The following is a 492712-nucleotide window of genomic DNA, read 5'->3' as shown; positions in this document are numbered from 1 at the left end:
TGCAAAAGCTGTCAATCCCTCAGCTCTTTGGAAAATTAAACTATTTGTTTACATCAGTGAAGTTGGACACCCAACTGTCCTATATATGGGTAAAATCTGACTTTTAACTTACCTGGTAAGCCAAGCTACAAACTCTTTAGTTCACTGGTGGTATGGAAGAGGGAACTGATGTGGGTAATGTATCAGTGAAATAACTAAAGAAATTAAAAGTGCCACTGGAAAAATCTCATGTGTTGCTTCTCTTTGGACCGCCACTTGCTGCTTTCGGGGGTCACTCGCCGCTGTCCCCCGTCCCTCCCCGGCCCCCCGGGACCCTCCGGCTAGCTGTCCCCTCCGGGGCCGGGGTTTGCCGCGGTCCCGCTGCCCTGGGCTTACCAGGCAGCGTCTGGGTTAGCACGGTCCGAGCTGCGGCGCTGCCTCAGTCGCCGCTAGGATTCGAGATAAAGAGACCCAGAGAGACCAATGGTATGCTTGTCCAGAGAGATTGTATTGCCTGAAGCGTTGCAGGGACCAAAGGCCCCAGGCTATTGCCCAGATACAGTTTTATACAGCAAAATTAAGAGATAAGGTCTAAACAATAGAGACAGTGTCCAGCTAAGGCACATCAGAACCACCCCAGGGGCCAGGTCCAATGGGAACTGCTCAGGGGTGGGGAAAAGGGAGTTTACAGAGGAATGCTGAAGCAGGACTTTCCCGAAACAGTGGAGGATACATAAATGTATCTTTTCCCTCAGTTTCTCATTCCCAAAGCCTTTCTAAAACAATGGGGCATACATGAATGTATCCTTTTCCTCAGTTTACCATTCCCAAGGCCTTTCTAAAACCTTCCTCCACGCTATCATGCCAGCATGATAGCTACACTCATGGTCTAATACCTACGGTTTATCTTGAACTTAGAGCTCCACTGGGAACATTTTGATGTTTTCCTGGCTTTTCTGTTTATTTAGTGGAGGTCACTAGTAAAACAGAATTTGGTCAGAGTGCAGAGTTTGTAATTATCTTTCCAGTTAGAATTTCCTGAACTATATCCATTGTAGAACCTAAATTCAGTAGGGGTTCCAAAAGATCACCTAGACCAGTCTGTACTGCAGCAAGACTAAACATATCAAGGCTAGGACCAGCATGCTTATCAAATTGTGTTCTCATAAAAATCCAGTGGAAGAGATTCCACAGTCCCCCTAGACAGTCTGCTCCATTGTTGAAAAATCCTCAGTTGGAATGCTGATCACAAGAATCTTTTAAGCATTTCTTGTTGCAAATGAAGTTGACTCTTTCATGTCTTTCTACTGGAGCCATAGAGGATGGCTGATCAACATCTCTGTAATTAGCTCTTATAAATATCAGAAAGCTGCATCTGGCTTGAAGCTTTTATTTCTTATCTAGGTATACCTAATTCTTTCAGCTTTTTCTCAAAGGGTTTGATTTATACATTTCTTGTTCTTATTATTTTCTTGTTTATTTTCAGTTGTTTTTATGTTTCTATGGTGTTGAAGCAGGACCAGACAGAGTACCCAACTGGGGCTTCAGTATTATGTGAATTTAAGAAATCAAATTGTGTCATATATGACACACTTGTTAAGGTGTTCCAGAATTCAACACATTCCTGGTAGTGCTGCTTCACTGTTGGTTTATATTATTTGTTACCCTAAGATGCTGTATTTCTGTCTAGTCCAAAATTTTGTGCAGTTTATTAATTTTTCATTCATAAGAATAATATGTTTCTAACTACTGTATTTTTCCTTGTTGGTTTTTGGGCAATCTGACCAATTTGTCAATAGGATTTGGGGTGTCTGATCTCATTCTTCCTAGTTTTTCCAGTCCTTTGCCTTTGTTTTGAGATTATCAGTTGTTGTAGCACACATTTTACAAGCATAAATATTGCACCGCTTAAGTTGTCAGTGAACATATTAGACAAAACAGAACTCAGGACATATCTTGAAACATATCTGAAGTGCCTTTGCCTTTTGATGAATAATGACTAATGGCCACTGTGGTTTCCTTCTATCAGATGCTTGCACATCTTCCCATATCTGTATTTAAAATGTTGTTCTATGAAAGTGTTTTGTGAGATGATGCCAAAAGCCATACAAGGCGTATCATGTCTGTTGCTTTTTTCACACAGCAAGCTTTACATTACTTTAAAAAGGGAACTTGGTTTAGCACAAATGCATTTTGCTCATTTTTCCTGTGTTTTTCATTCTAGTAAATGAATTCACTCTATCTCAAATATTTAAAACACAATTGCTCCAAACCTTTCTGAACCCAACAGTTAAGCTACCCAATGTGTCATTCTCTTCTATGAAACTTGAGATGTGGAGGAGCATTCTTACAAGGAAAAGCTCATTTGAATGCTTTAAAAATAGTTTCATAGGGAAGACTTAGACATTTTTTTCATTGTTTCTCCTTCCTTTCTTTAAACTTATTACTAAAATCTTTGCAGTTTTAAAATAGAAAAAGTGTATTTTCCCTAATAATCCTACCTTGTTCTGGTCCCTTTCTTCTTTTTCCAATGACACCATGTTCTTGGTTGTCTTTTTCCTGATACAGGTTTGCTATTTAAAATCACCCTGAAAATGATGCAAACTATTACTGTTATTTCATAGTACGTATTTTCTATCATTGGATTGGTTTATTTCTCTAATGTTTCTTTTGGAGGGGATGTATCTGAATTATGTCCCAAAATGGTTATTAGGATAATAATCTTCTTCCTGTTCCATTTATAATGACTGGTTGAGTTTTTTTGCTTGGGCATGTTGTCATATAAATTAATTGTTAATTATATTTTAATTACTTCTTTCTCATCTGTCTCACAACACTTGCGTTATATATCACTTATCAGTGATCTATAAATTATTGCAGGTTACTTCATGATGTTCCTCCCTCATAGGTGTGGGTAGAAGCAAGTACATGCATTGTGCATGGGTTGAAGTGTATTCTGATATTTCCACAATCTTAAAGGTATTTGGTCTGAAAGAGGCAAGACCAAAGCATATGGTTAAATTTTACCAGCATTATTTAGCAACTATTCTGCTTTTATCATAAATATCCATTTTACTCTGCATAAATCTACTTTATAATTATTCCTCAAAGATCCCACATGTAATCAGGATTATATTCAAAGTATTTATCAACAAGTAGGTAATTGAGAAATTTATAATATAAATTTTCATCTGTTCAACTGCAACCTATTTAGGAGATTTTTGTGAAAGGTTCTCTAGCATTTCATGTGATTCTCTAACATTTCACAAGGGGATTTCAAAATTACTAGTAAGACAGAGATATAGTTTAAGGAAGTTGAGCTTAGAGAGGAACATGATTTACCAAAATACAGTGCAGGATGCAGAGGACTGGTAAACACACTTTACAGAGTGGGTAAAAACATTTGTTCTCTGGGAAAAGCTAACAAGTGAATTTATTTGTATTTAGGACAATATTTTTCAAGAGGTTTTTGTTTCAAACACAGAGAAATACTCAACATCTGACTGTTCTATGACCTAAGTATATAATTATCAAGAAGTTCTGGGCCCTGTGTCTGTGCTTTATCACAGTCAGTACTTCAGCACCTAAACTTCTAAAAGCTTCTGTGAGTCTGAACTCAGAAGGACTCCTCTGAGTTATACTACCTGATGATCTATCCTTAGTAGAGAATATGAACTTAAATGAATTTTGGTTATGTTGCTCTGTATTTTAGGGAGATACAGTGAGGGTTTTGCATTCTAGTCAGTCAGCTAGTCAGTGTGAAGTTACTGTTTTTTTCTCTTAACTTTAACCCACTATTCAGAATTCTTCCCCTTCAACCATCTTAAACTCTGATATCTTGGAGTTTATTACTTTACAATAATTGCGTATACTTTCCGTGCCTCAGTCTGTCACTGATTCCAAGTCAATATTAGAATACAGAAGATTTTTAATCTCTTCACCTCAGCCAGTCCCTCTTGACTGCCTGTATTTGTTGTTACTCTTCTGCAACTTTGCACACTTTGCCTATCTTTCACTAACATGGATCTATTCCTGGTTTGACACAGTGGTTCTGTATATAAAGAAAAAAGTCTGCTTTTTAAAAATTTTGGTGGCCATGTACAGAAGATTTAAACATGGTTTGCTGCTTACTATTTCTTGTGGTGTTACTGCTCTTGGGAGTTCTCAGTGAAGCTGTGTTGGATTATTTTCTCTTTTCACTGAGCACAGTTTGTCAAGACTCAGTCCCTGTTTTAATTTTACGTTGACATTTTTAATAATACCCCTTGTCTTCACCATTTTACACTTAACTAATAGGAGTGGCATAATTCAATCACATGCTGTGCCATTTTCTTACTCTTGTTATTGTTTAGAGGATGGGATTAATTGCAGCTTCCTCTGGATTCATCTATGGGAAGGCTTTAAATAAGACCATTTCTATTACTGGCTCTTTGGTGTCAATTTGACAAAATTCTCATCTTCCCCTGTGGTCCAGGGTTTGGACTGAGTCAGCTTTCTGTGCAAGTTAATACTTCTAAATCAACTGAGATTAATTATTTAATAACAGTTCCTTGTATTGTCAACCCTATGCATTAAAATGTCAAATCATGCCAAAAGGATCATAAAACTGGCTCTAAGGGTGATCTCCAGTGAAAGCCCGTCTGCTTTTTAATGCAGCACAGAACAGAAGTCACATAAGCCAATTGTTCAAGTGCTAATTTCTACTCCTGCAGGAAACAAACGACCCTAAATTTTTTGTAGGTTACCTGAGATTCATCCGTAGTCCACTATCTTGGGACATCGCGGCTATTAGGAAAACACCAAATAGCATAATATTTTCACGAACGGAGTGAAAAGTCAGACGTTTCTCATAGGTAGCAACATGCATGCTGGGCAAAGGGCTCGTGAATGTTTCCCTTTCAAAGTGAACTAGTTTGGCAGACGGTGACGGGACGGGAAGAAGGGCTCTGCGATTTGGCCCGAGTACAGCAAGCTGGCACAAGTCGGGAAGCGAGGCAATGCGCTGGGACCGGAGGATACCGGGCAGCCGAGAGCCAGGAGCAATGTTCCTTGGCGATGCTGCGGGAGTTGGGACAGGGAGAGCCGACACCGACGGTCCCGAGCAGCTTTAGGAAGGACTTCCCCGCCCGCGGTGAGGGAGCTGTACTGGGGGCAAGGGCTAAGGGGTTCTTGGGGTTCTGGGCGAGCCCAAGGGTCTCGCTGAGGTGACGGACGACGGCCCCTTAGGGTGGGGAAGGGAGGTGCGTGTCTCGCCGCGGAGCCTCCGCCGCGCCGAAACTTTGCGAAGCGTCTCGGCGCTGGGGGGAGCGGGGCGGGGGCTGCCCCGGCGGAGCTCCTCCTTTGGGGCCGGGCCTGGGCGGGTGGAGCGAGGAGGGAGCCCCCGGCCCCGGAGTGCCGCGGCTGCGGACGGAGCGAGCGGCGGTCGTGCCGGGGTGCTTCGCGCGGGAGGCGCCCGCGACGTCGCTGCGGGCGGCCCGGGCACGGGGCCGGGGCGCTGCCACCATGAGGCGGCGCGGCGGGGGTTGTCTCCTGCCCGCGCCTCCGCAGCTCCTGCTGGTGCTGCTGGGAGCGCTGCTCCGCTCCAGAGGTAAGCGGCTGCCGCGGCACGCTCTGCCCCGCGCCAGCGCGGGGGGCCCAGCCGCCGTCCCGAGCTCGGCGGCGGTGATCTGTGCCCGGGCGGAGAGCCCTGCCCGGCCGCGCCGCTCACCTGCCCGCGCCCGCCGGGCGGAGAGCCCTGCCCTGCGCCGCCCGCCGCGCTTTGTCCGCGCCCCGTCCCGCGCCCGGACGCGGGGCTCTCGCCTTCGCCGTGTCTCGGCGTGCTGGAGCCGGCGGAATGCCCCGGCAGGCCGGAGCGCGGGTCGCGGAGCTGCGCTGCCCTGGGAGCGCCCACGCGGCCGCTGCCCCCCGCGGAAGTTTGGCGGCGGCGGGCGCGGGCTTTGTTCCCGCGGTGCGAGCGGCGGGCCGGGCCGGGGCGGGCGCGCAGGTTGCCTCGCAGGCTGCCGTGCCCGGCGTGTCGGGACAGCCGCCGCTCCGGAGCAGGAATGCAGCCGCGCACCCGCCGCGACGGGCCCCTTAAAGGTACAGCCCGGCTCCGCGGTGGCGCCCCGGGCTACCTGCCTCGCTTCGGCGTGGACTGGGAGTCCTCCCGCAGCGCCCTGGCACAGCGCGGCCAGAGCAGGAGTACCAAAAATAGTGATGAGGGGAAGGTTTCGCGGCGCTCTTAGCGAGCCGGGAGGTAGTCTCATGAAGTCTCGCCATGAAAACTTCAGCTTCGTGGTTGCTCTGTCAACTGACATCTGCTGTTTCTTCGGCTTGTGCTGAGGTTCTTGATTTTACAAGTGCGCCCGATGGAGAAGAAAGCATCTAAACGCTTCGCAAAATTGTTTATAAAGCGTTAGAAGGCTTTTGGGGGAGGGGTGTGGAGAGGAGATACGTACCTCATTTCTTTTCCTTCACTGCTTTGGCAGCTGCTGTATAATTTCACCCATCCGTTTTCTCCTGTGCTATTCTGAAATTGCAGGAAGCATTTGCAGTAGTGCTGCTGACCTCCATCATTCTACAAGTATTGCCCCTGGGGCACAATCATGGGGAGTTTGGGTTTCACATAATATTATTTCTCTTCTAACAAGAAACCTAATTGCAGGCAGCTTTGAAGAATGTGCTAAGCCAGCTTGGATAGACTGACTAGAAAGGGCTGTAGTTCTGTGTATCAGAAAGCCTGCTTTTTAGGAGCCAGAAGTACTCTTGAGTTTCCAAATGCCACACAGATACTTAGCTGCCCTCTAGGAGTGAGAAGGATCTAAAAGATAGACCTTAGTGTAGGTGCAGATCTGGATGTGTTTTATTTTGGCTGTTACCCAGGTGCTCCTAGTTAATGTGTCTGGGCTGTTAACAGCCATGTGGGGGATGTCTGATTGTAAAATGCAAGTTTGCTAGTAGGTGGTTGTTCCTTGATGTCTCTAGGATGCTTTTTTTATGGCAGCTTGTTTCTCTTTCAAGTAGTTTTCCCATCAGTGCACTTTTGTATCCTCTTGTCAGATCACTGTAAGTTTATGATTGGATGTGCCAGCTGCTTCCAGAAGTGAATATCCTATTTCCCTCATCAAAATATGAGGGAATAAGGACATAATTTTACAATAAGGACACAATTCCTGAGCAGTCTTGTTAGGAATGTGACATTTGACTCAGCTAATATATCAAGCAGCAATCCAATTTATTAATTAATATAGTAACCTATGAGCAAAGACAACGCTGGGTACAGCGGTGGGGGTTTTCCCCTCTGACTGCACACCAGTTGTTGGGCTTGCTGGTATTTATTGATCATATTCATGCATATTCATAATCTCTTCCCAGTTTCTACGTGAGCTTTCGACAGTTTCCATTTCTACCTTTAACATCACAATTCTATACTCCAGGCTCATAAATCTATGATGGTGATGTTTGGTTCCTTTCCAATTTCTATACCCTATTGTGTATATCCCAGGATGTGTGTCCATATGGTGGGGTCCAACTTCTATTTTCTGGGGTCATTAATCTATGGTAGTGATGTCCAGCTTCCCCCTTCAAAGTCACTAATCAGCAATTTTGAGGTCCATCTTCCTTCTCCAGGAGCTTGAAATAGGGTCACTTCCCTTTCTGTTTAAATCCTTTGTACATTCTAAAGCTACAGTTTAAAATCCTTAGTACTAAGCAACATTCTAAGGTTATAATCCAAAAGTTCTTATAGCTTAAGACTTATAATTGTTATTTGCAAACAAAAGATTGGTTCAAAAGCCTTCTTCCATGCTTTCCTTGGTTGTTTATTAGAAATCATCTTTATAGCTGTCCCATGGCTGTGTTCCACACATTTCATAACCACAACTACACTGGTTGCCTTTATTTACCTGACATGAAACACAACTTTGTATTTCACAGTCTTTTTCGTATTAGAAATAAGAAAAAACATGAGGAGATATCAGGATGGAGGTGGCAGAGAAAATGTCAAAATTTGTGATGAGTCAGTGTTCATTCACTTAGCTAGAAAATGTTAAAAGTTGTCCCTTAGAAGTACCTGCAGGGCTGGTGTGCAGCTTAACTGTCAAAAAGCACTCACGGAAGTTGTGATGCCAAAGAGGTAAGTTGTTAGAAACACTTGGTCATTTGCTTTTCTGCCTCAGTACAGGAGAGCATAAGGCAAACAAGTCTGCAAGACTGACCTTTGACTCTTTTGTAGTGGATAGGGGCAGATCAAACTGGAGAAGTCTATGCCAAAAAATCCCCATACCAAACCAACAAAAAAGAGGTCTACAAGTATCTTGAGCTCTTGGAAAAATGCATTGCAGGTAAAAACAGGTATACAGAGGGAATTTAATGCTCATTTCACACACTGCTGGTGGCTGGAGCGAAGAAGGACCTGATGTTAAGATGGTCTGTGTTAGTATAAATACAGAATGTCACAGAACCCATCTGGCTGATATGTTTGCTGTTCTGGCTTCTGGAACTGTGCCAGAAAAATGCATAGCTAATATCAGAGCTTCACTTCTGAAACACCTTGACTAGGTTTTATAGCTGGAAACCTGAATATGTTACTTCTGTGGACGTATATTTTGCAGTGGGAGTCACAGTTTCAACTACCTGTGCTTGGCATTGCTGTTGGTTCTACAGCTATTAGCCAAGTGCAAAGCACCCATTTTTTATTGTCAACTCCGAGCTGATAATGTTGTCCTTCCTGGGTGTGCTGAGAGTCCTAGGGTTTGCTGAATCATCAATTTGGATGATATTCACAGATCTCTTGATCACCCTGAATTATCTTGACTTTTTTTTTTTTTTCAAAGTGATGATGGAACTGAGTAGCATTCCCTGTATTTCTAAAATGAAGCCCAACATGCTGCATGTGGTGACAAGTGATGGGTTTGGTTTTTTTTTGTTTTGCTTTTGACAATTCTGTCTACTAAAACATAGTGGAAAAGCATATGGCACAAATCTTCGAGTATGAAGTTAGCATTATTGTTTTATTTAGTGTATATAAGCAATTTTCTTTTATATTCTCATTCTAGAAGCCTTTAATTAGCACGTTCAGTCAGCTTATATAGCACTGTTTGCAGTAGAGAAACTTCTTGTATCTTGGGAGTGTGGGTGTATGCAGCAAGAAAATTAATAGGTGCATAGTTGCATAAAGTGTTTGCATTTCCAGAATGTCTTGTGAACCTTGATGAGGGATATTCTCTTCCTGTGGGCCACAAAATGTGATTTCAGAAAGCTGGTAGTTGTTTTTCTACATTGTATTCCTTGAAATTACAGAAGGAAAAAGTGGTTAGATACAAACATTATCCAGTTGTTTGTAGTTCAAACCAGAAAACAGTAGTTGCTGTATGTTAACTAGAAAAAAAAATCAAAGTGATTTGTATTTTGTTTTTACTTGTAAATGCTCTCCAGACTAGTGAAATTAACATTAAAAAATAGTTAAAACATTAATTCTATGAGAATGATCTGTAGCCTGATAGTGCTCTTGAATCTTCATGCACTCTTGTGAAATAGGCAAATATTATCCTTGTTTTGTAAATGTGGGAAGTGAAGTAGAAATTGTCTTGCCCAAGGCCAACTCCATTTGCCCTAGAATGCAACTTACCGTTGAATACAATAGAATGTATGCTTCATAACACTTATAAAAGCTGATAAAGAGATATTATCTTAAAAACCAGTCAAGGTTTTAAAAATAGGTTTGTATAGTAAGTGCATGTTCTGTAGCTTCATTGAATTCCTTTGCTGCTTGTGACTATTTCTCTTTTTAATAATAGTTACAATTTCTCTTGCTGATGGTCACAAGATCATAAAATCACAGAAATTTTACTGACACTGGAAAGGGTGAATTGGTAAATAAAGTGTTATTAAAATAAATGTAAAAGAAAGGTGGATACTTAATTTCTCTAGTCCTCTGTTAATTCTGGCTTAGCTGTTTGTGATGTTTTCTCATATGGGTTTACATAGTCAGATGGTATATATGTGGACTTAAACTGACCATCTTTTAAGATGTCTGGCTTTACCTGATAAAACATCCAGAGCTGGAGCTCTGGCATATAACAAACCCACTCCTTTAAATGGCATACTGTATTTAGTGTCTGTTTGTGTTTCACACAAATAATGGCAGAAAACACTACATGTAATTGTCATCCATTAATCTCATGTCCTTGATGGTTAGGCTCTTACTTTTGTGTCTGTGGTGCCAATGGTTCTTCGCCATTGCTGTTAGGTTAGGTATTACTATTTTTACTCTTTTATGGGATTTTGTTTTCTCTCCTGAGTGAAAACTGTAATACTCCTTGAATCCCTTCTTTCTTCTGTCTTTAGATTTTCATTTCCCCATACTAAAGATAGTAAGCGTATGGATGCAGGGGCTTGTTATTCTGTAGACTTGTGGTTTATTCATGCTGTATATCTGGTTGCTCTGGGACTGTTACCTGGGAGTATTTGACTGCCCTCCTGTTGTGAGTGAATTCATGTTCAGGTTTTTCAGCTTTCCAGACATGTTTTTTTTTGCCTCTCTTATGCAGAACTGTCTGGTAGGTGCTGAAGCATTACAGCCTTTGCATTTATTCTGGGGGTCTTTTGAGCTGCAATCAGTCTTTCTGTGAGCAGCAGATCTTCTCAGCTGTTGTGACCCTAGATGAAAAGAGACTCGCTGTGTAAAGGCAAGAAAGTAAGTTTTCATAAAGACTTTATTAACATCAAATGTTTGTTGAATTTTGTAGTGCTGAATTGTGAATGACTGAAATTCTTCATATCAGGGAATTAGGTAATTTAATATAGAAGACAAAGAAGAAAATGGAAATTAAGTATCATGAGCCCGATTCTGATGGTATGGGATACATTAAGCATTCTGGTATAAGCATGTTAGCACACCTGTGGATTGAAAAGTAGTAACAGAAGCTTTGTCTGTCATGAGGTTCTTAGGTGATTAGGTTCTGGCATTAGCCGCCAGTCAGCAAGTCACAAACCGTTAAGATTAACAGACAGTAATGTAGATGAATATTCAATGTTTGCACTGCCAGTTGCAGTTTGGTCAAAAAGTGTATGCCCAAGGACAGCGCAGATCTTTTTTCTCAAACTGCTGTATGTTGATAGCAACTTTCTGGTGTTGCAATACTAAGAAGTAAAAAGCACCGAATTTTTTCTCTGAATGAGTTTAGAGTTAGAATAGAATTCACCTTCCTGTACTGTATTGATGAGGTTGTATAAAGAACTGTTGTCCAGCAAAGCTTCCAGTAGATAAGATACTTGCCTGAAAACAGCCCTTGTGTTCTGTAGTGTCAAGGTGGAATTTTACTCTTGGAGTTAAATCTACCAGCAGTGAGATGCTATCATGACTCCAGGCAGGGGAGACCACTCTCCTGGCTACCAGCATGGTGACTTCCTCCGTGTGCCCTAGCAGGGCATAGTCTTCTGTGTCTCTTTGTTACTGCCTGGTAGCCCCTCCCAGCTGCTGGAGCTTTCTGTTTCTATTGCATAGCAGCAGTTCTTTAATCAGAAATCTTGTTAGTATTCAAGGATAATTGATCCGACTCTCTGGTAGGGGGTGGGGACCCAGCCTTGCATCCTTCTCCTCCTTGCCACCCCCAGTTTGACCCCTGTTGTCTCTTTGTTTCCTCCTGTTAAGTTTGTGCCAGTGATATGTGTGTGTGCTGTTTTTCCAAGCAGCCTGAAGTTGGCTGTAACCAAGAGCAGCAGCTAAATAGAGCCCGATTTCCCCGCTTCCTGGCGTTCAGTTGTTCGGCTCCATTTTCTGGTCTTCTGTGTTTTTGATTTGAAGAGAAGGAACTTACTTGGTGCCCCCGGGCATCTCTTAAACCCATTAGAGCAAACTCCATTATTTCACTGTACTTAGAAATCCTCCTCCTTTAGCCCCAGCATCCATCAAAATAATGTATCCTCTGTAATGCCCTCTGGAAAATGTTTAATAGGATCTTTTCAAACTCAAGGAGAGTTCCAATTGGAAAGGGGGAGGGGAGAAGGCTAAAGGAAGATCTGACTGTGACTTGCAGTAAGCCTGAACTTGGCCTGTGTCAGCTCTCCCTTCACCTCCATGCTGAACAGAGCGGATCCAACACTGGGATCAAAGCTGGAAACAAAAGGCTTTTGGAGAAAAATTTCCCGTCTGGCCAAGAGGCAGCCACACAAAAGTGGTGCATAATTTATCACTCGAGGTTTATTTCTGCTGTGCTCCTTCTGGAGAGAGGAGGAAAAAAGAAGTGACTCTCCTGCTGTTTTGAAGTGGATAAGTAATGGCTTTGGAGATTTGAGGCAGGAAGGAGCTAGAGATACCATGGAAAAATCTTTTCAGTGCATTCCGTACCCAGCTTCTCTCTTCTCAGACGTGGTCAGACATTATTTCTCTTGAGGGAAACCCTATTCTTGCATTTTGAAGTTTCAGAGAGTGAGGACTTTTAACTTCTCTGGTAATTTCCAAATCACAATGGAGTGGTGTTGCCTTTGGCAAAATCAAGTTCTTTGACTTTCTGAGGTGTTTTTCTTAACTTAAGGATTGTCTGGGTGCTGTGGCTTTGTATAATATGAAGGAAGAGGCTACGTTTGCCCCAAAGCCTTTATAGTCTTAATTGGACATTTGACATCTGATAAGGATCAGGGGTGTGATAATTCTACTGGGCTAGATAAGGTCAATATTAAAATTGTATTGCTTTCTAATTAAATTTCCTTTAAGTTTTTCATTCCAATCACTTCTTAGAAGGAGGATAGAGAGAGGTTTTGGGTAGGAGTTGGCATCAAAGACTACTGAAAGCTGGTAACTGTGTAAATAAGGATGAGGAAGCAAATGCAAGAGTAGTAAACCATGAGAAGAAGCTAAAGGGCTATAGGAGTATAGATATTAACAGAAGCAAAGATAGGCATTTTGGAAATGAGAGCCAAGGACTTGAGCTGGCAAAGGAACAGAAGAGTTGTGTAAGGAAATCCAAGTGGAGTAATTATGTGGGATCTGATGGCAGAAAGAGTTGTTAATTAGGTAGTATAAAAGATGGAAATTTTGAAAGTGAAGATGAGCATTGAGCATTATTTAACTGCTGAGACAGGGAAAGACTTATTTTACTAATGCTTTAAAGGAGGATGTGACAAGTTGCTAGGAATCTGTGACAGTAGAGTCCCTGACCTAATAGAGTGATTTTATGAAATATTAGGAACCTAGCAATGGAGTGGGAAGGGAGACTGTTAGCAGAACATTGAGATGGGGAGCCCATGAGGTAGCTCCATCACCACCTCTGTCTGCAGTGGTGGAATATGGAATCTGTCAGCCTTGGGAGCACTTAATTTAGAAGGATTTTTGAGTGGGATGTCCAAGAAGGTATTTTGATGGACAGTATTGTCTGGAAAAGTGTATGAAATGGGAGGGCAGAACTGAAGTGAGTAGCTAGAACTTTGGAGATAATTGCTTGGACAAAAACATAATGTGAGAATAGGAGATTACTATGGGTTTGGTAAGAAGTCTGGATATAGAAACAAATGTAAGTCTGGTGACAGAAAATTGCTCCTTTCCTGGAAAAACAGCATACTTCTCTTCCCCTTCCCCATTAAGAATTGCTGTGTGAAAGAGTGAGTCACTATAGTGAACAGTTAAAACACAGACACTTGATGTTCTCAGCCTTCTTTTCTGAAAGGCTTGTAAGAAGCATTCTGGGATTATGCAAGGTTAGAGGGAAATACACACTCTGCTCCTTTAGCCTGAATCTCCGGCTCTGTCAGTTCATTTGTCTTGGTGACAACTGGTAGTGCTGGGAGAGGTTCTTGCTTAAGGTGCAGCGATTCAGTGTATCAGAACTGTCTTGTGGGATCTAGGATTAGAATAAAATAAAGACACACCTTTTTTTTTCCTCTTTTTTCCCCTTTTTTTTTCCTTGTGCTCCCACCCAATTTTAGTTCTGAATTTCCATGACTGCTGAATAGTCAAATCCCTTCTTTGCAACTTGAGGGCAGGGGGAAAAAAAAAGGGAGAGAAGTCTTGGGGTTGTAATTTCCTGCTTCTGTTCTGAGCTTCTGAGGATGAACCAGGAGGTGGGCTAATTCTCTAAATTAAAAATGCATTTGTTAAGAGGAAGCCAGCTTTACTGATGTCCTTTCTTTGTTATTCAGACTTTGCCACTTCTTCAAGCTTGACAAATTTAAGAAATTCGGTTTTTGAGGCCTCAAAGACTGCATTCTCTTCACTGTGATTTTTGAAGCCTGCTACTCCTGAAAAGCCTGAATTGAGCTTCTTGTGGCTGAAGGACATGCCACTAATTTGTGCTGCCTTTATAAAAAGGGCCTTGATCAGCATAGTACCTATTAGCATGAGGAAAAACATAACAAGTCTGTCTGTGAGAGAAAACTAGAGAGTTTGTGGTATGGGAAAGGGGAGATAGATTGGAGGCTGCCATTCTGGAGGCTTTAATAGCCAAGAAACAGGAGAGAATAGTCATTGGTAAATAGGAATGCTAGAGAACTACCTTCATTTTTGTCTTGAATCTCAAATAGAAATATTCAGTGTTTAAGTCTTAGAAAGCGTGATGCAGGACTGAGAGGCTGGGTCAGGAGTCCTTCTAGAGCAATAGTCATTGCCCTGCAAACAGACCTAAGTTAAATACAAGGAAAGAGCAAGTTGAGCTCAGAGCTGTATTAATGCAGAGATGAAGTGGTGAAGGGAATTTTCTTGGGCATTGTCTTGGAAACTGGGAGGGTCTGATTTGTCCAGTTGGTGTGGTTATGGCCCTTTGCTATCTTAGGGAAGGCTGCTTCTGCATCTGTCTTCTTCCCTGATCAGTGAACAGCAGCTGCAGGAGAGTGTTGACTCAAGCTGATTGCCAAGCAGTTATCTCCACCACAAGGGTGGTAACCTCATGTGATGGTTTGAACTGTCACCGCTCATGACTCAATACTATCTGTAGGCCTTTGTTCACTGCATTTTTGAGTGCAAGGAAGAATTCAGACCTGCAGTCAGCATTACCTTAAGCAACAGAAGACCTTTAGGCCTTTTGGGTGTTAGTTGTTGGTTTTAGGGGGTTTGTTTTTGTTCTTGGTTTGTTCTGTCGATTTTTTTTTCCCCAGGCACAAGGTTCTTTTATCTGGAAAGCAGATGGATCCTCTGCCTGTGCTTCAACTTCTCCAGAAGGGCAGATTTGTCATCTTTGCATCTTTACAGTTACGTTGAATAATTTCTATGCTGCCAGTAATCAAGCAAGAACAACCTTGGTGTTCCCTGACTCCTGCAACCTTCGACTACAAACTTTGGCTTGAAGCAGCTTGCTCACTAACAGGAGAAGCCTGTTATTTCTCTGAGATTTCTCTTGTTTGTGACCTGCCTTCTGTGAACTGGAAGAGGAGGAACTGGAAGAAGAGGAGCTGTAATCTTCTGTTGCTCTTAGTGCAAATTCCAGACTAGAACAAAATAAGTAGATTGCTTATGTTTATGTTTTCCAGTCAATTGTCCCTATAAAATGTTGAATGTTTTTTTGGTGCTTCTTTTATTGCCTTGTTACGGTTAGTTCTTCACCCACAAGTCTTTAGAAGTCTGGGAGCAAGCTTTTAAGCTTGAAAGGTGTCAAAAGGAATGTTTAAAAAAAAAAAGGGACAGTTCCTCTGATACTCTGTAATAACTTTTTCTTGGTTATGCTGGGGAAGCAAACTTGATGATGGTAATATAGAAGAATAAGAGAAACTTGAATTATTTTTTGAGAAAGGACCCATGAGCAATTTTTGTGATGAGACACTTTAGAACAGACTGGCAAGAGAGAGGGGGTGGCAGACACTTGTCTCCTTTAAATGCTTGGCAAAACCCCACTTAGCTTAATTGGGTACACAAGGTGAAGCCTAACACAGTTACAATATAAAAATAATAGGAGATACAGAGGGCAAATTAGACCTATGTAGAGTTCATCAATAGGATAAAAATGAACAGTACTCAGACAGAAGCCTTTGAGCAAGGAAGGGAGTGAGGCAGAGGTGACATCTTTGGTATGTACATCTTGACTTACCCGCTCAGGCTTCGATTAAGTGACTGGGACAGCTGCCAAAACACCTACGTTAGCTGGCTAATGTACTGCGGTGCATTGGTCCTGCAGGTTTATCTGGGAAAGGCGTGCAGTTTTATCTGGCTCTGTCTTGGGTTTTTTCTTGAACAGCATTGTAACAACATGCTTTGCATCCTGTGTCAAGATCTTAAATGAAATGTGGTGGCAATGGTAAAACTGCTTCTTGAAGTGTTGTGAGGACAAGAGGCCATTGGATGCACCCTAGAAGACCAGGTAGCCCAAGGAGCCTGCTTTTCTGCCTGTGCAGGCTGCATACCAAAGTCTCTAACGTATGTGCTTTATGGCTCCATGCCCTTTATAGACAAGCAGAAGGGGAGTGGCTCACAGGAGCAGAGTGGCACTAACTCCATAAGGAGAATATTATCTGCTGTGGGATGGGACTGAGCTAAGGTGGGTAGACAGCACAGACCCTCTACAGTCCCACCTTAATGAGCCTCAGGAACGTTTGCATTCTTAAGACTCTGTGTGGCTGTTCTGGCTGTATAAGTGGCCCTAGCAAGTAGGACATGTTTGAATTGTTCAAACCATTAGACCTGAATACACTGCTGAGATCTTCCTCCTATACTAATCAAGAGTAAATTAAATATTTGACTCCCACAAGAATGAACTCCAGAGCTCTGTATGTTCTTCCATTGTAACTAAAGGGAAATCAATTTTTTATTTTCAGTTGTGCAAAGACATGAAATTACTAGATCTAGAGATCAGTGTAATGATTGCTACAGCGTAGGACTGGGAGGATTTCCATTGCTGATCCTAGCAGCAGCAAAACCAATTCTTTTTATGCAGTCTTATCCAAAGCAGCAAAAATTGTCTCCACCTAAAAGCACGAGAGAACCATGGACTGAAACAAAATGAAAATGCTATCCATGCCTATGAAAACATTGTTTCTGGGGTTTGACACTCATTTTGAGGCTTGGAAAGCAAATTAATTTAATCTAAAATTCACATGAGAAACTAGTCAGAATCTAAACCAGAACACAAGTTTCTATAGAAAAAAGAAGTCCAAACCTGTTAGCCAACTAAACTGCCATGAGTTATTGTGCAAAGTTATTTAGCTGGCACCTAGTGCCAAATGAAATGTGCAAAATCAAGGCAGAATTTTACCAAATACTGAGCTGGCATGTGCAATTTGGGAGGATTGGGAGAATACCCTAAACAATAAATGTTGGAATGAGAAGTAAAAGGAGAGGCTGAGAAGAAAGCTTTATAATCTTATGAGTAAAAGATAAAATATATTAGAGCAAGGAACAGTTGTCTTACTAGAAATAAAATGTTATTCTTTGGAACATTTTCATTTCTGTCCGTGGACTTAACGCCATGTATTCCTTTCTCTTAAAACCTCTGTGGAGACAGGCCCTTCATATGTTGAATCCACTTCTGGAAGAAACTCAAGCAAGCTGCTTTTTACATGTGGGTAACACTTGCAGAGCTTGTTTTGCCAATAAAAGTGTCTTTGAATTGATTGTGGTGGGATGTGGTGCAAGTTCTGATGTAACATGAGGCTCTTTGCAAGTGAAGATTTTGATGAGAACTCATCTCTAAAATCTCTAGTAATTTTGTTTTCTTGTTGCTATTGTGAATTGGCTCCTTTCTTTCTGTGGTCCATTGTTGTATGGATGATGTTTGGAAATGAAATGTCTTCCATATGGTTAAGACATTTGATTTATCCTTGGAGGCCTGAACTGCTGTCTTTGCTAGCAGGAAATAAACAGTGTTCCAACTGTCCCAATTATCACCCACTTGCCTTTCTCCAGATCTGTCTTTTGCAAGGATCCTAGAAGAGCTGACTTACGGATCATGAATTGCATTTTGCCAGTCCTCTGTTCCTTCATATCAATTTAGTCCTCTCCTCCTGTTTAAACTTGGTAAATTAAACACACGGCTTAAAACAATTAAACAGGGGGCTGGATCATGGAGGTCTGGTTTGCCTGGACACGGTAGCTTGTTTCAGATGGCACTAAGAATGCAGCTCCAAAGGGCATTGCTACAGGGGCATGTTACTGATTCAGAGAAGGGTTTAGTATAACCTTGCTTTATGGGAAATATTGTCATCAAAGTACAGTTTTATGGTAATACATAGCCCATGTTTTGGAACAGCAGAATTCAAGGAGTTTTTGCTCTTGATTCCTTTTCTTTTAGTAAAACTTGATTTCTCTGAGAGATTTTTTTGGCAGGGACACTAGGATGTTGTCACTGCTGAGGGTTGTTCTTCTCTGCCTACAGTGTATGTGGCTTGGCTTCCAGCTGCTGGGCTTCTTGGCCCAGGGGTGTGGTTTCTTGTTTCGCCTAGTCTGGTGTAACTGTGGGTTGTCCCAGAGAGCAGTCTCACTCCCTTGTCCCTTTGAAAGGTCTGTGTAGATATCTGCTGGATGAATCAGTCCAGCTTGTTGGTCTGTTACAGAACTGGCCTGCAGAATGGTGAAACCACAGGTTGTGTGGTATTGGCAAACTGAAGTGAGTTCAGTGAGCTCATCAGTATAGACCTGATGGAAGGACAGAGGGAGACAAGAGCAACCATTTTTTTGGCACTGACTTGTTTCTTCTTTGCTTTGCCTTGATTTGGAAAGGCTCTCCCTAGAAATAAGGAGAGGTGAGAATTCAAGCCCCAGATTTCATTTCTGTGGCTCACATAAGCATAGGCCTCTTTATTCTATTGTTACTTGTATTACAGTCTTAGTGCTGTATTAGCATCCAAGCATGGTGAAAGTTCAAACCATAGATGTTGCAACTGGTGCAGTACATTAATTGGTGATGCCCTTTGTGGAGGAAACTGCTATTCATTAGGGTTGCAAGAGAAGACCTACTATCTTATTTTAGTTGGGCTACCACAGACTTAAGTTGTGAGTTGTTGCCGGATCTGAATATGAAAAGTTTTATCACCTTGCTAGGGCCTTGATTCTTCTTCCTTAATCTTGCCTTTTAAATGACTGATGTCTAGCAGAGAGTTGGTTTTTGACCCTTACTTGCAGACTAGGATTAGAGTTTTGCTTGCTCTCCCCACCACTCTCTGCTGATGTAGTGTGATGATGTGGTTTAACAGGCCTGGCCTGGGCATGCACACAAAAGGAGGCACAATCCACTCTCCTCCCAAGCTGATGTGGAAGTGGCAGTGGTGATGCGACTTGTCTGGTTAGTCATAGGAAGACAGAGCTAGTTGTGGGAAAGCATAAGCTGTCTAAATGGCCATTCCTGTCCTCCCTGAATAAATATGTGGCAGGCTGAAGGAAAAGATGTACATAGGATGAATCTTACACATGAATTGTCAATTGGATCACATAAAGAGTCACTCTGATGGAAATCAGAGCTTCACAGTGTTACATACAGCATGTGCATACAATAAAGACAATCCCTACTCTGAAGAATTCATAATATCTACATGTAGTAAATTGACAGATGTATGAAATAATGAGGAAAAAATCCCACAATGAAGTACTGATTAATGTAGTAAATAGAGGCTCCACTTAAGCTTTGCCTTTTAGTCTGTATGGTGATGCTTCTTCCTGCCTTTCTGTTGAAGCTGCCTTTCTCCAATTGTTCTTTTTCTCCCTCTGATACAATACACACAAGATTATCACAATTAGACACGCTTGTTGTGTCTGAAGTCTGATATTGGGAGAGTGAAAATTATTCTCAGATGTAATGTCCATCTAAGAGGATTTAGTTGCTCTTTTTGCCCTGGATAGTGCATGTTCCTATTATCTGCCAGCATATTCAACATACATTTGGCACTAGTCTAATGAGGAACATCCTATCTAAATCCAGCTCGCAAAGATTTGTTCTGTGTCTGTGATTCTTCCACCCTGTCCCTTATCCTGACTGTAGCATCTCCTAGGATGGATCACAAAATGGTATTTAACCATGCAATCACAAAGGTCAAGAAATTTGAGAATAGAAGCTTAACTTGGACTTGGTTAGAAATCCAAATTTTAACCCTGGATTCCTGGCTTGGGATAGTTTAGCTGTTGCCAGCTTTACCGAATAATTATTAAGTGTTCCTTTTTGCTGCTTTGTAGCAGCAAGCTAGATTGCTGGGTAGAATTCTGTAAATACGTAATTGGCTCCAGTGGCTGTATTTACCCAATAGCTCAAATGTTCTTCCCTGTACCCCCTGGAGATCAGCTGTACAGAACTTGGGTTGGGAGTGCTGTCTTTGCAAGCTGTTACATAAAGATTCTCTATGGTTGTTGGGCCAGGTGTGCTAATGGCTAAGTCTGGGATTTTTTTACTTTTCTCTCAGGATAGTTGACAACTTTATTTTGGAGTCTACAGACTTTTTTCTTTTGAAGATAAAGAAGTTAACAATGGTGACTGGTTGCTTAATAGCTGGGTTTTTTTCTGCACACTAAAGTCAGTGTTTTTTTCCCAGATTAGAATGTTACATTTTTAAGCATTTACTTAAGTGTAGAATTATCTGATTCCCATGTTTATGCCTTTTCATAAGAATTTTCAGCACAGCAGCATGCCTATCTTAATTCCAAATGTACAAACAAGTGGTAAGCAGACTGTAAGAAGAAAATCACGTGTGACCCACTGTAGTAAATACATTTTTAAAGCCTTAAACAGGAAATGACCCCAACTACTTCTGTCAGCTTGCTTCTGAGGCCATGGTTCTGCAAGCAGTGAAGCAACAGAAGGAATCAAACTGGCCTGGGTGAGGAGGAGTTGGAAGATCCTTCAAGTTTGCATCTTTTTGAAGCTCATTGCCCACTGCATAGCTTTTTCTCATCCATTTTTTTATTAGACTGCACAAAGCTATGCCAGTTTATGGGGGCTGTAGGACTGGCAGTAAGAGAAGAGCTCTTTAGGGTGGGACAACTGATAGATATAAAATCACCATCTTGAGGCTTCTTTCTCATTTTGAGTAAACATTATTGTGTTTCTGGAAAACCTGAGACTTGTGTTATCACTTAAATATAGTTAAATCAAGACTGCTTTCTGTCCCTTGCTTATTGTGCACAGGAGAAGGTTTATTTCAGAGGGATACCTGGAAAGAAATCAAGAAAATAGATTATAGCATGAAGGACAGAAAATTTTATCTTCCCAATGGAAAACAGACATCTTCCTCTGAGGATCTGATACCTAAATCATCATGTATGAATTCAGTTTGTAAAGTGTTTGTGCAGTTTTAAGGTAGGGTATGGGAATGATTTCCAAAATGCAGTTGCTATTTGTAATTCTACATTATCAAACTGAATGTTTGATAACATACAATAAATAAATTAAGGGAGGGTAATGAAACTCTAAGCAAGCTTCTCAGAATCTGGACTTAGTGGACCACATTCAGCCTCAGAATAAAGGGCCAGGAGATGGGAAAGCTAACTGAGCTCAGCCTCTGGAGCTGAGATGGATGCTGTCATGACTATAATGCTGTGTAGCTTAATTGGGTACTGCGACTTAAGCTGATCTGATCTTGACTCAGCAAGGCTTGTTGGCTGAAGGTCCAAATGTACCAGATGCTCTTATTTAGAGAGTGATCCATTGGAATAAATACTATGTTCTTACCATGTCTGAGAATGGTAGCCTAAGGTACAGAAAAATTCAGGAAAATTAGTCAAGATACAAACTGCCCACTAACCCCCCCCCCCAAGAAATACTTTTTTTTTTTCCTTTTTTCCTTCCTGGCTGAAAAAAAAGTAACTTTACTGCACAGCTATTGAAAAGAATAACTCCTCCACTTAGGAGTGGAAAGAGGAAAAAAAGTCTGTATTCAACTGAAAAAACTCCCAGGAACTTCTCAAGGTAGACTGTAATTACTGGAGATAAAATTCTGCTACAAGTAGACAACTAGCCCTGTGTTCTGTCACTTCTCTACTGTTATCCAGTCATTTTAGGTAGCATTTATAGCACTGATGGGCTTGGGTTGCTCTTTAATCAGAGGAAGTACTCTATATTTGGCTGAATAATATTATATTGCAATGCCCACAAATTGGCTCAAAAGCCTGATTCAACTTGATTTGTCTGTTGTACCCTACTCCCCAAAGTATGGTGGAATAACAGAAAGAAAATTGCTCTTGAGTCATTGTGGTAAGTGCATCCGTAAGACAGGAGACATCACACTGTCTATTCATGCATTTTAGCCCTGAGTTCATGGTTCTAGCAAAAGCAAGTATGCTTGCATGGGGGACACAGAAGAGTTTAAAAGCTTTTCAAGTAGGAAAAATTCTTCTTCCAGGGCTGAATGATGTGTCTGCTTAAATGGTCTCTGAGCTTTATGAGGAATCTTTTATTTGGATAGGCACTTCAAATCTTGGAACTTGGTCCAGGAAGTAGTATCAGAAGAACTTAATAATATTGTTAATACAGACTATTCTCATGAGAAAAATCTGCAGGCATCTTTAGCCTGCTTTTGTATGGAAGCAGTGGTTATTTCAATATGTGTGCATATCTTCTCACCCAAAAAAACTGGTCCCAGAGAGTAGAAGTTTCATGAAAACAGGCAGCACAAAAAAAGGAAGGGACCACAGGAGCAACTTGGCTGTGGGTGAAGATTCCTCATGAGTTTGCATTTTGTTAAACATGAAAGAATACCCTCCCTCCATTTGGCAACAGATGCATCAAAATTGTCTGTTAAGAGATAACACCATCTGAAACATGCTTTGTGAATCCTGTTTCTCATGTAGCTGTTGAGATTATTCATGTGTGCAAGTTGGGGTCTTACTGGACATAAACCTATTTCCAGGTCCCCAAGCAGTGGCAGTGGTCTGAGTGGTTAGTTCATCAAGCCAGGAGATGTTTAGTCCTCTCTCATTAGGAGGCAAAGGTCTTTAATGGGCTTTAACTGGGTTGCAATTCAGGACTCAAAAGCTTTATTTGGTTGAGGATGCGGCTGTTTGGTTAGAGTATAATATTTCTGGAAAGAAGCATGTAAAACCTGTGTTTTGAGCTAACTGGTTGCTGGCTATTTCCCAAATATGAATGAGGTTTTGGATTTTTTTTTTTTTTTAATGTTTAAACTCGTGAAGTTTTTGGACTGGTTGTTGTCAGTTAAGGTTCTGATATTGTGCTCATCCCCAGCTTAAGGGTCCATGGAGGCTGTGCTTTCTTGTATACCAAGAAATTCTAAGTAGAATATCTGAAATAATTACTATGCCCAGTAATCTGCCCTGTGCCTCTGAGTGGCTGAATATGAGGTAAAATATTGCTGAATGTCATAGTTTACAGCCTGGCAACTTTCATTTATATTAGCGTGCTGGGTTATAAACTGGAGCTTTAGGAACTGTGCACAAGTGTCCTGAGGTGATGTATTGCCAGATAAGATCCTCTGGATTGCTGGGTCTAGTCTGATTGAAGTGGAAAGAAGCTGCAGGCGTGACTCTTTTCCCTCTGGAGATGTGCCTCTTGCTCTTCAGGCCGTGTTACAAGGCCTGTGTGCCTCAGCCTGGCCAGAGCAGAAGATAGCTGAGGGCTTTTGCTGAGGACAGGCAAAGGAAGGAAAGGTGTCCTATTTACTCGTAAACACCCTCGATGTCTTGGAGCACAAAAGAGACATTTTGTAATGCAAGTTGAACCAGTTCTGATGGTTTTCCTAACTAGTTACATCAGAAAGGCCAAGGATCATTACTTCTTTTGCTGTTTTTTTTCTTGTTTTTCTTTTAGCCTTCCTTCCCCCTCCACCTTTTGTCTTTCTTTTAGTTCACCCATCTGCATCTGGTCTTGCCCAGGCAGCTGCTACTCTATTTGTATGTTCCCTGGGGGAGCTCTGGTGCTCCTTTAAGATCTCCTGTTGCTTTGGGAATTCACCTTTTAGACATGGTGCTTCATTAGCCTCTCTCATTTATTTAGTACTGTGAGAAAAGATTTCCCCTCCCAAAAAGCAGAAGAACGAGTTTGCAGCAGCATGTGCTTGAGAGAAGAGTGTCTCTATGTAAATAGAACCAGTTTAAAAGCAATTGGCAAGGGAGCAGCTGGAGAGGTTTTGAAGGAATATTGTTTGACCGAGTTGGCACTGTGAGGCCCTTAGGAGGCTGAGGCTGAAGAAATCCCCCCTGCTCTTTCTGCGTGGGGAAGGTTTGTCCACTGATGAGTGACTGCACTGCCCCTGTGCACTGTTGTCTCTTGTCCCCCGCCTCGGTCTCAGCACGGTTGCTCCTTTCTGTTGCAGCTCATTAGAGGAAAAAGAGCCATTTGGGATTTTTTCAACCATTGGGTTCTGCATTTCCTCATTTGCCGCCCCTCTCCCCTGCCGGGTGTTGTGGGAGTCATCCCCTCTGCAGGCGATGGTGGGAACGACTCTGGCCTCACTTATCATCAGTGACAAATCAATGGCAGCCTTCAGAAAGCTGGCCCCAGGATCCCGCTCGGCCCAGCTCTGGAGCAGTGGGAGGCTTCCCTGGTGGATAAAGGACTCCTTGCAGCCCTGACTTGTTGCCTTAAATCTAACTGAGGAAATCTTTTCAGTCTCTTCATCAGTGGCCCCCTCCCCTCTTGATTAGTCTTGGGGAAGGTGGCGGCTGGTGCATGGGGGGGCACATGGGGAGGTTGGGGGAGACGAGAGTGGGAGAGCACTGGGATTTGTAACACTTTTTTCTGTTTCCCTTTCACAATAGCCAGGCTAGTGCATGCAGAGCTGGGCTCACAAAGCCTCCCCGAAGTGCCTGGAGTCCCGCAGGGCTCCTCACAGTGAAAGTTTGCTGTGTGTATTCCTACCAACAATACAGCTGGGCCCAGCAACAGGCTCCAGCTTTGGGCAAATATTTCTACAGCTTTTCCTTAATCGCTTTTGAGGGAAGGAGGGTGAGATGGGTTTGAGAGGTAGGAGGGTAAAAGAAATTTTGTATATGCAAAGGAGACAAAAATACATACGGGTGGACGGATTTATCTCTGGCTTCTGTGGTCCAGGCTTCTAAAAGGAATCTTTGTCAGCATCCATGCTAAAGCTAGAGAGGGTTTGGGGGACATCAGTGTTGGATCTGAAGGAGAAGGGAGATTAAGGCAGACAGCATGTAGTGGTTTCAGCTCTGCCAGGATATTTTTTTGTTTTCCTTTAAGAAGGAAGCATAGCTGACAAGCCCTTTCTGTGTAGTTTAATCCAAAGTGTTGGTGTAGACTGAAAGTACAGCTTTTTTTGTGTTAAGTCTAGCTTATTTCTGCTTAGCTGTTCTGTAGGGTTTATGCTTGATTTCCATTTCCTATTCTCTCTTTACCTGTGATTTATCTCTCAGTTTCTAGTTTATTTGATCTGGGTTGCAGCTCAAGACTGGAAGAAATCAGAGAAGTGATGTCCCTTTAAAGCAAATTATTTCACCTTCACTGCCTGGTAAGTTTTGGCCTTGGATATTTCTTGAACCCACTGCTATAGCCCTGGGATAGACAGGTAGGCTCATATTGATGTGTTGGTTTTGTCTCCTGTTTCTAAAGCTGCAGTGGAGATACCTAAGCAGCATGAAGCTGCTTGATTGGGTCAAGAAGAGATCATGTGAGCCCACTTCTCTGTTGCATTATGAGGAAAAATTAGCCAGGACACCTCCTTTAAACCTTGCTTTCCACCTCTGCAGGGCTGGCAGCAAGCTTGGCATTTCTACAGTTGGGAGTTAAATTCTTACATTAGTTAAGCTGTGTTGCCTGTGTATTAAAGGTTCAAATGTCATCTTAGACCTGATGTTTGTGTTAATACCAGAAGCATAATTCTTGTTGCAGGTGTGTTATGTCAGAAATTAAATTTTGGCAGGAGATGCTTACCTGTGTCAGTGTTCTCCCAGAACAGGTAATACTTTTGCTCTAAGGTCATGGTTTCATAGATGCTTCACACTGAGCATAACTAGGGGCTGCATATATGGAGACTGAGCTTCTTGGACTCTCTGTCCAAGGCAGTATGCAGGATGAGCGAGACTACTGTGCAGTAATAAAGCTGAGAATAAAGTTCTTAGCATGGATATAACCAGTGCTTTTAAATAAAGCCTTTCATTTGGGGATGAGCACAGAATATAAGTCCTTATTTGTAGGAGGAAATTCCTAATAGGCTGAATATAGATCTGAGTAAAAAGAATGTGGAATAACATCTGTCCTTATGTAGGTGTTCAAGCACCTTTACCCTCAGTAGCATCTGGTGATTGCTCCTTTTTTTTCTATTACTGATGATGTAGTATTTGTAGAAGCCTTCTATCCATAGAACATCACAACTGGTAGGGAGGCAAGGTTTGTAGGAGAAGGGAACCACTTTAGTTAGACCAACCAATGTGGCTAGGAAAACAAACAAGATTTTGGGAGCAGTTTGTCCTGAGAACTAAAATAGAAGCCTAAGTGTTTAAATTAAGCAGAAGTTGAGAAGAGTTCCTTTGATTTCAGCTTGACTGTGTTAATGAATTGGTTGTTACAAAGAAAGTTCCTGATACTTCTGGAGCAGAAGGGGGATGATATGTAGGAAAGCAGCTAGTGCATTAGAGGCCAAGCCTACTCCAATCCTTGACTCTCTTGAAGTTGATTTAAATGTCACCAATTTCTAACTTTCCAGGCTGAAACTTGAAGGAGAGAGAGGAGTTTCTGCTTAAAACTGTCTGTGTAACTTAAGTTAGAAATTATTTGGTGAGTTTGGAGAATAAGGATGGAGAGTGCTTCCTCCCTCCATGTTTACAACCTTGCCAAAGTACAGAAAAGTTAGAGGAGTTAAAGGAGAATGTTAGAGAGCCTCTCATACTGTAGAAATAAAAGGAAAGGAAAAAACCCAATCCAAAATCAGAAGAAGCTTAAGGATTCTTTGATTTCTGAAATTCACCCATGAACAGTGGAGTTGTAAATTCTTTGCAAATATTCAAACATTTCTAATATTTTAAAAAGTTTCAATCAGTATTTGTATGTGCTGAGTAGGAGTTAAAAACCCTGCCAACAAAAGCCTCTTTGATGCTCACTGTGGTGGACATTGACTATCCAGTCACACAGGCTGGAGTTGCCCAGGAGCTCTGCTCCAGTTATTGCCCTCTGTGAAGGGCTCCAGAGGAGCTCCGGGCGAGAATGTCTTCTGAGAGGCTGCCCTGTGGGCTGAGGGTTTCTTTGCTGACCTACAGGCCATGAGGAGGAGGAGAAGGCAGCTGCAGGAGGCTATTTCTGTGTGCCACAAAGCAGTGTTGAAGATTGTATTGCAGTGCAAGAAATAGCATTGAGAGCTGAGTCTGTCATCCCACAAGGGATACGTGCAAAACCAGTGCAGCTGTGTGTTGTGAAATACCAAATAATACAACTTGTCTGCCTGGTCAGATTATTTCAGGTAATTTTAAAGGGTTAACTTCTTTGACAACTAAGTGATCCAGATGGAAAAAAGCTATTCTTTTGCCATCAGCATGCACCTGGGTACTCAGTGAGAACAGAGAGAAAAGTGACTGTGCTGGCATCTGATTTGGACCAAGTTCGAATTTATGGGCATTTTTCAAGGGGGGAGAAAAAGAGTAAAGTTTAGGAGGAAGGAGTAGCCAAAGAGAGTTGAAGGTTATAGAAGTAGGGAAGTGTGTTAAGAGACCGAAAGAAATGAGGGAATGTGGGCAGGTGGAAGGAGGGTTCTGGGTAGTGAGTGTGAGATGGGACACTCTGCCTTGTGCTCTCTTTTCCTCCATCTAGCTCATACCTGTACCTTATCTCCCAAGCTCATCTAGTCTATACTCCCAAGTCCCACTATTGTGGCTCACCCACAAAGCAACTTTTGTCTTTCACGTTCTTTTTGTAGCCCATCCTTTTTCTTAGGAAAAGAAGACTTGCTAGTTTGAGATGCTTGAGGCTGACCTGTTTGGCACTGTGTTTTACCTTCATATCACCTGCATTACTCCCCTTTCCTTTTGTAGTCTTTTACACGCATCCAACCCTTGTGCAAACTATTCTTTGGCTTTTCAAGTTGGACAGTTGGAAACAAGTTGGACACTTGGGTGTCTGTCATGGGTTTCTGTCAGAGATCTAGAAAACAGCTGATGATACCATTTAAAGAAGTAAGATGTGAAGGTGAATTAGTGTTTATGGATTGCTTGACTGTTCTGATGATGAATACCATATAATAATTGTGCATTGAGTTCAGGAGTTTGTGTTGCAAATAATACGGAAATTGTGTTGTGCCATAAAAGTGCAGAAGCTCTACAGGCAAATTTAATTCTGAGATTTCATTGAAGCTTTTTCTAACTTGTTTATAATGGATTTTAAATGTTCCGTGTAATCAATAACAGATGGATTTTTCCTCTGAAGCATGCTGCATAAGATACTGTCTTTGCCAGACTGTTGCTCAGTTCTGTGTGCCAGGAAGCAGCCTTTTTAAATTCACACCTGTGAAACTAAATTCACTAAAATCTTCCAGGCCTTGGCCCCTCATTTCATTTCAGTGGAGGAAAACTGATGTTGGGGGTGTGTATCCTACTATGGTGTTTACTGCTTCCTCTGGTTAACCTGTTCCTCATGGACCATTCCATTACACTACTTATTTCCTCCTCTGTTGAGGAGTATATTTGTATATAATACAACATTTTTACTTGGAGTTGTCCCAGAGCAGTTCCTTTCTCTTTCTGCTCCTGCAGAAAGAGAAGGTCCAGGTCTCTCGTAATGCTGTGCTTGCAGCCTCTTTCAGTCTCTTTTGACCCATTCCCTGTTGAATGAGAAAGTTGAGTAAAGGCCACAGGTCTGCAGTTGAAAAACACAGGGAACATGAGTTGAGATCCATGTTAATTTCCCTCCGGAAACTGCCTCTCTGTAATTACAGTTCCAACATCCTCCAGAAGAAAAGGGCCCTGTCCCCCCCTGCAGCCCCCCTGGCAAATTTGATGTTCCTTGCAGCAGGGAAACCAGGCGTAGAGAGGAGCAGGTCAGCTGGGGCTTGAGAACGCTCCCTTTTGGTGTCTTCTTTGCTAAAGGGGGGTGGGGACTCTTGCTGTTCTCAATCCCCTTCTTGCCCCTTCCCTCAAATCTCCCAAGTAAATACAATTTTATTTTATTATATTGCTGCTGATCTGCTGTTGTTTTTGATACAAAAAAGGTGGAAGGGGCAAGAAGGAACGAAAGAGTCTGGCGACAGGAAGAGATGAATTGCTGAAGAATGACACTGGCAGGGACTATTGTTCATTTTAACGCTGGAGCAGGAGCAGAGAGAAACGTTCACACGCCATTCTTGGGCATCCTGCTGGGCAGGCTAGGAAAGGGGCATTCCAGCTGGTCGTGAGATTTGGCTGGACAGATTGAATTGGGCTGAATAGAATGCTCACTGTTTTTTATTATTATTATTATTTTTCTTATAAAGAAACCCACTGATTAATTGCAATGGAACCCGATTAAAGGGAGAATCCGAAACCCACACAGACATTAGACATAAAGCTGTCAGCCTACCAGCATGTGATGACTGGGCCTTAACCCTTTACAAGGCTAGTGGGGGAGGGGGATCCTCACCAGAGTCAACATTGCTCAGTCCGTGTGTATGTGTTTGTGAGAGACAGGACTTCTGTCATTTGGGGAAGAAGTTGTGTGCACAGTAGGAGACCTGTAAGCAGACTGTATCTTATGAAAGACAAGGGACCGAAGAATGAAAATAGTTTAGGGGCATTTTGGTCATGGAGAGGTTGTATGAGGGTTTGCTCAAATGTTGCTGGCTGTATTTTAATAGTTTTGCAGAATTCAGTAGCCCTTGTTCACCTATACCTGTCTCCTTCTGGGCAATCCTGAATGTGGCAGTAGGAAAAATTCTGCAAAGAGGCCTGTAAAGTTCCGCAGATTGGTTGGGGAATGTTGCAAAAGTACTTGGTAGAAACAGGAAGAACCAGGAGAGTATATAAAGGAATTCTATAATGTGTATGAGAACAAAGCTGTAGTTGAGCTCAGTTTGGGGACTGGTGTGGAAAGTGGATGGCAACTTGGACACATGTTGTCTCAGCAGGGATGGGATGGAATTTCAGAATGCTTAAGAACCCCTTTCTAGGACTAAAAACTAATTTCTGTTATATACTGATTTAATTTTACAATTTTTGAAAAAATCCCATGTTGTGATACTTGTGGTTTTCTTTAACCTATTTTTTGCTCATCTTATTTAGTGTCTGGACATGGTTCAATGCTCTCTGCTCATTCTCTTCTTCCTTAATACCCTGTTTGTAGCTTGCTTCTGTTGAGAAGCACAGATGATTTATTCAAATAGACTCTTCAAGCTTTGAAAGGGGTCTCTGTGCTGCAGTGTGAGGAGATTGGTGGGGGGGCAGATGCTCTTGCCCCCCAGCAATGCTCAGCTTCAAGTGTGGCACAGTAAAGGATGGCACATAAGTCCTCTAATGAGTGTGCTCTCCAGTAGTTTTATCTTTTTCTACAGCACCCTGTGCACATGTGTGCCCACTGGCTTGGAAATGTTTCTGTAGAGAATTGGAAAGAGTGGAGATACAGTTGGAGCAAACAAAGCTCCTTTGTGGGCGCTGGGAAAATGACAGAGGGGTTGCTTTTTGGTCTCTAAAGCTCCTCATTCCTTCCAATTCATTGAATAGTTAAGGTTGGAAAAGGCCTTTAAGATCAATGAGTTAAACTGTTAACCAAGTACTGCCAAGTACACCCCTAAACTATGTATTTAAGTACAGTGTCTACGTGCCTTTTGAATACCCCCAGGAATGGTGACTCTACCACTTCCCTGGGCTGCCTGTTCCAATGATTGACAACCCTTTTGGTGAAGAAATTTTTCCTAATAAATCTAAACTAGACCTTCCCATGGTAACTTGAGACCACTTCCTCTTGTCCTGTTGCTTGTTACTTGGAAGAAGAGACTGACCTGCATTTCACTACAACCTCCCTTCAGGGAGTTGAAATGGTCTCCCCAAGCATCCTTTTCTCCAGACTAAACACCCCCAGCTCCCTCAGCTGTTCCTCATTAAACTTGTACTCCAGGGCCTTGGCCTTCTCCAGTATCATTGCACTTCTCTGGATTCCTCCAGCACTTCTGTGTCCTTGTAGTGAAGGGCCCAAAACCGGATGCAACACTTGAGATGTGCTCTCAGTGCTGAGTACAAGGAGGCAGTCACTGTCCTGGTCCTGCTGGCCACACTATTGCTGGTACAGGCCAGGATGCCATTGGCCTTCTTGGCCACCTGGACACACACTGGATCATGTTCATCTGCTGTTGACCAGCACCTCCTGGTCCTTTTGTGCTGAGCAGCTTTCCAGCCACTCTTCCTCCAGCCTATAGTGCTGCATGGGGTTGTTGCAATCCAAGTGCAGGACCTGACACTTCACCTTGTTGAACCTCCTGGAATTAGCCTTGGCCCATGATGAGCCTGTCCAGATCCCTCTGCAGAGCCTTCCTGCCTTCCACCAGACCAACACTCCCACTCAACTTATCTGCAAGTGACTGAGGTGTGCTTGATCTCATCAGCCTGATAAGGACAATAAACAGGACCAGGCCAATACTGAGCCCTGGGGATGACCAATGGTGACTGGCTGTCAGCTGTATGTAACTCCAGGCACGCCATTCTCTGAGCCCGGCCATCCAACTGGTTTTCTGTCCAGTGAACAGTGAACTCAGGCGAGCCATGAGCAGCCAGTTTCCCCAGGAGAATGCTGCGGGAAACCATGTCAAATACTTTACTGAAGAGATATAGTATCTTGTAGATAACATCCAGAGCCTTTCACTCATCCACTAAACAAGTCGTATTTTCACAGGAGCTTTCTGAGGTGGAAGTTGCTTATCTTTCTTTTTTTGTCCTGCATCTCTGGTCACTTCATTCAGAATGCAGGTTGTGCCTTCACTGGCTTGGCTTCACAGGAAGCAGGTGTCAAATGGGGGACTCTTCATAGTCACTTCCTGTTGGGAAAAGAAAAAAAAAAAGTCAAAATGTCATCTTTAAACTCTCTCTATGTAGACATTTGTGTTAGATCAAGGGTTTGAGTATTCAAGGAAGGAGGACATTATGCTGAGTCCTACAATTCATCAGTAAAATGAAGAACAACATGAACAGACAGGATCTTGCATTATTTTCACTGCATCCGATTCATGAAGAAGAGACTGCTGCAAAAGTTCTTTCTGCAGGCAGCTGTGTACCACTCCCTTTGAGAACATGGGATCTCTTGAGATCCTGTCAAGGGATATTGGAAATATTTACTCACTCACAACTGACCAAGGATGACAATCAAATTTTGTGGTAACTCAGCATCAGTGTAGCCCAAGGAATCAGGAATTACAGTTTCCTGAGGTTCTTATTCTGTATTTTTAACATGGAGATAGGAAGGTGCAAAAACCCTGTAGTGCAAAAAACCCCGTGAACAAGTGGGACTTAAAAAGTCTGCCATTCTTGAAGCTAAGTGTGGAGGGGAAGGGATGGGAGGAGTCACTTCTGTACAAAAATCTCCTTATTCATTGGTCACTTCCCATGTCTTCTTGTTTCTCTTTTTGCTGTTCTTGTGTGGTTTCCCTTCCTCTTCCCCATCACCTACTAGTCCTGCTGTAGTTCTTTCCTGCAGCTCTGTGAACGTTTAACAAATTTCCCTCCAGTTCCTATGTTTCTTTTGGCTGTAGCTCAAGGCAAACTCCCCAGATCCAAAACTAATTTAGGGCTCTGAGCAACAGTAGCATTTAAATGTTGGCTTTGTGCCATCAGGCGGGCAGCCTCTTCACTGAGAAGAAATCTAATTCCAGTGTTTATTAGATTAATAGTGGCCTCAGGACTGGACTTCCTTTTAATGTTGTCCTTTTAAGAATTGTAAGGCTAATACAGGAACTTGGGAACCCCCCAGGAGCCTGGCTCTGACCTTTTCTTTTTGGAAGCAGGTCTTGGCTCTGACTTAATTTGGGTCAGATGGCATAGGGGAGCAGACTGGTAAGGTAGAGCAGGAGGTGTTGACTTCCCAAGTAGTGTGTGTAAATCCTTCCATGTTTGTGCAATAGTGGCTTTGATTTCCTGCAAGTTTGTTTCAATAAGCTCTCTGGGGTTAGAACCTAGGTATGGAAGGGCAAATTCTGCCCTAGTTAAGAGGTGGACTGGGACTGGGTAGGATCTGTTTTAATTTCTTAGTTTGGCCACAAGCTCTTTGGGAAGTCACTTAAGGCTCAGGTTTCCAAGCATGAAGACTGCCTGTGGTGGGAGGTATGAGTATTTTGTAATATTCAGAGTCAGCTCTAAGTCTCTTAGGCCAGCCGTGAAATGATAGTTAAATGTTTAATTTTCTACTGCTTTTAATCGCCTTAGGCACCCAAATACTCACAGTTCTGTGTTGTTTAGCTTCCATTTTTTTGCTTCTGTATTGAAGATAATACTTCTCAGCTTTTTAAGAGATGTTAAAATTGTTCATTAGTAGAAAAAGGCAACTTGACAGTGTAATAGTAGAGACCACACACATACTTAGAAAGATGTGGTTCCATGAGTGGACCATTTTGCTTTTTGTGTGTCTTCCTCTCCCTGCCTCAATACTGTTGCTGTTATTTAATTGAAAGTTAAACCCAATGTGAACAGTGTGAAACTGGCTGTAAGGGATTCTCTGGTGCTTTTTGCTATTGTGGTTAATTTTTCTGGGTAAATGAACTGTGGAACCTCGTAGCTTGTAGAAGCAGCACCTGAGACTTCCAATTTAAACAAAGGAAGAGTTTGATCACCGTGTTCTAAGTGTTGCAAAGCAGCCTGAAGTCCAGGTGCTGTGGGAGGTGTAGGTCGGTGCTTCATGGGCTGCCCTGAAAGCAAACAAATGTGGGTGGGCTAAATAGGGGATGATGTACAGTATAGTTGCCCTGCAGTAACCCCAACCCTGACATTCATGTTCTTCCTGTTGGCAATTCTGTTAGAAATAACTTATCCCACAAAAAATATTTGCATTAAACTTGTGTTTTTGAGTGCATGTGTGTGTGTGTATGTGTGCATATATATATTTCAAAAATATTGCTGGTAAGGGTTTCTTTTTTACTTTTAAGTGAATCCAGTTCTCTGGTAGGCAGCCCAGTTGCTGTGATGTCTCTGTGGTTGTGTGGTACCTCTCTCTTTGCCAGACCCAGCTGTCTTCTTCCAGCTCAATCTGGCCAGTTAATAATTGCCCCTTTGCCCCTCATCCTCTGAGGACAACATAATGTCATGTATGGAGTTATTTTTTAAAAAACAACATACAGAACAACTCTCTTTGTCCCAGGATAGCTCCATTTATTTTGTGGTTTGTGCTTTTGAAGTCCTCCTGCCCATGGGATTGCAAAAATGAGCTCCTGCCTCCTTATTGCCACAAACCCACATTGTGTATCCTATCCCTTCCCTGGAGAACTCCTCTGCTAGGCTGAGCTCTTGTGGTTGTCTTCCCAGTCTCTCGTGTGGCAGAGCTGGAAAGCTACAAAGCTCAGATGCTCCACTGCTAACATGAGGGCCTCTTTATAGAAAACCAAAATAAACTCCTTAAAAGGATCTCTGTATAAAAAAAACAGTCTCTATCTTGTCCAGGAGCCTGGTCTTTTTTGTGTCATGCCATAATGATGGGAAGAATCTGCAGCCTGCAAAAGCCAAAATGGTTTTTTTTGAGCCAGTTGATCTCTTTGCACTATGTGCCTGGACAACTGCAGTCCCGCTAGAACCTAAAGTTCCTTGAAAAGGAAGACTTGTCAATGCTTTCACTTTTACTTTTTGAAAAGAAGTGTATGGCTATCAATACTGGCGTGTTCTGGGACTGGTCAAGACAGAAAAGGTCTTGAAAAGGTTAAACAAATGAGTTTTCTGCATTTTGGAGAGAAGTTCTGGAGGGTAGAATGTCTTTACAGCTTGTCCAGTGCCTGGAGCATCTGAAAGATGAAAGAAGCTGGCTGATAATTTCCTGTAGGACTAACTTAGAGTAGTTCAGAGAGCCGGTGCCAGGTGAAACCTTGAAGAAAGAATAGAAATGGCTTTGAAATTGTGTTGAGCATGGTTATGGGTAATCTGTAAATAGAGAGAGCACTGGAGAAGCACTGATGCAGTAATTAACAAAGATCATGAGTGGTGTGGCAGAAGAAGCTAAAAGCTCAAGGAGCTTCTGAATCAAATGGAAAAGGATTTTCCTGTAGACTTTGTGGTAAGTAAGTGGCTGGATTCTGAATTCGCCAAAGCACATTTATCCTTGCAACCCAGATCGAAAAATGCCACTTCTAGTTTTTCTTGGGTCCCTGAAGTGCTGAGCACAACTTGTCAAGCAAAGATGGCAGTGGTGCTTTCTCCTCTTAGCTACTATCTTTTGACCACTTCATTTTCCTTTTGCCCCACCTTGTGACACTTTAGCTGCTCATGTCTCTGCAGGTAAATCAGTGCAGTTTACAGCCAGTAGATTAAAACTAATTGGCATTATTTTCAGTTTTTGTTAATGCTGTGACCTGTAACTGGTTCCAAAATAGTCTTTATCATGGTTGGAAGCCATTATTGTTCAACACTATATGCAGTCAGGAAGATATATAGCTCTCCTATATGAAACTGAAAACTGAGTGAGGATTTTATTTTTGCTTGTTTTTAGCTCAATTCATATTTAGTTAGTGGTGAGATGACACCTATGTCTTTCTCAGCTGTGGAGCAAGGAATGCATGTATTCAAATTAAATATTTATTTTCTCATATTGTAATTACGAGTGACAGATACCAAGCTGGTTTTCATTAGATCATGTAGGTTGCTTGCATTCTGCTCCATTTAGTGAAGGGGAAGGATTGCAAAGCTCCAGAATTTCTGCAATAGCTCTGAGATTCTGATTCTTTCAGGTTGTTTCCCAGAAGTGACAGAGCATATCCTTACTGTGACTATAATAAACCTTGGATGCTCCTTTAGCTGAGATAATGTAAGAATACTTCAGGATGATTACTTCAAAGATGAGAGAAGTCTGTCTATGAAGTAGTGGAAAAGTTAAAGGAAAGCTCACAGACTTTAAAATGCCAATGTTTTCTGCCCCATAATTGGGAAAACAAAGTCCAGTGTTTCACTTCCATGAACTTCAATACAGCAGAACATCTTCTGGCTCTTCAGTGGCCTTCATTCATAAGTGCTGTCATGCTAGTGAAACTCACAGGTAACTGTACTAGGTGAAATACATCAAAAGTACCTTTCTCCTGTGGATTATCTGCTTAAAACAGCAGGTTGCTTCTCTAGCTGGCTCTTAGCAATTGCTTCTCTAGCTGGCACTTAGTAATTTTGAAAGTCACCTGGTAATGCTTCTAGTGTTGTGCTATTATGTTCTAAATTTTAGTGTACTGCATGATTCATGACAAATGAGCAGTAAATTGTTTGTGACTTTTATGGAACAGGAAAGGTTAGAGATTGTTAGTGTGTGGGTTAAAAAAAAAAGCACGCTGAAAGAAATGGAAAGTTATGTGTCTCATATTGCTGAAGTGACTAATTCTTGCAAAGCATGATGTAGGCTTAAGGTAGTATTTTAAAGTGTTTGTCCAGTATGTGTGTGTATCCTGAAAGGGCCTGAGTCCTGTAGCTCTGCCTGTCAGGCCCTTGTGGTGCAGCTAAACATTCCTGCAATGTCTTGAAGTGATGGTTGAATGATGATGTCCTTGAGTGATGTTATGCAGTAACAACCTTTTGTCATTCTGTCTATTTCTCAGGGAACAGTATTTCATTTATGCTTTAATATGCTTGAGTGGAATGATCCTGCATGACAAGTAATTTAGTGCTGGGATAAGTCCCTTGAATTCTTTGTTGCAGTTCTCTGTTGACATGCAGTTGCACAGAAGCCTGCAGCTATGTAAGAAAATGCTGTTTCATGTTAAAATCAGCATGTTTCTTGATGGAATCCTTCAGGTATCACTCTGCACTTCATAATATAAAATCGATGACATGTTCTCTGCCAAAGAGAGAAAAGCTACAGGTAATGAAATGCCAAGACTGAAGGGATGCTTTTAACAGTAACATGAAAAAAATTCACATGGTGGGAAACAATGTTCCTGCTCCTTGGAATCCAGATAGGAAAAATGATTAGGCCACAGAGAAAGTATACGTATGTGAGTTAAAGGTATGTAGGAGGCTCAATCTCTTCCAGTTAGGGTCTTGGAGGTAAGAAGCAGAATGTCAGAGGTAGCAAGCATACTGCAGCTCATGGCTTCCTCAGGTCTTTGCACATTCACAGATTATTGGTAGAACAAACACGCTCCCACTTTCTAATGTTTTTGTACACACTTTCAGGGAGAGTGGGAGAATCATCATACTGAATTCTAATCTTTTTAAAGACTCAAAGACTTTTACAAGGGCTATTTCTGTTAACAGAGGACATGATGTTTGAAGCAGGCTGATAGGGTTCTTGGCTTCTTGGATGTCAGCAGTGTTTGACAGATGTGTGGAGCTACAGAACAAGACTAGCTTTTCTACTCCTGCAAGTTCCAAATGTTTGAGGGAATCTTGTAGTTACAGAAAGGACATTTGCCATTTAATGGCTAGTAAATATGTAAAATGTGTCACTGTATGGTCACATTACAGCAAAATATCTGGAAATTAGAGTTGAGGTGTTTTACCAGGTCCTTACAAAGTTCTGGTGTTCCGAGGAAGGAGCTCTATAGGATTCTAAAGAAAAGGCTGGGGGAAAAAGTCACAGAATGGGTCAGGTTGAAAGGGACCACATTAGGTATTGTGGTCCAACCCCCTGCTCAAGTACAGTTATCCTAGACCACATAGCACTGGATTGCACCTAGATAGTTTTTTAATATCTCCTATGAGGGAGACTCCACAACCTGTTTCAGTGCTTGGTCACCTGCACAACAAAGAAGCTCCTATGCTTGAGTGGAACTTCTTTTTCATCAGTTTCTGCCCATTGCCTCTTGTCCTATTGCTTGGCACCACCAGGCAGAGCCTGGCTCCATCCTCTGACACCCTCCCTTCAGATACCGACATAGATGAGGTCCCCTGTCAGTCATCTCTTCTCAAAGCTGAACAGGCTCAACTCCCTCAGCCTTTGCTCATAAGAGAGATTCTTCATAACCCTCCACTGGACCTGCTCCAGGAGCTCCATGTCTCTTGTGCTGAGGAGCTGAGAGCTGAAAGTAACGCTGCAGATGTGGTCACTCAGATACAGGTTTCTCCTGTCTAACCTCACCTGTTAAAATTCCTCGGTCCATTTGAAATAGTTGTAATTTACCTGATACTTCATGTGTTCTTTTGGACAAGAACTTAAGGCTGGGACTTTGATGTGTTTAAAATGCTTTAGTGGTTGAAAGGTTCCTGTTTTTATGCTGAGACTTCATGTGTTGTCTATTGTGAGGTACTTCCATAGGCAGCTAAGAAGTTGCTCAGGAAACAAGGTTTCCAATTCAGGAAAAAACCCTCATAGAATTGGTAGTTGTTGCTTTTTGTCTGATTTCAAGAACTAAATAGTAAGCAGGGAATAAAAATATACCATGTTGGTTCAGGCTTCAAATAGAATCTTTTTGGAGTCTTGAGAGAACTGTGTGCCTCTAACACACTTTTGATAAACGTGGTTAGAATATGATGCCTAATTTCCCTGTACAAGCCTCATTATGGACCTTAATCTTACACTCCAGTTCTGCAGATGGGGGAAAAGTTTCTTTCTCTATGATGTGACATTTATGCACCATTAGCTTAAAGTAATTTTTTAGTGTCATAGCAGAAACCAGTGGCTAGTCTTTTATTATTGCTCTTTGATTTTTCCAGGCATTGCTGCATCCCAGCCTTTTCTATTAATTTGTTCAATCTGTTTCAAATTAATTTCCACCAGATGCACTAGTTTAAAAAAATATTTTTAAAGGTTGAATCTTAATTTCCTGCCCATAATTCTAATCTTTTAAGGTCCCTTCTGTATTATTTCTTTTTCCTCTGTTGTGTTTGGAGCAGAATATTTCCTATTTTGGTATCATTTGCAGGCCCCTTTAACTTGCTACTTACTCTTTCTTCCAGATCATTAATGGAGTTATTTAATGGGACTGGATCTAATGCTGATCCCTACAATACCTACTAGCTATCTCTACTTCCTGAAGCTTGACTTGCTGCTATTTCTCGTTATCTTTTGTTTATGGTCCTTCAGCTGATTTTTTTTGATCTGTGTTTGCTGGTAACCCAGCAAATTTGAATAAGATTTTGAGTAGGGTTTCATGGCAATAATAATGCACCTTCTGTTTGAAGACTGTATATGTAGAAACAGATTAAACATTAAACCTCAGTACATTGTGGTGGCAAAATAGTAGTATACCTACTTATAGAATGGAAGAAGTAATTTTATCAAGTTCTGTAGAAGATATTGGAGATATATGTAGAGTTAGGACAAGTATCTAGAGACCTCAATTATAGTCACATTGGTTATTGCAAGGTGTTAATTTATGACTTTAAAGTTTTGGAACAAGGAACTGTAACAATTTCTTTTTAATCATTGAGTCTTTTTATGTTCAAATCAAATCTTCTTCAGTATATTTTTTCAATAGTTATTTCTGTAAATACTTTCCTACTCCTTGGCTGCAGTGGACTCAGTGGGAGTGCTGTTCTTTAATTTTGTGGGGTCACAACTGGGATCCAGAGACTCAAACATGTTTTTAAAGGCCTCCTATTTCTCTCCCCATGCAGTGTTTCCGAAAATACAGCTTCTGTTCCAGTCTCACTCTAGCTCAGTCACACACCCATTGCACCAACACTCAGTCAGTTTGCACTTTGTTGTACCCCTTATCTTCCTCAAGTCCCAGTTAGCAGATGCCCTGTGGAATTTCTCTTCCTTATGCTTTCTTTTCTTTGTGCTCACATTAAGTGTAACATTTTTGAGGTCTAAGGTGTTTAGTTGGGCAGTTTAATATGGTAACTGAAGGTGATTGATAATGGGTCTCTCCCTAGCACTTTGTGCAGTCACGTGTTTAATTGAGAACAAGCTGGTTGAGGATTGAGGTATCCTCGCTTTTTCAAACTGAAAGGGGAATTTCTAGGACTAGGGAACTTTCATTCTCCTGGGAGACTGCCACAGTAGGCACCATATTCCATTACCAAAAGCTGTAATATCTTCAGTCTCTTCTCTGGTTCATGTGGTTTTTTTGAGGGTTGTCTTTTTTTTTTTTCTCCCTTAACCTTTCCACTATGACATACTTCCTCAAAAAAAACCCCAAAACTGTAACAATTCTGTTTAAACCTCTGACAACTTTTGGATTGTTCTTCCTAGTGATGTTAACTTTAATCTAGGCAGGCTTCAACAGCTTGAAGGCCATGTGGGTTCCCAATCAGAACTGCTTCAGATGCTTCTGTAATGGGAGTAGAAAAGAAGAGAAAACTGTTGGCTTTTATCAGTGCATGGTGCCCCTTCTGACATCAGGCTGTTGTGCTGTAATGTTGCCTTTTCTATGTCAGCCAGCAGAGCTCTGAGTTTAAACAATGGTCAGCAAATCCCTTTTCTAAAGCTGGATTAACTGTACTTTTTCCTTCAGTAGAAACTGCTATTTGGGTAAGAGAGGAATCCAAAATTTTCATTTTCCCTCAAGACAGGCAAGCAAATAAAGCCGAGCTTCCTTGCTGTAGGAATTCAGGGAACTGCTGGATAAAGGAGTGTATCATCTGAACTATGCTCAAGACATCTGACATATCTCCTCATAAAGATGTCTGTGTGATGGGAATGCAAAAGAGAGCCTGGCCTGGAAGTGGAGAAAGAAGGATAATTGTTATCTGACACAGACCTTCTAGCAATAGGTGGGCAAGGTATTAAGAAGGCTGTGCTACAGAATTCACTAATTTTAACCCCAAGTAAACAATCAGATGCTCGTGATTTCTTAAAATGCAGAAGAAAGAAATTCAGTGCATCTGTTGAAGCCAGGGCAAAATATTCTGATGCTTATTCCAGATTTGTTCAAAATCTGGGGATACCCTTCAGTACTTTCTCTATGGAAAAAACCCTACAAACTTATACCCATTACTATTCGGACTTTAGTTATCTCCTTTCACCTTTAATGCCATTAATCATATTCCATTTCATTTTTGGATTTCTGGATTTCTTTTTTCCTCTTTGTCACTCTAAGTTTCAAATGTGTCCTGTATTTTCACCCTTGTTCAATATCCACTTATTCCTTCTGTCCTCACAACATTTTTATGTGGTAGAGCTAAAATTATAAAATATGGTAATGTCATATTTTTGGTTCTGAGGTTTGCAGAAAGATCTCTGCCTTCCATTGAAGGTCTTCTTTAGGCCAGAATTAGATGCCTGTCCATGGACAGGGAGGAACCCAAATCCATGTTACTTAGTGCTGGACCAAGACAATGATTGGTCTTTCCAGAGGCTTCTTATTCTGAGCTGAACTGAACAGTCTGCAACTGTAAATAATGCCAAATTTGTTTATAGTTTTGGCTTTTCTAAAGCTATTGGTGCTATTTTCATTGCAGCATAGAAGCTCTTGAGGGATACTCAGCCATGGTTTTAGCTGTTCTCTAGTGCCCTTCTAGCACTGCCAGAATTTTATCATATTCACATATGGATGAAGTTTGCTCAATGAACAACTGCAAAAGAATCTGGCTTTAATGATCAATGCCATGCTGCCTCTCCAAATTTTCTTTTATCCAGAAAATCTTTTATTCTTTATGATGTCTGGTGTTACAGGTACATGAGGAATTGGAGTGTGATGCAAACAAACTGATGGCTGTGAACTTCCTACTGCTGATTTTAAAAATAACAGTAAGAGGTTCAGGTGTTAGGATCAAAGGGAAAATATACAATCAACAGGGTGATGTGGAGTGGAAGTCTCTTGTACATAGCTGGTTCTTGATACCTGGATAAAAGAAAATTTGGAGAGCCAGCATGGCATTGATCATTAAAGCCAGATTCTTTTGCAGTTGTTCATTGAGCAAACTTCATCCATATGTGAATATGATAAAATTCTGGCAGTGCTAGAAGGGTACTAGAGACTGACAGGAATGTGTTCATCTCAACAAAAGATTCTTTCTACAGTGAGAGCAATCATGCTACCTCCCAGGAGACATGACAGAGTCCCCATCACTCGAGGTTCTCAAGATGTAATTGTACAGGGTGCTGGATAGTCTCATCCAGGCTCCATTCTTCACAAAAGGTTGGACCAGGTGATCTTTTGAGGTCCATTCCAAATTGGGCTGTTGCATGATTCCATGTTGTATCAACAGCCTGTCAAAGGTTGAATTGCTACACAGTAGTGTTAAGAGCTGTAGAGGGAATGGGTTGGAATCTTTGATTTTGAAATAAAGCATACCATCAGGACTTAAACAGTGTTTTCACTCTCCACTAGAAATCTATTGTTTCTGTCAAAGCAACAGCTACAGACCCCAGTTTGGTAATTATACTGTCTACTTAGGTTCTCTTTGTAATGCCGATATTTTTATGATCCATGACAAATAAAGGGTTGCTCTGTAATAGCTCTGAGGGTTGCAAGTGACTTTATCAGCAAAATGAATCTGTGTATATTATTAGGTTTTGCTTTATGGGGCTGTATTGTTTGGCCTGATGAAGAGTTGCTGGGAGGTGAGGGAAGCAGAGTAACAATGTACTTGTTTAAGCAGCCCTGCCCTCTCTCCCCCGCCCCCTGTAAAAATAAAAAAATAAAAAAAAAAAGGCAGAAGTAACAGGATGATAATTGACTTCTGCTTTTCAGCCAGAAATGACATAACTGCTTTGCCAACTTTAGACATAAAACTACGTAGATCCTAACTGTTGTTTTAAGAGAGGTGGAGGCAACTAACCCTTCCTTAGGTGACATTTCATTTATCAGATAAATATGAAGATGTGGAGGATATTTGGAAGGAATCTGAAGAAACTGAGCATACCATACTAAATTTATAGTGATGGCAGATGTTAAGTATGAGGCCTGTGTTTAGACTGACTTCCTGTTTTTAAAATCGGGAGGTTGTTTGTATACTTTGCTAGAAAACTGTTTGGTTACTGGATCCTGCTGCTATGCATCTGGAGGGAACCAAACTACAAACAGCGAAGATAATTTTTTGGTTCTTTGTACCCATGGGCAAGTGAGAGTAGGAGATTTTTTTGTGCTCACATGAGGGATCAGGAGAGGCCATGAAAATTGAGTGATATCAGCTCAGCATGTGGCAATATCTCTGTTTAGCTATTTTGTATAATTTTATGTATATTGCATTGCTAAAATATGTCAGGGTTTTGCCTTCTGCATAAGTGAAGATACTTTTGAATACAGAGTTAACAGAATGTCCAAGCCTGCAATGTGATGTAAAGTTTCAGGAAAAATATTTGTCATTACTAAGCCCAGAGGTGCCTCTTGTTGTTCCTACTCCAGAATAATGTGTAGAAGTGCAATTAGATATGTCCCCTTTGATTGTTGGTCCAGTTGCCTGAACAGCAAGTGCTGATTTCCATCCTGGTGCTGGCCCACTGACTAACTGGTATTGAAACGTGACACTGGAGCATTATGTGTTTGGTCAGCCTTCTGTCTCACACTCCCAGTGTTTAATGAGAGTTTGAGGTAAGAGAGTAGATCTCCTGCTAAGGCTTCTCACACTGAGTGCACCACTTCCGCTTGGAGTTGGAAAAAACATGCTTCTCATCTTTATCCTTCCTGACCCTCTACTGTTACAGATACAGTTACAGGGTAGTGAGACTGGAGCTCTGAGCGCTGGGAAATAATCATGAGACACCAAAGGTGAAATACTATCCACACTGAAATCATTGAGAAAATTCCTGCTGCCTTAAGGTGTGCCAGCTTTCATTCACCTTGTTCTTTTTGCTGGGAAAGACTAGCCATCCAGGATTTGCTTCTGAAGCTGTTCATAGGTTGAAATCTTTCCCAACAATCATGTGCAAAACCAGGGTAGATCATGATTTATAAATTACTAGAAGGTTAGTTCTCCTAAGTGTCACAAATCACAAACCATTAGATCTGCACTGGTTGTAATTTGAAATAGTTGAGCAAAGTATGCTTACATAATAGCACTACAGACACAAGCTAGTCCATATGAGAGAGTGTTGGTATCTAGGTCATAGCATGTCCTTCAGCTTCCAACAGTTTCAGTAACTTGGTAAAATCACAAAGCAGAGATGATGGAACATAGCAACTTTAATGAGGTGAGAAGAACAGATTTAGTATGTGTGTGCTTATATGTAATCTAATATTAGTAGCAACTTTGAAGAGCACTGTATATTTGACAATACAGCAGATTAAGTTACAGTTTGCAGACTGGGACAGCTGCACTAATTCTTTCTTTGCTGTTGCAGAGCTGTACTGCCATGCTGCTCATGGGGAAGGCCAGAAAAGCTGGTGAAAGGATTAAAGAACAGGTCTTCAGAGGAGGGGCTGAAGGAGCTAGGGTTGTTTAGCCTGGAGAAATGGAGGCTCAGGGAGACCCTACCACTCTCCACAACTACCTGAAAGGAGGTTGTAGGGAGGTAGGTGTCTTTTCTCCCAGGTACAAAATGACAGGATGAGCAGAAATGATCTCAAGTTGTGTTAGAAGAGATTTAGGGAAAATTTCTTCATCAAAAGGGTTGTCAGCACTGGAGGACAGGCTACCCAGGGAATTGTAGAGTCTGGCCTCTTGCATTCCTTATTTACCTCCTGTTCTTTTAGCCTTTATACCTCTTACACCAGATGATGACTGCTTTTTTGTTGCATGCAGTAATACCTTGAGATGTATGTTTTGTACTAAACCTTTCAAAGGTAACTTATAGTGGATGTGAGTGAAAGAATAAAAGGTTTTTGTGCCCATGACAGACTGAATAAGAAATCCCACAACCAATTTGTTTGGTACAGTTCAGCTTGTAAAATAGTTTGTAGTTAAGGCCTTGCAACCTGCAGTGTAGCATTTGCAAGCAGGCAGCTGGGGCTGGCAGAAAACTCTTCAGCCAGTTTTGTGCAGAAGAAACAATGTAATCCTTTTTCGAGGAAGTGCATCCTTTCTGAAGTTAAAATTTTGTTTTACTTGCCAAAGTGGAGTTTTCACTGGAGGGAATTCTGCTGTTGAAAGAGTTGCAGAAGTATTACATCAATTTTACATGTATTGCTTTTCTCAATTAGAATGGAAAATAAGGAAATTATGAGGCTTGTTTTATCTTTTTACTTAATTGATACAGGTTATGATTAATCACAGATAAACTAGATGTATAAGTGAGATCAATGAAATCAAAAAGCTTGAAAATAGTTTGCTATGTATGTGATTACCACTTGGGGCAGATATTTTTCTATAATTCTTTCCTTATGATCTGTTGTTTAATCTAAGAGCGTTAGGTTTGTTTGAATTCCAGAAAGAAAGAACCATGCAAAAAAATCCAACCAGACTAGCTTGAGTGAGTTGATGATTGATTGATAATCATTTGTTTAACAGTGATATTGATTATGTAGATTGTCTAGATAAAGAAGTTCAGGCATGACCTTTTCCTTTTGGGGGTGGGTGGTGTTACAGCCTGTTCTTTCTCAAGGCAGAGATTTTTTAAGAGGAAGTGTGGGATAATATCATAAATAGTTGCATTTTCACAGGGATGAGAGTTAAGAGTTGTTTTAGGCTATTGTTCTGGAGGCAGGAAAGGAGGGTGGGAAGGTCCTTAGGCTAACTTTAAGGCTGGAAAAAATATTCTTATCAGGTTATATATTATTGTTTGGACTGCACTTTCTTTTGGTCAGTTTGTAAACCTGAAAATCCTCTTGGTCTTATAAATGTCAGTTATGCACAGCCTAATGTAACAGTTTGATGTTTAAAGATAAATAATAAAGGCTATTTTTTCCACTTTTACTGGAGTCTGGAAAGTCTGAAATAGTGACATACAAAAAAGGTTTGCATCTAAAATGTTTAGGGTTTGGAGAAGACCCTTCAAATAGCAAGGATTCTACTTCAGAGAGTTTTCCCTTGTATTGTGGTGTCAGAACTAAGTGAAGAGCAGCAGCAGCATTGTGGTCTAGGAGAGGACTGACTTTGTAAAATAAAAGGGGTGTTCTGATACCTGGCTTTCCTTGAATGTTTGTGATTAGTGCTGAGATATTTTTCAGCTGATTCCCATGTCTCTTTTTGGCAGATGGCACTTTAGTGTTGCCTTCAAAGAGCCCCTTTCCAAGAAACTGTATAGTAATTGATCTCCAATTTCAGCATGAGAGGAGGGTGAATATTTTCCTTTGCAGTCAAGGATGTGTTCATACACAGTAGTGTGTACACAGAGAAAAATAGATGTCACTTTTTATTTAATGTTTACTCTAAAATAGATGGGATCTCTTCAAAACATCTTTCTTACTGTTTTTCTTCCTTTACAGGTGTTACAAGTAGCACTGAGTGCTCCTGTGGGCGTAATCATTTTACCTGTGCTGTCAGTGCTTTTGGTGAATGCACGTGCATCCCTGCTCAGTGGCAATGCGATGGAGACAATGACTGTGGGGACCACAGTGATGAAGATGGCTGCAGTAAGAATACCATCCTTGACTTGTGTTTGGGAAAATTTATTATCTTTTTCTCTGTAGGTGCTGCCCTGTTTTACAGGCACATCCTGCCATTTGTGTGACAAATGTTTTTGATTGTAGATGACATACTTTTGACTGACTTGGAGTCGAACAAAGCCATTCTCCACTGATATAAAACACAGTGAAAGCCCAGCTTCGACCTTTTTTTCAGCTGGTTTTAGATGGTGGTTGGACATGAATATTTTAGAGGGAGAGGAGAGACAGAGAAAAGTACCTCTCATTTTTCCACCCTTGTAAAAGCACTATCTCTGAGTTAGAATTATATGATTTTGCTGTAAATATTAATGGAAAATGAACAGGGTGTAGGGGCCTGGTGCCCCTTGAGGGTGTTGCCCTCTTAAGTAACATTCTAGTTTCTGTCCTTGCCACCCTGTGAAAGGAGGAAAAGGCAAACACTGAAATAACATTCATCGGTCTTGGGATCTGCTGAGAGAAATTACCTCACAGGTACTGTGTATCTGCATCTGTGTGGCTGAACCCAGCTAGGTGAGAATTGATGTGAAATGTCATTCTGAGTGGGTGTAGCATGATAGAGATGAATAAAGAAAACATCTTTCTGTGGAAACACAAATAAGTTCCTTTTTTTCCTCATCTCTTTGGATTCCACAGAGCATGGTAGAATTTAAGAGTAGAAAAAAAGGCCTGGTCTCATGAAACTCCTTTCCTAAAAGTTGTCCTAAAGCTGAAAATTTAAGGCTCCTGTCAATGGACATGAGAGAGAAATTTATTTTCCTCTGCTGGATCTTTCTCTAACCATTCCTGGTTTCTGCTGTTGATTACTGTATGGAAAAGAGCTTTCCTAATATTTTAAATATTGTCTTAAAGAATCTCTTCTTCCTTAGATGTGGGAGATATCTACCCAGCTTCACAAAAATTTCCTTCCTTCTTAATTCTTGTTTCTTAAAATTTTGCAAACATTGAGCAACATGGAAGACCTTGAGTCTTGGGGAGGTGAGACATTTCCAATAGCTAAGCTGGTTTTTCTGGTTTTTCACTAGGCACAGGAAAAAATTCCTTTTCTTGTGGGGTTTTTTGTAGGTAGGTGAGGAGATTGGGGGATGCTGGAGGTATTGTTTTAACTTTTTTTTTGGTGGGCTCAGTAACAATTTAGACAAGTTATACTTCTTGATATTATTTTCTTGGTGATTCAACAACTTCCAGCACAAAAAAATGCAAGCTAAGCAGGCATGGTAGGACTTGGGAGCAGGAAAGATAAGATCTTCCATAGGAATTAGCAGGAGGTGCTAACAAGAGTTGCTTCATACAGCATATGCTTAAACTGTGAATCTCCTTGCCACAAAATATTGATTCTGAAACTTCAAGCATTCTCAAACAGCAGTCTGACAAGTTTATGGATGTATAATCCACTAAGGGCTGCTAAAGATGAATATGCCATCTCTTGTTTGAGAAGTCTTAGTATTACAAGTAGAGGCAGATTTTGTGTTTTGAGGAAGAACATTTTTTTAATGCTACTTTCTTCTACGTTTTCTTGTTGTCTACTGATGTATCATGTCTCTCTCTCTGTGGCCTCAGAGAGAGGAACCTTTTGGTCTTGCACAATCAGGAAATACAATATATTAAGGAGATCTGGCCTGTATCTATTTGAATGGAAGCTGTGCAAAGTAGGAAACAGTACTGAAGTGTGAGCAATTGCTGATATTTTCAGACACTAGAGGTTGGGAAGAATATAAAATAGAGGTAGACATACAAGAGACAGAATATAAAGTGATGAGAGAATGTGGGAACTGGGTTTGACTTCTGCCTTTTTTAATTTACAGTTTCTAAAAGATTGGCCACTGCAGTTAAGACAACAGAAAAAATTTCTATAAGACATTGGCAGCAAAAGGAGGGCTGAGCAGAGTCTTTACCGTTAGCTGAATGTAGATGGTAGCATAGTGTCAGGGAATATAAGACATAGTGTCTGGGAAATAAGAAAAAGGCTGAGTTACTTAATGCCTTCTTTGCCTTAGTCTTTAATGCCAAAACCAGTTGTCCTTGGGATACCCAGTTACTTAAGCTGGAACTTAGTGACAGAGAGCTGAGTGAAGCCCCCATAATGCAGAAGGGAAATAGTGACCTGCTATGCTAATTAGACACCCACAAGTCTATGAGCCCAGAAGGGATGCACCTAAAAGTAATGAGGGCGAAAGAACTTGCCAAACCACTTTCAGTCATTTAATAGCAGTTGTGGTTAACTGGAGAAGTTCCAGTTGAATGGAGATTGGCAAATAAAACGCCCACCTACAAGAAGAGTTGGAAGGATTGTCCAGGAAGCTAAAGGCCTGTCAACCTGACCTCAGTACCAGGGATGGTCAGGGGGCAGATCATCATAGTGCCATCATACAACTTGTGCAGAACAACTGGGGATCAGGCCCAGACAAATAGGGTTTAAAAAAGGCAGGTCCTGCTTAACCAACCTGATCTCCTTCTGTGACAGCATGACCCATTTAGTGGATGAGGAAAAGGCTGGGTCGATGTGCTGAGACTAGTTGTGCGATGTTCAACAAGGTGAAGTGTCAGATCCTGCTCATGGATCACAACAAACCCAGGCAATATTACAGGCTGGAAAGCTGTGCAGCAGAAAAGGAGGGTGCTGGTCAACAGCAGCATGATCTAGTGTGTGTGTGTATTGAGGTGGCCAAGAAAGCCGGTGGCATCTTGGCTTGTATCAGCAATAGTGTGGCCAGAAGGACCAGGGCAGTGATTGTCTCCCTGTATTTGGCACTGGTGAGGCCACACCTGAAGTACTGTGTCTGGTTTTGGGCCCCTCACTACAAGAAGACACTGAGGGTCTTGAGTGTGTCCAGAGAAGCACAAATGAGCTGGTGAAAGGTCTAGAAAACGTGTCTTGAGAGAAGCAGCTGAGGGAACTGGAATTTAGCTGGAGAGAAGGAGGCTAGAGAGATCTCATTGTCCTCTACAGCTACCTGAAAGGCGGTTGTAGTGAGGTGGGGATCAGTCTCTTCTACCATGTCTCAAGTGAAAGGATGAGAGTGAATGGCCCTAAGTTGCACCAGGCAAGGTACATATTGGACAATAGAAAAGAACTTTTCACTGAAAGAGTGGTCAGGCATTGGAATTAAGTTGCCCAGGAAGGTGGTGTAGTCCTGGTTTTGGAAGTGCCTAAGAGGTGTCTGGATGTGGCATTTGAGAATATGGCTTGGGGGTGGTATATAGGTTGACTGTTGAACTACATGGTCTTAAGGGTATTTTCCAACCTTGATGACTCTGTGGTCTTACTCAGGATATAACTTGTACTGTAGGTGTCTGTAATTTAGTGATAGAAGAAAGCTAACATATACAGAGAAGGACAGTAGGTTTGACAGGATGGAAGGGGAGATAAGGAGCTCCATTTATAAAGAGTAAAGTGATTCAAGGGGAAGGACTAGAGTAGGAGCTGCCTTTTTAAATATTGCATCCTGTTAGATTAGATACAAAGAGAACTTTTTCAGCTGACAGCCAGCAGTACTTGAAGTACAATTTAGTGGAAAAAAGAAAGCAGAAATAAAAGTTAACCTTTCTGGAGCATCCTTTGCCCCATTTCTTAAGTGCATGACTTCAGCACACACATTCAAGGTTGCAGTGGAGAAGCCTGAGGAGCACTTACTCCTTTAAGCCTGTTATGTCTTGCTCTGAGTGGTTGCTCATTATGAATCCAAGTATGATACTATTCTTAGCTTGTAAGAACTAGATCAGCTCTACACTGTAGGTTTGTGGTAGTTGTCTGTGCTGTTTTGTGTCTTGCTTAGTTATTATAGTAATGAACCTTTTTGCCAGAACAGGTTATTTGCTAAATCTCTCCCTTCTGCTTGGCATACAGGAGCCTTTTGAAGGTGTACTCATTTGTGGGGTTAACCTTCCATTTCCTCTGCTTGCTGACTGTGCCAAGCATAAACAGGAGTGCAAGAGCAGGGTTGGGGCTTGAGCCCCTTGGAACAACAACTTTAACTTCAAATCATTTTAAGCTTCTCATGAATCAGCAGTGTTCCCTGGGTGTTTGTCTGTGACATGCATAAAGTTTCCTGGTTGGAGTGAAATTCTGAGCTTCTCTGTTTTAAACTTGATTTATCGTTTTATTTATTAATTGAAATTATTAATTTTCTTTTAATACAAACACTGAGCTAAAGATTTTTTCTGAAGTCATCCAACAAGCTCCAGGTATACTAAAGGCTTACTTTAAAAATTCCTCAAAAATCATGGGGCTAGTCTTCATGCTGGTGTGGGCCCAGTTGTTTTTTCTGACTTATGAACTGCAATCTGCACCCACTTTATATGGAGTCTTCTGAGATGCTAAAGCTATTTAGATTCTTTTCTGGCAATCGTATAGATGGGCAACTCTGAGTTTTACAGGCAGGGAGATGTCTGTAGATGTCTCTAATTGGAAGAGTGAACCAAATGTGTTTGCAAGGAATCCCACCTTTCCAGTCCTCTGCTGCAAGCTAGTTTTAGAGTTACATGATTTTCTTTTTTCTCCTGTGAATGTCCAAACTTTCCAGAGAAATAAATCAGCAACCATACCTTTTTAAAGTGTACTTTTCTTTAGTGTGTCATATGCTCTTTATGCATACTCTAAGCCAATACGAGAAGAATGAGTTCTGTCTACTTCCTTGGGAAGAGGAGAGGAAAATGGGAAGACATTGAACTACTGGACTCTTAATAAAGCAAGAGACTGAAACACCTTAACTGGGGGTTAAGGTGAAAATTATTTTAGCAAGTCAAGATTCAGTCTTGCACCTATGTCTATATAGTACTGCATATGTGCGTATACTCATATAGGACTCATATATGCTTGAGTAGTTGATTGGAGTTTGCTGACTTCTGTATTAATGCAATTTTTCTAGCCCTGAATTGATAATCTGTCATTGTGGTTAAAGAATAACAGCTTGAAATGCAGTGTGTGCTGTAAAAAAAAAAAAAAAAAAAAAAGAAAGCAAGATACTTGATAGTGAGTGAAGTTACAACTATGAAAAACAGGAGCAGACCTGGGAAACCCTCTTTTTGAGAGATATTTTCAGTTTTAAGATAAATTCTTAAAATATGGTGTGTTTTACTTTGTTTGGATTTTTAATATTGTATTGCACACTATAAAACAAATTGCCACTTGAGTTGGTTGCACTAAATTTTTCCTCAACTGTCGCTGTTTCTGCACACCCCAAACACTTTACATTTGTATCGGTGTCCTTGGCCTCTCCATAGGTATTTTCTGTAGTTTTGGGAGAGCTCTGCCTCTGCTTACCTGTGACAGAAATTGTTCTCCTTGCAGATTTTAAGCCCTGCTGTGATGGAAGCCAATTATTCCGTGACATGTTTGCTTCCTGCTCTGGATCATGTTTACAAGCCAGAGTGCTGTAGTAATAATAGCAATAAGCAACCTGCCAGCTGTCATGCCAGCTCCATAGACTTTGCTGTCAGCTCTCTGGCTTGCTGACAGTGTCTGGCTTGGAAGTCCTCGCTGCACATGCACAGAGTAGTTCAGCTGCCTTCCTGCCTTGTGCCAGCAGAGACTGTCCCTAACGAAAGCCGCATGCAAGAAGAGGAATGGTTTTCATTCTGCCCTCCTGCACGCCCTTTGAAGTCTTCATAGTGTGAATGAGTCTTACTTCCTGTGGCAAGGGTGAAAGGACAACTGAGTAAACTTGGCCTGAGGACTGATACATAGTTCTGTTTCTCATAAGATACACCAAATCTCCCCAAAAGCATCCTCCCAGAAGAGCTTTCTTGGTCTGAATTTTGGGTCTGTATCATACATAATTAACTTGTAAATATGTTACTTTTTGGGGTGTAGACCTGCTTGCTTACCTCAGTGCACCGTTTTACAATACTTCTTCATTTGAAGGATCTGAAGAAAAATTTATTTATTTCACCTTAAAGATTACTGAAAGTGAGCTGTTGCTCCCATCTCATGGAGAAATCTACACAGTTCCTGTTGAGCTACAGCTCGTTCAAGCCCAGTAGAGGGCCTCCTCCTTGCCAGGCAGGATTATCACTATAACCTGCTCATCAGCCCCACAAAAAATTTTTAGGGTGAGGTTAGGATAAAAATCTCACAGGTCTTTTATTAAAAGTAATGGAAACTTTGAAATAATAGTTTTCCTTCTGCCATTCACTTAATCCGGAACTCAGATGCAAAGGTGCAGGTGAAGCTTCACATCTAAACTTCCAAGTTTTAAAATCTAGGAACTCTTGTCAAGAGTTCAGTATTCTGTTAAAAACAAACCAGTTCCATATCTGCAACTTTGTCATGTTACTGGGCTTTGGAATATGTATGTTTCCTTTAAAGGGCACCAGAATTAATGCAATGCCCCCTCAGGCAGAGTGCTTGTGATCAAAGAGTTGTGAAAGATTGGATGCTGATAGTCTTTTTTTGTTTTATTTTTTTTTTATTTTTTTTTTTTAAACCAGCAACAAATACAGTTCCTTAAATACAGTTCAGCAGTGCAGTAACATTTTATGTTATTCTGGAACTAGATTTTCCAAAAATTTTGTTAGTAAAATGCAATGTCTCCTTTTTTTTCCTGAGAGTGGACTAACCTCCTTTAGTTTTGTCCCTGGACTTTTTGCCTGCTGTGCTGCAGATCTCAGCAGACAGATCTGTTTGTGGGTATGTGTGTGTTTATACATATGCACGAGTATGAACATAGCTGGGGGGTTAAGCTGCACTTTTCTAATGTAGGTAGCATGATTTTTTTTTGTTGTATTTGTTTTTAAAATTGACTTCTCATTCTTCACATGAATGAGAGTTTGTCTAATTAAGCAGCCAGTATTGTTCAAGCCTCTCTGCGTTCCAGACCTCTGAACACCAGTTGCTTGCTGTCCTTGGGTACAAAGCAACCTGCTCACCACAGGCAACAGGGATAAAGTGTTCAAAGGACAGTGGGACGTGATTCAGTCTGTGTTTCACCTTATAAACTTCCCATTTCCCCCACCCTCCCCCTTCTCCTTCTGCTTGGCAATAAAAGAGTGTCCTGTGTAATAGGAGTTGGGAGAGGGGGAGGAATAGCAGGCTCACGATAGACCCAGCTTTGCTGAAACTTTGGATGATGTCCAGTGTGACCATGCTAAGGGATGAGCTCAGGAAAATGGTTGGAAGTTCAAAGGCCTTTTTGTATTGCTCACTGTCAGTTGACAGATGTGCTCTCTTTAGCTGTTGCTGCCCAGCCTAGTTTTTTCCACTGGCTCCCCTTTCTTGGGTTTGCTCCCCATCCTGCCTCTGGTTCTGCCTGGGGAGGCAAGTTAGTACCTGTCTGTCTGGGCATTTGCCTGCTTTCAACTCCAACTGGGACTTGCCTTTGCTCATCTCTCTTAGGAAAATATTGTTTCTTTGCATTGATATGGAGAGATCAAGCTCTAATTGAGCAGAGGAGGGGGGTTGAGGCTTAACTGTGTTTACTGTTGACATAGCCTAATCCTGCTGTGAGTGCTGGTGAAAGCATCTTACTACAATCTATGATTGCTTTCTTATCAGGGGAAGCAATGCCTATGGAGGACTTGCAGCTGTTTCAGAAAGTAATAAATATCCTTCATTTTACAGGTTGGAGAATGGGGCAAAAGAGTCAGAACTGTCCTAGGGTCATGCATCAATATCAAGATGGGATGAGAATATGGGAATTCAGTTTCTAGTCTTCTTGATGCTAATCCAGCTTGTCCTCCAGCAAGATGAAGATGTCTTGTTCTACCTCTGTGAAAAGAGTTCTTACTGCTTTATCTGTATTGCATGTACCTACCTTGTGACTGTGGCTTTTAAAGTTAGCTATATGCGTAAAAGCAATACACTTACCATAGCTGCTCCATTGTGTCAGAACAAGACATAGTGGTGGTTGGTTGAGTGTCGTGTGACATCCTGACTTCTGAATTTCCTCTTAACTTCAAATTTCCAAACACTTTGGATGTATTTACAGCAGTATTAAACATTCACTGTGGGCCAGCAATATGGCCTTGGCTTTAACTCTGTAGAAATAAAACTCATCAAAATATGAAGTGATAAATGGCCAACACAAAGAGCTGATTAGTAACAACCCTAGAGCAAAGGGCTCTGCAGTGGAACTGGAGCTTGATGTGCTTAGAACAAATAGAAGGAAATTGGAATGTTTCTATGTAAGCAGTGTGCTTTTTAGTGGGAAGAAGGGATTGGGACGGCAGAGCTAGGAAGAAGGAGATTAGGAAGATTGCCCCCACGTGAAAGCTGCTCCCAGAAGTTCTTACATTTTCTTTTGAAGCATCTGTTTTTGACCATTATTAGATTCAGGTTATATGTTTATGTGGATCTCTGCCCTGATCCCATTGACAATTCTTCTGCTCTATGAGACATCAGCCTCATTCATTAGTTTGGGTTTTTTGGTCTCAAGTGGGTTTGTGGTTTTTCTTCCTCCTTTAAAGGAAAGCTCCTGTAGAAGGAGATTTAATCCCACCCTGCCCCCACCCCAGTGTTGTCTGGGCTAGCACACACTTGCTCTCTGCTGGCTTAGGGAATTTGGTCTTCCTTTGTATATGGCAGTTTGTGTTTTGCTCCCTTCCCCTGTGCTTGGAGCTTGATGTTTATATCTAGGGGGAGTATGAAATTGGCTGAACTGCTCCCTGTAGGGGTGGAATTTCATTTTGTTAGCTCATGAAGGGATGCAGCAGTTCAGTGGGATAATGGTATCTGCTCTGAACCAACGCTAATGGCTTAACCCTCTGGGAGCCTGAAAAATTCTCCCCTGGAGAGTGAGCATGCAAATTCCCTTCCAGGTGGCTCCTATGCAGTCCTTTGGTGATTAGTCATGCTAAAGCATATCCTGGGAGGATGGTCTTAGTGCTGAAATTGCAGCTGAGGGCAGGGAAGTTTTTTCTCAGCATGCAGTGTTTGGAAGTTGTTCTTGACGAAGAGGAGTCTGATCTGTAAGACTGATCGTCTGAGTCCAAAAATGTCTTGGATTTTTTGGAAGCAGAGTTTGGAAAATAGAGAGTTTTCTACTTCTGCCTGCCCTGAGGAAGAAGGTGAAACTCCTTCTTTGTTTTGCTGCAGCAACCCAGAGAAAGTGAAATATAAGGAAGAGGGTCAGCTGAAGATCAGGATGTTGTCAAACCTGTAGAGGGAATGTACAGATTTTTGTGCCTCCCTCTTCTTCATATCCCTCTGGGGCCTAGAAGTAGTTTGATATGAGATGGACAGATATCTGCATGGGGTAGCCTGGGCATGATGGGAAGTACCTTCTTCCGAGGGCCAACACCTAATTCTTTGAATGTTGAGAGCAATTACATGTGCAGTGATGTCCTCAGATACAGAAATGCCTGCCACACTGCAGGAAGAGCTGAGAAGATGATCTGAATTTGTGGTTAGAAAAATGATGTTAGAGACAGTCTGAATTTATCTGCCCTGATATATTCTTACCGAGGGGGCTTTTAGGGCAGGCCCTCGATGAGAAATGCTGGAGGACTTGCTATGGAGAGCAGTGAATGATTTAGTATGTATAATCCATGCTTCTTTATCAGGACACTGGTGGCTGTCCTGGGCCATGGGGAAACAGAAGATTGAGAAAGCTGGAAAAACTGAAAGTGTGACTATTTGTTCTCCTTATTAAATCATCCTCCTTTTGTGTGTGGCTGCTGTCTTCACCTTCCTTTTTTACCCACCTCCCTCCACTCTCACTCCCACCTCCAGGATAGTGTTGGCAGGAAAGGGAGTAGCAGCATAGCAGAGAAGGGCTGGCCTGCCTGGTGACAGATGGGAGATGCTGTCGGCAAGCTGGGCTGGGATGAAAGGGTTTCAGGCAGTAGCCTTTGTAGCCCTCGGCCCGTCACATCGCCGAGCGAATGCTGTTCTTTGGAGAACACACCTGTCAGGAACAGTCTCGTGCAGCCCCTTGCCTACCCACAGCTGGCAGCACTTAAAAGCATGAACCTCTCAGAGTTGAGTGTTCCTCTCATCTATGGGGGAAAGAACAGGAATGATGTTCCCCCTTGAATTCCAGCTTTGTGGCTCCAGGCTTTTTCAGAAAATGTGGATTTATGGTTCTGCTCCATTGCAGACTCCTGTGTAGGCAGGCATCATCTCATGTCTGTCCCCTTCTTCCATCCTTTCTGGATGGAAACTTCGAGCAAGCTTTGGACTCTGTTGTCCATGCCTGAGGTACAGAAAATTATCCCCAGCATTGGATTCCTGCTTCTCAGCTTCTCCTTGCAGATTTTTTAGGCAAAAACCCTGACAGAGTCCCCATGCTGAAACACACTGTAGCATGTTACTTCATAAAGTCAAAATGTTGCTTCTGATAGTTCTCACTCTAAGGAGCTTGCTGTGTAACAGAAACAGGATGGACTGCCCTGGGAAGCATGCAGGAAAGATGTTGATAGTTTAACTTTGTTTGTTATAAAACAAGTGCAGTTATGGGAGGACAGCAGGCTCAGGGATGAAAGAGAAAAAAGGAACTCAATGGGGGAATTGCGACAACTACTTTTTTATGGAAAGGTCAGTGTTTCTCTGGGGAAGAGAGACTGCCAAGCTATAGACCTACCCTGACCCTCCCTCTAAGGAACAGCTCTTCCTGATGACTTGAAATTTTGTCTTTTGTTTCTAAGAGATTTAGCTCTGCTCCCTCAGGAGGGAAGGAACTTTATTTTCCAGGAAGGAAGCTGGCTGCAGCTCCATGAGGTGTTTCTTTGCTCTTTCAGTGCTACCCACATGCTCCCCCTTGGACTTCCACTGTGACAATGGAAAATGTATCCGGCGGTCGTGGGTCTGCGATGGAGACAATGACTGTGAGGACGACTCTGATGAGCAGGACTGCCGTAAGTCACCTGTCTGAGGGAACAGGGTGGGTGCAGTGCCTGCCTGCTGTGACTGGGGAAAGTTGACCCTTTTTATTACAGGAATGTAAGAGTCTATCCACTGAATGGGACTGTTGGCTTGTAATAAGCTACATTCTGCCTGTGATAGGGGTGTGTTGTGTACCTGTAAACCCTGCTGCCTTGGCACCTGGCTTGCTGTTCGGCTGCCTGTCTTGGGGGAGGGAATGCTTCTCCATCCAGCTGTAGAACCGTTTATGCCCTGCAGCCTTGCTAGTTAATGTCCCATGAAGCACTTCCCTGAGCTGGGCTCTTCATGCCCTCCCCTGTTAGTGGAAACACCTAACCCCTGCCAAATCCTACTGAACTGCCTGTCTGGCTGACTTCCTGTGGCCTCAGGTTCCACTGTCTGACTTTTCTGCCATGCTGGCCTGTCACCAGCATCCTGTCCCTTCAAACAGGGCTCTTTGAGAGGGAGGTGCTCTAGGGATACTGCCTACAGAGTTGTGTGCATGGTGCTCCAGAGTGACTCTCTTGGAGGAACCCTATCTAAGAAATATAGAAAAAAAGCTCTTGACTGTAAAGTATTCTATGTCCACTGCACGCATGGAAGTTAGTTCACCTTATGATCAGTATAACCCTGATCTTTGCCTGCCTTTTTGGGCAAAGAACTAGGAAGCAAAGTTCAGGGGTTAACATCCTGTGTGATGGTCTGGAATGCAGGACTAAGCTCAGTTTTCCAGTCCATTCCATTCAAATATATTCATGAATTAAAAGATATGTACGTCTGGATCTCTTTGGTTTTCTGTTTTACATAAAAGGTTGAATGCCCTCTTATCTATGATAACCGTGGAGAAGGGTGTGATCAAAAGATTTGGAGTGAAAGGAGAAAGACATGGTTCTGTGCATGAGAGATTCCTGGGGGTTTATTCAGGCTAGCAGTAACCATAAGAGGGTTTCTGTTGGACTGAAATCCTCAGGTGCTAAATTTGTAGTCCCTTTCCTTTCCTTGTCTGCAGACAAGCTTCCTTAGGAGACTGGTGAGAAGAGTGGAATGAGGCTGCAAATGCTGAGGTATTCACAAGAGGAAGTTCAAGTTTTCTCTCTCCCTCTTCAGTGAACATGTTCTTTGCTTTGATGACAGCTTTGACATGGTTGTGAAAAGAAGGTGGAAATACCACACTGCTAGCAATTATCTGTTAGATAATGATAGAGACTATTAACTAATTTTAAAAAAGGCCTGGATTACTTTTTTCTGAGCAGGGTTATCTTGAGTCTGGCTTGGGACAGTGCTAGAATACATACCAGCATAGGATGAGTGGCTTCATCTTTCTGTTCCAGCTACTTCCTTCAACCTAAACCTCAAGTTTTAGAGCCTCCTGTACTGTTGGTGTGTGAATAGAGTGGAAAAGAGACACTCAAGAAATCTCCCAGTGGCTCTCCTGGTATTTGTTAGGAGAATCAGCTCTCCAGCATCATTGTGTCCTTGGAGGATATGTTGCTTGACTTGTAACATGTCACACATTTAGCGTTCTGCAAGCTAAATCTTCTTGCATTGCCTTTACCTTATCCCATTTGTGTCCTTGCAGCTCCAAGGGAGTGTGAGGAAGATGAGTTCTCATGTCAGAATGGATACTGCATTCGCAGCCTGTGGCACTGTGATGGTGACAATGACTGTGGGGACAACAGTGACGAGCAGTGTGGTGAGTAATGTAAATTCTGCCCTCACAGTACTTTAAAATTAGTTGTCCAGCCTGTGCATTTCTAGGATTCCCTGGACACAACTAAGGCTCCCAGCTGGCTTTTCTGAGATGAACTTGTGGGATATTCCATTCCAAGGGCTGGCTGCTTAGGATCTTGGGCTATGTGGCTTACTTGCCAGACAAAAAAAATCATTTGAGACCTTTAGTTCCTTGACATGGCATTGTGAAGTCCCCTTGGATTCCTGTTGAACCCAGCACTCTGTGTCAGTTCAGTAAACAATTATGGTTTTGCTCAGGCCCTGCCTGACATGGGTATGTGTAGTTTAATGAGCCCTCTTGTTTGAGGGTGTCCTACGAGCTTCAGGAGGATGGTGTGATGTTTTCCTGGGTCCTCTGAGAAAAGCCAAGGCTTTGTTTGCATTGCTGTCTCTGCAGATATGAGAAAGTGCTCAGAGAAGGAGTTCCGTTGCAGTGATGGCAGCTGCATAGCTGAGCACTGGTTCTGTGATGGGGACACAGACTGCAAGGATGGCTCAGATGAAGAGAATTGCCGTAAGTGCTTTCCTTTGTAACCATAGGAAATAGCCCTTTGGACCTGCTCTTGCCTTTGGTTTTGGCATGTTTTCTGCAGCAGAGATTAAAAGCAAGTTAGTTCTGCCTGTACTGGCAGCTATGCTACCTTCTGCTGCCTGCCCCAGAGGGCACAAAAGAATGGTGTCTCTCTTGTGTTACCTCACAGGCATACTTCATCTCTGCCTTGCTGCTTCTCTTTCTTCCCATAGCTGTGACCTTGAGTCAGAGCAGTAGGTTTATGTTTTACTGAATATAGCTCTCTATAAAACTGGAGGAGATGAAAGACAGCTGAAAGATGAGAATATTGGTCCCTTCTTTTTCCTCTTGTCTGATTCCAGACTGAAATTTTGAAAGAGCAATTTTCTGCTTATTGAAACCACCTTCAGGTACTGCACACTGAAGACACCTTTACCTGCCCAGTCTCTTTTCACTTAAATGCTTTTTGCAGGATGTTGCCCAACAAGTGACCGATGCTGAAGGAAGGGGGTGGTGTTGTAGTGTTGGGGCATGAGAACCCACAACAGTTGTTTCCTTCTTCACTTTCACAGGCTTGTAGCAAGTGGGACTGGAGTTTGTGTCCCTTTCTAGCCCACACTGCCTATTTCCTGAGTCTGTGAGCACTGTCCATGTCTCTGGAACTTGCAGTGGTCCCTTCCCCCTCCCCGCTCTCAAAGGCATTTTGTAGAATTTGTTCTAGATAGCAGGAAACTTCAAAAGGCTCTGGGAGGGTGATGAGGGCTGCCAGCTCCTGAAGGGCAGGGGGAGTAGATGCATGGGGGAGTTGTCTTTTATCTTTCTAGATAATGAGACTTGGCAGAAAGCCAGGGGCTGCAAATATTTCTAAGCCAGGAAAGGACTCTAAGAGGAAGCCAGCCTCTCTCCCTCTCCTTTCGCTCTCTGCCTTTCTCATTCCCTTGCCTGTCACTTCACTGGAGGCCATGAATTGACCCTCAGGAAAAGAAGAGAGATGTTCCAACGTTTCCTCTTGTGAGAGTGGAGGGGCACCCAGAAGTGGTGTCCCTGTTTCTCTGAGCTGAAATGCTATTTCAGTCCTAGCTGGCAATTGTCTCTATAAGACATTTTAAGTAACTTACTAAGAGGTTCAGTTTGGCTACCTCCTGTTCTTTTATCTTCATCCATGTGGTTGTCATCTTTCTTATCTACAATCATGTTTGTTATTTGTCTGGGACAAGGTGGGATTACACTCTTCTTTTTTGTCTGGGTTTTTTTATTTTATTTTTGTTTCTTTTGAGGATGTGTGTGTTATAATTGAATCACATAGCATGATAATTTAAGTCACTGATTTAATTTTCTCAGGGAAGCTGAAACACTCAGGCTCCTTTGGTGAGGGACACATTAACACACATTTTCATATCCAGCCACTGACACTCACTGAATTAAAGCTCTTAGGTCATGCCTTCAGGCTGTGCCCATTTCTTCAAGTTGGAGAGGCAGATCTAGTTCACTTCCTAGACTACTCTTTCTTTTTAGTCTTTCTTTTCCTTTTTGTTTAATAAATTTATATTCAGAACTCTGCAGTTAGGAGACTTGTATATCTGAAATGTACAGTGCATTCTCCAGATAGTATGAGAAGAGGTGTCAGGTTCTGTTGTGTGGGACTCAAAATATTTTTTAAACCTTCTCACTTAGTGTACTGTTGAACAGAGAGCAGTAGTCAAATCCTTGACCATTGGTTTGTTTGGCTTTGCCCAGGGTCATCTCTCTGGCAGTGCTCTTTATGAATAGGCATGGTTGTTTTGGCCAGAGCTTGAGAGGAAAGGGAGGGGGAAATCTCAAAGGTCAGGTGCTGGCCTGGACAGCCTACTGCTTGCTTGCTTCCTTTGGTCTTCAAGTGCTTGTTTTTTTTAAATTTTAAAGGAATCATTCCCTAGTTTAACCTTGCATTCTGACATGCTGCAGTCCTTAATGTGGAGCTATCCCTAAGGTTTCTTTATTTTTCTGTTTTTCTTTTTTTTTTTCAGATTTATTAAACAATTTAAACACTTATTTGGTACTAAGACATAGTGTTTTGAGCATAAGATGGAGGGTGACACTCTTGGATCCTTTCTTAGGTTTTCCCATCAATTCTTCATTTATATCTTTTCGCTTCTCTACAATTTAACAACTCTTGAAAAGTTACATCTTTATGGCCTAATATCCTATATAATGGGTTTTTTTAATTGTATTTACTGGATCATCTGCGAGAGTGTCTTTATATACGAGTTTAACCTGCTTTTCAGTGAAGCAAAACCAGCATTCCTCTCTGTAATACAAATCATGCAAAGTAGCAATGAATACTTGCTAATCCATTATGGGACTAAGAAGGTTGCCTCTCAACTAGACTGTGCCTTGTCATCTCATGTTTTTTCTTTAATTCCCTTGTTAGCATCAGATGTTCCAGCTGCCACCTGCAGCTTGGAGGAGTTCCAGTGTGCATATGGACGCTGCATCTTGGACATCTACCACTGTGATGGTGATGATGACTGTGGGGACTGGTCTGATGAATCTGACTGCTGTAAGTTAGTGCAGCGTGACGTCCTTGTCCAAGAATCAGGGTTGCAAACCTAAATGCATTTTGCGTTGACCGGAGAAGGGGTTACAGCATAGATGGCAATCTAATTGTTCACACATAAGCTGGGTCCTTCATTATTAGGGGTTTTGTTTAACTCTGGAAAGTGAGAATACTGATGAAAACTGTGTACTCTGCACTTCTGCTTACAAGAATTACTACAGTTTCCAGAAGAAATGTACTCAGGACCAAGTTCTGTAATAATGGGGGTAAAAGTGGTACTGAGGAGCTTTGGGGATTGTTACATTGATCTGAGTTTCCTCTTTCTGTGTATTATCATCTCTGCAGCATCTCACCAGCCTTGTCGCTCTGGAGAGTTCATGTGCAACAGTGGCTTGTGCATTAATGCTGGCTGGAGGTGTGATGGTGACTTCGACTGTGATGACCAGTCAGATGAGAGGAACTGCAGTGAGTGCAGGGAACTGGTGGAAACATTCCATTTCTGTGGATGCAAAAGAGTGTTTGGGACAATTAGCTTTGGAATTTGGTTTCTTCTGATCCTTCTTGCTCATCTGATGTTCATTTTTTGGGCCCTCAGCTACGTCTATGTGCACAGCTGACCAGTTCCGCTGCAAGTCGGGACGCTGTGTCCGTCTGTCCTGGCGTTGTGATGGGGAAGATGACTGCTCTGACAACAGTGATGAGGAGAACTGTGAGAACACAGGTTTGACCTGCTACCTTGCTGCTTAATAGCTATTTAAATTTCCATCCTATTAGTAGGATGTAAAGTAGTAAGTAATAAAGTCTCTTTGGTATTGCTTCAGGGACTTTAGCCCAGAGTTTCTGTCCTTCCCAGAGAATGGAATCTGTAGGCTGTCTTATATACTTGCCAACTTGTGTGCTTAAGCTATCTTAGGTGAAGGTGTTTTCTGGTCAAGCATCGACCTGTCTTGTCCTTACACTGTGCATTACCACAGAGCTCTGGGACAATTCCATTCAGACTTGGAAACATCAATAATGTACGAAGTTACTACCTTTGTCACATGGGCTATACTAACTTGTGCCTTCTAGGAGTTTTGGATAGCTTTCCTGTTGCATTGTGAAGTTGCTGAACAATTCCAGCAGACAGTGGAATCAAGAAGGACATTTAGTGGAAGAGAATAACAAAACCTTTGTTTTAGAGGATCAAGAGTGTCAGCTTCCCCCTTAGATATTTGCTTAGGAGCTACTAGTATTAATTTCACATATTGCTATTCTTTTGTATGATAGTGGTTATGGGGAGCAGGAGGGTTTCAACACACCCTAGTGTTATGGTAGGATTCAAGGAATGTCTATAATCTTCTCTTTTCCTTAAATTCTTCAGGATGCCTATAGGTTTTGTTGAGGACTAGAGTGTGCTGGTCCATGAATTAATCCTAGTGAGTGGAGCCCACCTATGTGTACTGATACTTTTGCATCAGTGTATTCTGAACAGTGGTTTTGGGGGTGACAGAATGGATTTGTGAAACTGTACCTCTTGTTTTGGGGATGTTGAGGAGTGGAGAGTGGCTGTTCTATGAGGACAGCTGAACTCAGAGGACTTAGAGAGGCACACTTTGTAGTCATTTGAGAGCAGCTGCTCTCAGCTGGTCAGCTGTTGTGAGCATCAGTGTGGTGATCCTGGAAAAAACAATTGTACTTAAAGACAAGCTGGTAACCCTGTTTCCTCATCCTGATAACAAAGGTATTTAGAGGTACTGAAAGAAGCAAAGTCACACTTCCAGAGCCATTGAAATACACTATCTCCATATTAAACCAAACACAAGGTACAGTTACTGTAAGGTTAGTTGTGCAGTTCTACATTAGGCCTATGGTGACAGTGGAAGGTCTATGGTGAAAATTAAACTGTTTTTTCCAGGAAGTATGCTTGCTCATATTGTGTTGTCCTAGTGTCTGTAGCAAGAGTTAAAATCCTCTTGGCTTTAAAACAGTTATATTTTTATTGGCCATAGAGAAGATTCCTAAAATACTAGGCAATCAGCTGATGTAAGGATCCTTATGTTTGATATGACAAATGATGTCCAAGTTTCAGAATCCTTCATAATACAGTATTCCTGTGCTCTGAAAAGTGAATCTGCATCTGTTGTCTGGTTTTATGTTCTCACTTGGTGTGTCTGTAGTTCTTAACTGTGCTTGTTAATCTCACAACTACCCTTTTCCACACTGTTTACAGGTAGTCTGCCAATCTGATTGTTTCTCTGATGGTAACTGTATTGTCCTATTATCTTTGTAAGATTATCAGAGGGTGATGATTTAGGGACCGCTAGTCAAGTTAGCTCAAGAAGTAAAAGAAGTAAGAGGCAACAGGACAGTGCAATTATTGCTGCAGAAACAATCAGATTTTCAAAGTCCCTACAAACAGTATTACTTTGTTTACAAGATTTTTGTGCAGTCTCCTTGCCAACAGCAGAAGTTGAAGTGTATAGGTCATGTGAAATCCTGTTGCCTGAGCTCAGATTTCAGGGATGCAAGTAAATCTCATTCCAAGTCCATCAAAGGGCTAGACAAGATGTTCCTTCCTAGGCAGGCTTAAGATCCATAGCTGTGCTGGTGTGACAGATCAGATTATTAAAGTGAGGAACCATCTCCTCCTTTGCACATGCTGAGTAGGGTTGTGGATTCTGGAACCAAAGGGAGCTAAGCCAGGACCTTCCAGTCATTCTAAGAAAAACTAGTCAGATGAACTTCACAGTAAAGCAACAGTGGACTCAGACTGGTGGAGAGTTTGCAGACCTCCAAATCAGCATAAAAGTATGCAGAGCAATAAGTACTGCTAGATGAGCTGAATTCAAAGGAAGAGGAAGTAATGTATTTGTGCTCATATGAAAAGTTTGTAACAAATCTTGGAAAATGTTCTGTATTCTTTTCTTCACCATGACTGTTGTTCCATCAGTAAGCTGTGATGTGCTACTTTTCCCTTCTTCTGTTTCAGGCACCCCTCAGTGTGCCTCAGACCAGTTCCTGTGTGGGAATGGGCGTTGTATTGGCCAGAGGAAGCTGTGCAATGGAGCAAATGATTGTGGAGATGGCAGTGATGAGAGCCCACATCAAAACTGTCGTAAGTCCTCCCAAGTTCAGTCTTAGACAGAAATGGAGGCCCATTAATGTGTAGGAGTCTATCTGGTGTTGCTGAAGGATTTGTCTAGGAAAGAAAGTCTGAGCTATGATAATGGGAGTGAGTTAAAGATTGAAGAAAAAAACCTTGTTGGTTTTGCTAATTAAAGACTGCACATGAGAAATGATGGGGAAAATATGATCTCAGATATCACCATTTGTCTACAGAGACACTGAATCCTAAAAACATACTATTCTGAGCTCTGTTGTCCTGTTCAGTTGTGGCCTGCAGAGGAGAGCTCTGGCTGCAAAGAGGAAGCTTCCAGCACAGCTTGTGTCCTCCCCGTCTTGTTAAGTCTGCTTTGAAGGGTGACTGCTGCCTAACAGCTGAAGGCAAGAGCAGCTGCCTTGTGTTTTCAGCTCAGTTATCTTCACATGTTTCTTCTGCAGGTCCACGAACAGGGGAGGAGAATTGCAATGTCAACAATGGTGGCTGTGCTCAGAAATGCCAGATGGTACGAGGGATGGTACAGTGCACTTGCCACACAGGTTACAGGCTCCTGGAAGATGGCCGATCATGCCAAGGTGGGTTTTTGGAGCAGTAACCTCCTCCCTGCTGCTTTGGTATGTTTGAAATTGATGGCTATGATAGAATGAAAATCAGAGTATGAAAGCAGATGCAATCTACAGTGAAGTTTTCAGGTTTGTTGATGATCTATCTAATGGTAACTTTCTCTGTAACATGCAGATGTGAATGAATGTGCTGAGGAAGGCTACTGCAGCCAAGGCTGTACCAACAGTGAAGGAGGCTTCCAGTGCTGGTGTGAGCAAGGCTACGAGCTGCGACCTGACAAACGTAGCTGCAAAGCTCTAGGTAAGGGGAGTTCAACCTAACAACAAAACTGGTGTGTGTCTGTTGGTCCAGTTCCCATAATTATGTCTTTAGTGCTTCACTGGCAGCATTGTGCTGTTCACCCAACAAACACGTGAAGGAAAGGAGGTACCTGGATTTGTGTTAGGTATGCCCATGCTGTTGATAAAAATGTTTGTGAAAATTTTGTGTGATTTTGACCATGGAGAGAGGTACTACACTGTTTCCTTTCCCTGCCAGGGAGACAGTGCTTGCCTTTTCTTCCTAGTCCTTTGTCATTCCTTGTGACTCAGAGCCTGGGACAAAATGAGCTTTCTGACTCTGTTCAGGAAGTGTCTTAGCATTTCCAATGAATGAGGCTGTATCACAACTCCATATGGTTTGACCCTTGATGCTGGTCACCAATCCTGAATGCTGTGAATGGCTGCTGTATGGAGATCTGCTGGTTTTTTTTAAAGATACCGATACACTTCTTTAACTTTATTCGTCCTCTAATGTAGGAGCTGAAGAATTAGAAATTTCACTTAAAGACTTTAGATTTCATTAGGAATTCCCCTAGTCATATACATAAAGGATGTTGATATTTTGGCAATAGTTTTTTGCAGTGGAAGTACCTGCTGAGTTTATATCTGACTGAGGCAGATTTCAACTGTGTCCTGTCTGTAGTAGAAGGTGTAGTAGAGCATGTGTGTTTGCATGGCTAAGAAACGTGTATAGAAAAAAGAAGCTCTAGTCCAGCTGCCAAGTGGCTATCTAGTGATATGGTTTCAGAGGCTGAAGTGAGGCAGGCTTAGGTAGGACCTGGAATGATTGCTTCTTGCTGAGTTAATGTTTGCCAGAAGGTTTAAAACTGCTCATCTTTGAGTTAGGATTGTGTATAGAGGATGTAAAAACAGCTCTCTGAAGTGTTTTGAGGGTTGATTTCTGTTTCCAGTACTGCAAAACTCTGTTCTGGGACTTGGTGCAGAGGGAATGGTAAGCAGAACCCAGTCAAATGCTGTCAAATACTCCAATGCTGTCTTCCTGTATATTCTTAGGGCCAGAGCCCGTGCTACTCTTTGCCAATCGAATTGATATCCGACAAGTGTTGCCTCATCGCTCTGAGTATACACTGCTCCTGAACAACCTGGAAAATGCCATTGCCCTTGATTTCCACCACAGCAAGGAGCTGGTGTTCTGGTCTGATGTCACGCTTGATCGCATCATGAGGGCCAATCTGAATGGTAGCAATGTGGAAGAGGTGGTTTCCACAGGGCTGGAGAGCCCAGGTGTGTCATCACAAGAAAGGCAATGGTATAGGGTGGGTGAGTGGAGGAAAGTGGGGACCCAGCATTCAGAACAAAGTGCATCTCCCTGAGGAAGGGTATGGGTTGGATGAAATGGGTGTTAGGTGAGTGTCACCCTGGAGTTAATCTTGGCTGGCAGGAGAAGAAACTGGGCCTCTTCAGAGGTGGATGGAGAAAGGGAACCATTTTTCTGTGCAGATCTGTGCTTAATTTTGTCTTGTACATAGGTGGACTTGCTATTGATTGGATCCATGACAAATTATACTGGACGGACTCTGGGACATCTCGAATTGAGGTAGCAAACTTGGATGGCACTCACAGAAAAGTGCTTTTGTGGCAGAACCTGGAGAAGCCCCGAGCAATTGCCCTACATCCTATGGAGGGGTGAGTGAAAATATGGGAAACCAGGGGGAAACCCCAGTGAGCCCTCCATGTACATGCTTTTTGTTGAACATGAAAACCCCATTCTTGGTCACAAAGGTTACCTTGGAGCTCAGGACTTGAATTGGTATTGACAGTTTGGGGAACCTGGCAATGCTGGGACCCTTCAGAGCCTTAATCCTGCTCTGGGCCCTTCAACTTTCAGCAGGTATTACTTTTCACTTCTCCCATGGCTGTGACCCAGGGTCACGCTCAAGGTCACAGGACTGATGTTGCTTTGCCCTGATAGGGAGTGATATTGGGTGCAGTATGTGGGCCACAAGTTTTCTAGCTGTCTCTCTCTCCCTCCTCCAGTACTATCTACTGGACTGACTGGGGCAACACTCCCCGCATTGAGTATTCCAACATGGATGGCTCTAATCGGCGCATCATTGCGGATACACACCTCTTCTGGCCCAACGGACTGACCATTGACTATGCAGGACATAGAATGTACTGGGTGGATGCCAAACATCATGTCATTGAGAGGGCTGACCTTGATGGACGCAATAGGAAGGCTGTTATTAGCCAAGGTAAGTAACTGCCTTTCTCCAGGGAGTGCTTTCTGCAATAAAGACCACAGAGTAGTACAGTGCTGATCTGAGTTTGAGACATTGGCTTCTGCATCTGTGCTTGTCTTCTGTTCTTTGACTGTGGAATTAATTCTGTCACTACCGAGGGATGGAGTTTGCTATCCAGTCATCATTGGCTGCATCAAAAGCAGGTTGAGGAGGTGAGTCTGCTCTTGTGAGACTCCACCTGGAATACTGCTTCCATCTCAGGGGCTCCAAACGTAAGAAGAACATGGAACTGTTGGAGGAAATCTAGAGGAGGGTCACAAAGTTGATAAGAGGGCTAGTGTTCAGCCTGGAGATGATAAGATGGTGTGAAGACCTCATTGCAACCTTCCAGTATCTGAAGGGAACCTACCAGGAGGCAGGAAAGGGACTCTTCATCAGGAACTGTAGTGTTAGAACAAAGAGTACTGGATACAGATTAAAAGAGGGGAAATTCAGGTTAGGTGTTAGGAAAACATTTTTTTACTGTGAGGATGGTGAAGTGGTGGAACAGGTTGCCCAGGGAGGTTGCGAATGCCCCAACCCTGTCACTGTTCAAAGCCAGGTTGGATAAAGCCTTGAGCAACCTGGTGGGACGTGTCCCTGCCTATGGTGGGGAGACTGGGACTAGAGGATCTTTAAAGTCCATTCCAGCCCCGTAACATTCTATCTATGATTATAGGACAGCAGAGAGGAATTGTCTGTTAAATTAGTGTGAAGTGTTGAGTGTGGTGAGGCCTAAGGGGCAGTTAAAAAAGCATTCCCTTGTCTCCCTGCTAGACTGAGTCATGTTAGACGTGATTGTATTCCTGTACTGGATGTCTGTTGCAGGGCTCCCACACCCATTTGCTATCACCGTGTTTGAGGACAGTCTGTACTGGACAGACTGGCACACCAAGAGCATCAACAGTGCCAACAAATTCACAGGCAAGAACCAGGAGATCATCCGCAACAAACTCCACTTCCCAATGGACATCCACACGCTGCATCCTCAGCGTCAGCCAGCAGGTAACTGCAGAGCAGGTAGAGACTGATTTAAGCCAGTAGAAACCTGGAGTCACCCACTCGCTGTGAAGCCGGGAGATGACATCCTGAGCCCAGCGTGTGGACACAGCCCCGCCTGTGCCCGGCGCTGTGGCAGAACTTTCTCCAGCGCCCTCGTGTTGAGGTTGCTCGGCCGGTACATGGGAGTTGGGTGTTACCGCAGCTCCCCCTGCTGACACCGGGGGAGGAGGCCTTTCAGTAGGAAATACTTGGGGCTCGTTTACACAAGAGATGTTTTGAGACGGGGAAAAATCATAAGTGGGCACTGTAATGACTGACACCTCCCTAGCTCCTCTTCAATTGCCATTATCTGCTCTCAAAATGCATTGAGTTAAATGTTGATTTTAAAATTGAGCCCTAGAAATGGAGTTAGTGCTTTAGTTTATATGTTTCCTTATTTTCAATTAACTTTTGGGTTAGGAAGTTATTTCCATGTGGTCTTGACACCTCAACTAGTGATTTTCCTCCTTTCTTTACTCTTTGCTTTATGTGTGGTTGCTCTTGTCTTTGGCTAATTGAGCAGGGAGAAACCGTTGTGGGGACAACAACGGAGGCTGCACTCACCTCTGCCTGCCGAGCAGCAAGGATTACACCTGTGCCTGCCCCACGGGCTTCCGCAAGACCAGCAGCCATGCCTGTGCCCAGAGTAAGTGAGGTGGGAACACGTGCTCAGATGTTCAGTGGGTGGCAGAGGGCTGGTAGTGGGACTAAGCATCAGCAGTAATTGCTTCCAAGGAAATGCAGCTGGATAAGACTGAGTTAGAAGTATTAAGGGTCCTGCCAGAGAATGCTTCACCTTTTTAATGCATTCCCTTGTGCATTCCCTCACTAGGCTTCATGGGTGGGGATGCAGACAAATTCCACTTTTGGTCCTTATTTCAGGGCTGCTATTAGGACCATGCTACCTGGCACAGCTGATTGTTTCCCTGAAATTCCCATAATATCTGTGTCAGTTATAAAGAAAAAATTCAGTCCTCGTTGCCACATTTCTCTTAGTTTGCAACTATGTGAAAGAATTTGACCATCTCCCAGATTCTCAAGAGCTATTTTAAAATAGCTATTTGATTTGGAGGGATGTCTATGCTATCCTTTGAGGAATGTGGTTGCCCTTGTTCCCTCAGCATAAGTTACACCCCAGGAGAGAGCTCACAACCACTCTGACCCCCCCTTGCCCATCCTCTCCCAGTGATATTTTGCTTCCAGTAAATAAAAAAGATCAAAGACTTGCCAGTGAGAGATTATGTAGGTGGTTAAGGTTGTGGATATAGCAGGGAATTGTCTGTCTATCACTGTATTGTTGAACTTAGAGAAATTAAAAGAAGACCTTTCGACCTTTGATCAGGTCTTGACAAGTTCCTGCTTTTTGCCCGAAGGATGGACATCCGTCGGATCAGCTTTGACACAGATGACCTGTCAGATGATGTCATCCCCCTTGCTGATGTTCGCAGTGCTGTGGCTCTAGATTGGGACTCAAAGGATGACTATGTCTACTGGACAGACGTTAGCACTGACTCAATCAGCCGAGCAAAATGGGATGGATCGAACCAGGAGGTACAGTGTTCACTGTGTGTGGAGGTCATCTGGCCAGGAGACTCTTTGAGCATCAGATCTGAAGCCACTGAGATACACTGGCTTTTTAAGGTGTTGCAGTTCATGGTGATCTTTTGTTCAATAGTTTGCCTACTTCTTGCAAACTAATGAGATCACTGGACACTTCATGGACAATTGGGGGTATGGAGAGCCTTGAATGGTGACATGAAGCATGGTGATTTTAGGGCTGTGATCAATTCCTTTGTTGTAGGCCTAGAATCTGAAAGGAAGAAGTATTAAATCCTCTGTTCTACATTTGGAATGAGAGTCATGCGCTTTGGGAATGTTTTTTGCACAAACTTGCTAGGCTGATGGTACTATATATGAGACAAACAGAGTTCAAAGTTTGGATTTGCAGTTTGAACAGACACAAAATAATATATGTTTCTCCAAATAAAAGCCTTATTTGAACTTCTAAGTCCTTAATGTTCTCTTTTGTATGGCATTGCTCTGCTCAGGGTTTTGCCTTTTGAAAGTTAGCCTTGTTTGTGAATGGGGTAGTGCATTGGACAACTCTTTCTGCCTAAGGTCTAATTTCACTAAGGATTTTTTTCTTTTTGTTTTCATTTAGGTTGTGGTGGACACCAGCCTGGAAAGTCCAGCTGGACTTGCAATTGACTGGGTCACCAACAAACTCTACTGGACTGATGCAGGTACTGGGATCCTCTGCTTTACATAGACTTTTGTCTTCCTTGTTAGTCATGAAAACAGAATATCCACTGGATAGTTCTGTCTGTTTCATTCCAAATTTGTATAATTTCTGTGTAGCAGAAAGATGGAGTTTCATGTCACGTGCTTCTAATTGAGTGTGATTTGAGGCACGACCCTTAGTTTAATTCTCTTTACAATATCCCCAGTACTAATTCTATAAAAATATTCATCACTGTTGTCTGGCTGCAGAGTTTGTGATTCATTTGTGTATCTTCCAATAGTGTATCTTAGGGTGCAGAAGGAGCAGGTTCCCTGCTGGAGAGTCATAGTTAAGAGAGATACAAGGAAGATTATTCTTTTCTAGCTGTTCTCTCATGGCATGGGGGTTTAGGTAAGGGGTGGATTGTATACACGACTCCACATCAGTGACAGCCACAGAGGTGACTTTAGAGGAAAGTGACACTTTAAACCAGATTTCTTACCTATGCTCCAGCTAAGAACACACATGGATAAAGGGGAAGAATGCATTGTTGTATGGAGGTTTTTTGCCTTACCTCTTGCAATTTCAGTTTAATCTCTTTTTATTTTCTCTCTTGACTTTTGTAGGAACAGATCGGATAGAGGTGTCCAATACAGATGGGACCATGAGAACTGTTCTAATATGGGAGAACCTAGACAGACCTAGAGATATTGTAGTGGACCCCATTGGAGGGTAAGAGAGTCTTTCTTCTTGGATGACATAACAATTCTTGTATGTCTAAAGACTTCCTGGTTCTTTGGTTTTGTAGAATTTTCTTTCTCACTGGTGCCATTGTTCTACAACCCGCTAGTGACTGAAACTAGAGATGTGATTTTTAGATGCTAATAGAACAAGATAAGCAGAGGTAATTGCCTGTTGTGCTGTGGAACTTGCAGGAGCTGGCTGGCTTTTTCATTTGTTTATCCTGGGCATGTAATAACTAAAGATGTGGTACAAAAATATTGAGAATGGGGCCATCTAGATGTTTTCTATTTCTCTGTTTCACATATATGTTGAATTTGTAATCAAACTCCCTGCTTATCAACTAGAGTTTGAGTCAGAAGGATGTTCTCAGACCTTTTGGAGGTGGGGATAGGGTGGATAGGAAAAAGTTCACCAGCAATTGCTTTAGAAGCATTGAATGTCTTGAATGAAATGCTATTCTTTCCTTGAGTAGATTATTGGAAGATGAATGCAGAAGAGTGTAAAGGGCTAGTGGTGTACACTGGTAAATAAACAATTAATTTTTAGGTATTGACCTATTTTCTTGAACTTTATCAAGTTCAAGAAATTGTAATTGGGACAGCCCATGAGCAGTAGAAGGTATATAAATTTGAGTATGATCTTAGGTACATTACAAGAGCCCAAGGCTGGACATGAGTACACTACTAGTTTAATGCTTCTTCCTGCTATGGCCTGAAGACACCAGACTCCCTTGTTTCTCTGGCAGTGAAAAAGTGTTGTCATTCACTTCTGTCTGGGCTTCTTCTTAGGTTCATGTACTGGACTGACTGGGGAGCTAACCCAAAAATTGAACGTGCTGGGATGGATGCCTCAAACCGCTTGGTGATCATTTCCTCCAACTTGACATGGCCCAATGGCTTGGCCATTGACTACGAGTCACAGCGCTTGTACTGGGCAGATGCAGGCATGAAGACCATCGAGTATGCCAGTCTGGATGGAAGCCACAGGAAGGTAAGGGAGCTGTCTTTGAGGAGCAGGTCTGGGAGTCTGAACACAAAGTGATGATGGTTCCTGCCTCTTTTTCCAATGGAAAGGAAAATTTACAAATCAAAGTACACAGTGGCTTTCACTGAGAGAAAAGAGCTCCCTTTCAATTTGAAATTGTGTGACAGAAGTTTGAGGGCTAAGATTGCCTCATCATTCTCCTTGTGCTGTGATTATATGTTACAATGTTGAGAGGGAGCAAGCAAAGCCTCTTCTCCTTTGTGACTTCATAGTCACTAATATATATATTTTTAAATAATATTTTAATTTGTATAATATAATATTTTTCTTTGGGTGATGGGGGTAATCTGAGCAGGTGCTGATTGGGAGCAATCTGCCACACCCCTTTGGACTTACTCTTTATGGTGAGAGAATCTACTGGACAGACTGGCAGGCCAAAAGCATCCAGAGCGCAGACAGGAGGAGCGGGCAGTCTCGGGAAACACTGCAGGACAATCTGGAGAATCTTATGGATATTCATGTTTTCCACCGGCACAGGCCACCAGGTACAGAGCTCACGCCAAGCCCCACTGCGCTGAGAGCTTGCTCAGGCTCTGCCGTGTGGCACCTTTTTTCTGACCTGTCAGCCCTCATTTTCTTAAGTGTCTGTGTGGAGTATGAGAGCATGAGAATTAACTCTTGATTTGGTATTTGAGGGCATTCTAGAATGCATTTCTATAGCTGCTACATCCCTTTTTTGTGCTACTCGATCATGGATTTCTCATCCTCTTTTTCATAGTACATACAGCATGTGAAGTTAACAATGGAGGCTGCAGTCACCTGTGCCTTTTGGCACCTCTTCCAAAAGGTTACAGCTGTACTTGCCCTACAGGGATCAATCTGCAATCTGACGGCAAGACCTGCTCCCCTGGTGAGTGTTCTCTGTAGAATCCTCGTTGTAGTTTTGTATCAGAGCTACATTTTGCCTCTGCTGTGTTAGAGAACAAATTTCACTTTTATGTGCTTATGTGCTTTACACCTTGAAAAACCCATTTGGTGCCTGTACCTTCAATTTGAGTGGGAATTACTTAAAGAAACTTACTGATCAATGGATTGATGAAGGATGCATTTTTCTTGAAATTATGTTGGCCAGCTAAACCAAATGTCACATTTTTTCCCTATACTTTTGCCCTAATATTGAGGTGAATTCTTAAACTACAAGGTGATACATTGTTTAATAGGTCTGTATACACTCCTTCTCTGAGGACGGTGGAAGGTACTTGGCTTCAGGCCATGGTACATCCACTTTTCCTCCCTAGCAGGAAAAAAGTGACTCCTAATTTCAATTTCCCACACATTTTAGCAGAATTAACTCTTCTGTGAGTGTTATGCCTTTCAACTTGGATGTACTGGAGCATTAAATGATGCTCAGAAAAGTGATACTTTTGTGCACAGACTGTCCATAAGCCAAGATCTGTCTGGGACACTTTTCCTTTTCCACTGAAGTGGATGTAAACTCTAGAATACTTGATAAATGATGCCTACAGTTGACTGAACTTGTTCCTCACTATTATCTGTCCATTGTCCACTCTGCAGGAATGACCAGCTTTCTGATCTTTGCCAGAAGGACTGACATCCGGATGGTCTCCCTGGATATCCCCTACTTTGCAGATGTTGTTGTCTCAGTCAATGTCACCATGAAGAACACCATTGCAATTGGAGTGGATCCTCATGAAGGTTTGAACTTCTTACTGTACCTGACTGTGCTTGAAAGGCAACAAGTAACTTCGTATCTAAATGTCTGAGTAAAGACCCAGGCACAGATCTTACTGTAGACTGTGGATTTGGGTAGGTTTTTATTTTTCTTGTATGTGCTGCAAATAATTTGTTTGCAGTGAGGAAAGGAATATCCTTACAGGAAAGTAGAGAACCCAAACTATATGGAAAAAAACTGCCCACAATATCGAGTGGGGTCCCTGTGCATTTTGGATTTAACAAAGTTCCTCTTGCTTGAGACCTTTTACAACAGTAGAGCTGAGACGCTGGTTGTTCATGTATAGTAAACATCTGATGCTGTGCTGGATGTAAATACTGTTGCACTGTAAGGTAGGTGATCTCATTTTGAGAAGTCAGATGTGGAACTCTGCTACTAGCTGATGGCATTAGATGTTCTCCATACCTTTGTGAAGGTCAGACCTTGTGTAAATGTCCTACATATTTTGGGGAAAATTGGAACAAGAAAAATTGCACTGTTTTATCACTCTAGCTTGATAATCTTTTGCTGTTATTATTCCTGTACAACCAGATCCATTTTGAATGGTGTAGCAGGTAGTCAGACACCTGGATCTGTTTTTTAAGGATTTTGCTCTTTGGTTGTTGGGGTTTAGTTTGGTTTTGTTCTGGGGTTTTTCAAGTTTCTCTTCCTTCTTCCATCCAGGAAAGGTTTACTGGTCAGACAGCACTTTGCGGAAAATCAGTCGCGCTGCCCTTGATGGCTCACAATTTGAGGACATCATCACTACAGGTGAGGGAGGTTTTGATCTGAGAGCTTCTTGCTTCTATGCAGTATGAAAAGAGAGATTCTCTATACCCTCGTAGAATACATTTTTGGTAGAAAGGCAAGCAAAGCTTAAAGCAGTTGCCTAGAGATGGACAAGATTAATACTAGAAATTCCTGACTAAACTGGGAGAAAAAGTAGTGACCAAAATGTTTTGCTATTTTCTCAGGTCTATTGACTACAGATGGGCTGGCTGTGGATGCTATCGGCAGGAAGATATACTGGACAGATACAGGAACAAACCGGATTGAAGTGGGCAACCTCGATGGCTCCATGAGGAAAGTCTTGGTCTGGCAGAACCTGGACAGCCCTCGGGCAATAGCTTTATACCATGAAATGGGGTTAGTGTTGTCAAGAGATTGTCTAGGAATTACACAGGACTTCTGATTTCCTTTTCTGTAATACTTGCTGATTTTTCCTCAGGTATATGTACTGGACAGACTGGGGTGAGAATGCAAAGCTGGAACGCTCTGGGATGGATGGCTCTGGACGTGTGGTGTTGATCAGTAACAACTTGGGCTGGCCTAATGGACTGGCAGTGGATAAGGCTGGGTCTCAGCTGCTCTGGGCTGATGCACACACTGAGGTCTGATTGTTCTTCAATATTGTTTGTCATTGGGTTTTTGGTAGCCTGGAGGCTGCTTTCAAGCTCTTAAGCAAGTTGTGGAAAGAGGAAGGGGAATGTAAGCTTTTCTGAGAGTATGGGCTATGGAGGGAGGGTGAACCTGAATAACATCACTCACCGAGGCTATTTCCCCCTTGCTACAGTAAGTGCTAGCAAGAGGAGAAGTGTTTTGAGTATGGGCTGATGTTCTGCTTCTTCCTGTAGCGGATCGAGGCTGCGGATCTCAATGGTGCGCACCGCCGCACCCTGCTGTCTCCAGTGCAACACCCCTATGGCCTCACTTTGCTGGACTCTTACATCTACTGGACTGACTGGCAAACTCGCAGCATTCACAGGGCTGACAAGGACACTGGTGCTAATGTTATCTTGGTGAGGGCAAACCTGCCTGGCCTTATGGATATTCAAGCTGTTGACAGGGCACGGCCCCTGGGTAAGTTGCTCCCTAGTTGGTGGGTGTCGGTGGTGGCGAGGGGAGTCCTTCAGAGCTGTCATTGGGAAACAGTCCTTTGGTGTAAAGCAGGAGTGATAGAGTGACTTCTCAAAAATCAGCTTTTTTTTCTGATGCCTTCTTTTTCTTCCCTCTTCAACTGTTTTTGCACCCTTCCTTGTTTACCCAGCTCTATAGATCTAGTGTTGATTACTGCATTCTTTTTGACCCCTTTGTTCCATTTCCTTCATTAGACTGCACCGACAACCTCATTTTTACACAGAGGAGAGCCCACTTTCTTAGGAGAAATGAACAAGTCATGCTTTATTAGGCTTCACCAGACTGTACTGACATTGGACTATTTCCCTTTTTTAACTCCAGAAGACTCTAATTCTTCTTAAACCAGTTGCTGACATATTATTTCAAGTTCTAGTATTATTTCCCAGTCATTGCAGGCTTCATCTTCTTGTCTGCCTCTTTGCTCTGCAAAATCTCTGCTGCTTTAGTTGCTCTTAATATATCATTTTGTCCAACTATTCTGTGCCAGAGTCAATTCTTTGTTACTCTTTGCATATCCTAACACCCCATCTTACCTCCTTGCTTTTCAGTGGAAATTATTGCTTTGTGCTGTGGTTTTATTTTGGTGGAATTTTCCCCAACATGTACTTGTACAGAAAATTGTGCTGCTTTTCCTGTGGTTACTAACAGCAGAACATCTCTCTTGACTGCGTAACTTGGCAATATCACTTAAAGCTAACCAAAAGTCTAGCCATCATCTCCACATTGTCTTCTTCCTACTCCCTGCACCTGTCTCCTGGGCTTATTCCCTCTTAGTAGATGTATGCTGGGTTCTTTACAATTAAAAAAAAAATTATATGACCCTAATATGTCAGGCACTTCCAGCAGGCTTCTCTGATGCCTTTGTTTACTTGCCACTTTGTGCAGCTAAGTTGAAACAGAAGCTTCTTTGTCAGCCTGGTCTCTGGTGCAGTCACACTATTTCCATACAGGGTTGTATCTTCCTGTCAGCATTACCACTTGCAGCAAGAATAAAATTAAACAGCAGTTGCATAAATCTGTGAGCATTTGGCTGTTTCTTTTTCCATGGGAAAGCTATGATTAACAAGGAATACAGCTTAAGATTTTTCTTCTAATGATCCCACTTCTTCTAGACCCTCCTGGTCTCCTTTGCCAATCGTGACCATACCGACAGTGAATCTTGCAGGGGTGGGGAGAGCATCTCTACAAAGGGCTTGTAGATTCCAAGCAAGGCTGGGATGGTACAGATGAACTCAGGTGCTAGCAAGTTGAGCATGTATGTAGCTTGTAAAGCTTTGGTCTGTCAGATCCTAAAAGTATGCTTTCCCTGTTTCTTAAGGCTTCAATAAATGTGGAGTTCGTAATGGTGGTTGCTCCCACCTTTGCTTACCTCACCCCACTGGTTTCTCCTGTGCCTGCCCCACTGGTATCCAACTGAAGAGAGATGAACAGACATGTGACTCTTCTCCAGAGACCTACCTACTTTTCTCTAGCCGTGCTTCCATCCGTCGTATCTCGCTGGACACCAGTGACCACACAGATGTGCACATACCTGTTCCTGAGCTGAACAATGTCATTTCTCTGGACTATGATAGTGTGGATGGCAAGATTTACTACACAGATGTATTTCTTGATGTTATCAGGTAGGTGCCAGTCAACTGCTTGGCCAGTGCCCAGGTCACCCAGTGACTTGTGCTGAGTGTACCAGTAAACCGGGTAGACTGAGCACCGCACCAATACTTACACCTTGTCTTTGGTACACAGCATCATGTGATCAATGAACTCATGTTGAAGGTGTGTTTAACCTGTTGGAGACAGGGGTAAAAAGTATTAGGGAGGTATTAGTATGCAGTGGGCCTGTGATTGATGGAGATCCAGCTTTCCAGGAACTACCTGTTCCTCACTGCTGTTTGTCATTGATTTTGATCCAGGCGGGCTGATCTGAATGGCAGCAACATGGAAACTGTTATTGGTCAGGGTTTGAAGACTACGGATGGCCTGGCAGTGGACTGGGTTGCCAGGAACCTCTACTGGACAGACACAGGACGCAATACCATTGAGGTGGCGAGACTGGATGGAAGCTCCAGGAAAGTGCTGATCAATAACAGCCTGGATGAACCTCGAGCCATTGCTGTCTTTCCCAAGAAGGGGTAGGTATGGGGTTATTGGTGGGGCAGGGGGAAGGGCTGCACAGAGACAGGCTGGAAGAGGAAGTTGTGGGAGGAAGAAGAGATGTACCATGTGAATCTGCAGTTACCAGTAAGGGGTTGACTGTGAGTGACTTGTAGTAGTCTGGCAGACAGTGAATTTGAAGGTTGGGCAGAAAGCTGTGAGAAGCAGGTTACAGACTATATTGTATTTTTTGAACCTGAAGAATCTGGCAGTTTCATTCATAACTAAAACTTCCTTGGGCTAAATAAAATGGTCTTTTCTTCTTACACTTGCCTTTTATCTCTTCAGGTATCTCTTCTGGACAGATTGGGGTCACATTGCTAAAATTGAACGGGCAAACTTGGATGGCTCTGAACGTAAAATCCTGATTAACACTGACCTAGGATGGCCCAATGGATTGACTTTGGATTATGACACCAGGAGGTCAGTGAAAGATTTTTCTATACTTGCATAAGTTTAAGGGGTGTAATAAAATTTTTAGCCCTCTTAGTTTCATTTATTGGAGTAGCACTGTGGGTTTGGGTTTGGTTTTGGGGTGTTTTGAGGCTTTCTTCTTCAGTTTTTTATTTCCTGATCCATCTTACAATTCAATGATCTTGGTCAGTAAATGACTAGAAAGTAAAGAGAGGTCGTATAGATGGAAGCTCACCTCTTCCCCTGTGCCTTCAGGATATACTGGGTGGATGCTCACCTTGATCGCATAGAGAGCTGTGACCTCCATGGGAAGCTACGACAAGTGTTGGTCAGCCAGGTGTCACATCCCTTTGCTCTGACACAGGTGAGAAGATTTTCCTGCTGCTGCTTACTGGGGTGTTGATGAGTTTGTACAGTGGAGTTTGGGAACAGGAAAGTGTTACAATCTGAGGAAACAAAGATGGCTGAGGGGATAGTATTTAAAATCTTCTCTGGAGCTAACAAAGGAAGTTTATCTGAACTGTGGGGTGTAGACAGTCATCTTCTTTACAATAAGAGGGTAAGGGTTTGAAAAGGCCTTTGTTTTGAACCTTCTGCCAGTGGCATATGTTTTTATGAGTACCCTGTGTCTACATGACTAAACATGCTAATAATGGCTGTGATTTTTCTTTACTGTCTCCCTGAGCAGCAGGACAGATGGATATACTGGACTGACTGGCAAACAAAATCTATCCAGAGAGTGGACAAATACTCTGGGCGGAACAAAGAGACAGTCCTAGCCAATGTTGAGGGATTGATGGATATCATTGTGGTTTCTCCTCAGAGACAGACAGGTAAATAGAAGGACCTTGATTCAGGCAAATTCTAATTGGAGATCAAAAGAACTCTTTAACCACTGCACTATTGTGGATGTCAAGTAAGGATGACATACTTTTTTTACGCCCAAACTATTCACACATCTTCCTTTAGCTCATTCCTTGCCTGCCTGTGACTTTTCAGTCAGGTACATATTAATGGTGTTCTATTAAAACTTTGATTAGCAAATGTCACTTTCTTGCTATTCGCCCAACATTGTGTTAAAACAGAAGAATGTGAGGTTTTTTTTTTAAATCTTTGCAACTGTGTTGTCTGGGTTTCTGTCTAAAGATTTCCACTACCTTCCTTTCAAGACTGTTCTGATCCAATTCAGTGTTTGGCTATTGTCATCACTTTCTTAGCAATCAGATGATGGGCACATGCATGTGAACAAATATAATAACTTACCAGATTTCTAAGTAGTATTTCTCACTGAGCAGCAAAGAAGGTTGTTGCTCTGAGCCCCTTTTTGTTCAGATGTAACATATTTAGGAAATTGTTTGTTCGTTCCAGGTAGTAATGCTTGTGGAGTCAACAATGGAGGCTGCACTCACCTCTGCTTTGCCAGGGCTTCTGACTTTGTCTGCGCATGTCCAGATGAACCAGATGGGCGGCCCTGTTCTACGAGTGAGTTTAATGAGTGTCACCTGGGCAGTAGCTTCCGTAAGTGAGCCACTGCTACTGCTTATGCAGTGGCAGCCAGAGCAGCTGAAGCTCTCCGGTGTATAGATCTTATGCAGTCATATATTGGAACTGAGGCCAGTGGTTGTAAGTGGTAGAGCCTTCTTGTCCTTTCTGCTGACAGACTGGGTTCGAGATGGGAAGGCTGCTCATATAAACTATAGAGTTTTGGAAATGGCCTATCAGACTTGTTTATCTGTCCCACAAAGTTGGAGTCCTGCTTATTTTTCCTCTGTTGTTCTAGTTCCTGGTGTGGTGCCCCCTGGTCCGGAACCAACCAGTAAAAGTGAGAGAAGTCAAACACTGCCTGGCAGACTAGGTACTTCAACAACCAAACCTCTCACATCTCTGGAAACAGTGGAGAGAAAGTAAGTGTTCTTGTTCTCTTGGAATTGGTGTGTGAAAGGCCCAGCTTTTGCAAGGTTCCACATGCAAGCCCCCTCTGGTTACCACTATCCGAATATACCTATCCCTAGCCAAAAGCGGATAGTCCATCACCAGATTTCACATTCTTAATGAATTAAGCTATTATGACAAACATGCAGTTGAGATGGCAAGAAACAGCTGGAGATACTTTCTGTCCATTTTGATGAAATGTGTGTGTAGGCTGACTGTACTGAAGTGTTAAAATCAGCCTTTAGCTCATATGTCATTCATTTGATAGATTTTTGAATCTCCTAATTTTGAGAACCTATTTATGAGAGTAGGACAGAGTCTGTTGCTTCAATTCACTGAAACATCTCGCACTAGACCTGCATAGCTGAGGTAATGGCTCTGCCCTGGGAAGGGGATAGCTTCCTTGGGGCAGAACAGAATCTTTGCAGCTCTAAGATTTAAGTTACAATGCAGGTAGTTAAGAGACTCTGTTCTGCTAATTCCCTACAGCCTGCTATTTATACAGCTCAGCAAAAGAGTGGCTCTATAGTATATGTTTGAGTAATTTACAGAGCAAAACTTGCACTTTGTTGAGTATGATATATTGGACAAAAATGTCTTTGTGCTGACTCTGAGACATTTTGGGTTTTCTTCAGCACTGATGCTAAAATTTGTTTCCTGAAAGATATGAGTACACCTGTGTACCCAAGAGGCAAATCTAGAATGAATTGGATATAAAGATACTGCAGACCAATAGTAGATATATCCATGCACACCCCCTATATATATGTATGTATATGGTTGCCTCTTCTCTGGATGCAGAATACTGAAGAAGAAAAAGACCTGTGTTTTTTTAACTGGAAAGGGAAGGGATATCAGTGCTAGCCCATTCCATCCTGTTTTTTTGATACCTTTGTTACTGTTGATTCTGCTTTCAGTAAGCAAATAACTGTCCTTCTGTCATTCAGCTGCTCTGACAAAGATGCTAGGCAAGGCTTGTGCACTCGGGCCAATGAGGCAGTGTTGGCCACCATGGGTGAGTTGCTTTTCTTTAACTCTTCTCCACCGGGGTTGTTCCTCCAGATGTGCTCAGAGCATTCCAGTCCATAGTGCCAGAAACTGAAATTTCTGAAACTCAGACTTCAATTACTCAAATGCCTTCTGAGTAGAGCAAAATGCCTCTATAAACATTCATTAACCTAGATGGGAACTTTTCCAAGTGACTCTTTGGTCTGAAGCATAGTTCTGTTTTCTTTCATCCTATACCTCATCCACTGGGTTCTTCCCATTAATAGTACTCTATTTCACTGTCTCCTTTGTGTTTAGTTAAAGATGGTTTACTGTAGTAATTGCTTCCCAGTGCAGGAGTAACCTGTCAGCAAGGGGGTCTAACTCCTCCATTACAACTCCATTACAAAGATCTTGGCACTTCTTGGTTTGCTGGGGCCTGGGTGAAAGTTGACTGTATGTTTGCTTCATATGAAGCCAAACAAAACCCTCTGCTAAACCTTAATGTGCTGACACTTTACATACTTCTGTATGGGTAAAGCCCCAGCATCAGGCATTACACCAAGGTCAGTATTATCCAGTGAAATATAAAATGAGTGCATAATTACCCTTGGTATTCACTTTCAGGAGAAGGACTGCACGTCAGCTACATTATTGGAGGTCTTCTCAGCATCTTGTTTATTTTGCTGCTTATTGCTGCTTTAATTATATATAGGTAAGTGATCTTTTTTTCACTCTGCTGGCCAATTGTAAGCTCTTGGGTTGTAGGAGAAGAAAATCCCTGAAAGCACAAAATCTTTCCTTATTGTCATTTACAGTCCTTTTTTCCTCTATTGGAAGGAGTGTTTGATGATTTTATTTGCAAGGTTTGAGTCCTATGCCTCTAAAGTGTTAGTCATGCAGTTCTACTATTTGAAACTTCATTGGCTAAATTTTCTGCAGAGAGCTTATGAGTTATGGACAGGGATGTGAGATAATTCGTATCTCAGTAAATGTGTGAAGCCAGGATTCTCTCCTTGAGGGACAGTGGAGATGGCTGAAGCCATCCACTCCTGAGCACTCAGGAACTTTGGATCCTGGTAGTGGGTTCCTGTGACTTTTCTGACAGCTCTTTCCCTCTAGGCATAATAAGTCCAAGTTTACGGACCCTGGCTTGGGGAACCTAACCTACAGTAATCCTTCATATCGGACATCTACCCAGGAGGTGAAGATTGAATCGATTCCCAAACCAACCATGTACAACCAGCTGTGTTACAAGAAAGAGGTAAGAGCTGCTACTATGGAGCCCAGCTCAAGCTGCTGTTGAGTATTACAGGCCTCACTATGTGGAAGGATTGCAACTTGTGAGCATTTATTATAGGACACAGAAGGACAGCTTCAGTGAATTGTTCAGACTGCTATGGACATCAGCCAGCAGCACTTCTTCCCCAGTGAGCTGTAGTGAATTTGACCTGTCTTTAGTTCTCTGCTTCTTACCCACTCCCACTGTATCTTGTATTTCATTTGCATTGTGTGCTGGGCCTTGAAAGTGCATGAGCCAATTAAAATTGTCTTCCTTGGATGCAGGTCCTGGTTAGTGACTGTTGCACCAAGGTTGCTTTGGACAGTCACCAGTGAAACCAGGCAGCCAGAAGGGGTTTGGTAACAAGAAAGTGGCTCCTGGCTGTGCATGGTCTGAAAGGGGTGGGATAGGGGAAAAAAATAGAGCCCTTATTAAATAGAGCATTTTTAAGGTCAGAGGTCTGTACTTCATGCCACATGATGGAGAGAGTTCAACATATCTTGCAGCACTTAGTTTATCCTCTCTTTTCTCCTCAGAAGCTTTCTTATCACTCTGATAGCTTCTCATCTTCCCTCTTCTGATTTCCGTCCACATCCTCACGTCAGGTATCACTACTCTGTGTGTTTGATCCTGCCTCCCTCACACAAGCTCTGCTGTGTGGCCCAAGCGCTGTCCGTACTAATTGCTCTTTCTTGGTTTCCCCCCGCTTTTATGTCCTTAAACTAGCTGTACTGTCTGTCAGGAACATATAAGTAATTTTCTAAGGCAGATTCTTTGGTCTGGGCTTTGGCTATTCATACTCACTGATATTTTAAAAGGCAGTTTCTGTTAGAACTATTTATGATTATCTGTTAGATCGTTTAGTTCCTCTGGCAGGGATCACAGACTTACACAGGGGAGAGGTTTCCCTTACTATTTTTCAAAGGTACTATCCAATAGATTCCCCAAATCTTCAAGCCATTTTAGCCTTATTTATTAAGGATAAGCCAGGGTTATTTATCTGGGAATCTAAATCCTTTCTGCTTTTTTCTTAATGCCGATGTTCCTTGATATACACATATGTGTATTTCCCCACCGCCTCCACTTTCTCCTCAGGGATAGATCAGATGCTCCTTATTTCTCAGTGAGCCAAGTTAGATTTCACTGTTTTAATCTCAGTGTGGTCCCTTTTGCCTCTGATCATTTTCGTTGTTTCCCTATAATCTCCTTCCCCTATGCTGCTGTGAGACTTGGACTCAACAGTGGTGTTCCAGCTGTGCTTTGCTGAGAGGTGAATCTAGAATGACTCAGATGTAAAGATTTGCAAACCTAGAATTGATCTCCTGCCTACTTTTACCAGAGGTTTTCTGTCTGCTCCTACTTCCCATTTTGTTTGGTGGGGTTTTTTTCCTTTGTTTTTAGGTTCAGTGTTCTTACTCTCTTCTGTCAGGGAATATGTATAGTTGAATGAGAACAGCAACCTCATCCTCATTCTGCTTCCATGACTGAAGAATCATGGAGTTTGGAATGAGAGCCCTTTCAGGGAGGACTCGTCTGGGGGTGGTAAGGAACTAAAGGAAGCTTAAAGTGGGTTTTGTCATTGTGGCAGTTAAAGACAGTGGCTGTTTACATGGAGGTCCAGCTTTTTGTCTGCTTCACTGTCTTCATTCCAGCTCTGCACTGCTCTTTGCCATATTTTTCCATAGATGTATTTTTTTCATTCATCTGTCTTCTCCCTAGACTGGTCCTGACCACAGCTACACTAAGGAGAAGATCAAGATTGTGGAGGGAATATGCCTTTTATCCAGTGATGATTCCGAATGGGATGACCTTAAGCAGATTCGGAGCTCCCGTGGAGGGATCCTCCGGGACCACGTCTGCATGAAGACGGATACGGTCTCTATCCAGGCCAGTTCTGGTTCACTGGATGACACTGAAACTGAGCAGCTGCTACAGGAAGAACAGTCTGAATGCAGCAGTGTTAACACAGCAGCAGCCACTCCTGAGCGGAGGGGCTCACTCCCAGACACAGGCTGGAAACACCAACGCAAGCCCTCCACAGAGAGCGAGGTCTAAAGTACAAGTGGCTTTGGAAACAGTTGCACCCTCCCTACCCTCTGCTCTGCACAAAAAAGACAGGACTCTGCCTGCCTGGCAAGGAAGGGCACAGAGATCAGCCTCTCTTACGAGGGGCCTGAGACTGGGACTGCCTTTCAGCATGGAGCTTCGGCAGCTGTGTTGTTGTGTTTGGAGAAGGAGGATGGGTGGGTTGGTGGAAACCCAGAGACCCTTTTGACTCATTTTCACTGTCTGTGGTTTATTTATATGTTCCCTTTTCCTGGAAGTTGCCACATTAACTTCTGCAGCGACTCGTCTGGCCTGAGTCTGGTTGGGAGTTTCTGTTCCCTGGCAATCTGCAAGTCCTATGCCATCCAGCCCCTGGTCAATGCCCATGAAGAGAGCAGAGCTGCCTCATTGCTGGCTCCTGGTCACAGAAGTACTCCATGTCATTCCAGCACTAGCAGCACTCTTTGAGGCTTTGTGTTGAGGCGTCTCTGACATGAGAGAGGTCTTGGTATAGATGGGATATGCTTTGGGGCTCAAGAGGACACTGACACAGCATCAGGTCACCTTGTAAAGGCGTAAAGAGAATAACCAGGACTCACTTAATGAGAGCCTCACTGCTTACTTTCATATCTGCTACTAAAAACTTTAAGGAATGCTCAGATTGGAGCACTGTGTCTGTTGCTGGCAGTGGACACTGCTCTTATTCTCCCCTTTCCTGTTAAAACATGTTTCTACTCTGGAAAAACAAGAGTCAGCAAATGCCCCTTTCAGAATTGTTCCCTGAGTACTGGAGTCCTAGTGCTGAACTTGAGACAAGAAGAAACTAGTGTTTTACTTAGCTCTATAGAGCTAATGGGGGGAAATGGATCTCAGCAAGACCTATATTTTACTCATCTTTGCATAACTGATATATAAAAAAAGAAAAAGAAAATTTGCTAGGTCCCCACTAGTCCCAATTCTGCAAGGTCCCAATTATTTTAGCCTTTAGGACCTTTGATTACCATAATAAGGGAAAAGAGAAAATTCCTAGGTCGAGTCTTTCCCAGGGGAATGCTCAGTGCTGACAGTTAGGAACTGCTTTATTACTAGGCTGAGCCCATTTGACCTAGAATGGGAGACAATAATCAGGGAGCTGCAAGGACCATTTTAAGTAGTTGTTTATCAGATAGAATTGCACTTTAAGTTCTTCTGTTACCACTAAATAGCTCTCCTTGCCAAATAATTTTTCCCATCAGCTGCATGAGCTTCAGTTGTTCTCTGACCTCCAAGACTCTTACCCTTTAGAGAATGTCATTCTACCTTTGCAGCCAAAACCCGGCAACATCTGGAGCTGGGTCTTGCATGCTCCCAATGACTATTGCCACCTCTTCATACTCTCTTGTCATCTGTTTGTTCAAAAAGAAGAAAGATAAAATATTGCTTGACATTTCTTCAAAAACAAAATTTATATTAACCCCTCAAATCATATGGTATAATATTTACTATTAAGTCAGATCCTTGGAAGCAGAATTTCCCAGTGAAGAATTTCTCACTGCAAACTTTGTAACCTCTTTTATCTCATGGAAAGAGGTCAAGTACATTCCCATCCATGGTGTAAAGAGAGCGAAACATACACTGGGGTATGGTTCAGAGGTGGGGGGAGGGTACATCTCCCATGCAATATCTTTTTCAGCTGATTAAAAAGGAGAATCATCCTACTCTGCTCAAACCTTGTTTATATGCTAACAGGCCTGCTACCCCTGAAAAACATAGCAGTTTGCCTGTACTTTTCACAGCAGAGGTAGCTTTGTAGACAGGGGAAGGTTGCAGCTTCGACCTGGCTAGGTGGCTTGAGACTCTGTCCCTAACTGCACCATTGGGCTGACTGGTGTATATTCCTGTGGAAAATGAACTGGAGCTAAGGTTTGGGTTTCCCTGTGTTATTGTGGGACTCTTCCCTACTCCCAGAGGGATTTACTTTTATTTTTTTTTAATTAGATTTTTATTTAATTATTTATTTGTTTGACTCCAGCCTTGGAAGCATTGATTTTGTTGGGCAGAGGCACTTTTGGGTTGAGGTGTGGACTTGACTGGGAACTGAGAAAGGAGTGCATATCACTGACAATGGGCCCTGCCCACCTAAGCCACTTCACGCAGGGACAACACCAGAGGGCTCAAGCATAAGCAGAAGAATCAATTTGAGCAGAAACCATGTGTTGGGGCAGGGGCATCAGGGCTGGGAGTGGGGAGATTGGGGAGGAAAGCTCTGACCTGTAGGAGAGCTGGGTTTCTTTGGGTTTTGGAATGGGTTGCTTATGTGACCATGCACCAAAATCCTGAGGTGGGACAGGGGTGAAGGGAAACATCTGCCCAGACCTGTCACTTAAGATTAAGTCAGCCTGTCAGAGTAATTGCTGTTCAAGTCACAAGTGTGGAAGGGAAAGGAAAAATAGTCAGTCTTTTCAACAACTCATGGTGTTTGTGATCTCCACCCTGATCAATATTCTCTGCTGTTTCTTAGGAGACACCCTGTGCACTCCAGCCTAACAACTATTCATAACTGCTCTCTAATCCCTTCCTAAAATGATTATGGTGAAAAGGAGCAATAAAATGTCACACAGCCTCTTCTACCAGTGAGGTGGGCAGAAATTTGTGTCTTTTTTCTAGAGACAGCCCCAGTGAGATGCTGCCTTGGGGATGCATCGTGGTTCCCCAGTCTGGGGAAGAGAAGACCCTCGTTGCACTTAGGATGTTAAGAATGTAGAAAGGCTACTGGAGGAAGATCTCTTGAGCACTGATTTACTGTGTAAAAAGCAAACCTCTTTCCTGTCTGTCCTGAGCTAACGTCAGTGATTTCCATGTGTTCCTGTGTAATGGTTTTAACGTTACTCACTGGAGACATTGGATTTTCTGGAGTTATTTAACCACTGTGTTCAATATTTTAGGGGTTGATGATAATTTAATATAAATTTAGCTTTTCTTAACCACTCTGCCTGGCTTCTGGTTGTGAATCATGCATGTTATTTGGACTCTCCTTTGAATGAGGAACTCCTAAACCTGTTCAGACAGAACCTCAGCTTTGCTTCATTTCAGAGGAGCAAGAAGGTAGGAACAGATTTAGGTTCTTAGAAGCGTGATTGTAGCACACACTGTACCCCTATGATTTTGAATCAAGGGCCCAAGATCCTTTCACACACATAATACCTCTCACTCTGCCCCACCTTGCTTTTTCCTCCCCCTCTTTAACATGGCGACAGAAGGGGCTGTTCGTTTTGGCATGTACTAGAACTGTAGACATCTCAAGCCTCTGCTTCAGAACAAAATTCTGAAGAGCTGTTTTTCTTACTGTAGGGAGTGTTTATTTAAGTTCCTGTTGCCTTTATTTATAACCAAGAGTTTAAATAGTGTAAAAAGCTGAGTAATGAATGAAACATCACTAATAACTGACACTGCAGTACTAGTGACAATCTTGTAACACATTCTGTCCCTTTCTGATGAAAGAACTACCTAAAACAATTAAAACAACTGTATTTCTGCTCATTTCATAATTGAAGCACTGTGCAGAAGCCATTTCAGTCAGTTCATGAAAAAATTGCCTGACTTCCAAAAAATTGATGGTGCTCACGTGGCCATGGTGGTGAGAAGGCAGTGTAAGATTAACTGCAGTTGTGTGCATGGCATTCCGATGTCCCTTTGTCTTCTATTCTTATCACCCATAAAAATTGTTCCTTCAATTTTTTAAGCTGAAGTGAAGAAACAGGAGAGAAAACACACTGTGCTCCAAAAAAGTTCACAGAATAGGTCACGGTGGAGAGGACACTGTGGGTCACCTGAGCCAACCTCCCTGATAAAGCAGGGTCACCCCACAGTACACGGCACAGGATAGTGCCCAGATAAATCCTGTGATTTCCAGTGAGGGAGACTCCACAACTTCTCTGGGCCGTCTTGCGGTGCACAGTTACCCACACAGGAAAGAAGTTCCTCCTATTCAAGTGGGATTTCCTGTGCATCACTTTCTGCCCTTTTCCTCTTGCTCTGTTGCTGGGCTCCACCGAGCAGAGCCTGGCTCCATCCTGTCAGCCTCTCTTCAGATACTGACAGACATTGATGAGGTCCCCTCTCAGCCGTTTCTTGAGTTGCTGCTTTGCAAACTCACTGACCATAGGAAAGAAGAGAAGGTCCATTCCTCTGTAACAGGATCTTCCTCAAAGCCGAATCCATCAGCTCCGAGATGCTTTAGTCCATTGCCAGCGGGTCCCGCAGCGTCACCCGGCTGCCTTAGGACCTGCGCCTCTCGCCAGGTGCTGCTCCGGCCGTAGAGGGCCCGGCAGCCCCATAGTGCTGCCTCCCTGGGGACACGGCGGCGGCCGAGAGAGCGGGCGGGCACGCCTCCGTAGTTCCCGAGCGGGGTGCGCCCGGGCCGCTGCCGCTGGAGGCCGCCCCCGGTCCCGGCGCTGCGCTCCCCCCGCCCCGGCGCTGCGCTCCCCCGGTCCCGGCGCTGCGCTCCCCCCGCCCCGGCGCTGCGCGCTCCCCCCGCCCCGGCGCTGCGCGCTCCCCCCGCCCCGGCGCTGCGCGCTCCCCCCGCCCCGGCGCTGCGCTCCCCCCGCCCCGGCGCCGTCTCGGGAGCGCGCGGAGAGCACGCGCTGCGGCTGCCGGATTCAAACGGGCCAATAAGAGGCGCGGGCGGCAGCGCAGGCGGGGCTGGCTGCGGCCAATGGGTGCGGCGGACACTGGGAGGTGCGGGCGGTGCTGGCGATTTCAAACCCCGCCGAGCAGCCGCCGGACCGTCACCGGCCCGACCCCCCGGGCCCAGGGGAGACCCCGCTGTCCTCGTTCCTTCCCCGGTGAGCTCGGGCCCTATTCCGTTCGCTGTCCGCGCCCGTGGGAGGGCGGCTAGGCCTTCCTCCGCCGCCAGGCCCGAGCCTCGCGGTCTCTCCCGGGGAGCGAGGGCAGGCGCAGTCCCTGTGGTGCGACATCTCCCCACGGGGATGGCCCGCGGGCTGCGGCGGCATCCTCCCGCAGAGCCCGGCGGCGTGAGGGTCGCGGCTGGTAGCGGCGGGAGGCCGCGGCCTGCGCCGCGCCGCGGAGGTGCGGCTCGCTCAGGCCGCCCGCCAGCCGCGGGGCGATGGGGCCGGTGGCGGCCGCGGGCTCGGCGCCTCCGTCCGTTGGGGCCTGGGGCTGCCGAGGGCGGCCTTCCGTGGGAGCCGGCCGGGGCAGTGGGCCCGGGAGCCGTCGGGGGAACCGGGCACCCCTTAAGGGAAATGCGGACCGGGCGCCGTCTGTCCCCTGAGGCTGCGTGCAGGATCGGTTCCCCCTCTAGAATGTCCGAAGGAAAACGTTCTCTGGGTGATTGTAGTCCTAACAGCAAAGGCGCGAGCTCGTGTCCTATTTCTGCAGCTCTGTTGGTGCGTGCGAGTGTTAAGATTGCCAGAGCCCCTCACTAGGAGATGCTCCTGTTGAATCCTCTCTAGTATATGCTGGCTAGAAGTGTGTGTACCATGTTTCTGCACACACACCTTTCCCGCATTTCATTTGATTTTGTTTCTGAAACAGACAGTGTTATGATTCTTCCGAAGACAGTATTTTTCAGGCTGGTGTGCAGAGGGTTTTGCTCCTGAATCTGGTGCTCTGTCAGTGGCAGACTGGCACTTTTTGGGTCGGAAGACAGGAAGTTGAGGAATGGTACTTCTATGTGCCTTAAACAAACCGGGATTCTGTTCTAAGAATAAAAATTTTTAAAAACAATATGTGCTACAGTCTTCTAACTGATTTGGGTTTGTTGTGTGTAATATATCTGATCATTCTGCGGTTTTTAACTTTTTGCTGATTTTAGTGTTTGATTTTTTGCTATTTCTGCTGAACTGCAGTGCAGTTCAAGTTGCCTTGTGCATGTGAGAAGGGCATGAGTAGTTGCTGGGATGTTGAGCTAGCAGCAATGGGAGCCCTTCCTAATGTATTACTTGTGTATCAAAGAAAGAGTTGCTATAGGCTTTCAGTGAATCTATTAGTTTGAACCTGTAAAGCTGCTTAGTTCAGAATGCATGGAGTCTCGAGTATGGGAGTATTCTAATGGTCTACTCACAAAAGTCTGTTGCTAAAACTTTGAGAAAGGTTCACCTCAGGAGATGGAAGGATTTGAGTGCAGATTGCCTATATACTGTTGACCCTTTAGTGTCCAACATGAGATCAGTTGATTGTACAAAATTTAGAATTTGGTTTGGTCTTCTTGCCTCAGGCTTGGCCTTTCTTTGAACTTTGCTGTTTTGATAGCTTCCCCCCATATTGAACTTACTAATTCACTGTTTGGTTTTTTTTCTACTCCAAGAATTCTGATAGGGCTAAGCCTTATAAGCAACATTGAGAGAGTGATATATGAAAGTAGAATTGCTGGCAAATGGCCTTCAGGTAAAACAGACTATTTCTGAACAAATGGTTGCAGATGTAGTGAAAGTAATTCTCAAAACCACAAAGTTGGATAGATTAACTAGGTGACCTGTTCTAGGAAAAATTATGTGATGACTTGACAAAAATAAATTTGAATTTTAGAAGTATGGGAGTTATTCAGACTGCTTTAGATCTGTATTGATGGACAGTTTCTCCCTTGGTATTGTAATATGAAAAAAGGGAATGCATGGTGATGGAACATGATTCCTGGTTCTTGTACACATAGGACTTGTATTTTGTCAGACTTAACTTTCATGCTGGCTCTTGCCCTTCCCCTTGTATGGGCCAGTTATGTAAGCTGTGCCTCTGCCTCTGAAAACTTGGTCTGCCACAGTGGGTCTGTGCTCTCATATCAGAGTCTACTAAAATGGGAATGTATTTCATAGTCAATTTCAGTGTAATGTTATAAATTGCTTCACTCTGTGTGTTTGGTGATAAATTACAAAGCAACTTAGCATGTTGTATGCTCCTTCAGTCAACCTTTTCTCTTTTTTTGCTACCCAGTTGTCATCTGCAGCACTTCTGTTTGCCCCTTCTTATCACTTACACACATCTTGAACAGTGCATCCAATTAGAAACTGCTATGAATGTTTTGTGGAGTGGGGATAGCTATCTTAATTACCTAATTTGGAGGATTTTGTTGTGTAGGATGCATGACTGGAAAGACACTTGAGAGATGTAAATTCTTGCAAACCTTTAATTAAGGTTTTCAAAATCATGGTCAGTGTTCATCTGCTTCCCTTTTTTCCGTTCCTACCTCTCCTCGTCCCACACTACCAGCAGCTCTCCTTATATGGTTTATAAAAGAAATATATAAACTTGTATTGCTAATCTGTTTGTAAACTATTTAATGTAAATGGTTTGTCAAGTCTGCCAGAGTAGGATGGCATTAAAGTCATTTGCATCTGTAGCAGAGTGGTTGGTTCAAGACAACATAGTCCAAGACTAAGATGGTGTTGCTTTGCTGATGCTTTGTTGTAGACTGTTCCCAGTGGTTCCTGTTATATGGGTGGAGTTCTGAAGTGACATTAAAAAGCCTTGTACCCTTTTGTTTAAACTAAATATTGCCTTGCACTGGGCAGTGTTGCTCTGGCTTGTTTGAATAAAGAGTCTCTTGACCTGAGCACTTGTACATTGTCTGGGGTTGTCTATGACAGCTCGATTGCTGCAAATGTCAGATGTTGAAAAGCAGAAGTAGAGTGAGGTGGTAGGAAATGTAACTTGGACAATTATTCAGTGGGAAGCGTGGCTGGTGCTGGTGGTGCCTGGAAGAGGCTTCTTTCTTCAGCTAGCTAAAAGGATGGCTGGAGAAATACAGCCTTTCGTCACATGGCTTGATGCTTTTCTGAGGAGGAAGCAAGTGACACCCAGTTCACACCATATCGGCTTCTTCAGTTGTTGCAGAAGATAGTCGCTATTATCACTATAGAAAAGGCATCTCAAAATGTCAGACGATGGGCTGGAGAGATTGCTGATGCATCAGCTCCACCAGAGTGCTGTCATTACACATCTCGCAGCAGCATGAAATGCGGGGATGGTCTGGTGCCAGGCTCTTCATTCGTACCTCCTTTGGAAGGCACTGTTTCTCCTTCCCCACGGGTGGCCTTGTTCCTACTGTCAGCTTTCGGAACCGCTCCCTGCTTCAATTAGGGATTGCCGGATGATTGGTGGCCTGTGATAATGTCTGCTGCATGCTCGGGTATGACCGCAGCTCCCTCTGTTAGAGCAGTAATTGTTCTGACGGGTAAGGGCGTTCTGGGTATGACTCATGAGGACAGCAGGCCTGGCGGGCCAAGCTGCTCGCTGGTCGCCGGCCCGGCGGCCCTTCTTTGCCGAGAGCGGCACCGCGGCCCCGGCGGGGCCGGGCAGCGCCTGCTGCCGCTCGCCCGGCCCCGCGGCGGGAAGGGAGCGCGATGTGCCCGGGGCTGCTGCGGGGTCAGTGCGGCGGGGCCGGCGCTGCCCTGCCCTGCCCTGCCCGCCTTTGTCTGGCCCCGGCGCGGGCCGGCTCCCGCCCAGGTGCGGCCGCGGCGCCCCGAGCCCCGCCCGCGGCGGGGAGGGGCTCGTCCCGGCCCGCCCGCGGTTCCCGCCCGCTGCTGCCGGGAGCCGGCCCGGAGCTGTCGGGGTGAGTGTCCGGCCGGGCCGCGGGCGGTGCGCGGCGGGGCTGGCCCGGCCCGGCCCGGCCGTGGGGCGGGGGCGGCGGGCACAGACAATGCCGGGCGGGCGGGCGGCCTGCTCGCTGTGCCCGGCCGCGGCCTGCGGCCAAACCCCGCGGAGTGGGAAACGTCGCCGGGCTGCGGGGACGCCTGTGGGGCTGCGGGCAGAAGTGGGAGGGGGTGTTCTTCTGGAAGGTGCTGGGGATGGCGGGGGCGCCGCTAGTTGCAGCGGGAAGCCGTGCTGGAGGGAGCTTCCCTTAGAGAAGGAGGGAGCTCTCCATCAGCAGTTCAGGCCGTCCTTTTAAAGAAAATCACATGAGCCTTTTCATGCCTGAGCTTTGTAAAACCTCTTGAGGGGTGTGGGGCTTTGCAGCTTACAAGCACAGTCCCGCTGACATCTTTCACTCCCAACTGTCCACCCTTAGAATTATGTCAGTGCATGCCTGTGCACTAGCCCGTGTGTTGCCCTTTTCCCTTTTGCCCTTCTCGGCTCCCTAAGACTGGCTTCACTCCGGGCTTACACATGCAGTTACAAATTGCTTTTGGTCTTAGCTGTAACAGAAGGTCAGTTTATTTTGCATTGTCTCTTACTTTCAGATGAATGGAAAAGGACACCCCTGGTTGCTTTCAGAAGCCATGTATTAGAATGTATTTTTCCAGAGAAATTAAGTATTTATATATTTTACCAGTAGCTTGTCATTTGTGCTGTTAAAATTTCGCTGAGGTGACATAGGACATACAAGTTAAAGCATGCAAGAGAGAATTTAATGCTGTTTGTTATTGAATGCCATTTCATTGCTGCTGAAACAGTAGCTTCCCTTTAGCATGCATTTTTTATTTTTGTTATTCTGAGGTCTATTTTTTCATCAAGAGTTTGTGTATCTTGCAACTTCATCTACCAATTGAAAATGCCAGCTTTGAAAATTCTATACAATTTTTATTGCCTACTGTGTTATGATTGAGTCTTAACATTTTTTCAGAGATACTTTATTTGTGGCTAATGGGAAGGTTTGGCTGGCAAAAAAAAAAAAAACCCAAAAAAACGTGTTGGGCTAACCTTCTAAGAAAGTGAAACTTTGTCATTTCAGAGCCAAAGAGCAAATGTGACCCAAAACTGCCATTAAACAAATAAATAATTCTTTCTGCTAGGAAAACTGTGGCTGCACTAACAGAGATCTATCTGCCAAGAAGTATAGTTTTATCTGAAATGTGACATCCGACTATATACACTGCAAATTTGTGCCCTACTGTATAGGACCATTTCAAATGGATTTTTCCTTTTATAAAGTCCTGTCTTGATTTCTCTGAACTTATTAGTGAGTAATGCTTTTGAGAACCTTTCAAAATATTAAAATATTTTATTATGTTCTTGTGCAACAGTAATATTCAATAGGTGAAAGTGAGTACGGAGAAGTAGGCAATCAGTATCAATAAAAAGCTGGTTTTGTTTAGCATAAAATGGCTTCCTAGTTTTCCACTGTACATCTTCTGTAGAAAATGGTCTAGAAGCTGATGCTTCACAATAAAATATAGTGATAGGTGATGAATGTATGCTTCAAAAGAAATCACATTTTAGAATGTTAATGATGTAAAGTCTTTTCCTTAGCGGTGCCCCATACTATAAGCTGTGATGTTAATGCAATCAGCTCTCCAAATTGTAGCAGGAAAAGCATTTATTTAGAAGTTGAGTAAGAGCTGTTCAGAGTACTGCATGGTGAATCCAAACTTTGATTTCATACTTTCTCACAATCTTTTAATGTGTTGATACATTTGTTTCCCAAACTTACATATATTCATTTGGGAATTCTCGCTTTTATGTTTGAAATTCTTGTATTTGTGCTGCCTTGTAAATGCGTTCTACTCTTGCTCTACTTTACATGATCTCCCTTCAAAAGATCCTGTTCTTTCCTTGGTGGTCTTCATTTTCTCACTGTTCCATAATATAAAGCTGCCCTGCCAAGAACTGTCAGGAAAGATTTGTTATTCATCTCCACTTCTGATTTCTTGGGTGACTTGCTTTTGAAAATGTTGCATTGACCACTTTTATGACAAATGTATCTCACAAAACTTACTCTGGCAGTTCAGTTGCTCCAGATGTCTTGTTTTCTGGATTTTACTAAAATTAATGTTGTTCCTGAAAGGCTTAATTCTGTTTGTTCCAAGTTGTGGCAGCAGAAAAAAAAAATATGTAGGTCAAACACTTCATTGCTGCAAATTCACTAGTAATAACGGAATTTAGCTGTCTCCGTGTAATGAGGCCACTTGCTATTTGGTTTTGAGAAGTAATGACTTGAGGTTTACATGTCTTTGCAAAGAAGCTTTTAAGAAAAACCTTTTTGTCAGATGTGGGATATTCTATGATCACACAGAACCCAGTGACTTAATTGAAAAGAGAAACAATCGTCTTTTATTCTGGTGAATGCAAGATGTAGACAGTACAAAATCTTGGCATTAGGACAGACATGAGCAGTGATGAAGCTAGAAAGACTGGGTGTTGAAGAAGGAGCTTTCCCTCTCTGACCGTGGAATACTTTCTGAGAAATTCTGTTCTAAGGGGATTTTGTAAATTACTGGAGGGAGTATAATTTTGTCACTATTTTTAGATGGCAGATTCAGTGCAGAAGGTAACTTAACCCATTTTGTAATTGAAGTATTGATTGTAGATGTTAATGACTAAAAATAGTGGGGGAGCTCAGTTGAGCAGACTGAAAAAAAAGGTGAAATACTGTTTAATGGTCATTGAATTCCTTTCCCTATGTCTCTTATTATATTTGATTCCCCCCAAGTTAAGTACATTGTGTTGTGGGAAGGGAAATTCCAGATGCTGTAGTGTATCACTACTGTACAAGCAAGAGGTTGTACTTTGTGGCAGTGAACTGTTGTATATGTGTAAGGATAAAAATAATTGTAAATCAGTATGATAATGGGCAAGGCTTTTTAATAGAGTTGCTATTGACTTCAGGGTTTGAACTGAATTGAGGTTTGTAGTACTTGATTGAGGGCTACAGTAAGACTTCTTTCCTTGGCAGAACAGATCTCTGGAGAGAAATAAATGTTTCTTTTTATTGTTAAAGTAGGAAGTTCATGCTTTTGTCAGTTTTCAAAACAAAAACTTTGTAGATGTCTAGTACAGGTGCCAAAATTTTATCCTGGTGTTTCTGTTGCTGGTATGTGTATTCATGCTTTCTTCCCCCTTTTTTCCTTTTTTTTTTTTCTTTTTTTTTTTTTTTTTGTTCAGAATAAGTATTATACTTGTATTGGTTCTTTATATGTACTTCAGCAAAAAAAGTATAAAGAGACAATAGCTTGAATTGGTTCCAAGTTTCTGATTAAGAATCAGGGTTACCTAATTTTCTATAAAGTTCATTCTGCTTGTTCTTTGCATAGGAGTATGTGACTTCAGGAAGAGACCACTGCATCTATTTATGTTGCCTGCATCCACACTGAGGAAGTACGCCATTATTTCTATATTGGTGCATTCAAATGAAGATATTCCTAATGCCAGCTCAGTTTATACTGTCAGAGCTGTCTTTGCTGATGGCACTTGGCTGCAGAACTAATGTGAGGGATAGGGAATTTTACTGCTGGAAACGGTTCGCTGTAGGGCATGCCTGCATCCATTGCTAGGTGGGCTGTTTGGAAAGCTTTTCATGTTAATTCAGTCTCGTTTTTTGCTTTTGGAGAGAGGTCCTTGCCTTCATAGATAAGCCTTACCCCCCACTTCGGTATTTGCTATGAGCATTGTGCTTTTGGGTGCAGGATGGTGCTTTTTGTGTTGTTTCGGTATGTGTGCGTTTGATTTCTGGGTTTTTTTGTGGGTTTGGTGTGGTTTTTTTGGTTGGCTTTTTTAATAGGTAAAATACACTGAGTTTGAATCAGGAGTTTGTTGATTGCTGTTTTATTATCAACTCTCTCAGTAGGCTGAAGGAGGGATAAGAGAACAAATGAGAGGCTGGGGTAGAGAAAATTTTAGCAGGAGTTTAAGCAGATGAGAGCTGATCCATTGCAAAAGACTGATGGGGTTTGGATGCAGTAACTCACTTGCCCTTTTGACCTTGTATGATTGGGATTGGTATGGCCTTTGAGTTCTCATTGTAAATTTTAATTTGGAGTACCTTTTTTTGTCAGTTCCTGACATGGAGGAATACTGTGACTAGAGGATTTGTTTTGTTTTTTAGTAAGTTGAACATTAAACAGATAGTGAAACAGAATTAACAATTCAGTAGAATGGGTTTTAGGTAGCCTCACTTCTGCATACTTTGCTTCTTACAAAATAAGTAGATCCTTTTATTCTCAGCAGTTCACAGTTCTTTGGTCCTCCCCCAAAAAATTGTGCTTATTTAGAAGCACACTTAGTACTGCTGTGCTGATGTCAAGAAAAAATATCCATATTGTTGTTTTTTGATGAAAAGGGGAAGCTATAATAACGCTTGCATACATTTGTTCATGTATGTAGTCAGCTTGTGTTCTAACATTGATTCTTGTTTTACTGCCATTGGACAAATTAATAGTTTACGCAATTATAGTGAGAACAGTATTAACATCCATTTAAAATGTTGTAATTTAAATTTAAAATCCATTTAAATATTGTAAATATTTAAGGCTAACTTACTGTAGTTTGCTGTGGGGCTGTGTGTATCGGTGACAGGGGTTTTGGAGTTCTTCGTGTTTCTTATGGTTTTTCTTTTTTAATTATGAGGAGGTTGGGAAGGAATTAAAAAGATTGTTTTTACTGCATGCTGTAGCTAGCCTAATTTTGCTATCAGGTTAGCTTTATATGTTAGTGTTGTGTGGCTGACGGAAGGTTTTGAAGTACTTGCTTATATTAATTTATGTGACTGAAAATGTACCACTAATTCAAGGGATTAATTTTCCACAGACAACCTTTGAGTGAATTAGGTGAAATACTCAGTAGGCCAGAAGCTCAATTTCTCTTCGGAGCATTCTGCTAGTGTGTACTTACATGTCTGTAGTGATCAATTGTTGTGTATGTCTGGGTTATAGAGTTTTTGGCTTGGTCTGTGAATTCAGACTGGTGTGTTGAAATGTGTTACTCCCTCTCTGGTTTGATTTTGTGCTTATAAATAACACTGGGAGCCTTTTCTACTGCTACTGCTATTTTAATTTTGCTGACCTCTCTGCATCAGACTGGATCTCTCATTATTTTCTGAGCAGTCAAATTAGTTGTACAATAAGTCTGAGATGGGCATTGAGCCTAAGATCTCGTCTGTCATACCCTTATAGTCAGTGTTCTTATTTTAATCTAAAGGAAAGGGAGAAGGGGGAAACCACTAAAACTTGAATGACTAAGGATTTAAACCCTGTAGGTAGCAAGAAATTGATCTCTTGTTGACAGTTGCTGACTCTGGCTACATTAAAATTAGGGCAAAAATGGGTTTTGTTCTTCTTGGTAACTCTTCATTTCAGTTGTGCTGTTTGTAAAGTTGTTAAAATTACTGTCCTTACACTTGCATCTGATTATTTTTTGACTCTGATTCATGGCACCTGTTGCTAAAAGCATGTGTCAGTAAGTGCCAGTTTTTAGTGTTGATGGCAGCTCATTTTGGTTTAGTGCCTTAGCTGTAGTACATTCTTCCTCAAGCTTAGGTGAGGTTATATTCCACATACCTTTTCAGCTTACTAAAAGTTTCACCTATTGAGACTTGTGTGAGAAATACTAAAAATTGCACTGCTCTCTAATCTTTAATGGCTTCTGGTAATTTTCTAGAGCTAAAAAAATAGTGGTCTGGTCTTCAAAGTGTGCATTTAAATATAATTACAACCTCAGATTGCATATTAGCAATGAGATTTACTATAGAACTGTGGAGTTGTTTTGGGGTTTTTTTGTGGTTTTTTGGTGTTGGTTTTTTGTTTGTTTTTTTGGGGGGGGGTTTTGTGTGTTTTGTTGTGGTTTTGTTTTGTGGTGGTTTTTTTGTTCGGTTTTATGGTGGTTTTTTTTTTTTAGGTATAAGTATGTATATACCCTATATGTATTTTTCTGTTTTCTAACTTGTCCTTATCTGCACAGAAATTACTGTAGTTATTGAGAGAGCCTGATTTACAATGGGGGACGACAGTGAGTGGATGAAATTGCCCATTGATCAGAAATGTGAACATAAGGTAGGCAATCATCTATTTGGCTTGCTGTGTATCTCTGCTCATTAAGTTTTTGTAGTGTTTCTGTATCTAAATACTCTGTAATTGGGTGATCTTGACAGCTGCACGGTGTGAGTATTAACATATCTGAAACTGCATCAGCTCTATCCAACCTAGAGGCTGAATAACCTCTATTAAGCATATTTTAGTAGCATTATATGGCGTAAGCTTGTGTGCTGACACATAAGTACACTCATTCACATGGAGAAATTACTCATCTGTAGCTGAAACTATTGCTGGGCTCCCACCTCCTCATTGGTGGTTGCTAGAATTTAAGAAGGGCAGGGGGGAAGACTGGCATCTCTCTATCCTTGGTGGGGGAGAAACAATTATTTTGTCCTGTTGCATGTTAATCATATAGCTATTGAAGAGAAATCTGCAGGTGCCAGCTTTCTGAACATACTTTCAAATATGATTGAAGAGCTTTCTGAGATTGGTGAGTTAAGGTTGTAAAAGCACAACATTAAAATGTCCAATTTCTGGTTCCAGCTATGGAAAGCCCGATTAAACGGTTATGAAGAAGCCCTTAAGCTCTTCCAGAAGATAGATGATGAAAAGAATCCTGAATGGTCCAAGTATCTTGGACTGATAAAGAAATTTGTGACCGACTCCAATGCAGTGGCTCAGCTGAAAGGACTGGAAGCAGCACTTGCTTATGTTGAAAATGCTCATGTAGCTGGGAAGTAAGTAGCCTTTTCTTGGTGCTCTTAGGCTGTAAGGACAGTTTAATGTGCCTCCCTGAGAAAAGCTGCATCTGCATGTAAATAGTGCAGTGGCCACTAGCAATTCTGATCTCTACTGTTAAAAACAGAACTTGCTTTCTAATCTAAAGAACTTGCCAAATGGCAGGCTTTCCTTCTGGATGGCCTCCATGTGCATATTAGCTTATCACAATGTACTTGCAGTGTTCTAAAAAACTATTGAAGGCACTAGTAAAAATTTCTGAAATGGAGAAAAAAGTGAATCACTAATGTGGTGTAAGTGCTGTGAACTGAAATTTCTGTTCTTGTTTGATGGAAACAGTCTTATCTGTACAGGAGGGAGCCTTTTTTTCAGCAGGATATTTCTGTAATTCATCCATGAAATAAAATATACTTATGTTGATGTGACATTGCATTCAGCATAACCAATATTAATCTTCATGCCTGCCAATTTCTTCACTGGACATGCTTTAGTACGTCTGTGTTGTCTAGGCCATGAAGTAGACCATACTTCTGAGGGTGAAATAAAAGCACATAACAGGCCAGGTTAGTGCTTTGGTCCACTGACTTTGTGACCCGATTAAATTAATAAAGGTCTTACTTAAAAACAAATAAAACAAACCCAAAGCTTTGTTTGAAAAATCTAACAACTTTGCACACTCCTTGATATAAAAATGGTGTCAATTATTTAGTTTATGTGAAGCTTGGAAGTATATGTGAAATACTGTGCTGGGGTTATGTACAGATACACTTAATATTTCAACATAATACCAGGACACAGCATTTATTTGTGAAACTCAACTAGAGAGTGTTAATACAGTCTTGAGAATGTCTACTATTCACTAGTATAGTCTAGTATTAAAATCATAATATAACGGTGATCTGTGTTCTTTTATAAAACTAGATGACGAAGCCATCCCTTAACCTTGAAAAAAATAACCTTTTTTATCTTAGGATGTAGTCCCTTCTATATGAAGACTTGTTGGGCCTTTATTTGGATTTGCTGCTGTGTGTGGTTTTTTTCTGTGGATGATGTAGAACACTTAATTCACATAAATGTTCTAAAAGTAATACTCTCTCATCTTTCAGGACAACAGGAGAAGTAGCATCAGGAGTTGTAAATAAAGTGTTCAATCAGCCAAAGGCCAGAGCAAAAGAGCTGGGTGAAGATATATGTCTAATGTATATAGAAATTGAGAAAGGAGAGGCAATACAAGAAGAATTATTAAAGGGTCTGGACAACAAAAACCCCAAAATCATAGTAGCATGTATAGAGACACTGAGGAAAGCACTAAGGTAAGCTTTTAGTTCATGGTATTTTTTGTGGCTTTCTTTTTTGCTTTTTCCTCACCCCAGCAATATGTGGAGTCTAATTTTGTTGCTGTCTTTAGCAGGCCCTTGTTATTGTTGAGTAGAATGCATCTTTCCTGAATTGGTGTTTTTTACAGCAACAGTTGTCAGCATCATGGGATTTGTTAGATGTGAGGGCTGTCTATGTTGTACTAGCTTCATCTGATTCTCTTTCATTCATGGTAGCTGTTTACCAAACTTCCATTTTCCCAGCCTCTGAGAGAAGGGCAAGATTAGTGTGTCTTGTTCCAGACTGTGAAGCTTCTCTTCTGAATATCTCTAATAAAGTCATTGATGTGAAAGCTAAAACACAGTTTAGTTTTTTGTTTTGGTTTTTTTTAACCACTGTTTTCTTCACTGATGTGAGCATGTTTAATTGAGTACACAGTGTGTGTTTTTAGAAGAAAGGAAAAAAAAAGCCAAGCTCATTGCACAATAAGCTTCTCTTGTCCATATAAGAATTCCTTTATTGAAAAGGAGAGCTGCTAGTAGTACTCCCTAAAAATGAAATCTTCAGTATTAGATTATTTTTTGGTTCCACATCAAGTTTGTTTGCTGCCATTGAGTGAAAAATACTGGGGCTTTATGAAATTGTTATACTTGGTGCATATATAATATACTGATCATTAGGGTTTTTTTAAAGGAAACAAAATTTTGAAATTAATGGACAGAACACTTCTTTCTGAGTAAAGTAGCTCATATGAAAACTGTATAATGTATGTGGAGAGTGCCTTATGTTACATATCTTTTAGAGAACTTGCCAAGGTGTACGGAGGGATGATCCTTGTTAAACTGATTGTTTCAGGCTTCAGTAATATCAAAATAAAGCTTTGGGCTTAACACATTACCTATGCTTCTGCTAAGCAAAACTACTGTCCTATATTTAAGAATATATTTTAGTTATTTTAAATTGCTTATCTAGTTACATGTCCTTTTAACAGTGCAGTGTAAATAGAAACCTGCATAACCTTCCTCAGTATCTTTCAACTAACTACTTCTGTAAAACGTGCCACATGTTTTTTTTCTTACATGCAGTATTTTGTTATCTTTGTGATGTTAGGATCAATTGCTCGCATGCAGCCCTGTTGGCTTAAACTCCATCTTCTGCTTCTGAGCTGTGTTGCTACTTAAATTTTTCTTATGCTTTGGTAGGCTTTCTGCATTGATAATAAAATTTGTCTTTGTTGTACCTAGGTGGGTAGCTTGAATGCATAACTAGTTTAATTTCTGGTATTTTTTATCTTCTGCTAAGGTTCTATTCTTTCTTGTTATATATGTTAGATTATATGAATTAGAAACAAATAAGTTTGCATAGGTATTTCTCCAAATACGCTCTCTTTTTAAGTCATGATAGGAGAATTGAATTACTGGGCAACTCATTTGTTCACATTTAAATAGTGTTACTTCCAAGACCTGTTTTGAAGGTTTTTATACTTAGTATTTTTTTTAATTGATGTGGAAGTAAAATGATGTGCACTAGAATTTCTAGAAAGCAAGACATGTAGATTTCAGTTCTTGAGTAGCCTTTTTTGCTAGCTTTTTTATATGGGACTTGTATTAGAAGGAAACATAAGAAAAAGTGTGATTGGTAGAAAGGTTAATTCAGAATTAAGAAATGTTTATTAATCAAAAAAAAATTACTGCTTTTGAGGTGATTTATATATGATGCCTTAGTAACTACAGCAGTTAACTTTACTATGAGTTTGAAAAGAAAGTTCTGTTCTCATTCATCAGTGATTGAAATAGGCAGTTTTGTGTATTAAGTGCAATAGCATGTAGAATCTTCTGTCAAGGAAGGGTGGTTGGCTGGGGAAACTTGTTTTATGTGTTCCTTCAGTGGCACATATTTTAGCACATATGTTTTCTGTGAAGATGACCTAAGCTTATTATAATTATCTGGTCCAACAAGTGGAAAAGTGACTAATGCTTTTACTGCAGTTTGTTTCCAAGGATAGACAAAGGAGATTCTATTGTGATTTAAAAAAAACAAAAAAAACTAGGTCATATAAATTATATAAATTTTGGTCTAAGGACAACTTCTTTCTTTCTTCTCTTTTGTCTTTTTTCCCTGCTGGCAAGGGAGATGATTTAAACACTGGATTGGATGAAGTGCTTTGAAGTAATTTGAAAGGCCTGATTTTGTAATTCCAGGCTGGGTGTGGAGATTAAGTTGATAGGGCTTATATTCTTTAAATTTTACGATAGCATTTCAAAATAATATCTAGTGTAATGGTTTGAGTAAATGACAAAATTGCTAAATGTGCACTGGAAGACTTTCATAGACTGTTGTTTATAAAATGAGTTATTTGTGGATCGCTCCCTGTTCATGGGCACTGATGCTGTGTGTTTCACTGTCAGTGAATTTGGTTCAAAGATAATCTCACTGAAGCCAATCATCAAAGTATTGCCAAAACTTTTTGAATCTCGAGAAAAGGCTGTTCGAGACGAAGCCAAGCTCCTTGCTGTGGAAATCTACCGTTGGATAAGGGATGCCTTGAGACCTCCATTGCAGAACATAAATTCTGTTCAGGTAGGCAGGAAGTGTTTCTATATCTAGACATTTGATGCTCTGATTCTGTGATGTCGGGCATTCTTAAAGCCAAAATTGGAATGTATTTTTTTAGCTCCATTTAACTTACCCAAAACATTGGTCACTCCTAGTTGTTTGGAAGGAAATCATGACAATGTTTGGTTGCTCTGAACATACGTGAAGTGGGAGGAAGCTTCATATTGGAACTGAGGATGGCAGTTGAGCAACAGAATGTAACAGAATGGTTGCCCTTATAAAAGACCCTTGCACTGAAAGTCTTCAGATCAATAATTTTCATTCTTAGTTTTGTTTTTTCCTGAAGTTTTTTCCTCTGTGAATCCCTTCATACTTAATCTGATGATGCTTGGGATATGACTGTTTCCCTTCAGGAGGTGGCATTGCATTATGATAGATTGAATATATCATAATTTTAAAACTTTATAAATTGTGCATCCTTTCCTCTTACCCACTTGAGTTAATTATGTTCAGGTGGAAAGCAGTAGCTTGCTTTAAAAGGGCATGGTTAAAAAAACCAAACTGTTTCATCAAATGTAGCTCAGCATGTTTGTCTCATCTTAGTTTTAGTGTGTAATAATAGCATGGCTGTAAAGGAGAGCTTCCTTCATGCTCAGCCATTTTTATTTCAAAGTGTCTACAGAGAGGTCACACCATTCTGACTGTTCTACTGCTTGTTCTTATGTAAATGCTTTGCAATAATATTCTCTTCTGTGGATATACTTAGTCAAAGACTTCTGAACAGTGAATGTGAAGTCACTCCTTTACTGGCAAAAAAAAATATAGTAGTGAAAGGTAGTGCTGTCTTGACTTTGAAATGGGAAAACTGTAATGGCTTGCTTGTCTTGGAGTATGTCCATAATGTCTCTGATACGATGATTCTTTTCCCTTTTGGCAGCTAAAAGAGCTGGAAGAAGAATGGATAAAAGTATCATCAGCTGCTCCTAAGCAGACCAGGTTCCTGCGTTCCCAACAGGAGCTGAAAGCAAAATTTGAGCAGCAGCAGGCACTTGGAGGAGATGCAGATGGAGGTAAACTATTTCATCTCTGAACTCTGTTGGCGAGTGTATTGTACATAGTTGGTGAAGGAATGCATTAAATTGTAAGTGAGCTTTTATTAAGCTGGTGCCAAATGTGGAGTGCACTATGCAAGAAGAAAATGTGTCTGTGGCAGAAACTTTATATGAAAGAGTATCTGTCTTTTGAAATAGCAAATTCACAGCTGCTGATAGCACTTTCTAAGCAATGAGCCATAGGTGAAGCTCTAGTCAAAATTTTCTGTCACTCTGCTGATACATTTCTTTCTTCTGGTTGCAGGAGACGATGATGAGGAAGAGGTGGTACCACAAGTAGATGCATATGAGTTGCTTGAAGCTGTAGAAATTCTCTCCAAGCTTCCCAAAGACTTCTATGAGAAAATAGTAAGCGTAAACTTAAATACTACTGTTGATTCTTTGTATAGCTGATGGGTCTTAAGACTTACGGGCAGTTCTGCAATGTGTGCTTTAGTGCTGCATGAATAATAACAAACTAGTGTTAATAACATACAGACGATCATAAATAAGTTTTAAAGTTGGATTTAGCAGCAAGAAAGCTGTAATTTTAAGGGGCTAGGTTATGTCATGGGAAAGGATTGTGTTTCATATTTCATTGCAGTTACTGGTACTGAACTGTAGGGAGACCTTGGTTTTCTCAGGATGGAATAAAGGGTTTTAATCTAAGGTTTGTGGAAAGTATGCTTCTCTAGAACTGTTCCTATTTATAGGTTAATGTAAATTATTTGTTCTGCAGGAAGCAAAAAAGTGGCAAGAAAGGAAAGAGGCTCTAGAGGCTGTTGAACTACTAGTGAAAAATCCCAAGCTGGAATCAGGAGACTATGCAGACTTGGTGAAAGCTCTCAAAAAGGTAGTAAATAAAACTCAGAATGCACATATAATTTTTTTTATTAAATTTATTTGTATGATAGTTTAAAAGTTACAGTTTATGTAATACACATGAGTAGACAATTACTAGCTGGAACAGTTGTGGAAATAACCCAGTCTGTGGTCCATTGATTATTGTAAAAAATAATTCAATTTCTCTGAAACTGATTTTCTCTTCAGGTTGTTGGAAAGGATACAAATGTTATGTTAGTTGCTTTGGCTGCCAAATGCCTTGCTGGACTAGCTACAGGCCTCCGAAAGAAATTTGGACAGTATGCAGGGCATGTAAGTAAGAGTATGTACTTTTTTCCTGATTTTATTCATGCTGGACACCTTTTCTTCGCTTTCCCTTTTCCCTGTCTAGCCTTAGTATTTATCAAAGGTATTCCTTGTACCGTTATGAATGCTTACCAATCCCTTAAAAGAGTAAGCATTGAAATACTTGCCTAGATCTTTGTAGCTTAAGTTTGAAAGGACCTTAATTCATATTCAGCAACATGAAACTTCCTGTTGCAATATAAGTCTTCCATACTAAGAAAATTGAATTGTTCTGCTATTAAATGGACTTTATTTACATTACCTTGTTCTAGAGATACCCCTACAGGAATGCATTTGTAAGCCACAGTGGAAAAAACAGCTTCTAAATCAGAGTTCTACTTAGCACTTCCATGGCGTATGTTTTATGTTGGTTGGGTTTTTTGAATGTTGGGGGATGGTAGGTGGTGGGTGTTCTGTTTCCTTGTTGCCTGGGTTATGTGAGGGTTTTTGTCTGCTCTAAATAGCAAAAACTTCTGAGATTTTTGGTACCAAAATGTTCTGGTGCTCCAGTTAAGTGCTGTTTGTACTCTCCTATGGTGCTCTTCTCTTACCAGTAGCTAATATTAGGGAATATGAGGAAGCTTAACCAGTATGTGGAAGCAAAGAGAGCTTTTAATAAGTTGTAGTTGTCACTTGTTTCTCAAGCCTGTGTCACTGTGTTCTTTAAGCTGCTCAGTTGAATTTTTAGTGTGATGTGCAAGAGTAATGGGGTTAGAGAACTGATGTGCCTGGCTGCTGGTAGTATTGTCTCTGAATTGGGAAGTTGCTGAATCTCACTGCTTCAGACAGTCAGGTCTCTTGAACTCTGAACGGTTTGGACAGTCACTTTCATTCTGAAAGCTGTAGTTATAAAAATCATTCTGGCATCTGTTTTATAGTTGATTTCTGAAGTTTAACCATTATAGCTACAGAGTTAGTGTTGGAAAAGCAAAGCTTCTAAAACAAGGGTGTAGCTCTGTGGTTATCAAGCAAATGGCATTGAGAATATGACTTTTTCAATAGTGTAATGGCAGCTCTGAATTGCATAATCTCAGTATTCATTTTAGCAGTTCATTTGATTTGTTTATTGGATTTATTTACTTGTGAGGAAGATGTAGACTTCTCCTGACAGTGAGCATTGAAGTGTTATAAAACAGAATTGTTGCTAGAATTGTATGATTATAAGCTCTGTTACTTAAACATGACTGCAGTGCTAGTCTGCAGTCTGTGTTCCTGCAAGAGTAGTGAAATCATGCATATAATCATACTCCTCACTATAATTGGGTACATGTGTGCCAGCTTCACCTCTGACTGCATTTGTACCCCTGGTACATTCTTCTTCTTTGCATTTTGCATGGGCTGTGAGTTCTAACTGCCATGGTAAAAATGCTCATTTTGCCTGTCAGTATTTTCTAAAACAGAGGGTTAATGATTTTAAATATCTTCTCTTTATGACTTTATTCTCTGATATGTAGGGGTATCTAGCACCTGCAGTTGCATGTATGATGGTCTTTGTGGTGCCATCTGTATTATCTGGAGGTTTTCTGAGTGTTGAAGTCTGTGAACTGGTAATTTGGAGGTTGCAGCCCAAGATACCACCTGAGCCTAGGTCACAGTACGTCACAAGGGGCTGGGATCCCATAGTCAGCTTCTGAGTAGAAAGTAAATCTATATTTTGTTATGCAAGAGCATATAACTTTCTGTAAAGCATCTGGCTGCTTCCAAACAATGAACTGTTGTTTATGAAAATCTTGAGAATAGACTGCTTTCCACAGTTAAGATCTGCATGTTTCTGGCTCAGTGGCAGAAGTCCTTACTCTTACAGAGTTCATAGTAAAATGGACCTATTCATGTTACTGGCACATCTGCACTCTAGTTATTTTTACTTTTTTTCCCCCTTGAATATTTTACTTATTTGTTTTTTTAGCAGTGACTGTCTGAGCACCTAGGTAGAAATTGCTGTCAAATTCCAGTATAGCGTAGTTTACTGTCAGATACGATTTTTCAAGGTGGTAGATCTGAAAAATATTGCTGCAGAGAGGATTCCAGTTACTTCAGAATCACGATCTTGTCAGCTGTGGATTAGATGAGAGCTTTTTAATGAGCTATGCTTAGTGCTGTCAGAAAGCTGGGAAAGAGGGGACAGGTTAAATGCCGCCTTGGATTCTTCAAATACAACAACATAGCACTCTTTATGTTGTGTAATTGTTAATTTCCATTCTATTACTCTGTATTCCTCCAGCATAATTACATAATCTGTAATTATGTGAACTTGTAGGTCTACCTTTTGTTATGAAATTGTTTAAAAATCTATATTTGCTAATAGAATTATGGGAATGAGTTTAGTATTGGAGAACAGCAAGAATAAACTAGTTCAGACTGCTGTGTACTTCTGGAGGAGTATAGCAGAGATGTTTGATTTACTGGCTTCTCTGCAAAGTACCATGGGGTAGACTATCAGGATTCCCAGTTATATTAGTGAAGAGGGATTTGACATTTTTTCTCCCTTTTCTATAGGTTGTTCCAACAATCCTGGAGAAATTCAAAGAGAAGAAGCCCCAGGTAGTGCAGGCACTGCAGGAGGCCATTGATGCAATCTTTCTTACAGTAAGTAAGAGTGAAAATTTTCCCATTGTCTGAGAATTGGTCTTGAACTTTGATTTGCTTTTCTCTTTACTGAAATAATGACTTTTTTATTCAACACTGTAGACCACATTGCAGAACATAAGTGAAGATATTTTGGCAGTCATGGACAACAAAAACCCAACAATTAAGCAACAAACATCCCTTTTCATTGCAAGAAGCTTCCGACACTGCACACCTTCTACTCTGCCAAAAAGCCTGTTAAAACCTTTCTGTGCTGCACTTCTTAAGGTAAAGAAGTTGATACTTCTCTAGCATTGGCTTGAGTACTGTTGGTGTGAAACCTTGGATTGTTTGGGGAGAAAGACCTGAATGAAGGTAGTGTAGAGACCAAAGAGTTCTTGTGTGCTGTGTAGCCCTCAGAGTTGGTTTTGGCTGATATCAAACTTGAAGGTGACTGTCAGTCAGGGGAAAAATTTGGTTTCTTTTATCTTAGCTTTTTTGAAGCTGTAGGCTCACTAAGTTTGCAATAGATTAAGACAGTGACTTACAGCTATTATCCCAGACACTGCCACTTGCATCTTGCACACATCTCTAAGTTTTTGTTGGAATGCTATTGTTAGCTATGAATAAAATAACAATCATTAGTGTTTCATACATGGCAGTGACACTAGAGCATTTTTCAGTGTAAATGATGATATATTCTTCTTTTGTTATTGCAAACAGCCCTTTCCCTGGTATAGGCAATATCCCTGGCTTAAAAAACTGAGATTACAACAAGATTACAGAACTTTAAACTCTTTATGAACTTTCATGGTGTTTAAAGCATGAATGTTTAACCTCTTCTTGTCAAAAAAAAAACAACACAAAAAAAAAAATAAAGGTGATAAAATGGCTGTATCTGAGAAAAAGTAGACTTGGTCAGTACATAAGAAAACCGAAGTGTAAACCAGCCTTTTTCTTTCTGTAGTAGAATATCAAGGATTACTCTGTAGTAGATTTAGATTCTAAATAAGGGGAGGGGATTTGTATAGAAGATGTTCAGATATGAGCCACAAGTCACATAACATAAATTGTCTTTCTCTGCAGCATATCAATGATTCTGCTCCTGAAGTAAGAGATGCTGGATTTGAAGCATTAGGCACTGCCTTGAAAGTCGCTGGAGAGAAAGCTGTGAATCCATTTCTAGCAGATGTGGACAAACTAAAGCTTGATCGGGTGAGTATTGTTATAAATGTTGTTAAAAAGGCTCCATTTATCCATTTAAAATGCATCTTAGGCTGGAGAAGGTGAAAGATGATGCTTTAGTCTAGTTAATTTCAGAACAGATTTTTGAAGATGTATTTATTACTTGAATGTTACTGATGTTGCAGGGAATCTGAAAATCTCTTCATTCTTACATGAAGTATCTTGACTATATTATCTGTGAGGTGGGTTGTGAGATTTAGTTGTGGATTTGGTTGGTGGTATATGGAGTTTTGTTTGTTTTTTAACATTTTGTTGTCTGAAACAAGCTTTTAGGTCACAGCCATATGGTTTAATTTTTTATTACTAGATAGAATTTGGTATTAAAGACTTGCTTCCCAACAACGAATTTGTTATACTTTTGCATAAGCTGGCAGGTATGTTGACTGAATGAAGATTTTATAATTTGAGGTGCTTGGACTTAGTCTTAGAGCATCTATGAGTATCAGTAGGGTGTCAGTGTTTTCTTAGTATATAAATGTACTTCATTTTGAGCTAGGAGAATTATTTTGGCAATATGGTGATGGTTGATGCCACTGACTGGTTAACCTTACCAGGAGCACCAGATAACAAAATCTTGGAAAGTAAACTACTTAAAATCTTCACACTTTTCCCACAGCAGTCAAGTTTGAGCCACTGCTGGTAAAAAGAGACACTGTGCATCAATTTTGGTAGCTAAATGGCTTCTTTCTACCCCCACCTCTTTTTTTTCCCCACTGCTTGACAGATTAAAGAGTGTGCTGAAAAGGTAGAATTGGTTTATGGTAAAAAAGCAGGAGGAGCAGCTGAGAAAAAAGAAGGCAAGCCTATTACTGGAAAGACCACTGCTCTTCCAGGGCCTGCAGGAGATAAAGAAACAAAAGATGCAGCAACCAAACCAGGACCGGTGAAAAAAGCATCAGCAGTGAAGGTGAGAGGGTTTTCTGACAATCAATTGTCTGTGATTGCATCAAATAGATACTTACTGCAGATCAAAGCTGGTCTGTTGAACATTTGCCTCCATTGAATTATCACTGTCCTTTTGCAGGAGTAGGTGAGCCTAACAGCAAAAGGAATCTGTTACTTTCTGGGAATGTAATGAAATCCCAGTTTTTAATGACACAAACTGACTTGCCACTTATGTCTTAATACCAGATTTTGATTTTGAAATAGTGATAAAAGACTGGAGGCATTCAGAGGAGCTTCAAGTGTTGCAACATTGATGTGCTCTGTGATATAGTAATACCTGGCTGAAGTCAACATTTCTTGTAACCAGCAAGGCTACTAATTAAGTATTGGGTATTTTTTCAGCATAGTTTTCAGTTTGTTCCTTTGTACCTTCTGAAGTAATTTGAACTATTAGCCTGTATTTCTTTAATATTATTCTTTGGATTTTAAAAATTGACTGCAGTACATGGTCTTTGTAATATGCTACTTAGTTCTTCAGGTGGGATACCTGAAAGTGAATAGAAGAATAGATAATATTTTTGAAATATATTGGTACTCAGATAACCTGAGAAAGAGAAATCAGCCACAAGTTTAGTATCTAACCAGTGTCCATAGGAAAACATACAGATTAAGTCATTATTCCCTGAATTTTTACAAATGTATTAGTCTTTCCTTTTTCATCTTCCACTGTCCTGTTATGTTTTGTAGAACCTGTAGTCTAAAAGCAGTATATTAATTAAATAAACTCTAGCTTATCTCTGCCTGCAGTTGTTATGCTATCAGAGATACATATTTTTCTGACATTAGAATATAGAAGTGCACTATAGGAAAAACAGCAGTTCTTTTGATGTCTGAGCTAGAGAGCTATTTGATCTCGGCTACCTTGTCTATTTACTTTCTAGGCTGGGGTCCCACTCAAGAGAGGCAAACCAGCTACAGCTGCAGGTACAGGAGGTGCTGGGCCTAAAGGCAAGAAGGGTCCTGAGACCAAAGAAATCTTTGAATCTGAGCTCTCTGTGAGTATTCTGCTATTCTGAAATACAAAGCCCTCTGTAACCAAAGATTGCAGCTTTGGTTAGTCAAGTTCTTCAGGCACTACACAGTTCTTTATGGAGGTTTTTTGGTTTTGTTAGGAGAAGGGAAAGTAGTATGTATACATTTGTAACTGGTGAAATGGGACTTTGGTAAATACACCTGTTTTTCAGGCTGTTGTTGGCACCAGGCCATTTAAGACAGTAAGAAATCATGCTTATACCCTTATAACAGGGTATGTTATTGTCCCTGAAGTAGGAAGAGATAAAAAAACAGTTACACTTCATATGTAATTTAGGACACATGATTTGCTGAAGGAATCTGGTATTAAAAGCCTGAGAATACATTATTGTGGATTTTACATTGAAATCTAAAGTGAAATAAAGTAATAATTAAATGAACTAATATGTTTTCTGCTGTTCATATTAAGTTACATTCCAAAAAGTTAACTGAATTCTGCATGTTAGCTGACCATCTACCTACTTTACTCTGGTATCTGTGGGTCAAACAGTAACAAAAAACCTGTTAGAGCTTTGCTAGATGTATCTGCAAGTTTTTTGGACTGTCAATCCAAACCATAGTTTCATTTGGAATGTTCCTTAGAGTGAATAACTTCTATTGTGTTTCCAGCTTATATTGTTAGTTATGCAGTAGAAAATGAGAATACAGTTCCTGTGGGTGATGCAGACACCAGTGAAACAAGGGAAGTTTTTAACTTTCATTTTATGTTTTGCTAAAATGGAGACAGAAGATACGTCTTCTCCTGTCTGCCCTTATCAACTTCTGATTTGTTGTTGTCAGTGCTTATTCAGACTTGATCCAAAATTACCTTGCAAATTTTAGGTTACCTCTCCTTGATTCTTTAAGCAGAATGTTGGTATTCAAGATTATTTTTGACTGTCTGCACAGTTTCTCCTGCTTTCCAGAGATTACTTTTCTGTTGTGGTGCAATTTTAGCAGCTTTCTAAACCCATAAGACCCCTAAACCACAATCTATACTGAAATCTTTTAACCTACAACAGAACCCGTTTCCTATTTTGTAAATGCACCACAGTACAAGGGTCAGTGCAGTATATTACCTGTCCTTAAGATAATAAAACTTTTGAAATAAACTCTTAAATAAACTCTTCTGAAGTGATGTAGTGGAGTGTTAACCTTGTTTTGATCTGGCTGCAGATAGAAGTATGTGAAGAGAAAGCTGCTGCTGTCCTTCCAGCGTCTTGTATCCAGCAGTTGGACAGTGGTAACTGGAAAGAGAGGCTTGCCTGCATGGAGGAGTTTCAGAAGGTATGTTTGGAACAGTTGATAAGAGAGTCAGTAGGGAAGGAGAAAACAAATAATAAATTCTTTAGCTCTTTAGGCCTCTTAAGTCTCTTGAAGTACTTACTAGTAGTAGTTGTATGTCAGCACTTCAGATGGATTAAACAATACTTGAAAAAGCCAAATGGCTTGTATGGTTTAAATTCCATAGCAATGGTGGAGTAAGTATTTTGCCTTAATGTAGATGTGCTTTTGTCAAAAATACTTGTATTTTGATCGAGGTATTTTTAAAACTCCAAGTAATTGTAAAGCTTGGTTTCAAAGATAGCTAGATTTAAACAAAAGATTTTGCAACATCTAGGCCAGATCTATTGCAAAGAAGTTCCTGTTATTTGTGTGTTGGGCAGTAATTGCTTGTAATCAACTCTCAATTTGCCAGTTGAATTTTTTGTTTTGAGGCTTATACAGTACTAGCAGTCTTCACAGCTAGTGGAAAGTGCTTCATGTAGTCACAAACAAATAAAAGCTTCAACTGTAGATGTATAAGTAGTTCACACCATGACGCCAGTACAGTAATGACTGAGTTTACTATTTTAGTGGGAAAAGTGACTAACTTCAGTTGGGAAATGGTGACTGGCTGCATTGAAATGCTGCTGCAGAAGCCTGCTTTATTAAAATGTTGTCATTTCAATTGAATTATTAAGCCTAACAACAGCTAAACCCCAGTAATTTAGATCATATTCAGGCTTAATCTCTGCTGTGTGGTCAACATTCCAACATGAAAGCTTCATAAAATACTTAATAACAAAAGCAGCTTTTTGAGGGGCAGGTGGGCTGTTCTGGATTTTGTTGTGTTTTTAAGTGTTAAATTCCTAGGGTCGGAATGGCCAATATTGATTGTTAAGGACATTTGCTATAGAACATTAAAGGAATAGTGATGCGGATCTGTAGGTTAAATGTTGGTTCAATACCTCAGACTCCTTGTAAAAATGGCTCTTCAGGTAAATTATTATGCTGAGAATTTCTCTGCTTTAATTCAGTATTAAGAAAATACTTCGAGAACAGTTGAGAATTTCTGTTTGTTTTGTATAATTTGTGACCCACTGGTTAACTTGATGTTTATCTTTTAGGCTGTTGAGCTTATGGAAAGAAGTGAAATGCCTTGCCAAGCCCTAGTGAGAATGCTAGCCAAGAAACCTGGTTGGAAGGAAACAAATTTTCAGGTAATACATTACATTAACAGAAATGGACTATTTAGTTACTAAAGGATAAAGTTTCCAGCTGAAAGGCTGCAAGTGCATATGTTACGCTGTGGCCACAGTTCTATCTGTAATCAATGAGAAAATAAACTATCAAATTGGATTTTATTCCTGTTGAGAGTTGAGACTCTAGATGTCATCTAAAGTATCTAAAGATTGTCTTTAGATGTATATCATGTATACATGTGCATATACGTAAGCGTGTGTGTGTGTATAAGTTATAAAAGTAGATAATGGCAGCCCAGTATTATTGATTGTGTGTGTTTATATATAATAGTTTGTATTTGTATGTATACACAGTTTTTGTGTATAGTCACACAAAACACCTGTGTGTGTGTACAAAATATCTGTGCATAAATACTTCTACATATTCAAATGTGTGTGTATATATATATACAAATACAAATTTTGTGTGTATGTTATTATTTACCCACAAATCCATATAATTTTTATATGTACCTATAGATATATAGAGTGAGAAAACTTAGTTTAAAATACACAAAGACATCAGTAAATTTCTTGCTGTTTTGGACACTGCAGGTGATGCAGATGAAACTGCATATAGTTGCATTAATTGCACAGAAAGGAAACTTCTCCAAAACTTCAGCACAGGTTGTGCTGGATGGTCTTGTAGACAAGGTTGGTGATGTGAAATGTGGAACTAATGCAAAAGAGGCCATGACAGCAATAGCAGAAGCGTGTCAGTTGCCATGGACTGCTGAGCAGGTGAGTGAGCAGCAAAGGTACTCTTTCAGCAAATAAAATCAGAAATAATGTGTAGTGTGTCCTTTCAGTCTGAGGAGTAAATCCCAAATCTTTGACTTTTCTGTGTTGCATGAAAGTGATTTGTTTGCTCTCAAGATGCTTCCCAAGACAGAAGTTAAATATATATTCCTCTAAAGTTGAAAATAGAATCATAGGATGGTTTGAGTTGGAAGGGACCTTAAAGATCATCTAGGTCCTCCCCCACACGATAGGCAGGGATACCTTTTACCTAGACTAGGTTGCTTAGAGCCCCATCCACCTTGAGCATTTCCAGGGACGGGGCAGCTACAACTCCTCTTTCAGTTCAGACCCATTCCTCTTTGTCCAACTGCTGTATGCCCTTTTCAGAAGTTTTCTTGGAGGCCTCCTTCAAGTACTAAAGGGCTATAAGAAGATCACCCTGGAGCCTTATCCAGGCTGAAAAATTCTATTTCTGTCAGCCTTCCCTCATAGTAGAGGTCCTTTGAATCATGGTGGCCTTGCTCTGTACTCATTCTAACTGAACCATGTCCTTCCAGTGCTGAATGCCCCAGAACTGGCTGCAGCACTGTTGGTGGGGTCTCACAAGAGCAGAGCAGAGGGAATCCCCTGAGAATTCCCTCTTTCACCCTGCTGGCCACACTGCTTTTGGTGCAGCCCAGAACACAGTTAGCTTTCTGGTTTGAGTGCTCATTGCTGGGTTTTGTGCAGCCTCCTTGGAGGAGCTGGACGCTCTCTCTTGCACACGCTCTCTCTCCATTCATCCCCCAGCCTCTGTTGATACCAGGCGTTGCCCTGACCCAGGTGCAACACCTTGGTTTGTTGAAGCTCCTCAGGTACCCATGGGCTCACTTCTCAAGCTTGTCTTGGTCTCTCTGGATGGCCTCCTGTCCTTCAGGTGTATTAACTCCACCACTCAGCTTGTTTCATCTCAAACTTGCCCTCGGGAAGCCCTCAATCCTTTTGTCTGTCACTTATGACATTAAATGGCACTGGTCCTAATATGGATCCCTGACGGGAGTGCTGCCTGCCATTAATGTCCATCAAGACTCTGAGCCATTAACCACCACCCTCTGGATGTGATCATTCCACCAGTTTCTTACCCACAAGTCCACCCATTAAATCCTTCTCTCCAAATTGGAGAGAATTGGATGTTGTAGGGGCCCTTGTCAAGGGCCTGACAGAAGTCCAGATATATGGTATCTATAATTGCTCTATTATAAAAGGCCCTGAGGTTGGTCAGGGAGGACTTCCCCTTGGTGAAGCCATGCTGGTTGTCTCAGTCACCTCCCTGTCCTCCATGTGATTCAGCACAGCTTCTAGAAGGATCTCTTTTATGATCTTCCAAGGCACAGTAATAATGAATAATTAACTAATGTTTCTGCTTTTTTAGAAAAGCATATACGAATCCATAATAAAGCTGCCTCTGGCTGCCTCTAAGTACAGGGGTTTCTGGTTCACTTCAGTTCCAGTTGTATCCTGCTACAGTGACACAGTTGCTTTTTCATTTTCTGTTACCCTAGCCTTTTTTGTACCCTTGTCCTGTGTTTTTTGCAGGTATCTTCACTTACTTATTGCTTTGTCACCTGGTTTGCCAGTGAAAGTTTACAATTAGCTCTCATCTATTCCAGGTTGTGGCTATGGCTTTCTCTCAGAAGAATCCTAAAAACCAGTCAGAAACTTTGAACTGGCTTTCAAATGCAATTAAAGAGTTTGGCTTTTCTGGGTAAGTCTTTTAAATAAATTCCTAAGAGAAACTTGAATGAAAATGTTTCTAATTTGGAGCTAAGGCTGTGTTCATCTGAGCTCTAGTTCCTTAAATTGTGATGCTAGTCATGTTCTTCTAGCTCTTAGTATATAACTGAAAGTATCTGGCATTACTAGTATGATAGGATGTGATGACATTACTAGCTACTTTACTCACCACTCAATCTTCTCTGAAGATCATCTGTCTTACGGTTCTTACAGGTGTGGGTTGCACACAGAGCTGTGGTACTGCATGTCTATTGTAGCCCTACTTGGATACACCTGCACCCAGGTGGACCACTACACATTTTGTAGTTGAAAAGAAAAAAACACAACTGAATCTCATAACCTACTGGAGAGTACATAACCAGCATGCCTGTTAATCTCCTTGGGAGACATTTTGAGGTTGATGGCAGGTGGATGAAGTTTTAGCCAACAAAGTAGCTGTTATTATGCCTGGCAGTGTTAGAGTGAGAAATTATTTCTCCATCAGAACCAGGGATAGCATGCCTTAATTTTTAATCACTAGTCTTTTAACTGGATGTGGTTAAGCATATATAATAGAGTTTAGTCCTGAGGAAAAGAATCTCTAAGCAGGGAAAACTTCAACTATCACTTAATTTGACTACTTGGGCAGTTACTCTACCTGTCTTAAGATATTTTGTGGCTTTTAGGTGGATAGTGACATGATTGAGTCTGAGAAATAAATTCTTCCTTAGTAAATTCCACCAAAAATACATGTTTGCAGCATGGAGCATATATAGATGTGTTACTGCAGAAGTGTGCAGAAGAGGCTGCATAGGTAATACATAAGATTCCCACCTTCCTTTATTTCTCTTGTAAATATCCATTTGAAAATTGTGCCTTTTTCTTGAAAATCGTGAGAGTACCTAACAAAAAAAACCCACCAGAAAAAAAAAAAAGACCCACCAGAACAGTAATATACCCTCACCTTTATTGTGTAGTCATGTTTCAGGTACTAGATTCTTTCCTCAATATTTCAGTCCTAATTGTCCACATGGATTATGTAGTTTAAGAAACTGCCAGCTGTGATAAGAGTAAGCTTTTGTATAAATTGTTTACTGATTGATTTTCACAGTAGGCTATTCTCCAGACTGATTTTTCAGTAGTTATTTAAGCAGCTACTATCTACACTGTACCTGTGATTACATAATTTTATGAGTATGAGTATACATGTCTTCATCTAAGTTAGCTGTGTAAATCTCTCTAGGGGTATCTTTTTTAGTTAACATACTGTGATGATTTTGTTTGTTGGTGCTGTTTCCTGTGTTTTGTTTTATTTATGGGAGACATGTTTTTTCCACAGATTGAATGTCAAAGCTTTCATCAGTAATGTGAAAACTGCTCTTGCTGCAACTAACCCAGTGAGTAAATTTAGAATCTTCATCCTGAATTATTATCAGTCCTGGATTTGAAGACTGAGTGCTTTTTCCTCTTTCTGGCAGGCTGTGAGGACTTCTGCCATTACATTGCTGGGAGTAATGTATCTTTATGTGGGACCTTCTCTGCGAATGTTTTTTGAAGATGAGAAGCCAGCACTTCTCTCCCAGATAGATGCAGAATTTGAAAAGGTATGAAGTGGAGCTCTCTTGCTACCAAGTGTCATTAAAGCTACTTTGAAACTTCAGTAGCTGGAGTTCGTAGTAATATTGTTGTCTAACTCTTGGGCTTGTAATTGAGCCAGACTTAAGACAGTGCACAAAGGCTGCCAATTCATTATGTGTAGCTATCTCAATAGTCCTTTTTTTTCATTATGAACTTGAAAGGTTCCTGGGTTTGTTTGAATAGTGTAATTGTTTAGAAATCTGCTGTCCTGATCCAGTGCATTTGTATCATACAAGTGGTTTTATTTTTAGTGTCAAATGAAAAATTGTAAAATTGTTTCTGATTATGTGTTGCTTGCAGATGCAAGGACAGACAGCACCAGCTCCAACTCGTGGCATTTCCAGGCACAGCGTGGGAGGTGGGGATGATGGTGAAGAAGAAGAACAGGAGGAGGCTGGGAATGATGTTGTGGATCTCTTGCCAAGAACAGATATTGGGTAGGTTTTTATTCTATCACCTGAACACTCACTACCACTTCAATTCAAAATTTTGCATTTATAACTGCTTTCTAAGCAGAAATCTATGGTGTTAAAGCTCTCAAATAGAGATATTACTAAGTAAATGGACACTTCACCTGTTTTTTCTCTTGCAGTGATAAGATCACAGCAGAACTAGTGTCTAAGATTGGGGATAAAAATTGGAAGATCAGAAAGGAAGGTCTAGATGAAGTGACAAGCATAATAAATGAAGCAAAGTTCATACAGCCAAACATAGGAGAACTTCCAGTTGCTCTGAAGGGTCGTCTCAATGACTCCAATAAAATCTTGGTATGTTTTTCAAAATCCTGTTTCAGTTGTTTCCAGCTTAAAAGTTAAGGTAGTGATAATTGCTGAAGCTTGCTTATTACTGTGTGGTCTCTTTCAATCATTAAATCAACAGTTTGGAAATAGTTCACTATGTGTTTCAAAATCATACATTTCCCTATTTTAATAAATATTTTCCTTTTTTTTCATTTAAAATTGCTTTGAATGCTTTGAAAGAAATAAAAACTACCTTTGCTCTGAATGTAATATAAGGAAATCTTAAAAGAATTTGACTAATAGTTTCATTTGTCACAAAAGTGAATTGTTCCTTGTTTGAAAATATTTGTACTTGAAACTTAATTTGCTCAGTATATGGAAGTATATTTTGGTTTTCAGTGTGATGAATTTGAAGGCTGGAATATGTTTTATTGAGCAGGCATTCTAAAGTAAATGCTTAATATATAGCAGTATCTCTTTTCCCTGTATAACTGAGTTTTTGCACAAATGCTTGTTACACTGTTTTATTTCAAACCTTTTTTTTTCCTGTTGTGCAGGTGCAACAAACTCTGAGCATTCTTCAGCAGCTAGCAACAGCAATGGGCCCCAATATCAAACAGTATGTGAAAAATTTGGGAATTCCTGTCATTACAGTTCTAGGAGATAGTAAGGTAGGACAAGCATCAAGATCTCTTTCATTTTTGTGTATCTAAGCCATACATACCTGAAAGGTGGTTGGTAGTTAAAACTTCTTGGAAGCTTACCAATTTTTAAAAAAGTTCTTGCCTGAATGACAGCTTAATATTCAAGTATAAATATTCAGATGTATTTTCTCCTTGTAACTAAACCCAGTAAAACAATCTGGCTTTTAAATGAATGTGGTGACAATGTGCGTATTTCTGCTGCTGGAAGTACAGTATTTTAGGCACTGAACAGGTTTGCTTGGTAAAGTTTCTTGTAGACTTTTTAATGAATCGCTGTGGATTCCAGTATACATTGTTGTTGTCTTTGTCACTGTGTAAAGGACTTTTAAACTGTAGGTCTACATAGGACTTTCAGAACTGATTCTGAAGATTGTGTAAATAGCATTAGTGTTGAGTTTGCCAGGATGCTGTGTCAAAATCAAACTTAGGACCATGGGAAAGAGCTATCTGAAGCAATGGGTAAAGAGGCTTGGGCAGATGCCAATATCTTGTGTCAGAAGTCATGGGCTATTATCAAAGATGGCATACTTCAGCTGTCTCTGCTTGGAATGTGAGTAGGAAGAAGAGCAGAAGCTGGATCTACCTGTCCAGAACAGTGGAAAGACTTGGACTAGTTCTAGGGCTAGATAAAAATCTCGTGGTTCAAATTATTTTCCCTTTAAGAGATTTTATGTGACTGTTAAATTCTTCTTTTAACTCGCCAATTATCCTGAGGCAACAGCAAACTCCTTTTATAGGGTCATAGAACTTTTTAGGTTTGAAGGGAGCCCTACAGACCATCTAGTTCCAGCCCACTGCCGTAGGCATGGACACTTTCCACTAGACCTAGTTGCTCAGAGCCCCAGACTGGCAGGAGAGTTGCAAGTATGTGGTTTAAAGATAAGACCAATTGTGATTAACTTACACTCTTAATTAAAATGTGTAATACTGACATAACTTGTAAGCACAATAATGCTGACAGAAGATTGTATGCTCGTTTGAACACTCTTTCAGTGGTGATTTTTTAAGTACTTTAAGTGCAAGATTTAACTAGTTTATGAAATTTGTCAAGTTTTTGAAGATGAGAATAGTCCATTTTGGGTCCTGCTTCACTACGTTTATAGTGGACCCACTAAAAAATTGAGGAAAATAATCAGCTTGTAGCATGAGTGAAAACAAATTAAATTTGGCTGATGGGAACCAAGGCCTTGTCAGAAAGGCTGATGAGGATGTGTTTATCTGCAGCACATGATTTGTTTCTTTTCTTCAATGAGGTAGAAGATGGGAGAAGTTGGTAAAGCAAGGATGCTGTCTTCTTGTTGACATACATATATGCCTGGATGTTACTTCTGCATTTATATGGTTCATACTTAACTAAATTAGTCTGCTACGTTACTAGCTTTCCTCAGAAATTCTGCCTACAGGAGAGGGTCACATGTATTGAGTCATGTCTAGACTGATAACATTTTAAAGAACCACGGTTGTTAAATATTCCATCTGGCTTCTCATAACTTCATATAGCTGCTTCAAATAAGGGTGCTGTTCTAAATCTTACTTGGAAAAAACAGGATGGAAATCGTTAGGAATTAGAGGGCTCCCTCATTCCTGATTTTGCTCATATGTATCCTAAATGGGAGTGCCCTAATAGGAGGCTCCATAATCCACTTGCCTTGATTTATGAATGTGCAGTCTATTTTAAACACTATATAAGTCATTAACATTAATTTTTAACTTCTTTGAGAGTTAGATACCCAGAATTATCGTCAATGAATGGTAGCATGTAAAAGTAATTTTAGAGATACCTTTTCACCCTCTTTATGAAACTTTTTTAAAAAAAAATTATGGTAGATAAGTATAATGTCTGATTTGGAGATTGCTGTAGCTGATATCATCACTGAAACTAAATTCTTCTGAATCTTAGGCTTCTTAAGCTGCAAATAAAAAAAGAGATTTCAAAGCCCATGATGTGGAAGCTTTTTGCTTTCATAGGAAGGATGACTATTGCTTCTTGTGTCGTAATCTTCTGACCTCTCTTTAGATTCATTCTTTTTAAATCTTGTTCTTGCTGCAGAATAATGTTCGTGCTGCTGCACTGGCAACTGTGAATGCCTGGGCTGAGCAAACTGGCATGAAAGAGTGGTTGGAAGGGGAAGACCTGTCAGAAGAGCTCAAAAAAGAAAATCCTTTCTTAAGACAAGAGGTAGGCTTCTGTCAAGTAAACTTCCTATCTATGTCAAATCGAAATAACCTTATGTCTATAGACTCTTTATCTCTGCAGACTGAAATTACACAACACTACCATTATATGGGAAAACAAGTCGCTGTGTATTTGTTCTGACATAAAATTGTTAAACCTTAAAAGGCTAATAACAAACTTTCTTCTTGCATGGTAGCTGTCATTTAGACTTCAGTGCCTCTAAAATGGAACTTTTGTCTGTTTCAATTAGCGTTTAAAGAGCTAGTTTATGTTCCCTTACATTCACTTTGGAACAGAACTGGAGACATTAAAAAGAGTGGCTGAAATTCTATTCCTTTCAAAAGGAAGGAACAGCCTGCAAAGAGACCAGGCTTAAAGTTTTAAGATAGTTGTGTGTTAACATGCTGTACTTAACTTTTAATTTTTGTAATTGCTGACATGAAAATTGATGTTGTTGAAGAATATTTGAAAAATGGGTGGGTTTTTCCTACTTACATTGTAGAATGTAATGGTGTGTGAAGGACTGCTGTTCAGACTCTCATGCCTTGGCACGTACAAACTTTGCACAGCTCTGTGAACACTTTAAAACTTTCTTTCAGCTTCTTGGCTGGTTGGCTGAGAAGCTGCCTGCCCTCCGTTCTGTTCCTTCTGACCTACTGTTGTGTGTGCCCCACCTGTACTCCTGCCTTGAGGATCGAAATGGGGATGTGCGCAAAAAGGCACAGGATGCCCTGCCGTTCTTCATGATGCATCTGGGCTTTGAGAAGATGGCAAAAGCCACTGGCAAGCTGAAGGTACTTCTGTTACAATGATTAGATCATGTGATCTTGAATGAGTGAATATTAAGCCTATTCACAGTCTCATGATAAGCTGTCTTGAGTCATGTAAGCTTGTCTGTATTGAGTATTTTCAGGAGCACTGAAAATAGAATCAGGAGCTGTGAGCTAGAGGTTTATCTGCTTCAGAAATTATTACTGCCATTACAGGCTTATTACTTCAAGAGCTTGATATTTATTCACTCTGCTTTTCTTCTGAAAGAATCTACTTGCAGATAGCTTCCATACCAGTTGTTGTCCCACTCTATGCCTGTCTGCTCATGCTTTAACATGGTTTCTAGCAGTTTGATTTAGCTTATGGACCCTTGAGTGGTGGGTAGGCACTCCACTGACATCCAAAGACCACTCACCCAGAGTGAATTTGCATAGTTCCCATAGATCTTGCAGAAGAAACTTTAAGGAAAGATATTTTAACTCAAAACAAAAGTATCTTGAGAACAATGGTGTTTTAAGATGATCATCCTCTGAGATGCTTAACAGAGCATGGATTGTTTCAAACTAATTTTGTTTTTGTTCTGTAGCACATATTGGAAAGATTAGTGATAGACATTACTAATATTATCACTTCTTTTTTTTTTTTTTGCACTTTTTGTTTTCTAGCCAACTTCCAAAGACCAGGTACTGGCCATGCTGGAGAAAGCCAAAGCTAACATGCCAGCCAAACCAGCTCCACCTGCTAAAGCATCTTCCAGAGTGGTAGGAGGAGCAGCTCCAGCCAAATTCCAACCTGCATCAGGTAACCTCTGAAATTTGAGGAAATTACTGAGAAAATGGTGGATTTTGAAGCTTTTTGACATGCCAGAGGAATAAACATACTTAGCTAAAGAATAGGTATTCAGTATAGTTAGGGTTCTGGTTGATCTTGCATTTGAATCAGTTTCTAGTGTAGGAGGATGTTTCCTTTCCACACAACCATCTGTCAGCTGCTACTTGAAAACTTGAAAATATGTACTTGGTATTGAAGCTCAAACCAAGCTGGGCTAAAGGGGAAGGTTTTTTCTTATACTAATCTAATTTTAAGATAATATTTTTAAAATGCTTTCACATTATTTTTTGTCTGGACTACTTACTCAGTATAGTTCACTGAGGGACTACCAGAATGCTTCTGTGATGGGATTAGTGGACTACTGATTTGAAGAATCAAACTGCTGGGGCTAGCTTATTCAAGCCAGGTGCAACTACAGCTCTAGACATTAGCCTGCACACTATATATGTCTGCATTTTTAATTTTTTTTTGAAAAATGACAAATTGGCTGACATACCATAATCTTAATTAGGAAAACTTTGCAGGCTAACATGGAATTTAAGGAACTTCTTCAATGGGTCTAAAAGCCTCAGACATATGTGAGATTAAGCATATTGTATCCACAAATGGTTTTTCTGATGTCCTAAGAAGAGAAAACTGATAACCTAAAATAGGCTTCTAGATAACTTTAAATGGTCTATTGTTTCTTCAGCATTTGCTGATGATCTGGGGTCTAATACCATGGAATCCAAGCCTGATCTCAAAAAAGCCAAAGCAGGAGGACTCTCCTCTAAAACTAAGGTATGTTGATTGCCTTTTGTGTAAAATGAGTTTCATTAAGTTAGTAGCTGTGGTTTATTAATGTGTTGTAAGATAGAAGAATGTAGTCCTTGCTACAGACAACTTTTATTAAAAATCTTCGTGTTTGTCTGAACTCTGAAATGACAGGCATTCCCATATCACTTACCTGATCACAGCTTTCGTCATGACCTATTTAATTCCTAATGTCCATATTGTCAAAAATCAGTCTTATGTGAAACTCAGTCTGTTCTAAATTTTCCTGGCCACTTTGATTTTCTGGTGTTGAGAATTCATTCTTACTATTCCAGGTCTAATGTTACACTTGAATGTTAGTTTTGAACCTATGTATCAAAATAAATGAATCTGTCTTACAGTGTGAAGGGTAAGAAGTTCTCAGTCAAAGTGCAGCAAGGGAAGGAGTATGCTTAAAAAACATAACTCAACTGATTACAGTCAATTTTTGGTTAGGTTTTTCTGTTGTTTTGTGTTACAGTATTTTTTTTCTGTTAAAAATAAAGTCCTATGTATATAACTAAAAATAACCCAAATTGTTCTACAGTCCCATTTTCTCCATTGTCTGAAGTAGTGCTGTAACAAGCACATTTGATGTAGGTCTATATTTATGGTAAGAACGAGCAGAATAAACATTGAAGGATGTTGTAGGTTTGCTGAAGTCAATGCAGTATTCTGCCAGAACTCTGCTGGTAGAATTAAGACTTTTGTTGTCAGAAAGCTGTTTATTCTTAAGAGTTTCTATTCCAAACCTTTTAATGCATTCTCAGCAAAGACTTTTCTGTGTTATTTCCAGCAGTCAGATGTTAATAGCAATATGTCCAAGGGTAATGCCCGCCTGTCCAAAGCTAATACAAGCCTCAAGGGCGGTTCAAGTCTGACAAAGAACCAGTCTATCAAACAGGTACCACGTTGGATTTTAGGGATGTGTGTGGGTGACTAGCACACTGGTTGAGAGTGTTGTATCATACTTCACAGGGTACTACTGTGCACACTGTCATGGGTATTGCTTCCACAGCAGCTGAGCACACACTTTTAAACTTCTAATCAACATTTTTCTTTCAGCTTTGCTCTGGCTCTTGTACACGTAGGCAACATGAGGGTGGCAAGTATCTATCTAATGCTTGCAGTTACTGGGACTGAGGCATATATATGGCTTGTGTTGCCTGCTAATTCCTTGCTTCTTTCAGGTACAGGGAAAGAAAGTGCTAAGCAAGCCTAATCTGAAGGAAGATGATGATAAATCAGGCCCTATTTTTATCATTGTCCCAAATGGGAAGGAACAGAGGATGAGAGAAGAGAAAGCTCTGAAGGTGAGAAAAATCAGGATGTGTTCACAAATTTTGAAGTGGAGGCTTTAAATGCATTCTTTAGTTTTTAACTTAGAATTAAACATACTGTGGCATGTGTTAGCCACTGTCCATCTCTTGGAATCTGTTTCTCCAATTGAATTTCATATCTCCGTAGCAGGCTTACTGTGGTGTTTCTTTTCTGATTTTCAGATTTTGTCTATTTATACACTGTCATAAAAACCTAAGACCTTTTTACATTTTTCAAGTTGTGAAGTATCATTAAGCTTAGTCAATTCTTTTCAGGTACAATGTCAGAGTTCTAGGATACATTGCAAATACTTTAATATAGTTATTTTAAGCAGCCCCACTTAGCTGTAGGGAAAATTCTATTATGGAAAATATACATGTTATTTGTAACTTGCTAGTAAGTAGGCCTGTCTGGAGGTTAAAAACAATGACTTTAAGTGATAATTATTAAGATAATAGCATAAGGCTAATCAGTCCATATGAAGAAAACTTGTCATTAAAAAAAAAGGTGAGCAAACAACACTGATTTTTCATTACTTATTGGCAATAAGAAGGCTTTGAAAATAGGCTCTAAAGCAGAATTAAAAGATGTTCAACCTGCAGCATCCGTGAGGAAGAAAAGGTATTGCTTGATGTGCATTCTAAATGCTGCCTTTTACAGGTGTTAAAATGGAATTTCACTACTCCCCGTGATGAGTATATTGAACAGCTGAAAACACAGATGTCTACTTGTGTGGCCAAATGGCTACAGGATGAGATGTTTCACACAGACTTCCAGCACCACAACAAAGCACTGACTGTTATGATCGAGGTGAGTTTGGATCTGTGGTAGAAGATGAGGCTGATAGAATTACTCTCTGCTGTGAAAGATACTGCTTGAATTAAAATCGAATAGAAATTCTCTGAGGAGCCATGGGTCATTATTCTGTGTAGTTGAAACCTAAACATACATAGCAGTAATTTTCAGTGGTATGATGAAGTTGGTATTAAGACTGTTTCTCAGGAGAAGGGAAAATTTCCTCACCAGAGACTTCTCTTAGAATTTCAGAAAGCCATATAAGTTAAAAGTGGGTATGTATTGTTCTAAGAATCTACCAATAAATGTAGATTATTTTATTATTTTGCCAGACATAGCTTAGCTTATTTCTTGTTGAACAGTGTCTTTCAATTTACATAACTTTTTTTTTTTTTTAACTGCCTTCAAGCACTTGGAGAGTGAAAAAGATGGAGTCATCAGCTGCCTGGATTTGATCCTAAAATGGCTTACCCTGAGGTTCTTTGATACCAACACAAGTGTTTTGATGAAAGCACTTGAATACCTTAAATTGCTTTTCAATTTGCTGAGTCAAGAAGAATATCACCTCACTGAAAATGAAGCATCCTCTTTCATCCCATATCTTATCCTAAAGGTACAGGTTTTTTTTACAGAAACTAAAATTATTTTTCATTAGGTTTATGGAAGAATGCCATCAAACACTGCAATATGTTCATTCTAAATATATTGTGAGTGGAGTTAAATCCAGTTGATGGCTTGTGTGAAATTCAACAGGCCGTGTTTATTTAACCTGGAGAAAAGGAAGCTCAGGGGAGATCGTAGTGCTCTTCATAGCTACCTGAAAGGAAGCTAAGTGCTCTTCATAATTACCTGTAGTGAGGGGGTGTTGATGTTGTCTTGTCAAGTAACAAATGAATAGAATGAGAGCAAAAGGCTCAAATTGTTCTAGGAAAGGCTTACATTGGATATTTGGAAAAATTTCTTTCCTGAATGGGTTGTCAATCACTGAAACAGGCTGCCCAGGGAAGAGGTTTAGTATCCATCACTGAAAGTATTTAGAAGACATGTAGATGTGGCACTTGGGGACATGGTTTAGTGGTAGACTTGTCACCGTTGCTTTAGCGGTTTGACTTGATGTTAAGGTTGTCTTTTGTCACCTTTATGATTCTATATTGCATATTTCCCTTAAAAGCCATGGACAAAAAATGGATTTTGCCTTGAGAATGATTCTGGCTTTTCTCAGACTATTTAGAATAGTCAAAAGTATAATGAGACTGTATAAAATATTCTGTATTTCTTCCCCTCTTTTTCATTTTTTTTTACCTTAATTTTCCATTAGGTAGGAGAACCAAAAGATGTCATCCGTAAGGATGTACGTGCCATTCTGAACAGAATGTGTCTCATCTATCCAGCCAGCAAGATGTTCCCTTTTATCATGGAGGGTACAAAATCAAAAAACTCCAAACAACGTGCAGGTAGGAAATGGCCTGTTGAACTGCATGTGTTCAAAGTACTTGAAATTGCTTTGGTTTGCATCTTGAAAAACCCAGCATAAGAATGTTAGGTGGGATGTGAGATTTACATGCACATGGCATTTTATGCAGATGTTTGTAAATGTTTAAAGGATGAGATATTCAAGTAGTATCATATTGCTTTTTTTTTTTTTTTTTTTTTTTTTTTTTTTTTTGTCTTTGTACCTTCCAAAGACATGTAATCTTTTAAATTGCTGTATTATGAGTCCCTTGAGTAGGCTTGTTTTCTTAGTGAAACAGTGCTGGGGAGAACAGTAACAGTACTATTTTCTTACTCAGCAAGAGAATCAGTTAATCTGATCAAGAAATGTCTCTGCACTGTACATTTGTCTCGCCACAGGTAATCTCTGTAATAAGGTTGTGACATTTGTAGTTCCAACAACTTCCTGATCACTTTGATCAGGTATAAGCAGATCCTGGTATAAGCAGAAAGTTAAATTCTCTATATAATATAGTATTGCAAGCTCACAACTGTTAACCTGAATGTGATGTTAATTGTAACATTGCTTATACGTGGTTATGGGAAACACTTGAAGTGTAGAAGAGTGACTGACAGCTTTTATCTGTGAAGTAGTCTGCTGTAGCTTACTATTGATCCCATAAATCACCTGGAGTATATCTATCATCAACTTTGTGGTCGGCAGTTCACTACAGTGAATGTTCAAGCTGTGCAAGCAACACAGGAATTGGAGGGCTTTCTTCCCAACAGCTTTAAAGTTGAATGTGCACATGTTATCTTCTTCTTTTAGAATGCTTGGAAGAGCTTGGATGTCTGGTTGAATCGTACGGCATGAATGTTTGCCAGCCAACTCCAGGGAAAGCCTTAAAAGAAATGGCAACCCACATTGGTGACCGGGACAATACTGTGCGCAACGCTGCACTGAACACCATCGTGACTGTCTACAATGTCCATGGCGACCAAGTGTTCAAGCTGATTGGAAATGTCAGTATCACTGCAAATAAGTTTATGGGGATTTTTGGTTAGAGTGCTGTGCTTGGTTTGGTTTGTGGGATTGTTTGTTTGGGTGGTTTGGTTTTTCTTTAAGTCCTTACACTTTTGTAGAAAATTAGCAGTGTTTTGCTTGCGATTGGTCATGGTACATCTTGCTGTTGGCATCAAGAGTATTTTGTAGTTTTGAAAATAACTTACTACATCATAGATCCTCTGATGGCTATTTGCTTAATCCCAGATTGTAGCATATATGAAATCATAAAATGGTTTGGGAAGGGGCCTTAAAAACCATTTAGGTTCAAACCCCCTGCCATGGGCAGAAACACTTGAACACTTCAAGGGACTGGTTATTCTGTTTCATTGCCTCAGCCGCTCTCATAGTCAAGAGTTTCTAATCCAATCTGAATTTAGCTTCTTTAATTTTAAAGTAATTATTACTTTTCTATCACTGTGTTCTGTTGTTAGAAGTCCCTCTCCAGCTTCCTGTAGGCCCCTTTTAGGTACTGGAAGACTGCAATGAGGTCTCCCTAGAGCCTTCTCTTCAACATGCTCCCAGCCATAACTCTCAGGCAGTTTCCAGTAAGAGAGGTGTATATAACCTGGATGTGCATGAATGAAAAAGGAAACTGGAAAAAAAAAAGAGAGAAAAATACTGACCTTCCTGGGAATTAAATTGTTTATAAAGAGAAACTTGCGTTATAGTCAACTATACAAGTAACACATCGGATTCAGAATGTTTGGATAACTTATTTGGCCAGAAAAGGCTAGTTATTTGGGCTCCAATAAGTTCTCAGCTTTTTTTTTTTATCCCAAACTTAACAATTGCTTTGCAGTTGAATTCTGGTAAGTTTTGCTTACTTGCTTCATCTTACTGCATTTCATTTTTAATGTGTCAGTACTATGCTGCTTTGTATTGCTGCTCTCTTGGTTTCTGAAAATCATACTTAGCCATTATCATCTAAAGTGCAGTAAAAGTTAAAGGTGGCAAAACTCAGTCTCCAGTGTCCAGCAGTGGCAAGCTAGTTCACTGTGTTTATAATTACTGTGCATATCACATTAAGTGCACTGAATTCTAATCTGAATCAAGAGCACTTACATCTTTTTTTACAGTTCTGTTCTCTGGATTTGGTCTTGGTAATGTTTCTAGCAGCATAAAACTGATGGGAATGTCATAGATATTTTAATGAATTTGCAGCTTTGTTGTGTTGTGTCGTATGCCATAGGGCATACAAGATATTGGATGGATATTTTATGGAATATGACAAGCAGGGGAAGCAAGGCTGCCCCACTTTTTTTTTTTTTAATAAATTTCCAACTTCTTGAAAAGTTGAAATTTAATGTAACTCTTCTCTGGTAACTTTTCCCATGAGAGTTAATATTGCATTTTCATTAACATCTTAGATTTCCATTCCATTTAACTATTGTTCAGAGTGCAATCTGCTTAGTCCATTTGCTTTTGAATTTTCAAGGTAAAGGAAAAACTGTAGCACCTGAACAATTCAGCTCTTTCTAACCATGACTTTCTTAGTTTTAGTATGGTCCATCTATGGGTTCTCTTATTTCTATTTAGAAAGGAAGGTTTCTAAATCATAGGAATGCTGGAAAGTACTTGTCATGAAATTGTGATGCCTACTTTTGTTCAAATGGACTTATTGGTAGTCTTTGGTCTGGTAGATAAGCAGGTAAATACGAATCTTTTCACTGCCTGAGTTTGGATCATTAATTTGTCTTAGAATGGTGTTCATATTGAATTATGAGTACATTGAACAGGACAATTATCAGAAGAACTCTGGCTTCTGTGGAAGGGTCCCAAGTGTTCAAGTACTGCCTGGTCTGCTAATAGAGAATATAGGAGGGTGGGTGGGGCTTTCTTTGTTTGAGGTTTTTTCAGCAACACATGCAACAATTACGAACATGGGGTAGTACCATAGTTTGAATTCAAGATTAACTGTTTCTTGAAAGTTATATGGGCTAGAAATAGGTGTATTCTGTATTACAGTTTGTCAACATGAGTTAATTAGCTCTTGAAGTAGCACCTGACAGTCCAGAGTGTTCTGGTGAGTTTGTTGCTAGGACATAGCATTGACAGTTCCCACCTTTATATTAGAGAACTTCAGTCTGCACTGATAAGTATGCTGTGAATGCTGTAGGTGATTGAAATTTCCAAAACCCATACAACTCAGGATGAATGATAGCATTGTGTGTTGGCAGCTTTCGGAGAAAGACATGAGCATGCTGGAGGAAAGAATAAAACGGTCAGCCAAGAGACCCTCCTCTGTTCCAGTGAGACAGGCAGAGGAGAAACCTCAGCGCGCTCAGAACGTCAGTGCCAATGCCAGCATGATGCGCAAGGGACAAGCTGAGGACATGTCCTCCAAACTCAAGTATGTAATGTTATATTATGGCCTCTAGCCTGCATAGTGTATGTGCTAATATGTCACACAATGTCATTTTAGGTCTTGTATCATCATCTTCGCATGTTGTGAAAAATGGCCAAATAATATAAATCTGAATGTCTGAAATTTTTTTTTGTCTTGTCTGTCTTGAAATCTTTCTAAATGGTCTTGTGCCTTTTTTCACTGCTTCTCCGTGGACAGAATTATGTATCGCACTTATAGGATGTAAGTACTGCCCACTAACTCCTTGGTAGCAAGGCTCTTGTATCTTTGAATCTATCTTAGCCATCCCTTCCTGAGGGTGATGGGTTTGCCATGGCTAGTTCTAGGTTATTTATAGGTCTCTGAATTAAAAAAAGGAAGAAAACAGAAATAAAGGTTTCTGTCAAGGTGACTGTAGATCAGGTTGCAGACAGACATGGCACTTCCACATTAAGCACCTGTTCAAAATGTTGGGAGAACTTTCAGTGTGTTGCTCTAAACTTGATATTTGTTGGACCATGTTCTAGTTGTGTTAGACATGAAGCACAGAAATGGATAAGCATGTGTGAATTGTAGAGCCTGGGGCAACAGTAGCCAAAACAAAAAGCTCAGAAACTATTCATTGCCACCTGCTCATTATTTTGGAATAAATGTCTGTGCTGAGAACTACATATTCAAATATTTCCTTGAAAAATCTGATATGCAGCATAAGTCATGTGAGGATGCTGTGAGTCTTAGATTCAGAGGCTTGTGAGGTTGCTCTCTAAATGTGCATCCTGTCCATTATTAAAAAAAACAAAGGTGGAAAAAGCCACTCGAACTTTAAAGTTGTATTCTTTTAATAGTACTGTAAACTGTGCTAGTTATCCCAAACCATGCATACCTGGCACAGGTACAGGGCACCTTGTGACTTACAAGAGAAACTAAGAGGGCAAAGAAGTAGTAGCTGCTCTTATGACCTACAGAAGTTTGTTTTATGAAGGACTAGGGGAAAGGCAGAGGGAATTAAGGAGCTTGAATATAATACAAACTGCAAAACCTGTATTAGTATGAGAGCTTCAGGGCTACCAGTGGATGCTAGTGTTAATATTCTTGCCTCTCTCCTGATTTCTGTAGCCAAAATCGCAACATGGGCAACCACTCGGAGACCGCACATACAGTTCCACGAGAATTTCAGCTGGATCTTGATGAAATTGAAAATGACAATGGAACAGTCAGATGTGAGATGCCAGCACTTGTACAGCACAAACTAGATGACATCTTTGAGCCAGTATTGATTCCTGAGCCCAAGTGAGTTTAGTTTTACCTCCTAAGTGAAATCAGCAGGGCTGCCTAAAAAGTATTTTGAGAAGGTGAATTGATAGTGCTTCTACATTCAGACTTGTTTTCAAAAGAGGGTAATGTCAGCTAACTTGAAGAGATGGCAAAACAGTTTTGTTGTACTCTTCTGAAATCTGGAGAGCAGTTATTTTTCATTAAAAACATTAGTTCTACTTAGTCATTTTTATAGCTAGAGCATACTGCATTTGTAAACGCATCATCAGTATCTTTACAAATAGTGTAACAGACATGGTTTAAAGGAATGATTCTTTCCTTGAGAATCCTCAGTGAAGAATTAAATAATTTTTTCTCTGAATCTTCATTGAAATACAGCAGTTAAGTGTACATTAAAATAGCTCTCCAAAAAGTAACGAATCCTGTTTTAACCCTTCAGAATCCGTGCTGTGTCCCCACATTTCGATGACATGCACAGTAACACAGCTTCTACTATCAACTTTGTCATTTCCCAAGTGGCCAGTAGTGATATAAATACAAGCATCCAGGCTCTGACACAGGTAAGTGAATTACGGTAGCAACTAATCACACTGTACCAGACTTTGTCTGCGAGGGTGATGAGTTGCACTGTGGCGGAGCAGTCATGTCAGGTGACATGGGCTCTGCTCAGAATTTCCCTGATGACAAAACTAAGTGCACAGGGGCCATCTGACTCGCTTTAGCAATAGAAATTCCACTTGAAAGATATAGAATAAACTTCATGCTTTTTTCATTAGTTCTTCTGTGTTATATTTTTGATTTTGTCAAATTATTTGTGCTATGAGTTTGTAAAAGCCAGTTAGTCAGTAAGAATTAAATTTGAACTCCATTAGAGATCCTTAGCAAAAGGATTGTCTTGCCCTGTAGTTTATGCATGGGTTTAGGGTGGCTTTAACTACTTAAAAGTTTGGGTTTTTTTGTCCAGAAGATTTCACAAAGCTGTAAATTCCAGAATCTATAATGCAGCTGTTGATGTTTTCATTTGTGTATGGGATAGGATTGCAGTTCTCTAAAATATGAGTAATTGATTGTGTTTGGATTAGCAATACAAATCTCTAGCTGCTGATTTTGGGTGAAAGCTTAGAATACAACTGCTTTGGCAAATGGATTGGTCAGGGCAAAACCTTTCCTACAGAAAAGTATTTAAATTGTTATTTTGCACTGTTTGCATTATGTTGACTTTACTAGAGAATTTTGTTTTTAAATCTTAGATTGATGAGGTACTCAAACAGGAGGACAAAGCAGAAGCTATGTCTGGCCACATTGACCAATTCCTAATAGCAACGTTTATACAGCTCCGGTTAATCTACAATACACACATGGCAGATGAGAAGCTGGACAAAGATGAGATTGTCAGACTTTACAGCTGTATTATTGGGAGCATGATCACGGTAAGGCTTGCTGTAAAAGATAAGGTGAAGAGCAAATAACTTCTGTGCAGAAGCTGTGGGAGAATGGAATGTCTGTTCTGTACTTACTCCTGAGTCTTTCTTACAAAGGTTTGTTGCCAACTGCTCATCAATGCACCTTTTGAGAGTAGGTGGGGAACAAGAATTTGGGGAAGCAAAAAAGGTCTCTGCTTCTGCAAAATACAGCCACAAGACTTCTCTTAAGCTCGTTTTTAATATTCTTTACCTTTTGAGTGCTGAGTTGGTGGCCTGAGTATCTTCAGAAGTCACTCAGACTTTCTTCATAGTTCTCTTATTATTTTTGTGGGAAACAGGGAGATGTCATGGTTTGACATTGTAGTCTAGAGAAGTTCCTATACTAAAGGATAATGTGCAGGGGAAACTAACACTTTGTTCAATCTGTAGCTATTTCAGATAGAGAGTCTGGCTCGAGAGGCATCCACTGGTGTGCTTAAAGACCTAATGCATGGTCTTATTACATTAATGCTGGATTCTCGGGTTGAAGATCTTGAGGAGGGTGAGCAGGTCATCCGATCAGTCAACCTCTTGGTAGTGAAAGTTCTAGAGAAGTCTGACCAGACCAACATCTTGAGGTAAGTATTGAAAAGTGCACAATTATTGCTCTTCTTTACCTGTTCCCTTATGTTCCTTGAACAGCTGAGTTGTTTAGTCATTTTATGAGTGAAGACTGGTGTCTCTAGAATCATTCAGCTAGCTAATAAAGAATTACCACTGATTGTGATCAGAATTTGACTGCACAGCTGGAGGCAGGCTGAACAAGCCAACTTAGTATGGTTCTTTGTGCTTTGAAGTTCAGCAGACTGTCTCTTAAATTTTTGTAACATACTAAAAAGAAAGAACGAAAAAGCTTTTGCACATCTGCTGGACTAACCCCAGTCTCTGGTGTGGTATTCTGTGGTGAGTTTATAACTTTTTCTTTTCTTGTGTATAGCACTTTTTCTGTGTAACCTTTATAAATTTATTCCTTCTAGTGCTCTGCTTGTCTTGCTCCAAGATAGTCTTCTAGCAACAGCCAGTTCTCCTAAGTTTTCAGAACTTGTCATGAAGGTGAGCCTGTAGTAGGCATTTTGAACTTATGTGGTTTCTCTGAATCATCTTGCCTGAAAGAACAGATAGAGTTAAAAGAATTAGTGTCCATAACTTGAAATATTTCTTATAACTTCCATAATTCTGATCTTACTAGATGTCACATACAAGGACTTTAGGCGGGAACTTAACACCTGTTAATAGTTTGCAGAAACTTGTGTACACTAATACAAGCTCCATACAGAGGTGTACAGTCACCTGCTGGGCTTGTTTGCTTGAGCACTGCACTGTACTATGGATTCAAACAGTGCCAGGCTGGAGCTGACTTGTATCCTGTCATCTCTATTGACAGGCAGAGTAAACAGGCAAACGTCTGCATTTAAAGTATGAGCAAGATGTTTTCTTACCATACAACACCCTTTTGTAATTGGTATGATTTGAAGACAGCTCAGGCATTCTTAATGAGGTTAAACCTAAAGAACTTGAGCTGTATGTAGGTGTACATAGCACATATGTATATATTATCTGCTGAAATTTCTTCACACAAAGCATTAAGTCTCCAGTTACCTGCAGGGAAATCAGTACCTTACTTATGCATCAGCTCTAAAGAAAGATCTGGATACTGTATAGCCAGTTACAAAGAGCAAGTATGTACCAGTGCAAATATAGCTTGAGCAGTAGACACAGTGCATGCCTGCATGATGTGCTAGCAGAGTGAAGTGGCTCAGTGATAGTGTTGTGTAACTTCTTATATAATCAAGTGCTTCTTTCTTGAGTTGTCTTGCTTTAAGTCAGCCTCTCATTCCAGTGTCTGTGGAGAATGGTGCGTCTTCTTCCGGAAACCATTAATAGCATCAATCTGGATCGGATTCTGCTGGATATCCACATTTTCATGAAGGTCTTTCCCAAAGAAAAGCTGAAGCAATGTAAGAGTGAGTTCCCTATTAGGACATTGAAGACGCTGCTTCACACCCTGTGCAAGCTGAAAGGGCCCAAGGTCAGAGCAATCACTAGTCATGTATTTTTAAATTGGATGTTCATGCAGTCTTTAGTCGTTTTTTTTTTTTTTCTTTTTCTTTTAATTCCACTTTTTTTCTCATTTTAGATCTTAGATCATTTAACAATGATAGACAACAAAAATGAGTCTGAGCTAGAAGCTCACCTTTGTAGACTAATGAAACACACTATGGACCAGAGTGGAAAATCTGATAAGGATACAGAAAAAGGAGCTTCTCGCATAGTAAGTAAAGATGTGTTGGCAAGGGGAGTGTAAAGCAATATATTTAAGAAACAAACTACATTTTGTGTAAGTAGTAATTCCCTTTTCAACAGGCAACTAATGTTGGAGATACTCTTGTAAAGTGGAATTTTCATTTACAGCTGTTTCAGGTATTTGTTGTGTGTGTTTACCTGAGTGTTTTGTGCATATTCCAGGATGAAGTACTGTCATGGTTTGTCACTGGCACAATGCCAATGCCCCCATGAAAATGCAACCCCCCCAAATGATTGCTGTGAAATATGATATGGAACAGAGCAGAGCAAGCCCAAGCTTAATAACAAAGGAGAAACTTTGTTAAACTACTACTCCTATAAAAGGGGAAAAAAAAGGAAAGAAAAAACACACACAAAATCCAAAATGAAAACCTTCCAAAACATTCCTCCTCCCCCACCAATTCCAACAAACCACAGTGAGACACAACTTGGACCCCCAATCAAGTTCTCACCCTTCAGATAATCAACACTCAGTCCATCAAGGGAGAGAAGAGTCCCGCTTCTGCCAGAGACCCCCCCCAAGAAACACAATTGCCACTTCTTGTGTTTCCATGTCACACATGTCACTGCCCGGAGAAAATCTGCCAGTGTAGCACTCTCCTTTCCATGCACAGTGCTCTTACCACTGTACATGGACAGACTGCTCCTAGGATTCCTTTTCAAGAGTGCTTTGCCAAGAGAAAAAAAATTGAACTGTTATTTTCTGTTTTTCATTTTTGGGATCACAGTCCCCCACATTTTCCCCTGGGGCTGAGGGTCTCAAGAATAGAGATCTTCTCTTCTTCTCTGAAGACAGGGGGCAGGTATTACCACAACCCTCCTCAGCTTTTCTCTGTTTGCTCCACTCCTGTCTTTCTCAGCTGCTGAAGCAGGTCTCTTGGCTCACCGGCATCCTCCTAAAATACAGTCTCTCTTGGAGGAGAAATCGATTCAGTCTATGGCTAACAAGGAAAAGTCCAGCCAAAAGCCACTCCATTATCTTCTCCCCCAACCTTCTTTTCCTAACATCTCAGGTCCCAGGCTGACTCTCTTCTCTTTCAAACCGAGGAGGAGTAATATTTCACAAAGCCCTCATTTCCCAAGAAAGGGTTAAAAGTCCCAACTCCCTGGATGGCCTGGGCTCCAGTGGCCACACTGTTCCCTCCTCTTGGGTGGGTGGGGGTGGGGGGGAGGTGCGGGGAGGCAGGGAACATGGAAACATCCTAGATTTCCTCTACCCTTCCATCTGCAGGAGCTGGAGCCAGTTCCAGCCCGTCCACCTTTCAGCCTACGTCAGCCTAGGGAGAGTCTGCACTCTGATGACCAGAACCAAAGAGAGCCAGTTCCCCTGGGAGTCCTGCTTTTAACCCCTCTGTGTTCTCAGAGGTGTGTCCAGCCTTTAGTGGTCAGTCCAAATGTCAATATCCAAACCCAATCACTGATTGGTTTGACCCTCTTCTTCCTGAGAAAATTCTTTTCCATGTCAAACCACGACAAGTACCCTGCAGGAAATTCAAATGTGCAGCAGAAGTTTTATGCTGCATGGTACTGCATCTGATCCACTAAAAGTTAGCCATATCCAAAACATGTTTTAAACACTCTCAGAAGGAGTCCTACAGCTTCATTATGTCCTTACTCACATTATATGTATAAATTGGCTACGTAGAACCCTGATCACTTCAAGGCTTTCTTCATCTTGGAAACTCTGTATCCAGATAGCAGATCTGAGGGTGTCATGGGTTTGTCTGATTTCTTTTTGATTTTATACTTTGTTTTAAAAGTCTCCTTTTGTTTATTTATTTAGGAGGAAAAGGCTTCAAAAGCCAAAGTCAATGATATTTTGGCAGAAATATTTAAGAAGATTGGCTCAAAGGAGAACACCAAGGAGGTGAGTGCCCCCTTCCTGCAAGAAAGAGAGCATGGTACACTAGAATAGTTTATGGAGCAGTTGTAGTAATAAATGGTAACTCTTCCCTCCCAGGGTCTGGCAGAACTGTATGAATACAAAAAGAAATATTCTGATGCAGACATTGAGCCCTTCCTGAAAAATTCCTCACAGTTCTTCCAAAGCTATGTGGAAAGAGGCCTCCGACTGATAGAAACAGAACGGGAAGGGAAAGGACGCATTGCTACTTCTACAGGTACATGCTATAGCAAAACTGATTGGTTTGTGAGAAGCAGAGATAGAACAGTTACAGGTCTCCTGGTAGAAATTAATATTTGCATACACTTATGGATTTCTGAAGCAAGCCATGTATTTTCTTGCTGCTTGAGTTGCTTCACGAGGCAGCATTTGTAGGGAGTATGCATTCTTTGTTTACAAAACCAGAAGTTATAACCACACTAAATGTAGAAAACATCTGAAAGGCTTGGCAAACTTGTGGTTCTAATCCATATCCTGTACTGTGGGTTGGGCATTAGCTTGTGTTTCATGTGTCTGGTATCAAGAATTGGTTCTGCAAGGTATAAAGCTGGTTTAAAACAGCAGCAGCAGCTGGCAGATTCTCCTTTTACCTTTTTACTAAAAAACATATAGGATGCTTTTAATAGTATTATTTTCTGTGGAATTGGAAAGTTTATTTTTAAATAATATGAACTATTTCTGCAGAATTTGTGATTAATTGGATGAATTACTGTAGAACTGTTGCTGAGTTTTTATTGCAGATAAATACAAAGGAGTGCTTAATTAAATACTAGGGAAGGATTGTGACAAATTTTTAGCTGTCAGTAAAAGCTGATATACACTCTAGCAAAACTACCTCTAATCTTTATTTCTTACTCCTGTGAAACTTGAGCCTTTTTTCTACTACAGTTCCTTTTCATATCCCTGTATTGTAGATTCCTTTAGAAAGAAAGTCTGTACAACTGAGAAATATTCAGCAGTTTTCAAAACTTAATTTATGTGCCACAGTTGTCTTTTTTTTCCCTTCCCTAACTTTAAGTCTGATATAATAAATCATGCTGTTCCATATTACAACAGTACTTTATTTAGAGTAAGGTATAATTGCTCAACCTTAATTCTCCTTTTAACTATTTTAAACACCCTTGTAGTTAATTAGTGAGAACAAATCCTTGTCCATTCTAAGTCTTAGAATTTGCAATTCTTTTAATAATGGAAAAATTTATTTTGGTCATGTAAATTCCTTTTTTAGTCTCTTGGTAGAGAAGCTTTAAAAACCTTGTTACGTGCATTCCAGAAATCACTCTTTGAGACTCAGTTGGAATAAAAATCTTCAAGTTGCACAGATGAGAGATAAAGAGGGCTTAGAATCAGTGGTAAGCCCAAAGGTATGACTAAACTAGAAAAAGACAGACATCTCCAAGTATTTCCCACCTTGTTAATTGGTCAGTTCTCCCACTGGACATTATGGTCACTGCTGATGCACATCAGCATCCTCCTCTCCCTACACTATTTTCTTCAGCTGTTGGCTTCAGCATTTCTAGAGCTGCTCTGCAGTCACTCCTTAAATTTCTCTATTTCTTTTCTTGGTTTTCAGTTGTCACTTTTGCAAGGAAATGAAAGGCCAGATGTATCTATACTAGCAAATGCAAATAATAGGTTGGTTAATTCTTCATCCATTGCATCTTATTTCAAGGAACTGACCAAGAGGTTTACGCTTTTCTGATGTTTCAAATTTTTTTAACTTTCCTCCTTCCTTCCCCTCATCCTCCAGGAATTTCTCCACAGATGGAAGGAACATGTGTTCCTGCGTCTACCCACACTGTATCTTCATCTATAGGAAACACAAATGGGGAGGAAGTGGGGCCTTCAGTTTACTTGGAAAGATTAAAAATCCTCAGGCAGCGTTGTGGCCTTGACAACGCAAAGGTATTGTGCTTGACAACACTTGCAAATCCCCTGGGGAGGAATTTGATTTGCTCTTTTTTTTTTTTAATAATTCAAATGCCAGAAGGTAGATTCCAATCAGAATTTATGATCTTTGATGTATAATGCATGTCCTAGCTACTCACTGCATGTCGCTATGCCTAATATAAATGGCTTTAAACTCATTACTTGGCCAAGTAGGCTTGCATTTCAATCCACTCTGTCTGCATCACTGGTGTTATGTGCAGGTTGTTTCCACAGGCCTGTAGCTGATTATCTTTCCTTGCTAAGAAGTTGAGTCTCAGAAAGCTTCAAACAACAACTTTTCTCTAATAGTTAGCACCTCAGGCATGAAGGATGTGGAACTTCTAGACTTTCTGCTCTAAAACAACCATGAAAGCTGAATTAGAGCTTTGAAGTTTTATATATTTCGGGTGTATGGATACTGAGGTGCAAGAATGATGAATGAGCTTAGTACTGGAAACCTGTGGACCAAAATTTCTTACAGTTCAATGATCTGTGCGTTTGGAATCTAGTGACAATTCCTGAAATTTTAATTTGGCCATGAGAAGTGATGTTCATTCTAGGAATAGTCATTCAGATGCCTCACTGTTTTAACCTTTGACACAAATTTGAATATCAGCTTAGAGCTCTGAGAAGGGGAAATGTTTCCCAGATCATAGTAACAAGGTAACTCACTCAGATGGAAATATCAATTGGTGGAATTGATGCTTTAAGTCTTTGACATATTCAGTCTTGCCAGTTAGTTAAAGTTTCCTCTTCTCATTTTTCCAGAAAATTCATTGTCTGCTGATGTTACACATAGGGAGGGATTTTTCTCTTGTGTTAGAATTTAGGCTGTTCAAAACTCTAGCAGTCTAGCTCAGTAAAACTCTTGTGGTCTGCAGGGAATTTTTTGGTCTTGAAAGACTAGTTTGTGTCCCTGTTGACATGAATTTAAACAGTAACTACTCAGATGACTGAGCATTGTAATTAGCTTTGCATGGTTCTGACTTGGACAGCAACTGACTGTATTGCTCCAGATCCTCTTGTGTTGTAGTGCTCTTTCTCTTTCCTCTGTTTTTAGTGCTTGTAGAGATGAAAAGCCATTGATTATGATTTGTGCATTTTATATGGCCTTTATCACTATATGTCTTAACACTTGACTTTTCTCCCTCATAGCAGGAAGACAGACCCCCTCTGACGTCTCTGCTCTCTAAACCAACACTCCCTACAGTTGCATCCTCTACAGATATGCTTCACAGTAAGCTCTCCCAACTGCGTGAGTCCCGGGAGCAATACCAACACCTGGACCTGGACTCCAATCAGACTCATTCCTCTGGAATTGGAACTACCCTGGCTTCACCATCTTCTGCAGCAGCCAATATTGATGACTTGAAAAAAAGATTGGAGAGAATAAAAAGCAGTCGCAAATAGAGATGCAAAGAGACGGTGTCGCTGTTGCTTGGGGCTGTCTTCAGCTTTAGTTTACTAAACTAGAAGTCTTCATAGTTAAATGGCCTCATTTAGGCCTAATGTATACAAACTGGTTTGTGTATAATACAGTGGATTTTGGGGGGTTGAGTCATTGTGGCACAAGTATTTGTACATAATCTGCTTCTCAGTGAGCATCTCTTTGACAATAGAAGGCTGTCTGTGTATTAGTTTTAGTGTACAGACCTGTAAACAACCATCTTCTCGCTCAGACTAGTTTCTCATGACTTGGGGTTTTTATTTGTAAAGTTGTCTTTAAAATCTCTTCCTAGTTCTTAACTCTTAGAAGACCTTTAGTGATTTCGCTTTTAGTTATGTGAATTCTTCTCCATGTAATCCTTGAACTGTTGATTCTGTATGGACACATGGCATGAAGTAACTACTTTAAGTGTCTTTTGTAAATAAAGTTTGCATTAACTATACCAGCCTCTATAGGAACAGCAGCAACTGCTGGTTAGAGGTCACTCTATTTCTGAATGTTAGTGACTGGGCATCTAGAAACTGAACTAAGCTGACATGAACCTTGGGATTTGGATACACTGTAAGGAAGATGAGTGGAAATACACTGTGAGTGCAGTCCTGAGACTTTGCACTCTTCTATAAGCAGTAGTACATTTTTATATAGTTGCTTTTTTTTTGTTCTGGAATGTTTTTGTAACTTGAAAATATTTAGTTTGATGCAATGTTTATTTTGAATTATCTAGTCCTTGTGATGCCTTTACCCAGATTGCATTGTCCCATCTGAGGGAGCATTCTTTGAGGAAGCCTGCTGCTGTTGATATGGAATAGAGTAGCAGTGGTGTATGGTCAGTGGACTCATTTATCCTGAACTCATCTGGTTAAGCAGTGTTCCTCATGCAGGTAAACTTCATTCACTACATTCTTTTTGCTCTTAAACAACAGATGTTACCATTTTGTAACTAAGACGCCTAACAGAACTAGTCTGCAAAAGTTGTAGCCACTTCTTTTTTTTATGAGTGAAGAGCCTTTTCCAAATAATGAAGATTTAAGACAGACACTGCATATCCTTTCTAGCCCTTTCATTTCTAGGGAGGTCATGTATTTTCACCTTACTGCTGCACTTCCATGTGAAAACTGGTTGTGAAGCACAAATTGCAATCTGTTCCATAGCTTGAACAGAGTTATTGAAAGGTTGGACAGGCAGGCTTAAAATAACACACATCTATGCCAGATTTTTGATCTGTTCCATGTAACTGCTGCTTTTGTTGTTTGCTATGTGGACCAGCATAAGAGCCATTGCTGAAACTGTCTTGCCTGATTACACTAAAAGCGTGACTTTAAATTAGTACTTGTACAACAGATCTATGCCAGAGCTTCTGCAAATGTCTGAAATCTTCCTTTCACAGGACCCCTATACTGGGGTTGCAGTTGGCATAATGCTGCTTGGTGCTTATGGTGAGTTTGCACACTGTGATAGCAGGTGACCACAAGCATTCTCCATCCTGTGTTAACTGATGTAATCCCATTCATTGCTCCACTGCCTCAACTTAGTAGTCAGAGTCTCCTTTCAAAACCTGAAATGAGCATGCACTTGTGGAACAGAGCTCTGTTACAAGTGGAGGTTTGGCCCTTATTGGTAAGTGCTGTGGTTTTGTGCCCTTAAACTGGGGCAGTTTGTGAATAGTTTGCGTTGGCTAGAGTTAAATTACAGTTACTGCCACTACCTCTCAATTACTAGCTGCTCTCTGAAATTTAGTGACATTTAAATTAATCCATATATTTATTTACCATATTCAGCAGACATTCTGAAGAAGTATTTGTTAATTAGCTCAGGATGTTAAAAGAGTAATGCCTGCACACCTGCATAAACTATTTTAAATTTGAAGCTGAATCAGAAGTGAAATACAGGAATAATTGAGTAGCAGAAGATATAGTTGTTTTTATGAATGAGTTTTTGCCCTGTGTCTTTGTAGTGTTTGGTTGGACTCAATAATCCTGGGAGTTCTGAACTAAAACTTGTGCACATAAATTAATAAAGCCTAATCTTTAGCCCAGACAATATTTAAATAACATTAAACTGAGTTTTAAAAATTATTCTTCTGTATTGTTTGTAACAAGTCAATATGAACAGTGACTTTCTCCAGAAACTGTATGGTCCTGGTTCCCCTCTTTTGTCACAGATTATTTGATAGTAGTGAAGCAGTGAGGCTTAAAATATAAACATTAGAAGGGCTAAACGTTTTCAGTGTTCAGTGTATGTGGTTATCAATGACTTTAAACAGTCATAAAACTTGAGCTGTTGAGGTCTTTTCCTTCAGATTTCTTTGAGAGGTTGGTTTTTCTGCTTTGTTTGGGCAAAAATCTCACAATTGTCTTAGTAGAAAATAGAGTGGAACAAAGTGTGGGTGGTCATAAATTTGTGTTTACTGCTGTGCTTCTGGATCCTTGGAGGTCCACAAATTCGTGCTAAAGAGGAGTTTATGAAAGACTGAAGCTTGTTTTTGGAGAGATCCCTCACCAGCCTTTATAAAACAAGCAAACAGGAATAGTGCAGGATGTTTTGATTGCAGGCTTTGACAATGACTACACGAATTGCTTCCTTCAGAATCTTGCTTTGCAGGTGGAAAATACACAGTGAGGACCCAGGCCCACCTGCTGTGTAGGAACTTAATGGAAGTACCGTTTAATGTATTTAAGCCACTATTCCTTTGTAGGATGAATTGCACACAGTGGTGCTGGTATTTATTGCCAGCTGTTGTAGCTGAGAACAATGTTTGCCTGATCAAAACAGCTTCTAATTGCTTTACTTTTGACATTGGTGTTTTTTGAAATGCTACAGGTACTGTAGGGTGGTTACCTCTGGAACATACATGGGTCAAAAACTAGAATAGAATCTTAGTTGTCTTGAAGGGAGGAAAGAGTGCATGAAGGCATAATCTTGCTTGCTGTGACTAACAAGGCCATTGTGAGGGGTCCAAAACCTGTTGATTATAGCTGGTGGAAGGGAGGGGAATTTGTTTGAAGTACAACAGGTAATTAGCAGTATAGCTAGTGGTACTCCTGGCTACTGTCATCACGTAGACACAAACTGCAACTAAACTTAGCATGATAAAAGGAAGAAGATGGATTTCAGAGCTTTTATTCTCAAGGGATAAGACTTTCCTTTGTCAAGTTGTAAGGATATAACTTGTTTTACTTCAGGATCTTCTGTGCTTATGTTTTAAAGTGGAGCATTGTAGCAAAACTGAGACCAGGCAATGTAAATGCTTCGTCTATCGCCCCTGATTTTCGATGACTTTTCGTATCCACTTTTTCAGGCGAAATACGTGTGTGTAAAATCCATATTTGCCATCTCGGTCACAGCCTTCTCCCCATGAAACTATTCCCACTTGATACCAACGGTTGTCATCTGGGTTCTAAAGTAAAGGAAAAATGGGATTGGTACGAGGAGCAAAATATCTTGATGCAATCAGAGAATCATTAAGATTGGAAAAGACTTCCAAGATGAAGTCCAACCTTTGACCAAACACCCCCATGTTAACTAAATTGCAGCACTAAATGCACTCTTTCAGTGAAGAAATTCCTCCTGATGTCCAAATTGAACCTCCCTTGGCACAGCTCGAGGCCATTTTCTCTTGTCCTTTGCTTGACAGGAAGAAAAAGCCTAGTGCCACCTAGCTACAACCTCCTTTCAGGAAGTCTCCCCTGAGCTTCTTTTTCTCCAGACTAAACAAGCCCAACTCCTTCAGCCACCTCATAAGACTTGTACTCTGGGTTGTTTAGCAGCTTGGTTGCCCTCCTGTTTAATGATGGATGCTACTTTGGGCTTCAGATTGGCATCTCCAGCAGAGTTTGTTGGAGTAATTTTGTCTCTACTCTTAAATCTCTAATTAAGAATTGGCCATCTCTCATGTGTCCTGCAGGTGATCTGAGATCTGTGATATGCTGAGAGCTCAGTATAGAAATGGGGCTTGATGACTGCAGGATTGGTCTCCATTGCTCACCTTGGGCATGAACTGCGTTTGCTTCAGCCACTCAGCAGTGGCACAACTCTGCTGCTTTTTTTAGACTATGAAGTTCAACACAGAACAAACCTATCTTTGTATATATTATAAGCTTGAATTTGTTGAACATACCTTCATTACAAAAGGTCCCCCACTGTCCCCTTCACAGGCATCTCCTCTCTTTAGTGCATCAGGACTGTAACCTACAGGCAAGAAAAATGGACATTTGACTGTACGGGAAGTGGCTGGTGTTGGCCATGTTTTCTTTAAGGTTTTGGGATAAATGGCATAAATGTTTTGGGACCCATTATATGGTTTGCTGATTCAGTCAACTTGGACTTCTGTTTTTCATACATGTAAAAATTCTAACATTGCAGCTGTCTTTCCAGCATTCTTGAATCTATCCTCTGTGCTCTCATTCCTGTTTTTTCATCAGAATTGCTGTTAGTGTCAGTTGCACTGACACTGTACAACAGCTGTAGCTTGAGCTACTTGAGCTAGTGTGCTTTTCTTGTCTAGAAGCTTATTTGTAATAATCCATCTTCCCTCTTCAATTTACTATAGAGATTCACTGTTATACCCACTTTCACTTTTCTGTCACGGGAAGTTCTGCTTTTCCTCTCCCCAGCTGTCTTCCTGAAGTATCACTATGAAGGGGAAGAGGATTTCATTCATTCCTGATGAATTGGATAGTATCTCTACATGTTCCCATCACCACTGTCTCCATTTTTTTTCTGTATGTCTGCATCTCAGCTATTTCATAGGATGTTGTCCAGAAAGAGAATCCATAAGAGCTCTGTATTTTCAGCATACTCATGTAATTGGCTCTCATCCTAACTCAAGCAATTACATGCATTTAGATGCAAGCAGCACAAATTTAGTCAAAAATTACGGGCTTGCTTGTAGGAACTGATAAAGTCTGCACAAATTAAGAGTATAGCAGAAACTGTTAAATTGGTACATAAATCCATAGTCTCTTGATAACTTGAATTGTGTGTCCACTTCCCTACTCACTCAAAAAGGAACAATGCCAGAAGAGATCTAGGAAGGTAGGAGCCTTCAGAATTTGTGGCTGTAAGTATGAATGGGCTCCAAAAGATTGAGACAAGCTAGTAGATAGGATAATAGGTGTGCAGCCTTTAATTTAGGAAGTCGCTGAACTGCTCTGTGTACTGGTGAAAAGATAATTTTACTTGTGCTTAGTTCTCCCACAGCTGCTGCTGCTACATAGTACCATTAGACTAGTGCCTGATAGAGTTGGTGTTGCAAACCTTACTCCTAGCTTTAAGTTCTCCAGCTTTCATGTTTTCTGAGAGCTGAGAAATCTCTTAACATGGGAGAATTATTCTTTGTGGAGGGCATTTACAAATTTATCAGAAAGTAGTCTTGTTGCATGAGTCAGACCAGGAGCTCAGAGCCCTTGACTGCTGTCTCCAGTGTTACTTACCTGCACAGAACATGTTGTCAGTGACTTTGACTCTGGTGGATGCCTTGCAGGTACTTTGATCTACAATGGGCAGATTGACTTGTTGCAGAACTGTGGGCAAGTTGGAGGGGCTAGTGGCCCATGTTTCTTTCAGGTTTCCCCAACCAGTTACCCTCCCTTTGTAACCTGCCAGCATCAGCCTGTGGAAGGAAGCAGAAGTATAATCAAATTTATTGAAACAGCTTTCTTCTGCCTAGCACTCTTATTGGAAATAGCCTTGAGAAGTCATATTTTTCTCTCTCTTCTCCTCACCTCTGCACAACCTCTTTGGTAGGCAGGCAGACAGGATGGATGTAGTCACTGAAGCTGATAGGTCTCTTTAAGTGCATGAGTGCAATATCTCGGTCCATGTTCTCTTTCCAGTTGTATTTGGGATGGATGATGATTTTATCCAACAGAGCAATCTTCTCTTTATTCTTTTCATATCTGAAATAGTTATGAAGGAAAGAACTCGCTGTACAGTAGCAGCTGAGAGTCCTCTGGAGTTTATGATACTCTCAGCTTTGTACCATCTGAGACAATGCTGTCTTTACATAGGAGCACCCTTTAGATTTCCCAGGCTTCCTTGCTCCTTTTACTTCAACCTTCAGGATCAGCAAGAGCAGCAAATGACAGCCCCACTAGATCCTGTTATTAAGAGGCATGTAACAGTTATAATACTCCATGGATACTGAATGACAGCCCAACTTCAAAGTACCTCATTACTTCAAGAGGAAGTCTAGTTCCTTCTCACTTCATTCAGACTCTTACTTTGCTCTTACGTGCTTGCCAATCCGCACCAATATGTCACTTGTACTCAAGTTCTTGTCCCAGGGTGGATAAAAAAGACAATGAGCAGCAGTCAGGATCCAGCTGTCACTGATAAGGCTGGCACCACACAGCAGCTCCTGAGGAGACTTTTTGTAGAGCATCACCTGCCTGAGAGATGAGGAGGAAGGAAGCCCTTAGCAGGAGTAAATGGGTCCTGGTGTCTTGTAGAAAGTGCAGGTTTGGCTGTGAGCAGGAAACAGCATTGCTCTATACTGACAAAACTGAATAAATAGCTCTGTAGCAAAAGTGTTCCCTGGACATGTAGATCATATGTAGTAGGCCATTTACCCCATTTCTTTTACCTGAAGAAGTTTCTCATCCTTTTCGTTCCAGCAAAGCTGGAAAGAGGAAGACATGAAGATGAAACATACCAACACCCTTGCTTTCTCCAGTGGTTGCATACTTGATTCAAGAGGTGAGTTTCTTTCCAACTATTTTAGTACTGCTCTGTCAACCAGTTGGGGAAGCTTTGATTAGAATCTGTAATTTATGGACACTGCCTATGTTAGGAAAGCCTTTTTATTTCTACCTGCTCGAGCTGAAGAGAAGGAAGACACAATCACCAAAGACTCTGCAAAGACAATACTTACCAGGGGGAGCTGCCAACTTCTGCATCATCCCCACCAACAACTCTTCCTGTGTAGGAATCCAACAGCTCCCTCTCACTTTTGTCTGTTATCTTTTTCTTCTCAAATAAAGGACGAGTGCCACAATCTGAAAAAAACAAGCAATCTGGCTTTGCTACTCTACCTGATTCACAGCAGAGGACTGTTGTCTGCAGTCAGCATGTGAAGCTGGAAGATCCTGGTAAAGGAAATGCTTACTAGCTCCATGATTGGAACTGGATATTGACTTCTGAGAGTTCTTCACTGAATTTAAGTATCTTCCACTGCTTTTAACGGCTTTTGGCTAGCTGATGTTTCTGAGGAACAGTAAATAAGAAGTGGCTACAGCCCTTCTGCAAACATGCTGTACCTAGAGTTTTTGCTCACCTGCTTCACCTGAACCAAAGGTTTTTTCATCAAAGAAGGTTTTGAACTCTTTATGAGTAGTAGAACGTCCTGATATTCCCTCAAACTCTTGGTTCTCATCCTCTAGCGAGCTGTCTAAGAGATGGAAAGACAAAAAAGGTAAAAAGCTTAAGTGTAGTTGCCATAATGATCAGCAATGTAAATGTTCCTTTCCCCACACAGTGGGTCTGAGGAAGGAATGATGTTTAAAAACACCAGTTCTCTTTTTAATTGTCCACCAGTATGAGTTTTCAGGAAGAACACCTGAGAGAGGTAACAGTGCTGTGTACCTAAGGCAGGTTAGTACATGTGATAATATGGACAAATAAGATTCCTATGTGCATAGTGCATGTACATCCTTGTCTATTCCTCCCAGGCCAAGCGCTTCATTCTACTCCTGTTATTTGCCACTGCTTCAAATATGTGCCTACCCAAACCTATGCAGACTTCTCACCACAGTAGTGCAGATCACAGTAGTCAAAGTAGGGTGATTCATCTGTGACACACCAGGCACCCTCATCATCTCTGTCTGGATTCCGACAGTAATTCTCCTGCAGCTCCACTTCTGGGTCAATTTGTTTTCCATGGAGCACCTCTTTAGCTTTCTCAGAGTTCCATGGCAGACATTTAGCTCCAGACACAGTGACTGAGAGAGTCCCTGTGTAAAGCGTGCCTTTCTCTGGTTCACAAGGCCCCATTGATGCAGATTCTACAGCCGGTGGAATAAATGGAACTGTTGTTCTATCTTCACCTGGAAAGACAGAGAGCTGTGATTTAAGCCATAGCTGTGCACTCAGAAGTACTAATTGCAAATAGCACAAGAGACCCTTTACTAAAGCCTAGAGTTCTATGGGGCCTCCCATTATGTTTGGGAGCTCCCACCGTGTTTCCATGCATGTGGTGGCCCTCTAAAATACTGCAGTGTCAGAAATAGTTCAGCAGTATGTGAAGTGAGGCTGGCACTATTCATCACACTTCTCTTTGTCACTAAGATATGAGGAACAATATTGTGTTCCCTTCTGGGGCATCTTTGAGAACCAGTTCATTGGATAGGTAGGTGTCTCAGGCGTCATAATTCTGCTGTATTAACTCCTTCAACACCTTATTCTAAAATGCATAACTAGACCATACTTGGGGGAGCCTTTTACTGTGGTATTCTACTAAAATGACAAATTTAATTTTTGCCAATATTTCTAAATCTAATGATACATGAAAAATTTTTGTGCAAGACTTTTCACACTTTTTCTTGCAAGTGTCCTAATGACTGCAAGTTTTAAGTAGTATTTCCTGAAGGAGTGGGTACCCAATAATCTATTTTTGCTTGGCCTCAAGATGCCTTTTCCTCATGCACAGGGGGAGACCCTATGTGAAGAGAAACCCCATTCGACTATTCACTTTGGTGCACAACAGCCATTGGGCAAGTAGCATTCACCTTTATCGGTGGGATTGCTTCTGTTTTTGACTCATGTCAACATAATTATAAAAGAACTGTGCACAAACTCAAGGTTTTTCTAATCCTGCTATATCCATGCACATGGAAGTGTAACTGTAAGATACTGCAGGTCAGAAATTTACTGGTGAACAGAGGTAGCATAGATGCCTGATGGCTTCAAAGCAGAGCAGTATTTCTTCTCAGTTAGTTTCTGCAGACCAGAGCAATGGTAATGGCTTTTGAAATTTCAAAATACCCCATGTCAAAATGGTTGCTGACCTCTAATTTTACTTATGAGTTGTTGCTTCTAGTCTCTATTTTTGGAAGAGAAACTTCTGCTGTGTGAGAAGGCTCTCTCCTTTACCAGTTCTTCTGAGACAGAGGCCAAGCCCCAGAGGAGATGGCTTTGTACTAGGGAGAAACGGGAATGTGCAAGTGTAGGGAGATGATCCTCTATGTTCAGCTTAATGATGAGAGAAGGGTATCTTCTCTTTACTTGAAATTGTGAGTATTAAACTGCACACCTTCACAGGAGAGAACGTTAAGGCAGGCAGTCAAGCATAAACTAGTTATTTTGTTCTAAAGGTAGGCATTCAGACCAAAAAGCATTATGACTCTTGGCTGTCACAAATTAGAGACAGCTGGGCCAGGATTCTGGGGTGACTGACTAGAAAATACTGTAGTACATTCCAAGGTACTGCCGATACTGGTTTTAATTTAGATCTACATTAGTGTAATCTAGAGAAAATAGCTCATTATGTATGGGCAACTCAGTGACTTTTCTTCCTCATCTCCTTTACCCTTTAAGATGCAACTTCTCTACTCCTACTGACCTCTGTTCATGTAAGCATTCCCCCTCCTTAACCCTCTCCTTGACTGCTTTAGTGTCAGTCTCAGTGCAGTGTTTTGCTGTGAGTGAAGGGCTCTCTGGAGTGCTGGGGCATACCACACACGGGGATAGGACACGCCTCCCGTTCTACTGTTGGGTTTCGGGTATAGCACCACGGGCCTTCTGAGTTGTTGTCTGGGTTCCTGCAGTAGTTCTCAATGAGGTTGGGATAAATGGTGGCATTAAATCTATGAGAGACAAAGCTGGTTAGGCTAGGAAGGAAGGATACCCCAGAGAACTCTTAAGGGGTATGTGGGAGATGAACTTACTTAGGTATATGTGGATACTTGCTTGTCCACACTTGACATTCAATCCCAGACTTGGTTTGGCTAATTGTTCCCTGATAGTTCTGGCCCAGCCCAAGAGCACAGTTACCTGTCAAAATCCCAACAGTGCAAGCCAGTCAGTGGAACTGGATGTTGCATTTTGCAAGGTCAGAAGTACCATCCCCACATATCCCTTTAACTTTTGCTGGGTGCATGAGCCTGCAATAGCAGAGGCATCCTCTTCCTGTGAGAAGCCTAAGCTTTCTCTGCTTCATCAGAGGGAGCTGTCTGTGAGGGCTCTGTGCTTTGCTTTGGCTCAGAGCCTTTCTCAGAGGCTGCTATTTCAGTGCACAAGCCAGATTGTCTGTTGAAATGATTACTGGGGAAATAAAGAGTAAGAAATAATTTCAAATTCCTCCCCTTGTATTTTTCTTTAAAATTAGATGGCTTCTCTAACATCAGTTAAATTTCTTTTCTGTACAATCTCTGCAGGAAGCAAGTTCCTGGCACTCACTGTATCTAGGAGATTGAGGTCAGCATGAAGTTCATACCTTCTAGACAAGCATCCAGAATTGTCCTGGACTTTCCCAGGCCCTGACATACTAGCAAAATAAGAAGAAAGAAACACATTGTATGAATGCAATCCAAATAAGCATCGTCATTTGAACCAGGTTACCATCTAGAGACAAAACACAAGTGCTTAGCCCTGGAAAGTGAGCTCTTAAAAGAGGGAGCCATCTCTCCAGGATGAGACAGTGCATTCTAAGGAATAACAATACCTGCAAGACTCAAAACAACTTCAACTTACCTTGGTATTTTGACCAAAATATATCCTGTAAAAAAAAAAAAAAAAAAGAAAAAATAATTTAAGGACACAGAACATCAAACATCAAACCTTTCTGGGCTACCGCTATTGAAACCAGTAAGAGAATGTTCCATAACAACAAAAGGAAAGACTAATCTAGTTCTGTTTATACCAATTACTATGGAGTCAAAGCAAAAATGTGATGCAAAACCACATTCCCACACATCAGACTTGGCAATCAAGACAGTACTGTTGTTTCTAAAAAGACCAAAGATGTTTACAACCTTCATCAACCTGCAAAGCAAGCAGTGCAAGTAATGCAGTATGCTACAGTGCAGAAGTCCAAGCAGCTGAACCTGGAATTTCTAAGGCCATAGATCACATGTAGGTATTGCTCATCTCTGCCATGCAGCTGGAGGCTGATTGTTTTTGAAGTACTCCAAAGAGCTAGTGTCTTGCTGGCTTAGGCTCCTAACTGTTTGTTTATGGGTTTTTTGGGTGTGAAATTCTGCAGGGACACCAGCCTTGGGTCTAGGAACAAATCCCAAAAGGATGCAGTATCGGACAACTTTGACAGAGTGAGTGAGTCTGGAAGGCAGAAAAATAGACAGGGTGTGCAAAAGCAAAAGCTCAAGGGAGTCTGAGCAACCTGCACTTAGTGTTTTGACTACTATGCCAGTGCTTCTGTGGGTGTCTGGGATAGCAGTTCGCATGTATGGTACCATGCTGAGCTGGTGGAAGGTGCTTTTCGGGACCAATAGCACCTTGTCACTTCATGCATAGAGAGGGAGAGAAAAGAACCTGAGCTTTCAAGTGTATTCCCTGCAGGTCTCAAGAAGGGAAACTCCCTAAGGAAGCCTGAGCTTGCCGTGGGGCATGCACTCATCAGCCTCATCTTTAGCTCACAGAATTGAGTATTACAACCCTGGTCCCTGGCTGTGTGGGCAACCTGCTGGTGTCTCCCCACAGAGGCTGGCTGGGGGAATGTTTCCCGGTACGTACCGTCTGATCAGTGGATTCAAGGGCTTCGAAAGCCTCCTCATAACTGCATGTCTCCTCCAAGCACTCTCGCTCCAGGTTTCCCTTAAGCATCTCTTCTAGAAATCCCTTGTTGGCACGTCGGTGGCGCTTGAGCAGTGACAATGCCTGCCCCTTTTCCAGGAAAACTATCAGGTCAGAACACTGCCAGTCAAAGGGCTGCTCACAGCCAGAGGGCACCTTTGTCTCCCCTTGCAGTTTCCAAAAACCACATGCAGCTGATGTGGTGATCCCACAGCCCAGCCTCCCCCAGCACACCATACAGAGAGGAGAAGCCCTGTCATGTCTACGCTTGATGATCAGAGCAGGCTCACTGGAATTCATCCCATCACAGCTCCCATCACTTAAGGAACAGAAGCAACAGGAACACTGCTTCCTCGGCAAAGCTGCTCTGCTCATTTGCAGTTAGATAGAGGCTTGTTTGCTTTGAGCCTGCTGCTGTCCCTATCCCCAGCCACTGTATTTCTGTCTTATAAGTCTCAGACCACTGTGCTAAACACAACTTGGTTCCAGTTCATGTTCAGAGCCCCTGATTTGAGATGTGGAGACAGGTCTTCTCCTGCTCAGTAGTGGGTTGAAGAGTACTTAACCTCATGTTAAGAAAAGACAGAAGCTCCTTAGGGAGCAGTGAGCAGGCAGGTGGAATATTTTGTATGACCTAAGGTTTTGATAAGGCACAGCAGGACAAGCAATAGAGAATTGAAGTCATCTAGGTCAGCTGAGAAACTCTATTCCCAAAAGCCCCATGGTTATTGTTAGACTTGATCCTGGACCACAGTCCCCTCCCTGCCATTTCCCAGGTGACCCATAAAATGCACTGAGCTGCTATCACCAGCTGGCAGATGCAGCTGCATCCTCCTATGTTCACTCCATTCTCAGCACCCTTTTGCTCCCAGCTTCAAGCTTTTAGCCTGTCCTCCTGACTTGAGGAAGAAAACTTGCCACCTGTGTTACCCCTGGAAAGAACTATCTCTGTCTTCCCCCTGTCATCTACTGGTACTTCTGCCCTTGAGTCTTACCTCCAGCATGGCTCAAGGTGAGGTGCAGAAGGCTGGAGAAGAGCAGGCCCCTCAGTATGTTGGTTTTGTTCTGCGCCATGCTGTACAGCCGTGGCTGCAGGGGAATTGCAAAGGAAGCAGAATAAGCAGATTCACAGCCCTGCTGGGTTAATATTGAACCAGAATGAAGAAACAGGACTCCAGGTCATGGTGTGTCAGGGACAGTGGGACTCTTATCCCTCCTCTTTTGGCATCTCTCCCTCCTGTCAGAGCATCTTTGTTTCCTTACTTAACTTCCTATTTCATATCTAGGATGATGCATGAGTAGCAAGAGGGCAAGTTTGTCCTAGGGTACAGGGAAAATTTGGGCTGGAGAGAGATACCTCTGCCAGCTCACAGCCATCCCAGCCAGAGAGCTTGCTCCTTTTCCCTGGCTTTGCTCCTGTGCAGCCCCTTGGCACCATCACTGCCTCCCCACCATGCTGGTTCAGGTCCTTAATACTGACTGTTCTCAAAGGTTGTACTCTAGCTACCTCAAACACAGAAGGACTTTGAGACCTCCTTAGCCATTCCCAGTCCTCTTTTTAGCTGCAAGCCCCCCTGAGTGTCCCTAGTGCTCAGTTGTCTTTCCTTCCTGCAGTTATCAGTAAGCTCAGCCTCAGCTATTTTGGCACCACAACACAGTTTGTGTTCTCCCTTCTCCCTTGCCCATGACAATGAGCAGAAAGGGTGCCTTTGACAGCCCATTTGGGATTTAGATTTTCCTCCCAGTTAGGTTAGTTACCAGTGCCATTGGCAGTGCATTCTTCGTAATGCCTTATAATTCCCAGCTGAGTGGAAGAGGATGAAATAGCATGAAGGCTAGGCTCCCCCTTTTCTTCCCCCCTTAGTGGAATGTACTAAAGTCCATCTAAAAGGAAACAGAAACTCTGACAAGCAGGGAGCTAGCACACCCCAAACCAGCCAGAAAAACAAGGGCTTCCAGGAATGGGGAGAGAGGAATGGTCTGGATGTAATGACATCAGCTGTTAAGTCAAGAAGTGGACTACCAGAGCTGGGAAGGCTCTAATGGTTGCTACAGCAAGCAGACTATTGGCAAGAGTGGAAAAACAGCAGAAAGCAGGGCAGCATGGGGGTAGTCTCAGGAATCTGCCACATGGAGCAAAAGTGCTTCCTGCCAGCAGGGAGCATATTTTGTCCTGTGCCTCTGTGCAGCTGATACATCTGTAATGTTTATCTCCATAGAAGAAGTGCAAATATTAGCATTAGGGTGGCTGAAGAATGACTCTGGACACTGGTACAAAGAGCAGTTGCAGAGTCTTCCTTCCTCACATAAGAGTATCTCCTGTTCTCATCCACACACATCTCTACTCCTCGCTATGGATTTTGAAAATACACCTTTAGAAATGGCTGGAATTCCCTGGGTGGAAATGACCTGGGTGGAGAGTGTGTGAATGGGATTAGACACAACCCTGGAAATCCCCATGTTACTTAGCAGGGGAAGCAGCATTTAGGTAGAGAGCGCAGGCAGGGACAGGGAAAAGCACAAACAAGAATGGTAAGGTCAGGCTGCTGCTGTGTCCCACACAGCCACCTCCACTCCTCACTGGAGGAGGAGCAGCTTTCAGTCTCCTCAATCACTTTCTTTTCTGCATCTCTGTCTCTTCTTTGTAACAACCAGGCAGCTTAAGTCAACGTTGTTACGCATAGATTTTTACCCTCTGCTTGTCTTTCCTTTAAAGGAAAGGTCTTACCACCTTCCATGGGATCATGCAGTATATAAGGCCAGCTTTAAGCAATGCTACAATACAGCAGTTAACCTTGGTTATCAGACAGGTATGAATATCTTCTAATACCCACTTATGCCATCTTCCTTAAACATTACTTCTGTTCTGGTTCCTACATTTATTTTGTTGCTTAAGCATTTGTTTGAAAAACCCTTACTGAAACTGATGATTCTGTCACTATGTCTGGCTGTTTCTTGCCCAGCTGCTTTCTGCTGCTGCTGCTCTTTCCCGAGCGATACAAGACAAACCCACCTATCAGGGCAACTAAGTTGTTAACTGTAACTGCTGAAACTTCTTATCTCTAGATTGCTCAAGGATACATCTATCACTTAGATGTCTTCTATTTCTTTACATTTTGCTTTGTAATTGGAGATTTTCACTACATCCTGGGACCCTTTCCAGCTCTTTCTGGTGTCTCACAGCAATGTTAGTAATTAAAAATGCTGACTCTTCACACTGTGGCCTTTCTCCTTCCGTAATGTGCTTCTAGGGCTCCTTTCTGTTTCTCCCATTCCTGTGGTTAGCCTCTGCAGCAGCACAGTATGCATCAGCTATCACCACCTCTCCAGGGATGACTTCCACCCCTCCAACATTTACCTCTTCCATTCAAACCAATTTTTTATAATTTCATTTTCTTTCTGCCTTCACTCACCTATGAATGATGGATGCTATTTTCTTTCTTAGGACAAGAGAGTTAAGATACCTTTTCCATCCAGAGTTACTGCTTGTAACACAGTTGGGAATTTTGATCTCTTTCGTCCTATGTGTTAATTCTTCTTTTTAAGTAAAGAAATTTGGCTTTTTTTTTTCTTTTTTTTCTTTTTTTTTTTTTTTTCCTGTGTAACTTTTCAACTTCCAGGGAGCAGAATATAGGGGATTTGGCCTTGGCCCATTTTCTTGGACCTTTGTCTGCTCTGTTATGGATAGTTTGCTGGTTCAATAGTTGAAGCGTTTATTAATCTGTTCCTAAAGTGAGTTATACAGTTTGATCAAAGCAACATCTTGGATACAATCAGAAACATGAAACCTTTATCCCTTCACATGGGAGTTCCCCTGTCCCCGAGGGCCAGGACCCAGAGAATTGTCTCCTCCCTGTGCAGCCTGTTCCTTTTCATTCAAACACCTTGGTCAGGTTTAAGCCAGTTTACAACTTGGCCAGGAACTGAACCCTGATTGTGGTGTGAGGTTTAAATGTAACACTTGTATGCATGCCTGACACCTGGTGTCACCCTGCCAGCACAAAGGACCCCAATCATCCAAAAGACCTTGGCATTTGTCACCCAGGAGTGTTGCAGCAGCACCCCAAAGATTTGGTGAAGCCTGCCAGCATGGTGGACTTCATTACCCAGGAGAGCTCTGTGCTTGCTGCTTGAACCTATTATGGGTACACAAAGCAGGCTGTGTAGCTGCTCCCCATGCCAGCATATGGCACCAGGCAGGCACATATCCTTTTCCTTGTTATCCTTCTTCCCTTCTCACCAGGATCCTGACAACTGCACCAAATGTAATGCACTGGCATGAGGGCTTGTTATGGATCCCAATAAAAAAGGCACTCAGAGCCCACAATGTAGTCATTAAAATACCATTTACTGGACATAGCCATGGCACCCTGTACAAATCCCATCCCTGCTGAGGTTCTTTGGGGCTTTTATAGGAATTTCCTAGGAGTAAACAACTTTATGCAACATTTTGCTGTCAAGAAAAAGGTTGTTCACATGAGAACATGCTGTTTCTAAGACAAAGACATGGTGGTGGCATCACCATCAGGGGCCTATGGGAATCACCTATGGGCTCCTCAGAATTAGCCAGCTAAGCTTATCTTGCAGCCAAGTGATACGTGCAGCATGGCACAGACATGCTCCCACCTACTCAGATCTACTGTCAGGTGAACAATGTTTCTGTGAAGACCTCCTAATTCATAATTGCTCCTTCTACCTCTCTCCTGTTACCTTGGAATAAAGAAGCAGATCAGCTTAGGGAGTAGGGGTCTGGGTCTCCCTGCCCCTTCCCCCCCTTGCTCCCCCTTCTCTCCCAGTTCTGCTGTGACAGAGGGCACTCGCTTCAAACACAGCACATGAGCTCAGCTCCAGTGAGAACATTCCGCAGCTGTGTCAATATTTGAGTTTGGATAGGCACCAAAGAGAGAGCAGTAGGAAGCACTGCACCTTCAGATACAAGCCCCCTCACATGCCTGTGCTCCAAGCACTCAGGGAAGACTTAGCTCACATGCCTCTACAGAGAAAAATAATTAAAAATTAGGATACTCAAAAGTTTCTCAGATGAATTCACCTTCCATCTTTACATCACATCAAAGTGTCATGGATCTCACTCTAGCACCTTGTCTGCAAATAAGTCATAAAAGTTCATGAAAAAAAAAATTAAGGTAGAAACCGCAAAGAGCAGTTTTTAGAGTGTCACATAACTGTATTCATAGCACCCCAAAAGGCAACTGTGCTACTTCTGATTCCCTGCTGCCTTTTGCAGTGGGCATAAGAAGCCCAGAGAATTTAAAGCCACTAAGCAAGACTAAACAAAAAAACTTGAGGAATTGCAGATGTTTGAGAGGCATAGGACAGAGAACAATAATGGCTAAAACTGAGGATTCAGCAAATGAAATTGGTGTTCCTGCAACATGTGAAGAGAGTGCAGAGCAGGCAAGTCTGAAAGACCTGTTAGGTCTGATATTGTCAGCTCTTCCGAGGAAGTAAAATTCACATAGCTGTGCACTTCATTCCTGCAACATGACTAATTTACATCAGCATGCCTCAGCTGGCAAATGGGCACTGAAGAAGATGGAGCACAGGGGATATTGAGATGTAGTTGAGGCAGTGCTGTCTTTTAGTGTTTTGGTGCAGGGGTTGGAAATATGGGGAAGAAAGGAAGCAAGAATCTGTGAACAGGAACAAGGGAAAAAGTTATTGAACCCAGCTTGAACGTGGAGAGGAAATCTTCTTGGACAATCTTCTGAGCGAGGATGAACTAGTCAACCTTTATGTGGAGAGATGAGGAGCCTTTCAGCTGGGGACACTGAAAATTGCACAGTGAGACACAAAACTATCCTTTTCATGTCCTCAGACCAGGTAACATCAGAGAAGGAACATTCAGCCCTAGCTCCAAGGCAAAACTTTGCTTCTGCTAATTGTGTAAAATACTCTTTATATTACAAGTTACCTTGTAAACACTTGGAAAGCTGCTTACCAGTAATGTCTGGCACCAGCATGAGCTTCAAATTATCAGAAGTGTTGCTTAGGTCCAAGAGTAAAAGCCCAGGAAAGTGCTTGAATAGCAACAAGTAATTAAAAAACTTGAAAGGAAGGCACTGTTCAAAGTCTCACTGCTTTGAGACTTTTCCTGCCTTCTCTGCAGTCACTGTCACTGACTGACAATGTAACACAGGCAGAACAGAAGCACTGCTCATTAATGCTGTGTCTTCTCTAAGAAGTTATTCCCATCAACAGCTAATGCCTTCCCTGTGCCAGGCCCAGCATGTGGCATGTGTAGGCTCATAGCTTCAATGAGCAGCTACTGCAAAGACGTTTATACAGGCAGTTACCTCCAAGACTGGTAATTCTTCCTGGGGCTGAGCCACAGGGCCTTGTTGCTAACAGAGAGATGAGAGAGCTAGGTTTTATTTTGATTTTTTACCTCATTTCAATAAGTACAGAAGATCAGCCAGGTCATGCTGGGACAGCTAGGTATCAGTCTTGACCTCTACCACTTCTGCCACAGCTCCTGAAGCCCATCCCCTCCTGGATGATGACCACATCACACAGTGAGGCCTCATCCTGCATCATAATGCATTTGTCGTCATACTTGAAGAGGATGATTTTGATTATATCCTTTGCTGATGGACACATAGCCTTTGTCCCGTGTGCCCCAGGATCTGGAATCTGCCTTTAGACTAGTAAGTAGCAATGCAGTGAGTGCTGGCTGTGATCAGCAGCTCAGCCTCACTCACTGGCTTCAGCACCCCCAACACCATGAGCAGAGTGAGCTCTGCCACAAGTCCCCGCTGCTGGCCTTTCCTCTGTGGCTTCTTTCTTGCTGCTGAGGTAAGCCCACAGCAAGTAAGGCCACTGTAGTGGCGAGTTCCTTTTACCACCTTGCGGGCAAGGACATGGTGCACAAGGCTCTGGGGAAGGACATAGCATCTGCAGGGCTTGCCAGCCAGGTGAGATTTCTGATGGCACCACAGCTTAGTGGCCAGGGTGTAGGAGTTGCTGCACTGCTTGCAGGTGAAAGTGCACTACCCCATGTGCAGGCACATGTGGTTGCACAAGGAGCTGGAGTTGGCCAGATGACACCCACATAAGGCACACTGGCACCTCTTGGGACCAGCTGGGCCAGTCCCAGCAGCCAAATGGATCTTCCTGTGCATGCAGAGACAGAACCAGCATGCAAAGGCTGCTGGCACACTGCTGACAGGACAGGGGGTGCTGGCTGCTGCACAGAACCTGGTGTCCTGCAAGTCTCACTTGGGGCAGCAAACCTGGTTACACTGGTGCACTGGAATGGCCACACAGCTCTGTGGGCCAACACATGAGTCTTGAAGCTCTTTTCTGAACTACAGCTCTTGCCACACTCTGTGTGCAGGAGGGGCTTGTGGCCAGGGAGGACAAAGTGTTGCTTCTTGGGGTGGCAGAGCCACAGGAAGGCTTTATCATACTCCCTGGAGCACAACTTGTGCTTGATCATCCCCTTTTGGAACAGAGATTTTTAGATGGGGGCCTGGGCTGCCAGAATAATCCTCCACCAGCTGTGTATGTTCCTTCTGCCACTTGGGCCCCTCCAGTGAGTCCTTCCCCTGATGCTCTGGGAAAGCCAGTTTGAAGGTTTTGGAAGCTTTGCTCTCCTTCTCACAAATCTGTACAATGTCTCCTTCTGTAGGACTGACTGGGCTTCTGGGGTTCCTGCCCAATTGTCCTGCCATCAGATTCCTTCAGGCACTTCTGGAGTGGGCGGGCTAGAGCATGTACCTTGCATGGCTTGCCAACCAAGGGAGCATTGAATAAAACCCTACTCGAGAGAGACAACAGATCCAGGTCTTCAGGACTTGCTACCTGCTGTCCCATTTCCACTTTCTTCTGCTGGGGTCCACACCCTTAACCAATTTTTCTTTGCACCTGCCATTTGTCTTAATGGTTGAAATGGGCTCAGCATGCTGATTCTCAGTCCCCAGCACGTTGGCTTGTTATGGCTCATGTTTGGAAGCTTCTTGCAGTCTGTGGAAATATTTGGTGCACAGCCTGCTAACAGGGTCATTGAGGACTGTGGTTTCACAAAGGCATGATGGGTGAATTAAGGCTAGCTGTTATGTGACATGGTTGCTGCTGGATAAGAGGAAGATGAATGCTGGAGGTGGATACTCTGCTATGCAGTAGTCCTGGGGCTCTGCCATGAGAACCATTACTTCTATGATCTTTTTCCCTTTTAAACTGGGGAAGAGGGACGAATTTCTCACCAGAGAAAGTACCCGTGCAGCACTGCTATTGTTTCAGAAGCAGTATTTCGAGGACATATCGTCACGACCGGCATAAAACAGGGCGCCGTGCTCTTTTCTCGGCTGGCAGCTCCTAAAGCGGCGCGCGGCGCGGACCGACGTCCCGCAGGGGCTGCAGGGCGCGCACAGGCCGGGGACAGCTGGAGGCGCAAACCCGGCGCTCGGGAAGGCCGGGCCGCTCATCCCACCCGCTCGGGGCCTCGGCAGGCACCTGCGAGGGGTTCTGCTCGCAGGGATGGCCCGGGCCCCCGGCGCCTCCGCAGCCGCCCCTTGGCCTGGGGCGCTCCGTGCCGGCGGAACGCTGCGAGAGAGCGGCGGGCGCGCCCGGACGGCGGCCGGCAGCGGGCGGGGCGGGGCGGGGCGGGGCGGGGCGGGCTCCCCGGCGGCGAGGCCGCGCTTCCGGCGGGCGGCTGTGACGGGCGGCGGCGGCAGCGGCAGGTACCGCCACCGGCGGGGCGGCGCGGGGCACCGCGGAGCGCGGCCGGGCCCCGCCTGCAGCAGCGGGGCCCTGCCTGCAGCAGCGGGGCCCTGCCTGCAGCAGCGGGGCCCCGCCTGCAGCAGCGGGGCCCTGCCTGCAGCAGCGGGGCCCCGCAGCCTGTCCTGGTGCTGCTGCGGCCGGGGAGAGGCCCGGCGGCTGGGCTGGGCTGGGGCCGAGCGGGCCGGGGCTGGGCCCAGAGCCCCGAGCGCTCCGCCTGGGTGGTGCCGGCTCGCCCTGAGTGAAGGAGCGGCTCGGTTCGTCCGCGGTGCGCGCCTGGCGGGGAGAGCGCGGCTGGTGAAGCGCCGCGGGCACCGGAGCGGGGAGAGCAGGGCCGGCAGCCCTTGGAGTCCTGGTCGCCGCCGATCGGGGCAGGCGGCGCGGGTTCCGCCGGCTGCTGGCTGCCCCCGGCCGCGGCAGGGCAGCCCCTGCGCGGGGCGGGCGCGGAGGCCGGCTGCCATTAACCCCGGTGCCCAGCAGCAGGGGCTGGTACTTCTCCTGGCTTCAGGCGTGTACTAGGGGACGTTTGTTTTAACAGTGTAAACAGCAAATCCCTGAGCCTCGTAAGCAATCCTGAGGCTCGCTAAGGGGTCTCCCAGGAGATGAGTCGAAGGGAACGGGAGAGAACAGATGTATCGTGGTGAGGAGGAGTAGGGGAAGGAGTAGGAGGGCTGCAGCCCGCGCAGGGCTGTGTGTGCCCCACTGCCTTCCTCACATGTGAGTCCTGGGTGGATCCTGCACGGCACTGAGAGCAGATTCTGTACTTTGTGCAGCAGCTGCGGAAAGAACACTTGGAGAGTTCAGCACTTTTGCTCTCAGACCCTGCAGAGAGATCCGTTAAGGGGAGGTTGACTTCTCGCTAGGTTGGATTCCCAGCGGGCACAGAGGTGGCCTTCAGTAAACGGATTGAGATGACTGAGGAAGGAAGGCTGCTCAGTTAAAAAGCTGTTGGAATATGAAGGACCGAAGGGCTTTCCTGAGCAATAGTGTATCTGAGCTGAGTTTACTAGTCATGATGAACCAGGATGAGGTCTGGCCCTTGACGTTTGTGTTCTTTCAGGGTAGTGCCAGGGTAGTGATGCTCTTGGTGGTATCATCAGTCTTGATGTGAGGGAAGATAAGGGGTGGGCTTTGTGAGTGAGTCTTGGTTCTGGACCTCATTCATGCACTTGAGTACTCTGAAGGTCTGCTGCTCAGTAACTGCTCTCTTTCCTTTCAACATGCTTGTTTTTGATGCTATAGCAAAGTGCAGGCCTTGATTGATGTGTACAGAAAAAGAAACATCTGTGCAAATAAGCTGAAACTGGGGGGAGGCGTGGATGGCAGCAGAGTCAGAAAAATAATCCTGGAACCAGGACTGTGTTGCAGATGACCATTGCTTATTCATCTTGCATGGAAGAAGAGGCCACTTTGTTTCTGTAATTCTTTATTGTATGTATATCTCCAGGGTGTGGTAGTATATGCATGTACATGTTTTGAAGTGTAATTCGCTCCTGAACTAATAGTACATCTGGAAGAAAAACAGGAAAAGGAAACTACCAAGTAGGTGTAACTTAGAAATAAGTGATAGAAAAGTAGTGGAACTGAAATTGCAGAAAAAAATAGTTTTCATGAACAGCAGCTACCAAGATTTCCTGGGTGTAATGTGAATGGTCTTCCCTCGGTTAATTCTGGATCTTATATAAGGAGTCTTCAGTTCAGAATTTTTGTGAAAATTGTATTTTAATGGTCTGAGTTCTCTCCTTTAGTGGAGTGTGCTGTTCTCCATCACATGTCTCTCTTATCTAGGAAAGTTAATTTTTATTACACAGCAAGTGTTCAGGTATAGTGGAGTTGCAGAAAACATAATTAAATACTTGGAAGAAATGGTAAGAGTTAGCTCTTTAGAGCCTGGCAGTAAGTAAATGCTTCTGCTGCCATGTATGATTCTTTAGGTTTTAAATCTTTGGCTAGAATTTTTGTTTTTCAAAATCTAGGTATGTAATTTTTCTTATCTTATTATTTGCTATATGGAGTGTACCACTTGCATCTTCTCATGCACTCTCAGGTTCAGTTTTTAAACTGAGTTAAATCTGTTGAAATGCTCTTTTATTGTTAAAAACTATTGAATGTTTTTAACAAACACTTTACCCATTTTAACAACTATATCTCTATGATACATATGGACTTTCTGTTTAATGACAGATCCTTAGGGATCATTTTTGAGTACATAGGGAAGCATCTCATGCAGCTGCACTATTGGAAAGTGAAATGTATATCCTTATATGAAGAGCCTTAATTTGTGTCTTATGTGCTAACTCCAGTTCTCTCTTTCTCAGAGCCTACCAGCTCCCAGGCATTTAGCGGACTGCATGTCCTAAACTGCTGTATGGTTATCTGATGTGAGATCTCATGCTTTTGGCTTTTAGATGTTGGAAAAGGGCTGGAGAAAATTCTGAAAAACCTTCTGGGGCTGTCTGGGTACTACAGTATGCTTCACAAGAAGGATCTGAATTCTAGGAGGTCTTCTGCTCTGGATCCTGCTTCCATTAACACCATGGAGCAGAAACCTATGGCCAAGGAATAGAGCTGGCTGTGAAATCTTTGTGAAAGTGTCTGGAGAGCCTTGTCTGTTTTTCCAAGGGGTGAGGTCAGAGCACTATCCACTGGGCTCTTTTTGCAGTGTGGATCCTGTTAACAACTTCCTTCTTCCACATGGTGCCACACTAAGATTAATTTTATGCCTCAGGGGAAGCCCCCCAGTGCTGTCTAATAACCTGCTCTTCTGTCTCTGGAGAAGTGCTGCAAGTTGACTGTGAAGCCAAATGGTGAGTGTAGGGACAAGTGTAGGGACACTTAGTGACTTGCTGGCCCTATGGCAGTACCATCCTCTGTGGGGGGATTTGGATTTGGTCCCCAAGGGTTTCAGGACTTGGCTTTGGGGAAGTGGTTGCTACCAGGTGTCCCCAAGAATTTCTCATGAAGGGCATCTCAGTGGATGGCAGCAGTCAGATGTGGGTCCTCTGTCCCTACTAGGGCTGGCAAGTCCGTGAGAGCTGTGAATGCTGAGAGGCTGTCTTGGGGAGCCATGGATGGTTTCTCAGCATGGGGCACTGGCTTTTGGGGCTGCTGAGCTCCTGTGGGGAATGCTTTAAGCTCGCTGAGTCATAGGAGTCAGTGCCTGCTGTTACCATAGAAATCGGATCAGCTGTTAGGGGTGGGGAGTCGTGGTCCCTTGGCTCCACTGCTGCGTGGTTCCAGCATGAGCTCATGGTGCTAGGGAACCTGATTTCTTGCTCCTTGCCCTGTCGAGATCAGAGGAGGTGAGGCAGCTCTGGCAGACCTGACAAGAGGACAGGGAAAATAATTTTGCTTGGATCTTTGCATGGCTGCAGTGGTGGGACCCTGTGTGTCTGATGTGCTGTCTTGATGACCTGCTGTCTGTATATGTCATGCTCTTTCATGTTTTGGGAAACATTGCATTTGATTAACAATAGCTTCCAGTCCTTTGGGAGCCCCAGAGACGTGAAAACTGGTTGTAAACTGGTGAGTAGCAGATAAGGGAGGACAGGAAGTAAATAATAAGCTTGGAATAGTCCAAAGGGAGAAGAAAACCACTGAATATCCAATTTCCTGTGCTCTCAAAATGTATCCCCAAGCTTGGTGGCAAGTATAGACCTGAGCATGGACGTGACACCTTGCGAAGCTCATTCTCTCAAATTTCATCCTCTGTGCTCAGTCTGAGTAACTGTTTCATTGTTTCCCCTGGATGAATATATGTATTCAAGCTCTAGGGATGGAAGATGCAAAACATTGTTGCCCCCTCTCCATTCTGCTAAAGGAAATAGCTTTACTGTGAATATACTTCTCACATTAAGATGTTGTGCCTCCTCAGATAAGCTTTGAACCCTTTGCTCTCCTCATAAAGCAAAATAAGCACAAGCATCTCTGTGAAACAATGTTATAGAGACTCTTGCTGATGCAAAGTGTCACTTGTTTTTTCTACAGTTCCTCTTGGATTGCTGCCTGCTGACCACTGAAATACTGTACATGTGGTCTGTTTGAGCAGTCCAGATCTACATAGTTGTCCTTTTTAATGCTTCCTTGCTTACTTCCAGGAGACTGAATTCAGAGGATAGCAGCTGCTTCCCAAGCATTGTCCCTAAGAGTTGGTACTCTTAGGAGATCCTGTATGCTGTGCTAGCTCAACTGCAGCTTTAATGTATCTTCCGCTTCAGATGAGAGTGAGAAATATTTGCAAACAGCAGCAAATGCACTGAGCTGTTGTTTCTTGGACCCTCTTAATTTTTTGGTCTCCTTATGGCATGCTTGGTGAAAAATATTCAGGCAGTATGACTTTAAATGAAAGAAGTGATTCCTTGCTATTATGTCAGAGAAAGGATTTACTGGGTGATGCTGAAAGGAGGTGAGGATTGTATGTGTATTGTTTTCCCTGCTTTACTAGCTCTGCCTAAAAAATTCCTGTTTTAAGGAGCTGTTCATTTCTCTGTTCAGATCGCAGCACACTGAAGCACCCACTTCAGTGTTGTTGAGAGCTCTGGTTCTCCATTATGGGGAGAAGGAGGGGGGGTGATTCTTGGGAAAGCTTCCAGCACTGGGCCAACTGTGGAAACAGCCGGGCTTTGTGCCAGCCATTCAGAGGGAGGGGGAGCTCAGAGCCATACAGGGAGTGTATCAGGCAGGGGCTGGTGCAGCCTGTCGCCTTCCGCAGAGTCCTGGTGCTGCTTCTGTTTCAGGAGAGAAAAGCTATTCTGCCCAGAGCTGTGGTCAAGCAGAGACTCCTTGAGAGGGTTGGTGCAGCTCTTGATGGCCTTTGATAGCAGTTGGCATGAAAGAATCTGACATGTTGTGCCTCTGGCGAGGAGGAGGAGTTCCTGCTTCTATTAAGGAGGAGGGGACACAGTCTCTGGATAAGTAAAGATAAGGGAGTATTGGGGGGACATCAGTGAGAAGGGGAAGCATCTCTGTGAGGAGGTAAATTTGTGATCTCTGTGTCTCATCTAACAATCTCTGCAGTCTGTGTTCTAGACACAGCGAAATAAACTGCGGTATTTGGGGACCATGGCTACAGACCCACTCACGGAGCTTCAGGATGACCTGAACTTGGATGATACCAACCAGTCCCTCAGCCAGCTCAAACTGGCCTCCATAGATGATAAGAACTGGCCAACAGATGAAGTCCCTGCTTTTCCCAAATCAGGTAAGTATCCTGTTTGTTTGGGATCTGGGTTTTGGCCAAAAAGCAGTTGTTTGTCTTGCAGCATTGTGGTCATATCTACATACACAGAGAGCCCTAGCTCCATTTAAAAGCTTTATAGACACATTTAACTTGCACCACACCCAAGTGAATCAGCCTCAGTATTGAACAGCGCTAAAAAGTGCAGAGCCAGCTGCTGTAAATATGCTCTTCTCAGTCCTGTGCCTGGCTGCATTTTGGTACTGACAGAATAGATGTGCTGTAAATCTTTGAGTATGCGCCATGATGGTCTCTTGCAGGAGAGTTTGGCCTTCTGGACTGGAATGGTCTCAAACTTCCATCTGGGAGGTGGGGCTGGAGATCTGAGTTGTTGCTCTGAAATCCTGTGCTGTGAACTATGAACAGAGAGGTCAGGAAAATTAGCTGAAGGATATACAGTGTGACCATCCATCAAGGGACTGTGTTAAGATCCTTGTTTCCTAAAACGCCATGATGATGTGCTTGGGTTTTGTCTTTGTGAATATTTGTGACATATCTGAACATTCATTTGAGTATACATTCTGAGGGACACATGGGTCTCCTAGGACTGAGAGGACTCTTCTGAAGTCATTGCTGCTCTTATCCACTCAGAATTTCAAAAGTGGGTTTTCAAGGCGTATAGTTGCATACATTAGTCCCTCCCATGTAGAAGTGCCATTTTTTCTCATACCTCTATCTCTTGTACTTGCCAGTGTGCTCCAGATCCCTTTTTCTGATTGCTTGTTTCTTGTACTTTGTTCAGATGATTCCAAAGGCTCCCCTGAGCCTGTCACTCACCTGCAGTGGGATGATCCCTACTATGATATCGCCAGGCACCACATTGTGGAAGTAGCAGGTAGGAGCCTTTTCGTTTTCTCCTTTGATGTCTTTGCAGCTGGGCTGAGGAAGGACTTTTCTAATAGGGCTCTGGGGACATCTGCTGTTTGCCAAGGCCCAGTGGCAAGGACAGGTGGCACAGAAGGAGCACCAAACTTCTTGAATGTTTGTGATATGTGTAATTTTCTATTGACTTCAGCTAAACTTGGGTTACTTCTTGGCACTTGCTGACTTGATTATATTATTGTCAGGACTCAGTTGCTTTTGCTGAATTGTTTTAAATATGGTTCTTTACTACTACCCAAGCACAAAAGTGGTTTTTTGCTTGATAATGCCACAGAAATTATGTAATTAAGCAATACAGCTGTAAGGTCCTCAGCTGACTGGGTAATCCACAGTAGGTGGCATCACTCATATCTGAATGGCCAGAGCTTGCCATCCTGTCCAGAAATAACATGTACAGAAATGTGAAATAGAGGGAATAAGCCTGTGTTCCACTGCAAGGAAAGACCTGTTCATTCAGGGTCACAAGCATTTGGATTTTCTTTGTGTTTTCTTGTCCATGTTATTTTATTTGTGCTAACCCTTAATAATATACTGCTGGGACCTCCATGAGAAAGCATTTTGGAGGTATTCCTTAGGTTGCTGTGGTGAGCCTGAGTGAAGGCTAAGGCAAGTTTGTCTTGTGTTCCTTCTTTTTAAAAAGATGAAGCACTTCTACAACTTGTTGTGACTTGAGTCATACCTCCTGCTTGACTATAGCCACCTCCTACCCCTCCTGCTGCCACCTCCTACCCCTCCTACTGCCATCTCTCTTTACTTTGGTCCCTGCCCCACATGTGAATTGTCAAGGAAGTGCACAGGTTGGAGTCTTCCTGATTCAGGGCTGTTCTGCAGCAGAGTTTGACCACAACAGAAAGAGGCTCAGGCACTTACTTTGGTAAGAGTTGTCTTGATATCATTCTTTTCTGGGCAGTTTTCTCAAATGAGCTTTCTTTCTCCTGATCTCTCATGTTCCATCTTTTGTGGAACAAAATTATAATGGTAGACTCAAAACCTTGTTGTTTATTGTTTTCCTGCTCAGTTTGACAGGCCAGGTGTTTGACATTTGGGCTATTATACCTTATAGATTTGCCAGAAGTTTTTTCATTTACAAATGTGATACTAAGCTTCTTTTCCACGGGACTGGAGTTTCAGGAGTTTATAGAGGTCTGCACCCTGGTCTCTGTTGCTGAAACTGGAAAAGGATAGATGTGTGGACTCCACCATTTCAGTAGTAGTGGCCTAATAGTAATAGAATATATGGAATGCAAATGGCACAGGTAACTGGTGTTTGAGGATGCTGGGAAAGGGTGAGTTAAATAATACAGTTGTTCGCATTAGGCTAAGCTTCAGACAAAGTGCTTAGCAGTGTTTAGATCAGAGACATTGATAAGACTGGAATGTCAGCTCAAACCCTCGCTGAATGGAGTATCACTCCAATGGACTTGTGTGTGTCAGTGGCTGTTGGAATGCAGCCATTTTGCCATTTGAAACGGTCTAGGCTAGCAATTGAAGAATTAGGCAGCTTCCTGAAAAGATTCCAGGGTGGGATGGTGGCTGACTGCGAGCTGTGCCTGCATTCTGAACTCTTCCCCATTGTGGTTTAAATTTGTATTCCTAGTGAGCTCTGTGTCCTTGCAGTGTCTCTGTATAGTGCAGAAACAGCTCAGAGAAGCTTCTGTTCTTGGCTCTTGCTGGCCAGTTTTCACCGGTAGCTGATGTGTCTGAAAGCATGTGATGGTCCCACATACGGTGTATGGTGTGATGCCTTTCTTGGCACTGGGAGAGCTTGGAGCACAGCTCCAGATAGAGATTTGCTGCCTTGTAGATTTAAGACTTGCTGGTTTCTCATCTCCTGAAAGGAGAATTTAGGACATTGATCAAAGAGGTCTTGTAATCTTGGTTCTTGGTGAAGCTGTTAATTTTTTTTTGGTCAGTAATTGATTATTTTAACTGTTCAGAATATCAGACAGGGTAGTCTTCTCTGGATTGTTGTTCGAGGCAAACAATCTGGGAAAGCCTGGAAAAATCCTATTACAGGTAGCCTGGAGAATAAAAATTTCACTGGAGGATTAATATGAAACTGTTCAGATGTGGCTCTGCTGACAAATTGTGTTTATCAGCAGCTCCAGTTGCAATGAACACTGACTATACTGAGCCTGAAACAAAATTACCCTGGATCTCTTGTAAATATTAGCAAATGGCAGCAGATCATGGATTATTTTATCCACTCTGTTGATTCATTAGCTTTCTGTCCCATATCCTTCTCTTTTCTGCAGTTCAGAGCAGAAAGCTTGTGGCTAACTCTGTTCCTGCCTGCCCTGAAATATGTTCTGGGATGATGATGCTATTTTAAGACAAAAACAGAAGGCTGGTTCCCATCCTTGGGCTGAACTCCATGATCTCAGTGTTATCCTGTATGGTCAGAAAAGTAATTGCTTTTGGCTGGATATGTGCATGGTGTTAATAACTTTTGAAAAGCCTAGTTTTGATGACAAAAAGTTAGCACACTCATTTTCTAGCTGACCTTTATTTCTGATTCAGTCCAAGGCATGCTGGATTTGAAAAATCTGGCTATCTGATCTGAGAGGGGGAAGTATTGAAAAGCATTTTGCAGAAATTTGCTAGGAAAATTAGTTTTTGGAGTTTGTTTTTCACTTAAAAATAGTGCAGCAGTTTCATGGAGACTCTCATTTGTGCCCTATGCTCCTGTCTCTTCTGAGGACTGGGATTTGTGGGAAGAGGCTGTCCATGGGAAAGGAGCAAGCATGTCACTGCTGTCCCATGCGGTGGTGTGTTATTCAAAGATGACAGCAAAAGGCATCGGGGCCACCACAGTCCTGAGGGAGTACTCAGAACTGGACTATTGTTAGGAATCACAATATTTTGGTTTAAGGAAATCCTCTTTGATTCTGGGACTCAATGCTTTTGCAAAGGAAGATGTTGGTGTTCCGCTGGTTCTTTCAGACCTGCCTTAAAGTGTATGTTTATGAAATGTTTTATGCAAGCTCATCTGGAGAGGTCTCTCTGTGATTTTGTTCTTCTTAATTCTGAGTGCCTCTTTTTGTGAGCACTGTAGCAGTGAAATTCTTCTTTATATGTGGCCAGAAGCTGAAAGAGAGGAGGCTTGATTTCATTGCACAGTCCACTTCTGCAGAGTGTTTTCCTTGCTTACGTCACGTAGCATTCAGAGGAAACACAAGCTCCTGGTTGAGGGCTGTTAAGGAACTATCCCAGGTTTCTGTTATGGTGAGAGTTTCTGTGTTCTCCTGCCAGTTCTTACAGCAAAGATGCTGCTTCCATCTTCTTGGGGGTGGAGGCAGACTGGACATGATATAGTCTTGGCCTTGAATTTTAGCACAGGCTGAATTGCAAAACTAAGGCAGGTAGTTAATAATAGTCTAAAGGAGGTTTCTGGAGATGGAAATTCATACTGGAATCTTGTGGCTGTGTGGGAAGAGCAGTGCTCTTGTCAGCTCTGGCAAGGTGTTCCTTCCTCGTTCTATTGCCCATTGTGAAATACTGGTCTCTTCTTTGTGGTCAATATGCAAAACTATGGCTATGAGGTTCATCAGCATTCCTATTTTACACAATAACTGCCTTGCTTTCTTTGAGGATACAAAAACGGGGGCCTAACATATATTGTCCTGCTATGGAGGGTACAAGATAGTGTATCAGTTGTCAGAAAAGTGGCTGTCACTATATACTCCAGCTATGTAGTCCTTGCCTAGTGATTTCAAAACTTTGTTGGAGCTCAAAGCATGTTTCTGCTAGTTTGTGTGGGAAATCTGCTGCCTCACACCATTATTTGTCAATCTGTGGGGCTGCCCTCACAAAAAAGCTGTGATGCCAATACGTGTAAGACCTGTAACTGAAGTGGGAAAACAAGGTGGAGAGCTATGAGTGTGCCTTCTTTTGTGTTACTGGATTGAAGCTGCAATTTCAGCAGTAAATCTCTTTTCATTGGTGAATCTGGTACCAAACCTACCCAACAAACATGACTGCAGGTGCCAAAGCTGTAACTGGTGCTGATGATTTGCTGTAGGGGTTGGTGATTGACATGGGGAGGTAAAATCAATCTTGGAGCACCAGTAGCTGTTGTTTCTCTAGGCGGGCAAATGTAGAAGTGGCAGACAAAACTTGTGTTGAAGGTGTGTTGCAGGGTGTCTTTGGTGGATAATGGACTCGGCAGAGGCCCATTAGCAAAGGGTAGCAAGGGTCCTTTTTGCTTCAGGCATGGTACATTGTTACTGGCTCCGTCAGTACAGACTGCCTGCATTTCTGCTGCTTTTGGATGTACTTTCTGGCTTTTAGCTTTTTTTGTTTGTTTGTTTGTTTAAGAATATTTTGTATGATAAAAAATTATGAATTGCCTCTATAGAATTGAGTCCATCCAAAGCAAGCCCAGCTTGTGCACCATATTTTGATATGGTCAAGGGAAGAGAGAGTATCTAAGGAATTTTAAGTTTCTAAGAGAGGCTGAGAGAATGGAGAATTTCTTCCTAGAGCTCTGCTCCACAAAGGCTCCTGTCTTGATAGGCCCATGTGGGTCTGTTGAGTGTATAGCTGTGAGAGTGTTGGAAAGGGGCTGGGTGTGATAATAAATGCCTTCATAAACTAGAGGAACCTTTTTAAAATTCTAATTGGCAGTTCAATTTTTTAATTCAGAATCTAGTAATCATAAAAAAAGTTATGGGTGTGGGATGTGTTATTCATGTGATATGATGCCATTCTCTGTACACTTCTGAAGTTGTTCAGAGGACAGTTGTTCAGAATTAATTGCAATTAACCCTTTTAAAAGTGACAGTACAGCAGTTACCATTTTGGTGGCAGAGGAAGTGTTATAGTAAAAGCAAGAAATTTGATTATACAGTTAGCTGCAAATTAAAAAAGGAGATTTGGGAATCAAGGGTTGCTCTAATTGTTGCTCAAGTAATTGCTTCTAATTGTTAGATAAGGCTGCTTTTTGCAGAGGAGCATGGGGGAAAGATGAAATGGAAGGAGTTTGAATCCTGCAAGAGAGCAGCTAAATGCATCCCAGTGGCTATCTGGTTAGGCTCTCAGACTTTACCCTCATGATTACTTTCTGGGAAAGGATGCAAAGCTTGGCTTGCTATAACTTTTTTTCTGTTCCTCCAGACCAGGGTGCACTTGATGGGGCCCAACCAGGTAGGTAGATTTTTCGTGACACTAACATTTGGTTCTGTAGATCATGGTATTCCTTTAGCATGACCATGGCCTGTAGCTGGACTGTCTCAGGGGAGCCCAAACTTTGCTCAGCCTTAGGCTGCACTGGCAATTTTTCAGGAATCTAAAGACTGCACAAAATTGTTGTCTGAGGGCTGCACCTCTGCCTCAGGCACAGTAGAATCATCTGAGCCAAATTTGGTGTGTGGGCTTTACTTTGGGCACTTTGGGGCTCAAGGGTCTCAATATAAATCCTGTTTCTGTCCTGTCATGGTGGTGGCCTGCTTGGACCAGTTCAGTTTGAACTCCAGTTTATCCTTTTTATCTTACGTGGTTTGGAAGTTCATTCAAGGATTGCTTCCTTTTCTTTCACATGATCTGCTGCTGCACTCACATGCTAAGCAGCTGGCACTTAAACTGGATTCTCCATCTGAAAGCAACTGTTACCTACTTCTTCTCCATTTGGCTGCAGAGATGTTGTCTTCTGGTAACTTGTTTGCCCAAAGCTGTACTTGACTGCCCTGGGCTTGCTGAGCATTTGTTAATACTCTCCGGACTTCAGTCCAAGTCTCAATAAATTGGCTGCTGGTGCTTTCATGCTTCTCAATTTACATGAAAACTCCAATTGGTGTGAAATTCTTACTGCTAAGACCTTCACACAGTTCATGGAAATGCTGATTCTCATTTCCTCATTATGTGGAGTCTTCTCCCCCTTTTTCTATGCTTTCAGACATCCTCCCATTCTGCATTCTTTAATCTGACTCTCTAGTATATTTTTGTATCAGTTAAAGCTATATTCACTTCATAAGGCTTTCTGATTCTGGCAGTGTTTGGATATTGGGAATATCAAGATGGATAAAATCATATATTAAAATGCTTCTGCTTTGAGATCCTTGCCTTCTTTTCTTTCAGGGCTAAATCCACTTGGGAATTCAATAGGCAACAAAAATCTACTATACTTAAAAGTTTCCCAGCTGTGCCATAAGCTTAGCACAGCTAATTGAAATGAAATTACATTTGAGAGGTATTTTACTCACAGTGGCTCTGATTAAACATGCTAAGCTTTGTGAAACTTGTGTAATAATATCCCAGTATTCTGTACTGGTGCTCTTTCCTTGACCCTCAACTCTGTTAACTTTGCTGTTTTAGCAGTAACACTAGCTTTCGGTGGCAAGTTTTATCTGTCTGCATTGTCTCAGTATCAAAGTACTAGGATATTCCCATTTGAATCTTTCAATAAGATGGGCACCTAACTGAGGCGACCTGGTGAAGGTAGGAATGAGCAGTCTCTAGACTGCAGTTAGGCTGCCTCAAATAATGACATAAATGCTAATAGGTATATTTCAGGATATGTAATGGATATATTTCTATTTACCTATAAATAGTAAATAGCAGGAATTGAATGCCAAGGATGTATGTTCCATGTTGGCTGTGCAGATTCATCTAATGCTGTGTCTTGGGACATTACTGCCATCTTGATACGAATTTCTGCTGTGATAGATTCGTATTGCTGCAGGTTTCAATCTGAAACATTTGTCTCAGTATTTTCATTTCAGCCCTTTTAGAAGTTTGGCCTTGCACTCATGGCTTGGAAACAGAGCAGTGATTTTCCTTGCATCTTGTCTTAGAAGTGCCCTGGCAATGCTGCTTTTTGAGCAAGAGGAAAAGCACAGTTCTGGCCTTAAAAGTGCCATAAAAATATTTAGGAGCTTATGTCCATCAGTGCTACAAGTCCATATCTCTTTAGATGAGCAGCTGTTTTGACTGGCTTTAGATATTGGCTACTGTCTTGCTCTTCATTGCTAAAAGCAAAATAATCTTAATCACATCCTTCAGGGAGGTAGTTTAATTTAAGTGTACATTGAAAATAATTTTAAAGTTGGGGTGCTCTGTGAGTACTGATGGTATATAATTCATTGTTTGTTTGCTGTTAACTATTGAACATTCCTCATCTGGGAGAGGTAGGAGGCAGCCAGAGAAGCCAAGTGATTGCTTCATGGTCTGTAATTGTGTTCAATGGAAACTTCAGCTATTTGCAATTGCAAACAAGAGGTGAAAACCTAGATACATAAGATTAATACTGCAAACAGGAAAGCAAATAGTACAAGGGATGGAGCATCTGGGAAAGATCAAACCTTATAAGAATCTGTTCTGTAGGAGGCAGAGGGGCCACCTGAAGGTAGTTTCCTCTAACAAGAATGCATGGAATGGGCTTTAGGCTCTTGCTTATAAACTGATTGTTCAGCTTTGATGCTGAATTTTTGATTTTGTCATGTCTGGAGCAAGGAGACTGGTTAGATATATGTCAGGTAGAAACAAGATTGGCAGTTAATGTTTTGAAAGTTTCTATGTTGACAGGCTGAGCTCAGTGTGATGAAACTGGAGCAAAACCCACATCTCAGAAAAGGGCACACTCGTTCCTTTGTAGGTCTCATGCATAAATTCATTCTGATTTGGAAGGCAAAACAGGCCACTCCTTTTTCAGTCATCAGGACACTGTAGATTATCTTTTGATGTACTTGGCCCTGGAAATTGTCCAGGGTATACATGCCATCTCCCTTTTGGAAGAATTATGGATTGTCTGTTTATTCTTTACCAGCAATCCCAGACTATGTAAGGAACAAGACTGTAGACTTTGCATAGGCCTTGCTGAAGGCTTTTATGTCATTTCAGAGAAAGCTATTTAAGGTATGTGGTTCTGGAACTGTGACTTTTCAGGTCTGATAATCAGTGCCCAGAAGCCTGAGCTGAGTGTATGACCACCCACAACATGGCACAAACATGGTAATGTACTGCACACCACAGAGGCCTGCCTTGATTAATCTTGAAGTCTGTATGTGGCCTTCAGATCATCCACTCTGATGTGAAATGCAGCTTCAGTTAACTGGAGATATCATCTCTTCTGAATTTAGCATAGCGCTATATATGATCTGTCTTTCTGACCATTCTCTTTCATTACTATAAAACTCAACAGATTCTCAAATGCTGCATCTTCTTGGTGCTTTATACAGGCAGGACCCTTTATCATTCAGAAAGACACATATGAGATTCTCAAGACCAATGGGAAGGGTCACAATATGCCATGTTTCTTGCCCAGGACTTTGTAACCTGCAATTAGTCTTTTAGACAACTTAAATTACATTAGACCTGGCCCTAAAGCTCACAGCAAGCTACCAAGAAACTCTGGGGTAGGCAGAGAGTGGGCTACCGTGGGATGTGCGATGTGGTGTTGGTCTTGTGGCCTGGCTGTGACTGTCCCGATTGTTCCAGAGGAGCCTTGCATCACTCCCTCCTAGTCCTGCATTCCAGGTCATGTGTCCTCCCCAGCTGCTCCGTATCTCCGCATGTGTGATGGCCTGTGCGCCCCTTTCCTGGTCCGTACCTAGTGCTGCTGCAGTGTCCTTAGCTTTGGTAGAATTTCTGGCTTGTGTGCATCAGTAAATTCTGTGTTGTCTGGTGACTTGAAAATGGGACTTGCAAGGTGAAAATAAAAATTAACAAAGTAGCGAGAGAATCTGTTCTGGCAAGATGGGGGCCAAAGGGGGCCAGTGGCATCTTAATGTCATGGCTGGTGTGAATGAGTTCTCTGGCTGCCATTTGCAGCACCAGGTGGTCATCTGGTACTAACAGGCAGCATTCCCAGAAATAATCAGGTTTGCTATTCCGAGACCTCAGTTGCTGCGTGGCAAGTGTAGCCAAGTGATAGTTGAGGGCCAGAGCCTGTGCAAAGGTGAGAAAACGGCGGCATGAATATTGTAAATCCATGCTGGGAAAAGGATATATTTCAAGAGGAATGATGTATTGCAGTTCAGTCCTGCATAAGTAGTGATCCTTGCTGCTTTTCTGTGCTGTGGTCTGTGTGAGGTGGTTTACCATATGGGAATACGGAGGGTATTGTTGCGTATAGCCTCAACAGCCCCATTCACTGTTGCACTCTCTGCTTGAGAAGAAAACACAGGTTTCAGATCAGGGTGAGTAGCTAAAAAGGTGGGTAGACTTTTACCCTTAATACTAAAGGAACCATTTCATCTCCACTGCTGCTAAAAAGAAGTCATCTTAGTGGAAATGGATTGGGTATCATGTCTAGGAGAGAATCAGACTTTCCCTCAAACTCTGTATGTCCACAGGATTTGTGACCGGGTTCTCACTTATGCAAATCTCTCTATTCCCCAGCATGTCTGCTAAGCTTGGCCATGTGTGTCTGCTTGGGCTTTGTTCATGGGGCTGATGGCAGAAGTCCACTGACGGTTGAAGACTTGCTCTGGGGAAAACTTGGCTTGTCTCTGAAGCCTCAAGTGGTGGCTGGGGTTGTCCTCAATGACATGATGGTGCTTTATGGTTTATTTGGCTCCAGCGTGATGGGGACTGTTTTCTGCATGGCTTTTACAAAGAATGTTTTGTCATACTGCACTTTGCAGCTCCTTCCATCTCAGGCTGGAAAATCTCTCTGTGGATGGAAAATCTAGGAAGCAGTGAAGAGCTTATTCTACAATCCTCCTGGAGAATACAGCAGCCCTGCTTGGCCCATCTGTAGAAGAGACTTGTCTTTAGAAAGATGAGAAATCATCTGGAACTCACCCAGATGAGTTCTCATCTGGAACTGCTCTATTTCTAGGAATTTCTTGGTTTCCTGGGTATGAAATGGCCTGGGTTCTGTGTGCAGAGCTAAGCTCCAGGTGAAGCAAGAAACAGATGCTGCAGGCTATTAGAAGTTAGTTTGAGACTGTGTGCAGGGTGGAGGGAGTTACTGTGCCAAGGAGGGGCAGTTTTCCCTGTGCCTCCCTGGACATGTGTGCATCAGGAGCAATGTCCAGGCACAGCTTTGCAGGATTAATGCTCTGAGCCCTCTGCTCTGTACTTGCCTCCATCCCTATGTGCCCTGAGGCATTCTGGCTTCCAGTCCTTCATCTCCTTTCAGGGCTGTAGCAGGGAATCTGTTCTTCATTCTCATTGTTGACTTGCCAGGCCCTTGGTGTTCAGGTTTCTGCTTCCACACTAGGCCCATGATAACTGCTGAAAAATGGATTTAGCTTTGCTGGCAGCTGTACCTTGTTACAATGGTTTCTCATTCTTTCTTTCCCCTTGCTGCCAATACCACAATTAAGTCCTTAACTCCCTGTAATCTCTGGCATTTTATCTGCAGGTGATGACAAATACGGAAGAAAAGTAATTTTGTTCAGTGCCTGCCGGATGCCCCCAAGTCATCAACTAGATCACGTGAAACTGCTGGGGTAAGTAGAGCCTTAGTAGGCTGCTGTTAATTTCTTAAATCTGACCTAATTCTCAGATGCTGGATTCTCGGGGACAGATCCATCTGCAGTAGCTTCTTTAGCTGGACATGTCCTCCCAAGTGCTTACCTCCATTGCTGGAAATGCAAATCCTCTGTTATGGTACACAAAAAGAGTCCCAAAGGGAGGAATAGCCTCTCTGTAGCAGAGCATAAAGTGAGTTCATCAGTTCTTTTTTCTCAGGTACCTGAAATTCACACTCGATCAGTATGTGGAGAGTGACTACACTCTGGTGTACCTGCACCATGGCCTGACCAGTGAGAACAAGCCATCCCTGAGCTGGTTACGGGATGCCTACAGGGAATTTGATCGCAAGTGAGTAAAGGTGCAGCAAGCAAGGATGATATGTGCTGTTCTGTAGAGGATCTTCCCCAGCTCCCCTGTGTAGCTTGGTGATCATAATTTACTGTCACTTATTCTCCTGCTTAAGGAGGTGGATTGTTGTTTAATACAGACTGAATCATAGGATAAACAGGTCCTTCTGTAAGTTACATCCTTTAAGCCAGCAGCCAGGAGCAAACCTAGGACCTGGTGCAAGTGTGTCAGCCCCATGATATAATTTTAGGTTCCTGGGGATAATGCTCACTGATTTTAGATTAATCTTGGAATAGAGGGTAGCATGCCAGTAGGCTGCTGATTGGCCTGACACTGCTGTAGAGCATGGGAGAGCAGAGGCCATGGATTCTGGGGTGTGGTGAGGCTCAGTGCAAAAGGCATGAAGCAACCAGGGTGCCTTAATCTTGTTGAAAGGTTGGTTCCTCTGCTTAAAGTGCAGCTAGTCATTACTGGGCTTTTCTTGACAGGTACAAGAAGAACATCAAAGCCTTGTATATTGTGCACCCAACTATGTTCATCAAGACCCTCCTGATACTCTTCAAGCCTCTGATCAGGTAGGTAGGAAGTGCTATTGGCAGCTCACTTGCATGCTCACACTGCAGGGGAACAATGAGGCCTTCTCAGAGGTGCACAAGCTGAGCCCAGCCTGCCAGGCCTATCCTGGAGTCTCACCTTTTTCTATCTCCTCCCACTTCTGAGCTCAGAAATACTCACAGACCAGAAATACCTCTTTAGGAACCTACAAAGCTTGCAGCTCTGTGCTACTCCTTTTCTCTCCAGTAAATTAGAAGTAAAAAGTTGCAGGCTCTGCAACTCAAATATTTAATTTATTGTGATATTGAAATAATAACTCAGTGAAATAATTGAGAATAAGATCTTCTCAAGCCTATTGCTGAACATAGGAAGGAGAAATCCACCATTTGAGGGAGCCTGCTGCTGCTAGGGCTTCTAATGTATCTTGGAAAGTTTTTGCATCTTCTGGTAAAATAGATGGAGTGGGAGAGTGATGTGGGTGACGTCTCTGCTGCTCAGCCATACCTACCCTTTGCCCCACTGATGTTTCTTGCAGCCCTCTGCTCTCCTTTTCTGTAAGAAGTTAGTTCTGTTATTGGATTTCCCAATTCCTCACATATCTACTTTTCTCTTGTTTTTCAGCTTTAAATTTGGACGAAAGATTTTTTATGTGAATTACCTTAGTGAGCTGGAGGAGTATGTGAAACTGGAGCAGTTGGGGATCCCAAGCCAAGTGCTAAAGTGAGAATAACTGTCTGTCTCCCCCTTGCTTAGGGGCTCTGTGAAAGAGGACCTTTTGTAAAGAGTGGCAAGGGAAGGAAGTGATGGTTGCACTCAGGCAGTGGTTTTGCAGGATGTGCTGACAAGTTGTCTTCAAGACTGGTTTCTCTTTCTAGTCCTCCCTGTGTGTCCTTGGCCCCAGTCCCCAGTTCTGTCTTTGAGTTAAAAATCCTCCTGCAATGGAGCACCATTCCTGCATCTCCCACTCACCCCCTGGGGACTTTCTGCAAGATACTGACCTTAACACTGACCTGTAGCTCATGGTGTGCATTTGCTGTCATCTGGGCACCTGCTTAGCTCATTCTGCACTGCTCAGCTTGTCTTTGAGGCTTCCCAAAATTGCCATAATGTCAGTCCTACCAGATTGCTTCCCTGTCCCACACCCACATATGCATCTGTCTCATCACAAGCAGTGCTGTCCTGGCCTCCCGCCCACGCTGTTACTCAGCTACTCCAACTCTTGATTACAGATAGATACTCCTTTTCTCCCTGCTTTTTTTTCTGGCAACCAGATGTTTGTTCTTGTGCTCCAGAGCTGCCTGTGGTGGTTTTGCATATGTGTAATTGACTGTACCAGTCTGGTGCTGTTACCAGTGGGTGTGCAGTGCTGGGTTCATGCACTTTCTGGAAGGTGGAGTGGCTTTCTACTAGTCTGTGTTTTGCTGCAGGTATGATGAATACCTGAGATCCCTGCAAAAGCCTTTGCAAGTGCCCCAGAAGCCAACACCCCCACGCCCACCACTGCCAAACCAGCAGTTTGGAGTCTCCCTACAGCAGTGAGTATTTCTGGACTGTGTTGCTTTTGCCCTGACTTGCTTGATATGAGATCACTGTATTTACTACTGAACAACAGTAGAAAATGGCTGCAAAACTTCTTGCAGTTCAGACTTCCTACAAATCTTTAATCATTTTCCTGAGAAACTCTGTGCTCATGTCCAGATCCTGACTAACTCAGTTCAGTTCCAGCCTCTTGATCCCTGGGTTAGATTGTTTTTGCAACTTAGGGTCACTAAGGGAGGAGCAAAATAAGAGCCATGGGGACAGCTTTATGGCACTAGTAACTTCCTTTTAAGCAAAAGAAGTCTGTAAGAGGCTGGCTGATGGGTTCTCTTTAGGACTATGCTACTTTGAGCAGTGCTGCAGATTTGTTTCTTAGTTGTTTTCCAAATCATAAAATCTATTTTGAAAGCACCTCTATTCAGCCTTGTAGTGAATCCCACTCCCCATTCCTGCACAATGACAAAGGCAAACAGACACTGGCAAGGCCTAGTGATACTGAGTAAGTGTTGAAGGTATTTTTAACTCTTGAGTGTGGTTTTGCCTCCCTGGGGAATGAGGAGGAGCCAGTACTGTGTAGCTAGACACATCCTCTGAGGCAGTCTGGGAACACATTCCTCAGCTTCAGTGCAACATTTCCAGATAGTGTCTGCCATGGTGCCTGAGCTTGTTAGCAGCCTGGGAGGGGTGAACAGCTCCAAGCTATTGAGTGGTCTGGACAATCGAATGTGAGGGTGGCAGCAAGCACCTTGGTGTCATGAGGTTTTTCCCTGACACCCATTTTGATGATAAATCTGTCACAGGAATGTGGTGGCCAAAATTTTTTTTCTCATGTGTCAGTTTCTTTCTGTCCTTGCTCCTATGGGGAAGAAAAAAGGAAGCATAACCCTTTTCACCTGATTCATAACTAGCATCCTTGCCTTCTGGGAAGCCCTTGGTCCTGGCATATACAGGTTGAGATTTTTACAGAGGATGGAAAACATTCCTGTGGTCTAGTAATGAATTCATAGTTGCTCCAGTGAATGATGTAACATGATAGGTGAAGAAGATAGAAGGCTGGAATAATGGCTGAACCAGGGATGGGCATAGCAAGATGATATTTATTATAGCTGGTGTGGGCAAATTCAAGAGTTGGAGGCTGCATGTAGGGCAGGATCAGTCCTGTGTACCAGTTGTGTGTAACCTGTTGTTTCTTGGTGCAGTCTCAGGGAGAAGAGCCCTGATCAGTCTCCTGTTCCTCTGGTGGTCAGAGACACCATTGCTCATTTGCAGGAGCATGGTAAGTGTTTGGGGAAGCTGCAGTCCCATATCAATGACCTCTGTTCTGTCCAAGGTCCCATCAAGACTGTGGTAAGATAAATAACAGCAGTCTAAAATAGGGTGTAAAGCCCAAATAAGGTGAGTTAGCCTTCAAGTGGGATTGTGGAGGGCATAGGAGAACTCCTTCTTTCTGGAGTCCGTGTTCCCACGTGTGTAAAAGTAGCCAAATGCCCCTTGTATCCTTTGTCTGATAGTGGAAGCAGAAAGAATTGTGGTACTCTGAAAAAGGGACTTGTTGATATCTGTCTGAATGCCCCACAGCATGGATTTACAATTGTTAAGGCCAGCATTTTTAGAGACTCTCCCATGTCTGATTTTTTCCTTCTCCATCTGCTGTCACTTCACAGCTCTTAATACAGAGGGGATTTTCCGGAGATCAGCAAATACACAGGTTGTCAGAGAGGTCCAGCAAAAATACAATATGGGTAAGTACCCAAACACATGAGAGCCCCTCTCATTTGCTAATTACTGGTGTGTAACTGCAACTGTGTAGGAACTAGGCCATCATGGATCCTTTCCTTCTTTGATAGGTCTGTAGGTGAGGTCTCATCTTGGGGTGTAACCTGAATTGCAAGGGAGAAGTATCTGATTCTTCTGCTGTGTGGAAAGCATATTCCTTCCCACTCATACTCCCTTTACTGTCCTTTTTTTTCCTGAAAGTTTCCCTGATTCTTGGGATGAAATATACCATCCTACTGTGGTTACACTGAAGGGACTTAAGAGGACCAGGATGAAACTTAGTCATGTTTGATTTGATGACTTCTAAAGATATAATGCTGGATTCAGCACTGCTTTGTATATGATTTTGGGACATATTTTTCCACTCTGCTAGAAGATGTGGTACTTTGGGATTCTGTATATCAAAATACCTCTTCCTTAGTTTTGGGCTCTGACCAGCATGTCCTGTCCTTTGGAGGAGACACTGCTTTGGCCAGTGCACACTGAGTCTCTGCTCTACTTTCTTAGGTGTGCCTGTAGATTTCCAGGAATATGAAGATGTCCACCTCCCTGCTGTGATTCTCAAGACCTTCTTGAGGGAGCTACCTGAGCCCGTCCTCACTTTTGGCCTCTACAGCCATGTTGTCAGCTTCCAGAGTGAGTTGTAACAAGCGCTGCTCCCTGAATGTTGCACTGGCTAAGGGCAAAGACGTCTTAGTGGAGACATACATGGGATACCTTGTGACTGCCAACAGTGCCTTCATCAGGATGGGTGCTGAGGATTGTCCTGTCTCTTGATTTTTAGGTGTGGAGGAGGTGAAACGTGTGGATGTGGTTCGCAAGACGCTCCAGGATTTGCCTGAAGAAAACTACCAAGTGCTCCGTTTACTGACAGCCTTTCTGGTGCAGGTGGGTGCTAGCCAAGTCATTTTCCTGTCATAATACTGAGAGGTGCAGGCAGGCCTTCAGCCTAAAAATTTCAGGCATACAGCCTATGTTGTCTATACCAGGGAGGCTGGAAGCTCCCCGGGGTGGAAGTAGAACTACAAAGTAGCTGAGTAGAAGATGGGTCTCAGATCTGCTTTACCGTATTTCCTGCTTCCAAGAAAGCCACTGCAAGGCCATTCAAGCAAGATCATGAGTGGTGATCTGGACTTGCAGAGATATTATTTGACAGTGCTCTTGATTCTGTTGTTATCGTATGGCCTGGCCAGCTTTTCTCCTCTTATTTTCTCTGTGAGTCTGTCAGCTCTAGCTTCGGGGAGGCTAGAGGGCAGCTGTTTTGCTATTCTGTAGGATTCACAGTGGTCTCTTTCCTTCCCACTTAGGTCTCTGCTCACAGTGATAGAAACAAGATGACAAACACCAACCTGGCAGTTGTGTTTGGCCCAAATCTGCTCTGGGCCAAAGATGTGGCCATCACTCTAAAAGCCATCAATCCCATCAATACCTTTACCAAATTCCTGCTGGACCACCAGAAGGAGCTGTTTGAGGCTGCGGAGGCCTGAATCCAGGCCAGCCCACACCTGCACACTGTGCCCACCTTCCCCCTTCTTTGTCTTGGAGCTGTGACCAAGCTGTCTCCAGTACAAAGGGACCACTGATCATCTGGGTGATGAGCAGAGTGAGGGCTGTGGAGATGATGGTGAAAGTGTGCAAGTAAGTGAGCAGGAGACCTGCAGCTCTGGATGGGGAGGGGAGCTGGTCTCCCAGCTGCTGAGACTGGAGTCCTGACCCACCTGTGCAGCTCCTCCAGGGCTCATCACCAGTCTTCTGCCTGATCAGATGACCTGCCTTCCTTTCCTCCTTCCCTTATGTGCAGTATTTCTGACCTCCTGGTGTCTTCCTCAGCACAGATCTTTTTATTCAAGCTCCCAATAGTCCCAGTTTGTCCCTCCTTGCCTCAGCTGGGCTGTTTGGGCTAGGGCGGGGTTGCTGGGTTTTGTGATGGAGACATTCTTACTGTGAGTGCCATTTCTCAGCCCTGAGCATGCATCCTGCCTTTCCCCAGGGGCTCCTAAAGCAGGGAAGGGAGCAGCAGCCCTTGTGCTTCGGGTAGCATCATGTCCTGCACTTGCAAACACCACTCTAGACCCCCTGCTTTTGTTAGGCAGGTGAAGGACAGGCTCATGGCAATGGGCTGTGTTACCTGTCAGACTCCAAAACAATGAAGGTGAGTTTAGCCCAAAGCCCAGCCCCTGTGGGGGTCACCCACTCCAGATACTATTCAGTGTTTGCTGGACTGTAGTGAGTGACTTGCCTCCCGTAGTTATCCAGCTCAGGTGTGTTTGTCCCTCCAGCTGCACTTCCAGCCTGGCTGGGAAGGTTCATGCCAGGCCTGCCTGTGCATGTGGGCCAGCTGTGACCCTTTGACAGCTGGTAAGTCTGAATGGCAGGAGCAAGTGCCCTGGTGCCAGTGAGCTGCTGAACACCATGAGGATCACCATCTGTCCTGGCAGCAGTACAAGGCCTCCTCTTCTGGCACGTGTATCTGTGCTAACTGGCACAGACCGCCTTGACTAGTTAGTTGTCTTTTTGAGCACAACTTTCCCCAGCACAGTGTAGCAGAGAGCATGGCCTTGAGGGAATGTCTAGGGACTGGGGCTAACCCTCACCATGGAGTGCACCAGGCCTGGATTACAAATATCTGCCCAAATGCTGAGCACTTGTGCCAAAGCTGTGAGGGAACAGCTATTACATGCCAAGGGCCTTGCCGTGTCTCCTCCTGGCATCTTTCTACCCTGGCATCTGGTCAGATGCATCCTGCATGCCTTGGGCACAGCTGGAGAGATCATGTTCTCTGCAAGGCAGGCTCAGAGTGGGGTGGTCCTGGCACCTCCCTGGAACAGCTGTGATACTGTTAGAGCATCTCTGTTGATTTGGGTTGCCTCATTCCCATTACCTGAGCTAAAAGAGATCCTTCTCCTCAGCCTGGACCTGTCAGGGTTTTGTGAGGGAGCTTCTAGCCTTACTTCACTGGTGTGATTTATCTTTGTATCTTGTGCCCTGTGTGCCTGGGCCAGACCTCCCTGCTGCATCTGGCCTCAGGACAAATCTTTTGGACCAAGCAGAGCTAATTTTTTAAAGCTATTGGATGCTGAAAAGAATTTTCTTTTTCATGACATTTTAGCCTGCCTTTAAACACTTGACCAAGGGTCGGTGTCTCTGGTGTGGTTAGAGTAAGTGGCATCTGCTGCAGGAATTAAGGAGATTGCTCTTTTTGCTTAACTCTGGAATGGGGATGTGTGCAAACATAGGCTGTACTGCAAGGCAACGCAGGTCCAGCCAGCTGCTTTGGAGGAGGCACACCAACATGTGGGTGGGAACAGTGAACAAGAAAGTGAACATTTCTAAGGCTGGAGCAAGAGAGGTTCTAAGATGGGACTGGATCTGGTCCTTTCTAGATACCGGGGAGGCTTTGCCCTGTGGAGGCTATCAGGCTGCTGACTTCTTGAAGTCTCCCTCTTCTAAGAGCAGGAGCCTTCCCTGTTTGGCCAGAATATGAATTGTTTAATCCTGAACAATTTACAGCAGTAACTAAGTAAATGTTTTGGAGGGAGAGATAGTCTGCTTCTAATTCATTTGTGGTCTCTTCTAGAGTGAGTTAGCAGGGTTGATGTGCCATGGAGGAGTAATCTGGGGTGGACTACTGTGGAGAGAGGTGTACTTCCCCCAGTGTTTAAGGGGCAGGGCTGTGAAGGCTGAAGGAGCCCAGTGCAAGCCCCTCTTTCCCTGCAGGCGTCCTGCTCTGTGGAGGCTTTGGTAGGGGGAGAAGGAGACTTTGCTCTGACTGTATCTGCAGCTGACACTGATTTCACCTTTATCTCTGTAGAGGAAAGGCAAGCCCAGTTAACTTCTGGGACAGATGCCTGAGCTTGGCAATCTGGAATCCAAGTGCCTGCGTGCATGAGGCCTGGCCCTATGCACTCTCTGGGGAAGGTGGCATGTTCTGGCCTTGCAGAGCAGCAAGGACTGTTCCCTGCCTAGTAGCCAGAGGAGCAGTGCTGGCGTAGCTCCTGTCCATGGGGAAAGTGGGGAATACTGCAAGTGTCTGAGTTCTGGCTGGAGTTTGGTGGGTTTTTTTAGGGATTTAGGTTGGTTTTTTTTTTGTTTTTTGTTTTTAAGTGAATTCTTGGAATTACATTTCCTTTTTTAGCAAAATAGAGGCTGGTTCATCCCCTGCTGGCAGGGATAAAAGCCTGCTGCAGTTCAGTGCTTACAGGGAGCAGATTCAGAGTGTTCAAGGAACTACTACTGCTCATGCTGGGAAAATGCTTGCAAATCCTGGAAGGGACCCACTGTAAATAGCCCCTTTTCTCTGTTGCTCCTTGTGCTGGAGCTGGTGAGGACCCTGGAGCAGGCACAGTAACCAGGGTTGCTTTTGCAGTCTGTTCTCCTGAATGCCTTGTATTGAAATACTCCTCCTGTGGTCTGAGCAGAGAACTGGCCTGGGCCTTCCTGTAGCCTGTGTCAGGTGGGTGGTCACAAGAGCCTGCACCTGCCAAGGCCAGGGGGTTAAATTCCCTCCTCACATGGGCAGGGTGCTGGCTGGGCTGGGTTTCTCTGCCTTGTATAGGTTGGGGGTGGTATACAATTAAGGTGCTGGTCTGTGTTGGTTTTCTCCTTGCTTTAGAGCTGTCCAAGGGTCTCTCTCCTGTCTTAGCTTTCAGGTTAGCTATTAGTCATTTCTTCCTGTTGGGGGTACTTGTTCTGCAACAACCTCCTCCTTTTTAGCACCTAGAGCATTCCCCTCTGCTAAGCCTCCTGCTGTCTTAATGGCCTCTGATCACTCCCTGTCCCAAGCTGTGAACTGACATCAGAGCTTCTGGGTGGTGAAGGAGGTCAGGGGCCATCCAGATGCCTTGTGTGCTGACATGAGAGAGCCGAGGGACAGTTTGGTCCCAGTTTCCTTTTTTATGCGCAGGGGCTCCTGTGCAAAAATTTCGGCTTTGCTTTTGTTGCTGCCGTTCCCTGCCTTCTTCTTTGTTCATGTTCATCAGGTGCAGGCCTGGGTTTTCACAGTTCACACTGTTTATTTTCTTTTAATCTGCACCAATCTTGTATTTCACAGTTTGCACTTTTTGTATTTCAATAAAAATCAAAATGTAATCTGAGATCCAGATATGTTTGTCACATAGCAGCAGCAGTGACACATCTACAAGAAACAAGTAAAGCTGTCTCTGCTGCCAACCACAACCATGCTGCAAGGAAGGAAAGAAAGTATGAAATGCCTCCTATGTGAGTAACTCTGAATAAATACTAATTTGCAGGAGCCTTGGGCTGGAAACATAATTAAAACAAAAATGAAGCGTAGATTTGGCTCTTCTGAAGAGGGCTGTGCTTCCACATTACCATCTTCCTGTCATGATGAGCAGTCTGCCTAGGATTTCCAAGGGTGCTAAGCGGGAGCCACTTTAGGATTAGCTGGCAAAGTTTATCCTGGGGCCAGGTGATACACTCAGCAGAAGCCTGCACCTTCTCATTTCAATGTATGTGGATTGGTAACTTGAACAGTAGTCTGGTTAGGACCACTGCACTCCTCTTGATCCATATTCAGTTCACTACTTTTTCCTAAAGACTGTGATTTGCCTGTTACATCAGTAAGATTTTGGCTAGGATGCAAGAATTAGGAGTAGAATGGAGAGCACTGGGGCTAGAACCATCAGCATTGGACAGTATCCTGACTGCTGGGGTGTCAGTGATGGTATGTCAGGGTGATGTGTTGATGCTGATGTTGACACTTGCATGTCTAAACTGTGTGCTGCCTGTCAGTTTTTACTGTACCAGTTAAGGGCTTCCCAGTGTTGCCAGTTCCCCTTCTGCATGTTGACATGGCCCCTGTAATGGGGTCAGCATGGTTAACATGCCAATTGTACAGCGAGATCTCAAACCTCCTCTCAGTGTACCAGCTGGTCCTTGCTCTGGGCTTTGTCACAGTGACCTGCCTGGCACTGTGCTGTAGCAACATCAGCTCTGAGGAGCTGGAGAGCAGGTGCCTCTGTCCCTGACAGGGAGCTGGCACTGACAGGACCTACGTTATGTGCAGCTGTGGGCAGTACTGAATGCAGTGTGAACACCATTGCAATTGGGCATGTTCTGCCCCTTGATTTTATGGACACTGTTCTGCGAACATTTTTTATAAATACATAAAGTAGGCTCACAAAGCCATGGTATTTAATTGTTCATTATCTCAGTGGTTAATCATATTTCTATGATTGTTTTACTTTCTCACTTATTTCCTGATGGTTTTTCCAATCCTTTGTCTTCCTGGTGACATGGTGTAAATAGTGGATACTGAGAGCCCTGTTGTAAGCCCCAGATACTATAGGATGGTTTCTGTGAGTTTTGACACTGTACTGTGTCTTTTTTAAGTTAATTAAATGACACTTCTAAATACACACATATACATGCATATAATGTAGACAGATCGGTATCTGTTAGATGCCAGCAGTATGCTCAGTTTACTGTGTTACCTTCTGAAGATATGATTAAGAAAAGATTGCTTTTGTTAGCCTTGTATCCCAAGCTGGAATATTCCCTTCATAGAAGCTTCTAATACACAGAGTAATTTTTTTCCCCCATTCCTGTCATTTTATCCACTATGTCTTTTTTTATAATAACCAGACACCCTTTACACCAAGGCTTATATCAGCAGTTGTTATTAGTACACAGATTGTTATAACCTCGTCTTTCCTTTAAAGGGAAGGTGTTGGCACCATACCTTGCATTGTGTGTTACACGGGGTTAACTTTTACCAATACGAGAATACAGCTTTTAAGTGTGGTTATTCTTTCCATATTTTATTAGTCTCTGCTATCTTTCCTGTCAACTCAAAACATTCCTATGCTTCTTTAAGTGTGCAGTAGCAACCATGTACAGTGCAAATTCTGTGGGTGTATTTTTCCCCCTTTTCCCACTCCTTTCCTCTGGAGACGAGTTAATATTTCAGTTTCCCAATTCACTGGTGAGGTCAGCAGGATCAAACACTGTATCACTGTTTGTTCCTCCCACCTCCAGGCACCTGTTCTGTCTGTCCCTTGCTGTCCTTCCAGTAGGCTAATCTCAGTAAGATCCCACTGACGTCTCCAACTATAATGCACTAGTCCATTTTGCCCTCTCTGATGGAGGCAGCAACTTGCTCTGTTCTGCATTCACTGACAGGCCCCTGACCCTCCTGTTTCCTGGAGGAAAACAAGCATGAGCCTGGGACTGTCCCAGACCTGTTGGTACACAGAAAAATGTAGAGAGTGTTGCTTACACAAAAGTTTTATTGGAAATTCTTTGAATACTTGAAGTACACTGGAGACTTTCCAAAACAATACACTTGAGGAACCTTCCTGTCCACCCAAAGTATCTGTAAATCAGCAGCTATGTAGATAAGGTCCTTAATATTCAGCTGAGCAGAGAGCTGCTAAAATAAACAGCCTTCATAACACAATCTGTGGCAGGCCACAGCAGCAGCTAAGTCTTTACTGAAGCAGAGCATTTGTGCAGTGGTCAGGGAACTTGGAGCCTAGATGCAGCAACTGTTTTGAAACTGAGAACTGTAGAGAAGAAGCAGGTAACTCAGCCCTGGAGAATCTCTTATTGCTATGGCCATCCAGCTCAACACTAGCAGCTTATAGAGACAATTTTCTAGCCTTTTGAAGAGAAGAAAATGTGCCACAGTGCCATTCCGCCTTATGAGATGTGAGAGCTGTAGCCATGTTAGGAACTCCATCAATAAAGGAGCACAAATACAAGCCCTGACCTCCTGTGTGGGATTAACAAGAATGGCATTGCTCCCTGCCAGCTCCACTGCTTGTTAGCAGAAGAGCACAGCAGGAGTGCTGGCTAGATGAAGTTTAACCTCAACTATTCTCTATTCATATGGTGTGAACCAGCCCTTTGCCTCATCTCTGCTGCTCTGCAGCCCAGATTGTATCACTTTAGAGACTAGAGCTGACAACCAGCTCTCTATGAGCTACTTCCTACAAAGTGGCAAACCAGTTTCCTGAGCACAGGTGAGAGGCAGTTGATCCATTAATTCCTTGTGTTCCTGCAGCCTTCTTCAACCCTTTCCACCTGTGAAACAAGGTGGCTCTTGGATGGGTATCAAGAATTTGTTACAGCCCATGTAACTGAAGTCCTGTTATAAACTGTTTCATTTTGGAACTTTTCTTAAATATTTGTGTACCTTACTTTGCATGGACAAAGCAATTTCCATGTGAGGTTGCTAAGAAGTTGAATCAGTTGAGTAAAATAAAAAGGTTCTGATGGGTAATTTTCCTTCAATGAAGCTCTTACCTGGAGTTTTAGAACTTACAAGGCCTCCCACCAAACACATCTCTCAACAAAAATTCTCAAAGTTCAAAGCATTGCATTGCTCTGGCTTACAGTAAGCTCTGTTCTGAATTTGGGTCCTTGCTCCAGCAGTGGAACAGAAATAGTGTTCCAGAGTGGAGTTGGGGTTCCCCCATCAGCTGCAGGCAATCTTCTAATAAAGAATGCAGCTAAGCTGAAGCTGCCACATTACACCAACTAGAAGGTTGGTTACTCAGCCACTCTGAGGAAATGAAGATGGTTTCTCAGTACTCAAGCAATACAACTCCACTTAAAAGAAACAAGGAGGAAAAGAAGTGTATTTGGACAGTAAAGGGTCTTGCAGTTGCTCACTCTAGTTACATGGGGCAGGAGGAGACAGAACTACAAGAAAACCCACCTTTTCCAAGTTTCTGTTTAGTGTCACTGTTTCTCCTCCCATCCTTACGTGAGGCAGAACATGTGCAACAGCCAAGTCACCCATAGAGCAATGCCAGCCAGTCACACTGTCAATGGCTGGATTATTACAAAAATAATATTTCAGCTACTAAAAAGCCAGCTGATTAAAAAGTACCATAAGCTTCCCAAAAAAAAGTGTGCTTCTTTAAAGAAGCTGCCTTCTGAATGGCCAAAGAACACTACAAGTTCATCCATGCCTATCAGAAAAACAGCTTTTTACCAAGTCCCTGCGCCGTGCATTTCATTCTATCAGTGAGCCTTGACTGGATGTAATGGACACATAGTCCCCAGAACAGAGTATAATATTAATCAAGTCTGCCTTAGAAAATAAATATCTTGGATGTTTTCCTGGAAAGAGAGACTAGCCTCACTGGCTAAGGTTTCATGGCACACTTGCTCTCTGCAGCAATCAGGACAGAATGACCCGCACTATAACATGAAAACAGAATATCTTTTAAATATAGGTTTCTTTAAAAGCAATAAATATTTTTTAATTATTAAGATCATCTATTAACCATAAAGCAGGAAGGCTTGCAAGGATTAGAGGAAAAATCTTAGACTAAGACTCCTAGTTACGTAACCCCAAAGAAATAGGATTCCTAGTATTTACAATTATGTTTCAGAAGCAGAGACTATGAATTGAGCATCATCACAGCTTCTATGTGCAGGCTTGCCAACAGTCAACACTTAAACTCAGCACGGCCAAGTGTCAGTGCACTCGGGAAGGAAATGTGGAAAGCATTCCTGCAGTTTCATTCCTGCTTATCAGCCACCTAACAGAGGGCATTGCAGTGTGTAGAGACCCAATTCTTTAGAAGCAAGAAAACAAAGGTAACTTGGATTATGAAGGTCCCAAAGCTGATGTCTCTCCCTGTGTTCCAAGCACGCACTCTGAAGTCAGGATGAAATGCCCAGTTCTGTGGAATGGATGTCCTGGACTTCAAACAGTCAAATTTGCTGAACTCACAGACCCTGGAAATCAGCCAAAGCTTTCTATGCTCTAACAGGATCAGAGACTGCAGGAAGAAGTCTGTTAGCAAGAAGCTCTACCTAGGGAACTTGCACCATAGGACCCTTGCAGAAAGCATATGGCAACTTTCCACAAAGCTCCTCCATACAGAACACAGACTGAAGAGAAAGTTCCCATACACTGGAGTTTGACTTCCTGTATCCCTACTAAAGTCTTAAAACGGACTGCGAGCAGGAAAAGCGGTCCAGAACTATGTGGTGGAAAAGTTGAGGAGAAATCAGTAGATGAGCTGTATCTGTCATTGAAGAGAGAAAAGAAAGCTCACTTGATGGAACTAGTCAATATGAACAAAAGGCAGAGCAGGGGCGATAAGAGATACTTGTTGATGTCATCTCCAGCACAGCTTGAGGAGGAAGAATTGCTGCAGCAGAACTGGGAAACAGCTTCATTGCAAGGTTTCCACAAAAGCATCAAATTCTTTGACGTTTTTCTCATGGACTGCCAGCTTCTCTGGTAATGAGTCCTGGAAGGCAAGGAAAGATGCAGATGAGGGCTCATTCATAGCAGATAGAAGGAAATTTTAAACACACTAGGAAAAAAAAATCTGTTTCTGAGTCATGCAATCCTTCACCAATGCTCTAAACTCACCTTTCTACATGCACAAAAGCAGGAACCCTCTGGCAGCATCCAGCAAGTGACCCTAAGCAGGGCACTCTGCCCAGAGTCTGTTTGTTCTGCCAGAACAGGAGGTGCACTGGGGCCTCACCTTGTGCAATCTCCACCAGCTGCAGCACAATAACCTGCTCACATCACTGCCTTCATCAAGTCGCTTGCTGCTCTGTGGTTTTCATTTTTCTCCACAGTATGGCACAATGCCACAGAGCCTAATAGAGCACTCACCCACCTGTGACTCACCAGCCACACCAGAACTCCAACTTTGCTCAGGCTGCAAAGTCAGGCCTGGTTTGCCACCAAGTGAGACACCCCAGAGGCAGGATTAGTTTGGGGGGTTTCAGAGCAAGCATGCTGCAGCAGCCTTCAGCTTCAAGACAAACACACCAGTTTCAGAGGCTCAGGTGTGCCAGAAACAAATCTGCATTTATTTGGAGTATATTAGTGATGGATGACCTTTGGGCAGGGTCTCTCTTCTGAAAAGTATAGGAAAGACATGGTGCCTGTCAGAGTGGGTCCAGAGGAAGGCCACAAAAATTATCAGAGGGCACCTGTGGGAGCACCTCTCCTGTTAAGACAGGCTGAGAGACTTGGGGTGATTCAGCCTGAAGATAAGAATGGTCTGAGGAGATCTTATTTTGGCTTTTCAGTACTAAAAGGAGACCTTTGAGAAAAATGGGAACAGACATTTTAGCAGGAGCTGTTGTGACAGGACAAGGGACAATGGTTTTAAATTGAAAGAGAGCAGATTCACACTAGATAAAAGAGAGAATTTTTTTATGAAGCTGGTGAAAAATTATAACAGGCTGCCCAGAGAGGTGGTGGATGCCGCATCCATGGAAATAATCAAGGCTAGAATACATGGGGTTGAGCAACCTGATTTAGTTGAAGATATCCCTGCTCATTGCAGAGGAGCTGCACTAGATGACCTTGAAAGGTTCCTTCCAACCCAAACTATTCTACAATTCTATGAAGATTCCTTTTTCAAACTAGGAATAGGGAGTATAAAGTACATATGATTTCCACAAACAAAAATTTCAGGATTCCATACCAAATCCTCTGCCATGGACTGTGCTCCAATGTCAATGGAGAGGCTGCTGAGTTGAGGGGGGTTCTGAAATTCACGGTAAAATGTCCCCAGGTCCATTGGAAGAATGTCATCTTTTGAAAATGCTGGTTTCTACAATCAAAGATACTGTTGTTAATTCCCAGAGACATTGGCTTCCCTTTTGTTGTAATCTCAGATAAAGGCGTTACCTGATGTTAGTAAACATCTTGGCATTAAAACTGTTGCTGCAATAATGCATACTAAATAACTGAAGAACAGCCAGCATCACTTGATATCACAATAGCACTTGAACAGTTGGAAGAAAACATGTCTTTGGAATCTGGCTCCTCTAGGTATTAAGAGAGAGGATGCCCAGCCAGATGTTAGTAGAGAACTGAAATAGTATTTAATTTGTAGCTGTTGATTCCTAGTACCAGTGTCTTTGCAGTTCTGTAACTGTCACACCCTAGAGTGTGGTACTGTGAATGATGTGGCTTTTCCACTCCGACATCATTTGCCATCACACCAGTACGTGAAGCCCACCTAAGGTGCAGGTGTAAGAGCTCTGATGAGGGCACTTACAAAGTCGATCATAACAAAGTCATCATGGGTGTTCCCTGTGCTGCTGCCACTGGAGCCCTCTGAGTGTAAGCTGCCTTGTAGAGGAGATTCAGTTTCTGGAGATTCAGGAGGATTGACCTGCCCAAGAAATCAAAGGCGGTGAGTACTGATCTTACAGTCATGTCTGTCTGTGTGCTTTGGCAGTGTGGGGGCAGTTAGGAGGTTGGACAATTAATATAAAGTAGAGCAGGGACAGCAAACACATGCTGTTATTTGCATGTCTAGAGAGCCCAAGATTCAACACAGGAGACTTCTTGAAAACAAACAAATCTGAATAACTAGTTATTTTCTCCAAAACCAAAGTGTATTCAATGCAGAGATTAGCATGGATGTTCGCTTAAGGGATGCTGAGAAGGCACATATACCTCTGGAAGAGTCTTACCATGGGGTCGTTATCTTCCAGCTCAACATTCTTGGGAGCAAACATGGCAAAAGGAATGTCTAAGTTGGCCATGGTCACCTGAGGAGATTTAGCAAACAGAATTTCACTAAGATGCTCTGCTTACCCGGCACAGAAAAGGATATTGAACATCTTTGTAAGGCCAACTAAAAACGGCCCAAAATCATGTCAGCAGTTAGGCAGGAGGCTGACAACCTCTTTTAAAAGGCAGGAAATCCAGAGATGATACTCAGTTGGCCTAATGCAGACACATAGCTTGAGGTGGGATTGCTTCTATATATAGCTTGTATAATATAGGTAAGGATTAATGAACTGCTACAAATTGAAACAATTCTCATTCCTTCATCCAAAAGGCCTAGAACTGCAGCCCTAGGAACCAAGCAGATCTCTAAACTGCCCTAGCTGAACTTAAATGCTTGCTTCTAGTGACAAACTGGTCTACTGCATGTTCCTTCAAGGAAGGGAGGCTTGCTACCAGGTTTCATGGTTTATGGACCTGTGGTAGTGGCAGATCATTGTGAGATCCAAGTGGAGTATTGAGTCTTCTATTCTCAAATAGGGTGTTGGCAAAGTGGAATAAAGTCAATGGCTGTCACATCCCAACAGTATTTTATGAAAAACAAAATACACCTTCGCAAAACCTTGTAGAGAAATGCACAACAGAAATATGCACTCTCAGTCTCTGAGGTTGCCCTGGCATTGGGGTGCTTTTTGCTCCTCTATGTTTGAACAGATGGGAAAAGAAAGGTATTATGGTGCTCTCTGTGAAGATCTACTGCTTGTTACCTGGTTAATGGGTTTGTTGACGAAAGCTCCCACCTTCCGGATAAAGATGGTCTCCAAAAGGTCATGTGGGGAGCCACATTTTCCTTCACTGCTGTTGGATACTGTTTCTGTGTCCTCACTGGGGGAGGAAATTATATAATTAGTGCCTCCTGACACAAACAGGGTAGATAAATAACGTTTTCTATGACTCCTTCATTTTTCTTGGTTTACTCCTGGTCTTGGAAGGACAATAGAAATCTGTCCTTGTACCATACCTCCCTCCTCAGTCAGGAGCACAAAAGGAAAGTGGACACTTGTGGAATCAGATTTTTGTTTAAAGCTGGACAAAAACTATTTCATTGAATATAAAGTTGCTGAAATAGGCTTTTCTTCTGGGAAATGGGCATTTAACTTGTGTGTGTTCACAGCAATTCCTGTCCATCACTACTATTTTTTCAGTAACACAGTAGTCACAGATCTCTCAGGACGTGAGAGATCTGCCATAATATCTGTCACTCAATTCACAAATGCAGCAGATCTGGTACATGACAACAGCCACTCCCAGTATGATTAATTCACTCCATGGCTATTAGGTACTCCATTACCTATTTGTTTTTGTTTTTTCTCTACCACAGGAATTCAGAACTTCAAAACAAAAAAATAGTTTTGTCTCATAGAAAGAGGATTACCTAGAAAGGATTGAAGAGGATTACCATTCAAGTATACCCAGAAAAGTGCTAGTGCAACTGAGTTTTGGTTTCCCCAGAGCAAAATCTCTGTGACTCACAACTATGTGACCCCTAGAGAGATTTCTCAATAAATAAATATGGTGATCAAAAAACCAGAAGGATTTAATTAGCTGTGAGGGAGTTGATTTAGGACAGTTTGAAGTTGCATTGTTTCCTTTTAAATAACTTATGCCTAAAGTTTCTTACTAAAATGGTGAACAGATTTATGGTAACTACAACTAGCTTTGGTAACAATGCATATGAAGTCTCTAGAGAATTTAAGACTCATTTTTTAACTTACTGCATCTTGTTTTACAATTAGCAAAACCAGCAGAAAGATTGAAAAAAAAAAAATTGACAATAAAGTTGACATAGAAGAAGATATATTACACAGAAGAAGGATATTACATAGACTAGGAGGTTTAAATATATGGGCAAGATCATTGTTTGCAGAAAGGCTGAAAAAGCCCCAATCAGAGAAATCTGCAAGTTGATTTGAGGGATGAAAAGGCAATAGTTATGCTACCAAACACTACATAAAAAAGGAAAACAAAAAGTTTTATCTTAAGTGGGTTAGGAGAAGTGGTGGATCATCTAAAAATGACCTACCTGCTAGAAGGAGTAGCTGCTGAGTAATAGACTCCATCCAGTGGGGTGCACATCCTCTCTTGGTCAGCTTGAGTGCCATGTGCTGGCTGGTTAGGAACTGGGGGAACTCCCCCTTCTTTGCCTGGACCAATTAACTTACATAGAAAGGAACAGTCAAGTTAAGAAATCTCAAAATCAAACAAAAATCACAGTGCAATACAAAGTAGATTCCATCATACTAGCCATAAGTTGTGGGGCTTTTGGCATATGACAGGGTCCTATAAGCTATAGCCCCTATAAGCTTCAGAGAGATGTCATGTAGCAGTGTATTATCACAATACAAACTCACTTTTTACTCTCGTTCTACTCTACTCTCCACTTCAGGCCTATTTTACACTGCAGAGTTCTCTGGCTGTAAGTCCTCAGCTTCATGGGGAAGAATGGGGGGAAAAAAACTTACATCCTCTTGCTACAACCCCATGGCCCTACAGCTTCAAGAGAAGGGGGAATGGAGATGGAGGTGCTGATTTCTTCCTGGGATCCAGTGATAGAATGCATGGGAGTGGTTTGAAGCTGTACCAGGGGAGGCTTAGACTGGACATTAGAAAGCATTTATTTGGAGAGAGGGTGGTAAAAAACTGCAACAGTTCTCTTCCTAGGGAGGCAGGCAGTGCCCCAAGCTGTCAGTTTTTAAGAGGCATTTGGACAATTGCTGTAATATCAAGCTTTACTTGGCCAGCCCTGAACTGGATGTTGGATTAGATGCTCACTGTAAAACCATTCCAACTGAAATGATTTTATTTTAGTAACATTGTGTCAGCAAAACTGGTGTAATACCAATATCTCAAGCAGAAAAAGACTTCTGTCAACTTGGCTTATTTGTCAGACGAACCAATATAACTATGTCAATATGAACTGCCAGTGTATCCCATGTCTAGGATACTACATCCTAGCCTACAGAACTGTGCTTGGACAGCTACATGGGCAGCAGCTCTGTAAGACAGGAAATCTTTGGAATCAGTGACAAGCTCATGCAGGCAAACAGGTCTGGTGCCTGCTCTCTTGGTATAGTTTTTCCAAATGATGCCGTACCCCAGTAAATTCAGGGATGCTGAGGAGCCAGTTCCCAACTCCTGTGGAAGTTGTGCGTCTATGTATTTACATTCTTTCCATTCCTGACAGACAGGACACCAATGCATGCACTAGTTTCAATGCCTCTCTCAGGTGTACAAGTGACAAAAATGGCTGCAATACCAGCCACACTGGTTCTCTCTACAAGTACCTGGTGAGGGTGTGCAGCATTCAAGCCACCAGCAAAGAGTACAGGATACCCCATGTCAGCTGATCCAACTCCCAGGGCAGCAGGCTGATAGGAAAGACGAGAGCTGGAAAGCTAAGAAAGAAGAGAAAAAACAAGGGCAAAGGGAGAGGAGAGAGGAAAGGGAAGGGGAATGTCCCACAGCCTGAATAATCACCAGTCACTGAAGAAGGAACAGGAAAAGTCAGAGGCACAGCATTTCAGACTGGCAGAAGGATGCTAGATTTTCAATGGAATCAATAATGTAGGTTATTGTTCTAAAAAGTTCTTATTGCTATGAGGACTACTTGACAGTAGTCCAGCGGACTAAGTCTGAGCCTTGACAGGAAAACAAGATTGGCTTCCTACACATGTAGGAGGAGGCTGTGCAAGGTATGGCTGACATCCAGTCTCAGGGAAGCTCTGCTCTGCAGGCCTACTTCAAATACTGGTGTAGTGGGTTACATGAATGCCATTGTGAACTTATTAAAGAGTTCATATTTAATAGTTTTTTATCCCAAAACAACTTCATTATCAACTGTTTGAACCTACTTCCATTGCAAATTAAAACATCTCCTCTTCCTGACCTGTTCAAATAGCTTCAGTAAAAGAATACATGGTCCCATAAATGTGCCAGGTAAAGAGAACTGAGAAGCTAACCCTTGTGAGATTGCTTTAGGAATTAAGTGTTGGAAGAAGTGAAACCTGGGAGAAATTCCTTATACATCCCAGGCAGAAATCTACCCAGTCAGGTTAGATAAAACTTTCCTGTTTTGACTTGCATCACCTAAAAAGGAGTATTTCTTCCAGAGCTCAGTGTGAGCTCCAGCTGGTGTCCTTTACAGGGATGAAAATGAGGAACAGCAGTTTGATTCACATGAGGCTAGCTGGGCTAAGTGGCGCTCTAATGACTATACAGGTTCTAGGGACATGGGCTGTTAACAGAAAACACTCAGAATTGTGCCTTACTACTTGTGTCTTTCACTAACAATCCTTGACAGCTGTTGTATTTTTAGGGGTGCTTGTCCTGTCTTTGGGAGACCTTCATCTGCAAAGGCATTAAAGAAGCCAGTCTCAGTAAAGTGTCTGGCTCATTGTGGGTCCACCAGTCTTTCCCATGCACAACGAACACTCCACATTGTCAAATTTGTATTTTCCTGTATTAGTTTTGTCACGGCAGAACTTGTATTCTGGCCATGTACAGCATGTTCTGTTGACAACTCACTTGATGTGAAAAGGCCAGCCCCATCACTGGGACCTTCAAGGTGTCCGTCACCATAGGAGGAGAGGTCTGAAAATGTGCCTTTGTGACAGTAAAAACACACTGTACACAGACACAGACAAACAGAGGAAACAAGGAAAAGAGAGAATGAGGGGGGAGAGAGAAAGAGAGAGAGAAGGACTTCAGAGAGGAATTATGAAGAGTTGGATGAACTGAATGCTAGTGAAGAGGTTTTGGCTGCAGCAGCCACACCTACACAGAGAGCAGAAGTCTCAGTATTGCCAGAAGCACATTCATTTTGTAAAGAAGTGACTGTTTTTGAATCCGAGTGAACCAGTGAACACAGGTAGTATTTTAGACTCCAGTAAACCCTGACAGAAAGAAACTGCCAGAGACTCTGTTCCACAATTAATTATAATTGGTACCAGCAAATTAGCAAAAAAGCTGAGCAGATGCCAGAAAAAGTCAAGTACTTTTTCAATTTAGAAATTACTTGTATTTCAGTACTCTCGATCCATCCATACTCCTTATCCTCCAGCTTTCTGAGGGATCTTATCTTGGCAGGTCTGTGCTGCACTCTTAGAATAAAGGGGACCCAGACTACAGTGCAATTCAAACACACTGATGTGAAGCAGGAGCTCTATCAACAGAAACAAAACTCCAGAAGTACACAGTCTCACAGAGGGTGCTAATGCAAAAAGAGCAATCCAAACCTGATTCAGTCCCATACCTCCTCTCACAGCCATTTTCCTAGCAATGGGAAATTTCAGTTTGAGGAAAGGCTTCAACTTCATTTCTGGGTATTACTCATGGCCAGACTCTCCTGAATTTTGGGCTGCTTCACAACACACATACACAGACATGCAAGCTCACAAAGAAGGTAACAACTATTTCCTTGTATCACACAGGTTAGGCCTCATTTTTGCTGAGAAGGCAGGTAGAGATTCATACAATTTGTCTACAAAAATCAGACAGTTTCTAGTATTTTCCTAGTCATTAACCTGGACAGGACATGTAGAAAGCTGGAGAAAAAAATTAACTTCTTATTTTCCTTTTAATTTAAAGTTCACTCTGCCAAGGCAGCTTTACAATTCTAACTGAGGTAACAAAGACTGGCAGTTGCTTTACAAATAAGGGCACAGGATATGGCAACTATGAGCCACAGAAAAAGCAAGAATGTAGGCTCATACTTGATGTGAATCCTCAGGGTTCAAGTGGTTTCATAAAGCTTTTCCCCCTCAGTGACAGTAAAGCTTCATGACCCCTGAAGAAACATCAACTTCCATGTAGTTAAATACACTACTACTGTTAAGTAACACTGGCACAAGCAAGTCAGTGGAAATTTCCTTATGAAATCTTTTGTATTTACCCCGCTTTAGGAAAACGCAGGACGCAACTCAGTCACAAACTCATTTCATGAACTGTGTATTGCAGAATAAGAAAAGCTTTATTCCATCAGACTTACCATGAGTGCTGGCTAATTAGTTCAACATTGCCTGATGCCTGGCCACCTGATATCACTTTGGCACAAAGATGCTTCCTGAGAGAAGCTCATTTCTAGCTCGTTCATATAGCAGAATACATTCTGCTAAACCAGGCATATTAATTCCTTTGAAGCAGCAGAAAGACCCATAGCAAATTCTTTCAGTTTGGAACAGCATTCCAATTATATTTCATTCTATGTTTCACATTGACAGTGAAAGATTTAGAGTCTTTAGATTGTCTTTAAAGGTCAGTAGAGCCATCTCCTTGGCTGGACAACAAGTCTGAATATTTAAAGCAATAGGACAGCTGCAACTCTGGCTGTCCTCAAAATACAGAACTGTGGAGTCAGATACGTAAAACAGTAAAAGAACTTGGGAGTTTCTGGGGTTTTATACTCAAAATGAAACCACTAGCTATTTATTTTAAAAGTGAAACTTAAATGAAATTTGCATGAGCAATTTTTTGCCAATATTTATTCTTGCTGCGCCAACTAATTTTAGATGGTCCAATAAATAGAGAAAAACATTAAAAAGACAAAAGCTCTAGCATTTTCCTGGTATTTCAGTGTTTCTTTCTCAGTTTCAGTCTGTTACTCATACTTAAGCTGCCTGGCATCAATGTCGTGAATTCCTCCTCTTGCAGTATTGGTATGCAAATGTGTAAAGGTGTAAGTACACTGCTGTCCTCTTCAAGCACACCTCAGCCCAGCTACAGGAATAGGCTCTTTTAATCCTTCTCAGTAATTCAGTCTTTCTGGGTCCCTGGAGTTTTGTTGAAATTAGTATCTAATTTCAATAGATTTTACTAAAGAATGTAATGACATAAATAAACCCACACATTAAACTTTAATTAGCAGCAGAACGATTTCTGTTTGCAAAACAGCTGATGTAGGAATATGCAAACTATTCTTACAGCAATTGTCCTATCTAGTAGTAAAAACAGCCTGGTTTCTCTTACCTGAGATGGAGGAGAGGTGGAAAAAGATGTGGTACACACTTCTTGGGAATCTTCTACTGAGGGGTATACTGCAGCATTGTCCTCACCAGCTCTAAAGCAGCAAGAAAAGACAAGTTTTCTAACTGGAAATATTCCTTAAAACAAACAAATAGTAAAACACAGTGGGACAAACACTGCAGGGAGGTTGAGAGTATTTGGGTGTAGTTGAAAGGAGAATTATGAAGGGCTCTCAACTGCTTGCCAGATCTGAGGAAAAACATCAGTTTTCCTCAGGTCTTTGTCTTCTACTCCATGTAAAATAACAGGTGTTTCTAACTAAAGCTTTTGTTATACCAGCTAGTGCTGCTAGCTTTGGTGTTTACACAACTATTGTCAAACAACATCACTGGTCCAAACTTGAATGCCCTCACATTCATTTTAGAGAGGGCAAACCTCTCATCTCCAAAGAGAAATTAAACTGATCTTCCCCAGTGGAAATATCCAGGGATGCATGCATCTAGACATGTAGTTCTGCATCAGGAAATATTACACTTTCAAATTCCTGAAGGCAGCCAAGATTAAATATCCTTTGTGTCCAAGTGCTTCTGTGAAGAATTTGGGAAAATACTGGGGCATGCTGCACTCAGCCATCACAATGTGAGGAGAAAAATGTCACCTTTCATCACATGTTTAACTATGCCAATATGACTGACACTAATTCTCCAGTGTCCCTTCCCATGCTGTCAACAAATAGTGGAAAAGGCTCTGTATTTGGACGTAATGGATGCCTTTACCATGGCCCATGACTTCAACTCAGTATTTCCTCACCTGTAATTGCAGGGATGCATGGGTGAAGAGCTGGGATAGGGACGGTCCACAAAGTGATCAATTATAATCCCCATGATAGGAGGGGTCCTCTCAAACTGCCTGCAAGGCAACAAGCAATGGTGTTACTGGCTTTTTCTCTCTACTCTTCCCAATTCATGGTGCCCTCACAGGAAACCCTTGTGTCTATTAATGGGACCAGAGCATCTTTACAATTTAGTCCTGTGACTCCAGGCATGCATCAGCGATTTGGAGTTCTAGAGCCTGTCTCAGGGCTACCCAAATACTCCCCTTGCTGCAAGGCTTAAGCGAGACAGAGAGCATTCTTCATGAAAGAGAATCTCAGCAGGAAAGGATAAGCAGAAGGGAAAGATTTGGGGGCTCAGAACACGAGGGGTTTAACAGTAAATTAATTGTAAAACAGTTTCTGGCATAATCACATTTTCTCACCTGGTTGACATGAAAGCAAGGTTGATTCTATAGGCACAAGACAAAGTGATGGTGCCCACTGGGGTACCCACTGTCCCAACACGGACTGTCTGGAAACCTGTCAAGTTAAGCAATGATTATCAGTTTCACTGATTATTTATGTGCCATACTTTTTTATTCTGAGGTTACATTATCTTATTTCAGTAGTGTTACCATTATCTCTTGCAATCTGAACCTCAAAAACACACATACAACCCATAAAAAAACAGCAGCACTAGGCTGCCTTGCTGGTAGGCTTCACTTGCAAAACTTCTGAGGTTGCTTCCTGGCTTCTTGATGTAAAATATTATTTTGAAGCGCTTCTTGTTCCTCAGTAGATCATCATCTCCTTTACCAGTCCTGACCCTTATCAACATAATTCCATATTCTTATTTCAGTTCTGTATCACTGGAGTCAAACTGGCAGTCACCTGAGACTTTGTTCAAGTACCACCATTATACTTGTCACCTTGTGACACAAGGCTGCACTGGCAGAGCCAGACAAAAAGTATATGTAAGCCTCAGACTAATTTTCCTTATGATACTTGTGAATAGTAACCAAAAGGCAGTCAGAATGAAACAGTTCTGCTCTTGTTTGTGTGTTGTCTAATCATACCTTCTCCCAAACCACTCAGCTGGACTTCACCAAAATATATCCTGAAAGAAAAGGAAAAAGAAAAGCTGTTAGATCCAGCTGGGACGTAATGCTATACATGTCCTTATTCCTTACTTAATTTTGGGAGTTGGAAGGCTGGAACTACATTTCCTCTTCAGAAAAAAAAAAAAGCCCAAAATAAATGGCTGTAATGCCCATCTCAAAAAACCTTACAGCTGCTCCAGAAGAACAGGTCATGTAAAAAGAAGAAGAAAGAGAAAATGGTAGTCCAATCAGAAATTTCTCGTTTTTAAGCCTCTGTGGTTAAGTCTACAGTTCAGAGCAAAAATGTCAAGTGATACAAATGTCAGAGATAGGTCTGAGTCTAAAAGCTGATGCCCATCACACAACATAAAAGATTAACTGTGCTGTAAAGAGACCTGCTCTTAAGTACATGCCAAGTCAGCAATGGAGGCAAAAATGTGAAAATGGCTGGAATTTCTTTTTGAGTTCTCAGCTGTGAAAATGACAACAAATCTGAAACTTACAATCCTATAAATTAGCTATGCAAACATGTCAAAGACTTTTCTTACAGCCAAAAACAGCGTCTGGAAGATAATTATGAACAAGCCAGTCAGACTCACAGGCTAAACCAAGTTGAACATAGCAGAGGTATGAGTAAACTGCAAAAGCTACAGGATGTGGAATTGAAAATGCATCTTTAAAATGGAGTAACAGGACAGAGTCTGAATCTATGCTGCAAAAGTACACATTGCAGTTATGTGCAATGTAGACAGGCATTTAACAAACACAAGCCAGACACCAAACAACTGAATGCTAGTAAGCAATTGCATGTAGAATTTTTTTTACTCTTCCTAACATGGTAGGCAAACACTTCTCAGCCTGTGCTTAGCTTTTCTTTCAATGGCTCAAGTAAAGGGTATAAGGTGATACATAGATCAAAGTTTTCTTTTGTCACTGACCAGTAGTACTTCTGTACAAATAATTTGATTTTATTATTACTCATCCCTTTTAAACTACATTTGCAGTTACACTGTGCAAGTCTAGGGCCTCTCCTTTTTGCATTTCAAATGGGAATTTTTTGTTTTACCTGTACAATATTACATATTCATGGCCTTGTTTCCTAGAGAGTCTGTAGGCTGGAGTTACTCTGGTTATAGCAAGCAAAGACTTCAGCAGTAGAGACAGCCTGTTGTATACAGTGTATGAGACTTTGATTTCTTTGTCACACCTAGAGAGCACAAAAGAAAACAATTAGTCTTCTGTTTACAACTAAGTTGCCTGGGTTTGGGGTTCTTGTTTGTTTTGGTTTGCAGTTGGTTTTGTTTATTTTATTTAAAACAAAAATTACTCTGGGCCAGCTGTTTAATTTTATTGCCAAAATGATAAATAAAGCCCCAGTGTGGCTACCTGTACTGACCAACCAGCTAAGAGTCTTGATTCAACCTAGTCACCTGCTGTAGAAGAAATTGCTGAAAAATGCCATGCAGCCTTCTACTAAAGAGACATCTTTTCAATATGAAAAACATTTGTCATTACTGAGACTATGAATTCTTGTATCTGAGGAAATCTACTAGTTGTAAGGGAAGAATGAAGACGGAATTTAATTACTAGTTTATGTTCTTGACACTGGTGTTAATACAGATTGACTGCTCCTCCACACAAAGAGGGGAGTTCCCTTTGAAGCGCCCCTGGCCACACAGCCAGTATGTGCTCATTGATCACATGGATTAACCAGATGTACCCAATGCCTCAGCTATGAGCTATAAAGAATGTACTTACTTCTCATTCATTTCTAGACACCAAATTTCCAGCTCCATGGAGTCCCCCTGTATCAGAGAAAAGATGGCAAACAAAGGATCATTTCAGAATATAAACCTTTTCAAATCTCATTAGTGATCAGCAATGGCCACACCTCTCAATGATTTGACTTCTGGTTCCCACTTTCTTGTGATATAATGATAGAAAAAGGTGCACTGAAAGTGTCCCTGCACAATTATATCACTTGAGGGAATACCTTCCTCAGAATACTTAAGTTCTTCATGGAGTAAGAAATTAGTTTCTTAAAATTTAAGAATTTAATTTTCTTCAAATCGGCTTCTTAAGAAATTTAGATTTTTCTGCTGTGTCATTTCTGTGTTTAGCCTCAGATTTTTGCAGTGAATTGCTTCTGTTAAACAATACATTTGTTTTCATTAGCATATCACCTACCTTAATAAAATTTACATATCCTCACATTGTCTTGGATTAAAGGGCAGGAGCTCTGGTAGTTGACTTAAGATTCAGGCCAAAAAACCCACAAATAAAATACAGGGCGTCTGTTTTATTCAGTTCTCACCTCTGAGGTTTTGAGAGAAATCTCCACGCACATAGACCGTCCAACAGCAGGCAGCTGTCCTGCCAGGGCCTTCTTTGCTTCATGAGTAACCTCTGGTATATCTTTGATTGCTAAATTGAACTGCAGAATCAAAGAGATGGTTCCATTTTTTTATTTCTTTGAAAAACTGCCTGATGGCACATTTCAGACAGGCTCACAGACCCATATATAACATACTAGGTCAGTGTCCACTGAAATATTTATGAAACAGAAAATTCCCAGCTGGGTTCAAGCTTTTCATATTTACAAAGATTCCCTTGGCTGCTAATTCAAATGTTTTTCTTAATCCTGCTATAAAAAATATGCTCCTTTTCCCTCACTTCAGTCCTATCTTCACCCACAGAGTATCTTGAGTATTTTCACTATTAATAAAGCCCATTACTAAAACGTCCTGAATTGCAGAGTAGCAAACTTCTGACAGATAAGAACTCATCACCCCCCCCCAAGCAGATCTTGGAAATGTCCCTTAGCTGGCAGGAGTTGCTGAGAGGCATCATTTCTCTTTCCCCTCATCAGCCTGTAAGAGTCTGGAGTGATTTGTTGCATGTGAACAACAACCACCAACCCCCGCAACATCACCAATGAACATAACTAAATATAGTACCTACTCTATGAATAATTATTATTGTCTGCACAAGACTGTAATAATCATGTGGTGTTCTCAGCACACACACAGAGTCATGGAGTTGCTTTAAAAAATATGACCGTACCCAGTCAGAACCTGTTGGGGAGGATGATGAGCGGGTACAGATTTTCTCTCCAAGTCGGGCCTGGACAATTACTTGTACTGTCTGGAATAGAAAGAAAAGAATACTTAGTAATATTCTGGGCTCTGCACAGCCCTCAGTTCAGATCCCAAGCTACATATGCTCGAGTGAAAAAAATGAAAGGGCTGACCATGATATAGAGAAGTAGAGTTTGCTACACTGTTCTTCAGTTCTAGTAAATTTAAATTATTACATGTAACAGGCAAATGTATTTCAGAAAGAAAATCATTTTAGGCTTACCTTTCTCTGTAAGAACATTAAGAGATAAAGTCGATTTTGCAATCAAGATTTGCAGTTTTCAACAGAAAATTTAGAAAAACTACAAAACTATCCCAAGCCTGGACAACTAAACTAAAGCCAAATGAATCTCTACATTTATACCAAAGCCATTGTCAGATTATTTACTTTCACCTATGTATGAAGTGAGGCCAAATTTTATAATTACATATCAACATCATTCAAAAGAACATTCTGGTATTATTGTTTTTGGATGCAATATAAAAATGTAGATAGGCTGAAAGAGTGGAGTGCAGCAGAATAAACTACCTAACAGCTGGTGGTTAGACATGCTGCTAGAATCCCAAAGCTGACAGAGGTGTAAAGTGCTTACAACTGATTCTAAAGCAAGATGTTTCTGGAGGAAGGAAGAGGATTTGAGGGTAGAAAAACAGGGAAAAGATGTTTTTCTAGTTGTTCTCAGCAATCTCCTAAATTTGACATCACCTTTCCTTGCTTTGTTTCTCATCAAAACAACACAACAAACCCAAACCTCAGTCTTGTTATTCTAGCCACACAGAGTACATCATTTGTTTCGTGGGGATTTTTAAACAAGGAAGAAGAGTCATTTGCCAAAGGAGAAAAATTACCTTTAAAGCAAAAAATTTGATGAACTTGTCCAGGTCCTTCCTGTCCTGGGAACTGAGATCAGTGTCCATTGCATATGGCAATCTGAAATATAGCACAGGTCTGGGAATGAAATCTTCCAGCTTTCTGTTTAGTTTTCAAAATATTTTTGCCATTAGAGGCCACCTCGAAAGAAATTATAAGTACCAGAGCACTCTACCTGTCAAAATCTGAAAATGCTAAAACCTTTGGTATATAAGTGTGAGGTATAAATGCACATTGATAGTTTATCTGGTCAGTGCAAAGATCAAAAAAATTTAAAAAACAAAAGAAGGCTGACAGTTAGAATTCAGTTCTTCAATTTTGCTAGCTTTATTTAAAAAAGCTAAACAAACAAACAACCCAGAACACCCCAACACCACAATGACTGCATTCTATGCCAAGTTAACCATCAGATATGAAGGTGTTTACTTCAAAAATAATGTATCTTTGGCTATGAGCACTGGTCAAACCCAAGCCAAATTGTTTTATTGAGCCTGAAATTCTTAGAACAGTATTTCAGTGGTATTTCAGCAGAAATCTGTATAATAAACCATTGCTGGAACAGGCTACACTGCTTCTTTACTTTCAAAAAAATAGTACTTGCAGTAAAACTATACAACTACAAAATTTACCTACAACCAATTGAAAAGACACATTTTTTACAATAAATAGACTAAAATCCTCTGTTCACTTCTCTTTAAAGCTCTGATAATGAATACTTAGCTTTCACATTGACACTGCCTTGTTTTTCAAAATACAATTGTTTCTAGGAACACAATGAACTTGCACAGCGTCTGAAGCAGGGCAGGGCAAAGCACTAATCCTATTTTTGTCACCATCATGTCACATGGCCTGGAATAAATCAAAATTCTTCTGTCTCTCAGCTTCTTCACACGTAAGTTAATAATCATATAGAGACCATTGGGGAGGAATGCCTTACTTAGCAGCATTCATTGTAGTTTTTGCTTGTAAGCCTTCAAAGTATTAATTCACTCTTAACCCCATTGCAGTTTTGAGACAGCTAATCAGGCTGAAGCAGCTTGTCAGACATCCCATATTTACAGAACGTGCTGCTCCTCGCAGGAATGCTGGCAAGCTGAGCTCAGGGAGCACAAGCAACTGCTGAGCACAACGTTAGTCCGTGTTCAATCATTAAGCAAAGACTGAACTTACAGCAAGGTATGCTGTTTATGCAAATTAAAGCTTACAGGGCAAAAGGGCCAATAGCCCTGTTCACATAAAAAATACAGAATCTTTCATGACCATGCATATGCAGTACTTCTGTTTAAAATATTGCACTTAATGACAGTAAAGCCCAATGCTTTAGGAGCATCAATCAAAAAGGTCTGCAAGGTAGGAGTACTGCACTTTACAGAGCATTCTATATGCTCTTTGTGCTGCTTTCTGAATGACTCTATAAAAAGAAAGCTGGACATACAGTATAGTTGAAAGTTCCTAGGCTACATTCATACCATATCTACTTAAGCTTTACTGTTTTCATTATAAATTATAATTTAAATTGAGAACTAACAACAAAAGTGATTCAGGATCAAATCAGATAATTTTCAAATGATCCTTTGGATACTTTAACCTCATTATTAAAAACATTATCCCTTCTTTCCCTGCATCTACCTCCACTAGACAGATTACAGACCCTTTCTACTCTGGGGGATGCAAAAGGAAGTCAGCATTTAGTGCTTGATGCAGTACTTAAAATTAAAAAAACCAACCCTTTAGTACAGACATGTACCGCTACAGAAAAAAACCCAAAAAACCAAAACAACACAAATCCCCAAAAACAAACAAAACTCCAGGCAAGAAAAACCTGTTATTATTATTTTGACTCGATTAAGTACAGCACTGTAAGGGCTGAGGAGATCTGAGATCTTTGACAAACCTGGTCGATATAGGCAATAAAATACTGGATTAAAAAAATATTTTTCTCAGTGAAGAGAATGCTGACATTTAAATCCTAAAAAAAAAAAAAAAAAAAAATCATACTGGGTTTTAATGTGAAAAGTGATATGTAACCCCTGCAGAAAGATGCAAACAAATATATATCCCAATATTGTGGGAGAGCTGTCAAATAAAGCACCCACATTTGCTTTTTGATGCTGGAAAGAAGTTTTGGTATCAACTATTTAATATGCTTGGGAACTAATGGAAGGTGCTAGGCTCACTGATCTGTTAGGAAAGGAAACAAAGATGATCATCAGCATGGCTCTATGTGCAGTACAGGAATTCGTTCTAATGACCCAAATATCTCTAGAGGTGAGAAACAGCTATCAGAGGGTTCAAAAAATAAGAGCCTCATGGTTCTGCCCTGCTGCAGCAGAATGGGGATTCTTCCTGGAAGATATGAAACTACCTGTAACATTCACCAGACATTTGGAGATTCATACTGTTACCTCTCAAGCTCCAAATGCCAGCAACAGTTAACCCACTAGAGTCCAAAGTAGAGCAGAAAGTATCAGGCAAGGTTTCCTGGAAAGGAATAAGCAATTTAATGGGAAAACTGGGACTTTGGAACTTGTTCCTGAAATATATAAGAGCTCTCATCTGACAGCCATCATCTCCTCATTTTTGTAGGGGGGCCTCTGGTGATTGCCTGAGACCTTCTAAGGCTTAAAACAGTGTTCACCTTTAGAGTAATTGTTGGTAAGAGTTAAGATGGAGCTAGAATTATGGCAAACTTTTTATTTACAAAAAATTTTTGGTACTGTCAAGTTAGCTGCCACAGCTGACCTGAACAGAAGGAAATTCTTTAAACTTAGTTCCACCAAACTCAATCAACTTCTCATGTCCAGTAGATTGCAATGCCAGCATGGCTCCTTAAGTGCTACTGCACAAGCCTATGCTTAACTCAAGGAAAATGCTGGCTCATTTTACAGTGAATAACAACTAGAAGTAAATAACCTTTGGTCTAGGTTAGAAAAATACAGATGATTGATTTCCCCTCAACCAGGTAATCCCTTAAGTAAACTGATATATTTACCAGCACATGATGCAACAAACATCTTGTCCATATGGCTTTTTGCTTTGTCTCCCACTTCCTGCAACACCCATTTTTATCTATTGCTTTTATTTATATGCTTTTATCTTCACTTTACTGTGAACAGAAACATCAGAAATAGGCTGTTCAAAGGAGAACTGCCACATGTGGCTCTCTTGACTAAATCCTTATTCCTTCTCCCAAGGTGGGAACAGATTTTATCCAACAGTTTAACATCTAAACGTTGTGCCTTATATGCTCTACTGCTATTTATACCCTCCTGTGAGGAGAAGGACACATCAGCATAAGGTGATGGCGCTGTTTGCATGATGCAAGGAACTGCAAGAGCCCTCCCCTTAATGCCTCGGCAGAGCCGAGAGAACTCCAGCAACAGGCACGCCGTGCTCCCAGCGCTGCTCCGTGCTCCCAGCCGAGCAGCCGCGCTGCCGGCACACAGCCCCAACCCAGCACACAGCAGCTGCACGGGAACACCTGGGACCACCGGCGTCACACCACGTGGAGCCCACCATGTGTTCCATACGTGGGAATTGAGCCGGTACATCTCTGTGACACCTACAGAAACGGGAAAAGAGCAGGAGCTCCTGACACATACCAGGCACTATTATTGCTGCTGGGGAAAGCATACAGAGGCTGCTTCCTGTATTTCTCTCTGAGCTATGGCTGCTACAACTTAAAGTTATCTGCTTTCTTTTCAACCAGACATTCATAATGCAAAATAATTATTCATGGTTCTTATCCTAGAGTGAAATTAAAAGGACAAGAGGGAAGAAACCAGAGTGAGTGTAGCTGTAAAGGAGAGGGCTGTGGACAGCTCTCATCCCAGCTGTTTGTCCCAAGTTACCTGACTGTGCACTCCAGACTGCACTCCTTGCCTATACCACTCTTCCAGAACTTCTTTTTTAATACAGGAGCAAATCCAATCTCCAAGTATGTCCTATGAGAAGCTCAGAAAAGCCTTGTTGAACCATGAAGTAAACAAGAAGTACATGGAAGTTTTTGAAGCTTTTAAGAGTGTCTAGAACACATCCTCCCTTCAATGAACAAGAAGCTTCACTGCAAGCAGGTATTTTGAGCACAGTAATACGCAATTATATAAATATCTTCATAAACACAGTGCTCTGTTTCAAGACTGGGCCTACAAGTCAAACTCCAGTATCCTACAATTACTTAAAATTAATCTCCATTTTGCCTTCTTAGTAGATTAGTCAGAAACCTATGGAGAAATACCAAACAGTTTAAATTTTAAGGTGTGATGCTCTCATTCTTTAAAGTTTATGGATTTTTTAAAAGAGAAGATTAAATTCTATAGCAGAATAGAATAAATTCAATAGCAGAAAAACTGTTTCACATGAAATAAACACTCTGATGTAATCATAGGCTCTGTAGTTCACTGTATGCTCAGGTTTTGACTGATAAAGAGGTAATTTTTCCTCCTGATCAGGAAACAGATTCACTTTATAACCAATAAATGACTCTGCAGCTTAGTAAATACCTTACTAAAGCCAGCACTGCCAGCTCCACTGACTTAGAAACAAAATTAAGTAATTCCTGTTGACCAGCAGTTACATTCTGTACTTCCCTAAGGTCTAAAACTGGTATCAGTCCAAAGGTCCATCTTCTCTGTTTTGTTTGTCAAGCCAAAGCATACAGACTACACTAGAATCTGTTCCTACATACCCTGCACTGTAATCACCAACACAAATCCCCACCTATCAACTATTGTATGAACACATGTTCAGAAATGTTAAGATTATACAATACCATTTAAGCAAAATAAAGTGATCCTGTGTGATCCTTCCGGACATCTACAGATAGCCTGGCTCATCTGAAAGACTTATTTCTTGCCACAAGAAGGAAGGGTCCTCCAGGTCAGGCCACCCCTGTAAGAATTTAGAGATGCTCTAAACTTTTATTTGGATAGCAAACTGATTTTCAGCTAAGGGAGTAATTTGCCATGTTTTTCCTCCTTGGTACGTGCCTAGTCACATTGCTTTTGGGATTTGTAAGTAGGCAGTTTGTACGCTTAGTTAAAGAGTCGCTTTTCTACCTGTCCACTGACAAGGAAGGCATATCTGCTCCCACCGAATCCACGGGAACGATTTTGACTGTGCTCTAAGCGCCACACCTCCAACAGGAAAGAAAGATAGACCACCTATAAACCTCTGCTCTTTCCCAGCATACCACAAACTGGCATCTCACAGGAAGCCTATAAGAGTATATAATGGAGCGTGGGGTCTCAGATTCTACTATTTCCAACAAGCTCTGAAGCATTTTGATTTGAAATGACCACTTGCTGAGATTACAGCGGGCCACGTCTTTCCCAGGCTCCACTGACAGCCACCAGGAAAACGAATCGCAGCCGACAGCGACTGTCGGGAACCGACGACCCCCGCGAGCAGCGAAGCAAAGTAAACGGAGACGCGAAGCCGTAGCCAAAGGTTTAAGACGCACGTCACAGCCCCCTCCCCTGGAAGGGCTCCGCAGGCTGGCGGAGCTCGCAGCCTGCCCTGCGGGGCCCGCGGTACCTGCGCGGGGCCGGCAGTGCTGGCGGCGCGGCGGCTCATCCCGCGCGGGGCCCGCTCCGCCTCCGCGCCCCGGCGCCTCCTCCGCCTCCCACCGGGCGCGGGGAGAGCCCCGCGGCCCCGGGGCCGTGACCGCCGCCTCCAAGCCCCGAAGCCGCTCCGAGGCTCCGGCCGGCGCCCCTCCTCCTCCTCGTTCCCGGCCCGGGGGTCTCTCCGCGAGTGTCAGCGCCGGCGGGGGCGCACGGCCGGCGGCGGGGGCCGGGCCGGGGCTGCCGCTGCCCTCAGAGCCGCGGGCTGCGCCGCGCAACCGCCATCGCCGTCGCCATCGCCGCTGTTTGTTTTCATCCGCTGCGGGCGGGGGGGGAAGGAAGGAAGGAGGGAGGGAAGGGAGGTGCCTGAGTGTCCGCGGCGGCACTTTCCGCACGCAGCCGCCGCGCCCCGCGGCGCGCTGAGCCCGCAGCCCGGGGGGGCGGGAGGTCGCCGAGGCCGGGAGAAGCGGGGCAGCGCCCGGCGCCGCTCCCGCCGAGAGCCCCTGCCTGTGGCGAATCTGTCGCGGCGAATGTGGGGCCGGGCCGGCGGGGACCGCCTGGGAGCGGCCGCGGGGCCGGTGAGGGCTGGGAGGGCTCCGGCGGAGTCTGGCGGCCCGTGGTGCGGGCGCCCGGCAAGGGCAGCGCCCGCCGGGGCTGCGAGACTGCCCGCGGGGCTGCCCCCGGCTCTGTCTGCCGTGCCCGGCGGCGGGGGCTGGGGACGGCTCCAGCTCCCTCTCCGCCACGGGAGGTGAATTCCTGTCAGCGCCAGGCAGTTGTCGGCCCCGCGCTGAGCCCAGCTGCCTGCCCGTGTATTTAAAGCAGAAAAAGACAAGTAAAAAGATTTGCTGGATGATCAGACTGAAGACTGAAAGGAAAATGGTAACGGAGTCTGGAAAGCTCACCAGTAACAACTGTTCTGAGTATCCTTTTTAGCTTTATGCAGGTGAAGCCTCTGGGAAAGCCCTGTCGTAGGGGAGCTCCAGGGGACGCCCCTGGCCGTCAGCCATGGCCGTACCTATCGCGGTTCTTGACTGCGACCTCTTGCTCTATGGCCGCGGACACAGGACTTTGGATCGCTTCAAGCTGGAGGATGTCACGGATGAGTATCTAGTATCCACATACGGCTTTCCCCGACAGTTCATTTGCTACCTGGTGGATCTCCTGGGAGCCACTCTCTCACGCCCTACACAGCGGTCCAGGGCCATCAGTCCAGAGACGCAAATACTTGCTGCGCTGGGTTTCTATACCTCCGGCTCCTTCCAGACTCGCATGGGGGATGCTATTGGCATTAGCCAAGCCTCGATGAGCCGCTGTGTTGCCAATGTAACCGAGGCACTGGTGGAAAGAGCCTCACAGTTCATTCACTTTCCTAAAGATGAAGCTGCTCTACAGACCCTGAAGGATGACTTTTATGGACTGGCAGGAATGCCAGGAGTGCTTGGGGTGGTTGACTGCACTCACGTGGCAATCAAAGCGCCCAATGCTGAGGACCTGTCCTATGTGAACCGAAAGGGTCTCCATTCCCTGAACTGCCTCATGGTCTGTGATTCCAGAGGAGTCCTCCTTAGTGCTGAAACACACTGGCCAGGCAGCCTGCCTGACTGCACGGTGTTAGAGCAGGCAGCCCTCACAAGCCAGTTTGAAACTGAGCTACATAAAGATGGCTGGCTACTTGGTAAGTCAATTTTTTATCCTTATTTTCAGTAGAAAGTCTATGTTGTCTCCTTACTGAGCGAGAACCTCTGGGCACAAGTATATGTTTACTTTCAATTGTTTTCCTGCAAATTGCTTTGAGATTTATGACTCAGTTCGGACAACCTTTATCCTGGACGCTTAGAACAGTAACTTCTAATCTGTGTTTTATACAGTCTGATTATTGTATGTATTAATCCTCATTAATTCTGTTAATAGCTTTCTTTCAGTATTCTACACTTTTCCATGCTGAATTATGCAATTTTTAATTCTAGGTACTGCCCTAGTCCAATTGTTTCCCCCTGTTTTATGCAGTAGATTAATTCTTTTAAAACTCTTCTGTGGAAAATCTTGTGTAAAACTGAACGCCTTTACTTTGTCACATTTGTAAACTAGAGTTACTTCTTCCTTTACTGTTTCTTTTAGCCAGAGGAAGAACTTAATTCTTTATCTGCTCTACCAGAAACCCAGGCTGAAATCTGTGGCTAACTGTAGGTATGTAACCTGTCCTGCTCCTTTCCACTATAACAGGTGACAGCTCCTTCTTGCTCCGGACGTGGTTGATGACCCCTCTGCACATTCCCGAGACGCCTGCAGAGTACCGCTACAACATGGCCCATTCCGCCACTCACAACATCATTGAGCGCACGTTCAGAACCATTCGGTCGCGGTTCCGCTGCCTCGATGGCTCCAAAGGCACCCTGCAGTATTCTCCAGAGAAGTCCAGCCACATCATTCTGGCCTGCTGCGTGCTTCATAACATCTCCCTGCAACATGGGCTGGACGTGTGGTCTGCACCAGCCGCAGGACACCTGGAACAATCGGAAGAAGAATATGAGCAAATGGAATCAGTGGACTCGGAAGCCTGTCGTGTTCGTCAGGAACTTTTACTTACTCATTTTAGCTAATGTGACAGAGAGAAGGCTTTTAGCAGTTCATCTGGGAAGTTATCTGGAGGAAATATGCCCCTTCCTCTTCTTTAAGCCTGTAAAGACTTAAGCAGATGTGAGACGAGAAGAAATATACTCTCTGCATTTCAGGCAAATTTCTGAACTTCTCTCAGTCTCTCCAGAGATTCTGTTTAATTGGTACATTTTTGCTGTCATGATGCTTAGAGGCACCCAATTCACTTGACTTAGAGAGCAAGGACTAATGTGACAACAGTGGAAAAATTAGGGAAATTGCCTCTTATACTGATGGAAAATCTGTAAACCTGGCACTGTTTTACAAGTGCAATTCTATTCCACCGTGTAACTCAAAACACTTATGATTGATTAAACAGTATTTTGCACAAATTAAATTTCCACATGAGCTTCTTTTTACTGTCAATTCATGAGCAGCAAAGCAAACATTTATATTTTTGTTTGCAGGTATAAATTCTTGCTCAACACCATTTTGCCATTTTGTACATCTCACAAACCCCAGTGATTTCTCTGAAAGCTGGCAGCTGTGTTCTGGGAGAGTCTGGCATTTTGCTGGGCACACACTAGTGCTTGCACAGTTCTGGAAGGATCGAATATTCCTTCTTTCCCAAACAGGCTCAAGAAGATGTTAAGCTATGGTGACTCTGTCGGGTACTTAACAGACATCAGGAAATAGGCTAGTGGAGGTGAGGCTGCTTTTCTCCTGCAGCAGGAAACTGGTTGTCTTGTTGGCTACTGTGAAAGAAATGCCAAGATCTGACTGGGTCACAGAAATTGAACCGGTTGCAAAAGTTCTCCTTTTAGTCCAAAGCAGAGGTGTGGAAAGGCTGCTCTAGCAATGCTGGCAATCTACTTCAGTGGAACAAGATGACTGATACATGCAGTTGTTGCTGGCACAAGGCTGGGCAGTTTCCTGGAAATGTTCTGTTTCTAAAAGGTACAAGTGTTTCCAAGGATCTCATGACAGCAGTCTAAGAAAATTTTGTTTCTTAGATTTTATTGTTTAGTGGGCAGTAAATGTAACAAAAGTGGTAGGGAATGCAGAAAACTACAAAACTGTAGCTGCCTAAAGTAGCAGTTACACTGCCTGGCATTGTGGATCTGTCCTTTTAGAGGAAGTGAGCCGGAATCATGCCCCACATTTGATAAATATAGGAGTATGGGACATATTTCGCAGTGCAGGGTGGACATGCAGGATGGACATACTCTGCCAGGTTTGCAGTGGCAGTAGGCACTTACTATCTCACAGAAAACCAAGCATGCTTGATGATGTGTAAACAAAACATTTTCAGAAGCCTCAATGAGTGCTTTAAAATATTATGTACAAAGATCTCAGATGTAATTCAGTTTTCTTTATGCAAGGTGTTATACAAGAACTACTGTTGGTTACTGCAGCAAAACTCCTGCTCCTTTTACCTAGGAAAAAGCAGACAAGCATTGTTTTCTAAAAAAAGCATTTTTAAGGTAAGAGTTGCTGCCGTATATGGTGCCTGACGGCTCATAATCACATCTGAGTCTATGCTAAAAATACTGTTCACTAGACCAAAACACCAGCAGACACTGAATGAGCTGTGTGGGGGTGGTAAGGTCAAGTGAGACTTGGACATGTGTAGGTACAAACATTGTCACTTAATGACAAGCTGGAGTTTCTCAATTTACGCTATGAATAGCTCTTCCCAGCATGTGCTGAGGCCAGAGCAAACTCAGAGTGAAGGCACTTCCTGGAACACATTTGCTGCTCAGTTTTGTCTTCTTTCAGACACTGTCACTTGTGGTAGAGTTTAATTTCAAAACTGATCTCAGTGCTTATCAGTTTGGGCAAAAACTGCATCAAGCCACGCCAGACAAAAGCCATCCACTAACACTATTCTTACCTGAGTCAGATATCAGTACCCTTCTCTTCACTCAGGAAATCCAGGGAGCGGTTTCCACTGCATACTCCTGAGCAGCTTCCTTCAAAACCATTCACCCAGACTTTTTTCTTTTCCCTCATGGGGTCAGGTTGCTCATATCTCTGTCCATCCAATCTGGCCTTGAACACTTCAGGGATGGGGAATTCACAGCTTCTCTGGACAAGCTGTTCCTGTGCCTCACCACCCTCACAGTAAAGAATTTTCTCTACTATCTAATCTAAACCTACTTTCTCTCAATTTAAAGCCCCATCTTTCCTCTAAGTTCCCTTCAAGTACCAAAAGGCAGCAGTTGGGTCATGCAGGACCCTTCTCTTTTCCAGGCTGAAAAAAATTTGAAAAAATTATTTTCTGCAAATTGCTTTGAGATTTGTGATTTGGTTTAGAAAATCATGCTGTGAAAAGCCAATGTCCACAAAGGAGACAGAGGAGTCCTGCAACTTTATTTACTTTATTTGAATAAAAGGAAGGAGTTCACTGGGCCATCCCCCTGCGGGGTCCCTCAAGATTTTGGAGGACGCAGCCTCCTTTTATCCTAAATTTGCATTGCCCTGCTCCTTTCCCCATTGCCTGAGCTATTGGAAGGTAAAGACTTCTCCATGTGCCTGCTACGTATTCCCCTAAAGTTCAGGAGCTCGAACTGTTTGGGTTCTGCGACAAGCTGGAGACCTCCAGGGCCACTGCTCCAGCACCGGGCCGGTTCTTCAGACCTGGGCGTTCGGGAAGACATTAACGCCCATTTCTGCTTTTCAGTCTGGACAACCCTTATCTTGGAAGTCTAGAACAGTAGCTTCCAATCTCTTTAATACAGTCTGTGGTACGTGTTAGTTTACATTCATTCTGTTAAGAGCATTTTTGCAGTATCCCACACCTCTCTAAGATAAATTATATAGATTTTAATTCTGGGCCAGGGCGCTGCCCCGCTGTTCTCGGGACTCGACTGCTCTCGCCTGCCCTCCGTCGCCGCCGGGCGGCGGTGGAAGACCTCGTCGCTCGGCTGGCGCTGCCTGGCGGCGTTCTAGCCTCGGCTGCTCGGGCCTCGGTCCCGCGCTCGGCGCCGCCGCCGTTGGGCCCCGCTCGGCGCTCGGCTGGCCCGCCTGGCCGGAGCTCGGCGCGGCGGCGGCGACGGCGACCGACCCACCGAGCGCCCGACCCACCGACCGGGGCCGCTCCGCCGCCGGCCCCGCTCCGCCCCGCTCCGGCCCGCCGCTGCAGGTACGCTCCGGGCCTACGCGCGCCGCCGGCCCCGCGCCGAGGCCGCGCCGCCGCTCCCGGGCGGGCGCGGCCGGCCCCGCGGCGGCGCCCCGGAAGGCGGCGGTACCGACCCGCGTGAGGCCGCGGCGGGTGCAGCGCGGTCGGGAGGGAGTCGGGAGTCGGGAGTCGCTGCCGGGGCCGCTGTACTCCGCTGTCGGGAGTTCCGGACCGCGGCCTTGCGGCGGGGGCGCGGGGAGGCCGGCGCCGCCTCGGGCCGGGCGCCGCGGCGGGAGAGCGCGGCCCGCCGCGCTGCCTCCCGCCGGGCCGCGGGGACGGCAGCCCCGGAGAGCGGCCGCAGGCCCGGCGGGAGCCGTGCCCCGTGCCGCCCTCCCGAGCGCGCCTCAAGCCGGGTTTTCTGTCCCAGCCCGGGCGCCTGGTGCTCCGCCGTCCGTCGCCCCTCTTGCTGCCCCTGCGGCACCGTTCGGGGCCCGGCCTCGGTCCAGCTGCGTTCTGGGGCTGTTGCTTCGGGGTGTTTTTCATTGTTGTTGGTGTTTTCCGGCCTTACCCGAATAAAATGTGCGGCAAGCGTCGTCTGCTCTATCTTTCCTGTTTTTCATGGTGTATTGCAGAACACCTGCTTGTGAAAGTAGTGTTTGGCATAAAATGCATTCAGGTGTGCCTCTTGTTACGTCTTGTCCTGTGAGGAAACGAACCCAGCTAATTCACCAGCTATGGAAATGTTTTTGTTGCCATCTACCATATTTTTCCTGCCAACACATAAATTTCTGTAGTGTTTGTGTAGTGGTTTTTGGATTACTTGTGATCCTGTCAATACCATGCATTCAGCTGCCTTTGGAAAGCAATTTTTCCTGTACTAAATCAGCATTTCATCTTCAAGAGATCCTGTAGGTGGTTACGAGTAGCTTTTCCCACTACACATTTTCAAGTATTGTTCTGTGGTGATAGATGAATTCAAGAATTGCTATCTAGATATAAGCCTGCCTTCAAGAAGATAGATTGTATGAAGTCTGTAAATATGGCCAGTGCTCAGTGCTGCTGTGAATGGAAGTTCAATTCTCCTCTGTTTGAAGTGTTCTTTAGTCTTTATTTAAAAACCCAGTGTGTTTTTCTATATTTGTCCTTGTTTACTGCTCCACCCAGCTTGGTGTCCTCTGCAAATGTCATCTGGCTTCTTTGCCTTTGCCACTCCCATCCTCTTTCAAATTGCTGATGGGAATGTTAAAAAGGGACCTAAGAATGACCTGCTGGTAATGTGCACTTATTGCCAGTCCATTATTGGTCTCTTAAGTTTGTTGTTGGGTCAGTTTTCAGAATGTGGTATGGGGTTAAACCCATGCAGATTTGAATGCCTTATGGGTGATGCAGGCAACAGGACTTGAAATCTCTGCTAAATTTAAAACCCTTTCTTGTGTTCTGAAAGACTCTTGTAATGCATTTCCTAACATTCATAACTCTTCACTGTAGCTTGTGTGCTAGTTCTGGAGTCCACAACTGGTGCTTCTTTGGGTAATTTTATTTTTAAAAATTGGTCCATTTCTATTTTGATGGTCACAAATAAGTGTATTTTTTGTGGCAGTGTGGCTCTTAATGAGTAGGGCTGTCCACTACAATTTACATTTTTCCTGATGCTTGGAATGAAGAACGTATTTGGATCCAAATGTCTGGACGTGCCTTTTCAGATTGAGTTGCTGGGAGTTTCTGCTGAATGTTTACTTTTGCTGACAGCTCCTTCTTAGTTTTCTTTCTTTTGCCCTTTTCTGAGTCATAACTGACCCTCTAGATTCTTGTTTGGTTGTTTCCTACTTTTCCATTTTCCAAGCAGCACTTTTAACTTTTATGCAGCTGTAACAACCAGTTCTAAAGAAGGCAAGCAATGATCCAGTCTGCTGGTATCCCTCTGCCAGAAGTTTGGCATTTGAATAATTATTTTTTTAAGAAGCTTCTGGAAAGAAACTCTAGTACAAATCTTTTATGCCATGATTAGCAAACTGACTGAACTCATGGGTCTTGCAGAATTCTTGTTGATGTGAATGTTTACTACTAATGCAAGCAGCACTAAGGTTCTTTTTTTTTCACTGTTGAGTTTCTGGGGGCCTGATAAAGGGCATAATGCATGATAATAGTTACCTTGTGTGTTTTGTGTTAGTAGCCCTGTGCTATCTTAGCAAGGAGGGTAATAGAAAAAAATACTAGTAAGGGATGGACAGAAGAATTTAATTTTACAAAAGTGTATGACAATGGGATTTGCAGTGGAAGAGGATTAATATTAGAAATATTTTACTGGAAGGTTATTGCAGGATATAGTAGTTGCCTAATGGAAGACCCATTGATTGGGTTGCTTGAAACTAGAGGAGACCTCTTTCCTCTACAGGAGGAAGCAGTACTTGTCTGCATCTCAGGACTTAGTTGGTTGTTAGGAATTCTGACTGGGATTGCTGTCTAGTAGCTGTTTGTTGTCTCCAGTTTTTGTAAGCTGTTTGTTGAACAGGATGATGAGGTGTCAGGCTTTAACGTGGAGAGCATCATCTAAATCCATGTGCTCGCTCTGCTCCACTTCACATGTTCTCAGTGAGGTGTTTTGGGTTGTCCTTGCAGAGTGATTCCTGCTTCCTTCTTCCTGGTACGTATTACTAATTCTTCACCTTGAGCAGCGCAGAATTGCTGAGAGGAGTCTCTGACTCATGTTTTGGACACTTTTCCCCCTCCCTTTATATTCCTCCCACAGACCCAGTCTAAGGCCAAGAAGGGCAATGGTGTCAAGAATTTGCTGTGTTTCTTTGTTCCGAGTCTAAATCCTCATTGTCACCCACCTCTTCTATAATTCTGGTACATCTTTGTGTGAAGACTTCAGCTTCTGTGTGGGTCATTTTGGCTTTTTGTCTTTTTACTGTATTTCCACGTGAGCAAAAATTTTATGACCTGTATTTTCTAAAACATGTTCTTGCTTCCAGTTGCTTTTTCTTTATTACTTGGATGAGGTGCATGTGCCTTAAGTGTAGCCTTGAATGCATAAAACACTTTGTCTTCACCTTGGGGGTGTGTGATGCTGCTTCTGCTGCTCTGTAGTGTTGGCACTCCCACATTACTATGGAATGGGTGATGTCACTTGGGGGCACTTGGCTGTGGCCCTTGAAGAACTTGATGAGCTTGAAGAATCTTGATGTGACTATTAATGTAAATAATGGGCTTTTGAATTGAGAATTCCTTTGCCTTTCTGGCTAAATGAGAATAATTTTTAGGGGGTTAATCTGAATTCTGTATTGCTCTGGCTTTCTTTTCTCTCTGTCCCTCATTTCCTGCTGTGTATAATACTTAACAAAAGATGCTATGGTTTGAGTATGGAATTGTGGAAACTAACTCTTAATCTTCCAGATCTCAGTTCTGCTGTTTGACTTACCTTAAAGCTTTGTGAAATTATATTTATTCTCTTCCTATCTTCTGAATTGAAACTAATATCTCTCTTCTCAAGAATTCATTAAGTTAATGTGGAAGTTGTAATAATAGTTGTGAAAGTCCTCCATATTCTCATTGGTAAATGAAACTGTCAGACTCCAGATATGGGTGATCACTTACATTTTTTATTATTATTACTTCCCTTTTTATATTTACCATTCATTTTTTGACCTTTAGGAGTTGATATCTGCAAGTTTCTCTTTCATGTCTTCATAATTTTACTGTAAATAGCCAGAATTTTAATGTACTTCTTATGTCTGAAAAGTTCTTTTATGTGTATTTAGCTCATTTAATCCAGACTGGGAAGACAAATTAAGATTCTAATGGCAATTAGTTACTTGTTGCAGTCATACAGGATCTGGAAATTACAAAGTACTATTGACATCTTTGTAGTGTAATTGGATTTCCTGAGCTGTTTGCAGTTTCAGTTTAAAACGCAGCATTGAATTTTTCAATCATGAAGCACTAAGACAAGTTATTTTTCTTTAGCAATCCTGTTTTATGTGTCAACACTTATTGCAGTGAGTACAATTTATAGAGCAGTGTGTCTACTGCATCTACAGAAAATGTGCTTTAGAATTACTTTCCATCTCTCTCTGGCTTTAATCTAGGCAAAACTTCAGCTTACACTATAATACTTTGGGGAGTATTTGAAAACTGGGAAGAGTAAAACCAGGACCATATAATGGAAGTGCCTTCATAGTATTGGTTTTGGGTTTTCTTGGATAGTTGCAGCATAAACTTCCTTTCACTTCTCCTAAGTGTTTTTTATTCTCTGTGTTAGGGGCACTTACTACAGACTGACTCTTGTTCTGATTAAATTCTTAAATTCAGCAGCTTTTTTTTTTTTTAAGCATAATCAAGCACACAAGTTGAAACAGAACAAAATAGAGTTTGGTTAGAGTTTAGCTTTTTTTATTGTTTTGATTAATCATGCTTAAGACAGTTGTTACCCATCGGTAAACTGTTTTTGTTTGTGGGTTAGCCTTGTTTAAAGATTCTAGTCCAATGTAACTTTATTTTAAATTTTTGTTCATTTAGCTATTACTGCAAGGTATCTTGAAGTTTGCTCTATGCAAAATATTTTCAGGTATTTGGGGTTGGGTTTTTGTTTGTTTTGGTTTTGTTTGTTTTGTTTGTTTTTAATCCAAGAAGATTTAATACAGTCTATAAACAGTTAATAGAGTCTATAAACAGTCTCAATGTTCATCTGGAACTACCACAAATGGAGTTAAGGGAAGACAAATCAAATGTTGTTTGGAGTAAATTTAGACATATACTGCTAATCAGGTATATTGCCAGAAATTCATATGGCCCTGTCATTTAAGAATGAACATAGTCCTGTTTTTCCAATACTTATGTTTTGACCCATGCTACTATTTGGGATATGAGTCATGTCACCTGTTTTTTACTGATTTTGTTGTTGTTACAGCATTGTTCAAATGCCAGTGCTACTGGCAAACTAGGACTTACCAAACTAGGACTTCTGGAGTTGTCTTGTTTGTTAAGCTGAGTTGATGCAGTGCAAAGAGGGCAAAACAGCTTTTTAGTTTTAGTTTTACATAAACATTTTTTAAAATTTTGCTCTGGTTTTCAGGTGGAGGCACAAAAAGGGTTAGTGGGAATAGCATGACATTTGGTATGGACTGAATCAGTATTTTCAATAAAACTGCAAGTATAAGTCTTCTATCCAGTGTAGTATTTCTTGGGCTTCTTATGTGATATTGTTTGATGCAGTTTAGGAAAATTATGGCTTCAGAATCTCCATATTGCAGAAGGGAAGAAAACACAGATTGTAAACAAGGAATTGAACTACAAAGTCCCTGGAGCTGTGTGATTGCTTGTATAGATTCCAAATTATGTTCTAGGCATCTGGTTTGTTCTTGGAGATCTCCTGTCTGGGTGCCAGAATCAGATTTTATTATTTTATCAGTGAAGTGCCTGCAAAAGGAGGGGCTGTGTAGTTCATAGTCCTTGGCAAGATGATATATGGCTGTTTTCAGTGGGCACTTTTTGCTTTTTGCTCTTTTGAGCTTCTAAAAAGTACAAAGGGTCTTGGAAGGCAGTTTGCTTCAAAATTAAGCTGTGTAAAATACAAGGGAAACCAACTTGTAGAAAATCCTTAGAGGAAATAGCCTGTCTTGTGACTGCAGCCTTCATTAGGCTCACTGTCAGCAAAGATAAAGCATTTGCACTGTAGTGCTGCATACACTGTTTTCATGCCTGTCTGATGATCTGATTTCTCTTGGAGAACCCACCCACATGTGCAATAGTGGGAATGCTAAATTATTGCTAATATTTATTAAATGAAACTTAAATTACTAACATTTATTAAATGCAATAAACAGTGCTCTTGGAATTTTTAGTGTGTTGCTGGCCTAAGATGCTCCATTTTAATTTGGAATAACTGCAATAGCATTGTTAGGGCTGGACATGCTTCTTCAGGACAGACATTTTTGAAAACAGAAGTAACTCTGGCTTGCAAGATAGGTAGGTGCCTGGCCAGAGCTGAGGGAGTTGAGTGTAATGATCTGTTTCCTTTTCTTTTCTAGAGACAGGTTTATTTGTGGTTTTGCAGGACAGTGTCATGCTTCATTGTTCACCACAGTTTTGCTTTTGTTGTGTTTTAAGTCCTTTTTTTTCCCCATGTATGTTCTTTTAATACAAAGTATACAGCCTTGCCCCATCAGCTATGTGTTCATCATGGCTGTTTTACACTCAGTACGTTATGGAAATCTTAAAACTGACAAAGGGACTTGGAGACCAAAACTATTGGCGTGTGCTTTTTTCACTCTGGTCTCTCATGGGGAGTCTTATAAATGCATTCTCTCTGTGGAACCCAGATTGCAAAGTCAGTGACAGCTTTAATATTTCACTTCATATTGCCTCTTTCTTCATCAATCACATGAGGTCTCTTTGGGTAGCAAAATTGTGTGAAATTATTTGGACATTTGTATCTTCTGGATAGATCTCCCATTGTAATAATAATTTACTGATTGCAGGTTTTTTTTTTTTTTCCTTTTTAAACACTGATGGAGCTGTTTATACTGATTCTGTGCACATGCATTAGGAAAGGCTTTTAGTGTTGGTTGCAAACAACCACAAAGTTCTTTGCAGTGGTAATAGATTAGTCTGGGAGCTGAAGACCACATTAAATAACGTTTTTTCCCCACGAAGAGTGGAATAACATGAAGGTAGTATTGCAATATTCATCTTTGTATCAAAGCCGGCTGTGCTCCCAGCATGGTGGTACCAGAATCTCCACAAAATTAATAGCAACAAAGATGGGGAAGGGGCACAGTAGGAGATGGGACCATCATCTCTGTAAAGTGCTGAAGTTTTGAACTGGAATGGTGAGCCATTGCATAATTCATAAAATATCTTGGCATACTTTTTATACAGCAAATTGAATGTGCTTATTTTTATTGCTTTTCTCGCCCTGCATTTCTGTCAGTGTTTTCAGGGGGTCATATACCACTACAGAGTATCACCAATTTACAGCTTCACTTTGGTTTTTTAGAGGTTCAGCATCTATAAAAGTGATAAGTAAACCTACATTAATGCTGGGAATTCTTCAGGCTTCTTCAAGGATAGCTGGTACAGAGCAAGTAAAAGGCTTGGATTTGGGCTGTGTAATGCCCTTTCCAAAACTGTGAACAGCCCAGCATGTTGTCCTGAAATGCCCTGAAGGGAGAAAACTCTTAAGGAAAGAAAGCTGCCGATTATAGAAAAATTTGACTCTCCATTTTCAGAATTTTTTGTAGTCGTCTGCATCACATTCAGGGTATCAGCTAATCTTGCAGTTGTTGGACACTTTTGGTCATCCTGATTAAGCCAACCATCCAAATCTCCCTCCCTTCCTGCAAAAACAAGTAAACAAAACAAATTCAACAACAAGAAGAAAATGGAACAATCCCAATTCCTCTTTAGGTGGTCAGCTGTTTATCAGTTTTGATAGTTGTGGGTATTTGTAATAGACACTGCTACTGAATCAGTTCACCAGGCACCTGAACAGATTTTATCCAGTGAGCTGCAAGTTTTCTTTATGCTGAGTTTCAAGAAGTATTTTCAAACCCCCTGCATTTAATTTAAACTTTGTTGGTCAGATGGCTAATGAGTAGCTGTAAATACAGTTGGTACTTCAATGCTTTATCTGCTAATGGTATTTAATAGCATGCATGCTGTCATTATTCAGCTTACATTTGAACAAAATGTTTGGACTTGGTGGGTATCTTTACTATGTTAGAGAAAAAATTCACTCCTTTAACATCCTCACAAAAAAACCAAAAGATTAAAGGGAAAAAACAAAAACCTCACACCAAAACAAACTGAAGCTGAACACATAATCCAATAGAAAGGTTAAAGTCTTCCTGCTAAAATGATCAAAGATAATGCCAGTGTTCACTGCATTGCCAATGCTGCACTACATCTGTTTCTTCATTTGAAGGCTCTGAGTTTCTTTGCCTGTCTGAAGTGTTGCTGAATGTGTAGCCAGGTAGAGGAGCAGTTATTGTGTTCAAGCTAATTCAGAAAAAGTATAAAGTTTGGCTCCTGAAGGGTTACTAGAATCTCAGCATCACTCAAGAAGGATAGATTCAGTGTTTTCTGAAGGGATCCCAGCTTTTAAAAATGTTCAGCAGGTTGGTAGGGTACTGTGAAAGGCATTAGAGCCCTGGGTGTTTCCTTTGTTTACTTTGAAAATGGGATAAAGACATGAGTCAGAAGAAGCTGAAAAAATGAGGTACAGTCCCTGAGGGAAAAACGTGAAGTTAAACACTCAGGCTCACATATGAAGTGTTTGTTATAGGCAGATTAGTTGAATAAATTAGGACACACATGCAGAGATTTAGATAAGCTGTCTTAAGGTATGCACTTGGTTTTATATAGTGGTTTTATATAGTGGAGATGACTTGGTCCTTCATTAAGGTGAATACTTGAACTTCACTGACTACAGTTGTAGGAGTTATCTCCCCATTTATTTTACAATACGTAAATTTGTCCATGGCATAAATAAACTTAAAATAGTTTGTTAAACCTCTTGTTTTCCATGTTGCTATTGTACTTTAGGGAACGTTGGTTCTGATAGGACTGAAATGTTGCTAGGTTGTCAGAGCTTGTTCTTTCTCATGAGTGATTGTTATCCTGCTTGTAAATTACCGTGATCTCAAGTTATTTATGTGGTTTGTCCTTCACAGCTATTGAAGGACTGCTCCAAAGTTTAAATCTTTTCGAAATTCCAGCTGCAGGACCAGTCTTCCACTGGTGTCCTGTTATGTGTTTATTCTTGGGTTGTTGTAGTCCAAATTTCTTGAATACAGCCATATAGAATATTCAGATACTGTTTTCTTAATTTTACTAGATTAAGGGTTAAACTAGATGTACCATTTCCTGCTGTAAAAGTAGACTTTTTGTTGCCTGTATTGTTCTGAGCTGTCCCTCTCCTCCATTCTGCTTACCATCTGAATCTTGTCATTCCTGAACTTGGGTGTCTGGGGCTGTTTGCAGAATCCGCATCAGGATTTATCAGCATTTAGCTAAAGATTTTTAGTTTAGGGATTCCTGTATTATATTATGCTTTTGGATGTATCTATTCCAGTTATCCTTCTAGCTTTTTTAGATCTGGGCTTTTTTAATCTGTACAGTTATTTTTAAGAATTCTCATGCAATATATCTTTTTTTTTTATGATGCTTTCCAATAAGGCTTTGATTCTGTAGAATAATTCCTACCTAAAGTTTTGGCTAACTTTCACAGATTCTCAAAAGAAAGCTTATGTATACCATGGAGTTCAGCTTCTCTAAAATACATGATCCCCATGCTGTTCACATTAAGTATCAGGGAATTTCCAGCTAGCTCAAAATTCACTGTGGAAAATTTCCTTTCTAGGAAGATGAAGGTCTTTACTTGTTAATTACTTCAGTACAATTTATTTTACTTCTACAAATAAAAACTGGTGTGCTTTTTTGGAACTAATTTTCCTGGCTTATCTCTATAGACAGCTCCTCTATAAGGTGCAGCTGTCTTAAATTATCTGTTCAGGAGAGGTTTTTTAGGGAGAGTGGGAGGAAGGAAAATATTGCTACTAACCATTCTGAGTTCTGTCATTTAAAAATTTATCTCTTGTGCACATAAACCTTTTTTTGTTCATGTGCTTTTTTTTTCTTTTTAAAATTGCTATTTCCTTCTCTATTTAATATTGATGGTTTTGTTCAGTGTAACATGAACTGAGTCAGGTTTGTCTTTAGATCTTCATGTTATCAAGAGATGGCAGAGTAGTATGCATGCTGCTGGGATCAGAAGGTAATAGCATTGCAGCAGAGTTTCTTGGTTTATCTGTTCTAAGAAACTTTTCTCAGAGCTTTTTGTGGCAGACTCCGCTGTATGACACCCCTGAAAAGTGTGACTTGGTTATTATTTATTTATTATATATATTTAGCTTTTTTTTTATTATTTTTTTTTTGTAGACAGTGGGTATTAAAGCCTTCTTTTGCAGCTCAAAGTGTTCCAAAAGCATTATTCTTTGTCTGGGTAGTCAAGGTAAAAGCTTCCTTCCTTATGAGTCTCTTATCTTTTTAGGTTTCCATGAAGACAAGCAACTGAAATGTGGATAGCTTATTTGTAGCTTGGTGGTGGTTGTCATCTGGTGTCGGAATCTGGAACCTGCTGGTGTCTCCTCTCAGCCGTAGGTGTGGTGTTGGCAACTGAGAGCCATGAAGGTTGTCCCAGAGAAGAATGCTGTCCGCATCCTTTGGGGTAGGGAACGGGGCACCCAAGCCTTGGGTGCTCAGCGGCTTCTGCAGGAGCTGGTGGAGGATAAAACTCGATGGATGAAATGGGAGGGCAAGGTAAGGTTGTGGGATAGAGCTGCATAGCTTGATCTTGGAATGGGGGAAGGGAGGCAGGGATTTGAAATAAATTGTCTTGTGATTATACCTTTAATATGTTACACTTGTTATGCTCTCTGGCTCTGTTCAGTTCCTGCAGTGATGTGATACTAGATATGTTCCTGCAGCGGGTTCCCCTTGTTGTCTGTGTGGCTTACAGTTAAAGTATGATCATATGACTCTTGCAACACTTCCTGCTTTGTTGGCTTTTTCAGAAAGTTGAGTTACCAGACAGTCCACGCTCCACCTTCTTGCTGGCGTTTAGTCCAGACAGGTAATTAACTCCTAGTTCGTTCACTGTTTCAGCAGTCTCCCTACACTTACAGAAGTGATGGAAGCTTGTGCCCATTGAGTTGTCCAATCCTGAACAGCTGAATGAAATTTCTGGTTCTTGACACGCATGGGTGGAACATGTGCACCTTCCTAGTCTCAGCTTCAAGCATAGCTGGTATTTAATTTCTGAGGTACCCAGCTGACACAAAGTTCTAAGGAAAAAGGATCTGTGCAGACACCATGGGATTTCATAAGAAACTAAAGGGAGTAAAGGATGTTTTAATACAACATGCCCAAATGATGTGACACATTCCCTGGAATATCTAGGAATAAAGAACAGAGCAGAATGATGTGTGTATTGGAAGCAGAAATGGAGGTGGGATCTCTCATAGTATCACTTGATTTGACAGTGGTTGAGATGATGTGGAGAGTTGGGAATATTTATTTGCCTCAGACTGTCAGTCAGGAGTGCCTTCTGAGCTGCATGTTCACATTCAAGGTCAAGTTTGTGCTTGCAGATTCAGATGAGCTCATGTTTGCATGGACCCTGAAATCTGGCTACGGAAAGCTTTGTGACATTGGTGCAACAGTAGCCTCTTAACCTTTGAGCTCTGTGTGGGAGAGCTGCTGGGTTAAGTGTGAGCAGAACCTGTTGAGATAAAGCTAACCATGGTCTAATTTTGCTTTATTGTTTTCATGCTAATGTTTGTCATACCTTCTGCATTCCCAGGACCCTAATGGCTTCCACACATGTGAACCACAACATCTACATCACAGAGGTGAAAACGGGCAAATGTGTTCATTCCTTGGTTGGACATCGCCGTACTCCCTGGTGTGTCACCTTCCATCCCACCATCCCAGGCCTCATTGCTTCGGGATGCCTAGATGGGGAGGTTAGAATTTGGGATTTACATGTAAGTCTTTTCTGAAATGTATGTTCCTTTGATATTTGGTGGGTGATGACTTTTTCAGCTGAGTTTATTTTCCACATGTTACTTGGTAAGAGAGGTGTTTGGAAGCTTTTCTGGGACCTGTGTGTAAAAGCATAGAACAGACTGTAGTTGTCCTCTTCTCTCTAGAGAGGAGGTGACAGATTCTTCATTCAGTCCTGCCAGTAGGTCATGCTTCTTAGCAGCACCTGTTTCATTGATTGCAGTGGTACAGGTAATGCTGGAGAACATTGTGCAAGGTGCCTGTTTAGCCCTTGTGAGAGACATGCTGTTTGTTATTCCACTGAACATATCTGAACTGTTCATTATAGAAGCTGCTGCTCTACCCAGTTTGGTAAATGGCATAGAGACGAAGCGCATGGGCTTGTCTGTTTTTTTTTTAAGAGAATCATTTTTACAGGCTGCTTGAGACACACTTACCTATAAAAATACATGTGTGGTCATTGTTTCAAGTAGTGTTGCATTTTAGACCTGGCAGGTGACCTCGTATGGGATCAGCTGTTGTCAAGACAGCTCCTCACTTGCAATGCTCTAGGCAGGCTGGGAGGCATGGCAAGTACATGGAAACTTAATGATAGCAAACGTGTTAAACTGCTTGTGGTTCTTGACTCCTCACTCTAGGGTGGAAGTGAGAGCTGGTTTACAGATAGCAACAATGCCATTGCATCACTTGCTTTTCATCCTACGGCTCAGCTCTTATTGATTGCCACTGCCAATGAGATACATTTCTGGGACTGGAGTCGTCGGGAGCCTTTTGCAGTGGTGAAAACAGCCAGTGAAATGGAGCGGGTCAGGTGAGCTCCTGCTTCTGGGTGAAAAGAATGCTTATGTGTGAAAAATGGTCAGGTTTAGAAAGTGTATGTAAGGCTCCTCTGGGATGCTGCGCCCTCTGCACTCAGGCAGTGAAGTGTTGCTTGCAGTTCCTTGACTCAGCTGGTAGAAAACCAGTTCTGTGGTAAGAAAGAAAAAGCAATTGAAGTAATAGATCAACGTGGTTGTTCATATTTGTAATAGGGCATATGTCCATTAAATGTCCAGAATCTACTTCATGTTGATTTTTAAGCTTAGTAATTAAACTTGTCAGCCATAAGGATGACAAAACCCAGGAACTGCTGGAGCAAAATGCTGAGCTATTACTTTGGCACACTTGTTGAGGAAACTGGATTGCTGGAAACCTGATGCCTGCTTTTGAGCAATTTAAAATAAGACAACAATGTGGCATCAAGGCATGTTAATCTCTCCCTTTGTACCAATTCAATTTTGTAATATAAACACATGTATTCCTTTAAATTTTCTGGCTGTTTCAGTTGATGCAGCAGTACTTACTTCTAGCTTTTAACTTTGGTGTAGTGTTGCTGTGGACTATAAAATAACTGCAGTCTTCATCTAGATAGGTACATTTTCTTCTTAATGCATAAACTGTTTGACATCCTTCATAAAAATATGATGGTAATGTAGTAAAATTCTCATTACAAACATGTCATATGGGGTTTTCTTCCCTGCTGTGTTCAGCTTCCTGTGTCAATGTGGAATGTGAACTGGTGATTGATATTCTGGCACTGCTTTTGTTTTAGGCTGGTACGGTTTGATCCCTTGGGACACTACTTGCTCACAGCGATAGTTAACCCTTCTAACCAGCAGGTAAGGGGAATGTCAGGACTTATATTGACTGGCTAGTTAAAAGGTGCTCTATGTACTTTAGCCTTAGTCTGTTTCTAAGCAGACTTGTGCTTTCCTGAAAACCTGAAGTCTCCTTAAGCCGAGTTCTGTCTGACCTCGACTGGTGATACAATAACAATGTTCTTACCTTATGTGCGTGGCTGATAAAGTGCTTTCCAAAATGTGTATGTTTTGCCCTCTCTGTCTCACTAATGGTAGGACAGAGGTCTCAGCGGTCCTGTTCTTTCAGTTCTGTTGTTACATTCTTTTGGATTTGAAGCTATCCTGAGGTATCAACAATTCTCCCCTCAGCTTCTGACCCTCAGACACTGATACTTCTGTTTGTGTGAACAGTGTATTGTGAAAGCTCACTGGGCTGTAGAAAGAGGTTGTCTAGATCCATGTAATGAACTTAGAAATAATCTCAACTAGTTTCCTCTAAGTCAAGGCCTTTAAGAAGGGACTTATCACATCCTTTCATCTGTCTTGGCTGGTAGCTGACTTTCTGCTGTTTATTTCGAAGTACAGGATTTTGCCTTGAGGTGACTGAACTTTGCCTGTTTCCTTCTGCAGAGCGATGAGGAAGTGGAAATCTCCGTGGACAGCACAGAGATGCCGCATTATCGTCAGCGCGCTATCCTTCCGTCTCAGCCTGTGAGGCGCACACCCCTCCTCCACAACTTCCTGCATATGTTGTCCTCCCGCTCCTCTGGCATACAGGTGGGAGAGCAAAACAGTGTTCAAGACTCTGCTACCCCATCCCCTCCACCGCCTCCACCACCACCACCTCCGCCTCCAGCCAGTGAGAACACAAGGGCATCTGTCTATAACAGGCTCCGGGAGCGAGTCAGCTATCCCACAGCAGAGTGCTGCCAGCACCTGGGGATGTTGTGCCTTTGCAGCCGATGCTCTAGTACAAGACTTCCTTCTTCTCTCTTCCCACACCAGGAAAACGCACCCTCCACGTCTTCTGGGGCCACTGGCACTTCCTTCTCCTCTGTGCAGACAGAGCCTTATCAACCCCCAGAGCAGGCATCCGTAGCGCAGGAGGAGCAGGGGATACTTAACAGGCCCTCTGCTTTCAGCACAGTTCAGAGCAGCACTGCTGGCAACACCCTGCGCAACCTTAGCCTGGGCCCCACACGGCGGTCCCTCAGTGGGTCCTTGGCAGGCCACCAGTCCCGGTACCAACAGTCTGCGAGAGAGATGGCTTCAGGCTTGGGTGGGTCTGACTGGTCCAGGACAGTGCTGAACATGAGCTCTCGGTCCGAGCTGGAAGCCATGCCTCCCCCTAGGACCAGTGCCTCCTCTGTGAGCTTGCTGTCCGTGCTCAGACAGCAGGAGGGAGGTTCCCAGGCATCAGTCTATACCTCTGCAACAGAAGGGAGGGGCTTTCTGGCCCCAGGGGCTGAGGTGAACAGTGGTAGTAGTGCTGGCCCAAGCAATCCAGCCAGCATTCGTAATGAGCTCCAGTGTGATTTGAGGCGATTCTTCCTGGAATATGACCGGCTTCAGGAGTTAGATCAGGGGATTGGTGGGGAGCCTAGCCAGTCGCAACAGGCTCAAGAAATGCTCAACAACAACATTGAGCCTGATCGACCCGGTCCCTCCCATCAGCAGACTGCACAAAGCAGTGAAAACAATTCCAATTTGTCCCGGGGTCACCTGAACCGCTGTCGTGCTTGTCATAACCTGCTGACCTTTAACAATGACACGCTGCGCTGGGAAAGAAGCACGCCTAGCTACACACCAGGGCAGGTCCAAAGCACATTTGAGGGTGTGCCTCCACATACCAGCCAGGTGCAGCCTGCAGAGAGAACCGAGGGCAGAGCTCCTGCCTCTAGCAGACTGCAGCTGGGCAGCTCTTCCACCCCGCAGGAGGAGAGGACCGTGGGAGTGGTCTTTAACCAGGAGACGGGGCACTGGGAAAGAGTTTACAGCCAGTCGGCTTCAAGCAGACCTGGGAATGTATCACAGGAGGCCTTAAACCAGGAAATGCCTGAGGAAAGCTCAGAGGAGGATTCACTCAGGAGGTAAGATACATGCTTGCCCTTCCTCCTCTATTTTTCCTTAAACCTTTCCCATCTAGTCTGAGGTTTTTCAACATTTTCAGAGTTAAAAACCTTTTCTCATATGGCCATGTGCTATTCATGTAGGTGAAAGTAAAGATGTTGATGTGTTCATAGCTAACATTGTCATGCTGGAGATGGGTTCTGAAGATTTTAAGGGCAGAGACTGGACCTCTTAATGGCAGGCAAAAGGATGGGCTCTTTTAGCCGATCTTTGAGGTGAACTGTGCTTCTGGTATTTCCAAGACCCTGCAGAAGCATGGATACTCAGGATGTGTTAATGCTGTCCTTTGTACTCCTGTCACACACCCTATCATCATGTGCTATGCATGGAGAATCTGCCTAGGATTGGCATGGAAAACTCAGCATGAGTAAGTTGTTAATTTAAAAGGGTTAACAATAATTTCCTCAGGGTTTCCCAGAGTGGGAAAAAGTGGGAAAAAAGTCAAAGCTTTGTGTCAGTGGTTTGAGTATATACAATACAGTTGGTTTGCTGTTGATAAGAGAGGTTAGTTTTGAAAATGGCTCCTGTTGACCTGAGCTGGTTGGGGACATACTGATCACTGAAAATTTTAGGCTTTGCAGTCTTTTTTAAGAAGGTGATTCTTTTTTTTGAAGGGATATTTTTCTTCTGCTTCAGATATGATATAAGAAATTGGATAAGCTAAATTGAACTTGCATCAGGGAAGAGGTGTCCTTTGTGTCAGAGTGTCTTCACTAGCTTGTGTGGATCATACAGCTACATTGGTACTTTGAATGGAGTTTCCATGCTGGGTTTCAGTTTCATGTCTTCACTGTCAAATGGTTTGTGCTCTCACCAGAGGAAAGGTTCAGTATTTCTGTTTCTCTGAAACAGATGCTTTGAGCTGTAGAAAAGCAAAATTTCCAGGTTGGATGCAGATGTAACTAAGAAGGCTTTGTACACAGGAGTGCCTGAGGAAAGGGAAATCTTTCTTCTGTGCTGCAGATAAGCTGATTACACTGAGGCTGAAACAGTGGCTGCCTTTCTTGTTGTAATTGCATAAAATAAGTGGTGGTGGTCATAAAATTATTCATCAGTTTCTAAATCCTTGCCCCAGTTTTTTTTTCTTTTAATAGCCTGTCATAACGAGAGTCTCAAGCTGATGATGTAGGAGCTACTTTTTGGGCATGAACTTACCTACTGTTAATTTAAGTCAGGTATCCTCTTGTCTCCTATTAAAGGGCATAAGAGCAAGAAGGAGCTGACAAATTCAGCTTTAAAATGGCACTTGAGTAAGTCTTGCGTTATCTTTCTTTTGAAACAGTGGTACATACTTATGTCATCTCCACTGTGTCTCATTTTCTGGGATGAGTCACTGTAGTGTCAGAAATAACTGGGCAAATAACCTTCTTATTGATTGGGCAGTTGGCATGTATTTGGACAATGAGATATTAGTGGGATATGAGATACTATCTTTTCTGTGGTAACTATAATTTTAAAATGTCCTGAGGCATATAATTGATCCACCCCAGCCTGCAGGAGTCTGAAGAGAGTCCTGTGGCTAAATCTCTGTGTCACTTTGCCTGTCGTCCATGGTGGTTGCTGCTGTCTGCTCCAGTGGCTGTAGCAGTTATGAAGGGTTACTTGCCTACCTGATCAGCTGAACAAACAGGTCCTTTTCACTGAGACTTCTGATTTGGAGTGAGTAGCTTAATTCCAGAGGAATTCCTGTAAGGTGAAACCTTTAGGCTGAAACCTTTCTGGCAGAGGTTGTTGAGAATCTCCTAGGGACTCTTTTGTTTTCCCAATCTCCTGGTTCTGTTATCAGGCCTTTCTAAAGAACAGGCACAGCAGGGGTTTCTGCTTCCCTTTAACTGAAGTTAAGGTTATCTGTAGAGTTCTGAAGCAAGAAGCTGGAAGCAGTGGGCAGTCTGGTATTAAATGCTTCTGGCAATTTCCTTGAAGTAAAACTTCATTTCCTTTCTTGTTGAACACATTGGGTGGGCTTGGGGATTTATGAAATCTTTTCCCTTAAAAGGAACCCTGCATGCAGGATAGCTCTATCCTGCAGGTGTAATTTTCTGCCATTCTCAAATTAGCTGTTTGTATTTTTCTTTACAGAACATGAGATTAGCTCAGGTGGGTTAGAGCATGGTGCTAATAGCACCAAAGTTGTGGGTTCAATCCCCATACAGGTAATTTTCTTAAGAGTTGAGCTTAATCATCCTTGTGGTTCCCTTCCATCTCAGAATATCCTGTGAATCTATCAAGTCAGCAAGCACCCACTTATCTAAATTTTGCATAGAGTGACCATCTTGTACCAAGCCTTCATGTCTCCCAGACCTAGGACATACTTTCACAGGGGGAAGTGCTGGAACCACTTCTGCACAGCAGAGTCCAAAATGTCTGTTAACCTTTGGAGCTACAGAAGCATTCAAAGATGGAGTCTGAGGGTCCTCAGATACAAGCTAAGTAATGCTGAAAGTGCTGACGAAATACAAGGCAGAGGATAAGCCTTCAAACCTGAGGGTACTAGTGGTAGCTGCATACACACTTCCAATCAATGTGATTTTGTGCTTATCAGCTTCTGGTTAATTCTTAGTGTTGGAATCCAAGATGTGCTCATAACCTGTTTTATAATTCTGTTCTTAGTCTCTCCATTAGATGTCCTCATTGGGCAATTGAGCTCTATATTCTAAGGTCAGCTGAAAAATGTAAGATAAAAATTGTATCTGGAAACTGTGCATGTTCTCATTTCCTGTCCATGGGCAAGATTCCTTCCCTGACATGGCTTTCCTAGTTGAGAAGTAGCTTTTTGGGAAAACATTGCCATTGAAGGTCAATTAAATTAATAGGGTAGTTTAGTGAAGGCTGTTCTTTGAATTCTTTTGATGCAACTATGTAAGCAGGCTAAGGAGAGAATTCTGCTCTTTCTGATGATCCTAGGCTAATTATCTTGGACTGATCACAAAGGCATTAATAAGCATGTAATGGCACTATTCCTACCAAACAGCTCTGGTACCTCTTTTAGGGGAAGCATGTCACTGAGAGCCTCAGCAATACAAGGAATCCCATCACATTCAGCCTGGCCTGAAAGCAGTGTGGCATTGAGCTGTGTGCTTCTTGAAGTTGTGCTGGTGGGGCATGAATTTGGGGAAAGTTTATGGTCTATGTTAAGCAAAAGTTCATGAGACTGAGCTTCAGCTTTTCTGAGGTTCTCCATACTGATCTCATTAATTCAAATGTAGGGAGTTTTCCCCTGTGGATGTCTTTGCCTCACTTTTAACATCAAAGTGAAAAGAATCTCAGAAATCTCTGAAGTTGCCATGTAAAATGTGCTGCAAAAAATTGGTCATAGAAGCTGTTGGAAAGATGTGGATGAAGGAAGGATAACTGAGCAACAGATGATAGCTAATTTAATTTTTTTATAACTACCTGTTAATTTAAAAATGGGATGAGGAAGTCTTGTATTAATACTGTAATCTCAGTGAGGGAAATTATCTTCTAAGTACTTAAAGCCATTGTTGCTTTCTGGGCCAATTCAGGTTGATAATGAAAAGTTGAACAGGGAATGAAAGAGGATTCTTCTAGCCAGCTGCTTATTTGAGGGGAGCTGGTGCCACCTTCTTAAGACAGGGATACACAGAATTTAGCAGTGATCTCTGCTGAAATATGTATCAGTTCAGCAGTTAATGCTAGGTACAGTGCAATGCTAGCTAATAAAACTGATTCAGATTTTCTCTTCAGCTATTTTAGTATGGCACAAGTGACATCTACAGAATTAGTGTAGGGGTTTTATAAAAAAAAGGAAAATAATTAGGTTATAAATTGATTTTTTGTTTCTGAGTTCTGGATGCAAGGAGCAAGTAGCAATGTGTGTCCCTGCTAACATATTTCAAATTTTATACAGTGAAACATTTCCTATAAATGGGGAAAAGAAGGAAGAGGAAAATTGTCCTGTATAGATTTAGCTGCTTGTAATACATAAGAGGGACAATTTTTATCTGGTTTACCTGTTTATTTTGTCTAGAGATTTGAGTACATGACTGAAAATGAAAGGTGTGTTCTGTTCTATTGTCAGGCAGGTTTGCATGAAACTTATGGTTCACAAGGAAATGGTTATCATCCTTATTTTTCCATGAAGAAGCTTTGTCTGGCAATTATACTGAACTTCTCTAACCACTTCACTGCACTCATTCCAGAGGTCAGATTCTGTAGGCTGTGGTATGAGTAACTCTGTGCCTGCATTTTATGAATGCATAATGTTTTCACCTTGCCTCACCAATTTAGTTTGACAGACAAGACACATTATTGAAGTTACCTGAAAATCTGAGAAGAATTTTGAACCATCCTGAGTGACACTTTTGTCATGCATACAGGCAGAAGGGAGTGAGCATGTGTGAAGTGGGGAAATTCTTGTCTGGGGACCCTTGTATAAACTCCTTTATTTTGTTTGTGAGTGTATGAAAGGCAGAGTCCACTGTGCTGTACAAATATTCGACCTGTTGAAGTTGGCACAGCTTACCAAAGGCTTTGGTGTATTTTAGTCTGTTGGATGCACTGTGTGCAAGTGACATGTGAAACCATCTTCCCTGGAACCATGTACCAGGGTCCAGGGACAAATCTGTGTCTTTCATTTTGTCAGGTCTCGTTTGAGGACTCTGGTCCTTCCTGCTTTGTTCTTGCTGTGTGATGTGAACCCGGTCACATGTAGTACAGCGACTCCAGCTCATCGCATTTCTCTTCAGGGTCGATAACCTTTCTGGCCACATACAGCTCTCCTTAGAGCAGCTATGAAGAGAAACACCTAGTCTGTTCCCCTTTGAATTTCTCAGACCTTATTTCCATATTGCTTTGCTGCCACAAGGGGGTAATGTTGCTTCTGCTCCTTTCTGTCTCCTTTACTAACCTGAAAGTTTCTGAGTTCTTGTTTGAAGGGCAGCCTATCTCTGTAGTTACCATACAATTGCAAGTTCTTCAGTGTTTGGAGAAAGGCATAAATTGGGGGATTCTGATGGGAAATGGCTCTGATACAGAGTGCAAGCAAGGGAGGAGCTTATCCTTTTGGCTTTTGTAAGGGTTTGAAAGAGATGTGAATCTAAGGTGAGACAGGTATTTTGTCTTTCTGATACGTAAATGCTCAGGAGTTAGAGCTCTATAAGACAGTGTAGAATTTGTCTGGACTTCTTGCTTACTGCCTACCAAGCCTGGAGGAAATCCTTCTTTGTGGTCTCCTTTCTCAGAGGTTTGTTTTCATTTTAATGGCTGTTCACCCCCTCAGATGACTTTTGTAATATGGAGCTTGTTTTCTGGAGGCTTGCTTGGCAGATGTTGGTTGGAGTCTGGGCAGTCACTTTTTCCCCAGGGCTCTGTTTATTCTTTTCTTCAAGTATGCCTTGAGCTATTACCTGAATTTTGGATCTTTTCCATAAGGCAAAGAATATGTTTGGGGATTTTTTTTTTGTGTTGAGTCTGTTTTTTTTCTCTAGTGCAAATGGGTATAGTTTTCTCAGGGCCTTATGGGGATGCCTCTTCCCGCTCTAAGTTGTAGAAACAGTGCTGACTTGAGATAGAATTGGGACCAGTCTGTGGTTAAAGTAGATTGATAGGGTAGGAGCAGCCCCATTCCTGCCCAACAGTGATCAGTGCTGTATATATAATGGAAAAGAGCACAGTCACTTTTGCAGCTTTTTTTCCTGAGTTCATGCTGGCAGAACCTGAGCTTCTTATGTGCAGTTCTGGTTTTTGATGTAAATGACCAAGGCTGATCAGATCTCTGCATGTACTGACTTCTGGTAACTTTCTCACTGTGCAAAGCACTGTATGGGTGTATGTCACTCATATCTTTGCTTTGAAAACTAAACAACCAGAACACTTCCTTGTCCCCTGCCATGGGAAGACACAGATCTGTGACTGACATTTGCCATCAAAATCAGAGAGGAGGGTAGTGCTACTCACTTTACCTTTTGGGGGAGAGGAACTAAAGCAGGAGGGAATTACCTTATGTAAAGCTACAAATATGTCTTATGGTGAAGACAGAACACATACCTAGTGTATTCTGCCTTTTGTTCCATTCCTTATTTCTCAAAAATCTTCGTAGTTGCTATTTTTTTGCTAATTGCTTACAGCAGTTGTGGCTTCCTTATTCGAGTATTTAATATATATTGTGGCAGTGGTGCTGAGTTCACAGAGAAAGGGAGGCTTGAGCAGAAGAGCACACCTGAGCTGTGGAGAAGAGACTAGCTCAGACTGCACATCAGTGGGAGTGCGGTCTGTGCTAAATCTAAATAGACCTACTCAACATAATTTTCTTGATTCCTTTTGTCCAGACCCATTACTTGTGAAAACCATGCTAGCCTTGTGTCCTGCCATTTGTAGTTTGAACTCAGTATTTTGTTTAAAGTTATGGTGTGTAGGTCTTACTGGTGCTGTGGAAAGGATTTTTCTGACAAGCCTTGTAGACTCCATGTGCACTGTGATAGTTTTGGAAGAGTTTATGCTGTGCTGTTATCAGGCTTGGTAAGAAATAATTCCAAAGATGCTTCGTTACTATTATTGAAAATGGTGGTGATAGAGATAAGTAATATCGCAGCAGTTAATGAGAGATTGGGGTAAATGGAAGTTATAAATGGATTTGCCAGCAGAGAGAAGAGGTTTGGGTTTGTGCTTGGGAAGATGTGCTTGAGAAGAGAAAGCCAGAACTGTGTGGTATGGGAATGATTTCTGTAAATGTTAGCCAGGACACATAAGAGTGAACAAAGACCTAATTTGTCTCTTGCGAACATAAAGTGAAGTGATAGTCTGAAGGTGACATGAGCATTTAAACATGGTAATTAGCATTTTTTTATGTGTGAGATGTGCAGGCTGTGGACAAACTTGGTGAGTATTGTTTGTTTGGCCTTTACTGAAAATGGAAAATACAAATTAGTTTTTATCATGAGACTGTAAACATAACCTGAACTATAGGAGAAGCTGCCATATCTAAATGGGCAGTTGATGCCTATATGAGCTCTGGGGTAATTACACACCCTTCCGGCTTTGTGGGTTTTTTTTCCAGACCAAGCCTGCTGTCTCTGTGTGGGCAGGAAAAACTTTTTTTCTGAAGTTCTAAAAGTTTGAGCTCTTTAGTATGCTGTTAGTTATGTGGAAAAACAAGTGAAAGAAGTACCTGTTTTCTTGCACAAATATTCCTTCCCCTGCCTTTGCTAGTTTCCTGATTTAAGACTAATATAAGGTTGCTAGAGCCCTATTCTTCTTCACTGAGAGTTGGTGGGTGAGAAGGATGATGCCTTGTGCTTTCCCTTCTTGCAGTAACTGATAGAGGTCACTCCCTGCTGCTGAGTTTCTCCCAGTGCCTTTGAAAGCTGGACATGTACCTGCAGCCTTCACCAAACTTGCAGAAAGGTGTAAGCTGCCTTTTCTTTTTCATGGCCTGAATTTAAATATGCAGCAATGACTGTAGCAGACTAAAAGAAATTCTTTTCCCCATGTTCCTCTTGTAGCAGCTTGACTTGCCTACTAGGCAGGTATAGAAATATCTCCTCCTCAAATACCTTCATGGTATTTTCCCATTTGAACCACTGCCCTTATTCCACCCCTATTATTATCCAGGCACAGCAATGAGGAGTTCACCTATAAAATAAATGGGTAAGGTTTATTCCTCTGCAATTTCCAGGCAACAGAAACCTCTTTCCCTACAAGTGTCTTTGCTGCAGGAACTGTTCTGGAGTTTCACCTGCTGCACTGTGGCATCAAGGAAGTTTACTGAATTTGAATTAAACTGATGTTTTAGTGAGAATGGTAGAGGTATATGCTTCCAAACTGGCTATTGTTTTTGCTTCTATTGGCATCTAGAGTTGGGTGGGGTTTTGGGGTTTTTTTGGTGGTGGTTTTGTGTGTGTGTTTTTTTGGTTTTGTGGTGGTTTTTTTTTGTTGTTTTTTTTTTTTTGTTATTTGGGTGGGTGGGTGTTGGTTGTTATTTTGGGCAGGTTTTTTTGAGAGGTTGTTTGGTTTCTTTGAGGAATGCATATAGGAGGTGACTGTAGACCAAAGATCTTGAATAAACAGAAATTGCTCAGAAGTTTAAAGACAGCTGACTTCAAACAGATAGCTATATGAGGATACCATAAAACATATCAGTTCTCAGCTTTCCTACAGAGAGGGAAGAGGTGTGAATAGCTTCCCCCTCTTGAAAGCCATCCTTTGTTAGGTTGTCTGTCTCCTCCGCTGTCTGCACATACTTTCCCTGCAGCCACCTGATCCAGCTGCTACAGGGTGGGCAGCATGTCCAGACAGGCTCACTTGACCAGGTACAGTTGCTCCTGTTTCTGTTCTTTTACCTATGTGTCTTGAGTTCATGTAATTGTATTCTATCTAGGGGATAATGCTCAGCTTACAATTAATGGAGGTCTGTGACATGCCTAAACTATCTAGCTTATAGATCTTTAGAACTTATAGTCTGGCTTCAGCTAAGTCATATTAAAACAGTGTCTAAATTTCAATTTGGTTTTGGTTTTTGCCAAGAAACAAGTTCTGGGCAGGCTCTCTGAAATCTCTCTGAAGCTATCTGTTTCAGGCCTGCTTGCTCATCTAAAAGCTCTTTGTAGCTTTCTTCACTGTGGTGAAGAGCTGGAGATGTTGGCATTGTAGTGTGCCTTTTTATTGTAATACAACCCTGTAATTTTTAGATGTGCATTCAATTTACATATACTTCATGTGTGCACTCACTCTTCATGCTCTTTGGACATTCTCACAATGTGGTGTTTCTGGGGACAAAGTGCCTGTATCCAAGTATTTGCTCCTTATTGCAGAGTCTGGACTGGAGAACTTGCAGTAGGGCAGGATTAATCTAATCTGTGGGCCCTGGAGCAAGAGGAGAGGGGGAGACCTGTGATCTGACTCAGTAACACAACTGTAACCAAAAGAGTGATGACTCTAGATTTCTCCAGTTGAACTGTTCTGGTCTGTTGAATAGCTAACATGCATTTTAAACATTTTCCACATACGTATTTAACTGATTGCACCAAATGGCTGTTTGCATGATGATGTAAGTGACCTCCTCCCTTGCTCTTCTTGAGAGAGCACCTGCTGAAACTGGAGGCTGTAAATAAACAGGGTTCTGTATCTGCCAGGAAACTGACTCATTTTTTCTGCTTGAAATGCATTAGTATGAAATCATTCCCTTGTCTTCCTGAAATGGGAAGGCTGGACTAAGTGACTGAACTACGCTGCCAGTCATTTGTTGACCTGACTTTCTTTTTTACTCCAGAGTGAACAAGAGCATTTTAAAGGGATTGCTTGATTTGTAATAAGATCTCTGTTTCCATAGCCTTAGAAATCTATGGAGATAACAGTATGGCTTCTACCCCCTCAAGAAAGACACCTCCTCTTCAATTCCCTACGGAGAAACATGAGTTGTATGTAATTATCCCAGAAGCTGATGCAGATCTGTGTGTGGGTAAGCAGAGATTTCTGCTGTCCACAGAGTCTGTGGTGTTGGGAACTCCCAGAACATGGAGAATTTGAAGCAGTCATACAGATGAAGGTAGGCAGAAGAGTCCTCAGAAGGGTAAAGCTGTCTGCAGGCTGAGAGAATTCAGTGTGTTGGCTATGTTCTGGCCATGCTTTTAAACCTTATGATAACTAGAAACCCATACCCTCTAGCTGAATTTTCGTTTGATGGTGTGTTGTTAAGGGTCTAGGTGGAGAAATGTGATGTCTGTCTTCAGCTGAGCACGGGTACCTGCCCCATCCTGAGCACTGGTGTGAAACTGCCACTGTAGAGCAAAATAGCATGTGCAGTAGCTTGAACTGATTTTCATTTCTTCTCCCCTCCTGTCCCTCAAGGATTTTGCCCCTGCAAAATGGAAGTGCAAGGTCTTTCATTGTTCTTTTCATGTTGGAGCTATTGCTAAAACTAATTAATGCTGCTTGCTGTAGCTGGTCTTGACCCTTTTAATGTCTGTCATGGATGTGTGTTCCCTATTGCTTGTTGAAATTATGAACTAATCATTCCCCAGATGCTGTATGATGAGGACCTCTCCATAATGCTCATTCATATTTTGTTCTGATGCATGGCCTTTTTCAGCAGGTGAAGTAATAGATTAACAGTGCAGCCCTGAGTCTTAAAAGAATCTGTCATTTTCTGTAAGGCAACTCATTTCCCTGTGATGAGCTCTAAAGTTGCTGTGTAGTTCCTGCAGCATCAGATGGTAAATGGAAATTGGAATTCCTAGTCCAAAAGGAGAGGTGCAGTAATAGCACAATTCATTACATGGTATTACTTTCTAGTTAAATTGAAGTAACTTTAAAGGGTTAATTAACTGTGTTTTTCTTGAAACTCTGCTCCCCATCTTCTAATTAGGAGGACTCAATTCCCAGTGCTCATTTCTGCTGCTCAAACTCTTACTGATAGTTCCTTGTTTTCTGTAATTGTGCACTTTTTCTCTGCATTCCTTCCCATCTTGGCTGAAGACCTTAAGTGCTGTCTCTTTTCTGAGAAATCCTTACAGTTTGTTTTCTACAGGATTCTTGCCCAGAATCAGTAAAGGGGAAACAATCACTTTCTGTGATAACTTCTGCCTTATATCAGACCTTTCTCCTCTGAACAACTCTTCACCTCTAGCTGGGAAGGGTGTCTTCTCTGTCCTTAGTTGCACCTTCAGAGTTAACACAAGTTCTTTCCCACAAGCAGGCCAAAGTGTTTTAGAAAGGCTGTATTTATAACTTGTCTCTGATCACATATTTATATCACCATATATTGCATCTTTGCTTTCCCTAAAAAAAGGAAATTACTTTGTAAAGGCTGCTCATTGTATGTAATAACGTTAAAAAAAAGGTGACAAAAAGGATGCCTAACAGGGTTTGGATAGAAAGACAGCCACCAACTCTATTTCCTCACTGAGAATCAGTTTGGCACAGATGTGAACAAGGCTATGGAGGAGCTCACTCAGAACTGCAAAAGTGACAGTTGAGGTTTTAATGAGTAGTGATATTCTCAGGTTATTTATCTCTTGCAGATGATTACAACATTCTTAAGAAAAGCTTGATCCTTTTGTTTGACTATATTTTTTCTCTTAATTGTCTATTTCTGACCTGTCTTAGTCCAGTCTTGGTGCTAGGCTAAATATGTCTAACCATAACCATGTGAAAGCTGAAGCAGTCTCGAAATGTTAGCTTAAAGGTATCAGAGCAGATTATGTTAAAAACTTAATTTTAGAACTCATTTTTTCAGGCAGTCTTTAGGACTGCATACTGATTGCTTTTTTATTTTAAGCTTGAATATGAAACTGGTGAAGAGCAATAGTGTTTTTCTGTTTGACAAGGACTACAAAACTTTTATGGAAAATGAAGCTCTGGAACAAAATGCTTGATGGTTTCTGCTTACGTGATTTCAATTTACTTTTTGAAAGTAGGAAACACAATACAGATGTCTGAAATAATTTTTCCTATTCCTCTGAGAACAGGGAAAGAAAGAATATCCAAGCCTGTGGATTGGGTTGTTTGAGATTTTTATTTAAAATAGTTTTCTAGTGCTCTGTCAAGGGTATAATTGATCTCCAGGAATAAGGTTTGAGGGAGGGTATTGGTGTTATTGGACACTGAAGAACATTCAGCTATTTTCATGCTTTAGCTTTCTCATTATCTTTAGGTTATGCATTGCCTAGCTGTAAGAGGAAGATGATTGAAGGGAATCTAGTTTTAAACTGTTGCTATTCTTTACCTTCTTAAGAGAAACCACAGGAGCACATTCACAGGGATGAGTGCCCAGGGGAACTGAGTGCTGGCTGTAAATTGGAGGGCTGAAAAGGACATGTAATATGTAGTGTGATAATTTTCACCTCCAAATGGGCATTATGCAATATAAAAGTTTTTTCAGGGAAGGCATAAAATGAGGGGAGGAAAATCAGAGGCTGCCAAGAGTTATCAATATACTTTTCCTTCAAAGGATAACTAGCAATTTTCTGTTTTAAGCTCTTCTCATAGCTGAAGGCTGGGAGTAGGGGAGGGGTAGGGGTGATTGCTGTCCTTAGAGTGCTTCATTTTACTGGTTTGCCTTGGTTGTTGGTGTAGAGCAGCTTAGGAGGATAGCAGGTGACTGAACACCCGTTTGATTCTAAGGAAATAACCTCAATGCTGTTTGTTAACACCTCCCTTTTGGATGGGGAGGAAAACCCTTCCCTCAGTGTCTCTTGGAGTAGCGTTACTCAGTAATGCTTATGCTGTGACAGTAAATCTAAGATGTGGTGTAGGGCTGCTTATCCTTAGAAACTTACTAAAAAGTTACATTTGCTGCAGTTAAGTATCTTCTCAAAACCTGCTGAAATGAATCACTCTGTCCCAAAAGGCTTTGGTGCTGATCCTCATCCCCGTGGGGAGAATGGAGGTATAGTCCAATGGATTATGTGCTATGAAGAGATTGCTTTGTGAGCTTTTTCCCCTTGAACTGTAGCTTCTGGCATTCAGCTTCGTTCCTGAAAATTCTCCCTTTTCTGCTCATAATGTCTTGTATCTGTGCAGTCTTTCTCTTTCCCTTGTCTAGAAGTGTCCTGTAACTTGGAATCTACTTCCTTTACCTCCTTGCTCGTGATTGCTGCAGACCTGAGTTAACAGTGCAAGTGTAGAGTGGCAGTTCCAGATTTGTTGATGTGTGACAGAAAAGGAGTCTGATCTTAATCAGAGAGTTGAGATTTCAATGCTGCTGAACAGAGGCAATTTATATCTTGTAGTAGTTTTAATAAAAAAAAAATAAACCAAACAAAAACTACAATCCCCCTCCTCCTAATTTAGCAAGATGGAACAGAAGCATTTCTCAGGGTGAGCAGAGTTAATTTTCACCATTTGCAGGATTGACTGACAACCTGGAGGATGATAATGGGTGATTTTTTTTTTCCCGGTGAGCGGGGGAAGAGAGTAGAAATTGCAGTTTTTCTGCTAATTGTACTTTAGATGTCATTTGTGACAATTTCATATTGTCTAGACAGAGATAGTGGAGCGATTACTTCCATAGAACCTAGTGTTAGCCTGTTACATATCTGGATAGCAGAAATGGGAGATGTGGGAGAGGAGGAGGTTGCTGTAAGCTGCAGAGAGGATTCAGGAGTCAAGCATGATCTGCCGAAACATTTCAAAAGGAGATGCAAGCAATATGCATTTCTGTTCTCTCTTTTCATGCTTCTCCATTGGAAACTTGAATGTTTAGTGGCTAACAGTTTACTGCAACAGAGCTACTTCTCTTCATCCACAGATTATGTTTGTTCTCCTTAGGCAGAATTGCTCCCAACTTCATGTTTATTGTGGTAAGATATTGGACTACCTTACACTTTGGCTTTATTGAAAACAAATAGTTTGTGTCTCTTCTGGGATTTTGGGTGCCAGAAGCTATGATTGTGACACCAAAGACTTGGCAGGGTATAATATGACTTACTTTAAGAATATTTATCTGCACCTTCCTGAGGGGCAGTAGGTTACATTACCAGTGACACAGATGAGACACTTTGATGATTATAACAGTGTGTCTATTATTGAACCCATTTGACAGTACTAAATGCATTTAGATTTTGGGTCTCAAGGGCTAAGTCTAGAATGAATTAGTTAAAAATGGATTTTATTTGTGCTTAGTACTCTGCTTCAGTACAGCTATTGTTATTCTCTGGAGCATTAAGTAGAAATGGTCTGTCTGGATGTCTTGAGCTTGCTTGTTGCCTTGGTTTGGATTTTTTGCCTGTTATGTTTATTTATAACCTTTTGTTCATTGCTCTGTGATCTGAGAGGGCACAGTTGTAGGATAATTAACATCTACTAATAAGACTTAAAATCAGCTCTGGCTTTTAGTAGTTACCATTAACTGAATTAATTATCTTTGTCCACATGATCTGAATGTGGCCCTAGTACGTGGCCTGTGTGCCTCAGTATGAGGTAGTGCAGGAGCTGGATTTGTTCATGGCAGGCTTAGAAGGCTCTACTGGAAAGGCCATCTTAACTGAGACCATTCAACTTGGACAGTGCACGCTCAGAGAAGGTTCTGGGAAAGTGTTTGTAATCCTGTTCCTTACAAACCAGTAACTGCTGGTGTTCTGAGCGAGCCCTTCTGGTGAAGGAGATGCTCCTGCAGTAGCAGCTTCTGTTGCTGCATGGGATGGAGTTGCAGCCTGTTCAGGTAATGGCACAGGGCTGTTGAAGCCTGGAGGAGGTCTCTTTACCCAGACACTTGGCAATCCCATGGCTCAGGCAACTGTTGGTTACTAATGTAACCTGTATCCATTCTCATCTGAGGTGCCACAACCCTGTTATAGCAAGACTTTTCAAACATATATTTCAAGGATCTGTTGCAGTGTAGTGGTGAGAATTATAGGTTCCTGTAAGTGCTTTTCCCAAGCCAAGGAGAAGGTCTTTTTTCAGACCCACACCAAGTTACAGTGATGTGTGCCCTGCTCCTGTACCATTGTGGTGTCCTTCTGCTTAGTATAGGTTTTGATTTCTTTCAGCATAGCTGCTGGATGCTTTCTGAAGGTAATCCCTCAAAGTCAATGATCATCTTAGGCAGTTGCCAGTTTTTTTAAAGGTGAGAAGACAAATATGAGTGGAGAATACCAGCAGACTTCTTTCTAACAGGGTTTGCTAGGCTGTGCAGCATAGACTGGTCGGCTTCTCTTTGATTTTACTCACTTAGTGGACAGATGCCGAAGGGCTGGGAAAGAAGGTAGGATGTGTAGTGTGCAGGCACCAAGACTTTTGATAGGGGTGAGTTTGATGATTATTTGTGTGTACATGTTATTGGAACACCATAGGCATTGCTCCCATTAGGAGGAAGCTGCTGTTTCTAGGGTTGTGACCCTGTCAGAATCTGCATGCTCTGGAAGCTCTTTCTCCTTGACTAAGTCCAGTGATCAGTCAGGATGTTCCAGTAGGGTGGCAGCCTTAGCATATCAAGGTTGCTTGCAAAATGTTGTTTTTGGAGCAGCTTAGAAAAGCAGTTTTCTCAAAAGCATGTTGGTATTTCAGTGGCAGTAACCTCGCTGAATTCTGAGCCAGTGGTTTAGAAGGGACCAGCTGTCTGAGTAGGTAGAATATCACTTCTGTTGATTTTATTCTATCTACCTTTCCCCTAGAAGGATTAAAGCAGTTCATATATGATGCAAGTAATAGGTATACCTGTATACCTGACAGGTATAGGACTTCAGGTATACCTCATAAAGCTGTAACACTGTTCCTTTTGGATTGGCTGCTTTTTGCACATATGTAGTTGGAGCAGAAGGAAGGGTTTGGAAAGACAGAATTGAAGTATAAGGGCTTTTTGGATAGCCAAGGGATTCATAATACCTAGCAGTATTGAATGTTAGAGCTTTTCACTCAATAACCTAGGAATTGGGAGAATTAATTAAACTCAAAGTTTGAGAGATTTAATAACTGTTCTTGAATAAAGCAAATAGTTGCCAAACAGCTTTGTGCTAGAAAGGACAGGATTTCTTGTCTTATGCATAGTCCCAGTACTTTGCAGCAAGTTTCTCGAGCTGACACATGCCTTTCCAACTGGGAAACTGAAGCAATCTCTCACTGTTTTGTGCATTCTAAATCTATAATGTAAAATTGAAGTAATTTTTTTTTATTTGCTGGAAGACAGTAAAATTTTTTCTTGTAATCCTGATGGGTGAGCTGCTGCTAGGAAAAAAGACTTCTCATTTGCAATTCTGCTGTCTTTACGTGGTTAGAAATGGGAGGTTCGCTGTGGATTTTATCTGGGCCTTCTTCCTGTGTTGATACTTGCTGTCCTGCACTGCAAAGGCTAATGGATTATTATGAGTGTGGGGCTAAGAGTGAAAGATTCAAATCTTTCTCATCAGCTCTGTGTGTGAGTGATTAGAACAGATGTGGTGTTGGACCTCTGTGGCTTTCAAACCACAACTGCTTTCATTAAGTTACAGACTGGAAAACAAAATTTAGCAGGAGTTCTGAGGTAGAAAGACTTGAAAGGGAACTCAGCAATCTTGTAAACTGAGAGTTGTTTTTTCCACTTTCTGTACCTGCCCCAAACCATCTCTCTTGTGTTAATCTAAGGGCTGCAACAGGCCATGAGTCAGTCGTGAAACAGTGATGTCCTCTGGTTTATGACAGAAGCTGGACAGTGGTACATGTAGAAGTCAGGGTGGGGGACATGTTCCTGCTATATACTTTTGATTTTGCTGCCTTCATGACTCAGTCTCATTTCTTATATATTCAGGCTGTCTGGCTGCATTTGCATACATTTATTTCTTGTGTGAATATTTGGTATTTCTCCCTGTGGCTGATTATAATACAGAGGAAAAGAACACTCTTATTTTTTGTAGTTGAAAACCTCTCTTTCAGAGCTTTGAGACTAAGATTCAAGATCTTATTATGGATAGACACCAGTGGTGCCCCCAAAGTCCACATGTTAACATGTGTGTTCTTTGTCCCCTGCTCCCTGGCCCATTCCATGTGTAGCCACCTTTGAGTAGGTAACAATTTGACAGATGGCCAATACAGTGGTAGTGTTTATGGATCTGATACATTGGAATGGATTGTCTCCAGAGAAGTGACATCTACATCTTTCTCAAACTTGGAAGTGGATATTAGACCACCCTTCTTCCTTACCTGAGGTGTTCTTTCTCCTGTGCAGTGAGAACATAAAACTTTGAATACCTGTGTGGTGAAAACACTTATGCCATCAGTGAGTGGTTCAGTATGTTGCAGAATTCTCTGCACTAATGATAGAAATAGTCTTAAGAGGTTTCAGAAAGTAGGTCATATATAGGAGGGATGTTTCTGAATGGTCTTTGATGTTTTAATTTGTTTTTTCTTTCTAGGAGGTTGCTGGAGTCTTCCCTCATTTCGTTATCTCGCTATGATGGAGCAGGATCCCGGGAACATCCAATCTACCCAGATCCAGCCAGGTAGGAGCTAAATGCAGTCTAAAGACATTTAAGGTTTATATGCAAAATCATAACTTCAGGATAGCTCACTGAAACCTCTGGCAGTGGTTCTAATATTGGACTTAATCTCCTTCTTAATGACTTGACATGGAGAAAGAGCAAGTAAGCAGATGCTGTTAAGTCTGGAGGGAAATGAGGAAAACAGGAAGGAATTACTGTTGAAGTAAACATATAAGAATTAATGAAATTATTTGGGATGGAGAACACTAGGTGGCAAACAGGCCCAACAGTAAATGAGCTGTATCACTATATTAAAAATATCTTTTAAAGAAAAATGAATTAAAAACCAAATAGTCTTGAATTCAGTAAAGGGAATTAGGAGCTAGTGTGAGCAGACGTGCTTGGAAGCATGAATTGTCTCCATAAATGTATCTGTACACGAGAGAGCATAGCCAGAAGGTTATGTATACTTAACTAAGAACCAAATACTGACAATTATTTTTGAAAAGTCATGAATCATTGACATTAGCCATAGAAACACCTGTAGTGCTGCTTAATCTTCAAAAGAGGTGGGAGTGTTTCAGAGGACTAGAAAAAGCAAATGTGGCAGTTATCAAAAAGGGAAAGAAATTATCTTTGCAGTTTCTATTTAGTGTATTAAGAAAGCAACAGATGGGATAATGTGACCCAAAGACTCTGTCAGAAGAAATGATAGAATCGTGAACAGCAAGCGGCTTTGGAAACTTTCAAAGAATAAATCATGACAAATAAGCTTTCTTTAGATGGGTTTAGGAAAGCTATGAATGAGGAAATTCAGTAAGTGTAAAATATATCTGATTTAGCCTTTTGGGGTACCTCTTGCATTGCTGTGTGAATTGAAGGCACTAGGATTTATCATAAAGAAGAGTACAGGAATACCACTGAAAATTAAGTCTTGAGTTGCTGAAGGAGATTTGTTGTTTTGTGAGGTTTGGGGGGGAAGTGTTTTCTTCATAATGAACCACAAAATCTGCATTTTTATACCAATGATATTCTTTAGTACAAGCTCTGAAATAAAAGGCCTTGTTGCAAACTGGCCAGATGGTATAATTGTGTTAGTAAATAACTCTTTGCTAACTGTCTCTGTAGATAAAGCCTTACAGAGGTGAAATCTTATATTTGGCTTTTTACCATTTATCGTGAAGAAAGTTGCCTTGTAAAGATAATTCAAAGGCTTAGGAATGATGTAAACAAAACTGTAGTGAAGTGAAAGTAAGGTAGAGTATGCTGCCTGTATATAAGATCCTTGGGAAACCAACCTAGGTGACTGCTGAAGGTCTTGTCAGAAATACTAATAAATGTAAAAGCTTCTAAATGGCAGTTGGTTAAATGGCAGGATTGATTTCCTGGAAAGAGGAAAATTATATTCTACAAATGTTAACCTGAATGTAATAATAGCTTTAAATTAATTTTTGAGTGCCAAAAGCTGCTTAATTGCTGGAAGTGCACCATTCCTTTCTTCTGGAATGCCTTGTCCAAGGCAGGTAGATTGATAGAGCAGGGATTTTAAGAACTGATTGTAGCTCTCTGGGAGCTGCCTTTTAAAAAAGAAAAGGAGGGCCTGCCTAGGTATCTGAATTTTGTTTTCCCCTTCTGTAGATGTCTGCTGTGATGAAGCTCAATAAAATGTATGAAAATGGATCAATGCCTGAGACATTTCCTAGCATAAGGGGCATGGTCAAAAATATTTTTCTACTTGAAGCCATTTTAGAACTGATACAGTGCTCTTCATGTGACAGTTCAAGTGGTTTTAGGTTGTGGTAGAAGCTATAGTAGCTTGAGTTTATAAAGAGCTTTGGAAGAAAAGTCCATTTCGAAATTTTTCTAAGAGGGTTAATTTGTTCCAGTAAATATCACTGTCATGGAGGCATGATCAGTACCAGCTAGAAGTTTGAGTGGAATAGGATTAGAGTCTTCCTCCATAAACCATACCGGTGTGCTGGGCTAGTAGGATATTTTTAACTGTCCCTTTAACTAGTAAGACATTTGAAAAGTGATTAAAGGGAGTGTTTACTGCATTTTGAAAGGTTTTTTGTAGCATCTCAAGTTCCAAATGTAAAGTTATGTCTTTGAAAAGTTAAATAACAAGGTAGAAAAGTGAAACAAAGGTGATATAAACATCTTTGTCTGTCTGTGTGTGTTTATGTGTTTTAAATATATATTAAAGCCATATCTCCTTAAAACCACACTGTCTCCAATGGAGTCTTTTTTTAAAGAGCACATAAGCTACATGATCTGAAAAATTTATTTTTGAGAACGTGTATGTGTTAGTTTTGTTTCTGCATTTACTGTCTGTAATGCTGCTATATTTGAATAACCTAGGTCAGCAGTGAGGCAGGGAGAATATTTTTTGATGTTCCCTCAGATTTAGAATGAATATTTTGATGTAGGCTGCAGCAGTATTTTTCAGTGGCATTGGTGAACTTCACTAAGGTCAGCTTGGCTGTTCTGTCACTCACCACAGTTACCATATGTACTGAACTCAGAAAATAATCTGCAGAAGAATTAAATTAGGCTGTCATTAAAGAACACACAAAATAATGTTTTTTAAATAGAAATATTCAATAAGAATTATATATGCTCCTAGACTGTGTGTATGTACATATATGCATTTTTATATATGTATAATGCATCACAGGGTGTTTGTTAGATATATCTCTAGAAAAAAATCTAAGCAGCTAGAAAGTATTTTATCCCTTACACCTTTCCCTCTGTGTATCAGACTTAAGCTTCTTATGTTGTCTTTGGAAATCTTTTTCACAGCCTATCCAGTGTACACACCATGTGCTGTCAGGAAGCTGAATCTGGCATCTTGTTATCGGTTATGGCCACTCTTTATTGCCTACTCTTTCTTCTAACAGGCATCACCATGCTTTTTCTTCTGGTGACCTGCATAATTTTAGAAGACTACTAAACTCGTTCTTCATACTCTTCTATAAAATTCTCCCTTGGTGTGATAAAAGGAAAAAGAAAAGTTGCAGTGGTTACGCTGCTGGACTGCTGCAACCACTGTTCATGTTTTCCAGTGTTTGCCTTGTTCCTGTGTTCTCTTTTCTCTCTCTGTACATATTACAATGTATATATATATATATTTTTTTTTTTTTTTTTTTAAGGCATTCACAAAAGTTTTGGCTTATGGAAAAGCCCAGAGAAGAGAGCAGCTCCTCATTTATTAGTGTGCATCTGTAATGCCTTGCTTTTTTGTATTTGGCCTATTAAGTCTTATGGGGAGTAGAGAGCAGTGTTGTGTTTGTTCAGCAAAGCTTTCTTCTTTCTGTAGGCATGAATAGGTTTAACTTATTAAACAGTGCATAAAAGATTCAGGAGGAATCAAGCTGAGTGTGTTGTTCCTCTTACCCTTTTGATGCTTATTGGCTTAAGTTTTTCCACGCCTGAACCTGTAATCTGTCTCCTAAACTTGTCCTTCCCCCAAATTAGAATTCAAGTCTAACCAAATAAGGCTAATGAAATGATAAATGAAGCATCTGAGGTGTCTGGATTTTAACACTGAGTAAATGTGTCACAGAAAACATGTGTGAGGAGATGTGGATATACACAGGGTAGGAAAAGAGAGTATGTGTTTTCCTGTCTCAAGAGAGTAATACTGGTGGTGTGATAGCTGATGCAAACAAATGCGAAGTTATGGATGAGAGAGAATTAAGAGTTAATTACAGAGGAAAGATTTCCTTTCAGGTCAGATACAAGGATTTTAAAGCTCCACTTAACATAGACCTAGTGGATCTGATGAAATTGCCACTATATAAAATCCCTAGCATTTTGATTACAAAGTAGTTAAAGATGTGAAACCTTTTTTTCTCCTGCATGATATTCCATGGTACTCCCTAACTACCATCAAAATCACAGCATCTTCCTTCATTGTTGATTTGAACAGTGCTGCTGTTTGGCATTGCAGGCAGAGTTCACATGGGGACTGGGCTTGGTTCTTACAAGTGATGCTTACTGAGCTTACTAGAGTGAATTGGTAATAAATTAATCAGTGAGCTCCAGAGAGTACCAAGAAGCAAATTTCTCTCTTCTGTGTATGAGCTTTTTGTCTGTAGGTACTGTGTGGTGCTTCTGCTTGCAAAGGGAATCATGTGGGAGTATAGCATATAAAGGGAAATTTACTTTTCCTTGCTTTCTGTATTTAATCTATCTTACAGATAAAATGCAAACAGTCAGCCTTGTGATAGGCTGTTACTGGCCTGGCACTTGTAGTTCAAAAGGCAAAATGCCTGTCATTCTATACTTATGTAATGGGTGTCTGTGTATCCTTTTATTACTCAGGTTGTCTCCTGCTGCATATTACGCCCAGAGGATGATCCAGTATCTTTCCCGGAGGGACAGTATTCGACAGCGCTCTATGCGATATCAGCAAAACCGTCTCCGCTCTTCCTCCTCCTCTGCTTCCACTTCAGAGAACTCAAGCCCATCTGTGGAGGGAAATGATCTGGAATTTGAAGATTTTGAGTAAGTGTGTGTGCTGCCTAGCCCTCTTGCTTGCATCTGTTGTCAGCACAGGACTGCTTTGTGGTTCCCTACTGTTTATCAATCAAAGACACCTTAGGCTTCTTGTAGGAACAGGTTAAGTAATTCAATCAATAATTAGAGTATTGATTGCTAGAAATAGGTCTTGTCATTTCTGTTATGAAAATTAAGGATGTTTTAGGCTACCTTCAACACATTAGGTATCTCAACTACATTTAGAAGACTGGTTAAATAAAGAAAGTGAGAAGTGAGACTCTTTTTCCAATGGAACAGATGGGGAACAAAGAGTTTACTAGAGTTGTCAAATCTTGAGACAGAACAGGAATCACTAAGAGGCTTTACAAAACTTAGTTCTCTTGTCTAAGGCTATGGGAGACAAACATGTCCTGTAGCTTTTTCTTGCTCTACTCTGTAGCTTTTTCAAATTAGCTGACATTCCTGAGATTGGGGTTTTTGGTTTGGTTTGGAAATTTTTAAAGATTTGGTGGTTGTGAATCTGTGTTGAGGCTTAGTTTCTTGCAAGGAGATAAAAAGGCCTCTTGTGTTAATGTGAGGAATGGATCTGCATCCAAGCCTTAGAAGAATATTCCTGTTAGCCACTGTATTTCCTTCTGAGTGGTTCTGCTGATGAACTTTTGAAGTTTGTTCTCCAGCATCTGCTTTTGGACTTCCAGTGATACCCACTGTAATCCCAGCAAAAAAAATATTGCAAACCCTTTCTAATAAATGGAAAAGTATAGTAATGTATTCTTTAGATGGCATATAGACCAGAAGCACAGGAATTTAGATTAAAATCCATTCTAGCAGCAAAGAGACTATAACCTTTCTAGCCTGTCTTCAGTAATTTTCTTTTAAATATGGGATTTTCCCTGAGTAGCCTTAAGTATTTCACTGAATTTTCCCCCATTTGTGTATACTGCAATTAAAACATAGGATAATTTGGAGCATGGTTGTAGAAGTAGTCTATGGTTATAGTGTAGTAGAGTGGTGTGTTTAATGGGACCTGTGAACTCCTCAAAAAAATGTGTGTTGTTATGTTGAAACTGCCAGCAAAGGATGCTGTCAACTTCCCTACTATTTTAATTTGCACATTCACTTGCTGCAGTGGCAGATAGTTGGGATGACATGTTGTTAAAGCACCATGTCCTTTGTTTCAGGGTGAAGTCCCTTTCTGAAGGACACTAGTCACACACTAGCTATTCCCAAAAGCAAGATACTAATCCCTTTCTAACTTGCAAGTGGTGGTAGGCTATTTTTTTCTTAGAAAGTTGTTCTGTGAAGCTGCCATTTCATGCTCCATCAATTGAATATTCTGAAGTACAGAGTGAGAGAATGTCTTTCCCTCTCATTGTGGCTTTGTTTGTGTAAAATGTAAATGAGGGCAGATAAGCTATTAGACAGTGACTCTTCTTCATTTTCTCAAGCATCCTTGTGGTCTGCAAGAGGAGAAATAGGGTGGCTGCTGGACCTGTTTTTGTGACGTGGGTGTGTTGCAAGCATAGACCTTACTATTTCAATTATTCCATTTTATTTGTCTGGGGCAGCTTGTTCTGCTGGAAAAGTAAAAGATGGTATGTTATTTGTTCACAGAGCCAGGCAAATGCCTGTAAAGAAGTGTGTTCCCCTGCAGATAATGTTCACACAGTAAGAGCACCCAGTCAGGAAAGCAATTCAATCAGCCATACTAAGGTTGTCTTTCATTTCATACTGAGCAAAAAGAAATGTTTATTCCTTAAAGTGCAGTGCCTGAATTTGTTGGTTGAATATTTCATATCCAGTTCTGGTCTGTGTATTGAAGACCTGCTGTCTTTACTTCTCTGCTTCATTATTTCTCTTGGCTGATTAGAGAGTGCTGCTGTGCGGGGTCCTTAGAGCTGGAATTTCTCGTGACTCATTTGATTTCTGCTGAGACTTCACAATTAAATGTCTTAAGAGTTCTTGCTTCTCCTTTTGGCTCCTTCTTTGCTTGTTCACCTGTGCAGTCATGTATTGCTTAATGAATTATTTTTCTTGCTGTGATTTAGATGCTCTGACTTCCCTCTGTCTCCAGATTAGATATAGGGAAGGGTGTTGCTGCTGTGTCTAGCTGTCTGCAGCTCATGCTTTTCTCCAGAAATACAGGGAACTTTTTTTTTTTCCATAAAAGCCAGAAAATTGCCTTGGTACCTTATCTTTCTAATCTAGCTAATATAATTGGTAAATAATCTCTTTTTGTTTCCCAGAGATAAGGAAAAAGATGTAAGGGATATTAAACATCAGTAGGTTATACTGTGCATAGAGCACTGGGCAAAGAGTGAACCGTGTGCTTGTGCCAGATGCCTGGGCAACAAGCCTTCCTCTGCTTTCGTATTTTCTGGGATTCAGAGTTTTTTTCTCCTTAAAAATTAATTTTGTCTTTTTTCCAGTTTCTTTACCTAACGGCCTAGTAAGGGGCATGAAGAACTTGGCCTGTGCACTGTTTGTGTGCTTATGGGCTCTAAATTTAAGTTAAAGCCTCTCCCGTGTCTCAGTCAAGGGTGAATTCATTCATAAATACATTTAGTTTGTGGTAACAATAGAAGTAGCGTTGGTATAAGAATCTGAAGAAGTGCTTTTTATAGGTGTTAGTAATATCCTTCTTTTGCACCAGCTCTTACGGACAGTAGAGGAGGAGGGAGACACACTATACTTGTGTTTTTTAGTCTAATAAGATGTTCTCTCTCTACATGTGCTCCCTGTGTTTAACTTGTCTCTGTTGTCATCTTACTGCTGATTGAATGCAAATGTCAACTGTAAACTTAGTCATGTCTACATAAAAGCATTTGATACAGTTTGTAAGATATATACAGATTGTAATATTAGGTTTTTACCAGGTAGATTGATATGAGTGGGTTTTAAGGTTAGCTTTAGTAGAATCCTAAGCTAAAATGAAAAGACTTCCTGAGTTGTGGAATAAGAATCTTTGAATGAAGAATGACATTACTTTAGTCTTCCAGCATAACTGGTAAAAATAGGTTCTTTACAAATTATAAGTGTTGGACTTTCTAATTACAAGTTCTTATTTGAGTATCTCATGTTTGCATCACATAGTAAATTGAGATTTTTAAAGCTAAATTATTTTGACTTTTTCAAGAACTTTGATTTGGTTTCTTCTATAGACTTCCTTTAGTCTAGAACAGCTCTCTGATACTGAAGACTGTAGGTGATGCTTCTAGGACTCCTTAGATAGTGCAATCTCATTTATTTTATTTGTAATTCTGAATTTGTCACCATAATAAGAATGTGAAGGTGTTTCTGGAGGTGAATTTTGGCCATCTATGTCCCTATGTCTGCAGTAACTACGGGAACAAATACAGAAATACAGGTTTGTTTAAATCTGTCAGACTGAAAAGCAGATATATAGGGACAGCGCACCGGCTCTGAAAGCCTGAGTCAAACCCTTCACTACAGTTCAAAAAAGGCTTTCAAGCTAAGGCTAAAGGTGTGACTGTGGCTGACTCTTCTGTCTACTTTCAAGAATGGGCTGCCTGACAGAATATAGATGAGAAGGAGCTTGGAGATGACACTATTTTCATGTCTCCAGCTTTTCCCTGTTCTGTTTTATCCTTTCTTCTTCCCTGTAGGAGGGTTTGTGCTGGCATGGATCCACTCACTTGTGCCATTATCATAGACTAGGAAGGTTTTTATTGCGTCTCTATAACAAGATGGGCAGGCCTGAAGTCTTATTTTAGTGCTTCATCTGTTTAATTTCTTTTGAGGCACCACAAGCATCTGGAAAGAAAGTATAAGAACTGTAGGCACTGTTTTAGTGAGACCCTAATGGATCTTATAGTTTTGTTGGAAGCAGGCTCTTGCTTTGCAAAGATGATTAATCACTTAGGGAAAGCTTGCAAGATTCAGAGTGATGTTATTTGGCTTTGTCACTTTAAAATCCTTTTGTTTAAGGCATGTTGTGGACCAAGAGTTGTATTTTCTCAGATGGATTTCTTGCAAGGGTCTCCTCATAAGTGCATAAGATACATGAGTATCCATCATACTTGCCTCCTGCCAGTTTTGGTTGCTTTATTGACACTGTCTTGGCAAGAACTGCCAAATTTAAATTCTTCCAACTGCCTCTTGTCTTGAAAGGTTCTAAGATCACAACCTGCCAGCCAACTGCCACTGTATTAAAGCTGCAAGTCTTACTTCCAATGTCTTGTATGTAATTTTCATTCATTTTGTGGAATAGTATGGTAGATTCTTTTTGGCCTCCTTAAGCCACATGTTTGGTTTGTAGAATATCATGGTAGATTATTTTTGGTCTCTTTTATAGGTGAAATGTTTGGTTTGTGAGTCTGGTTTGTGTCATAGTTATTGCTCCACTTCAAGCTGGCATTCTGGTTTAACTTTTGTGTTAAGAAGAAAAGTGCATATCTGATTAGACATTTGTGTGAGATATCCAGGCAATCACTCTTCTGGAAAGTCTTAATTTAAAGTATGTTTTGTTGTTAGCTTCTTTAGGAATCTTAACTGGGGCACTAATACTTGACAATATTAATTAGTAACTGTCTGGATGCAATTGTCTGAACTAACATTAAGCACTGGGACAGAAAAGGGAAGACAATGGCTGTGACAATGTGGTTACTCAGTAGTGTATATTTGGGTAGTAGGTTTGGTTTTGGATTCTGTTCTCTGTATTGCTGCTCAAGTGGAATGATAGAAGTGAGTTTTGAGGAGGGTTTTGTGTCATAGTGAGAATAAGCATGTGGTTTGCTTGATAGCTGAGACAGAAAGATTTTGGAAAGTTTGAATGAAGGGAGAGGTTGGAGATTGCCAGTTACTGAAATAACTTCTTCCTTACCCTTGTGATGGGAATCCGTGTGTGTTTAAATCCAGTCTCTGTCTTTTTAGTCTGACTATTTGCTAGAGACACAATGCAATGGGAGTACTAACCTGCAGCAGTGCAATCCATTCACTGTGCACTGTCTGACACAGTGAGAGCACATGGGTAGAACTTGGACTCTTTTTGTAAAAAGTCTTGGTCTTTACTGCCCTCCTTTACAGCTCTCCACTGTGCACTCATAAATTTCAGAGTGGTTTTTTTCCCTATCTGACAACCTTCAATTTCTACAAAAGAAACTTCTTCAAATAGTAACCAGGTTTTCTTGGCACGAGAAAGGAGAGATTGGAATGATTAAAGCTTTTTTTATGACACTTTAAATAAGTATAGAGCTTTTGATCTACAGCTCCAGAATGCTGAAACAAGCTCTGTCATTGTAGAGAGAGAAGCATGAGGAATCCCAGAGGTAAAGAAAAAGGTTTACTTTGTTGGGGGTCTGTAGGTTAATGGGATGCCAATGTTTAAGCTCTCATAGGACATAGTGAAGGTGGATAAGAGAGATGACTTGATCTGTGGTAGCCTTTTGTTGTAGAGGTAGTGGTATCAAATCCAAATGACAAGATTTCTAAAAGCAATTAGGGTGGGGTTTTTAATTTTTCTCCTTGCCATCCTGATGTTTGTATCTGAAGTTAGCAAAAGACACACAGGAGATGTGAGAATCTTAATAGGCTCTTTGTGTCATTCAAGTGCTGATAGAAATGGATTTTTAGGGTTCATGCCAGGTCAGTGTACTGCAGAAAATGTAGCCTTTTTTCCTGGAAATCTTAGATGGGACAGTTTGTTATCTGTCTTGAGCATCTACAAATAATGTTCTTGATAGCAATTTGCTATTTGAGTTCACATAAAGCAGGATTGCTATTTCTTTCTTTCTTCCCAGAACTCCTTTATCTGTTTTTGTGTTTTTTTTATCTGCCTTTGTTTCTTGCCTCATATGGTACTGCATCATTGTTTTTGATGAAGATGGGCCTTTACAAAACTGGCTTTCAAAGCAGATGCAAATATGTGTAACTTGGTGGTCACTTTTTAGGTTTTTTTCTTCTCTGCTAGAGGTTTCTGAAGCAGTTACCACTGGGATGTGGCTTCCAGATACAAAGCAACTTATTTTAACTGTTTTCATCATCTTAAACACAGTTTCAGGCTAAGAAGTTTACAGAGTGATACTGAACCTACTCTTTGAACTCAATTTTTCAAGGATTAGTTAGTGTTAGCTTGTCTTGTGATCTACTCATAGTAGCCTGCAGCTTCACTTTCTCTGTTATTTTAATATTTTATCTTTTGTGACAGTCTTCTGTATTACCCATATCTTGGTCATAATGTCTAGTAATGCTGCATGGATGCAGTGAACAGGCAATAACTGTTTCCTTGCAGCAGTACTGCAGGATTTTGCTAACCTCTCCAGTGTAATGTTGCTTTACCATTAAGTCACATTCCAGCAAGGCAAATGTCTTCATATCAGGGTGGTGCAAGAATGCGTGCCTTTAGAAAAGTGGCAGTTGCCAGAAAAGCTCCTGTCATAGTCCATACTGTTGCCTGAGTCCGTAGAAACAGTTTTGATGTCAAGATGGTACTTCTGAGTTTTTCTGCCAAATCTAAACTCCATCCATTTCTTTCCTTTTGCTTTTATTTTGTGTCTGTGCAACTCAGAAGTCAAACTAGGTCACCTAGTAGCTGAAGTCCACTCTTAATGAGAGTAATTAGGAAGCAAGTTGTTACTGGTTTGTTGGTGGCCATGCAAAGCATATTTCAATTCTGTTTCCTTTGCAAGCATAACAGTGCAACATGTTGTTTTTTTTTTTTTTTAAGAGATAAAAGTTGATGCCTCTCTAGCTTTGGCTGCTGATGTTCGTGCTTTCTAATGCTTCACTGTAGTTATGAAGTGTATCAGTCTTATTCTACTACAGTATCATCACATTGTGAGCCTACCACACAGTGAGGTGATTAAAATTAGAAATAACTGGATTATGTGCCTAGAAAAGAGTGAGTGCTTCATTGTAGTTCCAGATCAGTCTTTCTCTGAAGCAGTTGTCCTTGGCATTTTACAGGCAAGAACTGCTATTTCTCTTGACCTCTCATATGTGATGTTTTTCTGAAACACTTGATCTTCTGAAGTGCCATTTTTAGTCTTGTAAATACATTTTCCTCTGAACAGTGCTGTGAGAGGTAATCAAGGTTGGGGGGTTTGTTTCTCTTTGGTCAGCAAAGCCATTAGTAACTCAGCAGTCTGCTATTTTATAGGAACTTTTAATTGATACATAGACACACATTTTCTCTGGTGGTCCTTCCAAAAAGCTCCTAGTGAGAGATTGGCATTTCAGCCTTCAGAAGAATGCTGAATGATGGAAAGGCTTGAGCGACTTGTCTAACTCCTTTATCAATTGCTGTGTTAAAAATCTATTCTAGTTCCTGTCTCTCCAGCTGGCCACCATCACTCTTGGTAGTTTGTCTACTATTTTTATTCTTCAGTTGGTTTTGGCTTCCAGTCTTACACTTGGGACTTTGCTCCACAGTCATACGTTTAGTGCCAGGAAAGTATTTTTGTATAACAAATGCCTTTTTTTTTTTTCTCTTTTTTCTTGTTGTTTCTCTCAGTTCTTCCTTAAGTATTTCTTTAGTAATGACCATATCCTTCAAAGATGGGTTTATAAATGTATAACTTTTATTTTTACCAGATCATGTGTGTTCTTTTAGATATAGTTTAAAAGAACTATACAGTAGTCATTTTAATCTATGAATGTCAATAATTGTACCCTTTTTGATAGAACCTATGTTCATGACTTCCTTCTTTGTATCTACTTGTGGAAATAACTCTCTTCTTAGATAAGTTAATTGTCTTTAATGTTTCATCTTTAATATAATCCTGTTTTTAGGTGAGATACACTTGTTGTCAGAGCCAGAAGTAGGGTGATCCCCTTTTTCTGGTTTGAGTTTGTAATTTCTCCAAGTCTTGAGGCTTGTGACTAAAGTAGCACATACTGTATGGAACCTTTATTTTCGAGTAAGACACTAGTCTAACTGATCCAGGAGATACTATTTTAGCTACTATGCCCCGATACAGAATTACAGCAGACTTGCAGTGTGGCTTTTCCTTTTGTCTTTCAGGAAGCCTGTCACTCACTAAAATATTCAGAATGACAATGTTTTATATGTTTTGTGTTTACACCTCTATTTTGGGACGCTTATTTACTAGAAGTGCTCCCATTTTTCTCTAAATTGATTTCTGTTAGATGCTCAGGATCTTGCAGGATCAGACAGATTAAAGTGTTAATATCTGGTATTTGCTGCTCCTCTCAGTGGTGAAGCTAATAGCTAACTTTCTGTCATAGTGTTCTCAACACTGTTGTTGTTGTTACCTTACCCATCAGGATAGTGCTGCAAAGTAATCATATTCTCAGAACCACCAGCAAAAGTGATGTTCCCTTCATCATCTTTTTCCCTACTTCTATACCCTTTGTAAAACACAGAGCACGCTTTGTCTTGGAGTACTATGTAACTTTAGAAGAGTACACTCCTCTAAAGGTATGTATCATCTCTTTTCATCCAAATCAGTAGTGAATCCTGTGAGGTGAGTTGCAAGATTTCAGGATCTGCTTCTGCTTTAGTATGGCCAGTTTAATATGACATCTTCCAGGAACCCTCTTTAGAGGGCTTGCAGTGAGGCCTGACCAACCACTAAAGCCAAATGAGTTTACAGTGTATGATAACCTCCTCTGAGCTCTTGATAGGTCCTTTGGGCTGCTCCTGCTCTCCATCCTATCTCCTCTGAAGTAACCTACTGCAATTAACAAAAAAAAAATACAGCAAGTCAGTACAGATAGTTTACATTTTCTCAGTGCTTCAAATATTGTTTATTTCTGCTACATGAAGATGGTGCAACTTCCAGTGTCAACCCTAAAGGAAAGTAGTAGATGCCACTCAAAACAATTATTTAGCATTTCTATTGTACATGAGTGTCTAACCTCTACAATACAAATTGATTTATCATTTTAAATTGGATTACATGAAACGTGATAAAATGCTGAAAATATGAAACAATTGGCTTGATGTGATACAATTTGAGTCTTCTGAACTTACATAGCTTACTGGTGCTGGCTTTGATAATTAAATGGCTTTTCAAAATGGTCATTGTTGACCTAATTCTATTGGCAGTGTAGTCAGTGAGGGTTTTAATATTGACTACAATGGGAACAGTTAGACCAACAGATTGCATTAGAAATCCCATTCTGTGTGTTTAATTTCACTTCCTGATACAACAATCTCTAAATATTAAAATGAATTCATGCCAAGACAGAAAAGCAGAACATGGCACTTTTTTGTCCTTACTGTCTTCTGTATCTACTGTTATTAGTGCAGTAGCCAAGTTACCAGATGAAAAAGAATGCCTTTTTCTCCAAACTTTAGGATGCAAAATTTTGTATCTCTCTCTGTCTCCAGAGCTGGTATTGCTGGTCCATTAAATTTACATTGGTCAATTTTTATCTCAACAAGCAAACAAGACAACAGAAGAAAAATCCAAGGGGATTTGACTGTCTTATCCAATTTAGGATAAACCTGCATCCTTCTTATGCCCTATTAAATGTCCATAATTCTCCTGAATGTTTGGGAATTGCTTCCTTTTCATGCTCCATTGTAGGTTGGTGTTATATTACTTCTCCGCTACCAACTTTTATTCTCAACATCACTGTTTTGATTTGTCCCACCATGGTATCTGAATAAATGATGAATAACCTGAATTTTGAGCCAGACCTTAGAAGTTATTTTGACCATTTGTTGGTTCTTGCAGTTTTCCTGCTGAGACAAATTAGTCTGTTAATAATTAGACTATTACGTTTCCCTTGTCACCTTGCTGTGGTTTATTTAATTTACTTTAGCAAGGTTATTGAGTTGCTTTATAGCAGAGGATTTTTTTATGTACACACACACACACACACACACACACACTGAGGGATTTGCTTTCCACTTCTGCAGGTAATGTTAATTAAACTATCCACTGTGAATCATTAGCTAATGAATCTGTAGGTAGTTGACACTAAATAGAAAGTAGAACATTAGATCTTCATCAGTACTTTAGGGAGCCTTGGAAACTTCTCATTTCTTGCTGGAGTGCTTCACGCTGGCACTGCAGTGTGCTAACATCTGCTCTCCTCCCGCTGTCAGCAGGCTGTATGAGGTACAGAAATAACACAAAGTGCCACCCATTTTCACTGATCTGTAGGGCATTCTTTATTTTCCTTTTTAGAGGATGCAGAAATAATCTTCAGCTGGCACCAGGGTAATATCAGCAATTCTAGCTTTGCAACACTAGACTAGACACTCTTGCATGCAGTTGTTGAGCATCGGAGTTTACATATAAATGACTCTATTAATTAGCAGTTCAGAGTAATGTTTAGTAATATTCTTCTTTACCCCAGGGGAGTGTATCTTACACTTCTACTTACAGTAAATATGAATTCTATCATTCTTGAAGGATAGCCACTGTTTCTTACTCCCTACAGTCTTGAGTTACAGAACAGGTGGCCATTGGGATGTGAGTTTTTTGTTTTGGTTTTTTTTTTTTTTAAGTCATGTTGAAAGTACATGTCTGCCTTTTGAATTAGTAGAGGCTGTCTCTGTCATGGTGAAAACTGAAAAAAAAGCCTAGGCTATATTTTCCTCTTTTCCCATATTGTCATGAGATTTTGTGCACAGTAAATAAATAGGGAAGTACAGGATGGACTTCTCACATCAGAAAGTCACCTTGGTTAGAAAATGATTTTGTGGATGCTAAGACCTGTGGCTAGTGGCAATCGAAAAAAACTTGAATAATTAGTTCCTCTAGGTCTCTTGATTTAGTCTGTAGACTTTGCCCTTTTATTTCCTTTTGTTTGCTGGAGCTAATTCCTCATTCCTTTTGAAACCAGCTGCTGAGATTCTCTTCATCTGGAGAGTTCTGTAGAGTGTAGTCCTGCTCTTTTTCCTCTTGCTGATATTTGTCCATTTCAAAAGTATCTTCCAATTCTAGTAAATGTCCAAAGCAAATGCAAGCCCTGAGAAAGGTTTTGTTGCTTTTCTCCCAGGTTTGCATATCAGTGTTGTTTCAAAAGGTGCTACATAGAGGTTTTTAAAAAGTGTTTTTTGTCTTCTGCAAGCTCTTACTGAGTGTGGCAAGATCTGGAACATGACACCTTTTTTTCCTTTGGTCTTTTCTCTTTAGCAACAAAAGTTGATATGTCAGCACTCAAGTGTGCAGGTTTCCTTCTGTTATTGATCTGCATCTTAATAGGCTGGAGGCCTGTGATAAAAGAACAGCAGTAGCTTTTACATTTCTGATCTCAGGAACCCTGCTGGTTACACAAAATCTTGAGGGTGAGATGCGGCTTTAGCTGTGAACTGCAAATGCTGCATCTGCAGTGGGAGGAGAAATGGAAGCTTTGAGCTTGGATTTAGATTTGGTTTTGGTGAAATAGCTTGAAATGTTAACAAGCTTTGCAGAAGAACCTCTGCTTTTGTGTTCCTGGGTTCTTCAAGTGTGTGGGAAACAACCACGTAATAGACTTTCTTCTCAGCCCACGTTTCTTGCTCACTGACTTCAAAAAAAGCAAAACAAAAAAAAATTATAAAATGCGCAGCTTGCTGGAGTGGGTTCGAAATGTGCTGCTAGTGCATTGCATAAGGAATATTTCGTTTCCTAGTGATTTCAAGGCTCTGCAAGTAATGTTCTCCCCACAACAGCTTGGGAAGGAGACAGGGCTGCAATTACAGATGGGGATTTGGAATCCACGGAGAGCAGACTTGTTACTTGTGCAAGGTCATACAGAGAGTAAATTTCTGAACAAAGAAGTTGGCACTGTTAAGGTCTCTTTCAGAACTCCAGAGTTGCTAATGGAGTCTCATTATTTTCCTTGCAGTTTTAGTGCTATATAATTGCAGGTCCCCTTGTGGCCTAGGAATGCAATATCAGGAATTTTGTGTGATGGTGAAGGTCCTCCGGTTTTGTCTCCTGCTTGTTGTACAGCTGTAATTACCAAAATCAGACTGGGCCACCTGTGATTTTGTCTAGCTTCTATCTTGAGACTTACAAGAATAGCAGCTCTGCAGCGTCTCCGTGAAAGCCTATATAGTGTTGCACTGCTCTCCCGGGGAAGTGCCTTCCTGTGTCTGCTGTGGGACAATGAATGCTAGACCCTTTCTCCTTGTTCCCCAAGGCCCAAACATTTATTGTGAAACAGAATGAGATGTTAAGGAGGTGAAATTTTGTCTGATACCACCTAACATTTCTGATTTAACTGGAAGAGCTTATGAAAAGTGAGATAGTTTTAAGAACTGATGGTCAAAATTCTGATGTTCCTCTTTTATTTGCTCAGGTGCTGATATTGATTCATTGATTCTGTGTGGTTTTTTGATGCTTTTGGGACATTGTCAAACGGTGAAGAAAGTGGACTTTAAAGTTACCCTTATATAAAACTGGTATAGGATTTGGTACAGTTACTTGTGTGACTTTGGAACATTGGAAGCATAAGAACCGTTGAATCTTTGTAGCATACTCAGGTTGACTAGGTGATGTCACTGGTGTTTTGTTTTCTTGGAAAATACTTCTATTACATAGTATGTGTAATGTTCAATAATTTTCTTTCTTTTGCTGAAGGGACAATGGAGACCGATCCAGGCACCGAGCTCCCCGGAATGCCCGCATGTCTGCACCATCACTGGGGCGCTTTGTCCCAAGGTAAGGCATCTATGTGTAAGAGCAAAAGGTGTGGAAATCCTGGAGGTACCAGCAGCACAGCTTTCTGGTTCTTTCAGGTGGATTCATTTTCTTGCACAGGGCTTCTTTATCCTTGGTTTGCAGTTTCTGGGACTCCCAGGATTGCATGCTAGTATAAGCTGCTCATCCTGTGATGTTTAATAGATAGTGTGGTCTTAGTGGTTTTTGCTTACAGGTTGAGGTCACAGTGTGAAGGCAGAGCAGGAAGAGAAAAGAATCTGATCAGAGATTCTCAGCACAATGTGCTGGTTTGTGATTAGGAAACTGTTGTGGGAGGTAGAGGATTTGTTTAGTGCTGATCTTTGCAACCACGTTGATCAGAGGAGGATCTAATCTGTAATTTACTTTTTGCTTGAAGCAGGGAAGCAGTTGGCTAAGCAGAGGATTCCAGCCTTTCCTCTACTGTAGTCTGTTGGAATGTAATCATATTTCCTCAGAGTAATTGCAGTGGTTCTTCAGGACTGTAGTACACAGGATGGCTTTCTCCATGTTTTACTCTTTGTTTTGCAGACGCTTCTTGCTGCCAGAATACTTGCCTTATGCTGGGATTTTCCATGAACGAGGGCAGCCTGGCTTGGCCACCCATTCCTCTGTCAACAGGGTCTTGGCAGGTAATGAGATTTCCTTGTTTGCAGTAGTCATGTATATTAGTGGTGTTTTCTCATGAATCTGAGCAGAGAAGCATTGATGAAGAAAATTATTTCCAACTTTTGATGTTCTGTTTAAGTTGTCTGAAGCAAGAGAAAGGACTGTTGGATTGGTGTAGTAAGCTGTCAGTCAAGTGCTTGAGCATTGCGGATTCCATGCTTCAGGTATATATGTGGAAGTGTCTGCATGAACTGGGGACGGGTGTTAACAATTCTCCCTTTATTTAACTTCTTTCTCTATTCCTAGATGTCTTTTTTTAAACAACCTGACAGACTAATGATCAGCTTGCTGCAGGTCCTTTTAATTGAATTATAGGGTGCCTTGTTCATGTTCCGGCTAGGAAGATGCACACAAGGCAATGTGGGATTCAATTAGGATCTTAGTAAGTGCATATTAAAAAGCTCAACTGCCACCACATAGGCATTTGGGAGCCTTAGAGGGCAAGCGGAGGTGGAGAGGGAGGTGGGGGAAAGAGGAGGAGGAGGAGTATGGCAGTCTGGGAGTTCATGAATGAGATGGTTATAGATGACACATATCTTGAGGGTGAGTCTTTTTTGGCTGGCTCTGAGTTGCTCTGTAATTAACCCCAGTGCGGGGGAGTAATTTTGGAGCTTGGGGAAGAACAAGAGATGATGTATGGACAGGTAGGTTGGGATGTGGTTTTCCTTGTCCTTTAGGTAATCACAGGACCAGAACTGAAAGGAGTGCTGAAAGGTTTCTCAAGAGGTTGCATGACTCTTTATCTTATCCTTAGGCACAGTCAACTATGCCTAAGCCATTTTTGACAGGATTTATCTAACCTGTTTTTATTGGAGTTTTCCCAATCATTTTGGGGTAAAACTGGTGCCAATTTTGCAGTGCTGGTTTAGTATGGCAGTAGTCTTGTCTTTGATAATAGATTTCCATCATCTTCCTGGACATTCTGTCTCCCTGGACATTTTGGGCTGAGTGGCTGCTAGTGCTTTTGAGTTGTAAGAACTCAGCCAAAGTCTCATCCAAAGGACCTCTGCTTGTATCCCTTAGGAAACAGTGGAGCTAACCTGTAGCGTTAGCTGATGCATGTACTTGCCTGTGCTTGCTGCCTATGTGGGCTTTGGCTGTTGGCACATGGAAGTAGCACACTGGCAGATAATTACTTGCTGCCAGGCAACACTGCAGAACTCTTGTGTCGCCCAGCTTTGCTTGAGACACCTGCCTTCATCCCTCCTCCAGGCCTCCTTGCAGTTTGCCTGTCCATTGTGGCTGGGAAATAGCTTGGCTGTTTCATCTACATCTTTTGGGGAATTTGAGCCCCAAACCACACGTTTGCTTTTTCTTGCATATATGCCAAGAATAACAAAGAAAGACAGAAACTGTAATCATGGAAGTTTCAAAAAACAAGATCAGTCTTTTCTGTGTGCTGCTGTGCTGAGCCTTTGTAAGGCAAGGTTTGTTCACTCTGGCAGTGTCATGGAACCTCACACTGGAATGGCTGGGACTCCACAGTAAAGGCTTTTATTGACTTAAATATAAAATTAATTTTTCCAATGCAGTAACTGCTTGTGTTGTGTTGTTTTAATATTTGGTTTATTTTACCCATGCTTTCAGCTTTCAAAATGTTTTTTTACATCCGTGCTAAAAACTTGTGATATGTTGCAGGAAAAAGGAGAGTTGGAAGTGCAAATATTAGGTGGAGGCATGACAGGCAAGAACTAGAAGATGAGGTTGCAATTGTGGAATAGCCAGAGAATTTCTTATACTTGTTATGTTGGTCAGCAGCATTGTCATGTTCAGTATTGTATTTCAGAGCCATTGAAAGTTACAGTGCTGATAGTATATTTTCCTTTATATTTAGCCTGTGCCAAGGCTTGTGGTACCTCTTTCTTCAGTATCATAGTGAAAAACCTCTATTCAAACTCAAAAGTACTTTAACCCTGGCCTGGTAGTTATGGGTGAGGCTGACAGCCTTGGCTGAGGAAAAAATCAGTCGTCTTATTTTCCCATTAACAAAGGCTAATCTAAGCTTGAATGCTTTGAATTACTTCATTCTACTATGCATCCAAACTGTCGTTTTTGAATTATGTTTAAATATAAGAATGTCAAATGTATTTCTTATGTGACCTCTACAGCATTTGAGAAGAGATACCAAAAACCTGTATTGCTAACCTGACAGTTATCTAAAAACTGACAGCAGACTTCTGTGATCAAGTAAGACTGAGAGCTGCTGTTTGGGAAAATACATCCAATTGTACTTCTGCTCCTGTCCACTGCCACATTTACTGCTATATGCTGAGAGGAAATCAAAGGAGCAGATGGAGATCTTAGTGTGTGAATTACTGTGATGTGCTGACTAAATTTCTTAATGTCAGAGCTCATGCTGTCAGGTTCTGTCCGTTTACTTTCAGCTCTCTACTTTATGTGAACAGCTTTCTGTTGTTTAAGTGTCATTCTCACGCAAGTGTTAGGCAGACAATCGCTGCACACTAGGGAGGACTCCCTTGAGACTAAATCCTTACAGTCAAGTTCAAAGAACCTCTAAAAATTAGAGGTTATCTTTGCAGATGGACTAGTACAGCAATGCAGTGGGTTGGGCACAATGACTAACATGCCAGGCAGAGCTTAGGTCAAATCAGAGTCCTTTGTACTAGTCCGGGTACTGGTGGCCACCCTTGTGCCTTCACCTTCCAGGTGAAGAATGGGAAAGGTGGCAGCAGATGGGTAGAATAGGTGGGAGCCCAGGGGGAGAATGAAGAGATGCCAGTTGACATGACAGACAGGGACATTTCTTTGCCAGCAGCCCAATTTGCATGGTGCACTGGAACAGCAACTTGCCCCAGTAGCACCTGCCTGCCTCATCTCCTGCTGCAGTTCAGATCTCTCAGCTGATGCAGAATGCTGCATCACTGTGTTTTCTGGCACCAAGTAAAACACCATGTGAAAATATATTACATCAACATTGTTACCTTTAGCATTGAAACTTGTAATCACACCAAAAAGTGTTGGTAGTTTGACAAGTTATATTTTTCTGTAAAGTCTATGTTGATTGGCAGTAATTACACTGTCCTCCTTTAATCCTTTACTAACTGAGTCTTATATCAGCTTTTTCATTATTTTGTCTGGAATCAATGTCAGGTTGACAAGACTGACAGTCTCATCCTATTTCAACCTTTTAAAATACTGATATAACACTAGCATATTTTTCAGTCTTCCATATTCCCCTGTATTTCAAGACTCATCAAGAAACCTGAGAGTTCATTTGGCAGATCTTTTAAGGCTCTTGGTAGTGTGGGCTGCAGGCCACCCTCTGCACACTCCTCTCCTTGGTGAAGTGTCCTAAGTGGTGGAGTTGTGGTCTCCAAGGAAACATCCATACAGTGAAAGGTAGTTGAAGTGGTTGGTTGCTAAAGTGGTGAGAAAAGCAGTAAATATATTTTGGTTTCATGCTTCATATGGCTGATTGATTGCATGTGGCAATGTAGGTGGAATACTGCATCTTGGGGCCATTTCAGTCTTAGAGTCTCTTGGGTTCTCTGCCATTTGTGGGCCAACAGAGTGGGGGCTTGATTTTTGGTTTGGTTTTCTTTTTCCTTCTTTTTTTGAATTTCTTTTTCCCTTCTACACTTCCCAGGAGATACCAAAAAGATATTCTGGGGGATGAGATTACACCTTTTCTAGTGGGAGTTAGTACTGCTGCAAAGCTCAGCAGCGTTAATATGTCCAAGGAACACACAGCTCAGCATTGAGTTTACTACCCCTTACTGCTTTTTTGAAATGTTTCTGTAAGCTGAATATTTCTGCCCACTGTTTTCTTTGGGTTTCTTGTTTGTTTCTTTCTTTGGTTCGTTTATTTGTTGTTTTGGTCTTTTTGTTTGTTTTTTTAAATAAATTTCTTTTTGTCCTTAGTTGCATTGGGAAGCAGGACGATGTTAAGTTGTGATGGCCAAGTTATAGATATTTGTTGGCATCTGGTAGCACAGACCAGGATGTCCATTATAATATATATTTAAAAATCAGTAGATACATTTAAAAGAAAAGGTCTCCATCATTGCTGCTGAAGTGCTTGTGACCTCTTGTTCCCCTCTGTGAACTTTTGCCTCAGGCTTTATAGTAATTGACTGCTTTGGGATGGACAGACATGCTAATAGTATAGTGAAACAAAGAAGGCTTTAGTTTCAGTTCAGTGGAAGCTTAGGGGAAGAAGAGAATCCGTGTTTCCCAAGGAACCTTGCAGAAGGCTTTAAAAATTGACACAAATACCATTTTGTTGGCATTTCTGTTACTCATTAGGCGACATGCAGATGAAAGTTAATGGTGGAGTTACCTAGCTTTGTGAAATGCTTCTGTCTTGCCTCACTTTATTTTCATAGGCTTCTATTCAGTTATGTGTATCTCAACAAACAAAATATTTTTCCTTGTGTGGTCATAGGTCATATTTTTCTGTTATGGCTTTGCCACCAGACTTTATCTGCTTAAACACAACCCAGCACAGCTGCTCTGAGTCTTCCACCTCGTGGGGGCATCCAGATTCCACAGGGCTTAAGGTTTGAGTGATACAAATTCTACATTTACAGTTTCTTTCATTGCTATCTCAGGGTAATAAATTCAGACCAGAGCCTGAGCATTTACATGTAGTCAAAGAATGAGCATGATTACCGACTTTTCCATATCCCACACCTATTCAGTGTGTAGCCTGCCATAGGGGCAATAATGGCTGGATATCTCTGCTGGAGTTGCCAGAGCAAGCTGTCTGTAGCCTTGTTAACACTGGGGTGGGGCTGAGGCTACTGATGAAGCTAAGAATCAGTTGATCCCTTTAATGGGAGTCTAGAATTTCAAAGTGTGAAGTTTGGCTGTTGTTTTCCTAAAATCCCACAAGCTATGTTGTTCTTTAGAGCTTTACTTCCTGGGAGAATTCAATGTCAAGTGTCTTCTGGTGAATTTTTATTCTTCAGCCAGCAACTGCTAACATGCAATTGTTAGGGTGTATGAAGCTTCATTGTGGTGAAAACTAGCTAAGATGGTTAGTGTCATTCTTCTGGGATAGGAAGGATGTGATTGAGCATGTGATAGTTCTCCTCATAAGAATTACGATGATGGCCTCTCACCAGTGACACTCAATAGTTAAGGAGCCTCCTGGTGAACATTCCCAATCTGTTAATCACTCTAGGTGTATTTAGGGCTGATGTTTACAAGTGAATAGCTCTAACCTAAAGCCAGCTAAATGGATACTGTTGAGCCTGTGATACATGCAGGTTTATAGAGTATTTGGTGTCATTGCAAATGGAGTTAGCCCTGCAGTAAGCTTTCACTTATGCTCTAATGATAGAAGTGATCATGATAAAAGGCTTCTTTGCCTTCAAAACCATGTTGAAGTCAGATCTCCAGTTCCTCTGGCATTTCAGGTGTGATTGCCTGAATGATTAGGTCATCTTGACCTAGTCCTGTTCTGTCATGTACAGTATGCTGTTAATTCTGTTCTGAGATGCTCCCATCCCTCAAATGTGCTTGTAGTGCTGCGCAGCTGTGCAGGGTAAGACAAAGATAACTTGAGAGCTACAGAAGGCCAGCAAAAGTTGATAGGAAGAGACATTGCCAGTTGTCTCTGATGTACCCATGTTTTTCTCAGTATTAGTAGTTAACGTATTTCTGAAAAGTTCCCTGAAATTTGAGTGTTATTCTGAATCTGTACCTTCAGTTGTCCATCACTGACTTATTGATATTGATTTACTTTTGCCTTTTCATCTGAGACAGCTGTGTGAATTTGAATCAGTGTCCTGATCTAATCCTGCTTTTCACAGTACAGCGTTTTGTAGAATAATAGACTCAGTGAACATAGCTGTGTGGCTTTCTATGCTGCATGTTTCTGTTATAAGTCTATTTGGTACTGCTAAATATGGAAAGATGTGAACCTTTGAGTAACGTTATTTTTATGGTCTTTCTGTGATCTACGTCAGTGGACACTAAATGATATAAGAAGCTTAAAATATGCCTCAGATTCTTCTGTGACTTGAGAGCTATAGATACCTGTCACCTTCATCACAGACTTGAGAACAGTTTATAATTTCTGTGGAAGTGCAGCTTTTCATGAAGAAGTGTGCTGTATGGCTGAATTGCAAATGAATGAACTTACAGGAGGGAATGATGGAGTGTCCCTTCATGGGACTGGTGAGAGGTATCCTCAGAAATGTTGGTTTCCTCAACATGGTACTTGAGCTTTTGAAGGCAGTAGGATTTTGGAAATGCAGCAAAGACTTTAGTTCCATGACATCTTCTTATCTAAGTGTTCACTTATAAATTTGCTTCATGTATTCTAAAAACACACTTGCAGCCCATGAGCTTTCACAAAGGTTAGTTGCAGCACCTCAGCTCTTATCTACCTTTGTCTCTCACCAGCTGGTGCTTTCCTAGATCAGCCTTCAACCATGAAAGTTTTTTATGTTGCTGCTAAATTATAGTAGAGTATCTCATAAATAAAGTCTCCTGGTAGTTTGGTGTCCTATGTGCAGAATAAAGTCATATACTGTGAGTTAACTTTCTTGTATTATTAGATCCCTTCTTGACTTCCAGTTCATGGATTCTGTAGCTGTGGCTACAGGATGATACAACATCATGATTATGGTCAGAAGGTGAACTTCTTAGCACACATTCTTCAAATGAAATCCCTCTCCCAGAAGATAGAAGACAGTTTGTTAATGCTTTAAAAAAATCAGTCTAGAAAACAACTTGTAATACACAACTTTGTGGTGACACTGGATCAGATAGCCGATCTACAGATTCTACATTCTTCCTAGCAGGTCCATTTTATAGCACTTAAGTAATTTTTCTCTATATTGCAGGACACCAGTGAGTTTGTTTTTTCCGGCTCTGTGCTTTAATTGGCAGTCCAGCTGCCTCTTTTCTGGTGCTGTAATCTCTGTCATCCTGTATGTTGTACCTTGGCACAGTGAAAGCTGCTGATAGGTAGTTGATGCAATTAGCCTTTGAATGACCTACAGGCAATCTCTTCTGAAATGTTAGTCCAGTGCAAAGACCCCCCCCCACAAATGTTCCTAAGCTGTTGGCATTCGTTTTCATGCAGATAAATAATCTTCTGATAGTTCTGTCTACCTAGATGTCTCCTGAAAGTGAGTGATAGGTAGTGTTAAGAGAAAGCCATTAACATATGCATTTATATGATGGAAGAGGTTGTGTCTGTTGTTTTCAGTTAGCCTTTCCCTCGCATCCAAAATACCAAATTCTGCGCAGAGAGTTTGAGCAGTTACTCATCCTTATTTTGTTGTCCATTCCTGCTGTACACTGTCATACACAAAAAGCATAAACAGCCAAAAAGTGTTGGGGTACTTTTTGTATGGAATAACTTTAATCTGGCTGTCTGCTTATTATGCCCTGCTTGCTCTGTGTCACTGTTCACTTGCCTTTTCCATTTAGCAGCTCACATACTCTGTGGTCACATAGACTTCTCTGTTTACATCTGTGAACAGGTACAGTTTCAATTCTTTGCTTGGGAGATTAAGAGTGCAAAACACTAGCTTGTTGGGCAGATGGAATGAACTTGCATCACAACCCTTGTAAAATGTTATCCCCTATTTGGTTCCAGAGGCTAGAGTACTCTAAGGCTTGAGTGATTCCCAAATCAGTTTAATTTCTGAAATAGATGTTGTGTATAAATGTCTTTGTATGCAAAGAACCTTCACACCTGAGGACTGGTGATTTTCCATAACTCTCTTAAATATTGCACAGTAAAGGGGAGCTAAAGAGTCAAAATTGTGCTATTAACACTTTAAAGTCTACTATTGCTTGGTCCTTTTTGTTCTTGTCCTTCCTTTATGCTTTTGTAACTCAAGCCATAGTTTATCACAATCTGCTAAGTCTGGGAATGTGTGTTAATTGAGAGGACTGTTAGTCAACTGGAAATAAGAATCCACAGCTATGTGCACTATGGGAGGTATTTACACTGTAATTTTGGGGTCACCTGACTTGGGAGGCCAAGTTTCCTGTATAGTTAGCAGAGAAAAAAAAGCCTCTGCTCTGAGGATTTACCACCTGCAGTGGGCTGAAATGAGGTGCTCTGAATCTTCTGTGGAGCTGACAGTATATTTAACACTGATTAGATAGGGAGTTTTGGCAGAGTACTTTTCTGCTGTGGGTTACTTAGATGCCTAAAATTAGGCAGGCTACATCCTGCTCTGATGGCAGAAAGGATGTTATCTAGAAGAGAAGATCTTCATTCATCACTTGGATGATGGATCAGAGTGCACCACCAGCAAAACCGGGAGGAATAGGTGAACCAGAAAGTTATGCTGTTTTTCAGAGTGACTTTCATAGACTGGGAAATGGACCAGCAAATCTCATTAAGTTTAGTGAAGAGAGATGCCAAGTCCTACACCTGGTGGAGAATGACCCCATGCGCCAGTAGAGGCTGTGGACTTACTGTCTGCAGAGCAGCTGTGCAGTGAATGACCTGGGGGTTCTGTGGACAGCAAGTTGAACATGAGCCAGCAAATGTGTCCTTAAGAAATATAGGCCATCAGTGTACTGTGTAGAATTAGGAAGAGCATTGCCAACAGACTGAGGGAGGTTATCTTTTTCTTCAGGCCTGGTAAGGCAACATCTGTAGTACTTTGTCTGATTCTGGACCCCAGTGCAAGACCATGGAGTAAGTGCAGTGAAGGGCCACAAAGATGAATAAAGGTTTACAGACTGACTTGAGAGAATAGGTTGAGAGAGACTCAGCCTGGAACTCTTCAGCCTGGAGAAGAGAGGGCTTGGACTGGATCTTGTCAATATGTATAAATAACTGAGGGAATGAAAAGAGCAGTCTGTTTTCAGGGATGCCCAGTGAAAGGAGAAAAGGCAATAGACACAAAATGAAATTCCATTTGATGAAAACCTTTTATTTCTGTAGGAATGGTCAAATTCTGGAACAGTTTGCCTGTGGAGATTATGGGGTCTTGAGATACCCAAGTTTGACTGGAGATAGTCGCCGCAGCAACCTGTTGTAATTCACCCTGCTCTGAGCAAGAGAATGGTCTAGAGTATTTCAGAGGTCCTTTCCACTCTCTGTCTTCAGTGATTCTCTGAATTGACTGAGTACACAGGAACAGTGAAATTATGTTGGGGTTCAGTGTACGTGAGAATAGAGTTTGTTTCAGTTCTGTTAAACACTGTATTGCAGGAGTAGGTACAGCTGCTTCTGGTTCTATGTATTGGCATTGTCTGCTAATTCTCTTGTAAAACCTTATGATGGTAGTTACTGCAGATGACTTCTGGCTCTTTCAAGGTTTGTCTGAGAGAGCAGATGTTACTGGAGAATGCTTTGTTATTAACTTTTCATGAGTTTATTTTGTGCCAAGAGTCTCATTTTGTGTTCCTTTTGGTAACTGGAAGCTGAAAACCTCTCAGTTGCTTGTTTACATAGCAGAAGTGTCTGTAGAAAGACTTGGTCTGGATCAGTGGTTGTACGTTGTGAGTATAATTTACAATTTTTATTTGCAAGTGTGTTTAGAATGAGCACAACTGTTCTGGTCAGAGTGAGTGCAGGCCACTTCACAGGAGATGCTTTATGAGGTCTGAGGCGACAGGGCATTCTTGACTAGTATCTGGAAGTGATGCTGCACTGAGGTTAGCAATAGCTTAAAGATCTGCATTTACTCAGTTGTACCAGCTACCGTTTGTGACTGGCTCCATTTAAAGAATTGTGGAAACTGTTTGCTGTGGGTTGTCCTTGGTTATGCTGCCCTGTGAAATAAGTTGTTAGAGTGTGTACAACTGTCCTCCATACAATAAAGTTGTATTAAAGGGTTAAAATGCCCATATGCATTTGTGGAAGACTGTTCAAATGGGAACAGTGGTACTCAAAGCCCTTGAATTAAACTGAAACAACAGGGAGGATTTTGGACAGATAAAGAAGCAGTTTTATGGCCTGACTGGTCCAGAGGCAAGATGTATGTCGAACAAACCAGCAGTTAATCTCTCTTAATTGCTGTTGACCTTTCAAAGGTGTTTGGGATCTAGGGTCAATCCACTTCTAACTGTAGATAGTAAAATATGGAGAGTGAAAGTGGCAGTCAAAATCTATTTTCTTGGAGGGCCGATCTTTCCTGCAGTTGCTTTGTTCCCAGTGGTGATCCAAGCAGTGATGCAGTTGTGACTATTATTACAGCCCAGAGTGAGATAAGGTACTTTGCGACCAATAATGTCCAGCCATTTGCCTATACACAGACATTTTTGTATATGCATATGTATTACATATGCATATATATTTGTGACTTCACATTTGTTTGTGAAGTCTTGTTTTGGGCAATGTAGTGATTCTGTAAATGGCTTTGGAGAGCTGTGGGTGAACCAATAGAATATGGATTCCTGTCATGATGCTACAGCCTTATGTAGGCAGGCAATATCGGAGAGTATGAAACTACTGTTGTCTTTTTATATGGTGTTATTGACATCATTCCCGATGATGTTCAAGTCCATGTGCAACTCGTAGTGTCTACATTTCAGAAGGACTTAGTATAGCTGAAGGAAGACTCAGCTGAGGAAAACTTCAGCTATAGAATGACATAAGCTTTATATACTTAGCTAATCAAAAAAGTAGTAGGTAGTTGTTACTTGATTGGTCTAGTTATATCTGTGGGGGAAAGATGGCAATATATCTGACAGAGCACCCTTTAATACAATAGACAAAAGGCATAGAAAGATGCAGAACCTGATATCAGAACAATTTAGCTTGGAAGAAAAAACGATACTTGAGCAGTGGTGTTGGGAGTTTTTAATTTCTTGAAGTCCTGCATAAAGTTCACCACCTGCCTTGAGGTAACTGATGGCTGAAACAGGTTTTTTTCCCAGTACATGGGGTGTTTTAGCTAGCAAAATTACTGCCTAGTCTCAAAGGAAAATTTATGATGGTAGTACATCTCAAAGTTCCTGGTATGTGTACAGGATTTTCATGGGGTGTCTTCAGGGATCCCATTGCTGGAGAGGTTCTTTCAGCCATTTGGACCAGGTCACAAGTGCTGCACAACTGGAAGCAAGCACTGCATCTGAGAAGGCTTGTATAATATGTTTTCTGATGCAAACTGTCCCAGTAAGCCTTTCTTTGTGTTGGTGGCTGTGAATCTAAAGCTGCCTTTGAGATTCAGAAAGGCATTGGAGAGAGGTGATCATGTTCTTAAAAGTGAAGGGTGCAGGCTGATTCCTTTTGTGTGCATTGTTAAAGAGATGAATTTCTAGGTATCATTATATCAGAAGGGGTAAGGCTTTGCAGAAGTGCTCATCTTTTGTGGGCGGTGAGGCCCCTTAGGGACCTGTCTCTTTGTGGGTGGTAAAAATCACTTAGCCATAAAAGTATTTTCCCAGAGCTTGCTGCCTCCCTTTAAAAGGGGGGAAAATAATAAAAAAATTACCCACGCTCCTGAGTGCAGAGGAGAGGCAGGAACCCATGTAATCTGCTGTGCAGAGGGGTAGGAATCCTCAGTGACCTGCCACATTTGGCTGTCATCTTTGAAGAGATTAGTCATGATTTCTGCTACTGTGTTTTCTGGGTCGGGGGAAGGAACCCAACACCACAAAGCAAATCCTAAGACAGATTTGCTACAACCAGTATAGAATATCTTCATAGACATTTTTAAAGCCACCTTGCCATAAAGATGGAGGAAGTTTTTGCTATGGCAGCATAGTTGTGTGTTGAATAATGGATCTGGGAAGAATGCCACGTGATGATCTCCTGGTCCCTTTTGCTGGTAGATAGGATTGTACCATTGGATGTTTTATTTGTAATTGAGCATTAATGTCTTAAACTCTTACCACTTAATGCAAACAAATCAAAGGTTGTGTTAGCTATTAGGTTCTGCAGTAGTGGTTTTTCCTCCACATAATACCATTACTTAGCTGGTACTGTTGGTTTTATGCTTCTGGTCTGCTGGCTTTCCTTGATTGTGGGGGAAGATGTATGGGAAGATCTTAGCAGAGTTAGTGACAACTTGCTTCCGCAGAGTTACTTTTGACTTGTGGGTTTATTTTACCTGAGTATTTTACTTTAACATGAGCCACTATAAGTTGCCCCTTATGTGGAACCTGGAGGAGTTTTAGAAAATGCCTGTGGCAAGGGCAGAGCCTAGGAAATAAATTTAGACTTCAGACTTTCCTCAAAACATAAAGGCTGTATTTGTCAGTGCTTTTGGGTTGTTAAAAATGTGGAAAGTGTTAAGTGTCTTGCATGAGATGGGGAAGTTCTTGGAAAAAAACTGATCAGAGAAGCCAAATAGCATTTGTGCAGTAGCAAACACAAGCTCTAGTCAGGATGAGAGCAGTAGGTGAGTTTATATTAGCTTTTTAACTCATTGCCTCTGAACTCTAAACTAAATGCAGACAGCAGGAGATTTTGTACACTAGAAAATATAAACAGGATCTAAAGGCCGAGGCATACCTCATATGTGTCCCTCCATGCCTTGTTGTTTTTTTTAAATGAGTGCACCCATCCCCTCTGGAATGTGGTTGAAATGGGAATGGTCTCCAGTGTCTTCAGGAGCTCAGAGCTGGTTTTAAAGTAAGCAAGAGCTGCAATTGTAGTGCTACTAAAGGAAGCTGTATTTTGCTGTTTTGAGCAGTAGGCTGACACACTCTCCTGTTGAGCTCAGTGTGGGCTGAGCCCTGGCAGGCAGGAGTTCTTATGTTTCTGAGAGTTCAAAATCAGTGAGAGCTGTGAGCCAGCCTCTGCAAATATAACAGGTCTGGACTCTTGAGTTCCTTCGTAGCCTGGCTTCTGAGTTCCACTCTAGCTGCTCTGGGAACCAGATTCATGTCACTTCTCCTTTCTTCAAGCACTGCCTGAAACAAGGTACAATTTCAGCTGTATCGATATACTTCAACCCACCAGGTTTTGCAGCAATAGATGGGAAGAAGTAGGTAGGTGTGGCTTATGGCCCATTAGATAACTTCAGGGCTGGCAGCAGAGTGTGGAAGAAATTGTAGTGATGGCCATAATTTCTTGGTTGTCTCTTTCAGCATCTTTGGGGTTGGTTAGAGTGGTAGTGGTAGGTAGAAGCCATTCACAGAAGGCAAAGGAGGAGCAATCAAATAATCAAAAATGTTAGTACCTTTGTTAAGAAAGAGTTGATGAGAATAGTTAGACTACTAGTCCTGAGTTTTGATCAGCAAGGGGGTCACTAGAAATGGAGCAGATTCAGTAGTAGTTGAGATGGAAGATATGCTGGACAGGAAAAAGAACAGCAACTGCCCTGAGTTCATATACAGTTTGAGAGCTAGAGATGAGAAGGACATATGGGACAATGCATTTCCTCTTCTCATCCTAGACATCCCAACTGTGATCCAGAGTCATTGAGAAATTTAGAGATGCAAGAAATAAATGTATATTTATATTGTGAAAGGGAGGAGAAGAGCATACACATGTTTACAGATGAATGACAAGGGATAGAAATTGATACAAAAGAGTGAAAAAGCATAGAGGCCAGTGGAGTGTTTAGAAGGACTGGGAACATGCTTGTGTCTGTTATGGGAGGAATTTCAGGAGGGAGGGGGAAGGTTGAAAAGGTAGAGGAAGTAATGTCACTTGGTAATTTTCTTACAAGCAGCTGAGATTCTGCGCAGAGACAAATGGAAGCTGGAGGAGGGGAGAGTTTGAGGAATGAGTCAAAGGTAGCTGGGATTGCAGGCGTGGGCTTCAGTTAAGATAGAGAAACACTTTGTCTTCTTTCAAACAATTGTTCGTATTAGCATTCGTGGTGTGGGCATGTATGCACCCATCCATGTGATGTCTCCTGGTGTGCTGCACACAGAAGCTGAGGATCTGTCTTTTGGCTCGCCACAGACCAACCAAGTCAGATCTCAAGGCTTCTCTGAGGTGCCAGAGTAGAAAAGTGTAGTGGAGGGAATTGGTCTGGTGGCAGTTTTCATTAGTGTTGTCTTGCAATAGATGGAGGAATGGGTACTGGTATCACAGGTGGGTCAGGCTCAAAATCTGGTGGGGAGAGGAGGCATATACACGTATATATACATCCCCACAACTCCATTATGAGGACATTGAAAAGTGTAAAGGAAATCCAAAAGTACTTTGCCAGAGTGAAGGAAAAAGAAGGCACAAGAGCAGCAAGGTTGAGGGCAGACAAATAACTAACAGTGCTCAAGGACTGGAAATCATAGCAAGATGAAATAAAAGAGAAGGGCAGGAAGACATTAAGTTGTGACAGAGAGGGACTCAATAATAAAATTTAGAGAAAGATCTCATAGGCCAAATGGAGTGAGCATATTTACAAAGATTTTGAAAGTTAAGGTGAGAAAGCACTTTGCTGAGGCCTTTATTAGATTCTGTATGTGGAAGGTATGTAGATTATACAAGGGGAGTGTGTTTCTATATTTTCCTGGCCCAGCTTGGCTGATGAGGTTCCGTAGAAGAACCCTTAATCATAGATACTTGCATGTCTGTTGTCACAAGAAACAGTGAAAGCTGTAGGCAAAGCCCTGTCATAACTTCCTGCTTGCAAAGAAACTAGCTGTGAATGGATGTCATTCTCCCTGATCACTCCTGTGATTTCAGTGAGCCACTACTTAACTTCTGCTGTCCTATGATTTGTGAGGCCTAATAAAATTGTCATTTGAAACTGTAATTTTACACTGAATCCTGGGGCTGAGAGGCTGGCTTGGAGTGTTCGTAATCTTCTAGAATGTGCCTCTGCTGGTTCTTTCATCTGGTAGGGGCTGGACCTCTGACTGCTGCTGTGAGGGTGAGATCCTGGAACATTTCACCACAGTTCCTTTTTAGTTTGTGACCCCCTACCCTCCAAATGGCTTGCTCCAAATCTTGATTGTGTATAACTGAAAATTTTACTGTATACCAGTAAATTGTCATTGCCCTATTTTCATAATACGAAATTTCCCTCCACTTTTGCTTGTAAATGCTGTATGGAATAGCTGTGGTGGTTATTTTGTACAGCAGCTTCTTGGGGAAGTCTACTTGGGACCCTCTGGAAGTATTATGAGCTAATTCAAGGTGGATTAAGGTCAAGTCTGCCCTAAAAAATAAATAAAACCATCTAAGTATCCATTAATTGTGCAGTGCAAGACCTGCATGCTGAGTATCTAAGTACTTGTTTTTCTAGATGTGGCTTTGAGTTTGCCTTTTAACACTTCTTAAAAACTATGCAGTACAGTGGTAGTCTCCTTTAATCTTGGAGTCAGTTTTGTAATTGCAATGGATTGGACCTGTCTGTGATGAGCTGAGCTGTGGCACTGCTTTTTCAGAAGTCACTGCAAGGTTATGAGTTTGGCCAAACTTCCTGGTGGAGTCCTGACTTTTGGGGACCCTGACTCTGTGTCACTGTTCCAGATGTTGCATGGTAACTTCCACATTGTTACATGTGGTCTGTCAAGTTGTGGACTAACATGCTGTGTCAGTCCTGCTCTGCATACTCTGGGATCTGGGTCACTCCTTGAACCTGAGCCTCTGCACTGGCTTCAAACAGATATCCCTGCGCATTTGCTGGGGTGTAATAACCTGCTTTGTGCATTAAAGCTAGTGGCAATAAGGAATGAGTCTTGTTTCCATTGCTGTTGTCTACAACGTGGCAAGCCACCCTCAAAACTTCTTCCATGAGAAAGTGTTCAGGACATTGTGATAGTGAAGTACTTTTATTTGCTGTAGGTTTCTTTTACTTTGTTTTGTTTCAGTTGGAGTAATGTGGTCTCTCCATGACATTCTTCCAGCCTGGGCTTCCTCCTTTCCATCTCACCAAGCTTTAAATTCAAACTGCCTTCATACTGTTAAGATTTGTTTTCTCAGCTTGCTCGTTTTCTGCTTTCTTCTGGCTGTGTGTCTGTTCACTGCTTTACCCAGCTGACAGCAAGCCTGTCTGCTTACTTTCCAGTTCCTGTCCTGCCATCTCTTCTATTTGCTCTTTAGATTGCTGATACCTTGTGACTTGTCCTGCTCACAGGATATTATTCCTGTGAAAATCCACCACTGAGCATGTTTAGCTAGTGCTCTGTATTGTGCAGACTCAGTCTGTGTCACTAAACTGACACATTCTCATTATGAGTTCTGTAATACAGTAGTCCTGAAATATGTTTAAGGATAGTAATAACTTCTGCAAGTCCTCCATTCACTAGCAAGTACAAGCCTTTGAATACATTTTTGTGCTTGGCACTTTTATTAATACTATGTACTGCTATTGCCACAATGAAAAGTGGCTCCGGTGTTGAAGCTTCTTGTTGTACTGATACACAGTTAAACCTGCAGAATTAAACCCTTCCAGGGAACATACTTCTTCTCGGATTAGTGAAAGTTTTTATTTTTTCAGTGTGGTGGTTGATAAGGCATGCAGGTGCTCTACAAAGATACTGCTGAGGTTTTCTCTCCACTGCAGATGGCTGTTTTGGTATAAGACATGCACATTTCAAGTTGTACTAAGCACACATTCGTGCAGTAAGAACTGCAGAGGCGGTAGCAGGAATTTGGCTTGCTGATTTGTTTGGATTAATAGGATTTCATGTAGTTAAAATGTGCACACTCACAATGGAAAAGGCTTTTCTGTGGAAAGCAGTTTGACTTGTTATTTTTGTGTCTATTCTACATCTGTCTGTTGGTGTAACTATATTGGTTAGATGGGAATGCTTTTACAACATAATTTGAGCCTCTTAGGAAGGGGAATTTCTTAGTGTGAACTAAAAATGTGGCCACACTAACGAACTCTGGAATTGATGATAAAAGTATAACCTAAGTGAAATATGGGCTAGAGGTAGCAACACTCTTGGCTTACAGTCTCAATAACAAGAAATTGCAAGACCTTTGAATTATCTGAAACTACTTACAGGAGTTTTGGCAACACTGGATTAGTCTGATACATGTTAACATCTATGTTAGATGAGTGAACTGCAGTAGACCTCATAGACAGTGTGATGTGGCAATTGTGGAGGACCCCAAGCATTAGCCTGGGGTGGTAAGGATATTCTGGTTAGGTGGGAGCAATGCTCTGAAGCATTTTTTTTTTGTTGCTACACTGGAAATATTCTCTGAATCCAGACACTGCTAAGCTAGAAAGGTAACTTCTTCAATGGCTGTTAGCAGCAGAAATGTCTTAATACCATACTGATTCAGTTTCTAGGTGCCTCTGTTAGTGGCTGAGACACAGCTAATGGAAAGGGCAACTGTGTGGGTGTGCCAGTGGGACCTTACAAAGTTTTTCTTTGGTAAGAGAGCTGATGTTGATGTATAGACAGGCAGATAACCCTTAAAAGCCAGACATTTAGCTTTTTTCTTTGTCATACAGCAGCAGTATTTGAGAATTGCCCACCCTGGCAGGGGGAGGGTAGGTCTGGGAAGGCAAGTCCCTATTCCTGGTACAGCTGCTTGTGGAAGTTTGTCCTTGTGTTCTTCAGAAATGTGACAAACTGAGATTGGGAGCTCTGGAAACTTGAGAGTCTGGTGCCTGCTTACAGCTGCTTGGTGGAAGGATGCCCCCTTTGTCTGGTCTCTGTGAGACTCTCCATCTGCGGCAATTAGGATTAGCAGGCACATTTCATGCTCTGAAAAGTCAGAAAAGGAAAGAAGAAGGAGTTTTACAAAAGGAAATGCCTGCCAGGCACAGATTCCACTCTGGTTTTGTGCAGAGAATAAACACAGATGTGAAGGTTAAAAAGCAGACTTCCAAAAGCATTTAATGACAGGCTTGGTAATGGTGCAAGGGACTTAGTGATGGGAGCAAGCAGAGGCATCATGAGTTGCACAGTAAGCAGAGGGAGGAACCCCAAACACAGACCACACATTAGCTATTGAGATCTTCCTAGTTCACATTACCAGGGATTTCATTGAATTCTGGCGGGAGAGATACAGCATTTTGATTTGGACAGTCACCTATTTCTGGAAATTTGCAAGGAAGCAGGGGTGTGAACATGCCTGCATGAGTGGGTTCAGAGGTGAAGGAAGTGAATACACATTCCTGTAGAGACTGCAGAGTTCAGCTCTCTTCTGCCTTTTCATCTACCAGCGTATCATGGACTCATTCACTACTCTCCCCACCCTGCCCGCCATTAATTTGCAAAACCCTTTTTCCTTTGCAGAATCAGTTGCTTTGGAGCAGATTTCAAATGTATTATCTTACTGCTTTTTAGTAGATTGATGTGGACCTCCAGATGCAGAAATGCCTGTAACTGAAATTATTGTTTCTCCTCACACTGACAAGATAAAGATTGTCTTTATTTCCCCAGTATTTTCCAGTTAGTAGATTCAGACTCCCATTCCTGGGCAGCAGTTTGATGGTTCTACAGCTTATTTCTTAAGTGTCAGAGAATTTTGTAATAGAAATTATGAAAAAAGTGTAAATCTCTTTCTTCAACCATTTACTCATTGTTTTATCTTATGGGTTCTTAAATGCATACAGACAAATCGTATAAAAGGCTGCAAGTATGCAGAAAAGGTCAAACCAAAACATTAGTTAAATGAAATGCGGATTGGAATGTATTTTTAGTGCTTGAATCTTTTCCCTAAAAGGCTGTACTGAAGGAAACATGTTTTACTGCCTGAATCATATGGTAGCGTGAGGCATGCTTTTAACACATGCCGCTATCGCATGGAAATAAAGAAGGGATCTCAAAACAAGTTTAGCAGCTCCAGCAGTTTGCTGATAGGAAGACTAGGCTCTGACTACCCTTCCCAGCAAGGGGCCTAAACGAAAAAAAAGAGCGTTTGTTTGACCACCCACTTCTCAAACAGCTTGCAAATTGTTTCAGCCAAGGGTAACAGGTGTTTCTTTTATATCCATAACCTTTTCCTGCTAAACTCTTTCAGTGCTGCAGCATCTCAATTTGCAGAAAGATTTCTTTTGACTTGTCTAGACCCATGACATTTATTTTTACTTGAGGGCTTCATGGAGCACTTGCATCTCTTTACATGCCATTCTAGTACTATATCCAGCATCAGAATTCCAGGAGTTTAGTGATGGTCCCTAAACAACTGGTGTTTTGTTCCAGTAAATGTGTACGCATGCCCACTGTTACATAGTGTAGTGGAGCCTTCTCAGGGAACTTCCCATCCACTGCAGGTAAAAAGCATCTTAAATGACTAATGAGAACACAAATAGCTGAACCTAAACAGTCCTTGTTCGTAAGAATTTTCTTACAAAGAAGAAAGTAGCATTTAACAGCTTCATTTGAGTTGTACAGATGTAAGAGCATCACTAAGTCTTGGAACTCTGCTGCTTTTGCGAGTAGGATTTTTGGTTCTCTGATGAATTGTACTTACTACCCTGCAAGAATGAACTTGCAAACTGTGCATAAGCTAAATAATTAGATATCACTAACAACACACAACTGTTACTTTCTTTTCAGTTACTTTGTTTCTTGCCAAAATCAAGATCTCAGTTGTCTCATTCATCCCTTCTCCTTTCTAGCACTAAGGTGATGTGTAAGTAATACTCTGGCCTGCCCATGATTCAGATGGTATTTCTCTCTGTTTTGTTATGGTTTGGGTTTTTTTTTTTCTTTTTTTTTTTTTTTCTCTTATGGCATAAGAGATTATGAATCTTGCAGATAAAAGATAGTGTGCTGATATACTGTTTAAATACTGTCAGTCTTTTATTGTGGCAGTGCTGTACTTGAGGTGCTGATTGGTAGAGATGTGGGAGGTGGAAAGAAGGAATTCTGTGTATTCCTCACAGTTTGCTTGGGGTTCTTTTCTGTTCAGCAGTGCATACCTGATAGTGAATGGTTGGAGAAAGTTCTTGTCAGCTGGGAGACTTAAGCCCATGATTTGTTGCCACCAGAAGCTGAGATGTTTGAAGTAGCTACAGCAAGGAAATGAAACTGCTTGTTCTTTATAGGTCACCGTGAGTAGGACGAGACCTTCCTAAACAGAGACATTTGCTTGTTCCAATATGTATATGCAAAGTCTGTAATAACTTATTTTTCATAGAGTACAGAATTTTCCTCATCCTCTATTCTGTGCAAATATTATTGGTTTGACTTTCGCTCTTTCAGGAAACTGTCCATGCTGTTGTATATCAGATTTTCCAACTTTCACGTGTAGCAGGGTGACATGAGCAGGGGAATCTCTATAGTGAACAGCAACATAGTGTGAATTCTCTCAAGGAGAATTGCCAGCTTGTTTGATGAGATGCAAGCAATATAGATAAGAGGGGATGCATTTGAAAAGGATCTTAATGTCTTCTTGTTTCCCTGAGGGAAAACTGGACTCTACCATCAAAGACAAATGCTTACTAGTCACATTTCTCTATTAATTGTTAGATGATCAGACAAAGAAATAAAATATAGGAAGGTAAGACTTCATGGAGCCATCATGACTCTTTTGGAGGTGGAGGCTTTTGGGCAGGCATCTGTTTTTTTATTGTTTGTGCTTGTTGTAAATTTACTTATTTCCTTTTGAAGTCTAAAACTTGTGGCTCAAAAATTCCCTTTCCTATATGATATTTGCATTGTTCTCGATGTAAGTGGACCCCTTGGGCACTTGACTGGCTCCTATTAGGATGGTCATCTTCACTAAACTACAGCTGAGCCCTGCTCCAATTCCCGTAGCTGATAGGTGTGTAGAACTCAGCATGCTAAGCATTGCCCCTTTTAAAAGGAATTTTTGCAGTAGGAATGAACATGAATGGGAAATGACGTTTCTTCTTACTTTATACATCTGGAATAAAGACAAATTAATAGCCTTTTGAAGGTTCAGCCTTCAGAGAGCACAGACCTCTTAGAGGCTTTCTCAATTAATGTTGAATCTAAGATTCTTTCAATGCTCAGTGTATGCTGAACTACTCTTAGTAGCATATTGTGCATCCATTCATGAAAATCATTTTGCCCATTTCCTATTTACAGCTTGCTTGTACATTGAAGAACAAGCAAAAGAAATGGTTGAAAATACCAGGTTGCTCTGCATACTGTTTCTACAGCATTAACCCAGTTTGAGATAGTTAGCTCATCCACTTCAAAGGCTGTGCCTTCGAGGTAGCCCAGAACAGAGATTTGCTGAGACTTGTCAAATTCACATTCAGAATTTAATATATTTACTGTCTTCAAAGGTCATTCTCCAAACTAGGCTGTCCCATAAAGTACTTGAGGGTTGGAAATGTATAAAAACCTGTTGCATCTCCACTAGTCTTTAGTAACCATTTTGCCTGAATTCAAATTGTTTCAGAACTGGTTGAGAAAATCTGGTGTATTCTTGCAGCAGAGAGTCCTATCTTTGGTTTGTCAAATAGATTTGTTCTGTTTTGGACTTCCTGGAGCCTGGATTGTAGTAAATCTAGAATAAGTAAATGTAAAACCCATAGATTCTGACAGATCCTTTCTACAAGTATAGATTCATCCAGTATCAGCTACAGTTCCAAATGGTCTCATAAAGAGGTAACTACTTTTCAAAGGCACTCATGCTTTGAGATGCAAGTACTAATCTAGGGGGAATTTTATACCAGGGACTAATCACTTCCTCAAACTGAGTCACAAATTAGCTAAGGGGTTTCTCCAGCTTCCTCAAGCTTATCTGTAAGCATCATAATAAAATTTTCTCTTATTACGAGGGGACCTGCCAGACACTAACAAACTAAGGGTAAAGAATCTAGCCTAGAAAAGAATTTGAACTCTGGTTTCTGTTAAATACGTGGAAAAGAAATTCCAAAACTATGTAGATGTTTCATGTTCCCAAAATATGTACCCCATGTAGCTCTAGAGTATTAGTTTTTCTTCTGAAAGATTGATAGTAGTAATCTGAAGTTAGCCTGCTTTTCACTGAGGCAGTGCTGGAATGCCAAGGGAACTGGTTTTGCACCCCTTTTTTCCCTTTCAGTCTGAACTCAGACATTGGCTTGCATGGCTTGATTCATAAATGAGCAATATTTGACTGGCAAAGGTTCATTTCTCCATATGCCAAGATACGTTGGATCCTCTGAGAAGGTTGAGACTGATGGATAAATATCTGTCACATGTAGGTGGCCTATAAGAAAAGATTTGAGGATTTTTAAATTTAAGTCTTTGTTAAGACTTTCTTCCCCCCTCCCTACTCTTTAAACTCTTTTGTCATGTGCTGAGTGGGGGTGGATGGAGTTCAGGGTGGTGGAGGGAAAAAGGGGGGCTGCTGAAAGCATTTATCTCCATTTCTGCCATCATCCAGTGTTTATTACGCAGTGATAGACAGACGCAGGAAAGCTGCCAATCAAACCTACATTCACTGCATTTCAATTGGCCTTTGCTTTGGATTTCAGCATTTTGAAATCTACATCATTTCTGCAGAAAAAGGTCGTTCTGTTTGTGAGGATGACAATCCTGAGACCCTTGGGTACCCACTGCAGTCACTTGTGATCCCATCAAACAGTGGAAGACCCGGGAATCAGGACTGTCAGGTGCTTGGTGAGAACAGCTGCTTGTAAGAGCTTATCTGTTGCTGCCCAAATTTAGGAAGCTAAAGTGTGTTGTTTGCCTCTCAGTTACATATAGTACAATTTGACAATCCACAGTACCTTCTTCTCTCATCCAGACTGAAATCCTGACTGGGCAAAGCCAGCTGAGAATGAGTTCTCATGCTGCATGGTGGAAAAAAAAAAGCTCTGTAGTGAGGATTTTAACTTTCCTGAGTCTTCAGCTGAGGTCTGAAATGTTTCCCATAAGCCAAAGAGGACAACACAGGTTAGGATACCATATTTCTGTGCTGGGGGTATTTTCCTTCCTTAATTCATTGTCTGAAATGTCTACATGCTTTTAATCATCTTTACTGTAGGACTGTGCATGCGTGCATGTGGGAGGCATCTGGCAGGACTTGTGATACAAATGTTATTCCACTTTGTTTTATGTATATAGTTAAGATTTAATAATTGCACTCCTCAATTACATAATTAGTGTAAGTAGAGATAATTACTTAATAAAATATGTAGATCATGGATTTCTGATTAGTGTTAGTTACACTGGTTTGAAACCTTCGAGAAATGGACCAAATTTTTCTGAACGTACCTTTCACACTAAGAACTGTGTTGCCTGTCTCCTATTCTTTTTGATAAAGGTGTCTGTTGCCTGAAGCATTAGCATTACTCGATAGCTTGTGCTGGCTCTGAAATTTGTGTGGGGCTGTCCTGTGGATGGGGCAGTACTGCTTTTTTCTGTTGTTAATTTCTCTGCATATGGAGGTGAAGAGGATGCAAGGTTCAAATGAACACCATAACTTGAAGGCTAGTTATTGTGTTCATTTAAACCTTGCATCCTCTTCACCTTAAGGGAAAGAGATGCAAAGATGAGAAATTTTGCAGAAAAAAAAACCAAATCTGCTTGCCAGCTGTTTTTATGGTACTTCTAGCAGTAGATGCAGCAGTTGTATGAGCCAGATGAACTTACTGTTTGTGAAGCAGTTAGTGATTTTGCTAAGCTTCTTTTACTTAGAAGGAGAGCATGATTGTTCTCCTAAGGATATTTTTCTCCATTTTTTGTATTACTTGTTACACCTATGAAGGTTGTTCTTATTGCAAAACAGTTGATGTAACTTTGTAACTATCATCTGTGATAAGATCAGTATTCTGGAATTATTTACCCTCAGTAGAACTTCTGTTGCCTGTCTTCACAGTGTTTTCCTTGCCTGACTCAGTCCTGTAAGGCAGCTGCTACGTTGCTGATGTGATGTGAGCTACTGGTTCCCTGCAGGAAGTCCCTCTGCTTTTGTAGAGCACGTGTTTTTCTCTTCCCTTCCTGAGGGCTGAAGGCAAGACAGCAGAAGAGCTGCCTTTGTGTACCAAACCCAGGCTTGCAGTGAGAAGACTTTTAAAGATGAAGCAACGTAAAATTTAATTGTCCTACTTCTGTTTGCCAAGTGTAATTTCATTAATTCATTGAATCTGTATTCTCCAGTGCATATCTTCTCTTTAGAGGAGCCCTTTGTTTTGAGGGCTATAGAGAACAAGGCCGTGGGCATATGTTACAGCAATGGAAGTGTTTTTAATTCTGCTCTCCAAGTGATCCATGTGCATCTGACAGAGGCAGGTACAGAGATGGAGCAGATGTACAATGGAGTTTGGCTGATTGCTGGAGGCCTGATAGAGTTGAGTGCACAGTGTAAATCTATCTGGTCAGAAGTCTTTTTCCTTGATAGATTTCTGAGCTTTCCCTAGAAGCAAAAATCAGTATCAAGCAGCTTTCTTGGTGTATTTATTTATCAGCACCAGTTTGGAATTTGCTTATTTACTTTGTCCTGCTTATGTTGTTCTTTGCTTTGCTGAGAAAGCAAAAAGCTGTTGGTGTGTTTGTGTGTTCAGGCATTTTGGGTTTCTTCCTTTCTTCCTCCCTCCCTCGCCTGAGTGGTCATTTGGGATTTGATAAGAAAAGTAACTATCCAGCCACCCTACTCTCTCCATCTTCCTACACACCAGTTTAATTTACTAGCAGTTGGCAAGCTCTTAACTCTGCACAGGTGTCTGACAGAGTTGTCAAAGTCTCTTCTATTACTGTTGCTGTGGCAGCAAAGTCCTGAGCCAACCCTTCCAGGAGAGTGAAGGCACTGACTTTGCTGTGTACTTCCCATGGAGACAGTGCAGAGATGCTGAAATCCAGACTGCTTAGACACTGGAGGCTTTACTTTTAGTCATTTGTGCTTGGAAGTGATCTTGCTTTGCTCTCCTTTACCAAATTCTATTACACTGAATTTCTCTGGTTGCTAGGATGTGTGTGTAGTACATGGGCTTCCTGTCCATGAAGGCCTTAGAGACTGCAAATAGCATGACATTTTTGACTGTAGTACTACTATGGATGAACTGTCTCTTGTCTTTGTTTGTCTCCCTGGGAATCCCATTTAATGCATCCCAGCTTTCTCAAATATGTGCTGACTTGAGTAACCAGTGGTTGTTCCTTTGCGCCAGGAAATATAGGTTCTTTATGATAGTTTTTTAATAATTATGCTTACCCCTCTGTTTTTAGGCTGTTGCCCAAACCCTTGGGCAGTTAGCAAGGGTCATGGTATTTGCCTGGAGTCAGAACAGCCCTTGCCTGCTGTAGGCTGGGCCACACAAAGCAGCAATGGCCAGCTCCTAGGTTTTCCAGGCCAGTATTTTGTTACAACCCTTAATATGTGACAAATACTATAAGCAATCGGTATCTTCTGAGTGAAGTTTACAGTAGGAGCAGTGATTATGTCCACAAATGTGTGTAATTTCCCAGTGCAATGCTTTTCCTCAGTTTGTAGTCTGATATGTCTTCATAGCTGTACTAGACAATTTTGGGTCTGTGAAAATACAGCTTCACCACTGTTGATAACTAGAATGCATTTGCACCAAATGAATTGATTAGGACTTCTGCCTTGTGTTCCTGGGTAAGTCTTATCTCTTATCAACTTTATTTTCTTTCATAAATGTGTTGCAGGGAGATGCTTTCCTGTTAATTTCCTGTACTCTGTGGCTTATTGAGGACATGCTGCCATTGCTGTAAATAAGATTTCTTTAAGAATATGGAGTTTTGAGTATTGGTTTTTGAAAGGTTTTCTATGGTTTTGCCTTCACAGCTTTTTTTCTGTAGAAGTTACATTTGCTTGTAGAGGTTAAATTGCTAATTATTTCCTCCTTTTCTTTAGGTGCTGTGATTGGGGATGGACAGTCAGCTGTGGCCAGCAACATTGCCAACACCACCTACCGGCTCCAGTGGTGGGACTTCACTAAGTTTGATCTGCCTGAAATCAGCAATGGTAAGTTGGAAAAGACACTAGTGCCTTATTTTAAGTGTATGCTAACCAGAGCTAGGATAAGCTTTAGGATCTTTCAAAGACAGCTGTATGTTGCAGGTCTTGTTTGTCATGTTGCATTGGGGACTGTAAAATGTTTAGTCTTTTGAGGAAGTTGACTAAAAGCTTGTAGCTTTCCACTCTACCTACCTTGTGTATTCTTGCAATCAGCAAATCCATATGTAAATAGGGCTTGTTTTTTGTGTGCTTTTTCATGGGCACGTACCATTCTCTTAGAATTCCATATTCAGTGTCTTCATTCTCTTACTAGGAAGTTTCTAGAGAAATATTGTCTTTACACCTTTAAATTAGAACCTGCTAATGCACTGTATGTCATTTCTCTAAGTTACTGACATTAGTGTCTGTTAAAGTGCTGCGATACATTTTGGGAATCTGGACCCTAGTTTGTTGCTTACTATAGTGTTACAAACCCAGGGAAGTAGATGTACCTTCCAGTCATTTGCAAAAGCAGTGATTAGTCCTGCTTCTCAGGCAAAAGCTATTTTTGAATTGGGAATCTGAGCAATATTGCTGATTTAATTTATTTTCTCATTCATTTTGTAAAAATGAGACCACAGTTTCATATGTGTTCCATGTCATAAGCTAGCTCTCACATTGGAAAAGGTTTCCTTATGCAGGCACAAGCATGTTTGATACTTCTGGTCAGCTGATCAAAGAATGGCATTTTCAGGGCTAAAACTAACTTGACTAGAAAGGCTATTTTTAACCCAAAATGTGATCCTGATATTGCTTGTTACACAGCTGCTGAAATGTTTGTGGCAGCCTGGGATGAAGATAGGAGGTAGATATTAATGAATGTTTCTTTGTGCAAGTGATTTTTAGGTTAGGCCATCTCTGTGCATATGCACAACTCACTGCTTGATTTCGCAGCAAAAGCAGATTGGGTTCTACTTTAGGGGATTGACTTTTCTAGGGAGAACAGGGATTCTGTTTTCAAAAAGACTTCTGCTTTCACAGGTAGTCACTAAAATGAATTGAGAGGAGCTCTCACAGTCCCAGATCTGTGTGTTCTGCGTTTCCAGAAATTGCATATCTGACAATAGATGTCTCTGTGGGGCACTGTCCTGCTGCTTCAAGAACCCACAAAAGGAGAATGTAGGAGAGACCAGAGACTGCAGTAGGAGAGATGCAGAGAATCAAAATCACAGACTCAAAGAATAGTTTTGTCTGGAATGGAGTTTTAAACATTATCTCATTCACCTCCCCTTCTGTGAACAGAAATATCTTTCAATAGATCAGGTTGTTCAAAGCTTCATCCAGTCTGGCTGCCATGGTTTAGCTCCTTGCAGCCACTTCCTCACTTCCTTCCTGCCCTCTAAGGGTAGGGAGGACAAGCAGAAAAAGGTAGAACTGGAGGGTTGAAATGAAAACAGTTTAATTGAAATAAAGTTAATAATAACAATAGCAATAGTAGTAATGAAAAGAGGGAGTGAAGAGGGGTGAGAGGAGAGAGAGGAGAATTGGGGAGGGAAATAAAACCCAAGAAACACAAGTGATGCACAACTCACTACCCACTGACCAGTGCCCACCCCATTCCCAAACAGCGATTGGCCCCTTCTGGCAGACTCCCCCAATTCATACACTGGGTGTGATGTTCTGTGGCGTGGAAGATCCCTTTAAACAGTTTGGATCACCCATCTGGACCATATTGCCTCCCAGTTTCTTGTAAGGGTTGGTGCTCAAGGCTAAGTTTTGCCACATGGTGGCAATATCTTTGGAGGTCCTGCCAGACTCTGGAAGAGAATAAAGATGAAGTCAGAGGAGGAAGCAACTTAAATTCTTTGGGACTTCTCTGTGAGGTGTAGAGTGGTTGAAGAGTGCTTCAGCTGCTCCTAGCTTATTTTTTTGCCTCATCTGGCTGCTGAGGAGAAGGCTGTTAATTAAAAAGAAACAAACAAAAATAAAAAAACCAAAACAGCATAAGATGTTTGTTTATAATTTCTAAAATTCCATAGAAATTAGGAACCATCTGCTGCTTAATACATCAGCGTTTCAAATCTCCCTTTCACCTACAAGGATGCTTTTATTCTGAAAATGCTTCCAGTTATCTGGAAACTGGGTATGGTTTCTGTTGTCATTGTGTCCTTCTCGTGGGCCCCATTCCAGCTACAAGTCCATCCCCAGCCCTTCTGACTCCCCATGCTGTGCTTCATTGTTTTGGCTTGTATATTTTGTCTTATGGCCATTTGGAAATGTTCATTTTTGCTCTTCTTTTATATGCCGAGCACAATCCTGGCATTTCTAGTCTTTTAACCCTATCTCCTTCTGCCAGGGTGTAGTAGGGATGTATGAAGATGTAGCAGCTGTGTTTATACTAAACCAGGTATTTGCCAAGCTTGCCTAGGCACAGAACAACGGCAAGCTGCAAGTTTGCCAAGGTGCACAACTTAGAGATAGGAGAGCATGGTGTTAAGAACGTCAGTGTTGTGGGTTCAATCCCCATATGGGCCATTCACTTCAGAGTTGGGCTTGATGAACCTGGTGGGTCCCTTCCAACTCAGAACGTTCATGATTCTCAGTTCTCAAATGAGTTACAGTGGAGCAGTGGATTGGATGAGGTTTTTGTGATTCTTCATCATATTGGAAATAAACTATTTTCCCAGTAAGGTATGTGACCTCAGTACCTCTTTTTCCTCCCATTGTTTCCTGTAAATCAGAGGTGGTCCTGTGAGATAATCTGCTTATACAGAGGGGTCTTATTGTACCTCCTGGGACTGGCTTAAACCACAACGGGTTTGGAGCTCAGGCAGATGAAATTATGCAGCTGAAGTTTGGGACTGCCTGCCAGCTCCTCTCTCCATCAAAGCAATGACTCTGTAGCCAGCCTCCATCTCTGAGCAGCTCTTCTTCCTGTAACAATTAAACAAAGAAAAGAGAGCTTGGAAGTAGGATGTTTTCCACTGAAGCGGATGTATCTGAGTAAGTGACAGCAGCGTGATTAGTGCAGTCCTGTGATCTCAGTGTCTGGGCCCCAGCACCCTTGGAAGCCTTGGGCTCAGGATGTGGCTCTGCAGCAGCAAGCTCCCTGAGGCTCAGTCCAGCAAGAGCACACAAAAGCGGGTCCTGGTGGTCCTGGGAAAATGGCTGTGCAGGGACTTGTAGAATTTTAGTCTCAGCCCTGTCTTTCTCTGTTAATTGCAAAATGGAAAAAGATAGCTTTGGATTTCTTTTCTCCTTTTACCAGTTTTGCTTTTAATAGCTCTGAAATAAACATGACCCGGTCTTATATTGAAATTGTCAGTCATGTCAGCATTGGGGCGGAGAATTTATTTGACAGCAGAGACACTGCTATTTCTGTATTTCTTTAATATTTTCTAGTGAGGGTTGCATATCCTTAAAATTCCTGCAACTAAGTATTGAAAACAGTGTAGAATATAGGCTTTTCATAATAAAATATTTGAAGGCTTTCTCTCTTGTTTATATATTTTAGTCTAGTCCTCTCATGCTACTCACTGCTTATAATTTCAGTTTCTTGCCAATTTCTAATGTTGAACTGGTCTCGTTTAGGAACCTGGAGTTAATCCTGTGTTAACACTGCTTGGGTCTTGAGCATCTTGAGCAAGGTGATTTGATCAATAGTTATTGATCCACAGTGGAGTGTAGGGTAACTTAGTAGAAGAAAAAATAAATATGAAACAAATTTTTAAATAGGAGCAACTGTTAAGCGAGTGCCATCTCTAAGGGTGGCTAGGAGCGGATGGTGTGTCCAGTACAGTTTTCCTTTGGCAAACAGTGCTACTGCTGCTGGCATTCCAGGCCTTCCCCAGCTTCAGGCATAATTAATGTCCAAGTTGGCACAACAGCTTGATTAATTTGTTCTCAGATGTTTCTTTTGATCTGTTTTGTCAGTTCTGTGGTTGCATTAACAACAAAAGAAAACAGGAGATGAAAGGGCAGTCTTCTTGCAGAAGTTTTCCAAAAATAGCAATAGTTTTCCCCCTAAAATCTTTCTTATTGGCTTCATCTTCATAGATCAGGCTGCAGGTTCAAAGAAATCAAATAGCCTCCGGCTTTGTCAAACACATGGGTATCTTTCTCATCTCTTGAGAACCTTGTAAATGCTGTTTTTAAAATGAAACCATGACGAGATTTCCACGTGTCGCATTTGGACTTCTGCTGGCACAGCAGGCTCTCTTGGTTCCAGATGTAGGTGCTACCTGAGTCCTCATCCTTCATTAATGAGGGCAAAGCAGAGAACGATAATAGCAGTGTGAATCAGGTAATGAAAGACTGAAATAAATAGCACTCTTTCCTACTAAGCACAACTTGCATCTGTAATGCTTTATGTTCCCAGCACACATCAAGGTGGAAAGACAGCTCTTTTGGCAGGAGGGCTGATGTATTGTGTTTTGCTAAGAGATATTGGATATATGCAACAAACTTTAAGAACAGGATGATACCTATTCATGTTGGTCTTGATTGTGGGCTGCTCACCAGAAATGTCTGCACCGTGCTGGAAAAGGAGCAGGTCGGGGGTGGGGGGGGAAATCTTGTAGATAGAAAATGAATGGACATGTGCTATATGATCAACTCTGGGTGACTGGTGATCCAAACCCAATATTGTTTTAAAAAGACATACAGTAAATCCTAGATGAGGAAGAGAATTAGAGACGTGGAAATGAAAAGAATAGTCATGGAACTGTGAAGATATCTACAAAACATGGCAATATCCACAGATCTGTAAATGGTACAGAATATGAACATTTCTTGCTATGCAAAAATAAAAATGTGGGATTTTATCTTAGGAAAGTCCAAGTCTGCATTAGATCACAAAACAAAAACAAACTTCAAAAGCTGAGAAGAACATGGATTGAATAACCAGTGGTTGTTTCTTTGTACCAGGAAATACAGGTTCTTTATGATACTTTCTGAAGAATTATGCTTAACCTTCTGATTTTAGGCTGCTGCCCAAATTCTTAGGCATTATAGACTGTGATTTTTCAGTTCTTACAGAGAAATCAGTATCTTTCCTCTCTAAAACTTCCTTTAGCTCTTTGAAAACCAGGAGTTCATTAGTACAGAATGGTCCCTGGGCTAAATAGGTCGTATTTAGGATCTGTCCCTGGACATGCTAGAGCACATCCACAGGAAGGCCACGAAGATGGGCTGCAGAACCTCTACTATGCAGAGAGGCTGAGAGAGCTGGTTTTGTTTAACCTGGAGAAGAGAAGGCTTCAGGCAGCCTTTCGGTACCTTAATGGATCTTAGGAAAAAAGTGGAGAGAGACTTTTTGTTTGGACAGATAATGATAGGACAAGGAAGTATGATTTTAGCTAAAACAGGGAAGATTTAGGTTGGATATTAGGAGAAAATTCTTTGCTTGGAGGGTGGTGAGATACTGAAACAAGTTGCCCAGAAAAACAGTGGATGTCCCATCCCTGGAAGTGTTCAAGGCGACGTGTGATGGGACCCTGAGCAGCTTGATCTCATCAAAGGTGTCCCTGCCCATGGCAGGAGGGTTGAAACTATGTGATCTTAAAGGTCCCTTCTAACTCAAACTATCCTATGATTAAATGACACCCATACCTGTGCTCTGATGAAGAAACTCTATGATCTTGTGACTTCTAATATTGAGCATCAAATTACAGTTTTTAAGAATATTGAGAAGCCTTGGCTATCTCATGGAAAATGCAACCAGACCACAGAGGTGCAGAACAAACTTTTGTATCTTGCAGAATAGAAATAAGAATTGTTCTTAGACCCCCAAAAAATGGACTGGACTATGTTTTTTTTCCCCCAATAATCAAAGTTTTTTTTGCAGGGTTGGTGGTGGGGATATTTCATAGCTGTATGTTTAGCAAGTGCTCTGCATGTGTGCTATGTTTATTTGCTCTGTTTGTTGTCTTTTGCTGGCTCTCTTTTAAGTAAAATCTTGTGGAGTATAAATAGGGCTGGTTTTAGAATGAGTCACTCAGCAGGAATCCTCCCAGTTTGACTGGGATTACAATGGTACAACCAGTAGTCATGTATCCTTTATCCATGGTTCACAGCACATACTGCAGTTCTTGTGTTGATGCTCATTTTCTCTTGTGGTGGCATAATGAATATTTAAACAAAGCCTAGTTTTTTTTAAAAGAGTGCATTTTAATTCTATCCCTTTTTTAAAATTAAGCAGTATAGTCTTTAATCTTAATTCTCTTGTCTTTCTGTTCAATTAGCTTCAGACTAACCACTTAGGAATTTTGTAATCCTTTGAACCATCTGTTCTTTAAGGGCCATGTATATGTCATGTACTGGTATTGCAGCATTGATAGTGACTACAATTATTTACCTTTTTGTGTTCAGCACCTTTCTGTTTATACTAGGCTGAAAATTACTGGTTTAGCAGCTTCAAGACTGAAAAATTGGTGGAATAGATTTAGGGTACAGGTGTAGGTGGTTTAGTACAGAATGTAATTACATAGTCCACTTTTTATCTTCATCTTCTTTTTTGTCAGAGTTTCCTAAATGGAACAGTAGATAGAAGTTGATACTCAGCCACAGAGGAAAGCAGTTCCCAGGAGAAAGGTCTTTGAGACCAGAAGAATTAAAGATGAGGTTCAGTGAATGCTTTAAATCAGCAATGCTGTATGAAGGGCAGTCCTGTCTGCGTCCCCCTCATGAGTACTCCTTGTGCTGCTGCAAGCATCTATGCAGCCATGGGGCGTGCTGGGTTGGGAAACTGTTCTGGTTAAAAAATTACCTAGACAACTCATATCAGTTCCCTAATAAACTTTCTTCTACACAGATGTTGGAAACAAAGTGTAGGATTTGTTGAAGTAATGAGTACCAGCCTTAATTTTATTCACAAGTTTGGGCTTTCAGAAATATGCACAAAGCATTCTTGCTACTGTTACATGTTAAACTAAAAAGGAATCTAGACTAAGAAGTGCCTTCATAAACTTGCTTGCAATTGTAGCTGAACATATTAAGGCCTCTTCTGGGCTAGGCATGGTTTTGGTGGTTTTTTTCAGAAATGATTTGAAGATCATTTCTGGACTGTAGAATTGGCAGTGTTCTACATAGTGCTGTAGCTTCAAACATGTGAGACTGGGTGTTCCATCTTCTAGCATACAAACTTTCTATATTGTAAACATGGGCCTCATTTATATTATTTTTAAATATCTCTATACTCTTTAGTTTGAAAATACTAGAACCTGAAATTTCCCTATCTGAAAAACAGTGTATGCATGTTCAGCTTCAAAGTGCCTGAAAAACTGAAGCGCATTTAGGTTAGGCTGGTAGAGTGGACATCACTCCAGCCATATCTCAACAAGCTGCTGCTGAACTGTTGATGTAGATGGTGCTTAGAGGCCTTGGAACCTCATTGTACTAGAGTTTATAGTCTTCATGTGCAAGATATGAAGAAGAAAACACTTGGATGAGGTCACCCAGCTACTTACTAGCAGGGATTAAAATAAAATTATTGTTTTGTGGACTGCTATTCACTAGTCTGCTGTACAGTTACTTCACTGATATGCATGAGTGTCTCAAATATTGGAATAATTAAATGGAGGACTGGTTGGAGAAGTCTCTGCCCTTTCTCACTGACTTTATCCAAGATGAGTGTAGAAATCAGCTGTCAGAAATGAATGTCTTTATCTGCAGGGAGGAGTTTTTCACTCATCTCCTGTTTATTGGAGATGAGAAGAGCGGGAACTAGGTGCTCCACTAGAGAAGGGGAAATGAATTAAGGCATACTGTTTCTAATGAGAATGCTACTGGAGTTTGTCAGTGTCATGATTTGAGACTTGTTTAAACTGTGCTGTCCTTTGCAAAGGATGCTGTTATGCTTAACAAAGGGAGGGGTTTGATAAAGTGCAATTGCTATTATTTCTTGGCTGAAGGCTTCAGGAGGTGAGTAAATTTAATTTCCTGGGCTCGTTGCAGTGTCTTATCTCCGTTTTGGAGCAAGTTATGCATTAATCAGGGTATTAACATTTCATAAACTTTTGGAGGAAGCTAAATGTCTTGAGTGCCTTTTGCGTGTACTGTCCATTGTCCAACATTAAGTTTAAGTCTTACTGTATTCTGTTCAACCTTAGTACTATAATCACTATTAATTTCTTTCTTTGCAGCCTCTGTGAATGTGCTTGTTCAAAACTGCAAGATTTACAATGATGCTAGCTGTGATATCTCTGCTGATGGGCAGCTGCTGGCAGCCTTCATTCCCAGCAGTCAGAGAGGCTTCCCTGATGAAGGAATACTGGCTGTATATTCTCTGGCACCCCACAACTTGGGCGAAATGCTTTACACAAAGCGATTTGGTAAGCATACAGCAAGAAGTCAAAGTGGGTGAGGGTGTGAGAACCTCAGAATTTCAGCCATCAGTAAGAAGTGCAATAGCTTGAGCATTAGTAATTGTAGCAACAGGAAATATGGAATTAGCCATCCAGCCAGCCATAGAGACAGCACTGCTGGGGAGAGACTTGTGATATGGTCTGGACAAGTATGGTGCTGGTGTGGTGGAGCTGCTAAAGAATAGTTTTTAATTTCTTGAAAGACTTAATTGTCTTAGTGACAGAACATCTGCAACAAGGAAATGTCTTATAAAATTTGTAACTTGTGCAGGTCTCCTTATTCTCTACCCCTTATAAGAATGAGATTAATATGGTATACATTATGTGAATTTAAAAGCTGTGAGGATGAAACATGGAACAGGATTTCGACCCATGATAGAAGTAACTCCTCTTCTCTTCATAGGACCTAATGCCATTTCTGTGAGCCTGTCTCCAATGGGCAGGTATGTTATGGTGGGACTGGCTTCCCGACGTATCCTGTTGCATCCCACTACAGAACACATGGTTGCTCAAGTTTTCAGGCTGCAACAGCCCCATGGTGGAGAAACATCTATGAGGGTGAGTATATGTATATTCTGCTTGTGTGTGTTTGGCTCCAGCCTAGTAGTTAGTTTCTGGGTTCTGACAACAAAGAGATAGCATCCTCCAGACCCACTGAATAATAAACACATGAAGGAATTCACGGCAGAGGTATGCAGACATGGCAGGAGAATATAAATACACCGGAACTGTGAAACTTTTATCTTGTTTCAAATATGATGATGAATAAATACATTCCATGTAGTGTAATACGTTCCTAGGGCTAGACATCATTCAGAGTACCTAGTAGGTCTTTTGTACCTTTTCAGTGATACGCATCTTGCTTGTGATACTACAGTTGACTTTGATGAGGCATCATCTCAGCTGAGGCTTCAGGATTATTTTCTATCATTCCTAAAAGTAACTAACCTCTAGGACAGCAGCCACCAGCAGTTTCAGGAAGCATAGGTGCCAAGCTTTTTATCGTACTGCAAACTGAGGTTGACTATGCTTTTCCCAAGCAGACTTTGCTGGCTATTTCTAAGTTAGTTCTTAATGTTTATGTAAGGATAATTTGACAATGGAATTTCCTTCATGTTCTCCTTTGTGTGGCAGCTAAACCATGATCCACTCTTACTCATTTAGTACATGAAGGAAAACCTTCATCTTTTCACTAACTGGGCAGAGTTGAGAACATGTGTGTCTTGCTTTCTTAATGAGTTAAGCACAACAGCTGTTTAGTGACAGTTCTAGGTAGTAAATGCCATGTCCAATTTATAATACACAAAGAGAGTTATGGAGTCAGAAACAAGTAAGTTCTAAAGCTGAAATTTGGGTTGGATTCAAGTTCTAGACAATGTATTCAGGTGACTTGTTTTAGGAGATGAGAAATAAATCTTTACAATTTTCAATTTGAGGGATAACTTTACCGTAGTGGAACTCATTCCATGAGAAATCTTTTTTTCCTGTTGTTTTCTTTTCTAAAATATTTTTATTTTTTTCTTAAAGGTCTCTCTGATTATTGTTACTTTTGGCAATACGCTGTTTTCCCAGAGCACAAGGGTGGCAGTGAGGCATTTGTCTACTGACCTGATACTGGAGACAGACTTGACCCTGGGAGAAATTCCTTGATTCACCTTTGGATTCTGTAGTTACTTTTCACACAGTTCATGATTGAAAGAGAGTCACTTTATCAGCTGATGTGAAACTCTTGTTTATTGTCATCATCTGCTCCTTGTCATAATGCAAGGGAAGATATATGATGAAGGTATTCATTGGTGCACCAGTCAGCACTTTTTCAGATGTGGTTCTGAGCCACCATTCTGGTACAAGCCTCTCAAAGTAAGAGACAGAAATTAAAATGTATTTAAGAAAAAAAGTACAATTTGGCTTACAGGTACAGCTGCTGAAAGCTGCATGGATATAAGATCACAAAGTACATGGATTCACCATCCTGGAAGATGGCTTTAAAATTCTAGTTTGCCCTAGTACCTAGTTTCTTTTTCATCTATTTTAAGATCCTAGTGAAATGCATATTTTTTTCTGCCAGAAACTGGAGTAGCCCTTCCCACAGTCTTTTTACCATATCATAAGTTAAGACAGAGAAGTCCTATTAGCAAGAATCACATGTCTTCCTCTCATCTCTCATTTACATTTGCTCTAAACTCCAGTTGCTATGGCTCTAGCCCTTGTCTTTTGGAGACATTTTTGTGTAGCCAGCTAAATCAGCAAGCTCACTGTCTAAATGTTTCATTTATATTTTTTTATCTCCATGTCTTCAAATGCCTGTACCCCTGCTCTTAGTCACCATTTAGTGAAGTAATGCTTTGTATTCTTTAATCTTCTCTTGTAATTTAATCTTCCAACTTTAATTTTTATTTCTTTTGAACTCTCTCCAAAAAGACCTTATTTTCTTTTTCTTTTTTTCTTTTTTTTTCCCTCATTCTTGGATGTGTTCAAATCTACATAATGTGATAAGCACAGTTTTACCAGAAGCCCACAGGGGGTAGTTTTTTTTCCTTTTGGATAACAGCCTTTATTTATGCAGTCAGAAACCATTGAGGGGTGGGTTAGGTTTCGGGGGGGGGTTGCTGTTTTGGTGCACTGAAAATTTTGTACCATTTTTTCCTGCTCTTGGTTCTCAGACTTGCTCCACATCACTGCACTTCTGTCATTCTCATCTGCTGTAATTTTGGATTTTTTTTTTCTCCAGATGGATTGCATTTATTCTAAAGGTTGCTTTTTTCATCTTTTCTGCACATGTATTTATAGCTTCAAAAACCTTTCCCCCACGTTTTAAAACCCATCCGGTCTAGCAGGATTTGTTAACTATATTGCTGTTTTCCCCTATTCCAAATCATGTTTAAAGATGTTAAAAATATCTTATTTCTGACAGCTTTGGACTTGGAGCTTTGTGCTTCTGTGGCAGGGTCACAGCTAGATCAGTTTGAATTAATTTGGTTGAAGAACCTTCCTGTTGAGTGATGTTGAATATTGTTTCAACATCTTGGTGTGCTGCTGCTTGTCTTTGTGCAGTCCTTGGGACCAAGCTTAGAAAGCATCTCTGTCTACTTGTAAAAATTAATGCATCCACCACAGGTATTTCTTCTGCCTTGAGTTTTGCATCAAGTCTCCTTCATAAGTTTGTAATATTTTTCAAGACATGCAAAATGTAAATAGAGTTTTAAGTAGAAAACTTCATTATATTCTTAGCGCACTGTACTTACCATGGCTGATATATTCATATTCAGTTGAGCAAAAATCTGTTTATAGCTTGGCCAGCATGCAGTACAAAAAGGTTTAGGAAACCTGGTGAAACTGTATTCTTTAATATCTAATTTAATATGCACCTTAGAGAGAATCAGAAAGCATTTTTGTTGCCTCTCTGCCAACAGCTTGTAATACAAAGCACTTGTTACTCAAACTCTTAATTAAAAATGAGTCAGAACCATGTTTGAAGCAATATTTTGTGGATATTTTAATTATACCCTACTCCAAAACTCCCAAAAGAAATGCTACATTACATTCTTTGAGAATTCTCATAAGTTGTTTGACAGTTCTTCTGCCTTCCTGCCTGCCTGCCTTCCTTTCTGCCTTCTGCCTGCCCCCCTGCCTCCCTCTTGGCTTTGGATTTGCAGTCAATGAACTGGAAGAGGAGGGCTTGGCAACATGGCCTTCAAGCCACTGCTGACCAGTGCAGAGATTATTTTTGATTCAGATTAACCCTTCTTCCACATCCTTAACTAGCAGTCAATGGAATGCAGATTTCTATTGCTTGGAGAGTTTTTTTCCATCTTGCTGTTAAAATAGAGGTTTGAAGATGCAATTAATTAATTGTATTACAAAGAACTTTAATACATTTAATTGTACTAGAAATCCTCTGGCTGTTGATGTAATTTTCTGAGAACTACAGCAATTTTGGACTGTACTGAAGAGCACCTTGGTTGTACAAGTGTACATTGTCTGTATGCATCTTGCTGCTGGTATTTCAGAGAGATTGGGTAGAGTTCACAACAGGTCAGGGCTGTTGTGATTTGACAGTTACGAATTTTGTTCAGAAATAAAGTCATGAATTATCATCAAATGTGGTGGTTGTGAGGTAGAAGTTTATGCTTTTTCTGCTCACCCCCTTTAGATTGGCCTGATGAACATTTCACATGGAAACCTGGCTTTGCTAAAGAACAGTTTTTAAACTTCAGTCTGAAAAACAAAAGCTTTCTAGTTGTGAGAATCCTAGCCTTGTTTTGGGGCCACATGTGGTGGTGAAATTCCTCCTCCAACCCGTGCTTCTAAAGAAAAACTCTGCAGGCTTAGCTGTTCGGTCTCAAGTGTTGACTTCTAGCAGGAGGGGTATGCATGAACATCAAGTGTTTGTTACTTGTGTTCTTGGGGGATTTTTTTTCCAATCTCTGAATTGTATCTGTAGCTGGAGAGAACAGGGAAGGAATTGCTTTTAGCAGATATTTGCTTGGGGGTGGTAGATAGCAGTGATGCTGGGAATTGTCTGCAATTTGAGTTTCAGAGATAGAAAGCCTGGAGACAGGACTCAAAATGTGGAGTAAGGATAGGTTTTCTAGCTTGTTTTGAAAACAGGTGGAATTTGTCTCTAAATGAAATGTCTGTTTTCAAGCTGTTTGGTTTAGGGTGATTTTTGAATTCCATGTGCTTCCAAGCATTTATGGACGTTAAAGGACTTAGAAGAACATGAAATTAGAACCTTGTATGGAGCTGAAGGTCCTTAGAAAGATGGGAAAAATAAGGATCATATTGCACTGGATCTGATAGCAGTGGGTACTAGTGAGAAAGGAGCCAGAAGGTAGTTTTATTTCTAGCATTCACAAATGCTGATGCCCTTGCAATGTTTAATGTTTCTCATTCTACCCAGAGGAAGATAACTTGGAAATACCAGCAAAACATGATTACTGGAATCCAAATTAAAATAAAACCTTGAAAGTAGCTTTTAAGCTGAGGATACAAAAAAGTAAGGTAGGTGATAGAAAAATTTGATTGACATTAAGCTGAAGAGCAAATCATACAATTTGTAGGGATAAAGTGACTTAACTAGTCCCCATCTCAAATGCTGCACTTGCTTTGAATGTGGAAAAATTCAGGCTGTAGAGATCCAGAATTAGTTCTTGACAAGAGTGCTGCTATTTGGGAAACATTCTGATTAAGTGGTTGGTCAATAGCCTGGATGGAACAGAGTATTTGTACATTTCCATTGTAAACAGATGGAGAATTCCAAATACCACAGGAAGAAGGGCCTGAAACAGAAAGACTTGCAGAGTTTTAGCACAAAGCCAAGCTTTTTTTGTTCTAGCATATTAACTCTTAATAAGTACAATGCACAAGTGAAAAGATGCAGTTTTCCTGAGTGCTGTTGCATTCTGAGCTACGTGCAAGTGTTGGTAAAATGTATCCAGTGTATTCTGCAGAGGACACTCACTGACTCTGTGGGTGAGCTGTGCAAGCTCCTGCAGCCATAAGCAACCAAGCTTTAATCCTTAAAGCAAATACCTTGCACATGTGTTTCACTGGGGCACAAGTTAGTTTTATCAGAATCCTTGGTAATGTGAAAATAAAATTGGTTAGGAGAATATGAAGAGATGGCTTACTGCAACACAATACCTCCAGTGAAAGAGTTCACATGAACTAACATATTTCTGAGAACAAGAATAATGTACAAGAAAGTACCAGCCTCTTGCTGTGTTGTTGAAGAATGTGTTGGTATGGTCCCTTGGGTTTTCTTTTAAGAAGGATTTGACATCTTCAGGCCAAGAGGGTGATCTTCTGATGACTCCAAGTAGAACTGCAAATAATTTGTCCAATTACTGCCCAAAGAAATTTTTCACTCTTGACAGAAGTCAAACCACATAGATATTTTTTAGCTTTTCAAAAGGCCATGCAAAGTCACAGACTGCAGGCACTTCTTGATACTAGGAAGAGGACATGGAAACAGAACCTTTGTTTGACTGAAATGGGAAATCTCTCCTTTTAGTAGAGGGGAGCATAATTGTCTGGTTAAGACCTAGTAGTTTATATGTTCTGTGCATTGGCAGATTCTGTCAGATATCTTTAGGAAAACAGATCATATCCAAAACCCATGTCAGTAAACACTGCTTATGTAGGGTGCTATAAAAAAGAGCTGTATTCAGCGTCACTGGAAAATGCAGCACAACCTTGGGGATGCAGATGACATGAAGATTTCCACAGATATACACATTTGAGTATAGATGCAGAAATATGCAGGAATAGTATGTTGTAAGAGTTAGTTATATTGCTGTCTTGACCAATTCAGCTGTGTTTGCTTGAAGTCTCATAAGACAGAACTTAGATGAAACTAAAAACTAATTAGAATACTTCATAAGATACTGTGTTAATATCACAGGTGGTGGTTAAACATGGGAGTAATGTCTGTTTTAGCAAACTGGTGTTAAGAAAAGGTAAATGACATCTCTTCAGGATGTTTTTGCTTAATGTGATGTGAAAGTGAGAGCCAAGACATTTTGTTTAATATGAGGTCCAGTATTTGGAGAGCAGAGCTCTTGCAGTTCAGATAAGGCCTTGAGCTTATTTGCCTTACAGTAACTACTGTTTGCTTTGGTGCAGTTTGGTACATAGTTTTAACTAGATTTAAGAAATAATGGCAAACATAGTTCCAGATCTGAGATTATTTATGTGCAGTCATCTTGCCCAAGTCATTTAGTTGGAAGGGAGCCAAAGTGAATTCTTACCAATTTGTATTTAACTGGGGATGGGATGAGAAGAAATTGCTGTTTGCTATTTTTATGATTTTTTTTTTTTTCAGTTCTTCTTCCTACCATCTTCCTTGAATTAAATTTGAACCAACTCTGTCCTCTTGTATTTATTCCTTCCAGACATGTAAGCAACTGGATGTCAGCCTCTTTCCACCTAGATGAGGGTGCATGTAGCTCTGTCATCAACATAGTGTTGACTTTTGATCTTGTATGCCATTCTACTGAGGCTCAGCAGATGGAGAACAGAGCAGAATGGCAGCTGTGTGCAAATCCTTTGCTCTTGTCATTGGATTTTTAACATATTGTAGATGTTGCTGTTACAGTCTCAGCATGACATTTAATGAGGAATTCACAGATACTGTGTTTGGTTTGCAGTCTGAATTAAGGTGAAAAAGGTTGCCATTCCTTTTGCCAGAGAAATGACCGTATCTCTATTAGATTGATACAGCCTTGAGAGCAGTTGGTGATTTTTAGAAGAGAGAGTAGCAGTGGGATGCAGTCCTGTTCAGACAGTTCTGTTTGTTTGTGCATCTGCACTGAATATACATACACGTGTATCTGTCTTCTGTCACTCCAATCCCTTTGGCATTCCTGTTTCTCTCCTTTCATCTTTTCCAACCATCTGCATGTACAAATGAAAGGATAATTGTTTTGTTCAACAATTTCTTGCTTACTCAACCCTAGGATTCAGATCCCAGTTTGGACCAGTCCCCTAAGGGGGTTTTTGGAGCTGTTACCCTGGTTTTACAGCCTTTGAAAGACAGATAGTAAAATAATGAGCCACTTCACTGCAAGTGTGTTATTTTCCTGAGTGAGAGCTTTGTTACCTAAGATGATCCATTTCTTCTTGTTCCCATTAGTTAATTTTAAATGTAGTAGTTGTGTGACAGGCTTGTGAAATAAAGTACCAAGCTGATAATGCAAAGAACTCACCTAAAGAAAGAAAGGATTAGGTGTGCTTTAATGAGACTTCTCTGAATTTGAAATATCAGCAATAAATTATGTAAGGAAGAACCAACAGTATTTTATGTTTGCAGAAAGTTTCACACTCCATCCAACAGGATTTTCTGGTGCTGGCCTGTTTTAGGAATTGGATCAACTATCCACAGTTAAGGTTTCAGTTGTTGAAAATTAAGAGTTCTCATTTAACTTGCTGTGGCTCAGAAAGCAAAGCTAGGATTTTCTGCATGGACAACAGGTGCAGAAAAAGGCAGGAAGAGGTTTGTTATATTGGTAAAGACTGAAGAAAAATTTTATATATAATACTGTTGCATCTGAAGAAGATAAATGGAGTTGAAAGAAATTTTATTAGGCTGAGCACTGCACGATAAAATCCATTTGAGGATAGGACTGATAAATCCAAAAAGATAAGTGCATTATTTTTCACTTCTTCCATTTTAACGGAGAAGGTCTATTGTGAAGATGTGTATGTTGTTAGCAGGAATCAGCTGTGGGGGAGGGGTTGAGCAGCACAGACCAACCTGCTTAACAGGGAGAGATTTGGGAGCAAGAAAGCAAATCTTTTCCCCTATCTCATCATGGAAAATATGTGCCTTTTTGTTTGTATCTGCATATAGGCACAGAGACTTTTTCCAAACAAAGGAGAGACTTGCTGTGTTTCAAAATGTTGGTATATATTGTCTTATGAATAAATATATTGAGCAATTAGTCAGTTATCCCCAGGAGGGTTTGTTTTGCTTTGCTTTATTCTGCTTTAGACAAGCTAGGTTTGAGTTTTGCTGTAGAGGGTTCTGGAGTTAGTGACAGTGCAAGGATTAAACCTGAATTTCATCACATTTTATGAAATTCATTAATAGGCAGCAAAGTAAAAAATGTAAGCAAAAATACTGTGTCATTTATTAAGGAGATCAGGTTAGAATGTCTTTTTCTTGTTATACTTCTGGGCATTCAAAAAACATGAACTAATTGAATACAAGTCAGTGATGCAGGCTTACTGGCCAAGGACATGTGGTGTATTCAGTGGCGTGGTAAATGTTTTACAGAAACTTACCTGATACCTTGGTGTCAGAGGTAAGCTAGTTAACATGTTGGCATTATAAAAATGTCAGGTAAGATATTTCAGTGGTAACACAGTATTAGGAAGAGGCAAAAAAAAAAAAAATTGATTTTAATGCTTTCTTGACGAGGTTCTTGCAATCAAAAAAAAATAAGTCAAACTTGCCTTCATGCTGTCAGTGCATCTTATCTGCTGCTCTGGCAAATACAATTGGAGTTCATAATTTTCTGCATTTGTTTTAATGCTCTTTCAGTAGTTTCAGACTGTATGTAGGCCTTGCTTCACTTTCAGTGACCTTAATACAGTGTTGTGGATTGGTTGTGATTTTAGGGCTGCATCAGTAGTATAACCTGGACTCATATGAAGAGCACTTTGTTTGCCAGTACAAACTTTGCATCTATGGAGGTGAGAATTGGCCGCCATTACAGTTATATTCATGCAGCAGGGATAAGTGGTCCTTTCTGAAGCTCTTCCTCGGCAACCCAGGAAACTGTGTATTTTACCAGTCCTCCAAGAGGTTTCTGTAGCATTTAACACGCCAGGTATTTCTTTGCCTGTGTGTTTTCATTGTCTCTCAGCCTTTGGTGACAGTGTAATTCAGTTGAAAATTAATAATTATGTTTTAGGCTTTTTTGTGACTTAAAAACCCACCTTATCTACTTCAGGGATGGCAGGATCTCCCCATGTAAAAGAGACAACAGCTGAACCGCCACCCCCCCTCCCCCAGCTGTCCTTATCAAGGCTGATCTAATAGCCAGCTTACTGCTTAGCCTAAGTGAAGGTAATGGCTTTAAATTTATTGGCATCTCAAAGGCACATCTAGTTGAGAGTAGAAGTGTCTCTATTGAATTAAAAAAAAAGATAAAAAACAAGAGTTCCTGCTGAGTTTTCCTACCTGCTTGTGCCAAAACTTTCTCTTCTGCAGCTTCAAAATATGTTTGTTCTTTCTTGAGTGCCAGAGAGAAGAAAGGTCTCTGCCAAACAAGTAGTGTTCAGCACTCCCCTGCTTTTCATTGCTCTCCTTAGAGGTGGGAAGGCCTTGGAACAAAGAGGTGGCTGTGCAGATGATGCCATGCCTCTGCTTTGGCCAGGCACAGCACCGCTTGGATCAGGCGAGTGCAGCACTGTGGCCAACTGGCAACAGGAGTACAGACTTGGAGCAGCCTGCTGCTGCTTTGATGACTGACAGGATCCTGGTGATTGCTCAGTCCAGCTTTTTAGTGTTGCCACATCCCAGAAATGCCGGGGATGGGGGGAAGGTGGAATTTGAAGGGTATTATTAAAAAGCAGCAGCTTCCCTAGTACAGAACGGGAGGGGAAGAAAGAAGTTCTAGCTCAATAATGAGGATGTAGCAGAGACTTCTAGCAAAAAGTTTTCTTACCTCTCCAGGGCAGGTATAAATTAGCTGTCTAACTCTATGCTTATCTATTGTACCCTGGGCCTGTCAGCTTGACATTGAGGAAGAGATCATTGAGAAAGATTCCTTGAGGCTGCTGGTTGTCATGCAGCCTCTCCTGGCACTCTACCATAAGTAAATACCTAAGTTAGTGGCTGTGGCAATACTGATGTGACAGCAGTGACAAGTTGGAGGGGAAGCAGCAACAGTGGGCTTCAGGTGGCCTTTGCACTCCAAATGCAGCTTGTTCTTTGAATAATTTGAGGGCCTATGTTTTCCTTATCTTTGTGATTTATAGCCCTGCTTTCTTTGAGCCGTCTTGTCCTGTGGCTATGAAGCAATGAAAGCAGCTTTGGAAAATTCAGAGCATGATGTACATGCCCACTTCTGTTGAGTGAGGATGGAAAAGGCGCACCAAAGAGATAAGTCGTTGCTTCTAGTACAGTTTTTGGGAATAGAAAAATGCAGACAAAAATTGCTCAACCAAATCCCCCACACTTCATGATTACAGGGATGTAAAATGGAAGCAATCAACTTGTTTCTTTAATGAGTATTGCTTTCCCTTGCTACGAATTGCCTTTTGTGTGGAAGTTTAGCTACCTAGACAGTTTTGGTTTTTCTAGAGGAAGACTTTTTACCTTTCTGACATCCCCTGAACTCAAGGAGAAATTGATTCTTTGAAATGACAAAAGAGTCCTGGAATCCATGACGGAGTGTGGAGAGATCACCAGAGACAGTTTTCTACAAACATAACTACAGGTCAAGCAACTGCTCTGTGTAATTCAGGCTGGATTATGGGGCCCTAAAGGGAAGGAATAGGACCTGTCATGTGTACTGAAATGATATTTATATGTCATTGCTGTTGCAAGAAGAGAACAGCTTGCTATACTTGTGTTACCTGTTAGGGCTTAAGCTTCCATAGGTATGTTCTGAAGCTCTCATTCCTCAGACTTCACAGTGTTTGTAGTTGGAGAAACATGCCATTCAAAACTATTTCAGAAAAGCATCTGGACATAAAGGCAGCTGTCAAGTTTGTAAAATGCTGAATTGCCATGACTAATGGTGTGACCATGTATTATTGAATTGGTAGTATAGTGATGCTAAGAGCAAGTTTGACATTGTTTATGGGGAAGAGCATGGAAGCTTTCTGTGACTGCTGATGGTGATTATGGGCTGATAACGTGTGGTGCAATATGATATCTCATGACTGAAAGTGCCAAACTATTAAAAATAAGCTCTCTGGAAACTCTGAGGGTCTGATGGGCACCTTTAAAGATCAGTCACTGCACTTTTACAGGTGTTTCTAAACTGATTCCTAAACCTTTGGCTATCAACATGGCTGTTACGCATGGCCTGCAATTAATCTGTGGACCAGTCCTAATGAAAAGAAACTCTTGAATTATCAACTTTATGCATTTGTATTGTTAATTTTAAGAGTTTGAGGGTTAGTAGTAATCATTTGACCTAGAAGTTGGAGTGTTGTATTTATGTAGGATTCCTGTAGTAACCTGAGTATTTTCCCCAGAAGTTCAGAATTACAAAGCCTGAACAATCTGCAGCAAAGAGGTGTAGTCAGTCTATGGTATGTTTTCAGGCTGGCCACTTTGGTTGAAATATCTCAGTAACTTTTTATAAGATTTAGCAATCAAAACAAGAAGACCAAAAAAAACAAAATCCAAAAGGAATTAGCTGTGATCTATGGCAAATAAGGCTTCCTGGCAGAGTTCTGACCTTCTTTGAAGAGAAGGACCTGCTGATGTTAAAGGAACTTGAAATTTTTTTTCCACTCTGTGTATAGAGTAGGGGGTCTTGCTAATGGATGCAATTGCAACAGACAGTCTGTATGACTGCATCAGATTGATTAGCTGGGTCCTGCTTACTGCTGCGAGTGGTGATTATGCCAGTACAGCTGCTTTCTCTTTTTATGTACTAATTACCACACGCACGGATGTCATCACCCTTAACACTGCATGGAGTTGTCCCATTAGCGTGGGAGTGGGAAGCAGCAGGGGAGGGGAGCTCTTCAGCGTGACAAGCTGTTTAGAATTGAATGGAATGGAATGATGAAGCAACTATTCTGGTGCAGAATTTTAAAGCTATCTTGTCTTTGAGATTCAGCCCTCAGCCAGCACTTGGAGGTTGTCAAAACCAGAATCATGCCCTTGGAGGTGCATTTTCCATGGGGTGTTGTTTACTACAGAGCAGTCAAAGCAGTAAAGCTCAGCTATAGGCAGCAAGTCTCCTGCCTTGGTGTGGCTGGTTATGGAGCATGTGGGAGAACAGCTGTGCAAGCTGACCTGTCAGTTGGGAGAGCTTGCTGCTAGCCTAGGAGGGTGGTGGCTTCCTGAGATGTGACAAAGCCATTCTCAGTAGAAGAGAAACTGACTGCTTCTGACTTGCCAAAGAAGGATATGATGGAAGACCCTTGCAGTCTTGAGAGATCCAGAATGCTTATTTTATTAATTTATGCTCCTAGTTCTGGCAGACCCTTCTTTCCCCTCTTTCTTCCTCCTCCTCCAAATCCAATCTACCCATCTGAGAATGCACCCTAATCTCCATGGTAATAAGTGTTAACCATCATATAGCTTATTCTCCTCCCTTCTATTTCTCCCCTTGCCCTTCCCTCCCTGCTGCCCCAGCAAGCAAGGCAGGGCAGAGGAATGGGACCGACATGACAGAGATGGGTAAGACATAGCTAAACCCATAAAGACTTGTTCCTTCTGTCCAAATGCTGAGCTTCTCTGAATACACTAACTGCTGAGTGATAGCCAAGGCATAGAGTGGCCAGCTTCTGTCATACAGAAAAATCATTTTTTCTCATCTAATGTGACCTCCTCAGAGGAGCAGTTAAATTTGTTAGTGATGATGGGAAATAATGTAGCTATATTGTTTTGCTCTGTGTGTATATAGGATGGTCAAGATGAAGGTTCTGGGTACTAGCTATTGGAGGGCACATAGTTGAGTAATCCCTGACTTATGCTTCTCAAGTTAAATTGTCCAACACACAAAATACTCAGGGGGCAGCAGTGCTATGGAGTAAAATGGCCCCAGTTTGTTATGACAGCTGATAAGTACCATCCTAATGGCTTCTAATTATTTACTTCAAGTCACCTCAGCAGTGCATTCCCATCAACATTCATCTTGTTGCTCCAGCATAACATCATTCCCTTCCCTGCTCACTGGTTCACCACCATCCCCTTTTCTGTGGACTCTGGAGGAAAGGTTTTGTGGTGGCTGGATGCTTGCCCACTAGAAAATCCAATGAAAACCTGTCTTTCACCTTAGATTTATCCCATTGAAAATCCAGATTCAAAGTCTGCTAGTTGCAGTGATGACAGTGCACTAGATAAATTTCTGCAGAAATTCTCTTAATTATTTGGTCTTGGTCTTGTAAATGCAGTCTTCAATCCTACCCTTCTGAAATCCTGATACTTTAATGGCCCACTGAAGCATCTTGTCCCTCTCTATTCTAGGTAGCCAGACTGAATCATTACTGCTTTTTCTATTTCCCATGCCTTTGCTTTTATGATTTCTATGTGTTATATTTTTGGGCTAAATGGATTGTTGTCAGTATACCCAGTTCTAGTTGCTGGATGCTTCACAGCTGTGTGCCAGTCAGCCTATTAAAGATTTAAGAGCACATGTATGTGCATTTCTAGCAGCTGCTTACTCTCACTGCTGATTAAGTGATTGCTCGCAATTCTGTAAAGTGACATATCTCTATGGCCATCTGTGCTGCTGCAGGAATTTTTTTTTGAGCCTCCTTGGCTCTCCTGCCTTTTATTGTCCTGTCAAGTAATCTTCTGTTATTGTTCCAGAGAGTTTTCAACGTTCTGTACCCAATGCCTGCCGACCAGAGGAGACATGTCAGCATAAACTCTGCTCGCTGGCTGCCTGAGCCGGGCCTGGGATTGGCATATGGCACCAACAAAGGGGACCTGGTGATTTGCCGGCCAGAGTAAGTGCTTGTTGTACATGCAGACACTACACACAGCTATAACTCCTTTAGCCATTCTCCTGTCAAGGTAGTGGGGATAACATGGCTTTTCTTGTGCTTGCAGGATCCAAAAACCCCAATACTTAATACTTCTTTTGGACTGCTACAGTGTTTACTGGAGTCTCTTACAATCAGTATTTCTTTTGCTGATGATAAACTTTGGAGAGTATTTGAAGTGCATCTCATTAGCTCATGTTATTTCCTATGTCCTACTAGGATTTCTGGATCCTTTATTTCATATATGACTAGTGCAGTGTCTTTCAGCTTCTGTGGATTTATGGATTTCTAAAGGTTTACAGTGACAGGAAATTTGATTTAGTAATATGCTTGATTTTCTCAGCTTTCAGGAACGTCTTGAAGACCATCAACCGGTTTAAAAGTTGCTGACCTAGAATTATCAAGTACTTTTTACAGTATTCAGGCAAGAGATTCTATGAACTGCAAAGATTTGTGTCAGGATTATGAGCAAGCCAGTGAATTATTTTGGTGTCCTCGCTTTAATTCCAGTGGTATGACATGTACATTTCGGTTCTCTTTAATTTGTATAGAGCCGTGAAAGGTATAACGACCCCTTTGTAAGCTTACAATTCAAAACAAGTTCGTTTAGTTGTGGTCTGATGATCACAGTGACACATATTACTTTCATTGTTCTTGGGGTGTGTCTGCATCCTACTTTGTTGCAACCCTTCTTTCCATTGTGTTGTCCAAGTGTTCTTTTGGAACCACATTTCTTTTATGCTGCAGGGACACTTCAGGAGTTTCTCTGCTACAGTTATTTCCTAGTATTAAACTACCTTAGTATTATTTTGCGTTGTGCTTCACATGTTGAAGTTCCTTGGAACTTAAAAGCTGGCAGCTAGAAACTTACAGCACTGCTGGTTATCTTACCACATGCATGTGGACTCCACCTGTTGTGCCATGACATCAGGCATGTGGTGCTTGAGGAGAGTCATATTGTCAATTTAGAATCACTCGCTGAAACTAGAATAAATATGTACAATTTTAACAGTAACTAATTCAGCCTTCTGGTGAAATCTATGGCTGGAATTTAGATTGGACCAGTTTTGGTAGTACAGAATGGCAGTGCTTTTCAAACAGCCCTCTTATTCTCTTGAGCATAATCTTTCATCAAGACCTTATTTATACATGAAGTTCTATAAGATACTGTTACAGAATAAGCTCTAATCACTCTCTTTCAGCATAAGTGGCTTTCTTTAAGAACAGTTGCTGTATTTTCCAAGCAGAATTAGTCAAGAATAATGGCTCTTTTCTTGAACTTGAGAATATTCTAAGTTATTTTCAGTATAGAAAAATGGTTAAGATTTAGTTTGCTGATTATGGTTCATTAGATGAACTTGGATAAGAACCCAGGGAAATGAAGTCTCCCTGAGGGTGGATTCTTTGATTGAATGCTGCAGAGTCAAGCTTGATCTGGCTATCCTGGCTTCACACACTCCACATTACATTTCCACTCCAGTGCTTGCAGTACCCCAAAGCTGAGTGGAATGCCTCTTCTTGGCACCTCACTAATTAAAAAGTCAATATGAACACTTTTATGGTATGTTACGGAAGCACAACCAGCCCTCTACAACATCTGTGTACAACCTTCTTAGCTCACCATATTAATTACACTGTATTCCAACAATGATAGGTGTTCTGTATGGTAACATGAAACAAAGTGGCTGTATTAGGTGGGAGATTTATTGGGGGGTTGACAAAAATGTTTCAGCTGGTTTTCTGCTGGTGGATTGGAGTGATTGATGCTTCTGGTGATAATTGTAAACATCACATGGACTGCCGGGTTCTTTCTGGAGCAGGACACCTGATGTGTTCTGTTCTCAACTGCACCATTTTATAGACCAACAACAGTCAAGAGTGACTTGTAAACCTCAGCATGAAGGTGTAGATACTCACTGAGCTGTATAATTTGCATTGAGGCACTAACATAAGAACACAAAGGTGAGTGAGGCTTTATCAGTGGTTTGCAGCTGTGGTGTTTGTTCCAGATCTACTTGACAGATCCTTAGAGAAAGGAGAAATCCTGACATGTCAATGCCATCTAAGTAGTTCCTGGCTTAATAAACTTGGTTTGAGATTGGTATGTCTATTGGGTTTAACTTGAGAAGTGAGGGAGAAAATGAAAAATATTTGTGTGGTTTCCATATACAGTAATACAGTGGAAATACTAAATGCAGGATTCAGCAATTGATAGAGTCATATCAATTGGAGGATAGTCAAACAAAAAACAGGAAAACAGTGTTTTGCTGAAACCCTCCCACTGTTCTAATTTGGCAAAGAAAGCTGTGGTCAGTAGCAAACAATAGAGATTATTATAATTCCCTGGGTCTTAATTCCCATATGCAATGGAGGCATTTGAAACCAAGTACTACAGGAATTGTATCAAAAGATTGGAATAGCAGCAGTTCCTCTGTAGAGGATTTAAATGAGTAGACTGAAAGTACAAGCTGACCAAAAAAAAAAAAAAGAAAAGAAAAAAAAAAAGCCTAACTTGAAGCTCCATGGACTTCTTATGGGACACAATGCAAGTAGCCCTCCCAGTATTCAAAATAAACACTGGTTAAAAATGGACATGGCAAGGTCATATTATGTTGGTAGTCCATAATTGTAATCTCAGTACACAAATTTACAGGGTATATTTTGAAGGTAAGTAAAATAAAAACCATGGAAAGTGGGATGAAATGCATTGTGATTTGCCTGAAGTGGAGTACAGTAGGTTGTGTACCTGTCCTTGAGAATTTTATGGTTTTATTTCTAATCAAAGGGTCAGCCAAGGATTTGCTCTAAGTCTAACATGTCTGTGGTTTAGTAAGACAGTTCCTTTATTGGAACTACAATAAATGTGTTTAAATTCTAAAGAATTACAACAAGATCAGGTAAAGAATGGGTGAAGTCCTGGCTAAGGGAAAGAAAACAACATTGTTGACATCTGGACTCTGTCAAAAAAGAGGTCATTTGGCTTCTTTAAAAAAACACTTCTGGAACTGGTTGATTAATACTATTTACACTAATGGCTGGTAAGGATGCACTGAATAAATTTGCCAAGGATGTGACATTAGCTTTGTCATTGCAGAGAAAAATCAAAGTACTGCAAAGAAACCGGATTGCTATGAAAGTGACTGGAGCTATAGAAATGAGAACTTAACGGTACAAAGTGCACTTAGTGACTAATTACACTGAGTTCAGTAGATAAAATGATGGAGGAGGAGAAAGACCTGAGGTTTTGGTTGATTGTAGGTGATTAAGCCATCAATACATGAGGCTGTAAGAAGAAATTTTGTTCTAGGATGAGATACAAGAGGCTTAACAGCAGAGGTGGCAAAATATTAATATGGGTGTAGAATAAGCTAGACATATAAGCTGGAATAGTTTAAAATTTGCCTTTTAACTTGCAGAGCAGGATAAAGCACTTGATAGTGGGATCAGGGGAACATTTTATCTAATAAAATCTGCAGCGTGGAGTCTTTATCAGGGTTAAAAAGGAAAGTAATAATCTTCAGTAAAGTTTTGTGCATCTTTCTTGACTCTGCATACTTCTGAATCTTTGGGTTTGCATCATGGAATGAAATCCTGGGTGTCTGTCTTGTATGGTAGAAAGATCTCTACTGAATTAAAAAGGAATTTGATTCTTAATGCTCACAACATTTCCTATCCCAACAAGAGCTTTTTCCTTCAGAAACATTCCTGGTGAGGCATCTCAAACATGAACTGTCTTGCAAAACATAAACAGGAGGCCAAAAGTGGAGAGGAGCAGAGTGCCTGCTGCCCTTTGCTGTCTTTGCTTGTTGATGACCACCATGGGAGAAAGGCAGGGGATCCAAGTATCAATTGTTGTTTCATATTGAGTGTCCTCTCCCCTGTGCTCAAAAGCAGGTTCTGGAAGGGCTCAGTGCTCATGTGCTTTTACAAATACAATTCCAGAAATCTCATTGTTCTGAGAAAACTGCAAGCTCTTGAAACACCTTGTCTAAGGCTAGCTTTTTAATGCAGGCATCCACAAGAGAGAAAGGACTTGTTTAGTAGTCAGAGCCTCTGGTAATAGAATTAATATACCTCTGAAGATGCATCTGGTTCAGAGGCAGCATTCCTTAGATTTCTCTTGTTGGGAAGTAGGTGTGGAGAATCTCAAACTGATTCAGTGCTATTTAGTGTGCATATTTTAATTCTTTGGGGTGAGATCTGCCTCTAACATTAAATTATTCCAGGAAAATTATCTTTATGATAAATTCCTAAATTCCTATGCTTTGCAAGCAGTCACTGCATTTATCTGTCTGTGCCAATCTTTTTTTTTTTTTTCTCTGAGAATAGCATATCCTCCCATCTACTGATGGGGACAATGTGTCTGCATCTAGTTATCAGCATTGGTAAGGAGATGGTAATCTATGCAGCTGCCTGGCACATCATGTCTCCCTGCTGGCTGGCTCCATTCCTCAGGCTCTGTAGCCTCCAGCCATGGTGCCCCCAGCAGCATAAGCTACATCTTTTGCCTTTTCAGAATAGCTTCTGGAGGATGGAGTAAACAAGGAGACAGAAGGAGGAACTGTCTTCATGTGTAACCAAGGGATGTTAGCAACCCTGCATAGGAAATGTTCTCACAACTGTTAGCTGGGGTAGCTGGAGATGCTATTTATGTCTGAGTCCTCCCAGCAAATGGCCTTTTGAAAGGCAGCATCTGCATGGGATCTTTAACAAGGAAATGAATGCGTGTCCTGGACTTCTGCTGCCTGTTAACCGCAAGATACACTGAATTGTCTAAATGAAGATAAAAGATGTTTTTGATTGATAAAAGGACTGAAAAGGAGGAAAGATGGCCCATTTTGCACTATGGATGCATCCTGCAAGCGTACATTTGGATTTTGTCATTCTTGCGTTTAAGAAAAAAACTAAATTAATTATTTCCAAATTCTGTAGGAAAGCCTATGTAACCTTATGCCAAGAGGCTTGGTCATTGCAGTTGCAGAAGTAGAGTGTGTAAGCATGAAACAATATTTCCATTCTGATATGATTTTTTATTCTTTTTTCCCTTTTTGTATGTGAATCGGCTATCCAGGATGACTGATGGCATTAAGTGAAAGTTTGTCTCATAAAAGTCCACCTAATATGTCTATGATTCCTAAAGATAAATTTTGAAAGCTGCTTTAAGTCTTCAGTTACTCGCAAGTTCATTTCCCTCACCCAATTCTTCAAGATATACTGTAGGACTGACTACTTAGTGACATTTCTTTTCCACCATGAGAAAGGAAACTTGGTACAGAGATCTCTGTTAAGAAAGCATAGCCTGGTATTTACCAGTTTGTGTTCTGCATCACTGGTCATCTGCAGGTCCTAACTAGTTCTCAGTTTCAGTAGCACACTTTGTAAGAGCACAGCCACGTGCTGTAAAAGCAGTTACCAAATGGTTCACTTACATCTATTCAGATCACACCTGCCACCTTTTCTTCCTGTACTTTTTTCTAATTCTGTCTTCAAAAGCAGTTAAATTTCATGCAAGCAATTATTTTACTAACTGCCTACTGCATGTGGCTCACTCTTTCATTGTTTCAATATATCTTCTTTCTTCTATTTGTTATATTACTCGCTTTAAGGATAAAAGTTACACTAAGAAGACAATAATAGTTTTAAGTATGGCTTTCTTTTTTAAGAGTGCTGCTAAGTTGACTTTTTTGCCCTTTTGTCATTTCCTCTTTTTTTTATAAGGTATTAAAAAACAGGTGCAAATGACTCAAAAAAGTTAACTTTTAAAAAAAATTCTAAGTGAGTGCAACTAACTGCTATGTCTGACATATTTCTTAATCCCTAATTACACAAGTACCCTTGGATATTTTAGAAGTGGAGATTTCAGAGAAGTTCAGTATCTTGTCCACTTTGAAACATCATTGATTTTTGTCATTAGCCTCATAAATGAATAGTTCTTTTTTCATTCTAATGCAATTTTCCTCATGTTTATTTTTAGAATGTCTTCTTTCTCTTGTAGCACAAGTTCTCCAGCTGTCTTATAAACTTTCTTTTCTCTGTGGATCTATACTAGACTTTCCTTGTTCGCTTGTTTACTTCCTTGGCTTTCCAATAAGATTTTCTTTAATTTTCCAGTTTTTAATCCATATTATTTATGGAGTTTTATTTTGTGTCCCTTATGCCTATTTTTCCAGCAGGACTCTGCTAATGAATCCAGCTAGCAAATAAAACAACCAATTTTTTTTGTTCATTTTCTTTCCCTATTTTAAATCTGTCTGCAAATGGTCTTAACTACTAAGTTTGTAGACATGAAGTTCGAGTAATGATTGCAGTTTGGGGTTCTTGGTGATTTTTTTTTTTTTTTTAGTTTCCCCTGTATGCTAATACAGAATACTTTTTAGTTGGATAATTTCAAAGCTGATGAAGATTAAAAATAAAAAACTTTGCTTGCCCTATGGATCTCATTGACACTTGAGCAAACCAAGATGTTGGTTCTGGAACTTGGCAACTTTGTGTATGCACATTCCAATGTTCTGTTAAAAATAAGCATTTGCTATACTTGCTAATGTTAAGCATTTATTTTGAGGTTGCTTTCTCCCATTCTAGATGTATTTTCCTGGTTTAATTTGCTGGTACAATATATACAAAACAAGCCTATTTCATCCATGTTCACTTCTGCTAAAACAGTAATGAAAATTAAAATATGACTTAAGAGTGACTGGCTCTCTTGTAGCAGTTTAAGATGTTTTAGGCCTTACAAGGCATAAACAATTTTTACTCCCCCAAAGACTCCTAACATCCTAAATTGTCTAAGCCAGTGGAAGAGCTGATAGATCATAAAAAGCCTAAGAGATTCTGAGGGTTCAAAGCTTATTTGGAGTATAGTCTCTGCCTGTTGTCGCTTTAAGCAACTAACAGCTCTTCAGATTTTTAGGGGATTTAAGCAAGCTGTCCATCTTTAGAGCTGCATGGATGATGATATCAAGCTGAACTGTGCTTGTTTGAAGACCTTTAAGCTGTGTGTTCTGGAATCTGTTGTTTACCTTCCAGAGGTGTCCCTACCTATTACTTGGTGTGGTTGGAGCCAGATAGCAAAGGATACTGTGGCATACTGGCAAGATTTAGTGAGAAGAAAATCAGTGAAAATTCAGGAAATTCTTTTTTGGTCTATTTCTGCCTTGTTTGTTCCAGGCTATTTGGCTTGGATGCTGTGCTCTTTTTCTCATAAACATGATGCAAGTTACAACGTCCTATGTCACACTATGTGTAAACACAGTGTGTTTACTTTACAGTAGTGTAAAAAATTGCTGAGAAGATTGCTTTTAAAAACTGTTCTGGTGTTTTGGCAGAAGAATGAAGGCTGTTTGAGAGGGACATGCCTTGTCCTTATTCTCAACACAGGTTTTTCTGTTCAACCTTGCATTCCTTAAGGGCAGCACTCTCAACATCAATGTTTTCACTCTAGTCACAAGATAATCAGACATCCACACTTTCATACTAAACTCTTTTCTTTCTACTCTGTCATTGTATTGGTGCTTAATTTCCATTTGTTACTCCTGTTGAATGTGTTGGAAGACTTCTCCCATGGAATATAAGACAATTTCCTCTTAATGCTTTCTGGTTGTGTGTCATCCATTTCAGATAATTTTATGAGTCTGCTTATCTTTCTACATGCAATCTGTAGGTAGGTTGCGAATGGTGGAAGTCAGTTCGTTTTTAGCTATAGTGGTCCTGTGAATCAGAAGAAACTATTCTGTTTGGCTTCTTATTGTATTAATCTCTGTTTTCTTTCACTCCCTCCTCTTTCTTGCTGAAGTATCTACCAGTTTAGCCGACTGATGACTCTCTTCCTTAGCTGAAATACCAAAATTTTGCTGAGGGAAGATGGCTGTTAGGGGTGTGCCTTCTGTCTAAATCTTATCCACTGGCCACAAGATCATGAACTGGATCACTGGACACTTAAGTGTCCACTGGTAGACAGAACAAACTTGTATGTGTTTACATTGTTGAGACAGAAGAGCTGCTGAATTAGGTACTGATGCCACCAGCTTTATAAGGCTGACCTCATACAAATGGTGTGAGTTTGAATACAGCATCTTCAAAACTCCCAACATTTAACCTAGCTGGCAGGACTGCACAATCAAATGAACAGGACCAGTTTTCTTGCAAAGTGTTCCAAGCTGAGTTGGCACCCTCCCTAAAGCAGGCACACAGCTACTAGCTGCACCAAGCTACTTGTACCCTGCTTCTGCAGCACCTTGGACAATTCAAGTAGATATCACGGTATGTTTCTGCACGGTTGCTGGTTTTCACACAGGCAAAACTTGCAGGATTCTGGAAAATTGGTGGGTTGTATCAGTGTGAGGAGTAAAAATGAGTCTGCTCTTAGATGCATCATTCATCTCAATGTGATGGACAGGATGATGTCATACATCATTTAAATAACTGTGGTTGTCAATCATAAACTGCAGATCTTGTGTTCCTTGAATTCCTATTCTTGATCTTGTGCCCTTCCCCTGGCTAGTTACACATGGGCTGGCACCAATGAAGCTGCCACCTCTTCTTGGTCAAAGGGAGTTACTGCCCTGCAGAATTACTCCAGAAATCCCCTTTGCTGGTTCCATACAGTTTGCACGGCAGCCAGTTTTCACTTGGATTTGTCTCTGCACGTGGTTCATCGCCTGCACAGAAAGCTAAATATTTATGAAGTAGGGCGTTAGAAATTATTGTTTTCCCATCCAGGCAGCTGCTGGGAGTGCCAAACTTCGCCTTGTACTAACAATACCGTTGCCTAGCTAATCATGGGAGCTAGGAATGGGCTTGCTGTACTGATCATCACCACACTGGCAGAAGAGATAATGAGCTGCTGACAAGGATGCATCTGGAATCTGGCCAGCATTGCATTGCATTGCATGAGATACTGTGTGCTGCTTCTTCCTTCCCAAACCAGGACAATAGATTCCTGTTCCTTAGCATAGTGTCACCTTGTTCTCTTGTAGCTCACACTATTTCCTTTATACATCTGAATGGCTTAAGAATGACAAGTTTACACAAAGGGAAGAAAGCATGTCTTGGGAAATTCAAATCCTTTGTAAACTAATCTGGTTTTGTATGCTTGCATTTCGTGATCTTGAATGGACAGTATATTTGAGAAATCAGCTTTAGGGGGTATTTCCTTCTGTAGAGAAAGCAAACTTGGCAGCATGAAAATCAGATGCATTGCATGGCATCAGAAAGGCAGCTTCCTTTCTGTGTTGAGCTTGCCACAGTCTTCATTCTGGTAATGAGGTTGTGCTGATATTTTTGGATGGGACTACAGGCAGCAATGTTGTAATCAAAATTTAATTTGGTACTATAGCAAACAAGTGGGCTGCTGTTGGGCCTTTCCATGTGGCATGATTTGAAGGAGGAGAGCGGTGCATTTTCTCATTGGTACTGTCTTCAGATTTCACTTAAATCATCTGATGATATAAGTGAAAAGGTGGTAAATGCTATTTATGCCTTCCTGGACATGCATACACCCCTTGCAAATTATGGGTTGTTTTGTCTTGCTGTCATACTCCTGAGCTGTATTGCTGTGGTAGAGTTGGGGAAGTTTCACCTTAATCCCTTCTTCTCTTCAACTCCCAGTTTTGGATATTCCAGCTGGCAGCAGGGTCGGGGTGGGGGTTACCCAGATGTCTGAGTTTGTTTGTGCTGACCTGTGCTTTGTCAATTTACCCTTCAAATAAATACTGATCAAGCAAATGCACTAAATTGTATTTCAGCTCTCTAGTAATTTGTTATTAATGTTCTCGTTAATTCGTAGTACTTGGTCCTGTTTCTTCCTGGAGACATAACTGAGCTGTGTAGGTAATACCTCTGTGTAGAAGGGGAGGCTTGCTAAGTTGTTGACTCTTAGTACTTAACAGGCTCCACTCTGAATCCTTATTTGACTTTCAGCAAAGCCTGCAAGTCTGTGCCCTTCATCCTCTCCAAGCTCGTTAATAATGTGAGCTGGACACAAGCGTGAAGGAAAAGTCCATCTTAGAACAGATCCCTGCTGGGAAATCCAGGCTCTGAGCAGCTCTGCATATAACAAAGCTAATGGAAATTTCCAGGGAGGGCTTAGAGAGCTTAGTGACAGCCATAAAAGGGAAGAAAGTAAGAACTTGACTAAGTGGACTTCACTGTCCATGACTGACACAGTGCAGAGAATTGCAATTTTTCACCCTGAAGCCCTGGGCAACAAATGTCCTTTTTACTGCATCCACATCCAAGTGGCTCCATGTTACACAGAGCTTCTACCTTATGCCTTGAAAAATGTAAAATGCTTCTAGCATTTCTATGTCTAGAGTTTGATGAAGCAAAAGTTAAATGCTTATGTTACCTGAAAAATATTCATTTCTCCAGTGTAAGCTCTGCTTCTTTGGAGTGAATTGTCAGGCCTTGATTTGCAAATCTCCTGGGAAACGTACTGTGAAAGGCTGCTCATTTACAAAATTCAAGCAGTGTTTTGCAATGGGAGCTAAAAAACCTTTAGGCTTTCTGAAAAGGGAGATTGCACTATTTTAAATAGGTGTGGCTAAACCAGAGCAAGCCATAAGCTTAATTGAAAATCTGATTTAAACCAAGGTAATTGTGGTTGTCACACACATCTTGTGTACTGAAGTTTAAGGTGTGATTATGTGATCAAGTTTCTAATGCAAACATGGTGTTAAAACTGGCATTTAGCCCTCACAATAGCAGTCTTTCTTTGATGAATTTTTGATTCATTAAGAAGAGACATTATGATCTTCATATAGAAGGTATGTACCAGTGCCTTCTGTTAAGTTCATGTGCATGCTCTCATCACTGTATCTTGATGTGGTCTGAAACATCTCTTCTACAGGCTCAATCAGTCATCTAAAGGCTGGAAAACCTAATCAGGAGCAATCTTGATACTGATCTTAGGGCTATAGAGAGACCAATGTGGATTCCAGCTCAGAGGTGCACAGATGCATACAAAAGAGGACAGAGATGGTGCTGAGGGCCTTATGGCTTTTGCAAGAGGTAGAGCTGGGAAAAGGGTAAGTTGTGTAGCTGGCCAAAGGAAGAGACTATTGAAAGGTATCAGCAAAGATGCTTGCTGCTGCAGGGAGTGCCAGCTTTTTATTCCGAGTCACTTCTTCTGCCCAGCAGGGGCAAAAGAACATCCAATATATAAAGGTAAAACTAAACCAAGCTGGAAAACCAGGTTAAAGTGGTGCTGAGAATGTTGAACTCCCATCATGGCCAAGTGTAGTGACCTTGACCTAAGCCAGTTTATCGGTGTTCCCAGAGTCAGCAGCTAGAGCAGTGGCACCATCTGTTACAGGTCCTCCTTCTAGGGAAGCAAGGACAATCCCTTGATTTTCTGGCAGTAAAGGAATAGCTAATAGGACCCTGGCAATGAAGCTCAGCTGATAAATGGCAGTGTTTAAAATCAATATGAAAAGTTATGCATTAAATTGAATGCCTGTTGATTTAACCATGTGCAAACTGACAGCATGAAGTTAGAGTGGACTTTGCAGTCCAACAACCCAACTGTACAGTAGTGAAACTCTGCAGAATAGGTAGGAGCATGGTCAGGTGCTTTTCATGGTTGTACTGCATGTCAGCTTGGTACCATGATGCTTTGTAGAAGTGAAAATGATCCACTCGAAGTGTGTGTGCAGGAGCTGGACTTTCTGTATATCACAGGAACATGGTGTTTGGAGAGGAGAGGAAATATGGTATTGTCAGCTCCCATCTTGACCTGGGGGAAGCTTTGTGGTCTTCTGGTTTCTTGTCATGAGAGCTGGCAAAGACAAGTAAGGCACACACTGGCAAGAAATACAAGTCATTTATATGGCCGTGGGGGACCATGTTCTTTGGGAAACATGAAGGCATGTGGAAGAAGAGGGAAAAGAGCACAGGTCAGCTTAGCTCTGTTGTTCAATAGATGCAGATACCAAGCACATTAGACTTTTTATGGAAATTTTGACTACGAGGTCAGAAAGTCTCTCTTGCCTAGGGACTGTGCTGCTTCACAGACAGCAAAGTGTGACAGCTAATCCTCAGCCAGTATATTAGGCAGAGGATGGAGCAGCCAGAGGGACTGGCAGTTTTAGTGACAAGTTACCATCTGTCAGTAAACTCAGAAACCTTTGTAAATCGGCATCTCGCTGGCAGCTGCTTTCATGGGTTATAATACAGCACAGGACTAGCTCAGCACAAAAAAAAAAAAAAAAAAAAAAAAAAGCCTTGTAGCCTCCATGTGTGATTTTGTTGACCTAATTTTGTTCATCTCTCACCCTGGGTCCTAACCTGGGGTGCTGTCGTCCTGGCAGCCTAGCCCCAGACCTCCTGAACATATTGCTTTCCCATTGCAGTATGTCTGACCTGCAGCATCCTCTGAGCTGGGGTTCTTGCCAATTCTGCTGAGGCATCTCAAAGGGCACAAAACACACCCAACTACCAATTATGTTCTGTGAATACTTTCTTCAGATTATAGGACTACCGCTAATTCTGAGCCTGTCTGCAGTGTGATGGAAGTCCAGCTCTTCAGACACAGTTCCCTGTCTACACAGGTCTTATTTTGTTGGTTTGGGGCTTTTCCCCCTCCACTTACCTTGCTGTGACCACTGCACAGTGCTGCTAGCTCTCCACCCAGCACCATCAGGTGTGTGCAGTCCAGCAACCATGTGGTGGTACACAGCACCATTTCAAAACTCTTAGACAGCTCATATGAGCTGTCAGTATGGTGTGGCAAAGCACTCCAGAAAGTGCCTTCCATGCTAATGCAGCCCAGAGTGCTTCTGAAGGTGGAACACAGCAGTAGGTGGGGGATCTCTATGCTGCCTTGGACTGCATAATGAGTGTCTGTCCTGTGACATTTCTGTATGGCACAGAGTAAGCTGGATTCGCTCTCATCCTCTTCTTTGTGGGATGTGTACTTGCAGCATTATAATGGTGATTGCCTCTTGTCTTCAGCAATGGTTGGTAACCTTGTCTGTTCCTGTGAGTAGTAAGCTCTGACTTAGTGTCTCTTTTGAGGAAATTCTGTGTGAGAGGTTTCCAGACCATTGGTGGTTTAATTATACTTATTAGCATTAGATGTAAAACTGAAGTTTGGACTTTTTAGACACACATGCTGTTGATGCAGTATAAGCTCTTCTTTGGAAACTTGTTAAAATGTCCTCTACATCTGTCATTGCTCCACAGTGGCTGCCAGTGAGAGGGATGTATAAAGATTATTTATAGGGAGAATGAGAATCATTTGCAAAAAAATTAAATGTTGAATAAGAGCAGTGTCTATTGACCATTACCTAGTGCAGGAAGTGCTTGCAGACACCACAGGGAGAATTGGCCTTTCCACTCGAATTCTTTGTTTAGTCACTTGGAGTTAGGGTAACCTGATTTAATACACACAGTTATATGTCTTAATTTTCTGAAAATCTCTCTGCTCCTGTTGCTGTGTCTTGGTGCTAATACTGAATTAGAATGAGTGGAATATTCCAGAGTAATCTGGTAATACAGCACTCTATGTTTGCAAGGTGGTTTATGGTGATGAACCCTTTTAATGAAAATGTGAACTGAGCTAGATCTGCAGTATCCGTAGGGCAGGAATCAACACTATTCTTCATGTTGCGGGGGTATAATATGTGCTGGCTTGAACAGTGTCCTGTCATGCTAATATTTTTTCCTTCTTTGGCATTTTAAGGGCCTTAAACTCTGGAGTTGAGTACCACTGGGACCAGCTGAATGAGAATGTCTTCACTGTGCATTCCAGCAGTAGGAGTGAGCGGCCCGGGTGAGTCTCCTGGGTGTTGGGTTAGAGAGACCTGACCCTTTCTGCTGTTTTTGTTAGCTCTGACATCACTTCTTTCTTCCCTTACCACTGGCAGCTTTAAATATGCAATTTTCTCGCTCTTTGGCATTGCCTGGTTGGGTCACCTTGCCTTCTTCCAGCAAGTGACATTCAGTCCCCAAAACTGCCAATGATAGTAAAGTACATGTGTCATTCAGGGCCCCAGTAACAGCTGTGGGAGGAACACGTGGGGCTTGATACATCAAAAACACCATGTAAAGCAAATGGTCTTTGGAAGGTAACTGAAGAACAGGGGAGTTGGCAGAGAAAAGGGCAAATAATGCCAACCTGGTGATTGATTTTCATCTTTTTAATTGCTTGTTGTGGTTGTTTCTCAGTAATAAGCTCTAAAAATAAAGCTAAATTCCTTGATGTGCCCATTGGCTGTTTCAGTCTGTCCAGTGATGCCCATGTTGTTGTTCTGAACAAAAGGGTGTTGCTGCAGTCCATTGCTTCTTGCCATAGTGACAATTATTTCTCTGTAAGCCAGCTGTTCTCAGCAAGAGGGTGATAGTTGTGTTTCTGAGGTGTGAGCTTTAGCTTACTAAGGAAGTTGTGAGCTTGTTTACAGGGCAAATGTCTGGGCTGTCCTACAGCCGTGGTCTGATTGTGGATGAAAAATAAGCAGTAGAGATTCTTTACTCTGCTGTATGAGTGGATATTGCCACTAAAGTTTTTGACAGTACATACTCAGTCTGGTATAATGGCAGCTTGAAGACAGAAATACTGGTCCAGGATGAACTAGCTCAAAAGAGAGAGCAAAAAGTGTAGCAGGTTTCAAAGCCTTATGGAGAAAAGGTTGTAAGTGAGGCAGGCTTTCCTTGAATCTCCTAACCATTCCCAGCACTTAGGGGTCAGTTTAGAAAAGAGTGTCGTGGCATTGTCAAGGTTCAGCTGTAACGTCATATGCTTCAGCTGCTCGAGTCTAAGCTAATGAGCCTTGAGGTGGTTCCTGTTGTTTGCTTTTGAGAACACAGGGTTTCCCTTGTCTGACTGGAATGGGCAGAAATGCCTGCTGGAGTACATTCATGTGCAGTACTTACAAACCAGGAAGTCCAGAGGAGGGAAAGGATACAGGCCACATCCATGGGAGTTAAAACTGCCCTGCTGTGCAGAAGGTTTGTGTATGTTTGTGCTTCTGCACTGCACATTGTGCTGTCTCCTCAGCCCCAAGACAGTTGTTCTGCGGGCATAATGATGCTGCAGGGATATCTCTCTGTGCCTGTAAGACACGCTGCTTCTCTGGAAGGGTGAGTGGACTCTAAGACTCTGTTGGCTTGAAACTCAATAGACCAGTGTGTGTAAATAAGTGCAGGTTACAATTCCTTTCATCCCCATCCTCATAGTGGCAAGCAGGTGCCTGGTTGGAGTGGAGGCAAGAAGAGCCTCATGTTCATGTTTCAGTCTTGCTTGGGCATGTTGCCTCCAGTGATCCTGGTCTTACTTTTTTTCCTCTCTTTTCAGAACCAGCAGAGCTACATGGAGGACAGACAGGGACATGGGCCTGATGAATGCCATAGGCCTACAACCCCGAAATCCCCCCACCTCTGTGACATCACAGGGTACCCAGACCTTGGCGCCTCAGCTGCAGAATGCCGAGACTCAGACAGAGAGGGAGGTACAGGAGCAGGAATCTGCCTCTGCAGGGACTGGTGAAGGTAGGAGACCAATCAGTGGTTTATCTGACAGAGTTTACCTGGTGATTTAGGAGTTTCTACATATGTTCCACATCCTGTCAGTGCATTTGGATACTCCTTTTATCTCTTCAACAAAGATTTCTCCAGCCTAATTTGCCTGTAGCCAGCATAGGTGATCAGGAGAGTGAATCTCTGGTCATATGAATAGAAAAGTTGTCTTTTTCACATGCTTTGAGGAAGAAAATTTCATTCTTCTCCAGATCATTGTGTCTTTGTAGAATCAACTGTACTGTCTTCATTCCTCACACATCTCCTGATCTTCTAACCATCAGTAAGGCTGCAAGCTGCAGAGTTATCCTTTCTGCCTCTGTTCAGCTTGATCCTCTCAACTTATGCAAAAGGTCTGCAGGCTTCACAAGCTCAACATTTTGATACAAAATAAAATACTGTAAATCACTTTTCACAAAGCAGCTTTGAGGATTCTGTGTAGTTTGATTGATGAGGTACATGATGAGTGCCCAGTTCAGCTATACAAAAATGCCTCTAGTGATTAGCAGTCCAGGAAAACTTACCAACTTGTAAGGAGCTGGAAACAGCTACTGTGCAATTCCTATACAAAGTCACTAATCTGTTGAAAACATTGATTTATCCAAGTTTCTTGTCTCAATACTGTAACACTGTGCTTTCATTCAGCTCTGAAGGCTTTTCTAGGTAGGGGTTGGGCAGTATATACATAGGAAAGACAAGAGAAAATCAAGGAGGCTGCTTCGAAGTTGTTGGTTCATGATAAACCTCCTTTGGAAAGCAGCCCACAACTTGCCTGTGTGTGCCTGTATGCCTGCTTGTTCACTGTCATTCTGAAAGTCATATTTGGGTATGTGACTCTTCCACAGTTTCTGCTGTGTAGTATCCAGCATGTGTGATACGGCTTACTGTTTCTCTGATCTCAGCTCTTCTGTACAAAGTTAAGTGGGAAATTCCTGCCCACTGGGGTTTCCGTCTGCTTATCTCAGCAGAGCTGAGATTAACCTCTCTGGAAGGTTAGTACAATTGATGGCGTGTGAATAAGACTGGAACACAGACTGTCTGGACAAATGCTGGACTCGTGGGAACTGGTTCTTCTACTGACTGTGGTGCACAGACTGAGAGCATGGTACAGTGTGGGACCTCCTTGCATCAAGGCCACGATGGCTGATGCTGCAGGCTTTTGGAGTCAGTTAAACCAGGAGAGTTCTCCAGCACTACTTCTCTCTCCTGCTGTTCCGCAATCATCTGTCAGTTTCTTTATCTTGTTCTTTCTAACTTTTCAATTTCCAGATCTAGATCATGAGTTTTAACTAGGCTGCTAATGAGATGGGGAAAGGGCTGTTCTTTACCAGTACCTTGGCAGGATATCTCTACAAAGAAGAAAAACACATAACATTTGAAAGAAAGGGAGTGTAAATAACAAGCCTAGGACAGGTACTTCTCTTCATCTCTCTTTCTTGCTTGGAAGAAGATCACAAGTCCCACATCCGGTGCAATTTCCATCTCAGACATTGACTTACCACATGTCCCCTTGCAAATGGCCACACCTGCAAAATGGGTTGCCACTCCTGGCAGCTATATTAGGGCCCGGAACAAAGTAGTTACTGCAGTTCAAACACATGCCTGAGAGATGAGCCAAGATGTTTTACCCTGTTGTTGGTCAGTTCCTATGCCAGTTGCATCCTCGGTGGAAATTCCTCTGTAAGGGCTCAAGAGTAACTTGAAACAAGGAGCTGTGAAGACTATAATTGTCAGGAGGATGAAGGATCAAAAAAATCAATAGTAACACGATAGAAGAATCGTACAAAGACCTGAAATGAAGCAGAGAGACAAATTTTCTTCTGCTTTTACCAGCACCGTAGACAGGTAGCCAGGTACTTGTGGCAGCAGTAGTCTGGCTCATCTACATCTTTGTGCTTCACATTACACATGAGCATTACTGGATGCTTGTGATGGTAAGCCAGCCATTTTCCTAGCATCATCAACTCCTGTGATGCACATCCTGTGTGTTCCAGCAGGTAAGATAAGGTGCTGTGGTGCTCTTGTGATGGCTAATTTGCCCATTGTATCTACTGTAACTCTGCCTGTTGGAAAGGAAACTGTGTTTCCTAATAAATGATCTAGATGTCAGGGGCAAAAAGAAAAGAAAAAAAAAACCTGAGAAATGTGCTGCCACTAACTTGGATTGTGACCCAGGGCAAATTATTAATCATCTACTAAATGGGAATAAATCTTCCCATAGCACAGCACACCAGGGGCTGTGGAGATTAATTAGTGTTTTGTATGGGGCTTTGAAGATGGAAGTCACTATGTAAAGGCTTAGCAGCATTATCAGCAATAGAATGGATATAAATCAAGTGTGATTCTGAGTAATGTAAAGGAAAGTGTTATCAACTTTTCGCCCCAACCAACTGAAAAAACCCCTTGTAAGTTTAAAAAAAAAAAAAATTAAAAAAAAAATCTAATGCTACCCTGAGAATGGGTTTCTGTCCTCTGTCCTGTCAGCCCTGCTGTTGTGGGGAATTCTGGCTCAGGGCATTTTTTGCAGATATATGCTTACTGTACAAAAAAAAAAAAAGACAGTATGCAGAATTGCATCAGAAATCTAATTAAGTTCTGTGCGGGTATAAATAGTTCCCTTTTCTCATGCAAAGCTCTGCGGGGACTTTGCTGCTCTGATTATCTTTCTACCTCCTTTGGAGGAATGAGTATATGATGACTTTATTAGAAGTGAATCCCTCTAATGTCTGAATCTTTCTGTTTTGCAGCAGTTAATAGCGGACTTGTGAACTCTGCTCCCATGCCACACATAAACCATAGGAAAGGTAGTTAGAGTTGGTATAAAACTAGGAGGGGTACCAAGAAATGCTTAAAACAGTGTTTGAGCTGTCTCTTACATTCTTTTAAGCTGACAGACGTAGTGGAAATAGGATAGAGTTGTAACTTTGAGGCACCCTTAATTAGAAACAATCTGTTGGGCGTTACACTATGTTTTCCTTGCAAATAGACAGGCATGATAGGAGTGGGATCTGTATTCAGCTGGGAGATTGAATCTCACTTAAAATCCAATGAAAATTCCTAATGAGATTTAACAGCCCAAGTCGGACTGTGATTCCCACTTGTTCAGGCTGTTGGATCTTTGGAGTATAGTGGAAGAGGCAGTGACTGTAGGGTCTGCAATTGTGCCAAAGCTGCTGAAGGCTGGAGGAGAGGTACCTCTGCAGAGCTGCAGAACACGTGTTTGATAGTGGGCCCATACTGTCCCCTGGCTGTTGAGAGATTACCTGTTTTTCAGGTAATCCAGTTTTTAAAGAGAAAAAAAACAACAACAAATGACTGAAAAGCAATTGTCATCTCATTTTCTACCATCTGCATTGTCTTTTGGGCTTAAAATTCACATAGTTAGCTCAGTGCTTGTTGTGCAAGCAGGCACATGTTATGAGTTACTGAAATTGTAGCCATCAGAATATTTGCTGTCATTGGATTGCTACTTCACCTGTCTTTGGGGGAGCAATATGTACTGTCATGCCATATACAGTTTTTAACTTGTTGGGTTGAAGTGTTTATCACCAACCAGTATAAATTTCCCTTAGTTCCAACTGCTTTCAGAGGTTGGAGCAGATACATTTGAGAGGGAAGAGGGTTGTAAAATGAAGGCTTGGGTTTGTGAGATTCAGTCTGTTCAAACTACTGGTAATGAAAAGACAGCACATGCAAGCAAAACTTTCCTGATACAAGCAAAACATCCTGAGGATGCCTGAGGAGCACTTAGAAGTAATCAGTGTGCCTGCATGTGATGTAAGTTATTTAATCTGAGACATTAGGAACACATGTCAAGGGGCTGCTTGAGCAGGAATACTTTGTCCCCAGCCGAGCCTCATGAATACTAACAAGAAGAAACATGTTGTTTTATGTTAGCTGAACACGTTCTTGCAATGCTGTTGTCAGATGTGATGAGACTTTTGGGCAGTTAGTGTGGAAATGGGAACTGGGACACCAGGGAGCAGCTTCCAGATCTGCCTCTCATTCTCAAAGTAGGAACGTGGGTAGATCCCTTAGCCTTTCATCTGCCTGTCCATCTGTAAAATCTGCGTCATATGTCCTATAGAACTGCAAATTTTGGTTTCTCTTTAAAATCCTCTGAAAACCACTACCTAAAAAATAGACTTAGGTTCTAGAAGTATGTACTATGGAAGCCTTTACAGCGTGATCTACTGAATTACTTCAGTCTCTTGGGATTAAATTATGTGGGCTACTTTTAAACTCTCATTACAAAAGTAAGTTTCACTCGTATGAATAGCCAAGGTGAGGTATTACAAAGAAAATTCTTACAAGTTAAAGCAGTTGTATTTTTTGTGAGTTCTGTGGAGTTGTTTGGATTAACTACCTCAGAAAAGAAGTGTGAACATGTTTCTGGGATTGGTTGGAAGGAAAAGTAACTATTGTGGCATTAAGGGAGATATAATTATTCATAGCTGGTTATACTGTGGTGTGCCCCTCCCTTTGCTATTCTTATGCAAGGGGTGAATTAATGTAAAAATGCTGATATTTTTATCTTTGAGCATCTTAATTAGTGGGGCAGCTACACACCTCAGAGCTATTATTTCATGTTCTCTGAAGACTTAGATATCTCTGCAGTGCTTACTGTTAGTTCTAATTTTGAAGCTTTGTTTGCAAACATGGTTCCTAACTACTGCTGGTTTTAGAAAGAGGAATGTTGAAAACAGAAGAATATTCAAGAGCAATGTCAGTATATTGCACAGATACAAGGGAGTCTGATCTCATCCTTTGCATTTCATCAGGAGTGTGCCATCCATGCTCAGAGATAAACAAGTTGTACTCCTTATAAGTACTTCAGAGTCCACTGCATTTAGAAGTGGAAATACCCTGCCTTAACGCCCAACTCCATCAAAAGTTTGCACGATGTTTGGCCTGTGTCAGATTCTCATGTTGCTGGAGTAGAATAGAGGACTTTTAAAAACAGATGCATTAGCTAGGGAATATTTAGTTAAATGTTTGAGACAGCTAAATTGACAGAAATCCTCTGGTCTTTGGGATAATTGCCCTCAAGAGTAATGCTTTGTTCTGTCTTTGGAATAGACAGGAGTTTGGACCTCTGTAAAGGTCACTTTGGTTACAGTAGAAAACATTAGTGGGGGCACAGCACTGCAGCAAGCTGAAATGGGTGTGGTTTTACAGTATTGCTGTTGTTTTGGGTAAGTGCCTGTGTGCCCACCCTGAACCTTCACCAAATGGAAGTCAGCTTATTTCACTTGCTCTGAATACTAATGTGGTCTGCATTGGCAGCCTGGTGAAAGAATGTATGTGGGAGTCACCAGGCAGTAGAAACGGTTTGTGTGTGAATCTGTGCTGTAGCTCAGCTCAAGGCAAATGGCACAGCAAGCTTTGCTCTGAACTAGTCAGCCAAAGTCATTGTTGAAACCTGAGAGGAAAAGGGGAGGACAATCCCCACAGTCCCCAAAGCAGAGGTGTTTGTTGGCTGCTTGAATGGTGAGGCTCACTTCTGGGAATTTCCAACATTGCTGTATCTCTGGGATCTGAAGGCTCATGTCTTGCTGATTCCTGCTGTGGCATCAGCCCTTGCCTGTCTTCTGAGCAAGCAGATGCTTCAATTGGAAATTCAGCCATGGCATATGGTAATGTAGGGGCAGGGAAGAGCAAGGGGTGCTGTGGTGAAGCACGTGTTTGTAATGCTGAGGAGCATTGGGTGGCTGAAAGTCCTTGCTGTTTTGCTGTTCCAGTGCTTCTGTATTGGACTAGTTCATAGTAAGTGATCTATCAAGGGCATGGTACCTGCTGTTTCAGGAGTTGTGTAGATAGGCCTGTCTGGCATGTCGCTAGACCAGGCTGCAAATCTTGGCTTTCTTAAGCTTCCTCTCCAGCCTGGCCAGATGGTTGGTAATGAAGTACAACTATGCCCTCAGAAGGAAGTGATGAGTGAATCCAAAACCATGCTTCTCAAACCTTCCACTTAGTTCTGCTCATGATTAATGTTTCAATATTCCTTGGCATGCATGTTTTTCACACTGGAGTTTTCCAGTATAATAGCTGCCTCTGTCCTCAGTCTTTGTACTGGTCAGCCAATTTCCTAGTTCATGCATCAGCCACATATCAGTCACATCCTGAATAGGATTTCTCTGCTAGAGTTGTGGGTCAGGCTCTGTCCAGGAGGTATTCTTGCTCACTCCTCTTAGGCTGTACTGCAGATTGTCATGTGGTTACAGGTGTCTCTGTGGTCCCACTGATGCTCTTATTGAGGGGCTAGGTATAGTGCATTTAGCAGGTTTACTGCACTCCTAGCAGGAACCTACGTATACTACTGGTGAGATGTAAATTGGTCTTAATGTCCATAGTATTTCTGCAGGAGGGCAATATGTCAGCAGAATACTTGAGGATGAAATTAACTGTGTCCTGTGGTGAGGAACACTGGCAGTGCTTGATGCAAGTACCTCTGAGCCCATGAGAGAAGGGAATAAGCTGTCACTGACTGACTGCATGACGTCTCTCGAGTGGCATGGTGTGGACTTGGCTGAATATGTTAGTTCTCATGCTGGATACATGATCATCCAATCATTTAGGTTGGAGATCATCAAGTCCAACCTTTGACTGAGCACCACTATATAATTAAACTATAGCACTAATTGCCATGGTCAGTCATTTCTTGAATAGTTCCAGGAACTGTGACTCCACCACTTCCCTAGGCAGTTAAAATGAGTAACCACCATCTCAATGAAAAAAATTTTTCCTAATGTCCACCCTGAACCTCCCCTGGTGCATCTTGAGACCAATTTCCTCTTACCTGGTTGCTGGTTAACTGGGAGAAGAGATTAGCTGCACCTCCCTACAGGTAATTGTAGGGAGTGATAAGGTCTCCCCTGAGCCTCCTTTTCTCCAGGCTAAACAACCCCAGCTCCCTCAGCTGCTCTTCTTTTGATGTGTGCTCCAGACTCTTTACCAGCATCATTGCCCTTCTCTGGATGTGCTCCAGTACTTCAATGACCTTTCTTCTTGTGAGGGACCCAAAACTGGGCATGGAGTTCAAGGCGTGGCCTCACTAGTGCTGAGTAGAGGGAGGCAGTCACTGCCCTGGTCCTGCTGTCACACTGTTGCTGATACAGGCCATCATGCCATTGGCCTTCTCGGCCACCTGGACACACACTGGATCATGCTCAGCCACTGTTGACCAGCACCCCTCAGGTCCTTTTCTGCTGTGCAGCTTTCCAGCCACTCTTCCCCCAGCCTATAGTGCTGCCTGGGACTGTTGTGACTCAAGGGCATCTTGTTGAACCTCATGCAATTGATCTTTGCCCTTGACCCAGTGTGTCCAGGTCCCTCCTCAGACCCTTTCTACCTTCCAGCATATCAACACTCCCAACCAACTTACTGTCAACTGTGAACTTACTGAGGGTGCACTAGAATCCCCTCATCCAAATCATGGATTAAAATATTAAACTCCACAGCCCCAAATGTTTTTGTTTTCCTAGTCAGTGTGGCATTTTTGTTTTTATTGTGTTTTAACTCCTCCCTACATCTAGCTTTGTTGACATTTGTGTTCATTTCCTTGGTGCCAGGAGAGCTCACGGCTTTCTCCTCAAATCAGCACTGTGATAGCTTCATAGAGGTGGGAGTGAGATTTATTTCTTTAATAAGAATCAGCAAGATCCCACTGTGAAATGTTTCTAGCAGTTTATTATTACAGATTGTTCTCCCCAAATGCTCTGGGTAGGGCTTGTAGCAAAAGGAGCGTGTTGAGAAACTGAACTGGGATGAACTTCCCTGTCGTGGTAATTTAATCTCCTACATGGACGATTCTTTGGTGAGATTTTGTTCTCCTGAAGTAATCTTGAGCAACCAAGGTATCTGACGATGGTTCTCTCACAGCTCACTACAGCCTGACTATAAAGGGAAGTCTCAGAGATTAGAGTAGACAAAGACTGTAGGTCTTGAGATGTTTTTTTTGTATTCCTTGAAAGATATCAGTCAAGGGGAGCAGAAGCCTACACACTTGATCAAAGCTAATGTAGAAGGCTATGTTCTGTAGCTGCTGTCTGCTGTTGGCCAGCTTATTGTGTCCTCCCTGGATTGACACTGGGGACATTGGCAGTGTGTCATCTGCCTACTTCTCATACAACTGAAGTAGGAAAAGCCATGGGGTTCCTTAACATCATGGTGAAATGTTTGGTTTATTGCAGTGCAAACTGAGGTTTCTCTTCCTGTCCCCATGGGGCTGGCAGGATTGTCTCTACAGCTGTGATAAAGCATCCTGCCTCTTTGACTACTACTGTTTCCCCCATCTTTATGGCTAGATAAGAGCTGCTTTTCCAAGGCTTGCACATGTAAGTCTCTGAGGGTTACCTGCGGAAGTGACCAAGATTTTCTTGACAGAATTCAATGCCTTTGTTTGATACTGAACCAAGTGGAAAGTTATGAAAATAAAATACTAGGCTCTGTCTGGAATAGAACCTATCTTCTGTCCCAGCACATGCACACTGCATGATGCAACTACTCAGCATGCTTTCTTTTGTGTCGTAGTTTGCCTTGTGCACCAGAGTTGCTTCTGCTTTCTTTTGCAGGTGAAGGTCCAGAATATGGGGCCAGTGGGGAGGATGCCCTGAGCAGGATTCAAAGGCTGATGGCAGAAGGTGGCATGACTGCTGTGGTTCAGCGGGAGCAGAGCACCACCATGGCGTCCATGGGCGGCTTTGGCAACAACATCATTGTGAGCCACCGGATCCACCGCAGCTCTCAGACTGGCACAGAGCCCACTGGGGCTGAGGGCACGTCAGCACAGCAGCCCACCTCTCAGCAGCTGGGCACAGAGCTGGAGGGACGGATCCTGTCAGAGTCTGTGCAGCTGCCGGAGCGTGGCCCGAGCCCGCGGACAGCCCCTAGTGGGAGCGAAGGACAAAGCGCTGGTGACCTGGATCTGCCTGAGCAGGCCCAGTCCTCCATGGACACCGAGGGACCAATTGAATACAGTGACCTAACTAACAATAACCATCTTCCTGACAGTACCAACTTCTATAGTAATGATAGCACCAGTGGGGAGTCGCGGAACAGGTAGAGGTTGAATTGTGTGTTGGTGCTACCCTTGTACTGCTCAGCAGAGACCTGTACCTCACAGCTGGCCAGGAGCTGGAAGAGCAGGGATGGGTGACTCTAACAAGATGCTGGTGGTTCAGAGGGCTTCTCTGTCCTGGGTGGTGGGGGAAGGGATAAGAATTGCAAAGGAAGCCATGGGGAAGAAAGCATACTTAGCATCCAACATTCCCACTGCTGAAGAGTTAACAGGAATACAAACCACCCTTGCTGTACATCAGCCAAATTTTGAAGCCCCATGGCATCCCCTGAGCTAAGCCCTGCAACTTGGTGTCATCCTCTGTAAAGCCTTTTTCCTTTCCTTTTTCCTGCCCTTTTATACCCATGGAGCTGATCACTAGAGTGAAGAAAGGGAAGGGGGCCTGCAGCATCCTTCTGGAGACGGGCAGTACTGAGCAAGCCCAGGTGTGATGCTCCAGTGCTGTTGCTGGAGTGGAGGAGTCTTCCAGGCCACAGTCCCTCTCCATAGCACAGCACTGCTCCCCCGGAGTGTGGTGTTTTGAGACCAGTCCTGCCTATGCTACGCTTTTCTGGGAAGAACTGGGCTTCACCAGAACATGCATGGCTCAGGATATGCTCACAGGTGGAATCTTTCCTTTTTAGAGTTAGTTTAGGTCTTGGCAGGAACCAAAGCAGAGATGCTGTATGGATGGGTAGAGGGACAAGGGCTACTGCTCTCTAATCAGGATGCAGTTCACATAAGGATGTTCTAAGCTGTGCCAATATTAACATGAATGAGCCACCCCAGTTCATGGTGCCAGGACTGAGCTGCACCTCCTTGACAGGGGGCAGGAAGTCTCTTTTCAGCTCCAGGCCAGGGTGTGAGGTATGGATCTGTGATGTAAGGTGTTGCATGTGAAATCTTGACCTTGTACATGTAGTTTCTAGTGGAGAAGCCAAGGCTCTGATACTTTGTTTTTAGTCTCAAATGTGATTTTCCTTTTCGTTTGTAACTCTCCATCCCTAGCAGGCTTATGGAGGAAGTATGGGAGAGTGTGAGTGCTAACGAGGGAAACACCAAAGATCAATGTCATTAAAATATGACAAACCCTTGCTTGACCTCCTGTCTTCATTTGTGTGATGGTTGTCTCTGTCTTTGGCCTTGGGGATAGATACATCCATCTCAGAAGCTCTAGGCAGCATACAAATGTCAGATGATGACCACCCCCTTCCCCATAGGAAAGGGGAGCCTGTGAGTTGAAAGTCCAAAACTGGGAAATAGGGAGGTGCATTTGGGAGTCTTGCTTGCAAATTGCATTTTAACCAGTCTGGAGATGAGCAGGCACCTCTGCCTCTTGGGCAATCAGAGTGATCTGTCTTGCTGACCCCTTGATGCAGAAGAGGGTTGCAGTATCTGGCTGTTTTGGATAGAGGAAAGCACACACTCCTCTGTTACCACTGTGGTGTGAGGGATGTTTCCAGTGCTGTCTGAGCACCTGCCAGCAGCTGCTGTGCTCCTGCCCAGCTCCTCTAGATTCTGTGCTGCTAAGACATTACAATAAATAAGTCTGTCATTAGGCAGCACTCAAGCTCCCAGTCAAAAGAGTCTGTTAGAGAACATTAAGCAAATCTTCCCTTAAATCACAGCCTGGAGATGAACCTTAAATCAAATCAGCTGCTGCCAGGCCTCATTGCTGAGTGTTAATGAGGCTCTAAAACCTGCCCCAAGCCAACCACATCCCTGATCTGACAGGAGAGCAGCCTGATAAATGGGATTCCCTTGTGTGGCAAGGAAGATTTCATACATCCCTGTATTGCTTTACTGTGGAGGGGCCTGAGGATGTGCTGGCAGCTGGGAGCCAGAAGATCTATGTCTCAGATGGACAGACAAGGCAGTGCAGGTCTAGACAGAGCTGTTTATTGCTCTGCTTGAAAACAAACTAAAACAGGACCTGGAAAAAGAAATGCTTCAGCTCAACCTGACATCACTTCTTCCCTCTCCCTGCATGATTCCTGGAAGAATCCTGAGGCCCATTCTTGGTAGATGTGTTGCAGAGCATTTATAGATATCCATTTTCAGAATGAGCCAAGCTATCTACAGAAAAATTTCCATCTCAGTTGGACAAGTGTCTTCTGGCCTGCCTCACTCTGGTGTTGGCAGATTCTCAAAGCCTGGTGTGCACTGTTGCTGGGCACTCTGGCCAGGCTGCTGTGCAGAGGCCTGAAGCCTGCTCTGCTGATGGCTTCCCCTTGGTCCAGACCTGCCCCCACCGGAGACTGTGGCAGAACAGGGGGGTGAGCTCCAGTGGGAGCCAGAGCAAATCACAGCCGCTGTCTTTGCCATTGACATGGGACATCTCTGAAGCTCTAAAGCACTTTTCCATTCAAGACTTGAAGGGGATGCTGATGAGGTAAGAGTGGAGGCCTGGTCAGAGCAGGCAGCTTTGCATCTCTGGGGAAAAGGCTGCTAACAGCTGAGCTTGACTGCAGCCTGTGTTCCTACAGGCTTTAAGCAGCAGTGGTGGGCACAGTGGGTGTGGACAGGCTTAATCTTCTGGTGCTGCCTTGGGCATGCTTTGTAGATGACCTGTGTTGCTACACAACTGAGCAGGTGCCCTCAGTGGTGATGGGCTTATGGCTACAGAGACCAGTGTTTTTCTTTGGAGTTTCAGATTATCCTTGCCTGAGATCTGATGGAGCTATGTGGATAAATGTGTGAGGAGGGGACAGGAGGGAAAATTGAGCCCACTTATGCAATGGGCTCACCACACCCAGCCCAATGAAGTTTATTTATTATCCCTCCCATGCTTCTTGTGGGACAAAACTCTTTTATCTGCTTTGGACTACCCTGCTCCAGCCCAGCAGTTTTCCTCCGTTGTTTCAGGCAGGGTTGATCTAATTGTATCCTCAAGCAACACCCCTGAATCTGCGTTGTGACCTGAGGCCTGGAGCCCTGCATAGAACAGCAGGCAGTGGGATTGCCACGCCAGGGACAGCACCACAGCAGCTCAGGGTTCCTTCCCCAAGCCTTGTAACTTTACCTGCTCAGTGCAATGTGACAATGCAGCACTGAGGCAAATGCCAGTGCCAGGAGCAACATGGAAATACAACAAGAGCAGGAAACCAAACCAGAGTTATGCGTACTTGGTGGCCCAATTTAGGAGGCAAAGTGAGAGCTTTGCTGCGTAGGAGCAGGAAATAATCTTAAAAAGTGAAAGCTTTTCTCAGCCATAGACTGTCAGGAGCCTTTAAATGTGCTAACAAAATCCTGGGGAAAGGAGAAATACAGTGCAGAGAATTTTATTTAGCTTTCAAAAGACTCTTTTGATAAAGTCCCTCACAAGAGGCTATTAAAGAAACTTAGTCACCTCAAGGGTGAGGGGCAAAGTCCTCCTGGAGATAGAAGGTGTGGGAATTGGAGTCAAAAGTAAGAGCCATTTCTTGACATGGAATGAGGTTAATGGTGGGTTGGTTGGGTTCAGTAGGAGCCAGTGTTCTCTAAAAGCCCTAATGAGCTGAAAGAGAAGGGGAACAGCTGATGATAGATTATTTAAGTTAGCTAGGAAGGGAGAATGTGCCAGAAACCTGGGGCAGTGGGAGGAGGTAGTGGTTGAAGCTTTCATGCTGGAAGGAGACGTTTTCTATGAATCCTTCACAGATGGAAACCTGCATTGGCGCTGCTGTAGCCAGTGAATGCTCTGGCATTCCTGTGCCTGGGACCACATCAGAGGGTGAGCACTGCCTGGAGGGAGACCTGGGATCCCGGAGAAGATTGCTGAAGCCCTGGCAGGTGGTACAGTGGTGTGGTGATGCCTGCTTGTCCCTGTAAGTCCTGGGTTTTCTAGTGTCACTCCTTGGCTTATCTAGCGCTCCATCTCCAAGTACTTCTATTTGATCCCCCACAGAAGCTCTACCCCACATGTGGCTGCCGTGGGTTGACCTTGTAACTGGGTGGTGCTGGGACCCCAGCTCTATGTGAACACCAGGAGATGTGCTGGGCAAGAAGGAGAGGCAGGGACCTGGACACAGCTGGGTGCGTGGAGAGTCTGTCCCATTATTACTGATGCCAAAGCCAAGCCCCATAACTGGTTCCTCCAGTTGCTGCCCAGGCTGCTGGCTAGGGAGCAGTTGCCCTCTCTGCTCAGTGTGAGTCTGTCAGAGAAGTTACTCTTCAACAGGAAAAGCCAAATTAATTAAGTGTGCAGCATATGGGATCTCGGTGTGCAGTGCATAGATGTCATGCCATTGCCACTTCTGCCCTCAGCGCAGGAGGGAGCTGGAAAGCAAAGCAATCTTTCCAGCTGCCACTCTCTGCCAGCCAATTAATGCCTGTGTCCTTCTCCCCCTCATCCCAGGAGCAGAGGCCTCTCCCCCTTGCCTGCCTGGCTCCTGCCGTGGAAACAGGCAGGAAGCCCCTACAGGCACTCCGTGCATTCTGCTGAGCACGAGGATTTGTTTTCTCCACAGCATCTCGAGCAGAAGTGCCTCTCATCTGCTCCCAGTGAGCTCCCTCGGCTCCTCTTTGTTTTGCCTTTCAAGCAGTTGTTGATGGCATGTGACACCGGCAGGAGCTGGCAAGGATCAAGCTGTCTTCCCTGGGACGCTGGCCCTGGGCATCAGCTCTTTCTGCCAGGAGCCAGCATTCCAGAGGGGACGCTGTGAGGCTTCCCCTTCGCCTCTCATCTGAAAGTCAATATGCTGCTGCTTGTTCTCCAAGCATCCACCTTCTGTGCCAGGGTCTTGCCTGCCAATGTAGGCCAGCCTCCTTCAGCTCAGTGGTGCCACAGGGGAGGCACCAGGGGTCCCATGCAAGCAGCTCAAATAACTCAGGAAGACAGGCAAAGTGTGAGCAATGGGAGATGTGAGCACAGCAAGGGAGCAAATGCCACCACTGGAAAAGGCAGCCAGACACAGAAGTCGCCAGGAGGATCTGTTGCTGAAACTGGACCACTGTGTAGGTGGAGAGTTGCAGCTGGTCTCTGCCACCCCACTGAGCCTTCACTCCAGCTGTGGCTGGCCAGCCAGTGAGCTTCAGACAGGCACGTGGATTTTGGCAGCTGCTGAGGTTTGCCTTTCTGTCCTTGCATCCTGTCCTGCTTCAGCTTGGCTGGTGGAGTTGGTCTTTGCTCTTTCCAAGCTCAGGAAACACCCGAAGCTCCCTGGCCTTTCACCCCTACCCTCTGAGCTCCTAGGTCTTCAGGTAGGGGCTCTTCAGTTTCACAGAGGCTGAGTTAAATAGCAGACACTGCAAAAACATGAGATGTGGTAATATAGACTTGGTTCTTTCTATTTCTTAGGTTCATCTTCATGGCCTTTTCCTGGAGTTTAATGCTGGACCCCTGATACCATCACAGCTATTAAAGCTTGTCCCTCAATCCCCAGTTCAATAATGCAGTAATAGCCTGATAGGATCAGGAGCTGGCTCTGATGGCAGATGGACTCCAGTCCCTTCTCCAGCACAGCGTGGGGCACTGCCACCCATCTGCAGGGAAACTTTAATTTGCAGATTATCTGTTTTCACTGCAGACTTTGGGGATGGGGGGATGAGTAAGTGGTGGTTGCTGGCTGCTGGCCAGGCACTGCTGAGAGCCCTTTGCTGGCTGGTACCCAAGCCCAGCTTCTCGTTCCCCGTCCTTGTCAAACTCCCCCAGGATGTTGTGGCTGTGGCTCTGCCCTTTCCCTGGGGGTTATTACCTCTGGGTTTGCTCATCCAGCCAGACAGGGCCATACCCAACCTAAGGTCCACGCTTGGGCAAGGGCCATAAACTCCTTCCCCTTGCCTCTGGCAGAACTAGAAAAGGCTCAGAGGGGCTAATGAAGACTGACTGGCTGCCGCTGGGGAGGCTGATACTAAAACGTTTAAATACTACAGTGGTACAGAGGGCTGTACTTATCTGCCTGCCCACTGCAAAAGTTCCCATGGAAGCCCTGCCAGCAGCCCTCTGTTAATCACCTACATCAAAGGAAATGGTAATTAAAACAATTATTTAGGGAAGGACCGAGGCTGGTCCTGCTGCATTGCTGAGGGAGAGGAAAAGCACAGCTATTAAACAGCAGCTTTAGGCCTCTGCTATCTAGTGTGACTGGCAAGGAGAAGTGATAACTAAGAAGGACAAGGTTTTTTCATTAATAGGGAGCACTTGGGCCATGGGTCCCAGTCAAGGAGGACGAGAGCTGAGCATGCAAAAGCAGCAGTAACCCAGCACAAGGTGCTGCCCTGCACCCAACCTTTCCCACCCACAGTGTGGGAGTAAAGATTTTGCTCCACGAACTCTTTATTTCAGTGTCACGCAAGCTCTGCTGGCTCTTGGTAGGGGGGTTGGGGCTGCTCCTGCAGACCTGCAGCCTCGGGCTGAGTGCTTGGCAGCGTTCGGGGTGCAGTGACCCAGGAGAAGCCCTGGAGATGGGTTTGCTCCGGGAGGCGCTGAGGATGGCTAAGCCCAGCATTGCTTTTTTGATGAGGTCTCAGATTCGGTTGACAAAGGTAGCTGTGTTGGTATAATATGCTTAGGCTCCTGTAAGGTATTTGACATGATACTTCCTGACAGCCTGATCGGAAATGAGCCCTATGCAGCGCTCTGTGGGTTTAATGCAGCTAAGTGCAAGGCCCTATGTTTGGGGAGGCAGAATGTAGGTCACAGCAGTGAGCCAGGGCTGCACGGCACCAGCAGCCAGGTGAAGGTCAGGGCACCCACAGCACCACTAGGGCCTGTCCTGCAGAGGGACTGAGCCCATTCCCTACAAGTTACTTAGGAATTAAACTTGAGAAATTGCTTAGCTAAAGCCCCACCAGGACTCCAAGGTGCCACAAAAGAACCAGCTCAGGGATACCAGCAGTCAGAAAACCACCACTGAGCAGAATTCTCATCCAGGTCCCACGTGCTGCTCCCTGCCTCGGTGCTTTCAGTTCCTGCAGAGTTCAGCAGGATAGGACCACCTTTCTCCTGGATTTCTTCAGGCTTCTGTCCCCTGTTTCCTTCCCTGCCCTTTGGCTCTTACCCCCGCCTAGGTGATTTTCTCTAGCAACCATCTTCTGCATTTTTTTTCCTCCCCCTCTGGAGCATGATTTATCTTATTATGCTCATTAAAAAGCATGGGCTTTCCTTCCTAGGAGCACTGCTTCCCACAAAGTTAATGGGACTAATGGGAGCGGGGTGTTTTTGATGCTTGCCAGGATTCAGCTCCATCCACAAGGACACCCCAGGGTGGTGTAGATTTGTGGGCTCTGGTGGACAAGAGCACATCCAGGCTTTGAGTGCCCATATCATGCCCACACCACCATGGGGGTCACTTGTTGGTCATTTGAAGCTCTGCTTTGGGCAGACCCACCCTGCATGGAACTCCTCAATGCTACCAGTCCCACTGCCTGCACAAATGTTAGCTTAAGGAACAGTGAACAGCCCCCAAACTGCTGAGGTTCCTCCCACCTCGAGCAGCCCTTGCTCTGTTTTCATCAAGGCTGTTTAAGGCTGTCCAGATGGCCTAATGTACCTCATCAAAGTACAATTTGTATCGCAGTGCGCAGCTATTTGAAGCATGCCAGCTCGGGGCTGGCAGTAACACTTTGGCCAGTGACACATCTGCCTCAATTCATTGGGGAGGTGATGGATGGAGGCACTGTGATCTGTGCCCAGTGTGGGAAGGCTGGCCCAGCTGAGGGACCAGGGGGGACTTGTGCATGGCAGCTGTGAGCTGGTTTTGGTTGGGTCTCCCCGAGGCATTGGCAGCTACTGCTGTAGGGATGGTTGGAGATGCAACAGGTCCCATCCTTTGGGAAACAGTTAGAAAAACCCTTTGAGCCTGGCAGGAGCATGGGGTTTATCGCTCCAGCTGTCCTGACCCCACTTGCAGCCCCACTGGTTTAGTGCAAACCCTTTGCAGTCCCAAAAGGTTGTTCCTTCCTGCTGGCATCTTCAGCTATTTGGAGGAAATTTATTAAGCACTGCTTTGCTTGCACTCTCTGGACAGGCTCTACGTGCTGCAAGGGTTCTCATGCAGCCTTCCTCACAAGGCTGAAGAGCTCCTGCTCCACAGCTAAGATGGGAGAGGTTTTGACTTCTATGCCAGGGATGCTGCAAGGTTTCCAGGCCAGGCCTCAGGCCTTGAACAGGTGAAAAAAAGTAAATTTTTGTTAAATAGTTTTACCTTTCAAACAAATAAGACTACAGCTGCTTACTTTCCTCTTTTGAAATACTATCACTACAATAATGCTTCTTTAAATTTCAGTCATACAACCTATTTAGGGTCAGACACTCAAATGTGTATGAATTAATTCAGCTCATCAGAGTGTGGTATTCCTGAGAAGAAAATTCGCCCTCAAAAATGTGTTGCTCTCACTCAGCTCTGAAAATGAATATAGATTTTCCCACTTTACAGTAGCAAGAGGAGATCCTAGTTTTTTCATTGTGCTATGGGAATGCCTGTCATCCCACTTCCCAGCAGTACTGGGGGATGCTGGCACACCACAGGAGCTGGGGGAGAGCAGTGCTGGTGTGAGCAACTGCCCAGGTGGGTGCATGAAGGGAGACTGGAGGAGCTGGATAAGGGTGGTTCAACTAAGGAGCTGCATGGACCAGCATCTGGAAAAGATACAGCCAGAGCATGGGGATAGGAGTGCTGTGAAATGGGGTCTGAAGATCCCCCCTCTCCTCTGGTGACCTCAGCCAGTTTCCCCCTGAGGGACAGTGGCTGGTAACACTGCATCTCCAGCGAGGCAGTTGGAAGCACTTGCTCTCTGGAGGTGTTGACAGCTCCTCTCCTCACATTCCAGGTTTCAAGGCCACATGTCCAATCGCCTCTTGGAAGGGGCTCAGGTCCCTGACTGCATCTGACTGGGCTCTGACTCTGCCTGGCTGCCTAGACTCATCCCCATCTGCAGCTCCATCTTCCAGCCGAATCACCCAGGGGCTGGAAATTACTTCCCATCACAAGCTCATTTTCATTAACAAAAACTCCAGGCTGGGCTGGAATTTTTATTTGTTTTGCTGATGTGATTACCTACCTCCCACCTGTGGCTCCCCCAGGCCCAGCCCAGTGGAGAGGGGGATGCTTCATGTGGGTGAATAGGCTCTCAGGCACCTTTGCTCTATGTCATGCCCAAAATATCCCAAAGCTCCAAATCTCTGCCCCCGACAGCTCTTCAGCCCAGACTACTCTAGCTGCTGGGAGTGGAAGCTGCAGACCCTACTCCAGCTGCTGAGGAGTTGCAGTGCTGCATTGGAGCATCCCCCTGCCTCAGGTGAGCATCTCGGAGGCAGGTCCCCAGGAAGAAGCACTTTGCTGCCTGCCTGCCCAGGCTTGCCAGCCAGATTGCTGGCTGGGGGCTGGCACAGCACCTGTGCCAAGGTGGAGCACGGCAGGCCTGGCTGTGGGGAAGGCAGGAAGGCTCTTGTGTGCAGGTGTGAATACACCTGTGTGTGTGTGCAGGGGAGCACCCACAGAGCAGAGAAGGGCTGCAGCATGGAAAGATGGAGGGACAGAGCTGGGCTAGCAGCCTCCTGCCTTCTTCCTCTTGTGCTCTCTGCCCTGAAGCCTTATTTAAATTAATGATAAAAATTACTGTGAATTAAGGGGAGGGATCAGTGCCAAAACAGAGGCTGCTCATTTCCAACTTGCCCACATCCTCCAGGTTTTTCTGCGTGCCCCCTCCCCTTCTCCTGAGGCGTCTCTTTCTCTTTCTCAAATTGGTTGGAGAGACGGTGACCTGCCTGGCTGGAGACTGGATCCCTTGTCCCTCAGTGTGAGCTTGCTCTCTTTGACTTCTGAGTCCTGTTGAGGGGGCTTGTGCCTCCACCTTCCCTGGGATCCCCAGCTCTGGGGTGAGTGTTCCTGGGGCTGTCCTTTGCAGGAGCCCAGGCCCCACCACTCCCCTGCTCTGCAGCCGCCTCCTGCTCGCCTCCCAATTCCCTGGCAGACACAGTAGTGAGATTATCGTAATGATGTCCGACAAGGCAGTATCAGGAATTATGCTGATAAATCTAAACAGACAGCTTACAAAAAACCCAACAAAAACAAAACAACCACAACTGAACCCAGGCTTGTAATTTAATACAGGGTTATTAGCCTGGCCATCAGAGAACAGAGCTCTTGCATCCTGCAGCCTCGAGCCTCCTCTGTCCCCGGCTCTGCCTTGAAATATGGCCTCTTGCCATAACAAAATACTTTTAGCCATGTTTTTGGCTTGGCTTGGGGTGGTGAAGTCTCCTTGATGAGTGCTGGGGCTGGGTGTGGGGGTACAGACCTGTGGAGTGAATGCAAAACCCCAATGGCAGCAGGCTGCCTTCATCCCTGCAGTGCATGGCAGTTTGGTACCCATGGCCAACCCGCGGTGGGCTCTTCTGCCCAGGGTAAACTTTGGTGGGCAGAGGCTGGGGAAATGGGGTGAGAGGATGGACAGCCTCCTGTGTGAGAGGTGTCAGTGCTGGGGGGCTGCCCAACAACACACTTGATGCCCACAGGGTGAAGACAAGTGACCCATAGCCTTGTACCTTCCTCCATGCCAGTGCCAGGTCCCTGTCAGGCACAGGGAAATGCAGGGCAGGGGCAGTATCTTTCTTGGGAAAGTAAGAATCTGCTTCATTCTGGCTGTACTAAATGCTTTCCTGACACAGGAACTGCTGACTGTTTTTCACCTGCTGTGGATTTTGCACACTTGCTATGTTCCTCTTGGTTTCCTTCCATGCAAAGGACACCGTAGGTAGCATTAACTTTAGTGAGGCATCTATGTGAGGTAAATGTGCCTGTGGGGAGCACAAATTCTGTCCATGTGAGGATCAGAGCTGAGCTGCCTGAAGTGAGATGCACACACATAGAGCTCTTAGTCCCCCAGCAGTGCCAGCAATTACCTCAAACCGAGGGAAATGCTCTTTTTTAAAAAGATACATTTAACCAGGGAGTGCATTTATTAGACTGCCTGTGTTTTAGAAGGCAGGCTCTGCCAAGCTGCTCAGTGAAGCAAATCTGATGGCAGGGCGACTGCGCTGCAGGGCTGCTGGCTCTCTGCCCCTGCAGTGGAGAATCCTGGGGGGCTGCAGGGAAGCCCCCAGAGAGGCTTGGGTTTGCCTCAGCACCCCAGTGCAGGGAGGATGGCAAGGCCACCAGAGGCTGGGCTGAGTGGTTCAGTGCCCATGTGGGACTGGATCTTGTCTCCTCATTTGGGATGAGTTTCTCCTCCAGGATTGGCTACATGTGCCAAAGGTGGCCTTGGCTCCATGGAGGTTTGCCAGGTTTAGGGGCTCCAACACCTGTAGTCCAGGGACCAGCATTTCCTGTGGACATTGTCTCCTGTGCCTCTGCAAGAGCCACTGGCACGTCCTGCAGAGCCCAGTGGAAAGGCTTTGCATGGATCACCTGAGCTGGAAGGCGTCAGGAGGGCAGCTGACCCCAAAAGCCTTTGGAGGGCAGGTGGCAGCAGGCGGGCTCTGGCACTGGCCAGGGCTGCTGGGGGCTCCGTGCCATGCCAGGGAGGAGCCTGGGCTCACACTGCCAGCAAGGCAACTGCTGGCATAAGTAAGCATGGTGGGTTAGTGATTAATGAATTAATGAATTAATGAAGTAGTGAATTGGAATATTAACTAATTAGACTAATCTGTTAAAGGGGCTTGAGCCCTTGGTTGCTTTTTCCCTGATGGCCAGGCAGCAAGCTGTGTGGGACAGTGCCTGGGAGAGAGCCCTGAGGAGCTCATGATGACCCCAGACAGGCACAGAGTTCCCACACATTCCCTGGCTCCATAGCCCAGACCCAGCCCACGGGCACAGCAGTCACGGGGAAGATGTGCTCTCTTCTGTGTCATGTGAGAAACGGCAGGAGAACAGTGCAAGCTTACATTCCTCATTTTTTCCCTTTTTTTTTTGTTTATTTTTCTGGTTTTAATTTTTTTTTTTTTTTTGATAATAGGTATGAAAGAAGTGATTCAGAAACACTTTCCCCCTTCCATTACCCAGAAAGCAAGTAAGAGTTGCAAGAGTGAGGACTGCAGCAAAACAATTGCGTTGAAGTATTTGAAGTTGTGCCTATATGGCAAATGTGACAAAAATGAGTGCAACCTTAAAATAGCAGCAGCAATCTTTTAAAAAGCAAAAAGCAGATGATTATTGACTGAAGAGATTGCAGCACACCAGGCTAGGTGCAGGCTGTTGTGTTTAACTCTCTCCAGAGGTGCCACATCAGGCACAGACTGCAGCTGCCCTCCTACTTTATGATGAGCTCAAGCACCTGGCAGTGCCCAACAGGCATCTTTCCAAGGGTAGCATCAGGTGACAGAAGTGTGTCACCTGCCATATCCCCTCACTTGATCGATTTGCAGCCAGGCTGAGAGCACAGCTGTCTGGTGCTCCCTTGGCATTTCAAGGATGCTCATGGGCCTATGGACTGGTGTGAATTGCATGCCTGTGGACCAGCCAGGCATGGCAGGATGGCTTTCTGTGTTAGTCACTGCTCTTTCATACTCACCTGGCTTCCCTGCATGGGCCAGAGTGTCTATAACTTGCTTTCCTGGCTGTGCCCTGCCACGGACTGCAGGGCAAGTGGGGGCCTCTGGTGCCACCATCACCCCAGCCACTGGGCCTGTACCTGCTCCATGGCTAAACACAGTCACTCCCTCCCTGGGGCTGTGGCTCTGGCATCCTTCGCTGGTGCTAAAAATGACATTTTTCCAAATAATGAAAGAATCTTTCATTACCTTGTTTCTGCAAGCAACCTGGGAGGCTGGGTAACAGCTGTGCTTAATGCAGCTTCTCCATTAGTATTTTTTCCCTCAGTCTCCAGTTAAGGCATGCCATGAGGCATGAGAAGATGTGACTCTGGATGACTGCTGGGGGTCTGTCCAAGGCAGCAGTGCATGGCTGGGTGCCTTCAGTCACCATCTCTGTCAGGAAGGCAGCAGCAAACCTGCTTCTCCTTGGCCCTGCAAGTCCTCCTGCCCTACTCCCCGCAGTGTGACTTCATCCCAGCATGGTCTGGGATCTGGTTCACTTTGCACCCATGAGTGACTGTACTCCTGCAAGAACTCATGTCTGGGGCTCTTTGTTCCTGGTGTGCCCTGGGGACAGCTGGAATTAGGGGAAAGGGCTGTTCCTCTAGGGATTGTGTGGATGGGAAGAGGAGGACTTGTGCACAGATGATCCTGTACCTCCTCAATAGAGAGAACAGGTGTGGGAGGCTCCAGGCAAATGTGGCCTGAAAGCAGTATTTATTTCAGACCTTTTAAACAGTTCTAAGCCCCTTTGCAGATGTTCCATCCCATGCCCTAAGGCAAATTACTAGGCTAGAGGCAAGTAACTACAAGGTGCTGTCCCTTCTTCCATCTCCCACAGGGATGACACTGGCCCAGGGGAAAGATCCATGTCCCTCGTGGCTGTGTTTCACCCAGCAGCACACACTGGGTAAAAGCCCACGCAGAGGTGGCACCACCCTGTGGGTTGCCTGCAGCCCTGGGCATGGGCAGGAGTCTGAGTTACTGCCCTGGCATTTAGACAGCTCTGTCCTGCTCTGCCAGGCAATGCCAGTTCCACTCCAGCGAGTGAAGGGTGTCTCCTTGCTTGGCCAAGAGCAGGTAGAGCAGCTGCCTCTGCTCCCTTTGGGACACTTTACTCCTCTCACCAGCTGCAGTGTGGAGCCCTCATGCCCATCTCCTGTGGCAATGATGGACCAGAGACCTGAGCCTGTCTCACTGTCGCCAGCTGCTTGTTCCCTCTCCGAATCTCCCATTCCGAGTTGAGTTTATTTTGGTTTTGAGCTGATAGATGGATTAGCATTTATCACCAAGCTGACTACCGTAGGGCTATTAAAAGTGATTTGCAATGTAAATACTTTCGTCATCAAGCACATTTTCTTTAGACTAAGGTTGACTTTTATGAATATTAAAGCCTTGTAAATGGGTTCAGCAAGTTTGTAGGAGTACATCTGTCAGAGGGAGGGGGATTGGCTGCCTGCATTGTGCTGGGGAATCAATGTGCATCCACCGGAGGGCAAAGGGATCTGGTGGCAGAGGGAGGGAAGCGGAGCATGAAAGGGTGTGTGAGGCAGAAAGAAAATCTGAGTGCCTTGAAGAAGGACAGAAAGAAAGGAGAGTGAGCATGTGAGCATATACTAGAGTGCAACTCACTCTGAGCAGAATGGGAAGCAAGGCTTGGGCTGGACTGTTATTGCTGGAGGCTGGCAGAGACTGTCAGGCTAGGGGAGGACTTGTGAAAGGAAGGGGGAGACCTGGCCAGAGCTGAGGGTGAGCAGAGCTGTCCCTGGCAGAGCTCAGTGCCAGAGGCGTGTGTCTGAACTGGTACATGGCCCACATACTACAGGGATGAGTGAAAACTGCTCCTTTACTTGAGGATGCCCTGCCATGAGTGTAGGGTTGCAGGACCAGCAATGAATTCCCCAAGTCCCCCAGCAGACACAGCCTGGCATTAGTCCGTGTGCCAGGAGCCAGTGCCGGCTGGTGCTGTGCTGCTGCATGTTTGAGTATGGTTACTGGGAATCTGTCAGGGATAATGGGTGGATGTTCCCGGGCTTGTGGGGGAAGCCAGAGTAAATGACCAAAACGGCTTTTCATGTTCTTCAGAAACATTCATCTCCTGTGCACTTGCTCAGTGAGGTAACCATTCTGCTTCAGGATGGCTATGGATGGGAGCTGCCAAAAGCCAAGGTGGAGTATCAAGGTGGTCACTTGCCACCAGTTTCTGTATATCCCCCACTTCAGAGGCAGAGGTGAGAGGAGTGGCTTTGTCTGTTCCTAGGTGTTTATGGTGTTTTGGTGTAAGGGCAGTTTTTGAAATGGAGGAGTGTGATGGATCACTGCCAACTGATAATGGAAGACTAGCTAATGCTGATTAGAGAGCAGGCACAGCACAGCATGGCTGAAAAGAAAAAATAAGACAAAGAAGCTATTCCAAAAAATAGAGGCTGGAAGCACAGTGATACAAAAAAGCAGGAGATGTGCAGTTACATGAAAAATAGACAGTTCCAGGAGTATCCCGTATCCCTACAAGGTGACAGCTGGGTTTACTGCCTGGTAACTCCCCCAGACCAAGCTGGGTCAGTCCAGCAAGAGTCTCAGGCTGTCACAGGTCTTAATCCCAAAAGAGAGTAAGGTAGGCCCTTCATTTGCTTGGGCCATTGACTGTGATGTCAAGTCAGCCCTTGGCTTCTTCTATGAGAGAACCACAAGTTCCTCCTGTCCCACCTCACAGCCTGTCACAATGTCCGTGGCCAGGGGAAGGTTTGGAGCTGAGCTCTGGTTCTGGAGTGCATTAACTGTTGCTCATGACCAGTGCTGACATGGCTCAGGAAGGAATGTGATGTCACTTTGGTGCAGCAAGAGATGGTGGTGAAATTTGCTGGCAGACCACGAGAAGGGAATGTGTGAATATGTCAAGCCAAAAGAAACAAGTGCTGCCTTTAATTGGAATATGTACAGTGAGTCCAGGCTTTCAGAAATTCTGCTTCTGACTAATGAGTGCATATAGATAAGCTAAGAGTTAGAAGTTGGAAAGTTTTGTCTTTTATTTGGTTACACATTTTTATCTCCATGACTGATCAGCCTGGGAAGAAGACATCTCACTGTTCATTACAGTCTTTTGTCTTTCTATGGGGATTTGTAGTTTAAAACAAGAGTCCAATCAAATAACCCAACTCCAGCACAATCAAATTGTCTTTAAAGCAGATATTTCCTCAGTCTGATGAGTTCTCTCTCTGATGAGTCTGATGAGAGTGTGACAAAGGTTTATTTACATTAATTTTTTAGAAGGAAAGAAGGAGGAGGAGAGGATGGTATTTATTCAAGGTCAAGACTTTGGACAAAGCAAGAGACTCCAAATAACTGGCTGGAGTTGACGGGTTTTGGTCAGTGACTGCAAAAAGAGTGCAGGCAGATGTTAAGCTGAAAAGAGACAGCAAAGCCTCATTGCACTCAGTGCAATCGTGTGGCTTCACACCAGCCAATATTTGGAAAGCTTTGTCTTCTTTCTTCTCAAAGAAGGCAGGAGGGAAAACAAATACCGGTTGACTGAACTCACTAAAGAAATGCCAGAATGTGGCCTGTGGTGATCAAAATAATGGTGGTGCATCTGCCTCCCTGCGGTGGAAGGAGCCTCGTGGTGTGCAAAGGCAGCAGCAGATGCGAGTGCCAAAAGGCTTTAACCTTTTCAAGGGGTGGAGGTGCACCTGGAGTGGGAGATGTGTCATCAGAGAAATTTGTCTGAATTACCTTAACAATGTTCTCTCTGCTGGAATTCAGAAATGTGTCTCCATTTGCAGGGAGAAGATACCAGTTTGCAGGATCTAGGGGAAAGAGACGTCCAGTCTGTGAACTGGACACATCTTTAGAGGAGACATTGACTTAAAATACCATGCTTTTGTTAAGTGCTATCTCCCAGAGTCAGAGAGGTATGAGAAGAGGGTGAGGGGGTGAAGGAATGGATGGTAAGAACCCATCTGCTGCTGTAATCGCTTCAAAGGAGGGTTCCAGTGGGGCGTATATTTGTCTGTGTGTGTGTCTATGCATGTGTGTGTGAGAGCCGAGCAGATGGGAAAATGATACCCGTGTGTCTGTGAGACAGCCCAAGTGAGAGGCAGAGGGTGGGTAAGGGAGTTGCTCTAGGTATAAAGTGGAGGGAAGGGGAAGGGTGTACAGGAAAGGGAACATTTTTTTTTCCCCTTTGTCCCTTTGTTTCTTCTTGTTTGACACCTTCTCATTACCAAAAGGTAGACCTGGGGGACGGTCAGTCAGCTGGTTGTGGAGCTGCCTGATGAGGCTGTTGTTCTGTATGAACACCGCAGTTCCGAGTGTTAATGACAACCCGGCAGAGATTTTTGGGGACTGGGGAAGGCGTCGAGGCCTCCCTTTGCCCAGGCCGTGAGGGGCCGCGCTCCGCGCCGCCCTGCTCCGCTCTCTGTCTCGCCGTGGGACGCCGGTGCTCCCGGTGCTCCCGGCTTCGGCGGATCCGGACTTATCCCCGCCGGCGGGTGCCGGGGCTGCGGCCGGGGCCGGAGCCCGGCGCGGGGAGCGGGCGGTCCCGGGAGCGCTGTCCGGGGTGCTGCAAGAGCGCTGCCGCGCATCTGGCCGGCGGGGACGGGAAGCCGCATCTGAGACGGGGGGAACGGCGGCGTGGGGGATTGGCAGCGGCTCCTGACGTCGTGAGCCCCCCTCCTCCCCGCCCCCGCCCCGGCGCGTTCTCGTGGCGGCGAGGGGGGCGCACATCTGGGGGCGACACATCTGGGGGCGACACATCTGGGAGCGGGGGCGGGCGGGGGCGGGGGGAGGAGGACGGGGCCGAGCCGGCAGCGCCGGGCCCTCCCCTCTCCCCGCCCCTCCGCCGCGCGCGGCGCCGCCGGGACCGGGAGCCGGGACCGGAGCCGGAGCCGGCCGGGCCATGCCAGCCGGAGCCCCCGCGGGCGCGGCGCGGCACCATGGCCGCTGAGAACCGCTCGGCGCCGGGCGGCGGCGCGCCCTGGGCCGGGCTGCCCGGTGAGTCGCTGCTCGGGGCTCCGTGTGCGCGGGGCGGGGGGCGCCGGGCATCCCCCGCAGGGTCCGGCGGGGGTGTCAGCATGGCTTCAGGGTGCATGGGGAGGGGGCTCCGCACCCCCGGGGGACGTGGCACGCGGTCGCCCCAGGAATGGGGGAGGTGTCTCTGCCAACTTTCCCACATTCCTGCGTCTCTCCGGGAACGCCGCGGTGCCCCGCGGGTCGGGACCCTCGCACTGGTTCGCTGCCCCGGGATGTCTGGAGCCTTGCAGCCCTGCCAGGGCACCGGGGTGATGTCCGGCACCCCCTTTCCTTGCTCCTATCCAAACCAACATCGTTCCCGGGATCCGTTGCCCGAGGAGCCTCGGGTCCCTTTTGTCACCCAGGAAACAGCCTTGTCGGCACCCTGAGTAGGGAATATGAGCACCCTGCGGCTCCAGGGGCAGGCACCCCCCAGGAGGAAACCTAGGGTGTGAGTTATTTGCTCTGCTAGTGCCTTCTCTTGGAAGGAGACATTCCTGGACAGCAAATACCTGCACGCTTTCTTTGCTTCCCTCACTATTCCAACAAGAGCAACAGGGAGAGGATCCCCTATCTTTTGGATACTTTGTCACCATACTGGGCAAACCCCTCTGGGGCTTATGGTTTGTGGCCAGGACATGACTAGGCAGAAGTTTGCCCCCTCTTCACAGAGCCCTTTGCTGGGTTAGGCATTGCAAGGGAGACAGATCTTGCCCACTCACTCCTTCAGTGTGGATCTCATCTTCCCTTTAGCCCTTTCTGGCCCTGTTGCACCCTTTATGCTGGTAATGACAGAGCTGCCCCGTGCTCTCTGTGCCAAGAGAGCTCTCTGGACAAGAGTCGGGCAGCCACACCCTTCTTTCTTTCCAAAATAATAACATTGGCTTCAAATCAGGGAACAGTTCTTATAATTTTTTCTTAAATAAAAGCAGCACTGGCTTCTGTCTCACCTGTTTTCAACCCCTCTGATTGTGCTGTGGATGGATTTTTCTAGCTGGTCTTTGGAAAGCCCAAGGCTAGGGAGATACTTCCCGACCTGAGAAGCAGCTGGTGTTCCCCTGTGCCCTGCTGGTAGATGGGCTCTGCTTGGGCATTTGGAGGCTCCCCGCTTTGTCACAACTGCCTTGAGTGACCTCCAAAGGCGGTTTGACTTCTGGCACAACTTGCAGAGTGAACAGAGGGGCTAGAAGGGTTGCTACCAATGCAGTTGGGTGGCTTGTTGATGCAGGCACTGTCTATCAAAATACTCAGGTGACAGGATCCCAGAGCCCAGGCTTTTGGTAAAACAGCACCAGAGACAATGCTCACGTTGAAATCACAGGTGACACCAAGATGTTTTCGCTGTCTCTACTGCTGGGCACCACCTCCTGCTTCCTAACGCCCTAACTCCTGTGATCTGAGCACCTGCTGCTGCTCTCCAGCCTGGACTAGGCCCCCACGGGACATCCAGCAAAGAGCAAGGCATCCAGTGGAGATCCTCATCAGCGACCCATCCCTGGCTCAGCCTTCAGCCAGGATGGCGGCCAGTGGTGGGAGCCCAGGGTGTGGAAGGTGGGGATGGGAGCAGGGGTGCAGTTTGGGCAGCAGCCCTGGTTCCTGCAGAAGCCAAGCCAACGTGCCCTTGCTCAGAGTGGCAGCCACTTTTTTTTTTTTTTGCTGGATAGAGCAGCAGCAGCCCTGGGAGTGACCTGCTGAGTGGGCAGAGGAAAGCTGGCAGGAGAAGGGCTACCAGTAAAAGTGGTTTGTTTATTCATGCGAGGGGCATACCTGTCTCAGCAGGTCAGTCTGTTTTCTTTCATAGAAGAGAAATTAACTGAAATGATTAATTAATTCTGTGATCCAATTACTCTGAGTTTGCAGAAGGAGCATGATTTTTCTCTTTTAACTGTCCCCACAAGCACCCCATTGATGGCAGGTTTTGCCATGGTTGGGGTTTTGTTGTTTGTTCTTAAAATGACAAATATCTCCCCAGAATAAAAAAGAAAAAAAAAAATACAAAAACAGGGAATAAAAATAGTGAGACCAGGAGGAGCAGCTGATGCAAAGCAGTCCCTAGCACACCTTTGTGTTGATCCCTTCTCTGCCCTGCTGAGCCCTGACCAGCAGCATCCGCAGAGGTGAAGAGGTTTGGTGAGCACCCAGCCGAAGTGGCAGATGCAGCTCTGCAAAGGCAGCGGGGAGATCAGCTGGGAGAGGAGAGGGAGATGGAGGCTGTTTGCAAGGGGCTGCTGCTTTCTGCACAAACACAGCTCCTCTTTCCACATGAACAGACACGCAGCAACTGTTTCTTGTGAGGAAGCTGACCCCTTCTCCTTGGCATGCTATGTCAGGGCTTTGATGGGCATCTTCTGGAGAAGCGGGCATTGTCCTCAAGCCAATTGCTCCTCAGTCTGACACGGGTCTGTACCCTCATTGCTCTCCAGTAAGACAAGAGAGGAGATCTGCTTTGCATTTCAGCATCCATTCTGGGCTGGGTCTAAAACTGCACATTTAAAATACATGTTTTGGGGAGATATGAGAGTGCAGGATCTGACACAGCAAGGAAATGGGAGTTTTGGATCAGATCATTCCCATGTACTTCCTTTCCTCTCTTAATTCCATCCCAGCATCCTCTGCTGACTGCTCTTTAGCCTGCCCAAGCACCAGCACCCACCACGAATATGCCAGGTACCAATGGTTGCAGTGAGGCTCCACATCCAGGCAGTGTTGAAGCCTCTTCAAGCTGGTGATTGGAACCATGCCATATACATCCTTCTTCTGAGGGATCTGTGTGACCAGACAGAAAGCAGACACCAGCTTTAAGGAAGACTGATGCGCTCTCCTGCCCAGGGCCCTGGCAGACCAAGAGGTGAGCCCGAATGTGTGGCTGCTGTCCAACTCCCAAGTGGGGGAGTGTGCCAGCCCTGACTGTCCTCAGGAGCACAGCCCATCATGACATCCTTTTAAGCCTCTAGGCATGTCATAGTCTTGCTGCATCCAGACCTTTGAACACACCGAGGTGGGCCCTTGCCCTGTATTCAGACAAATTAATTTACTGAAGCTTCAAGGAGTTAGGCAATTCCTAGACAAATTAATCTGGGGCGAGTGTTCCCTGGTCAGGCTGGCCCATGATTCCAGTATTTTGCTGGTGCATGAACACAGGGCAAGGTGTCTCATATATACAGATCCTCCCCTTGATGCTTAGAGACAGAGTTTCAGCAGGAGACACACAACCAGTCCCTGTTCCCCCAGCTAGAGACACCTGGGTGTCCTCACTCCTTGTGCCTGTTGGCAGCCATCTCACCTTCCCTGACGATCGATGCACCGATCCTCTTGGGACTTGACTCTGTGCCAGGACAACATCATTTGACCTATCTTCAGACCCTGAGTCCCCTGTCACTGTGAGCATTGCAAATGAGGCGCTGCTGGAGATGCTCCCCAGCCCCACCCCTTGCGTGCCGGGCACAGCTGCTCACACCTTTGCTCTGGGGCTGCTCTCGGGACTCTCCAGAGATGCCTTCAGCCCTGAGGCTGCACCACATGGAGGAGGAACTCCAACAAAGGCTCCGTTTATACCTTGTATGATGCAAGTTTGCAGAGAAAATTAACATCACCAGCCTGTCCAAGCCTGCAAATGCAATGGCTGTAGGCACAGTGCTTTGTCCCTCTGACAATCCTCAAAACTACTGCTGGAGGTCCTGCAAATCACAGCTGTGTGTGACAGTGGCTCTTCTCCATTGCTGTGACCCTGTCCCCATCACGCCTTTATGTCCTGTGCAATGTGTGCCCTATTCCCACTCGGTGCCTGAGGCAGTGGCAGAGATGCCCCCGTTCCCTTCCCACCTCCTACCCCAGCATTAGGCAGGTTGAGGCGTGTGGCTGCAGAGGAACCTCTCCCACCTGTTCCAGTGACTCAGAGAGAGCTGGAGAGGGACATGGGGAAGCACAGGGCTGTTCACTTGTTTTCAAGAGCCTCGGAGAGGAGTTACATCCCAGGTCAGTTGGTGAAGGAGGGACAGCAGCTAGGAATTTTGTCCTTTAAAGGCAGAATTCAGTGCAAACCATGGAGCTCCTTGAGCTCAGCAGGCTTGGCCTGAGCTCTCGGCGTGTTACTGAGCTATTGAGGGTGGCTGTGCTCTTCCAGCCAAGAAAGTCAGACAGAGAAGCAGCCCCTCTGGTACCACAACTGCTTTTAAATCTAACATATTGGATAGCACCTTGCAGCTTGACAGAGGAGACAGTGGGGGCTGACACCAGGAGCCTCAGCTGGAATTGTCTGGAAGTGAAATGTCATCACCACGATTAAGGCTCCCAGTGAATTTGGTTGCATTGGCCAGTTAATGGGTTAATGTCTTCAGCCTTCTTAAGCAGAATTAGATTGATTTGTCTGTGGGAAACTCAGCTGCAGTTGTGCAACACTGAGGTTTGAAAACATGAGTCTTCAAACACGATGTCCCGGGCCCCTGCATCCGCTCCAGGTCACAGAGCAGCTCTCCAGAGGCCTCCATGGCACCGTGCTTCACTGACCCCTCACTTGCAGACCCTCCCAGTGTCAGTGTCAGCTCCCAAGTCCCAGGCAGCACGGCAGACTGGCTCTGCTGAAGAGGGATTAAGGTCCTTGAGGGATCTTTGCATGACTGAGATGGGAAAGAGAGTAGCTGGCATCTCGCTGTCTCTAGTGCCTCTGGGGTAGTTTGGATCCCTCCTCTGCTGACAGTTACATCATGTGCAGTCCCAGATAAGGCCAAAAAAGTGCATGCATATGTACAGAGAGGAGTGGAGAGTAATGAAACCCTTTTGGCATCTGTCTTTGCCTGAAAACAGGCATGGATTGCCTGGCCTTGGGCCTGCCTTTCTGCAGCACTTAGGAGCAGTGTCTAGCATGGTCGTCTCTATGCTTCTTGCAGAGCTCAGATAACTCATCAAGGCCCATAAGTCATGCTCAACTTATGAAACCCTCTGCTACTATGTGCAGTCCCTGTCAATGAGGTGACTAAAACCCCTGCCCTGTGCTGTGGGGTGCTGCCTGAACCATTAGGATGGGGTGAGCAGTACTTTGTCCATGACTGTCTGAGCTGCATCCCCACCCTACAGCTCATGGAGCCCTTGTGGGGCGAAAAGGGTGAGTGTAGAGTGCTGCACATCTCTGCATGGGGGCCAGCCCCTGCCTCATTCAGAACCAGCACGACGAGCTGGGGATCACCATCCTGCAGTGAGACAGGTGACTCCAGGCAGAGCTGGCTGCCTGAGCCAGAGAGCTGCAGCCCACAGAGGTTTCCAGCTCCAGCACGGCTCCCACTCTGCCCAGCAAGGAACTGGTGGGAGCCTCCAGAGAAGGCAGCAGGGAGAGGTTTGCAGGCAATATCTCTGTATGAGGTCCCTCCTCAGAAGATTTTCTTAGGACTTTTCTGTAGAGGAGATAAGTAATGTCTCCCTGGCACGCCAAGACTATTCTCACCTCCTTCCTCTCCATCCCTCCTCTTCTCTGTTGTAGGGATTTCATACCTGCTCTCCTCCTCTGGCACCCTGACCCCACATTTTCCATTCTGCCTGTCCATACCCTAGGCTCTCTTGCCCACCTTCTGCCACAGCTCCTCTTCTTCACTCTATCTCTTTGCTCAGGCAAAAACTCCAAATCCTCTGGCAGGTCTTGTGGCCAAATGGGGTCTAGTATTTTCAGTTTCCTTTTTCATTAGCACCCCAAAGATTCCCATCTATCTGCTTCCCAGGACTAGGGCTCTCACATACACATCCATCCAGCGGTTCTTGCTCCTGCCTGATTTTTTGCCCTTGGCTCAGGGCATCAGCTCTTTTCTCTCATCCATTGCTTAGCTGGCTCATTTGTCCTCTCAAAACCCTGTAGAGCTTCATGCTGGTCTGTGGGGCAAGGGGCTCTTGTTTCCATTGTCAGGTCTTCAAAATTTCAGATGAGCACCTTACTGCTTGCTCCCTGTGGTGTCTCAGCTCCGGGGTGAGTTACAGAGAAACATGTCTCCTCTGCCAGAGCAGCACTGCATCTCTGACTGCCCGAGCTGCATCTCCACCTACATTTCATGGGACTGTGGGGACAAAGAGGGTGCATGCAGGGTGCTGCAGGTCTCTGCATGGGGCCAGCCCCTGCCTTATTCAGCACCAGCCCTGGCACCTGGGACAGGCCTGGGAGGCAGATTCCCCCATGTGGATGGTAGGGACCTGGCACAGGCACCTGTGGCTGCGGGGGCTGTGGCAGGGTGAGGGGGCTTCCCTACAGCTGACTTCCCAAAAAGAGCCAAGTCCTTCCCCCTTGCTATCCCCAGGCAAGGCCTGTCCCTGGGGCAGGGGGAGTTGCTCTTCTAAGCAAACAGCTCTTAGGTGTTGCAGCAATTGCCCCTTTAGCTCTCAGTCCCTCCTCCACCATTCTTTCTCCCACAGGATCTAACCAGGTCCTGGCCACTAACCTCTCCCTGGGAAGAGCCCAGCCAATCCAGGCAGTCACTTGTTGCTGCAGTCCCGTCTCACTCCCCTCTTTCCTCTCTGCTGGCTGGTCCCAGAGCCCTTCCCGGCAGTGGGACCTGTAGCTGCAGTGGGGTTATTTCTGCTGTGCTGCCTTGAAACAGCTGGGTTCTGTTAAAACTCCAGCCCAGGCATATAAAAGAACATGAGCATCTCTCTGAGGCAGAGAGCATTAATGCAGTGGATGGGAGGGGAGAAGTGTGGCTCCAGCCCAGGCTCAGCTGGAAACCCAGCACCTCCCTAGCTCAGCGACATGGCCTGAGCTCTGCCACCAGCAGGGAGCTGCAGCCCTGGGGCGGCTGAGGCAGAGGGCGTTGGGGAGAGGGCACTGTGTCCCCCTCATCCCACTGTGATGCTTCCATGGTGAGTCTTCTCCCCTCGGGATGCTACTGTCCAGGCGTGGGAGCTGCTGGGGAGTCGCCAGTGCCTGGGAGCTGCAGGCCGGGCACAGCAGGGTAAGGCTGGACTTTGACTTGCATGGCATTTGCCATGCACACTTGCTAGTAATGTTCCACTGATAGGTTATTTATTTGGCCTAATAATTGGGTGACAGGAGGTTAATTAATTGTCAGAATGACCAGTGTGCTGGTAGGCTATTTATAGGAGTGACCTTTCAATTACTTTTTAAAAAACACTTTCTCACTGGCTTGCTTCTTGTCTGGTGGTGCTGTGGATAAATGACATGCAGCCTCTTACAACCTGCAAAGGGCACATTACCGGCAAGTGCTGGGGGCACAGGCAAGTGCAGGCAAGTTTGGGCAGGGGTGGAGCTCTGGCTGCTGTGGGGTGCTGGTGGGGCTGCTGGGCTGGGCTCTGCCTGCAGGAGCAGCTCAGCAGCCCCGGCTCCGCCGGTGAGCACTTGCCACAGCCGGGCGCAAGCCACCTCGGGTGCGGCGCCTCGGCTTCCCTCTGACAGCCAGCATCAGCCACGTCGCTCCAGGCAGCAGCCGAGGCAGGGAGGCTCCTGGCTTGCTTGGAGGGTGCTGGGCTTACTCAACTGCAACACTCCCTTCTGGCCCTGGACACAGCGGATTTTACAAACCTGATGCACAATGCATGTCAGGCACACGGGGGTTCCCTGGTCCCCTCACCTTCCCCTGAAAGCTGGCTGCTCCTGTGCCACTGAACTTACTGCTTCTCCAGTGGCTCCAGGAAAACCTATCAGAGGTTTTAACTTGTGGGATAGAGGAAATTGCTTTCCCTCAGGAGTTGAAAAGCAGAGGAAGAAAGAAGAATAAATTATTCAATGGAAAAACCAAATGCTCAGAACCACCCCATATGTTACTGACGAAACAATTCCTGTTCCACATGGCTCTGATCTCCTCTGGAGCAGGATTAGGACTTCAGGGATCAATTGACCAGAGGGGTGAAAGCACAGCCACCATCTGGATCTTGGAGGGCAGGGGGAGCCCTGCCATTTTAACACAACAGATCCTGCTGACCCCTATCTCCTTTCTGTTTTTCTGGTTGTTTATTGCCTTCATCATTCCAGCACAGAGGCATGGAAGCAGACCAACACCAACCCTCCCCCTGCCAGACACAGGGCCTGCCCTCTGTCTTCTCTCGTATGTTGTATTTCTAAGGTTCCCAGTATCTAGGAATTCTGTCTTCACACTCCGAGGAGTGTGAATCTGTCAACCAGAACAACCCTTCACTAGTTGTAAAGTGGTGCTATGATTCAGGAACTAATTAACAGCTATTAGATAATGCAATTAGCACCACAAACTGCCACCCTACCCTAAGTATACCTTCCCTTTGTGAGCGTGAGCCATAAATGTCTAGTGTCTTCTGTTCCCTCTTTTTTCTCTTTCCTCTCCTCCTTGTGGTCGTGGCTGCACAAACTGCCCAGCCCCACATCACATCAGCAGTTTAACCTGACAGGATTAATCCTGTCAAGACTTTTACCCTCTCTGCACTTTTAGGAAGGCCAAGACAGTAGGGCTGGCCCAGCTTTTTCCAAATGGGACACCAAAGGCGATGTGCCCAGGCCCAGCCTTTGGCACCCAGAGGTGATGTGTGCCTTCTCCTGAAATGTTCCTGTGGTGGAGGGGGCCACCTTCCCTCCCTCCTGGAGACAGGCAGCACCCAGAGCCCCACAGGATCCATTCAGCCAGGAGCTGACAGCCACAGCCCCTCCATCCTGTCCCCGGGCTCGAGGTCGCTTTCAGTTGTGCTGTTGCTCCAAACCCATGCAGGGCTAAAGCCCAATTCCTCTGGGAGCAGCTCACGCTCAGAGGTGTCTGCTAAAGCACAGCTTTCTCCAATTCCGCTCCTTCCCCTGTGAACATCTTCCTCCCCAGACTGGTGTGCCAGTGTGGGGCTTGCTTTATGATGGGGTTCCTTGCAGAGCTCTGCTCATTCCCAGAGGCAGAATGTCACTTCAGCTGCATATGGACCAGACATGGCTTTGCCCCCACTTGCACCTGCACCCTGGGTATCCCCAGCCCTGAGGATGATGCTGGGATGGGGCAGTGTCAAAATAGGAAAGGAGATGGCTGGTGATGACAGGTGGGACAGGGGCTGTGGAGCAGAGGGAGGCTGTGCAGTACAGAGAGAAGAGGAGGGGAACACTGGGGCAGGAGGGCTGCTTGCTCCAGGAGCTCATCCCACAGCTTGAGGTGCCACCATCACATGGGTGTGTGTAATACCAACCTCTCCCATAGCCTTTGCTGTGCCGGTGCAGAGGGCAGCCAGTTCCTTCCACATAAGGAGCAGCAGGGGCGGGAGGGAGCTAAACCCTCCATGCCATGTGAGCTGGGTGCTCAGCAGGTGTTCAGTCATGAACTGCAGCCGATGGAACACCAGCCTCCAGCTACTGCAGATTCTTGGGTAGAGGATGGTCACCAGCAGTCCATGACAGGGCTTTCTCCTCTCCTACCTGGCAAGAGGCTGTGAGGCACTTTGTAGGAGCTGACAGCCTGGGAAGGTTTGCTGGTAAGGCACATGAGGTACAGCAAGGAAATAGCAGGAGTTTTCTGCTGTGGTCTTGGGTGTCACCCTGCGACAGAGCACTGGCTTTGCTCTTGCTCTGAAGTTGAATCCTCACACCAGAGTGGTCACACCCATGATTGCTGGCAGCAGTGGAGACCCTGCTGTGCCCACGGCCCACAGTAGTTGGACCCCACTCAAATTACAATTTTCTCTGCTTGGATCTGTGGCTGTGTGAGAAGGGAAAGGTATTTCCCTTGATGACACAATTGGTGGCCACTATGGCAGCCACAGAAACACTTGGACTGGAGGATGCTATCAGTAAAGAGTTGGAGTCTTCCAACAGCTTCGATGGAGAGGAGAAAACCAGCTTTAAATCACTGCCAAAAGTCTGAGGGAATTTGCTGTATCTGGCTGGTGCAAGCAGGTGTGAGAGAGCACTGTCTGAGAAAGAATGGTTGTATGCAGGCTGAAAAGCCAATTGGTGTCACAGGTAAGGGTGTCAGCCCTAGGAACCCTTCTAAAGTGTTCTCTCGGCTTTGTCAAGGCTATGTCTCCTCCCTGTCTGTGGTGTCATCATGAAAGTAGGGTGCAAAAGGGAATGAAGACAGAGAGTGTGATGTAGGATAGGGGCTATGCGGGGAGGGAGAGAAGAAATGCACTCCTGGAGGTGCAGGGAGCAAGCATTGGGCACTGGAGTACATAGGGAGGGCATTTAGTGGAGAGACACCAAGTCCTGGAGAGGTCCCTTGGTGTCTGGTGTCTGGTGTCTTGCTCTGGGAACAGTGATGTGGCTGGCATGAGGGTGGAGATGGTGTCACACTGCTGAGTTTGGTGCAGCTCCACAGGTCTCCTGTGTGCCCTCTCCATCTTTGGACACATTATGAGGATGCAGACAGAGGTGTGTGACTGCCTGAGGGCTGTGCTCTCACCCAGGCCCTTCCCAAACAGCCTGCACGTTCTCCATCTCACAGGCAGAGATCTATCCCTAGTGCCCATTCAGTTATTATGCATGGCTTGGTCAGCTGCACAAACCTACCAAATTTGTAGCATCCCTGGCCTTCTCCCAGCTCCAGACTGAGTTGCTTCCTCTGCTCAGGAAGGCAAAGGTAGTGCTGAGTCGTCCCAGTGAGCTCAGAGAGGGTGTTGGGGGCAGAAGAGAGAGACAGGGGAATGGAGAGTAGAAGATGGGGAAAGAAGGGATGCCTGGTGGGCTGGGGTGCGGCAGAGAATAGCCAGGGGATCTGAGGCAAGGGTGAGCAGTGTACAGAGCTGCCAGCTCAGACGTGTTGCTCTGTCTGTGTTGTATGTTATCTTCACACCTTTAAACATTTTCAGTCCTCCTCCTTCCCTCAAACAGGGGATTGCTTTATTTTTTGCTATTAGGTGAAGGCTTTTTTTCACAGTAGTCAGTGTTTAAGCCCTCCACCCTGAGACGGCAGCTGCCTCTGCCTCCTCACACCAATTTGCGACATTGACCTCTGGGTGGCATCCAAAGGCTCGCGTATGGGGCTCCCGGTCTTGGGACACGTACAGAACAGTTCGGGGTTGAGATGGACTTTTCTCACTTTGGGTAACTAAGAACACAAGCCCCTGTCAAGGCTGATAATTAATTAGACACACTTAGAAGAGGATGCCAGTTCATGAACAAAAGTGAGAAAACTGAAACCCACATTTTAGCGGAGACGATGGAAAGGTTTCTTTTCAAGACTTTCAAATTCTTCTTGGAAGAGCTGGGGTAGATGTCTGCATGATTGCTAGCTTGTCTGATCAGTTTGATTAGCTGTTACAAGAATGACAGTTAAATCTTCCCATCTCATCAAAGTGAAGAAATTAAAACTCATTTCAATTGTACTGAAACCAACCCCCAAACTGCCATGATTATATATTTCTGAGCCATTTTATACACTTATCACCTCTTCTCACATCCCTGGCTGGGTGCCCAGGAAGGATGGCAGCAGAAACCTTTTTCCCTCTCTCTTGATGAATCCCTTGTGCTTGGAGCTGGGTGCAAAGCTCCAAGCCTGGGCAATGCTACCAGGGTTCCTCACCCCATCCATATCTGGCATGTAGCATCGACCAAAGGGAACTGCTTTCTTTTAAAAGCCTTTTGTCTTCATAGACATGCTTAGAGGATAATGACAGAGAGGTATTTCTTTGTCCCTCACCCACTTCTTTTCCTTGCACCTGTAAGAGGAACTCCACCATTATCACAGCTTGCTAATGCAGAAGCTGCCTAAATGGCTACATCAGACCCATGCTTTAGCATCTCAGCAGCCACATTTCCATTAAATTACACCTGTATCTTTTTAGAAAGTGCTTATATTAAAAAGTTGGCTATTTGCTGGTGGCAGACATCTCCTACCCTCACCACAGATGAAAGAAAAGGGCATTTCTTTTCAAATACTTAAAATAGACAAACTGATCTCAAAGCCTGTCAGACCTGTCTTGGAAGAGGTGCCTGTTAATGGCACAATTATACATTCAGCAAAATCAGCTTTGGAGTCCCAGGCATTTGGAGCCATCACCCAAGCCAGACACACTGTGCCGAGCGCTCCCAGTGTGGGGACACTCGCTGGCTCCTGCTGGTTTCCTGGCAGCAGTGCCCTTGGGGCTGAACTCCTGCCCTGGGCACCAGGAGGAGTTGCTGGAGGGGCTGCCCTTGATGGTCTGGCAGGGTTGGGATGCCCCCAGAGGCCAGGGTGAGGCTGGTGAAGGGCCATCATGTTTTGGAGGCCTGGGTAGTGTGGGAGAGACAGGTTCAATGGGAAGTTCTTCTGTCCGGTCAAACTCCCTCAGTGCCTTTGCTTTTCCTTTGCTTTCCAGGAAATTCCCTTTCATCTTAATACAGCACTTCTCATCTATTGATTTTTTTTAAGGTCCATTCTACTCTTACCCTGGTTGATTAACCATAGGCATCTTGGTTTGGATGAAGTAGTAATTCCCTCCATAATTCCCATCACTTTTCATAAATAATTCCATGTATCATGATGAGGTGTCTGACTCCACACTGTACATCTCCTAGCCTGGGTGGCTGCAGCTGCACTGTGATGTGGGACTGGGGGAAGGAGTCATCACTTCCCAGCATCACTGACTGATGGCACTTGTGCAGCTCCCTCCCTTTTCTGAGCCTGCTGCGCTGTGCACTGCACCATGCCAAACTACCCCTCTTCAGCCTTTCTTGGCTTTTCAGCATCTGTATCTCAGCAGTGTCACCCTTTGGTCAGGGCCACCTCTGCTGGACAGGCTGCTGCTCTCAGTAAGATGTTGTGGGATGCACGCAAGCTGTGGTGTAACTTGCTGTTTTCCTTCTCCCAGATTTCATCTTCCAGAAGGAGATTTTTGCTGTGAGAGACACAGGTGAGCCAAGCAGACCACGGCAAGGGTTTTGTGGGTTAGGCTCCTCTTGGGGAGTGCTTTGGGGAGGTCAGTGGAACATGCCGGGGGCATACCTAAATCTGCTCTTGTCCCTGGGGCAGAGCACTGGTTTCATGCTGTGCTGTTCTGGCAGTGAGTGCTGTATGTACATCCCCCTGGGCTCTGCAGTCCTTTTTCCCCCAGCCTTTTGGCCTCCCCGTGTGCCTCCCTGGGCCACACGAGGTTGTGCTCCCACTGGGATATGCAAAGAAGGGACCATCACACCCTGACCATGGGACTGTCTTAGCCCCTTTCCTGCTTCTTGCAACTCATTTGTCTCCTCTACTGCTAAATAGGGACACAAGAAATGCCTCCAACAGACTCCTGCAGTGGGAGAGAGAAGTCCAGGAATGCTGGGAGATTTTTGAGCACTAGCCAACAGTAGTGGTGGCCTGGAAAATTGAGGAAATGCTGCCAGGACAGGCTGGCAGATCTGATATTCTCCCTTTCTGTCCTCACTCTCCTTGCAGATCCCATGCACAACCTCTCTGCTCAGCCCTGGCAGGCAAAGATGGCCAACCTGACCTATGACAACTTCACCCTGGGCAACCACTCTGAGGTGGCTGTGCAGCCTCCCACCAACTACAAGACAGTGGAGCTGGTTTTCATTGCTACTGTCACCGGCTCGCTCAGTCTTGTCACCGTGGTGGGGAACATCCTGGTGATGCTCTCCATCAAGGTGAACCGCCAACTCCAGACTGTCAACAACTATTTCCTCTTCAGCCTGGCCTGTGCAGACCTCATCATCGGGGTCTTCTCCATGAACCTCTACACGGTCTACATCATCAAAGGCTATTGGCCACTGGGGGCCGTGGTGTGCGACCTGTGGCTGGCTCTGGACTATGTGGTGAGCAATGCCTCTGTCATGAACCTGCTCATCATCAGCTTTGACCGGTACTTCTGTGTCACCAAGCCCCTGACATACCCGGCCAGGAGGACCACCAAGATGGCAGGGCTAATGATTGCGGCCGCATGGATATTGTCCTTCATTCTCTGGGCCCCTGCCATCTTGTTCTGGCAGTTCATTGTGGGCAAGAGGACAGTCCCTGAGAGGGAATGCTACATCCAGTTCCTCTCCAACCCCGCGGTGACATTTGGCACAGCCATTGCTGCTTTTTACCTGCCCGTGGTCATCATGACAGTGCTGTACATCCACATCTCCCTGGCCAGCAGAAGCAGGGTAAGGAGGCACAAGCCTGAGAGCAGGAAAGAGAGGAAAGCCAAGTCCCTCAGATTCCTCAAGGGCCCCATGGTCAAACAGAACAACAATAATTCTCCCAAGAGGGCCGTGGAGGTGAAGGAGGAGGTGAGGAATGGGAAAGTGGATGACCAACCATCTGCACAGACAGAGGCCACTGGCCATCAGGAGGAGAAGGAGACATCCAATGAGTCCAGCAGCGTCAGCATGACCCAGACCACAAAAGACAAGCCCACAGCAGAAGTCTTGCCAGCAGGGCAAGGACAGAGTCCAGCCAAGGCTCGGGTGAACCCAACTTCCAAGTGGTCCAAGATTAAGATTGTCACCAAACAGACTGGGACCGAATGTGTCACCGCCATTGAGATTGTCCCAGCCAAGTCAGGTGCCTCTAACCACAACTCCCTGGCCAACAGCCGCCCAGTCAATGTTGCCAGGAAGTTTGCCAGCATTGCCAGAAGCCAAGTACGGAAGAAGCGCCAGATGGCTGCCCGAGAGAAGAAAGTCACCCGAACCATATTTGCCATCTTGCTGGCCTTCATACTCACATGGACACCCTACAACGTGATGGTCCTCATCAACACCTTCTGTGAGACCTGCGTGCCCGAAACAGTGTGGTCCATCGGCTACTGGCTCTGCTATGTCAACAGCACCATCAACCCAGCCTGCTACGCCCTCTGCAATGCCACTTTCAAGAAAACCTTCAAGCACCTTCTCATGTGCCAGTACAGGAACATTGGCACAGCCAGATAAACTGGTACTCAGGGACCACTTCAGAAACCTTATGGAAACCCTTCCCTTTGCCTCCTTTGCCAGCGGGGGGTCTTCTGCTCCCAACTCACAACAGTGCAGACTGTGCAGTGATTGCAGAGGATGCCCTTCATCCAACGCTGACAAAAATCCAAGGCATTTCTGAGCTGCAGGTCCTTCCAGTCACCCTGGGCCTGGGGACTAGCTCAGGGAGCCACCAGGAAAGCCAGAGGCAAGAGGAGATGTGGTCATCAGGAGCCCTTCCCAGCTCCATGCTCTTGAGATTGGCCAAATGGCATCAGTGTTTCTCCTAAGACTGGATGTACCTTTTTCCCCAGCTGACCATTTCCAAGGCATCAGAGCTTGTCTGCATGCAGATGGGCTAATGCTGGATGCTTTCCATTGGCTTATAAAGCGTTTATAACCCAAGAAATTAAAAGAAACCAGGGTCAAACATTTGCTAGACATCTTGGACCAGGCTGGCTAAGGCAGGCTAATGGGGAGTCCTGCTGGCCTAGCCAGGTCCCCTGTGAAGGCAATCAAGATTGGACCCTAACAGATGTGGCAAGATGCTTCCTTTCCCTTGAGAGTCCCCTCGGACATCCTCACCCAGGGTCCTGGGGCAGAATTATTCCCTGTGCTCTGGCTCTGCTCTCCCCTTCACGTCCTTTCTGCCCTCAGACAGCAATTTGCTGGAAAGACAGACAGATAAACCAAGCATTTCACTCCTGGGTGAGGAGTGTGAAACCCAGTTGCCTCCGACAACGATGGAAACTAAAACTGCAAAGAAAAGCCCTGGTGTGGTGCAGGATTTCGCTCCACATCCCTGGGGGAATGGGGCCCCTGAGTAGTGGGCAGCAGTGACTGTGAAAATAACTGTCCTTGGGAGGGACAGGGGGGACTTGGGGGTCTCAGAAGAGGATGGGAAGAGGGTCTGCAATGGGGCTAAGGTGCCCCGTGTCTCGTCTGGGCCATGAGCAGGTTCCTGCTCTCCCCACTGTGGGTGTGGGAGGCCTGATGCATGGCTCTGGTGGCAGGAGAGGATGACAGTGGCCTCCAGCCCTGCTCCTGCCCTGCGTGCAGGGCACTCCTCCAGGGAGGCCGAAGGAGGCGGTTGCTGAGCTTTGTAAATGGATGTAATGCTGCCATGGGTGTTGTGGCAGAGCCCTCAGCATGCGGGCTTCAGCCAGCGTCTCCAGCCTCCTCCCAGCCCGGCCGCGTGTGCGCCCTGAGCGCCCTGGGGCTGCTCCCCACCCCCTCCAAAGCCAGGGGCAAGCCTTGGTGGGCACAGCAGGTGCAGGCAACGGATGGGATGGGGCCACTCTAGCACTGGCAAACTCTGTGTCTGTATGTCCTTCCTGTCCTCATGCCAGGGTGCAGCCTGCAGAAAGGCTGCCCCAACGCAGATGGGAACCCCTCCATCACTGCCTTTAGGGGTACCCAAAATGCCTGGTGGGTTTCCGGGTATTTTTAAATGGTTACAATTGCAGCCCAACACACCCCAAGACAAATAAAGACCTTGGACCAGGAAACTAATGTCCATGGTGTGAAGAATGAATGAGTCATCACCCGGGTAGCTCCTTCCCTGCTTCCCACTGTCACCCACTGGTGACATTTCCTGCAGCCCATCCCTTCTGCAAAGAGCAAGGGAGGGACAACCTGAAGCGTTGTTGCAAAGAGGCTGTGAGGTCTGGTGCTTTGTCCAGGACCATGTGCATGTGGCACCCAGGCCACCACCACCAGCTGCATGGTAACTTCACTGCTGATGCCACTGAGGTCAGCAAAACTGGGGTTTGCTGGGGTTTCCAGCACAGCAGCACCTTGTGGGGACAACAGGGAACTTCTGATACTTTTTTATAAAAGATTTTTATTGGAAAAGAAAAAGAAAAAGAAAAATTCCAAAAGGAGAGCTCCCACCCAGCACTGGTGTTGGCATGGCAAAGGCAGAGGGGCTGCAGCCCCAGCATGGACACATGGTTAGAAGTACAGAGAGGAGACACAGCTGCTTCTCAGGGTGATGGCTGTGTTTTCCTCAGCTGCTGCAGGTAAGTCATGCCCCAGCCAAAGGGGTACTGAAATAAATCCCCTGAGGTCAGAGCAGTCCTTGAGTGAGAAACTTCAGTGATGGGGTTACTCAGGCATTCAACACCCAGCCATTCCCTCTGGCACTAGTACCTGGTGGAGGAGCAAGGAGGGTCCTGGGCTTGCAAAAGGATGTGCTAAAGGCAACTCACTTGTGCTGGAGATTGGAAAAATGTGTGTTCCATCCCAGCTCTCTGAGCATATCCCAGTGAACCCAATACCAGCCCAGAGGAGGTGAGCAGGATGCACCGGTAGTGCCCATGGGGCAGCAAGGAAGGAGGCAGCCTATCCTGCAGGGTGGGTGGGTTTGCTCTCTACAACACTAATGATTAAAGCAAGGCATCGCAGTGAAAGAGGAGGTCATGGAAAGTAGTAAGGAGAAGAGGAGGAAGACCGTAGTGTGGGCCAGCTGCAGCTGGACATCCAGTCCTGTAGGCACCATGTTGAGGGCCCGATGAGGATGCTGGTTTTCTGCTCTAGTCCTTCCCCTTGCCCTTCTTTGCTGCATTCAAGAAGCACAGGAGACAAGAGTTAGTGCATCTGCTGGCAGCTCACAGTCCCCCAGACACTGCTGTGGTAGAAAAGTAGCCAGCATGGCTGGCTGAACACAGTGAAGTGGCTGCATCCCTGCAGGCAGCCTCCTGCCATGCCAAACCACATTTTGCACCATCCTAGTGAGGAGGGCAGGGAATCCCCATCCCACCAAAGATGGCAGTGGTATGTGGAGGGACCAGGGTTTTTCCTAGTAGCATCTGCATCCCACCTAGCCAGCAGCTGGACTTCGCAGTGCAAAGGAAAGAGCATCCTATGAAATCCCCTACACTACCAGCAAAGCCAATCCAAACAGGCCAAGGTACCTCTGAAAAACTCCTGGCCAGGGTTGCAAGAGGACCCTTCTGGAGACATGAGTGGTGGGAACTGACCTTTGGACTTCGACTTGATCTTGGAGGAGCAGGGCTTGGTCACATAGACAGTCTCCTCACATTGGGCATTGTACAGGGCTTTCTTCAGGATTCCAGAGCGAGTCTTCAGGCCTGTCTGAGCACTACAGCCTCCCCAGCTCTCAAACTTGTACTTGCAGTCGGCTGGATGAGAGGGCAGAGGCATCAGAACTAGCCAGGACCTGGTGGGACGTTAGCCCCAGTCACCCAGCACATGGTGGTCCCCAACCACCCCACCTCCATGTACCCACCTCCAAATTTCTTTTTCCAGTTGCAAGGGATCTTGCACTTGAGCTTCTTACTCTCATCTTTGCAAGTTCCCTCGCGGTAGCCCAGACCACAGTCCTTACTGTTGGGAACACAGGGTCCCCAGCGCCAGTCCTCGCACTTGGAGCCATCCTTCTTTGCCTTTTCTGTGCAGAAAAGTGGAGTAGGTGCTCTCTGCAGGGACAAGGGAGCATGCCCCACTCTGCCCCCCGCCCCACTAGCCCCCTGCCCCAGGCTGCTCCTCACCTTTCTTGTTCTTGCCAGCCTCGGTGGTTGCAGCCACCAGGATCAGTGCCAGGAGGAGGAAGAGACTCCGAACTTGCATCCTGCCTTGTGGAGGAAGGAGAGTTAGGTGGGTTGGAGGTTGGGGTGCAATGTGGTGTTGAGGAGGGGCATGGTGGGCTGTGGGCAGCTTGTGTGGAAGTAAGACAGCAGCTGCCTCCATTGCACACACCCACCTACATGTGTGTGTACACCCCTGTGCCCTTCTTGTTGCCCCCCCATAGAACATGTTCACTAATTGCAACAGGAAGGTTAATTATGTACCTCGACAACTGCCTCCTACCAGGCAGCTGCAGGGCTGGCAGATTCTTCCCACCCCTACAGCCCCCCCATTACCCTGTATATGGTCAAAATCCTCTCCATGGGGAACCCCACAGCCCTCACTACATCTGGGAAAGGTTCTACAGTTACCAGCCCTTACCTGCATATTTCTCTTGGATCTTTTATCCATGACCCAGCAGGCTGCTGCCCCATACCAAAGAGCCTTGGGGCCAGGGAACACAGCTCACATAGTACCTTACTCCAGTTCCAGAGGATGCCAGGAAAAAGGAAAAAAGTCCAGGAAAAGAAACCTTCTTCCATGAGAAGTCTGAAAGTTTTATCAGTGGATTAAACACCAAAAAAAGCAGCCACAATGTGGGAGCTCACTGGAGGGATGGAACCTGCTGCCCATGCCACCCATGCATGCAGGGGGTGTGCAGGTGTGCACACACCTGGGAGCGGCTTTGCGACAAGGGTGCACACACATAAAGGTTCAGCTCTGGGGATCGTGCCCTGTCCCCCTGCCCTGGTGACCTTGAACCATGGCTCCTCTCTGGCTGCCATCACGAGACTGTGGGATGTTGCTGCCAGCACTGGGGTCCCAGATCCTGCTCTCAGTGGGAAGAGGAGTGCAGGCATGCAGAGCTAGTGTTTCAAATCTGGAGACCCCGTCTCTGTTCCCCCAAAGATGCCACCCATATCTGTGTGGCAGCAGCCATCCAGAAAATACATGGCACCTGCCCTGGCTCTGTGATGGGCTTTGCAGAATTGGGCTGTAGAGGACAGGAGGAACCACAGGCCCCAGGGGATGAAGGGAAGAGCCCAGGGTCAGTGTTTGCTCCCTCCCCTGGGCTCCCTGGGCAGCATGCCAGAGAGAGCAGCATCCCACATTATTCAGGCTCCAGTGCACTCACCCTTCATGCATCTGCCGCCAAGCTGCCAGCTTTGCTCTGCATTGAACTGTCACAGGGAATTACACAGACCGGCTGGCTGAGGGCACAGTCATGGGGGTGAGATCTGCCTTCCCCCTACCTAGCCCGGCTGGGAGCCATCCTGCCAAGCACAGCACAGCTCAGCTCTGCTCCAACCCATCTGCCTTCAAAGGGGACAAGGGCTCAGCCAAGATGGGCTCGTTACAGATGACAAGGCTAGAGCTGAGCTGACTTACAGATATGGCTGTCCCACTTTCTGCAGTGGCTCTTATGGGGTAGCACCTCTGACATCCACATTGTTCACACCATCCCTCTGGTTTCAGGTATTCTGTTAACTTCTCCCATTCTTTGCTGCAGAGCATTTCCTTGTGCTCTTTGCACCTACCTCCCAGCCCAGCACCTTCTGCTCAGGCCCTTCTGACATGGTCTTCAAGCCCCCAGGGCAGATAGCCCCAGCTCTCTGCGCTCACCCCTGCCTCACCTCCAGGCACAGACTCCCTCTGTTTGCCATGGGCGCCGTGGGGCCCTGCCCATGTATACACAGGGATGCTAGGATACCCTCTGAGGGGATGACCAGCTACAGCTACAGCCCCAGGGACCCCTGAATTTGCTCCCAGGCTCAGCCCAGCATATTGCATTCCCCAGGCAAAGTTTTGCAGGGATCTTCAGTCATGGCTCATCCTAAAGCATTCATAAGGAAAAGGGAGTGTATTTTCCCAACTGGTTTTCCAAACAGCCACGCAAATGAGTTTTTCCTGGCTGGGATGACAGCACCTTCAGGCATGCCTGCACAGCCCTACTCCTGCATCCCTGCGGGGCCCTGGCTTCTCTCCTCCTATTATGCTGCCTGGCTCTCACATAACATCAGTCCCTGTTCTCTCTTCTCCCTTCTCTAGCTGCTCTGGGTTTTTATGATCTAGGATTAGCTCTAAAAAGAAAAAGAAAATCACCTGGTGAAGCTGAAGCTCTAAAAAGAAAAATAACCTTGTGAAGCTGAAGCAGAGCTCAAATACCCATTATTGCAATGGGAAAGCTTGGACCTCTCTCCAGACACCATTCCGGGGCAGGTAATGCCACCGACTTCTCCTAAGGCGGCCCACACATGTTCCGCAGCTCCTGATCCCTCAGTGGTGTCCCCATGCGCTCCCGGGAACGGAGTGGCGGCTGGGCTGGCACCCCCTCACAGCCCCTTTTCCAGTAGGGACCTCTCGGCTCGGCTTTGCTCGGCTCAAATTGCAGCTGGCTCTGGCAGTGGTGGGCTCAGGACTGCTGTCCTCCCTCTGCGGGTTGAGCTGCTTCCCAGCCTCCGGGCAGGCAGCCCGGCACTCGAGGAGCCAGCCCAGCGCTCGGGAAGCCCGTGGCCTGGAGACAAGCACCGCGACAGCAGGAGGTTCCCTGCTGCCTGGAAAGGGGACACCAAGCATGTGCCCGTGAGCCAAAGCTTTGGCACGGCCAGGAGGCTTCCCTAGAGGTGCTGAGGGAAGCAGGGGGGCTGTGGGGCTTTCCAGCAACCGGCCTCACCTTCCCCTCTCAGGGGCGAGAAGGTGCTCCAAGGGAAAAGGGTTCTGTCCCTGCACTGAGGGCAGAGAGGGGAGCAGGCAGCGCCCGTCCGCACCTCTGCGCTCTGCTCCCTCTTCAGGGTAGATGCTGCGCCGTGAGCCCGTAGAGCCTTTCCCTCGCCCTCCGGAGAGGCGGGCGGTGGTCGAGCCCCGCTTCGGGGCAGCTCCCCAGGCTCCGATCGGAAGATCTCTGCCAGCTGAGTTCTCCCCGAACCAGTGTGGGGTGCTTCGCCCGAGGAATGGGGGGTAGGATACCGGGCCACTGCCTCAACCCATCTGCTCTCCAGGAGCCCTGGCTCCCTACCAAACTCCATCCTTCGGCATCTCCAGGCTCTTCCCTGGCTCCTCTCAGGCGATCCTGCACGGGGGGGGGCACCGCCCCTGGTCATCCGGCGCCAGTCGCCCTTTCCTGCAGGTCCTCCCCAGCCAGAGCCATTCCCCCATCCCGGCAAAGCCCCATCCCGCTCCGGGGAGCCCTCAGCCTGGATGACTGCCGCCTCCTCGGGGAGCGACGGGCGGTCTCCGCTCGCCTCGCCCGGGGCACCCATCTCGGTGGGGCCCGACCCGAGGGCTGCGGGCGGGGGCCGCACTCACCTGCGGAGCGGCGCGGAGCTGCTGCTGCTGCCTTTGTGTGGCGGCCGCGTGCGGAGCCCCGCGCAGCACAGCGGCCCCTGACGTCGGGCTCGGCTGGCAGCAAAAAGGTGGCTTTTTAGCCCAAAACTTTCCGCAAGCTCCTCCTCTGCCCCCCGGCAGGCACAAAGGCAGGGCGGCGGAGGGCCGGCCCGGGGGCAGGCTGGCCCCTCGGCCAGTGGGGCGGGGGCAGCGCGGGCCGGCGGCGTCGTCCTCGGCCGGGGGTGAGCTGTCCCTTGTCCCCCTCATCCTCCTGCTGTGCTCTCCAGCCCGTACCCGCGGTGCGGTACCAGGGAAGCTTGTGCGGGTTCAGCTGACCGTGCACCCCAACATCAACGAGTGGCAAAAGGGTGCACAGCTGAAAAGAGAGGCAGCGTCTCCCCTGAGGGCTGCTGCTCTGATTTCCGATGGAATTTGGCCCCGGGGGCACCCCTGGGGCTCGGTGGAGTAGAGGGAACCATCCTGCGTCTCCACCAGCTCCGTGGATGCCTCCTCCATCAAGGCCACTGGCTTCAATGGACCGACCTTTCATGATCTCTGCCCTTTTCACCTTCCTCTGCTCTGCCCCTCGTGGGAAGTTGCCAGGAAAGAGGGACTTGCTCAGCACCCAGAGCAGCACATCACTTACATGCTGTCCCAAGCGTCTCCCCAATTCCATCCCTTGTGACCCACCTGCCTACCCCCAGCTCAACCATGCTGCAGCCCTTCTCCTTGGGCCAAGCAGTGGTATCCGACTGCTGGTGGGGGATGAAAAGGACCTTGCAAGTGTGATTGCTCCTTTCCCCCATCCACCACCTTTCCTTAGGAGGTGAATAAGGCAGCAGAAAAGCCAATTCCCTTTTGGAGTTAGCAGTCAGAAAGGAGAGTGTCATGCAAGAAAAATGGAGCTCTGCTAGGGAATGGAGCCATTTCTCTACCTCTTATCCTGGAACTGCCACAGGTGGGGTTACAGGGTGGGGCTGTTTTTTGTGAGCTGCTTTGAAACCAGGAATCACTTTCCAAGAGATTGCCACATTTAACTGCCAGTCCGCCAGCAGTTTCCCAAACATCTGCAGAGATTTTGAGGAGAGCTGGTAAATGTGGGAACATGTCATCTCCCCTTCCTGCTGCACACACAGCAACAGGTACTGCTCTGGGTGGTGAGGGATCTGGAGATGCCAGGCTGTATGTTTGAGCCCAGGATGCAGAAATAGATCCTGAGAGTGGGCAGGTAGCAAAGCCAGTAACCTCCCTCCACTGTTTGGCCTTTAAACTCAAGCTGAAAAAAGCTGCTGAAACAAACTTCAATGTAAAAAAGGAGAAGGACTGAGGTGTACATCAGGTTTGCACATCTGAATCATAAGACTGTGATGAGCAAACCAGGGACTATAGAACTGTTAAAGAACTAGGTGTGGAGCAAGCACTGCTGCTTCTCTTCAGCTGTTTCTGACCAGGAGCTGAAGATCTCACCAGAGTTCCCAGCATAAGGTACGGTGAAGCCCTGTGTGTTAGCTGTGTGAGAGAGCAGAGATACAGCGGTGCACATCACTCTCAGCAGTGGCTGTGCTTGGTCCCTTTGGGCTCTTTCTGAGGGACATGGGGGAAATGGCTCCTTCCCCAGCTCAATTAAGCAGCAAAAGGCTGTGATTGCAGAAAGAGGCCTCATACTGAGGAAAGGAAGAAAAAAGATGGAACGGGACCAACCCAGGTGCATTTCCCTGCAATAGGTTAACTTGAGCTTTTTACCTCTAAAAATGTCACAAGCTAATTCATGGCATGTCAGCTCTGCATTTTCCATCTCTGGTCAAGGCCTGGTCCTTGAGGAACTAGTGGTGGATGTTGCTGCAGTGTCAGTGCAGGGACACGGCCATGCATGGAAGAGGAATGACCTTATCCTTGTTGAGGTGTGTGCCAGGTAATCATTAACAGGGCCAACTGCTGTCACCTCAGCTCTGCTTAGCTGGGGCTGGGCTTGCATTGCTTTCTCCAGCCTGCACACATGCACCTGGTGCCTACACCCCAGGTGTGCTTCCATCCCACAGGAGGGCAGACAGACCTCTGAACCTCCAGCACCTGACTAAAAAGGAGAAAGAGGGGACGTCGACACCCTTCGGAGAGAAGGGCAGGACTCTGCCCCAAAGGTACACTGCCCCTCTTCAACACTCCTCATCAGAGTGATCACATAGCAGGACTGCTTTTCTTCCCCACTGGCTGTTTGACACTGGGGCAGCAGGAAGACTCCAATTGCCATGGTTACTGACAGCCTCCCTGCTGAGATGTGGGCCAAGTGCCAGCATGCTGGGGTCTGGGCACTGAAGCAGAGCGGCCCCCTCCTCCCAGTTGCACGTACACCTGGTCCCTGGGGAGGCCAGGACAATTTGGTGTGCCTTACGCCTGCTGGAGATCCTCGCTGTTAGCTCTGGGCAGGAGCTGAAGTTTGAAGACCATGAAAGGGAGGCACAGAGGGGGTGGAAGGGACAATGTAGGCAGGGAAGGAGACTGCTTCTCCGGGCAGAGAAGGGCTGGCAGGAGCACTAGGCAGGCTGCCAAACTGCTCCTAGAAATACAAGTCTGAGTATAGCTCCTCATCACCCACTGGCTCCATCACCAGCATGCCATCAGCCACTGCAATTACCTCCTTTTACAAAGAAAACTCCAACAAGACAGAAGTACTGGCCACAGTCATCCTTATGCGTCTGAGGCCTGGAAGCAGAAGTGTCCCTAATCCTCTGCTTTTGTAATCAGAGAGTGGTCCTTCCACCAGAGTGGCAGAGATAATTCCTGCTCAGTGCTCAGCACTGGAGGCAGAAGCCCAAGACTCCCTGCTGGAGCTGGAAATGAAAAGCAAGAGCCCCTGGCAGGCTTATCTCCCACAGAGCAGCATGGCTGGGGACAGCTCACCACAAAAAAAGGCCAACAAATGTTTTGAAACTGGAGGCTGGATGCTGCTCTAGTTTCCACTGACAGCTGCGGCAGCTGCTGGGGCTGCTGCCTTTGCCCCAAGGAGGAATAGCAGGCTGCTGACTCATGCTTCCAAGGCCTCCTGGATCACTTGGGAAGGCAGCGCACTTTCTCCCTTTCCCAAATTACACTGCGCGTTGATGTATGACGCAGAATGGAGAAGATCCCTCAGGACAAAGACCCTGTATCTAGCAACAGTCTCAGAAGGATGCTGTGCTAGGAAGTAAACAAGGACGTTGGCCAGCAGGGAACTCCCAAAAATACCCCCAAGTCTGGACAGGGGCAGAGGCCTTGGGATCCAACATTGTTTGTGCCATGCAGGGCATCCGTTGCCACTGCAATCTTGTGGATGCAACAGGAGACAGGAACTAAAACATCAATCTCTTTATTTCAATGGCAAGAAACAAAAACATCCAAACAGTCAAAGTTGAAAAGCAATGGGAACACAGGCTCGTGCCAGGCCCTGGGCTGGCTGGAGCCAGCACCCTCACATAGTTACAAAAATACAATCCTACGACAGTGTCTAAGACACACAGACCCAGGTATTGCACAGAACCCCTGCCCTCAGGGGGACAGGGTAACCAACACCTCCTCCTTCTTCACCAAAATATAAGCAGACTTGGAATTGCACAGCAACTCAGCTCACAGGTGCACGGAGGGGCCAGGCAGGGAGGGGGACAGTGTGTCTCTCAACTACCTGTACAAAAACTATAAGGGAGAAAGGGGAAAGCTGAGGCTTTAAATGCCTCTGGGCCAAGTTGGGCATCCCACCTGGGGCAGCAGTGGTATGGACCTCTGAGAAGATGACAGTGCCTTGTTTATCAGTGGCCTGCCAGCAGTGCTGATAAGAACTCTAGGCACTTCTGGCGTGTCCTAGATGTCAATGCATTAGTACACTATCATTATTATTTGCCAATACTGACAGTGGTCCCTGGGCACCCTGCACTGCCCTGCGCCTCCGTTCCCTAGTACAGCATTCCCCATCCTTCAGGGAAACCCTGCCCCTGGGCAAAAAGTCTGAAGGGTATTCTGGTTCCCTACAGTATCCTCATACCCTTTTCTTGGTAGTAGGAGGGATTCAAACGGTGCCACCCCAGCACTACCCAGTGGGCACAGCCTGCGTGTGAGTGCAGAGGGACTGCACAGACCACTCAAGGCAGCAGTAGTATCCTCTCCTAGAGCCAAGATGTGAACAGCAACCCTCTTCACGACCACTGCACACCCAAGAGTGCCAAGCAGGTCTGCTAGGCTCAGAGCCATCAGATTTCCTCCTCTGTGGGCACCACCTCCTGGTCTTAGAGACTCAGTTCTGCAAAAGCATTGCTTGATGCTCTTTAAAAGGCCTGGCTTGATGTCTTGGCATCAAACACTCACAGCAACAACAGGGGAGATAGACTGTGGTGCCTCATGCCCCATGGCAGGTGGTTGGTGAAATTCCTTCCCACTGCAGGCATGACCCAGGGCTAGGAGCCCTGATGGTTCCTGGGAATCCAAATCCCTCTTTCTATTAAAACTGGAGAGGGTGAGTTCATGGTCTGCCCAAACGGGCTGTGTCTCAGCTGTGTGAGCTTCCTGCAAAGCCACGTGCCCAGTTTGGGGAATACCAGGAGTCTCAGCCTAAGAGGATGCATGTTGCCAGGCTGGGGGGAAGGAGGGGATCCCTGAGAGCAGCACTGACCCCAGCACTGCCCATCCAGCCCTGTGCCAAGTCTAGCATTGCTGGGGAAACTGAAGCAAGGAGGGCAGCTGAATCTAAGTCAGCATTTGGGAAATATAACAGGTGTCACTGCTGCCACTGCACCAGTTGAGTGCAGCTCTCCACCATCCTGCAGCAGGCTCACAAAGAGACGCTCAGCAGAGTGGATGTGCAAACTGTTCCACCCAGCCCCATGGAGAGAAGCGTGGTGGGAGGGTTTGGTAGCCTTCCTCCATGGCATCCCGGCCCTGAGTCAGACTGCTGACTGAGCACTAAAGGCCCATCAGGACAGCACCTGCTGCCCTACTTCAAGCTGCACCAGACCCAGATGCTCTGAGGAAAGGCTGGATGCAAAAGTGACTTCCCTCCTGCTGCAGAAGGCTCTGGATAGGGCAACACAGAGATCTGGTGCAGCCCCAGGAGGGAGAAGAAGGCAGGGCCAGTAAGTTGTGGTGCTTCCTTTGGAGCCGTCTGCGACTCACAGCCTCTGCAGTCTGTCCATGCAGCCTGTGCCTCCCACAGCTGTGCCAGACAGGAGAGGAGGAACAGGACACAAACCTAGCCAAGCACCTAAAAGAGGAGCACTGCCAGCAGAGAGAGGGGCTGAGCAATGATATCCCACAAGGATTATAGGTAGGAACCTGTGGAGGAGGCACTGGCATTGCTCCCACGAACATGGGTGACTGGGGGCTTCAGCCTGACCTGCTCCAGCATAGCTGGGGATAGAGCCCACCTAGGGCAGGGAACGTGGTGAATGAAAGGTGAAGGGGTAGACACACAAAGAATCAGGCTTCAAGTCTGAAATATCCATTGTCCTCATAATCAGAGTTCCAGCCCAGCCTGGGGCAGAGCTCTTCTGTATCCATCTCCAGGGACCAGGTTGGCATCTGGGGAGGGTCGGGCCAGATACAGCTCTGCCAGTTGGCATTGTACTCTTATCCTGCATGAGTGGGCTCCGGCTAAGGCATGCCAAGCACTACACAGCTGTCTCCTGGTCCTCCCTCTGGATCATCTGGTAGTGCTGTAGGTTCTCGAGGTAGGCAGCTAAGTCGGGGTCATTGGCTTTCTCAGCACGATGTTTCGGGGTGTCTCCCTGTGCGGGGGAGACAAGATGTCAAGAGCGCTGAACGCTGTCTAAATGCTGTTTTGGCACCCAAAGACGTCCCCATTTTCCCATGTGGCTGGGTCCAGCAGAGCCTGCAGTCAAATCCCAAGTCAGGTGGAAGCCAAATGCCCATTTGCTCACCATGGGATCAAAGTGTGCTCCTGAGGAGCCTGACTGCTGCAGGCCTGGGAGCTGTCCCCCAAACAGTCATCAGCTCCAGGCATGGGCTAGGACATGACTGACTCTGGGCAACACAAGTCACCCAAGAAGAGACAAAGGCTGGTCCCCCTGACCTGCTCTTCCCCTGTGCTGGGGAGGCAGGCGGGAAAGGGTGAGGAATGAGGGGTATGTCTGGGGAATGCCCAAGCATACCAACCCCCCTCCCCTCGCACAGCCTGGCTAGCACTCCAGGTCCCGGAGGAGGATCACATTTCACCAGCTTATTGCAGCCATCTGGATTGTGTCCACTAATGAACTCCCACACTCCATAAAAAGCAAATCTGTTAACAGCTCCCAGCTCTGTCTCCTCTCCCCCTTCCCTCCCCCTGCTCCTTGCTCCACCTCTCCAAGTGCTCAGGCTCTGCTGTGCCACTGAGAAAGACCACAGAAACCTGGCTCTGCCATTCTCATTGAAAACCAGCCCTGGAAGGGCAACCCATCCTGCCCGGCTCATCCCCTGGTGCACAGCAGGCACAGGCAGCTGCAGCAGTGTGCTGAGGCCTCGAGAGCAGCCCACAGCTATATTTCTCCATCAGAAACAATGGTCAGACATGCAGCCTCTGTTGGGCCTCGGTGTGGCTGTGCACAAAAGCCCATCCATGTGTGGCTGCAGAGAGGTATCACGCAGCAAGAAATCTCCTTGGGATGTGCACCCCATGACTGAGCACACCTCATGGTCCTGCACACAACCCCCAGCAGCCACACCATCAGAGGACAGAGCCCAACTACTCTGTGCTTTGGTGCTGGCTCTCCTTGATGGCCTCCTCCCCACATCCCCTGAATGCAATCACTCATTTAACAGAAGAGGAATTAAGCTTCTTTCCTGTTCCCCTGCAGAAGCCCCTCTGCATCACTCCTGCCTGCAGCCTGAAACCGGAGCTGCCAGGGCCTCCCTGCCCAGCTGGGCTGAGGCGCTCCAACTGATAAGGCTCAGCCTCCCTCACCAAGGCAGGGAGTGGGATCAGTCTGCTCCAAACCTGTGCTACAGGTCTGGGGTTTCTAATGAGGTGGATCCTGCCTGTGCAGGCAGGCTGTGACCCGGAGCCCCTGAGAGGTCAGTCAGCAGCACAGCGGGGTCCCCAGGCAGCCACAAACCCAACATGCGACATGCTTTTGCACAGGCATGTGCAAACCGATTCCCTGGGGTAGCCACATGCCTGAGCAAGGTTTCTTTTTGTGCTGGCAGGCTGGGGGCTGTTCCTCTCCTTCAAGTAAATGAGGGGGCTGGGGACAGAGAGGGGCCATGCCTTTTGCCTCTGCCAGCTGACTCTCCATTCAGGCCAGCCCCACTCTGGGCACTGTGCAAGGCCTAAGCCTTAGACAAGACCAAGGAAGAGAGATGGGGAGCCAGAGATTATCTGTACTGCATTCTCCTGGCAGCTGCCTAACAGGGATATGCATTGTCTAAATTGAACCCAAGCTCCACCATCACCATCACCCCCCAAATGGACTCCTAATGGGTGTCCCAGACCCACAGATTGCACCTTCTTGGCTTGTTCTACATCACCTCTGCTACAGCCCATCACTACAAGCCTCCACCAGAGAGATCTGACCACATCCTCTCTGCCATATGCCAGCCCTGGGAACCTCCTGTACCAAAATATGGCCCGGAGCCCTCCCCTTTTGCATCTCTTCTGCCAGAGCTGGCACAATTCCCTGACACTAAGGCACAGCTCAATTAACTCGGCATGTGAGAGGAAGTGCTGCCACTGCTTGCTCCTGCTTCCAGCAGGCCAGCTTCACCCGACAAGAGGAGCTCCCAGATCCCCCACCATGACTGCCAGTGGGGGAGAGCAGAGGAGTCCTGCAGCTGGGAGGGAGCTTTCAGGGAGAATGTCCTTGCTCTGACCCCTGAGGGTGGGAAGGGGGAGACAGGGATGAGACATTCCAGCCCCTTGCTTCTAATTTAATAAAACAACAGGGAGAGAAGCGCCAGGAGAAGAGGGATTTAACCCCTCTGTAGCTGGGCTCTACTGGGCAAGTATGAGTACTCCATGTCACCTCCTCTCTGACTGGCAAACACCTCACCCAAAGCACCACTGCTCTGCTCTCCTGCTGGTTCTACTCCTTGCCAGCCCTCTGGTTGCCCCAGAAAGTCCCACTGCCACCGTTCCCGCTGTCACCTGCAGGTCTGTCTTCATGAGCGAGGCCCCAGCCTCCACGATGTAGTGGCAGATAGTGCGCTGGCGTAAGGCTGCAGCCTGGTGCAAGCTGGTTTCACCGCTGAGGAGGAGAAAGCAGGAGATGTGAGATGTCCCTCTGAACAGGGACAATCAGCACATGCAGGTGGCAGCAAGGGACAGCAATTCAGCAGCAGCAGGAGCTGATTGTGTGTTTGTGCAGGCAGAGGAGGGAGTGCTACTCAGGGGCAGTCTGTCCAAAATTGACTGGGAATCATGGCTGGCAATTAGAACAAAGGCAGCTGAAGTGCCCCTATAACTGGTCAGTTCACAGAGGGTCTGGCCAACAGGTAATGCAAGTCAGGCAGCGACTTACTTCTCCTCCTCTGTGGCATCAAGGATTTCTGAAGGAGCTGTGGAAAGAAAGAGTGCAGGTGAGTGAGACCTGGCTCTGGGGCAGAGACAGACCTGCCTACTCCCTGGTCACAGTCTGCATCATTCCATAGGGGCTGCTATTTTCATGCTGCCTGAAAAAGTCCTAGCTCCAAAAAAGTCAGGTCAGCAATTACATCTGAGCCCAGATGATCCCAGCAAAGAAGAACTGGTTGTGGACTCACTATAGAGAAATATCTAAATAAAAATAAAGCTGTCTGTATTTCAGTGGTAACTGCCAAAAACAACAGGTCAGCTGCCCTGAAGGCAGACGCAAGACACTGAGCAGTTTCCCAGAGGCATACTGATCCCTGCCAGGATGCAGCAATAGCCATGAGGACACCCCAGTACTGGCAGACAGATGCCAGGAAAAGTTCATACACCAAAAGGATGATGTAGCAAACCCAGAGGGAAGGGATCTAAGCCCAGGAGCACTCCCTCTGAGCAGAGGGTTGATTTCTTTTGGCTGCCAGGCTCCTTTGCTAAGAGTGGCACTCTGACTCCAGCTCACCATTCTCAATGATGTATTTGACGATGTCCTTGCTTCCTGATTTGACAGCATGGTGGAGGACGGTCTGGCCCGAGGAATCTCGCACCATCAGGTCTTTTCCAGCTCGGTGCAGCTCTTGAAACTACAGGATTGTCAGATTGCTCAGGATGAGTTGCATTTTCCAGCTCTAAGCCCCAGCATTATGTACCTGGAGTGTCTGACAGGTTGTGTGGATATTTGGTGCTGGTGGGGAGCTTTGTCCAGCTCAGCCATGTTACCAAGTCCCTTCCCTTCCCTTTGTGTCTCCCAGGAGACGAACCAGGGCTCGTGGCAGAAGCCTGCCTGGTTTCTAGCCACCACTCCTAAGGAAGGCCCTTGACAGTGCTGCTCCAGGGCAACTGGGGAGTATGGCTGGCAGGGCTCCCCTTAGCCCAAGGGGCACACCAGCCCAGGAGCCAGCCTTGGCTGCTCATTGCAGCAGGCTGCCGGAGCACCTACCTTGCTGAAGTTGCCCTTCTTGGCAGCTTCTATCAGAAGGTCATCTGCAAAGAGAGACACATCAGGGTCAGAAAAGTCAATCTGCAACACTGCTTATCTAATCCTGGAGACAAGATCTGGGCACCAGAGGTGTGGAGCAGGAGCACAAGCTCCTCCAGGGATTAACCTCTTGGTCAGACTGCATGTACATGGCTTCTCCACCTTTGGGAATGCAAGGGACAAACCAGGGAAAGGAAAGAGACACCATGTAGCTAAGGGCTGCAGCCAGATCTCAGCCCTAGGGAGGTGCAGGGGGAGTAGTCTCTGCCCTTGGGCAGGATAACTTATGATGAAAATGGGGAGCGGGTCTCCTGAGCATCAGCCAGCAGCCAAGATGCCTCTCACCAATGACTCACTCACACCTCCAGGCTCCAATCAAGCTTCAGGAAACTCTTTCCATTTGTTCAGCTTGGTGAGGCCCCTGATCTAGTGCTCCCACCTCCCCAGGGAGAGGCAGAGACAGCCTCCCAACCCAGTTCACAACTCTCAGTTCTGCAGGTGGGGGATTAACCCCTTGCCACATAATTTCCCGCATGCTGGAGCTGGGAAGGCGCCTGGCTGGGCCACTCCACAAATCACTGTCAGGTCTGTTGTGCTCACCTCTGGGTCGCCTGCCCACAGGGCTCCATGTTTCAGAACACATGGAACAACAGGGCTCCTCCCTGCTCACCAGGGAAAGGATAGGCCAAAAAACCCCATGGGCAGGAAAACAAGAGCGCAGCCTGAGAGGGATAGGTATGACCAGGGGTAGGACTCCACTCACCTTTATGTGGGAGGCAGCGCTCAGGCTCAGCACTGGAAGGGAAGAAGAGAAAGTGTAACTTACCCTGCCAGTCCTGGCCCTAATGTGCATGCCACCAGTAGAGGGATGGAGAACCTGCCCGTGGCACTCCTTCTTTCCTGATCTGGGTTCCTCCCCATCCCCACTCCCATTTCTACTGCTACTCCTGGCACCATACTCATCACTGGCCTTAGTTTGGCTGAAAGAAACCCTTGTCCTCTGCCCCACAGGCCAGGTGCTGGAGCTTGACCCCATGGCTGAGCCACCTGGTGATGCCCCATTACCTAGGGCAGCACTGGGAGAGGAATAGGGAAAACAGGATGGCATCTCATCCCTTGGTCTTACTCAACACTGAATTCCTGCTTACTTCCAGGGAGCTCCCCTGTAATCTGGCTCAGGGTTGGCTAGCTCTCCTGTCACTGCCCATTGTTCCTGAGGCCCAGCACCCCCATTTCAACTCACCTGGGGGCAGGAGAGGAGGGTGGAGAGGAAGGACAGGAAGGAAATGCAAAATGGTGTCCAGGGGATGTGGCAGATGAGTCCACGAGGTCAGGCATGGCAGGAGAAGTGCTCACAGTCTGAGTGACCACTAGCTCTGGGTCCAGCACATAGAGCTCATCCTGAGAGATCTCTGTCACATAGTTGAGGTGTTCCTGAAAGACACAAGTCAGGACATGCTTTCTCAGAAGCAACTTCTGCAAGACTACATCCCCTCATATCCCAATGGTTTGTGGCCCACCCATTTGCACGACAGAGCAATGGTGGCTTGAAGAGTCTTGTGCCTTTGCATCTCCTTGGTCTTTTCAGGTTTCCTGTCTCCTGCTGTCTTAGCAACCCTGTAAACCTTATCTCCATGTTCCCCCTCCCCAGATCATTAGGGAAAGTATCTAGTGCTGGTGAAGATGATCTCAGCTGGCGGGTCCCCAGCCAGTCTTCCTATGTTTGCTATTCCTTACCCACTGGAGAGCCCTGCAGGCAGCTTTCAACCAAGGTTCTATGCTACCACCCAGGCTTCTTCCCTTTTCTCTAGAAACCTGGAGGTGCCGAGCCTGGTCCTGGGCCAGGCTCGTGATGCCAAAGGCCAGGGCAGTGGTATGAGACCTGTGTGGCCCTAAGGCTATGCCTGCCTGTTGGTCTGCGTGCAGGTGGGACACCCAAGCACTTCCCAGGAGCTGATGGTGCAGGATGAGGCTGCACTCACCTGTGCACGGTCTATCCTGTAGAACCGATCGGCCGTGGTTGCTGTAAGACAGGAACAGAACAAGATGGGCTGATCCTTGGTGTGAGACAAGGAGATGGCCTCTTCCCAACATGAGTGACAGCAAGCTATCCAGCCACTTTGCTTACTACCTCCTCCTCAATGACTCCTGGCAGGGAGCCACAGGTAAGGCAAGAACACAACTAGCTGATGCCATAGCCTGTCTGGAGGCTTTCAGGTGCTTCAGCATTATCCCAAGCAGATGAAGCTCAGGGATGTGCAGCGCACACCTCAGCATTCACTTATACCACGTGAGGAACTGCTGTGACAAACATGGTGCACCTTGTTGAACAGTGCTGGGGACACAGAAATGGGGACACTACATGAGGCTGGGAGAAGAGAGGGTTCAGCCCCCTGCTGACTTGACTAAGGACCTTCATGAGGCATGTCACTGCTAGGCACAACAGAGCATGCAGCTGTAGATCCAAGCAACACCAGCTGTAGATCCAAGTCCCTGTCTCTTAGGATAGCAGGAGAGCTTCAAATCAGCCTCCAGCCTGAGTGCATCCCTCTTCCTTAGAGAAGAGATTACCACAGAGAGAGAGGAGCTCCAACAGAGCAAGTGGCTATGCTGGAGCCAGACACACACAGCTGGCATCCCCAGGAGAGCAGAGATGGGTTACGGATTTAGGGCATCACCAAAGGAGACCAGAAAAGGTAAGAGCACAGTGACAGCACAGCTGGATTCCTACGCAGGGAAGCATTTCCCCAATATCCTGACAGGCTGCTGGTGCCAGTCCAGGAGAGTTGCTGCAGTGGGATCCTTGCAGACCCAAGGAAGTCTCTCTGCAAACAGAGTTGGGATGTGCTAGAGCAGATGAGAGGAGTGAAAGAGCCATGTTTATCCTGGTATTTGCATCCAGGGAGCTATTGTTCAAAGCCTATAATTCAGCTACCTGAATGAACCTGTGCTGTATTGAATGAGACTCTAATCTCTTTCCTGAAACATTTTCCTGAGCCCAGAACCTGCTGCTGGGAGACTGGCAGAAGGGAAAGTGGCTCTGGTATAGCAATCCTGGTAGTGACACCTGGGAGCAGCAGCACCAGCAGGGCTGGAACCTTGAAGGGAGAAGTTGCACCCTGTCTGCCTAGCACGAAGCTTCCCAGGCCCACTTTGTAACCCATGGCTGTGCTCTGCTGTGGTCTACTTGCTGCTTGCTGGGCTATCAGAGAGATGAAATGCTACCAGTGGGCATTTCACTCAGCCAGCTTCCAGGTACGGAGGGAGGTTCTTGGTCAGATAATGCAAAGGGAGAAGACAAAACAACTTTCAGGCAGGGGAGAAGCAGCAGCTGGAGCCTAGCAGTGAGGCTGCTCTCCCATAACACTGCTATGCTCACGGTGAGCCCGAGCATGCTGGAGCAGGGGGGCCCCCTGCCTGCACAGCACAGGAGAGCATCCCCAGCAGTCCCGCAGTGACAAACGCATGCCACCAAGCTGCCTTCAGCTCCAGGGCAAGAGAACCACAGACTCCCTTTGCTCCACTCCGGGTCAGCAGTCAGACATGCAGCCTGGGGGAAAGCACTGCTCTGCTCAGCCCCAAAGACCCAAACATCCGCGAGTCCCAGGCCTCATGGTTCCCTCTTGCTTGTCACTGAATGTCTGTTCTCTCGCCCCCCAAATTCACAGAATCACAGAATGATCGAAAAAAATTGCTTAAGTTGGAAAAGACCCTTAAGGTCATTTGAGTCCAACCATTAAACCAACCCTGCCAAGTCCATTCCTAAACCACATCCCTATGTGCCACATCTACACATCTTTTAAGTATCTTTAGGGATGGGGACTCATCCACTTCCCTGGGCAGCCTGTTCCAAGGCTTGATCCCCCTTTCAGTGGGAAAAAAAGCCTCCCTGATGCAACTTGAGGTCATTCATTTCCCTTCATCCTCTTGCTTGTTACTTGGGAGAAGAGACCAACACAATTTGACACAACCTTCTTCCAAGCAGTTGTAGAGAGTGATAAGGTGTCCCCTCAGCCTCCTTTTCTCCAGGCTAACCAACCCCAGCTTCCTCAGCTACACCTCCCAATATTTGTGCTCCAGACCCTTCACCAGCTCCATTGCCCCTTTCTGCACATGCTCCAGTACCTCGATGTCTTTCTTGCAGTGAGGAACCCAAAGCTGGATGCAAGATTCCTGGTGTGTCCTCACCAGCACTGAGTACAGGGAGACAATCACTGCCCTGGTCCTGCTGGCTACACTTTTCTTGATCCAGGCCAGGAGGCCATTGGCCTTCTTGGCCACCTGGACACTGTCAGAGACTGAAATAGTTCATGCCTCAAACAATGGTATAAAGTTTTACTCATTGTAACTATATGAAAACTGTATAAAAATGCTACAACCGAAGAAGCCTCTTTGAAGATACCTGACTGGGACTTTGGACTGAAAGTCAAACTGTTGAAATTAAATAAAGGGAAAACCCATTCTTCAATCACCTGAAACAAACAAGTAAACAAGGACAAGAATGTGAGCCAAACCCAGCAGTCATGCTAAGAATCATCTTTGGCTTGCTTTGGGATGGGGGACGCCGTAGCCCACAGACAAATTTGCTAGGAGCAGGTTTGCACAGATTTGCTCCCCCCCCAACTGAGGTGCGGGGAAAAAGTTTTGGTGTGTTGTAACCTCTGCTTTTGGGCTGTGAACCTATCCTCCCTTGCACAAACTGGCTATGGAACTCCTAACCCTGGGACGGCCACATCCACAGGACTTTCATGTGAGGGCAGCTGAAGGGGTGCACTAATCCATCAAAACCTCCCGAGGTACACCCATAGTCATTCCTGAGGCCTTGCACCACAGGACTGCATGTAATGCAACAAATGTGGAAGAGACAATGGCAAACTCACCCCCTACCCCGGGGAGCTGCTTGGATGTTCCTACCTGGCCTGAGTGTATATCAACCCATCAGATTCTATTATTTTCAGGGGGACCTTCACCACCAAGAAGACCAGCTGGAGAGAACCAGTGGAGCATCACTGGGATCCACGGAGTGTGATACTTTTCCTTGTTCTGTCCCTGTTACTCTCTTTCTGTCCCTCCCATCTGTTTTCTATTTGTCTCTGTCTCTCTCTCTCATATTTACTGTCAAATAAAACCCATACTACTGACATATGGTCTCATTTGCACCTTAATTTGGGCAGGGGCATTCCTAAGAATCTTAGTAATCAGATCCTGACAGGCACACACACACACTGAATCATATTCAGCTGCCGTTGATAAGTACTTCCAGGTCCTTTTCTGCTGTGCAGCTTTCCAGCCCCTCTTCCTCCAGCCTGCAACACTGCATGGGGTGGTTATGACCCAAGGACAGGACATTTACTTTTTTGAACCTCATGCAATTGGCCTTGGCCCATGATGAGCCTGTCCAGATCCCTCTACAGAGATCAACACTCCCACTCAACTTATCTGCAAGTGACTGAGGTGTGCTTGATCTCATCAGCCTGATAAGGACAATAAACAGGACCAGGCCAATACTGAGCCCTGGGGATGTCCACTGGTGACTGGCTGTCAGCTGGATATAACTCCAGGCACGCCGTTCTCTGGGCCCAGCCATCCAACTGGTTTTCTGTCCAGTGAACAGTGAACTCAGGTGAGCCATGAGCAGCCAGTTTCCCCAGGAGAATGCTGCGGGAAACAGTGTCAAACATTTTACTGAACTTCAGGTGGACAACATCCACAGCTTTTCACTCAAGATGACCACTGAGCAGGTCATCTTGACATAGGAAGAGATCAGCTTGATCTTCTTCCTTGCCTGTCCCCTCTGAAGAGTTCAGAGCCATCCATTGCAGCATCCTAGTTGTGTGACTTGTCCCACCATGTCTCTGTGATGGCAACTATGTCATAGTTTTCTTGCTCTGCCATATCTTTTGGCTCCTGTCTGTAGCTCATGCTGCATGCATTGGTGTCAATGCACTTCAGTTGGGCTACTGATTCCTTCACTTTTTTTGGGCATAGGAGCTGTAATTCCTACGCCCTAATTCTCAGGTGCTTCTGTGGTTTCTAAGGCGGTGATAACACTTGGAACTTTGCAGCCATGTGGATCTCCATCCCCTACCTTCACTGAGCTGACAGACCAGAGGACCTTGCTAGCCCATCATCAAACCCAGTCAATGCTCTTAGGGGAGGGTGATACTCACAGTCCAGAAAGCACCACTTGGGTGACAGCTTCTGGAATGACAGTGTCTTCGGCTTGGCTCCATCTCCCTCCTGCATAATAAAAGAGAGGATAAAGATGTAGTTTATGGTCTCTGCATCTCTCTTCAGAGCATTGCTCCTGCTTTGGGAGGTCCATGCAGACATAGAGGACCACAGGTACTTGTATGAAATTGAACACAGGCACAGCACACTGCAGCAGAGAGCACCATGGGGCAGACTGGAGCTGACTGTAGAGCAGTGTCACAAGATGAGCCCAGGAGACTGGCACAGTGGATATGACAGATGGGCCCAGAGGACAGAGAGAGGCCATACACACCTGAAAGAACAGGCGCTCTAAAGCAGAGGGCTGCGCAGGGAAATCCTGCAGAAAGGCAAGGTGTCCTGTTACAGCCTGTGTCTGAGCAGCCCCCCAGTCCCTCTCTCATCCCATTGGAGTTGCTTGATGTGTGCTGCCATATCTGGCTTTACACACTGTCTGGCCGAGGTACCTGGTCCTTGCCTGGCTTTAAGGTCAGAGCACAGAGCTTGCCCAAGGAGTGAGAAGAGGTAAACTATAAGGTAACCAAGAAACACCAGCCACACTGCACATTTTTAAAGGTGCAGGAGATTGCAGGGGCATTCATCTACCACACTGATGCAGCAGGAGAGCATTACCCTGTGAACCCAGGAGCTGCTAGCCATGTGCCTGCCTGTGTGTCCTCACCAGTGTCTGGGCACAAAGCGGGCAGGGGACACGCATACACAGTAGGCACAGCAAGAGGCAGATGCCAGTGTGCCAGCCCAGGCAAGCAGCTCTGCAACTCAGCTCTGAGGGGCTCTACACATACACTGGATGGGGTTCCCACAGGCACAAGAGCCAGATAGCAGCAGACTAAGAAAGGTCCCTTCAATCTTCTGTGCAACAATCAGATTGAGCAGTGCAGCACCAGGAGCCACACTATGGGTTCGGAAGGCATTGTTCACCAGGAGCAAGAGTAATACAATCTGTGTACAGGTCACAGACACATGCTAGTACATTGGCAAGGACACAAAATTAGTGCTTGCAAATGAGAAGAGTGGGAGTGGTATAAACCTAATCCAGGCATCTGGAGAAGGCAGAGCTGTGACAGGAAACCCAGAGCCTGTGGATGGTTGAATGGTTATAAGCCCCCACAGGATGTGTGCTGGCTTTTTATACCACCCTGTAGTTTTTCAGGGTCTCTTTTTGGGCTTGGAGAACAGTCAGAAGAGTAATGGTGAAAAAGAAGCTGCCAGACAGCAGGGAGCAACAACGCGTCCAGCATGGGACCCTGCCTCCACCACATGGTAAAGGCAAACCATGACCTCTTAGCATGACCCAAAGCAAGAGTGTGTGCGGTAGTGTGTGCAGGTCAAGGTGGCTTAGAAATCCTTTCCCTGAGTCCCTTCATCCTCAGTATTCAGCTATGACCACTTTTCACGCAGACTCACCTCCTGCAGCTTCTCAATCTGGGTTCGGCACAACTCCAGGTCACTGTCTCCTGGAACCACGATGATACCCAGTGGCACAGCTGCAGGACAGGACATAGGCTCAACTCAGGGAGCAGCATTCCCAACACCTCACACAGTTTAGCTACAGGCTTTGCCAGACATGGGGATTGCAGCTCCCACCCCTGGTCACTCACAGGCTTCCTTGAGCTTTTCCTTGTCATAGTTCAGTGCCTCATAGTCACGCATGCTGATTCGGCTCACCCGGATCCGCAGCCGCTCAGGCACTGGCTGCTGGCTGTGTGCAGGGGGTAAGGAAAAAGGAAGATATAAAGTGACACCGTGCTTTCTCCTTATTCCCCTAATCCTTCCAAAACAGGCAAGAATATTGTATAAACTGGGGTGGGGACCTTGGCACCAGCAGCTTCTCTAGCATCAGGGTCTGGCCTTATTTCTGTGACCTGATCCCTTCCCAGACCTTACCCAAGAAAGGACTGAAATGCTTCTGTCAGTGGCGGATCAGTCCTGTCCCTTTCCCTGCCAACCATCCTTCCTTGAAGAGGAGGTGGCAGATCAGTCTGAGGAACCTACTCATTGAGCAGAGGCATGGAGTTGCGCCGCTTGGTCTTCTGCACCATGTTGGCTTGGTTGCGCAGAGAAATGTGGATGCAGGAAGCTGCCAGCTTGCAGGGCTCTCCATCCACCTGCATGGGGATGGCCTTCGATGTGGTGAGAACCACCTGCCGGCACTGACAGAGCCGCTCCCCATGGCCACCAACTTGCAAGGCAGCCTGTAAAAGGGTCCAGAGTGAGAGCAGAACATGGACTGAGATGTGGATGAGGGGAACATCCACTGTCATCTGGATGTTACAAGTGAACCAAGTTCTGAGGGTCTTAGGTTTGATTTCAGTGAGAAGGAAGACACAGAGACCAGGGCATGACAGCAGCACCTCACCTAAATCTTAGAGAGCAGACACTGTCATATAGGTCAGCACCACAACTCCTCCAGAGAGGACCTGCAGAGCTGTAGGCTGGCTGACACCTGGTCAATGGGACCATTCACTCCCCTGGTTTCTACCTACAACTGGTAACAGCACTGACTCACCAGCGATGTCATGGTGAAGCCAATAACTTCAATGCAGCCATCATCATGGCGCTGGGGCTCAAAGTCATGGTGCTCCCCAGGGTTGCCCCAGGGCATGGTGCCTGCACAGTACCTGTGAAAGGACAACAAGAAATGCCTGGACTGACACCCCAAACCCAGGCAGGGATCTACAGCACAGGTGTGAAAAGCCCAGCACATGAAGACAGGTCCTGGGGGTGCTCACCTTGGGATGTTAAGGAAGACCAGGCACTGGGGCTTCAGGTCCTGAATCTTGGAGGTCAGGTCTGTCCCATCACACTAGAGACAACACAGGGGTATTCAGGCTGCTGTAAGGGGGAGCCTGGTCCATTCTACCCACTTAGGAAGAAATAGTATCCCTCCTCTGCTCCCTAGTGGATGTTCTCCAAGTCAGGGGAAGCTAATGCTCCCAGGAAGCTCCCCATCTGCTCCCCAGCCCTGACATACTCAGTGTACCAAGGGACATTTCTCACACCTCCACAGCTCACCCCCTCCCTGGACCAAAGCACCCCAGCACACTCACAACCAGCCTGACATGCTTCGCCAAGTCTTTGGAACTCCCGGTGAGGAAATCGGAGAAGGCCGTCTGCCAAGGTAAGAGACAGAGTTAGTGCCCAGGTGTTCACCAGAATGGGCAGCCAGGAAGTCTGCCACTGACCTGCAACTCAGCCTGCCACTGACCTGTCACAGACCTCAGCTGCTCAAACCTGCAAACCCCCTTTTCATCCACCATCAGAAGTCCTCTTCTCCTCCAAAACAACCTGATCCATTTCTCTTGCTATTTTGCCCACCAAAAACCTTGAGGCACCTTTAGTAACATGCTCTAGTATTCCCTTGCCAGCCCAGTCCTGACTTCAGAGAAAAGCTGGTAAGATGAGTCTCCTCCAGTGAGAATCATGTAACAAGAGACAAATTTAGTCTCAAGCTGTAATGAAGTACCACAAAACAGCTGAAGTCACTCCATCTAGAGATTCCAGGAGGGACAGCATGGGTCCCCTTTGGGTTTAACTGTGCAGTCAGCAAAAGAGACACAAGCAGAACAGATGTGAGATGGCACAGAGCAGCATTCGGCCTTTAGTACTGCTTGAATACCACTCACCAGACACATGGCTAGAAAGTATATTGAGGATCGGGAGACAGAGGAACAAAGATGATACTGAGACACAAAGCTCTAGAGGTGAGACACAGGAGGCTGGTGTAATTAGCCAGGAAGTGTAAGGTATATAAAAAAAGGTATATAAAGGTATATACCAGGTCCAAGGTATATAAAAAAAGACCAAAGTAGTGTGCAGACTATGGAAAGGCTTCCTTTTCCTCTGCAGGAGGGACAGTCTGCCTTCCCACAGCTCCAGGGAGGTCCTGCCTGGGTGACCACCCGTGAGCTTGAGATCAAGAACAATAGTGGCAGGAGATAATACAACAACTGTACTGCAGGCCACGGAGCAAGTTGTACTGCCAGCAGCACTCACAGCCAAAGGGGAGCTGCGACTCCCAGAGCTGCAGCATTTCTCCAACAACTTTCCAGCTTAGGGTTGGGGGCTTAGCTTGGGTGCATGTGAAGGTCCATGTAGCTTAAATGAGTGAGTTCAGGGTGCAGACAGGAGGCAGGTACATGACTGTGCTGCAGCTGATGTTAAGGCTGCTACAACAGCAGGCTCAGATATCCCCCACACACTCACCCCAGCATAGAACATTTTATTCCGAAACCGGCTGTTGAACTTCTCTGGGTTGGCCTCTAGGGAAAGGAGAAAAACGTCCAGGTCACTGGCCTACACATGGAAATATTTCACTTGCCAGTTCTCCTCATACACAGCTCTCCAGCCAGCCTCAGCCAGGGGTCTACCCCCAGCTTCTCTTCTTTGCAGCACCCCTCTTCCCACTCTGCAGCTTGGACTTGCTGCTCATGTTTCACCTCCAGCTCTGTCCTTGAAGCAATTTTCTTGTTCACTTTCCTGAGGAACCCACAAACAAGAACAGGCCCATCCCACAGACCCTGACCAAGTCCTGCCACCACCCTGTACCTCGGGATTCGTGGAACTCCAGCGTCACCCGTGCATCAAAGCCAAGGCTGAAGTAGTTATTAAAGACATCCAAAGGGAGCTGAAATGGAAAGGAGGAATAAGGATGAGGCTGCCAGCATGTGCCCATGGCACAGATGAGGTCAGGTTACAGCAGAGCCACCACTACTGCTCATGAGGCTGAGGGGATCCTGCCTGCCTTTTCCCTAGGAAAATACAGAGGTCACCAGCCTGAGACGATGGATTAGTTCCTGGCTCCTAGGGGTAAGAGAAATGGTCCAGGAGGACACATTCTGCTTTCTGAGGTTTCTGCAATCACCCATGTTTTTGTTAAAGAAAACAGTCTCACAGAAGACTGGACTTATACCTGTTGCAAGTTGTGGTTAAAAACCTTTGATAGGCATTTAGTTATGAACTCTGCATACTCTCTTACTATGAGTGCTGTGGCTCAGAACCATGAATAGAATGGTGGAATTGGAGGAATGAGAGGGAAACACCAACCCAAGAATGTTAGCCCCAGGTGCTGGGGCTGCCTAAGCCAGTGGCAGAAGAGAGAATGCAGACCTCTAGCACAGGGAACATGGAGAGGAGGTGCCTCACCTTGTCAGCAGCTGCCTCATCCTTTTCCTCAGGGTTTGTGTCAGGGTTTGGCTCCACATGGAGGTTCCAGCGATCAAGCTGCACTATGTTCCCATCTTCTACGTGTGATAGGATCTTGGACAGAGGCTCATCTGTGTAACCCTGGTGAAGAGAAGTATTTGATGAGTCTAATGCCTGCCTCCCACAGAGATATACCCAAGACAGCAGGCTTCAGTAAGGCATCTCAGAGTAAAAGATGTAGAAGAGATCAACTCTACTCAAATGCCCATCAAAATGGGACTTGAAATTTAAAAAATACATCTTCCTTTAAAAAAATTTTTCAAAATTTGAAAAGGCAATTGCTTTTGTATAATTTAATGCAGAATCATTCAAATGTCAGAAGAACAGAAACATCCCAATTGCACTTATTTGTTGGTCTATATTTACAGGAAGTTGAAACACGAGCCTGTGCAAATCTCCAACCATGTGTCTGAAACAAGGATTGAACCACTAAGTCCTGCTCTGTCAGCAGTGGGTTCTTGTGCCCATCACTCACCCCACCCCAGTTCAGTGTTCTGGCCAAGTCATTCCCTGTCCCCAAAGGTAGGATGGCCACAGGAGGAGGTGGGTTGATGCGTAACTGGTCCAGAATGGAGAGTATCCAGCCCACCTGCTCAAGCAAGAGAGTGCAAACATTAGTTATCTCAGGGACCAGCAGGCAGGCAGAGGTGACTCAGAGCACTAGTGATGGCAGGGGGCAGAGATGGGGTATCCTTAGCCACACCTGAGGCTATTCACAGTTTTTAATGCTCTAATCAGGTGCTGCAGGAGATACCAGTAGCCCCAGTGAGGACACTGGCCCTCAAAAGGGCTACAAATCCAGACGTGTTACAGACTAGCACTCCCTAGAACAGTGCATGAGGGGACCCACAGCATCTATGCTACCAGCTGTAGCATGGATGCAGAGTGCAGTTTGCCCTGTTCTGGATTACAAGGAGGGCTGCTGTCTGCACTGGAAAGGACTGGGCAAAGGGGCACCATGGGATGGAGGGGCTGGAGACTCACCGTGCCATCTCCCCCGCATGCCAGAATCCGGAGATTGTGGACTTTGCGGTACAGCTCCAGCCTGTGGGGAACAGGGAGATTGAGGAGGGGAGAGTTACTGAAGCTGTTATACAGCAGCTGCCTCACAGAGCCCTTGGCATTCACAAAGCCACGTTCATGTCTCCCTCTATGAGATGGGGGAAGAGATCTTGGGAGGAATCCTGGGACACAGATGGGGGAGAGAAAGGTGCTGCCACCATCAGTACTCACGCCTCCTTGGGTCCACCCTGGCTGAGGTCGAAAACTTGCCGTGGGTTCAGATACCACATGAAGGATTGGATGATCTTGGCTCCCTGTGGGGAGAAGAAAAACTTCAGGCAATATCGAGTTCTCAGTGCACAGCAGAAGGGAGCATCTGGTCCTGCCTGGGGATAGGCTAAGACAACACCATTCTGGAGGGAACACAGGCAAAGCCTGGCCGAGGTAGGAACTGCTGGGTAGCAAACTGGCATTGTGGTCTTTTGTGCAGCTGAAACATCACTAAAACTATGATCAGAGCTCAGCACTTGAATGGCAATGCCCTCACAGAGGTGTCTTCTTAGACACACCAGACAAGGCCATACCTGATTCCCACCACTCTTGGGGTTCACAAACACCAGCAAGGGCTTCATGAGAGGAGCTGGCATGGGCTTGATGACAAAGGGTTTCCACCTCCCCTCCTGAAAGAGACACCATAGATGATCCTTCAACAAAGCAAGGGAAATGCAAACTGCCACCTCCAGCTGAGCCCTAATGTCATGCAGGTCAGAAGCAGGAGGAAGAAAACACCCCAGCCATCCCATAAACTTTATATCTGGGATACACCCTGCCAGCAGGCACCCTCCCTCCAGCTCAGCCTCCTTAAAGTCAGTGCAGATCCAGAATAGCCCACTTTTATTCCCAGCCTTGTTCCTCACTATTCAGTCCCTTTGCCCTTCTATGACAAGGTCATTCCCAGTCCCCTCATGTCTCACCTCAGCCCCCTTTTTGCTGGATTTCCTCTTGAATGATGTCCTCTTCTTCTTCTTACTAGATTTCAGTGGATTCTAGAGAGAAAAGAAACAAACATGAAAACCCTGTGAGGAGGCACTGGGCAAGTGGGAACTGTGAAAGAGTCCCAAGAGTTGAAGTGACTTACCTGGGGCCGCCGGACCCGCAGAATCCAGGTGGGAGGAACGACGACAGCAGCGTGAGCCCCTAGTGAGCAGGGCTCTTCAATGTGTTGCAGCATGAAACATGATACTTTGCTGTGATACTGGCCAAGAAGACAGAGAGAAAACTCAGCTGTTCAGTTTGCTGGGCACAGCCACCATCTCCTCCTCTCAGGTCCCCCATGCCAATGCAGGGAGTGCTGGATGAAAACCATGCAGGCATTTTGTGATGGGAAGGCAACGAAGAGAAAGTTTCTCCAAGGAGCTTGCCTAGCTCATAGTGCAGCTTCTCCCAGGAGGGGGAGCTGTTAAGGGCAGGCTGCAGAGCAGCAGCCTGGGAGTCCCGGCAGGGGTCATCAGCGCAGAACCGACTGGTAAGGCATAAAGGGGGGCTCTGCTCACCGCTTGTTTGCACCAGGAACAGCTGATGGCTACAATCTCTTTGCTGTGGAAGGCAAACTTCTGCTGAAAACCCTATGGAAGAAAGGATAAGAGGCTTAGGGAGTTCTCTGCAGTTTCCTACCATCCAACAGTAAGACATTAGCAAAGAGCATGCCTGCAGCTGGAGCCCTCCAGATCTTGTCAGACAGTCCTGAACACAACAGCACCAGGGAGGCCACTGTGCTCTGTAGGGGTGTCCTTATTGCCCAAGGAAAGCATGTCAGGAAGACAATTTCTTTCAGGATTAGTTGGGCCCAGGGGAAGAACTACTCTATGTGGGAAGCACTTACGCAGTGCTTCACTGAGAAAAGCAGGGCACGTGTCTTGGTTTTGCTGCCAAAGAGGAATGGTGGGATGTCCCTGGTTCCCAGTTCTGTGTATGTCTCTGACTTGACTTTAGGTTTCCTTCAGGCTGAGAAAAATGCCCAAGATGCCCTCTCACCTTGCCACACTGCCGACATTTCCCTTCTTGCCGCCTCCGATGCACCCAGTGATGTCGGACAACAATGGGCTAAATGAAAAAGAAAAAAAGAAAATTGGAAAAAAAAAAAAAAAGTGAAGGGCCCAGTGCATGAGGGAACACAGGAACAGGCAGAAGAAATGGACACAGGCCAGCCAACTGCTGCTCTTGCAGCAAAACCAATGCTCCTAGGCACCAGCCCCACACCCATTGAGAGAAGACAAAGCCAAAGAATCAGGGGGCAAGAGGCCAAATTAAGATGCTCAAAGAAAAGGGAATTAAAACCAGAAGAAATAAGGAGGACAGAGAAACTAAAGACTGAGAATCACACAAAGCAGATCCAATGGAGAGTGGGCAAGCAGTAGCACATCTCTGTTCCTTAACATCTCTGCCCAGATGCCCCTAGAGCCAGGTGAAAAATGTGCTGGTGGAACGTGTGAAAATCCCAGTTTGTGCCCACGGGAAGAAGATGGAAGTGCTTGCAGCTAAGCAGTGAACCTCCTCATTTCATATTCCTCAAGAAGAGTGGCAGCCCCAAAGCCCTCCACACCCACTTCCCCCTGCTCTTTCGCCAGGCCAATCCTGAGCCTGCTTCAGTCCCAGCGTGGGCAGCAAGGCTGCTCGCCAGCACCACTGCTCTGCCTGCAGGCTCACGGTGGGTTCAGGGCTGGGACTTGCAGAAGTGGTTGTGAGGGAGTCAGAAGTTTTGTAATGAAGTACCACTTGTCCTAAATCCCATCCTATTCTTCCAGCCCTGGACTAGGAATGGCAGTGCAGATAGAGTAGCAAAAAGAGAAAGGCTGCCATGACAGGGCCCAACATCCTGCTCCTGACAGCTTTTGGGATGATGATGATGATGAGAGGCAGAAACTGGCAGGAGGTTGGGGTCAGCTCCAGCGTTGCCTTCTCTGAGTGTAGCAACACGGGAGGGGACAAAAAGTCTTGTTGGCTTTAGTGGGCATTAATCCAGCAGGAGCAGAAGGAGGGCTATGCCTTGAGCTCAGCTCTGGGTCCAAGCAGGCACATCTAGGGAAAGGGCTGATCCTGAAGGGGATCCCTGGCACCACAAATGCCAGAAGAGCACCTTTTTAGGGAAACAGGAAGAAAGAGGCCTTGGAAGAACTGAGAAGCATTAGAAAGACATGATGAAGAAGCAGAATTTGTGAGAAAAAGCAAGAAAGGGCAGGGACAAAAATTTGTAGAGGTTGGAGAGAAGAAAAATAGAGACGGATGATTGAGCAGAGGCAGCAAGCTGTTAGCAGAGCCCAAAAGGTAAGTGAAGCACAAATAAGACAGCTAGACTAAAAGCAATATGTGAAGGAGGTACAGAAAGAAAAACAGAGCAAGAAAGAAAGGTTTAAAGTGATGCTAAAAGCTTCCCTTTATGACATCATGCTGGCATTTCAAAGCAGGCAGCCCTGTGTTTTGAATATTCTTCCCCAGCTAGGTCTGCTGTGCCAGCAGAAACACAGTGTTCTGGAGGCATCTCTGTTACCAAAATGGCCTGTGACTGAGCCACCCACACCCACTCCAGAGCACTGCACAGGCTACACTGGCTCCACAGGCTGGAGGGTGAAGCATGAAGGCTGACAGCTGCTTCCAGCAGTGCAGGTCAGCAGACAGGTTCCAGGCCACTGCTTACGCCCAGTACATTACAACATGGGCTGAAGGGGTCTGATACCACTACTGTGGGCAACTTCCACTGTCACCTGTGGCACCTAGGTCAGGGAAGAATGATAAAGCCAGAAATGAGCCCATACTGCTTCCTTCCAAATTGCAGGAGACTTGGGGACCTGCCACTTCCTCATCTATGTGCCTGAGGTCCCAAAAAAAGGGGCAAAGTTTCTCCCAAAAAACAATGCCTGTAGGTTCCTCCCATACAGAGTCAGAATATGCAAACTATCAGATGGTCTGCATCTGCTGCCTGCAAACTCCTCACTCTTCACACCCAGTCTGTGCTGCTGCCTTGCAAAGAAACATCCTTTTTATGGCACCACCCCCTTGGAGCAGGAAGGAACATGATGTCTCCACTTGGATGGGCAATATGCTGGCAGCATCTGGTGTCTTCACCACCAAACTGGAAATGGGAGATGCAGATGTGGGCGTCCAAGGCACATCTCTCACCTCCCGTATGTTCCGGGATCCTGACTCCCTGAAGGAAGGCTTGCAGCGGAAATTTATCTGTAGGAAGAACACACGAGAGGAACCAGTAAAACCATCGTACCTGAAGGAAATCTACTGAAATTTACTGCACTACAGTAAGGTTCAGAACCTCTGGAGTTGTTTGGTACTTGTCACAAAACCCTCACATGTCATGGTTACTGAACAAAATGGGGCCTGGGGTCCCAGTCATGTCACTAGATCCTCATTTTGGTACTGTCTCCTCAGAAGACCCCTCTCTGCAACTACACATCACAGTTCCCCAGTCTTCTTGTGTTTCACTGCTCAGGAAAAGGCTGCTACAGTTTTGCGAGCTGCAGGGAGGGCTTAACAGACTCTACTCACTTTCTCCAGCTGTTCGATGCAGGGTGTATGCACTACGATCTTGCAGGCTGCACACTTGCGCCTGGAGAGAGGTTTTTGCTGAAGGGTAAGAAAAGGGGAGAAAAAATATATGTGTGAATATATATGTGAATGAAAATATGTCGTGTTCAGAGCCTGGCAAGCTCAGCCTCCCATCATACCTCCTTCTTATTACTGGGATACAGAACAAGCCCTATTGTAAAGTTAGATACAACCTAGACTGCTTATCTAGTGAAGGGGTCTAAGCGTGTGCCTATAGCAGATGTTCTCAAGCCTCGGACTGAGCAGGGAGGTATTTTCCCTACTATCCTGTTCCTCAGTCCTTGTCTTTTTCTGACACTGCCTGAGAACACCATGGAAGCTGGTCTGGGAGGCACCTACAGGGTGGCATCAGTGGCAGGCACCTGCAGGATAGCAGGAAGAGTGTGGCATCAGTGCTCCGTGTCATGCACCACGAGCAGAACAGAGCCAGCAAACTGGGAGGGAGGACTGCAGGGGCAGGTTGCAATAGACCTGGGTCTCCACAGCTCACTTTTCTCCTCTATTGTAAAGTCTTGGATTCAGATTGTCCTTCCAAGAGTGTGGAATACCAACAGCCTCTCTCTGGAACCCTCCAGGCAAGTGGCAGCCCTGCATCAGGTTCCCATTGCGGAATTCAGCATTGGCAGAAACTGGGGGCTAGGCCCTCCGGTATGCAGAGGCAGGAGGGACACAGTCCCTACCTTGGCAGCTCCCCACACCCCTGCATGTCCCCCAGCAGCAGCAGCAGCAGCAGTGTGGTCTCTGCGGTCTCCCCCACAAGGTGACAGCACAACCAGGTTTGTGGCCATTGCTGCCAAGGCAGGTGGCCCCAGGTGACTCACCAGAAGCTTTGCCATGCAGTTCTGGTCCCCAACGTAGCAGAAGTCCCCAGAGACATTGGTCTCAAACCAGATGTGCTCCCCATAGACCGCAGCCTCCTGAAAGACACAAGACAACACAAGCTCTGAGAGAACCCCCAGAGAGGCACCTGAGCACCTAAAATGCTTTGTGCAAGGGTCAAGATACTGGACAATGCTGGGGGTGGGAGGTTGGAGCTAGGTGGAGGCCAGGAGACAAGATGCACACAACAGCCAGGGACATCTGCAGAGAGGAAACCCCACAAAGCTGCTGCCATGGCCCACCTGTTGTAAACAAGAGAGCCCCAGGAAACCAACTCCAAGACCTACAAACCACTTGTAGTGTCCTGCACAGGGAAACTGCTTTCATCACCCTGAGAGGAGGCATCAGCGCAAACTCAGTGCAGGGGACACTCCTGAACCAGCTTCTGTTCTACAACCTGAACATGCAGCTTAAAACCTGTGGGGCATTGCCTGTGAAGGAGCAGGGGTTTACTCCCGTTGCTTGGCCCCAGCCAACAGATCTTGGCTGTCAGAAGCAGAAAAGCTGGGAGTAGAGCAGTTATGCCACCCCTCCAGGAACCACCTGTGCCTCCACAGCCTCTCTCTTGCAGCATCAAGTAGTGCTGCCAGGAGCACAGATGCTGGCACCAGTTGGCGGCAATGGGAGAGGCCATAAAAGTGTCAAAGTCAGTCACCTGGGAAGCCTCAATCCAGGGAAGAGCGTGCTGCTTCCTGGATGAGAGCCCATCCATGCAATGCCCAGCAAAACACAGTACAACTTACGCTCCAATCCACAGTGCTGCGTATCTGCCTTTCCGAGTCGCTCCTCATGGCTAGTGCCGGGTTTGGCTGGGCTACCATGTGTTGGAGACTGGATTTGGCAATAGCTTTCCTGGAAGACAAGGAAGAGCTGGCTATTAAATATATATGCACAACCTGCTTCTAAGATGCAACATGAGGCTGGAGCAGAAAAGTCTCCTCAGGACCAAGGGGCTGGAAATGAGGTGAATTTCCATCCCAGCTGGCTGAGAAGTACCTGTTTCTGTGAGATAGTCCTGTGGGATGAAGTGGCACTGGCCGTGTTGCTGACAGTTCAGCCAGACAGCATGTACCCAACAAAAGGCACAGCTTGGGCCTGCTGGGTTAATGCCCTCAGGGATAAGAGCTCCATTGTAAAACACCCTGGGAGTGTCCACCAAGCTGAGCTTTGAGCTTTGGTGGTGGGACTGCCTTTGCAGGGACAATCTAGAGCTCTTGTCCAACAGCCTCTGCATCTCTCAGACACCTCAGAGCCTGGGCTGTTTCCAGGGACCAGTACAACTGGCCAGAATAAAAGCAGCTGTTTGCTTGGGGCTAGTGAGCTTCTCCCAGATGTGCTAGGGTGGAGGAAGGAGCAGGAAATCCAGCTAACAGGAGAAAGGTGCATCTCCAGCCAGTAACCAGGCTTACAACATTCCTCTGGTCCCATCCTGGCAGGAGAGGGCACCCAGGAACTTGACCAAGAGCATCAGTGGCAGTGCTGGCCAGAGTGGAAGATGCTTATGGTACACCAGCAGCACTGCAAGACACCGATGGCAGCCAGGACCAACGGCGCTGAGTCTCTTCCCTCCTTCCCCACCAAACCTGGATCTGCACTCCCCCTCTCCCTTCCCCGGGGCACTGCCTGCTTGCACGCTGCCACCATACATACAGCAGCCGGGGGCTCCAGCCGTCTGGGGTGGTGTGGCAGGTGTGCTGCGGTCCCAAACCCTTGACGAGGGTGGCAGAGGGGCACCTGGTTCCAGCTATTCCTGCACAGTGCTGGGCCAGCGGCCGTGGGTGGCCAGAGGGGAGCAGGGCGGGCTGAGGGGCATCGCTGGAGCGCCGGCGCTGGCTGAGGCGGCGGTAGCGGCCCGGCAGGCCGTAGGCAGCGCGGCCGTGCGGCGCCTCGGCGGGCAGGCGGTGGGAGGAGGCGCGCCGCAGGCAGCGGGGGCCCCGCGACAGCAGCCCGGCCTGGAGCGGCCGCTGCTGGGGCAGCATGGCCAGCCACGTCTCCTCAGCACAATGCTCGTGCTGGCCCTGCTCAGCTCCTGCGCCACCGTCCTCCGGAGACTCAGATGTGGAGCTATCAGCGCAGTGAGCCCTGTCCCCTTCCGCTCCCGTGGGAACGAGGCCGGCTGGGAGGACAGTGGCACCCAGCAGCTGGGCATCAATGGCTTGTGCCTGTCCTCCGCACTTCTTCTGCACGGCAAACCTGGGGCTGAGGCAGGGCGGCGTGGTGCTGGAGCGGCGCCGCGTGCCGGGACGCCGGACCAGGCCCAGGCAGGAGAGGGATGCTGCTGGGGTGCCTGAGCCACGGCGGCACTGGGCCAGCAAGGGGGAGGGCAGCCCCACCTGGGAGCGACGCCTGGCCTTGCCCGTGGGCACAGCCACCACGCTGGTGCGCCGCAGCCCCTTCCGCCCAAAGTGCCTCCTAAAAAAGGTTTCCATTGCATCCGGATGGTGGCTGTTAACACAGAGACCAGGAATTCAGTAGGCTCCCCTATGAGTCCCAGGCCACGCTGTGGCTGTCAGAGCAAGGGGACAGTGGGAAGCAAGGGACAGAAGGCTGAAGCAGGGAGGGGGAGACATGGCAATGCTACCTGAGGCATGTGGTAGAGTTGCTCCCCACAGCTTTACTGCTCGACGAGTCTCACAGCTCAGCCCAGAGGGGCAGAGCAGGTGTTACCACCTAGCGAAGACTCTCTGCATTCCCTGCACTCCACTAACCAGAACCCCTGTGTACCCGAGGCGCTGATCAGCCCTGGAACCTCCATTACCCCTACCACTCTCCTGATGCTGATCCACATTTTACATAGAAACCACTCTGGCTAGGTACCAGCCCCACCAACTTTGTAGCAAATTGAAATTAAGTCCTTGTGAGTGCTACAGAATAAAATCAACAAGGCCAGTAAAACCAGGGCAGGAAAATTTGGTAGAATAGGTCAGGGACACCTGGAAGCTGGGAGAGGTTGGAGTAGGGCAGAGGAGAGCTAGGAAGATCATCCCATCTGTCCTGAGCAAAACATCCCTCTCACAGGAGAACGAGCTTTATGGAAAGCTCATGCTTTCCCTGCCCAGCTCTAAAAGCTTGACAGGCTGCCTGGACATTGCAGCAGCCTGTTGAAAGCCACAGGTGGAAGGTGCTGCAACATTTTCAGTGACAGTGGCTCAGTATGCAAAGGCCTGAGTGGAAGGAGCTGAGTCTGGCTAGCCCCAGTGCTCCCCACCTCCAGAGAGAGTGTTTTATTTCCCACCCTCCAGTTGCCACCTCTCTTCAGCTGCTAGAGGATTTATTCAAGGCCAACTTTAAAAAACCCAGTTTGGTAGAAGGAGACTTCTTTTCAATTGCTCCCAAGGCAGGGGACTCGATCATGGCAGCCTGCAAGCATACACAGGCAACCACCACTACCACTCTCAAGGATTTCCATGCTGTGCAAGGCATCTCCTCTACCCACCACGAGGGCATGGGCATGCTGCCCACCACACAGACTGACATCTCCTCCCCTTCTTCTATCTTCCTCTCGTCCCATGCTCTTTTACATTCTTATGGGTCAGTAATATCAGAGAACCTTCAGGAGATCACTCTGGCCCAAAATTCCAGTGACCCGAGGCCCACACAAACAAGTGAATTTATCAGAAGCTTCTTCCCTTTTTATTTGGGAAATGCATGTAAGATGGGACACAGATGTTATCTTCTGGACAAAACTGAGTTTTTGATAGTGCTTGTAGCACAAGCAGTCCATTGGGCTGTACCTCTTTTTAATAGACAAATACAAAGGTGAGTTTGTATTTTTGGAAAAGACAAGCTTGGTTTGGTATCCTTTACCCTTGCAGACAAGGAAGCCAGCTCTTCAGTTTCTATAGGCTTATCACCATCCATGTACTCAGTAATGTAGGGGAAGGAGGGAGGGAGGAGTGAGGAAGGGAGGGAGGGAGGCAGGAAGGAAGGAAGGAAAGCAATGGCCTCCAGAGAGCAGTATCAGGGCAGCCAAAGCCTGTCTGAACTGAAAGCAAAGCCAAAACAACACCTCCCCAGAAATACTCCTCAGAAGTCTTTCTCAAGTCCTAACACTGCAAGGAATGTAGGTAGGTATTTGGTCACGAAAAGGTTTAATCCACGCAAGGCCCATGCAGCTTTGCAGAGGGCATCAGTATTTTGCTGATGACCCTGCTTCTAGCCTGTTCCAAACACTGCAGTGCTCCATTCATGTACCCTCTCCATATTATCTGCAGGATGATGCACAGTAAACAGCATAGAATCAGAGAATCTAAACTTCCCCTCTACAATTGGAGGCCATTTCTTCTTGTTCTATCACCTGTTACCTGGGAGAAGAGACTGACCACACACCTTGCTACAACCTCCTCTCAGGTAGTTATAGAGCTCAATAACATCTCCCACCAGCCTCCAGCCTCCTCAGCCGTTCCCCCTAAAACTTGTTCTACAGACCCTTCACCAGCTGTACTGTCTTTTGGATGTGCTCCAGCACCTCAGTGACAGGAGGAAGGCCCAAAACTGGACACAGCACTTGAGGTGTGGCCTCACCACTGCTGAGTACAGGGAAACAGTCACTTTCCAGTCCTGCTGGCCACACTATTACTGACACAGGCCAGGATGCTGTTGGCTTTCATAGCCACTTGGCACACTCTGGATCATGTTCAGATGGCTGCCAGTGAGCATCCTCACCATCAGGTATTAAAAACTGTCTGAACAAATAAAACATATTAAAAAACACAAGCGAGAACATGGGATGTGGTACACTGCAACAGACCTTTTTGGCCAGTTTTAGCTCCTGGGGTAGACATACTGACCAAAGGCACCTCAAACGAGCAGAATGGCTGTTCCCTCCTACCCCAGATATTCCACCAGCACAAAGCTGCTCCACTGCTTATTGTGTTGCTGCTGTGGGCAGGAAGATCTCTTAACACAGCTTCCTTCCTTTTTGCACCAGTCTCGTGAGGAAATCTGCTAGAACAACCTTGGTTTGACATTTACGTTTGAGCACTAGCTGACTGAGGACCTTTTTATCCTCAGGGCTGCCTGTAAATGGCACATGGAATCAAGCTCTGACCACCAGCGGTGAAGGTTATTACAAGATTGCCATCTGACAGCCCATGACAGCAGCATATGGCAGCTCAGATATGCTGGGTGTACGTATCCCCACCTGTTGCATCTCACTTCCAACCTGAGCTCCAAATGGGGTATTGCAGGTGTGAGAGCTGCTGCTGATGGAGTGGATGGACAAACTGCTGGGGCTGCCCATGGTTGATATGCATTAGCAGAGCTGTGTGCAGAGCAGCTGGGGAACCATGCAATAGACAGAGAGGAGCCTGAAAAGAGCTAAGTCTTGGAAGCCCCAGACCTAACACCAGCACATTTCTAGCATCTCCATCATTTGTCACTGAGAAAAGATGGAGAGGAGCCAGCACCTCTGGCTGCTCTGTAGACCACATTACTCGGCTCAGGTAAGGAGGCTGGATCAAGGTAGCCTGGCATTTGCAGGGTGCCAAGTAAGGAAGTACTGCTTCATGTACTGGGATATCAACTCTACTTATGAGCAGATACGCACTATCACTTCAATCTCCTTCTGTGAATGAGGAAGGAGACAGCAGCTCTGGTCTGCTCATGATCTGAAATCAAAGCTTTTGAAAGGTGGGGTGTTTTTTACTACCAGACTCCTCAAAGCATCCTACACACCCTACCTGGCCTCAATGCAGAGATGCTGCTGAAGCAGGAACATGTCCCATCAAGATCTAAACAGCCTTGGAAAACACAGGATGGATCCAAGAGGAAAAACTTGTATCTTGTAACTACAGTGGACATAGAGCTTGTGAATCAGCTGTTATGGAGACATCTCTCCAGACATCCAGCAGCTATCCCTCATTTGGTGATAGCGGCTCCAAAACCAGACAGGCTGAACATGCAGTGTCCCCCATGACATAATCTTTGCCCACATCACAAAGAGAATATGGATATTCAGCTCCACTATTCTGCTTTGCTTCCCTAGCCTTGAGCAAACTCCCATGTACCATACTTAACAGGCTCTCTGTGATAGGCAGAGAGATCCTGTTCCATACACCCTCTTGGCCCTTCCTCCACATTGTTATTCCCTTTGTCCCTCCAGCAGCCTGGTCTATTCCTGCCAGTGCCCAGAAGCAAGAGAGATCTCAGGTTACCTTCATATAGTGACAAATCTGGCACCCCTCTCCTGGCACCAAAGGAGGCAAGAGGACCCTACTGCAGAATGTTGCTGGTACCAAATGCACAAGCCTTGAGCCACAGAGAAATCTGGACATAATAACACCATCAGCTCCTCCTGACCTTTCAGCAAACCTCCAATTAGTCAACTGGAAAGCATTTTTTCCAACCACGGGACTACCAGGGAAACAAGTCTGAGAGCTTTGCCCTGTTCCATGACGAGCACCTGTCCTGATGGCAGCTGGCTGGATTCCTGCATTCTGGTTAGCTGTGGGTGCTGTGGAGCTGCTGTGGCACTAGAGCTGGCAGAGTGTGAGCAGGAGGCCACTTCAGTTTACAAGCTGTCTTCTGGCAAAGACAGTTGACTCGTACAGACCATCCCCAAGGAAATTGTGTTATTAATAGCCACTCCTATGTGAAAGCAAGATCTCCCTGCCTCATCCCTGACAGGGCACTGGAGGAACTGAGGGACCTAAAAGCCCATCCAGAGTGCTGCTGCTCATTCCCACCCCGCTGGCACATCACTGGTTGCCTTCAGCCTCTGTTTCCATCACAAGCTTGCACAACCCACAATGCCCTTTCAGTGCTCTGATATTCAATCTTCCCATGTAGGCTACTGTCCTTACACCACCTCTGCTGAGATCCTGTCCCTGCTCTCCTGTTCTGCTTCCTACATATCATCACTGACCTCTCCTCTCCCTGGGGCTCCCCAGCCAGACTTCTCTGACCTTACAAGAGCAACCTGCACAGATGAGGTCTGCTGAGGAAGGTGCCCCCATGCCAGATGGGGAAGGGAAAATGCTGGTCAAGATGTGGTGCAGCCCTCAGGCTTTGGTTGCAGTGAGGTGTGCAGGGATCAGCAAGTTCCCATACTGTGCATTTTGTTTCTACTCAGAATTTCCATTCCAGCTGTCATCTCTCCTACCATCACACAAACAAAACAGAGTCAGGAGCTCCCCCACACTGGGTCCAGTATGAGCAAGGAGATGGGGCTCCCCTCAGCACAGGGGCAGGGAGGCTCCATCCAAACCACAAGCCTTTCAAAGCACCATGAGGGGTGAGCTATGGGCTATGCTCAGATATTTTAGGATTCATACATTTGACCTACTAAAACAAATGCCACCATCTATATGGGCCCCTTCCAGGCTCCTGAGCTGTGGGAGCATGGTATTCCCAGAGCAAGGACAAGCACATCCTCAGTTGCACTGTCACCCTGCAGAGGAGGGGATTACTGCTGCAACCATAAGGTTGCCCCTCCAAGCTGCAGAAGCCAGTTTCTGATCCTAGCAGGGTACTCAGAGGGTGACACATCTCAGCTTATCTCTCAGTGACTCCTGGGCCTGATCAAGATGAATTCAGACCTCTATGCTAGTGAGAAAGCAAGGCAAGTGCTTAGAAACCAGCTGGTGGTCAGATGCATGCAGGTGCAGAGGACCTCCTCCCAGCCCTGTGGTCCCTGAGGTCTTTGCACGTGCTGCATAGAGGTCCCTGTCAGGCATGAACATGAGAGGAAGGCACCCCTGGCAATACCCAAGTATGTTTGCCAACTTGCTCAGAAGACTGTCAGTGTCACTGGGCACTCTGGGTGGCCAACCTGGAGGTCCCAGGACAGCACTGCTTCACAAGGGACAGGCAGCTATGTCAGTGTAGACTCTGTATTCATCTTGTACCTGCCTGAACAAGAGCACAACTCACAGCCAGTCAGGAGCTGGGAAAACCACAGGAGGAGATACAGCTTCTAAGATGCTTTCTTCAAATGAGCAAGTAAGGGTGACAGATGCAACACCAAGGAGCAACAGCTGCCTTGGGGGATGATCGTAGCAAGGCAAAGAAATGAAACACCACAGTTTGACAGTTTGTCACAGTAGGCTTCTCCAAGTGGCAGAGCCAGCTGTAGGGACACTACCTAGCCATGCCTGAAACAAAGCAAGGCAAAAGCCATCCCACCTTCATGCCTGGCCCTCCACAAGAAAATGCTCACATTTGATTTTCTGGGAAGAACAGGAGCTGAGAGCAGAAGGGACTGAGACTTTTTATACAGTTCCTAGCATTTTCCCAACACCCTTCTTGTGGCAGCTCCATCCCACCTCACCCCAAGCTCTGCATGATGCCATGGTGCCATCTCCTTTTTCACCACCTTCTCAGGGCAGACATGAGATGTTTTTTAAGGTGCATCTGCCAGAGTAGCTCAGATCCTCTACAAAGACTTCATAAAGTGAAGAGCTTGCCAGCCCTAACATTCAGAGTAATGTTCCCATTACAACAATGTGATTTCCTTTCCAAAATCCATGGAAGACAGTGTTTTATCTTAATCTAAAACAAAACCATCTCCTTGGAGCCTCCTGGGCTGACTCTGGGCATTTATATCCCTTGACAACTTTCCACCATCATAATGTTATGAAGTTTATATGCCACTACAGTAAATAAGCTGCCTCCCGGCAATCGAGAAACCTGACAGCACCGATGTAAACAATCTGTTGCTGTGTTTAGCTGAGGAGCCGAACAGCAAGACTGACAGCCTTGAGCCATGAATTAACCAGGGCTGAAGTGCGGAGAGTGAGCCACCACGTCACCCATGGTCCTGGGGCTGAGGCTGAGCAGGGGCTGGGGGAGAGGCTGGCCACACAGTTTCTATTTTGGTCCCATCAGCAGGACCAGCGATGCAGGCTGGGAAGGAGTTGAGAGTTTCTTCTCTCTCTCTCTCTCTCTCTCTCTCTCTCTCTGAGCTTCCTTTCCAGAGTGACATGGATGAAGCCAAGCAGCGGGGGCCTCAGCCAGGGTGTCCTGGTGGTTTAGGTACTCAGCCCATGGTTTCTTTTGCAGATTCCTCTTCATACCCAGTGGTGGTACCCTCATTCAGTATACACAGCTCTGTTCCTCACAAGGAGAAACACACTATTTAAAGGGTGGCCAGTCCCACAGCCCAGCTGTTGGATCCAAACTTCCAGAGCAGCCCCAGAGTTTTTCCCCAGCACACAGGGACAAAATCCTGGTACAGAAGTTACTACTGGCCACAGTGCTGCCCCAGGCAGGGTGACACACAGCATCTGCCCAGGGCAGCAGCCCCAGGGAGGAGAGATGAACCTTGTGTAACAACAAAGCTACAGTGTGGCAGATACAGAACACGAACAGTGGTTCCCAGGGCTAGTAAGTCTCTGCACCTCCCATAGCAAAGTCAAGAAAACCTCAGACAGTACACAACATGTACTGATCACTGCTGCCTCCCTCCAGCCCATAGCAGGGATCAGGAAGGGCATCCCACTGTTTCTGACATAAGCAGGGAACCACAGCGCCACGAGCACCAGAGGATATGCCAGGACTCCACAAATCTGTCCTGCTTTCCTAAGCTATCCCACAGCAAAGTGACTGAGTACTAAGTGTCCTGGCAAGGTGCAGGCTAGCTCCCTGTCCTCTGCTACTTGCAGATTTCCTGCAGCCACCCCCATGCCACATGGAGTGGCAGGACGAAAGCAGCAGAATGGGTAGCTGGAAATACACCACTGGCAGGGCAACCCTACAGAAACAGCAGCCAGGCACCACTGAGTGCCACGGAGGCTGTGTTTTGCAGACCCCTCGCCTGAGCCCTGGGACTGCTGTGGATCGGCTTGCTCCAGGCTCTGGCAGCAAACAGTACATGACAGAAGCGAACTTGAGGGTCTTGGGGATGACTCTGGGGTCTGCTCCCCCTGCCCTTCACAGTGGTCTGGAACCAAATGCCACACCTACAAACTAAGGACTGTTTCTCCCCCCAGGTCCCCTCCCATCCCCCATCCAGCACAAATAAAAGCAGCAAGCGTGAGGGATAGGGACAAGGAAAGGGGAGACAGTGGGAAAAAGCCCCCGTGACCTGATCCGCAGCGGTGCAGGGGTCCTGCAGGTGCCGAGTGGGTGGCAGTGGCTGCGCCACAGCAACGGGCCAGCCCTCCCCTAGTAAGTCCTAGTTTGGAGAGAGAGTGCTTGGCTTCTCCCTCCGCTCCTCCCCACGCTGCTCTCGTTAAAATAGCCAACTGCACTTCCTCTCCGAGCAGCCCCGAGGCTGGCTCGCCCCCAGCCACAGGCGCATGCACCACAGCGGGCCGGAAAGAGAGGGGTCCCCACGGCACCAGCTGCTCTCCAAACACAACTGCAGCTCGGGGATGGCGCAGCTTCCCTGGCAGTGGCAGCAGGAGGACACGGGGAGAACGCACCAAAGTGGCGATTCTCTCCTGCCTCCTTGGAACTTGGATAAAGGGGTTTGCATGGCTGATGAGAGTCAAGCCACGGAGAGCCTGTTTTCATGCACAGGAGGTAACTTGCTTCTGAGTTAGTCTTTAGTCCAGGCAGGCTCCACAGATGTCTCAGGAGCTCTGGTCTTCCCTCATCGTGAAAACCCTCCATGGGACCTCTCATAGCCAGGCTGGGGACTTCCCCGTCATGCTTCACCACTGTCCGGGTTCCCCAGCTGCCTCTAGAGACCTGCTCCCAGCCAAACACAACCCATCTCCCCTTTGGGGCCACAAAACCTGTCTCCTCTTTGGGTTTTTGCAGAGATGAAGGGAAGGTCACGCCAAAGGCCAGCTCACTCTACAATGCTGTCACCAGCTATTGTTACTTCAGTCATTTACCCGGGTGATAGTCACACACAGGCTGTAGTGAATCAGTGCAGATGGCTGCAGCTGAGATCTCTCCTCTCACACCCTGCCCCCTCCTGCCTGCCCCTTCCCCTTGCCTACATGTCATGGCTAAAATTAGACAGCTCTTCTCTGTGTGTAGGAATGTGTGTGTGTTTGGACGGTGCCCAGTGCTCCTTGGGGCCTGGAGCGGGACTACAATAACACAATCATAACAAAATGTCACAGAGGCAGCAGCCAGCGTGACAAAGGCAGTGAAGCTGCCTTCCCCGATGGGTGTCTTGAAAGCTGTTCACAGGAAACCATTCCCCAGAGGTAGCCAGGCCCAAAGGCTGAACTACCACCATTGCTGTCATCTCCACCATGGCAGAAAGAGCAAGTGGTCTTTGAGAATTAGTGCAAGAGAGCGGTGGGGAGGACACATGAGCGAACCCATCCATTGCCAAAGCTGCTGAGGATTTCATTCAGCCCTTTTCTCACAACACCAGAGAGGAAAGGGAGCTGGAGATACCCAGGGCAGGCAGGCGGCGTTCACCTTGTTCAGTCCTCTCCCCCCTCCAAACTGCCAGCTGATGAAGGATGGAAGGTTCTGCCTCCTTCCCTACACAGGGTATCTACACATCCTTCAGAATTCCCTTCCCACTGCCAGGAAAGAGCCAGCTGCCACTAGCGGTCAAGCAGGTCCCAGCATTGTCACAGCCCCAGGGCAGCTATGCTGCCAGCTGCAGAAGGGCCTCTAGGAACAGGCTCCAGTCCATCATTGTTAAGACTCACTTACTGGGACTGGCAGGATGTTTTATCAAAGAAAAACTTAAAAATGTTTTGCAGCTAGTCAATCATTCAGAGCAAAGTAGCCTGATAAGAGATATGCGTGGTTCCTCACCAGCCCAACCTCCAGCCAAGGAAGCTTAGCACAGAATCACAGAATGATTTGGACTGGAAGAGACTTTAAAGGGCATCTCATTGCAACCCCACTACCATAGTCAGGAACACTTTCCACAAGACCAGGTAGCTCAGAATCCCATCCAACCTGGCCTTGAACACTTCCAGAGAGGGTTCAAGCTTCCAGCTTGTTTCCAGCTGCCCCATGCCCACCCTGCTCTTCTTGTCCTCTGTGGTCTGTGCATAGTAGAGACTCCTGCTGATACCACTTGCTGCTCTTCACAGTCACCACAATCCTATCTTCCTGGGCTGGCAGGACTTAGACTGACAAATAAAAATAGCAATTTTTAGCAATGGAAACACCATGGAAGGGTGAGCACAGTGGATTCCAGGTGGCCCCAAAATCTCTTCCAAGTCAATCTGACCACCAAGAGACCAGGGCACTAATTCTCCAAGTCCCTGGAGGCAGCAGGAGCAGGAAGACTAAGAGCCCTCTCCTCAAGTTCAGTCATGCAAACCTTGCTGCCATTCTCCTCCTACTTCCGTGATTTAGTAAGCCCTCAGCCTGTTAACATGTAGACAGGTGAATGGGTTGTGATGGAGACCAGAGGCTCCCAATGCTGCTGTCACAGGTTTCAGTCTGCTGTGTTCAAGCAGAAACCACTGCTGCAGGCCAAGAGGCTCCCCAGGCCCACACAGCCCTGAGCAAGACTTTCCATGTGAGGAGATCCTGGTCCCACGCACCTGAAACCACATCACAAGTGGCAGCCCCTGCAGTTGTCTGCAAGGGGGAGAACTGCTCAGCATCCCTGAGAAACCCAGTCCCCAGTGACCTTTCTACACCACAAAGCCTGAGACAGGAAAGACATCTCCCAAGCCTTCATCATGACCCCGTGACTAAGCAAAGCACATGCTGACATGCCACACAAGTGGCATTTGTTAACTGTGACCCTGTTACTGATATAATGTCTAACCTTTGGTTTCACTTTTTCACCTCATGGCAGCAAGTGACTAAGTCTTCTTCTCCCACACTTCACATCAAAATTGAAGTAACTCCTTTTAACAATGTTAAATCTATTATTTCTTGGCTTTGCTGAATGTCAGCTTGTCCCACTGCAACAAATGGGAGGGCAGGAGGAAATGTTGGGGTTTTTTCTCCTCCACCCTTTTTGTTCTAAATGCCCTCAGCAAATCTGGTCTTATGTGCTTCCTTTTCTTCTTTCATCTCAACATCCCCACATCTGCCAGAATCACTGATGGGCTTTTTTCTCCCATCATCCTTCAGAGAGGGGAAGAAGCAATGCTCATGAAGAGAGCAAACCACTATCTCCCTTCCTGGAATGGACTAGCACTTTAGCACAGACCAGTAACACAGGGCTGCCTTGCTCTGCTTCCTGAGTTTCTCAGCTCCTCCTCTCTTGCCCACAGAGACACTGGGTGCTTCAGAGACTTGTGGTGTGGGAGGAATGACCCAGACTCCAGGTGCAGAAGTTGGGTGGGTGCCATTATGAGGCTCTGTGTGGTACCAGGACATGCAAGCCTGTGCTGTGGGAGGTTGGCTGACAGCTGCCTTGGCTGGAGCTTGCTTCTGAGCATCAGACAGCCCATGGCAGCAGCTGACCAGTTTAAACCATCAAGCTCACCAGCCACTTCAGCTGCAGCAGCATAAAAAAAGCTCTATGCAGATGTTTTGCCAACCCCTTTCTTGCAAAAGGGAGAAAAGCAAAACCAGGAGCGATGAGTCAAGGCCAGCAACCCTGCAGAAGGGACGTGTCACAACACCCAGCTGAAGTCAGCTGCAGGGAAAGGGCTGGAGTTGCACAGCAGAGCACCAGAGCTCTGAAGAGCGACCGTGCCCTCTGGTGTTCAACGCACGGCTCTTTGGACCTCTCCAAAACCCATTCACCTCCCCTATGAAGAGCACGAACGGCCTCCTGCTCCCAACACCTCCAACCACCGGACTCCCAAACAGCCCTGGGACAAGATTTTTGTGTCTACAACATCAGACAAACAAGAGACTGAGTGGCAAACTCAGTAAGGCCCAGGATGCCATGCAGAGAAACTGTGTAGCAGAAGCCAGGAAGAGCAGTAAGAGTCTTCCACAGCGGCACTCACACACGTGCAGCCAAAGCCTGGCCAGGCTGATTTGCTGCTCTACAAAGACCAAGGCATAGTGACCCAGGAATGGAACACACAAATTTGTCCCTCCCTCCACATCTCCTCAGGAGCACTTGTGAGTGAGGTAAAGGCTAGCCTAAACACCATGGCTAGCCTAGGAACTGGCGCCTGGCAACTACAACCCAGCAATGGTGATTGTCTCCCAGGTCCTGTTTTTCCACCATTTCTGGCAGTCATAGCCTTACTGAACTTGAGACTGCTTCAGCTAAATTTTATAATGTATTATTATTTAATTTAATAATTTAGCTAAACCACCCTCAGTGCTGTCACCTTAGGTCTTCCAAGCATTCAGCATGCACTGGGTCTAGGTGCTCACACTGGCTGGGACATAGAGGAGGAAGAGCTCAACTGACCTTCAATCCAAACTCCAGCAAAACAGAAGCTGCCATGTTAGTCGATCAAAGTCAAGTAGCAAGCTACCTCTAGAACAAAGTTAGTGACACAGGCATGAGGCAAGCAGCCTGACTTTCAGTGTTAGTACAGACACACAAGGGTGAAGTGGGGTGAGACGTGAGTGGGAGGGAGGAGAGCTTTTGAAAAGAAACATTGCGGTAATGCTGGGACTGCACAGCCTGTGCAAGCCAATAAAAATACCACATACGTATACACCGCTGGCCGGTGCTTTATCCTCCTGGATCCCCATCGGCTGGGCTGGCTGCCCTGGAGACAAGGGAAGACACCCTTGTGGGGCAGGTAGAGTCTAGGGACACAAAGAGAGTGGTCAGCAAGCCATGAACATGCCTGGCTGCTTAGCACACAGAACTATCCTCCCCCACCCCAGTTTTGCTGCCCCAGTGCCATCTCTCCACCACACACTCTCCCCTTGCCTTGGCACTTGCAGATCCCAGGGGCTCCAATGGCACCTGTGCCACCACCCCTGCTGTCAGCCATGGAGGTCAATGCAGGCAACATACCCATGAAGCTGGAGTCACCGTCACCATTTTTCCCTAAACAGCCAGTCAGCAAACGTGAAGCAGCACACTCCTACATCTGGGATACTAACCTAGCCCACATCAGATCCAGCCAACTGTCCACCTCCAGCCCAACCAAGCCAGCTGCAAGAGGGCACACAACTCAGGGAGCAGTGCCAGGCTGGCACAGAAAGAGAGCCCCGCTTCCCTTCATCCTTCCCTGAGCTGGCCTGGTTCCTGGCTGCCTTCTTTCACCTCAACTGCTGGGTCCAGGCATGGATTTGAATTTCAAATAAATCATGAAGGCCCTTTCCATGCCTTGCACAGAGGAGCATTGTTTAGGCAGGGCAAAGCATTTCACCTGTTCCTAACTCTCTGGCCCTTGTTCATGGGCACCAACCCTTAGGAGCCCTGGCTACCACCAGTCAGGGGCTGTGTAGCAAAGCTCTTGATAACTCAATGCAGATGGGAAGTGTCATTCTTGGGATCCCTCTGACACTCACCTCCACCACACCTGCTTCCTCACTCATCCAAACAACAAGAAAACTTGTGGTTGGGTAACGTTGTTTGAGCCTAGGTGGGGAATCCTCAGCAGTAGCCTCTGCTGGAAAATCTCCTGGCCCCATGCTGACCTGCAACCCTGCTGAACTGGGGAGCAGGATACCTCCTTCCATGCATCCTGGCAGCTCTCACAGAACAGAAGCCCTGTAGCTTCATAATCCTGACATCTGCTAGCCTCACATGGGTAGAAAATCCCTGCAGAGAATCCCACCCCACCTCCTGCCACACTTCAGCAGTGGCAACTGCCATATACTAGCTGCCAGAGTACCCTACGCAATGTCCTTTTCTGTGGTGACCTCGAGCTTGGGCAGTAAGAGGCTTAGCCCTGGATCTGCCAGAGCCAGGGTAGCAAGGCAGGACGATGTGCAGATAAATCAGACCAAGTGGGAACTTTCACACAGAGGGGATGGCACTTGGACATCTGCATTGCCCCCTGCTCCCTCTCTGAGATGGCTACAGGTCACAGCCAGAGGCTGGGAGCTCAGGAGGAGGCTCCAAGCCATCTTATGTACTTCTACCCCATGATTCTCTATCCTCATCCTGTTGGGGAGTCCTGCTCTAGAGTGGAGGTGGGGCCATGCACAGCCAGAGGTAAGCAGGCAGCAAGGAGTCCCCTTGCTCTCTGCTTCTGGATCCACACCTGGGCTGACAATGGCAAGCAAGGGACAGGCTGTTTGGCACACACATTTCCTGTGGAAGCCAAGCTGCACCAAAACAAGGGGGAAACCTTCTGCAAGAAGGCTCTATGTTAGTTGCCCTGACTTCCTGGGCCAGCCAGCTGGGACACATGACTTTCTTCAAAGCCATAGCATGTGCTGGAGCCTGGGCTGCTTCAGCCCTGCAAAGAGACGAGATGCTGCTGGGAAGCAGGGAAAGGGAGACGGGGTGAGTGGAGCTGGGAGAAGGACAAACACTAAGCTCTTGCCTGTTGGTGCTGGGTGGGATTTTCACACCCTGGCTGGGTGCCCCCACGTGCAGCTGGGACTAGAACCTGCCACAAGCTGGCATCCTGCAATAATGTCAGGGAGTCAGCAACAGCCCATGAGACACACCAAAGGTATCTCCCACCAACACGGATCACATGGAGGACAGGGCAGCAACCAAAAGATGGGACTTCCTCCAGCCAGACCTCCTTCTGCTCCCAGAGTGGGGCTTTCTCACCAGTGCCATGTACCTGCCACCCTGCACGCACAGCTTGGGCAGCATCCTGCAGTCCCCCCAGAGACAGGTCTCCAGCTCTCACAGCTGGGCAGGGCTTCTCTGCGATGACGCATGCTTAGCTTATTTCCCCAGGCCCTGAACCACTGGGAAGGGCCGATAGCCGTCAGCTGGGCAAAGCTCAGCCAGGCTATTTCCAGCCACAGGAGCAATGGTCGCAGGTAGAAACTGGAAGTGACAGCCTAATCCAGACAGCACAGCCTGCCCGGCAGGCAGGGCTGAGACAGGAAGCCCATTAACTCCTCCTGTCTGGGACAGCATGGAGTGGGAAGAGATCCTCTCAGCTCCTCATCCTGGCACAATGAGAAAGCGCTTCCCCTGTGGGCAGAGCTCAAAGTTAAGTACAGAATTAGCACCCTAAGGCATCAACCCCTAAACTGTAGGCAGGAAGAGAACAGCACTGGGTCTAACACATACGTCTGGTGTGGACAGGACTCCATTACTGCTGGGCACTGGCCTGGCCAGCACAGTCTTACTGCTTGCCTTGACAGAGCTTCACCCTCCACCTGGTGTCCTGATGGGGAGAAGAAAGCCTCCCAGCTCCCAAACACAGACTGCAGTTGCTGCTGGATCTGCAGGTTGCAAGAGAAACAGAGTATACTTTTGTATTGCTGGAGAGCTGGCCTAGGGAAAGCTCCTGAACTCAGCATTGCAAAGACAGAGCCACTTATTATCCCCAGAGCTTGGTGCCAGCTCAAGAACCAGCAGGACAGGTTTCCCCTATTTCCACATCTAGCCTGTGTTGCCAAGCCAGATCTGCACCAGAGTCTACCTCCAAAAGCCTCCAGCAAGCCATTCACCTCCTGCCAGTACCACATCTCTTTCAAAGAAAGATTGGGGGCCCAAGGGTCAAGGAGTCTTAGCCTGCAGCCCTCACTCTACTTTTGAACTCAGCATCTCAAAGTCAGCAGTGGTTTAAAAGAACCAGCAAGCAAGCAAATTCATGGCGGAGAGATAACTCAGGAGCTTCAACTCACAGAGTCACCTCGGAAAAAGAAAACAGAGATTCACTAAGAGCAGAGCTGCAAGTTAAATTTAGAGGATTTGCCAAGTCTCTGGGGAGATGGTTTGCTCCCCAGGTACTGCAGGATGATGAGTGAAGGAAATCTGGTGATGTGTCTCCCACCACCTGCCAGAGCTCAGGTTGCCCTTCACGAGAGCATCACCCCCATTGCAGAGGGCTGGCCTCCCCTTACGAGCACCTCCTCAGCCCCCAAGAGAACTCTCAAAATCTAACAGCTCTCAAACTCTCCGTGCTTGCACCACCCCTGCCTCTCCCCTCTCAACACTGTATCCTTGCAAAGACCTGCGTCCACTCTCAGCACCTGACTCTCTTCCTATTGTTTTTGTTAAAAGGAGGAAAGCAGTCAATCATCCTCCCTCCTTTCAGCCCCTTGAGGAGATTACACTGTTTCCTGGAAAGGGTGCTCCAACTCCTAAGGAGATTAGTGGAAGGTATCCCTGCCCATGGTGCAGGGGTTGCAACTGGATGATCTGTAAAGTCCCTTCCAACCTAAACCGTTCTGTGATGCTATAATTAAAGGTCCTGACACATTCTCTGAGCAGGCACATATCACTGTAGCAGCCCCTGCCAGGATCTTGGGAAGCTGCCAGCGGGTGCTTGGGACTGGAGAGACAAGGCAAGTGACAGGTAGGGTCCACACCACGGAGGACCTCAGCCTCTGGAAGCAGTCAGACCCCCCATGCTGATCCTTCCCTGACCTATCTCACAGCCCCACTCTGAGCTGGCAGCTGTCCCAGCCCGGCTCTGCTGTGAGGCTGCATTGGCTGCCAACAGGTACGCCTGCTCACCATGCCCAGTGCTTTATTTTTCCCCCCGTTGAGAAAAAAAGTCCCTGAGCAGAGATCGCAGAGCAAACTCAGCAGCGTAAACAACTCCCTTGGCACATCCCATCTGCCCTGAAAACAAGCCCAAGTGTCACTGCAGGGGACAGCTGGGGATTCCCACAGGTGATACTGGCCCAGGCCCAGCCAAAGCTACCCAGCCATCACCTCTGAGCAGGATGGGTAGCAGAGGCTGGAGGGTTTCAGAGCTAGAGGCGTACAAAATCTGCATGTACGGAGAAGTATAGGAAGATGATTGCTCAACAGCCAGCTGGCAGCAAGGTGCATGCTTTTTGAAAAAGCTTGTCCCAAGGGAAACATTGCTCTCAGCCTGCCAGCCTGCAGAGCACAAACTTCACGCTCCTCACTACCATCTGGTCTTCCCCCAGGGCACCTGGGGCTTACCCCACTGCACAGACTCTCTACTGCACCTGCACAGAGGAAAGTGGGTGCAAGGGCCAGCAGCTTCGAGGGCATCCCCCACACAGCAGGGATGGAGACGGCTGGGCTGCTGTCCCAGTGGCACATCACTCTCAGCTTCCACATAGGTGTAAGCATCAAGCTGCAAGAAAGACAGTGACAAGTGACGTCCCAGAAAGATGTAGGCGGGTGCTCGGCTCAGTTTCTTGAGTGCCGTTTACCCACAGGCTGAGCCACCCACAAACCTTTCCTGGGGCAGTGGCAGGCACCCCCAGGCTCATCTGCAGGCTCCAGCACAAGACCTGCCAAAGGGTCACAGACAAAAACTTGGTCTCATGCTCTGCTGGACTACCGTCTGCCAGCTGCCCACTGGTGGCTACCACCCCTGCTTATGCTATCAGCCCCTGCTTATGCTATCAAAACAGCCATTACACATACTTCTTTTGAAGTGGGATTTGTTACTGAAGCTCTGAAGCCCACAGGGAAGATCAATTTCACTGGCATCCCACTTCACTGGCACGGGGCGAGCAAGAAAGAGGCATTGTCCCCAGCACTTACACTCCTTCCCCAGTCCTCCCTGGAAAGGGTAAACTGCAGTTCACTCACAGCACAAGAAACAGGGCACCTAGAAAGGCAATTTAATCCTAACCACCTCTTATCTGATCAGCCCCAATCTCTTTATCAGCCCAATTAAAAGAATTACCCATCCACAGCCCGGATGCATGTATTGTGCACTTGTCTCTGTCAGCTCTAGAGCCAATTACTCCACCCTCCTGTAAGGCAATTATAAGGTACAGAAATAAGCCTGCTTGCAAAACATGGCACTAATGTATCATACCACCGGAGGCCAGAGCTTGGGGGCTCACCTTTCTGTTGCTTCAAATCTCCTGAGGGCTCGCCTGCCCTGGGGACAGGATGGGCTCTCTTGCCATTTGGCAGACCCCTGCCTCCCTTGACCATGCCTCACAGTGTTGCTACAGGCAGAGTCCAGCACAGGATGCCCACCTCAGGAAACCTCTCTCCTTGAAGCCACGGCTCTCCAGAGATCCACTCGTGCCAGTGAGCAAATTCCTCCCAATTACCTAAGCTTCCTCTAGACCTGTTTCCTAGACACATATGGCTCTGGGTAAAGTCAGAATAGAAGCAGATACAAATTTCCTCACTGATGGCTGTTGGAAAGCATTTGGTGGATAGGGGCTGGCTGTACTTATTGACAAAAGGAAGTGCAGCACAACCTTCTCTCGTAATTCCCTCAGAGGAGGTGAAGAAACTTCATGCCATCCTCTGCTCCAACACTCAGGTGGGCAGGAATTCAGTGGTGTACAGCCAATTATCCTGCATGACTTCCCATCAAGTTTACCTCCCACTGGTGAGTGTGGAAGCCCCTTCAGTCTCAGAGGTCCATGGGAATCTCTCCTCACTACCCTGCAACTCTGGGCGCTGCATTCATCACCCTGAGCCAGGGGGAACTGGGTCCCTCTATCAGCAGCAGAAGGGCAAAAATGCACTAAACAACCCTGTGGCCATTTCCAGCTGTCTTGGGGGGCCTACTGGCCTCCTCCAACTCCTCCTGCCATCCCACTTTGCTTCTCCCCATGTGTCCACACTGCAAAAGGTTGTTCACATGTGGAGAACTTCCCCTTGGCTTTGATTTACATAGCAGTAACAGCAGCCTGAAGCCCCAGGACTCAGAGAAAGAGGCCACACAGATTTGGAACAGGCAAGATACTGCGAGGAGCTCAAGGCAGCCATTGCTGACAGCTTTGAAACCAGAGCAGAGAACATCGCTCTGTGGTGCAGTGACCTTGCAAGCCATCCACTCCCAGGTCCGGCTTGGATGTGGAGGTTGAAATTGGAGCCTTTCCTCTCCATTCAGCACGTGTGATACCACTCTGGTAGCACTGCATCCTGTTTCAATTGCTCCCATATACCAAAAATACTCGTAGAAAGTTTGTCACGAGGATACCAAAATGACTAGGGGTAAGAGTTATCAAGTACAAGGAAAGTATGAGATAATAGGGGCGGTTTGGCCTGCAGACAAGTTTGAGGGGGAACATTATTACTATCTCCAGCAAACAGATGGGAAAGTACAGAGAAGATTGGGTCAGATGATGCCCAGACATACACAGTGACAACCTGAGAGAGACCAGGCACAGGCTGTAACAATGGAAACTTAATTGTTATTAGAGGAAAAAAATTCCTGAGTAGCTGAAGCACAGGAGTGGGTGTCCATGGAAGCTGTGTTCTCTACACCCTGGCAACATTCAAAACTCAACATCAGTAGCCTGATCAAATTCGACCCTGCTTTGAGACAGCAGTGGGGACCAGGCAGTCTCCAGAGGTACCTTCAGACCTCAGTTATTCAGTGTTTTCAAAGACCTCCAGACAGCAGAGGTACCAGGCTCTGGTACTTCGAGGTACTTCGCTTCCACGGTCCAAATCCCCACGAGGCCAACAGAGAGGGTAAGGGAGGCACAAGGAGCCCAGCTGGCTCTGGGACGGACGCATGAGAAGCCAGTATCCCAGCCGGCAGCACGGGACGAGCACAGCCACCCCCCGGCGCGGCAGGACTGCCACTGTCGCAGGCGAAGCACGGGACGGGCGTGCGGGGATGGAGACAGGCAGTTCTGGGCGGGTGGAAGCGAATCCCCATGAGACGAGGCTCTGATTCCACGGGGACGACAGCGCGCAGCGAGGGCAATGCTCCCTAACTTCCCATCACTCGGGTCAAGAGCTTTAAAGGAGGGAAAAGCAAACTCACCCCACTCCATCCTCACACCCTGTCCCGCATCTCCCTGCGGCTGCGTTCAGTCGGGGTCAACCCTTCGACCGGGCCTGGTGAGGCGGTGGGAGGCTCTTCGGGAGCCGGCGCTCCGCCGCCTCCGTCCCGGATGCTCCAGCCGCCTACAGCCAGCCCTTGCCCTGGAGTCCATCCCCCTGCGGCCCCGCTCCGCCGCCAGGTGCCGGGCAGCGGCGCAGACGCCACCCGGAGCTCGCCTGCCCGGCGGGACCCGCCGTGCCGCCGCCCGCCCCGCCCGGTGCTCACCTGCGCCCGAAGAGCTTGAGGCCAGTGAAGCGCTTGTTGCTGTGGCGGCGGCCCAGCGGAGGTGGCGGCGGTCCCCACTCGGGCTCGGCGCTGCCTGACGCCCCGGAGGAGTCAGCTGTGCCGGCGGCGGTGTCGGAGGAGGCGGCGGGGGGCGAACCGCCGGACGGCGGGGGCTGAGCCGCCTGCATGGCCGAGCTCAGGGCTCGGCGCCGCCGCCGCCGCGGTTCCGAGTCAGAGGAGAGCGCCGGGGGCGGGCGGGGGGCGCGGCCGGCTCGGGCTCCCGCCCCGCCGGGGCACGGGCAGGCGGGCAGGAAGTGCGGCCGCTCGCCGGTGGCACCGGCGGCCGCGCCGCCAGCGCCGCCTGCCGAGCACGGAGATCGGGGCTGGCGGCGGAGCCCGTCCCGTGGCCCCGCGCCCGGCGCCGCCGCCTCAGGAAGCCGCGTGTCAGCCCCGCCGCCGCCCCGCGCTCGGAAGAGGTTCGGCGGCAGAAGCGGAGCCTCCCCCTGCCTCCGCCTCCGCCTCCCATTGTTCACCGCCGGACGGAGGGGACGGAGCCAACAGTTCTGCCGCCGCCGCCACCGCCCTCTCGGGGGACCGGGAGCCACCGCTGGCCTTGTCGCCGAGGCCAGCACCGAGGCTCTTACCCAGCCCGGAGAGCGCCTGCCCTGTTTCTCCCTGAGCCCAGCGACATCGCTGGCTCAGCGGGCAGGGGCAGGGGCAGGGCTGGCCTGCTTGCCATGGCTGCCAGTCCAAGCAAAGAGCATCCCTCCCACCCCTCCTCTGCATGGCAAACGTGCCGGCCGCAATGGCAGCTTCCCCGCTTCCCGAGGGTGTGGAGCCAGGCTGAAAGCCGGGGCTGCGGGGACTGCCAGGACAGGGCCCTGGCTGCCCGCTGCACGGTGCTTCTGCGACCCTTAACACCCTGGGTCAGATCCCACTGGCAGACTCAAACACCAGCTATTTCCAGGAGGGCTGGTGGCGATGGGGACACACTTGCCAGTTCCCTGCGACTGACAGCTCACGCAACGCCGGGCTGGCCCGCTCTGCTCACAGGCTTGGCGTCAAAAGCACTTCGCGGCCCTCTGACATCCTGGCTTGGAGGTTGTGCTGCGCAAGCCCAAGCACTAAGAGAAGAGGAGGGGATTGCGGGCAAGGCGCTGGGCAAGCACAGGAAGCCTTTCCTCCAACCCCCAAATCACGGGCTGTCAGCTCTCGCCCACAGCACCTTAACCCCCCAACAATAACAGGAAGGCAGCAGAGCCCAGCTCGGTGGGTACCTTATATCTACGTCCCCCGGAGGGCTCTGGGGAACGTCCCAGGAGCGATGCCGCCACATCTGCCGCAGCATGAGCTGATGTGCTCAGCCAGCCCGGGGTTCACTCTCGCTCTTCCTCCCCCAGCAGCCGCTTTCCGGAGTCATCCCGAGGGCAGGTCCCTGGCAGTGCTCTGCCGCCCGGCCGGGGCCCCGGCTTTGTTTGCACCCTCCACCTGGTTCCTCTCTCTGCACTTCCTGGAAGTGCGAGGGCGGCTGTCATTGCAGCCGGCTGCGCGGCCTTCTTCCCACGGCGCCGGCCACCTCCTCTGCCGGGTCGTCTCCAGTGAAGCCTCGTGCACACCCTCAGCAAGCAGGAGCACGTCCTGGCACGCTGGGCTGCGCGCCGAGGAGCCGCACCTCCCTTGCTGGGTGGTTCTTTGAATGCCCCCAGACTTGAGACGGCCCCCTCTCCCGAAGCTGCCCCAGCACCGCCATGCACACCAAGGCCATGGCAATGGGGCTGTCCTCCTGCCACCCACCCTGGGCCGTGCACGTCCTTACCTGCAGGGCCACCACAGCACTCACAACTCCTGGGTGTATATGTCCTCCCTGTGTGGCAGGTCTGAAAACAACGTCCAGCATCTGCTCAATCTGCGCTCATTGAAAAAACGCTTTGCTAAACCAGGAATGGGCAGTGTGAAAAGTAGATGCACGTAGAAGGCTCCCAGCCAGCCTCCAAAGAATGGAGAAACAGCCTGACATTAATCATCCATCCCCCTGTCTGGGGCAGCACAGCCTGAGCCTGCAGGCTTGGCCTGTCCCCACCTCCAAAAACTGCAGCTCTTCACAACCAGATGCTACTTGGTGTGTTCTGGCTCCAGGAAAGCTTCAGATCACCAAGAAGGTCTGTGGTCAGTTTCTATGTGCCAGAGAAAAGCAAGCAAGCAAAGCTGGTCCTGGCAGCCTGCACAGATGGCATTTCTAAAGGGGCACATGGTCTTGCTTTAAACTCCATCATCAAAAGGAAAAAAAAAACATTGACAGACCTTGATCTCACCAAGTAAGCTCTGAAACAGAACACAAGCCACTTCATTAATTGCTGTGCAGAGAGAGGAAAAGGCAGGTCCTGGACGCCTAACTCCAGCTCACAGATCAGGGAGGGGGGAGTTTTGTTATTACAGAAAGGTTTCATCATCACTGCTGCTTTGCATGCCATGATGGGTTAGTTGCATTTTCTCCCTGCCTGCAGACATTTCACTTTCATGTTTTGTGCTCTGTCTCATGGTGTTGAAGTCTAGTCTTACCCAGGAGCATCAGGAGTATTGGGGCTTGTTGGGGCTGTTGGAGAAGTAACACACCCTGCCCTGGGTCCTTCACCATCCTCTGTGTGCTGTGGCCATGTGTCCTTTCACAGTTCTGTCCCTTGGACCTGGGCAAAACTATGGAGGAACCCCTGGAAATCCCATTTCTGGCTGTTCTTGGTTGGGACACCCAGAGGAAACAGACTCTGCTGCAGAGGCTTCTCTGCAGGCAGCACAGGAGAGGGATGGGGATCACTGTACTGGGTGTTGCTGTGAATTGGCACCCTTGTCTTCATGCAAGGTACTCTTCAGCACCCTGGTACTGAAAGGATTAAGCTGCTTGCTTCAACCAAACTCAGCAGGATACCTGCCTGTGGGATTCATTGTGAACGTGGATCAGATAAGGGAGGGAGTGGTCAGGGGAAGAGATGGCTCTTGGTTCAGGGATCCCAGCTCTCCGCACCCAGCAGTGTTTGGATCCAGGCTGGCATTGCTCCTAATCCTGGTTAGTACCCCTAACAACCTCCCTGCTGGCCTACTTGGAGAATCCCACTCCATGGTCCTCTGGCACACCTACACCACATGCAAGGCTGATGCTGTGGTTGTGGGGACACACAGGGGAGGGAGGCTGTGTTCTGCTGCCTCAGAGAGCTGACTTGGCTTGCTCAATATAGAAAAACCACAGCAGGAGGAAGGGCAGGAGCATCCCTTCTGGCAGCAGCAGGGTCTTGGGTCAGTTTAAACCAGGGAGTGTGTCTGGTTTCAGATGAGGCTTGGGGCTGCATTATGCCATCCCTCCCTGGCATGCTGCAGGTATGTCTCTACATAGCCAGGCTATACCCACAAACTCAGTGTTTCTCCAAAATGGCTTCTTTGGATGTTTCTCCCTCTTGTTACAGTCCCATATCCAGTTCACAACTGCCTTGCACATAGGAACATCCAGAATGAGATCCAGAATGAGAGTGAACACACACCAGCACTGTGCTCCAAGCACAGGGTGATGCCAACTCCAAACTCATCCCACCTCTGCGCCATGCACTGCAGCCTGTGTCTGACAGTGGGGCACAGCAGAGCTTGTCCCTGGCTCTGGAAAGAGTCAGGGCAGGGGATAGTGAGATGCTTGTCACCCCTGACCAAAGTCTGTGAGGAGCCACCTGCTCATTTCTAGCACTTCCCTTTGGCCTGCCACCCATCTCCTCTCCCCTGCTGCACAGAGGGATGCAGAGACAGATGCCTCTGTCAGAGTGGAGCAGGCTTGGCTTGTTGGAAACGAATGGGAATTTGATTATGCTGCTCTGCAGAGCAGGGCTAATACGATTAAAAGGCCAGCAGGCAGGACTTGGAGGAAGGAGATCGCCTCTCTGTCTCCTTCTCCATGCTGACAGTGGAGGCTCTCCTTTCCTTCTTCCTAAGCCCCTGAGCTGCCCTGGTTGTCCTGAGACTTCACAAACATCCAGAGTCCAGATCTGAAGGCAAAAGGAAGAGAAGACAACAGAGAGTTGTAACCATCTTCCCCTGGGCCACTCAGGGCTCCTACCTCCCTCTCTCCAGCACCTCCTGCCAGCTCTCCCCTCTGGCCTGCCTGCTCTATGACCAAGCTCGCTTGCTATTTACATTACAAAGCAGCCCCCTCTGCTCCACTCCCCGGGTTATATTTAGCTCCCTGGCACAGAACAGCCTGTGAGTTGCATTAGCTGCATCCTATGTGCCAGCCAGGGGACGGCACTGAACAGCCGAGGTGCCGCACATCTGCCCAGCGGGGACCGGAGCTGACTGGGGGGGCACGCAGGGACACAGGGCCCCTCTTCCCGCTGCCAGGGATGGCTGTGTGGAGCCCTCCGGCGTGTGGGCTGGTCTGGGCGCCACTTCTGAACGTGCCCGAGAGCCGAAGCGTAGGAGTCTGACACCTGGCACGGAGCGGAGCCTGCAGAGAGCTCGTACAGGAGCTTTTGTGTGCTTGTGGTTTCCTTTCTGGGTAAACACCCCTCCGGGCCGGTTTGCTGGAAGCAGTGGCAGTGACAAAGGCTACTGCTGCAAGCATCACCATGAAAGCAATGATGAAATTGAGAGGGAGCCCACAACTGCTCAGGAGAGGTTGCAGCGTGCTGCTGTGACCTGCCACCACCTGTCCCAGGCCTCTCTGGCTCCAGGTCAGCTTTCCCTACAGCAAAGTTCTGCCGGCCTCTAACTTGCCCTACTGCCACTGGAGCTACCCCACTCTGGGAGCTAGAGATGATCCTGTCTCACCACAAAACCTTGGTGGAGACACCCAAGGCAAGCAGGAGCTGACTTTGGACTTCCCTTGGCCAAAGTGACTGTCTGGAGATTGAGGCACACAACTCTGGTGTTTGCTCTAGGTTTGCTGTGGTGACAGAGGGCATTGGGTTCTTCTGGCACTGCAGAGGCACCTCCCTGCTGGGCAAATTGTCCCAGAATGTGCAAATCTGGTGCACAAGCCAGCATCATTAATAAGTTTGGCACGAAACTGCTACTCAAAGCCCTAAATATAACCTGAGTGCTGAGCTCTCTTCCACCCGCCCAAGGCGCCTCCATACACTGTGGCAGCTATTTATGGAAAGAACTTTATTTCCATGGGATTAATATAATTTCTGCTCATTTCTAAATCTTTATATAGCAGCCTATGCCACCTGCCCCTCATGATGACTAATGAGTCCCAGCAGGAGCAGGTAGGTTGGCAGCAAGGGGACTTGGGCCTCCAACCTTCAGCTGACATTGAGGATAACTGTGATGCCCACAGCTCACGGAAAAAGTCCTCCAAACTCTGTATCAGGGTTCAGTAAGTGTCTCCAGAGCTAAACAGCACAGCAAGGGGATTTCTGTCAGTCCCCTAGGACTTTCCATGCTGCAGGAGGGGCACATGATGGAAGGCTAGCCCACCTCTGGGTAGCAGCTCCATCACCACCTGACCTGCCTGAAGAAGCAGCCAGACCCAAAACCACATGGGCATCACAGGACCGAACAAGCAGATTTCCACTCCCAGATACTTCCTTTCCCATTTCTCCTTCCCTTTGCTTGACCATCCAAAACACAGGGTGGAGGAATCAGCTCATCCCAAGCACCATTTCTTCCTTTGCTGCTGGCCTGCAGGTTGCTGTGGCACTTCCTCCAACCTCTCAGAATCCTCTCTTCTGCAAAGCCTGCATTGGACAGGACAAAGTCCTTTGCAAAGAGACCCCTTGTGAGGGTTGTGTAAAACAGAGGGATTTTGTGTAAGGCCAGCACAGGCTGGAACACGTCAAGTGAGCCACCTGCTTGGGGTGGCTGGGACAGGATGGGCAGGGTGTATAAAATCCCTACCAACCTTGGGTAATTCTGGAACAAATTCAGGCTGATAATTTAGGTTGCAGTATGCAACCTGGGGAGGCTGGAAAATTGCAGCTGGCTAATCTGTTTGCAAAATGCATTGTGCACATCTGGAGAAGACAGCTAAGAGGAGAAAATCCTGCTCTGCTTGGCACAGTAATTCTTCATCCTCTGTGCCATCAGGGCAGGGACCCTCCCAGCTCTGTCTGGTGCCTCAGTGAGCAGCCCTGGGTACAGAATGAGGACCAGGAGAGCTGTGCATTGCCCCAGCTTCTGGCAAAGCTTAAGGACACTGGGTACCTGGGGAGGTCTCTGCCACCCTGGCTTTTGCTTGCCACCCACCACACAAATAACAAGTGCTGGGGATGAGTCAGCTTCGAGGCCCCTCCTGCTCTGCAGGCACTAATAAGTTTTCCCATTAGTTCCCATTACTGCAGTATTAGAGAACAATTTACTCACAGCTTGCACTGAAGCCCTTACAAGGGGGGAAAAAGGGCTGCTGTATATGTGGGAGTGCAGATGGGGTGGAGGGGTGACCAACAGCTCCTGACCAAAATCTTCCCCCCAGCAGAGGTCTGCACCCCAGGGTCCCCAAGGCCCAGACCAGAGGCAGGACAGCTCATGCAGCCTCTGTCTGCCATGGCAGTGGGCATGGTACCAAGATCCTCCATGTCAGTTTTCAACCTGCTTGTAAACTATGTGGCACTTGCTGAGCATGGCATGTCATGGTGACATGGAGCTCAGAAGGATGCAGACATCTCCGTGCCAAGCTGGCTCTGGAGAATGGTAAGCAGGCAGCTCCTCCTCTCAGTCCAGACTCACAGCAGTCCAGGGTCAGTCCTGCAATGCTCATGTTTAGGGCATGTGCAGGGTCAAAGGATTTCTACTCACTTACACCTGAGAGCCATTCTGCAAAGATGGGGAGCAGTAAATCACAGAAGGGCTTAAATACCCTTCTAGCAAAAGAAAAGACAAGGTGGTACACCAGACCTTTTTTTGTGAGAAGAACAGAGCTGAAGTCCTGGAGATACTAACCCAGGCAGGATTTTAGACATTATGGTTGGAACTGGGAGGAGGAGCTCACCTGGCTATCACCAGGCAGTGGCTCCCATAACCCCCATGAGAACTATGAGAACCACTCTTCATCTCTGCCAGCTTTGCTTGGTGATAGCAGGGGTGGGTAAACACAGGAGTTGCAACAGAAGAGTCGCACCAAAAGCCAGGACAGATATCCTCTTGCTGCAAGGAACGCTCAAAAGGCCCAGACCACTGCCTAGGAGGCATCACAGCCCCAGGATGGGAAGGGGGAGTTGGGTAGAAGGAAAATAAAGGGGTCTGCAAAAGTGATAATGAGACTGCCACTGCAGAGGGAGCTGTTGCATGCAATGGGAGGCAATGGACTAACTGGTTGCCTTGTCTCTGTGCTGTGATGTTTTCTGGTGGGAATGTGCTGGTGGTTGGTGGAAAGAGACAACTCTGACCCCATGAGAGGGAGATGCCTCAGGAACAGGCCATTCCAGTACCCCGGTGCAGCCCTGACACTTGGGGACCCAGGTGTTCCTACCTGTAGGAGACCTGCTTTCTGATGGCCAAGTGCAGGAACTGCTCCTTCACCTCCGCCATGGCCACTGCCCCTCTCATCTCCTCCCAAGCTGGATCCATGCTGCGGGGGCCCAAGCGTTGTTCTCGCCCAGTGCTCTCTGTATATGATGCTCCCTGGAGGTTTGCTGTGGCTCCCCTGGCCACCTCACCATCACTCCTGGCAGGGGAGAAGTCTCTCCAGCTCCCAGGACCTTCAGCCATGCTGGAGTGAGGTGTCTCTCTAGGCAAGGAGTCCCACTCTGCCCCCAGAACTTCTTGGGCAGCCCGGTCTTGTCCCACAGGGTCTCACAGTGCTGCTCTGCTTCGCCTCCCCAGGGCCGTGAGACAATCCCAGCAAGGCTTAACTCCCTGAGGGAGCACAAGCATGAGAAAAAACAGTGTCCAACTTTTTGCAGTGGTATTTATCAGCCTCTTGATAGCAGCCTGAATAGCTCAGATGCATCAGCTCAGCCTCCTGCCGTCTCTAGTGCCCTGCTGCTCTGAAGCCAAGGAACATCTGACACACACCCGGAGACGTTGGTGCTGCTCCTCGGAGGTGCTGGCACTGTGAGAGCAGAGGGGAGGGAGTGGGGAACACAGCGTTCACTGAAGAAGCACAGTCCAGGGATAGCGATGCTTGCAAGTGAGCGAAAAAGAGCTCGGATTGCCTTCCGCGAGGTCCCTCCGGAGCCAGGCACGACCGTCACTGTCCCCGGCAGCAGCAGCTGAGCGGGAGCAGCAGGGAAAGGTAGGCAGCGAGCAAAGTGCCTGTGCACAAAGCCTGGAGCAGCTCTCAAAAGACAAAGCAGAAAGTGAGCATGAGCGTGTGCTGTGTGTGTGGGGAGGGGGCTGCGGGGAGCTGTATCCAGCAGGCAGCCTGGTGTCACCTTAGAGACACTTGAAACTGGCACTTAACTCTTCAGAGTCTGGGAAGGCAGAGGAGAGTGGCAACTCAGCTGCCCCTCTCTGCCCTCAGTCCAGCTGGCACCTGCCTGCCTGCAAGGGCTGCTTAGGAGGCTGGGTCTTGGCCACTTGTCTTAACCAGACCTGCTTTCAGGTGAAGTCAGGTAGCCTGGAAAACTGCATGACAGCAGCAGCCCCAGCAGAGCAAAGTATCTGCTGTTGTGTCCAATCATCCATCATGGATGACATCTGTCCAGGGACAGGGTCCCCAGCTGTGGACAGTGATACCCATCTGAGCAGAGATAGTGCTATAGCATGACTTCTGTCTTTCTAGTTTGCTCACTCAGCTCCTTGCCACTTAGGAGGCTGCATTATTCCTTATTTTTCCTTATTCAAGTCAATTTTTCTCCAATCTTGGCATCCAGATGTAGAAATGACCTTTATTCTCTGCCCACATATATCAGAAAAGTTGCATCATTTATTTGTCCTGGGCTGAGGCTGGACTTTGTGACCCCAGTCCAAGCCCACCCTCATGCTGTGGATGTCAGCTGGGGTAAAACAGCCCTATAAAGCTCCCATATGTGCCTGATCTGTCCCAGATTCACATGCTGTGCCTTTACCTGCTAGGCCCTGGAAAATTCAAAGTTTGTGCCTATAAGAGCCATCCCCTGCATCATGGCAAGGTCCTACAGTCATGTATTGCACAAAGAGCACATTGCAGTCACCTGTAATCCCAGTGTTTTCCCATGAAAGTCTGACATGATGGGAGCAGGAACCCATCCTCAACCTGCTCTGACTGTTGTATCTCCATCAGGAGCATCTCATCCCTCGTGCCAGCACTCTCCATCACCTCCATATGGCCCTGTGGCACCTCTGCTGCAGGGTGCTGTGGAACAACACATTCCCATGCCACTTTTCACCCCACCTGGGAAGCAGCAGGGGCTAAGGAAGTGCTGTGCCTTTTCCTGGTAACCACAGTCCACTGGCACCTCCAGTTCAAGTTACCGAACCTTTGTCTGGCCCTAAAAGTCACAATGACATCTCTCTCTGGCTGCACTCCTGGGGGATTGTTTCTCTCAGGGGCACAACAGCCCCCAAGCCCACTCCTCCACGGAATCGTGACTATCAGGGAGCCCCAGCCCTCCTCGCTGTGTGACTCAGCCCCTCCAGCCCCCACAGGGGTTTTGTTCTCCTTGAAAGCTGGAGTGCTACTGGGTGAGCCCTCCCCCAGCAGCACTGTGCACGAGCACAGCTGGCCCTGGAGAAGCAGCTTCATCTTCCCTTGCGGGGACACAGACCTGCTTGGGAGCTTGCCAGTACTCCCTGCATGGGTGCATGGCCCTGCTCCATGTCCTCCTGCTGCCCACAGAGGCTGGGAGCAGGCTGTGGAAAGGGAGAAGCAGCGGGTACCCAGTGGCACCTGTTCTTTTCACCACCCACAGTGAGATGCTTCTCTTTCTGCCCTGGGCTCTTCCTGGCCGAGGGAGCCTCTGTTGCCATGGACTCTGGGATCCACCTTCACCTGTGCCAGCTGGCTGTCAGGGTAGGACAAAGATGGGCTGCCCAGAGGAGCTACAGGGGATGCAGGATGCTGGTCCCCTCTTACTCCCAGGGAATTTTGGGAAACACCTGTTTTGTCCTTAATGGTTAAAGAAGTTTGTAGCCACCAGGCTGGGGAAGTAAAGACCAGTCAGGGATGGATACAAATAGGAAGTTGGGTGAGAGCAGGGTCTAGACTTTCAGGTAGAAAGGAAGGCAGAGCATTTCTCACTTGTGTTTGTGTCAGTGCCATAGGAAAGGAGCTTCAGGGTGGAAGCAGAGGCCCTTATTGCAGGCACAGGAGACCCCCGAACCAGGCACAGCAGAGCCCTGAACTAACAGCACCTTTGGTCAAGTCAGAGTAAAGGCTGGACACTGGCTGCCTCCTGCATTCCCCAGGGGCCTGATCTTGCTCCACAGAAACCGTCTCTGTGGGAGGAACTGCCAACAGAGGATTTCTACCTTTCTACCCACATGCCAGACTTTATAACTGTCACAAAGGCAGGGTGGGCCAGATTTTGTCTGGAGGAGACATCCCAGGATATGCCTGCATGAGGTGATGCAGTGGATTGCACAGGCTTCTGCATCTCTCTCTGCCCATCTGACTCTGCTGGATGTTTCGTGTTTTTGTCATGAATGGGGTCACCTTTCACTTGGAGCTCCCTGAGGACTTGGGAAGAGCAAGCAGATGCTGTCTGAGGATGATGGGGCTGGACAGTAGGATTGGGTCAGTCCTGTCCTCCTGGCACCCTTCAGCTGAGCCAGGTCATCTGCTTATCTGCATACCCGGGGGCCATGCAGGAGTGTGCCTCTCCTGTGCCTTGAGTAGGGATTTCCTTCTGTGTGGCCATGCAGTGCAAAGGCATATTGGTATTTACCATACAGACTCTATCCTTGTTTTTGCAGGCATAGGCAGAACACGAGCTTTCTAGGAAGCAGCATTTCTAGTGAGTAAAGCTCTGTGAAGGTACAGTTGCCCGGGCACAAGGAAAACCTCCACCCTGCTTGCCTCTAAGCCCCATTTCAGCCACCAGATTAGAAAATCAACACAGATTTGTCAAGTCAGTGTCCATCCAGGTGCTATCACTGTTAACAATCCCCCCAGGCACCTGGGGGTTGTGTGGGGGTGCAACTTCCCCAATTTTCCCCAGAAGGTGTCCAAAAGCCCAGACTTCTTGCCTGGTAGCAGGACAAAAGCCTGTTTGTCCCATGATGGATATGTGAGAAAACTGCTAGCACAACTCCCAAAAGGGAACAGCAAGAGTGCTCATGCCGGGCTCAGAGAGCATGGATACTCTTCTGAGAGCCCTAACAGCACATGTCCTTCTGTAACAAAGCATACCCACCAGGCTGCTGCCATGCACTGCCAGTAACACTTTTGGCGGCAGCAGCAGCAGCAAGCGACAAAACTTAAGTATTTTATCTTTTTTTGTTGTTTTTAATTGGCTTGTTAACAGAACAGTCAGGAATAATTTGTCTCTGAAATATGAAGTCCATGTTCTGTTAGCAATTTTTTGTTCAGGGCTCATATGAATTGACAGTGCAGAGGCTTCTGAGAAATGTGACCCTGAGTGGGCAGAAGACCAGCTTGTTGTGGCAGAGCTCATCTGGGGCACTTGGAGCAGACCAAGCACAACCGAGTGAGGCTGAAGGTGACTTGTAAAGAAGGTGACTCTTGCTTTGCTAATTCTCTCAATCTGCTCTAATTAGTTGCTGTAGCCAAATTGGTAAGTGTGATTGGCTGGTGCATTTTGGGATGCATAGTGGGGATCAAAATATCCTAATGTGTCTGCTTTGAGCAGCTCAGAGATATCTGGTAGACTGCAGAATTAGGAGGATTTGTCAATATGAAGGGAAATTTTCTCCTGATGGAAAGGTTCTGATTGGTCTGGCTGTGTTAAAGGAGGCAAAGCCTGAGAACTCATCCTTTTAAGAGCTTCCCTCTTGCACCTGTTTTGGAGTGTGCATGAAGGATGCAGGCCAAAATCTCCTGGGAAGGCAAAGAGCTGTGTGAAGTTTCACAGGGTTGAGCAAAGCAGGGCTGAGCCCTCCCTCTGGATAAAATCTGATGAGTGCAGGGAGCAGCCCCACCCCATAGTGGGGGAAGGTGCTTGATACAGGGTTAGAAGGCTGCTTTTGGACAAGGTGCTGCAGGGAAAACATCAGATTCTCAACTCACAACTAGTTCTGGCCCAGGAAGAAGCTGCAGGGCAAGGTCAGGCATTTCCATGCATTGGTGGGTGGGCAGGGGGGAGGGAGCTCTGCATGGGTCTGCAAAACCATGTCAGGCTAACCTGCCATGGATCACACATCAAACTCCCTCTTGGCAGTACAGACCTGGCTGAGAAGAGAGAGCTCCTGTTTCTCCCAGACACTGTTCAATGGCCAGCTCAGTCAAAACAGTGAGGCAACAGCTTTACTCCTCTCCACAAATAAATTATCTGCAGAAAGAGACCTTTGTAATCCCCAAGCTTTACATTCTGCTGTGGCACAGCCCTGCTGTACCAGCCCAGCCAGAGGTGGGGGGAGATAAAGAGACCTTATAACATCTTTGAAAGGTGCTCCTGCTTGGGCTGCCTTCCAAACGTGGAGGGCTGACTACAAGGAGTTGCTTCAATGGCCAAATTCTAATGAACTCACTTGAAGCTTGCTAGAAAATGAAAATTTGTTTTCTAGACACTCAGTTACTTTGTGTTTCACACAAAATCAGGACAAAACTATCAGTTTTCACAGGTGTAAATGGACTGTCAGAGGAACAGGCTGACAGCCAGCCAGAACCCAGGTTGTTCCCCATTTAAGTGCAGTTGCCCTGCTTTTACCGTTAATGAAAAGATTTAGGTATTTTTTGAGACAGGATAGGACCATCATGCTATGTCTTTGTTGTACACACCCCTGCACAGCCTCTTCATTGAAGTAGCTCTTTGCTCCTCACATACTTTCTTCCATGATCTTCCTCATTCCAAGAAGATGATAGTGGTATTTCGAGGGGGAAAAAGAAACTGAGGCAGAAGAATTCTGACTTATTCAGAACTACAGAAGAAATGGCAATGACAGTGCTGTTGGAAATAAAACATGCAGGTTTGTTTCTAGCCCCTGACATGGAGCATGAAGTCCCAGTACGGAACCAGTTTTGCACATGGCCAGGGAACAGGAGTGGGAGCAGGAGGTGAGGAGCTGTGATGTGGGCTGGCATGACAGCTATGCCTCAATGAAAGCACCTGTCAACCCAGAGCTGATGCTGAATCTTTTTATTTTATTTTTATTTTGCTTCATAAAGCAAATGCAGAGCAAGTGATAGAAGGAGGAGAAAGGATGGTTTGAAAACAAACAAAACAAAAACCACAAAAGAAAAAAAAAAAAACCAAACAAAAAACTAAGAGGGAAGAAGCAGCTGCTGGAGTATAAGTGGAAAATGAGCTGCTACAAGAAAGAAGTTCATAGATGCCAAGCCCGCACTAATTCTTAATAAAATACAATACTGAAAATAGGATCTGAGAGTCTCCAAAATACAATATCTTAAGGGATCGGCAATAATACAAAATAAGTTTCATTATGTACAAACGAGTTCTGCTCTTGATCTCTGTACAACGGTGGGAGTGGGAGGCATGGGGACATGCTCAGTGGAAGTGTTGGGGTGGAGGAGGGTGTGTTTGGACCCGGCAGTGGTTCTTTGTGCTGGGGTGGAGGTGGAGAATGGAGAATGCAGTGGTATCTGGTGACCAGTGGGTCCTGTGGGGAGAGCAGAGCAATGCTGAAAGCCTTCCTCTTCATCACCCCACTGGCCATGCATGCACAATTGCAGCCAGCTTTGTCCAAATTTTCCTAAATGACTTGGAGGGGCACAACCAATTTTCAATAGGAAGAAAAGAAGGATGTGAGGGCCCTTCCCTCACCTCTCTGAGTCCTTGAGCAAGAGCCATCCCATCCTTCCTCTAAAGGGAGCCTTCTCCACTCCCATGCTGGGGGTGAGGAGGAGAGGCTGGGGCAGTGCAGAGTGAGTCGAGGGTACTTGATGAGAAAGAAGCAGAAGAGGAGCCTGCTGTGAGACCTGGCAGAGTGCACAGGGACTCCCGTGTTACACACAGGACAACCTGCCACATCCAGATCTCTGACACTCATGTCCCACATTGTCCTTCTATCAAATGGCAGCTGAGGGAATGGAGTGAGGAGACACTTCTGCCTTTTTGTAGGATTTTTGCTGGAGAGGAAGAAGGGTCAGAAATGGGTGTCTGGTGCTAAAGAGAATGGCATAGGCTTGAGATGATGTCACTTCAACACCAAACTTGGCAAGTCTGGCCTGAAAGGTGGTATGGCAAGAGTTTGCTATCTTTGCTGTCAGCATTTAGAAAGAAGAGATCTAAAACTGTCTTTGGTGACCCTGACCAATTCCAACATACCACATCCTTCCTGAGAGATGTACCTGTCTCCAGAAATGCCAGTATGTCCTCAGTGGCTTTCACAACACTATTGTGCACACAGAGGATGTGAGGGGAATGATGGCTAATCTGACAGCCCTCCAATGGGTTGTAGAGCTCTCCTTGGTGGTTCCTAGGAAGACCCCATTAGGCATGAAGCAGAATCAGGGATGGAGAGCTGGGATGGAGGTTGGGTTATGGGAATGTAATTTTCTCACTCACTCTCAAAGTGGGAGGCTTGCAGAATGGAAAGTGAGAAGACCACTGATCTGGCTAGCACTGCACTGTAGGGCCCAAGCTGGGAACAGAAATAAAAATACCACCCCTGCCAAAACAGGGGTGCTAAGGGTGGGGAGAAGTGGATTATGAGGGAAACTTGTTCTCTCTTTCAGAGCTCTGGTTAACCAGAAGCTGCTGGCTAATTTTTATGGTGATTTATCTGTCTGGGATCTCTCTCCCCCACTCCGTTTGTGTGCAGATCTTTGCAGATAGTTGGTGTTGAAGTTACGTAGGCATGTCCATCAAGAGAAAACTAGAGCAAGGAAGAACTAGGTTTTCTCTCAATGGAAGCAGAAATATACTAACATATGGAGGGCAAGGAATGAGCTCAAACTCTCCAGAGCCGTCTCTCCAGCACCAGCATCACCCACTCCTAAAACCCTTAGGCAGGACAGTAAATCCAGCACTTTCTCTCTCCTTCAGGTGCATCTGATGTAGCCAAGGGGTACATATGTAGGGACAGCCCCCTTGGTCTGGAGGCTTTGGGGAGTGAGCTGAATAGATTGTGGGCTTCCCCTGATCTCCCTCCTCTCCTAGGTGAGCCCACACCCATAGGGTAGTGCTCATTTAAGCAGGAGGTAAGACCAGAGAAGAGGGAGTCTCAGGGCTTCTCCAGACACTTATTGCTGGTTCTGGCAGTCCTGTGACTCCCCTCAGAGAGATCAGCACTAATGGGAACGATAGGGAAGGGGAGGCACTGAACCCAAGGCCAGTTTAGGAGTGTCTAAATGCAGTGTTCTCTCCTGCCAGGTCCCCTCAGTTGCTTGGTGAGGAGGGAATCCTGCAATCAGACAGATGAGGCCTTGAGGTCCAGCAGCTGCTACAAGAATTCAGTTGTCTCACTGGAGCTTGTCTCCCTGAGGAAAAGAAAAGACAAGGTATCAGTCAAGGTTCATTGTAGCCTCCTATGCAAATCCACCTGTGTGTCTAGCTACTTTGCCAGATCTGACCAGGATGAACTCCTTCCCCAGGGCACTAAATGGAACACAAACCTGGGACCATGTGAGTCATCCAGCCCTCCACATCTTTATGCAAGTAGGACACTGCTTTATGGACGAGCTCTAGAAAATGAACTTGTTATTATGCTCCCTGCCAGCACTGGCCTCCTCCAGCCATGGCTCTTAGCTGACTGCCTGTCCTGGGTGGCTCAGCTGTCCTTAGCTTGCAGCAGAGGGGATGGACATGCCTGCTGCTCACCCCCAAACACCATGCTGTGTTTTGGGCTCAGAAGGTGGCCCACCTGCTTACCTCTCACGGAATTGCTCTTTGAGGTGGCTGAGAGTTGGGTCAGTTCGGTTCTGGTCAGGACCCCCCTGGGTTTTGCTCAGATATTTAGCCGTCTCATGTGTCCTGGCCAGATGAGGCTGTCCTTCCTCAGACTGCCTTTTTTTGGCCTCCCACCCCTCAGGATGGTCCATGGTTAGGAAGGAGCTATAGCTCTCTTCTAAGGAGCCAGCACCCTCATCATAGAAAAGGAGGCTCCGTGACTGAACTGGAAAAAAAGAGCATTTGTTAACAATGAGGACAAGGCCTATTGCAATGGGTGTGGGTGTGGGTTATGATGGTGGTTTCAGCACATGCTCACCCAGCCTTGTCTATGTGGAACTGTGCAGGATACCCTCCTCCCCCCAGCTTCATGGAGCAAATGCCTCCTCTGGACACATGGCCTCTTCAGTCCTAGTCTGCCCTGGGACTTTTCCCTCATGTTCCTTCCTCTGACACTTGTCATGTTTCGGGATAATGGTTAGCACATGGTTAGCACAGAATGACAACAGGCCGAACAAGGAGCTGTTATGGAGTTTGTACCACTGACAGATTAGGAGTCTTCCCTTGCCACAGTCCCAGCATATGGGGTAGGCACAGAGGTGAAGATGCTATGCCTGATCAGGGAGTGTCAAGAGAAGAGCTGGAAATGGTTTGACAAGTTGAAGTGGAGGAACACATTAGACTCACTCTTACTAGTTGTGTAAATGTCTGGTGCTGGTGTTGCTTTCACTGTCTGTGATGCTGAAGAGAATTCAGGGAGACAGGGCATCAGGGATCCCAGGATCAGAACGAAGCAGAGTGCCAGCACCTAGAAAGGAGATCAGCACAGAGTCAGTGCCACTAGCCATGAAGAAACACTCTCCCCACAGCACAACAACATGAGGCTGTGTAAGAAGATCTGGTCAGACTGACAACTAGGTACCTGTGTTGCCCCGGACAGGGAATGGTTTTGCTGCGCTAATCTCTGTTGCAAATACAAGAAGGGAAGTTAGAAACTTCCTCTTGTTGCTTTATTTGGAGTATTTCTGGTTCAGTTGTGAGAACTTGCCTGTCCTATTGAGGAGAGATAGTGGAAAGCATAGCTGAGAAACAATTGAAAGAAGGGACAAACTCTGCCTTGACCAAGTGGAACCTGACCATTGGCTTAGCAGCAGCTGTTGTGGGCTGTAAAGAAAACAAGCCCACTGGGAAAAATCTGTGAGGTACTACACACAGAGCAGAGTGAAGCTACTATCCATGCAAGGACAGAAATGACAGCAGAACTGCAGTTGCCTAATACCTGATAGTAAAGATGCAGAATTCCAGGAAAGGGTTAAATTTATGCTTGACCTGTAGGTATACAGGATCATGTGTCAGCACCTTCTGATATCAAACAGACCAGTCAGAGCAGTGATAACAGCAGAAAGGTACATGAAATCTCCCCTGAAATCTGGAGCTATCTGGAAAATCTGCCATAACAGTAAAGATTCCGAGTGAAATGCCAGTGCTGATCATAAGGGACTTTATAGAGCTTAGGGAACTGCCAGTACACAGCAAGAAGGCACACATGGGAAATGGTGCAGAGCCAAATTATTGAACACTCATGCACCATTCATGGTCTGTAACTACCTGCTGCCAGCTCAGTGCTCAAACTGAGCAGCCAAAGAGGCACTGCATCTGTCGGTGATTTCTATTACCTATATATAAACTAGCAAATTTGATCTGGGTGGATGCCTGTGGGGACAGCCAACAATTGCTTGACTGCTTCTCAGAAGTCACCTATTTTGGAATACCTGTGCCTAAGTAATGCACAGAAGTTGGTACATGAAGGTAATTTTGACCACCAGTGGATTTCAGGAGATGTGGAAGTAACATGGGGATACTATGTTATATAAAGAGGGATTTTAATTGTCCAGACTCTTCATGGCTGGTTTTAAAGTAAGGACATTAAATGAAGGCAGCATAGATGCTGTCTAAGCATGTCATATCAGGCACATGAAGAATTTAGAATCCTTATTTGACAAAAACAGAGGAAAAAATAAATTCTGAATGGATGTTTCTTGGAATTATCACAGCCAAACATACAACTTGGAGAAAAGGGAGCCAGCCCTGTAAAGTCTGTTCTTTCCTTCTAAAAAAAACCCCAGGCTTTTTGGGCTGAGAAAGAGCAGTATACTTAACATCTTGCTTTAACGTGGCTTTCAGCTGGGGTTTTGCAAAACAGCACTATTTTTACTGTTTTGTTTCAGGTTAACTCTGATGCTCTGATTCACTTCTAGGTTCAAACTCTTCAACACTTCATAACAGCAACTCTTGGCTTGATTCTGAATAACATTTATGTCAGCTATTGACTATCTCATTATTTGACCTCTTAAAATTGAGGGAAATTAAGCTGGAGAAAACTACTGCAAAACCATTTGGAAAGGTGGAAGCAAAATTAATAATAAAATAAAAGACATACTGAGTGTGTACTTATCAAAGGTTCCCTGTCAAACTGTGAGGAAGTAGCAGATGGAGTAGCAGAAAGATCTGTTACAGATCTGGCAAGATTCAGCATTTTTAAGCTTGACTTAAATGATGGACTGTATCAAATCTGCAGATGGGAGAGACTACAAGCAGACTGGCTTTTGGTCAGTATTCAAATATGGAATAATCTTGACCATGGGAAGAAATGGTCCAAGAGAACAGTGGGAAGATCTATACAGACAAATGTGGACCTGCTGAGTGCTCTGAGGTGGCAGAAGTGATTAACAGGGGAAATACATCAGTGGCTATGTGTTTCAGCTGTCCTACAGAAGAGGGTCTGAGAGCTAAACTGATGCATGAGTCCAGGTCAGTGTCACTTTGCAAAGGGCAAATCTCAGCCCAAGCATTATGAACACGCTTTCTAGATGGATTTGTACTGGCCTTCAGGCAGAACACTATGCCCAGCTTTGGGCCCTATACTTCCAAGAAAATGCAGAGCCATTGAAGAAAGTCTGGAAGATAGCTCTGGGAACAAGAAGTGATTCAGTAACTCAGCCTTTGAGGGAAAACTGAAGAAATCATGGTGATTTAGCAGACCAGAATGAAGGGAGTTGCTCAAAACCAAGATATTTCAAATATGTAAAATATATCTGCCCAAAGGGAGAATAAACAGATCTTGCTTACAATGGGCAAAAGAAGCTATAATAGGCTTAAGCTGCTGTAAGGAAGATTGAGATGAGATAACAAGAAAGCTTTATCTGGGAAAGACAGCATAGCACTGGAATGGTTTGCCTGAGGAGGATGAGGACTGCTCGCCACTGGAGGCCTGCAAGAAGTGGCAGTATAAATATTCAGCAGCAATGACACAGGGCTAAAGAAGAAGGGTAGCCTGCTCCACTCCCATGCTGCAAGACACAATGATTCTACATATCTGTCATGATAAAGAATTATGTATTTGAAAATGGAAAATGAGAACTCAGAGGCTTATGAAAGGAACTGGTCAAAGATAGAAAAGCAAATTACAAATTCTTGAAATGCTTCAAAGCTAGGAAGTCTGAGAGAAGTGGGTGTGTGGGCTGAGATGCCTGCAAAAAAGGGAGTAGCAAAGAGACATAGGACATTGTTGGGAAGCTAAATTAGATATTATATCAGCCTGTAGCACAGGGGATGTTTGCAAGGCACCTCTTATTGACTTGTTTATTCCAGGTAGTAGCATTGAAGAATTGTTGGAGCCAGGGGTGCTCTGATGAGCTGCTGCATTAAGGAGCAATGAGTCACTGAGCTCAGCTGGGTCACACCCAAAAATGTGGAAAGAACTTGGGAATGAAGACAGAGAGCAGGGGAAAAAAAGACAGTCATTAAAATCTGGTCTGACATGGGGGCAGCAAAGAGTAGCAAAAGGTTGAGCAGATTTTGAAAGTAGGATGTGATTGAAATTACAGAGCAGGGGCTCTGGAACCAAGGAAACTCATTGAACTGGGACCAAAAAACAATCCCTCAGGACACTGAGGGTGCTGAGAAAGTGGGGCAAGTACCTCACCATCTGTTTGCATTTTATAACTGCTAACAGTACAGAAGTGATAACCAGATACAGATAACTAACTCTAACAAATTTGTCACGAGCAGCTACTATAACAATCCTGCAGAGACGTCACAGGGTGAAGATTTTATTTTTACTATGGATCAGAAATTTCCCCCAGCAAAAAAAAAAAAAAAAAGAGATGAAGAATAAGCAATTTATTTATGGCTACACACTGGCATGCCCTAAAACTCCTCAATGAAGCCAATATTTATTAACCATGATCCTCCACTATGAAGCAAACAGGGATTACCAAAACAACCCCAAATTATTATGGTTAGTCAAAAGGACAAAGAGAATTCCAGCTGGATTTTAAAAAGCCTGTGTGCAGGCATAGCAAGAACAGATGCCATTTCTTGCTGATAAACACAAGGTAATGCCCACTGGGATGAATACTTGGAGTGTTCATCTCCCCTGCTGAGTTAAACATTAAGCATTACCAGCTCAGCAAAAGAAAACTCTGCCCATTACAATGGAAGCTCATTGAAGATTTTTGCTGAATGGCTAATAGCTAATGAAAAGCAAACAAAGTGCTTTTTTGCTCAAAGAAGAAAGCAGTTAAAATGCAAGAATTATTCTAATGTTGTTGCATAAACAACTGATGTATGTATGACACAGGGCCCAGCTCTGGTGACTGTAACACAAAAGGAAAGAGCAGATGTAACTGACAACAGAGCTGGACAGCAGGGAAGAGGGCAGAGACAGGCAATCAACAAAGCTGTCTGGAGAAGTATGGCCAATAAGGAAGATGGAAATGAAGCTTATACCATTAGACAGGTCCCAGTCTGCGTGGAAGCCATTTTATAAGGTCTGGAGACTTTCCCAGCTACCAGAGCCTGAAGCTTCTGTAACTGCTGGAGCAGAGTCCTGTGATAGGAAACAATGCATGTCAAAACTTAATAAGGAGGTAGAAGACAGTAAGTGAGACCAGAACACCACTACCCGCTTCACATTGTACCTTGATTTTCCATTCTTGTGAAAACAAGTATCTCCCCTTTGCTTAAGTTCTCTGACCAGTCTTGGGAAACAAGAAAGAAAAAAGGGTCTTATCAGTGGGTCCACCACTACCTTCACTGCACCTGCCCACTATTATGAATGACTATTATTTAGGACTCCTGGGTGCCTGAGAGCCCAGGCAGTCAATTCCCAGAGCAGTGGAGAGCCAGTGTACCACAAAACCAAGCTCTGGCATGGAGGCTGAACTTTGTAGACAGGTCAGACCTTTAGCACAGGCTTGCCTGTTCCCACTTCATTCAGAGACACGTACTCTGAAGCTCGACTTGTGCCCCAAACTGTTGTGGAGAAAGAAATAAGAAACAGTTGTGATCCTCTTGAGCTGTTTCAGTCTTGGCAAATTCTGCAGAGGGATGTAGGCAAAGCCAAATCTTGAGTTCAGCAATTAATTCATTCTCTGACTGCCCTGATTGGAACACATGCTAAGGTCTCTCTGCCCCATTTAACTGTTCATGGGCATCTGCACACATAATACAAAACAGTGGTAGGTGTTACCAAGAGCTACTGAACCCTTCACTGAGCTGGTGAAGGAATCTGGGATGAAGGAGACTACAGGGCACACAGTTCCCAGGAGTTGCATATTATTGAAATGGAGACTATTGTTGACTTGCCCTCTGGGAGCACTGACAGTTTTACACAAATATGTTTGAGCTTTCATAAAATGCCAGGTCCTGGAACCAGGAGATTGCAGGAGGATCCCGGCTTTATCCCTTTCCAAATCCTGTTTTGCTCCATGTACATGTGGAAGGAGAGAAGCACAGAGTGTCCCACTGGCACTGCTCAAAAACCAAACCAAATTAGAAAGAACATGATGTGTATTTTAGGGGAAAAAAATTAAAATCTTTTGGCTTTTAGGTCAGCATTCTGATTTTTCAGGGTGGGGCTCACACTTTTGCAGCAGCAGGGCTGCCCATACACCCAGAGAGACCAGGGGGCAAACTGTGCCCCATGCATGAAAACAGCTAAGCAGTTGTATCTCTGGCAGACAGGAGACCTCTGGCTCTCGCACACCTCAGCCAGACCATGCCTGGCAAACCCCAGTCCCAGCACCAGTGTCAGGCCTGGAAGCCAAGGCCACTGCACTCATGTCATGGATGGGAGGAAGGTGTGCAGTGAAGCCTCTACGAGTACTCCAAGAGCTGTCATGGCAGCTGAGTGGGTGAGGAACTGGCTCTCTGGCTGTGGTTCTCCCCTTCAATTCAAGCTGATATAATGGAACTATAGAAACAAGCATCCCCTGCAGTTTACCCTGCCCTTCCTCACACCTGTTGTGCCCAGTAAGAGAGGGCAGAACTGGGCTCTCCTCTAGATTCAGCTGCCTTCCCCACTGTAGGATGGAAGTCTTCATTATTTGCTTCCAAGGAAGAAAATTCCCCTGGTGATTAGTTGGCCAGCTCTGCATATAAGAAGCACAAGTGCTCACCAGAGCCTTGAGTGAGAGAACTTTGGGACTGTGGGAGCAAGCTTGCTCCTTTCAGGTGAGCAGTGCAGCAGATGAGACAGAGATTCTTTGGGCTTGCTTTGCCCAAAAGATGCTGAGAAAGGGTTGGAACACCATATGCACAACTAATTGCCCTGGATTTGGTGGGAGTTGGGATCTCTACTTTTGTTAGAAGAATGGGCTTTCCCTATATTCACCAAGTTTGTTCAGTTTTTTCAAGAGAAACCTGAAACAGCTACAATATGCCCAGGGCCTTGTATTTCTCTGAAGAGGCCAAAAGCAGAAACAGTGGGTCTGAGAGGCTGGTGTGAGGGGTGTCCCTTAATGCATCTGCCCTGGAGACAGACAGAGCCCTGGAGGGGAATGGAGAAGGCAGCATGAGCCCAAAGGATTGCAAGGAGAAGGACAAAGCGATATGGGAACCATGCCTTCCCTCCCTCCCTTTGCTGCAGAGTGTCCTGGCATCCCAACACAAACATTCCAGGCTCGCTAACCAAACCCAGCTGCCTCGTTGCTGTCATGGGCTGCAAACCAGCACCTCGCCAAGCAGCACGCGTCCAGGAGCTGGAGGAGCCTGCTTTTCTCTTCTTGTCCCCCCACTCCAGCGCTCCTGACTTCCCTTACTACCCACCCTGCCCTACCCACAGAGGGTCAAGTCTAGCTCCTCTTACCTGTTTGCATTTTCTAAGGTCTCCACTTTTTTCCAGAGTTCGTTGTTTTCTGTTGTGTATGTCTCTACCCTGTGGAAATAAAACCCATAGCCGATTAGTCCCAAAGGCCAGAGAGATTAAGACAATGCAGTCCTTGCTTTTCATGGGGTATGGAGACTCAGTGGCTTAATCTGTCACCTGCAGATACGGTCCTGAAATCCAATGTTACTTGGCCCACCTGACTGCAGCCAGCCCCAGTGAAGCACGAATGAGACTGCAGGTGGACAGTTACATCTGACAGTTCTCAGTTCAGGGTCTTCTGAGAGTTGGGAGAGACAGGAACATCTGGTAACACACAGGTCAAGTCAAGACAGACCCAAAGTTATGCAGACATTTCCATCACTTCCAAACCCCCTAAGAAGCATAAAAAAGGAGGAAGGTGACAAAGTCAGACCCCTCCCTGGGAACCTGCCCTGGGCTCTGCGCAGTGGCTGTGAAATCCAGGCCGTTCTGTGCAAATGCTGGGCCAGCTCCGACTGCAGGCACTTGAGGGCAGCAGAGAACCTGCAGGCTCCTTCCCACGGCTTCCGACGGGAAAGTGGTTGAGCTGCAGCTGGGACAAGGCACGGGGAGTGCCTCCAAGTCGGGAGAAAGGCAAGAGACACAGCCTGATCCTGCTGAAGGTTTACATCACAGTCTTTAAACCAGGCGTTCCGTGCAAAAACTGGGCTTCCAGCAAAAGTGTCAAACTGAATGGGGAAGGGCCCAAGTACAGGTTTTGACAAACCAGTTTTTAGTAAGCCAAGCTGACCAAAGACATGTTCTAGTAAAAAAAAAATCACTGAATGCTGCTTTTGGTTCACATTTAAACCTGGCATTGTTTGTAAGCCATCTGTCATAGCAATGCTCTAGCGTAACAAACTGCTTAGAACATACAGGCACCACAGCCACATCTGGGGAGGAGGCCCCAGTACCAAACGCCCTGGACCTGCCCTTTGAGCGAGGTCAACCAATTCCCCAGCCCTGGCTTGAAGGTCCTCATATGGGACACTAGCTGGAGGTGATGTGCTCTGATGCCTGGATGTACCTATGCACATGGAGGCACCTTGAATCATCTTCTTTAATTGAGCATTTCTGTGCAACTAGAGAAGATAAATAGCATCAGGGAGAAGAGTTAATTAAAGTTGGATTTGGGTGTTGTTTTTTTGTTTTTTTTTTTCCATTTGCTGATCTCAGATGGTGTTAGTAACTGGGAAGAAGCTGGTAATTATACAGAAACATGAATTTGTGCCTGGATTCCAGCATTCTTCTTTGCCTCGGAATGCGCGTTAGGGGTTGCTAGTATAGGAGTTATTTTCTACTCAGTGTAATGTGACATCACCTTAGGCTTATGCCTGCCATGCATAGGAGAAAAAAAAAGGTTGAAAGGAGAAAAACAAAGCTAATGCAGAGAGTGGAAGTGGGGGAGAGTGGGGAATAACTGTAATGCAAGGTTTTTCTTGCTGTCAAGTGTTTGTGTGTCCACCTTCATGGGAAGAGAAGGGGGAAAAAGCCATGTTCAGTTCCCTCAAACAACTTGGCATTTATGAGACAGATAAAATAGAAGCAACTTCTAGTGGGGAGACCCATAATCCCACCACACTGGCAGCCAAAATGGCCTGCTTTTGCAGGGGACCAGCCAAATGAAGCAGTCGGAAACACAAAATTTCTTGACCAATCTTTATCCCGCAAAAGGATTTCTAGGAGGGAGGAGAGTAGGGGCAGGATCCCAAACCAAACTCCTGGGCAGCCAGCCTTGCAAGGAACTGTATTTTTTGAGCAATTCAGAGACAAAACACTAGAAAGGCAGCCTGTGCATGGTTAGGATTCCTTTTTTCAAAGTAAAACTGAGAAGGAGAAACTTACTTTTTCTCTAGACATTCCACATACTCTTTCTTCTTCCTGCGGCTCTCCTGAGCAGAGATCTGTGAGGGGGACAGGGAGGAGTCAGTATCATAAGCCTCTGGATATTTTTTTGTGGCTCATGCATCTTGCCTGTCTCCTGCACACACAGCAGGAGTGCAAGGCAAAATGGGGGACTGCTTTCCATTCTGCCATTCCTGCTGATCTCTAGGCCAAAACTGGGGGGGATTGATGCTGTAGGTATGCAGCCTTCCTTGGCTTGTAGCCTGCAACCATTTGTTGCATTGTGCCCCTTGGTGCTGAGAGCATCTTCAGGGTTGCATTCCACTCCACTGACTCACACGTGTATGTGCTGTCGACATTTGGGCTGATTCTGCCCCAGGCCACTTCTGAGTCACTGAGTGATTAGTTCAGTCTCACCATTTCTTCCACAGGATGCTTTCTAATCCCTGTCTAAAGTATCACAGCCTTCTGCCTGGCTAGTGAACACTCTGCATCACCCGTCCTGCACCATGCAATGGCTTTGGTTTCCCTGTCCTTGCAACAAGGCCTGACCTACCAGTTTGTCTGATCTGTGGACCCTTTCTGACACCACACACTCCCAGGAGCTGGGCTGGAAGACACACTTCCCAGGTATGGCTGTATGCAAAGCATGCAAGTAGAGATGCCCTTTGGCACTATTTTTGTGGGCTTGGAGGCTCCTGCTAGTGTACCTAAGGCACGATCCCACCTTTTCTGAGCTGCAGTGCAGCTGGAGAGGTGAGGGTAACTATAGCACTGACCAGCTGAAGATGCTCTGGAATCATGGGAACTGAATGATTACATTTTTTGCAGTCACCTTGTTCTTGATTTTTCTCCTGACTCTCTTCAGTGCTTTCTCCTCTGCTTTGGTGAGGGGCAACTTGGTAGGAATGGGGTAACCCTCTGCAATCAAGGTGCGCTTCTCCTCTTCAGTCAAGAGCAGTGGGCCAGAGGTCCCTTGTAACTTCTGAAACACACAGAGAGCATTCATCAAAGTCAGCAAGGAGTTCTACTTTAGTGATCCTCCCTAAAGTCTTGCAGAGCAGCCAGAGGACACGTGCAGAGCACATCAGAATGGAATATACTGCTTCCCACTGACACCAAACAGGTGCAGGGCAGTGCTCTTTCCTACTCTCAACCTGATCCTGGGGGCACAGCTCAGCAGCTCCTTTTCTCTTTTACCTAGGAGGGCATCTGTTCCTTCACAGTGAGGCTGGCTACACACTTGCGCTGCAGGACTCTGCCAACAAACTTCTGGGCAACAGTTAAAATGGTCTGGTTATGGGAATTCTCAGTAATTCCTCTCTCTCAATAGCCTTCTCAGAAAGTCCTCTTAGTGCATAGGTCACTTCCCAAAGTATGGATGAAAGATAGCACCTGCTAAAACAAGGTAGCTGCTGGTAGATATGTAAGATTCATTGTACCTCTTCTCACTCCTGTGAGCATTTCTTGTCTCCACATCCTTGTGCTAAGACATCACATTGCCTTGACAGAGCATTTCAGCTTGGAGACCTTTGCAAGGGCAGGAACCTCCACATAAGCCTAGGAAATCCTACAAACCCCTCTGAGCAGCAAGGAGCCCTGTGTCCCAGCCCTGTTGCCTCCTTACATGTGGTGCTGTGAGGAGAGGTGAGGAGGAGATGGCAGTAGAAGAGCGAGCAGCAGGCCGGGCTGGGCTGGAGGGAGGCAGGGACCGAGGGCTCTGAGATCCATCACTGTCACTGCCATGGCTGCTGGGTGGAGTTGGAGGCATCTGCACCAGGTCATCTACTAAGGAATAAGGAGATCAAGTCAATGGCTCTCATGTCAGCCTGTTGGTACAGGCATAGGGTTATGTCCCCTGCCATAACACAGAGCTGAAAGAAGAGGATGATGAATTTCACAAGATTAGTTGAGTCTGAGAAAAAGGCTTGACTGAGCACTGCCCAAGACAGAGGTTAGACTGACCTCAAATGTGCTAAACTAGGAACTGCAGAGGAGCTGGCAGGGCTTTGCCAAGGAACTGAAGGTATTTACAAAGCAATAAGGTGCTCCAGTGTCAACCAAATGAAGTAAAAAGCCTGTGATGTTTTGCTCTATAGCCTGTTCACAAGTACAGGAAACTCTGTGAGAGCAAAGCTCTTCCAAAAGCACTGCAGGGCTCACATACTTGCCAGCACACTTGATCCAGCGGGGCTCGGTCACTCAGTTGGTTTCCAAGCACTTGAAAACTGTCCCCACTTTGTACTGGAGAGCCCTAGGGGCCTTAATGGAGGTGGGAATATGCCTAAGGAATGTCTCTCTGCGGCAGTGGGAGTTCCCATAGTGCTTTCATTTGTGCATCGGCAGATTTTCAGATGCTTGGGTTTCTTTCAAATTAAACTGGATCTTGAATTTCCTGACTTTCAGATGGTTATTTTTGGATAGCTCTGCAGTCTCTCTGAGGATTTTAAAGGCACTCTTGCATATTTCCAACTCTGAAGTAGCCTGTTTTGCCTGGGAGTCCCTGTCTGAACAATTTTGTTTGTTGCTCCTGATGCAGACACTGATCTGAGTTAGAACAGTGCAGTGCCCACTCTTCTGTTGTTCTCTGCCCCAGTGCTACCTTATATGCACAGCTCTGCCTTTAGGTGTCTTTCCGCCCTGTGTAATAACGATCTATAGCTGAGTAATACAGTTGACCAGGGAATTCCATCTTCTTACCTGTAGGTACATTTAGAAACTGGTTCACCTCTTTGGGTTCAGCTTTGATCACAGGCGCTGGAGTCATTTCTATAGGAATCTGTGGAAGAGAGACAGAAAGAGCTCTTGGCCACTGCCACCTCCCCTGCCCAGAAGGCTCCCACCCGTTCTGTCCATAGCCACTGATCCCCTACTGTTTGACCTGCACCATCTCACAGCTCTACCCCAAAGGAGTCTCCCACCACAGAGGAAATCAAGGTTCAAACATAAGCCCCTGAAGTCTCAGCTGCTGGGCACACAGAGTGCAAACACATTTACAGAGGAAGGGGCACTGGCAGATGGATGTGCTACTAAGCAGTGCACTGAGCTGAGTATCTCCAAAAGGGAGAAGACTTTTATTCTTGGCAATTCTTCATCTGATAGACCCAGACAGTGTAATTTAAACCAGCCTCTGCATTACCATGGGAAATCCCTCTTTGATCTGCCTTCATTATAAATGGGAGTATAGAGGTTGTACAGAAACAGAAAAACCATGCTGTCCTGTTCATGTGATTTTCACCAGGGCCACTGGGCAACTGTTTCCAATCGGAGGGGACTGAGAGCTGAATAAAGAGTAAATTTACTCCCATTTGCATTATGCTGCCCCTCAGCCTCCTGGCTTGCCAGCTCCCAGCCCACCATAGGGTGGAGTTTTTACACTAAACAGACACATTGCAAACTCCTCCAGACTGTAAACACAGCTGAGAGAGTACCATGGTATGGCTGCTGAGCATACACAGCAGAGATTGGAGGGCACAGCAAGTTCAAGCTGTGTAAATAATAGAGGAAGTTTGTACAGAGTTTTGGCTGGAAGAACCCATTTGTTCTGGATGGTTGTTTAAATGGGAAGATGTTCAACATGAGTGAAAAAAGGAAGTGAACCCCAGAGATGCTCTACTGTTATCTACTGAGCTGCTACAGGATAGGCAAGGTCTGTTTGAGACTGGTCAGACCTTCTCATCCAACACAGCTGGACTCAAGGCCAGCTGAACTAAGCCCTCAACTTACACATACCAGTGGCATAAGTGAATCTCCTTCAGACAAACAGACTTCTTAAGAACATAGATATGACCAAAAGAGTTGGCCCCTTGTTAACACAGAAATAATAAATCCTGCTGCTTCATAGGAAAAAGCAAGCAGGACCTGGAGTGCGACCAACATTTCCAGTGAGCAGTTACAAACAGTGAGAGGCCATGTGACAAGTCCAAAGCCATGAAAAAGACAGTGGCAGAGCAGGGGTTGATATGGATGAATAGTGAGGTCACTGGCATCAGATTAATTGACACTGTTCTCCAAAAAATGAAAATAAGCCACGAGTGGCTACAGAAATACTGGCATATTGGAGGGGACAGATCTCCAGTAGGTGCAAGCTTAAAGCTTTCTTTTGGCTTTTGCGCCAAGGAAACATGCTGATATTTAACCAAGGTCGTAAAGCCTTCTGTGTTGCCATTTTAAGAGGAGAATGACAAATAATACAGTATCTGGGCTTTGTAACACCTTCTAATGTCTGTTCAGTAGCTAAATCACCTTGCAGGACCCTGCAGTCACATGTCTGCATCTGCATCACCAGGGGTGTTGCTGTGTGAGAGCCCAGATTCCCGACATATCTTAAATGAGCTCACCTCCTCAGGGAGTGGCAGTCTCTGCAGAGGGTTGAGGTTCAGCACTGGTATGGAGCTGGCAGGTAGCTGGGACTCAGGCAGGTCTAGAGGCAGGTTCTGTTCCTGTTTCACCATGATGGAGCAAAGTTTGGGCCCCAGTGACCACACTCCATTCTCCAGCTCTGAAACATGCACAACATGAAAGTCAAACTCCAGCAAGAAGAGGGCAAGGATAAATGAAGCTGTGCAGAGAGCTTCCTCTGGCTGAGGAGGTTGCCTGTCCAAGTTTGGCGCTGTCACCACACAAACATGTGCAGGCCCACAATACAGAGTACAAAAGCGAATGAACCCCTAGTGTGTGCTCCCCAGGGTGTGGGGAGCAGACAGAAGAGAGGTAAAGGAATTGTGTCTCTGCTGGGCTCTGACTGTACAGCCTAAGCTCTGGAGGACTGCTGCAGGGTTTCTTCCCCCAGTAATGTCTAGGTCTCATCCTCTGGAGCTTATTTATATTTAAGTCTCAGTGAGAGGAGGATGCCGGGCTGTTGTTCCTTAGGCAGCATGGCCAGCATCACAGAGCTGCCAGGTGATTTACCAAGAATAGCACCATCTCTGTGCTGGAGAGCTGGTGAGAGAGCAAGCATGATGACAGTGAAAGACTGACATTGCTGCTTTGGCTGCCTGATGATGTTGTGCCAACTACCAGGGTTTTGTTGCACAACACAAGAGAAGGAAAGTCCATTTCTGTGGAAGGAAGCCCTGCATCACCTGCTTGTGAGGCTGCTTCCACAGCTGCTCCCCTCAGTCTCACCTCTGAGGCTCTCTTCTCTACCCTGGGCTGCTCAGGGGAATGCTGTCCACAGCTGTACCCTGCTGCCATTGCTGGCATTGCTGGCATTGCTGTCAGGGACAAGAAGAACCAGTGAGGGAAAGGGAGTGTCTGAAGAGAACTGAATGGAGCCATGGGGGCATGCTCCCTTTGCCTCCTGCCTGCTCTGTCCCATGCACGAGTGTGGTGTGAGCCTGGCTTGACTCCAGCAGTAGAGATGCCAGATAAACTGCAGATCAGATGGGAAAAGGACTGTTAAGCAGAAGAACTGCCTGGGCTCTGCTCTAAAGTTTCCATCTTTGCTCTTCAAATACTTCAGCCTACCAAAAGGCTACTCCTAGCCAGCCTGCAGCCTTGCACCCTCCTTCCTAATCCTCATCCATTCCCTTTCCCTTTTTATCTGACAAGAAAAATACATTTGGCTTGACATAGAACAGACTATTGCTAAGTGTGTCACCAGAGAGAGCTCCAGTTGCCTCCACAAGGCCACAGTCTGACTCATTCTCTAACCTCTCTGCACTGCTCTCTGCATGCAGCACTCTCAGTCAGGCCCAGGGGTGCTGTCTAGCTGTCTGCTGCCCAGAGCAGTTCTGCAGTGTAGGCCTCAGTCCAGAAGATGTCCTGGCAAGAGGAGAGAGGGAGAAAGGTCTTTCTCTGCACCAGAAAAGGCTGCACAAAGAAGAGTACAAACAAGAAGCTGCTCACATGGGAGCTGCCATCTAATCTAACTTAAAGGTATGTTTAACTTAAAGGTACGTCTAACTTAAAGGTACATCAACACTGTCTTTGCCCTACTCAGCCTCTCTTTTCAGGAGAGGCCAGGGCAGAATCCTGCCTCTGGCCTTTGCTTGGAAAGAGTGGTGTTAAAGCTCAGACAAGAATTACATATGATAACACAATGTTGGCCTTGCCAATGGAATATGTTGTTTTCCTATCTTTGGTCTAGCACCTCTTATTTCTGCCTAGACAAGCGCCTCTCTAGCAGATGTTCACTCCTTCCAGCTGCACCTGTGACTGGACATCATCAAGCACAGCCACAGCTCCTGTGGCTGCTGCATGTGTGCCTCAGCTGCATGTGCAGCTCTCAGTGCTGCTGGATTGCTTTCTAGAGTTTCCCACAATGCAGCAGGGCTAACGTCATCAAGCAGCATCTCAGGCAGGGGTGCACGGTACAGCTGAGACAACACAGAACCTGCTGAGCAGACACAGAGTGGACTGTATTTCCTCTGTCCTGCTAAGGACACTGAACCCACAGCTAGTAGTGAAGTCGTAGTTACCCTCGTATGCAGAAAAACCCCTTATGGTAGAAGGAGGCAAAGTGTCACACAGCCACAAGTGTTTATATCCAAAAAATTTGGACTGACTTCTGCCTTTCACAGAAATGAGGGAGAGATCTTTCAGTCTATCCCACTGTTCTAGGCAAATTCAACTAAACCTATGTCAGTCCTGACAGATGATTCACTTGAATCTACCCCTTTGAAAAATTCTGAGGAGTTCACAGCTTTCCTCATTTAAACTCTTATGTGGTTTTGCTATGCCCACCATGAGAGCATTTTGCCTGCTGACTACTCTGAAGTTCCTTACTGTCATTTGAAGCCTTTTCCTCCCTCATCCTTTCTGTTGCAAAGATCTGCATTTCTCTTTTTCTCAGATGTGTGGGGTATCCTCTTTCTGTGAGGGCTGCTGCTGGAGCAACTTATCAGACAAGGGAGAGCAGACCACCAAGGGCTCTCCCAGATCAGACTTGACTCAGTGAGAGAGGAGCCCCCAGTGCTGTCAGTCCAGACAGGCCAAGGAGCAGACACCCAAATAAGTATGTGCCGTCCTCCCATTTCCTGTCTACATTCTGACCCTGCTCTCTTTCCCACCCTCAGAGATTCTTCTGGGGAGTGACTGGGTTATAGAATCAGAGACAAATAAGCCATCAGAGGTTCAATGAGGGACTAAGGAGTAGGCATCTTTTGTAGACGCGTCTAGGTTCTGCTGCCTGAGAGGATGTTTCACAGGTAACACTGTAACACTGCAGATTTCACTGTATGTTGGTGGATGAGGCATGCCATGACACTCATCCTCTGCTCTAGATATTCTGTAGATGCTCTGTACATACTGGGAGGAAATATGGCTGAGTGGTATCTGTAGCTGCCCAGAGCTGAGGAAATGAGGCAAAGAGCAGTGAGAAAGCAGGAACTGTACAGGAGGGCAGGCACTAACCTGAGGCTGGTCCAGTGCCCACTGTGCTGCACAACCCTGGCTCTCCCTGCTCCTGGCATCAAATCACACCCTGCAAAACTTAGGGCTGGTACTGAGACATGAAACAGCCAGTCCGTATGCACAAGCCATCTGGAAAGTAGACTCCACTGATAAGCAAGGTCACAAGGCACCCAGTGGCTTGCCCTAGCTGACTTGTGTTAGTGGGAACCATGTGAGAAGGGGCAGGATTTGGAAGAGTTTTCAAGATCTGCAGAGAAGCTGGGAGAAAGATGATAAAAAGCAATCCTCAGCCAGCTCCAAGCCTAGACAGAGCAGGGGCATTCCTGAGGAGCTCTGCAGACTGAGAAGAGCTTGCTTAATGTTAAAGAAAAACCATTTCTGGGTAATTAATTGGAACTGAATGTCTAAAAGGACGAAGACTGGATGGAGCTGTGCCAAAAGGACTGCACAGTGTTGCAAATACTGGACCTGACTCAGGGTTTCACTAGAATATGACTCACATGCAATTATGAGCCAAAAAAGCCCTGGAAATATGAACTGAATTATCTAGCTGCAGGACTAGGTGCATGGATACTCCTATACCTGCCATCATACTGCTAGGCCTTACTCCCTTATAAAACTGATTTGCACGCTCAGAGAGCAAGTGCCAGGCCCATCTCAAACTTTCCTGGGTTCTGCACTGTACACCCTGTGCTGGCCTCTATCCAAGGATCAGTGTCACACTCCATTCAAGAGTCATGGTCTTGTCTTTGAGACATAACAGCTGAAGGAAGGGCATGTGCAGACACAGTGGAGAGAAGGAGAAGTGGTGCTAAGTGTCTCAGAGAGGAGTCCTTGAGATAACTTTATGCAGGCGGTCTTCATTTCACTGGTTTCTACGAATGCATTCTTTTAGCTTCTCTCATTCTCAAGTCTTATCTCCTCCTATTCATTTTCAGGGGCAAAACAAAGTTTTGTTTATTTGTTCACCCTAGTTTGGGTTTTTTTTTGTTAGTTGCCCCCTCCAAGACTGTACTGGGATTAAAACTAAGGAAAAAGAAATGCAAATTGAAAGCTTTTTTAGTATTAAGTTAGAGTTGCTTGGCCTGCCATAAAACTCTCTCCCAGCATCTCTCTGAGATGCCCCTAAGGAATGTGGCAGATGGTTGTGCCTTTTCAAGGACCAAAGAGGAAGCAGAGGCCACCCTTCTCTCCTTCTGCCTTGGTGTTTGTACCAGAAAGCTGGGATAATTCCTAGTCATGAGAGGAAGCCTCTGTCCCAGGTCTCACTGTTGCTCAAAGGAATATCTGTCTTCTGTGTATACTGAGCCTGTGCCACTGCTTTTTCAGGCAGCCTGGTGTCCATCAGCTGTTGGGACACCCACACAATCCCACAAATTACAGGACTCTCTGCAAGGACAGCTCTAAAAATACCCAGCCATCATAAATTATGCTGAAATGAATTGTTTTAAAAATAAGTTTTGAAATGACTGTTCCTCACTGTCTCCTGCTAAAAGATCTGCTGGTAAAGAAGTCACTTAGCTTTCTACATGTACCAGCACTGGTTGCAGCCAGAGACTCATGCTTCCTATGTGCAAGCCAAAACCCTGCTGCCTGATGCCAAAACAGAGCTGGATCTAGGGCATCCACACCCAAGTTTGCAGGGTCCTAAAAAGACATTGCCTATTGCTTGACAGAAGCTGGCAGCACACTAAGCCACAGCCAATTATGATCCTCGTAAATAAAAGTAAGCCCAGCAAAGGAGTAATGTGACTATCACTGCACAAATGGAAGGGAAAAATGTGGACTGTATTTGACAACAGCAAACCAAATTCTTCCCCGGATTAGCCATGTGCAAGTCCAAGGAATAGCCAGTTTGTCCTTATATATGAAAGCCAGCCAGAGCCTCTGCTAACAGATGCGCCCAAAGCTGGGCAGTGTGCATATTTCATGCTCACCGTTAGCATTATCTTCAGTCTTGACAGGCACAAGGGGGCTCTGGGGAGCAGAGTCTCCACTGAGGGAATAGCTGTGCTCTGCCTGGATGCCTGGAGTGGGTGGATCCAGGTCCATGTCCAGCAGAGGGTTCTTCTCAGCCAGTACTGGGTCATCGAAGAAACTGCTGAAGAGGTCATTGGAGAAATCCTCCATGTTGTCAGAGAAGTGATCCAGGTTCTCTGAGAAGTGCTGAAGAAAGACAAAAGGAGAAAGAGCATTAGTGTCAACCCCAAAAGGGATCTGAGAACCTTCCTCTGCACTGAGAGTCAAACCTCAGCATCAGACCTTTTTGCATGGTAAAAACCAGTTCCTATTCCTCACCTGTGTAAGTCTGACAAAAACACCTCAAATTAAGATAGAAAGGGATGTGGTGCTCCACATCACTGCATGTATATCTATGCCACAAACACACATGAAACTTTTCTACATTATCTTATTTCCCCCTCCCTTTGTGAGTATCTATCCATGTCTTCCAAACATCATTTCACTGTGACAACAAAACAACAAGGAAAGAGATTCCTGTGATGATAAAATGTAAGTGTGGCATAAAGTCATGGTCTTCAGCACTGTCCTTAGTGACAGACTGTTACACTTTTTCATGTTCTCTGCCAGCAGCAGTAGGCACATTGATGCCCCAGAGAACATCAACCCAGCTGCTGATTTCTATCAGAGAAAAAAGATCAGTTGGATCAACATAACAGGAAGGCCCCCTGTTGTATTTAATTTCCTCTGGGATTTAACAGCCCCTCTGTGGACCATATGAGGCTGTACTTCAGCCAGATAATGCCTGTGAAATTCAGCTCCCCGGTGAAGTTTAAACACTACAGATGGGCTGTTAACAACAAACAATCATTCCACTAATCATTCCAGTAACAGTCAGTAAATCTGGCCAGTGCTGCTGCAGAGCTGAGCTCCTGATGCTACAGGGAACCTTCTTCCTTTGAGGCATATCCTCCTATTCAGAAGTCAAATCACTAACTTTTTCATTTGCTACAACAAAGCATTGGTCAGGCAGGGAGAAAAATGATGGCTGCCAAACACCAGCTGAAAAATTATCCCATTTCTTGGCAGATTGAGGCTTCTGGCTCAGGGAGAGGAAAGAAAAGACAGATAGATTCAAGTGACTATATTACACAGACAGAACTGTATAACTTAAATGAACTAGAGAGAGCTCAGCAGAGTCAGACCCCCACCCCTGCCTGGAATAGCATCTTGGTGGGCAGAAAGGCATTGAAAGCAGTATACTGAAATACCAAGAGCAACAGGGTATGAATGAGAGTGGGAGAGACCATGTAGGTCCTAGAGTCGAGACATGAATGCCAACGAATTCCAGGGTGAGAGCCCAGCTCAGGAGAGAGCCTGCCTTCTAGAAAAGCATGGAGTGTGTGCAGTTCTTTCTTTCCCCAGTGCTAGGACTGAGGCAGGAGTTGGCCAGAGGACCCCGGATGCTGGAGCCTGCAGGTTCCTGCTCCTACTGGAAGGTATATTTGTTTTACCTGAGCACAGTAGCACTCTGTCAACATTGCACTGGCTGTCAGAGCTTTGGGGTGAGGCTGGGGAGTGAAGTAGTCTCTAGATGAACAGACCCACACTTCCCACCAAGTTGAGGAGGGAGATGGTAAGTGGCAGCAATCTCCAACATGTCAGTGCCTTTCACCCTCCAACATCGTTCTTCATCTGCTCCATTTAAAACCTTAGATGCTTACAGAGCATGCTGGAAGTGGGGGTGGAGTCCCTGACACCTGCATTCTGCCTGACACAAGATTTCTCTCCATTCACTTTCTTCCCACTTGTCCTCCAACTGCCTGGAGTGACAGCCCAGCACATGACCATCCAAGGCTTCCCTGGAGACACTGCATGTGCAAGTAGGGTGGAGAAGGCACACTCATACTAAATCCTAGTGTTGAGGCCCTCCCTGTGATGTCTGGGCTAAAGTTTTCTCTATTTGTTCCCATAGCAGAAGCACAGTTGGCGGGGTAGTTTGGTAAAATCCACCCAGCCATTTCCAAGTTGCCTAGGAGCATTTTTGCACTTGAATCAAGTAACAGAAAACACCTACCATCTGTGGGGAGTGTAACTTCAGAGGGAGCTGAGTCAGCAGATGGAACTGGGTTAGATAGTTATCTAAAAAGCACTGGAAACCCAGGTTTTGTCCTTCTAGCACAGAAGGATAAAGAGTTTGGAGTCCTGAGCATTAACCCCAGAGAGTGCCTGCTCATGTAACAGCTGTTCTTTGTCTTATGTTCTCTAAACAACACAAGCAAACACAGGATGTGAACACGATAGCCTTATGGTAAGGGCAAGAACCACAGAAAAGTGGAGGGATTCAGAGTGTCAGCTGCTAATGCACCACGACACAGCAGAGCTGGGCTCAAATCATATTCATGTTGTGAGCATAAAAACTAGAACCACTGTGTAGCCGTGGAAGGGAAGCAGACCTGGATGGATAGGTGTGGGGAGAGCTGTCTGTGATACTGCCACGTGCTTCCAATTTCTTTCACAACTGTGCATTAACAAAGGCAGAGGTGGGATTGAAGAGTCAAGGAAATGCATTTGTGCAGTAGTTACACAGATTGTCTTTTAGCGGCATCCCACCCACATTTAGAACAACGATCCCTTGGTCAGTCAACAATCTCTCTATTGTTAGACAAACCTACCTAGAGGGAAGAGGTGGAGATGTGTCTCTGGCTTTATTCTGTAACTAAAAAAAAATCACCCTAGCAGCTGCTGAGGGGTGAGAGATGAGTAATGAGTGCAAGGATGTTGTGGCATCTACCCCTTACCCTCCTGAATACTGGCAAAGCCTTCTCACCAAAGCAGCCTGTTTCAGCTCTCACCACTCACACATATACCAGTCCAACATCTCCAAACACAGACGATGGAGAGAAGGGAGCTAGCCCATGAGATTGGCCATAGCTATAGTTATTATTAAAAAGGGCACCAAGGATCCAACATCCTCAAGGAGGGAGAGCACCTAGAGCTGACACAAAACAGGAGATTGTTGTTTTACTCAAAGAAGGTGGCAAGAGGCAGAGGAAAGCAGCAGAAGGAAGAGTAAAGCAAACAAAAATAATAACATGCGTTTGTAGATGGCTATACCCGTAATGGAAACTATGGGACCAGCAGGAAGCTGTCAACACATCCCAAGGAAACTACTGGGGCTTTTGAGTTCACTGTTCTCTCCTGAAGTCAAAAGGTATTGTTAATTTAGACTTCTAATTTGTATAAGACAGATCTGCATGCAACCACATGGTAAGAAGAAAGAGTGTCCTCTTGTCAAGATCCAACTGTGATGGACACAGTGAGGAGCAACCCAGAGTTTATTTTGGCTAGATGCCATCAAAACCACTACTAATTAGTTTAGATTGAGCCTGTTAACCCAGAATATGCAAATTTTGTCCCATCCAGCCTAATTTTGTGAGTTGCACTTATCTGGCAAAACTCAGAGAAAACTTCAGCCGTACTCCTCCTTCGCATGTGTGAGAGAGGGTTCAGAGAACTAGGATATGGGACTCAGGAATCACAGCAGCACATGGCAGGATCAGTGCTCCAAGTTTCTGAGCAATGAAGAGAAGCAGGTTTATCATCTGACCAAATGGATAGTAGCTTTATCCTTGCTGGAATGGAAGGTGCTGGGTGGTCACTAGCCCTTTGTTCCCACCCAGGCTGGGGCCAGCACAGCTAAAAGTGTTCATGTGCTGCCATGAAATGACATGACTAGGCTGGGCTTTGGGGAGACTTTTGCCAACACAATGGCAACAAAGGTCTCAGCAGACCAGGGAAAGTCCAAGAAAGAGTCCATGGAACTTGAGTGTGAATGAAGGTGGGATAGACAGAGATTCACAAGCACAGCAACCTCCTCCTCTCACAGCTTCTTCAAGATCAAAACTCCTTGAGAGTGCCTTCCAACCAGGCTGACATCAGCCAGCTCCTGCTCCTCAGAGGATTGGCCAAGAGTTTCTAATTGTGACAATGAAGGGCTCAGCAACTGTGTTGAGATTCTCCTTTAAGATATTTCAAGTAGCTTTCACACAGATGGCTCTGGCTTTAGCAAGGGGGACCAGTCAACTGGGAAACTTGACCCTTACCATCCTGGCCTAGAGGGAGTGGGTGTGCAGTGTACTGAGGGAAACAGTTTCCAGATGGGTTACAAAGCTCACAGCACAGTCTCATTTTGCATTATTCGCTCCTGTTATCTTCCCCTCCCTTTCACACTCTCCTTCCTTCTTCTTCTGACTAAGCTCCAAAGCCAAGAAATAGCACGAGATGTGTTTCCAAAGCTGTATTACCAGTGAGCGGTCAGGGAGGGGGCAGCCAAGGGACAGAAACGCAATGGCGAGGATGTGCTGGATTTCCTGATCCAAGCCTGATTTCTGGCTGCCTGTCCCCCTCAAACTCTAGGAGGACAGGGAGGCAGCGCCCAAAGAGGATGAGCCAGTGTGTACAGGTATGGGGAGGCAACAACCATTGCATCTCTAGGCCCTACAGAGAGCCTTAACCTGGTGCCACAGTAGAATCTGCTCAGGCTGAGGCCACCTCAGCCATGGGGAGAGAGTGAGAATCTGTCAGCTCCTGGCTTCTGCTCCCTCCCACTCCTGGTGATCGACATAGGCACTGACTCTTCCAAACATATTTCTACCACATGTTTTCATCCTGACCTCATGCTTAGGGTTGTCTAAATAGCACACTGTATGTGCGTGCGTGCACTTCTCATTCAAACACCCTTTCCTGTTGTACAACAGTTATCTTGGGAGCTAATGCAAGGCATCCAGATATCCAAATGCAAGCTCTACATATACCCCCACCTAGAGCTGGTGTTAGAACTCTGGAGGCCCCAAGGAGAGACCGAGGCACAAAACCTTCTCCCCTGCCCAGTTGCACATGGGATGCCTTAAGGTAGCACTCTTGTAGCCCAATGGCACCATGCATGGCTGAGGAGGTGATGACTTGCTCCCCCTGGATCCACTTCTCTGGACTCATCCTGGCTGCATCTGTCCCTCCTTTTCTTTTCATGCTTCCATTCTTCGACTGTGACTTTCCTCTTTCCACCTCCAGCTGAGTTGTTTGGACACAGTCTTCCTTCAGGACCAGCCTGGTTCTCACAGCCTCTCTCATCCCACCACAACGGTCTCGCTCCAAAGAGAAAGCAGCAAGGGGCTAAATCCAGCTGGGCGGCAGCCCAGGCCCAGGAGACGAAAGGCTTTTGCAGGTTGGAGGTTCTGCTCATGCTGGCAAGCAGTGAAGATGGGGAGGGGATTCTTCTGAGTTTTCTCTTTTCTTTTTGAAAAATTTTTCCTCTTTGCTTGCCAAGATAAATCTCCTGTCCCAGCTGTGACATCTGCATTTCCCTTCTCTGCTTTCACTAAGGAATGAAGCCCCCTGCACTCCAGCTGCACAGCCGAGGTTTTCTTTACATTCCAGGAAAGAAGAGCCCATACACTCCAGACAGTCCTTCTGCTCTCTTTAAAAGGCAGAGAATTTTAGACCTTATGAAAGTGAAGTTCTCAACAGTGTTAATATGATTTGGGCAGGATAGACAGATGCTATGCACACTTCTCCACACAACCAGTCAGTGCATGTGCACCCCAAGGGGCACAAGTAATAATCCAACAACTCTTTGGCTGCCACCCCTCTGCTGCTCCTCTATCCTGAACCCATATTGCTCTTGTACCTCACACATCACAGGTCCCTGCTGCTGCATGCCTGGTCCACCTAGGCTCCTGGTGTGCCTGAACAGCTTGCACTGACCTGCTACCTCCTTGGTGTTGCTACTTCTCTATGTGGCATGGCCAAAGCACCAAGGGCCAAACTCCCTGTGAATGCCACTGTCATTCTCCTCCAGCAGCAGGGCAGCATCCTGAGCAGCAGCACCCCATCTTTCCCAGGCACTGCATCAATGCCCAGGTCACCTGTGACTACTTTCAGCATCACAACCTTGGCATGTATGGTGGGCCAAGCACTCCAGACACCCCAGGGTGGCAGGGTTTGACCAAACCTGGAACTAGATCTGGAACTAGACCCAGAATTTGCTGCTGTATCTAGAATTGTAGAATCACAGAGCCACTTAGGTGGGAAAAGACCTCTGAGATCATTGAGTCGAAGCTATGACTGAACACCATGTGAACTGGAACATGGCACCAAATGCCACAGCCAGTCTTTCCTTAAACACCTGCAGGGACGGTGACTCCACTACTTCTTTGGGCAGTCCATTCCAATGTCTAATCACCCTTTTTCTGAATAAATTCTTGCTAATGTTCAACATAAACCTGCAGTTTAAGACTACATCCTCTCATCCCGTCTCTAGTTGCCTGGGAGAAGAGGCACCTGGTTACAGCCTCCTTTCAGGTACTTGCAGAGAGTGATAAGCTCTCCCCAGAGCCTGCTCCTGTCCCTGCAAGGCTCAGGCACAACTCGCTGCGGAAACCTCTTTCCACCGCGCATCCGTGCCAAGGGCCTGGATTTACAATTTCCAGCGCTAGGCGCCACAGGACCTCGGAGGGCCCGTCGGCGGCTCAAGGCACAGCCGGGGGAGGGCGGCGGCGGGCGCGGCGCCCAGCCCGGGCGCAGCAGCCGCGGCGGGGCGGGCGCGGCCGCGGAGCGCAGCCCCTGAGGGCGGCCGCGCGCGGGCCCGGCGGCGGCTTAACGGCCGCGCGGCGCGCTTCCAGCGGCCCGCAGCCGCGGCCGCCCATTGGCCGGCGCCGCCGGGAGGCGGCCAATGGGAGGCGGCTGCCAGCGGCGCGGCGCGCGGGAGGAGTGCAGGGTTAGGACGGAGCGGCGCGCGCCGGCCCCGCTGCGCCCGGGCCCGGCATGGCGAGCGCCCGGCCGCGGCCCGCCGCTCCTCCGGCACACGCGGCTGCCTGGCAGCCAGGAAGGCTTCGTGGTTTCACCCCCTCCTGCCCCATAGCCCCGGCAGGTGGGACGAAGCTGACGGAGCGGGTGATGTTGTTAAAAAGCATGTGCGCAACGCAGACCGCGTGGAAGTTTCGTGGCCGAGGTTGCAGCCGTGTAATATCCCGCTCAGAGTTCGCAAGCCTGCGCTTCACTGGGGAGAATCTTGGGAGGCGCCAGGCGCAGGGGAAGAGGGCGACTTAAGTCTAACTTAAATGCTTCTGCCCCTGAAAGAATGAAAAGAAGGGAGTAAAAGGTATGTGGAAAGTTGAAATCTGCTAGCATGTGACTGGGTTTCCCAGTGGTCCCAGCGGAGGATTCTGAGTGCTGCTAAAGTCATGGACACTGGAATCTGCACACCTGGCACCAGTGTGTTCAGCACAAATGGGATTAGCAGCTGGCACGCAGCACCACGGGCAGTGGTGATGTGGGAGACATTGGAAATGCCCTGCAAGGGGAACGACTGTGGAACAGCACAGAACCCAGCTGAGGTGATTCACAAGACAAGTGGCATTGCAGCGTGGCCACAGCCGTGTGGCCACTGGCGTGCTCTCCCACCACCTTTGGGTGCCAGGTTCAGAGCCGAGATGCATGTCCTAGGGAGGAGACGGGAAATAGCAGCCTCTCCTTTGGGCAGGCTCTGCTGGCCTGGGGTGGAAAGCAGCTACAGTACATGGTTTTCTATGGCATATGACTAGCTGAACCTGCAGAGATGGAGCACCTCTCCTCCCAGCAGTGGCACCCTGGAGGATAAAAAGGAATGCCTCTGCTTTTCAGCATGCTTTTGCTGTGTGTATGCTACATATGCAATGAATGTCCCAAATTTCCTTTGGCTTACAACAGCCTTGCAGCTGACTCTGATAAAAAAAAAAAAAAAAAATTACAGCAGGACTTAAACCATATGCAGAACTGGACACAACTCTCTCAGGATGAAACATTTGGATCAGCTGCTCTCATTTGGCAGAAGATTTGGGGCAAATTTCTAGGAGTGTGTCAAAAGTAAATAAAAAGCTTGTCTGCTAGGCTTTTTCTGAGCTTGGAGAACTGAAGACAAAACTTGCTTGCTACAAAACAAAGCCACCCTTATTTCTAAGTCATTGTAGTGGCAGCTGGGTTGTGTTCAAACAGAGATGCCTAGGCGCTGTTCTCCATGGGAATGCAGGTATCCCTGGGCAAGATGGCAGGGGTCTCTTCCTTTTCCTCACTCCTTCCCAAGCCAAGGTCAGTCTCCAGGCAGAAACTTCACAGGAGCAGTAGTCCTTAGAGAGAGAAGCTGTATTGTCATTTCTGTCCCCAGATCTCTGCAGTCTTGGCTGAATTGGTGCTTTGCCTCTTTGTGTGAACATGGCAGCCTCAGCTGTGTTTGCATCAGGCTCCCAGTGACACTCTAACTCCACACCACGATGGGGCTTTCAGCTGCTGTAGCATCTGGGGGTGGGACCTCATGTGAACTTTGTGTCCTTATGTGTGAAAATATAATCCATCATTTTTAGGAAGGCCCTGTCTGTTGTGTTAGCCTGATCCACCTCCACCCAGATGTGCCCTTGCAGAGCCTATCCACTCTTCCTCAATCCCCACAGAGGCACAGCAGCCAGAACACAACTGGGTGTCCATAGCCATGTCTGCACACCCAAGGGATGCATCCCTAACCCAGCCCTGCAAACTAGAGGTAAATCTACCCTGTAAAATTTACATGGATTTAATTGTGTGTGACATATCTGCCTGGGCAGTTTAGAGAAAAATTCTGCTTAATAGTGAGGGATGCACAGTGTGACAGCAGGCAGGGCAAGTGAAAGAAAATACTGGTTTATGCTGTGTTACTCTGTGAACTATTCTGCCATGCCGATGTGAAACCACATCACGCTATCACCAAAAGACATTAAATGCAGCATGAACGTTCAATACAATTAAAATAAATTAGAGAGGTGCTGCTGCTCAAGCCATTCACCAATGAGTACAATGGGAATGTTTATTCAATAACCAAAATAAATTGGAATAAATGCCACTCCACCATTTCTTCTTTTTTTAGAAGCTTCTGGCCCTGGCCAGTAAAGAGTTGAAGCTGCCAGAGTTGGCAGATCTCTGCTCTTACACAGCTTGTCAGCTCCATGCCATTATGGCCATTATGGGCGTTTTTTTCTGCGTCTTGCAAGAAATCATCAAGAAAGACACACTGGGAGATAGAGGAAATATGCTCTGGGAGATAACCAGAGAAGGAAGAAATGTCTGAATTGCCTTTACAATCATCTTCATTTGTCTCATTGAAACTGTTTCTCTTTAGCTCAGAGAGCAAAATCAGAGATAATTCACATTTTGTCCCCTGGCAGGTCCCTGGAGACCCATAAAGAAAAGCAGGCCTTGAAAGAGGAAGAGCTCTACTGTGTTTGAGTCCAAAAGCTGAGGCATCCAGCTAATACCAAACATTACTGGTGGCTTTCATTCCTTGGGCCTTTGTAAAGGGCACTTAACAGAGCAACTAAATCTGGGCCAGCTGATTTGTGACTCAAGGATGTGAAGGATTTTCACATAAAATCTTGAGAGAGCATGAGCTGGGACTCTCTTCAGTGGCCAGGCTGGGCAAAAGCTGGGTTTTGCAAGCAGCAGACTTGGGTCCTGCAGCAGGACAGTTTTCAAAGCAATTCAACTTGGAATGCAGATTTCTGACCTTCTGCCAATATCTCAGTGGAAAATCTGTGCCCTAAGCAGAAGATAGGAAATTAAACTTCAGCTCAAATGCCGAGGGTACCATTTTCACCTCAGCAGTGGAGCTGCAAAAATCAGAGTCTCTGGAGAATGGGGAAATCCTTCTTAGGTCACAAAGAGCAGTAAGGCCTCTCTGGCCATTTGTCACTGCTGGGGTAACCTGAATTAACTCCATCCTGGGGTAGAATGAAGATGTGATGCTGGTGAACCAGGGGTAAAAGCCCTGCATTTCCAAAGATAGATGGATCCTTATATCCAAAGCTGGATATAAGATCTCTGATTGGTCGGAGATCAGGCAGTCACTTCAACCATGGGATGAAAATCACAGCTGAAGGAGAAAAGGAAGCCTATAAAAACCCCTTATCAACAATTGTCTCTCCAGCTATCTCTTCAAGCCAGACTTCTCCACAACAAGGCCCAGCAGCCAGCTGGTGAAAAGAAGTTGAAGTGTGGCGATACATGGTATCATGTATCAAATAATGTTAGAAGCTTCTGAGAAGAAAAGATCCCATGTTCCTTTAAAGCCAGGAAACCTATTATGCCCTGAACTCCTGCTGTGAAAGCTCCTGAGTCTGAGATCAAGCAGACATCTGCATCCCAGCATTGGAATGGTCTCTGAAGAAGCTGGTGGATTTGGGAATCCATTTTCTGGACATCTCTGGACAAGGGAGATGATGGATAGCCTCATGGGTTTGAGGAACCACTCTGGTAATCAAGTATGGCTCCTTACAGAGCTAAGTGCATTCTGCTTCAGATTTGTCATCTGCAACTGAGCTCAGTTTAAAGGCTCCAGACACATCCAGACCTTTAAAAAAAAAAAAAAAAAAAAAGCACCACCAAAACACAACACAAAAAACAACTGTTGTAAAGAGAAATACAGTTACCAACAAATGAGTCACAGCAAAGAAGAACTCTCTAGCTTAAGCCTCCTAAATGTTTTCTCAGGATTTTTGCTCTTAGATGAACAAGTCCTTACTACCATAGATTTTCCTGAGAACAAATAAATCCAAGTCACTTTTTCATCTGTGGTGGGTGGTGTGGTATGGCATGGCCACCTTGCCAGGTTGTTCTGCAGGCAGGGAGAACTTGAGGAGTTATCTAGTGATGGTAGGTTGTAGTCATGTAACTCCATGTTAGCAGCATAGTCAAAGATTAAAATTATCTTTCTGTGTAATTAATTGCCTTTATTATTATTTGACTATGTTAAATATATTGTAACATAATTAAATCACAGGTGGAAGTGAATGATTACTGTGGCAGAAGAAGTTACATCCCTGACATAGTGGCCAGTGCTGCACAGCAATAACGAAGACTGTGAGCCTGAGAAAATCAAGACAAAGTCTACACTGGTTTGGCTTCTGGACATTCTTTCAGACAGGGTCTTTATTTTGCAGATAGATAATTCAGGACAAGAAGCAACCTTTCAGTGTCCATCATGGTTTTATGTGCAACAAAAGCAAAAAAAGCATCAGCGAGATCTTCCCCCTTTGTTCCTTAACCTTGATGCTAGGTGAATTTTCTCAAGTATAGTGTTCTCGATAAACAGAAACCTTTTACAAGTGCCCAATATGTGTCTCAGCACAGCTCCAGTCCCCTGCTCCTGCCTGGATCCTCACAGCATCAGGCCTTTCATGCCACCTTCTTCCCTCATGCCTCTGCTGCTTCATGCCCCCCCACTTCACTCCTCCTTCATTTTCCTCCTGTCTCTCTCTGAAAGGGTGCACACATCTGGCTTGCCTTTATTGTGTGATAAATCTCACCCTGCATCTTGGGTTTATTTTCTGAAAGTTTTGAATGGTGTCTTGGAAATGCTGTTGGACAATAGGAGCTCTTTGAACCCAGGCCAGCTGGACGGGACTCCTTGCATTGCAGCTGACATGCAGGCTTTGGCGGCCTTTCTCGACTCTTTCCTCTCTTTTTTTTTACAACATTTGAGTTGTCCTCAAACTTTATTTTTGGAGTGGGCAGTGCATTTCTGAATCTTTTAATCATTATATTATTATTCATTATGGTCATGACTATTTCTCTTTCTGCTGGCATTCCTGGGTGGATCTCTCGTCTCTCACTTAATATCTTGGGTACGACTACCTTGGCCACAACCCACTCAAGCAGTGACTCAGAATCCCTGGCCTGTTCCCAGGAGAGATGCAAGAGTTTTGCCAATTGGTTTAAAAAGAAGCAATCATTTTCCAGAGCTACTCTCTCACTCAACAGAGCTGAGCTGGGTGGAAAAGCTCAGCTCTGTGGTTCCAGGGAGTCCATCCCTGGTGGACAGGCTGTCCCTGGGTTTTTCTGAAAGCAAAGCCCTGCTCTCTTCACATGCAAACAGGATGACTTCTAAACCAGGCATTAGAAATTCTCCACCAAGAATAATTTCATTCCCTGGAGGTCATTGCACTCAATTTTCCCATTCCCAAGCCCCTGGAGGAAACAAAGCTAAGGGAGGCTTGTGGGCAGGATGAGGCATTGTAAGGGAGTGAGTACTGGATGCTCAGGTCAAACTGTTGCCTAATGTATCATCACACAGCTACCCACATCTTGAGTCAGAGTGGAGAATGGCATAATCTGAAGCAGGCCCTCATATTGCTGGGTTTGAGGTTTGCTTGCAGCAGTGGTACATGGTAGAGAAATCCCATCTTCATCCTCTGAGCATCTCAGACTTTCCCAGCCGTGCAGGAGGGTCGCAATTGCTCTGATTCTAAAAGCAGGAGGGGATCTATGGATTGACTGTTTGCCCCTCTACACATTGAGTTTATGTAGTGAAGAAGGCTGTTTTGTTCCTGTGTGACTTCTGTGACGTAAAGACCTTCAAACTGTGCTGTTATGGAGGCAGACATATAAATTGTCTTCATTTCATGTGCTAGGAAGGCTACGAGAAAATAACAGATGACTGGTGAGGCATGGCAGTCTCCCACAGAACATGGTGGGAACCTGAGTGAATCCTTCTGACTAGACTGCACTGCCTCCTGCAAATGGCACTCACTGAGTGATGGAGGGAAGGAGATGACAGGCCTTCCACTATCAAGAGTGGTACTTTGCAATGTCAAACCAGATCCTTCCCAGCCTTCCTTCCTGTGTGCTGGGAAGCCCACCTGCTTCACAGGGTAGTCAAGAGCCCTGATGTTCCCTGGTGCAGGTATTTGTAAAGAAGAGGGACTGAGATCATCAGTTGCTTTTTACTCACATCTACCAAAGGGAGGAATAGGTCTTGAGTCAAGTAAAACTCTCCTTCCTCCTGTTCTGCTGCAAGATCCAGCAGGGCAGGAGAGCCTGTGAGCATCTGGGAACAGTGGTCCCGCCAGCCCTCTCTGTGTTGAAGGCTGAGCCGATTCCAGAGCTCAGGTGCCATGGTCAAAGCACCAGGCAGAGGTGTCACTCTCTCTCCAGCTGCAGCACGGTGCAAACCACAGCTGGTTCCACGTGCAGGGCTGCTTCTCCCAGGCTGGCAGGCTGGCTGCAGCTGGCCTCCGCTCCTGCTGGCAGGGTGGCATTGCTGCTTCTGCTTGAGGAATGCAAACCGCCTGAGCTGAGCTTGAGGATCGGCCAGGAAAAGTCCACAAATAGCAACAGGAAATCAAAATGCCCGCTCCAGACATGCACTAGATATGAGGCCATCCATTACAAGGAGAAAAATCAAATGCTGGACAATGAAGATTACATCATGCTGTGGATGAACACGTGAGCCCATCCAGATGGGGCCGTGCCAACAGGTCCAGATGGCTCAGGAATGCTAACTACATAGCTACCTCTCTCATCTTTGGTTTTTTGTCCCTCTTTCTTTCCCTATTTTCCATCTCTTCTGGCATTCTTCACTCTTTCCCAGAATAAGTAAATAAATCCTCTGACAACTTTATATAATTCAATTTCATCAAATATCAGCAAGGCATATGAGACTTAGAGGTATCAAAGGTGCTGGGTGACCTCACCACACTGTGTGGCTGCTGGGCTTGGCACAGAAATGTGTGCCTTCACCTCACCTGGAACTTCAGCTCCAGGCGCAAAGGAGGAGGTTGTAAGGGCTGCTTGCCTGGAGCCTGAAGCATGCAGGAAAATTAAGAAACCAGCATTACTCCTGCACTGCTGCAGCTCACCCCAGTTGCTTACAGCTGCCACTGACTGCTCACTGTGGCTACAGCTAAAAGGGGAGGGAGAAAACCGTTTTGCTGTCCTAGATAGCAGCCTCTACCTACACCCTGGTACTAATTAGCAGCAAAGAAAAGAGCACAGCAGCCTCTGTTCACTCCCCATTATTGACCAGAGCAGCATCTGCTGCTACTCCACTCTCTCCCAGCATGATAAGAAAGAGCTGAAAACCAAGTACGAAAAAAGTGAAAGGTATGTGCTTTGCCAGGTCTGAAAAAAGGCTGCAGGCCATTTGCTCATTAATTACTGCTAATCCAGCTGCTGGACTGCTGCCAACTGTATTTGACAAAACCTGAAGAACATGAGAAGGATCAGAGGATGGAAAAGCCACCTCTGCATCACTCTTGCCAATGGATGATGGTGATCCTAACTTTACAACAGGCCAGACAGAGTTACTGTGAAGAAAAGGTACCTCCAAATAAAGGGACAGTGCAAAAACATGAGCTGAGCAGCCGGAGGGACTGACATGGGTCTTGAATATCCTGCTAGGGACTGATAAAGTTATGACATTCTGGTATTTTATGAGAAGGAGCTTGTTACCTCTCTCTCATTTACAAACCAGCAGAGAAATAGTTTGGGAGCCTGAGAACTCAGCCCAGCGCTGACCATGCAGCAGTTTGGGGCAAAAATAAAACAGGGTGCTCTCAGCACCAAACCAGTGGAGAAGTGAAGTTTTGTGCCTGAGCCTGGGGATCTGGTGTACAGTGGAGGATGAGGTATAAGTACAGCCCATTCACTGGATTTATAAAGTACAAATTGTTTGGTTTTCAATAAGGCCCAGAATGGTCAGGCCAGTAACAGCATGAGCCAAAGTACTTTAGTTTAAATCCTGATGCTGACCAACACAGTCATTCATACTGACACAGACAGATTACTCTGAATTAGCTTGAAGAATCTTAGGTCAGATAGAGACACGTGCAATCCACAGGGATAAGGAACAGGAGAGGGATGAAGGATAGCTGTGATATCAGTAGAGAATAGAAACAGAATTGCCAAACTGAAAATGTGGCAAATATCATGTGTAACTGTGAAGCCATTGAAAAAGAGTCCAACTAGGGAAACAAAGTAATAACTTGTATGGACCTTTCCTGGCAGATACTTACTAGCAAAACCCCACTCCAGTCTTAGTTTTTTGTTAATCTGCTTCACCTATTGGTGACACTGCTCCTTTTCAGTAAGAATAAGAATGTCCACTTTTTTATAGTGAGCAAAAGCTGCATCATTGCATTTGACATCCTGAGGATCACACACTAAGAAATTGGCAGAGCCAGGACTAAAATACAGTTCTCCCATTCCCAACAACTTCACTGCAGCACTATCCATAAAGACAGAGAAACACAACAAAAACAAACCCAACATCATTCAATTGGCAATTCAGTATTTGTGGCTCAACAGCACCTCATCAACTGTCAGAGTCTGCCACATTTGCTTGGAAAGAAGAGCCACATTTCCAGCACTCCCTGGGCAAAGAGCTTTCAGATTGAGAGACTGAAAAGTCTTTGAAAGAAACCTTCCATCAACAATCTTTACAAATGTCAGAGCTGGCTTCCTCCTCTCTGAGCTGCCTGGCTTGCAGTCCCTCCCCCCGGGACAGCAGTGAGCTTAGCCAAAAGCACCTGCCCAGCTCTTTCCTTCAACTGTCATGAATTGAGCAGACTCATTTAACATCAAGCTGCTCTGACATGCAACAATTAACTCTTGAGGCTCTGGAGCTGAGTCTTCTTCTTCATCCTGGTCTCCCTCTACCTTTTTTCCCTTTCTGGAGGGGAAAGCTCTCCTCCAAGCAGTGAAAGGACTGCAAATATTGCAGAGCCAGAGCAGGTTCTCATGGTAGACCCCGAACAACAGAGATGGGTTATTCTTGAACTGCAGTGCTCCCCCCTGAATGTGTCATGCTATTGAAAGGAGGAGTCAGTGACCCCACGACACTGGTGGGGAGCCAGCATGGAGGATGTTGTTTGGGCATTGATCTAACAAAGCTCACCTGCAGGACGAATGCTGACAATCCAATAGGAATGTCCACAACCAATGTAGCATGCAGTTTCCTCCTGTGTAACACAGCTGGTGTCAGGCCCAAGTTGTAGTACTCCTCCAGCCTTAGCTGCCAGCTTTATCCCAAGGGAGCCCTGACATTCCTGTTGCAGGGGAAGAACTCCTGGCACAAATTGCTCAGTTGAAAGCATTATGTTTTGCATCTATTCTAGGAAAAATGCTAACTGCATTTTGAGCAGGCTTTGCTAATCAGGTCAGCCAGACTGACCTAAATGAACATTTTTCCTAATCAAGACAAAGTCACAGTGTAAAGAAGCCAAAAGCAACTTTGCTGAGGTAGTCAGGGGTGAGTTTCCTCTGGAATAGCCTGGACAGTGATTGTAATAAATGACCTCACACAAGGCATCACCTTTGAGCTCTAAAGATGGTACTAATTACTCCAGTGCTGGTTTAAATTACGTAGTAGTTTCAGGGACAATAGCCTTGCACGGTGCTCCATAGGAAATTTCTCCAGTCTTAGAAAATGAGAAGATAAAATAGGACAAGAAAGAAAGGAGTGAAAAAGTATGTGGATATGTGCACTTCTAACCTTCATGAGACCTTGTTCTGGCTGATCAATGTGTCAAGTGTAAAGCATCTACCACTTGGATACAGACCAGGCCAGAGCAGTGCCACATAATTTCAAAGGCAGATAGCCCTGGACAGGTTTAAGAAAATAAGAGTGAAAGGAGAGATACAAAGAAAAAGAAAAGAATGTGGAAAAGAAGTCAGAAAGGGGTGTTTGAGAGGATAAGGCTGGAGTGTTTGGGTCAGTTCAGGAAATTACAGGAAAGGAAAACTTTGAATGATGTAACCTTACAGGAAAGCAGAAGTAAAATTTGTTTTCTTGAGCAGCTGGAAATAAGTTAGATAGATGTAAACATTGCATGGCAGACATGGGGAACAACTGCGTAGAAAGACACAACCTGCCTTTCAGCATGCTACTTGCAGTCCCTTGCCACTCTGGCCATGCCCTTGGCTCTTCCAACCTTTCAGCTATTTCTGCTCTGAGGAACATTGCAAAACATGCAGACACCAACCCAAGGAAACACCTAACAACTTACAACCAAGCTGAGCTCCCAGATACAGGAACAAGTAAGAGTTGAGCTCCAGGTAAGCACCCACTCTGTCCTAGTGCCAGGCTGAAAACTGGATCAATGATTTCAGTCAGGGGATACCAAACTACACTGAGGTTGCTCACACAGAAGTCACCTGCTGCAGCAGAAAAAAGATGGTGCCAGCATGGGAAGCCAGCCAAGAAAGATGGCTTTTGTTACACCCTTGTTCTTATTTCTCATCTGCGATGTGGAGATATGAAGCCTCAGCAGTTCAGATGTGAAAATACAGTTCCTGGCAGAAAGCTGGGATTGGTAGGATGTAGTAATGCCAGGAGTAAGACTGGCTTGGAATTGAGGACCTAACACACTTGGCTCCTCCAGCCAAGTCTCCTGAAGAGCAATGCTCACCACAAGGTTGCCTGTGAAGCATAGGTGACTGTATTGTACCTTGCTGCACAGACCTGGAATTTCCCTGGGAAATCTCTCAGCCAGATTAGGCCAAGAGACAGGTTTTGGGCATTTCTTAGGAGAGCTATAATGGCTTATTTTATTGCTGGTGCCCTACCTGTTTTCCTGTAACTCTGCAACAAGGAGAATCACAACTGGCTTTTGTGAGCCATCTGGTTTCTTACAGTGGACTGTCCACAACAGGACAAGGATGCATAAGCTTTAGTGGGTTGACTCATCCCTTCCTTGAAATGCACTGGAACAAGTGAGCTTTGAGAATCAAATTGCTTATCAAAAACAATCCTGCCTGTGGTTATGTGTAGAAGATCTGCCATGCAGCTGTCCCAAAGAAAACTTCAGGGAGTTAAGCATTTTCATTTGCTTCCTTTAAGACTGAGAATTCTTTAAATAGTAAATAAGTAATTCTTAAATGCTAATTAAATACTACCTTAAAACCTATGGAGAAATGCTGAGGGAAAAAAGGGAGCAAGCAGAGGAATAACTTTTCTCCAAGGAAACAGAGCAGTAAGTCACAGAGGTGCCAGCCTGGCCATATTTTAAACAGTGCAGCTACAACTGTGGCTACGAAATCCCTAGTTCTAAATTCCCCTTCGAGTGGTTGTTTCAGTAAATGCTCTTTTTTTCCTAATCCCTGCTCTACCTGAGACAGTTCCATTCCAGGCTTCAGCAAGAACAGTGCAGCACTGGGATCAGCACAGCACCAGTCATGGATGAGACCAGAGCAGCACAGGATAGGACCAGTGCAGTACCAGATGAGCTCCTGAGCAGCAGAAGATATTTTGCATCAATGAACACAACACATTTCATTAAATTCAGAAGCCACCACACACTATGGTGGCTTCTGAAGCCACCATACAGTACAAGCTTGTCCACTTGTACCAAGAGAAGGTATAGTGGGTCAGTCTTAGAGGTTTTTCACAGTCTGATCTATACAAATGAAACCTCAGGTTTGTTCCTCTCTGAAAATGGTGGTGGTGGCATTGAATGGCTGCCTTATGCACGGGGGATGAAGACATCCTGGCAGACATGGACTGAGCAGTACATGACTCCAGCATCTCCCAGCTGGTGCTGATCCCTTGGTGGGAGTGGACTGTGTGCACAGATGTACCTCCACCTCCTGCCAAGCCATCCCTTTGTTTACTCTGCAAGCACTTCAACAAAGACCTTCCTGCTTCTCCCCACCAAGATGATGGCCCTGTCTGCTCTGTCTCCACTGTTTAACCTGGTTTAGGACATACACCTTCCTGCTCTAAGTTGCAGCCTCTCTCCTAATTCTGGCCCAAGAGCACAGTTAATGGGCTCGCCACTTTGGCTGAGATGATAATTTAGGACAATGAGTTCCCAGCACATGCAGGCAGTTGTCCAACAAATGAATGTGTTTATTTAGGAAGAGTATCCCCAATGTTTATCAATTTCCTGGCAGATAGGACCCATAAATGATCCACAGTCTCTGGATCTATGTATTTACCTAGAGTTTTCTAAATGAAGTTCAAGTTTCTTCCCCTCTTCTTTATCAAAAGGGAAACATTTTTCCTGTTGGTGACTCTACAGTGCTGATGCTCAGAGACTCAGACTGAGAGATGTATGGACCCATGTTCAGCTCTGGTTTCATCCTGCTGCTAGCACTTCTGCAAGTGTAAGTGCCACCATGAGATAGTAAGGAGCAACAGGGCCACGAAGTGTAGAAATTATGAGATGGATCCAAAGAGACTAATGAAATAGAAAGATATGGGAACTATTATCTTTGGATTAATTTCCATCAGGCCAGGTCTGATGGCCCCATAAGGTCTCTGTGCTCCAGATACAGGAATCTGGTCGGTGAGTTCCAAGAAAAAATTAAAGAAAATAGCCTTTCCATATCCAGTACTTGACAGACTAATCATAAATGTGTTACTGACCAAATTTTACCAGGCACAGGACTAGAGGGCCAAAATGCTTGCTGCATGTGTCCCCACAAGAGATTACCATCAGTCCTGGAGACCCAGCCTCCTGTTACAGCAGAGCTCCCCTGTCTAGCAACTGCAAGGGATAAGAAGTGGGTGACCAAATCTGCCTGCGCTCTCCATCCTCACTGTGCACGGAGACGGCGAGACGGAGTTTACAGAGCATGAAACTCACTCAGACCAAAGGTCAGTCCAACACCTAAGCACCACTTAAGTACTATTTATGTCCCTGTAGTAGGCATAAGAGGAATAAAAGCATGTACAGGCTTCCTGTGAGAGTGACAGTCATCCATGGTGAATTGCCTCTTCATCTTCAGGGGAAGCTTTCCCTATGAGTTGCACCAGCATCACTCTCAGCCTGCTCAAAATGTACAGTCCTGCCACTCTCCTCCTGCAGGCCAGGACAATATTAAAGGAAAGAGTACATAGTAAGTCCAACACCCAGTTTGCACTCAAGGAACACACCCACAGAGACAGGCAGTTCTTCTCCCATTCTGCTGCCCCTTTGTAGGCTCCAGAAAATGCCATTTGTCACATTGCCTGGGCATTTAGGATCACACAGGGAAAGAGTGGGTTAGTGTGCATTCCCCAGAAGAGCTGGGTTAGCATTCCTGAGACAGCCTGAACAGCCATTCTGCAGTTTCTAACTGTGGAGACCCAAGTCAGCATGCAGGCTATTTTCTTGCCTTGATGTCTCTTGAAGGAGGTAAAGTATATGCTTTGAAAAGCATAGAGTCAAAATAAAGCTGTGTTTACATAAATATCCAAAGTCATCTTTGAAGGTGTTTTTTTACACTATAAAACACAGAAGCAGAGGGAAGAAACAAACCCACTGTGGTACTGGGCTAAAAAGGAACACATGACTCCTGTTTGGTTGGTTTATTCTGGCTTCCTTCTGACACAAGTGTCACAAACCCAGTGAAGCACAGTGGTGAATCTGACTCAAGAGATAAGTCTTTTGAAGAGTTTCACAGCACTGATAAGAGCCGAATGAGAAAGTAAGAGCACTCTGAGTGCAATTGTAATAGACTGTGAGCAAATAGATGGTTGCTTCCAGAAATGATCAGATATGCTGGACTGGGCAGGACACAAATGGGTGAAATTTATAAACAGGCACAGCATGAAGGATTAGCTTTACATAAAAAAAAAAAAAAAAAAAAAAAAAAAAAAAAAAAAAAAGAGCAAAGTTGCCTTGCAAAGTTCAAGAGCAGTATATGGCCTTTAGAGCAAAAGGAGACTGACAGTGCTGTTAGCCATCCTGTGTAAGTCTGGCTCACAAAAGCTAAGTGAAGAGAGGCATTTTGTGTCCTTTGAAGACTTCCCCTCCAATTAAGTAGACACCACTCTCCATACGATTTAAAAAAAAGAACTCCCAAAATCCTTACAGTGATAAATAAGTTCCTTAAACCCAGTCTGAACCTTCCCTGTTCCAATTTATGACCACTCATCCTCCTGCCATGCACATGGCTTCACCTTCTCAGAAACTTCCTCAGCTGTGCAGATAGGCTTCTGCTATGTCCTCCTGGAGCTGTCTCTTCTCCAGCTAAGGAAGTCCAACTCCCTCACCTACTCCTCACAGGAGAAATTCTCCATCTCCCAGTTACCTTGGTGACAACCCTCTTGATGCACTCAGATTTATCCATGTCTTTCTGCTATCAGGCAGCCCAAAACTGGACACTATTTGAGATACAGTTTTATGATTCTCAAGAAAAAGGGGATAATCACTTCCCTGTGCCTATCTACCATGTCACTCCTGCTCCTAGCTGCCTTTGCTACTGAGGCACACTAGTGCTCCATGACCCCTGGTGAGTCAGTCCGTCTGTCCGTCCATCCACTCCAAGGGCAAGAATCAGGGTTTGTTCTTGCTGAATTTCATGATGTTTCTGTCAACCTATTCCTACAACCTGGGAAGCTGTCTCTGAAAGGCAGCTCCTACACATTAATTTTTTTTTTCTTTTGCAAGCACACAGATCTTTCTGAAGAGGCATCTACAGATGTGCCTTAATTAATTCTTTGTCACAGCTTGAGATGAACAATACAGAGAACCATTTTTTAAAGACCAAGATGACTCATTAGGATTGCCAAGGTTTTGGAAAGGACAGTAGTAGACACATGCAATTCTTGTCCCAAAGGAGCACAGACTCTGCAACAAGGTTCATCCATCTTTTCTTTCTACTTCCTTTCTGAAAAGAGGAAATCATATTCATGAAAATTTCATACTGACATTTTATGGCTGAAATTCCTGCCCTGTTTTAAGAAAAATGCCTGTTGAACAATATCTGGAAAAGTTTGCCCATCTTTGAAGCAAAGACACTGGCAACTTTGAAAGCAATTGTGCATGGTGATGTTTTGCACAGTTCTATGTCAAAAGAACTTCTCCGCACATTGCAAGATCCCAGGAGATTTGCTGGATTTAGTAAGAAAATCCAAGTGTATTTCTTCCATCCTTCCCATTGTCATGCAGAGTGAGAACAAAGAGGGTGATGTATTATGTTCTGGCTCTTGTATCACCAACAGATTTTGCAGGCGAGAAGTGGCTACAGAATCTCTTATATGTATCTTCTGCAGGACGAGAAGGTTTCAGCTTGATACTCTTAACTCCAGCAGAAGTTGTGGCGCTGGCAGTTGGGGAAAAAATCCATAGGGGAAAAAAAAAAGCCTTAAAAAAAAGCGCCTTTCTGCTGTCATCTGAGCACAACGATGTCTGAGTCACTGCAACATAGTTAAATGAGAAGACAACGGCAAGCTGCTTCCAGAGGCAGCTCTCCAAGCAGAAAAGCCATTTAAATGAGGCAGGACAGAGCCAGCCTGCCCACGGCCACCACACACTTTAAACACACTGTCCTGGCAGGTGGCACCAGATGGCACTCTTACACAAAAGCTTTTTTCACAGGATCTGCTTGCAGGCAGAAGTTATGTTTAACTATAAAAAGGTACCCCCTATGTTGGTTAGGGGTTCCCTGACTTCTGACCACAGCCCATGTTGCACCTGGTAAAAGGGCTGGTGCCAATACAATACTATTTTCATTTTGGTAAAGGAATAAATGGTCTTTACATAAAGCACTTCCTATCAGCATACCTTCATCCACGCTGGATGTGTATGGAATTAGGGAAAGCACAAAACTCCTAACAACACGTCTCTCAGATATGAGCGGGTGAGGCACGTGCTCAGTCTTGGGGTGATGTGCCATTGGAAGGTGTGCCTGAACACTGCGGACTCTGTTGTCTCTGGTAGAGCCCAGTGGAATCAGTCCTCGAGGCACAGTGCTATCTCGGAAATTAGGAGCTGGCAAGATCTCTGAGGGATAGGGCTGCCTCCATAATCTCTTTCCCAGACCCCGTGTGCTCTGCTTGCTGCAGTGCACTTAATATCTATGTAAATTCTGCATCTCTACCGTCTCCCTCACAAAGGAGGCAACACAAAAGACTTCAAATATCTTTTGTGTAGCAAAGCAGAAGTGGATTCATCAGAGGATTCACCGTCTCCCTGTTCCCTGCTCCCACTGCAAGGGTAGTCCTCAGGGATGCTCACAGTGCTACACCGGGAACACGGGAGGTGCCAGCACCGTGAAAGGAGAGTAACAAGCCATTGCTCGGATCTCTGTCCGGGGCAGGCACACTGTCCCACGGCTGCAGCTGCTCAGAGGCTGGCGGAGCCTCGCATTCAGGCAGTGCTCTGCTGCCCAGCGCTGGATACCCTCGCTCCAAACCACCTCCGGGGTGGGGCCCTTCCCACTTTTGCCTCAGGGCTGGGTTCTGCTCGGCAGAGGGGCGGCAGGATCCCATGGAAACTCCCATGGAGAGCTCGGGCACTATAGCAAAGAGTCTGTGCGCGTTCACAGGGAGAGTTGCTGGACTGAGAACTCGCCTGACTCCTGGGAGAAACTGGGCAGTTTCCCTAGAGGTGAACAATGCCCCTTTGGTTCCCTGAGACTGGCAACACATTTTCCTCCCTAGTCACTCTTCCTCCTCACCCTTCTCTCCAAAGTAAATCAGCCCAGCCAAAGCGCCAAGCGGTAGATGCTTCATCTCCCAAATGCCACTCTGAGGAAAAGTTACAGGCAAAGGAGAGAGGAGGGGCTGAGCCCAAAGCTCTCCCGGCGGCAACCGGCCGTGCCACCGGTGCTGCCCGAGCTCACACACGGCAGGTCGTACATTCCCCGCCTGGCACCGCACACTTCTCCCCAGCCATCAGGCTCGTAAAACCATAGTGTACAACAGCCCTGAGATTCCCCGGCGGGGTCTCCTCGGGGTAACAGCGGCTGGGCCAGTCCAGCGGGGGGCTGGCCGTGTGCGACGGCAGGCACCCGGCTACCTGCATCTCCGGGGCACCCCGGGGCAGGGCGGGGACCGAGGAGAGCCCGCCGCCGCGTCCCGTCCCCGCTGCCGGGGCCGGCCCGCCGGAGCGGGGGTGCTGCCGGCGGTCCCTTACCACATTGCTGAGAAAGTCCGCCTCGCTGAAGTCGCCGAAGTCGAGGAAGCCGGTGCCGGCGGCGGGGAAGAGCCGCTCGGCGGGGAAGGGCTCCAGGATACTGTCCATGGTGCCCGCGGCGCCGGGGCTCGGCCGCCCCCCGCGCTCGGCCGGCCGGGCTCACTGCGGCCGCACGCTCCCGCCCGCCCCCCGGTGGCGGCGGCCCATGGGCGGCGGGGCGGCAGCGACCGCCGGGCGGGCACGGAGCGGAGCGCCGCGCCGGTGCCGCTCAGGCCGGCTGTCAGTGCCCCGCTGCCGAGGGGCCGGCGGGCGGCCGCGGCACGCCCCCGCCGCTCTCCGGGAGCCGCCGGGGCGGGACTTCCCGCGCAGACACCCCTCGAGGCAGGGCCCCCGCCTCCCGGGCAGCCCCCGCACCGCCGGGCGGGGTGAGGCCGGTGCCTGCCCGGGGCCCCCGTGCTCCTGCCGGCGCTGCGCAGGGACCCGAGGGCGCTGCTGGTCCCCGGCAGAGCCGTGGCAGTTTGACGAACCGAACAAACCCTCCTTTCAGCAGCCGGCCGGCCGGCTTTGGTGGCCCTTCTGCATCCCTCGGGGAGCAGCGCCGGGAAAGACGGGCGTTCCGCGGGATCGGAGCCCGAAGGGCAGCCGGCAGGGAGGTCTCCTTGCCCCCGCTCCCCGCAGAGGGCTTGCAGGTAGGCCTGGCTGCAGCCGCACGTGCGGCTGCTCTGTAATTAAAGAGCTGGGCACTATTAAAGAGCTTCAGGAAGATTATATGGTTTCAGATAAATAGGATTATGGATCCCTGTCCTCTCTGATCATTACTCCAACCAACACTCAAGAAAACCACTTATAATAAGCCCGTTTAAGAAGCCCTGATGTTTTATTTATTTGTCCCTATTTCCATGGCTCCACAGAGAACAGACTGGAGTCCCAGCTCCAAGGAGGGGTTTTCTTGGTCACAGGCATCTGGAGAAAAAAACCCAAAGATAGCAGTGCATTTCTCCTGGGGGAAACCTAGCCAGAAGTTGCCAGTGGTGAGGGTCCTGTCAAAGAAGTGCTGATTTGAAACTGGCTGGAGCCTGTGATTGAACTGGACATGGGGTTTTCCTCCATTCAGGCTCTTGCTCCACATTCTCCATGGCTGTCAGAACTAACAGCACAACCCAAGGTGCTCCTTGGCTACTGGTTGCACAAGCAGCCACATCCTGCACACAAAAGCCTTTATACTTACACACACAATGAGCTCTTTCAGTTACATTTACTTTTACCTTATGTTTCAGTCAAGTGTAAAGACCCTTTGGGTAAAAGGTCAGAGACATAAATTCAGCCAGGATGGAGTTGTGCTGAGAAAATAACGCTGTTCCTACTTCCTAAATGGTAAAGAAACCTTTGTTAATGTGCATGCCAGTGGGTTTAAAGGGAGAAACAAAAAAAACCTTTGCCACACTAAGATGGGAAGAAGAAATCCATCCAGACCCTTCAGCAAGACATAAACCTGTCCCAGGGAAGAGGGAAGATGCCTTTTTTTTTAACATCCCAGTCAGCAGGGTTCTCAGCTGCAAGGAGTGGACAGACCGAGCCCTGCCATAGCAATGGAGTGACAGCCAGGGTCACAGCACATGGACAGAGCCACAGCAGGGGCAGCTTCCCCTCCTGCCACTAACCAAACACAGATATCACTTCCCTAACGATGAAGGCTCACTGGTGAAACCAAGAGTTTCTGGTTCAGTGCCTTGCCCAAGCTAACACAAGGAAGCCTCTTCTCAGGATACACACTGTATTTATCCTCAGGCCAAGGAAGCTCAGATGGTGTCAGCTACAGTTTGCACAGCATGGGTGGCAGTGTCATCAGAAAAGGTCAGGCAAAGTAAACCTCACTTATTTGTCTGTGCTCTGAAGGGAAAATGCTTTGGCACAGTCAGATAAGAGCTTTGAAATCCATTCTGGAAATTAAAATATCTCAGGAATAAAAAAATTGCCTGGTCTGAAATTCTGCTTCTACTCAGTGCTTTTAGTATTGAGTGCAACTGCCCAGATACAGCTTCTCTGCCTATGACTGCTGCACCTTCGCAGGCAAGGAAGAATCATAACAAATATCCCATTTTGATGTTGAACAGGAAAGCTGCTCTGTCCCATCTTGGAGGTCTGATGGGAGCCCCCATCCCTAGCATTTGTGTAGAGCTTTGAAATGGACGCTTTGCTTATGTCAGGCATGACTGCAGTTCACTAAAGGCAATGGAAATGTCATCTAGGTGATCAGAGGGTGTTGCTACTGACCTTCTGGGGTCAAAAAGGAGAGTTATTTCTGCAGACAAGCAGTTTTGTGCTCCAGAAAAGACTTGGAGACAGGTAAATTGTTGATGAGTGAGGGGAGGTGATTGCAGTTCAGAAAAACTCAGATGTGCTGCTGCAACTGGTCATAGGTGCCTGCAGCAAAGAGGACAGGCTGAGTGGCTCTGCTGAAGCAGAGGCCTGGAGACTGCAGCGTTTGCAAAACTTGGGTGGTGCATCATCCTTACTAGAGCATCTTTAAAACCAAGTTCTGCAGCTATCTCTTGGGACATAGATGCAGCAGAGCAGGAAGCAACCTTGGGGAAGGGGCTGAATTACATGATCATTCAAATTCCTTCCCAGCACAGTTTTCTCTGATTTTATACTTAGATTTATTTGCAATCTGACTACAGCAGGAGATTGAAGTAGCAATCAAGTATGTTCAGGCTGAAGAAGTCAAACTGACAACAGGTAAGTCTTCCTGGCCTCACAATATTTGGTACTGCAAATACACATGTATGACCAACCAAGCTAATTTTATCACTGCTGAGAAGTGAATCATCAGTCCATTTCTCCTAAGAAAGGGGTCCTGCTCTCCTGTGCTCCATCCTGCCTGGCCCTGCTTCCACAGCTTGCCTTTATGTCCATGGAGTGAGAACTGCAAGTCTCTCATCGTATCACTTTGCAT

General features: G+C 44.7%; 12 protein-coding genes and 1 non-coding gene across 60 annotated transcripts; 7 read left to right on the top strand and 6 right to left on the bottom strand.

Annotated features, from left to right (window-relative positions):
* Positions 1 to 5395: 5395 nt before the first annotated feature.
* LRP4 (LDL receptor related protein 4) lies at positions 5396 to 88480 on the top strand. 3 transcript variants are annotated; one of them, XM_077784177.1, is made up of 39 exons: positions 5396 to 5566; positions 46084 to 46230; positions 56935 to 57051; positions 58638 to 58751; positions 59187 to 59303; positions 61711 to 61839; positions 62182 to 62301; positions 62432 to 62557; positions 64805 to 64930; positions 65377 to 65511; positions 65675 to 65800; positions 66835 to 67065; positions 67311 to 67467; positions 67819 to 68036; positions 68892 to 69068; positions 69625 to 69750; positions 70447 to 70655; positions 71266 to 71347; positions 71952 to 72057; positions 72858 to 73059; positions 73409 to 73598; positions 73832 to 73963; positions 74629 to 74769; positions 75470 to 75556; positions 75760 to 75931; positions 76014 to 76176; positions 76420 to 76645; positions 78021 to 78324; positions 78613 to 78831; positions 79142 to 79276; positions 79523 to 79631; positions 79956 to 80100; positions 80636 to 80749; positions 81048 to 81171; positions 82147 to 82214; positions 82814 to 82901; positions 83309 to 83450; positions 84005 to 84073; positions 85188 to 85277. In XM_077784177.1, the coding sequence occupies exons 1-38, from the start codon at positions 5482 to 5484 to the stop codon at positions 84047 to 84049; spliced, it is 5454 nt and encodes a 1817-aa protein (XP_077640303.1). In that variant the 5' UTR covers positions 5396 to 5481; the 3' UTR covers positions 84050 to 84073; positions 85188 to 85277. The 3 variants fall into 3 exon arrangements, with proteins under 3 accessions (XP_077640303.1, XP_021389023.2, XP_077640302.1); XM_021533348.3 differs by lacking the exon at positions 84005 to 84073 and having other exon boundaries at positions 69628 to 69750; positions 85188 to 88480; XM_077784176.1 differs by lacking the exon at positions 84005 to 84073 and having other exon boundaries at positions 85188 to 88480.
* A 1714-nt stretch (positions 88481 to 90194) lies between these two features.
* Positions 90195 to 143216, top strand: CKAP5 (cytoskeleton associated protein 5). Of its 11 annotated transcripts, none has more exons than XM_021533352.3 (46): positions 94020 to 94059; positions 97478 to 97541; positions 100119 to 100210; positions 100736 to 100929; positions 102037 to 102243; positions 104656 to 104827; positions 105741 to 105873; positions 106160 to 106263; positions 106634 to 106747; positions 106945 to 107049; positions 109579 to 109668; positions 109771 to 109935; positions 110734 to 110862; positions 111617 to 111799; positions 112719 to 112832; positions 114025 to 114135; positions 115239 to 115331; positions 115908 to 116093; positions 117743 to 117837; positions 119185 to 119242; positions 119324 to 119449; positions 119784 to 119920; positions 120076 to 120250; positions 120781 to 120894; positions 122978 to 123106; positions 123703 to 123897; positions 124540 to 124675; positions 125397 to 125485; positions 126688 to 126810; positions 127478 to 127627; positions 128022 to 128225; positions 128931 to 129066; positions 129873 to 130066; positions 132287 to 132459; positions 132673 to 132696; positions 133570 to 133743; positions 134168 to 134288; positions 134979 to 135158; positions 135582 to 135769; positions 136169 to 136244; positions 137032 to 137220; positions 137329 to 137463; positions 139279 to 139362; positions 139456 to 139615; positions 141149 to 141303; positions 142483 to 143216. In XM_021533352.3, exons 3-46 carry the CDS (start codon positions 100154 to 100156, stop codon positions 142735 to 142737), a joined length of 6132 nt encoding a protein of 2043 aa, XP_021389027.1. In that variant the 5' UTR covers positions 94020 to 94059; positions 97478 to 97541; positions 100119 to 100153; the 3' UTR covers positions 142738 to 143216. The 11 variants fall into 11 exon arrangements, with proteins under 11 accessions (XP_077640301.1, XP_021389035.1, XP_021389025.1 ...); XM_021533355.3 differs by lacking the exon at positions 94020 to 94059 and adding an exon at positions 94688 to 94738; XM_021533356.3 differs by lacking the exon at positions 94020 to 94059 and adding an exon at positions 96696 to 96714.
* On the top strand, positions 134336 to 134446 carry LOC116183774 (small nucleolar RNA SNORD67). The gene has a single exon (XR_004148467.1). It is a non-coding gene; the product is annotated as a small nucleolar RNA SNORD67 (small nucleolar RNA).
* A 2662-nt stretch (positions 143217 to 145878) lies between the features above and the next one.
* On the bottom strand, positions 145879 to 155647 carry F2 (coagulation factor II, thrombin). 2 transcript variants are annotated; one of them, XM_021533362.3, is made up of 14 exons: positions 155515 to 155647; positions 154460 to 154623; positions 153461 to 153485; positions 153204 to 153254; positions 152656 to 152761; positions 152444 to 152574; positions 150520 to 150816; positions 150048 to 150161; positions 149646 to 149769; positions 148996 to 149163; positions 148498 to 148671; positions 148207 to 148385; positions 146892 to 146962; positions 145879 to 146171 (listed from the first exon to the last, which is right to left on the bottom strand). In XM_021533362.3, the coding sequence occupies exons 1-14, from the start codon at positions 155591 to 155593 to the stop codon at positions 146028 to 146030; spliced, it is 1827 nt and encodes a 608-aa protein (XP_021389037.1). In that variant the 5' UTR covers positions 155594 to 155647; the 3' UTR covers positions 145879 to 146027. The 2 variants fall into 2 exon arrangements, with proteins under 2 accessions (XP_021389037.1, XP_031360887.1); XM_031505027.2 differs by lacking the exon at positions 155515 to 155647 and having other exon boundaries at positions 154460 to 154894.
* A 5324-nt stretch (positions 155648 to 160971) lies between these two features.
* On the bottom strand, positions 160972 to 162963 carry ZNF408 (zinc finger protein 408). The gene is given in 11 exon segments (XM_077784414.1): positions 160972 to 161013; positions 161015 to 161169; positions 161172 to 161508; positions 161542 to 161685; positions 161687 to 161742; positions 161745 to 161783; positions 161786 to 161996; positions 161998 to 162177; positions 162179 to 162366; positions 162369 to 162588; positions 162877 to 162963. Coding segments are annotated over 11 exon segments (1659 nt in total).
* Positions 162964 to 163130: 167 nt separating this feature from the next.
* On the top strand, positions 163131 to 189103 carry ARHGAP1 (Rho GTPase activating protein 1). Of its 3 annotated transcripts, none has more exons than XM_021533379.2 (14): positions 163131 to 163218; positions 168272 to 168455; positions 169234 to 169326; positions 174489 to 174518; positions 179680 to 179767; positions 180009 to 180140; positions 180629 to 180715; positions 181317 to 181415; positions 182123 to 182230; positions 183434 to 183510; positions 183899 to 183976; positions 184518 to 184646; positions 184795 to 184898; positions 185318 to 189103. In XM_021533379.2, the coding sequence occupies exons 2-14, from the start codon at positions 168317 to 168319 to the stop codon at positions 185495 to 185497; spliced, it is 1344 nt and encodes a 447-aa protein (XP_021389054.2). In that variant the 5' UTR covers positions 163131 to 163218; positions 168272 to 168316; the 3' UTR covers positions 185498 to 189103. The 3 variants fall into 3 exon arrangements, with proteins under 3 accessions (XP_021389054.2, XP_021389057.2, XP_021389055.2); XM_021533380.2 differs by lacking the exon at positions 163131 to 163218 and adding an exon at positions 167683 to 168045; XM_021533382.2 differs by lacking the exon at positions 174489 to 174518.
* A 2136-nt stretch (positions 189104 to 191239) lies between these two features.
* On the bottom strand, positions 191240 to 215207 carry ATG13 (autophagy related 13). 15 transcript variants are annotated; one of them, XM_021533364.3, is made up of 20 exons: positions 214957 to 215205; positions 214193 to 214311; positions 211827 to 211902; positions 209400 to 209481; positions 208477 to 208557; positions 207728 to 207847; positions 207172 to 207218; positions 206480 to 206620; positions 205390 to 205430; positions 204757 to 204853; positions 204310 to 204408; positions 203503 to 203593; positions 201064 to 201162; positions 199818 to 199934; positions 198563 to 198696; positions 197247 to 197364; positions 196443 to 196520; positions 196022 to 196138; positions 195443 to 195571; positions 191240 to 194242 (listed from the first exon to the last, which is right to left on the bottom strand). In XM_021533364.3, the coding sequence occupies exons 4-20, from the start codon at positions 209466 to 209468 to the stop codon at positions 194165 to 194167; spliced, it is 1656 nt and encodes a 551-aa protein (XP_021389039.1). In that variant the 5' UTR covers positions 209469 to 209481; positions 211827 to 211902; positions 214193 to 214311; positions 214957 to 215205; the 3' UTR covers positions 191240 to 194164. The 15 variants fall into 15 exon arrangements, with proteins under 15 accessions (XP_021389039.1, XP_021389041.1, XP_021389040.1 ...); XM_021533366.3 differs by lacking the exon at positions 211827 to 211902; XM_021533365.3 differs by lacking the exon at positions 214193 to 214311.
* A 401-nt stretch (positions 215208 to 215608) lies between these two features.
* On the top strand, positions 215609 to 217990 carry HARBI1 (harbinger transposase derived 1). The gene is made up of 2 exons (XM_021533621.3): positions 215609 to 216657; positions 217206 to 217990. The coding sequence occupies exons 1-2, from the start codon at positions 215988 to 215990 to the stop codon at positions 217580 to 217582; spliced, it is 1047 nt and encodes a 348-aa protein (XP_021389296.2). The 5' UTR covers positions 215609 to 215987; the 3' UTR covers positions 217583 to 217990.
* Positions 217991 to 220633: 2643 nt separating this feature from the next.
* On the top strand, positions 220634 to 344458 carry AMBRA1 (autophagy and beclin 1 regulator 1). 6 transcript variants are annotated; one of them, XM_021533389.3, is made up of 19 exons: positions 220634 to 220722; positions 230750 to 231018; positions 231273 to 231331; positions 232061 to 232244; positions 232902 to 233074; positions 233855 to 233921; positions 234513 to 234659; positions 235818 to 235972; positions 252794 to 252880; positions 257186 to 257368; positions 269863 to 269946; positions 270496 to 270596; positions 296165 to 296275; positions 304390 to 304578; positions 305015 to 305169; positions 318620 to 318759; positions 332474 to 332563; positions 334085 to 334278; positions 342879 to 344458. In XM_021533389.3, the coding sequence occupies exons 2-19, from the start codon at positions 230884 to 230886 to the stop codon at positions 343367 to 343369; spliced, it is 2745 nt and encodes a 914-aa protein (XP_021389064.1). In that variant the 5' UTR covers positions 220634 to 220722; positions 230750 to 230883; the 3' UTR covers positions 343370 to 344458. The 6 variants fall into 6 exon arrangements, with proteins under 6 accessions (XP_021389064.1, XP_021389062.1, XP_021389061.1 ...); XM_021533387.3 differs by having other exon boundaries at positions 234888 to 235972; XM_021533386.3 differs by having other exon boundaries at positions 234513 to 235972; positions 269866 to 269946.
* A 16268-nt stretch (positions 344459 to 360726) lies between these two features.
* CHRM4 (cholinergic receptor muscarinic 4) lies at positions 360727 to 377117 on the top strand. Of its 2 annotated transcripts, XM_077784171.1 has the most exons (3): positions 360727 to 360806; positions 373542 to 373583; positions 374111 to 377117. In XM_077784171.1, the coding sequence occupies exons 1-3, from the start codon at positions 360749 to 360751 to the stop codon at positions 375586 to 375588; spliced, it is 1578 nt and encodes a 525-aa protein (XP_077640297.1). In that variant the 5' UTR covers positions 360727 to 360748; the 3' UTR covers positions 375589 to 377117. The 2 variants fall into 2 exon arrangements, with proteins under 2 accessions (XP_077640297.1, XP_021389065.2); XM_021533390.2 differs by lacking the exon at positions 373542 to 373583 and having other exon boundaries at positions 360732 to 360806.
* A 759-nt stretch (positions 377118 to 377876) lies between these two features.
* Positions 377877 to 382580, bottom strand: MDK (midkine). 3 transcript variants are annotated; one of them, XM_021533394.3, is made up of 5 exons: positions 382504 to 382580; positions 379122 to 379201; positions 378860 to 379021; positions 378591 to 378752; positions 377877 to 378169 (listed from the first exon to the last, which is right to left on the bottom strand). In XM_021533394.3, exons 2-5 carry the CDS (start codon positions 379198 to 379200, stop codon positions 378144 to 378146), a joined length of 429 nt encoding a protein of 142 aa, XP_021389069.1. In that variant the 5' UTR covers position 379201; positions 382504 to 382580; the 3' UTR covers positions 377877 to 378143. The 3 variants fall into 3 exon arrangements, with proteins under 3 accessions (XP_021389069.1, XP_031360886.1, XP_077640298.1); XM_031505026.2 differs by having other exon boundaries at positions 379122 to 379205; positions 382504 to 382575; XM_077784172.1 differs by lacking the exon at positions 382504 to 382580 and having other exon boundaries at positions 379122 to 379387.
* Positions 382581 to 385848: 3268 nt separating this feature from the next.
* On the bottom strand, positions 385849 to 440213 carry DGKZ (diacylglycerol kinase zeta). 7 transcript variants are annotated; one of them, XM_021533395.2, is made up of 32 exons: positions 439305 to 440213; positions 410756 to 410864; positions 409955 to 410050; positions 409074 to 409151; positions 408693 to 408749; positions 406551 to 406619; positions 406070 to 406141; positions 405655 to 405771; positions 405491 to 405562; positions 405101 to 405196; positions 404748 to 404830; positions 404499 to 404559; positions 403990 to 404103; positions 403455 to 403595; positions 402858 to 402936; positions 402516 to 402571; positions 401360 to 401422; positions 401042 to 401115; positions 400819 to 400930; positions 400305 to 400504; positions 399911 to 400011; positions 399717 to 399796; positions 398584 to 398628; positions 398249 to 398318; positions 394061 to 394101; positions 393322 to 393512; positions 392842 to 392873; positions 392040 to 392083; positions 391563 to 391683; positions 390996 to 391032; positions 390623 to 390722; positions 385849 to 388268 (listed from the first exon to the last, which is right to left on the bottom strand). In XM_021533395.2, the coding sequence occupies exons 1-32, from the start codon at positions 439541 to 439543 to the stop codon at positions 388152 to 388154; spliced, it is 2967 nt and encodes a 988-aa protein (XP_021389070.2). In that variant the 5' UTR covers positions 439544 to 440213; the 3' UTR covers positions 385849 to 388151. The 7 variants fall into 7 exon arrangements, with proteins under 7 accessions (XP_021389070.2, XP_021389074.2, XP_021389072.2 ...); XM_021533399.3 differs by lacking the exon at positions 439305 to 440213 and adding an exon at positions 433138 to 433283; XM_021533397.3 differs by lacking the exon at positions 439305 to 440213 and adding an exon at positions 431861 to 432093.
* Positions 440214 to 444996: 4783 nt separating this feature from the next.
* Positions 444997 to 489928, bottom strand: CREB3L1 (cAMP responsive element binding protein 3 like 1). 5 transcript variants are annotated; one of them, XM_021533401.3, is made up of 12 exons: positions 489757 to 489928; positions 466051 to 466279; positions 461098 to 461258; positions 459458 to 459536; positions 458385 to 458545; positions 457593 to 457742; positions 456758 to 456816; positions 454874 to 454942; positions 452515 to 452614; positions 448411 to 448531; positions 447706 to 447949; positions 444997 to 447314 (listed from the first exon to the last, which is right to left on the bottom strand). In XM_021533401.3, exons 1-12 carry the CDS (start codon positions 489862 to 489864, stop codon positions 447278 to 447280), a joined length of 1518 nt encoding a protein of 505 aa, XP_021389076.1. In that variant the 5' UTR covers positions 489865 to 489928; the 3' UTR covers positions 444997 to 447277. The 5 variants fall into 5 exon arrangements, with proteins under 5 accessions (XP_021389076.1, XP_021389079.1, XP_021389077.1 ...); XM_021533404.3 differs by having other exon boundaries at positions 448417 to 448531; XM_021533402.3 differs by having other exon boundaries at positions 458385 to 458542.
* Between the last annotated feature and the right edge of the window lie 2784 nt (positions 489929 to 492712).

This window comes from Lonchura striata, chromosome 6 (assembly GCF_046129695.1).
Source record: "Lonchura striata isolate bLonStr1 chromosome 6, bLonStr1.mat, whole genome shotgun sequence".
Classification (NCBI taxonomy): domain Eukaryota; kingdom Metazoa; phylum Chordata; class Aves; order Passeriformes; family Estrildidae; genus Lonchura; species Lonchura striata.
Note: the sequence above shows the minus strand (reverse complement) of the source record. Positions and strands in the feature narration are given on the sequence as shown.

Excerpts from the sequence above, each read along its gene's own strand:
- LRP4 (XM_077784176.1), top strand. The coding sequence starts at position 5,482 with ATGAGGCGGCGCGGCGGGGGTTGTCTCCTGCCCGCGCCTCCGCAGCTC. Across the intron at positions 46,231-56,934 it reads CAGTGATGAAGATGGCTGCA|TGCTACCCACATGCTCCCCC; the intron begins GTAAGAATACCA and ends TTGCTCTTTCAG. Across the intron at positions 67,066-67,310 it reads CACAGGGCTGGAGAGCCCAG|GTGGACTTGCTATTGATTGG; the intron begins GTGTGTCATCAC and ends TCTTGTACATAG.
- CKAP5 (XM_077784175.1), top strand. The coding sequence starts at position 100,154 with ATGGGGGACGACAGTGAGTGGATGAAATTGCCCATTGATCAGAAATGT. Across the intron at positions 124,676-125,396 it reads CAAATTCCAACCTGCATCAG|CATTTGCTGATGATCTGGGG; the intron begins GTAACCTCTGAA and ends TTGTTTCTTCAG. Across the intron at positions 135,159-135,581 it reads TTATTGGGAGCATGATCACG|CTATTTCAGATAGAGAGTCT; the intron begins GTAAGGCTTGCT and ends TTCAATCTGTAG.
- F2 (XM_031505027.2), bottom strand. The coding sequence starts at position 154,894 with ATGAGCAGAGCAGCTTTGCCGAGGAAGCAGTGTTCCTGTTGCTTCTGT. Across the intron at positions 152,575-152,655 it reads AAGTATCCACATATACCTAA|ATTTAATGCCACCATTTATC; the intron begins GTAAGTTCATCT and ends TGTCTCTCATAG. Across the intron at positions 149,770-150,047 it reads CTTTGGTTCAGGTGAAGCAG|ATTGTGGCACTCGTCCTTTA; the intron begins GTGAGCAAAAAC and ends TGTTTTTTTCAG.
- ARHGAP1 (XM_021533379.2), top strand. The coding sequence starts at position 168,317 with ATGGCTACAGACCCACTCACGGAGCTTCAGGATGACCTGAACTTGGAT. Across the intron at positions 180,141-180,628 it reads TACAGGGAATTTGATCGCAA|GTACAAGAAGAACATCAAAG; the intron begins GTGAGTAAAGGT and ends TTTTCTTGACAG. Across the intron at positions 183,511-183,898 it reads TGCTCATTTGCAGGAGCATG|CTCTTAATACAGAGGGGATT; the intron begins GTAAGTGTTTGG and ends GTCACTTCACAG.
- ATG13 (XM_021533364.3), bottom strand. The coding sequence starts at position 209,468 with ATGGACACTGATCTCAGTTCCCAGGACAGGAAGGACCTGGACAAGTTC. Across the intron at positions 203,594-204,309 it reads ATGCATCCCTGCAATTACAG|AGCTGGTGAGGACAATGCTG; the intron begins GTGAGGAAATAC and ends TTGCTGCTTTAG. Across the intron at positions 201,163-203,502 it reads CCACCTCTCCTCCATCTCAG|TGTGTTTTTACTGTCACAAA; the intron begins GTAAGAGAAACC and ends GTCTGTGTACAG.
- HARBI1 (XM_021533621.3), top strand. The coding sequence starts at position 215,988 with ATGGCCGTACCTATCGCGGTTCTTGACTGCGACCTCTTGCTCTATGGC. Across the intron at positions 216,658-217,205 it reads TAAAGATGGCTGGCTACTTG|GTGACAGCTCCTTCTTGCTC; the intron begins GTAAGTCAATTT and ends CCACTATAACAG.
- AMBRA1 (XM_021533385.3), top strand. The coding sequence starts at position 230,884 with ATGAAGGTTGTCCCAGAGAAGAATGCTGTCCGCATCCTTTGGGGTAGG. Across the intron at positions 252,881-257,185 it reads ATCTACCCAGATCCAGCCAG|GTTGTCTCCTGCTGCATATT; the intron begins GTAGGAGCTAAA and ends TTTATTACTCAG. Across the intron at positions 269,947-270,495 it reads CTGGGGCGCTTTGTCCCAAG|ACGCTTCTTGCTGCCAGAAT; the intron begins GTAAGGCATCTA and ends TTTGTTTTGCAG.
- CHRM4 (XM_077784171.1), top strand. The coding sequence starts at position 360,749 with ATGGCCGCTGAGAACCGCTCGGCGCCGGGCGGCGGCGCGCCCTGGGCC. Across the intron at positions 360,807-373,541 it reads GCCCTGGGCCGGGCTGCCCG|ATTTCATCTTCCAGAAGGAG; the intron begins GTGAGTCGCTGC and ends TCCTTCTCCCAG. Across the intron at positions 373,584-374,110 it reads TTTTGCTGTGAGAGACACAG|ATCCCATGCACAACCTCTCT; the intron begins GTGAGCCAAGCA and ends CTCTCCTTGCAG.
- MDK (XM_077784172.1), bottom strand. The coding sequence starts at position 379,386 with ATGTTCTATGGGGGGGCAACAAGAAGGGCACAGGGGTGTACACACACA. Across the intron at positions 378,753-378,859 it reads CTGGAAAAAGAAATTTGGAG|CCGACTGCAAGTACAAGTTT; the intron begins GTGGGTACATGG and ends CCTCTCATCCAG. Across the intron at positions 378,170-378,590 it reads GATCAAGTCGAAGTCCAAAG|CAAAGAAGGGCAAGGGGAAG; the intron begins GTCAGTTCCCAC and ends TCTTGAATGCAG.
- DGKZ (XM_031505025.2), bottom strand. The coding sequence starts at position 412,441 with ATGGAAACCTTTTTTAGGAGGCACTTTGGGCGGAAGGGGCTGCGGCGC. Across the intron at positions 406,142-406,550 it reads AATGTCGGCAGTGTGGCAAG|GGTTTTCAGCAGAAGTTTGC; the intron begins GTGAGAGGGCAT and ends TTTCTTCCATAG. Across the intron at positions 404,831-405,100 it reads CCAAGAGTGGTGGGAATCAG|GGAGCCAAGATCATCCAATC; the intron begins GTATGGCCTTGT and ends TTCTCCCCACAG.
- CREB3L1 (XM_021533401.3), bottom strand. The coding sequence starts at position 489,864 with ATGGACAGTATCCTGGAGCCCTTCCCCGCCGAGCGGCTCTTCCCCGCC. Across the intron at positions 456,817-457,592 it reads GGAGAAAAATCAAGAACAAG|ATCTCTGCTCAGGAGAGCCG; the intron begins GTGACTGCAAAA and ends TCCCCCTCACAG. Across the intron at positions 447,950-448,410 it reads CATTTACACAACTAGTAAGA|TTCAGTCACGGAGCCTCCTT; the intron begins GTGAGTCTAATG and ends CTTTTTTTCCAG.